Source organism: Monodelphis domestica, chromosome 4 (assembly GCF_027887165.1).
Source record: "Monodelphis domestica isolate mMonDom1 chromosome 4, mMonDom1.pri, whole genome shotgun sequence".
NCBI classification, from domain to species: Eukaryota; Metazoa; Chordata; class Mammalia; order Didelphimorphia; family Didelphidae; genus Monodelphis; species Monodelphis domestica.
This window is the reverse complement of record NC_077230.1, coordinates 164,899,995-165,437,718: the sequence shown is the minus strand read 5'-3', so window position 1 is coordinate 165,437,718 and position 537,724 is coordinate 164,899,995. Positions and strand designations below refer to the sequence as shown.

General features: G+C 34.6%; 2 protein-coding genes and 2 long non-coding RNA genes across 39 annotated transcripts in view; 3 read left to right on the top strand and 1 right to left on the bottom strand.

The window, feature by feature from the left end:
• The first annotated feature begins 10,607 nt into the window (after nucleotides 1-10,607).
• LOC103095500 (uncharacterized) lies at nucleotides 10,608-49,745 on the top strand. 2 transcript variants are annotated; one of them, XR_008911215.1, is made up of 4 exons: nucleotides 10,608-10,839; nucleotides 33,846-33,959; nucleotides 46,126-46,250; nucleotides 49,637-49,745. It is a non-coding gene; the product is annotated as an uncharacterized LOC103095500 (long non-coding RNA). The 2 variants fall into 2 exon arrangements; XR_467538.2 differs by lacking the exon at nucleotides 10,608-10,839 and adding an exon at nucleotides 25,930-29,334.
• A 98,566-nt stretch (nucleotides 49,746-148,311) lies between these two features.
• Nucleotides 148,312-483,936, top strand: BAZ2B (bromodomain adjacent to zinc finger domain 2B). 32 transcript variants are annotated; one of them, XM_056793915.1, is made up of 40 exons: nucleotides 148,312-148,732; nucleotides 179,850-179,962; nucleotides 228,001-228,043; nucleotides 282,573-282,650; nucleotides 327,219-327,374; nucleotides 351,783-351,971; nucleotides 360,266-360,433; nucleotides 361,529-361,722; nucleotides 373,253-373,459; nucleotides 374,079-374,474; nucleotides 377,323-377,941; nucleotides 379,944-380,240; nucleotides 381,664-381,724; nucleotides 382,701-382,809; nucleotides 383,084-383,185; nucleotides 394,827-395,037; nucleotides 408,741-408,833; nucleotides 408,972-409,033; nucleotides 413,792-413,857; nucleotides 415,674-415,739; nucleotides 417,662-417,706; nucleotides 417,952-417,978; nucleotides 419,247-419,312; nucleotides 438,057-438,197; nucleotides 442,909-443,163; nucleotides 444,759-444,973; nucleotides 447,015-447,089; nucleotides 448,153-448,396; nucleotides 453,604-453,666; nucleotides 454,770-454,914; nucleotides 461,808-462,463; nucleotides 462,934-463,207; nucleotides 463,557-463,712; nucleotides 464,075-464,235; nucleotides 468,789-469,099; nucleotides 469,490-469,625; nucleotides 474,597-474,743; nucleotides 480,127-480,392; nucleotides 480,533-480,676; nucleotides 483,416-483,936. In XM_056793915.1, exons 4-40 carry the CDS (start codon nucleotides 282,614-282,616, stop codon nucleotides 483,567-483,569), a joined length of 6,714 nt encoding a protein of 2,237 aa, XP_056649893.1. In that variant the 5' UTR covers nucleotides 148,312-148,732; nucleotides 179,850-179,962; nucleotides 228,001-228,043; nucleotides 282,573-282,613; the 3' UTR covers nucleotides 483,570-483,936. The 32 variants fall into 32 exon arrangements, with proteins under 32 accessions (XP_056649893.1, XP_056649904.1, XP_056649894.1 ...); XM_056793922.1 differs by lacking the exons at nucleotides 148,312-148,732; nucleotides 282,573-282,650 and adding exons at nucleotides 177,752-177,890; nucleotides 325,750-325,868; XM_056793919.1 differs by lacking the exon at nucleotides 148,312-148,732 and adding an exon at nucleotides 177,752-177,890 and having other exon boundaries at nucleotides 360,272-360,433.
• Nucleotides 176,295-177,742, bottom strand: LOC130453704 (uncharacterized). Its single transcript, XR_008911214.1, has 2 exons — nucleotides 177,471-177,742; nucleotides 176,295-176,677 (listed from the first exon to the last, which is right to left on the bottom strand). It is a non-coding gene; the product is annotated as an uncharacterized LOC130453704 (long non-coding RNA).
• Nucleotides 483,937-502,387: 18,451 nt separating the features above from the next.
• The window catches only part of WDSUB1 (WD repeat, sterile alpha motif and U-box domain containing 1), a 127,495-nt gene continuing 92,158 nt past the window's right edge, over nucleotides 502,388-537,724 (top strand). For 2 of the 4 annotated variants that reach the window (XR_008911213.1, XM_016433646.2), the window contains exons 1-4: nucleotides 502,388-502,662; nucleotides 505,494-505,626; nucleotides 505,744-506,164; nucleotides 508,852-509,036. Coding sequence is in view for 2 of the 4 variants with exons in the window: in XM_016433646.2 (XP_016289132.2) it covers nucleotides 505,767-506,164; nucleotides 508,852-509,036 (583 nt within the window). In the remaining 2 variants the exon portion in view is untranslated. The remainder of the gene's footprint in view (nucleotides 502,663-505,493; nucleotides 505,627-505,743; nucleotides 506,165-508,851; nucleotides 509,037-537,724) is intronic. The other 2 variants (XM_007494208.3, XM_056793914.1) reach the window with 2 other exon arrangements.

The window sequence follows — 537,724 nt, the reverse complement described above, 5'->3', positions numbered from 1 at the left end:
AAACATTGTGGGATGATCATTGCTACTAAAAGCAATGCATTGATCCTGGACAATTCTGAGAGACTTGGGAGAAAGAATGCTATCCACATCTGGAAAAAAATGTGGGAGTAGAAATACAGAGGGAAACATGATTTATCACTTGTTCATATGGGTGTATGATTTGAGTTTTTGGTTTTAAAATATTATTACAAAAATGAATTATATGGAAACAGGATTTGAGTGATAATATATGTATAACCCAGTGAAATTGTTTGTCAGCTCCTGGACGTGGGAGGAAAGAGGAAAGGGAGACAAGGAGAATCATGTAACCTTGGAAAAAAATATTTTTAATTAAAAAAAAAAAAGATACTCCATCTCTGGCCTCTGGGCATTTTAGCTGTCACCAATGCTCTCCTTCATCTCTGCCTACTGACTTATTTACTTTCCTTCAAGTCCTAACAAAAATCCCATCTTCTATTTCCCAAACCCTTAATTCCAGAGCTTTATATAATTCTTTCCTTTTTATCCAGTATGTAGCTTGTTTATATCCTGTGTATTTGTTTGCTTGTCTCCCTCACGAGTTTGTGAGTTACTTGGGAGCAGGGATTTTCTTAATTCCCAGCACTGCGTTCAGCATTTAGTAAGGATCTAAATGTTTACTGACTGACTGACTGACTTAGAAATAAGAAAATAACATATAGATCACAACTATAATCAAGTCTTCTGATTAGTATTCTAATCATTAGAACAGACTCCCTCTTATATAATTCTCTTTATATCAAATTTTAAAGTTTGCAAATTACTTTACCTACAGCATCTCAATCCATTTCTTTGTTCAGAAATTCTTACATTCCCCTATCTCACAATAACCTCTAAATATCCCTGCTCTCCCAGTGGTTCATTTGTCTTCAACCAATTCTTTACTGTCCTTTGAATCTCCTATCCCTCACTATTTTCTTAGACCTTGCACTTAACTTCACATTACAGTTTTCCCAAACTCCGGAAGATAATTAACCAATTCAATTCTGAATTATTCTATTCTCAAATCCCTCAGTCTATTGTCCTAACTCCCCCCCCCCTTCTCCTAATCCTATTTACTACCATCATCTCCAGTAAACTCTTGCTTAATAATTGATCATTCAGCCCCCTGGTATGCTGTTGAAAGGCACTTAAAGAAGTCACACAACTATGTTGATTGAATATACTACATATTTATGATATCCCACTTCTACTGGGCCCTCACATCAGCAGGACAATTTTTTTTTAATTTTAAAAGATATTTTATTTTCCCAATAACTTGCAATAAAAATTTTTCATTTAAGTTTTCTAAAATTATATGATCAGCCATTCCCCAATTGATGGACAGTCTCTCAATTTCCAATTCTTTGCCACTACAAAAAGAACTGCTCTAAACATTTTTTGTACAAGTAGGTCTTTCCCCACCCCACCCCTTTTTAAAATCTCTTTAGGATAAAGACCTACTAGTGTTATTCTTTTATTGACATTAAGTTGATACCCTGTACCACTCTCCCAAAAAAACTATTCCTAACCTTCTCTCCTTATGCCTTGCATAACATCCCCTCCCTGCACCTACTCTGCTGAAGAATTAGACCCAACTGAGAAACCTGAGACTATTTGCTGTGAGCTTCCTCCTTTCCCATTCTTTTCATCTCAAAATCCCCATGCTCTCCTCCTTTCTCCAGTCTTTGAAAAAGAAGGGGCTTTCCTCCTTCCCTAGGGTATCCCCTTCTATCTATATATTTGATCTAATGTTCTACTTCTATAGCTAATTATGTCCTCAAATTTTCTCCTCTCAAATTTTCACACTTCATATTGGAGGCAGCTAGGTGGTTCAGTGGACCCTCCACCTGGAGTCAGGAAAACCCAAGTTCAAATATAACCTCAGACATTTTAACCTGTTTGCCAACACAAATGAATAACAAATCAACTGATTCCTTGCCTTTTGTCTTCAAACAGGTTTGGTTCCCCATCCTTAGAGAAATGAATGGCATGGGAGCCCAGGTTTTCCTGGGATGTCCCAAACACCAGAAATATTTCAGGTCAAAAAGAAAGCAGGAAAATTCCTTTCCTTCCTTGCATTCTTGTATTGCTGAAGGAAAGGTGATCCTCAGCATCAGAAGCCCATGATAAGGAAAGACCCCTGAGAGAAATATTCCCCTTGAATTCTCCCCTAGTTATGAGATAGGCACAGATATATATCTCCCAGTTATGCTCTGATACCATCTGACTATGTCCTGGTCAACCCCTTTGTCTTTGGGACAAAGGACATCACTCTAGCCTGGGTCAGATGACAAACATCCCCTAAAATGTATCAAAAGTCCCTACCTGCACTGTTCTCCTAGCAAGTTTAACATGAATACTGAATTAATAAATTTCTCTTTTTATTCCTAAACTAAGTTTGGAGTCTTGCATTCTTGCAAAGGGTACCTTTCCTGAACCTAGGGTTCACCTCAAGTTCTCCCACAATACAACTAAATTCTATCAACTAAACTCAAGCTATTAATCTACTGTTCTGTTATTTAAATTCAAGTTATTTTCTTATCATTATTTACTCCCTTTCTCAGGCAATCTTGAAAATGTTGTCTACTTCCTCCTCTTCCTCTTATGCATTCCCCAACCATTTTCAATTTGGCTTTCAACTTCCTATATAACTGAACCTACTCTTTCCAAACTGAGTGACCTCAAATGCCAAAATTGATTGTCTTTCTCAATCTTAAAAAACATTCCATATAAATATGAAATGGAAATGCTGAATAGATTTAAGGGAATGGATCTGTTAGATAGAATACCTTTAGAACTATGGAGAGAAGTTTGAAATATTGTACAGGCCACACTAGCCAAAAAAACAAACAAACAAACAAACAAAAAAGCCCTCCTCCAAAGAAAAAGAAGGGCAAGAAAGCAAAATGGTTATCTGATGAACTCTACAAGTAGCTCAGGAAAGAAGGAAAATGAAACATAAAAGAAAAAGGGAAAAATATTTCCAAATGAATGCAGAATTATAGGGAATAGCACAGAGAGATAAGATTTTCCTAAATGAGCAATGCAAAGAAATAGGAAAAAAAAACAGAATGGGAAAGACTTGAGATTTCTTCAAGAAAATTAAAGATATAAAGGGCATTTCATGCAAAAATGAGCATGATCAAATAAAAAAATAGTAGGAAGTTAAAAAGCAGAAGAGATTAAGAACAAGTGGCCAAAATATACAGAATAACTATGCAAAAAAAGATGCTAACATCACTAATATCTGTGATAGGTTGGTTACTGACTTAGAGCCAGACATCCAGGAGAATAAAGTCAAGTAGGCCTTAGGAAACATTGCTCATAATAAATTAGTGGAAATGACAGAATTCCAGCTGAGTTATTTAAAATGCTAAAAGATAACGCTGATAAAGTGTTGTATTCAATATCCTCAACAGTAGCAGAAAAGCTCAGATTACACCTCAATCCTAAAGAAGGGCAATGCCAAAGAATGTTCAAATTATTGAACACTTATACTCATTTAGATTATGCTTTAAATTCTTCAAGCTAGGTTTCAGCAGTATGTGAACTGAGAAATACCAAAACAGTATGCTAGTTTTCAAGGACACAGAGATACTGGAAACCAAATTTCCAACATTTGATGGAATATGGAGAAAGTAAGGGAATTCCAGAAAGGCATCTCCTTTTGCTTCATTGACTACACTTAACCTTTGACTGTGGATCTCAACAAAATGTGATAAGTCCTCAAAGATGGAGTCAGGGAACATTTTATTTGACTCCTTAGGAACCTATTTGTGGGCCTAGAAGCAACAGTTAGAACCTAACATAGAAAACTGATTTGGAAAAAAATTATGGCAAGCCTATATAGTATTACCTTATTCAACTTATATTTAGAACATATTATGTGAAATACCAAACTGGATGAATCAAAAACCAAAATTAAAGTTGCCAGAAGAAATATCAACAATCTTAGATATGCAGATGATACCACTTGGGTGGTGTAAATCTTGAAATTTCTCAGACTTGTGAATGTTAAAAATTTCCACATTGAGGAATCCTCCATTGGAACAAATTCCCTACTGGGAAACATTCCTCATTTTGATGTGAGAACTCGCCAGGATCAGAAATGGGAGGACCTCTACTCCACCCGTACTTAAGACTGCTTTAGGGGAGAAAACTCCTTGCTAAACAATGAAAGTACTTGGACCCATGCTTGTAATAAGGCAAGGAGTTCTTTGAGCCATGCCTGTTTTTTAGAATTGATACAATGAGATGCTAGGTACCTAAAAGGGTCGGGCAAGTTTTCTCTTAATGACATTAGTTGACTCAGCTGTGTTTTTTCTGGTTCAGACTTACTGAGGAGATTAGTTGACTTAGCAGGAATTCAGATGGGCAGTCCTTTGGAAAACGTCTACAGTGATTGGAAGATGTAAGGACTTAGGGGAGGTGACATAGGAGAAAAACCCCTATATAAGAAAAAGCAGAATCTCTTGAGAAAAAAATCCTTTTGGAGGATCTCTGATGAGGATCGCTTGGGAAGAATCTCTTGGAGGACAATCTCTAAGGAGGTCTCGCTGGAGCTCCTCTGAGGGGACTCTGTCCCTCTGGAGGCTCTGGAGAGAGGCCCTTTGGAACAGTCTCTGGCTGGAAGGCTCTTTAAGGAGGACTCTGGCTGGAACTCTCTCTGGTGAAGTCAGCTGAGATGATGCTGGCCTGGTGTCACTAGAATCCTTGCTTAGACAGACCTTGTGGTAAGTGTTAAAAGACTGACTGACTGATCTCTCTCTCTTAAGACTCAGGTCTAGGCCATGTTGGCTTAAGACCCTTCATATTTATTTCCTTTTTCTCTCTTTCTCTCTTTTCTTTAATTCTACATTTGTATTAATTAAAATCTCTATAAAACCCAGCTGACTTGGGTATTTGAATAATTGGGAATATTTCCCTGGCGACCACCTTATATTTGATTTAAAAACCAAGACACTGTAGTGAAACATATTTTCTGCGGTCAAATTTACTCATCCTCTCTTATATCTATCACCATTTATATCTTCCACCATTTTAGCTCACTACAGTTTACAACATCAGTCTTTTAACTGTTACAGTTTAAGGCCTTCAACCATTTTAAATCTAACAGTGGCAGAAAGTGAAGAATTAAAATTTTCACTTTTTATAAGAGTAAAATAGGGGAATGTAAAAGCTGGCTTGAAGTTTAACCAAAAAAATTTTTTTTCAAGATCTATTTCCTGGGAAATAGGTGAAGAAAGAAAAGCAGAATAAGATTTTACATTCTCAAGCTCTAAGATCACTGCAGATCACAATTGCAGCCATGAAATTAAAAAACTCTTGCTTTTTGTTTGCAAATCAGAATAGCATACTAAAAAGCAGAGATATTATCTTGTTGACAAAATTCCATGTCATCAAAGCTATGGTTTTTCCAGTAGCAATGTATGTCTGTGAGAGTCGGATTATAAGGAAACTGAGTGCCAAAGAATCAATACTTTCAAATCAACAAATTCAAATCTAAATTGGAGAAGACATCTGAGAGACCCATGGTTATCAAGAAGGTCAAATACTGAAGCTGAAGTTTAAATGTTTTGGCCACAGAAGGAGAAGACAGGACTCACTGAAATAGACTGGTGTAGAGAAAGATTGAAGGTGAAATGAAAAGGGGAATGCAATAAAGAGATAGTGTCATGGAAACAACAAATATGAACTTGGACAGATATTTCAGGAGATAGTGAAAGAGAAAAGGGCCTCGCCTGCTATCATCCATGGGGTCACAAAGACTCAAACATGACTGAACAACAGTAACTCAGTCTTAATCCTTTTCACCTACATGCTGCATTTGACACTGCTGACCACTGTTTCCTACAGTATGCTTTCTCCTCTCTGTTTTTCTTTCTCCCAGTTCAATTCTTACTTTTTAAAAATTGCTTCTTCTCAGTTTCTTTTGCTGGCCCATCATCCAGGTCATACACCCAAACTGTGGATATTTCTCAATATTTTCTCCTTGGTCGCTCTTTTCTCCTCTATATTCTTATAGTAATCTTGTCAGTCCTAATGAATTTAACTATTTATCTCTATATAAACCATTTATCTCTATGTAAATGATTTCTAGATCCATATATCCAGTGGCAGTTTCTGCCACATCATCATTTCAAAATGAATGTTCCTGAAATATCTTAAATTTGATATATCTAAAATTTAACTCATTATCTTTCCCCTTAGACCCTTCCCTCTACTAAACTTCTCTATCTCAATGGAAGGCAAATCATCTTTCCAATATTTCAGGTTAGTCATTTCAACATTATTCTCAAACTCCTCATTTTCCCTTGCCAGACACATCAAATAAGGGGACTGATTTTTCCATTTCTAGATTGCATATAATAAAGGCCAGAAATGTAAGGGGTTGCACTAAATTATTTAAGAGTAGGGTCACCAGGAATTTAATCAATTCCAAATGATTTTTTAGCAATTAATTTATAAAATATGAAAATAGTGAAAGTAAAAAAAAAATCAGAGAGAGAATAGGATAAGATCTAACACACTAAGTATTTCATTCTGGTCCCTGCCTCCACCAAGGCAGGGCTAATTAGTCCTCAGCTAGTCCTGAAGCTAGTCCCTTCAGAAAATCCAGGAAAGGAGTCAGCCTTTTTCACTCACCCATGAGGCAGTTCAAAGGGAGAGATTTAAGAACAGTCACACCAAATCCAAGGTCTCAGGTCCAGTAAGCAGATTCTTCACCAGCCTCCAACTTGAACTCAGAACTCCAAAGAACAAAAGAACTGTCTCACAGGAAGTTGTAACTCCTTTTAAAGATGCTTCTTTGCATCACTTCCTGTGCCTTCCTCTACTTTTTACATGGACAAATTATAGTCTATAGTTTTTTTTTTAGGACTGCCCACAGGGCAGTCAGTGGTTTCTGATTCATCACCCACTATTGCACATGTGGGGCACAGACCTCCTCCATTCAAGTGTAAGTGGGGTATATAGGTTTCTGGTGATTAAATCTAAAAATGGGCAGGGGAGAGTTAATCCCATCTTCACAATACCTTAACAAATCTCTAATCCCTTCTCTCCACTCATGCATCTATCAGTCAGCATGAGCCAGGCACTATGCTAAACACTAATGGTACAAAATGAGATAAAAGACAATTCCTACCCTCAAGGAACTTAAATTCTAATGGAGACGACATGCCAACAAGTAATAAAAAATGAGCTTCATACTGGATAAATAGGAAACCATTTAAAGAGGGGATGTACTGATTAAGAGAGGTTAGGGAAGACTTCCCAGAGAAGATGCATTTTAGATGGGATTTCAAGGTAGCCAGATAATTACTCTTTTTTGATCAGGCTCTCACCACTTCTTGCCTAGATTTTTGCCTCAGTTTCCCAATTGATCTTCCTGCTGCAAGTCTCTCAGTGCTCTAGTATTCTGCTGCCAAAGTAATTTTCCTTAAATGGAAATCTGAGCTTGAGAGTTCACTACTTATCCAAATGTGATGCTTTCCTACTGCCTTTAAGATAAAAAAATAACCTCTTCTGTTTAGCTTTTAAAACTATACAACATGACCCTAATCAAATTTTCCAACCTCATAGCACATTACCCTCCCACACTCTGAATTTCAGTGACATTGACCTCCTCTCGGTTCTTCACATGATACTTGATGATACTGTTCCCAAGCCTGGAATGCACTTCTTCCTTATCCCCCCCTCCCCATATTTGTACTCTTAGTTGCAGCTCACACTCCATCTTCTCCAGGAAGTCTTTCTTGATTTCCCCAACTGCTACTGTCTTCCCTCTCAAACAGCTATGTATATATTGTTACTTATTAATTTAATATTTATGTAATACATATATTTATTTTATAGCTACTTCTCTCATTAGAAAATAAGCTCATTGTGAGTCAGGATTCTTCCATTCTTTGTACTTGTATTCTCAGTGCCCAGCACAGTACCACACATAATAGTAGGTGATAATCAATATTCATTGATTAACTGATAGATATATCTCCCAGTAGAATGTGAACTCCTTGAAGGTACTGATTATTTTGGTTTCTGTCCTTGTCCTTTATAACTAGGAGGATAACTTGCATAAAACAGGCACTTAATAAATGTTTGACAGTGTTGAATTGTTGCAATTCCTAATTATTAGGATATGAATGAATAAGATTCATATGGCATTTTCAGGGTTGAAAAGTACTTAATATCGATGATAATAATAATAATAACTAATATTTATATAGTGCTTACTATGTGGAGGCACTGTGCTAAACTCTTCATAATTGTTATTTCATTTGATCCTCACAACAACACTAGGAGATAGATGCCAGTTATTATGCCCATTTTACAAATAAGGAAATTGAAACAAGCATAGGTTAAGTAACTTGTCCAGGAACATACAACTAGTAAACATCTGAGGCTGGATTTGAACTAGTCTTTCTGATCCAACATTTATTTTTTATTGTTCTTTCACTGAAGAAGAGTCCTGTCTGGAATACTTACTGACTATGTAATCATGAGCCAAATAAGGCTTTTAACATTTGTTTTATTTTCCTTATCTGTAAAATAACAACAATAACTACCTACTTCACAGGATAGTAAAATAGTGAGGAAAGTGATTTTTAAATCATAAAGGATTGTGTTTTGATGTGATAGTACTTATTTTTAAAACAGATTTTAGGTGATACATACATATATCTTAATCTTATTGATGGAGAAATCATAATAATAGTCAAAACAACAACAGTATTTACATACATTGCTTTAAGGACTGCAAAACAATGCACAAATATTATTGCATTTGATCCTCAAAACAATCCTAGGAGGTAAGTGTTCTTATATTCATTTTTACAGATGGGAAAACTGATGTAGGCAGAAATTAAATGACTTGCCCAGTGTCACACAGCTAAGGGTCTAAGGTCATATTTGAACTCAGATCTTCATGATGTAGGACCCAGTACTCTCTCCACTGCAACATCCACCTGCTTCACTTCTCCATTTTGAAACCCTGGTAATTTTCCCTTCCCATTTATTGCCCTATTTATTATAGCTTTCTCTTTCTAAGTGGCTTATTTTGGCTATTTCACCATATTCTCACTATCATAGATTTCTCTGAATATTGTTTCAATAATTATTAATCTTAGGGTTGCCATTAAAATGTCTTTTACATTATCCTGGGAATTACATTTACAATGGAAATATTAAGGCAAAAAGCAGAGAATAAGCAAACAGAAGGAATTACTTTAAAAGATGGGTCTTATTTACATATTTAGAAGAATAATTTTTTAAGCTTTTAAAAACTTTGAAAACCAGTCATCAATCTATTTTCTAACATTGTTATGAATTACTTTCAGCGATGTGTAATCTGTCCAGACTGAACTTCTTGTTTTTCATCATACAAGACATTCCATCTTCCATCTCCATATATTTGCAGTGTCTGAAAAAGAGTCTCTCCTTACCTGGCCTCTTAGAATTTCTTGTTTACTTTGAAATTCACCTTAAGCATCACCTTCTACATGAAGTCTTTTCTCCTGTTCTAGCTATTAATGACCTTCCACTCCCCCCAATTATTTGTATTACTTTCATATATATTTTGTATATCCTTATTTATGTTTTATCCTTACAATTAATGAGACAGTTTCCTTTCATAGGTTCCCAGGGTTGTCACAAAGTAAGTACATGCTTAATAAAGGTTTGCTGATTTATTATTTAATTCCCTTGCTACACTAATTACCCAATATTTCCACAAATAATTTCTCTCTTTCTGGGAGGTTATCTTATACAGTTCCTTAAGCACCTTCTCCTCAATCCTATTCTTCTAAGAGAAGGCTTCCATCACCCACTGTGGACATGAGAATCCATTCTACCATGTTGTTGAACAATGTCATTCAGCCCAAGTAGTTATATCTTTTACACCGAATCCATAGACTCAGACCTGGATAATCTTAAGGTCTGACAGAGTGTGGGAACCCTATTCAGCATAGATATCAGAGGTGAGTGTGGAACAATTATTTAGTATAAACAGAGATAAGGAAATGTAATCTTCTGCAGTTAAAGAGCATGTGTCAAAACATCTTTTCAACCTCTACCTGTGCTCTTTTTTAAAGAATCTTTGGGTTCTACATCATCATCAACAACAAACATTTGTTGTACACCTACTATGTACAAGACACCTTGTTAGATGAAATAGACACAAAGAAGCATAAGATTTAATTACTTGCCCTTAAGAAGTATCATCCACAACTGAAATTTCTCTATTGGATTCTAAGTTTTTGTTCTTCCATATTGCCCTATGCATCATCCATCCTCATACAACCTTTGGTTATTCCACTTCTCCATTTTGTCAGGTCATTATATATGCTCTAAGAAGCTGATCCTACTCCTGATTTGGCAATCTGAACCACTAGATTCTTCTGAGCCAAAAAGTAACCCTCATCACAAATTGTTCCTCTGGTTGCTCCTTAAATTGCTATCATTTTATTCTCCCTTTATATAAAAGAAAATCTGGTAGCCACTAACCCTTGTCTGCATGATTAATGCTGTTTTGAGATGTGGGGAAAGATTTGGGGTTTTGTAGAGAGATACATCCTTGCTTCAGTTTGACTGAGGCAATGGATAGGAAAAACAGACACTTTGTTGTGACATCACAAATGCAATAGAGGCGATTTGAAATTATACTCTTAGAGAGCCAAGATAGCAGAGTGCTAGGAAGCAGTAAATTAAGTTCCCCTTCACCAACTCCTCCAAACAGATCTAAAACATGTTCCTGATGGGAAATGAATCCTGATGGGAAAATCCAGAAGAAGCCACAGTGAATTGTGAATCCAGCCCTGCTCAGGATAGGGAGACAAACAGGTAGGGATGTGTCCACCAGTGAGAAGTTATGCCAGGGGTGTTTCATGGGAGCACTCGAGCACCAAGGGAGAGGCTGTGTACCAGGACAAGAAAAGGTCTCAAACCCAGATTGGGGTATCATCAGACCCATACTGAGTCACTGCATTAGGCAGTTTTGTTACCTAATACCCAGTTTCAAGACAGAGGTTCAAGCTGAAATGAGAAGGGTCTTTTAGCAGTGGTGTTTGTAGGGAGGTTTGGGGTGGTTTTAGAGAAAAGAGGAAGTTCAAAAGCTTTTAGTATCAGTAGCAATAGTGGTTTGTCTCAGACCCAAGGAACAAAGCAGGATCTTCTTTTCAAAATTGAGCCCAGCCTATGGAGGAATAACTCTGTAGTTATTCCTAGTTACATGTATTCCTAGAAATATGTAGTCATAAATAGGTAGGTATCCTAGATCAAAGAGGAATACAGGAGAACCTCATTTTAACTGAAATCGACATACTCAAATTCAGGTTTAAAACCCAGGCAATTGAAAAAATAAAGGTAGAAAAATATGTAAAATAGTGCATATCCTTTGCCCCAGCAATACCACTATGAGGTCTGTATTTCAAAGAGATTAAATATAGGGGGAAATAACCTACCTGTACAAAATACTTATGACAGCTGTCTTTGGAGTGGCAAAGAACTGGAAACTGAAGGGATGTCTAATACCTGGGGAATAGCTGAAGAAACTGTGGTATATGGACTGTGCCATAAAAAATGACAAACAAGATGATCACCAAAAAACCTGGAAAGACATATAAGTGCAAAATGAAGTAAGCAGAACCAACAGAACATTGTACACAATAACAATACTCTATGATGATCAACATGAATGACTTAACTATTATCAACAAGTGATGGATTCAGGACAACTCCAAGAGACTCAAGGCAAAAAAAAAAAAAAGATATCCAATGCCTTGGAAGGGTCAGAGTCTGAATGTGAATTGAAACATGTCATTCTTTATTTCTTCCATGAATTTTTTCTCTAAGGTAAGCAACGTGTCTTGTTTCACAACACGATGAACATGAAAATATGCATAGATGACAATATATATACCACCTATATCATATTACCTGTCTTCTTGGGGAGGAGAGAGTGCTGGGAGATAGGGAGAGAACATGGATTGAAAAATGTCAGAAAATAAATATTAAAAATTGTATCAACATGAAATCTGGAAAAATGCTTTAAAAAAGAAAAATACATAATTTTTTTTTAAAAAGCATTAAATCTGCACCATTTTCCCAAGCAGGATAAAGACTCATAACAGTTTGTCCATTCATACTCATTCTTGCTTTGAGATGCTTTAGTGTGAGTAATTACAATTTTTTTTGTGCTAAACATTTGCCCCCTCATCAGTCTGGTTTTTCTTAAAATTATGAAGATATTTCATTTTACCAATTCAATTACATGTAATAACAAATTTCCACATAAGTTTTCTGAAGTTATATGATCCATATTGTCTCCCTTTCTTCACTCTTCCTTCCTGGAGCTGGCAAGCAATTTGAACTGGGTTATACATTTTCTGATCATGCAAAGCATATTTCCATATTGTTCATTTTTGTAAGAGAATAATCTTATTAAACCAAAACCCCCAAATGACCTCATCAGTCTTTGTCCAGAGTTCTGGCTTGTAACAAGTCGAGTCTGTATCAGAGTAGTGCTCCTCTTTGTCTCATTACTATTATTTAATTATTAATAATAGACCTGAAGTACATTGTTTGATAGTCTGGGAAGTTCTGATAAGCCTAATTGAAGTCTTAGAGTAGCTATGTATGTTCATATAAGAAATACTTCTGGGGTTCACTATTATGAATGACTTTCAATTTACACAAAGGGTCCTGAAACATATCACTCACATAAAACGAACTCCTACTGTATATAAATCTACCATTCTTAAGCAACAGATCTTTCCATTTGGCTGATAGAGGGGAAGTCTAGCTTCATTCCACTTTTGCAGACCCAGACCCAAGTCAGGAGCTTGGAGACCTCAGACCACTGAGGCAACAATTAGATTTTGCTTGGGGGAGCACTTAAAGTTTCCAAATCCCTAGCCAGTCTCTCAGATACTAGAATAGCAATTCCCAAAGAAAGTGGCAACAGGAGCAACTAGACATTCTCTTCAGAAGTTAGGCAGAATACAGAACTAAAATTAAGTCAAAAGTCAAGAAATAGGCTTCAAGAATCACAAAAAAAAAATAATAAGGATCTCACTGTAGAAAGTTATTATTCTAAAAGGGACCTTCAAAACAAGCCCAAAAGAGAATTTCTCCAAAATAATGGAAAACAAAGTCTCAAAGGAAAACACAGCTTGTGCAAAAAATTGACTAGATTACTTGGAAAAAATGAAGCAAGAATTTTTAAAAATAATTTTAAAATATTTATGAACATAATGGGAGCATTTGAGGAGCAAATGGAAAAATAAATGAGAATTATGTAAGAAAAATGGTATAGGAATTAGCCACTTGGCACAAGAGATACAAAACTTACTCCAAACAACAAAATCCCTTGGGGACAGCTGGGTGGCTCAGTGTATTGAGAGCCAGGCCCAGAGATGGGAGGTCCTGGGTTCAAATCTATCCTCGGACACTAGCTGTATGACCCTGGGCAAGTCACTTAATCCCCATTGCCTAAACCTTACTGCTTTCTGCCTTGGAACCGATACACAGTATTCATTCTAAGAAAGTAAGTAAGAGTTTAAAAAAAAGAGATGATGGACTAAAGGTACAGAATGAGACATACAACAGCTAATGTGTTGATATGTTTTGTTTGATCATACTGTTGATTTATTTGTTACAAGGGAAGACTTTATTTGGAGGGAGAAATGAGATAGAAAATAGGGGGGATGGGGGCAAGTTGATAAATAGTGACAGTGAAACAAAATAAGGAAAGAAAGCATCAGTAAAAAATTAAAAATTATGCAGAAGGGAGGAGAAAGTTCAGAAAAGGAAATAGACAAGCAGGACAATTTTGTTACTATTGTGTTAAATTTAAAGTATGCTTCCTTTAAATGTTATCATTTTCAATTAGATGAATTTTCCCCTTCCATTTCTTCCTCCCACTGGAAGAAAACAACACTGCAAAGTTATCATAACAAATATATATAACTAAGCAAAAGAAATTCCTTTATTGATAATGTTAAAAAATGTGGGTCTCATTCTGCATATTGAGTGCATCATGTCTTGCTCAGGAGGTAGGTAGCATTCTATATCATTGACCTGCATTGATCAGAGTTCTTAAGACTTCTGAAACTATTGATTTCTTTAAACTGGTATTTGTACATCTATACTTTTAAAAACATACAATCTATATAACAGAAGATCATAGTTTATGCAATTCTCTTTTCTATTCATTGTAAATTGAAATGTTCATGTTTGTTACTTGTTAAGTTCATGGTAAAAATTTTAAAAAAAGAATGGAGTCTGATTATGAAAATTTTCCAAGTCCTCTTCCTGTCACTTAAGTCAACTTAATTTATGAAGTCACATTGTGAATATGTACAGTGGCAAGACTTCTACCCAATTCTTAATGCCAATAATCATCTTTTTTTTAAATGTAATTAATTTATATTTAACATACATTTTAAAAAGTTTTGAGTTCCAAATTTTGTCCCTTCTTTTCATCTCTCCCCTACCCTTTAGAAAGGCATATAATGTATCATTTATATATATGAAGTCATGAAAATCATTTTTATTTTATGTATTTATTCATTTTTTAAACCCTTACCTTCCATCTTAGAATCAATACTGTGTTTTGGTTCAAAGACATAAGAGTGGTAAGGGCTAGGAAATAGGGGTTAAGTGCTTGCCCAAGGTCACACAGCAAGGAAGTATCTGAGGTCACATTGGAACCCAGGAGCTCCTATATCTTGGCCTGACTCTCAATCCACTTATCCACCCAGCTGCCCCCAAAAAACATTTTTAAAAGCAAAAAAAAACTCAACAATATATAGAAAAACAAATCTGTACTCAGAGTTCATTGGTTCTCTGGAAATGGACAGCATTTTTCATCCTGAGTCTGTAGAATTGTCTTGAATCATTGATTTGCTGCAAACAGCTCTTTCACAGTTGATCACTGTATAATATTGCTGTAATTGTATACAATGTTCTCCTGGTTCTGCTTACTTCACTTTATATTAGTTCATATAAAACCTCCCAAGTTTTTCTGAAACCATCCTTCTCATCATTTCTTTTTTTTAAATAAATTTTTATTTTTAAATATTTTTCTGTGTTTACATGATTCATTTTATTCTCCTCCCTTTGATCCTCCCCACTCCCAGAGCCACCAAGCAATTCCACTGGGTTGTACAGATGCTATCACTTGATACCTATTTCCATATTATTCACCTTCGTTTTAGAGTAATTTTTTAAAAAGCCTAAGCTTAGAAGGGTAACAAACGGACTGGTGGGAAGGAAAGCAGTACAAGGGAGGGGGAAGGGAGGGGGTAATTTAAAAAGATTGTAAAGAAAATAAGGGGGGAATAAAAAGGGATGGGGTAGAAAGGGAAGTAAAATAAGGGTGGGAATTAGGAGGACTTATTAAAAACAAAACATGGGTGTAGAAGGAAATAGTGAAAGAAGAAAAGGCAGGACTAGGAGTAGAAATCAAAATGCTGGGAAATACACAGCTGGTAATCATAACTCTAAATGTGAATGGAATGAACTAACCCATAAAACACAATTGAATAACAGAGTGGATTAGAATCTAAAACCCTACCAAGGGTTTTAAAAGAAGGCAGGAGGGGGCAGCTGGGTAGCTCAGTGGATTGAGAACCAAGCCTAGAGACGGGAGGTCCTAGGTTCAAATCTAGCCTCAGCCACTTCCTAACTGAGTGACCCTGGGCAAGTCACTTGACCCCCATTGCCTAGCCCTTACCACTCTTCTGCCTTGGAACCAATACACAGTAGTGACTCCAAGACGGAAGGTAAGAGTTGGTAGATATGTGGAGAAAAATAAATAGGGACAAAAAGGAATACCCCTTCTTTTCAGCAGCACATTATACATTCACAAAGAATGACTATGTATTAGGGCATAAAAACATTGCAAACAAGTGCAAAAGAGCAGAAATAATAAATGCAACCTTCTCAGATCACAATGCAATAAAAATAATTAGTAAGGGTACATGAAGAGGCAAATCAAAAATTAATTGGAAATTAAACAATACGATTCTTCAAAATCAGTTAGTTAAAGTACAAATCATAGAAACAATTAATAATTTCATTGAAGAAAATGACAATGATGAGACATCCTTTCAAAGTCTATGGGATGCAGCCAAAGAAGTAAATCCTTGAGTTCATATATTAACAAACTAGAGAGGGCAGAGGTCAATGAAATGGGCATGCAAATTAAAAAACTAGAAAGTGAATAAATTAAAAATCCTCAGATGAAGACTAAATTAGAGATCCTAAAATTCAAAAGAGAAATTAATATCATTGGAAGTCAAAGAACTATTGATTTAATAAATAAGACTAGAAGCTAGCACTTTGAAAAACAAATAAAATAGATAAAGTCCTGGCCAATCTAATCAAAAATGGAAAAAAGAAAACCAAACTGACAGTATCCAAGATGAAAAGGGAGACCTCACTTCTAATGAAGAGGAAATTAAGGCAATCATTAAAAACTATTATGCCCAATTATATGGCAACAAATACAGCAATCTAGATGATATGGATGAATATTTACAAAAATATAAATTGCCTAGACAAACAGAGGAAGAAATAGATTACTTAAACAATCCCATATCAGAAAAAGAAATTGAACAACCCATCAAATAACTCTCTAAGAAAAAATCCCCAGGTCCAGATGGATTCACAAATGAATTCTATCAAACATTCAAAGAACAACTAACCCCAATATTATACAAACTATTTGACAAAATGAGCAAAGAAGGAATTCTACCAAATTCCTTTTATGACACAAACATGGTACTGATCCCAAAGCCAGGCAGGTCAAAAACAGAGAAAGAAAACTATAGACCAATCTCCCTAATGAATATAGATGCAAAAAAAACTTAAATAGGATACTAGCAAAGACTCCAGCAAGTGATCATGAGAGTTATTCACTATGACCAGGTAGGATTCATACCAAAAATACAAAGATGATTCAATAATAGAACCATCTACATAATTGACCATATTAAAAAGCAAACCAACAAAAATCACATGACTATCTCAATAGATGCAGAAAAGGCCTTTGACAAGATACAACACCCATTCCTATTGAAAATACTAGAAAGGATAGGAAGAGAAGGGTCTTTCCTAAAATTAATAAACAGTATTTATCTAAAACCATCAGCAAACATCATCTGCAATGGGGATAAACTAGATGCATTCCCAATAAGATCAGAAGTGAAACAAGGATGCCCATTATCACCTCTATTATTTAACATTATACTAGAAACATTAGCAGTAGCAATTAGAGAAGAAAAAGAAATTAAAGGTATTAAACTAGACAATGAGGAGATCAAGCTATCACTCTGCAGATGATATGATGGTCTACTTAAAGAGTCCTAGACAATCAACCAAAAACCTAGACAAAATCATCAACATTGAGGTTCTCCCAGGTCATATAGAAATCCTCCAGATCATCAATCCTTACATCTGTGAAGAGGGGATTAACTGTCCCCTGGCCATTTTTTAGATTTAATCCCCAGAAGTGTATATACACCATTTGGGAATTGGGGGGGGGGGAGAGTCTCTTAAGGGCAAGTGAGGTATATATACTTCTGGTGATTAAAGCTAAAAAATGGACAGGGGAGAGTTAATCTCATCTTCACACAGCTCAATAGTATTCCATCACCATCATATACCACAATTTGTTCAGCCATTCTCCAATCAAAGCACAACTCATTTTCCAGTTTTTTGCACCACAAAAGTGAGGCTATAATTATTTTTGTACAAGTATTTTTTTTATTATCTCTTTGGAGTACAAACCCAGTAGTGGTATTGCTGGATCAAAAGGTATGCATTCTTTAAATCCCTTTGCACATAATTCCACATTGCCTTCCACAATGACTGGATTAATTCACAACTCCATCAGCAATGCATTAGGATCCTGATTTTGCCCCAACCCCTCCAACATTTATTATTTTCCTTTACTGTCATATTGCCCAATCTGCTAGGTGTGAGGTGGTACCTCAGTGTTGTTTTGATTTGCATTCTCTAATAAGGAGGGAATTAGAACACTTTTTCATGTGTTTATTGATAGTTTTGTTTTCTTTATCTGAAAACTGCCTATTCATGTCCCTTGACCATTTGTCAATTGGAGAATGGCTTGATTTTTTTTTGTACAATTAACTTAGCTACTTATAATTTGAGAAATGAAACCTTTGTCAGAGGTTTTCATTATAACATATTTTCTCTCGATTTGTTGTTTCCCTTTTCATTTTGGTTGCACTGATTTTGTTTGTACAAAACCTTTTTAAATTTAGTATAAGCAAAATAATTCATTTTACATTTTATAATATTCTCTATCTCTTTCTTAGTTTTAAAGTCCTTCTTTTCCCAAAGATCTGATAAGGATACTATTGTATGTTCACGTAATTTGGTTATGATTTCCCTCTTTATATTTAAGTCATTTACCCACTCTGAGTTAATCTTGGTATAGGGTATATGATGTTGATCTAAACCTAAATTTATTCCATATCAGTTTCCAATTATCCCAGCAGTTTTTGTCAAATAGTAGGCTCTTGTCACAAAAGCTTGGATCTTTGCGTTTATTGAACACTACCTTGCTACTGTCATTTACTCCAACTCTATTCCATTCATCCACCCTTTTATCTGGTAATGCTAGGCCTCCCTCCTTTGTCTCGTCATTTCCTAAAGCATTATAATATTCCATTAGGACCATATAACACAGCTTGAAAGGACATTCTCCAGTTGATGGGCATCCCCTCAATTTCTAATTCTTTGCCACTATAGATCTGACATATATATATATATATATATATAGAGAGAGAGAGAGAGAGAGAGAAATATAAGGAATAGGTCTCCTTACTTTTTCTTTGATCCCTTTTTCAATACAGACCTAGTTATTTTATTACTGGGTCAGATGTTATAAATGACTTTAGAGCCCTTTGGGTATAATTTCAAATTTTTCTCCAGAATGGTTGGACTAGTTCACAACTCCACCAACAATGCACTATTGTACCTATTTTTGACATTCCTTCCAGTATTTATCATTTTCCTTTTCTGTCATTTTAGCCAATCTGGTACCTCAGGGTTGCTTTAATTTTCATTTCTCTAATCAATAGTGATTTAGAGTATTTTTTCATGTGACTATTGAGTTATCCTGAAATTACCTGTTTATGATCCATTGACCATTTCTCAATTGGAGCATGTCTCTTATTTTTTATAAATTTAGCTCTGTTCCATATATACTTAGGAAATAAGGTCTTAATCAGAAAAAACATGATTTTTTTTCAGTTTCCTTCTTTTCTTCTAATTTTGGCTGCATTGATGTTATTTGTACAAACCCCTTTTAATTTCATGTAATCAAAGTTATCTCAGTAAAGTTTTTAAAAATTCTAACTAGGAAATTATTATTAAAATTAAATCAATAAGAATGTATTAAATGTCTATTATGTGCCAGGCACTAGGTTGAATCCTGGGGATTTGCAAAAAGGCAAAAAAAAATGTCAAGGAGCTCACAATCTAATGGGGGAGACTACAGGATAAGTGGGAGATAATCATAGAGGGAAGGCACCAGTATTAAGGAGATGAAATGTCAAGAAAGGTTTCTTTCAGAGGTGAGATTTTAGGGAAATTGAAGAAGGACAGGGAAGCCAGGAAAAGGAGAAGAGGAAGGAGAAAATATGAGGGATATGGTCAGATTTTCACTTTAGAAGATCTGTTTGACACATGAATAGAGGATGGACTGGAATGGAGAAAGAATCTGTAACAGTCCACACCTGTGAATGCACAAGGGAAATAATTAATCTGTAAGGACTGTCTTAAGAGAGCGCATACTCAGGCACTGACCTTTGATACCAACACTCCTAAAGATTTAGGCAGGAACTCAGGTTTCTTTGTTCTCGGCAGTCTGAGAAAAGCCACGCCCATACCTTGTCGTAATTTACATCTAAACCAATGGCAATCCACAGTGTATTCATTAATATGCATCATGTACATTTACATCTCAATACCAATAAATATGTGGGACCACAGAAAGCCAGACTTTACCTTACCACCTTTAGCCTGTCTCTGTCTTTCCTGGAGCTTGGCCTCTGGCAAAGCTCAGCTCTAGCTTCCTCTCTCTATCTCCCTTTCTCTCTCTGAAAGACCTTTCCTTCTTAATCTCCTATCCTCAAGTGGTCTGGGCTTAGAGTACCAGCTCTAAGGGACCAGTGGTTTCTTTCTTAATCTCCTCTCCTCAAACCAGACAGGTCTATACTTAAAGCACGGGCTTTAAGGAACTAGTGGCTTTTCCCTCCATTGATTTCCTAACTCCTTCCTGATTCCCATGGCATTGTTTTAAAGTCACCTCACTACCTCATGTCCTTGTGAAGTTAGGGGCTGAGCTAGATCTGTGATGCTCAATTCCCACACGATTCGGTGTCTGACTCGTTTCTTACCATCCCCCCGCCCCCCCCCACCCGCCTCAATTCCTTTCCCCCAAGGGATAATCTTCTATCTTTCCTTTCTCATGGGAGCTGCTAGCAGACTCCCATAGAATTGAGTCAGGGAGACCAGCAGACTATTACAATAGTCCAGTTGTGAGATGACACTACCTCCAATGGGATGGTGAAAGTGTAAGAGGAGATAAGGGGACATAGTCAAGAGATGTTATGGAAGTGGTGTGAAGATTAAATTTAACTCTCCTCTGATTGTGAAGATTAAATTGTAATCCCTGCATATTTTTAGAATTTAATCACCAAAAGTGTAAACACCCTACTTAAAAGTTGAGTAGGAAGATCTGCCCATTTTTAGATTTAATCACCAATGGTGTAAACACCCCATTCACACTTTAGTGAGGGAGGTCTGTGACCCACATGTGTGATGTAATCATGAAAATGTGGTTTTCAAGACTGTGACTTGCCAAAACTATAAAGATAATTTTTATTGTCTTGATTTAAATAAAAAATAAGTGGTCACCATGGGAAAAATTCCCAAATATGAAAATACCCAAGTCAGCTGGGTTTTATGGAGATTTTAATTAATACAAATGAAGGAATTAAGGAGAGAGAGAGAGAGAGAGAGAGAGAGAGAGAGAGAGAGAGAGAGAGAGAGAGAGAGAGAGAAGGAAAATAGTAGGAAGGGCCTTAAGAGAGACTAATCAGTCTTTTATCACTCACCACAAGATCATCCTAAAGCAAAACTCCAGTCCTTTACTGAAATCCTCAACTCCTGAACTCAGTTCAGAGACCCAGCTCCTCCAAACTAACTCCAAACTCCAAACTCCGTGGCGAATTCCCTGAACTAAGTTCAGAGAGCTCCTTTTAAAGAGAAATTTCTCTTATGTCACCTCCCCTAAATTTTCACATCTACCAATCACAGTAGACATTTTCCCCAGGACTGTCCATTCTTAGTTCACATCTTCTTTTGTTATCACCTTCTCTGATTAGATTATATCTTCTGAGTATTTCACATCTCTTTGCTAAGCTTGCCCTTTGTAAGTTGCTTGACCTTTTAGTGATTAATTTAAACTATTTTTAAAAATAGTGATAAATTTAAAAAAAGTGATAAATTAAAAAAAATAAATTTAAATTTAAAATTAATTTTAAAAAAATTAAAAAATTTTAGTGATTAATTTAAATTAATTTAAATTAAATTAAATTTAAAAAATTTAAAATTAATTTAGTGATTAATTAAAACTTTATAAGTACTTAGTACCTTTTTGTATTAGATCTAAAAACAGACCACCTAGCTTAGGGTTTTTGCTTCACTATAAGTATGAGTTGGGGACTTTTCATTGTTCAGTAAGGAATTTGCAACTTTATCTTCCCCTAAGGCACTGTCTGAGCAGAGGGGAGTAATTTTAAAGTTCTCAATACATTCCTGACCAAGTACCTGAATTGTTTAAAATGGGGAATAGCTTAACCAAATCTTCTAAGGTACAGTCTGAGCAGTTTTAAGATTCACAGTGTTAGTCGGTGATGAATCAGAATCAACTGACTGCCTCCTGGGCAGTCCTAAAGCAGGGCTTCAACTGTGATTAGTAGACTTAGAATTAGGGTAAGGTACAGGAAGTAATGCAAGAGAAAGTGTCTTTAAAAGGGAGTGGCAACTTCCTGAGTGCCAGTCTACTGGCAGCTTTTCATTCTTAGAAGTGGAAACTGGTGAAGAATGTGCTGACTGGACCTGAGACCCTGTTTCCTGATGAGGCTGTTCTAAAATCTTTTCCTTTGAACTTACACATGGTGAGTGAAAAAGCTGACTCTTAACTGCTGGATTTTTCTGAAGAGGGTTCCCCAGGTCCTTGGCTTTGGTGAAGCCTAAGGACTAACTCTCCCTACCTGGAGCCAGGAGTAAATTACTTAGTGCTTAAGCTAGATATCTTACCCTATCTTCTCTCTGATTTTCTTACTTCACTTTTTCTACATTTTGTAAATAAATTGTAAATAAATCTCTTTGGAATAAATTAAATCCTGGCAACCACACTCTTAAATAATCCAGTCCAACCCTTTTAAAAATAACCCCTTTTCCCCCTACAGTGGAAATCACAGGCTCTGACAACTGATGGTATATGGAGGGAGTAGTTGAGAGAGCAAAGAATTGATGCTGACACCTAGGTTGCAAAATTGCATGATTGGGAAAAGGATGGTATCCTTTACAATAGTAGGAAAGCTATAAAGAAAAATGAGTTGGAGGAGAAAGCTAATGAGTCCAGATATAAATATGCTATATTTATGAAATTTACATGGTCTGCCATTTGAGATGCCTAATAAGCAGTTAGCGATCTGAATTTGAAGGTAAGGAGAGAGTTAGGGCAAAACAATTAGACCTGAAAGTTAGTTGCACTGGGATAATTGAAACTATGGGACCCGAGGCCAAGACAGAACTTGGAGGACTCTGATACTGGGAATGATTTAGACAAAATTTCAGTAAAGAATCAAGAGAAAGGACAGACAGAAGAAGGACCAGGAGAGAGTAATGTTGAGACAATTTAAAGAGAAAAGAGTTTATCAAGGAGAAGATATTCATCAATAATGTCAAAGGCTACAGAGAAGTCAAGAGGATAAGATAAGATAAAGCCATTAGATTTGGTGATTAAGAAATCAAAGTAGTTTTATTTGAATGATTAAGTTAAAAGCCAGACTACAAAGAATTAAGAAGAAAGTGAAAGGAAATGAAGTGGAACCAATTATTTCAGATGGTCTTCTCAAGGAGGTTTGCCACAAAAAGAAGGAAAAAAAAATATGAATTGGTAATTTCTAGAGATAGATCCTAAGTGAGAGTTTTGGGGGGATGGAGGAAACATGATCATGTAAGCAGCCATTAGATGGGAAGCAGGTAGTGGGCACAGTGGATAGTGTTTTATCTAAGTCAGGAAGTCTCATCTTCCAAAGTTCAAATCTGGGCTTAGAAACTTATTATCTGTGTGACCCTGAGCAAGACACAACCCTCTTTGCCTTAGTTTCCTCATCTGTATAATGAGCTGGCAAAAGAAATGGCCAAGTACTCCAAGTAGATCTTTGCAAAGAAAATCCCAAATGGGGTTTACAAGAGTCTCAATATGATTGCAATGACTGAACAGTAACAATAAAGTTGAGGGTTAGAGGAAGCAATCTTTTATCTTTTAGAGAAAAGAGAATGGAATGATATTACTTGTACATGTAAATGAATCAGATAGTCTCCTCGTATATATTTCACAGGAAAAAAATTTTTTTACAACCAATTTCTCTTCTCTGATTCCACACTTAAAATTACTTCAACAACACCACAACATCAGTCATTCCTCCTTTACTCCAATCTTAAAAAAAAATGATCATCTTTTTATCCAAACTAATATCTCTAATTATGTCCTGATCCTATACTTTCTCATCTTCTTCTGGAATTTACCCTTTTGACTATCTATCCTCTCTGTATCTCTAATTTTCAAGTTTTCCCTATCAGTTCACCCCACTACCTAGATCATACACAGAATAACTTGATCTTTAAAAAAGCAAAACAACTTCATGGCATATAATCCCACCAAGATTTCATCCTATCTCTCTAATCCTTTACAGAGCCATGCTAGAAAAAAGTTATCCAGTCATTTTCTCCACTTTTTCCATGTGTTCACTTCTTAATCCTTGATAGACTGACTTCTGTCCCAGCCACTCTAAAATGTTCTCTGCTAGGTCACCAATGATCTCATTTTTGCTAAACCCAATGATTTTTTCTCAATCTTCATTCTTTTTGGTGTTGTTGAGCATTCTGTCATCTGGGAATCCATTTCTTCTTGGATTTTGTGACATTGTTTTGTCATGATTCTCTTCCTACGTGTCAGTCTCTTTTGAAGATTCACCATCTATGTCTAACAATCTATATATGTGTCCTGTCCTGGATCCTCTTATCTTTCCATCTTTCTTAGTGATTTAACCAGCTTTCATGCATATCTATGCAAATAGCTCCCAAATCTACAAATCCAACCTTCATTTTTCTCTTCAGCCATAAATCTCCAACTGCTTGATAGGCATTTCCAAATGCATATCAAGTAAGCACCTCAAACTTTATATAAAATAGGACTCATAATTTTTCTGCTAAACTCAACCTTCTTAATGTGACTGATTCTATTGAAGGTAGCATCATTCTTCCATTTATTTAGCTTCAAAATCTAGGAATCATCATAAACTCCATTCCCATATATCCCCCATATTCTAACAGTTGGTAAGTGTTGTTTCTTCAACTGCTTAACATCTCTCACATCTATGCTCTTATCTCTATTAACAACAAGTCACCCTAATTTAAGCCATCACTTTTTACCTGGAATATTGCAATAGCCTCCTAATTGGTTTCCTTCTGTCCAGTCTCTCTCCTCTTCAATTCATTCTCCACCTAGCTGCCAGTGATATTCGTGAAGCATAAATCTGATCATGTAACTCCTTTGCTCCGTAAACTCTGTGGCTCTTGACTGCAAGATAATACATTAGAATAGTCCTGTCATTACATGTAAGCCTAATACTTTGGTCTTCACAATAAATATGGAATATAACAAATGTGGAAAATAACTTGTGCCCATTAGGTCCATAAAACTTAATCGTTTTAATTCTTTACTCTTAACTGCTACTAGCACTAAATTCATATAATATTTAACATTCTATTTTAACATTATTTCAAAGTAATTGTCAATAATTAAATTATCATTCACAAAAATAAAGCAATAATGTAATATTTAGCATTGCTTTTAATTTTTTATACTTTTTATTTTAATTACAAATTTTCACATTTTTACAAAGTCATATGATCTATATTGTCCCCCTCTATTTTTCCCTCCCCCCCCCAGAGATGACAAGCAATTTCATCTGGGTTATACATGTATTATCATGCAAAAACATATTTCCATATCATTTATTTTTGTAAGCAAATAAACTTATTGAACCCAAACCTCAAAACATATACCCAAATAAACAAGTAACAAATCATATGTTTTCAACTGCATTTCCATTCTGGCAGTTCTTTCTCTGGAAGTGGATACTATTCTTTGTCATAAGTCTTTCAGAACTGTCCTGGATCATTATATTGCTGAGAGTAGCTAAGTCTATCACAACTGATCATTCCACAATATTGCTGTTATGGTGTATAATGTTTTCCTGGTTCTGCTTATTTCACTCTGTATGACTTCGCGTAGGACTTCTTAGTTCTTTCTGAAATCATCCTGTTCAACATTCCTTATAGCAAAATAATATTCCATCACCATCATATACCACAGTTTATTCAGTCATTCCCCTATTGAGATATCCATTTAGCTTCCAATTCTTTGTCACCTCAAAAAGAACAGCTATAAATATATATATATATGTGTGTATATATATATATATATATATATATATATATATATATATATTTTATAAACAGGTCATTTCCCTTTTTATTTTTTATTTTTACCTCTGTGAGACACAGACCCAGGAATGGTAATCCTGGATCAAAAGGTTTGCATTCTTTTATAGCCCTTTGGGTATGTCAACCTTCATAGGTACTTAGCACCCTTTGTATTAGATCTAAAAATAGACCTAGCTTAAGGGCTTTGGGCCTCACTATAAGTATGAGTTTAGTACCCTCATTGTTCACTAAGGAGTTTTTACAACTTTATCTTCCCCTAAAGTATGCCTAAGTATGGGTGGAGTAATTTTAAAGTTCCTAATATATTTCTGATCAAGTACCTCCATTGTTTAAATAGGGAATAGCCTTAACCAAATGTTCCAAAGTAGAATCTGAGCAGTTTTAAGATTTACAATGTGCAATATACTATTTCAGTTTTATGTTTTCTCTCCTTTTTGTATTTGAAGCACATTTCAAGAGTATTGAGAAGATTTTTCTTTAATTTTTTTTATTTTGCAGTTATATGAGTTTAAAATACATTTGTTCTAATATTAATGCATACCCAAAAAACTTTAGACTATAAAAATGATGCCATTGATTGTTTAAGAAAAATTATGGGACTTTGCTAAATGATTCTGTCTGAATCCAGGAGAAGGGAATATAAAAAGAGCCATTGCACAGTGCCAAAGAAGCACAAAGCTACTTGCACAGTGCCAATAGAGCACAAGGTCAAGGAGACCAAACCAGTCCTACGTGGATTGATGGCATTCTGCACAAAGAGCGCAAGGACTTAATCTTATGTGTGAGACTTGAGGTTGTGGCTGTTTAACATGTGCTAAATGCAGGTCTTCCTTGTATCACACATTCTATATAAAATACATGACATTGATTATTCTGGCTCCTTTCTGGCTCCCATTTGCTCCTATAATTGAGTCCCTTTTCTCTCTTATCGTATGGCAACTTCCTATAGTCTTGTCTGCAAATGGGTAAGTGAAATATTACTCCTTTTTGTCCTGCAGACTTGTGGGATACAAATCATTTTAATTGGGCCCAGAATCCAGGATCTGTTATAGGTTTATTTTCTTTTACTTAGAATTTTTACACATAAGACTTTGATAGTCTATGTTTCATCCACAAATTATTTTCTCTTTTATTTTCTTTTTTATGTTTTTGATTTCTCTTGCCAATTGATTCATATACCTCATAACTCAGCCATGTATTCCAAAGTGATCCCTGTGTTTTTCAACACCCTATTCAAGGTGGAATGTATTGTTATTATTATTCTAAATAGCAAAGTTTAAATCCCTTTTTTAGAATAATTTTAGGTTAAGAAACATGCTACCTCTCTGAATCCAGAAAGTGAACTGTTTGGAGAAGGCACCATGAAGATGCTTCCACATACCACACACTTCACCAGAAGAACCAGAGTGAACTTTAGGATGTGGTGATTTGAACTGTGTGGGGTTGAATGCCTTTGGTTTATATGCTGAAGGGGACTTCCCCCTAACTGATTTATTGTCAATGCACCTAGCAATCATTGGTTTTGTACTCTTTTCCTTTTTTCCCCAAATTACTGTAATTTCAAAGTTGATTATGTTTACAAGATCCATTGGAGAGACTAATCTTCCATGGATCTCAGAGGAAATCTACAATTAAAAATCTATTACCCTAAAAAAGATTTGGGGGGAGTGCACTGACTTTCTGTCATTACATACTTCCTGTAGACAGAGGATATTAGCGAATGGATGGTCCCCTTGGGCTCTTTCTTAGTCTTGCAGCCAGCATGGTGGGTGGTGGTGGTAAGCTAAGCACAGGGATTTTAAATGAGCTAATCAGCCATGGGCCCATGGTCTTTATTTTGTATCCTCTTTATTCCTTGAGTTATTATGATCACTAATAAATCTCCTAAAATATAACATTTTTATTGACATTTAATTTTAATTTTTACAGCAGTACTTTTTTTTACAGATACTTTTAGTATTTTACAGATACTTTTAGTATCTATTGTAAGCAGCCCCTTCCCTTATACCTTAGTCTTTGGCTATGATTCTTTTCCCAAGATCGATTGTATTCTGTCAGTCTAGTTTGAATACTCCTATTTCCTTGCAACCATGGTTATGTCAATAAATCATCTTTCCCTGCTCCTGGTACCCCAAATGATATATAGGTTCCCCAAATTCTTTTGTTCCTTGGAGTCATCATCTAGAGAGATGGCACTCCCAGGGATAATGTCCCCAGAGTCCAGGGTGTAAATGCCTGTAAAAGTTGTGGTGCCAAACTCTGAGTAAAGGATCAAATATTGGACTTATCCCTTTCCCGATTAAACAATGGGTTTTCTGACTACCTTTGGAAGTTCTGTGTTATTTCCAAGTTAATAGGCATAACTCCAAATTGCCCTCCAGAATGGTTGGACCACTTCACAACTCCACTAGAAATACATTAGTGTCCCAATTTTGCCACATCCCCTCCAACATTTATCCTCCTCATTTACTGTTATATAGGCCAATCTGATAGGTGTAAAGGGGTACCTCAGAGGTGTTTTAATTTGTATTTCTCTAATCAAGAGAGAATTAGAACACTTTTTTCATATGATTATTGATAGCTTTGATTTCTTCATGTGAAAACTTCCTATTCAAATCCTTTGACCATTTATCAATTGGGGAATGAGTTGGATTCTTATAAATTTGACTAGCATTTTTATTAAGAAATATTTATTCATCAAAATTTAGGTTAGCCAATGTGACTTAATGTCTCTGAGGTTTGTTAACTTGGAAATAACACAGAACAACCAAAGTAGTTAGAAAAACCAAATCTTTAATCAGGAAAGCGATAAGTCCAATATTTGACCATTTCCTCAGACTGTGGCTCTGCAACTTTTACAGGGTTTATACCCTGGACTCTGGGGACATTATTCCTAGGAGTGACACAGCTCTAGAAGATGATCCAAGGAACAAAAGAATTTGGGGAACCTATATACCATTTGGAGAGACCAAGGGGCAGGGAGAGATGATTGACATTACCATTGTTACAAGGTGTGAATTTTAAATTACTCCACCCTACTTAGACCTTACCTTATGGGAAGATAAAGTTGTAATCTCCTGATTAAAGAATGAAGATACTTAGCTCTTACCTTATAGTGAAGCTAGAACTTTAAACGAAGTCTATTTTAAGATCTTAATACCGAAAGGTGTTAAGTAAATATAAAGATTAAATTAATCACAAAAAGGTTAACTAACTCACAAAAGGTGAACTTAACAAAGAAGTATTAAGTAACTCTGAAGATATAATCAAATCAAAGGAGATGAGAACTAAAGAATGGGCATTTAGAAGAGGAGACACAAGAGTAAAAGGGGGCTATATATTTGACTCACTGGTTCACTCCAGGAAAACCTTCTGACTCTTTCCCCGGAGAGGTGATTCTGTTGACTTCCTGTGATCAGGCCTGGGCACCAGTTTGATCCTGGATCTGGAGCATAGAGGAGCTCCCTCAGACAGCTTCCTTGAAATGGTCACATGGTGAGTGAAAAGACTGACTCCCTTTTCCCTTGGCTCTTAGGGGAGGCCCCCTTGGCCAAGGCCTTGAATTCCTGCCTGGCTCAGACTGAGCCAGAGCTATTTAAATTAACTCTTTTCCTCACTCTCTCTTAATTTCTTTCCTCTATATTAATTAAAATCACCATCAACTTCCAGCTGATTGGGTATTTGATTATGGGATTTCCTTGGCAACCAAATTAATTTAAATTTTAAGTCACAACCCTAAAAATTATCCTTACACAGGAAATGGGAACTTTCAAACTATATTGATAACTAAGCTTGGGAAGGGAATCATAGCTAGAGGCTAGGGTGTAAGCCTTACACAGATAGCCAGTTCACTGTCCCTCAGACCATTGGAGGGCCAGACTATAAAAAAAAAAAAACTATTAACAAATCTGTATACCCTTATCTGGGATAGTGGAGGCTGCAGCACTGGCGGTGATGGGCCTGTCACACCTTGCACAGGCCCATCACTGCCACCACTACACTGGGCAGAGGTATACACAGTGCAAAATCCCCTCCCCCAGATCACCGCTCACCATGCTGAAGTCTTCCATTGTGCAATCACATAATCTTTTGCGTGGTGCCTTGTTTTCATTCAGTTACTCTCAGAAAAAGGTGCCATGCAAAGGATTATGTCACTGGAAGTAATACTATATGTGAGTGAAGCTGCACTTTGTGGCACCACCACATACAGTGCTCCTCTCACTGACCATCAATGAAAGAGGTGCCCCCTCTAGAAGTGTGGTGAGGACTGGATAAATGGCCTCAGGGGGCCACATGTGGCCCATGGGTTGTAGTTTGGGGACCCCTGGTGTAAGGAGAGGAGCTACTTACAATGTATACTAAAAGGATGATCCCTGCCAAGGTCTGGGTCTTCATGGGAAAGGGTCTCTGATATAATGGGGAAGATTACCTAAGACCAAAAAAGAGTACTTAGCATTTGCTTAGCTTCACCTAACTGGGATTGTCATTTACCTTAGAGTCCATGATTGTCTGAAACTACTAGCCTGATATTCCTTTCAGGGTGGATTCTCATGGGAACAGGGATCCAGTACAAGTTTGGGGATCTCCATCTTATCAGCTAGTTCTATAACTTGGGGTTCATCAGATCTTACTAGAATACAAGTCTGGAGTTTTTAATTCCATGTTGACAGGTTACAGGAACTATCAACGTGGAATCTAGAAGCCCCCAAATTTGTAGTCTAGAAAGATTTAATGAGCCACCTGTCCTCCCCTCGTTTACATAGCTTAAAGGTGAAGGCCTCAGGTTTGAACTTGCTACATGAGAGTTCCTCCCTGAGGGAAAGTCCTACTTCACCAATCTCAGATTAACAATAGACCTTAAGGTAGTTAAAGTGGGAATATCTGATCCCAACAGATGTTAAGTATTTCTTTTCTTCCAATGGTTTCTCCCCTTAGGCCAAAATTCTTTACCAAGGTGGCCCAACCCTTGGCTGGGTCCTTCCCTTTCTTGTCCATTGTAAAACGTCAGCCCTTCACTGTTATTCCTGTCTGGAACTTCACATTTTCCTTTGTTGCCATTGTAAAGTCAATCAAATCAATCAAAGTCCTTCTCATCCTCATCCCCCATGTTTTACCTAAAAAGGTACTTAAGTTTCCCAACTTTAATGGCTCCTTGGAATTGTCCAACCTAGCACTGTTGGCTTTCTCAGGGGTCAGTGTCCAGAACAACCAGAGTTCAATCCTCAAACTCTGTGGAGGCATGAGGTGCACAGCTCTGTATAGAGGCCTACTATCACACTGAACCCCTTTTCCTTGATTAAAGAGTGATTTTTCAGATTATTTAATAGTTCTGTGTTTTTACAAGTCAACAGAACTATATTTATTATCATTTTAATTTGGGTTTTACTTTGCCAAGAGTTACTCATATAATCTTTATGCCCTTCTATTACTTTTTAGAAAAAATGAATTAATAGCATTTATTGAACACTTTCTAAGTGCAAAGAACTTAGATAAATTCTGGGTATACAAAACAAAAGTAAGATAGGTACTGCCAATAAGGAGTTTACTTTCTTCTTTTGGCTGTGGGGGAGGGTTGAGAATTTATTTACTTAAAATATATTTTTTATTTTGACTCAAATATAAAAACAATTTTTAACAATATTTAAAAAAAAAAAAACATACCTTTCATTCCTGTCTTTAGGCCTAGTTCTCAATCCCCTGAGTCACCTCACTGTCCCCTAATATTTATTTTTTTAAGTGTTGAGTTCCAAAATCTTTCCCTCCTTCCCTCCTCCCCTACTTCCCACCTCCTTGAGATGGTAAGCAATCTGATAAAGATTTTACTGGTACAATCATATAAAACATTTTTCCATATTAGTCATTTTATGGTGTGAATTTAACCCAAAGGAGGAGGAGAAGGAAGAGGAAGAAGAGAAGAAGAAAGAGAAAGAGAGGAGGAAGGGCAGAAGGAGGAGAAAGAGAAGGAGGAGGAAGGAGGGAAAAGAGGAGAAGAAGAAGAGGAAGAGAAAGAAAAAAGAAAGGAGGAGGAGGAATGAAGCAGAGTATGTTTCAGTCAATTCATATTCCATCAGTTCTTTCTCTGAGAGCAGATGGCATTTTTCATCATGAGTCTCTTCAGATTGTCTTGCATCGGGAGTCAAGATGGCAGCTTTGAAGCAGCAAAAGTTCAAACCTCTGAAAACCCTTCCTTACCGATCACAAACTGAATGCTCCAAAGGGACTGAAATTCAAACTTAACAACAGGACAGAGGCGGAGAACCCTCCTTCTGGACTCAATTCAAAAGGTACACGCCCCAAAAGCTGGAATCCGAGAACACTCTGGTCTAAGGGGAGGCAGAAGGAAGGTCCCAGGACCCCTCCCCCCAACCCAGAGCACTGAGCTCCCAGCAGCAGTGGGAACCTCTGGGCTGGCAAAGGTCCTGGACTGGAGGGTGTACCTTGAGAGCAACCTGGGCCAGAATCAGAGTGTTCAACACAGGCGACAGGGAAGCAGCCAGAGAGAGACCAAAGAACCTGCAGCCCTGTGGCTAGGTCCTTCCATCTGTCTCTAGTCTCACTGGAGGTTTTTGCCTCAGGCCACATCCAGAACAACCGAGTTGAACCTAATCCCATCAGGAGTCCTCAGAGCTCCTGGAGGCCAGAACCCCTCCCCCCTAGAGTGTAGGGCCTCCCTCAAGGACAGGAACTACTGGGAGGGCAAAGGCACTAGTGTACCTAGTGGACAGTGCTGTGCCAGACTCAGAGCGTGGAACGCAGGCAGCAGAGAATCAGCTGGAGAGAACTGGAGAGAGTTGGGTGGCTACAGCCTTCCAGTAGTCTTTGGCCTCAGAGCACACACGGCCAAACCCAGTTGAACTTAATCTGATCAAAAGCCTCCAGAGGAAAGGGAAGCCAACATCCCTCCCCCAGAGACTGTACCAAGAGATCTGACAAAGCTCCAAGAGGGAAGACTAACAGCCCCAAAACCAAAAAAAAATTAGAGGAGCAAGAGCACAGAAAAATACGGGGAGCAAGGAAGGGGTAAATATGAGCAAATAAGAAAGAAATTACAGTACACAGTGTCTGTATGGGTAACGAGCAAAGAGAGAATGAAACAGAGGGGGAGGGATCAGCAAAGGAAAAATCAAAAATCCCAGCGAACTTGATACAGGCTTTGGAAGAACTCAAAATGCAATTCAAAATACAATTAAGAGAGGCTGATGACAATTGGAAAAGAACTTAAAAACCAAGATAAATCATCTGGAAACAAAAAATAGTCTTGAAAGCCAAAATCAATCAGCTTGAAAAATGAGGCAAAGGAGATGAAAGATGAGGTGAAGAAAATGAAAGATGAGAAAAAGGAGATGAAAGACGAGGTAAAGAGGATGAAAGATGACCTCCAAAGAAAATCATACCAGAAGGAAAAGGATGACCAAAAAGCAAGGGATGAAATCCAGTCTTTAAGAACCAGAATACAACAACTAGAATTAAGTGACCTCACAAGGCAGCAGGACACTATAAAACAAAACTAAAAGAATGAAAAAATTGAGGAAAATATGTAGCATCTCATTCATAAAACAGAGGATTTAGAAAATCGTTCAAGGAGAGACAATTTAAGAATCATTGGTCAACCAGAAGACCATCACAAAAGAAAAAGCCTGGACATCAAACTACAGGAAATTATTAAAGAAAACTGCCCCCAATATCCTAGAACAAGAGGGAAAAGTGGAGATTGAAAGAATCCACAGATCACTTCCTGTACATAATCTCCAACTAACAACATCCAGGAATGTTATAGCCAAATTCAAGAACTATCAGACGAAAGAAAAGATATTACAAGCTGCCAAGAAGAAGTCATTCAGATACCACGGAACCACTGTGAGGATAAAGCAGGATCTGGCTGCATCCACACTGAAAAACCAAAAGGCATGGAATATGATATTCTGGAAAGCAAGGGAACTAGGTCTACAACCAAGAATCAACTACCCAGCAAAACTCACTATATTCTTACTATGTTCTTATTCTAGGACAAGTATGGACATTCAACAAAATAAAAGAATTCCAAGATTTCATAACGAAAAGACTAGACCTGAACAGAAATTTTGATGACCAAGCACAGAACTCAAGAAAATCATCAAAAGGTAATTTAAAAAGAGGGAAAAAACAAAAACAAAGCAAAACAAAACAAAATTTTTAAGAGATGCAATAAGTTAAAATGATATGTATCCCTATAAGAAAAGAGGTCATTGGTAACTCTTAAAATCTGTTAATACCTGGGCAGCAAAAAGAAGTACACTTAGAGGGAACAGTGACAAACTATATAGGATGAAAGGACAAGTCATAAATAGGTATATAGATATATGCATGCATAAATATATACACACGTGTATGTGTGTATATATATATCATATATAAATAACTAGAGCTAAAAAATAGGTTAATATTAAAAGAAATGGGAAAAGAAAGAAATGGGGGTAAATTTATATGTCACAAAGAAGCTCATGGTGGGAAGGGGGGAGAACATCAATACAATGGAAGGGTAAAGAGGTCAGAGATAGGAAACACTCAACTCTTATGTGCTTTGAAATTGACCCAAAGAGGGAAGAACAAACAAATCCCTTGGGACAGAGAATAGATTTGTGCCTTATTGGGGAGTAGAAGGGTAACAAATGGACTGGTGGGGAGGGAAGCAGTACAAGGGAGGGAGGGGTGGGGGGTTAATTTTAGAAAGACTACAGGGGAAATAAGTGGGGAAATAAGAAGGGAGGGGGTAGAAATGGAAGGAAAATAAGGGTGGGAACTAGGGGGACTGATTATAAACAAACATTGGTGTAGAAAGAAATAGTGAAAGAAGAAAAGGCAAGAATAGGAGTAGAAATCAAAATTATGGGTAATACACAGCTAATAATCATAACTCTGAATGTGAATGCAATGAACTCACTCATAAAAGGCAAGGGAATAACAGAATGGATTAGAATCCAAAACCCTACCATATGCTGTCTACAAGAAACACACATGAGGAAGGTAGACATGTATAGGGTGAAAGTAAGAGGGTGGAGCCAAATCTATTGGGCATCAGCTGATAAAAAGAAGGCAGGAGTCTCAATCATGATATCCAAGAAAGCCAAAGTAAAAATAAATCTAGTTAAAAGAGATAGGGAAGGTAATTACATCCTGATAAAAGGCAGTACAGACAATGAGGAAATATCAGTACTCAACATGTATTTACCAAATGGCATAGCATCCAGATTTCTAAAGGAGAAATTAGGGGAGCTCAAGAATGAAATAGATAGTAAAACTATACTAGTGGGAGACCTGAACCTTCCTCTATCAGAACTAGATTAATCAAACCAAAAATAAATAAGAAAGAAGTAAGAGAACTGAATGAAATCTAAGAAAAATTAGTTAGTAGACATGGAGAAAAATAAATAGGGACAAAAAGGAATACACCTTCTTTTCTGCATTCACAAAAATTGACCATGTATTAAGGCATAAAAACATTGCAAACAAGTACAAAAGAGCAGAAATAATAAATGCAACAAAAATAATAATTAGTAAGGGAACATGAACAGGTAAATCAAAAATTAAATGGAAATTAAACAGTATGATTCTCCAAAACCAGATAGTTAAAGAACAAATCAAAGAAACAATTAATAACTTCATTGAAGAAAATCACAATGATGAGACATCCTTTCAAAACCCATGGGATTCAGCCAAAGCAGTACTCAGGGGGAAATTTTCCTTGAGTTTATGTATTAACAAATTAAGAAGGGCAGAGGTTAATGAATTAGGCATGCAAATTAAAAAATTAGAATGCAAACAAATTAAAAATCCTCAGATGAAGATGAAATTAGAGATCCTAAAAATCAAAGGAGAAATTAATAAAATTGGAAGTCAAAGAACTATTGATTTAATAAATAAGACCAGAAGCTGGTACTTTGAAAAAACAAATAAAATAGACAAAGTATTAGTCAATCTAATTAAGAAAAGGCAATAAGAAAACCAAGTTGACAGTATCCAAGATGAAAAGGGAGACCTCTCCTCTAATGAAGAGGAAATTAAGGTAATCATTAAAAACTACTATGCCCAAGTATTTGGCAACCAATATGGCAATCTAGGTGATATGGATGAATACTTAAAAAATATATAAATTGTCTAGACTAAAAGAGGAAGAAATAAATTACCTAAACAACTCCATATCAGAAAAAGAAATTGAACAAGCCATGAAAGAACTCCCTAAGAAAAAATCCCCAGGTCCAGATGGATTCACAAATGAATTCTATCAAACATTTAAAGAACAACTAATCCTAATATTAAACAAACTATTTGACAGAATGAGCAAAGAAGGAATTCTACCAAATTCCTTTTATGACACAAACATGGTACTGATCCCAAAGCCAGGCAGGTCAAAAACAGAGAAAGAAAACTATAGACCAATTTCCCAAATGAATATAGATGCAAAAATCTTAAATAGGATACTAGCAAATAGACTCCAGGAAGTCATCACAAGGGTTATCCCCTATGACCAGGTAGGATTCATACCAGGAATGCAAGGATGATTCAATATTAGGAAAACCATCCACATAATTGACCATATTTACAAGTAAACTCACAAAAAACACATGATTATCTCAATAGATGCAGAAAAAGTCTTTGGTAAAATACAACACCCATTTGTAATGAAAACACTAGAAAGTATAGGAATAAAAGGACCTTTCCTAAAAAATAATGAACAGTATATATATAAAACCATCAGCAAACATCATATGCAATGGGGATAAACTAGAAGCCTTCCCAATAAGATCAGGAGTAAAACAAGGATGCCCATTATTGTGCTAGAAACACTAGAAGTAGCAATTAGAGAAGAAAAAGAAATTGAAGATATTAAAATTGGCAATGAGGAGACCAAACTATCACTCTTTGCGGATTATATGATGGTTTCCTTAAAGAATCCTAGAGAATCAACCAAAAAGCTAGTAGAAATAATCAGCAACTTTAGCAAAGTTGCAGGATACAAAATAAACCTGCATAAGTCATCAGCATTTCTATATATCTCTAACTCATTTCAGCAGAAAGAATTAGAAAGAGAATTCCATTTAAAATCACCCTAGACAATATAAAATACTTGGGAATCTATCTGCTGAGACAAACACAGAAACTATATGAACACAACTACAAAACACTCTCCACACAGTTAAAACTAGATCTAAACAATTGGAAATACATTGATTGCTCATGGGTTGAATGAGCTAACATAATAAAAATGACCATCCTACCCTTTATTTATTTAGTGCCATACCATTGAACTACCAAAAAACTTCTTTACTGAATTAAAACATAACTAAGTTCATTTGGAAGAACAAAAGACCAAGGATATACAGGGAAATCATGAAAAAAAAAATGCAAAGGAAAGAGGACTTGCAGTCCCAGATCTCAGAGTATATTATAAAGCAGTGGTCATCAAAACAATTAGGTACTGGCTAAGAGACAAAAAGGAGGATCAGTGGAATAGACTTGGGTTAAATGACCTCAGCAAGACAGTCTATGACTCACCAAAAGACCTCAGCTTTTGAGACAAAAATCCATTATTTGATAAAAACTGCTGGGAAAATTGGAAGACAATGTGGGAGAGATTAGGTTCGGATCAACACCTTACACCCTACACCAAGATAAATTCAGAATGGGTGAATGACTTGAACATAAAGAAGGAAACTATAAGTAAATTAGGTGAGCACAGAATAGTATACATGTCAGACCTTTGGGAAGGAAAAGATTTAGAAACCAAGCATGACTTAGAGTCACAAAATGTAAAATAAATAATTTTGACTACATCAAATTAAAAAAGTTTTGTACAAACAAAACCAATGTAACTAAAATTAGAAGGGAAGCAACAAATTGGAAAACAATCTTCATAAAAACCTCTGACAAAAGTTTAATTACTGAAATTTACAAAGAGCTAAATCAATTGTTCAAAAAATCAAGCCATTCTCCAATTGATAAATGGGCAAGGGACATGAATAGGCAGTTTTCAGATAAAGAAATCAAAACTATTAATAAGCACATGAAAAAGTGTTCTAAATCTCTTATAATCAGAGAGATGCAAATGAAAACAACTCTGAGGTATCACCTCATACCTAGCAGATTGGCTAACATGACAACAAAGGAAAGTAATGAATGCTAGAGGGGATTTGGCAAAGTGGGGACATTAATTCATTGCTGGTGGAGTGGTGAATTGATCCAACCATTCTGGAGGGCAATATGCCCAAAGGGTGATAAAAGACTGCCTGCCCTTTGATCCAGCCTTAGCACTACTGGGTTTTTACCCCAAAGAGATAATAAGGAAAAAGAGTTGTAGAAGAATATTCATAGCTGCACTCTTTGTGATGGCCAAAAATTGGAATTGCTTTATAATATACTCTGAGATCTGGGAATACAAGACCTCCTTCCTTTACATTTATTTCATGATTTCCCTAGATATCCTTGATCTTTTGTTCTTCCAAATGAACTTTGTTATGATTTTTTCTAATTCAGTAAAAAAGTTTTTTGGTAGTTCAATGGTATAGCACTAAATAAGTAAATTAATTTGGGTAGGATTGTCATTTTTATTATGTTAGCTCATCCCACCCATGAGGAGCTGTTTTTTCAATTGTTAAATCTAGTTTTAGTTGTGTGGAGAGTGTTTTGTAGTTGTGTTATATAGTTCCTGTGTTTGTCTCGGCAGATAGATTCCTAAGTATTTTATATTGTCTAGGGTGATTTTAAATGGAATTCTCTTTCTAATTCTTCCTGCTGAGCTGTGTTGGAGACATAGAAATGCTGATGACTTATGTAGTTTATTTTGAACCCTGCAACTTTGCTAAAGTTGTTAATTATTTTGACTAGCTTTTTGGTTGAGTCTCTAGGATTCTTTAAGTAGAACATCATATCATCCACAAAGAGTGATAGTTTGGTCTCCTCATTGCCTATTTTAATACCTTCAATTTATTTTTCTTCTCTAATTGCTACTGCTAGTGTTTCTAGTACAATGTTAAATAATAGAGATGATAATGGGCATCCTTGTTTCACTCCTGATTTCATTGGGAAGGCTTCTAGTTTGTCCCCACTGCAGATGATGTTTGCTGATGATTTTATATATATACTGTTTATTATTTTTAGAAAAGGCCTTTCTTTTCCTATGCTTTCTAGTGTTTTCAATAGGAATGAGTGTTGTATTTTGTCAAAGGCTTTTTCTGCATCTATTGAGATAATGTAATAGATGATATTTGAGGGTGTATATTTGATGGATATTAGATAACTAATAGATCAGGTAGTTATCTTCTTTTTACCTAAACTCCTCCCTTTTGTATCCATCTTCAGAAGCCTTTTCAGCCTCCTCTCCCCTTTTCTTCAATCTCCTTCAAATCACTCAGTGTGAGCTGTGAGGTTTCAATGAAATAGTTCTTAATCTTCTTTGTCAAACAAGGGGCTTATTTGGGGAGGGGGAGGTAAGAGTGGTAGGATGTCCTTATTCTCTACAGTGAGTGTTAGGTTGGAGGATACTGAGAAAAATGGCAATTCAATCACTAGAATGAAACAGCACCAGTCAGAGAGAGATAGAAGAACTATTGTCCTTCTTTTTCTTCTTTAAATCAGCCAAGCCACCTCCAACTTGATTATCCCAAGTCCCAGAGATAAAACCCAGATTCTTCCTTCACATCAGCCATAAAACCCAAAAACCTTCCAACCAATAACTGTTGACTTGGCTCCAAACGGCTTTTCCTGGTCACATTCTAAAAGGAATCTTCATTTGAATGACACATGACCCATTTCCAGCTTCTGTCCTTTGCAATCATTTTCTTATAATTTCTCTCTTATCCACAATAATCATGTGATTTTTGTCAGTTTCCTTGTTAATATGGTAAATTATGTGGATGGTTTTTCTAATACTGAACTATCCTTATATTCCTGGTATGAATCCTACCTGGACATAGTGAATAATCCTCGTGAATTCTTGCTGTAGTCTTTTTTCTAGTATCCTATTTAAGATTTTTGTATCTATATTTATTAAAGAGATTGGTCTATAGTTTTCTTTCTATTTTTGACCTGCCTGGCTTTGGAATCAGAACCATATTTGTGTCATAAAAGGAATTTGGTAGAATTCCTTCTTTGCTCATTCTGTCAGATACTTTGTATAATATTGGGATTAGTTGTTCTTTGAATGCTTGATAGAATTCATTTGTGAATCCATCTGGACCTGGGGATTTTTTCATATGGAGTTCTTTGATGGCTTATTGAATTTCTTTTTCTGACACCGGGTTCTTTAGGTAATCTATTTCTTTCTCTGTTAGTCTAAGCAATTCATATTTTTGTAAATATTCATCCATATCATCTAGATTGCCATATTTGTTGCCATATAATTGGGCATAATAGTTTTTAATGATTGCCTTAATTTCCTCTTCATTAGAGGTAAGGTTTCCCTTTTCATCTTGGATACTATCAATTTGGTTTTCTACTTTCCTTTTTTAAATTAGATTGACCAGTACTTTGTCTATTTTATTTGTTCTTTGACTTTCAATTTTATTAATTTCTCCTTTGATATTTTAGGATCTCTAATTTCATCTTCATCTGAGGATTTTTAATTTGTTCACTTTCTAGTTTTTAATTTGCATGCTCAATTCATTGACCTCTGCCCTCCCTAATTTTTAATATATGAAATAAAGGATATAAATTAACCCCTGAGTACTTCTTTGGCTGAATCCCATAGGTTTTGAAAGGATGTCTCATCATTGTCATTTTCTTCAATGAAGTTATTTGTTTCTATGAATTGTTCTTTAACTAACAGGTTTTGGAGAATTGTATTGTATAATTTCCAATTAATTTTTGATTTGCCTCTCCATGTACCCTTGCTAATTATTATTTTCATTGTATTGTGATCTGAGAAGGCTGCATTTATTATTTCTGCTCTTTTGCACTTGTTTGCAATGTTTTTATGCCTTAATACATAGTCAATTTTTGTGAATGTACCACATGTTGCTAAAAAGAAGGTGTATTCCTTTTTGTCCCTATTTATTTTTCTCCACATATCTACTAACTCTAATTTTTCTAAGAATTCATTCACTTCTCTTACATCTTTCTTATTTATTTTTTGGTTTGATTTATCTAGTTCTGATAGAGGAAGGTTCAGGTCTCCCACTAGTATAGTTTTTCTATCTATTTCATTCTTGAGCTCCCCTAGTTTCTCCTTTAGAAATCTGGATGCTATGCCATTTGGTAAATACATGTTGAGTACTGATATTTCCTCATTGCCTATACTGCCTTTTATCAGGATGTAATGACCTTCCCTATCTCTTTTAACTAGATTTATTTTTCCTTTGGATTTGTTAGATATCATGATTGCAACTCTTGCCTTCTTTTTATCAGCTGATGACCAATAGATTTGGCTCCATCCTCTTACTTTTAACCTATGCGTGTCTACCTTCCTCATGTGTGTTTCTTGTAGACAGCATATGATAGGGTTTTGGATTCTAATCCACTCTGTTATTCAATTGTGTTTTATGGGTGAGTTCATTCTATTCACATTCAGAGTTATGATTACCAGCTGTGTATTTCCCAGCATTTTGATTTCTACTCCTAGTCCTGCTTTTTCTTCTTTCACTATTACCTTCTACACCAATGTTTTGATTTTAATCAGTCCCCCTAATTCCCACCCTTATTTTACTTCCCTTTCTAACCTTCTCTTCTTATTCCTCCCTTATTTTCTTTACAATCTTTTTAAACTAGCCCCAACTCCCTCCCTCCCTTGTACCTCTTCCCTCCCAACCAGTCTGTTAGTTCCCCTTCTACTTGCCTATAGGGCACAAAGCAATTCTCTGCCCCAGTAGATTGGATTGTTCTTCCTCTTTGAGTCAATTTCAATGCATGTAAGAGTTGAGTATTTCCTATCTCCAACCTCTTTACCCTTCCATTGTATTGATGTTCTCCCCCCTCCCACCATGAGCTTCTTTGTGGCATATATATTTACCCCCTTTTGTTTCTTTACCCATTTCTTTTAGTATTAACTTCTTTTTTTAGCTCTAGTTTTGTGTGTATATAAATATATATACATATATAAACACACATATATATGTATTTGTGTATACATATATCTATATGCATATTTATGTCTTATCATTTCATCCTATATGGTTTGTCACTGTTCCCTCTAAGTGTAATTCTTCTAGATGCCCAGGTGATAATAACAATTTTTAAGAGTTACCAATGACCTCTTTTCTTATAGGGATACATATCATTTTGTTGGTTCTCTTTAAAAAAGGATGGGGTTGTTTTGTTTTGTTTTGTTTCGTTCTTTTTTCCCTCTTTTTTAATTACGTTTTGATGATTCTCTTGAATTCTGTGCTTGGGTATCAAATTTTCTGTTCAGGTCTAGTCTTTTCTTTACAAATTCTTACACTTCTTCTATTTTGTTAAATGACCATACTTCCCCCAAAAGAATATAGTCAGATTTTCTGGTTATCTGATTTTTAGTTGTAGACCTAGTTCCCTTGCTTTCCAGAATATCATATTCCATGCCTTTCGGTCCTTCATTGTAAATACAGCCCGATCCTGTGTTATCCTCACTGTGGTTCCAGGGTATCTGAATGTCTTCTTAGCAGATTGTAATATGTTTTCCTTGGTCTGTTAGTTCTTGAATTTGGCTATAATATTCCTATGTGTTGTCAGTTGGGAATTAAGTACAGCAGATGATCTGTGGATTCTTTCAATCTCCACTTTTCCCTCTTGTTCTAGAATACCAGCACAGTTTTTTTGGATAACTTCCTGTAGTATGATGTCCAGGCTTTTTCTTTTGTCATGTTCTTCTGGTAGACCAATGATTCTTAAGTTGTCTCTCCTGGAATGTTTTTCTAAATCTTCTGTCTTGTGAATGAGGTACTGCATATTTTCCTAAATTTTTTCATTCTTTTGATTATGTTTTATAGTGTCCTCCTGCCTTGTGAAGTCACTTGCTTCTAGTTGTTGTAGTCTGGATTTTAAAGACTGCATTTCTTCCCTGCCTTTTTGGTCATCATTCTCCTTCTGGTCTGATTTCCTTTGGAAGTCATCTTTCATCTTCTCTGCCTCATCTTTCATTTTTTGCCTCATCTTTCATTTTCTTTGACTCATCTTTTGCCTCTTTTGCCTCATTTTTAAGCTAATTTTGGCTTCTAAGATTATTTTCTGTTTCCAGATGACTTATCTTTCTTTTTAAGTTCTTTTCCCAGTTGTCTTCAGCCTCTTTAATTGTGTTTTTTCCCCTTTAAACGTTATTTTATTCGGTCATTTTCAAGCATTATTCATTGGAAAAAAAGATCATTTTCTTTTCCTCCCTGCCTCCCGCCACCCCTCCCATAGCTAACATTCAATTCCACTGGGTATCACATGTGTCCTTGATCCAAACCCATTTCCATGTTGTTGGTATTTACATTAAGGTATTCATTTAGAGTCTCTCCTCAATCATATCCCCTCAACCTCTATAGTCAAGCAGTTCCTTTTCCTCGGTGTTTTTACTCCCACAGTTTGTCCTCTGCTTGTGGATAGTGTTTTTTCTCATAGATCCCTACAGATTGTTCAGGGATATTGCATTGACACTAATGGAGAAGTCCATTACTTTCTATTGTACCACAGTGTATCAGTCTCTGTGTACAATGTTCTCCTGGCTCTGCTCCTTTCACTCTGTATCACTTCCTGGAGGTTGTTCCAGTCTCCATGGAATTCCTCCACTTTATTATTCCTTTTAGCACAATTTGTTTACCACAATTTGTTCAACCATTCCCCAATTGAAGGGCATCCCCTCATTTTACATTTTTTGTTGCCACCACAATAGCTCAGCTATGAATATTCTTGTACAAGTTGTTTTCGTTATTATCTCTTTGGCATTATAATTGTGTTTTGAATTCTATTTTGATTTCTTCCAGAGCCTGTATTGAATTCGCTGGGGTTTCTGTTTTTTTGCTTGGAGTTCCATCATTGTTCTCAGTTCTGTTTGATCTTTTTGCCTGTATAGAAGCTGTCGATTTTAATTTCTTTTTTCTTTTTCTGTTGTTTGCTCATATTTACCCTTCTTTACTCCCTGCAGTTGCCTGAGCTCTTTCTCCTCTCATTATTTTGTGGTTTGGGGCTTTTCTTTCTGCTTTCACCCTTGGAGTTTTGTCAATAAATCTCTCAGTGCCCTGTGTGGGGTAGGGGTGTTGGAGCTTGAGCTTCCCTTTCCTCTGGAGATTTGATGGGTGTGTTGGAGCTTGAGCTTCCCTGTTGTAGCTTTGTTGGGATTAAGTCCAGCAGTCTGTGGGGAAGGGGTTTTGTAGCTTGAGCTTCCCTGCCCTCTGAAAGCTTTGATAGGATTATATCCAGCTGGGTTGCTGGATGTGCCCTGAGGCCAAAATCTAGGGAAGGAGGGGGGGGAAATATGGAGTGTCTCCACTGCTGCAACTGCTACCTGCTCTGTCCTCTGTGTTTCTTCTCTAACTGCTTCCCTGCTGCCTGTATGGGAAGCTCTCAGCCTGGCTCAGCTTTGCCCACAAGCCAAACCAGCACCTTTTCCTGCCTAGAGGTTCCAGCTACCACTGGAGACTTAGTGCTCTAGGTGGGGGAGGGGTTCTGGGACCTTCCTTCTTCCTTCCACTTAAACCTGAGTATTCTCGACTTCTAGCTTTGGTGGGGTGTACCTTTTAAGTTGAGTCCAGCAAGAGGGTTCCTTGGCTCTGTCTTGTTGTTAGTTTTGATTTTCAGTCCCCTAGGAGCATTTAGTTTGTAATCAGTAAGGGTTTTCATGGGTCTGAATGTTTGCTGTCTCTACACCACCATCTTGACTCTGCCTAATGTGTAACCCTCTAAATGAAAATCCTAATGCAAACACCAACAACAATGGAAATAGGTTCTGATCAAAGACACATGTAATAACCAATGAAATTACAAGTTAACTGCAGGAAGGGTGGGGGTAGGGGAGGGAGGGAAATAATATGATTCTGGTGACCAAGAAATAATGTTCTAAATTGACTAAATAAATTTAAAAAATTTTTAAATAAAATCTCTTTAAGATATAGATCTAGTAGTGATTTTGCTGGATCAAAAATATATGCATAATGGACATCTCTACTAGCAGCAATGCAATGAAACAGGACAACTCTGAGGGACTTATGAGAAAGAAAGCTATCCACATCCAGAGAAGGAACTATGGGAGTAGAAATGCAGAAGAAAAACATATGATTGATCACATGGTTTGTTGGGGATATGATTTTTGATGTAAACTAAACAATCATTCAATTGTAAACATTAATAATATGGAAATAGGACTTGATCAAAGATACATGAAAAAACCAATGGAATTACTTGTAGGCTATGGAAGAGGGAGGGAGGAGGGAAGGGAAAGAACATGAATCATGTAACCATGGGAAAATATTCTTAATAAATTAAGTAAATAAAATTTAAATTTTATATATATATATATGTATACATATAGACATATATGCATAGATTTAGATCCCTTTGGGCAGAGTTCCAAATTGCTCTCTAGAATGGTTAGATCATATCATAATTCCACCAACAGTGCATTAGTGTCAAAATGTTCCCATATATCCACCAACATTTGTCATTTTCTTTTTCTGTCATATTAGCTAATCTGACAGGTATGAGGTGGTAAATCAGAGTGGTTTTGATTTGCATTTCTATAATTAAGGGTGACTATGAGCAATTTTTAAATATGCCTTTAAATGTCTTTGATTTCTTCATCTGAATACTGCCTATACATTTCCTTTCACCACTTATTAATTAGTGAATGATTTATATTTTTTATAAATTTTACTTAGCTCTATATATAGTTGAGAAATTAGACCTTTATCAGATATACTTGCTTGTAAAAAAAATTTTCCCCAGTTTTCTTGCTTTCCTTCTAATCCAGGTACATTGGTTTTGTTTTTCAAAACATTTTAAATTTAATATTGTGAAAATTTCCTATAATGCTCTCTATTTCTTGTTTGGTCATCAATTCTTCCCTTACCCATAGATCTGACAATTAAACTGCCAGACTTCTCTAATTTGCTTATGATATCACCCTTTATTTCTAAATCTTATACCCATGTCATCCTATCTTGGTAAACAGTGTAAGATGTTGGTCTATCCTCAGTCTCTGCCATACCATTTTCCAATTTTCCCAACAGTTTTTTGTCAAATATTTAATTGTTCCCAAAGCTTGGATCTTTTCTTTTTTCAAACACTAAATTTCTATAGTCATGTATTACTAGGTATTGTGTATCTAATCTATCCCATTGACCCACCCCTCTATTTCTTCATCAGTACCAGATTGTTTTGATGATGGCTGCTTTGGAATACAGTTTGAGATGTGTTACTATTCTGCCAACTTTCTTCATACAAAGCAAACTTCCTAGGGACTCAATGAAACATGCTCTTCACAGCCAAAGGTTTTTGCTGTTTTTTATCTATTTTTCAACATATATTTGATATAAAAATATGTAAATAAAATCATATTTCAATCCTTATTCATTTATATATGTAAATTAAAATTTTATATATGTAAATATGTAATGTGTTTTTGACAAGTCAAGTAAATAAGCATTTATTAAGTACCTATGTACCAGGAACTATACTAAGTGTTGGATAATGTTGCCTTAAAAATTAGATGCTTCCCTTGCACACTTAATTGTTGCCCCATAGCTGAAATTTTTTTCTTAAAAACATTTGGTTCTAAGTCACTTTTTCCATTGTTTTTGGTTTACTTTCCTAACATTCTATATATTCTAATTGGTTTATCAATTGCCATTGCATTGGCCCAGTAGGGTCATGAAATCTTGATTGGTTTCCAGATCTTCCATCTTGTTTTCAAAACATTGGAAAAAGCAACTAAGATTAGTCATTTTAGCAGCAGTAATCTGGTTATATGAGATTGTCTCAAAAGGGAAAGCATTGTACCATTCAGTTAATAAATAATCCAATTAGTAAATTTTTTCAATGTATGCAGCATTTCAATTTTCATTAGAAATATTTACATTCTTTATTTTACTAGGAAAAATCTTTTAAAGTATTGTACAGTTGTCAGGTTATAAAATTTTTGTTGTGGCAATGGGTTCAAGTCAAGAACACATATGATACCAGTGGAATCACGCGTCGGCCACGGGGGGTGGGAGGGAGGAAAAGAAAATGATCTTTGTCTTTAATGAAAAATGCATGGAAATGATCAAATAAAATACTATAAAATTAAAAAAATAATAATAAAATTTTTGTTGTTGTTCAGAGCAGTAACAGGTGCCCAGGGCTGTAAATAAAATAAAATAAATTAGAAGGCACAAAGGTGCTTAGAATACAAAAGAAGACTGTTTTTTCAATATATGTATAGCTGTAGGAATAAAAGAGAGGGGATAGAGATAGAGACAGAGACAGATAAAGGGAATGAGAGAGAGATAGAACTGGATCTGTGATTTCCTTGGTATTGAAACTCTCAGATGTGGAGACTCCTGGTGATGAAGGCCAGAACTTTCTCTTCAATTTATACTCTTAGAGAATTCCATAGGAGAATGAGAGGTCCAGTGACTTGCCCAGGGTCATATAGTAAGCATGTGCAAAGCAAGACTTACAATAGAATACAATGAACATTTATTTTCATTAAAAAAAAAAACAACCCTTACTTTCCATTTTAGAATCAATATTCTAAAGAAAAAGAGCAGTAAGGGCTAAGTATTTCCAGTTAAGTGACTTGCCCCAGATCACACAGCTAGGAAATGTATGAGCCTGGACTTAAACCCAGGTCATCTCATCTCTAGGTCTGGCTCTCAATTCACTGAGCTATCCAGCTGCCCTCACAATAAACATTTACTAAGAGCCAGGCACTATGTTGTGGATAGAAATAAAAACAGATTGCTTCTGCTCTCAAGGAGCTCAAAATCTAATTGGGAAAGAGAATACACATAAGGAAAAAAGCTGGAAATGAAGGGACTGTAGGTACCTGGCAAAGGGAGGGTGTGAGATTGAAACAGATCACAGGGCATGATGAAGATGAAACTGAAATGACAGAACAGTTGGTTGGAATGAAGAGTTGGCTGAAATCCTGGACTCTCCTTAAAGGAAGGCTTTGAGAGGAGATTTTTGTTCTGTGTTCCAATCTTCAAATCAAAGTGATAGAGACAACTGAGGGTATTGATGAGCTGAGGTATAAGTATCAAAGCTAAAGCAATATCTGTGTTGATGAGTTTCCTGGTGATGAGCTTATTCTGGATGTGGAGATGGGAGCAGAGGGATTGGTGATGGTAAAGGTAAAACCAAATGGTACAGCTGATGTCAACACCATGTCTACAATGTTACTTACTGTATATTCCCTCTCTGTATATATATGGATATATGTTATGTGTAACATATATTATACAGGAATATGTAAACCTCTTCACAATTTTATTAAATTCAAAATCCCCATTCCTCCTTGATTTTGTTATATTCTTAATTACCAATAAGTAGTTTCTCCATGTAGAAGGAAATTTCATTAATTTTCAAAATCTGTACAGATTTTAAATTAATCTGAGACTTTAAATTTCTAAAACCAATCAAACTATATTTCAGAGGAACATTAATTTCTTTAATTTTAAAGGCATTTCTAGTCTCACTTAGTCTTTATCTGTCAGTTTTTTCCCCACAAAAATTGTTTTGAAAAATTTCTCAGTCACTTATTTATAGCCTAGTACATAGAAGGAAGCAATAGACTAAAAATAAGTGACTGAGAAATTTTGCAAATATTGACTCTTTCTTTGAGAAACACAGGTTTTAATGACTATCCTTTAATGTCATAGGCAACAAAATGTTAACAAGTATTGCTGCAGTGTCTTAAAAGTACAACAGACATGGATATCATTGAGGGGACTAAATTTTCATAGGTAAAAATGTTAGGGTGCTTTTTCCTTTTGCAGTTTCATTCTAAATTCAGAGGGTTTAAGTTTTCTTTTTAATTACCTTGCTAAGCTTCTCAATTCTCCCATTCCATAGTCTAACATAAGAACTACTACAGTAGTAACACAAGATCAAATTGATTTAACATTTAGATTCCATACTTTCTAATTTCATAATTATAGCATAAGCATTTTAAAAATCATATTATTAGAAATATAACATGTTCACTTTTACATTCTTTCAGGAAAAATCTCTTCCACATTTTTGCATTTTCAAATGTATTTAAAATATCCCACTGTATACATATTTAGGATATGAGATACAGTACAACTTTTCCGAGCTAATAAAATATGCTACGATTGCATTAGGGAAAATTCAGTTGAAGGAAAATATACAAATCATGTCTTCAGAAAACTGAGTGGGAGGGAAACAGGTTAAGTAGCATTTAGTAATTACTTGATACAAAATGAATATTAATCATGTTTTATGATTTTAAGAAATCTTTTAACAAAATTAAAAATAGTCCACAATTTTACACTGGAAAAAAATACTTTCCATAAGCAGAGGAAAAACAATAAAGAAATAAGTATTGTGTTTATCACCTAGGACATAAGTGTAGAAATTCTTATAAACTATGTTTGCTTCTATGATAGTTTAAGGGTCAGAAAAGAACTATTCAAAAAAAGACTAAATACAAATCTTTAGCCTTTTTTATCTTATTCAATATGTCAATCCATCATAAAATCATAATGAAATTCAACAAGTGGAAATTCATTAAATATAACACATTTTGTAAACTGCAATAGATAATATTATAATATACAACTCTACTTATTTTGTTTGCAATATTTTTACCTCATGGAACCAATATTATCATATACAATAATTCTTGTTCCATTTTTGTTTATTTTTCAAGGCAATAACAACTAGAAGTATTGGGGAAAAGAAGACTCCCTCCTCTTTGAATTCTGTTTTGCAGTATTCATAACAACTAACCAAATTTAGAATAAAAAGAGAAAGTTCAATAGCTGCTTAAAGTGAGCTTTAAAACCTAAATATTGGAGGTGGCCTAGCAGTCCCAGAACTCAAATTATACTATAAAGCAGTGATCATCAAAACAATATGGTACTGGCTAAGAGACAGAAAGGAGGATCAGTGGAATAGACTTGGGATAAGTGACCTCAGCAAGACGGTCTATGATAAGTCCAAAGATCCCAGCTTTTGGGACCAAAATCCACTATTTGGTGAAAAACTGCTGGGAAAATTGGAAGACAGTTTGGGAGAGATTAGGTTTGGATCAACATCTCACACCCTATACCAAAATAAACTCAGAATGGGTGAATGACTTGAATTATTAAGAAGGAAACTATAAGCAAATTAGGTGAACACAGAATAGTATACATGTCAGATCTTTGGGAAAGGAAAGACTTTAAAACCAAGCAAGAGCTAGGAAAAAAATCACAAAATGTAAAATCAATAATTTTGATCACATCAAATTAAAAAGTTGTTGTTCAAACAAAACCAATGCAACCAAAATTAGAAGGGAAACAACAAATTGGGAAACAATCTTTATAACAAAAAGCTCTGACAAAGGTCTAATTACTCAAATTTATAAAGAGCTAAATCAATTGTACAAAAAAATCAAGCCATTCTCCAATTGATAAATGGGCAAGGGACATGAACAGGCAATTTTCAGTTAAAGAAATCAAAACTATTAATAAGCCCATGAAAAAAGTGTTCTAATCTCTTATAATCAGAGAGATGCAAATCAAAACAACTCTGATGTATTACATCACACCTTGCAGATTGGCTAACATGATAGCAACAGAAAGCAATGAACTCTGGAAGGGATGTGGCAAAGTTGGGGCATTAATGCGTTGCTGGTAGAGTTGTGAATTGATCCAACCATTCTGGAGAGCAATTTGGTACTATGCCCAAAAGGTGCTAAAAGACTGTCTGCCCTTTGATCCAACCATAGCACTGCTGGGTTTGTACCCTCAAATAGATAATAAGGGAAAAGACTTGTACAAGAATATTCATAGCTGCACTCTTTGTGGTGGCCAAAAATTGGAAAACGAGGGGATGCCCATCAATTGGGGAATGGCTGAACAAACTGTGGTATATGTTGGTGATGGAATACTATTGTGCTAAAAGGAATAATAAAGTAGAGGAATTCCATGGAGATTGGAACAACCTCCAGGAAGTGATGCAGAGCGAAAGGAGCAGAACCAGGAAAACATTGTACACAGAGACTGATATATTGTGGTACAATCGAAGGTGATGGACTTCTCCATTAGTGGCAATGCAATGTCCCTGAACAATCTGCAGGGATCTAAAAAATACTATCCACAAGCAGAGGATAAACTGTGGGAGTAAAAACAACAATGAAAAGCAATTGCTTGACTACAGGGGTTGAGGGGATATGACTGAGGAGAGACTCTAAATGAACTCTAATGCAAATACCAACAACAGGGAAATGGGTTCGAGTCAAGAATACATGTGATAACCAGTGGAATCGTGCGGCGGCTATGGGAGAAGGAAAGGTGGTGGGAGGGGGGGGGCGGGGAGGAAAAATTGGAAAATGAGGTGATGCACTTCAATTGGGGAATGGCTGAACAAATTGTGGTATCTGATTGTGATGGAATACTATTGTGCTCAAAGGAATAATAAACTGGAGGAATTCCATGTGAACTGGAACAACCTCCAGGAATTGATGCAGAGTGAAAGGAGCAGAACCAGGAGAACATTGTACACAGAGAATGATACACTGTGGCATAATTGATTGTAATGAACTTCTCCATTAGTGGCAATGCAGTGATGCTGAACAACCAAGAGGGATCAATGAGAAAGAACTCTATCCACATTTAGAGGAAAAACTGTGGGAGCAGAAACACCAAAGAAAAACAACTGCTTGATTACATGGGTCAAGAGGGATATGTTTGGGGAATATAGACTCTAAATGAACATCCTAATGCAAACATCAACAACCTGGAAATAGTTTCTGATCAAGGAAACATGTAATATCCAATGGAATTACACTTCAGCTTACGAGAAGGGTGGGGAAGGGGAGGGAGGGAAAGAATATGATTCTGTATCAAGGAATGCTCATCTAAATTGACTAAATAATTTTTTTAATGGAAAAAAAATCCTAGATATTTGGGAAGCCAAAAATAAATCCATTTTCTGAAAAACTTTCACTTCTAAAATTGACTATAGCTAAATTAACTGATATTTGTAAGGTGGTATTGATAAAACAAGCACAGGTAAGGAAACTTTTAAAAAATGCTTTTAATGGGGCAACTGAATAGCTCAGTGGATTGAGAGTCCAGCCTAGAGATGGGTGGTCCTGACTTCAAATCTGGCCTCAGTCATTTTCTAGCTATGTGACCTTGGGCAAATCACTTAATCCCCATTGCCTAGCCCTTACCAGTCTTCTGACTTGGAACCAATACATAGTATTTATTCTAAGCAAGAAGGTAAGAGGTTTGTTTGTTTTTTTTCTAAATATGCTCTTATTTAGTTTTACATGCATTTATAAATGTTCTATCTCATTGTTAACCTTTCTCCCATTGAACAACAATAAAACCCTCATCATATATATGTCTTGTAAACATATATATATTCTTCATGGTTAATCATTGTATGGATCAGAGTTTTAAAGTCTTTTAATGTTCTTTACCTTAGTGCTGTTGCCATTGAACTGATTGTTTTCCTCACTTCACTCTCAATCAGTTCTACAGAGGTCTTCTCAGTTAAAGAAACATTTATTAACTAGGTTGACCAAGGCAAGATGAAAAATATTTCTTCTCTGATTCTGCAATAAAATTTATCCCCTATACATACATACATACATATATAGTGTGTGTATGTATATACTAGAGCACTTTTTCAACTTCAAAAACATTCACACATTCAGAAAACAAAACATTTTCACACACACATCCAACAAAACAACTCAGGATTCAAATCTAGGTGTGCCTTTTTTTTTATCAAGTTCATTATGTCAGTTAGACCTTTAGAAAATAATAAATATATTCAGATACTGGTATTATCTTAACTGCACTTTCTTAAACAGACCTATCCCTTTCACAAATACACATGGCAAAGACATCTAAGGGCCTAGTAGCGCAAAGCCAAATTGTTGGTGATAAAAGAAAGGGGTTCAACACCCCCTAAAGGTAAAAAGACTCTACTGAATTGGATTCAAGATGGTTGAATGAGAAGAAACCATATGCTCCACATTCATCTAGAAAATATACCTGACCAAATTCTGATTTGGGAAGCCAAGAAAAAGATACAGGTAATAATTTTTCTAGTCTTAGCACCCAGGAACTGAAAGGGGTAACAGGGAAAGAAGCATCAAGGCAGAAAGAGATCCCAGGAGGGAATCCTGAGTTACCACTGGTACAGGATTCTGGAAGCTCTGTTGCCCACTTCTCAGTTCTGAATTATGGATCCAGTGTAGAATGGAGCTGTCAGAAGCATGGGTCCTAGCTGTACAATGAGCAAAGAGAATGCTCTAGAAATGTAGTTGTATGGCTCTCATCTGAGAAAAAGAGCAGTTACTCAGTTCTACACTGTAGACTACCATATAATCCTACAATATAATAACCAGGCCAAGAGTTCCAAGTCAAAGGGCATCTGGCAGGTTAGTTGCTTGGAACCTGCACAACCTCTTAGTTGGCTAACATGACTGAGTCTAGCAGCAATCTCTTAAAATTCCCAGGCTAGGAGAAATCCAACTTGGGTAAGGAACTAGTAGGGCTCAGATGATAAGGTTGTGAAGAGATTTTACCCTGAATCATATCATTTGGAGAATATTGAAAGTTTGTAGGATCCCAGCCTGAACTGTGAAAGCAACAGCAGGACATTAAAAGAAAGACACTCAGGCCAGACATCCCCTCCAAGATTGTGCAGGTTCCAGTGTTTACATGAAATCAAAAGTAAAGAAGCAGAATGGAAGGATGAACAAACCAAAAAAGAATACCACCATTAAGAGCTATTATGGAGATAGGAAAGCTCTAGACCCAAACATAGAAGAGAATACCTAGAAAATATCTATAATCAGAGACTCAAAGAAAAACAATGCTTCAGAGCAAATCTAATAAGAATTCCTAGAAGATGTGAATCTTAAAAATTCTCAGACCCTACTTCATAATATTTGGTTAAGACCATTCCCCATTTAAACAATAAAGGTACTTGACCAGGAATGTGAGACTTCTACTACACCCCTACTTAAGCATACTTTAGGGAAAGATAAAGTTGTAAAATCCTTGCTGAACAATGAAAATTACTTAAACCCATACTTATAGTAAGGCAAAAGTTCTTAAGTTGTGCCTATTTTTAGATCTAATACAAAAGGGTGCTAAGTACCTATAAGGGTCAGGCAACTTGTAGACTTACAAGGGACAAAGAGGTGAGAACTTACTCAAAGATTTTAGTCTACTCAGGTGTGAATTACTCAAAAGTTTAGCCTACTCAGGTGTGAATTAAGATTGGTCTGTCCTTTGGAAAACGTCTACTGTGATTGGTAGATGTGAAAACTTAGGGGAGATGGCATAGGAGAAAATGCCCTTTAAAAGGAGATCAAAAAGAGGTCTCTGGAGATTCAGCTGGGAAAAGCTGCATTGGAGGAGGCAGCTGGCCAAGGCTGCCTTGAAGGGCTTGATGGCTGAACTCAATTGAACTAGCTGAACCTGAACTGGTGTCTCTCTGAACACTAGAATCTTGCTTGGACAAATCTTGTGGTGAGTTAAAAAAAAGACTGACTGATCTCTCTCTTAGGGTTTTCAGCCTAGACTGACTCATGCTGGCCTAGGGTGGTCTAGCCCTTCTCTCATTATTTCCTTTCTCTCTCTCTCTCTCTCCCTTTCATTAATTCCTCATTTGTATTAATTAAAATCTCTATAAAACCCATCTGACTTGGGTATATTTAATATTTGGGAATTTTTCCCTGGCGACCACCTTATATTTGCTTTAAAACAAGACACTGTCTTGAAACCATATTTTCTCTGGTCACAATTTAAGCCAACCACTCTTATCTGCCACAGTTTATGGCTTCCATGATTTTATTTGTTACAAAAGGTAAATTAAGAGTTTAGAATGTTTTTATAAATGAAATAAAAAAGTAGAGGGGATGAGGAAATGTAAAAGAAGTGAGAACTAGGGAAGAAAAATATGAAAAGAGAATTAATGTTGGTTAAAAAAAGATATAAAACCGTACTAAAGAAAAGAATTTCTTGAAAAATAAAATTGGCCAAATGGAAGATAACTCCACTTGACATTAAACATGACTAGAGTCCTATAAAATGGAGCTTTAGTTCATAGAATACCTCTGTTCTTGATGCAAATATCAGAACTGAGTAGAAATTTTATATACAAATATAGGAGTCAAGAGAAGCTTTAGAAGTTAAACATGAGTGAGGAAATAATAAATGACTAAACAAAGTTACATTGTTCATATTTTCATATGGGGAGGTGATACATGTAGCCCTTCAGAATTTAACCATGGCCAGAGATGGAGTCTAACTAGACAGAGGGTAGATCCTCCAGATCATACCCTTTTATTTAGGTCTCCCTTAGGATTCTGTCTTATGCTCTCTTCTCTTTTCCATCTATAAAACTTCATTAGGCAATCTTATCGGTTCTCATGAATTTAATTACCATATCTGTGCTAATGACTTTCAAATCAACCTTTCCTGTCTGTCTGCTGATCTCTAGTTTCACATCTCCAACTGGCTTCCACATATCTTGAATCAGATATCCCCTAGACAAAATAAATTCAATATGTCCAAAACATAATTTATTGTGATTCCTTCTAAACTCTTCCCCTCCCATCTTCCCTATTACATAAAGGTCAACACCTTTCTCCTAGTTCCCTAGGATTACAACCTAGGAGACATCCTGGATTCCTCACTATCTCTCACCTGTCATATCCAAACTGTTGCCAAGACCTGTTGATTTAATCTGATGGTGGATGATAAAGTGTCTCCCTCCTTAATTCATCCTCCATTCACTGACTAATATGATTTTCGTAAAACAGGAGTCCAATCATGTCATCCTTCCTATTCAATAATTTCAGAAACCACAATCCAAAGCATGTTATTTAAAAGAAATACACTTGAAACAGAAACATATACCCAGAATCAAAGTAAGAGACTAGAGGAGGATCTATTATGCTTTAAATGACGTTTTTGAAAAGACAAAGGCGGCAATCATGATCTCAGATAAAGCAAAACAAAAATAGAGATAATTAAAGGAGAAAAACAAGGAGATTATATTTTGCTAAAAAGTGCCATGGATAATGAATTAATGCCAATACTAAATACATATGCACGAAATCACATAGCATTCAAATTCTGAAAAGAAAAGTTAAGTAAGTTACTTACATAGTAAGTAACTTAGGAAGGAAGGAAGAAATAGACAGTATATGATAGTAGGGGAATCACAATTTACTTTAGTCAGAACTAAACAAATCTAATCATACAATAAACAAGAAAGAGGCTAAGGAGCTGATTAGAATTTTAGGAAAGTTAGACATGCTAGATCTCTGGAAAATATTGGGTAAGTATAGAAAAAGTCCTACATATTTCTCAGTTATGCATAAAGTATTCACAAAGAAAATACCATAGATTTTTGGCCAAAAAAAAAATCTCACGTACAAATGCAAAAAAGCAGAAGTAATAAATGTATTTTTTTTTTTGCTGGCCATAATTCAATGAATACTTTAAGGGCTTTTCAAGCAATGAATGAAAATCAATTGGAAACTAACTTTATTCTAAAGAAAGGGTAGATCAAAGAATAAATCATAAAAACATTCAATAATTCCATTAAAGAAAATAACCATGAGCCAATATATCAAAATCTGTGGGTCACAGTCAAAGTAGTACCCAGGGGGAAATTTGATTCTCTAAATAACTTTTATCAACAAAAGAAAGAGTAGGTCAATGAATTAGAAATGCAACTAAAACACACAAACAAACCCAACAAATTAAATTTTTTCCATTAAACCCAAAATTAGAAATCCTGAAAATCAAAGAAGAGATTAGGAAATTGAAAAAATTTTTAAACCATTGAACTAATAAAAGTAAGAGCAGGTTTTAAAACAACAACAAAATAGATAGACCCTTAGATAATTTGATTAAGAAGAGGAAAGAAACCAAATTGCTGGTATCAAAAGTGAAGGTGGTAAATTCATGACTAATTAAGAAGAAATAAAAGCAATTATAGGGTGAAACTATTTCACCCAATTATATGGGAATAACTCTGACAATCTAAATAAGTGGATGAATATTAACAAAAAGCATTAATTTCACAGACTGGCAGAAAAAAGAAATAGGATATTTAAATAATTCTACGTTACAAACAAATTGAATAATCCATAAATTAACCACCAAAGGGGAAAAAAGCTCAAAAATCTAATGGATTACTATATGAATTCTACCCAATATTTAAAGAATAATTTCAATGCTATAAAAATAGCTAAAGGAAACTTATGAAGTTTATTCTATAACATAAATATCATCTTGATAGTTAAATCAGGGAAAGTCAAAATAGAAAAAGAAAACTATAGACCAATTTTCCTAATGAATATTGATGCAAAAATTTAAATAAAAAGCTAATATAGAGATGATAATAATATACCATAAAGATCACATTTTGTAACCAGAGTAGATTTATATCAGGAATAAAAGGCAAATTCAATATTAGAAAACTTTAAACATGATAGACCATATTAATTACAAAAATTTGAAAACTAGATTATTTCAATAGATGCAGGAAATGCTTTTGACAAGATAATTTATTAGAAAACATAGGAATAAAAGTAGATTTCCTATAAAATAATGAGTACTATCTAACTAAAACCAAATCTGACATGAAGACAATTAGAAGCTTTTTTGATAATATTAAGTGAAGCAAAAGACAATCATTAGTAATAATTAATTGAAAAAATAATCATAGGAAATGGGATAATAAAACCATTATTTTTCAGATGATACAATGACTTACTTAAAGAACTCTACAAAATCAACTAAAAATTCATCAAAATAGCAACTTCAACAAAGTTGCAAGATATAAAATGCACACAAATAATAGACATATCTATATGTTGCCAATATATAGAAGGAAGGGATATTCTTAAAAAGAAAGACATTCCATTAAAAAAAAACACTATCAATATAAAATACTCAGGCAACTACCTAATAAGACATATAAGAACTATATGAACACTAAATAAAGATAAATCTAAATAACAGAATAATTAATGATTCATGAATAGGCTAAGCCAACATGATAAAAATGACAATGGTAACAAAATTAATTTACTTATTCAGTGCCATACCAATTAAAATATATTATTTTATGAGGCAGAGTCAAGATGGCAACATAGAAGCAGCAAAAGTTCAGACCTATGAAAACCCTTCCTTACCAATCACAAACTGAATGCTCCTAGGGGACTGAAAATCAAACAAAACAACAAGACAGAGCCAAGGAATCCTCCTACTGGCCTCAATTCAAAAGGTATGCCCCCCCCCACCCGGAATCCAAGAACACTTGGGTTTAAGGGGAAGGCAGAAGGAAGATCCCAGGACCCGTCCCCCCACCTAGAGTGCTAAGCTCCAGTGGCAGCAGGAACCTCTAGAAAGGCAAAGGTGCTGGTTTGGAGGGTGTACCTTGCGGGCAGGGCTGTTCCAGGGTCAGAGCTTTGAACACAGGAGGTGGGGAAGGAGCTGGAGAGGGAGCACATAGAGGGAAACCTGGTCAGAGCTCTGGAGACCCTCCATATTGCTCCAACCTTCCAGGAGGTTTTGGCTGCAGAGCACATACAGCCCAACCCAGCTGAACTTAATCCCATCAAAAGTCTTCAGAGGTCAGGGAAACCCAAGCTCCAACACCCCTCCCCCACAGACAGCACTGAGAGATCTGACAAAGCTCCAAGAAGGGAGACTGACAGAAAGCCCCAAAATGGAAAAAAAAATGAGAGGAGCAAGAGCACACACAGCCTAGAGACAGGAAGTCCTAGGTTCAAATCCGGCCTCAGCCACTTCCTAGTTGTGTGACCCTGGGCAAGTCACTTGACCCCGATTGCCTAGCCCTTACCATTCTTCTGCCTTGAAGCCAATACACAGTATTGACTCCAAGACAGAAGGTAAGGGTTTAAAAAAAAAAAAGCACACACAAATATGGGGAGCAAAGAAGGGGTAAATATGAGAAAACAACAACAAAAAAAGAAATTACAATCAACAGCTCCTATATAGGCAACAAAGAACAAATGGAACAGAGGAGGAGGGATCACCAAACCTTAAAGCAGAAATCCCAGCGAATTGGATATAGGCTTTGAAAGAACTCAAAATGCAATTCAAAACACAATTAAGAGAGGCTAAAGACAATTGGGAAAATAATTTAAAAACTAAGATAAGTCATCTGGAAACAGAAAATAGTGTCTTGGAAGCCAAAATTGAGTAACTTGAAAATTAGGCAAAGGAGATGAAAAATGAGGGGAAAATGATGAAAGATGAGGCAAAGGAGATGCAAGATGAGGTAAAGAGGATGAAAGATGACCTCCAAAGAAAATCAGACCAGAAGAAGGATGCCCACAAAGCTAGGGATGAAATCCAGTCTTTAAGCTCCAAAATACAACAAATAGAATTTAGTGACCTCACAAGGCAGCAGGAGACTATAAAACAAAACCAAAAGAATGAAAAAATTAAGGAAAATATGAAGAACCTCACTTACAAAATGGAGGATTTAGAAAACCTTTCGAGGAGAGACAATTTAAGAATCATTGCTCTACCAGAAAATCATGACAAAAGAAAAAGCCTGGACATAATACTACAGGAATTGTCCAAGAAAAATGCCCTGATATTCTAGAACAAGAGGGAAAAGTGGAGATTGAAAGAATCCACAGATCACATCCTGTGCTTAATCCCCTGACAACACCCAAGAACGTTATAGCCAAATTCAAGGGCTATCAGACCAAAGAAAAGATATTACAAGCTGCCAAGACATTCAGATACCATGGAACCACAGTGAGGATAACACAGGACCTGGCTGCATCCACACTGAAGGACCGAAAGGCATGGAATATGATATTCCAGAAAGCAAGGGAACTAGGTCTACAACCAAGAAACAACTACCCAGCAAAACTGACTATATTCTTACAGGGGAAATTATGGTCATTCAACAAAATAAAAGAATTCCAAGAATTTGTAAAAAAAAAAAAGACCAGACATGAATAGAAAATTTGATGCCCAAGCACAGAAATCAAGAGAATCATCAAACGGTAATTTAAAAAGAGGGAAAAAAGAAAAACAAAACAAAACAAAACAAAACTTTTTTTAAGAGACCTATTAAGTTAAAATATGTATGCCTATAAGAAAAGAAGTCATTGGTAACTCTTAAAAACTGTTATTATCAGCTGGGCAGCTAGAAGATTTACACTTAGAGGGAATAGTGACAAACTATATAGGATGAAATGACAAGACATAAATAAGTATATAGATATATGTATACATAAATACATATACATGTGTATATATATATATATATATACACAACTAGAGCTTAAAAAGTGGTTAATACTAAAAGAACTGGGAAAAGAAACAATAGGGGGTAAATTTATATGTCACAAAGAAGCTCATGGTGGGAGTGGGGAGAACATCAATACATGGGAAGGGTAAAGAGGTCAGAGATAGGAAATACTCAATTCTTACATGCATTGAAATTGACCCAAAGAAGGAAGAACAATCCAATCCATTGGGGCAGAGAATGGATTTGCAACCTATAGGGAAGTAGAAGAGTAACAAACGGATTGGTGGGGAGAGAAGCAGTACAAGGGAGGGAGAAGGTGGGGGCGTTGTTTTAGAAAGACTACAGGGAAAATAAGGGAGGAATAAGAAGGGAAAGGAAGAAAGGGAAGTAAAATAAGGGTGGGAACTAGGGGGACTTATTAAAAAGAAGTATTGGTATAGAAGGAAATAGTGAAAGATGAAAAGGCAGGACCAGGAGTAGAAATCAAAATGTTGGGAAATACAAAGCTAGTAAATATGACTCTGAATATGAATGGAATGAACTCACCCATAAAACACAACTGAATAACAGAGTGGATTAGAATCTAAAACCCTCCCCTATGCTGTCTATAAGAAACACACATGAGGAAGGTAGATACACATAGGGTGAAAGTAAGAAGATGGAGCCAAATCTATTGGGCATCAACTGATAAAAAGAAGGCAGGAGTCACAATCATGATATCTGACAAATCCAAAGTAAAAATAAATCTAGTAAAAAGAGATAGGGAAGGTAATTACATCCTGATAAAAGGCAGTATAGGCAATGAGGAAATATCAGTACTCAACATGTATTTACCAAATGGTATGTATGCATCCAAATTTCTAAAGGAGAAACTAGAGGAGTTCAAGGATGAAATAGATAGAAAAACTATACTAGTGGGAGACCTGAACCTTCCTCTATCAGAACTAGATAAATCAAACCAAAAAAATAAATAAGAAAGACATAAGGGAAGTGAATGAAATCTTAGAAAGATTAGAATTAGTAGATATGTGGAGAAAAATAAATAGGGATGAAAAAGGAATACACCTTCTTTTCAGCAGCACATGGTACATTCACAAAAACTGACCACGTATTAGGGCATAAAAACATTGCAAACAAGTGTAAAAGAGCAGAAATAATAAATGCAACCTTCTCAGATCACAATGCAATGAAAATAATAATTAGTAAGGGAACATGAACAGGTAAATCAAAAATTAATTGGAAATTAAACAAAACAATTCTCCAAAACCAGATAGTTAAAGAACAATTCATAGAAACAAATAACTTCATTGAAGAAAATGACAATGATGAGACATCCTTTCAAAACCTATGGGATGCAGCCAAAGCATTACTCAGGGGGTAATTTATATCCTTGATTCATATATTAAAATTTAGGGAGGGTAGAGGTCAATGAATTGGGCATGCAAATTAAAAAACTAGGAAGTGAACCAATTAAAAATCCTCAGATGGAGATGAAATTAGAGATCCTAAAATTCAAAGGAGAAATTAATAAAATTGAAAGTCAAAGAGCTATTGATTTAATAAATAAGACTATAAGCTGGTACTTTGAAAAAAAATAGACAAAGTACTGGTCAGTCTAATTAAAAAAGGAAAGAAGAAAACCAAATTGACAGTATCCAAGATGAAAAGGGAGACCTCACCTCTAATAAAGAGGAAATTAAGGCAATCATTAAAAACTACTATGCCCAATTACATGGCAACAAACATGGAAATCTAGGTGATATAGATGAATACTTACAAAAATATAAATTGCCTAGACTAACAGCGGAAGAAATAGATTACCTAAACAACTCCATATCAGAAAAAGAAATTGAACAAGCCATCAAAGAACTCCCTAAGAAAAAATCCCCAGGTCCAGATGGATTCACAAATGAATTCTATCAAGCATTCAAAGAACAACTAAACCCGATATTATACAAACTATTTGACAGAATGAACAAAGAAGGAGTTCTACTAAATTCCTTTTATGACACAAACATGGTACTGATTCCAAAGCCAGGCAGGTCAAAAACAGAGAAATAAAATTATATACCAATCTCCTTAATGAACATAGATGTAAAAAAACTTAAGTAGGATACTAGCAAAAAGACTCCAGCAAGTGATCATAAGGGTTATTCACTATGACCAAGTAGGATTCATACCAGGAATACAAAGATGGTTCAATATTAGGAAAACCATCCACATAATTGGCCATATTAACAAGCAAACCAACAAAAATCACATGACTATCTCAATAGATGCAGAAAAAGCCTTTGACAAAATACAACACCCAGTCCTATTAAAAACACTAGAAAGGATAGGAAGAGAAGGGTCTTTCCTAAAATTAATAAACAGTATATATCTAAAACCATCAGCTAATATCATCTGCAATGGGGATAAACTAAATGCATTCCCAATAAGATTAGGAGTGAAACAAGGATGCCCATTATCACTTCTATTATTTAACATTGTACTAGAAACACTAGCAGTAGCAATTAGAGAAGAAAAAGAAATTGAAGGTATTAAAATAGACAATGGGGAGACCAAGCTATCACTCTGCAGATGATATGATGGTCTACTTAAAGAGTCCTAGACAATCAACCAAAAACCTAGACAAAATCATCAACAACTTTAGTAAAGTAGCAGGATACAAGATAAACCCACTTAAGACATCAGCTTTTCTATATATCTCCAACACATCTCAGCAGCAAGAATTGGAAAGAGATTAAAAAAAACTGTTTTGATTGTTTGAAATTTATTTGTGTTGTCTTTAGTTTATGTACAATATACATTTTAGCAATAATCTTACAATGGAAGCTGGCATGTCTGTAGACATGTTTACAATGTACTGTTTCTGTTCTTTGATTATTTTCTGTATGTACCATATTTTGTATTTGTAATGTTCCCTAATTATTATCATTATGTGTTTGCTATGGACTGTCTGAAACCCCTAATGGATGTTAAGCTAGGTGACATTATGGCTTATGTATCCCTGGCTGTAATCTGTGCCTGTGTGGTCTATAAGTCTCATGCCTCTGTGTGCTTATGTGGTATGCATCTAAAATATCTGGTGACCTGGTTTAGAAGGGATGACATGAAGGTGATAGCTATGCAAATGAAATTCCAACTAGATACCCTCGAGCACTTAATAAACTTGAATATGACTCAAGGCTTTGAACAAGATACCAACAGAGTAAACAATAATGGGAAAAAACTTAAATAGACTAGATAAAGAGGAAGCAGCAGGAAGAATTTCTTTGTGCCCACTTAGAGATATGCCAGTGGTAAAACAAAATGAAGTCCATAAAGTGGAAATACATGAGATTCTCCCTGGAAGACCTGGAGTCCATCAGGAAGAGATTACCACTTTTTAATGGTGAACCTAATAGGGTGATTAAGGAGATGCATAGGGCAATTGATTTGTATGATCCAGACTTCAATGATTTTGCCCTACTGATGAAGGAGGTCTTGACTAAGAGAGCAAGAACCAAATTTATTCATGAGACTAGAACAGATCTGTTCTTGCAATCCTAGCCAGAGGTTTTGAAGTTAGATACATCTGAAGAGGGAGTTTATGAGATGTTAGTAGAGGCAAGAGATGCAATTCTGGAAGTAATGGGAAGGTATACCAAAAGGCCCAATTGATGGTCAAAATTTAAGGCAATCAAACAGAAGGTCTCTGAAGCTCCTGTGGTTTTCCTGGGAAGGATAACTGAGGCAGCTGAAACTTTATTGGGAATGGATCCACTGGAAGAGTCCTCAATTGCACATATTAAGAGGGTCTTTGTTAAAAATACTGTCCCAAAAATCAGGCAATTTTTTAAAAGAAATTACCCTGACTGGGAGGAATTGGATGATCTATGGAGGAAGGGCACATACTTGACTACAGACGCAGAGGAAAGCAATGATGACAGGGATACTATTGTTGAGGACTTAAGAAGGAAATTGAAGGAAGCTGAAATAAAAGCTAGAGAGAGTGAAATCAAAGAAATAAAAGCTGTGGCTGCATTAAGATCTGTACAGCCAAGGTATACTAATAATACTTATAAACCAAATGAGAGGAGATCAGGCCCTAGGAGGTGTTTCCTGTGTGACCGCATTGGACACCTGTATAGAGACTGACGCTTTAGGAATCAGGTTAGGAGACAATTAAGTAATGAGTATAATAGAAACAATAACTGAAATAGTAGTAATTATAATAATAATAGATGGAATGTAAATAATAACAATAATCAAACTAGGTATACCAATCAATGTCAAAATGCCTGTTGCCAGAGACAGCAAGCACCTAATTTAAATACTATGGAGTCTTGGGTAAATGCTGGAGCAAGGCGTAAATATAGCCAGGTTGTAAAGGGTGACCAGAGTAACAGTGTCTTATGAAGGTTTGCCCAGGAAACACATGAGAATGAATCAAGGAGTGAGTGTGATATATTTGCAAATGAGTTGAGGATAAATGAAAATGGGAGTAATGAAAATAATATAGGTGGTAATACAAATGAATTAATTGAATCAAAGGAGGATATAGTTGATGTAAATAATTGTACAGAAAAGAACATTGTAATATAAATTTAATAGAAAATCCTAATGAATGTATGATAAGAGAAATTAAAGAAAAATATAACCTAAATAATAATAAGGAAATTGTAAATGGGAACAATGATACTAAGATGGAGAATTTAAGGACCAATGAGAGTAATATAAAAGCTGATGATGCAAAATCCTGGGAAAGTCATGTAATTCATGCAGATGTTGACTTGGATGGATAGAAAATGACTGAGCTTTGTACTCATGTTACTGTGCTTGCACCAATTCTTGAAACCTTCCAACTCCCAAATAGTACTGAACTCTATGTTTCTGTATATATAGGGGATCAGATATATGATCTTTTGGTGGATACTGGAGCCAGCAAATCAGTTTTGCAAAGTCTTCCTAAAGATTGTAGAGCTGTTGGTACTATGGAAGTGATTGGAGCTACTAGAAAACCAGAGAGAGTAGCTAAATAACAAACTAAAATGATTACCCTTGGTCCATTAAGTGTGGAACATGCCTTTCTATGTATGCCTGGATGCCCAATGAACCTTCTCGGGAGGGACTTGTTTTGTAAATTATGAGCAATGATTCAATATGCTGACACTGGGGATATATCATTACAACTCCCAGAAGAATCTCTGAAAGTCTTTCCATTGCTGTTCTTAGATTCAGTCAGTGCAGAGAATGAGTTGAATTCCATCTATCCTATTCCTCAGGATATACCAGAAGATTTATGGGCAATTCCACAGATGTTGGCCTATTGAAATCAGCTGATCCAGTGATAGTGAGGACCAAGGAGGACCAGTTCCTTGTGTTCCTCAACATCCTTTAAGTAAAGAAGCTATAGACAGAATAAGACCAATTATTGAGTCCCTAATTCAACAAGAGACCATAATACTGTGCTTTTCAATTCAGAATACACCCATGCTGCCAATAAAGAAACAAAAGCTCAATCAAGATAGCAAAGTTGTCTATAGATTCATACTGGATTTAAGAGCTGTACATGATCATGTAATTAAGATTCATCCTATAGTACCAAGCCCAGCTACTCTAATATTATCCATTCCAAGTCAAGCAAGATATTTCACCATGATAGATTTATGTTCAGTGTTTTCCTCAATACCAATTCACGAGGATTCTCAAAAGATCTTTGGTTTCACATGGGAGAGTGCCCAGTAGACATTCACTCGTCTTCCACAGAGATTCTGTGACAGCCCAAGCCAATTCTCTCAAATTTTGAACAGAGACCTTAAAACAATATCATCCAAGGAAAGTAAAATAGTGCATTTTGTAGATGATATCCTTCTATCATCTCCATCTGCTAAAGTGTGTTTGAGAGATAGCAAGATTCTTTTGATTGAATTATATAAACGTGGACATAAAATCTCTAAAGCAAAACTTCAGTGAGTTTTGCCATGTGTTGAATATCTTGGTTTTGTGTTGTCAGAGAGTTCCAGAAGTATCACTAAGAAAAGAATAACTGATATCCAGAAAGTGAGTACACCTAAGACCAAGAAGCAACTTAGAGCTATTCTTGGGACAACTAGTTTTTGTACACAATGGATACCTGCATATAGTGAAATTACTAAATGTTTAACAGATCTAACTAGGAATACAGAACCAGAATCTCTGAAACTCAAACCTGAACATCTGCAAGCCTTAAGGAAGCTTAAGGAAGCAATTTTATCTGCACCAGCTCTTGGAATCCCAGACTATACTAAACCTTTTCAATTATTTGTGCATGAGACCAAAGTTATTGCATCTGGTGTACTGATACAAACTTTAGGGCAAAGTTATCATCCAATTGGATACTATAGTTGTCAGCTAGATCCAATCGCTGCAGGTTCAGTTCCTAGTTTGAGGGGTGTAACTGCTGCAGCTGTGTTAGTTCAAAAGTCATCAGAATTAGTTTTGGGATGTCCATTGACGATATTCTGTTCACATCAAATAGAAGCACTAATGAGGAAATTTCGTACTCAAGCATATTCAGACCAACGAATATCTAAGTATTTATTTATACTTCTAGGTAGTAAAAACATCACGTTGAAAAGGTGTAGTGTATTAAATCCAGCTACACTTCTTCCTGATTTGCCAAAGAATGGTGAACCATTACATGAATGTGTAGAAGTAGTAAATCTAGTGGATATGCCAAGGATGGACTTAAAAGACACTCCGATCAAAAATTCAGATTTGGTTTTATTCACAGATGGATCTTCATAGTTGTGTAATGGAATTAGATGTATAGATGCTACAATTGTCACAGAATTGGAGACACTGTTGTATGGATAATTACCTAGTAACCTTAATGCTCAAACCGCAGAATTAATCGCTTTAAAGCAAGCATTTCTTCTGGTAAAAGTGCAAACATTTACAGACTCTCATTATGCTTTTTCTGTTTGTCATGCTACAGGAAAGATCTGGAAACAACGAGGTTTTATTACTACATCAGGAAAACCAATTACTCATGCAGAAATAATAACTGAGTTGTTGGATGCTATCCAGAAGCCTAAACAGCTAGCAGTAATCCATTGTAGAAGTCATACTAATAGAAGAGATTCTGTTTCTAAAGGAAATCATAGAGCTGACATAACAGCAAAATTTGCGGCCAGAAATGCTCCAGTGTATATTATGAACATATCAACTATAGAATCTGATGATCTAGAAAAAGCTCATGTAGGCTCAGAAATACAAAAATGGAAAGAGAAGTTTGAAGCTAGCAAAGAACATTATATATGGTTAATAGATACAGGAAAGCCGCTGTTACCAAAAGACCTCTATACCTATTTGTGTCAAGCCATTCACACAAAAGGTCATTTTGGTAGTCAAGCTGTAATTGACACTGTAAAGAGGCAATGGGTTGCTCCTGGAATAAGTACTGTAGCAAATAAGATCTGCTCAAGCTGTTCTGTTTTCCAAAAATTCAATCAAGGAGCATTCAAACAAAAAGGTTTAAGTGGTAGACCTTTAGCATATTGTCCATTTGAGCGTCTGCAGATTGGTTACATCAGCATTCCAAAAGCTGGAAGATACAAGTTTTGCTTGATAATTGTTGATAGATTAACTAAATGGCCTGAAGCTTTTCCATCAAATACAAATACATCTAGCTTTGTGGTGAAAGTGTTGATTAAGGAAATTATACCTAGATTTAGAGTACTACTAACAATAGACTCTGATAAAGGATCACATTTCACTCAAGACATCCTGAAACGAGTCTATGAAAATCTAGGAATAACACCAAAATATCATGTGCCATATCATCCCCAAAGTTCAGGCCAAGTTGAATGCATGAATAAGGAAATAAAGAATATGGTGGGGAAGCTCTGTGCTGAAACTCATCTCAAATGACCAGAGATTCTTCCCATAGCTTTGTTTTACATACATATGAGGCCAAGAGCAGATTTGCATATATCATCCTATGAAATGCTCTTTGGACATGTTCCACTACAAGCAAAAACTTGTAGACAGTCTACACATCTCTCTTAGGAGGAGATTGCCAACTTGCTTCTTACTTAAGTGCTTTACAACAAAGACTAAAAGAATTACATGAAATGGGAGTATTAATTCAAACTGGTCCTTTGGATTATTCTCGTCATAATTATGAACCAGGAGATATGGTATATGTAAAAAAATTTGCTAAAACATCAGCAACCAAGAAAGTTGGTTAGGTCCATACATTATTGTGTTGGTTTCTCCATCTTCAATAAAAGTTTTGGGTAGAGATTCTTGGTATTATTGTTCACATATAAAATTAGCACATGGTATAAATAATGAAAATGTACAAATCTTTGAAGAAGAAGGAAATGAAGAGATTGCAGAAAGATAGAATCATCAGTCAAATTGAGTCTGCAGTCAAAAAGATCAGTAAGGAGAGGACCATTCCTACAGAAGAGGATAGAAGAGGACAATGCAGAAGAAGAGGAGAATTCAGGAATTAATGGACATTGATAAAAGACTGAGAATTTTAAAATTTAAAACACTGTCAAATTTGCAATGAAAAGGATTACAGGAGAAATGGACTAATGTTTTTATACTTTAGGTAATGTATTATAGTACATAACATAGCATTTATTCACATACAAACACAAATATATTTCCTACTATGGAATGGCAGAAGGATATTCAAGAGGAAGTAGGGGTAAGTATGTTGTATACAACAGTAACATAACTATATATAACAGTAACACTAACATTTAAATAGAAAAACAACACGACATAACAAAAATAACAACATAAAGTGTAAACATGGCTAGGTTACATTGAATCACTATTTAAATGAGTGAAACAATGTATAGTTAGGGTACTAACAGAGTTATGATTAGGTATAAATACATTATTTACTAACAAAATATAGTTACATACTTAGATTTAGTTTAAGTTTAGAAATTTAGTTAGAAGTATTTTGAAGTTAGGTAAAATTAACTTAGATAGGTAAGAAAATTAGATACTGACTTGCACTGCATCATACATTACACAACACAAACAACATATGACATCACATATCAAACAAAATTGTAGATAAATATGTAAATATATGTAAATAGGGTATATAATAGGATTGTAAATTAATTGTATTATAGTTTATGTAGGTATGTAAACTATGTGTAAATATCAAGTGTACATAAGTATATATATGTGCATATGTATAGCATACGTATATATTGTATGTCTCTACTATATGTATATATATGTAAAATTATGTGCATAGCTCACTGTTACATGTATTTGCATAAGTGAGTTCATTGTTTGGTTCACTTTTCATTGTAAAACTTATGCATGGTTGTGTTTATTGTGATTTTCAATTTTTTTCCCTCTAAGTTTAACATACTGCAATACTAGTATATTGTTTTGTTTTAACTGATAAGAGTATTTTAAGTTTGATATTTGCATGGGAGTGATGTTCATCTGTTTGATGTTATTTGCTGTTCTGATTGGGCTTCTGTTTGACTTTTATACTTGTTCATTATTTACTTTGTTTTCCTTTTCCTTTTTCCCTTGTTACAATTCCTTAGAATAGATTAGTGTAAGTTAGAGTAAGATAGTTGAGTGTAGGTTGTTTGTTATTTTGGGTAGATTTCTTAGTTTAGGTAACTGGTAAGTATTTTAGATTGTGCACAAATTCAAAAATCGTGTTTCCAACATGATTTTTGATTCGCACAATAGGGGGGAATTGTGATAAAGGATGGAAAGGTTTGCAATTTGCAAAACTGTGCAAGAAATGAAAAGTGAAAACCTAGGTATGATTCACAGTGGCATGTGACCAAGGGTCACATGGGAACCTGAACTGGAGGATCTGGGAAGACTCCATCTTGCCCCAACAGATTTTTCTTCTGGTCTCCTGAGGAAGTCAAAGTCAAAGTGGAAAGAGCGATCTGAAGAGGATTTTCCCTGTGTTGAACTGAGAAAGAGTTCCTGTATCTAGCTTGTGAGTCTTGAAATTTCTCAGACTTGTGAATATTAAAAAATTCCCCATTGGGGAATTCTCCATTGGAACAATTCCCTACTGGGACATTCCCCATTTGGAAAGTGAGAACTCTACTTAGATCAGAAATGGGAAGACCTCTACTCCACCAGTACTTAAGACTGCTTTAGGGGAGAAAACTCCTTGCTGAACAATGAGAAATGCTTACACCCATACTTAAGCCATGCCTATTTTTAGAATTAACACAATAGGATGCTAAGTACCTATAAAGGTCAGGCAACTTGTAAATTTACAAGGAGCAAAGAGGTGAAAACTTATTCAGAAGTTTTTTCTGGTTCAAACATACTAAAAAGATTAGTCGACTCAGCTGTGTTTTTTCTAGTTCAAACTTACTAAAGGGATTAGTCGACTCAGCTGTGAATTCAGAATGGGCTGTCCTTTGGAAAACGTCTACTGTGATTGGTAGATGGAAGAACTTAGGGGAGGTGACATAGGAGAAAACCCCTATATAAGAAAAAGGGATCTCTTGAGAAGGAGCTCTTGAGAGACAGGCTCTAAGGAGGGTCAGAAGAATCTCTCTCTGAAGAAGGATGGCTGGCTGAACTGGTGTCTATATTCTTGCTTGGACAGATCTTGTGGTGAGTGATTAAGGACTGACTGATTTTCTTAAGGCTTAGGCCTGGGTTGGCCAGGACTGGCCAGGGCTGGCTTATCCTTTTCTCATTATTCTCCTTTTTCTCTCTTTCTCTCTTTCTTTAATTCCTCATTTGTATGAATTAAAATCTCTATAAAACCCAGTTAACTTGGGTATATTTCATAATTGGGAATATTTCCCTGGCGACCATCTTATATTTGATTTAAAATCAAAACACTGCAGTGAAAACATATTTTCTGCAGTCACAATTTACTCACCCACTCTTATATCTATCACAATTTATATCTTCCACTATTTTACTCACTACAGTTTAAGGCCATCAACCATTTTAATTATTACAGTTTATGACTCCCACTCTTTTAAATATAACAGCTGCTGGCAACATTCAGTCTCACTTGGACATCAGGACTTGCTTGGACATCTAACAACAACAGATCCTGGCTCTAACTGTATTTTTGGACCCCTGCTAAGTAAGATTTGAGAACTTGGTTAAGTTTTAGTTTAGTAACCTAGTTAGCATAATTAGTTTTTTAAATAAGAATAAACATAAATAAATCCCTAAGCCCTTATTCCATTCCCTTCCAAAACAATAAAGTAGATTTTTATGTTTTTTCCTCTTGTGTTTCCCTTATCCAAAATTCTATCCTAACAGCACCAAAACAATTTAGTAAGAAGTTAAGTGATTAACTTAAGAAATAGGGAAATGCAGCAGTGGAACAGGCTAGGTATAAAATACACAAAAGTAAATGAGGACAGTATCTCAGTTTTTAGGGCAAGCACTTACATCTAGACAAAAAGTGTTGGGAAAATTGAAAAGCAGTCTGGGAAACATACACAAACATAAACAAACACAAACACAAATGAAAGGTCCAAACCTCAAAGAGCTATGGAGTCCACATTCAGCCACCTTCTTAAGCCTACTTATAGAGATTTAAAAGGAATATGTCCTACATTAAATATTATACCAGGAGGATGGAGCAGGGGGAAAGATTTCTTCTTAGCTTTTCCTCATTTACCCATATTTAGGACATTCCACTTCTGAACTAGAACTATCTTGGAAAGAAAACCCACTGTTTACTACTTAGAATACAAGTGAGTAAAGATTTTATTTCATAAACTGCTACAAGCCAAGGCAGGAAAGACCATCATTTGGAACACAGAGAAGTATTACCTAGATCTAAGGGGGATTCTAATTATAAACCTTTTTCAGCCGAGCCAAGAGGGTAGAGTAGTTAGAAGTATAGCAAGCTCCTGCCCCACCTCACCTCACCCCACTCTACTCCCTTGTCTCGAACTCCTCCTAATCTGGCTAGAAAACAAACCAAAATAAACACAATCTGTAAATCCAAGTAAAAATCATAGTGAGTCATTTTTCCAACCCAGGTTGACAAAGAGAACCAGAAGGAGACGTCTGTGGACATAGAATGGGATCTGGACAGGGACATGTTCAATAGAGTCTTCTTGTATGAGTTCAGGATACAAACTCAGATAAAAGAAAGTCCCAGGTTCAACAAAGGGATCCAGATTTGTGCAGGGCACAGAAATAGTTGCTCTGCTGTTCCCTACTCAGTTGTGGGTCATAGTTCTGGGATAGACTGATAAGACCTTCATTTAAGATTGGAATTTGAGAGTTGAATGGTCATAGACTTTAGAGCAGTGATGGCAAACTTTACTGAGTGTCCAAACTGCAACCCTCACACTGCATGTGAGTCCCTCACCTTACCCCAGTCAGGGGAAGGAGGAAGTCCTCCCATTGGGCTGCTGGGCAGATGGATAAAATATATGAGAAATATCCTCAGGCACATGTAAAGAGGGAGAAGGGAGCAGTCCCCTCCAGTCTGGCAAATGTGCCCTGGGTTGGCCAACATGGCTTTAGGCTGTATACTGATTTGAGGAGCTGGTCCCAAAAACAGAATAGAGCCTTGCTTCCAGACTCCAGACCAGTGTTAAGTCTAAAGAGTAATAACCAGGAGAATAATCTTAGGAACTGAAAGTTCTGTCATTCTGAATCAGCAGAATTTTCTAGCTGACTGATAGTAGCTAAGTCCAATGGGAATCTACTTAAACTATAAATGGGACAAGCCCATAGTTCAGTTGGTCAGATCTAAATTCAGATCAGAAATTTGCAGAGCTCAGACTAGAATTAGACTCAGCCCTAGATCAGAATGCTTTGGTATTACTGAAAGCTTAAAGAACCCTGAGAGGGTAGAAAAATATAATATTAGATACCTCAAGATAGCCACAACATGATGAAGACAGACATTCCTTCAGAAATGCACAAAGCTTGAACATAACATAGTCTAAAGACAATGAGTAGCTCAAAGAATGAGCAAACAAAAAAGAATGTAATATAAAAAATTATTATATATTTATACCTGCTCTTTTTGTGGTCTCAAAGAATTGGAAATTGAGGGGATGTCTATCAGTTGGGGAATGGATGAACAAATTGTGGTACATGTTGGTAATGGAATACTATTGTGCTATTCAAAATGATAAGCAAAATGATTTCAGAAAAAGCTGGAAAGATCTACAGCAAATAATGCAGAGTGAAATAAGCAGAACTGGGAGAACATTGTACATAGAAACAGCAATATTGGATGTTGATTATCTAAGAAAACTTGGCTCTTCTCAGTAATGCGGTGACCTGTGATAATCCTGAAAGACTTAGGATGAGAAATACTATCCAGATCCAGAAAAAGAACTGTTCGGATTGTCTTTTACACCATTGTATTTATGGTTTTATTTTGGTTATTATTGGTTACATATGAATTTGCTTTTGTAACAATGACCTATTTAGAATTGTGTGTTATATGACAATTAAAAAATGAAAACAAAAAAAGAATTATTAGAGTGACAGAACTTCTCAAAACAAAAACTTGGAAGAAAAGAATGGCTCCAAAATACATAAAAGCAAAGCCTCAAAGAAAAATACAGTTTAGGCAAAAATTAAAATTTGAATTTCTGGAAAAGATGAAGCAAAATTTAAAACACTTTTAAATGTTTTTATAAATGAAATGATAAAATTTAAATGAAAAAACAAATGAGCACTAAAAAAGATAGAATTGGAAAGGGAATTAACAATTTGGTATAAAATGTACAAAATCTTGCCCAAGCAAGAAACTCCTTGAATATTTAAATGGACCAAATAGAAGCTGATAACTCCATGAGACAAGAAAAAATATTAAAACTCAGTCAAAAATTTGGAGGTAAAACAAAGGGCAACATAAGGTATCTGATAGCAAAAACAAATGACCTGGAAAACAGATTGAGGAAAGAAAATTTGAGAATCATCCCACTATCTGAAAGCCATTAACAAAAAAAGAACCTGCACATCATATTCTAAGTAATATTCAAAGAAAATTGCCCAGATCTCTTAGAATCAGAAGTCAAAAGTAGAAATAGAAAAAAACCCATCAGTCAATTCCTAAAAGAAATTCCAAATAAAAAACTCTCAGAAACATTGAGTCGAAATTCAGAGCTTCCAAGTCAAAGAAAAATATTGCAACCACCCAGAAAGATAGAATTCAAGTACCAAGGAGCAATAATAAGCAAGTATCATACAAAATTCAGTAGCCACCACTATAAAGAAGAGGAGAGCATGAATTATAATATTCCAAAAGGCAAAGGACATAGGCTTATCAAAGCAAGGACTTAGCATAACTGATTCTGTTGATAATGAGAAAGAAAAATGGATCTTTAATAAATAAAAGGACTTCTAAACATATCTGATGAAAAGACCAGAGTTTGGTAGAAACTCTGAGATGCAAACATTGGGGTCAAGAAAAACACAAAAAGGTAATACATTTTCTTGCATCCTAAAATGGGAATATGATATCTGCATGTCTTTTGAACTCTAGCATCATCAGAAATCATAGAGAGAATCTAATTAGACATAGGGCCTGGGTGTGATTCTATTTTGCTTGGATAGCTCAAAAGAATAGAAAGTTTGGGAAAGAGGAATGAACTGGGAGATAGGAGGGAAAAGGAAGAGGGAGAATGAGGAAAATTAACCTATATGAATGGATATTCACAAGCAAGGAAATTAGGCAACACATGAACCTCCCTGTCATCTGAAAAGGTCGAAGGAAGGAATAATATATACAAAGGACTGTATATAGAATATGGTTCACTTTACAGGGAAAGAGAAAGGAAAGGGGAGAAGGGAGAACAGGTAATACGGAGGATCCATTTGACCTAAGCAAAACAAACTTTTGCTAAGAATAAGCACATTCTTTTAACTGCTCTTTTGGAGTGGCAAATAATTAGAAACTAAAAAGGGGTCTGTCAGTAGGGAATAGCTAAAGAAATTATATGAATATGATGGAATATTATTGTTCTGAAGGAAATAACTGAGGGGATGGATTAAAAAAAATGGAAGATTCATAAGAATGGATATAGAACCAGAACAGCAGCAATATTGTAAAGACAACCAAATAACAACAATATTGTAATAATAAACAACTTTGAAAAACTTAAGAACTCTGATAAATGCAATGAAAATTATGATTAAAGAGGATTGATGCTGATACATGATACACACCTTCTGATAGAGAGATATAAGTTTCAGAGTACAAAATGAGAACTTTCTCAACAGGGAGTTGAGAGTGGAGCAGGGAGAAAAGGAAGATACTTATTGGTTGAATTATCTGGGCTCCAATTTATTATTGTAAATGACTGCCTTGAGGGAAATCAATACGTAAAAATATCTTGCACTGAATCTTTAGTAAAGCAAAAAAAGCACGATAAGCTGTAATTTATATTTCGCACATTTATATTTGATACCATATTTTCCTAAAACACAAAATTCTTAAGGATTGCACCCTATTTACCATAGGTTCTCAGTATGTATTGATTATCCTTTGCTGCCAGTACATCAACCAATCACAATACCATATTTTTCTTTTTTTAATTTATTTTTAGTATACATTTAAACAATATGATTATAATCTCCTAGGAAAGGGCTATTTCAAAGATTAATGAACTAACAGAAAAAGTTTTCTTATCATCCCCCTTATCAGAGCTCAAATCTCCTTAAGTCAATCAGTTAACAGGCATTTACTACTTTCAGATATTGTATTTAGCACAATGGGGAATACAAAGAAAAACAATAACTTAGTCCCTGATCTTAAAGAGTTCATATTCTAATAGGAGTGATACTGTGCATATAAGATATATATATATATATATATGCGTGTATTTATGTACATGTATATACACAGTGTAAATATAAATCTCAGAGAGTAAGCACTAGAAGCCTACATTGAATTCATTTTTGCTCAGAAGGCACCTAAGATCCTAAGTATTCAAGATTCCTTCTAGAATTAGAAAAGATGAACTTGTATGCCCATACTTCAATAGATCCAAATACTTTCTCAGTTGTGATTTTCTCCATAATGGAAATGATATGTGTTTGAGAGTCAAAGGTCTCTTTAGACTTGATACTCCAAGGTTAGATTGGTACTGTAAATGCCAAAACTGTAAGGATAATTTTTAGTGTTTTGGCTTAAAATCTAAGTAAGTGGTCACCATGGAAAATTCCCAAATATGAAAATACCCAAGTCAGCTGGGATTTATGGAGATTTTAATTAATAAAGAGAGAAGGAATTAAAGAAAGGGGGGAGAGAGAGAGAGAGAGAATTAATTGAATTAATTTAAACTGTTCTGGCTCAGGCTGAGCCAAGAAGTAGAAAAAACCTAGGCCTGAGCCTAAGGAAGAGGGAGTCAGTCTTTAGTCTTTATCACTTACCACAAGACTGTCTCCAAGCAAGCTCCAGTCCTCCACTGAATCTCCTTAACTCCAATTCAGAATCTCCCTCTACTCTGAACTGAATTGCTCTCCAAACTGAATTAAATTGTCTCCTGACTTTTTACCCCTTCCTTTTAAAGAAAATTTCTCTTATATCACCTCCCCTAATTTTTCACATCTACCAATCACAGTAGATTCTTTTTTTCCAGGACTGCCCATTCTTAGTTTTCACCTTCTTTGGTTTTCACCTTCTCTGGTTAGATTATATCTTCTGAGTACTTCACACTTCTTTGTTAAGCTTGCCTTTTGTGAGTTACTTGACCTTTTTGTGATTAATTTAACCTTTATAGGTACTTAACACCTTTTTGTATTAGATCTAAAAATAGACCTAGCTTAAGGTTCTAGCTTCACTATAAGGTATGAGTTAGGGACTTTCATTGTTCAATCAGGAGTTTACAACTTTATCTTCCCCTAAAGTATGTCTAATTAGGGTGGAGTAATGTTAAAAGTTCCCAATACATTCTTGACTCTTGTTAGACCAAGTATCTCCATTGTTACAATAAGGGAATAGCTAGATCAAATCTTCTAAAGTACAGTCTGAGTAGTTTTTAAGATTCACAGTACCAGATGGACATGCAAGGACTGAGTAAAATGTCACTTCTCTTTGCATTCACTTTTCCATGCATACTTCTTTGTTGGACCTCATTTATATTTTATTATTACCCAGCAATCCAGGCACCTTACTTATTTTACATCTAAAGATGTTACAACTGTTCACTGTCCCCACTTCCAGTTTTGAAATATACAGTATAATCTACACTATAACAACCTTTACTTACTTCTCCCATAATTGTTCCAACTATATTCACTAATATTTTTTAATTTTACATGTTATGGTAAAACTAATGTTGCTGAGTTGTTAAATTACTTCATCAGTAATTTGTTTATTAAATTAAAATAACTCTTGTATTTCTCCAATGACCTCATTCTATATTATTTAAACTTCTCACCATGAAGTTTTATTTATCTGTCTGATGGCAAGATTGGGTTTTGCACCCCTTTTCTCCTGCCTCATACTATGGAGAAGAAAATCTGTATTATTGTATTATTTGTTATTATGTTATCATATGTGGCATGGGGTTGTTACATACTTTAAAATATTTCTTTATGTAAATTTTTATAAAACACAAGCATATGTTTTGATACTGGACTATATTCCTTAAAGTTAAAAGTATCATAATTCTTTGAGTCAATTTTATTTCATTTTTTAGGAATAATTTTGAATTTGGATACACAATTTATTTTGTGTTAAGTTAAACCTGACCCATGTTAATTAAGAGAAGATGTTTCTTAGAAAAATTATTATTTAGTACCTATCAAGTCCAATTATTAAGATATTTCTATTTTAGGAATTTAAATCTAGAGAGCCACTTGTTACTTGCCTCTTTAATCATGTATATGTACTTCAACAAAAGGACTAAAAGATGAAGAATTTTTAATAATGCTTTTTCCCTTCTACTTTTTGCTTTGGTAGATGTATGGTTTCTTTGGTGTGCGTATTCTCACATATCCTCCACAGTTATCCTTTTGGAATTTTTGTTTACATCTTACTGAAGGTCCTTCACAGGAAATAAAATTCTCTCATTTAAGAACACAAGAATGCTAGGTTTACATGTGAGTTCTTTCTACCCACTGCACCTCCCTCCCCCAAGAAACTGGTTAACAAATGTTTTCCTGACTTGTCCAAGTTTTTGCTCTTATACTATCATGTTTCTACCTTTTAAGAAAGAGGAATTTAGAAATTTTATTGTTTTTATGACAGTGGTTTAATGATCTATCAACATTTCATATTTCAAAACTATATAAGTGAAAGATCAATAGAACTTAAAATTTTCCTTTATATGACTCTGTTAATTGGGCAGATAAGATTCATTTTTTAAAGTTCAAGAAACAGAGTTCTTATGTTGAATTTGAATTTTGTTGCTGTTGTTAATAGGCAAAAGTAAAAACTGTTAGCGTGCTGATGAGTGACTTATCTCTACTTGGCAGAAAGCCACACAGAGGCTACTCACATTTATTCCCCTCATTAAAAGACTTAAAAGGAAAAAAATGTATAGAAAAAGCTAAAAATGCTGCAACACTTTACTCCTAAATCAACCGAATGTGGGAGAAAATGCTCCTACAATAGAAGCAACTCTCAGAAGTTGAATAGAAGCTTTTAGGGCCCTATTTAGAAGACTTTTGTGTGCTTGCTATGCAGAACCAAATGTGGAATTCAAGCTGTTGTTCTGGGTAGAAAAGGTCACAGAGCAGGATCTCCACAAACCATCTTTACAATATTCCTAACTTCTTTTATGCCTAGAAAGAACGTGCAGTTGAAAAAATTAGGCAAAAGCCATGAACATAAGGTCTACTGATAAATCAAGCTATCTACTGCTTTAAAAAGAATGAATAACAAATATCAAGAATTCAAGCCTCCAACTGTAAGAGATGCATTGCAATTGTTCACTGTACATTTTATGCTAAAGCTAGAGGAAAGAAGAATTGTTATATTTGGCTTCCACTTAACATGCTGGTTTCAGCTCCTCATTGGTCTAGAAAACAAGGGATAAGCTGTTTTGCTAATGAAAAAACTATCTTAGCCATAGTACAGATCCTGGTTTTTACAAATCTTAAGAGACTGGTATTACACATGAATAACTTATACTAAGAATGAAAAAAAAAATTCAAGTACCTGCCTCTGCGTCTAAAAAACACTGGCAAAGTTTAAAAGAAAGAGTTAGAAATATTGTTCTTTCATGGTAGAAAGTACACATATAAACTACATATCCATTCAATGTATGCTCTAGCCTGGTACTTTCTACTATATGGCATTAATTATTGCTAGGTTTAATTTGTAAATGGCTTTAATTGATTGACATTGGGCAGAATTTTTTTTGTTCCTTGCAAGTCTTACTACAGACTAAACATTACTATAGCATTGGAAAATAAAAATATGATATTTTTCCTTTACATAGAGTTATATTTTAACATTTTATAAAACATATAACCCTGGCACAATCATTTCCTTGAAAACTACTTAAAAGATATAACTTTATAAATTATCTAGAAACTTGAAATTTGATATTGACTGTGTCAAAAAATGAGCTCTGTACCTTGTGGTGTGCATCATTGAAATTATATCTAAAAGATCCTTGGTCAGCTATAATCGTTTTTTAAGATTCTGCTAAGTGCAAATACAGTTTACAGTGATTACTCTTACATCACCATTTTGGGAAATTCAAGATTAGCTTTAAGCAACTGATTATTTTCAATTGTCTGATAATGCTAACAAAAAAGAACAAACTTTGAAAGCAAAAACAGAAACCAAAGAAGTATATTTAAATAGTCAAATTAAACAAACTATCTAATGTGATCTCTAGCTTTTTATATCATTTTTGAAAGTTTAAATGGAAAATTACAGAAAGATAGAAATATTTTATCAGACAATAACAAAAAATCAAGTCATTATTTATGGTTACATATTGTGAAAAGGCTGTTGGGTGATTAAATACAAGATATTTTAAATATATCTATCATTATTCAAGTATTGGTTAATTAGCTCAAACATGCCTTTCTTTCCCCTAGGAGAGCTGTACAGCAGCAAAAAAATAAAAATAAAAAAAAATATCCTGCTGCTTACAAAACAAAATACAGATTTTTCAAAGTCTATACATAAAATTGCCAGGGCTTAATGTTAATTAGCATAAATGTTAATGTATGATGCAAAAAATGTAGCTAATAATACCAAACTCTTAGGGGCTTTTCAAAAGAACATTTATCCAAAGAGCAGCAAGCTGCCTAGGATTAGTTCATGATTGTGATGGTAATTTAAATTCATGATTATAAAACAAGGGGTACTAAAAAAGAAAATGAAAACTTTACATACACAACCCTTGCTAAGTATATTTTCCAAATGATAGCATATCCATCAAGCTTTATTCAATATGCTAATCCATGCCTATTGAGTAAGGGCACTAAAATAAGTATTTCCAGCACTTTCAAAGTTTGTCAGTTTCCCTTTCTTGATGCAATTTAGACAAGTAGTAAGAACTAGCACATTCAAGACTCCAGAAAAAATGTAGTACTATTATTATTCACAAGGAGACTGGATTAGATGATATTTCATTTTAGAATTAGATGAAGCTACAATAATCATAGTTTCCATTAATATGTGATCTTTAATTCTTGGATATCACTGAATATTTATTGATTAAATTTTTTTTTTCCTAGGAATGGTTTGTTTGCATAATACATAGCAACTTTCTGGTAAATGATATCAACTGGGTGGTGCAGTGGATAGTGTCAGACTTGGCGTCAGGAAGACCTAAGTTCAACTGTGCCTCAGATGTTTACTAGTTTATTTTATCTCAATCTGCCTCAGTTGTCTTATCTGTAAAAGGCAGATTATAATAACAATAATTAGCCCCAAGGATTGTTTTTAAGATTGAATTAATGTTTGTAAAGTGCTTTGTGTTGTAGAAAAAGACACATTAAAAAAACCTATGAACTATGAAGAAAATAAAGTGAAGAATGGTCTGCTTCAATTTGTTTTGTTTTTTTGCTTTTAAACTCTTACCTTCTGCCTTACAATCAATACTGTGTATTGGTTCCAAGGCAGAAGAGTGGCAAAGGCTAGGCAATGGAGGTTGTGACTTGCCCAGGATCACACAGCTAGGAAGTATCTGAGGTCAGATTTAAACCCAGGACTTCCAGTCTCTGTGCCTTGCTCTTTTTGTAACTGTATATTGTTTCAAATTTTTTTTCAAAAGTTTGCATTTTGTATTTTACATTTTAGTTTCTGCAATTGTATAATTTACACTTGTATTTGTGCAAGTATGTTTTCATTGAAATTTACTTTTCTGGGGGCATCTGGGTAGCTCAGTGGATTGAGAGCCAAGCCTAGAGATGGGAGGTCCTAGTTTCAAGTCTGGCTTCAGACACTTCCTAGCTGTGTGACCCTGGGCAAGTCACTTGACCCCCATTGCCTAGCCTTTACCACTCTTCTGCCTTGGAGCCAATACATAGTACCCTCCAAGACAGAAGGTAAGGGTTTTAAAAAAAAGAAATTTACTTTTCTTTGATTTGTATTCCTAGTACAGGTTAGCAAAGATAGGTGTAGCAATAAGAATAGTATAAGATGAGCATAACATAATAAGGTTAAGTATGGCTTTAGAATTGCATAGAATAGTGAGCATATGGGAGAGATTTTTTCTCTCTCCATATGCTAGAAGAGGGGAAATTATAAGGATGATATTAGAAATTAGGTCTTGTTATATTAGTTTAGAGATAAGAATAGAAGTTGGCTTGAGAAAGAATTGGAGTCTGAAGCAGATATGAGAGAGTGTCAATTTATCAATTTCAAATGTTGACAGTTTAATGGTTTTTCTATGACAATTACTCTCTCTGGGTGTTACTCAGAGGGAATTGGGAATTACTCTCTGGGAGGTAGTCAGAAGTTACTCTCTCTCTCTCTCTACTAACTTGCTTCTTGTTGACATTCAACCGGCTAGCCTTTATTATTTTTATACCTTGGAGGCAAAGTTAAAAACTATAAGGATAAGAGTTTTGGTTTATTGTAGAATAGGGAAAATTTGGTTTAGTCAGATTAAGAAGGATTGGTATAGCCTATGGACACAGGAGAAGCAGTTCCTTGTGGAACCAGGGAGTTTTATTTGGATGGAGTTAGAATCCCTTAGACTTAGAAATCCTTTTTATCCTTATATTTTTGATAAATATTAAAATTTTTATAACAAAAGTCTCTTTAGTATCTTTGCTCCTGGCCCTGAAGAGAAGTTCATTTATAAGATTCACTTCACTGATATAAACTGAAGATACTTTTTTAGCACAGCATTCAGAGTATCAAAATCAGTTTATAATCACTAATCAAATCCATTGCCTATATTAGTTTTTGACAGTTCACCTATTATTTTTATACTCTCAATCCACCGAGTCACCTAACGGCCCCCCTTCAATTTGTATTTGGACTCTTTCAGGACTTTTTCTGAAGGTAGATAGTATTTTTCATCATAAGACCTTTGAAGTAATCTTGGGTCATTGTATTGCTGAGAATAGCTAAGTCATTCACAATTGGTTGCTATATATGTAGTATGTAATGGTCTCCTTGTTCTACTCACTTCTCTGTATCAATTCATGAAGGTCTTTCCAGGTCTTTCTGAAATTCTCCCCATCATTTCTTATAGCTTGATTGTATTTTATTATAATCATATGCCAGAACTTGTTCAGTCATTCCGCAACTGATGAACATTCTGTCAATTTCTAATTCTTTACCACTATATGAAAATCTGCACTAAATATTTTTGTACAAATATACCCTTCTCTCTCTCCTTTTTAAAATTTCTATGGAATGAAATCTTGATAGTGATATTGCTGGATCAAAGGGTATGCAACGTTTTAGAGGCATTTGGGCAAAATTCCAAATTGTTCTCCAGAATGGTTGGTTCATTTCACAACTCCACCAACAGTGCACTGGAATCCCAATTTCCCCACATCCCTTCCAAAAATTATCATTTACTTTTTCTATAAAATTAGCCTATCTGATAGATATGAGATACTACCTGTAAAATTTAAAATTAATGTGCAATAATAAAAATATTATATTTTAGGAGATTTATTAATGATCATTAGAAATAAAGGAATAAAAGGGATACAAAATAAAAACCACATGCCCATAGCTAATTAACCTGTTAAAACCCATGCTTACCACCATCATGCTTAGGACAGGAAGCCAAAAAGACCAAGCAGGACCACCCACTCAATTTATTCCCTGACTACTGGAAGTACATAATGACAGGAAGTTAGTGGCCTTTCAGGAAATGTAGTTCTTTTTTAGGGTAACAGATTTTCAATTATACATACCTTAAAGTTATTTACATTTCTCTATTAAATAATGATTTGGAACATATTTTCATATAACTATTAAAAAACTTGCATTTCTTTTTCTGAAAACTGCCTATTCATATCCTTTGACCATTTATCAATTAGAGAATGGTTTGCATTCTTAAATTTAACTAAGTTCTCTATATATGTGAAAGATGTGAAAGACTTTATCAGATATGCTTGCTGCAAAAAATTTCCTCCACGTTTTTTTGTTTTCCTTCTAATCTTGATTGCTTTGGTTTGGTTTTGTGCAAAGACTTTTCAATCAAATGTAGTCAAATTATCTACTTCATATCTTATAATGCCCTCTATCTCTTATTTATACTCTATCTCTTGTCCGGTCATAAATTCTACCCTTATCCATAGAGTTGACTGGTAAACTATTTCATATTTCTCTAATTTGCTTATGGCATCTCCCTCTATGTCTAAGTTATATACCCATTTTGATCATATTTTAATACCTATTTTCTACCATACTTTTTTCTATCAGTTTTTGTCAAATAGTGAGTTCTTATCCCAGAGACTTGAGTATTTGGATCTATCAAACACTAGATTATCATGATTTTTTGCTACTATATACTATATACCTAATCTCTTCCATTGATCCACCTCTATTTCTTAGCCACTACCAGAACATTTTGACAATTACTACTTTATAGTACAGTTTGAGATCTGGTACTGATAATACTTATACAAATTTCCCTTCCACATTGGAAGTTAAGCCCATTAGGGTTAGGCACAGTGTCCCCATGATCCAGTAAATCTACATAATTTTTTTGGCCCTCTCTTCATACCAGGGAAGAAATCTGAATTCGTTCTTTTTCTTTTACATGGTGTTTACAGTAAAAGAAATTGGGTATAGTTATGGCATTAAAAGATAAAATATAGGTGGCAGCTGGGTAGCTCAGTGGATTGAGATCCAGGCCTATAGATGGGAGGTCCTAGGTTCAAATCTGGCCTCAGACACTTCCTAGCTGTGTGACCCTGGGCAAGTCACTTGACCCCCATTGTCTAATCCTTATTACTCTTCTGCCTTGGAACCAATACACAGTATTGATTTCAAGACGGAAGGTAAGGGTTAAAAAAAAAGATAAAAGATGTTGACATATAATACTATACATATATTTTATGCACTTATGAATTTCTAAACATTTTCTATGTCATCTGTTGGCTTTCATGTGTTGTCTGAGGCTTATGCAAAACTCCTCAACAATTCTCACTTAACTTCTTGTGCTGACCCATAATATATTCAAACAACCATGTGAAAAGTCACAATGTAAAAGGGATATCTATATATTCTTTTTATATAGATAAAATATCAGTTCAGTTTTTTCAAGTAAAAAAAAATTAAGATAACTAATGACTGTTTTAAAGAACTTTTCAGGAGTTTCCCACATTACAAGTTGATAGGAATTAGGAAGAAATTAATCACTAACACAGATTTCAAACATGATTTTGTACCTTGTTTCTTTTTTTTTAATTTTAAACATTATTTTATTTGGTCATTTCCAAACATTATTCACTGGAAACAAAGATCATTTTCTTTTCCTCCCCCCCCCCCCACCTTTCCCTCTCCCATAGCCGCACGATTCCACTGGTTATCACATGTGTTCTTGACTCGAACCCATTTCCCTGTTGTTGGTATTTGCATTAGAGTGTTCATTTAGAGTCTCTCCTCAGTCATATCCCCTCAATCCCTGTAGTCAAGCAGTTGCTTTTCATTGGTGTTTTTACTCCCACAGTTTATCCTCTGCTTGTGGATAGTGTTTTTTAAATCCCTGCAGATTGTTCAGGGACATTGCATTGCCACTAATGGAGAAGTCCATCACCTTCGATTGTACAACAATGTATCAGTCTCTGTGTACAATGTTTTCCTGGTTCTGCTCCTTTCGCTCTGCATCACTTCCTGGAGGTTGTTCCAGTCTCCATGGAATTCCTCTACTTTATTATTCCTTTTAGCACAATAGTATTCCATCACCAACATATAGCACAATTTGTTCAGCCATTCCCCAATTGAAGGGCATCCCCTCGTTTTCCAATTTTTGGCCACCACAAAGAGTGAAGCTACGAATATTCTTGTACAAGTCTTTTTCCTTATTATCTATTTGAGGGTACAAACCCAGCAGTGCTATGGTTGGATCAGTCTTTTATCACCTTTTCGGCATAGTTCCAAATTGCCCTCCAGAATGGCTGGATCAATTCACAACTCCACCAGCAATGAATTAGTGTCCCCACTTTGCCACATCCCCTCCAGCATTCATTACTTTCCATAGCTGTCATGTTAGCCAATCTGCTAGGTGTGAGGTGATACCTCAGAGCTGTTTTGATTTGCATCTCTCTGATTATAAGAGACATAGAGCACTTTTTCATGTGCTTATTGTTTTGATTTATTTGGCTGAGAACTGCCTGTTCATGTCCCTTGCCCATTTGTCAATTGGAGAATCCTTGATTTTTTTTTTTAAACCCTTACTTTCTGTCTTGGAGTCAATACTGCGTATTGGCTCCAAGGCAGAAGAGTGGTAAGGGCTGGGCAATGGGGGTCAAGTGACTTGCCCAGGGTCACACAGCTGGGAAGTATCTGAGGCCAGATTTGAACCTAGGACCTCCCGTCTCTAGGGCTAGTTCTCAATCCACTGAGCTACCCAATTGCCCCCTTCCTTGATTTTTTTGTACAATTGATTTAGTTCTTTGTAAATTTGAGTAATTAAACCTTTGTCAGAGGTTTTTATGAAGATTGTTTCCCAATTTGTTGCTACCCTTCTGATTTTGGTTACATTGGTTTTGTTTGTACAAAAACTTTTTAATTTGATGTATTCCAGATTATTTATTTTGCATTTTGTAACTCTTTCTAATTCTTGCTTGGTTTTGAAGACTTTCCCTTCCCAAAGGTCTGATATGTATACTATTCTGTGTTCGCCTAATTTTCTTATAGTTTCCTTCTTTATGTTCAAGTCATTTACCCATTTTGAATTTATCTTGGTGTGTGAGGTGTTGATCTAAACCTAATCTTTCCCACACTGTCCTCCAATTTTCCCAGCAGTTTTTATGAAATAGTAGATTTTTGTCCCAAAAGCTGGGATCTTTGGGTTTGTCATATACTGTCTTGCTGAGGTTGCTTGCCCCCAGTCTATTCCACTGATCCTCCCTTCAGTCTCTTAGCCAGTACCAAATTGTTTTGATGACCTCTGCTTTATCTGTCTGAGATCTGGGACTGCAAGACTCCCTTCCTTTGTATTTTTTTTTTCATTATTTCCCTGGATATCCTTGATCTTTTGTTCTTCCAAATGAACTTAGTTATGTTTTTTTCTAAATCAGTAAAAAAAATTTTTGGAAGTTCCATGTGTATGGCACTAAATAGATAGATGAGTTTGGGTAGGATGGTAATTTTTATTATATTGGCTCATCCTACCCATGAGCAGTTAATGTTCTTCCAATGTACCTTGTTTCTTATATATTTCTTTTGTCAAGTTCTAGAAAGCTAATAAGACTGATAGTAAGTAATCATCTTAATAAATAAAAACATGATTGCCTACATAAATATGTTATATACTCAATCAAAATTAAGGTATTTGTAACTCAATAGATTGATAATCAATAATCACCAATTATTTATTGAGTGTCTACATTAAATAGGACATTGGTCTAAAAACTATGAAGTAAGTGAAATCCTAAACACAGTTGTAATCTGGTTTGGAAGTTAAAATATGTACTTATAAAAAGCTAACAATCCAAGGTAGTATATAATGTTGCCCTGAATTAAAGAGAACTACCAAAGTAGTAACAATAAGGTTCTTTAAACCAAGGCAAGGGAATTATAATCTAGGATTATATCCAGCAGCAGGATGCAAGAGTGTCCAAAAGGGGCAGGTGGGACAGGGTTTTAATACATTTCAATAGAAAGAGGTTCTCATGGAAGGCACATCCTTGAGAAGCTGTTCCATAAGTTGTTTTGCATAACAATTTAAAGTTCATAGAGAAGGATAGAGAGGCATAGGAAGATTAAATTGTTTCAAAAAATAGCTAAAGATGGGGAAAGCTAGAAAGTAGTAATATCTGGTCAGAAGAACAGCCTATGGGTACAACCAGTTTTTTTCTTATTTTAAACATTTTATTTCAAATGTCCTCAGACAGTTTGTAGTTCTGAGATCAGAGCAAGATCAGCAGCTCATAATTAGATGCATTCAACAATAATAACTGTCACATGGGGGCAGCTGGGTAGCTTAGTAGATTGAGAGTCAGGCCTAGAGGCTGAAGGTACTAGGTTCAAATCTGGCCTCAGACACTTCCCAGACACTGTGTGACCCTGGGTAAGTCACTTAACCCCCATTGCCTAGCCCTTACCACTCTTCTGTCTTGGAGTCAATATGACTCCAAGACAGAAGGTAAGGGTTTAAAAAAATAATAATAATAACTGTCACATGTGATAATAAATGTTATGGGAATTGGATTCCAGTCATAGCTCTGACACAAATTATATCATTATGATTAATTCATCTCAGTTCTCTGGGCCTCAATTTTATGATCTATAAAATAGATAGGTTTATCCCCATTGCATGCCTAATAGGGTAATTGTGAGCAAAGCTTTTTATTTTATTTTATTTTATTTTATTTTTAAACCTTTTCCATCTGTCTCAGAATCAATACTTTGGATTGGTTCCAAGGCAGAAGAGTGGTAAGGGCTAGGCAATGGGGGATAAGCCACTTGCCCAGGATCACACAGCTGGGAAGTGTCTGAGGCCAGATTTGAATCTAGGACCTCCCATCTTTAGGCCTGGCTCTCAATCCACTGAGCTACCCAGCTGCCCCCTGGGCAAAGCATTTTAGAGACTTTGAGATGTTATAGAAGTGGGAACTATTGCTGATATTATCTTAGATGACGTGCCAGTTTGGAAGCCATATTTTCCCAAAGGGTGCATTATTTAAGATGCATTGTCAGATTAAATGAAGTGTGGCAGATGGTGAGGCAACCCTCAGAATGCTGGTTATAAGTTCTGGTACATGATCATACTTTATTGAGACTTCCAGAGCTTTCAGCACCAAGATTAAGTAGGACAGGTAAAGGAACTAATGGCCATGGAGAGCTGAAATAGTACTACTGTCTATACTCTGATGATAGTTTGCAAGTACTGAGAGCCTCCTATTTTCCCCATTTGCTGTCCCATGGCATCATGAGACAAAGAGGAAAGAGGCTGAAATTTCCAAGACCCTCTCCTATTAGTGTAAGATGAATGAATTGTCATGAAGAGTTCCAGGATTCACTTGGGACCAATAGTGCCAAGCTCATCAAAACCAATTTGTTATTCATGAGTGAATTTTCCTATTAAGGGCAGGGATATATGAGCAATTTTTACCTTTCCACAGGGTCAAGAGTTTGTTGGGGAGCAAGGGCAACTGATTTCCCCTTCTTTTCCTTTGAATGTTCCAGAAGAATGTGGGGAAATTATAGTCAGACTCTTTCATCTCCAATGGGTTAGGAGATAAAGTAGTTTGATTCAGCGACTTCTGTTCAAAATGCTTCTTGGGGATGCAGTACCTCTATGCCGTGTGGTATACAGAAAATGAAGGTTCATATTTCTCCTCAGACACTTACTAGTTGTGAAACCCTGGGTGAATCACATAATTCCTGTAAGCTTTAGTTTCTTCATTGATAAAATAGAGATTATAATGGCGTCTACTTTATAGGGATGTTGGGAGGACCAGAAGAAATATAAATCTTAAATTGTTACATAATGTTAACCATTGTTAGCTTGCAATGCACTGTCATTTTAATTTTAATTTTTGAAGTTTATTTATTTTAAATATTTTCCTTGGTTACATGATTCATGTTCTTTTCCTCCCCTCTCCAAGAGCTGACAAACAATTCTACTGGGTTATACATGTATCATTGTTCAAAACCTATTTCCATGTTATTTGTATTTCTAGTAGAATGATCTTTTAAAGTCAAATCCCCAAGCATATCCCCATCAAACCATGTGGTCAATCATATGTTTTCTTCTGTGTTTTTGCTCCCACAGTTCTTTCTCCAGGTGTGGATAGTGTTCTTTCTCATAAGTCCCTGCATTGCTACTACTAGAGAAGTCTATTACATTTGATTTGCACTGTCATTTTAAATAAATGGTCAATGCCCTTGATGTCTGAGACAAAGTGTAAGTAATTTGTTGGCAAGAGCTAATTTTTAAAAATCAATCAATTAGTCATTTGACAAACATTTAATAAGTCCTTAGTATGTTCCAGACACTGTACAAGTTACCACAGATAGCCAAAGAATGAAACAATCCCCTAGGTTACTAGAGGTACTTATGTAACATATGTAGTATACACCAAGTACCTATGTGGATATTTAGAATGTATACATAGAAAGTGTATAAAAATAAATAAATGCAAGATAATTTGGAATGGAGGGCACTAGCAGTTTCAGGGACCAGAAAAAACTTCATACAGCTGTGTTGTTTGAGCTGCATCTTAAAAGAAGAACAGAACTCTATGAAGAATAATGAGTTGCCTAAGGGAGCAAAGAGTTGGGTGGGCAGGGGAAAAAATGAACCAAAGACAACACTGGAGACTAGGAGTAATAACTTGTCCTTGTTACATATCCATGAAATTCTTATTATCATTACTTTTGATTCATTAACATTTATTTAGGTTTCCAATATTGAAAGTAATGAGTGAAAATGTTTTCCATGGCTTCATATGTATAATGGGTATTGCCTGCTTTCTCAATGGGTAGGGAAGGTGATAGAGTGAAGGAGAGAATTTGGAACTGAAATTTTTGAAAAAAGAAAGCAATACGTAAACTTACTCTTGAATATACAAACTATCTCTTAGAGGCTCAAAAAGGTATGTATGTAAATGGGCTTACAGTAAAAAAAAAATAAAATACTGCCCATATGGTGTTGGAAAGCTATTTGTAGTAAAAAAAATGGGAAACAATAGAGCAATAAAATCAATAAAACAACAATGCAGGGGATTGAAAGGATAATTTTCATGTAGTATTATAAGACAGGTGCTCTCACATTCAGATTTATAACCTCTCTTGTTGTCCATCAGTCTGTACCTGAAAAGTAGATGAGTAGATAGATAGACAGATTGATATGTAACAGAAATCTGCCACATTCATAGAATGCCTTGGAGTTTGTCTTTCCATTTGGAGAAGCTGAGGAGTCTGATTCTGGGAGAACTGAATGTGTGTAGACATTTTATAACTAGTTCTACTCTACTAACCACATTGTAAATGAGAAAAAACTACACATTTTTTCTGTTGACTGTATAGCTGGAACTAGGGATATCTTCAGATTGGCATGAATCAGCTTTGGCCCAGTCTCTTGATGGATTCTCTTTGGATTGACCCTTGTGGTGTGACTCCTTCAATGATGGCAGTTAAGAGGAGAGATCCTTTAGCCTTTGTTCCCACTGAGGCCCTGAGGCCTCTCTAAGAGTGTGCTTTGGTCTATGGCATCTTCATTTATTCTTCTTCTGTTTTAAGTGAAGGGATTGAAGTCTCTAATCATGTGAAATTGGTAAGATTAGGAGGTTTGATTCTGACTTTGAAGCATCCGGGTTTTCAAGAGTCTAAGTTTGGAGGCTAATAATATAGGATCATCACATAGAAGAGCAAGGAACGAAATTTAGGAGTGATTTTCTAGCTCTGGCAGGGTAGAAATTGAAATAAGCACTCATTCAGTAATCTTAGTGGAAATAATGTTATGTAGAAACTGAACTAAGAATGTATCTCTAAGGTGTTGGGAGGAAATGTTTATACATGCAAATATTTTTATATGTTTGTTCTTGTTATATCTTCAAAGTAAATATTCCCTGGTAAAATCTAATCAATGTTTAATGGAACTGGAGCACTGGTTATCAGTAGCACTATCAGGAAAAACAGCTAGTGGGGTCTTGAACTAACGGTAGTAGAGAAAGACACCCCACAGACTCCTCAAATAATCCTGGAACCCTGAGGTCAGGTGTAGGAGAGAGGTAGAGACCAAGACAGAGAGAGAGACAGAGAGAGAAAAGACAGAGAGAGACAGAGGGGAATGAGAGAGAAAGAATGTTTATCAAGCACTTATGTATCCAAGGTGGTGCCAGGGGTACAAATTTGTTTTGGTATCACCAAATATAATTTGTCTGTATCCCCAGATAAGTTTCTGAGTTACAAATAAAAGCAAGCAAGACAGCTTTTCCTGCCCTCAAAGAGGTTATGTCCTAAGGAGAGTATAACAACACACAAATGGATCCTGGGGAGCTGGAAGAGAAAAGGGCTGCCTCTGTTTAAAGGCTAGAGAAGTCCTGGACATAGAGTGAAGGCTTGGAACCCAGCAAGATAAAGTCAAAAGTGGTATATCAAAACTCACGAAGGCTCCAGGAACAGAGAACCCTTTTTAGTTTGGGAGAGAGAGAGGATTATGACCCAGGGAAGTGGAGTGCAGACATCATGGTTAGAGATGTCCTGGAAGACTATCTGAAGAACTCTCATATGAGATAATGTTTGTAAAACACTCCACACAATGCCTGCCATATAATAGGTATAATAAAAATGCTTATTCTATCAAGCTTCCTCCTGTCCCCAACTCAAAGGTCACTTAGCTATTGAGACATTTAGTTTTGAATCTGGTCAGTTTTAAGACCAGTCATCACATGGATCAGGGATGGCTGAATGGCCTTAATAGGTTAAAATGTGGTTGGATTTCTATATTTCTGGTAGCTTTAGCAATAAATGGTTGGTCTTTTCAAATATTGTAGTTTGCCTGTTTATTGACATAGTTCTTTTACCCTAGAATATCCTTATGCGGAAGGTGACTGGACTTCTGGTGATAGGCCCCGGTTAATCATATACAGCTGAGAAGTAGACTGGGAATACCTGAGTATAATTTCTCTCTTAATCAAATTAAATATCTAGGTCTGTGGTGGTGAACCTATAGCACATGTGCCAGAGAGAGCATGCAGAGAACTCTCTCTGTGGACACACAAGCCAATTGCCCACCATAGGAACTTGGGTGTGAACTGCTCCCTTCCCCCTCTCCATACATGCTTGAGGACATTTCTTGTATGACCCCTCCCCACTACCAGCAGCCCAATTAGAGAGCTTCCTCCTTCTCCTGTCAGGGGTAATGTGAAGGGTAGAGGGTGGGGGGCACAGCACTCAGTTTCTAAAAGGTTTGCTATCACTGAGCTAGGTGCTCTAAGCACTAGAGTGATAGCATGTATATAATAAATTCTGAATACATCACAGATGCAGTTAGTGTCAACTTAATATATTATTTCAAAGTAAAAAATGAAACCATGGAAGGAAGGAGAACTTGATCAGTAGAGCCAAACTCAAATAGGGGCCAATAAAGAATTTTAAAAGGGGTCACAAAACTGGACTCAAGGATCCCTGCTGGTCCATATTAACTTAGAAAACCACATACTAACATCATCTGTGTTTTTTTTTTCATTAAGTTTGTTAAATGTTTCCCAACACTGAGGAATATTGTTACTTCATTGTGTTTGATACCTCTTAACTTCAGACTCTATTGTATCAAAGTGGTTCAACAGGAAAAAACCACTATATTTAGAGGTAGAGGGCCTGGCTGAAAACCAATCTCTGTCAATTATGTGGCTGTGTGACCTTGGGTAAGGCACTTTGACATCCCTCCCAGGTTTAATCCTAGCTCCAATGATCCTATGAGTTCAGTGTGGGAGAGATCATTGTGAACTAGAATTACTCCACAGAAAAGGTGGAACTTAAGCTCAGACTTAAAGGAGGGATAAGATTCAGACAGGTAGAGAGAAGGAAGATGTATTTCAATAAAAATATGGATATGGAACAATGAGGTATATGACTTCTCTTTTAAAAATCAAGAAATTCAGGGAACAAGCTAGATGACTAAGTAGAATCAGAGCCAGGCCCAGAGATGGGAGGTCCTAGATTCCAATGTGACCTCAGCCACTTCCTAGCTGTGTGACCTTGGGCATGTCACTCAACCCCCACTGTCTTGCCCTTCCTGTTTTTCTGCTGTAGTACCAATACATAATATTGATTCTAAAACAGATGATAAGGTTTGTTTGTTTTTTAAACAAGGAATTCAGTATTATTTCTAAACATAGTTTGTTACAGTAATAACAAATATGAATTTATATATATATATATATATATATATATGAAATTTAGGAATTGCAATAAAAGAGGACTGGGAGCTTTCCCAGAGACTTAGAGGTGGTAAACTCCCAGTTTCTCTTTTGTGTATAACCAGTTTCCCTGGAGAACTATTGGTTGTGGGTGTGTCCAGTTTCACCCTACATAAAGGATGATGTCTTTCTCCATTGCCACCTGTTCTATCTTTCACAGGGCCACAAGTCAGCTGGCCTAAAGTATGGCAGCTTATAGAACTTTGTTTTAATGAGGTGAGCTTTGTGGAGGGTTTTTCCTTTCACCTCCTCTCTATAAGCTGCCCTCTCACTCTGGAAATGTCTTTACCCCTGGTGATTCTTCCTTCTTAAAAGGGAGGAGTTTCTCCTTGGATCCTACTTTTAAAAAAATTGTTTTAAATAAGGGGGCAGCTTAGTGGCTCAGCGGATTGAGAGCCAGGCCTAGAGACAGGAGGTCCTGGGTTCAAACTTGGCCTCAGACACTTCCCAGCTGTGTGACCCTGGGCAAGTCATTTAACCTCCATTGCCTAGCCCTTAGCACTCTTCTGCCTTGGAAGCAATACACAGTATTGATTCAAAGATAGAAGGTAAGGATTTAATAAAAAGAAATTTTCCTCAATTACCTGTGATAAAATTTTCAACATATGTTTTCCAAAATTAAAAAATCCAAATTGTCTTCCTCTTTCTTTTCCCTCTGTTCTCCCAGAGCTGATTAGCAGTTTGATCTGGGTTATACATGTTTGATCATGCAAAACATATTTCCATATTGGCCATTGTTATGAGATAATAATCTTTTTTATTATTTTTTTATTTAAGTATTTTTCCATGGTTACATGATTCATGTTCTTTCCCTCCCTCATTTTCCCTCTCCCTCTCTCAGAGCTGAGAAGCAGTTCCACTGGGTTATAAATATATTATTATTCAATAGTTATTTCCATATTATTCATTTTTATAATAGTCTTTTAAAAACCAAAACCCCACATCCAATACCTATGTAAACAAGTGAAAAATCAAATATTTTCCTTCTGCTTTTCTACTCCCACAGTTCTTTCTTTCGAGAATACTCGAATAAAAACAAAATACAAATAAACTAAAGTGAAAATTGTATGCTTTGATCTGCATCTGATTCCATCAGTTCTTTCTCTGGAAGTGAATAGCATTCTTTGTCATAAGTCCTTCAGAATTGTCCTGGATCACTGTATTGCTGAAAATAGCCAAGTCTTTCACAGTTGATCATTTTACAATAATGCTGTTTCTCTGTACAATGTTTTCCCATTTCTGCTTACTTCACTCTGCATCACTTCAGATAGGTAATTATAGCTTTTTCTGAAATCATCCTGGTCATCATTTCTTACAGCACAATAGTATTCCATCACTATCATATACCACAATTTGTTCATCCATTCCCCAATTGAGGTACATCCCCTAGGTTTCCAATTCTTTAGACCACAAAAAGAGGAGCTATAAAGATTTTTGTACAAATAGGTCCTTCCCACCACTTTTTAAAATCTCTTTGAGATATAGACGTATCAGTGATATTGCTAGATTAAAAGGTATGTGCAGTTTTATAGTCCTTCGGGCATCGGTTAGAACTTCCTTTTGAGAAAGTGTTCAGGCTGGTCTGATACCCTTCTAATTCAACCTAGCTCCTGATTTTCTGGACTACTTTCCTCCCCCTTTGCCCTCAAGGGAGTACTTTTCCCTATTCTACCTTCCTTCCTATCCATTTTTAACTCCCTTTTAATTTATTTAATTTATTTTTTTAACCCCTACCTTCTCTCTTAGTATCAATTCTAAGACAGAAGAGCAGCAAGGACTAGGCAAATGAGGTTAGATAACTTTCTCAAGATCACATAGCTAGGAAGTGTCTGAGGCCAGATTTGAACCTAGGTAAATTGTGAGCTTTGTAGAGGAGATAGCTATGTGGCTATAGCTACATAAATGAAAGAAAAATGTATTTATTAAGAGCCAAATATGTGTAAAGCAGTGTGCTAAGCATTGGTGATACAAATAGAAAGTCCCTGGTTATACAAAAGATAGTCTCAGATCTCAAGGAGCTCACATTCTAATGGAGGAAATAAGATAGATATAGATATAGATAGATATAGATATATATGTATATATATATGTGTGTGTATTTAATATATTTAGTATATGTATGCATATAAATAATTTGAATGAAAATTATCGTATTGATAAATTCCTTCCTTTAAAAGTCTTGTTGAATTTATTTATTTTTTTCTCTTGTTGAATTTAGAGAACATTTAGAACCCTGTCTTTGTCAATCATTACTTTCCAAAGTTAATATTTTCTAATAGTTTACAAAAACCTGTTGGAATTATTTAAATTCTAGAAAGTGACATTATAGACCCATGATGGCAAAGCTATGGCATGTGTGCCAGAGATGGCATGCAGAGACTTCTCTGTGGGCATGCAAGCCAAGGGCCCAATGCCCCAAGGACGCAGTGTGCCTATCCTTGAAGCACAGAGTTCACCAAAGTTCCTCCCCTCTTCCCAGTAGTTGTTAGTAAGCAGGTCTCTTCAAGACAGCCTTCCTCCTAGGACAAGATTCTGCCACCCCATTCAGAATACAATGTCCTCTTAACTACCTTTGACCTGAGTGAGACAGAAACAATTTATGTCTTTACTATCAGAAACAACCAGTGTCTTTACTAGGAAAATATTTTGGGGATTTGGGGATGTCTTTTGAGTTTGTACTTTAAAAATGTTCAAAACTGTAGTCTAGTGATTTAGGAATAAATTTTATGAACCCAAGACTAGGCTAATAACCTTTTCATTGTTCAACAGCACCCTTCACCAGTTTCTTTCACAAGCAAACAAGGGCTTAATTTGTTTTCTTCTTCCCCTCACTTCTTACTAGCCTGTTCAATTTGCATTCAAAGAGGTGCCTGCCTGAGGGAAAACAGGTGGACTAGAAGCTCTAGAAAACACAATAGTGGCTTGTCAGAGGTAGCCCAGATTAAAACCTGACTTCAACCCTTGATCATTTGCTAAAAAGGTTATTTTGGAGAATACCCACTTCAGAAAGGCTGGAATATGATGGGGTGAATGTGTCAGGATGATGTCATTTAGCCTGAGGGTTATAGTTTCCTATAAATAAGAGGTTTTGCTATAAACTGAGGCTTCTTTTGCTTTTTTTTTAAATAGGTTTGAAGGGATCATAGCTCACTTAACTAGAGGGGAGCAGAGTGCTTGTGCCCCTTCCCTTTCCCTCTCTCCAAGCCTGACATCACCCACCCCCCTGCCCAGCAGTCCAATGGGAGTGTTTCCTTGCTCCCCAGGTTGGAGTAAAAGGGAACAAGGGGGTGCCTGGCACTCAGTGTGGGGAGGGACACAGAATGTGGTCTCTGGTGGGAGCATGGCCACAGCACTTGGTCTGGGGTTGGGATAGAGGCAGAACCTGGCGCTCCATCTCTTAAAGGTTCCCCATCACTGTTATAGACTATCTTGAGAATTTTTATGAATAGAAAAAGTAATGCTTTGTATAAACAATAATAGTTCACATTTATATAATGCCATATCATCAATTAAAGCTTATAAATCTTTGTGAACATTTAATAAGTCTCACTAATAGTAACCAATATCAAAAGTGGAACCCTTTCAGGATATAAAAACATCCAAGGAGCTTGAGAACAGCATTTTCATGCTAAGCATTTGATGTCTACCTGAGACCTGGTAGGTTGTAATTCATCTGAGAAATCATTGAAAGCCTTTAATAAATTCCACTAAAATACAGAAGTTGTATCTTTGGTTTTGCCTTTACCTTTTTATGCAATTGTTATTATATAATTATTCAATCAAAAATAATAGCTCTAAATGTTGGGAATGGTCAGGAGGTCTGACTATCCCTCTAAATCCAATTGAGAATAAGCCCACAAACCTAAAACAGTGGTGAATAGTGCAAGCATTTTTAAACCCCTTTTATAGATAAAGTAACTAAGGTCAGGGAAGATAAGTGATTTGCCCATAGTTACATGACTAGGAAATAGCAATCCAGGTTCTCTGATTATAAGTTTATTGTGCTTTCAATAACTTTATTACATAATAATATATGAATGATGTAATAAATAGGTCGATTTGAGATCCTAGAGAAAAAAGGGAAATGAAATTGTTAGTCCAGGAGAGTCTTAAAAAAACAACTAATTTTTGAAAAATGTGAACAATATGAAAGAATATATTAGGAAATGTTTAAGCTAAATAAACACATGAAAACGAAATAGTATTTAGGCATGTATAAAATAGTCAATAAAAGGAGAATATTTTTGATGACAATATCTTATGTTTATAAGATGCCCTAGCAACAAGTGATCTGGCATTGGTGGTTAACATACTAGCATATGCAGTATGATACTGAATTATAATTAATAGTAATTTACACTTGTGATACCTTTCATCCAAACATTTCAAAGTATTTTACAAACATTAATTAAACCTTTCAACACATCTATGAGGGAGGTATTATTATCTGAATTACACATTCTCAGGTATATAAACAAAAGTCCAGAGAAACAAAGTGACTTCCTTAAGATCACACAGTGTGTCACTGGTGACATGAAGTAGTTCTAGATTCCAACTCCTATATTTTAGCACTAGTAAACTCAATGGACTAATGCCTAAAAACATTACTGTAACCACTAAAAGAAAGTCATTGGAAGACATCAGGACCCATTATGGCTACTGAGAGTTTATCCATATTTCTTATGAGCATTTTCTGTTTTGCAACAAGCAAAACTGAAAATAGTAATACCCACAGATTGAATCTTTTATCTCTTCTAATCTAGATTATACTAGAATAAAATATTCCTTTACCAGTATGATTATGGCCAAGGGGGAAAAAATCCTTTTTTAGTCACCTCTATTTATTCAATTGACTAGACCTCGTATTCGGCTCATAACATTAGCCATATTAGATTTTTGATAAAAATCTGTTTTGATAAGCAAAACACAGAGAAGCCAGACCTGATATTTGGACAATCAAATAAAAATATCAAAGCAAACAACTGAAAAAAAAAACATATTACTGTATCAAGAATGACTACTTAAAGGAAAGTCGTGTTTTCCTACTGAAGACTCAAGCCCAACAAATACAACTCTTCTTTCATGGACAAAGAGCCATTTTTTTAAACTTGTTATAGCTTAAACTTATCTTCACTGGCCAATTATGATGTGTGAGTTCTTTGTACTGCTTGGTATGTGCTTTTCCTCCCCAAGACTAAAAGATTCCCCTTGTGTTTTACTTTAGTATATGGAAAGGGCTCCATTAGATTTTAATCTTGTTGAATATCAGTTTGAAACCTAAAGCTTTTATATGCTGCTCTGGTATTTACAGCTCTTCTTGTGGAGTATAAACACCTCGTCACACTTGCCTCCCACTTAACAGGAAGAGTCAAGGAGTCTGACTAAGTTTAGAAAAATTTCCTTCACAGAACTAGTTAATGGCCAAACTAGTTCAACACACCGTAATAAGAGGGTTATTTGACATAATGAAGGTTTAAGAGGAAGAGATTTGGTATGTTACACAATGATATATCCCCTCCCTAAGATTGATCCCAGTGAAGGAAGTGAACTGGATGAACACAACCTTGCCTGTCTGACTGGAAAATCTATATATGAAAATACAACAATTCTTATAAAGAGTTTTTAAAGAATTTTATTTAAATAAATTGTGGTATGTGAGTGTGATGGAATATTACTGCATCACAAGAAACAACAAAAATAGGAATAAATGAGAAAAGCATGGGAAGACATGTGAATTGATTCAAAATTAAATAGAAACATGGAAATAATGTGTATAGTTACCATTTCTATGTAAATGGAATGAATAAAAACAACCCAAATGGAATACTATGTAATCATGATGACCAAGTTTGACACCACCGAGGAGATAAGAAAAATCTTTCTCCTTTCTTTGAAGAAGTTGGGAAGAGTGGGTGAGAAGCATTGCATGTGCTGTCAGACTTAGTTTATGTATTGGTTAACTTTGCTGAACTGATTTTCTTTTTGTATTTTGTATTCTTTATTAAAAGGGGTTTGGGGGTTTTTTTTTCCCCAAAAAACATCAACATTCTGCTTTATTGAGCTTGTTTGCATTCCTTGCTCTCCTTTTGAAGCTTCTGGGTCCTTCCAAAGAGGGCAGCCACCACTAGGAAAATGGTGATGACTGCCAGGGAGAGACTCATTCAAAGCAAAGGTTTCAGGGTCAAGTTCCAAGAGGATCATTCTGGAAGAAGGGGTCCTGAGATGCTGGGCCACAAGAAGACAAATCCATCCAGTGAGTTGGGCTCTTTTTTGTTATGATAATCTTCTGTTCTTGAGAAGTCCCAAATCCTAGTAGGCCTGGAGAACCCACAATGTCCTGGGCTCCTTCCACATCAATGTTATCTATAAAGCACCTCTGCTTTGTAGCCCCTGACAGACACATGGTCCAACACATCTCTGTCTCAGAGAGATAGCAGGCAGAGGCACTACAGAAGAAGTAAACTGTTGCACTGAAAGCCCTCTAGGAGACTAAGTCAACAAAGTTATAAGTGGCCACAGTGCAATGATGATAATGAGTTGGGAAAAGGGGCTCCGATGTATTCCTTTCAGGAGCCAGCTTGATCTTGTAGCCATCTCCAGCAAATGGGCATCCATCAAAGAGGATTTGGAAATGAAGTAGATTTAAAATAAAAAATCAATAATTTTTTAAAAAGTCAATAATCACTAAGGTAGAAGAACTAATTATATTAATATGCTGGTATTTGTTCTTTTTCTAGAGAGTTTCTAGTATATTCTTAATTGGGCAAATACTTTTTCATCCTAGGTTTTTGCTACTACAAAAAGTGCTTCTGTGAATATTTTGATATATATGGGATATATTATATATCCTCCTTGAGGTATAATGCCTAGAAAATAAAAAAAATATGAAGGTTTGGTAGTTTTTCTTATATAGAGTTGTTTTTATGAAATATTGGTACCAATTCACAGCCTTATTGGCAGTGCCTTTCTGTATCTCACCCACATTGTCTATTTTCATCTTTGCCAATCTGATGTATATAAAGGAATACTGTAAAGTTGTTTTATTTGGTTGTCTCTTCCTTCATGTACTGCTGTGGGTGTAGCTCAGCCATTGGAATCTCCTCCAAATCATGACTCCTTACATTCCTCAAGGATTAGGTACTGTTTAAGTTCCATCATTTATTTAAAAGGTTTTCATGGACTAAACCAGGAAATTAACCACCACTTATGACCTTCTGTCTTTGGGAAAATGTACTCTGAATTCCAAATATTTGATTTGCTAGTCATCTTGCTAGACCTAGACTTGGATCTCAGGGGCCATCTAGTCCAATTTCTTCATTTTATAGAAAAGAAAACTAAGACCCAAAGAGATAAAGTGACTTAGTCTAACTCACAGAGGAACTGTGACTATGTCTGTAAATAGCAGACATGGGAGTTGGAACCAATTTCTCTGATTCCAGACACAGTCTTCTCTCCTCAGAAAAATTTTTGGAATATAAAACATTTATAAGCTTAGGGTCTTCTGTATTTTGATTTTAAGAAAATATTTGATAGAGCCTTTCCCACTGGATATGAATAAAATAGCATTCATCTAATCCCCAGAATCTCTTCCCATCTTAACTCTCCAGCTTTATTTACTACTCCCTTTCATGCATACTTGACTAGGCAAATTTAACTCCTTATTTTTCCCTGAATAAACCTCATACTTGCCAGTCTATAGACCTTGGCTTCTACTAGGAGTAGCTGATCTATAAGAATGAGCCCTGGGCTTAAAACTTAAAGATCTTGAGTCTAGTCCTATCTTTAGACTTCAATTTCTTCCTTTGTAAAATGAGGAACTCTGCTTAGATAACATCTGCATTTCTTTCCAACCTATCATTCTATGATTCTATGCAAAATTGGAAGGACTATCATGTTATATTATTCTAGTGATAATCTATGGCTAAAAGGCATGGAATATCACAGTTACCAAAGAACTAAAATTGAAGGTACAACAGAGGCATATGGTGAGATTGGGGAGATACAATGAATCAACAAATGAGGATTTATGCAGAAAAAAGGGCATAAAGGATGTGATCAAAGAGATGGATAAGTAAAAAAAAAAGAAGTTGGTTTGGTCACATATCAAGAGTAAAGGATAACTGATGGTCACCTTATGAACTCCACTGGCATCCACACCAGGTAAAGGGAACTAAAGGAAAGTCACCATGGAGAGGGCAGACCTCTTCATGATGTATTTGACAAGAGAATGTGAATAAGTCACCTCAAAAGACTGGTACAGATGGATTATGGATGGAAATTATAGGGAGACAGCTTCAAACTTACTATAAGGAAAAGCTTCCTATCAATTATAGCTATCCAATAACAATAGATCATCCAATGAAATACTGTAGTCCCTATTACTGAAAGAATTTAAAAAGAGTCATGCTGACCAACTGGAAGGAATGTTGTTAAGTTGGTTTCTGTATTAGGTGAAAGATTCAACTAAATTTCCTTCTAGCTCTAATATTATTTGAATCTAAGTAAGCAATTAAAATGTGAACTTTGGGAAAGTCAAAAAGTTGGCTTAAAATTTTACATTCAGTATGGTGATGGTTTGGCATTTATTTCTAAACAAAAACTGAAGAGAGATGTAGTTATAAAAAACACTACCTACCTCTTAAAGGATAATTTTACCAAGGTTTTAAACATACCACAGTCTAGAAAAATAGACCTATACCAGCCAGTAAGACTGTTTCTGCGTGAGAAAAAAGCTAAATCTGAGGTGAGAAGCATGTGGATAGGAGTTGGGTGAGGACTGCAGCAGAAGTTAAAACATAAATTATATTGCTCTGCCCAGACAGGTGGAGGAATTGTATGATAGGTTCTTAACAAAGATTATTAAGTTGGTGTGGAGCCAAGATATAGTGTTCATGGCCTAGGACCAAGTGCACAATCAGAGAGGCTTAAATCAGTGATAGTCCCATAGTTGATATAAAAGTATAAATGAATTAATCAAAAGATTAATCACTAAGGGACTGAAGCTGATAACACAAAAGTGTCAAAAGTGATCCAAATGCAGAAAATCTTCAAATACAAGACATAAATGGGAAAACAAGGAAAAAACTGAAGAATAAGGCAAATGGAATAGATTATTCTATTAATATGAATTGTTGACTCAAAGCCATGTTTTCTCAGGTCTACTTTTAAATATATCTACTCATCCTAATACTACTAAGCAAGCTTCCATATAAGAATGGTCACTGGGCATGGCCTCCATTCCTCTTATTCTCTTCTTCCATCCTTCCTGATCCCCCACTCACTACACCCCTTTCTTCTGATATAAAGCTTCTTCCTTTTAAAGAGATGGGACTTGTGTGGGTGCTGTTGATAGAATGTGTAAACTAGAACAAGTGGGGGCAGGAAGTTCCAATCAGGCTTCCATGTGCAGTCACTGTACCTATATTCCTCCCACTTAATCATATGCTCTAACTGATCAGGCATCTGGTACTTCTGAGACTATAGCCTCCTTTTGGACATCTGTAAGTACCAAGGATTGTCACAGTACATGTGGACAGAATACCAGATTTACCCAGGCCTTCCTGAACAAGGACTGGTGAAACATTGGGGGCTCTTCGATTCAGTCAGCAAACTCCAGTTTTAAGACTATTAAGTTAATTATCTGGGGGTGGGGGACTGGGTTGATAGGGGCCATATTTCTCTTCCAGTTTCTTAAAGGGGTGGTCACATTGGAAATACTTCATTTCTATTCACACCTTGTCTTCTATTTAAAGGATAGATCTCTGGATCGAGATGAAGCAATGAATAGAATATTTGTACCTGGATTTAGTAAGATATGAATTCAAATCCAACTTTAGGTTGTGTAACTTACTAGCTATCTAATTTTGGGAAAATCACTTAACTTCTGTTTTCCTCAGTTTCCTCATCTATAAAATGTGTAAAAATGTTTGAAAAACAAAATATATAAAAATATCAAAATAATAATAATACCTGCCTCTCAGGATTGCTATGAAGATCAAATGATATAATATTTGTAAAGCACTTAGAAGGTACCTGTTGCATAGTAGGTATTAATAGATGCTTTTTTCTTTTTCTTTCCTTTCTTTTTTCTTTCCTTCCCTCCTTATTTTCTTTCTTCCTTCAATTTTTTCCTAGTTTTTTTTTTGTAAAAAACTTTGTTGGAGTTCAAGGTGAATTGTAGTTCTGCTTGTATTCTTGCTAGTTCCTCAAGGTATTAGCAGACTAAGAATGTGACAGAGTAGAAAATGACAGAGAAGTATAGAGAGGAAAAGTGTAGTTCAAAAAGGATTTGTTTGGTTATCACAGCAGTTTTGTGGTGCCTGGGAAAACAAGCAATTAATAAAACCAGTTATCATGATAAGTGATAATACTCTGAGGTAATGCTTAAAATGTGATCTTTGGCCCCATGGAGATGCTTAAGTCTTTCAGAGGTCAATATTATTTTCATAATAATATTAGGATACTTTAGATTATAAAATAATGAATACCAATAAATATAATCTATATAAATAAAAGCTTTGGTGGGGGGGAGTCCTCAATAAATGTGAAGACTATACAGTGGTCCTGAGTTTATTAAGCACTGATCTAAGTTGAAATTTGTGCATTGAAAAAGATTATTGGGTCAGAAGAGGGTTAAATATGGAGTGATGCATTTTTTAACTGCAAGTCTAAAAAGTGTATTCCAAGAGGGATAAATAAATGAAGTAGGGCATATATCTGAGAATATGTGATACTGGAGAAACTATGGAAACATAAGATGTCTGAGGAAAAGATAGCCTTTAAGTGAACAATACAAGAAAGTAATTTTGGTAAGCATGTCAACAACCACTATGATGTCTTTTGCCATTGGATAAGGAAAAATGCATAATAGGACTCAGAGAGCACTGGGATTTTGCAGTGATGTAGTTGCAGGATCCCTGGGCTGATTTCTACTGAGTCCTAGAAGCACAAAGAAGTGGGTCAAACTTCCTGAGTGGACTGAATGAATAAAGAGGTTGTCCAGACATATCATCACTCCATCAAGTATGTTCTGCAACATCATACTGATGAACTGCTGGAACATGATAGACATGCTTCAGAGTACAAATATCTTTACTAGATCCTTGAACTGTCTGATCTGAACCTAGAACATGTTCTTCTATTTGTTATCCTGGAAACAGTACAAATTATAAGCCTTTTTTAGGTCAAATATATAAGCATTATGGCCACCCTCAAACAACAAGCTGGAAATAAATGGCAAGAGGGACATGTCTGAAATGGCAATGGCAGTGTATACAATCAAAACATCTTTTCTTTTGAGGTTATTGTTTAGACTCTTTATGATCTCATTTGGGGTTTTTGTGGCAAAGAAATTGGAGTGGTTTGCTATTCCCTTCTCCAGATCATTTTATAGATGAGGAAATTGAGGTAAATAAGGTAAGTTACTTGCCCAGGGTCACACAACCAGTAAGTCTAAGACTGGATTTGAATTTTTCCTGACTCAAAGCCTGATGTTTTTTCCATACCCAGTTGCTCCTCTTCCTCTTTTGTACCAATTGTATAAGGTCCCTGGTGGTGTATGTGAATGATAAAATGCTGGAAATTGGTATAGAGATATTCCTGAAGGGTCTGAGTCTCTGGAGTGGACATCAAGTGATAGACACATTGCTGAGACCAAGTCAAATTGCCACCAGAGTCTCAAAAGATGGCCAAATCCTAAAACCTCTGGGGACACATATAGAACCCCAGTAATGGCCTCAGCCTTGATTTGTTAATGCTGCAAGGAAAGAATGGTGCAAAGACCAGAGTCAAAGGAATTGAATCACTTGTACCACCCTTGTCCCCACCTTTAACAATTAGCCCATATACTAAAGCGACATGCTATAATTTAAAGTACTACTGTCAGATCTGTTGAGCTTCAAGTCTACTAGTCTGTTACTGTATCATGATAAGCTACACTATTCAAGAATAAAATAAAAGTCTGAGAAGACCTTCAAAGCAGTAAGCCCTAGGAGGGATATGACCACCTTGGCATAAGTAAGCCTATCTTGAATAATTATAGTCTAGAAGTCCCTTGAATTAGTTCACCAGGGCAGCAGCATCCCATTCACTAATATGCTAAGTTGCTAGTAAAATGTATCACTGAGATGTGCCATTTCCTTGCTCCCTATCCATATTAAGTTTCTGAAGAAGGTTGCAGCTTCATCACAGAGTGCTTGAAGGTGATCATCAGAGATCTCAGTTATCTGAAGCACCATTGCCCCCTAAGCAATGTAACTATGATAGCAGGAATCTCACCCTTATTTGGTCTGGAGCAAAGGGCTGGAACAGAGGCTGAAACTGACTTGCTTTTCAATGCTTCCTGAAAATTCTTCTGAAGATTCTTCAATCTAAATGATAGTTGGTGACAATGGGGGAGAAAGTTATGAGCCAGCTGTTGTAGTAGCTAATAGATTTTTACCTTAATATCAGAAACTTCAAAGAAAATAAAGGTATAAATCCCATAGCCTGATATTCTAAAAGGCAAGTTGACCAGAAGGGATAGGAAATGTTCAAGAATGTAATTACAAACAACCCTGATAAGAAAGGGAATGCATAGAAAATAACATCTTTAAATTCAGATTCTTAAAGGATGCATATAAAAGATAAAATTAAGGGCAAGTAAGTAGAGATATTCTATTTTTACTTTGCTCTAAAATTTGGATAGGGTTTTTTAAGAAAATAATTCCTTGAAATAAGATGTCTTAGCTCTATTTTTTTTTCCATTTATGGCTTTATTCTAGTCAAATGATTCTACATTTTCTCTTGCCAAATCCAATTTTCAAGTCAGTTGCTTTTGCTGTAAGGTAGCTAAAACTTTTCTTCCATTTTTTTCAATCTTTTGACTTTATTTTAAATTTTCTTCTTGTTTCAGGAAGTCATTAGATTTTGTTGGTTCTCTCAAAGGTGAGAGAAGCCATAAGGTAGGAAGATAGAGACAGGATAGAAGTTTTTGATACCACGAGGGAAGTGACGGAGTCCTAATAGAGATATGAGGTGGTCAGAATGAGTCTTTATTAATTATCAATGAGCCACAGCTAAGCTCTGATCAAAGGACCAATTCTGTAGGCTTTTCCAGTCCTGAGATCCATACCACGCAGGTCAGAGAGGTGAATAGAGAAAGATTAAAGATGGAGCTTGGCCAGAGGCCAAGCTCCTGCAAGGACAGGCATCAGGTAGCCTGAAAGAGAAGGAGAGCGGAGAGAGCGAAGGCGGAGCTTGCTGGGCTAGATATAGTTTTTGATATGCAAATATACACAGTACATAGGGATGATTCTCATTGGTTAATGACAAGGCATAGGTGTGGTTTCTCTTAACCAGGTGAGAACAAAGAAACCTGTTTTCCCGCCTAACCTGGGAGAAGCTGGGGTCAAGGGTCAGAGGCCTTCCTAGCCATGAGCACTACTGAGCATGCCCAAGACTGAGCAATCTGCACATACTGTTTTCCCCTTGCCCATAGCCAGGGGGCGGACTGCTACAGATTTTGTTTGGTCCAGCCTAATTTTCAGAGTTTATTGCCTGGGACAGTTTTTTTTTTAACCCTTACCTTCCATCTTGAAGTCAATACTGTGTATTGGCTCCAAGGCAGAAGAGTGGTAAGGGCTAGGCAATGGGGGTCAAGTGACTTGCCCAGGGTCACACAGCTGAGAAGTGTCTGAGGCCAGATTTGAACCTAGGACCTCCCATCTCTAGGCCTGGCTCTCAATCCACTGAGCTACCCAGCTGCCCCTTCTGGGACAGTTTTTTATGCCTGTTGTGTCAATGTTTTAATTCTTTTTCCAATTCTTTTTTTCTACATATCTCATTTCTTTTCCAATTTTTTCTATAGCCCTCTAATTTCACTTATAAAAACATTTTACCACTTTTTTAAAAAAATCTTGCTTCATTGCTTCCAAGAATAATAGTTGAATTTGTGCATATTTTTCTTTTAAGTTTTGTTTGTAAATGTTTTGAAGTAATTTTCTGTTTCTGTTTCTTATTATTGGGTCACAATAATAGTTCTCTATGGTGGAATTCTTTTTTGTTGTTGTTTGTTTATTCTTTCAGCTTACTTTCTGACTTTGGATTTGATGTTAGAATCAGGCTCTATATACATCCAGAGGGAATGTCTGGACTGTTCTTGTCCTATCTTGGGATAATGAATACTGTATTATTCCAGAATCTCAGGGACAACTCAATCTGAGGATCTTCAAGTTTTCCATGATCTTGAAGTGTTCTGAACCAGGTCAAAGTCTGATTATTGACCCCATTGTTTGAGTATTGCAAGTTCCTGACTTAAGTCTGGGTCTAAGCAATAGGTCTGTGATCTTGCCCCATTTGGATTTTAATAGACTGCCACTGGACTCAACCACTATCAGCCAGCTGGGAATTCTGCTGGTTCAGGGTAACAGAACTCTAGACTTTCTGTTGGCCTGACATTGCTGCCTGTTTATTCCTCTGCAGACTTGAGACTGGGCTAGAAGCTGGACATGAGATTCTCCTCTCCTCTTTGGGTCAGAATCACACAGCTTTTGCTTGCTTCTGAATTCGTTCCTTGTTTAAGGTACTTACAGTCATTTAGTACTTGTCACTTACGTATTCTTGCTTAGTAAGTTTAGGGCCCACTCCTTACCCTGGAATACCACTCCTATGCTCAGGTCCTTTCCTCAATCTGGATCTATGATCTATAACTAGGTAAAGAACAGTAGAGCTGCTAATTCATAGTTACCTGTTCCTACCTGTCCCTGCACAAGTTCAGTTTCCTCCAAGTTTGATCTGACTGAATTCTTGCCCTGTTGCACCACCTCTCCCTACCCAGGAATGCTCCAATTCAGTGCTCCTGTCAGACCCTCTACCTATGTCTGCAGACTTTTTTGTCTTGTCTCCCTCTTCTCTCCTGGGATGGAAAAATGACTTGTGATTTTTTTTTGCCTTGAATTTACTCATCAGGACTAAATCCGCTACATTTTCTAGATGTGTTTGGAGGAATTTGGAGGGAGGAAAAGGAATTAGCTCTTCCCCCCAATTCTATTCTATAGTTTAAAGAATTCATTTTTCTTTTTTTTCCCTTCAAAATAAGCTGTTTGAAAGTATCTAACTATGGATGAAAGGGTATGGGGAAAGCAAGCATCTCAAAACATCATTCTTTTCTGAACTAGATAAAAGAACATATGCAGTGACATAAAAAATTTAATGTATGAGTACATTAAACTCAACAATGGGAAATAGGATAGGACTAGAGAGGGAAGAAAAGAATTTAAGAGGAAGGGAAGAGTCGGGAAATAGTACCTAGCAAAATAAACCAATTTCAGAAGGTATTTCATAAGACAGGTATTATTAAAAGGAGAGAAGGAAAGTATAAGAATCAGATATCAGAATATGGGCTCGGTGAAGACATGTGGGTTGACATATAAGAAGAGATCAAATCAATTATTCTATTCCTCCACCTTTTCCTTCTTTACAAAAAAAGAGGGAAGGAGAAGAAACAATAGAATATGATGAAAGGAAACATACAATTAACAATAATAATTGAGGACTATGAACAGAATGAACTCTACATAAAATAGAGAGCAGAAGTATGGATTAGAAATCAGAATCCAAAAACATTCTTTCTTTGAGAAACATACATAAACAAACATTCACAAAGTTAAAATGAGGGTCTGCGGAATTTTTATGTATCAAATGAATTTTAAAAAACAGGAACAGCAATTATGATCACAGACAAGTTAATTAAAAAAAAAAAACAGGGATATTTAAAAGGTCTGAGAAACTACCATATGTTCAAGGACACCATAGGGAATGAAATAGTCTCAATACTATATATACATACTCCCAAAGCATAGCATCTAAATACTTAAAGAAAAAATTTCTTGGACTACAAGGAGAAATAGAGAGCAAAAAAATCTAAAAGTTAGTGGCCCCAGTGAACCACTATCAGAACTAGGCAAATCTAACAAAAAAAGATAAACAAAACAAAAAAGATTAAGGTCCTAAGGAGAATTTTAGAAAAGATAATGTATATCTGTGACAATTACTGAATAGGAATAAAGAGAAGTATATACTTTCTTAGCTGTTTATAAAATCTTTACAAAAATCAACCATGTAGCAGGGCATAAAAGTCTCATAAATAAATGTATAAAAGCAGAAATATTAACACATCATTTAATTTATCATAGCACAATAAAACTAATTAAAAAACCATTGAACAAAAGTGTCAAAGTTAAATGGAGACTAAATAATTTAATCTAAAGGACTTGTTAGATCAAAGAATAATTCAAGGACAAAATAGATACCTTATCAAAGAAAGCTATAACAAGACAATATACCAAAGCTTAGGATAAAAGCAGAGAAATTCATAGGGGAAAGTTTAAATATCAATGTACTTTCATGAGAGAGAGAGATCAGATCAATAAATAGGGCTTATGACTATAATAGTTAAAATTAAATTATGAACCTGTTAGTAACTTTATTAGCTTTATGACATCAAAGTAGAGATAATAATGAGAGGAAAATGTAAGAAAGAGGTAGGGAGTTGCCTAGCCTACCACCCAATGTGCTGTTCTGACAGAATTCAGCTCACCACCAAACGGGGTTCCAATTTCCAACCAGAAGTATGTGAGAGTCTCTTTACCAAGAATCGCCAGAAAAAGAATGTCTCAAGAGTCACCAGAGCCAGAGAGTGCTTCAGCAAGAGCCACCAGAATCAGAGTCAGAATGCAAATCCAAATGCCAATCAAATTGTAATCTCAATCAGAATCAGAATGGGAATCAGAAAGTCTTCCAGACCCTTGGTCTTGCCTTTATAAGCAGTTTTCTCCACCCATTAACTCTTCCATGTCACATCTCAGGAACAAATCATAGTTCCTTAATTTGCTTAACACTGCTCGGGGGGCAGTGCTTGTGGGATCAATTTCATGTCTTCTTGGTTTCAACTTCCTTTCACTGTGGGCCTATGTATCCTTACACATCTCAATGTAAAGCACCTCCAGGTTCCTGATTGATTAAATTAAAAGAAAGGGAGATGAATTCCTTTCTCACATGACTAAAAAAAAAACTAGAAAAGAAAAATGTTAATTAACTATAAAGGGAAATGTAAATATCAAATGAGTGATAAACAGAACTGAAAAAAATTAGTAGCTCAATCTAGGAACTATTTTTTTAACTAATAAAATAAATAAATTATTAGCAAATTTGATGAAGAGAGAGGCAAATCAAGTTATCAGTATTAGTCATAGCAAATAATGAACAAAGGAAATTGTTATAAATAATTTTGACTAACTATATGCCAATGATACTAATAACAAATTAAATGAAAGAATTTTCAAAAAACTATTAAATGCCAAAATTGACATTACAAATAATAAGGAACTTAAGTAACCCAAAATGAAAAAGAAAAATTGAATAAATCATAGAAGAACTCTCAAAGGCAAAGGGAAAAATAGGGTCGGGGGGAAGGACCAGATAAACTTACAAGAGAATGCTGACAGACATTCAAGATCAAGTCAATGTTACTCATATTGCTTATAAAAGTATAAGGAAAAAAGGATCCTATCAAATTCCTTCTATAATAAAAATATAATCTTGATACTTAAGCTAGAGACAGATAAAGCAAATAAAGGAAACTATAGACCACACTCTCTAATAAGTAGTCATATAGAACTGTTTAGTAAAATATTATCTACAAAGAGGCTACAAAATCCAACTAAAATATTGTATACTATAACTACATTGTATTTTTATCAGTAATGTAAGATTTGTACAATATTAAGCAATAGCTGTAATACACCATATTATCAAAATGTAACAAAAATAACTTAAAGAGCAACAATATATATAGGAAAGACTTTTGACAAAATATAATCATCTTTTTTTTTAATTTAAATTAGTTTATTTAATAAATTTAGAACATTATTCCTTGGTTACAAGAATCATATTATTTCCCTTCCTCCCCTCCCCCTACCTTCCAGTAGCTGTTAGTCTCTCTGTTAGTGTAGGCAATTTATATATTTGTAAATATTCATTCATATCACCCAGATTGCCATATTTATTGCCATATAATTGGACATAATAGTTTTTAATGATTACCTTAATTTCCTCTTCATTAGAGGTGAGGTCTCCCTTTTCATCTTAGATACTGTCAACTTGGTTTTCTTATTTCCTTTTTTTAATTATATTGACTAGTATTTTGTCTACTTTATTTGTTTTTTCAAAGTACCAGCTTCTAGTCTTATTTATTAAATCAATAGTTCTTTGACTTTCAATTTTATTAATTTCTCCTTTGATTTTTAGGATCTCTAATTTAGTCTTCATATGAGGATTTTTAATTTGTTCACATTCTAGTTTTTTTATTTGAATGCCCAATTCATTGACCTCTGCCCTCTCTAATTTGTTAATATACAAACTCAAGGATATGAATTTTCCCCTGAGTACTGCTTTGGCTGCATCCCATAGATTTTGAAAGGATGTCTCATCATTGTCATTTTCTGCAATGAAGTTATTAATTGTTTCTATGATTTGTTCTTTTACTAACTGGTTTTGGAGGATCATATTGTTTAATTTCCAATTGATTTTTATTTACCTCTCCATGTACCCTTACTACTTATTATTTTCATTGCATTGTGATCTGAGAAGGCTGCATTTACTATTTCTGCTCTTTTGCACTTGTTTGCAATGTTTTTATACCCTAGTACATGGTCAATCTATGTGAATGTACCATGTATTGCTGAAAAGGTGTATTCCTTTTTGTCCCTATTTATTTTTCTCCACATATCTACTAACTCTAATTTTTCTAAGATTTCATTCACTTCTCTTACTTCTTTCTTATTTATTTTTTGATTTTATTTATCTAGTTCTGATAGAGGAAGGTTCAGGTCTCCCACTAGAATAGTTTTTCTATCTATTTCATTCTTGAGCTCCACTAGTTTCTCCTCTAGAAATTTGGATGCTATGCCATTTGGTGCATACATGTTGAATACTGATATTTCCTCATTGTCTATACTGCCTTTTATCAGGATGTAATTACCTTCCCTATCTCTTTTAACTAGCAGTTTTCTTGGATAATTTCCTGTAGTATTATGTCCAGGCTTTTTCTTTTGTCATGGTCTTCCAGTAGACCAATGATTCTTAAGTTGTCTCTCCTGAAAAGATTTTCTAAATCTTCTTTTTTGTGAATGATGTGCTTCATATTTTCCTCAATTTTTTCATTCTTTTGAATTTGCTTTATAGTGTCCTGCTGCCTTGTGAAGCCGCTTGCTTCTAGTTGTTGTGTTCTGGATTTTAAAGACTGAATTTCCTCCCTGGCTTTTTGGTCATCCTCTTTCTGGTCTGATTTTCTTTGGAGTTCATTTTTCATCTCCTTTGCCTCATTTTCAAGCTGGTTGATTTTGGCTTTCAAGACACTATTTTATTGTTTTAGTTCAAGTGCCTCTGTTTCTAGATGACTTATCTTACTTTTTACATTCTTTTCGAGTAGTCTTCAGCCTCTCCAATTGTGTTTTGAACTGTATTTTGAATTCTTCCAAAGTCTATATCTAATTTGCTGGGGTTTCTGGGTTTATTTTTTTTTTGTTTATTTGTTTTTAAACCCTTACCTTCCATCTTGGAGTCAATACTGTGTATTGGCTCCAAGGCAGAAGAGTGGTAAGGGCTAGGCAATGGGGATCAAGTGACTTGCCCAGGGTCACACACCTGGGAAGTGTCTGAGGTCAGATTTGAACCTAGGACCTCCTGTCTCTAGGCCTGACTCTCAATCCACTGAGCTACCCAGTTGCCCCCTGGGTATCTGTTTTTCATCTTGGTTTTCCCTCATCCTTCTCTGTTCCATTTGCTCTTTGTTCATTGCCTATATAGAAGCTGTCAATTATAATTTCTTTTTACTTTTTTCTGTTGTTTGCTTATATTTACCCCTTCTTTACTCCCTGCAGTTGCCTGCGCTCTTGCTCATCTCATTTTTTGTGGTTTTGGGCTTTCATGTCAGCTTTCACCCTTGGAAATTTGTCAGCAAATTTCTCAATGCAGTCTGTGGAGGAGGGGTATTGGAGCTTGAGCTTCCCTGCCCTCTGAAGGCTTTGATGTGATTAAGTCCAGCTGGGTTGAGCTGGATGTGCCCTGAGGCCAAAACCTCAGGCATGGGGGGGGGGGGCAATATGGAGTATCTCCACTGCTGCAACTAGGCTGCCCGCTCTGCACTCTGTAGTTCTTCTCTAACTTCTTCCCCACCACCTGTGTTCAACACTCTGAGCCTGGCACAGCTTTGCCTGCAAGGTACTCCCTCCAGACTAGCACCCTTGCCTGCACAGAGGTTCCAGCTACCGCTGGAGGCTCAACACTCTAGGTGAGGGAGGGGTCCTGGGACCTTCTTTCTTCCTTACCCTTAAATCCAAGTGTTCTTGAATTCAGGCTTTTGGTAGCATATCTTTTAAATTGAGTCCAGCAGGAGGGTTCCTTTGCTCTGTCTTGTTGTTAGGTTTGATTTTCAGTCCCCTAGGAGCATTTAGGTTGTAATCAGTAAGGAAGGGTTTTCAGTGGTCTGAACTTTCACTGCATCTAAGCAGTCATCTTGGCTCCACCTCTCAATAATCTTTTTCTTAAATTTTTAAAAATCTTACATTTATTTTATTACAGCAACAAATTTACACATAAGTTTTCTGAAGTTACATGATTCATAATGTCTCCCTCCCCACATCCCTCCCTACTCCCAGAGTTGGTAATCAATTTCACTGGGTTATACATGTATTATCACTCAAAATATATTTATATATACATTTTATTAAGAGAATAGTCTTATAAAATCAAAACCCCAAATCATATACCCAAAAAAGCATGTGTTTTCATCTACATTTTTATTCCAACAGTTCTTTCTGTAGAGGTGGATAGTATTCATTTTTCATAAGTCCCTCAGTATTGACCTAGATCATTGTATTGCTATTAGTAGCAATGTCTATTACATTTAATTGTCCCACATTGTTTCTGTTACTGTATATAATATTTTCTTGGTTCTACTTATTTCACTCTGCATCAGTTTATGTAAGTCTTTCCAATCCTTTCTGAAATCATATTGTTAATCATTTCTTATAGCACAATAGTATTGCATTACCATCAATTATCACAATTTGTACAGCCATTCCCCAATTTAGAGACATCCCTTTAGTTTCCAATTCTTTGCCACCAGAAAAAGCACAGCTATAAATATTTTTGTACAAACAGGTCCTTTCTCACTTACCTTAAAATTTTTTTAACAAAAAAAAATAGATTATACCCTAATATTTTTAAATAATATACATTAATGTAAGATCTACATAACTTGTAATGCAAAATTTCATTTTGCTTGTCTGTATATATTTATAAGAAGTATTTTGTCTTTCCTTCCTTTTCATTTGGGAAAGAGGGAGGATGAGAAGGCAGGGTTGCTGTTGTTTTTTTTTTTTTGATGATCAAAAAATAGAATAAAATTTAAAAATAAATATAGCATAGGTTAGTTATCTAAATGTCTACTTGCTTGAAACATTCTAGAACATATTACTAAACAGATGGTTTGTGCACTTAGAAAGGGCATCAATGATTACTACAAGCTAGAACAGATTTATTAAAAACAAGTCATGTTTGCCTTATGGGTACTGTAAAGATTAAAATTTAGGGGAAACTGAGTCAGGTAGAAATTAGTTTCTCTCTGGAAGGAGTATTTTTTTTGAGGTTTATTAAAAGTTAAGGATTAAAGAAAATACAGGATAAGAAAAACGTGCCTAGGCCAGAGAGGCCTAGACAAGATAATCTCACATCATGGAAGAGCCGCCTCTGCCCCAAAACGGAAGTCCAAAAGACCCCTCAGTAGGCGGAGAACTCCTTTAAATAATCATTTGTGTTCTCGCCCGGGTGAGAATTCAGTGTGATTACAAAGCACTCTGGGAGCTAGCAAGGACTCCTGGGGAATGGAGTCCAGAGTTCAAATCTCAATTTTACATTCCCCTCTGTTTGATCCTCTGGGAAGAAGGACTCCCCCAAAGGATCATAAAAACATAGTCAATTTAAAGATTACAATAATTTGAGGATAAGAGAAAAAAAAAGAACAAAAGCAATAACTGCTGGACGCATTGACAAAAAGCAAGTTAGGGGGAAGTCCCCTTTGGCATGAAAGTATAGATACAAATAAATGTTCAACCAATTACACCCAAAGTTCATTTTTGTGCAGCTTGTGGTCTGGAGGCTTCTTCATGGTGGCTTCTCCAACAGTTCAGTTTCTGGATTCAGGGAAGTAGCATCTTTATTTACCTAAAATTCTTCTCAAAAGGAATTTAAACTTTGTAATTTAAATAATGATATTTTTTACAGTACAATGTCATATGGCAATCAATGATCAAGCATTTATTGAGTTCTTGCCATGTGCCAGAAACTACTAAGTGATAGGGATTCAAAGAAAAGGAAGGAATGATTTTTGCCCTCAGGAAGCTCACATTCTGAGAGACAAGGTCTCATTATCCAGGGCTAAATGAAAGAAAATAAAGTATATTTTAAGAGGCAGCTGGGCAGCTGGGTAGCTCAGTGGATTGAGAGCCAGGTTTGGAGGTGAGAGGTCTTGGGTTCAAATCTGACCTCAGACACTTCCCAGCTGTGTGACCCTGGGCAGGCCACTTGACCCCCATTGCCTAGCCCTTAATACTCTTCTGCCTTGGATCCAATACACAGTATTGATTCCAAGATGGAAGGTAAGGGTTTAAAATAATTTATTTAATTTTTTTAAAGTGTGTTTTAAAACTATACTTTAAAAAAGTAATTTCTTTTTGTCAGACCACATATTCCATTCCTCATCCTCAACCCTTCATTTCTATTCTGGAGAATAAAATCAGCGTGCCCTGGTGTCTCCTTTCTTAACAACAAAATCAAAGGTAATTTAAATTAATGTCCCTTTTGCATCATTCTGAATACATTTCTCTTAAGTTAACTGCTGGAAAGACAGTAATTCAGAATCCTAAAATTCCACTGTTAGGCATAGACCCCAAAGGTCATTAATAAAAAGCAAAGCCTCATGTCCAGCAAAATATTTATAGTAAAATACTATTTTGTGTTAACTAAGAACTGGAAATCAAATTGCTGCCCATTGATTGAGAAATGGGTAAGGAAACAGTGGTACATGGAAAAAAGGAAAATCATGGTACTGTAAGAAATTATGAATATGATTAAATATAGAGAAACAGGAAATGTTTATGCAAAATGAAGTAAGTAGAGCCAATAAAGCAATATAGACAATGACTACAACAATGCAAATGCAAAGAACAACCACCCAAAAAATGGATAATAAATATTTCAAAATTTCAAAGAGCAGGAGCAGCTGGGTAGCTCAGCTGATTGAAAGCCAAGCCTAGATATGGGAGGTCCTAGGCTCAAATCTGACCTCAGACACTTCCTAGCTGTGTGACTCTGGGCAAGTCACTTAACCCCCCACAAACACCCCCCCTCCCCCGTTGCCTAGCCCTTATTACTCTTATGCCTTGGAACCAATACATAGTCTAAGATGGAAGGTTTTTTTGTTGTTTGTTTTTTTTTATTTCAAAGAACAATCTTAGCTCCAAAGAAGATACAAAGGGACAAATCTCTCCACTACTACTTTGCAGATTTTGGAACCCCTGGGTATGAAACATTGCATATGTTGTCAGGTTCTTCTTTTTATAGTGATCAATTTTTCTGATTTTTTTTCCTCTTCTCTTTTTCTTTTCTTTTGAAAAATTCACTTTTCTATAGGATGATTTCCTAGAAAGGAGAAGGGGAGAAAGAGAAAGGAAAGTTTGGGCTATGTAAAAGCAAAAGGTATCAATAAATATTTTTTTAAAGCAATTCATACTGGACTGATTTTAGTTAGATGATGGGGGTAAATTAGAGTTATAAAAACTTGAATTTGAATCCTGTTTCAAGACACTGATTAGCTATGTGTGACTGGGCGAGTTATTTACCTTTCTCAGACTTGGTTTTCTCATTTGGAAAAAGAGTATAATAATAACATTTTTCTAACAAGATTTTTGTAAGAATGAAATATGACAAGGTTTTTTTTTTTTTTTTAAACCCTTACCTTCTGTCTTGGAGCCAATACTGTGTATTGGCTCCAAGGCAGAAGAGTGGTAAGGGCTAGGCAATGGGGGTCAAATGACTTGCCCAGGGTCACACAGCTGGGAAGTGTCTGAGGCCAGATTTGAACCTAAGATGTCCCGTCTCTGGGGCTGGTTCTCAATCTACTGAGCTACCCAGCTGCCCCCGAAATATGACAAGGTTTAACATTTTTTATGAGACACAATTAAAGGGAAATTATGGAGACTGACAAAATTTTCAGTGCTTTAGGGGGGGAAATCTAAGGAATCAGAAAATCTAAGCAACCCAGATCCAAAGAAAAGAAATCTCAGTGCAAGAACAATTGAGTTTGGTGCTGTTGTAGTATCTAATCTAATGATCTATGAACTAACTATTAAGTTGTAGGGAACTTAGCTAAGTATTATAATAGAAGGATGACTTGATTGGTAGTTAGATATATGTTCTAGTCTGAGTTTTCTTGTTAGCTAAAGGGTGACCTTGAGCAAAGCACTTAATCTCTTTGGTCTCAATTTACTTATTTCCAAAGCAGGGTAAAGTAAATGATCTCTGAGGGTCCCCACTAGGTCTGAAGTTCTATGAGTTGTCAGAGGTAATTACTAGTAAACTGATAATGAGTGAAACTAACTATTGGTCATCTTGAGGAAAAACTTCATATTGATTATAAAAACTCACCCAAAAATATTACCTTCAGAGGTAATAAAATATTTATTCATGTATTATGAAGCCTTAATCATATGAGAGGATTGTGTATTATTCTCTAGCATTCTAACTATTCAATAAATACAGAATAAGAATAATAAGTTATTAGTCAAACATTGAAAACCCATTCAATTCTGAATTTACCACTTATCATTTATGAATAGTTTAAAGAACTGAAACTCAAGACCACTAGGTGGGGATGTAAACAATACAGTGTTTGTTGTAGCTCTTGTGCTCTGATGAAACTAAATACAGCCTAAAGTATAATTTCCAAAGAGGGAAACAAATAAAAATAAATCCATAAAAGAGATCTCTGGCCTTTTCCTTCTTTCCTAAGGATTGGAGATATTAATTTGTATTTAGGAAAATTTGCATCATTGATTAAAAAACAAATCTTTTTAATTTAGATCAAGTGTTAAAGCTCTTAGTAATATTTATTTGCTTTTTTTCCCTCTCAGTGGGCTTTTTTCCCATTGTTTTCCCTTTATTGTATAAATTTATTATCTCTTAATATTATCCATAGGGATGAAATAAAATTTAAATTCATTAGAATGTTATTTCCTTATCTTGATTTTAGCTGAGAAATAAATGACCCTTTGCCTACATATTTTACAGATTTACACATGAATTCCATACCATATTCTAGGTTATACCTAGAAAAGACAAGAACACAGCTACATAAAGAGCACTAAGGATATCTTTAAAAATCTCCAGGAGACATTGCTTTGTTTCCAAGTATTCTAGTGCAGTGTTGTGTAATTTATACATTCTTTTTGAATGTAATATGAAAAGGACAAGGTCACTTTTTACATCACTAAAATGATTGAGTGTATATTCAGGGGTTAAAATATCCTCCCTATTTCTTTAGTGGGCCTGGGCTTTTATCTTTTAATAAATCTTTTTGTTGATGGTAGCCCTTGTCTTGAAAATAAAACTTGTATGCACATAGCTTCTGGCTACTATAACTGCTTCATTGTTTCTATGTCATTACCACTGTTAAAGGTTTCCTTTTCCATGGAATACAGACCTTCTACCCAGTAACAATCATAATGGTTGACATGATTTTCTTTTTGCCTTCTGGGTCTCAATCAATTAGGCTCTAGCTGGCACTGCAGTGTCATAGGCATTTGAATTGTCCACTGTTTCATCCTCAAAATCATTATGACTAAGGCTGTAATAAAAAGGACTTAGCATATTGCTGAACAAGTAATATTTAGTAGAAATTTAAATAATATTATCTATGGAGGAAAAACACTTTGAATTTTAGGATAACTGGCTTGAATTGTAAATTGTTGCTTATCTGTGAAATTCCCAGTTCAAATGTTGTTAGTAGTGAAATAAGGGGGAGAGACAACAATCTATTGAAGACATGTTTTAAATAACTAATTTTGATGAGTTTATCACTCATATTTGCATTAAACAATTTAACACATTAATTACATTTTTATGTTTTTCAATTTAGTGGCATCTATTATTTCTGCTAATATGATAAATTACTGAGTTTCATATGGTTGCCACAAGTCAAACAATAAAGACATTCATTCATTACTATTGCTATAGTTGCCATATTGGCTAAAAACTATTAAGCAAAAATAAAGAAACAAGACCAATTCTTAATATATATAATTAACACATAATTAATTAAAGTGGGTCTTCCCCATGTTAAGGGGAAAGAGAAAAAAGTAATGATGTTTTAATATTGTTTTCAGACAATACCAGGCTTTGCTTATGAATTAGAATCTGGAAAAATGCAAATATATGTTGCTGACAAGTCATTGGAAGTTCTAAAATGAACAACTAAATTTAATTTGAACTATAAGCAACTAAATTTAATTTAGACTATAAACAATCAGAGATGGAACAGAAAAGAATATTAATTCTTCCATTTAAGTTTCCTAACATTAAATTTCTCTTCTTGTTTCTGTGGCACCTGCCATCTTGGTGTGAAGGTGTTCTGTATAGCAAACAAAAAGAAGTCTTTTAATTGGAAAGGAATAGGATTGATTTATTTGATCTGAAAATTTATGTCCTTTGCATAAATTACCTTAGGGTATATACATATATATTTATGTGTATTGCATATCCCCTTCTCACATCAATTTAGAAACATAAACAATTATGGTAGCAAAGGAAATCTCAAATAATATTTGAATACTGTCATTATTTTAAGAAGCTATCCTTCAGTGAAGGGTCATTTTAAGAAGAAAAAGTCCTATACCTTAACCCACAGGTTCCCTAACTGAAGTTCCACTGAGCCAGAATAATGGAAAATTTGAAAGATAAGAACTCACTGTGGAAAATATTCATGTCATTAGTTCCCTGAAGCTGAAATTTAGAAACTATTCATAGGAGGTTAATTGATATAATCAATTTTGGTTTTGATAAATAAAGAGAGATACAGTTGTCAAAGTGCTGGAAGCTTCAATCCATGTAGGATTTTATGATCTAAAGTAAACTGTTGGATTTTCGTCAGTAATCAGTGTCTACAGCATAGCTTTGGTGTGTAAGAGCTCCCTGAAGTATTTGAGCCAACAAGCTTAAACCTAGAGATTATACCACAAAACTTTGATGGAGTGATATGCTGGGGAAATGGAGAATGAAAAGAGAGAAAACTTCAAAACCACATAGCTAAGGGGAAACTAGCTAGGAAATAACTTATTACTGTTTTATATATATATATGTGTGTGTGTGTGTGTATAAATATATATATACACACACATACACACTGCTATTGAATATATAACATGTAATAGATGTATATTTGTTCACACATTTGCTTGTATAATTATAAATCATAATCATAATCAAATACTTTAAACCATCTAAAGTGCTTTACATACCAATATTATGTTCATGGATCTTATCTTCACAAAAACTCTATGAAGTAGGTAGTTCAAATATCAAGTAGACTCCATTTTAGAAATGAAAATGAGAGAAAAGTCTTTAGGCATAATTGTATCCAAATCATTCCAAAAAGACACTTGCATCATTTCTTTCTTAACTATTTCCAAAGTCACTATAGCTAGTGTCATTCTTTAGTATCATCCAATGGAGTGGCATCTGTTCTAGAAGAATTATTTTTCACTTTTAATTTGTATATCTGAGAACATCTATCAATCATTTTCTTCCTTTTTGAGAAAAAGCCTTCATTTTTCCATAATTATCTTGAGATCTCATCCATTTTGTTGTTCCAAAAGATGTTTTTATTGATACATTATGTATTTATACAGTGCTCTGCCAATTACAAAACTGTTTGTATTCATTATCTCTTTTGGTCCTCACCACAATCTGAAAGAAAATATAGTTCAATCCTAGTGCAAATACCAACAACATGGAAATGGGTTCTGATCATGGACACATGTAATACCCAATGGAATTGCAGTGGGCTATGGGAGGGGTGGGGGAGTGGAGGGAGGAATAGAAAATGATGTTTGTAACCAAGGAATAATGTTTGAAATTGACCAAATAAAAACATAATGTTTAAAAAAAAGGAAAAGAATATATAGTTCAAGAAAGGCTGACCAAGTTGTGACATATGACTGTGATGGAATTCTACTATTCCATAAAAATGGCAAATAGGTTATTTTTGGAAAAATTATGAAGAGTGAAGTGAGCAGAACCAAGAGAATATTATATAGAGTAACAGAAATATTATTTAAAGAATGACTTGTGTATGTCCACCTCCAGAGAAAGAACTGATAACTAGAAATAAGACATAGTTTTATATATATAGTATCTTTTTGTTAAATGATGTCTTCTTTAATAAGGAAAGGAGAAGGAAATAACTTGATATTTTAGTGTTATAAACAAATAAATTTTCTACAAGAAGTGATGGGCCAAGAAGATATGATAGTATAACATTATCATTATATTAAGTATATTTCATATTATTATATTTCCCCTCATTATACAATGACTTCCTTAAGGGTAGGAATTGCTACCAACTAGATCTTTTTGTATATTCACTTAACTTTTTGTGTCCAAGCACTTAACACAATACCCATAGTAGGTGCTTAATAAAAGTTTATTGCCTGACTGAAAAAAAAATAGTGGGTGAATCTATGGGGTCGACAAGAAAGAAAGCATTAAATTCAACTGGAGGTCATGTTAGGACTGACAGAATTCGACATGATATGGCCACTGTTTCTAATGTGGTTTCTCAAATTTATTTGGCCTACCAGTAAATTCAATCCAAGGGGTAGGCCTTTCTCAAAGTCCCACAGATTACTAAATTCCAGAGACATGATTTTACCCCACCTTCCAAAATAATACAAGTACAGTTTACCATGAAGAATAAAGATGACTATCTGGTTCATAATCCTTTCTTCTGCCTAGTCCCTGTCCCTAGTCTCTAGGGGCAAAGCTGAATCCTACCTCAAACTTTTCCTCTTTCCTTCCAGGGGGTGATCATGTTAGAATTTTACTTTTAGTTACTATCCTTTCTTTCCTAATCCCACCCTTTTCTCTGGAGGGTTAGTCAGCCACACCCTGTTACAACAATCAGCTTGTTTTTATTTAGCCTGGGACAATATAATGACCCTCAAGTCCACCAGGTCCCTTTCTTGTTTAATGGAATTTATAGATGAAAATGTATTAATACAAACCACAGTTGCTCAACACCCCACCACCCTGTGACCCCCAACCCTTCATCTAGTTAGGGAAATTCCTAAATTTCAGACACAGAGATTTGGTTCTTTGCCTTAATTTGAATTTTTGTTGAAAAAAAAATTTTTTGTTGTTGAATTAACCCCTTTATGGTTTTGGGGGGTATGTTTTATGTATTTATGAAATAACTCTTTACATTTTATGTATTTATGAAATAACTCTTTATGTCTGAAGCAAAAATCAGGGCACAGAAATGAAAGAAATGAGAAGAGCACGTTACAGTTTCAGTTCCAGGAGAAGCATCAAGAGAGAAAGTTAAAGAAAAATCTTTTTTTTTTAACTTCTCTTTGTCCTTAATGAAAGAGATACTCCCAATAGTTTCTGCCCCAGTCCTCTCTACCCTAAAATGCCTATAGGAATTTGATGGCCTTTCTTGATCTTTTTTTCCCCTCCTCCACAAATCAGACTTCCTTTCACTTTCTCCATTTAGTCTTTCTTTTCAGTTTCTTCTTTTGGTGCCTCATTTGCCTTTTGCTTTATAGCACTGATTTTTTCCAGGTCAGCTCTTGAAGTCCTAGGCAGGTCTTATAGCAGTTGTTGCTGTTGCTAAGCTGTTGCAGTCTCCACTTTTTCCATTCAGTCCATTTCTCTCAGACTGTGGGTGACTCTTTAAGAATTTCTGGATGTGAATTGTCTGGCTTTTGCAAAATCAATCTTCTTTATTTTATTTTATTTTACTTTATTTGTAAACCTTTACCTTCTGTCTTAGTAACAACTTGTCAACCTTGAAAAACACAGAACCACGAATGTAGTTGAAAATAACAAATCTTTAATCAGGTTAAGGAAGACAATGCTCTGATCAGCCACTACACAGAGGCAAGTACTAGACACTACACAGAGACAAAGCTCTGGGACTTTGGAACAATGTCTCCAAGAAAAAGACCTCAGAAAGGAGATTTTCCAATGAGCTGAAGAACTTGTGGTCTTATATGTCTTTGGGGAAATATAGGACAGGAAGGTTCAATTGATTGGCTTTACCATGGGCACAAGGGAAGGAGGAATCCAATTAGGGTCTGGACTACCAAGGAGAAGCTGATGCTTTACAATGGAGAAAGGAAAAGATGATTCCAGCCAAGATCTGGACTACCAGGGAGAGGCATCTGATACAATGGGAGAAACTTTTAAGACAAAAGGGTACTTAAGATTTTATTATCTACTAATTCTTTCTAAACTGAGATCATTTGATAATGTAAAGTTTATTGTTTAGTCTAAAACAAGGTCATTCTGGGATTTCCCTTAAGGCAAGTCCCCAAGGGATGGGGTAAACTTGGGAGGTTCTAAGGCAGAAGGTAAGGGTTTAAAAAATAAATATCAGTGCTGATTGATTCAGACTTGCTAGAACAACACTTTGGAAGGAGACACACAACACAGATGACCTTAGATGAGTAGAGAGGGATCCTTGCAATAAGCACTAAAACAAGTGATTCTTACTGTGTGAGAATCAAATGAGATAATATGTGTTTAATGTTCTGCAAACCTTAAAATGTTAAATACAGCTATACCTCAGATATATCGCAGATAACTGCAACAATAAAGCAAATATTGCAATAAAGAATTAAATTATTTCCCCAGGATTGCACAGCTAGGACTTGAACTCAGGTCTTCCTGATTCCTGGTCCCTGACTCTATCCACTGTGCCACCTATCTGCCAAAATACAACTCAAAAGAACTCATCCAAAAGAACTTTCCTGATTCTCCCAACTGTTAGTGACACTCTCTGGTATATTTATTTGTATAGAGCCTTCATGTATTTCCTGGGAAAACAAATTTCCTCAGTAAGCTTTTTCAGAGTATGAACTGTTGAACTTAAAAATTCTATGTCTAGCTTCTATTATAATATCTGGAACACCTAAAGCACTTAATAAAAGCTTGTTAATTGATGAATCCTTATTTGTAATAGTATTGTCTTATATGTGAATTTCTATTCTAAATAGTATTTCCCTTTGCATTATTTCTTCAGTTGGCAAGGAAATAGAATATTAACAGATTCTTACATTCTTTTATATTTCCTACTTTGTTGATTGCTTTCTTCAGTTAAGCTTCCTTAGGAATAGAGATTATCTGTGCTATACCAAAGTCTCTTCCTCTGACCATGTCCTATTTTGTAGCTTTGAGAGTTGATTTGAGTAAAGCAAGTTAGGTTTGCTTTAATTTTTGTTTCATTTGCAAATCTTATCTTCTTATATTAATTCTTTCAGCTTGCTATTTTGAACTTTAACAAGTTGATGATCTGATCATATATAGACAGATGATTTGGCAAATAATTTGCTATGTCAGCAACCAGTTGATTTTTGTCAGATAAAATAGTTGATTTGATTTTTTTATGATGTTGCTTACCATGTTTAACACTTTCTGATTCTTTTCTTAGAGCCTCTAAGAGAATCACTTTGTAATCTGTCATTCTTTGTTTCCTTTCTCTCTTTAAATTTTTTTAATCCTCAATCATACTTTCTAGCATTTTTTTAAACCCCTACTTTCTGCCTTGGGTATTGGTTCCAAGGCAGAAGAGCAGTAAGGGCTAGGCAATGGGGGTTAAGTGACTTGCCCAGGGTCACACAGCTAGGAAGTGTCTGAGGCCACATTTGAACCTAGGACCTCCCATCTCTAGGCCTGGCTCTCAACCCACTGAGCTACCTAGCTCTAACATATTTTTAAAACCATCTTCTCTATGCCTGTTTACTGTTGAAGTAACTGGGTATTACTATATATGTTGATTTCATTTTGGAAGCTTTTCTCAGATTCTTTGTAGAACTTTAACATTCCCTCAACCTGTATAACTTAAGTTTTCATTATCCTTAGACTGGTCATTTTCATCTTTGAGTATATATCTATCATGTACAATGCAATATAAGATAACTAAATGTCCTACAAAATTATATTTCTCTTTGCCTTTGAAGATATGATGCAATCAACCCCACCACTTTCTCTATTGGCTTAATAAGTGTTTGAGAAATCAAATTGTCTCTATAAGTAAGTCTTTTCATTTAGCTGTAATTTCCTTTTGTCTTCTGGTTTGATTTACAGCAAGAATGTTTATATCGAAGTATTTCCATTATTGCTATAGTCAGAGAATTAATCACTTAGTGGCTAGCCTGCTGGTGATGAATCTCTCCACTCTTAAGAGATGAATAGACAAATTTGAAATTTAGATTTGAGAGATTATTAGAAAGGAAGACTGTTGTAGGGAGGACAATTATGACTATGACTCCTGTTAGAATGTGTAAATAACTCAATGATCTATTAGTATGCAGAAGAAAAGGTCTAGTTTGGTTCCAGAAAAATGTCAATCAATTGGTAAATATTTAATAAGTACCTACCATGTTACAGGCATTATACTAAGTTCTGCCGTTACAAAAAGAAGTAAAAGATGGTCTCTGCTCACAAGGAGCTTACAGTCTTATGGGGGGAGACAACATGCAAAGCAACCTATAGGATAAATAGGTAATCATTAATGGAGGGAAGGCATTAGAATTAAGGTGAGTTGGGGAAGCCTTCCAATAAAAGATGGGATTTTTTTGCTGAGTTGTTTCAGTCCTGTCCTATCCAATTTGGGTTTTTTTTTGACACATATATATAGGCGTGATTTGTTGTTTCTTTCCCCAGCCCATTTTATAGATGAGGAATTGAGGTAACAAGGCTCAGTGATTTTCCCAGGATCACACAGATAAATAAGTGTCTGAGGCCAGATTTGAACTCATGAAAACAAATCTTCCTAATTCCAAACCCATTGTTCTAGCCACCTTACCATTTAGGGTACAGGTATAAGATAACATGTAAGAAGCCTAAAAAGGTTGGAAGGAGGCCAGGTTATAAAGGAATGCCAAAAAGAATATTTTGTCTTTAATCCTGGATACAATAGGGATCCATTGGAGTTTGAGTAGAGGAGTGAAATAAGTTGAACCTGTGCTTTAGGAAAATGACTTTGGTGGCATAATGGAGAATGGATTAGAGTGGGGAGAGAGATGAGGTTGGGGGAGGGGATAAACCAGGCATGAGATGATAAGGGCCTACATTAGAGTGATGGTGGTTTCAGAGGAGAAAAGGGGACATTTTGGAGATTTATTGCAAAAGTGCAAAAACCATAAACTTCCTCTATAGTCTATAAGGTCCCCTTTCAGTGAAACCAAAAGGAAAAGTAGAACAAATCACTATAGGATCAGAGTCAAATACCAGAAATCAAAACTTTTCTTATTTATGGTGGAAAACTTTTCATCAATCTGATATTTTAACATCCATATTATGATCATCACCCAAAACAGACTGATCAGGAATTGATTAAGAAAGGGTTATTTCTATATATCAAGGAACGGGGGAAGGGAATAAATGTAAATTTAGACAGCAAAATATAAAATCGTGACATACAAAGTCCAAGAATGATATCTAAAATGAAGCTGAAAACATTCTAAGAAAAAATTGCCCTCAAAAAAAAAAAACCCATCTCAAAATGCCTTATGTAAGGGTGTTTTGAAACTAGAAGTGAAAATTACCTATTTAAACTGTCACATTTGCATCCTTTAAACAGTTTTGTTTCATTTTATATTCTAAAATAGAAGTTTGAAATAGTATGAAAATAGTAATAAAAATCACATTCAACAAAGCATAAAGCTTTAAAGTATAGAATATTTAGAAAAGGGTTCAATGCTTAGATCAATGCCTATAATGAATTGAAATTAGTGTCTGACAGCTTTCCCCTAGCAATTTTATAACAATTTTCTTATTCATTTCAATGAGTAATGAATACCATTGAAACCAGATTTATTCTGATTTGTTGTCTTTTTACCTCATAATCAATATGTAATATAATGAATAACTTTCCAAACCAACATTTGGCTAAGAATTTTAATTTTAAAACAATAACTATCATACTTTTAAAAATTTCAAACAGGATGTAATTTTTCCCACTTATGAAAATTCCTATAATTTTGCAGAACCACAAATTAGATGTTATTCAATCCAAAAAGGTGCTTTAGGCAAGATTTTGTCATAAAGCCCTGCCAGAGGCTCTCTTCAGAGGATAGCAATGAATTTATTCAGTTTAAAATACAACTTATAACAAAGGAAGTTAATTAAAATAGATTTAGTTGTGAGGAGGACATTAGGAGGAAAAGAAACATTTGAATAGAACAAGGTAGTAAATTTTTTTCTGTCAAAAGTGTACCTCATTTATTTTGCCTTAATTTCTTCTTTTTTTTTTTTTGCTTAAGGATATGTAAGGGGCAATAATTTGCCATTAGTCATAAGCACCTTCTTTTTTTCTTCCCTTTAAATTCCAAGGAAAAGGGACAGGTAGAAGACTCTGTGGATAGAAAGCCAGGTGGGGATATGGTAAGTCCTGGGTTCAAGTGTGACCTCAGATACTTCCTAGCTGTATGACCCTAGGTGAGTCATTTAATCCCATTTGTCTAGCCCTTACCACTTTTCTGCTAAGACAGAAGGTAAGAGTTTTTTTTTTTTATTTCAAGGAAGTCAAATCCCAAGTGGAGGAAAAATAATCTTAACTAAATTTGCTAGAAGATTGAATCTTTGATAATGGGATTTTGCCACATAAAATACATCGAGTCCTCATTTACTTTAATGTTATGTGAAGAAGGTGTAAACTTACAAAGTAAATTATTTCTTAGGAAAAACTCAAGTGTATTTTAAATATCTTGAACTTAAGCCAAGGTTGAAGCTTTGTGAAATTCTGTAGGGACTTTTGGCAGAAGTTTGAATCAGTCTTTTATTAGATTGGGATCATAGGAGTCTATGACTGCTTATGTATTTTGATTTGTGTTTCAAATTTGGATGTCCTCTCCCCTTTGTATCGGCAGTTGCCTCTTTTAGTTTAGAAGTGAAAAATCAGACATGGCAAACCCTGATAACTAGAGATTGCAGGGAAGTTGTTTTGTAGGAAAGAAAAAGGAAGTGAAAAGGAAGAGAGCTAGTGGGACTAAAAATATTCTTTTTCCTTTCTTCTCTCCCTTCCCAGAAGCTTGGTAGTAAGCCAGAAAACAGAATAACAATTTAAGGAATGTTTCTCTGCTGTAGATCTCATACTTCACTTTTTTAAAAAAATTCAGGCCATGTGAGGAGAGCTCCTTCTCTCCTCTTCATTTCACATTTCACATTCATAGTCTTTCATTGTTTTCACCTTCTTGTCAGTCTGGGATTGCCCTTCTTACTAAGGCCAACACTCTTCTCTCTTGAACTTCCCTATTACTGGAGCAGGTTTGTTGTTGCTGCCATTTGGTTGTTCAGTCACTTCCAACTCCTTGTGACTCTGTACATCACACTATCCATGGGATTTCTTTACAAAGACAAAAATGGTTCTCCAATATCTTTCTCCAGTGGATTAAAGCAAACAGAGATGTCTTTTTAGTCACTCAGATTCAAAGTCTCCATGTCATCTTCATTGACTGATCTTTCTCACTCACCCAACATACTGAATTAAGCACCAAATCTTATTCTTCCCATTACAACTTCTTTCATGTATGTCCCCTTCTCTTCTCTCATACAGACTTACCAGTCCTCAAGACCCTCTTCACAGGTCTCCTGTGTTATTGCAATATACTTCTAGTTAGATTTCTTCAATCAAGTCTCTCCAACAATCCAAGCTATTCTTTACTTAGCTGTGAAACTAATTTTTGCAAAGCCAAACTCTAACCATGTCACCCTCCTGCTCATTAAATTCAAAGTCTTCCTACTAACCCTATAATCAAGTATAAGGTATTTTGTTTGTGACACTTACCTATTTGCTGTGCCTCTTCATATGACTCAATATCCCATCTCTTTGTCTTTGTTCTATTTGTTTCTTATGACAGAAATGCTCTCCCCCCCAAATCCCAATTCTTAGAATCCCTGAATTCCTTATGACTCAGCTCATGTGCTATCTCCTCAAGGTGGTCTTTCTTCGTTCTCCTACATGCACCCTTTCCAATTGCTAGTACCATCCCCTTTAAGGTTACTGTATATTCTTTATTTATCTTATGTTTTTAATATAATTTTTAAAAATATGGTGTCTCCCCCATTAAAATGTAAACTCACTGAGAGCAGTAACTATTTTTCTTTTTGGTGGGTATTTCTAGCATTTTAAAAAAATTTTTATTTAATTAGTCAATTTAGAGCATTATTCCTTGGTGACACGAATCATATTCTTTCCCTCCCTTCCCCCCACCCCTTCCTGTAGCTGACACACAATTCCACTGGGTTTTACATGTGTCCTTGATCAAAACCTATTTTTATGTTGTCATTTGAAGTCTACATCCCCAATCATATCCCCCTTGACCCATGTAATCAAGCAGTTGTTTTTCTTCTGTGTTTCTGCTCCCACGGTTTTTCTTCTGAATGTGGATAGTGTTCTTTCTCGTAAATTGCTCTGAGTTGTTCAGGATCACCTGATTGCCACTAATGGAGAAGTACATTACATTCAATTGTACCACAGTGTATCAGTCTCTGTGTACAATGTTCTCCTGGTTCTGCTCCTTTCACTCTGCATCAGTTCCTGGACATTGTTCCAGTTCACATGGAATTCTTCCAGTTTATTATTCCTTTGAGCACAATAGTATTCCATCACCAACATATACCATAATTTGTTCAGCCATTCCCCAGTTGGAGGGTATCCCCTCATTTTCCAATTTTTTTGCCACTACAAAGAGCACAGCTATGAATATTCTTGTAAAAATCTTTTTCCTTATCGTCTCTTTGGGGTACAAATCCAGCAGTGCTATGGCTAAATCAAAGGGCAGACAGTCTTTTAGTGCCCTGCCATAGTTCCAAATTGCCCTCCAAAATGGTTGGATCAATTCACAACTCCACCAGCAATGCATTAATGTCCCAACTTTGCCACATCCCCTCCAACATTCATTCCTTTCCATTGCTGTCATGTTAGCCAATCTGCTAGGTGTGAGGTGATACCTCAGGGTGGTTTTGATTTGCATTTCTCTTATTATAAGAGATTTTATAGTTTAGAACATTTTTTCATGTGCTTATTAATAGTTTTGATTTTTTTATCTGAAAATTGCCTATCCATGTCCCTTGCCCATATATCAATTGGAGAATGGCTTGATTTTTTGTACAATTGATTTAGCACTTTATAAATTTGAGTAATTAGACCTTTGTCAGAGCTTTTTGTTATGAAGATTGTTTCCCAATTTGTTGCTTCCCTTCTAATTTTGTTTGCATTGGTTTTGTTTGTACAAAACCTTTTTAATTTGATGTAATCAAAATGATTGATTTTACATTTTGTGATTTTTTCCTAGCTCTTGCTTGGTCTTAAAATCTTTCCTTTCCCAAAGATCTGACATGTATACTATTCTGTGTTCACCTAATTTGCTTATAGTTTCCTTCTTTATATTCAAGTCATTCACCCATTTTGAGTTTATCTTGGTGTAGGGTGTTGATCCAAACCAACCTAATCTCTCCTATACTGTCTTCCAACTTTCCCATATCATATCTTATCATAGACTTATCATAGACTATCTTGCTGAGGTCACTTAGCCCAAATCTATTCCACTGATCCTCCTTTCTGTCTCTTAGCCAGTACCAAATTGTTTTGATGACCACTGCTTTATAGTATAGTTTGAGATCTGGGACTGCAAGGCCTCCTTCCTTCACATTTTTTTTCATGATTTCCCTGGATATCCTTGATCTTTTGTTCTTCCAAATAAACTTTGTTATGTTTTTTTTTCTAATTCAGTAAAAAAGTTTTTTGGTACTTCAATGGATATGGCGTTAAATAAGGAAATTAATTTGGGCAGGATTGTCATTTTTATTATGTTAGATTGGCCTATGCCATGAGCAGTCGATGTTTTTCCAATTGTTTAAATCTAGTTTTAATTGTGTGGAGAGTGTTTGTAGTTGTGTTCATATGGTTCCTGTGTTTGTCTCGGCAGATAGATTCCTAAGTATTTTATATTGTCTAGGGTGATTTTTTTTTCCTATTTGGAATAAGTTTATGTAGTCAATTTAGAACATTATTCCTTGGTTACAATAATTCTAGGGTGATTTTAAATGGAATTTCTCTTTCTAATTTTTGCTGCTGAGATGTGTTGGGCATATATAGAAATGCTGATGACTTATGTGGATTTATTTTGTATCCTGCAGCTTTGCTAAAGTTGTGATTATTTCTACTAGCTTTTTGGTTGATTCTCTAGGACTCTTTAAGTAGACCATCATAACATCTGCAAAGAGTGATAGCTTGGTCTCCTTGTTGCCTATTTTAATAACTTCAATTTCTTTTTCTTCTCTAATTGCTACAGCTAGTGTTTGGTACAATGTTTAATAATAGAGGTGATAATGGGCATCCTTGTTTCACCCCTGATCTTATTGGTATTTCTAGCATTTAGTACAATGCCTGGTACCTAATAAATATGTCTTAAATAAATGCATGTTGATTAAGAAAATAAAACTAATGGGGAAGAAGGGATGAAAGAAATGTTATGAATAAAAATTAATCTTGGAGGTATTATATTAAATTAATAAGTATTTATTAGAAAAGAAGAAGAGAGAAATGAAGTTTCCAGGCTTTCTAACCTAAAGTAAAATCAGGTTCTGGATTCCAGCCAGGGCCCAATGGCCCATTCCCCTTGCCAGAAATGGCTACATAGATAGCTCCAAAATAGATAGCTCAGAGAATGGCTAGGAGAGCAAGACCAGGGGGCAGGAAGGGAGCTGAGAACTTCCCATGCCAGCTTTTCAAGCCTCATCCAAGCCATTCCTCTGGATTCTTCTATTGGTCCTCAGCCTCCATATATCATATCTCCTGGCCTCTTAGACACCATGCTGCTATGCTTGCCAACATATGACACTGTGATCCCTCTGTCCATCCGCTGGGATGAGTCTTCTGCAATCAGATTGAATTAGAGGTCCCTGAGATATTTAATTCACACAGAAGGGTTAGGACTACTTCTTGAGGTATATTGTGGGGTAGCATATAGCTGATGAGAGAAGGCAAAGGAGATGAATTCTTATTTTGCTTATGTTTTCTCTTTCAAGAAGAAAAATATTTGAACTTGAAAGAACAGAACAGAAATAGCTAATAGAGCGTTTATACCCAAGAAAAACAAGGACATAAGAAATGAACATATAGCATCCCTTCATGAATTCAAGTAAATTGGCCCGAGCTACATCTTGGGGTACAGAAATGACAGAGATGATTACTGACCCATTGTCAGTTAAAAAAAATCATCATGGAATTAAAGTGTTACAGTACTGAATAAGGGCAAATGTCTTAATTTTCTTTTCTTTTTTTAAAAATATTTTTTCTTTTAAAAATTGTATATTTATTGTCACACAAAACACAATTCCATATTGGTTATTGTCATGAGAAAACTTATACATGACCAAAACCCCATATAAAACCATAAATACACTGATGTCAAAGATGACTCCAAATAGTTCTTTCTCTGGAGATAGATAGCATTCCCCCATCATAAGTCTTTCAAGATTGTCCCAGATCATTGCATTGCTGTGAGTAATCAAGTTTTCACAGATAATCATCTTTCAATATTATTGTTATTGTGTACAATGTTCTCTCAGTTCACTCTGCATCAGTTCCTGCAGATCTTTCCAGGTTTTTCTGAAATCATCTTGCTTATTTCTTATAACACAATACTATTCCATCACCAGCATGTAGCACAATTTTTTTAGTCATTCCCCAATTAATGGATGTCCCCTAGATTTCTAATTTTTTACCATTACAAAAAAGAGCTACTATAAATACTTTTGTTCAAGTAGGTCCTTTCCCTTTTTAAAAATTATCTCTTTGGGCTACAAACCCAGCAGTGGTATGGCTGGGTCAAAGGGCAGGCAGTCTTTTAAAACTCTTTAGGTATCATTCCAAATTGCCCTCCAGAATGGTTGGATCAGTTCACAACTCCACCAACAATGCATTGGTGCTCCAATTTTGCCACATTCCCTCCAACATTTACATTTTCCTTTGCTGTCAGACTAACCACTCTGATAGGTGTGAGGTGGTACCTCAGTATTGTTTTAATTTGCATTTCTCTACTAAAGAATGATTTAGAACATCTTTTCATATGATTATTAATGGAAAATGTCCCCATTTTCCTAAAAGAGAACCAAACAGAATTTGTAAATCACAGCAGTTAGCTTCATTTCAATTCTTAGAGAAATTCTAGAATACATTATGAATGCTTTCTAGATAATTAGGAAACACCTAGAAAAATGAATAACGATAATAAAAGACCTGTCAAAGTTTCATAACAAATAGGTCATGCCAGAAAAACTTCATTTCATTTTTTTGACAGGGTTATAAAACTGGTAGATCATGGGAATGCTATGTATATATTATTTACCTAGATTTTAGAAAAGCTTTTGTTAAAATCTTTCATGTTATCCTGTGGGAAAATGGAGAAATGATTTAGATCAGAGCTGTCAAACTTGCAGCTGCTGCATGGATATTTGGGAACAGTGGCTCCAAAGGACAGGATAGCCTGATAGTCATCTTCAAAAATTTGAAAGATTATCACTTGGAAGAGAGATTAAGCCTTGTTCTGTTTGGACCAAGATGGCAGAATTTAGAGTAGTAAGTGAGAATTTCAAAGAAGAAAATTAAAAATTGAGTCATCCAAAAGTGGAATATGTTACCTTAGGAGACAGTTTTCCTTCATTGGAGGTCTTTAATTAGAGGCATAGTGGTTCACTAACAACTTTGTCAGTGTCATAAGGGGAGTTCTTTTTGATAGAGGTTGGAATTGAGGGTCATTGAGATCTCTCTTGACATGAATTTCTCCAATTTGGGGACAATGAGGATCCTAGCAAATTCATAGTTTCTTGAGGCCATAGTTCACTCTTATATCTGGCCAGGGAACTCATTTTTTTTAAACCCTTACTGTCTTAAAATAAATACTAAGTATTGGTTCCAAGGCAAAAGAGTGGTAAGGGCTAGGCAATTAGAGTTAATCAATATGCCCTGGGTCATACACCTAAGATGTGTCTGAGACCACATCTGAACTCAAGACCTCTTATCTCCAGGACTCTATCCCCTGAGCCACCTAGCTATCTCCTGGTCTTCTTATAAAAATTTTAAAACTCTCGACAATATGGTCCCCCACCTATAGTATAATCTTATTTCATATTATTCTTTTTAATGTACTCTTTCTTCCAGTCTGAATGGCCAGATAGTTGTGTACTGAATATTTCATTTCATCTCTGATTTCTGTGCTTTTGCAAAGATACCTTTAAAATATTCTATCACTTCTCCCTATTAGAATCCTTAGATTCTTTCAATTTAGTAGGTAACTCATAAAAGAAACCTTTCTTGGTTATCAGTTATTAGCACTTTATCCCTCTTGTTATTACTTTGTATAGCCTTGTATATATTTATATTTACTTATTATTCCATGTTACATTCCCCAGCAGAATGTAAGCTCCTCAAATCATTTTTGTTTTTGAATACTTTGTACCTAGCCTTATGACTTGCACATAGTAGGTTCTTATTAAATGGTTATTGAATTGAAGTGTTTGTTGATTGAGGCAATTTCTAGGTTCTTTTGATTTGCTTTTTATGGGTTAGAGAGGACCCATGTATAGTAAAGGTTGCCCAACCCTATGGAATATTTGGGGATAATGTCAGGGGAGAGAATACCGGCTCCTTTTATTTCTTCCTAGAGTACTTTCCTTCAGCAATCTGGAATTATTTGACTCTCTCTGAAAGCTGGAAGCCAGAAGCTCTTAATCTGATGCAATGCTTTGAGTATCCTAAAGAAAACTGAAGAATGCTCTTCTCTTCTCTTCAACTTCATCTTGGCCTTCACTCAGGGCAGGGTATTCATCTCCATCAATAAGGAAAGAACTCTTTATCAATGGGCTTTGGGACAGGAGTTACAATAGCAAATGATTTATATCATTTAAACTTATTTAGGTATGGTTATAATTTGTATTAATATCCCTTTATCTATCCATTTCCATTTTTGGTATCAACAATTTGTTGAGTAGGTCAAGTTGAAAGTGATAAATATAGTACTATTATCTTTTTTTCAATTTATCCTGCTCAACAAACTTATTTATACAATTATACTGATTTTTATCTTTACTGTCAATAATTTAATTGTACATAAAGCTGATTTTGAAAGACTCCTACATTAGTAATGAGTCATCTTTTGTCTCAAAATAGGATCATTTTTATTTTGGTTATGTTATTTGGTGCATGCTATGTCCAGCACTTTTTAACTTTTTTTTTGAAGAAAGTATTCATCATATGTAGTTGAAAATTTTTGGTGTAGTCTAAATGCCTTTAGCCTCTCTAGATCATATTTTCTTACATTTTTTTTGGTGCTTTCTGAGTATAAAGAGCACTGAATTAAAAGTTAGGATCTGAATTCTAATTCCAGTCAGAAAACTATCTGTCTTAGCTAAATCTTTCTGTGTTTGAGTTTCTTCACCTCTAAATGAGGAATTAGACTAGTTTATCTCTAAAACCTTTACTTCATCTAAAATGCTATAATTCTAAGTTTAAATTCAGGTACTACAAAGGAAAGGTACTACCTTACATTGTGTTACATGCAAAATGGTCAGATCTTCAGTGGAGGGGAGTGGAGGGAATAGGAGGGGAAGTTCCCCCTCCTTCTCTCGGCTTTCTGCAATGCAGCAGATGCTTGAGAGGTACTTATCTTTGGCTGAGAGACCTTGAGTGCTCACACAAGTACTATGAATTGTGATGCTAAGGTACAGTCATTGAGACTTAAATTTTTGTAGTTCTTGAATATGTTCTTTTATTAAAATGTTGACTCTTTAGGTCAGTACTGATTGGTGCTAAATATATTTCTGAAGCAATAAAACAAACAATATTTTAGTGCCCAAGGCCTGTTAAAAGGGTTACTGCCAAGGACAACAAGAAAAAGAATGTTCCTATTTGTTTACATCAAAAGCAAATCAGCAAATATTTATTTAACCCCTACTATGTAAAGCTCTTTTGGTACTCTTAAAAAGTAAGGTATCACTCCTTTGTAGAGGCAGGAGGTATGGAATAATGCATATATTTTAGTCTTTTCCTAAGTATTAATTTTTTTTTCTGATTTTTTATCTTCCTCTTTTTTTGTTAAAAAGTTTCTTTATTACATAGAGAGGGTCTCTGGGAGGGTGTGGGGAAGAAATCTGGAGGGAAATTAGTAATTTAGAAACAAAAGACACAAATAAAATTTTATTTTAAATATTTTTTTAATTTTAAAAGCTATTTTAAAAGTAGGATATTCAATAGACTAGTAGTTCAAGAATAGGAACAGTTATCAAAAGAACTACAAACTATTAATGATCATATGAAATTAATACTCAGCATCACTAATAATAAGTAAAAAAAAGTCTAGCCAATTCTCAGATTTTACTTCATACCAATAAAATGGCAAAGATAATGAAAGGATGGGCATAGTCAATGTTGAAGTGGTTGTAGAAAGACCGTCACCTCAATACACCATTGGTTGAGCTTTGAATTTGTCCAACTCTTCTGGAAAGTAATTTGGGATTATAAAAAGAAAATTAATTATGTATCTGTACTCTTCAATCCAGAACAAGGAAGTATTTATTGTAGCTGTTTTTTTAAACCCTTACCTTCCATCTTGGAGTCAATACTGTGTATTGGCTCCAAGGCAGAAGAGTGGTAAGGGCTAGGCAATGGGGGTCAAGTGACTTGCCCAGGGTCACACAGCTGGGAAGTGTCTGAGGCCAGATTTGAACCTAGGATGTCCCCTCTCTAGGGCTGGTTCTCAATCCACTGAGCTACCCAGCTGCCCCCTATTGTAGCATTTTTTTGAAGAAACAAAGAATTGGAAATAAAGTAGTTGTCTAATGACAGAGGAATGGTTAAACAAATTGGGGTATTTAAATATATTGAAGTAATATCATGTTGTAAAAATTGATAAAGATGATAAAGGTAGCAAAAGCATGGGAAGATATATATGAATTCCAACTACTGATCTCCTTAGATTTCTTTATGTCCCAACTAAAAGTTTGCTATCTACAGAAAGTCTTCCCCAAATTCTCTTAATCCCAGTGCTTTCTCCTAATTATTTCCCATTTATGCCATTTATAGCTTCTTTTGTATATATTTGTTGGTAGTTGTCTCCCTCATCAGACTGTGAGCTTCCTGAGGGCAGGAATTGTCTTTTGCATCTTTTTGTAAATCCAGTGCCTGGAACATAGTAGATATTTAATAAATGTTTATTGTTTGATTTAACTGATACAAAGTAGAAAACTAAAGAAGATACTAGGATACTTCCTCTAGCTTTCCTTCCTGTCCTTTCCCATCTCTGCCTAATGGTTTACCTACCTTCCTTCAAGTCTTAAAATCCCATCTTCCAGTTCCAAATCCATTTTAGTCCTATGGCCTCCCTTCATTTAATTATTCCCCATTTACTCTGTAGACATCTTGTTTACATCCTGGATATGTTTCTATTTGTCCTCCTCCTCCCCCCCCCCCCCCATGAGTTTGTGAGCTCCTAGAGGAAGTCCTTTTGCCTCTATTTTTATTTTCCTAGTGCTTAATCCCCAGCATAGTGCCTGGTGCATAGTAGGCACTTAATCAATGTTTATTGACTGATAGAGAAACAGCCAAACAGTATATACTAGGATTATATCAACATAAATGGCAAGAACAACAGGAAGCCAATTGAAATTGAATTCTTTGAAATTATAATGACTAAGCTTGATCTTAAAGAAGATACTATAGGTCTTAAAGAAGATACTTAAAGAAGATACCTGTAGATGTCAGATACTTTTCTATATGTTTGTTATTTTTGCTGAACTCCATTCCCCAGTCTACACCCCCCCCCCAGCTTTTAGTCTTTGTTATGAGTTGAGTTTTCATTGAACTTCAGCAGTTTCTTGGCTTGTCCTTCATCATCTATTTTGAAAGATTACAGTCATACTCATTAGATAAATGTAAAATTGGGACTGCATTCTTTTTTTTTTATCTAGCTTTGCTTTTTCTAGCTGCAGTTGAGAAAGGCAGTTGCCCTTCTTCATTTGTGCTTTGGAAGCAATAAGTTGATTTTCAAATACCTGGGCTTCTTGACAGACTGTTCTTCTTAGTTATCACAATGTTTCCCATAGAGCAAATGTCCTCTCCAGGTCAGCAGACAGGCACCAACTGTAGTTTCCTTCCTTTGTTTCTAAAAGGATTTGACAAGTTGAGTCATCTATAAGGGACTGCTCTCCCTGGGAAGGGGAAGAGGCAAATTTACATTGGGAGAAATTTTATATTTATATTTATTTCTTTGATTTATATTTGTTATTAAGTACTTTTTTTTCAAATAGGGCATTTATCGTGCAGGCAATTCCAAGCAAATTATGTTGGGCAACTGAATTCTGCTTTGCTATATCTACTTTTACATTGATAAATGACTTATATTTTCTATTCTGAATTTCTGAGTAAAGTTGCTTTACTCAGTGAATTAATCCAGATTTATCTGTATTTTAGGAAAGCATTTTTATCATGATAATCAATTTAATACTTTAACAAATATTTATTAAGTGCTTACTATGCACAGTGTACTCTGCCTGGTATTTGGAATTCCAAAATGAAAAGCAACATAATTACTTTCGTCAAAATTATAATTTTACAACTAAGATTATGGACTAAATTATATTTTAAATAGAATTATTCAAAGATATGTTAGCTAATTGGAAGTAGAGAACACCAAAAGCAGATTAGTAGATGGTTTTATGAAGACTAAAAAGGTAAGACAATATTTTACCCATTTCATAATTTCAACAAAACATGTCTTTGTCCAGATGTTTTTGAATCTGATATTGTTACAAGGGAATCACTTTAAAAGACTGATATATATTAATTTAAGGTCGCCAAGGAATTCAGCTATGTAATTCCTTAATGAAAACTCAAGTTTGCAGTCAATCTTTTATGGAGTTTAATTACAATAGGAGGAAGAAATTAGAGATAGAGAGAGAGAAAAAGGGAGAGAAAGGAATAGGGCTTAAATACCCCTTCTGTTTAGGCTGGGCCAAAAGGCCCAAGCCCTTAGATAGCTGGGGCAAAGAAAAGAGATCAGTCCCTATTACTCACGTGACCAAAATGGAGAAACAGTCTCAGAGGCCCCCACCTTCAGCTTCCTTCAGAGCAAGCTTCTCAGAGCCCACACGAACCACACCGATCAACTACTCAACCCTCTCTCTCGTCTTCAGACCCTCCTCTCTTTTAGGAAACCATCCAAGTTCCTCCCCTCAGTTCTCCCATCTACCAATCACTGTTCATCAATTTCCCTGTGCCAATGGAGGCTCTAGCTTAACCCAGGACCGCCCAGAGGTTTCTGGCTTTTGCACATGTCTGTTGAAGGTCATATTTTCAAATGATTAAATCTTTGCTCCTTTGCTACAGCCCTTTCTAAATCCTGTTAACCTGAGTAGGGTAGAGATTGGAATAATTAAATTTTGATCTAGGCTGCAGCCCTTACTCAATCCTGTTAGGACTGAATAGGGTGGAGATTTATTCCAAGTATCTCCATTGTATCAATTCTAAAATCAATCATGACTCAAAGAAATTCCTGTTCTATGCTTAAGCATAGGTCAAAGTCCTTTCCATTGTTCAGCAAAAGGTTTCTGTCCTAAAGTAATCTTAAGAAGGGAAGAGAAGGAACATCCCATGCCAATGGGGTTCCCATTCCAATAGACTATCAGTAAGAAATTTTCCAAGTATGAAATATCCCAATGGTGAAATTTCCAACATTTATAAGTCTAAGGAATTTTGAGGTTTACAATATGTATATTGAGGTACTTGCCCACATGAAAAAGTCAGGCTTGCAATTATTGTCATTATGGTGTTTATCATAAATATCTCAAGTATAATCACCAAAAATATTTTTAGCAGGTTCATGTATTTTATTTTTCAGAGAGCCCTTTATTGCAAAATTAAAAGTTTGGTCCTTAAGAGGAGAAGAGAAAATATACTACTTCTTTTCTTTGCAAAGGTAGCAGCATATGGTCGGGAACATGACATATACTATCAGAGTTGATACATTAGTTTTTCTAAAGTTTTTTTTGTTTCCTTTTGTTTTTTAATCTTTCTTACAAGAGAAGGCTCTGTAGGAAGGGGTTAGAGAAGAACAGGTTTGGAAATGAAGACAAAAAAAGAAAAAATTAAGGAAAACACTAGCACGACCTTCTCCTATAAAAAGAAAAATAAATTGAAAGGCTTTAATTCTGTGACTTTATACAAGTTAAAGTAATAACCTAGGAGGTTAAAGTCCAAGGTAACAATATTATTTATAAAACCTATGGTGAACAAACAACTAAACCTTTATAGAGTTTCTAAGTTGAAAACCCGAGTCCCATTTATCCTTTATAATAAGCATCCTTAAAAGAAAGAAGTCTCATCATTTTGTATGTCTCTCAGCAATGAAAAGGCTATAAAATATGTGCTATTTGTACATTAGATATATACAAGGAATAAGTTCAGTAAAAATATGGCATGAAGTTGATCCTGGATTTTCAAATGTTGTCAGCCAGGCAATAAGCATTTATTAAGTATTGACTAACTTCCAGATACTCTGCTAAGCTGAAGAGATACAAAGAAAGACAAAAGATGGTCCCTTGGCTCAAGTTTTTTTTTTTTTTTTAATTAAAACCCTTACCTTCCATCTTGGAGTCAATACTGTGTATTGGCTCCAAGGCAGAAGAGTGGTAAGGGCTAGGCAATGGGGGTCAAGTGACTTGCCCAGGGTCACACAGCTGGGAAGTGTCTGAGGTCAGATTTGAACCTAGGATGTCCCGTCTCTAGGGCTAGTTCCTTGGCTCAAGTTTAAGAGAGACAACATGCAAACAACTAGGTACAAACAAGCTGTATACAAGATAAGTTGGAAAAGAATGCTTACCAAAATAGAAAGAGGGGCAGCTAGGTGGCTCCCTAGATAGAGAGAGAAGCAGGCCTTCAAGACAGGATATCCTGGGTTAAAATCTATTCCTCAGACAATTCCTAGCTATGAGACCTTCAGCAAGGCATTTAAACCCAATTGCCTAACCATTACCATATTTCTGCCTTAGAACTGATACTCAGTATCAATTCTATTGATTCTAAGACAGAACGAAGATAAGGATTTAAAAAAATAGAAAATGTTTGGAGGACCATTAAGGTGGTGGGAGCAAATATCTGTCATCTAAGGACCACTCCTTAGGCTCATTGGCAAGTTAGCTGTCTGGTGATGAGCTTTGAGGCTGCAACTCTAGAAGACAGAACCATATATTAAGTTGTAGAAGGGACATGATTTAAGTTCATTGAAAGAGTAGCCAGAGGGATAAGATTACCTACAATTTCAAAGTATTTCAATGCATTTCAATACTTCAATTTGTAGATATTTAGGTATGCATAATTTTTTAAAGTCTTTGTTCCAAATGGGAATAGCTTGTGGAAACTTTGAGAAGGCTTCTCTAAAGGACTATGTGTCCTTAGGAATTATTATCAGGGAAGCAACATTGGTCCACTTTATTACTTTGTTGTTCAGTCTTATCTGACTCTACATGACCCCATAGTGGTTTTTCTTGACAAAGATATTGGAATGGTTTGCCATTTACTTTTCCAGTTCGTTTTACAAATGAGGAACTGAGGCAAACAGCATCAGGTGACTTGCCTAGGTCACATAGCTAGTAAACTGTTTGAGGCCAGATTTGAAGATGACTTTCTTCTGGCATTCTATCCACTATACCACCTAACTACCTTCCTCCTTATTCCTGATTGTTTTATTTGGGAAACTCTTTGTTTAGTTCAGGTTTATATAAAATGATGAGATTTGGGAGGCATTTCCTTCCTTCCCTCCTTCCCTCCTTCCCTTCTTCCCTCCTTCCCTCCTTCCTTCCTTCCTTCCTTCCTTCCTTCCTTCCTTCCTTCCTTCCTTCCTTCCTTCCTTCCTTCCTTCCTTCCTTCCTTCCTTCCTTCCTTCCTTCCTTCCTTCCTTCCTTCCTTCCTTCCTTCCTTCCTTCCTTCCTTCCTTCCTTCCTTCCTTCCTTCCTTCCTTCCCCTGAAGGCAGCCTGGAAAAGAAGATAGAGGGTTTAACCTTGGTGTTAGGAAGACCCGAATTCAAGTACTACCTCTGAGGCTTTCTTCTGAAGCCATGTGATTCTGGACAAATTACTTAAATTCCCAGTGCCTGGGAAAACCCTCTAATGCCATAAATGACAAAGGAACTACTAATTTTCAGCCTTAGAAGGACTTTTAATACTTGGAATTCCCTAAATGTATGAAACAGGGGGGTGGTAGTGATGGGAGAAGGTATATGTGGTGATTAAGACCTTAAGGTAAATCTTTCCCAGATATTGAACAGTTACTGAATACTATTTATCATAGTATTCTAGTTAATTTTTAAACAATGTTACACTTGTTTAAATTTCCTTGTAGATACATAAAATGATTTTCTTTTCTTGTCTTAAACACTTTTGCAGGAACACTAGTCATTTTTGTTTCAAAATGAAAATAATAAAAATATAATACAAATGGCATTTTATATGAATCCTAAATTGGTTTTAGGAAATAAAGATATGAATTGTTTAGGTTTCATTTTTTGAGGGGGTTTTTGAGGTCAAATTTTTAAAATAAGTTTTTTCATTGATTGACAAATATTTGGTGGTGCTACTAGTGTAAACTTAACATTGCACAAACACCATTAAAATGTGTGAAATGGTAGTGATAATAGTTGGAGTCAAGAAGGTCTGGTTCAAAGTGGAGCTCTGCCATTTACTATTTGTGTGACTTTGGGCAAACTTCTTTTTTTCTTTTGGTTAAAAGGTATTACTAATACCTGCATAACTCTACAGAGTTGATATAAAGAAAGTGATACATAAATATTAAGTAGCATTGTTTGTATCGCATAAACAAGATACAGCTGTTTCCATTGAGTCCCATTATTGGGAGCATTATTTTAAAATCCATTTTTGTAGTTAGTCTAGACTTTGTTCCATTTGTTCTAAAATTCAAGGTCTCTAATACCAGCATTTATGGTTTATAGATCCTGTTAACATATTTTAAATCAAATCAAATCAGTGTTCTTTAGCCCAATTAATTTGGGAAATACTATATTAGGTCATTGAGCCTCAAGAGTTCCCAACTTATGAAATGCTTAGGAAGACAAATGGTTTGAAGAAAAAGTAATGGAGAAACAAAGAATATGCTTAATGCTTACAACTATAATTGTAAAGTTAGTTCATTTACATTTACTGTCCTTGCATCCTTCTATTTCCTTTTATTATAGTAAAGTGTACTTTTGCTTTCTTAAGTATTTTTTAAAAATCATCAAATAAGACTTCAAAAAAAAATCAGGAGAAAAGGTGAAATGTCAACCATCCATAATTCTTAGTGTTATCATAAAATTTATTTTATAAGCTCACTCAAAGTAGGCCATATTTCTAGTGTAGAGTTTTTGAGGAGAAAAATGCTTTTTAAGAGCATAGGATATATCTTTAATCAGATATATTTTTATTTTATAGACACGATTTCTATGTTAAAGTATATACTTTTAAGGTAAAAATTAAAAGCTTAATTTTTGCATTCATGAAAGAACTTTTGCTTTTTCCTCTACTGATATGTGATTCCAGTGGTGTAGGGACCTCCAGGTGAAGAACTTCTTTGCCAATGTAGGTCAACACTTTTCCTACAATTTATAGTTTCAGAGAGTTGCCAGGGGGTACTAAGAAGTTAAGTGACTTCCCCAGGGTCACACAGCAAATGTCAGAGATTGGACTTGAACCCTCATTATGTCATACCATCTCTCATTTTTGAAGAATACACAACATATATATATATATATATGTATATATATGTGTATATATACACATACACATTCATACCCTATATAATGAATTTTTACCAATATCACAAATACGAGTTTTTATTCATCTTTGTAGATATTCTAAATTTGCCAATAATTTTGCTACTTGCTGATGTCCTTTTATTTTCTTTCATTTACTCATCTGTCATGATGTTACAAAAAGTCTAAACTGAAGAGTTTTTAATAAGGTTTTTCATGAAAGTATTGCAAAGTTTAAAAATAAACATAAGTAATGTGTTATGTGGCCAATATTTTGGCCTTTTAGGCCACCCAAATCAAGGAAGTTAAAACAGAACTTCTGAAATTTTGATATATGCCTCTCTTTTGGAGTTTATATAGCCATCCCCAAAGGAAAGTCAAGGCTTTTGTGTTGTTAATTAGTGTACCATGCAAACAAATAGATGTATAGCTTTATTTTGGTACCTTATCAGTGGAAATGTTGGTTTTTCTATATTTTCCTTATTATTTCCTAAAAACAAATATATATATATATATACATATATATATATATATTGCCTCTTCCAACTGGAAATTATAGCAATACTAATACCTAGGGGGAAAAACATGAATTTTGGCTTTGTGAATATTTTTGATGTAATAGTTAATCACTTTAAATGCATCAATAGAAGCTTCTTTTGAATAAGCAGACATAAACATTAAAATCCAAAAAGTTCATTAATTTTATTTATGAAAATGACTCACTTTTATTATACTAAAACATCTCCTGAAAACCAGGAAATGGAAGTTACATATTTTTATGAAACCATTTTGTTAGCAATCTAAAGCATCCTCTTAAGGCCAATAGTGTTTTTAAAATGCTAATTGAAGCCAACATCAATACTGTGTGCCTTTCAGTGTTTTGTTTAAAATTTCTGAGTAAAAGGTGCATTCCTAATTATTCAAATTACAATGTGCCAGAAGACACATTTGAAGGGTAATATATTTTTAAGACAATGTTTCATAGTAGCTTATTTCATAAGACAACATGACGTGAATCTACTTTTTTTTTTCTGATTATCCTTTCAAAATTAAATGTTTTCAGCAGTAGTTCCAATCATTAGGTAAAATATTAGGGCTACTTTAAAGCATTAATATTAATGATATTCTACGTATCTATAGAAACACTAGTGAATTTCAAACTAAATCGTCCAAATCCATTGTTTACTTCCAAATGTTTTAGAATCCCGTTATTCATTGAATAACTATACCATGGATGTATAAAAATATGAACTTCTGATGCATAGCATCTGGTGTGGAATACCTAATTGCTTATATTCATACTTATATTTTTATTCCACATTTTGAGGTTATTGAAGTACTGACCCAATCTAACATGTACAGAGCTTGGCCTCTGAGTTAATTAAATATGGGTTAATAACATATTATAAGGAAATCATTGTCCTTATTACAGTTATTAGGTAGTTAGACAAATTATAGCTTCAAAGGAATGCAGAGCATGGAAAACTCAAGATTAAATTATGCATTTGAACCTTAGGCCAGCTTTTACTGTTGAGACAGTTTGCTGCTAAGAGAGAAATTGTGTGTCATTGAAATTAAATGCTTTTCTGGGGATGGAAGGTTCCAGTTTTTAATGAAATTACTGTGTGTGGTGTAGTGAAATGATTAAAATCTGTATTCCGGGAATGTGGCAGTGAAAAAATCAATACGTGCTAGCACAGCTTTGCTACTCAATGTGAATTCTGGCAATGAAATAATCTAGTACAAAAATAATAATTAAAAACATATCAGCACATTAATTTATTTAGCATCAGTCTCCTGAGACATCATCTTCACTAATTTTTAGCATACATTTAACTGTGTAATGAGGAGCTTTCTTTTCAGATATCCCTATTAGACAGGCAGTATCTCTGCCCTTCCCCCAGCGTCCCTGCATTGCAATCATTGTACTTGCACTTATTATGTTACAAATGACCGAGGTAAGGCTGACATTCTCATTGCATGCAAAAAGACCTAGTCTGCCAAGCTTTTTTTTTTTCCTAATGAAGCAGCTTTGTGAAATCTCCCCATGTGTTAATACTAATGAAGATCCTCCAGTACAATTAAAATCACAGCCAGTGGCTGAAGAGGAAACAGAAAACAATAACATCTTTTTAAGGTATACATCTATCCACACATGTCCAGAGAGATATACGATTATTTTTCGGAAAGCTTCGTGGATTGCAAAGTTTTCATTTGTGAACATTTATGTTGCTCAAATCTGAGTAAAAGGTGAACAAGTTAAATCTTGAGATTTGGGGGTGTTGTGTAAGAAACACCTCAATGAAGTGGCTGCTTGTTGTTTTTTGTTTTTAAATTTTCTTCTTGAATGCGTTGGCAGTTATTTGATTTAACTTTATGTATTTATTTGACTAGTTTATTGGAAATCGCTCTTTCGTGTGCCTAGCGTACTTTAACCCTGGCCTAACTTGCCTTTTTTTTTTTTAAAGGAGGGGGGGTTGAGGTTAGGGATCGATGAGGAAGATAGGGGAGAAAAAGTGCTTAAAGCTAAGAGTAGAGAGAAAGGTGTAAAATGAGAGGGGGAAAGTGAGGGGGTAGGTGAAGGGGGGTGAGAGAGGGAGGGGTGTAGAGCGAGGGAGAAAGAAACCACGTGTCTAGTTTAAAGGGTTGGAGTTAGGAGATGCCGGTCTTTTGGCTCTTCCTTGATGAAATAACACGTATTTTATTGCTATAGCTAGCTAACCAGTTTTGTCAGGAAAAAAGGTTAGCATTTTACAACCTTTATGTGAAAGCCAGGGGAGAAAAGCTAACCATCCGGTATCAAGATGATTTATTTTAGGACGTCAAAGTTAAAATAATTTACTACCTACGGAGAATTCAAGGACTGCTTTCATATCAGTGTTTTTATTCTAGCCAGTTCAAATACATTGCAATCTGCATTACCTGCCCTGAAAGGGCGGTAGTGGTTTATATTCAGAGCATCTATTTTGTTTGTTTGTTGTTGTTTTTTACGTTTTTTCTCTTACGCTCCTCCCGAATTCTTGGTATTTTTAGTTTCATTAGTCCCCAGCCGGACTCTGAATTGCCTTAAGAAATTATTTAGTGACTGATTATTAACCAACATGTTCCCCACTCTCTAGCGCAGTCTTTACAAAATTCACTAGATCTTGTTTTATTTTTCAATCTCTTTCCTTAAAAAATAAAAAGAACAAAATAAAATAAATAAACCACACACACAAACTTTTCCAACTTTTCCAAAAGCCAAGGACAGTGCAAACTCAAAGATCCGGTGGACTTGGGAAAAAGAATGTACCTCCCTCCCATTGCTTCTTTAAGAGCTCTGATAGGTCATTTATTATTGGAACTGAAATGATATAAACAATTCCCTCTCTTCTGTCTCTTTTCTCCTTGTTAACAGCAACTTTCATTGTTAGAGAGGGAGAGAGGGAGAGAGAGCCAGAGAGAGAGCGAGGAGAGAGAAGCCTTGCTGGTTGACGTCACTTTTGGTTCATGAAGCCTTCGCCTAGAAGTGAAGCCGCTGAACAAACCTTGAGAAGAATCATCTCCTACTTCAATCTGCTGCTGGGAAGGAACTAACCAGAGAGAACGAAGACGGAGAAAGAGGGAGGGGGGGGGGGGGAGGCGGAAAGGCTTTCATTATCGCAACTCTCACCTCCATTTCAACTCTTTGTACTTTTTTTCTTATAAAAATCAACTAGAGTAATAAGGAAGGCGGTGGAGGTTACAAAAAAAAAATCGTAACCTTCAAGATCATCGGGGTAGGGAAGGGGGAAAAATAACCCAATCAATCCATCCACAGCGACTCCCACCCAGTTCGAAACTCAAGGTGAGTTAAAAGCCCCTGGTATAGGGAAGGAGGGGTGGTAGATGAGGGGGCGTTGGGGGGTTTGGAGGGTGGATGGCAAGACTGGTGATTCCCAATGTCTGTAACATCGGGTCGCCGCAGAGAAAGAGAAACTATTCTAGTGCGAATGGGGAAGACTCCGGAGTGGCCCGTCTTGGCTGGCGCTCGTTGCTGCTTGCTGCTGCTGCTGTTTACCCTCGGCTGCTCGGCGTTAGCTCTTTGTTGTGCTGCTGGTTAGTAGGATGGGAGGATGGTTTGGAGGGGTCCCGCTTGGAGTTTAGGGGAAGGTACTGAATGGGCTTCAGATCCTGGGATTGGGAGGGATGGGGATGGGGGGCGGGGAGCGGGGGGCGAGCGCGGGTCTCTGGCGAATTTAAACTTTATTCCTAGCGTCAAGCGTAGAGGGTTTGGGGGGAGTGGATAGGGGGTTTCCTGTCTTGAGAAGGCCGGTCCCGGTTGCTGCGGAGAACGCCAGCGGGTTGCGGAGTACCCCCGCCGGCCGGCTTTGCTTAGTCTCCTTTGTGCCGGCCGCTGCCCTAGCTTCCACCGGGTGCCTCTTCCTCGGCTCCCGGGGGTTTTGCTTGCATTCGGGCCGCACCAACAGTTTGCTTCATCTTGGAAAACAATCCACTGTGGTTGGGCTGTTTCTGCTGCCGCTGGTGGGGGCAGTTTCCAGATACCATCTTCCTTCCCTCCCCCGCGCCCCGTGCGCCTCCCTGCTGCCCCCAGCCCCCTCCCCTCCTGGACTGCTTCGTTGCTCCAGCTTGCCCCCCTCCCCCCTCCAGCCCCACCTCCCGAGATGGGCCTCTCTTGCCCTGTTCCTGATATTAGCCCTCCTCTTCTAGGGTAGCAGGGCTGTGGTTTATAGTTAGTGTTGTGGGGTTGGGGGCCAGGTGGGACCGGGGTCCTGGGGATTGGGGGGAGGGGGCGGCGCGGTATGTGTCTGGATGAGGAAGGTTAGAGGAGCTTTGCCTTCCTTCCCTATGGTGATGTCTGGGTGTGCGTCTCTAATCTCCCAGCATTTCCTGGCTAGCCACGACCACAAGCTCTCAACTCTTCCTCTAGCTTTCCCGTTCCTTAACTGCCCCCCGCCCCCTCCCCACATCTCCGAAACATTTTCTTATGGAGAGATGCGGGAGTTAGTCACCCTAGATTTGGGTGTCGGAAAGGAGGTGTTTGAAGGGGGCAGAGAGCCGGCCCCGCTGTTGGGGATTTTTCTTCGTTTCTTTTCTCTGTCTCTCGCTCTCTCCCCCTCAGTATTTATCTTTTGTGTGTTGCTTCCTTATAAAGAGAGAAGCAGCTGCAGCCCTTGGCCGAGTTGTTGAAATTTATCCCTTTGTGTATATTACAATATCCTCCATTTTTTTCTGCCCTCTAAACAACAAGCCTTTCGCCATCTTGGGCAATTTTTATTCCCAAGTCTCTCCTTTTATTTTGGAGGAGGGGGAAGGACGTTTGGAAAGGCACAAAGTGGGTCTGGATGAAACTCGAAGTTTAGGAAATGGTACGGGAACAAGTGACGTCATGTAAAGTTTAAGAGAATTTTTTTTTCCTAGCGTGGTTCCCCCCTTTAAAATCTATCCTCCTTCCCCTTTAAAGAGTTGTGTAACTTCTAGGATAAAGTTAGGATGGTCGTTCATGCTTTTAAAAATATCTGTCATTCCATTTCCTATTCACATTCCTCTTCAAAAAAAAAGAAAAAAGAAAAGAAAAACCTCTACTCAACCCCAAACCTGTAAATTACTTTTATGTTTTGGTAACAGGTGGAGAAGTAAGATAGTAAAGTATTTTCTCTATCCTTTGGTATTTTTAATACATTAGTACTATTTTCCTAAATAATATTTATTCTCTGAAACCAAGTAGAAACAGCTAGACTGGTTCACTGACAAGTGTCAAATTAAATTTTTTTTTAATCTCCAGTCTAATTTTTCTTGAAATAATTTTAGCCAACACGCATTAAGTAAATATTTATTATAGCTTAATTTTGTGATGATTTATAGTGATTCCGGTTTGGAAGTTTAACTATAAAAAGTAACAGGAGATAATGGGTAATATTTGTTTTAGTTCTAGATACTAAGTTCTATGGCTGACAAAATTCATATAGTGTTCATTGAAAAGGCAACATTGATTTTAAAAGATTCCCTATTACCTCTGGCTATAAGGTCTATGTCAGCCATTGTGAAAAGGGAAACAATAAAAGGTACTGTTCTTTTAATTTACTTCTCCACAATAGATACTTTTTCATCTCATAAAAGTTCTGCTGGGTCACATGACAAAACTTAATGAAACACTGAGTACTTCATAAATAATAGGTAGTGTAAATAGAATGAAAAAAAATAGAATTCTCTTTTCTTTAGTCATTCGCCTTGCTAGGTTTTGCAGTCAGCATATTTACATCTCCTCTAACAAGGACGTGAAACTGTCTGTATTTAATTTGCATTCTCTTTGTCTTCAGGCTTGGGGAAAACATTGCCTACAATTAAGTCAAAGAAGCTAATAGGAACAGTTCTAAGTGCATTAAAAAGATTTTTTCAACACACACAAAAACATATGATGCATGTGTTATATTTTTATGTTTATGTAGGCAGCTTACTTTTGGGTTAACACAATTCAGCTATTTACCTTGGAATTTGCTTTATTTAAAATACTTTAGAAAGCTTTTTCAGAATTGAATGTCTGCCAGTTATGTGAATCTTAGGTAGATGAAAATGTTTAAATAGTTAAAAGCACATAGAACAGATGGTTCTAAATTATACATGCAACAAAGGACTAGAAGATTTGGCAGATTATAAATGGTGAGCAACAGAGGATAAGCAGTTTAAGAAAATGGTAGTTAAGTATATTTGATGTCTCACACCTATTGTAAACACTGGGAATATTATTGTCACAGTGCTGCATAATCAATAATTCAGACATTAAGAGAAATCAAAAGTAATGTTTTACAAGAAATGTCTTCAGTTTTCAAGGGCTCTAAAGTGAATTTGACAAATAACTCCCACCCCCCTTTTTTGTATTGGAAATAAGGCAGTATTGTTCACAAAGTATGGGTTTGGGAACCCCACACAAAAATGTAAAGGTATATTTGAAAACTTACCAGTATGTTGAATTCATTATAATGGCTAGGAAAAGTAGGTGTAAGCATTTTCTTTTTGAGGTTCAGATATAAATATTTTATGATTTGAAAAAAAAATCTTTAAAGTCCTTCTGTATTAAGCCAAATATCTTGTGATACTGACAGATCTATCTTCTATAAAACTATCTTTTTCTATGTTGATTTAAATTATTTTAGATTCTAATCCTAATATCTCCTTTCTCTGGCCATTGCATTTCCCCACCAGTACCAGCTTTAAAAGGTTGTTTTATATTTCAGAGGCACGTTCTAACATGTTAAGTTTGTTTAATAAGCACCATTTATATAATATTACAATAATTTTATTGTATATAAATGGCATAAAGTCAGTTTAAAATATTTTTTATGATTTTGGTATATTTTGTGGGTTGGATGGAAAGGAACTGAAAAAGGAGAAACTGAGTAGTAGAACATTGCCTTATCAGGGGAATCACTGGTTGAATATTTCTTTGTGTTTGGAGTTTTAAAAAAATGTATAAGGTAAAGTATTCCACAGTTTAGAATTTTGGTTTTAGTTTTATAAGACATTTATTTAAAATGCACATAAGATTGTAATGGAAACCTTGGAATTTTAATTCTATTGCCCTTTCTCCCATTTCTTTGTTTGCATGTTTATTATAGAACTGCAGTGTAAAGGAGCAGATGTTTTGCCAAACATCCTGATGTGTTGCTTTTTCTTATGGGAGTGCGTAACTGTTCCTTCTGATGCATCAACTTGACAGCTGGTTGATTTCATGGAGCTGCTAAGAAGCCATTAGTGGTGTCATTGAATTGAAACAGAACAGTCACTCCCAGCTTGAACTGCAATTGTTAATGTCTTTGTTGCTACTTTTGTGTTCCTACACAAGATGTAGAATATCACAGTTGCAAGAAAGTTCATGCTTTCTGTCTGATCCCCTTGAATTAGTGAAAGGACGTGGTAGGACTTGATTGCTTTTAGGTTTATAGTTTTCTTGTAGTAAGGGTTTTGAGACTATAGATTCTTGGTTGTTGACCTAGACATGCCAAAATAAGAAATACTATGTAGAACAAAATAGCTGATAAGGTAACTCTGCCCCCTAAATAAAATTACATCATAAAGATTTAATGATTCTCACTACACTTGGTTGCTTGAAGGACAATCCATCTAGTTGTATGTATTTAAAAGATCACATATTCTTTTTAGAATGAGAGATTTAAAAAAAAATATAAGTGTATTTTTATTTGCAGCTCAAAATAGTTTTTTTTTCTATTAAGTGCATATTGATTTATTGTTTTAATTCATCTTTTACAAAAGTCTTTTTTTTTTTTTTGGTAAGGTGTAACTAGTGAAAATATAGTCATTTGTTGATAAGAGACATTGCAATTATACTTTTTCATCTTACTATTGAATTTTGTTGATAGATGTAGTGGTAACCAAGGTACTATATTGTTGCCTAATTGACTACTACATGGTTGGAGTGTTTATGCTTTGTTCTGGGAGTGAGTAAAAACTAATGAGCTCAACACAGATATGCTGAACTAAAAAAATTAAAGTTTTTAAAATGGCATTTATGTTTAAGATGATCAAACCAAAAACTTCATTAGTAATATTGCTGATAGAGCTTTCAAAGCAAAGGATGTTCTTTAGTCCCAATATTTGACACCTATCAAAATAAATTTTGGCCTGGAAATCGAGAAAGGACTTTAATTGATAAAAATCATAGAATGATATGTATTCTTTGACAGTAATAGTAAATAAGTAGGGAGTGTTATTCCCATTAAGAGGTATGTATGGTGAACTTTAACACATTTTAGACATACTTTTGCATTTAACTTCAGAATTGTATTTTCCTTATCTCATGTTCCTAGAAAAACTTTTAAAAAAAAGTAGTGTTCCCTTATAACTAAAGTGAAGTTTTAAATACAGTTGTATGTACCCTTATTCTCTCATAAATAGCCATACAATTCCTTTAAGTAGCAAGCTACCTTAATATATTTTAAATAAAATTTTAAATTTGCCTATAACCTATCAACAGCTTAAAATTATTTATTACCTATGGCATATAAATAAATCAAATGTTGGTGGAGTTGTTTCTTTTAAATGCACTTGGAGAACTTGCTATTTACAGGACTCATGATGAATCTTTGCAGAGAAGAATCTTTTTGTTCGGTCTTGCAAAATGAAAATTATATCTTAATTTATCAGTTTAGTTTGTTTAACTTTTTGTATGCTGGTTTTCTAACTACAACTTATCTCTAAAAAAGTAAGTTAAAAAAGTAAGACCCAATAAGAACATTAAACTTTCATTTATAAAGTTTCCCTATTAGCCTGTAAACTTTGAACCTGCATATAATGACACAGTCATAAACCTTGTTAATAAGCATGGTTTCATTAACTATTCTTTTTATAGGAAATAAAAGATCGGTGATATTCTTTATCTGGTCTAGGAAGAGTTGCTTTTAATTTTGTACATAGAATTCGGGATCTATTTTAATATTTACCACTACCTAATTTGTAGTGATGTGGTGGAGTTTTAAGGTAAACTTTAGTTAATTCTGATGTTGGCAAGTTGAACATGGAGTGCAATTTTGAAACTAATCCAAAATGACTCAATTTAAATAATATTAGGAAACAACCTGGATAATAAGTTTCATTTTAATTTTGATAAGGTAATGAAACAAAAGGAAACATAGTATACTTTATTAATTTCAGACCTTTTAATCTATTGTATTTGGTAAAAATCCAAGTGGAAAATATGTCCTTTATTCCTTATAATTCAAAATGTTTTGCATTTGGCCATTTTGATCATGAAGTAATTTTAAATCTTTAGAAAGTGATTCTATTTACTCACAGCATTTTATTATGTGTTTTTGCCTTTTAATACATATTTTCCAGATTTAATATGTTTGATCAAAGAAAACTTAGTTACTGTAGGCATATTTTTGAAAGCAGTTTTAAGGGAAGGAGTTTTCACTTCTTATAAGAGGAATCAGACTTGAAGATAATAATTGCATTCATACATCAGATATGTAGAGACATAATTGTGTGTTTTTATCCTGTTTTCTGTTCTTACACTTTTCCACAAGCATGCACTCATTAATCAAAAACGCTGCACTCCTGCTGAGGGCAGAGAGGTTCATCAAATTGGCAGCCAGTTTGGTGTAAAGAACGGTGTACTGAAGCTCTTAACCGGCTGGGACATAAATAAATCTAAGGTCTTTGTATGCAAACCCTGGAGGTTAATACTGTATAATTCAATGTCCTGTCTTTGTTTTTATGATTGATGTTTTTAAATGTTTGAAGCTTGATGCAAGTCTTCTAGTAGGTTAGGGCTAACAATCTGATTGGCTGAAGCAAGAAAAAGCATTAGGTTGGCAGAGAGGGACTTTGAGTACACTGCAGAGATTTTGATTTTTTTTCCTAGAAGATCATTGTCATATTGCCTGAGCTGTTATAGGAATGTTCCAGTGATTGACATCCCCTGCTGTGATAATGGACCTAGTGCATGAAATGCCAATAGTTTGGTCCTATTTGTTCGGAAGCTTACTGCTATTTGTATCCTTAACAGAGCTAACATGTAGAACAAGCAAAACTACTGGGATTTCTCTGTAGAAATAGTGCTGGGATTTGGCTTTAACATGAATTGGTTGCATATTCATAATTTAAGAACAGCTGGTTACAGCAAGCACATAGTCATTTGCAAGCTATTATAAACCATTCCACTCACACATGGAGCCTGTGTTTGGTGGTTGTGGGCTTTTTTTTTTTATTGATCTACCTGCATTTAAAATCTGGTCACTGCTGCCACAGAAACCTTTCCTTTTAGCTGTACTTGCAACATAGAATGGCTTCAATTTTTAAATTTAAATTTTAAATACTAAATAAAATCATTAAAAAGGCCTTTGAAGAAATGCAAGGGGTCAACAATGGCACCCATACATTAAATTTCATCTTCTGATGAAAAAGATACTATATCATTATAAAGCTCTGAAAATATGTGATATTTTGGTATTTTTCTATGCTTATCATAGGTAAGTTACTGAGCAATGTTGGTTTTAAAGATGTTTATATTTTGCTATCCATTCATGATTTCAAGCAACAGCAAGAGCAAGAAATTGTTATTAATTATCCTAAAAACAAAGGCACAGTAGAATGCCAGTTGTTATAACTTATAGATCACTGATGATATATTTTATATTGGGTATTGTCAATGGAAAATGATAGTAGGCAGTAGATGTATTTCAAGGTAATCAACCTGTGGCTATAGAATTGCTTATGTCTATTGTGGAGTTAGTTTCATAAGAAATCCTCACATTTTTCCAGGTTTGGGGCAGAGTTCCTGAAGTTTTAAGCATTTAAACATTCTCAATGGCTCCTGAGTGGAGAGTGCTAAGCTAGTCTGTCCATAATGTTGGATTTTCTACATAGAAGTGGAGAGGGAATCAATGAAAGATGTATTCTTATGTTCCAAAGCCTTGGATGCAAAGAATGGAAGAAGAAAGTGCTTAATGTCATTTTAGAGATGCTTGATGTAATCACAGTGTGGATATGCCTTGATTTGTGTGGGCTAAAATAGGTGGGTGCCTCGTGATAATAAATTATGACATACAACTTCACAGAGGTGCTTTTACAATATCATATGTGTATGTATTTGCTTCTAACCACCCTGGATGATGAAGTGCCTTTCAGTACTTCAAGGTTGAGTATGAGTGGTTAGAGTGCATTTTATTCTTTCTTAGCTTCACAAAGAGCTGGATGTGTTGGTAATATCACATAATATATGGCTGAAATTAATCTAGCTGATGGGTTACTTTTTTGTCTAAATAATAAATTCAGAGGTTATTAAAGGACAAAATCTCTGTTTCAGCTTTGTGTTGAAGAGGTTCATAACTTTATATATATTGTCCATTCTTGATCATTAAAGGCTCTTATTTAGTTTGTGAATCTATGTGTGACCTTTTTGTCTTTCGATGGGCTCTCTTTTAGTTATTTCACAGTCTTTTAGCATTCCTACAAAAAATAATAGTTTGGGAAATAAAGGTAGGTTAAATCCAAATGAACTGGTTTTAATCCTGGTTGGGCAGGTGTGGTGAAATATTTTGTTTACAAGTCAGATAGAGAGAAGTTTGAAACTTTTTGCTGATGTAAGATGTTTGCATTATGTACGGATTTCAATTCGTTTTTTCTTCCTTATTACTATGAAGAATAAAAAATTGATTATATTGTGGCATAATATAATCGACACTTATCTGCTGTATGAGATTGTTTGAAAGGATAACATTTGGAACTTGTAGGAAAAATAGGCATCTATGCATTTATTTTAAAAAATCAGAATTCTGTAAATACTGAATGAAGTGAATATAAGAAGTATAACCAGTAGGCCTGAGGATGTGAAATATCTTTTTTATTATTCATAGATTGACAGACCCTTTGAGATTATCATAGTCCAACTTAGTCTGTTTTTATAGATGAGATCATAAAGGCCCAGGAGGTTAATTTTGCAAGGTCACACAGGTAGAAAGAAGCAGATTCAGACTTTAGATACTCTAATTAAAAAAAATTGGTGTTCTTTCTACCCCCCTACTCTACTAAACAAACAAGTTGGGACTATGGCCTGGCACCATTCAAGATTGTCTGCAATTACTCTGAAAATCAGTTCTCTCCCTTCTATTTCATAGAATAAGAAGTGCTGAGTTCCCCCTCTTTACTCCACATTGACTACCTGGCTAGCTCTGGGGGGTGTTATCTAATCAATTTCACTACATATAAATTTGTGGGAGTCAGGTTGAAATGGATGACTCTACCCCCTTTTGTTCAGAGGCATTTAGGTTATCAGTGTCAAGTGAGAGCATCCATTTCTCCTGTCCCCTTAGTTCTTCCCCTTAAAATCACCACATGTGAAGACTTTATGATAGAGCAAGGAAACATTACAGTCTTGTTCTTTGGGTGGGGTAAGAACATTTTCTGATTTGAGAGTAGTTACTAGTTTCCACTAACCTGCCCATCTCTTTAGATATATCCAGTCAACAGCCATCCAGCCAACTGGACTGAATGATGATGCAAAAGAGAGCTATGAATGTCAGTCCCTACTATTTAGAACTCCAATGCTGTTTCATTGTGAATTACCAAATAGAAAAAAAAAGGTTTAAAACAAACTAAGTGTAATTTTTTTTTTAATTTACTAAATACTTTCTGAAGAAAGCAATGATTTTGGTATGGAGTCAAAAACACTAGACTTTTGCATTTAATCATCTGTAATAAAGTAATAAATATTAAAGTTCTTAAAAGACTTAAAAAAGTAATGCAACATAGGAGTAATGCCCAATTTTGAGACATATAGAGGAGAAAAGGGAGATATAGAAAGTTATAAAAGTATCTACATTCAGAGAGAAGTCACTTATCTAGTATTTATAATAATATTTGATGTTTATATGTTAAGAGAGAGGTAGGTTGTCTTCAGCAAACTATTTCCTGAATTTGTAGTCAAGAAGACCTGAGTTTAAATCTGGTCTTAGACCTTAGCTTTTTTATCCTGGGTAAATCAATCCCTGCCTGCCTCAATTTCCTCATGTAAAAAACAGGAATAATAGTGTTGCTGTGAGGATAAAATGATTTGTGAACCTTAAAGTCTTTTATGTAAGTGCTAGGAATTATTGTTACTGTTATAGTTCTATAATAACCCATATTATTAGTTCTATATTAGTAAGTAGATGCTATGAATACTGTAGAGGTATTTTAGAGATGAGGAAATTGAGTTTTAATGACTTATCCAAAATGAGGTAAACAAGTGCTGGAGGCAGAATCCAAACCCATGTCTTCCCTGATTCCAAATGTAGTATTCTATCCACTTTGTCCCAGGTTCATAATACCTGTTGTATACTTTCATGGGAAATGATTCTTTTATTAAGTAGAAGCAATGCCAAAGGCCATGCTAGTCATCCAAAAAGCACCAAGAAACTTTAAAGGCAAAGGATTATAGAAGCAAATAAGTATCTCCTTTCCCCTTTTGGGAAGTTTGAGTAGCAGCACACAGAGTGGAAATTCTAGCTGACACTTCATCAAGAAGTAGTATACTAGAGTCAAATCATTTTACCTTATTTTGTAAAGAAACTGGCATTAAAGGAAGCATTGTTGCTTTTCCCCTTCTATAATCTTAGTGGTCTTTGTGCTGCACCATTTAATTTCTCTAGAAAGTTCTTAAAATTTGCACAATTAGGATGAGGAAATAACTTCCCTGTAATCATACCTTGGGGATTTGAGATATGAAGTAGAGGGTTTAGGGAAGGGCAATGTACACAGCTGGTCCAGGAAGTGAATCTGTAGTACTTTTAACCAATACATGGAGGCTTTAAAAAAAAAAAGTGTTGTTTGCTGGTGTGCTAGTTCAGTTTTTCACTATGTAAACTTGCCAAAAATTACAATAGAAGGTATTTGTTATAAAGGATGTGTTTATGTTTTGTTACCTCGTAAGGAGTGGGAGAGTAGGAGTAACTAGGCTTTGAAAAGAGAGAAGGAAGTTTTAATTGGGAATGAGTGCTTACGTTTGTGGTTACAGTTTCACTATTCTTATGAAATATATTATGTGCCAATTGAGTGTTGATCTTCCAACTTATATATAGTGGCTACATAGCAGAGGTGAATCAGTATGTAAATAGTTTATAAATTGCTTTGGGATTCTTTGGAATGTGTATCAGCTTATGAATGTTATTGTTAAATTGGCAAAGACTTCCTAGTTTGATCTGTGCATATATTTCAGTGGTCCTTATCAGTAAAGTATGAAGATAGAAAACATTCTAGTTTTATAAATTATTCATGTTATGATGGACAGATTGCTCTTTGAAAATACTTTTAATATTTTAGGGAGGACAGGGATGGGAAAGAAAGAATTTGGAACTCAAAAAAATTTAAATTAATGTTAAATATTACCTTTACTTATAATTTAGAAAAAATATTAAATAAAAAATCCATTTGATTTTGACAAGTAGCATTCTATATATTCAGTATATATGTGTGTTTGTATTGCTGCTGAGGTCCATTTCATTGATTAGTAAATTGATAGACATATATAGACACTTCTGTTGGGAAACATACAGATTTATATTTTACTGTATTTTTAAAAGAGATTTTAGCATGTCAAGATTGTGTTAGTACATTTTTGGCACAATACAAAAATACATTCTTTATCCTTGAGAAGAAAAGAATAATAAAAAATGGAAATTTAAGTTACTTGGATGCCATTGATATAAAGATATCTTATAACATGACTTTAAACCCAAAACTGAAGCTCTCAAGTGGAGGATAACAATGTAGAAAAGCTAGAATTTTGATTGCATTTTCAGTTTTACAAAATATTTTAAATGTTATCTCATTTGATCCTCAGTACCACTCTGTGAGATAAGTGTTATTATTCCCATTTTACAGATGGAAAAACTGAGGCTGAGAAGTTAAGTAACTTGCCCAGGGACACTTAGCTAGTATGTGTTTGAAGCCAGATTTGAACTTAGGTTTTCCTAAATCTGGGCCTGATGCTCTATTCACTGTGTCACCTAGTTGCCAGGAAGACCTGAGAAGAGCAGAGAGGACCAATATGTGAAATTTTAGCTAATATTTTAAATTAAGAGGTGAGAAAATCAAGAGGAACTAGCAGAGAACAGGAAAAAAGGGAAGAATATGAGCAAAATTTAAAATGGTTCAGAAATGAAGGGAGAAAACTATTTTCTTGATGTTTAATGGACAATCTATGAATAGAAAATAGCTATGACATGTTTATAGGGCTAGAAAACACTGAGTAAAAGAAAATTGCTACTAGTGTTCATTGCTTTCATTCAGTTGATAAGGATGTATTTACTGCCAGCACTGTGCCAGGCATCATCCTAAACACTGAGGCTAGATAGAGAGGCAAAATCCATCTCTGCTCTCTTTTGCTAGCTAATTTCCCAATGTGTCTTGAACATCTAAAAATCTCCCTAAAATTACTTAATGGCAGTCTGTACAATCACTCTTTCCCTTCAAGGAAATGAATGAACCTACACATATATTTGTTATTTCCATGTATATACATATGTATATGCTAAACTAGGTTTCTATCGGCATGTATAGGCTATGTTTTCATTTATAAATTAATGCTTATTTACACGCATATTTATTCCTATTTATCCATGTCTCCTCTACATCTATATAAGCATAAGCAAGCTTACACATACACATGTAAATATACTGGGAAACAACTACATGGTAAATTAGAAACACACATTTCTTGATTCATGTTTAGTATCCTAAGGGTCTGTTTTATACTTTACCTTAAGTGATTGACTTTGCTAAAATTCTTATTTTTATCTGTGGTCTTTCCTATAATGTGGCTGACTCTGGGTAGAGCATTATGATGAGCACGCATTGCTCTTACCTTGTATGTACCTAAGTGCATTTTTTAAAAATGGATCCATAATATCATAGGTATAGAAGGCTCCTACCAGTGCAGGTCAAAATCTGCTACAAACTTATACACCTAGATAATTGCTTGTGATCCTGACAGATGAGGTAAGTTTGCCAGAGTCACACAATCATTAAGTCTCTGAGGTGACAAGATTTCTAGGCTATCTCTCTTCATCGGACCACTCCAATTCTCAAGTATATATGTCTCTGTGAATAAATATATATGGAAATAAGCCTCTGTTTCTGTGAATATGAACATGTTTAGATAAAGACATGTTTTTATGTTCATATATATGTAAAGATGTGTATATATTAGGTGCTTGTTTTAGGAATTAGAATCTTAAAACTGAAGATTTTAGTGATTGGATTTGTAATGGTTTAAAAAAATCGATGTGTGGTTTGTTCAGTCATTTCTCAGTCATGTCTGATGCTTTCTGACCCCATTTGGGGTTTTCTTGGCAAAGATAGTGAAGTGCTTTGCCATTTCCTTCTCTGGTTCATTTATTATATCAGGAAACTGAGGCAAACAGGGTTAAGTGACTTGTCTAAGGTTACAGACCTAATAAGTATCTGTGGTCAGATTTGAACTCACAAAGATGAGTCTTCCTGACTTCAAACTTGGCTATCTATTGACTGAGTGACCTATCTGCCCTAATGTGACATACCTTTTGTTTTAATACTACCCACATTTCCTAGTATGTCCTTTCCTTCTCTCCCTTTTAGAGAGCCATCCATATGACAAAATTTTAAAAAAGAGGGAAAAAATTGTCAGCAATTTAATGAGTCTATCAAAAAAATTTGATGTTGTATATAGTATTCTCTACCCATCACCTGCTATCACAACAAACAGGGAGCCAGGGACCTCATTTTTCTTCTTTGAGGGCCAACTTATAAGCCCTTTTATAAGTTAAAGATGAGCAAACTGATACCTAGCGAAGTTTATCTTATTCAAGGTGGTATAACTAAAAATTGGTTGAGCTTGGTCTAAAATACAGATCTTCTGATTTCTGATCCAATGTTTTTTTCCATTTATATACTATCCTAATCCTCTTGATTTGTCTCCTTTCTCATTCTTTCATCCGTGTTTTTTATGTTTCTAATGCTATATCCTTACTTTTATTCATGAGTTGATGTTCCAGTTGGTCTCTCTCTCTCTCTCTCTCTCTCTCTCTCTCTCTCTCTCTCTCTCTCTCTCTCTCTCTCTCTCTCTCTCTCTCTCTCTCTCTCTCCCCCCCCCTCCACCCCAAATACCTTTATACTATTGTCCCAAAGTCCAAATTTGGAATTCTTGTTTTCAGTCTTGTTCCAGACACTTAACTGCAGGCCACTTAACTTTTCTGAGCTCTGATTCTATTTCTATACAACAAGGAGAATGGTACCTCCCTCACAAAGTTGTTGTATCAAATAAAATATTATCTATAAAGTGCTTCGTAAAACAAAGTAGTATTAAACATCACCTATTATGTCTATATACCACTGTGCAACAAATCTTTACAAACTAGTGCCTACTAGTGTGCTACTACTCTGTTCAAAAAACCTTCACTGGTTTCCCATCGCTTACAGAATCAAACCTCAACAATTGTTCTTGTCATCTAAAACCTTGCACAGTTTAACTTCAACTTGTCATTTTAATTTTCTCTCACATTTCACCCCCTGGACTGTTCTCTAGTGTGACTAGTCTACCTCTAATGCCTCCTGTATTTTCCTATCACCTGATATGTCCTTATACCTTTCCTTATACTTTTTTTTGCTTTACTTGGAATATCTTCCTTCTATCATTTTCTACTTTATCCTTCCATTTCTTGCGTGAAACCTCCTCTAATTCTATGCAATGATATTGCTCTCCTTTGAAGTCCTGTAGTACTCAGGTACTTATAATATGCTGATATGTGTTACAGCTTTTCATACATGCATAAACCATCTCCCATAGTCAGATTGTGAGACATCCATAGCATCTTGTAAAGTGTCTTACACTTTTAAGCACTTGATAAATATTTGTCACTTTTAAAAATTTTTAAAAATATATTGTCACTTTATAATATAACAATATGGCAGAAGATGGGGGCATCAGATAAAGTGATGGTCTTGGAATCAGGAAGACTAATTTTCATGAGTTCAAATCTGGCCTCAGACACTAGCTAGAGTCATTTAATGCCTGTTTGCCTCAGTTCTTCATCTTTAAAATGAACTGGAGAAGGAAATGGCAAAGCACTCCAGTATCTTTGTAAAGAGGACCCCAAAATAGTGTCACAAGGAGTCAGACATAATTGAAATGATAGAACAGCAGGAACAACAACAATGTAATAATAAGAATGAAAAACAGTACACCTCAGTGTAGATGAACTTTTAGAGGAAAATAAATTTTGGGATAGATCTTAAAGGAAATAATGAAAATGGCCTGGGAGAAGGATTAGAGAAATTATCATGAGTGAACTTAAATAAGTTCATGAGTATATAGATAAGGGGTCAGAAAAAAATCATACTGTAGTTTTTAGCTATAAAAGATTTAATAGCTTATGTTTATTATGATATTAAAGATTTTATTGTTTAAAATCACATTAAGGCTTTTTGGACACTTTGCGAAGATGTTAAACAAACCATCTTGGTTAGAGAGAGAACAACATAGTTTCAAAATGTGTTAGGACATTTGACAGTTTTAGAAAATAAAAGGAGAAAAAAATTTAATAATATACAAATGAAAATGTGACAGTACTTAGGAAATTTTCTCAAAATGCAATATTTAAGATGGAAAGTTATATTTAGAGCAAAGTCTCTAAGAAGTATTTGCATCAAAATACTCTCCTACCTGAAAGGTCTGTAAAGAGTACATTAATCAAAATCTTGAAAAATCCATGTGACAGTTTAGAAGATGGGAGAAAGGGAAAGTCACCTTAAAGAAATACATCTTTTTTGAAGTTGTCTTTATCACTTAAAATAATTAAGAAAAACAATCAGTTTAACTCATCTATATATTCAATATTTTTAAGTTAACTTTTATTGTGAACATTTTTCTTAATCCAAAGGCTGAATGTTTTGGTGGGAAGAGGACTAGACTAGTTCTCTACCCTGGTTCTGTTGCTTGTCAGCTCTGAGGACCATGGGCTAATCAGTTAACCTTTCTGAAGCTCAGTTTCCTTATAACAAGGGGAATAATAATGCTTGCATAGCAATACTTTGTGGAAAAAAACACTTTGTAAATGTAATCTATTCTTCTACATCAGCATTGACAAATCAGCAAGATTATGCTAATGATAGCTAATTTCCTCTTGAAAATTTTCATGGTGCTTAGTAACCTTCTTGAAGGGAAATATTTCAGAGACAAATATCAATTCATGAAATCTCAAAAGTGGAACACACCTCAGGGTTTTGAATCCCTACAATATTCTTAACAAATGGTCATCCTTTTGTGACTAGAAACTCCCTATTTGCCACAACATCCCATGCCACTGTTAGAAAGGTAATATTTTTAGAAAGATTTTCACCCCCTTACATCAAGTGTTCATCTAATTTTCTGTGGCTTCTACCCCTCTTTTTTTTTTTTTTAAGTGTTCTGCCATTGTTCAGTTGAAATAAATCTAATCACTCTTCTATATGGCATCCCTTTCAATTACTGCTGTCATTTCCTATCCTCCTCTCCTCAACAAACTTTCTCATCCTCAGGTCAAACATTTTCAGTTCCTTCAATTAATCTTCATATGTTTTGGTTATGAGGCCATTTAATATCCTGGTTGCTTTCCTTTTGACACACTCTAGCTTATCAACATCCTTTGTGAAATGTGGAATCCATATCTGGAAATGATACTATTAGCATTGTCTGATCAGGACCATCTACCTTGAGACCATTAGATCCTTTCAGATTTCAAACTTCATGATTCCCTTAATGCAGCCCAAGATTGCATTTCCTTTCTGAGAGGCACAAGTGTCACACAGTGTTAACTCACATTCTTCTTTCAAACCACCAACCCTCTCAAACTTTTAACAGAAAGTGTTGTCTAGTCCTGCCTCCCCTGTCTTGTATTTATACAGTTGATTCCAAACCTAAGATTTTACATTATTTCTCTTAAGTTTCATGTTTTTTAATCCCATCATTTTAAATTATTGAGATCTCTTTGAGTAATTATTCTATCTCCCAATGTATTAGCTATTTCTCTTCTCTTTTCTTTTTTTTTTAAACCCTTACCTTCTGTTTTGGAGTCAGTATTGACTCCAAGGCAGAAGAGTGGTAAGGGCTAGGCAATGGGGGTCAAGTGACTTGCCCAGGGTCACACAGCTGAGAAGTGTCTGAGGCAAGATTTGAACCTAGGATCCCCCCCCCCATCTCCATGCCTGGTTCTCAATCCACTGAGCCACCCAGCTGCCCCCTTATCTTTCATTTTCTTCAAGTTTAATGAGTATATAATTATGCCTCTATCCAAATTATTACTTTTAAAAAAGGTTAGCATTACAGGGCAAACGGCAAATCGCTGGTAGCTCCACCAAAGACCTTCTATTAAAAGTTTCTTTAGCAAATATTCTGGTAGTTGAAGTCTTCTGTCATAACCTATCTATGTGATTTATGGTGAAAACTTTTCATCCAATTCTACCAACTACCTTGTTGTTTAACATGTCACCACATATAACACTCTTATTATTGCTTTTTCTCCTTTGGTTCTTTTTTTTTTTAAACTTTAATCTTCTGTCTTAGAATTTATACTAAGTATCTGTTCCAAGGCAGAAGAGTGGCAAAGACTAGGCAATTGGAGTTAAATGACTTGCCCAGGGCCACCCAGCAAGGAAGTATCTGAGGTCAGATTTGAACCCAGGATCCTTCAGGCCTGGCTCTCTATCCACTATGCTACCTAGCTGCCCCTCTCTCCTTTGATTTTTACCCAGATGCTGTTCATCATATCTTTACTTTCAGCATGCAAGATTACCTGTTAAAATTTGTTTCTTTTTTTCTTGCTATACATCTCAATGTATAGCTGCTTATTTAGTTTTCTGTATTAGGTGTTAAAGGTATTAATTTATAAGGTAAGATTTGCAAGTTCAGCAATTCAAGTTATTTCTTCTTAGGTAATTTAACTTTAATTACTTTGTGTTAGTCCTGAATATCTGCATGTAGATGACTGAGTAGTCTGCATTGGATATGACAACTGTATGACAAACTCTTAACAAAGATCTTTGAGTTCTCTCAGAGGTTGCTGTAGGACAGTTGCCCAGATCAGAAGTCTCCATCACAATTCCTGGAGATTTCTCTTTATTAAAGGAAAAGTTACTGGTAAATATTTGACTTGCCTTCTTGATAATTTCATTTTTCAGAAAGAAGACACATATAACTGTATGACTATATATGTATGTATGTATGTATGCATGCATGTATGTTGGCTATAAGATGGACCTTGCTTTAGGCAAATATATTACAGTGTATTAAAATCCAGATTTGAAAAACAGGTTAATTAGGCTATGATGATTTCATTCTCAAGATAATTATTTGCTTTATAAAAGGACTTTTAAATAGTGAGTTGTTCCTAATGTATTCAAATGTGATGTGATGCAAATTTTATTTATATATGATTTTCTAGAGAGAGGCAGTATACACATTGGATAAAGTGATAGAATTGGACTCCAAAGGACCTTAGTTCAAATCTCATTTTTAACAATAAACTAGGTGGCCATGGGTAAGTTGAGAAATGTCCCTAGGTCTCATGCAAAGTTCTGATATATTATATTATAAATAGGTTGTGATCTACATCATTGAAGGGAATATTCACACCAAGAATTCTCATAATGATCAAATCACAGGTCCTTGACACATTACACTTAAGTCTATACCATACCATCTGAAACTTAAAAATATATTGCCTTGAACTCCTTATTCTGTCTTCAGTGTTAATCTGAAAAATGTGATCACATCTTTTATTCTCTTTTAAAATCCACCATAGTGTATAGCAAAATTCTAAAAACAAAGTAAAAGTTGATTAAGAGAAGCATTCTCCATGTTTAGCTTGGTGCATTTATGTGTAGTCACTGACTGGATGGGATAGAGGTGATAGATATGTGTGAATGCTTTGATAGATACTATGTGGGGAATTACTTATTTTCTCCATTCGATGTGTCCCTTCTCTGAAGCTGTTCCTGGGTTAAGATGTTTGTCTGGTCTAATTCTATTTTATCCACCATATCTTGAGTTGCCTTTCCTCTAATTGGCTACTCCTCCAGTAGAATGTAAATCCTTTTAATCAGGAATTTTTCCTTTTTGTCTTTGTATCCCCACCATATGGCACATAGTAGGCACTTAATGAATGTTTGTTAAACATTGAATTCTCAGTATATTTATGTGTCTCCTTCCAAAATGTGCCTGTGAGTAACCTCCAAAGGTAATATTCAGGGAACAGATTTTGAACTAATAAATGCTTGTTCAGTGATTGTTCTTGGACCAAAGGGAATTTTGTGTAATATGGGTTTAGATGAAACAATTAGCTAGGATTAAGGTTTGTTAGCAATTAGTACGTTTTCATCCTTTGCTTTCAATATCTTAAAATACTGAAGAATTGTGGAGTGCTTAGATGATTTCTTAGGTAAGGATATAGTGATGACTTCCTCTGTAAATTAGTTTCTCTTGAAATAGATGTTCATTTGCTTACCCTATGCATTCTTAGAAATATAATCTTTATTGATTTTTTTTTTAAATAGAGTGATTTTCAATAGAGAGCCAGGTCTGGAGATGGAAAGTTTTAGGTTCAAATGTAACCCACTGCAAATTAATCCTGTTGACTAGCCCTTATGTCTCTTCAGCCAGGGAAACAATAATCGGTTATTGATTCTATGACAGAAAGTAAGGATTTTTTTTTTAAAAACCCTTACCTTCTGTCTTGGAGCCAATTGGCTCCAAGGCAAAAGAGCAGTAAGGGCTAGGCAATGGGGGTTAAGTGACTTGCAGGGTCACGTACCTGGGAAGTATCTGGGGCCAGATTTGAACCTAGGACCTCTAGTCTCTAGGCCTGGCTCTCAATCCACTGAGCCACCCAGCTGCCCCCAGAAAGTAAGGATTTAAAAAAAATTAATTTATTGGAAGAATAATTAGATACAAATATTTTGGCAACCAGAAAAAACCAATAGCCAGTGATCTGGGTGGGCTTAAAAATACTTGGTGAGTACAGATTGAATTGCTTGTCAGCTCCAAGATGGGGGAGGGAAGAAGGGAGAGAGACAATTTGGATTGTATAACTTCAGAAAATCTATGTGGAAAATTGTTATTAAAATAAAAATAATTAAAATATTTGATTAGTTTTTTCTGTGCAATGAATTTGAATAACCATAAGCTTAGATAATTTGCCCTATATTATTCATAAAACACAAAAGAGGAAATATGAAGTAAGAATCAAAAAGTCCTAAAATTTAAAGTTCGTTAAAATGTGTTTCTGTTTACTAAAAATATCTTGTGAAACTCTGGACATTTTTCTGTTTGGATTGGGGTAGGGAAAGTAGGTGTTTTAAGTTAATATAACAGTGAAAAATTTCTAAAGTAAGGCCTAATTTAAAGGACAAAGTAAAAAATTTTAGAAAGCTATTTTGCATTGATGATGATAATGTGTTGGTCTAGAACTATTGGATTAAACTGACATAAGAACCCATAAATTTGTAAGCATAAGAATATAGTCTTTCCTGAGAATTAAAAAAAAAATCCACACTGAATATGACTGAGGAAAATGACAGCATACCATATACTTAGCATTCTGTTAGGCAGCTGTTACAAGTTAATGAATGTTTAAGCTTTGGTCTGTATCCTAAAGGGCATCCACTCCCCTCTCCTAACAAAAAATGTTGAGCAGCTTTCTACTGTTTCTAGGAGAAAACACTAGGTCTTCTGTATGAAAGACCTTCACAGTTGGTTTCAACATGGCCTAGTAGACTGATTTCCTATTACCCTCTTTTGAGCACTGAATGTTCCAGCCATTCTGGATTGTTTGTTCTATCTACCCCTATACAACATTCTATCTCTTGCCTTTGTACTTTTGTATTATTGCTGTATTGTATTGAATTGTATTCTTATTCCCCATGCCTGTGGAATGCTCTTGGAATTGCCATCTCCCTCTAGGTTCAAGTACAACTTTCACTGATAGCTTTTCCTGATTTTTACTTCTTCCAATTTGCCCATTGCACCCTTGGCTCCCAGTTTATTTTGTTTCTAATTCTCTGTACAGCATATATCTCAGTGAAACTTCAGCTCCTTGAGATGGGCTGTTATTTTGTTTTTGCCTTTGCATTCTTAGGGTCTAGTACTGTGATGGCAAACCTATGGCACACAGAGCACTCTTTGTGGGCATGAGTGCTGTCAGCCCCTCCCCCCATGTTTGTTACTAGAAAGGCAGAGGGACTCAGGAGGACTCAGGCTCCCTTCCCCTTTCCATTGTTCCTGATGATATATTTTCATGCTCCCTGCCCCTCTGTCTAGCAGTCCAATGGGAGCACACAGGGAGTAAGGTGGGTGGCTCACAGGCAGCAGAGCTGGAGGGAAGCAAAGTGCTTGAATTACTCCCCTCCTCCCTTCACCTGTGCTGAGGACATTTGTTCACTTCACCTGCCCCTCTGCCCAATAGGAATGTTTCCTCCCTCCTCGGTGTGGGGGTAAGGGGGGAAAGAGATGAACCTGGCACTTGGTTGAGCAGGTGAGGCATGGCATGCAGTGTCTAAAAGGTTTGCCATCACTGGTCTAATACAATGCCTTGAATATAACAATTGATTATTAACAAATATTTACTGATTTTAATTTAATTGAATCTTAAAAGAGGATGTGAACAAAGGATAATAAATCTATTATTAGCAGAGGTTTAATGCTAACCTAAATTGTTTAATAAATAAGATTTCAGAGGAGAAATGAATGTGTAAGTAAGCTTTATGAAGGTAGTGATATTTTAGTTGGGGAGAATATATGATATAGGCACATGGGAAAGATGTTAGAATGGGAGGATCGGGGAAATGCAATGAATATAAAAACTGTAATGATGTGGTATGTTGATATATGAGGAAACTAATCTATAGTTATAGAGTATGAATGTTAGCTATTCATGGGAAACAAATTTAGATAGGTAGAGTGGGGTTAGATTGTGGAGCCCATTGAAAGTCAAGGAGAATAGTTTGGAATTTATACAATAGGTAATGGGGAGGGGGAATCTAGGTAACACAGTGGTTAGAATGCCAAGCCTAGAGTCAGGAAGATCTGAGTTCAAATATGATCTCTAGTTATATGACCCTGGGCAAGTCATTTAACCCCATTTCCTAGCCCTTGACCCTTTTCTATTTTAGAATTGGTAAAAAAATAAGTGTGTGTGTGTGTGTTTTAAATAAGGTAATAGGGAACCATTTTAACAGAAAAAGGATAAAATAATGTTTTTAAAGGAAAATATGATCTTTTACTAAGAAAGTAATGTCATAAATATTTAAGTTTAGATGAATCATTATGCACACAAAAATAAAAAGTTTGTTTTCACTTAAGATTTAAGGAACACCATATAATATATTCCAGCTCCTGGTAAAGAATTTGTTAAACCTTGTTGGAGTTTCCATACTTTATAATTTTACCATATGGTGATACTTTTGAGAATTAATGATGCTTTGTGTTTTGTGACAATGTAATCTTAAATGTATTTTTTTGAGGGGGGAAACATACATTGTTTCATTTAATCTCACAGTGTTCCTATAGGTGAGATGGTTAGTATTCTCTTTTCAGAAATGGGGGAAGTAAGATATATAGAAGTTAATTGATTTCCCTAGCATCATCTAGTTGGAGATTGACATAGAATTAGAACCTAGTTGGCTGGAACAATAATGTACTAGGCTTGGCTGTATAATAAATGTTTCTTAGAATCATGGGAACTAGTCATAATAAATATAATAATATAGGACCTTGAGAAATCAGCTATGCCAGTCTTCTTACTTCATAAATGAGGAAACTGAGGCTGAGAGAGATTAAATGACTTGCCCAAGGGGACATAGGTTGTAAGGAGAAGAGCTGGGATTCCAGTCCTTCCTGCTTTTTCTGCTGCAGCACAACTGCCCAAACTTGCCTTGAGTTAGAGATTCATTTGGGTTGATGGGCATCTATTTTGGATGACCTTGGAAAAGCTGTCATTAGCATCTTCCTTTGAATTAGTTTCCTGATCTTATTTTCTTCTTATAATACCTACTCTGAAACTATAGAAATTTTGATTGGATTGATGGAAGGAAGGAGGAGGTCTTTTTGGAGCAGGGAGAATTTAGAACAGCATAAAGGCACTGAGTTCTTAAGAGTCAGGTGAGAGGAGTATCAGGCATGACACATGGAAGGAGGAAGCCAAAAGGTGGACTGAGAACTCTAAAGGCCTACTCTTCCTTCTTTCATTTTTGCCCAATATATTTTCTGACTAGGGGACATAGTTTGTAACCAGCTATCTTAAAAAGAGGCTTTGGTGGAGGATGACAAAAACAATAGCTCATATGTCTCAAAAATGGCTTGTGTCATATAGAAATGGTTGTCTTGCTGTAGGAAGTCAGACTATAAATATTTTAGATTAAGGAACAGATACTACATTGGCATTGTAGTACCCAGAAGATCAAGCCCAAACTTCTCGTTCTGATATTCAGTAGTTACCATCATAGAACCCCACCTAACTTATTAAATATGCCTCTTACTAGTACCCAACCAATATTTTCAGCCTCTGCTTTCTCAACTATACCCCTCATGTACCATGTTCTAATCCATCTAAATAGTTTTGTGCATGCTGTTATCTCCATATGAAAAGTTAGTTATTCTTCTTTCTCTTAGCCTGTGGAATCCTACTCCTTCATCTAGGATCACTTTAAGTACTTGGGTGGTATTTATTATAATAACTTGGTCACATAGAGTGAAAGAAAGTTCATGTTAGATGGGGAATGTCAAACTGAGAACCCACTAGGTCCTGAAGCAAATTAAAATATAATTGGGGAATGTTTAACAAAATAAAGAAAACACAACAAATAATGTTAATTTGTGGTTTTCTAAGTCAATTTGCAGCAGCAGTTTCTATTGGACTGTGACAGGACTTCTAAGACAATGGAAATTAATCTATTAAGCACTGGTGAATTTTAACCTCCTTTCATGAAAATGTGTCTATATGAATGTAGCATATGTTAATTTCCTTAATACAAAGTATATGATGAAAATAAGTTAACCTTTTTATCCTTCATAATTTTTTACTCTAATTTAAGTGATATGTATCTTCCTTCACAACATAATGAACATGGAAATATGTATCATAGGATATGCACAATCTATATCATATTACCTGCTGTTTTGTGGGGCAAGGGAAGGAGTGAGAGAACATGTCTGAGGCAAAGAGAATTGTCAGAAAACAATTATTAAAAATTGTATCCATCTGTAAAAAATTTTTGTAAATGGGGAAAACCCCTTTTCTTTAAAAGTATATTATTAAACATTTAAAAAGTACCTACTATGTGCCAGGCACTGTACTAGTTGCTGGGGATACAAACATAATAGAAACAATTTCTACACTTGAGGAGCAGAGCTTATATTCTAGGATTATTTATGAAAAATTGCTGTACTGTTTTAGATTTGTAGCACATTAATTAGACTGAATTTTACTGATCCCAGAACATACAATAGTATTTGTATTCCTTTCTTTGTGATTGCCTGAAATTGAGTGCTGAACACACAGCTCTCTGACCACCTTGGCAGTATGGAGGAATCTTGTAAAGAGTTTTCTTAACTCCAGTAAAGCCATTGCCTTTAATATATCTTCCTCTTTTTTTTTTCCTTCAGTGGCAGAATGTTTAAAACATATATGTGTAAATTAACAGTAGCCATTCTTTTGTTAAACCAAACTTTGGATTTCACTGGTGTAGGAATCTTGAAGTAAGGAAGCATCCTCCACCAGTTCAGATCAGCTCTATAGTTAAAGAGTCTTAAGGTGTTGCTTGGGGAAGTTGGAAGTGACTCCCCTAAGATCTTGAAGCCATCACAAGTCAGGGACAGACCTTCCACTCCCCATCTTTCTGGCTCTTAACAGTTCTGAATCCATTATGCCATACTTCCTTCTCTATCTTTAACCATAGAAGTTACATAATAATACAGATAGAATGGTCCTTAAAGATCATCTAGCCCAACCAAGCTATTTTTATAGATGAGGAAATTAAAGCTTGGGGTAAAGTAAATGACTTGCCTAAGATCTCACAGCTAGTTAATAACACTCACCTTCCCTGACTTCTGGTCTAAGACTTTTCCTATTATACTTAAATGCCTCTAAAAGAACTCTGAGTTGCCTAGAACCTGACCACTTAAATTTTCTCTTTAGCATTGACCTCATTCTCTCCTTCATTCTGGATCTAAGTCATGAAGACAAATAGTTAAAAGGTATGACATCCTGAGACTCTAATTAGAGAAGAGAGCAGGGGTTCTATATTAGCATTGTGGGCAATAATGAATACAGTCATAGACTTACTAGTAGTAATTAACCCCTGAACCTGTCTAAAAATGGCTTCAGTGCCATGAAAGTTTATTGCTCTATTGCTTATATAACTCTAGTGTTAAGTGTGTATGCCTGTTCTTAAGCTTTTATTAGAGAATGAAGTCTTATGTAGTTAAAAGCTAAAAATATTCAAAAGATGTTTAAAATTAGCAATCACTTCATATTTTTATACATATCACATGTATACATTGTATATGGGTGTGTTGTATGTATACATGTGTAACCCGTTTAAACTGTGTGTATATTTATCTAATCATGTAAACGCAGATTCTCATTGATGATTTTGATTCCCATAGCTAGGCTCTCACAAGATCCCCTCCTCAGGGTTCTTTGAGTAGCCTCGATGGGTTAGGGATGATTGTCTAATGCCACTGACTCAAGCCTCCAACAGCACGTTTCTTACCAATCTTATCAGTTGAGAATCATTTAGTCATCTAGCCTTAAGTTGCTTTAAGACAGGGATATATAGTTAGGTGGTCCAATAAGGACATTTGATATTAAAACTTCTCTACTCCACCCCCAAGTCTATCCCATTCTTTCCCTTAAGTACATACAATGCCCAGGAGACAGTAGGCTCATACTTAGAGAGCGCATGCAGCAAAGGGATCACCACAGCTTCTGGTTGTTAGAAATTCTTTTCTCTCATGGGTGGGATTCTCAAGGAGCTCCCCTTAGGCATGGTGTCATCTCTTTGCTTGGCTTCTTATAGAGCTGTGAGTCACCTCTACTCTTGGCTTTAGAGGAAACAGACACTGCCCCTAGCCAATTTAGGGATGCTATTTAGTACATCAAGGAGAGGACTGGAAACTCAACATTTCTCTAGACCTTTTGAAGCAGGAAAAGCCTCCTCCAGTCAAAGAGAGGATAAAAAAGAAACAGACCTGGTGGAGGAGGTTGAGGACTTTCTTTTGCTACTAGGTCGTTCCCTTCAGGGATGTACTAGAAAAACAAGCTCCAATATCTAGAAAAGCTTCCTATCGTAGCTTTTATCCAGGATCCAATGAATAGAACAAAATCTCACAGCCAATTGGAATAAACCTTTTGCCTGGCATGATTTTGCTTCAAATGACTTTCAAAAATTTTTCTTAGTCCAAAGTCTTTTGATTGTTTGAGATATATTCTTGTCTAGTTAAAGTTTCCTAGATTAAAATGAGATGAGCCCCCTGACTGTCTTTTCCTTTGTATCTTCCAACACTTAGCTTGTTGACTTGCCTTGGTTTAAACTCCACTCTTACATATTTTTGTTTTCTCTCTCTCTCTCTCTCTCTCTCTCTCTCTCTCTCTCTCTCTCTCTCTCTCTCTCTCTCTCTCACATATAGATGACGGAAAGAGAGAGAGAGAGACTCAACAATAATTTAGCAAATGTTTGAATGTTTACTGTGTGCCCTGGTATTGTGCTTGATATTATTACAATGAGAGTTCCTTGAGACTAAGGACAGTTTTGTCTTTCCCTGTATACCCTGGTTCTTAGCACAATGCTTTGCATACATAGCAAGAACTTAATAAATGCTTTTTAATGCATTCATATGATGTATGTAATGCATGCTTCCTGCATGTATCTTGCAACCTAACTGGACAAAGTATAACCATGTAAAAAATTGAATTATTTTACAAATAATATAAGAGATTCAGCAATGTAGATGATATAGTCAAATGCCTGATACACTAATAGAATTAGAGGAAGCTACTCTAATCTTTTTTTAATCCTTACCTTTTCACTTATTATCAAGTCTAAGACAGAAGACAACAAGGGTTAGGCAACTGAGGTTAAGTGATTTGTCCAGGGTCACACAGCTAAGGAAGTATCTGCATATATTGAGATGGTCATGTGATTTCTGCCAGTTTTTGGTCAGTTGATTGGTCAGTTATATGGATGGTTTTCCTAATGTTAAACCAGCCTTGCATTCCTGGTATAAATCTCATATGGTCATAGTGAATAACCTTGTGATGATTTGTTAGTTTTTTTGCTAGTATTTTATTTAAGATTTTTGCATCTATATTTTAAGGAGATTGGTTAAGGAAGTATCTGAAGTGAAATTTGAACTCAGGTCCTCTGAACTCCAGGTCTGGTGTGATACCAAGATGTCTCAGACTATGGTAATCTTAAGAGAAGGGCAAGGTCACAATGGGTTGGAATGATTAGGGAAAACTTCATGAAAAGGGCAGGATACCTGTTCTACAGTAACTAGCAGGATTTAAATAAGTGTAGAGGAGGTCATTACAGAGATAGAAATAGCAAGAGTAAAATGGATAATATGAATACTACCTGCTTTTCAGGGTTGTTGTGAGAGTCAATTGAGATATTATATATAAAGCACTTTATGCTAACTCTTATTATAGTAGTTTAGTAGATAGCGCTTTGGACTTTCAATCAGGCAAATCTGAGTTTAAATGCTGCCTCAAAAACTTACTAGCTTTGTAACCATGGTCAAGTCTCTGAATCTCTTTATCTATAAAATAGAGATAACATTAGTAGTACCCACTTCACAGGACACTGTGAGTTGATATGAGATATGAAGCACTTGACAAAATTTGAAGTGCTTTAGAAATATTAGTGATTTTTATTGCCAGGTAGAGAGGAATGAACCAAAGTTATAATTCAAATCAATAAGGATTTGTTTCTTTTTCCAGTAATCTTTTTATTCATTCTTTCTTTACTTCCAGGATGATTTCCCAGAGCTGCTTTATTCTCAAGACCTTCCTCCTAATTTCCTTATTCTTATCTCCTGCTTTGTTGGGAAAAAAATTGAAGCTTGGTCTTCACCTTGACATTATCTTTCTTTTCCCATTAATCTTGTCCTTTCAGTCTCAGAGGAGGTGAGGGCATCTTAGGTGGCCAGGATAACTTGTGCAAAAATGCAGAGATATATACTTATATATAGGAGAACAGGAGTTCATCTAGGGATACTGAAAAGATGAGCCTGGAAAGATAGGTCAGGGTCATGTTATGAAAGGCCTTGATAGCTACCTTCTTTGTACTTAATTCTGTTGACAGTGGGGAGCCATTAAAGGTTTTTGAACAGAGGAGTGATAATCTAAAGACTGTAGGATTTAGAGTTGGAAAGGATCTTAGTGATCATTTAGACAAGATATTAATTTTACAGGTGATGAAACTGAGTCACAGAATGGTCATATGCATACCTAGATTTGGCTCTCCCACTTACTAGAACTGAAGTCTTTTAACAACCAGCCTTTTATTACATTATACCATTCTAATTAAAGTAATCCATTCTAAAGCTCCCTTGAAGTAGTGATACTATTTTTACTTGTTCGTTTTTAGGTTGGAGGGGGACAAATCTTGTGAGTGTTAAGGAACTTGATAGAGACTAATGGAAGCAGAGAGAGTCTAGTATGGGCATGATACCAGTTCAGACTTCAGATTGCCTCTCAAGATTACATGTAGCATTTATTATGAACATTACTTTTCTAGAAGGATATTTTTTTTTCTGGGTATATGGTAAACAGAAAGCTCTGTTTTGTCAGTGTTAAAAAAAATTGTCTGAATCCTTAAGGCAGCTACCAGGTCACATTTAAAGGGTCATAATGCAGTGTACCATCTGAAGGAATGTCTGAGAACCTATGATGGAAGGTTAAATTAGGGGTCTCAAAATGAAAAGAAAATGTGTGAAAATCTCACTCATTGAAACTTCAAGCATTATACAGTTGTCCAGAGCCTGAATTGAGTCTATCCAAATTCCTTTCTAAGTTACTTACCTCTGGTGACTTTGGTCATTCATGGGAAAATAAATTCCAATTCATGACAAAGTTGGAAGAAAAGTATACTTTGCAGTGAGAATGGTGAAGGGAAAAAGCTATGAAAGATCAGAGCCCTGCCTATGGGTCTACTTTTAAGATAGCTTAGACTGCATTTTTTTTTTATAGTTTAGATGATTTTTCTTAAAAAATTAAATTACTATATATGCTATTCAGCACTTGACTCTCAGCTTTCAGCTGTTATCTTAAAGCACTTGCTTCTATTTTCCCAGATCCTACCTTTGTTGCCATAGAAACAGGAGTGGAATAGGAAACTGGCAGCCAGCAGCCAGCAACTGAAATTAATGAGCATTCTAACTCTCCACCTGTAGCTGCTGTTTCCCATTTCAACTCCTGTTTTAATGGAAATGAGCAAGTAAGGTAAGGCGTTCACCAACACAAGAAAGAAAAGTCTAGAACCAAACTTTAATTTTCTTCAGAGTTGTTGATCTGACTTCATAGGCACTGGAAGACTTCAGGGAGAGAGATTTTAATTTCTTTTTTATGGCTAGACTGATAGCCTTCCTTTAAAGTTGTACTTTGAAATGCCCATTTATGTGACTTTCATTCCTAATGAATTCAAGAACAACACATTTCTCTGGGAGGTGAAGTGGAAGGTAGTTAGTTGAATTAAAACCCCCTCCCCCCACTCCACCCCCCCCCCAAGAAAAAGTCTACAATAAACAAAATACCAAAGTGTCCTGGAAAAACAAAGCCTTCTGTCTTAGCAGCAGTTTCTTGTCTTTTAAAAAAACAACCCAACATTGTTGATATAATTCAAATTTTAGTGTGAACTCTTCTTTCCTGTTATTTATTATAACTTCTTATATTATAGTTGAATATGAGTTTGCAACTGCCATTTGAAGAATTTGAATTCCATTACTGGCAAATTTTCAAAGGTTAACCCACCAAAGTTCCTTTTCTTATGGATACAGTTTTAGTTCCTCGATGTTCTATTGCAGTAGCATTACTTTCTATGGGTATAGTTGACTTCTCAGCTTGCTTTCTTGGGTACTATGGGCAAAAAAAGTTTTCAATTATTAGCAATTTCAGGCAGCCCTGAACATATTTCTTAAATTTTGAGAAAAATTTACTATTAAGAATTTAGCAGGACATAGTTCTACATGTTCTTGGTAACAGTGAAAAAATAAAAATTTTAAAAGGAAGCAAATATTTTACCCAAAAGAATGTAAAAAGGCAGAAACACATCTAATTTAGGCCAGTTGAACTTTGTTCCATTGAACCCTTGAAAAGTAGAAGCATTTGTTGTTAAGGTAGCCTGCAGAGGTACTTACTTTTCAGTGAAAGCTGTGAATAAAAAGACCTCAAAGGCTTTCCAGGGGTGTTTTGCTTGTTTTTGTTTTTAATTAACAAACAAAATGAGGTTGCTTTTTTGAATTTTTGCTTTGAGTCCCTGGATTTGAACATGATTTTTAAGAGACAGGAACAAAAGTTTCTAAAGTGGTGATGCCTTTTAGGAGCTTGCCCAATTTTTACTGAGTTGGTCTTTGAAGAGAAACACATAATTAAATAATTAAAAACAGAACTGCTTTCAATATCTTTCTAATACTTATTTTACCCCTGGTTCTCCCTAGGCTTGGATTTTCTTAAACTATATGAGGCATTAAATTTTCTTTCTATTTTGGGCCTCATGTTCAGATTCCTAGATTACAACAAAATTTCCTTTCAGGATGGTAAGGCTTAGACTACTTAAACTAGTATTTTTCTCACTTACATGTCTTTACAGTTGCCAGTGGACTCATAGTTATAAGCATTGTTCAGGATTTATCATAGTTTATAATCAAATGCCTTTGAGGATTTCAGGTACTGCTGAGTTCCTTTTCTCAAAGTTGGCAATTTAGGATAAATTGAAATCATTAGGGTAGCTTTTGACTAGTTAATCAATCTTTGTGACTTCATCACTAGGTATGGGGTAATGGGGTTTTTTTCTCCTGCAATTTAAATAACTTTTCCCATATTAACCTAATTTCTTAGTTTTGTTTGACCTCAAGATTATGAACTTGAAAAGAGAAATGCCTTTTTGGAGGATATTTATGTTTATTAAAAAGATAGTTCTTGAGGGAAAGCTGACTAGAGGCCCACTTATTATTCATTGATATTATTTTCCTATTTCAAAATTGTTAGAAGCTTCAGATACTATCCAAAAGACTTACTTGTAGTTAGTTTTTATTCACATTGTTTTTATATTGTAATTGTTTATATTTTGTTTATATATAGTTAACGTAAAATTAATCTATTTCAAAGTCAATATAAAGTGTTGGATTGCTCTTACAGATTAAAAGTATTATTTTTAAAATGTCACAAACAATATCTTTTTAGGGGTGGGATTGTGACATCAGAAAGAACTTAGCTGTTTGCCATGCAGTTGACATTAGTTCATTTGCAAATTGAGTTCAAGGCTGAAGTCACCTTTTGGAATGATAGCATCCAAGGTAATTAACTTTTAATGTATGGTAAAATGTTTTTTCTTAATATTGCATTTAAATTTTTCATCAAGTAATTATTAAAAAAACCGATGGTAATAATGGAACATATTTTCCCCTCGAAATTAGGATTTAGAGAGTTGGCATTTGGGGTTTATGTTAAACCAATTTCAGTAACTTCAACAATTTTCAATTAATTTGTATTTGTTATTTGAATATTAAAATCTAGTAAGATTTAGAGGTGATATCAAAAGTTTGTGGCAAAAGGAAAGTATTCTATAGGTCAGTGATGGTGAATCTATGGCACAGGTGCTCTCTGTGGGCACATGGCCTCCCCCTGCCCCCCAAGTTCCTTACTAAAAAGGCACAGGGACTCAGGCAGAGTCTGACATTTTTTCATATCACCCACCCCTTTGCTCAGCAACCCAAAGGCAGTGCATAGGAGTTAAGGTGGGTGGCTCACAGGCAGCAAAACTGGAGGAAAGCAGTGTACTTGGGCCACTCTTGGCCCTCCCCTTCCCCCACTCTGAGGACATTCCTCACTTCACTTGTCCTCAGCATCCCAACGGGAGTGCTTTCTCCCTCTCCTGCATGGGGTGGGGGTGGGCAGGGCATACTTGGTACTTGGTGGGGGGGAGGACACAGCACCCAGTCTCTGGGACCAGAGGGCATGGGCATGGCACTCAGTCTGGGGAGCAGGGTGGAGGTGGGGCCCATCACTCCTTCTCTAAAAGGTTTGCCATCACTGCTACTGGTGATTGATCCTTTACTTTACAAAAAGCCTATCCATGTGAATGGGTAAAAAAGGGAGCCCCAAACTCCTGACACCAGAGGATTACAACACCAGTTGAACAAAAGCCATTTTTTTCCTCCAATTCAGAATACCTAAAGAATGACTTGAAATTTAGAGGATGTCTTCTCTTACATAAATATGGGGAATTTAACACTTTGCTTTTGCTGGGAATTTGCCATTGCTTTTCATTGGAGCGCTTAGTAGCTATTGTCAAACACCTATGATTTCACTGTTTCTCCAAGAGGCATATTTCAGTGCCTTGGAAATAAGTCAGCAGTTTGCGTTCAGGACCTGTGATATATTAAGTAAAATGCTGGGTGCTGCAAGGACTACAAAAATAAAAAAAAACTTAGTCCTGCTTAGTAGAACGTGAGGTTCCATAAAAGAGAAAGAGACAAAGTGGCATAGCATTTCCAGGAAGAAGATAGAATATTAATTTGGGCGGCATTAGGGAAAGCTTCACCAAGAACATAGTGTTGGAATTTTTATTTTAGAGGAAAACAAACATAATACCTATCCTGCCCAATGTTCCTTGTCCTACCACATCTAACTGTATTAGTTTTTCTTTTAAATCTTTATCATCTCTTTTAGAATCAATACCAAGGACTAAGCAATTAGTATTAAGTGACTTGCCCAGGGTTATACAGCTAGGAACTGTCTGGGGTCAAATTTGAATCCCAAGTCCTCCCACCTTCAGGCCTGACTATCCACTGAACCACATCTCACTATATTATAATCGGCATATGTGTTTCTAGGTTTAAACAACTGACATGCACATTTTTACAACCCAATCTTTATGTAAAATTGGGAGCTATTTTCCCTATTCTAATTTGAGATTTAAGTGCTCTTAATTTCTTTCAATAGATACCATTCTGCTTTTACATTATACTTGTTTGTATTATGCAATGCTTGCCTTGTATAGTCTTACTATTTCAAATTTCAAAATAAATTTTCTCTTGATTAAATTTTGCTTTCTTTTTTCCCAAAGTTTTGTTTGATGTTTAACTTTCAGCACCCATGAAAATTATATCCTAAAATGGTGTGGAACATGTAGAACATAACCTGATTACAAATTCAGGATTATCTTTATATTTCAGAGGGCAATATAGAGTAACACATAGTAACCTAGGTAGATTTGTATGAATTTGAATGGGATGAGTTAAATTATATTAACTTGTATCTTTATACATTTATTTGTTTATATTAAATCAATATCATTTGGAGAATTCCTTTCTTTTTTTGGACTTGATTATCTATCCCAAATATGCAGACACACACACACATAAAATCTTCCCAGTGGCATGTGTCCATCAGTAGTTTCAATAAAAACTTGTTTTTCTGTATATCTTTGTAAAGAAGTCATGCCTGTCTCCTCTCATGTTTAGTACTATTTGCTTATCATGTGAAAAGTGGTATTAGTATAATTACTTTGAATTAATATACTTTAGTTTCACATACATTGGAGAAACTGAAAATTTTGAAAGTTTGAGTGGAATGCATTACTTTGTCCAGAGGAAGAAATCCAAAGTCATGATAATGTTTTACAGATGTGAGTTAATATGGAAAAATGTTTGCCTAAAGAAGTTTCTTTTAGCTTGGAATATTACTTTAAAAAATTCATCCCTAAGCTTCTACTTTTTAACCTGATTCAACTTTTAAGACTGTTAAAGTTTGAAATATGGCTAGAAGTTTGGGGTTTTACTTTGTGTACTAGTACTTATTTTAATACTTAATTTATTTTAGTTAATTGTTTCTAATGGAAAAATATAATTAGTTAAGAAAGTGAAAAATATTCCCATTTGAATAAAACGGGGACATAATAGAATAATATGCGCACCCGCATGTTTTGCTAAATTTGTGTATCTATTGTTCCGTGTATTGGCAACAGGCATTTTAGACTAAAACAAGGATATGCCCTGTTCCTGCCCAAGGTTTAAAAAGAAAAGAGTATCAGTGGACATATCATGCCCAAGATAATGTTGGAGTAAAATGTTACCTCAGAAAAGCCTTGGAATCTTGGAAAGTTAATGAAAGTGAAGTTGATTTGCATAATCTAGATATAAAGTAGATTTTCTTCATTAAAGTTGAAATATACCACAAGTAAAAACATCTTATTTTTTCCACTAAATTTATAATGTATCATTGAATGGTAGTTTCTATTTAAATAGATTTTGGTGTGAGAAATTACAGGTGAAGTCATATTTGCAGTGCTTGGATAATGCAGAAGATTGACCAATTGATATTCTTGCTTAGTAGTAAAAACCTAGCAGCTCATGTGTATCAATTTAGTAAAAAGATGCATTTGAAGACCAACTAATGATTTTAGTTTAGCTCTCACCTACAAGTGTAATAGTTGTGCAGAAGATTATATTTAAAAGTTATAGATTATATTTTTGTGCCTTTTCCCCAGGTATATCCATTTTATATGGTCCATTTGGGGGGGAAATGGTAATGTTTGTGTCAAAGGGAAATTTGAAAGTGTTTGAAATGTGAAAGTAAATTTTTTTATACTGTTTATAGTCATAACCTTTCTAGTAATCAGAGTAGTAAGAATGTTAGTTATGATTCAAAATCCACTAATATTTTTACAAAATACCTCTAAAATAAAGTGAATGGTAGTGTTAAAAAATTTTATTTTAACTATTTAAGTGTAGTGTGAAAGCTTAAGATTTAAGCAGATCTTGGGATCAGAAGCCTAGAGTTGGAAGGGATTTCTCAGGCTCTCCAGTACAGCTCCTTCATTTTATAGTTTATTTTGGAGGACCCAACTATATTTTGTAATATAATCCTTCAGAAGTGAACCATATAATAAATCTTGATATTTTCTCTGTGGTCAATTGGTACAGCATAACCAGAAGCACAGGGACTGTGTGTGATGGGCTGGGATGCTTGTCCAGGGTTTTTTGGAAGTTGTTTAACTAATAAAAGTATGTGTTAAGAATAATCTCAACTTGAATCAGATTGTCTAGTCAAGTCAGAACATCTCATAGCAGTTGTAGGAAGAAAGCACAGATGCTAAATAAAGGGTTAGTCAATGTCACAGATCCATCATTTGCTTTCAAGTTCTCCTTTTAGACAAATGAAGTAGGTGAATTGTGCTAGCAGTGACATATTTATTTACTTACTCTTTGATTGCTTATTTACCAAGGGTGATAATTTTAATGACATTCACCCAAGTAAGTAACATGTTCTTACACATATATTATTGTTATACCTTAGATTGTGTTTTTTAGTAAATTGTTACTTTGACAAAAGACCAGGGTGATCATTTCATTTCATTTCAAGAACAAATGAGACTAAGTCCTATTCTCCATTTCAATATATTAATTTAATATTAAGAGAAGCAATACTGTCAAAATCACATAGAAAAGTGGCCCCAGTAGTCTGCACACAACACAGGCTTTGAGTTTGACACTTCTGGTGTAGTAGATAGAGAACTAGAATCAAAGGCAGGAAAACCTGAATTTGAGTTGTACCTCTCTGACACTGCTTGGGAAACTGAGCAAATCACTTAATCTCTCACCTGACAACCTCTCTGGGCCTGTGGGTTGTAGAGAAGTGCCAACCTGCCTTGGGAAAGAGTATTTGCTCGTTTGGGAGTTCTTCAAACCAGTGAAATTATGGGGCTAGTTGCTAGTTCTATTAAATATATCTCAAAGATAGATTGGTTAACTATTTTATAGATATAATAATGTGCTTAAGGTATTTCAAATAATCGTCACAAAATATACTGTTTTAAATCAGAAAAGGCAAATGTTTCAAAATGTATTTATCTGAGAAAGAACCTAAATTATATCAAGTGATTTTTTTTAATAAGCAATTTCTACCCCTTAATTTATTTGAACAGATAATAACATTTAAACACTTGAGTCCCATAACCCTTCATTCAGGTATAATAAGATTTTATTAACTAATTGAAATGATAATCTTTTTCTTATTTCAAATTAAATCAAAATTCTGGTTCACTCCAGTTAGGCTAGTTTCATAATAATAAGCTGTTGTGAATTGGCTCTTGATAGTAATTTACATCATTTTCCATTTGTTTATTAAACCATTCAACAATTCCTCATGTTTGTAATTATGAAATATTGTGATAAAACATAATAATAAAACATGGAGCAACTGGAATACCTGCTTGACTAAATATGGCACAAATAGTTTGGCAACATTTTAACCTGCTCAAATTTAGGTGGAGTTATAGTTGGGCTAGAACCCCAACTGGTCCTGCTGGGGTTGATGGAGTCTTAGGAGAGCATTTGTGTATGCATTAGTAAATGTACATTAGGGGATTTATTGAACTGGTTTTGGAGGACTCTATTAAAAAAGAAAGTTTTAAATAAGAGGTGAGAAGTAGTTGGACATAGGAAAGAGGTTAGTTGAACTTTTAGCAATAGCTTTTTTAAATTTATGAAAAAGAATTAGGAAAAAAAGAAATGAGATGTATGGCTTGGCTTGATTAGAGAAATATTATAAGGGAAAAGATGAAAATCAGTCTGTATGACAAAGCAACTAAATGTAGCCTTTGAAAACTGTGAAGGATAGGGTGAGGTATAAATTTCAGGGGTATAGTAGAATTTCAGTGACACTCACAGAATACCAAATGTACCAAAAGTTTTTTATGTTCCAGCCTAAGCAAATGAATAGTCTTTTATGAAGACAAATTTACATTCTTGCAACATTGAAACTTAACATACATCTTCATTTAATTGGTACATAATATAAAGGGTGTAAAATACTACATGAGTATAACTTAATTGGCTTTTGTTAAAAAAAGGTATATTTCCTATATTCTCTTATTCCTTTGTCATATGAATTGAGAACCTAATCAGAATTCCAAATCACATTTTGAAATGAGGTCCTAGATACCCACTCAAACTATACCATTAATAATTCACACTTAATTTTCTTCCTAAAACTTATGCATTTTAAAATAGATATACAGACTGGTCAGTGAGATATTCTTTATTTATGTATAAATTGTTTCCTGGAAATAAGCTTGCTATTTTCAGATGTGCAAAAAATGACTAAATTTTTAAAATTTAGACATTTTAAAATTAAGTGAATTATTTTAGTTGTCCTTTAGTTGCTAATATAAAAAGTACAAGTTGAAGTACTGAGAAAGCAAAATACTACTAATGTGTCATTTTATACATCTCAGTATTGTTTCTGCTAAAGTCAGCCAAACTTGGGCCAAGTTCTTCTGAATTTATTTATTCATGTATTTATTTACTTTTAAAAGCCCTTACCAAAGCAAAAAGCAGTAAGTACTAGGCAATGAGGGTTAAGTGACTTGCCCAGGGTCACAAAGCTAGGTAGTGTCTAAGGTCACATTTGAAACCAGGGCCTCCTGAGTCTGGACCTGGCTCTTAATCCACTGAGCTACCTAGCTGCCCCCTTCTTATGAAATTATAAGAAAAATAATTTATCCTTATAATTGGTGAGAACCAAATGCAAAAATTAATTTATAATTTTATAAGGTTAATTAAGCTCCTTTAAAAATATTAATGCAGCATCGTTGTATCTCATGTTTCAAGCTGTTGATTCACAGACGATCAACTCAGTGGTATTCGCACATTATGTGTAAGTGGAAGCATTTAATCAATCTACAAATACATATCAGACACCTATAATGCACTCGGTATTTTTTTGCAGTGCGAGTACAAAGACTATGTATAGTGAAGACAGTGCCAACCCTCAAGGAGTTTGAGGTCTACCTGAGGAGGCGACATTTACATGTATAGAGAGGTATATATATATATATATATATATATATATATATATATATATATATATATATATATATATATAATCAAAGGATTATTGATATGGGGGGTTGAGAGGAGGCTTCAGCAACAGTGATGATCAGGAAAGGCCTCTTGTTGGAGGAGATGGTTTTTAAACTGAACCCTGAAGGATTTGAGGATTTCTGAAGGGCAGAGAAACGATATATTTATTTCCAGTAGGAGGGAAAGGCACCAGCAGGAATTATGGTAGTTGTGAATGAGAGAATATCCAAGACTTGCTGATCTTTGATCTAATTGTATATTTGAAGATTTTGTAATATGACACTTATACTACATTAGATTCTGAAAAGCTGAGACTCTAAATCAAGTATCAGGATTGATTGAGACTGTTTAATATGAACTCCTTCATATTTTCTTTTCCATTTCCCTAGTCCTTTCAATGTCTTTCATTCCTCCTTCTCTCCTGGCTCCTCTGTGACCTTGCTCCATCAATTTGCCTCTCAGAAGGTATAAGGCCATTGTTTGTATTTTTTTTATACCCAGTGCCTAACAGTGCCTGATACATAGTAGGTATTCAGTAATGCTATTGATTGGTAGGAGAGTAATAACCTACAATGAGAAAAGTTCTTTTATTTCTTTTACTTGTTTTCTCTCTGCCACAAAAATTATCTTTAGATTGGAAGGGATAGACCAAAATAGCTATTAGGGAATTGATACTCAAGATAAGTAGAGATAATAGGATAGCATTAGCAACCCTTAATGAATTCCAGTCACCAGGCTCAGATGAGCTATATTCTGGAGTTCCAAAAGTACTGACTGGTGTGCTCACTCTCAGTGATCATGATTTTGGAAAGATAATGTAGAATGAAGGAGATACTAGAAGAGCTGAGAAAGGTAAATATCTTAGTTTTCAAAATAAGGTAATAGAAAGGAAATCTACACACTAAAGACCAATAAGTTTGATTTCATCTCCTGGCATGTATTAAAGTGTAAGCCATGTAACCTCCAGGGAATTATTTTCTCAACCCCAGGTTCACTTGGCACTAGTGAGTTGGGTCCTCAGCGCCTGGCTAGAAGAATCTCCAGGTGATTCTTTTAATGTCACCAGCTCAAACCTCCATTCTGATTCTCCTAATACCATATACCATTTATAACTCTTCCAATATCATGTGGCAGTGCCAATTAGTATCTTCCCAGAATCATTTAACCAGCTGATATTTCCTTTATATCATCAATAAGCAATTAGCATCACTTAGCTTTTACAAAAAAATATTTTCTGAGGAGCTATAGTCAAGCTAAAATTACAAACATATTCCCCTTAATTAGGACTCTCTTCTCTATATCCTTCTTCCTTGGGAAAGTGGGATCAAATGTGAAGTGGTAGCTACAAAAATTCCTCACACTAAGTTTACTTTTATATGTAAGTGAAATGCTTCCTTCCTTATATGATTTGATGTTCTATTGCTGACTAGATTGATTGGATGCCAGGCTGGGTCACTCAGGTCACTTCTCAAGGTTATCATGGCACTAATTTTTTTTCTTTATTAAGCCTGTCCTTAAAAAACAACAACAATGACTCAACATCCCTGCCTTTGGCCCTATTGTACCTACATATGCTCTTCTATCTTCTATCTTCATCTTACCTTTTACTCCTTGTCTTAGACAATAGACTTCAAGCCTACCTTTTTCTCATCAGATAATTCTCAATTCCTTGGAATCTAGTTTTGGTTTCCATTCATCAATTGAAATGGTTCTCCTCAAGTTCACTAATGCCCTCCTTATCAAATTCTGTAACTTAATAGTTATCATTTTTTCTACTGTACCATGTTATTTCTCAGATTCTTTTCTGCATCCTCATTATACACACATCTCTTAAACATGGGTAATTTCCAGAGTTCTTTATGTAGATACTCTCTGTCCTATTTATATCCTCATTCTCTTGATGATGTCTGCTCTCATTGCTTCCATTTTTGCCTTTATTCATGTTGACTCCTAAATCTGTGCCTCTTTTCTTCCCTTTGCCCCATCCCTTCCCACTGCTCCAGTCCCTTATTTCCAACTAACCTATTGGGTACTTCTAACCTGGATGTCCCACAACATTTCTTTAACATGTCTAAAACAGAAAAAATAATAAAACTTTCCATTCTATTCCTCCTTACCACAGTCCAAATAATCTTACTATGCAATCTTATCCTAGCATGAGAGACACGACTTTAGAATCAGGAACTAGATTCAAATCCTATTCTTTAAGATCTGAGTGATCTTGGACAAGTTATTTTGCCTCTCTTTGCCTCAATTTCTTTATCTCTAAAATGAAGGCATTGGATTGGTGACTTTTAAGATTCCTTATAACTCCGTATGCATAATCTTATGATCGTTTGTATTCATCATTTTCCCCTCAAGAATCTTGAGTAGCTCTCAGCTATTTAAAGAATATTTAAACTCTTCATTTAAATATTCAAGGTCCTACTCCATTTGGATCCAACCTTCATGCCTAGCAGCTTTTAGGAAGTCAAATAACTTACTACCCAGCAGTAACTATGCTTCCTTCTTGTATGGTACAATCCATAAACAGGGGCAGTTTAAAATAAATCTATTAAATCTGAGTCAGTTGAAAAGTCCTGGTGTCTTCTCTCTAGTGGCCTTCAAGTGAAAACCTTGTGATCCCATATTAGCAAGAGTACATTGGTAAATGTTTAACAACTGACTCTCCAAAATAAATTTAATTTGCATTATTAATATTTCTCCATCTCTTTTTTAAGATTATCATTGGCATATTTTAATATAATATGTAGGTTGGAAAGTGTATGTAATGTTTTCCCAAAATGACATATTTTTAGATGTATATATATTATTTTTAAATTTTATTTAATTGATTAAGAAAAATTTTCCATGGTTACATAATTCATGTTCTTTCCCTCCCCTCCTTCCACCCTCCTCCTGTAGCCAATGTGCAATTCCATTGGGTTTTACATGTGAAAATGACATATTTTTAGAATCATTAATTTTAGTTTCAAAAAGTAAAAATAAGATTATACAAGTCTATATAATTTGCCTAATGTGTTATATTAGTAATAGCTTACATTTATATAGCAATTTTTTAGAAAAAAATGCTTTAAACATTATCTTGGTACAAAAATGTTGCAATGTGGGTGGTGTAAATATTAGCATTCCTTTTTTATAGATGAGGAAACAGAAGTTGAATGGTTTGCCAGATAATATGGGCTATAGAAATGATATGTGGTAGAACTGGGAATCAAGCCCAGGTTTCCTGACTTCCAAGGTCAGTGCTCTTAAAATACAGTTGCTTGAAAATTGCCAGAATCTATTGCCTGCAAAGATTTACTTAAATTAGTGCTTGGGCTCCTGGTGTCTTCTCTCTAGTGGCCTTCAAGTGAAAACCTTGTGATCCCATATTAGCAAGAGTACATTGGTAAATGTTTAACAACTGACTCTCCAAAATAAATTTAATTTGCATTATTAATATTTCTCCATCTCTTTTTTAAGTCTAGGCAATCAACAAAAAATAAATCAAGTTCTGATTTGTAGCTTTTGTGGATTTCCAAGGAGTAGATGTTCAGTCTGAAAATTTTAAAGTTGAATCATGAGAGGCCCATGAACTGGCTCCAGCATGACATTGCATTGGGAATATCATAGAAGGAATTTTTGGTTATATACAGCTTGGACAAGTTGTCATCTGACATCTCATTCAGCCTTTAGATTTTCCGATTTGGGGTATCCAATAATTTTTTCCATGTGTGTTAGTTGCTATTCAGAAGAATCACAGACTTGAAGTCTGCAATAGAAAACTTTATTTGAGGTTTTAATAATAGAAAAAGCTTTAGAATTTGACTTTATTTTAAACAATGCCATAAAATATTGTAGTTTTATACTTTGTCATAGAGCATCTGGATGGAGGGCATTCTGAATATAATTTTCATTTCAGGACAGAATTTAAAAACCAAATTGCAGCAAGCTAAGGGGGAAGAACCCATAATCCGTAACTCCCCCTATGTCAAAAGTATCCCAATCTTGTCCAGACCTAGATCCTCTAGATCCTGTCCAGACCTAGATCCTCTAGATCTTGTCCAGACCTAGATCCTCTAGAGCAGCAGTTCTCAACCTCTCAATTTGTAGCAATGAGAATACATAATGCATATCAGGTATTTACATTTCGAATCATAACTGTAGCAAAATTACAGTTTTGAAGTAGCCACCAAAATAATTTTTTGGTTTGGGGTCACTGCAACATGAGGAACTGTATTGCGGGGTCACAGCATTAGAAAGGTTGAGAACCACTGCTCTAGAGTATAGACTCTTTGAGGAGAATGTCATATATTTTTGTATTTTTTCCAAGTATAGATATGGCTATATTATATATTAAGTGTACTAGTATACTCAGTACATTAGTATTCCTACGTGCTTATTAATTAATTAAATTTGATAGGCTTCAAATTAAACCAGTGTCAAATTTCTTATGCTGCTCTGCACAAAGGCTCTATAAAACAACTTTATTGATTGCCCTAATGTACTTTTTAAAATGTAATTTTTAAAAGTAAACTTTACTTGGAATTAAATTTGTAAGGCACTAAAGTAAATATTCTACAATGGCTTGGCCAAAGATAAAATCCAACCTTCTTACCAAAGCCCTCCATGATCTGGCCCCAGTCTGAGGGTCTAGCTTTATCTACACTTGTCCTGTGCTCCAGCCAAACTGGGTAACTTAATAGTCATATATCATGTATTTTGTCACTTCTGTGTTCTTCCCTTTGCCTAGAAGAGTGGTATCAAACTCAAATAGAAGCAAGTCCAGAAAACAGAACATAACACCTCAGTGTTGACCTCACCTCCTCACTCTGATTCTCAGTCAGACTATATATAAAATTGATTGCCAAATCTTATTGTTTCCACTACCTCAAGAACATCTTTTATATCTATTCTCTCTTCTCTTTACTCATATATACCCCCACCACATCCATTCAGGTCCTCAAATCCTCTCCACTAGATTATTTTAGTAGCTTCTGAATTGGTCTTCCCCTCAGGTTCCTTTCTTCTTCAATTCACACCATACAAAGCTGCCAAAATGATATTTACTAAAATGAGCAGGTCTGACCTTGTCTTATTTCATTTAGTAAACTCCAGTGGCTCCGTATATCTCTAGGATCAAATGTAAACTCCTTTGCCTGTCGTTTTAAGTTCTTCACAATTTGTTTCTAACTTTTTTTTTTCTACGTGATTACACGTTATCTTGGTTAATGCACTCTCTGGTCCAACTTTTTTCATTTTGCTCCTCCTCCTCTTGGCTTTACCTTTTTATTGGCTTTGCCTCTTGTCTGGACTCTAGACCCTTCTCATCTAGGACTCTTGGAATCTCTGCTTTCTTTCAAGGCTCAATACCCCTTCCCCACCCCCACCTTTCCTGGCCCCCCAGCTTTGTGTGTAAGTTTCCTCTTCTCTTATGATGTAAGTTCCTGGAGGGCAGACATTTCTTTTTCTCTTTGTGTTCTCAGGGCCTACCATGATGTCTGGGGCTTGGTAGATGTATAAATGCTTGTGATAATATTAGTTAGTTGTTTCTACCCAGATATAAAGACTTCAGTTTTTGAACCTGATCTCTTATTCTCCCAGCTGCCATAGCTGATATAGTGTTTCAGGTATCACATTGGGACCTCAGGAATTCTATTTCTCTTCTACCTCTTTACTAAAGCCTGGGAAAGGCATTTCACTTCTCAAGCCTCAGTTATCTTATCTGTAAAAAGCATTTTGCATGGTGGTTACCTAGCCCTAAGAAAGAGAAAGATTACATAAATAATAATTATCATTTTGAACTATTTCTTCTGTTTAGTAGAGCTACATTGCCTATAACAGAACAAAGGCCAATAATTCAATTCCACGTATGCTTCTAGTAACAGTATGAAACTGCTTAATTTCTTTAGTTGGATAGTTAGCGACACAAACAAGGTGGTTAAAAATGCTTTCTATCTCTCCTTGGAAATGGTAGGAAACATGATAGGGACTCATCCTCCCTTCTTTGCCTGAACCAAATAGGAGAGCTGTATAAATGAAGATAACTAAAAGAGGCATAGTTTAGAAATGCTAAATGGGAAAAGAGATAGGAAATTTTTATGATTATTGATAATGTAATATTGAAATAGCATCAGTGGCCCAATTTAAGATGACAAAAATGAGATTTAAGGTTTCCAGGCACATAGTCAAAAAGTGTCAAATAGCTAAATAGAGCTAACACCAAGAACTGTTATTTTTTAACCCTTTCCTTCCATCTCAGAACCAATACTATGTATTGATTCTAAGGCAGAAGAGTGGCAAGGACTAAGCAATGGAGGTTAAGTAACTTGCCCAGGGTCATAGCTAGGAAGCGTCTATGGCCAGATTTGAACCCCAGATCTGCCTGTCTCTAGGCCTGGCTCTCTATCCACTTGCCACCTAGCTCCCTCTATCACGTTCTTTTAAAGTCCAGACAAATTGACTCTTCCTAGTGTACATTGCTGCCTATCACATGCTACATACCCCAAACTAATCTACAAACATTTATGAAATGCCTGTTCTATGCCAGACACTATTCCAGTCACTACCCTCAAGAAGTCTACTTTCTTTTGAGGAAGGGGAGATAGAATACAGTTATATACATGTGTGGAACGGAGAAGGACCCAAAAAACTTTGGGATTTAGGAAAGGCCTCTTGAAGGCCATAGTACTTAAGTTGAACCTTGGGTGGAAGCTAAGGGTTCCAAGAGGTAGAGATGAGGAAGTCAAGGGGAATAGTGTAGGCAGGAGCATGTAGGCAGAAGATTGAATATCATGGAAAAATAGGAAGTAGTCTGGTTTGGCTGAAATGTAGAATGTATGAGGTGAGGTAATGTATAATAAGCCTGGAAAGAGAGGATGGAGACAGTTTATGAACCTGTGTTTGTGTTTTTACTAGAATCTATGGGGAGCAGCTGATGCTTCTTGAGCAGAGAACTGACATGGGCTGGCCTATTTAAGAATATTTGGTAACTGTAGAGTGAATGTAGTGGAGAGAGGAGAGCCTGGGTACAGGGACACTAAATAGGAGGCTGTAGTAGTCCAGATGAAAGGTCATAAAGGCTTCTTAAACTATAGGAGCCATATTCACTGAAAGGGACAGATTAGATTGTAAGGGGTGTTGTGGAGATAGAATTGATAAACCTTTGCAATTGGTTGGTCCTGGACAGTGAATGAGAGTACAATGTAAACGATGACTCCTTGCTCGCAGACTTAGGTGACTAGAAGAATAGTGGTGCCTTTAACAAAAATGGGAAAATTGGGAGGAAGGGCAAGTTTGGGGGGGGGGGATGAGTTCTGTTTTGGTCATATTGAGTTTGAGGGGCCTATGAAATATCTAGGTGCACAGACCCAGCAGAAAGTTGGTGACAGGGGACTGGAGCTCAGAAGAGATATGAAGGCTGGATATGTAGATCTGAATAGAGGTGATAGTTGTATCCATGGGAGCCGATGAGATCATCAAGAAAGAGAATGTGAAGAGAGGAGAGAGAGGCTAGAATAGAGTCTGATATAAACTCATGTATAGGATGTAGATTATGTTCTTGGAAAAGAGATGGATGATAATAGTTCAGAAAGAGAAACAGGAGAGAGCAGTGTCAGGAAAACCCAGGTAGGAGAGAATATCCAGTAGGAATGGGATAGTTGTCAATGTTATATGCCAGAGATAAGTTAAGAAAGATAAGGACTGGAGAAAGGCCAATTGGATTTAGAAATAAAGAAATCATTGGGGATCTTGTAGAGATATATTTTAGATTAAAAGTAGCCTGACCTAAAAGGGATTCAGAAATAAATGGTAGGTGAGAAAGTAAAGGCAATTACATAGATAGCTAGGAATTACATCATTAAAGAGAGGACAATATAGTATTTCTAATTTTGCTGAAAAGCCACTTTGGGTCTATATTTCATTCTTAGTCAAAGTGAAAGTCAGTTTACAATATTTCTTTGCTTGGTGATCTTTTTGATCTTTGTAGTTCAAACAAACTGGAATTACAAACTAGTTCTAGCTTGCCTGATCTATTTATGAAATTCTTAGAAGTATATTCCATTCTGCTACCCTTAATAAAAATTAAATAATTTAAAGTGGTAATGACCGTAGATGTTTAATTCAGCTTTTTTGCTCAGTTAGGCAGTCCTTCTACAACATGAAAAAACCAAAACTATGGAAAACAAAGTATAAAGGAATATTGGGTAAAGGAGATGGAGGACCTGTGTTCTAATCAAAGATTAGATTGCATGAATCTTGAGATTTCTTCCAACAGTAACAATACTATTATTCTATTATTTATTTAAGTGTTATACCTTACTTACTTTCCAAAACTAGTTTACAAAATGAAATGGGTTAATACAGAAGAATTAGAAAAACAAATGGAACAAAATAGTTAAATGAGCAGAGGGATAAATATTATAGGGCACTTGAGATTAATTAATTACTGCAGTTGATTAAATTTAGCTTTGAATTTACTCGTGTCTAGAGGAAATTAGAAACACATTACTATATAGTTCTCTTTGATAATAGGAAGCATATTTACACAAGAAAAACTTTGTCTATGGAGAGGAATTAGATAACATACAATCTTTAGATTAGATAACAAACATACAATACAACAAACCCAATCAACTGTGGTTTTTACAAAAGATACTGAAATGTTCAAATATGTTGTTCTGATGTTGAATCTCCATAGAAACTTGTAGCATAGCATTACATTGTAACTGAAAGAATTTCTATGGGATTACTAAGATAATGTGACCTGGGTTTGTTGTTTTTATAATTGAATATAGCATAAAATTTAAAGAATCTAGAGGAATAAGTAGTTGATATCTTAGATGTTGTAGCTGGAAATGACAGGTGTTTCAGTGACCATTAAATTGTCTTTCTCAAATATTAGATATGTCAGATGAGCCTTTTACAAGTGATAGATTCTAGTCAGTTTGTAGTTTAATTTTATAAGTGCATAAAGTACCGCTATACATACCATTATAAAAAAATGCTTTAGACATTGGAGAGGCAAGTAATTGTATTTCATTTGTAACTTTACTTTTGTTCTTGCTCAGACGTAGACCAGTTCACCTAAACATGAACATAGTTTGCATGGTTTCTTGGCTTGGGTGGACAATATTTTTCTCAAAAAAGAGTTTTGAATCTGACTAGGCAGTTTATAGAAGTATTTTGTTGAAACCAGAATTCTGTGACATATCATTACTCAGAAACAATGGTTGACTTGAAAAAGACTAAGTTAACTGCTTATTACCAGTTAGTTGCTTTGACTGACAGAACCTCATTATGACTTGTGAGTAAAACATCTGATTTGGAGACCTGCTTCCTAATGGACTTATCTGCCAAATACACACCCAAATAGGCAGAAGATCTGACCTCCTGGATGGGGTTATTGGACTTAAATTTGAATGTTGGAGTTTATGTGCAGGGAATAAAAAAATAAAGACATTCTTCAAAAAACATGACAAGACCAAGTCAAATGTGCCCTTTAATGCTTTGTGATTTCAATGCAAAGGAGAGGATTACAAATGCTATGTTAAAAAATATGGTTCAGAATTAAGAAATTTAAAAAAGGCTGAAGATCTGTGCATTTTAAAGAGCCTCTCACCTGCATATCATGGAAATTTTCTTCTGTAAGAGTCAGACATTTCTAGATGTGGCAAACTCTGAAACATATAACAAAAAAAAGGAAACATTTTACTCTCAATTACAATTGAACAAATATTTTATTAAACAACTGCTATATGTTATGCACTTGGAACACAGGGGAAAATGAAATTGTCCATGGAGCTTACATACTCTTAGGAGTAAATGCTCCCTGTTTACATATAAGTGAATACAAAATCTGTACAAAGTAACCCTGAGGTAATTTAGGGTGTGGGAAAGGAACTAACAGACAGAAAAGGAGTGATTTCAAAACAAGCTAAATAGTCACATCAGCAACCTGAGACAAAAATTAGCATCAGAAGAAAAGATAAAGATGTGATTATGAAATGAGGCAATTGCATTATTTCCAAGTATGACTTTTTAAAGCAGCCTGTTGATTATGAAAATAATTAGTACCTATACTAAGAGTGTCATTGATGAAGTTGTGAGAAGATGGGTTTTGACAATTTCCCTTTAAGCTGCGTGGCTCTGTAGCAGTGATGGTGAACCTTTTAGACTGTGTGCCATCCCCTCATATCCCCCAGTGTCGGGTACATGTCCCCTTGCCCGTTATCCCACACAACGGAGGGAGGAAGCACTCCCATTTGGCTGTTAGGGAGAGGGGTGGGTGAAATGAAAAAAATGTCCTCAGCACAGGTGAAGGGGGGAAGGGAATGCCCTAAGCACTCAACTCCCCTTCAGCTCTGCCACCTATGAGTTGCCCACCTTACCTCCTGTGTGCTCCCATTGAGCTGCTGGTTAGAGGAGTGAGTGATATGAAAAAATATCATCAGTCATGGTGGAGAGTGGGAAAGGAGCTGTTCTGCCTGAGTAATTCTGCCTTTCTAGTAACAAACTTTTGGGGGGGGGTGTCAGTGTGCATGCCCAAAGAGATCACTCTTCATGCCATCTTTGGCATCAGTGCCATAGGTTCCCCATCACTGCTCTATAGTGTCTCTTTAGTGAGATCCATGATCTCTGAAGGGATTGGTCTTGTAACACACAGAAGAATATGTATTTCTCATATTATGAAATGCAGTTCAATAAGTTAGCCCATTGATTTAGACTATATCAGTACATTCTGAATAGGCCCTTGAGGTGGACAGTGATCAGACCCCAGAATTCAATAGAAGGAAGAGAGCAGGTTATATTGTGCTTAAGAATTTCTCTGTATTTTCAATGGTTCCCTGCTTCTCTCTATAACCAGAACTTGCCTTCTAATAAATACAAATGCTCTTCCAGTGGTATTGGGAAAAGTAGCTGACTCAGGTAGATTGTTAGAAGCAACACAGTTTTAAAGATCAAGGGATCTGAGGGAAAGGGGAAAATACCAAAAGAGTGAAAAAAATCTTGAACTTTATTAACAAAAGGGAAATTGACTGAAAACATCAATAAATAAAATGCATATGTCTACTTTCCCATCTAAATAAAATTTTCATAAGAATAATCTATACACACAGTGTCAGCATTGTTAAAGAAGGAATTTAATGGGAACAGGCAGACTTTTGAAAACAGTATGTTAACAGTCAAACAATGTAGAGAATAAAAAATCACATTGTTTATTGTTTGTTGATTATTTTAATTAAAGATTTGATAAAGACCCTTTCTGAAAGGCTTTCTTTCCAGCAAAGTATTTCCTAGGCACATGTCAAAATATCTTTCAAGGAATCTTTTATAATAACTGAGATCATTTTGTTCAGTGTCACTGTGATCATTAGTATCATCAATTAAAGTGAAAACAGGAAGAAGTTTGCTCCACGCTGGTGTTTGCCACTATCATATAGTGGAGGAAATCTAGTGCACAGTACACATTAAGGTATATAAGTATACATTCCCTGTGGAAGATGAGTTCTTCAAAATCTCCTCTGTGGACTGATTCATCAAGCCCTGAACAGTTGTCACTTCTTAAATGAAATCCATAAAAACACTAGTTCAAAGTTTAGTCTAACTAGTCACATGAAAAGCCAAGTAGGTGAAGAATGCCTGCAATTAAAAGGACAATTCACAGAGTTTATTCAAATATGTGTATATAGAATACGTGAATCTGCATATGTATATCTATATATATCTCATGATGAGATGCTACAAATATCCTTGAGTTGGGTCATGAAATGGAGAGGAGGAGTAGGAAGAATGCAAATTAGATCACTTTGTCAAGATACACATTCCCTGAGGCTTTTTATCTGTTGGGCCTGGTCTTTGGTTTTCTCCTGGTAGCCTTATTTTGAACACCTTCCTTTTACAATGAACAAAAAGTCTTTTAGGACCATGATCCTAAAGGTGACATCAAAGAAGAGGCCTCATCTAGCTTACATTTGGGAGTTCAGAGCGCTGACTGCCTCCTTGCATAGAATAAGCACCATGAAGAAAGGACTCATTACCTGGGTTTCTAGCCCCTATTCCCTTTAGGATAGAAAAGTTCTTTCCCCTTTAGTCAGTTATCTGCTACTGTGACCCTCAGTCCATTTCTCAATCCCAGGTGCTTTTTCCTTTTCTTCCTACAGCTGTTATTGTGTGAGAATTATGCCTTTCAGTATTTTTTTCTTATAAGCTCAATTTTAGTTACACTATATCTGGAGCATAATTTCTTATTGAAAAATTTGTGGGGAAAAAACGGACCATCTTTCTATTATGTGATTCTCTCCTTAATAGTGTATAATTTTTAGCTACTTCACCACTTCTTAATGTGATTACTTTCCTCTAGTTGTATACTAGTTTAAAAGTATTCCTGATGAACACACTTCTAAAAGAGTGCTTAATTTGCAGTCAAGAGACTCCTGGATTCAATCTAGTAATGTTTACTAGCCATTATGGCCTTGAGCAAGTTGCCTAACCTAGCTGAGCCTCTGTTTCCTTGTCTGCTAAGTGAGCATAGTAATATTCATGCAATCTACTTCACAGGGTTTGTTTTAAACCCTTATCTTCCATTTTAGAATCAATACACTGTATATTAGTTCCTAAGTAGAAGAGTGATAGGGGCTAGGCAATGGGGGTTAAGTGACTTGCCTAGTGTCACAAAGCTAGGAAGTTTCTGAGGCCACATTTGAACCCAGGACCTCCTGTCTCTAGGTCTGGCTCTAAATCCTCTGAGACACCCAGCTGTCCCCTACTTCATAGGTTTGTAGGGATCAAGTGAGGTAGTATAGTGTTGATAATATGCTTTTTGTAAACCATAAGCTATTATTTATTCCAAATGTCTATCCAGTGCAGAAGATGATATGCTTTTGGTTATCTGCATTATGGGCCTCTGTACTTCTATTAATGAAGCCTAAGATTAAATTAAAATTTTAGTAGTCATTCAATAGTTGATTTTAATTGATTTATAATCAGTCAGAGCTTTTTCTTGCTTACTTTCTACTTTTGCTAAAACAAAACACCTTCATTCTATAACTATGGAATTTTTTAAAAGATCTTAATGTAGGACTCATCCCAGTTGATTTTCATCTTTTGGCCCAGGATTCCAGTCAACTAATTCTCTGAAATTTCAGAATGTTGTAGTTAGAGGGTTTTGAGACAGAAAGAATCTTAGAAATAGTTAACTCCAACCATTTCATTTTATAGCAGATGAATGTTGTAAGGGCTAAAAATGAGGGGTTTGACTAAAATATGAGAATTCTAAATTAATATCATGGTCTCTGATTAAAAATATTATAAGTCAAGTCAAGTGACTTTTAATAGCTTTTATTTACAAAGAGGTGGAAAGAGTTAAAGTAGAGAAATGTAAGAAGAGGGTATAGAAAATGTCTAGTCTGTCACCCTAAATGTTGCTCTGGTGTCTGGCTCAGCCCCAGCAGGGCTCCTTAACCCTAAGCCAGGGGACTTGGTGATGTCTTATACAAAGGTTCCACCAACCCAGCCTCCTCCAGGAGAAAGAGGCCTCTCCAGAACTAATCTCCCCAGAAGCCAGAAAAGGAAGGCTAGCTACTCAGTCACCCAAGACAAAGTCCAAAGGAGATATGATCCAAAGCCACCTCCAAGAGACAAGTCCAAGAGCTAAGGTCCCAAGTTGAAGTCAAAGTCCAAGTCCAAAGAGACCTCCAAGAGGCAGGTCACCAGCCAAAGCTCCAAGCTGAAGATTCAAGCCAAAGACCGGACTTTTTATAGTCCTTTTTTTCCACATCACTTCCTGTCCCTTCCTCTCTTCACAGGGGCCAATCACAGCTTCCAAATTGCCTAGTACTGCGTGAGGGGGTGGGAGGAATGGGATGGTGTCTGTGGGGTCTACCTCTCATCCTCTGAAGGTGTAAACTCTTATCAAAGGATTCACAAGTTTCTGACTGATTGAGTTAAAAGGGTGTAGTTCTCTAAGTAAGTGACTTGCGAATTCTCTTACTTGATGGCTAACGAGGTGTTAAGTAGGGGTTTCTTGGTTGATTAAGTCAAAATAGACAAAGAAAATAAAGAATTCCCATTCATAATGTGAAGCCAAGAGAGGTTAATATGTGCAGGATAGAAAGCTGAATGTCAGAATCTGGCCTGAAACCAAGCTCAATGTATATAAATCTCAAGCAGAATACTACTCACTTTTATTTGGCAATCAATTTTATTTAATATTCCTCTCTAATATTTAATATAACAGGAAACAGGGTTGTGGAAACTAGAGGACCTGTGTTTTTATGATAGGGTTAATCAAATGACTAGGTCATAGTTCTTGAAGTAAACCCTGTGCTTTCATCTTCTACTTAGAGCCTTTTCTGATCCACTTCAGTAGTCCAATTTCTCCCTTCTTCCTCCATGACCTTATTTTTATTTTGTATATATTTCCTATGTATTTACACTGTATATCATATGCCATTTTTCTGTGTTGTAAGCTTGTTGAGGACAGATATTATTTCATTTTTGTCTTATCAGCCTGGCACTATGCCTGCCACATTAAATATTCATAAATGCTTGATATATCTTTATTCGTCATGTCTGTTCTACTGTTGCCTTTTCTGAGATCATTGTGGTTATGTTAACATCTTCCCCAAACATATATAAAACAGGTCCAGGTGGCATAGATAGTCACTTAGGATTTCTGTCACCGAAAGTTCTGCATCTTGTCTGTATGCCACAATTCCTAAAATATCTATAAGCATATTCAGTCCGCTGGTTAATGCAGTATCTTCAGTAAGCGCCTAAGAGTGTGTAAATATGTTGTTAATATAGTTGAAAATCCATTATCCCACTAATAAAGAGCCATTATCACAATAAGGGAATGAGATACAGGGGAAATAAATCTTAATTAATGAAAAATATTTGGGGCCTGAGTCCTTTCCTATATAAGGAACTTCATGCAGTATTGCCCAGTTGGGGGTAAATCAGAAAGTGCACGTGTCGGTGAACCAACTGTCTCATATTTTATCTAGGAATGGCCCTTTTCTATGTTGTCCCTAGAAATGTGTGGTAACTTTTGAGTTTACCAAAGAATTGCCCCCTCCCTTTGAGTAACAGGCATCTCTGGTGGAAATAACCGGGGCTACATCTTCCCCTCCCTTTTGGAGATTTTAAAGGAGCATCCTGGGATAGTTTGTGTTACCTAGCCCTGTTTGTAAGGAAGATAGCAGAAGGAAAGTCAAACAGAAAGAAAACAAGAGTGTTTCAGTGGCTAGATAGGAGGTTCCAACATTGTCATCAGTTCTATTTCTTGCTGACTACAGACAGGTTCTGGTTGCCTCTTCTCTTCGGACTGGTTGGTCTCTGAATGTATTAGATTGACCCTCAGCTGTTATGCCTCTTCAGTACTTCTGGGGACCATTCTTAATAAAATAATGTATTAAATTAAGAAGAAAAGAAAACAATTCTTAATAAAAGAACTGAATATGTGCTCTTTATGTGCCACTGTGCCAAGTTCTGGGGATACAAAGAAAGATGAAAGAGATAGAAGGTTAGTAAGAGAACGGAGAGTAGTAGAGGATGGGATCTAGGTTATGTATAGAAGGTTTCCTTTGGCAAAGAGAAAATGACACTTCTTCATCCAAGATTGGAGTGAAGGGAAATGTAGGCAAAGGCTTCTGAGTGAGGCAGATGAGAAATTGGGGAGCATTCTATGAATAGCCTCAATTTTTAAAAATTGAGATATGAGAGGGTAGGAGTACTATGGGAAGCTTGAGAAGAGATGTGAAGGGCTTTTTTCATACCTCTTCTTCTGGGAATATATACTTGCCAACCATTTCTCAGGTAAGTCATGGGATCATTTATTGAGAGCTGGAGGGGATCTAAAACATCATCTACTCCAATCCCTTCATCTTGTTAGATGATGATGATAAGGCTCCCAAAAGTTAAGGGACTTGCCTGAAGTCACATAAGTAGTTGGTGAGGCTGAGCTGGGATTTGAGTTCAGGTACTCTGACATCAAACTTAGCACAATAATACACTTATGCCTGCATTTTTTAGAATGAACCACTTAGCCAAGATAGCCACCCTTCTTTATTTCTTGGAGTTATGACCTCCATATAGATCACAAACAGAAATTGGCCCCCCCAATGGCTAGTTACTTTACAACATATTTGGTATCATAGATCATTCCAGAAGAAACTGCTATATTACAATATATGTGACAGACAGGTTATTTCAAAACAAACAGGGCTGTGATTCATAAAACCGTAAGGCAGCTCTGACCATTCTAGCAGTCTCTCAAATGGGTCCCTGTTTTCAGAGAAGAGCTCCAGATTGCATTCTGGTGAATAGGTAACTGTTCTTCCTCTTCTCCTTGGGATATGGGTGGTATGACTTCCACTTGGGTCAGTGCCTCCCAGGGAGCCTTCTGGTTATTAGAAGAGACTCATGAATGCTTTTCATTTGTCTTCCTGTTTCCCCATACAGCATCTGAGTGGTATTAGGCATAGGATCATAAGTTATTTCTCCTAGGTTTCCAGAGGGAATGAGAGTGAAGAACTGGTATTCTAGTGAATGTCCTGTGACTTAGAGGAGACAGTGTCATATATCAAGCAAGATACATGAATATGGTGACCTTTTGTCTCACATTCACTTTTTAAATATTTGAATACTTAAAGCTATTATACTATTAGAGTAATAGAATATATTACTTTTACTCTTGCATTTCAGAATAGCTTTTTGTTTATTGTTGTGTTTGGTGAAAGATGAGTAACATGTTTGTAGATGTTAACATTAATAATGTTTTGGCTTTCTTTTTGGTTCATCTTGAACATGTATGTGGCCTCCAGTAAATGTTGTCTGAGGCATGGTTTGATATTGCCCTAGCTACCAGTGCTTAAGTGTCTCTTGGGTAGCACAAAGAAGAATCAGATGTAGAGGCTGATATTTCATTTCTTTTGCTGTTAACTGAATTGTGTTTGCCAGTTGTGAAGTGCTGAGTCAGCTATTACACCCAATCGCATTTTATCCATGAAATGGTAGAGTCAGTGAAAACTGAATTCAGTGATCCAAAGATGTTTTCCACACTTGCAGCATTATTTATTTTTTAAAGCATTGTCTGGAGATAAATTTTCATAAGTGTTTCATCTTGATCAAAATACCTAATCACAATGCAGACCTTTCTCTTAGTGCTGACATCATTTCTTTCATCCATCAAAATAGTGAAAGGTCCTGATCTGGCTAGATTCACAATTTGATTGTGGGTGATGTGCTGACAGTGCTTTGATAATGCATGTATTTTTTGTTCTTTCATGGAAAAAATCTTCTGCAAGAGCTGAATGTCAGGACATTCTCTTGATATGCGTCAGAAACATGAATAAAGATTCTGTGCTGTAGCTACTTGGATAGAGTGCTTCTGAACGTGTAACGTTTTTCCTTATTATGTGGCTCAAGATTAATTAAGAAAACATGAATCTGAGGTGTTGATGACAGAGCATGGTATACTTGGTGGGCACTAGTTTCTTTTAGAAGTCAGAATGACTAAAGATATTCATATGTTTGAATGAATAATTTCTTCTGCTGCTATATATCTACAGGGCTGATTTGAATTTATTGCTTTTAACTTCATAGTAGAGACAAGCTGAAAAATGGTCCTTTAATTCTTTTAAAACAATTTAAGAACCATATTCTTCCTTTTGAAGATTGAATCATTTTGTTCTTTCCAAACCTTCTTTCACATAGTCCCCCTGCCCCACCCCGCTTCATCTTCACAAGCTTTAATTTTTTAAACTTGATCTAGCCCCAGAGTGTTTAAAGAAAGATGAACAGGTGGTGAGAAATAGATGAAAACAGAGTACTGTAGTATCTACTCCATGCAGGTGAACATGTCATGAATCCGATTCATGATTCCGAATCATTCATGAGTAGTCAATCTAGTTTTAGGGTTCAAGAATAACTATGTTTTCAGAGAAATTGTAATTCATGTAAATCTACTTGTAATTTTAAAACTTTCAGAAGAAGCAATGAATTTTGAAGATTTTAGAATTTGTAGTCCTAGAATTGATTGATTCTGTGATGCTTTAAGAAATTCCCAATATCAACACCACTTTCTAATTAGGCTTTACTATTTATTTTTAGCCAGAAGCTTTTCTTCTGTCTGTGTCTTTGGTCATGCATGCCTTTTTCCCTACCCTAAATGACTTGTCATTCATTACTTCTTGCCTATTGATCAGTTGAAAACCTGACTCTTTTATGGATTCTTCTCCAATGTTCTCAGCCAAAAGTTTTCTCTCCTGTCTGAATTCCTATAGCAGTAGTTCTCTTTGTACCTTTTGGGGTAAGTATACATATTGTACAGTGAAAAAGAACTTTGAATCTGGAGAAAGAGAGCCTGTGTTCAAATCCTATGTTAGTCTTGGGCAAGACATTTCCTCTTTCTTGCTCTAAATTTTTTTAGAAGTTATTTTTACTTTCTTTAATTTTTAAGACCCTTATCTACTGTCTTACAATTGATACTAAGTATCAGTTCCAAGGCAGAAAAGTAGTAAGTGCTTAAGCAATTGGGGCAAAGTGACTTACCCAGGATCATACAGCTTTTGAAGTCTTTTGAGGCCAAATTTGAACCCAGGACCTCCCATTTTCAGGCTTGACTCTCTATATACTGAGCTACCTAGTTGCCCCTTAATTTTTTAATCTACAAAATGAGGAATTTGGACTAGATGATCAAACCTGCTTTGAGTTCTGAAAGTGTAATCCTGTATCCACATACTTAACCTTCTCTTTTATTTATCTGTATTTCCCCTACTAGGTTTTCTGTTCCTGGGATTACAAAGAAGAGTCATTTTTTTTTTATTCTCCCTAGTGTACCTAGCACAATGCCTTGTACATCATAAGCAGTCAAAAAATATTTGTGAATGTCTTCTCTTTGAAGTCCTAACACTGGTTCACATTAATCTCTTCCCCACTCTAACTTTCTTACTCTTACTTCCAGTTTTGTAGAAGTAACACATAATTTATTGTGTTGTTCTCTATATAATACAATTCAGTACTCAAGCATATTAATGTCTTCTTTATATAACATGTGATATTATATTTATTGTGCTATGTAAAATTTATTTATTTCCACAATTGGGTTGCAGGTCATTGGAACAGATACTTTTGTTCCTCACAGTGTATGTAGGTAGATTAAAATAAATAAAGAAGAGTTGCTCAATAAAGACATTAAATAATTGGTACTTATTCAAATTAGTATCTCATGAGACATTGATGACAGTATAGGAAGCAACTTTATGTTGCCTTTATGTTCAATACAAATAAAATATTTTAAGTGTTTTAGAATTATTTATATTAGATTATAAAAGAATAACTTTTCCTACCTGGGGGTGGCATTGGGGAGAAGAGGAAGTCCTGGGTAATATCTACATACTTTTTAAGCAAGCATTGGTTTTAATGGATGGTTACGTAGAGATCTATAGACACATCTTTATTTCTTCAAGGTTTTATGTTCACTATACCTAAATATGTATGTCTGTATGTAATACTATATGATCAGTGGATGCAGACTGACAATGATAATGACAAATCCTTCATGGTTTGAAACTTTCATATAATTCCCTCACTATCTTTCTCCTCATTTATCTTATCTAGTTTTAGCATGTTGTTGTGGGGCATTTGTTTTTAAATTGTTTAGGTATCTGCCTGTTTTTGAAGGCAAAAAGCTGGGAAAATATTATAGGCCCAGGATTAGACAAAAGTCCTTTGAACAAATAGGCTGTCATGTTCTGCAATTTAAAAATCATTATATATTTAATCTTAATGCAGCAGCTAATTTCCAAATATGTACCTAAAGAGACTCATCACAAATACATTCTCAAAAAATTGTTAAGGAAAACCAACCACCTCCCAGACTGATTGTAACTGATTGTATGTTTTCCAGAATAGTTGGGAAAAAGTCAGTTTCAGGGAAGAGGGGAAGGGAATAAACATTTGTATAATACCTTCTTTATTACAGGACTGTGCTTTATAACATCATCTCATTTGCCTGTTTTCCTACAATTTTTTTCGCTATCATTCCTTACAACATTGAATCTTTTTTTTTTGCCATCTCAGTAACTTGATGAGTATATAGTGATAATTCAATGTTCTTGTTTGAATTTTTCAGATTATTTGGAATTTTCAATATTTTTCAGATGGTGAATAATAGATTGAATTTCTTCTTTGAAAATACCTTTCTTCTTTTTGAAGATTAATATTTTTATTTTCAGTTTTGACAATATCAATAGGAGACAAACATTTTCTTACCATACTAATCTAAAACCATTAAACCATTTGCAAAAGGTGGGTGCCAATCTACATAAAAGATACTCTTCAGGATTAAAAAAAATTTTTTTAAGATAACTTGTTTTTCCAATTACATATAATAATAATTTTTCAACATATGTTTTCCAAAATTATAAGATCCAAATTGTCTCACTCCTTTCCTTCCCTCTCCACTCCTGGATTAAAAATAATTTCTTAAAATATTTTTGACCACTTGTCTATTCACAGAATTGTTCCTACTCTTGAAGAATTTCTGTCATTTCCCAGCAGATTTTCATATTAGATTTTAATCAGAAATGTTAACTGCAAACATTTCCCCCCAAACATAGTCCTTTGTTGCTGCATTGATTGGACAAAAGCTTTTTAATTTTATGGAATCAGAATTGTCTACATGGTCTTTTATAATCTCTTCTCTCCTATATCTGGTTATACATTCTTCCCCTCTATACAATTCTGCTTTTCTCTAACTTTTTGATACTATGATTTGCTACATTTTGTTTTCTTTTAATCCATTTGGAATTTATTATGATATGTTGATTACATGCTGTCCTGCACCCATACTGCTATCTAGTTTTCTCAGTAGTTCTTCTAGAATAAAGTGCAGGTTTGACCATATCAGTCCCCAGCTCAAGAAGTTTCAGTCATTCTCCATTGCTTCTCAGATAAAATACAAATTCCTGCTTGGCATTTAAAATCCTTCACAGTCTGATTCCTGCCTATTTTCCAGGCAGATTATATATATTTACTCCCCTTCATGCTCCATATGCTCCAGCCAAACTAGCCTAATTTTCTTTTTCTGTACACAATATTCCATTTCCCTCATTTGTGCCTTTTGCACAGGTTGTCCCCCATGCTTGAAATCTCTCCCTTCTCACCTTGAGCTCTTGGAATCCCTAGCTCTCTTTAAGGTGTAGCTTATGTGGCATAAACTTCAAGGAGCCTTTTCACCATGTCATTAGAGACTTCTGGGTTTTTTTTTTAATGTCCTGCCCACTTCCAAGACTATTTAATAATGAAAATGAAACAATGACTCTATTTTTGGATACATTTAATTTGTGTGACTCCTGATAGTATCCTAAGAATTCTTTCAATTTATATTCCACCTTCTCCCTCCAAAGCTTCTGGGCAATTTTCCTACATGATTTCCTAAAATATTACTTGACTCTTTGTTTCGTGTTTTTGTTGGAGACCAATAATCTTTACTTGCTTGCCCAATTCTATCTGCAGGGTCTGTTACCTTGGTTTGTAGAAGATCCAAATCTTCTCATTTTGTTTTCTTTTGATTTTGTTCTGATATTTGTTATTCCATCTCTTCGTTTTTGTATCCCACTTCAGGCATTTTTTTTTAGTATCCACTGATTTACTAATATTTTTCTTCTACTGCTTGCTCAAAACCATTCAGTAAAATTTTTATTTCCTATATCTACCATCTTTATATCATCCTTTCATTGTTTTTTCAGCTACCAAGCTACTCTGAAGGATATTGTACTTGTTACATTACTGGGAGTCTATTATTCTTGGGCAGCTAGGTACTGAAGTGAATGGAGTGCTGAGTTGAGGGTCAGGAAATCATCTTCCTGAGTTCAAATCTGGACTCAGACACTTAATAGCTATGTGATCCTGGACAAGTCACTTAACCATTTTTGCTTCAGCCCCTCATCTATAATATGAACTAGAGAATGACATGGCAAACCACTTTAGTATCTTTGCCAAGAAAACCCTAAATGGGGTTAGAAAGGGTCTGAACATGACCAACACTTCCAATAAATTATTGTTTTTGTTACTATTATGTATTTCTTCTGGGGATTTCTTTTTTACTTTCTTTCACCTCCTAGTATTTATTCATTCTATTGCATGATTTTTATTACTTTCTCATTTTTTCATCTCTGTTGGTGTTTCAGCAAGGTTTTCCCTCTGAGGAATTCTCCCCAGCTCTGCTTTGGTCATGGTGTTGATTCAATTTATTTAGTACATTTTTTATTGAATTTGATTGAATTCAGCAAGCATTTATTAAATGCCTGCTATCTGCTAGGCATGGTGCTAAGTAGGCACTGAGGATATTAAAGAAATATGTAACAAAATAGACCCTGCCCTTAAGGGGTATACATACTGCTGGAGAGAGATGACTTTAGGGTATTTAGAGATTTAATAGAGTAGAATTGGGCTAAGAAAGAAACCTTTTAAATTTCTCAAGATACCACTATTATAGTAAAATGCCTACAATGTGCTCAATTCTGTGTTAGGTGCTTGGAATAGAGTATCATTTAGTAGTTCCTGCCCATAACTAGTTTATATTTTATCAAGAGAGATGACATGTACCTGCATAAATATGTAGAAAATAAGTGCAATATTATTGAAAGGAGAGGGGAAAAGCTGGGGAAATCAAGCAGGGCTTCCTGCAAAGGGTGGCATTTGAGCAGTATTTTGAATAAAAGAAGGGATCCTAAGGCACAGACTTTTTCCAGTTGGAGTTGAAGACTCTCTGTAGCTCCCTGCAACCACTATGGTATGACAACTTCCTGCTTATCCATCACTGAGAAAGCACTTCTGTGTTCCACCCGACTAAAGCATATCTTTCTCCTTTTTCCTTTAAGCTAATCCTAAAAGTTTAGACATAAATTACGATACATGGGCTTAATTAAATGCACTTTAGTTTTTCTAGTGTGAAATTTTGTGTTTTCCATGTCCCCCCCCCCAATGACTGACACTTGAACTCTTCTCTAGCCTCTAGCTTTATTTTTTACCCTCTTTCACTTAGTATTTGCCTTGTTGTGTCTAACTTCTTATAGAATTTGAATTAGTGCAGGAACTTTTTTTTGGTCTTTTGTTTCCTTATTTCTTAAGACAGTGTCTTTCAGTTAGTAGGTAATGTTCAACAAACAGTAATGATTGTCAAAATGAATTGTTTTGATTAAAGGGACAGAATAGGACATAATTTTTTTAAACACTTTGCTACAAAGCCAAGATTTTAAAAGTTATGCAGTAGTTTCTTCATAGCAACTGAGGTAGAAACTAGGATTATGGCATCCTAAAAAATCAGTACCCTAGGCCTATCAAAAAGTTCCTCGTTTTTATTTTTAAAAGCAGAGGCAAAATTTAAATAGCATTTTAAATTCTGAAATGAATAAGAAGTCCATTTGGGACTTAGTTTCCAGCCCGACACAAAGTTTTTCTTGCTATTGTAGAGTGAAAACTGGGCCAACTGTTTCCAATATGTGAATCAAAGAGATGATACCTTTAGGAATTGTTTCATAAAATTTATTTCTGCAATATATTGTGGCAGTTTCTTAATCTTTGGTTGTACTTTAACTACAAGATTTAGTTTGGATCAGGTTTTTAATTTCCTTTATTTCTTTATATTCCTTTATTTTCTTTTAGCCATATTTTCTAGAAATATGAAGGTCTCTATTTTAGTTATCCTAAAAAGAAGTATGACAGCTGAACTTTCTGAGACATTGTTATAGAACTTCATAATGTGTTTTGATGGAATGTACATATTTCTGGTCACATCCCTCAAATGATACTATTTTCTCCACTAATAATTTTTAATTGCCAGATCCTGTTTCCTCTTTTCAGCCCACATTCTTTGTGATTGCTGTACATTTAAGAACAGAACCACCTTTTCCTCTTGAATACTCTATCTTCCCTAGGTTCTTGTGACATTACTCTTACCTGATCTTCTACTTGTCCTCATTTTCCCTTGCAGAATCATTATCCATGCCCCACTCCCTTTGTCTGAGTGTACTTTTTATTTCTCTTTGTTGTTATCAGGACTGTTCCCATGAATTCAATTATCTCTATTTGGTTTCCAGATTGCTATTCATTCCTAGATTCTCTTCTGAGTGCCATAATACTAACTACCTGTTGGACATTATCAGCTAGATGGATCTTAGTAGGGATCTTAAATTTACCATGTCCAAAACAGAATGCATTATCTTTTGCCCTAAACATTCTGCTTTTCCTAACTTTTCTAATTTCTATCGAAGGCACTACTAACCTTCTCTTCATCCATGTTCACAACCAAAAAGTCATCTTTAAGTCCTCTCTTCTTCATATTCCATGCTCATTCTCCTGCCAAATTTTGTCAATTCTACCTCTACATTTCTTCTCTATGTTGCCTTGAAACACCACTCTTCATATTCCTACTTTTTTGGTATATGATCTGCGGTTGTGGTTTTAAAAGATCACTCTATTGCAAATATAAATAGTATGGAAATAGGTTTTGAGTAATAAAATATGGTTTAACCAGTAGAATTGGTTGTAACCATGGGGAAATAGTCTTAAAAAATAATGTGAAAAAAATTAGAGAAAAATATTCCTATTTTTGTTGAAATTTTAAATTTTTATTAAATTATAGATTCATTAACATCTGTTATATAATTATTAATGGGATATATGCTTTATAAGTAGTATGTTACTCTTTCATCTGAGGCCCTCAAAGAACTTTATACATAGTAATTAACTAAAATTCATAACAGCTTCTTGAAGTAGATAATTAGTCTATTATATACTGTAGATGGAATTACATTGAAGCATTAGGAAGTTGTTCAAGATTCCACAATGAATATGTCAAATCTCATAATATAGGCCAGGATTACTCAGTTGCTTGCTGTAAGCACAAAGCTATTATTATCTTACCAATGAATCTAAGGGGGGAAATGGCAGTAATTCTTAACTAGAAATTTGTAGAATCAATTGAAAGCATCAAAATGTTGATAATTTTTAGCATTAAATTTTTAGATACCAAACATTAATTTTTTGCCTTTAATTTAAAATCTTAGATTTCTTTTGCATGTATGCTTTTAAAATTGCTTAACTTCTTTTTTTAAAAAACATTATTTTATTTGGTCATTTCCAAACATTATTCATTGGAAACAAAAATCATTTTCTTTTCCTCCCCCCCCCCACCTCTCCCATAGGCAATGCATGATTCCACTGTGTTCTTGACTCGAACCCATTTCCTTGTTGTTGGTATTTGCACTGGGTTTAACTTTTTAATACCAAATCGATTAAATTCATTGTTTTCTTTATCATTTGAAGTTTTTTTTACTCTAAATATTGGGCAGTTGAAATTTTTTTTAATCCATGAAGAAAGTTTAAAAAATGTTGAGTTGCAGTATCACATTAAATGTTTTAATTGACGATTTTAAAGCATTTATTGCCCTTTCTATATCCAACTGAACAATAAGGACAAACAGAATCCACATAATGTATTTATTAGTTGATCAAAGCAAGTTCCCTTATTGATTATCTTAAAAAATGTATATTTCATTTGGCATTGTAAGTTAATCACCTTTTTATACAAGATGGGCAACATACTTCATCAGTTGTCCTCTGGAATTCTCTTTTGTTATTACATCAATCAGAATTCTAAAGTCTAAGTTATATTTCTTCATAATGTTGTTGTTATTCTATAAATTGTTTACAGATTCTAGGGATGAACAGGATGAACATTTTAAGATGAGGCAAAATGGAAGCTTTCCAAAGAGTCCCTACATCTGTATTATTTGACCCTTTTTGGTGATACTGAGAGTTCTTTCCAGTTCTTTTCTTCCATTCACTGATAGTGTTTTTCACTTGAGATAAATAGCTGTTGGGTTGAAAATTTCTCTTTACTCCTTTTATAGAAGAGAGTTTTGTTGGGAGAGATTTTTCCAAGGAAAATAGGGAGCTGTTGACCACTTCTTATAAATTTTTCTTGTGCTCCTTAGGGACTCGTCTGGTCTGAAGGGAGGTGGGGAATTACAAATCTACATCTCAAGGTCCTTTCATTTGCGTTTTATCTTTATAGATGCTCTTTCTACAGCTTTTTTGGTCCTTCTTGGCATGGCCTCCAACCAAGCAGAGCTGCCAGTCCTTGGCCTCTTAACTCCTTCAATCAAAGTAATCATTCAGATTCAGCTTGTGGTCAGGGATTCTGAGAGCCCCTATAAGACCTAGCTTTCCCATTAGTCCCTGTGAATTTCCTTCTGCCCAAGTCCCAGATATTTCACAAGTAACCCATAAACTTGGAGTTTTCTGGCAGGATTAGGATTTAGTAGGATTTAGGAGAACTTTTTAAGGATTTATATCACTTGGTCTATATAAAAAGTTGACCAGGAAAGATATAAATTTTACCACCTTATCTCATTTTGCCATAAGCACAAAATTCCCAGTATTAGTTGAATTATATAAATGATTTAAAATTATTCATTATTTTCTGCTGTTTGTACACTGTACCTGGCACAGAGTAGGTGTTTGCTTTATTAATAGTTGTGGATGGGTTTTTTAAAGCCACTGCAAAACCTGAATATCTTTAGGCATCACTGAAGTTTGGGTATAAGGCTTTTGAGAGTAATAATACAATGTAATCTTTTCCTTTATCTCTGTCTTTTCCTTTATTTACTGTTTTCTTGTTTAGCCTCAATAAAACATCTGGGGAAGCCTTGAAGGGAAAAGAAGTGGGAGGGAAAAGGCAAACTGTGGGGATGAACTTGGAAAAGAGTGGAGAGTCAATCTTACGCCTTTGTCTTGTTTAGGAGGGGTTGGTATATATTCTTGACTCAGATCTTTTTGAAAAAATCTTCTTTGTGGTTGTCTCCTTTTTCTCTCCTCACTGTGGCCACTCTGAGCATTTAATCAATGCTGCTGTAATCAGTGAATAAAGGATTTGTAAAGTGTAGTTCTGGTGAAATAGGTTGGTAAATGGAAAATAGAAGGAAAAGAGTGAATTTGTACTTTAAAAAATTCATGATATATATTAAACAATCTTAGGACTTTTTTATTGTGGTAGTTTCAAAAATTATAGTCTTTTGTCATCTTTCCTGTGTTTGTTCAATTCAGGTTCTCAAAAAATAGCAATACAGCTCCACATTGTATTGCCAAGTTTATTGACAGTATACACACCACTGATAGAATGTACATAAGTAAAAAGGATACAAGGAGACACTCTATCCAATCCACCAATAACTTTACTGATGTTTTTGTTGCAATGTTGTTTTTGTTCCTGAGAGAACAGAAACATTTAGCCATATGTGTCTTCCCTAGAACTACAGGTTAATTTTAGATACTTAAAGCTAATAACACTATAGTAAACTCAAAAGGTCAGAGGGAGGCTCAGGTCCTTTACAAATGTATCTATATAGAATTAGAAGACCTTAGTTCTTTTGACTGTATCAATGAAAAGTAAACTGTTTGGAGTCTCTCTTTATCTGATCTAATCTAGTTACAAGTTTACATTAATTATTCTATCATGAAGTATGAGTTTTTGGTTTTTTTTAAACCCTACCTTTTGTCTTGGAATCAATACTGTGTATTGGCTCCCAGGCAGAAGAGTGGTTAGGGCTAGGAAATGGGGGTTAGGTGACTTGCCCAGGGTCACACAGCTGGGAAGTGTCTAAGGCCACATTTGAACTTAGGACCTTCTGTCTCTAGGCCTCTCAATCCACTGAGCTACCCAGCTGCCCCCATGAGTTCTTTTTAAATGGTAGCAATGAAAAACTTAAATAACAAACCAAAATCGAATTAGTTTCAGAAAAAGGAAATGAGAAATATGTGGCAAATTAGAACATATCAAATATTTAGATGGACATCAAATTAATTATATTAATCTACTAATGGAGTTTTGTAAGTAATAGAAAAATTTATTTTTTAGCACTTAAAAATTACTGGTAGTAAGAGTTCCTTAAAACACCATTGATTACATTTAGGAATATCTCAGCCTGTCAGGATTTTTTTGGGTCCTAACTTTGTCCTTCATTGAATTTGCTATCTCAACCAGTTTTGTATTATCTGCAAATTTTTTGAGCATGTTGCTTATGCCTTTGTCCAACTTGTTGATAAACAGTATTAATAATCTCAAGGCCAAGAATTGATCTCGGAGAAAACTCCAGCAGAGACTTCCCAATAAGTTGACATTAAACTAACAAAAGTTCAGCCATTTGGACTATTTTGAATCCATCTAATTATATTACAGCTCAAAAGTGAAATTCACCCCCCCCCATGCGCGTGCAAATCTGCCTTGTATAAGCTCCCCAAAGGTCTGTGTATTTTGAACTCTGAATTCAGATTTATCATAAATAAATGACAAAATCACAGTGGAGGTAGCTTCTTCTGGATAGCAAAATCTACAAAGATGACAATCATTTTACTCTTGGTGCCAACAACTTCTAAATACAACATATCCCCATCCTCGGTGTTTTAACATGAGAACCTTCCCAATACTCCCCCCCAAAAAATTTCCTCTAGAAAATCCATTCTTGAAAAACACTGAAGCAAAGTCACCTTATAAGAGGATCATAACTGAGAATGTGAACTATTTTCTCCTTTAGTTGTTTACTGAATCTTCATCGAAAGATCTTGTTAACTTTACATGGTCCTTTTTATTTAGCCTGAGTTTTATTGCTTTTTCTAGTTATCACAATTTATATTTTTGTACTAATTGTATATGATCTTTCTGGGCTCTGCTTTACTTATTCTGCATTACTTTTTAAGTCTTCCCATGTTTTTCTGAATTATTTGTCATTCTTATGGTTCATCAGTATTATATACACATATATTTGTATGTATCTATCTGCAGATATACAGTGGGACCTTGTTTCACTGACCAATATGCTCCAAGACCCTTCACTTAAGCTAAAAAATCATGCATAATGTCAGGCCTCATTTTTTAATAACTTTTTCTTATATGAACATACCTAGGTACTTCTTTAAGGTCTATCAGAATTCTTGGCATCATCACTCTTGTACTTTGGGGCCATTATTAATAATTAAATAGCATTAATGAAACAAAGAGAAGCATTGCCCTTATGAGGACACAACTAGTTATGAGTGTTTGGCACAAAATTATGTAATGGGAGAATGAATGTAATTGGGAGAACTGCTGTGAGAAAAATGGCTCTGATTTAGTTAGTGCACAATTAGCATGTAATTAAAATTTTTTTATTTTACATATTTTTCTGCCTTAAATTTTTTCTTTACCAATCAGTATACCTGAATTTGCATGTGCCGAGTTTGCAAAAAGAGGCCCTATCATGTGTGTGTGAGTGAGTGTGTGTGTGAGAGAGAGAAAAAAAAAGAGAGACAGAGAGTTAGATTATGCCTTAGGTTAGAGTATACTTTCAGTTATGCTTTTCTACATCCCCAAATATGATCAATTCAGAAACTTTTTTTGGAAAAATTTTACAGTTTTTGGAAATATTTGAACTAATTCAAAAATCCAACAGTAGTAAATTGGCTTTCCATTGCTTCCTTAACTCTAGATTTTTCCACATTTTCTTATATATCCTTATTTCATGGTTGTAATTTCATTTGTTTTTTTAAATTCATATTTCTCATTTTAGTGACTATGAACAATTTTTCAAATATCTATTCACAGCTTATATTCTTTCAAAAATTATTTGTACATATCCCTTGACCACTTCTCTATAGGGAAATGAATTTTTATCATGAAGATATGTCTTATATTAATTCCTTGGAGATTTTTTATATCATACTTTAAAGATATTTAATGCAAAGATATTCCCCCTTGCAATCATATCTCTTTTTTCATTTTGATAAACATTAAAAATTCCACATACTCAAGGTTATATCCTTTCTTTTGGATTGTCTTCTAGCATGTGTTTTTATGAATCTCTCAAAAATTTTTAAGGCTTTTTCTTTCTCACTAAAGTTGTTAACTTCCCTTCCTCACATTCTCATGTAGAAGACCGCTGATTTTCCCCCCAAGACCTTTTGCACTTGGCAACTTGATAGAGAATGAAATGATGCTTTCCAAACTAAATTAACCTGTTATACAGGTGTACAAGCATTTAAGCAGCAAGCTTATATAAACATTTCCAGACACACACATTATGCACACATGCTTAAGTACACACATTTGATCAGAAAGGGCATTTGCCAGCTCTGTAATTGCGAAATAGAACTTGCATATATCACTAAGGAACTCCTTCACATATTTCCCTACTGCTGGGACCATCTTCACTTGGTTTTTGCCCATTCCCTTCTCATACACATGGAAACCTCTGCCTCTAACACATTTGAGTTTCCCTAAGGATTGAAATAATCCACATAAACCTTTCCTACCTGCAGTGTGGAGGTTTTCTACCTTTTTCTCCAATCTGTTCTCTCTAACGCTGGGAGTTCAGTTCCTATGACACATTCCAAGTAACAATTTTGGGTCATTTCATCCAGTTTGAGTTGACATTATGTCTAGAGATCTATAGGAAGTCATTAAAAGAAGGATTTAGATAAGGTATATTGCAAAGTTATATAGCATCAGAATAATGAAAGCAATAATAAAACATTATTATTACTGCAGCTAACATTTACTTAGCAGGCACTGTGCTAAGCACTTTATAATTACCTTTTCATTTGCTCTTCACAAAAGTCTTGGGTGGTAAGTGTTATTATTATCCCCCCAAACAACATCAAGTGCACCTTGGATCTCAGGATTCCTGATTATAGTACATTAACAGCCTTTGCCAACAGGGGAGGTCTTAGTCTCATCTGGACCACCAGTCAGAACTGAGTCACCCATCACCACTTCTCTGGGGTGTTAATTGAAAATATGTGGTATTCCCTTTACTTGGGCTGGGTCTTCCCCAAAGTAATATCTTTCTCTATTCCTGTTCCCTACTGTTTTTCTATTTTCGGTATATACTGCTACGTGATTTCATAAGTATGAAAATTTCTTCTATTAATGCAAAGTATAACTAGTCTATAACTTTGTATATAACACTCTGAGGCTCAGAGAACTTGTGACTTGCTCATGACCAAACACCTAATAAGGGAGATATTAATCCTCCTCTGAATTTATACTCATGGAACCTGAGCTTAAATTCAAATCTGCCACATAGTTCTCATGTGACTTTTACTCACATTACTTAAATCCTCTGCACCTTAGGAATAATCTCCAACATGTCTTCCAAGTCTAAATTATGAATCTATTATCCTTTACTTATACCGTGCTGCCTCAATTGAAATAGAAGTTATTCAAATAAATACTTTTTTTTTTTTGGCACAAGGGGTAAATAGCAATTGGGGATCTTTTTTCCAGATTCAGGATAAGAAAACACTTCTATTTTTCTAAAATACTTTGTGATGTTGGAGGGAGGAGGCAAAGTATAATCCTTGTCAGTGTCTTTTAAAGTTAGCAACCTAAAGTGGGCAAGGCAGAGTGATGAATCCCAGCAATATCTGGGCAAAGCTTCTTTTCATGGTTACTGCTTCAGAGTGCTTTTTGACTCTATTATGTATCATCTGGCTTCTTGATTAAAGACTAGTAAGTTGGTAAGTGATCCTGGCCTTATTATTTCATCGTGTCTCATTTTTGCAACTCCTCTTGTTCTGCAGAGACAGAATCCCAGCAAAAGACCCTGGGCTTAGATTTGGTAACACTCCATTAAACTTCTTCCTTGGCACCTCTCACTCACAATTATCTCTGCCCTTTCTGGTGAACTTTTATTTATTTATTTAATTTAGAATATTTTCCCATGGTTACATGATTCATGTTCTTTCCTTCTCCTCCTCCCTCCCCCCTCCTGGAGCCCACGAGCAATTCCCCTGGGTTTTACATGTATCCTTGTTCAAAACCTATTTCCATGTTATTACTATTTGTAATAGAGTGACCATTTAAAGTCAACATTCCCAGCCATATCCCCATGTGATCAATCATATGCTTTTCTTTTATGTTTCTACTTCTGGTAAACTTTTAAAAAATTAAATAGGGGGCAGCTGGGTAGCTCAGTGGATTGAGAGCCAGGCCTAGAGACCGGAGGTCCTAGGTTCAAATCCGACCTCAGCCACTTCCTAGCTGTGTGACCCTGGTCAAGTCACTTGACTCCCATTGCCTAGCCCTTACCACTCTTCTGCCTTGGAGCCAATACACAGTATTGACTCCGAGACAGAAGGTAAGGGTTTAAAAAAAAATTAAATAAAACCTTTTTTTTTACTCAGCTAGAGCCCTTTTTCTTTCTCTCATCTGTACCCTTTTCCTCAACTGAGAAAGAAAGAAAAACAAAATCTTTGTAACAAACATGTATGGTCAAGCAAAACAAATGTACACAAGTGCCATGTCCAAAAACAAAAATTTGACTCACTTTCATTTTGAACTTTTCAACTCTCTCTAGGGGGTATTCATCTTTGTACTGCTTGTAGTTCTTCCTAAGTCTTTCAAAATAGTTTGACTTTACAATATTGTTGTCTTTTTATAAATTGTTCTCAGTTTACTCAGCTTCAGTTCATACAAATCTCAGGTTTCTTGGAAACCATTTCCCTTCATTTCTTACAGCAAAATAACATTCTATTACATTTATATCATAACATTTGTTCTACTATTTCCCAGTTGATGGATACTCCTTTAATTTCAAATTCTTTGCTACCACAGCAAGAGCTGAACATGTTTTTGTATATAGTTACTTGGAAAGTTCTTAGTACTAATCCCTCCCTTAATCTACCTTTCCTTTCATTCTACCTTCTTTCTCCTATTTACCATTCTGTACCCAGGCTTATGCATATTTTCCTTCTTTTGACCCTTCCAATAAGAATGAAGTTCAGGTGTCAGCTCCTCTCCAACTTTCCCTTCCTTAATTGTATAGACTTGGGAATCCTGATTATTTGAGATAATTCCCTTAACTTTCCTCTACCTTCCCCTTTCTGTCTCTTGCTAGTGTAATCTTGTCCCCTCCCTTTCCATTCTTTTTCTTTTTAAGATCATCAAGACATGTCTAGTTCAACTCTCTTTGTGATCCCTAATGACATTAGGGTTCAGAGGAGACATATGTATCATCTAACCATATTGGAATATTAGCAATTTATTCTTGTTTCATTCATTACAATTGTTCATTTATGTTTACCCTTTCAATGTTTCACTGGGCTTTTGTGTTTATACTTCAAAGTTTCTATGTATCTCTGGCCTTTTCATCATGAATGATTAGAAGTCCTTTATTTCTTTAAAGATCTATTTTTACTCTCTCTAGCATTATACTTGGTTTTGCTGGGGAAGCTATTTTGCTTGTAAGCCAATGACCATTGATAATGGATTATTGTATTCCTAGCTCTGCCTCTTTATTGTAGTGGTTCCAAATGGTGTGTGATCCTGACAGTGGCTTCTAAGCATTTTAATGTTTTCTGCTTGTTTATATTATTTTTTCTTTGACCTGAAAACTCAGGATTTGGGCTATGATATTCCAAGGAGTTTACATATGAGGGTTTCTTTCTTGAAGCAATCATTAGATTTTTAAAATTACCACTTTGACTTCTGGTTCTAAGGAATATGGGCAGTTTTCTTTTATGATTTTCTGAAATATGATGTCTAATATGCCCTTCCTTTTTTAGTCATGACTTTCAGGTAGTTGAAAGATCTTTATATTTTTCTCTTCATCTGTTTTTCAAAGTACTTCTTTTTTACTTTGGGATACTTTGATTTTTTTAAAAAATAAAACCCTTACCTTCTGTCTTAGAATCAATACTCTGTATTGGTTCTAAGACCAAAGAGTGGTAAGGGCTAGGCAATGGGGGTCAAGGGACTTGCCCAGGGTCACATATATAAAAAGTGTCTGAGGCCAGATTTGAACCCAGGACCTCCCATCTCTGGGTCTCACTCTCAATCCATTGAGCCACCCAGCTGCCCCTGGGATACTTTGATTTCTTAAGATTTTGCTTTATTATTTCTTGTTGTCAATGGAATTATTTACTTCTATTTGGTCCATTCCCATTTTCAAGAAGTTTGTTACTTAGAACTGTTCATCTCTTTTCCATTTCTTTCTCCCATAACTCTGATTTCTTTTCAAAAATTTCCTCTAGTGTTCTCATTTCATTTATAGAAACATTTAAAACTTTAAAAAATCCTTCTTCCAGGAAACTTGATTGAATTTGCATCCATGCTGGTTATTTCTTTGAGGCTTTTATTATAGTTGTTTTGTAGTTTTCTTCTTTTGAGTTTGTGTCTTGAGCATCTCCATCACTACAATAGCTCCTTGGGGTGGAATTCTTTTTTGTTTGCTCATTCTTCCAGTCTATTTCCTGACTATGTACTCATGTGAAGGCAAGACTCTGCTCACTTCTGGGAGTAATACCTGGGCTAGGGTAATTGCTGTTTTCTTGGGGTATTGATCATGTTTTTTTGTTGTTGTTGTTGTTCGTATTTGGGAAAACTGTTTCCCAGAGAAGTAAATTGAGAATATGTAGTATGGCAAGGTTTGAATCAATAGAACTGACCTGCATTTAATCTCTTTAAAATGGGAAAAACAAAGTTGAACCAATGAAAATACATAGTAATTGCTATAAGTTCTGAAATAGACAATTAAATAGCAAGTTATGGGACATTAGACTCTTTAGGAATAGTTTAAATTGGGAAGGCTCTACTGAGGATCATTATAGTTTGGATTTTCTGTATATATGCAAAAATACCCAGTTCTAGTAGGAAAATAATGTGTAGTCAGATATATTACTTAAATTATATTTTCATAAAATGTAACATTACTTTTTATAAGTATAATTTGAATAAATTTCCTAGTTTGCAGCTGATTAAAAAGAAAATCTAGCCATTTGGTTATAAAAATCACTTAGGGTTTTTATGAGGAGCTACAAGATTTATATAATTTTAAACTCTGTCATTTACATTTCATTTATTTTCTTCCTAAAATTATAATTGAGTAAGTCATGTACAGAATTGCTATTATGAAGAAGAAATTTACTTTAAGTAGTATTTGTGATGTAAAGGAAATTTTTAGAGGGTAGCTTTTAAAAATAATTGGTATCTTCACTGGTAGATTTAAGATAAACAATGTTTTTAATTCTTAGAATATTTAAAATTATATTTTTCCACTTTATTTACAGAAATTCTAGATTCAAAAGGGACCTTATGTGTCATTTACTCCAATTTCCTGTATGATATATAAATCACCTACCCAACATCTCTGCAAATGTTATTCTTACCTCTGTCTGAATACTTCAAGTGATAAGGAATTCCTCAAAAGATCCTCAAAAGATAGTCATTTCATTCTTTTTTTTTTAAAATATATTTTATTTGATCATTTCCAAGCATTATTCGTTAAAGACATAGATCATTTTCTTTTCCTCCCCCCCACCCCCCATAGCCGACGCATAAGTCCACTGGGCATTAGATGTTTTCTTGATTTGAACCCATTGCTTTGTTGATAGTATTTGCATTAGAGTGTTCATTTAGAGTCTATCCTCTGTCATGTCCCCTCAACCTCTGTATTCAGGCAGTTGCTTTTTCTCGGTGTTTCCACTCCCATAGTTTATCCTTTGCTTATGAATGGTGTTTTTTTCTCCTGGATCCCTGTAAGTTGTTCAGGGACATTACACCGCCACTAATGGAGAAGTCCATTACGTTCGATTATACCACAGTGTATTAGTCTCTGTGTACAATGTTCTCCTGGTTCTGCTCCTCTCGCTCTGCATCACTTCCTGGAGGTTGTTCCAGTCTCCATGGAACTTCTCCACTTTATTATTCCTTTTAGCACAATAGTACTCATTTCATTCTTTTAAACAACTCTCATTGTCAGAATGATGTTGAACTGAAATATGCCTCTCTGTAACCTTTCTCTAGTGCTTGAAGTTGTTTTCTTTACCCCTATATCTAAGTAATCTCCTTCCATTTGCTAGTCCTTCAGTACTTAAAGATAACCACAGTATTCTCCTTGAGTCTTCTACTCTTGATATTATAAATATTCCCAATTCCTTCCATGTTATTTGAGTTAACATTATTTTGAATCCATGTAAGAGGATATTTTACAAGACTAAAAGCTAAGGAAATGCTCCCAGTATGGTAACTCTTGATTTCAGTGCGACTTTTCACAGGTTTTTCATTTTTTTTTATTGTATCATTATGTATCATTGGCAGTTTTCCTTTTTGGAATATGCTCATTTTTTTTAGTGTTCCTCCTAGAATTGAAGCCCACAATCTGGATATTTTCAAACCACAGGGTACAGTGGAACTCTGCTTCATATTCTTTTTTTTTTTTAATTTTATGGTATTTTATTTGATCATTTCTATGCATTATTCATTAAAGACAAAGATCATTTTCTTTTCCTCCCCCCCCAACCCCCATAGCTGACGCGTGATTCCACTGGGTATCACATGTGTTCTTGATTCGAGCCCATTGCCATGTTGTTAATATTTGCATTAGAGTGTTCGTTTAGAGTCTCTCCTCTGTCATGTCCCCTCAACCACTGTAGTCAGGCAGTTGCTTTTCCTTGGTGTTTCTACTCCCACAGTTTGTCCTCTGCTTGTGGATAGTGTTTTTTCTCCTAGATCCTTGCAGATTGTTCAGGGACATTACACCGCCACTAATGGAGAAGTCCATTACGTTCGATTATACCACAGTGTATTAGTCTCTGTGTACAATGTTTTCCTGGTTCTGCTCCTCTCGCTCTGCATCACTTCCTGGAGGTTGTTCCAGTCTCCATGGAATTCCTCCACTTTATTATTCCTTTTTGCACAATAATATTCCATTACCAACATATACCACAATTTGTTCAGCCATTCCCCAATTGATGGGCATCCCCTCATTTTCCAATTTTTGGCCACCACAAAAAGAGCGCAGCTATGAATATTTTTGTATGAGTCTTTTTGTCCATTATCTCTTTGGGGTACAGACCCTCTGCTTCATATTCTGAAAACTCTTCTGAAGTCTTCTATTAATTCAGTCCAAGATCACATTAGGCTTTGGGGACTTTTTAGGGGGCGAGGTAGCTGCCTCACCTTATTGACTTATTCAGCTTGCACTCAAGACTATTGTGTTTTTCATGTGAACCAGGATTCTAGAATCAAGAACTGGAAGAAATCTTAAAAATCATCTTGCCCATTGACTTCGTTGAACAAATCTGGAACCCTAGCTTCACAGAGATGAAGCAGCTAAGCTAAGGTTAACTAGTAGGGAGCAGAACAGCCGGGTTCTACTCCAAAACTGAAGGTCTAAAAGACAAGCATCAAATTCAGCCAGGGCATTCAGGAAACATCACAAAGAAATATTGTCTCTGCAATAATGGCAAAGGAGATGTTTCTTATTGTCTTGCAAGTGTTCTGTATAGAAGACAATGAATCCAATTTCTAAGTACTGTGTATTTTTGATTCACACTGGAGAAGTTGACATTCCAGAGCAGATGTAAGACTATTTCTCTGAAAGTTTTTTTTTTTTAATTCAGATAGACCTAGGGGAGATTATCTATAGCCTTGATTAAATGGCTATGCATCTCTTCCTAAACTAGATCATGTTATGCCACATAGTGAGCAGTTGAAAGGTTTACTATATAGAGGTGTGCAAGTCCAAGTCATTTGTATTACTGTCCCTCGTCATAGAGAGAAAGAAGTGGTCCACGTACATGTCATATGTTGCAGATGAAGGTTGTGTAGAACACTACCATGTTCATGAATTATCTTGAAGGCAGTTAAACTTCAATGAAGTGGTCTTTGAATACTTGTTTGTAATAAATTTATTTTGCTATTAAAAAAAAAAAAGGCACCCAGGTGGGTGCTTGGACTCCAAATCTAGCCCTTTCCCCACCATAGTATGTTTCCATTACCAATCTTTGACTCTCCCATTATTTCTTTGTGTCATTGAGTTCCAAATTATAAATAGAGAGCTGCACATTTTACCTTCTACCTTGCAATCAGAACTGCATATTGATTCTAAGGCAGAAGAGAGGTAAGGGCCAAGCAATGGGGGTTAAGTAACTTGCTCAGGGTCATCCTGGGATAGAACGTAGGAGAGCTTTTGTGCCTTGCTTTACTCAGGGCTCTTCTGTTGTTTCTTCACTAATCTAAGGTTATGGTTCCTTCTTCACACTTCAAGGTGAAGATAAATTCTCTGTTAAAAATGCAAAGAGAAAGAACACAGGAATTAAAGTGTTCATTCTATTAATATCACTCCTAGGCCACATAGACCTGTCACCAAAGGACATTTTTGATGAGGTGGCAAAAAGCACTGAATATGGAGGTCAAGGATGTGGGTTTTAGCCTGGCAGATAAAGTTCTGTGACTTGGATAAGTCACTTAATATCTTTTAGCCTCAGTTTCCTCATTTACAAAAAAGGTTATTATAATATTTGCCCTGCCTACCTCATAGGACTATTGTGAGAATTGAATGATATATTTTCCATAACATGCTTTAGAAATCATAAAGCATTACATAAATTGCCACCACAATGATTCCTTCTTTGTTCCTCTTTTGTCAATATTTCATAAACCAGGAAGTCAAACCAAGATAGGAACAGACCAGAGAGGAACCTGAAGCAAGTTAGCCAAAGGGTAATTTGTGTAGTTATGCAGGGGAACTTTGCACTGCAACTTTTTTTAACTGAGGAGGGAGGAACTGGCCATTCCTTCTTATTCTCCCTTACCCAATGTAACTGAGCTTTTTATTCAAGGAGTAGACATTTCCCTTTTTTCTTGAATTTTTCACTTTTTCCCCTTGGTTTTCTAACCAATCCTTCTCCTTTCTCTTTGTTGTTATTTGTTCATGTGTTCATTCTTCTTCCTGCTAATTTTACTCATTATGACATCTTCCAAGGTTCTTTTTCTATTTGTACTCATTCATCTGCTGAGCTTATTCATTCTCTTGCCTTTAGCTATCATTTCTATGATGAAGAATTTCATTTTAATAACTCTAATCCTGACCTCTATTATACCTTTTGCCCAGAATTTATAACTGTAGACAAAAACATCTCAATTTAGATATCCTGTTATTATCTCAGGTTTACCTAACATCTCCAAAACAGAGAATGTTTGTTTTACTTCTTAACATTCTCATTTCCTTCAGTTTGATGCCATCAATCTTCCAGTCTCTCTGGCTAGAAATTTTGTCCTAATCTTTGATGCTTCATTCTTTTTCATTCCTTCAGCCAGAAAGTTACCACATCCTGTAATTTTTTCCCCCTGAGAAATATACCTTATTTGACTACCATGTTATTTTACTTTGGAATCATTATGACCTAACTTTTCTCCTTGTTGTTAATTTTGCCTCGTTAGTCTATCTTAAATATTCCCATCAGACTTATTTTTTTAAATTATGCTTTCATTGGGTCACATGCACATCACCTACAATGGCTATCTTTTGGAGGCTGAATCAGTTTCTGCTTCTCTGACTGACTTTCTGGGCTTCTATCCTATTATCCAATTTTATTTTTTCCACTGCTCTCCAATACAACCTTCTCTACACTGAGACCCATTTCTTCACTTTCCCCAGAAATCCATCATGCCCATTTCTTCCTTATCTTTGATTTTGCTATTTTTCCTTGTAAGGAACAGCCTTCCTTCCTGAAATCTGTGCATTCTGTATCTTTTATCTTCAGATCTAGCACTCTTGCTGCAACACAACTAAATTGGAAAACTGAAACTTAAAGTAGTCACTCTAGTAAATATGCCTCAGACAATGCCCAATTATTCCAGGAAGCCTTCTAAGTGTTATGCTGGAGTACACATTAATTTCTCCCTTCTCTGAAATCCTGTTGCATTTATAAGTACAATATGATTAATCACTTTATTATTCCTTAATTGTTTCTCCTTTTTGCCCCAGTTACATTACATAGCAGGTGATCTTTTCCTGATCAAGATGTGATTTTATCAGTATAGGAACTCCCAGAAAGGAAACTTCCTCTTTCTTTGCAAATGAGTTAACTTATCTTTAGCTTTTAGTGTTAGAACAGGAGTTCTTAACCAGAAATTCATAAATGTTTTGGGGGGAGGGAGGTTAAAAGAGAAACTATTCTAATATCGTTGGTTTCTGTTGTACTACTATTCATTTATTTTGTCCATTTAAATGAGAAGGGGTCCAGAGGCATCCAAAAACTCTTAAAGGGTCACATGACACCAAAAAGTTAAGAAATCTCCATCTTAGAGAACTTTTTGCAGAGACTGTCATTGCCAATTTAAAAACATGGAAAAAATTAGATCCTTGAGTATCTTCCTGATACTCAAGAGAATGACAGTGTTCCTAGACTGGGTAGCATACTGTATAAAAGATTCCAAGTATAACTAGTTTTAAGTCATTTTTTAGGTTAGATATTAAATGTGTGTGACCATGTATGAAATAAGAAGCATTGTCACATTTTTTCTTTCTTTTTTTTTAAACCCTTCCGTCTTGGAGTCAAGCAAGGTAAAGGCTAGGCAATGGGGGTCAAGTGACTTCCCCAGGATTACACAGCTGGGAAGTGTCTGAGGCCAAATTTTAACCTAGGACCTCCTGTTTCTAGGCCTGGGACTCAATCCATTGAGCCACCCAGCTGCCCCCCCATTGTCACATTTTCAATTGAAACTCCTTTTATATGTTTTGTAACATTGACATACTCTCAATCAGTTTCACATACATATCTTGTAGTTATAAACAGGGGTCCTAAGCTATTTAAATATTTCTTCTTTACTTTGTTAAGGTAACAGCATGAGGGATATAATTTGAATCCCTTAACCTTTCAGTCTTCTTGATGACTCTTTAAGTTGTAAGAGGTGATGCTGGCCTGAGTTGAAAGAATGGCATTTCTTCACCTTGAAGTTCCTTATGTTAATGAAAACACATGTTAAATCCATATTATTAAACTAAATGATCTGAAGTCAAGTGATTCTGTTTAAATTTTGGAAGTTATAAACAACTATCTGGATGTTTCTCTTAGTTATATATCTATAAGGCTCTGGGAGCATACATAGCATTATTCTAGAACTTGTTCCATTTTAGACTCTAACATAGTTCAGTTGACTCACCTGCTCCAGCACCACCAATGGCAACAGTCATTGCTCTTCATAGAACAACTACTTCTAGAGATAAGAATGTCTATAAATAAGGTCTGGTATTTATTTTCGCCATCAGTCCAATTGTAATTTGCCTTTGGTGCGATGCTGTGGTTTTTCTCTTGACAAATGTTTGCAAATACATAAAAGATCATAGCATAAGCACTCTGTAATTTATTTTGTAATCTACTAACTCTGGAGCTGGGATTTTCCTTGCCAATTATTAATACCACAAAAGCATAATTCTGTATTGTAAAGCTTAATGAAAAATATTTATAAATCCATGCCAGTATATTTGCTCATTCATGCCATGTGCGTATTTCATTTCCCAAAAATTATGGATGCATTTTTGTATGATTTTTATAGAGCCATTTCAGTATTTATTCCTCCCCATTCAAATTTTTTCCTTTGTGCATGTTTTGACCTAAGTGGCTCAGCTGATTGAAGTCTTTCTTTCTTGGTGTAGGTTGTGCAACAGTGATGACACAAGACTGACTACGTTCATCACAGTAAGTTCACAATTATAATTAGCATTTTAAAGCTCTGTTTCATTTTTTTGAGATGTATAATTCATTGATGGATTCTTCAGTCCATTCACTGCATGATCAAATTTTGAATTTTCCTATATTTACATAAATTACTACTATATTTTACTATTTATTAAATATTTTTGCTAAAAGAGGTTAAATTTTAAAACAAACTTTAAAAAGGATTGTAGGGTCATGTATTTAGAGCTGAAAAGGATTGGAGAATTGCATTTTAATTTATAGGCAAAAAAAATTTCAACTAACCTTAATTGTTATTAATTTTTGCCAATGTGATTCACATTTTAAATGTTTATTAACTAAAATTTATTATTTTATTTAAATTGCTGATCATAAGTGGGAGCTTCTGTATCATCTAAACTACTCCTTTCTTTTTTTTTGCCTAAATTAATTTAATTACTATACAAATTCTCTTCTTTCATCACTAGTTTATAAAATTTAAAGAACCATCAAAACTAGAGTTAATAAATGTCTAAAGTCAGTCATCAAGTAGTTATTAAATGCTTAGTTTGTACCTAGCAGTGAATCACACTAAAAAAGTATAAACAAAAAATAAAATAATAGTTGAACTGGAGATTTCAACTATATGTTAAATATACTCTTTCATAATTTCAAAGCTTTTTTAATGCCCTCTTTAGGAGTATTTTAAACAAAGAAAAGCATTTATGGGCATCTATGATGGCACTGTGATTGATATGCACTAGTTAGAGGAAGAATTGCTTTGAGTTAGCAAAAAGTCTGAATTATCAAAGTATTCCAGAAGAAGTAAAGTTTTAAATCTTTTACATTTATTCAGTAACTCAAAGAAGTTAGCTAGAGATCTTTATATTTTTCTTTAATGAATTAATTTAAATGATTTCTAATTAGAGTATGTATGTTATTAATTATGTCAATGGTCCTTACAAATAAATGGAGATACTTGGAAAGATGTTTGTTTTCTTAATTATTTTGTCCATCCCTTTCCTTTAATGTTTGCTAACACTGTTAATTTTTGTTATCCATAAAAAAGATAAACCTATCTTCAATTATTTCACATTCAAAATTATTACAGTTGGAATTTACAATAATGAAGATCTGTTATGTTTTTGAAAGCTGTTAGAAATTGTAAAGTCATCTAAAACACACTTATAGTTTCTTGGTTATGAAATCTATGTGTTGAGGTGGTTTTTCAGTATAAATAAAGCAGAATTTCATACTACAGTGATATAATCAACAGATTTTTGCTTTATAGATTTGGAAAGAAATATATTATTTTTTTTGGCCAGGAAACCAAGATGGAGAAATTAGCCATGTATATAAAAGAAATCCCATTTAGATAGTTTTTATATTCATTTCTGACTTCCAATAGGATTACTAATCTTGGTTAGCTCATATTAGCTGAGATTTGAAAAAAATATAATTCTGTTTTACACCTCTATCCTAAACATTTTAAACTATATTTCCATTGAGTAGGGACAGACAAAAGCCTACACATTGATTGTCTAAAGAAATGTTTTACATTAGTGATTCAAAACTTCCTTTGTTACATTGGCCAGTTATTTTGCAATAGAATATTAGGGTATGCAGCAGCAGCAGCAGCGACCTTCATGCCAACATCCCAGGGGTGCTTTATAATCAGGAAAGTTAAAATTAGCACTAGAAGCACAAAAATTGCTAAAACAATGAATTTCAAATGCTGACCATAACAAATCATTTTAAGGTTAGATTTTAAAATCCTAATAGTTGGAATACTCTTTTAAAAAATAAAAAATGTAATCCAGACCTGGATTCTAAAAGCTTTATGGGTAATTTAGCTAATTAGGAGTGGACAAAAAAAGACCAACATCTTTACCTAACAACCAAGCTCAGAGAAAGAGAGAGCAAAAGTAGTCCTGTTAATGAGGAAGGAACAAATGACGTGTAAGTAAAAAAGAATTACTTTTTAATGAATGCTACTTAACAAGGATTAAATTGGAATTGGATTGGGGAAAATTTACTAGTTGGCAGGAAGAAACAATGGGTTAAGTACAAAAGAGGTGGTACCAGACTAGTTAGCAACCAGAGCTTCTGTGATTCATGCCCAGAGTTTTGTAAAGGAAAAGTAAATTAAAAAAAGAACACTAAAACCCAAATGGCATTACATTTTAAAACTTAAGTCAGTATGCAGCACACAAAGATCCTTATATATGTTTTAGGGGCTCCAATTTCTATTTGAGTATGACACTACTAATCTAGATCAATTACAAAATAACCAGAAATACCCAGCCAGTGGCTTTTCAACCTTTGCTTGACAACATTTGCCTAAGGTAGCTCCTTCCATTTTTGTATAGCACTGGTTACTAGGCAGTTTCTTCTTATGTTGAGTTTAAAAGAGCAATTTCAACCTAGTGTTCTTAGTTTGCCTTCTAGGTTTAAGCAGAATTTAATCTTCTATCCACAACAGTCTTTAAAATACTTCTAATCATTTTTAGTCTGTCTCCTTTTCTCTACGCCAAATATCTTCGCTTCCTTCAACAAATCTTCAAATGATATGTTCTCCATTTCTTTTACCTTTTGGAAAAACTCAAACTTGCCTTTATATTCTTTAAAATGTCATGTCTAGAACTGAACACAGCATTTCTGATGTCATTAGGCTAGGACAGAGTATGACAGAACTATAAACCACCTTATCCTAGGCACTTTTGTCTCTTTTCATGAAGCCTAGGAGAATTAGACTTTTTGTCTCACATGTCACAATTCATGTCAAAAGCAGAGCTCATTAAGGCTCTCAGGTTTAGTTTTCTAGCTGTCTCTCCTCCAGGTTGTATTCATGAAACGGAATCTTTTAAATAAAGTGTAAAACTTAACATTTGTGCCTACTGAATTTTATCTTATTCAATCCAGTCCATCCTTCTAGATCTGTAAGGCTTTTTAGAAGCCTGACTATTTTCTTGTATGTTACATATCCATCTCATCTTTGTCACCTATAAATTTAACAAGAATACTATTTTCTTTCATCCAAGTCATTGATAAAAATATTGACTAGCACAGTCATGGACAGATCCTTGTGACTTTCCATTAAAGTTGTTTATGCAAGTTTAAATCAAACCATTAACGATGGCCGACTCTTTAAGTCTAATCACTTTACCAGCTCTGAATCTACCTAATTTTATTACCATCTTGTCCATGATGCTTTTCTGAGATAAATTTTCTGTAGCTTCCCCATATATTGCTCGTCTAGATACCATGTCACAAAAGGAAATGAGAATAGTCTTGCATGACCTATTCTTTATGAAGCCATACTGCTTTTTAGCAATCTCTGTTTCCCTTTTTAGGGCAGCCAGGTGGCACAATGGATAGAATGCATGGCCTGAAGTCAAGGAAAACTTATCTTATTGAGTTCAAATCTGGCTTCTAGCTATATGACCCTGGGAGAGTCACTTAATCCTGTTTGTCTCAGTTCCTCATCTGTAAAATTAGCTGTTAAGGGAAATGGAAAACCTTTCCAGTATATTTGCCAAGGAAACCCCAAATAGGGTCATGGAAGAGTAGGACATGACTGAAATGACCGAATAACAACAATGTGGATCAGAATCAGGTCCAGAACAGCATTTTATAAAATTATTTCCTCTGTATTTTAAAGGAAGAAATTTTCATCAAGACATGTCACAATTATATCAACTACTCAATAGTTTTAGGAGAGGGAGCTTCTTCCAGTAGATTCCCTCAAAGCTGAACAATATTATTGTGTTTCCATCCTAAATTTGTGAATAGATTCTCATTAAATTCACCTATACAAGTAGTTGGTAGTAAACCCCCACAACAATATTACTTCTTTTTTATTTTAACCCAAACACCTTCCATATTTTGTACCTTTTATTCCTAGATTCTCTTCCCAGAGTATATCTTCTTAATATGCAGTTCTGGAGCCCTTTCATTTTCATAATCCTAGGCACCATTAAGCCCATTTTGTTTCCTGAATATCCCTCTGAATAGTTTTTTTTTTTGGTCATTTGTTCACTTGAGGACAAATCTCTTAAGCCTCCTGTCCCACTATTGGACCATTTCATTTTCTAGTACAGCAGTTTTCACATAGAAATGTGAAATTCTCTCAGGAAATATTTGTTGATTTGCATTTAATTCCTTGGTCTCATTGAGATATTGAGGGTAGCTAACTACTTGCGAGTTCCAGTTTTTCAGTAGTCAAAACCACTGACAGCCTTCTACCTTTAAACTAAAGTAGATATCTGTACCACACCAAGGTACAACCCAGGAGAAATTATCCTGTTCCAAAGTTAGCATCATCACAACCTGCTTCCCTGATATTCCTTTATGTTCTGATCTCAGTGTCTGTTATTACATAGTTGTCAACAAAAATTTATTAGACAGTTACTATGTACTAGGCACTGTGCTAAGCTCTGGGAAGGCAGAGAGAGACAAAAAGACAATGTGTTCTCCAGAAGTTTACAGTCTAATGGGAGAGACAATATGGGGGAAAAAAACCCATGGCATTCAGGACAGAGAGGATAAGTTGGAGATAATCAACAGAGGATTATAGAAGATTGGAAAAGACTTCTTGAAGGTTTTTTTTTTGTTTGTTTGTTTGTTTTGTTTTTAGAAGAGACTCAAAGAAAGCAAGGAAGGAAGGAGAGAAAAGTTCATTTTACAGAATACCTATTTACAGGCCTACATAATTAACACACATATAATGTCAACTTCTAAAGATAAGCCTTGATGATTGAAATAAATTAATTCCAAAATTTTAATATCAGATCCATTCTGTTAACTTAAAAAATTGATGCTAACCAAGATAATTCCTCACAGAAACATTTCTTTTTCCTTTTTAGTGCCTTGACCCAAATTTAGGTAGGTTTTTTTTAGTACCAGAGTCAATCTCTCAGGCTGTACCTGTTATTTTAGACTATAATACATATAGATCTTTCTTAACTTAGAAGAAAATCCCATTACTCAAAAGAATACTCTTTTGCTTAAGGGACACTGTCTATTCTGTAGGCCAACAATAAGTTTCTCTTTATGTCTCCTCTTAGATACTTTTTTACCAATCCATAAAACTAACAAGCATTTTATTTCGGTAGGAACATAGTATTCACCAGTTTCTCTTCCTCACTAATTGCTCAGTTTTAATATACTCTGATTTTGTTACACTTTCACAGCTGACATTTTTACCAGAAGGCAATATATCATTTCCTTTAACTTGTAACTTCCCATTTCTGGGACCCTCTTCCTGCCATAGACAAGCTTTGAGATTTTATCCTTTATACTGCATATTCTGAATTATTTCTGCAAGGATGGTGCCAACTGATTAAAATTTTCCTAATCTTATGAAGAGTTCTTTAACTTCAGTTGTGGCCTACTTAAAAAAAATTTTTTTTTAACATACTGTTATACATATGGAGTGTTTGCACTCTTTGTAGGACCAGGAAAGTAACAGGCTGAGGTATGTACTTTGTATATAAAGTTGGTTTTTGTCATGCTATAATGTTAAATAAATGTTAGTAAGAGAAAATGATCATGACTTTTATACCCTAATACTTTCTGTACATGCTGAAATCTTGAAAAATTGGAAAGCAAAGTCTGGTTATTGATTACAGGTCAATGCTGAGGTTTCATTTAGTGTGCCAGGCTTAAACATTTCATTGTTTGATCTATAATTCTCCTAATTACTTTCCAGATAGGTGTGACAATGAGGTTTCCAATTTATTTTTTCCAATCAACCAGTCAATATTGGTCATTTCTTTAGTTTTACAACATGAACTACCTCTTCCAGCGAATTTTACCAAATGCTCCAAAAAGAAAAGTCTTTAGAGGTGACAAATACGCTATTTAGCCTGTCTTCATCCCTATTGAAAGTTTCTATATGTTTTAAATTCATCCTCATCTTCCTATTGCTCTGATATCTACCAATCTGCTGAAGCTACTTCTTCAGTAATGTTTTTCAGAATACCAGGCATTTTTACTTTTAAGTTTCTAGACATTTCTTAAAAAGACTTAATCCCCTAAAGGTAGGCTCCAAAAGCAGAATTTATTTTCATGTTAATTGTTGGTCCTTATATAATATTCTCTCTCCAATCCTGGGTGGATTATCTCCTTCAGATCCAAATTATTTTATTTATTAGAAACTGCTAACTTTTAAGCAAAAACATTGTTTTATTTGCTTTAGAGATTCTGTTTTTATTACACAAATTGAACTATATATCCTTAACTCCATAGTACTTCATTCCAAAGTTATTCTGTTTTCAGATGTCGGATTTTGGATTCTACATGGTCCTTAAGTATACCTGCATATTTAGAAGTAGTTGTATTGGTGGTGCCCCTACCTTATTATTGTGGGGGCTGAGGTGAGACTCTGCCCTAGTCATGAATTCTTAATTTGTAATTATAATAACAACATGTCGTTTTTGAGATCCACCTTAGGGGAAGAGAGAGGCACAAACAAGTTCAGTAACTTGTGATTAACCTCCAAGTATATAGTGATTAGCTTTACCTGAGGACTAAGGATAGGCACCCAGTCTCTACTGGCCTATAAAGGTCAATTCCTGTCACTTTGGATAAGCCAATAAAATGGAGCTCGCATCTGGCTTATCTGGAAATGCAGTTTCTGTCCTAGAAGGCAAATTATTTAGAAGGAAATAGCCATGGAGTAAAGAAAGAAAGTCAAGATATAGGAAGCATTCAACCTAGCCATGGAAGGGCATAAATGACATAAGACTGAACTGGCTAAAGGCTCTTTCTTGGAGACACTATGTTGTAACACTGACAGACAGATGGGGTTTGAAGGTGAATAATTTCACTACTGCATGTCTACAACATCATTTGAGGGAGACATCACGTCCTAAAGCCTGGTGTAGCCAGCTTGGGCTTCCTGGATTGTTTTGAAAAGTGCTGGTGGTAGCTTGAGTGATTGGGGTGATCTCAGAAATAGAAAAGGTAGAAAGAGACTGGCCCTAGGGGTTGGAGAAGGAAGGTAATGAGTTCTTTTATGAGTATGGGTTGTTTATGGGACATCCAGTTTAAAATGAACAACAGGCAGTTGCTGATGAAGGGCTGGGCCTAAGGAAAAGTATATTTAGTGGTGTGGATAATCTGAGTAGAATCGATAAACTCAATGGCAACATGACATATCTGGACTTGGAGTTAGGAAGATTTGGATTCAAATCTTGCCTTAACTACTTTTGAAGCTGTGTAGCCTGCCGTGTAAACACTCAGCCTCAGTTCCTCATCTTTAAAATGAGTGCGTTGGACTAGATGTTCTTTAAGGTTCCTTTCTGCTCTAGACTATATAATTCTACAGTCTTCTTGGATCTGATGAAATAACAAAATATGAAAATGTAGAGAACTGTGAGTAATAGACTTTGCACAGAATTTATATATATTTTGGGTAATTAATATCTGCATTTGTTGTGTTATTGTATTGTATTATTAAGCTTGAGAGTAGGAGTCATTTCATTCATTGTACTCTTATCTCTATCCCCTAGCATAGAGTCTGACATCTGATAGATGCTTAACAAGTCTTTATTGATTGATTGATATGATATGGGATAATCAGATAACAAAGGAAACAAAGAAGAAACAGTCAGGCAGGTGGGGGGGGCAGAAAAAAAAGGTAATATCATGAAAAGCCAAAGAGGAGAGGGTGTACAGGAAAAGGAAGAGTCAACTGCATCAGGTTCTATAGAGAAATCATGATGGAAAAGAAAATTGAGAAAAGATTAGCTTTGGAAATAAAAAGATTATTGCTAACTTTAAAGAAAGAAGTTTCAACTAGAATGATGAAATTTGAAATGAAATTTTAAAGACTTAAGTATGTTTTAAGAAAGGAAGTATAGGTTTTTTAGAGGAATTCAGCTGAAAAAGCAAAGAGCAATACAGCTTGAGGTGATGGTAACATCTTGTAACAGTTTTTGCAATTTGTGGAAGATTTAGGTATGTTTTTAGACAGAAAGAAAGGAACCAGTAGATAGAGAGTTATTGAAGATAAAGGAAGAGAGAAGGGACGATTAAGGTAGAATCTTTTGGAAAATATAGGAAGGAATGCAATCAAATACACATGTAAAGAAGTTGGCTTTGATGAATAGAAGAAAGTACTTCAGCAGAGACTGGAATAAAGAAGAGTATAGGTGATAATAGCAGGAAATTTTGAGATAATTATAAGGAAAGAGGGAATTTAGAACAAGAAATAGATCAGCTAGACCAGTGTTGTCAGACTCAAATAGAAGCAAGAGCCATTCTTCTGTTTGTAAGGATCTTTAGGACACATATGGACTTACTGTTAAAATGTTATATTTATATTTTATTGTATTTTTGCTTTATTTTCTTAAATATTTCTAAATGACATTTTAATTTGGTTCAGACAACACTCAGGAATATTGCAGGCCTCATGCAACCAGCCCATGGGCCACATGTTTGATACCTCTTATGTAGATAATTAGATCTCAAAAAAAAAGTTAATCTATAAATGAATTAAAGGAAAAAGAGGGTAATTGTGCTCAGATAGATTTGCAAACAAATTTTATCAAACATTTAAAGAAAAAATTATCACTTAGAAAAATCATTTGTAAAAATGACAAAAATACCTTACCATATGCTTTCTGTGATACAAATATGGTTTAATTTCCAAACTGAGGAGAGATAGAGAAGAAAAACTATAGATATATTCTTAAAATTGAATAATAAAGTATTAGCATAGATAATAAAGATTAGCATAGATTATAATAATGCATTAAAAAGTATTTACTAAGAGTAGTTTGGATTTCTACCAGGAACACAGGGAATGGCTTAACAATAGGGAAACTATAAATGTGATTAAAAAAAATAGATCTCTAACTTCACTTTAATATCAACCTCCTCAATGAGTAAATCTCTTTAACTGCTACAGTTTAGCACCTGAATTGCCTAACACTGCAAAGTTGTCACTTACCTACAGTGACAATGGGTAATGTATGTTAAAGGCATGACTTGAACCCAGGTCTTCTTGGCTGTGTAGCTTGCTATCTATATGCCGTGCTACCTCAGCTATTGTGGTAACTTATGTTAGGAAAATAATAATAATAATAATAATAATAATAATAATCACAATAAAGGTAAAAAAAGGCCTTTTTAAGTATAGTACTAATTTAAGATGAAATCATTAAAAAACATAGAAGCAAATGAATTTTTTCTTAGTAAGAGGAAAAAAAGAATCTCTGAAGTCAAAAATAAATATTTTTGAATGAGAAGCACTAAGTTCCTTTGAATAAGATCAGAGATAAAGCAAAGATAGTCACTGGTAGTACAATTATTTAAAAGTTCTAGACATAACAGTAATCAAGAATAATCAATTGAAAGAATTAGTAAAGTCAAAATTATCTCTTTTTTGGAATGTAATATTATGGTTTATAAAAAACAACATGGCAGAAGAATACAAAGCTTTGAGTCAGGAGTACAAGTCTTGTTTCTAACATGTTTTCAGTGGGATTAAGATGAGCCATTTTGTCTTTGATGTGGGAGCCATTGCAAGAGACAGAACCAACTCAGCACTTCAGTATCCTGGCAGCCTCACATAAAAGGGGCCACATATCAGTGGAATCACCATTTACCTGGGGCCTGTTTAGGTTGTAGCAATGGATAGAAAAACTTTCAGGTTAAGAATTTTGTTAGAGAAAGGATTGAGGTCAGCACTTACAGTGAACCAGCAAAAGACTGAGACAGCACCCCGAGATTGAGGCAAAGTTTGGGACCTAGTAATAACTATCCTAGCTGGACTGTCAGCAACAGCATCCAGACCACAAAGGATAACACAGTGCTTAATCTTACATACACGTATACTTAAAGAAGAAAAGCCTAATCCTGGCATGAAGTCCCAGTTCAAGAAGGAAGACAAGAAATATGGATCAACAGAAGAAAGCGCCAAATACAATAGAGAAGCCCTGTAGTTTAAAGAGTAAGTTCCAGAGGTAAATTTAAAAGAAGAGAGAAATTCCAGAAGAAACAGAAGTGGAACTTCAGTGAGAAAAATAGGTTGTCCATCAAGACTGTATGTTGCTAGAGGACATGAAACAAGAGATAAGAAGTAGACTTATAATTGAAATAAGAGCTCTGGAGGGAGAAAAAATAAAGGAGGATAAATAGCTTAGTAGAATAGAATGGAGAGTATATTTTTGAAATACAGTTTTTAGAATGCAATGACTCCATAATAAAACAAGTACTTTAGAAATACTAGAATAAAGTTGAATTGCTTTTTAAAAATCATTGATCAAGACCTAATTCCATATTATTAATATTTGCAATAGGGTGATCATTTAGAGTCTATCTCTCCAATCATATCCCCATCGAGCCACATGATCAAGCAGTTGTTTTTCTTCTGTGTTTCTACTCCCACAATTCTTTCTCTGGCTATGGATAGCATTTTTTTTCTCATAAATCCCTCAGAACTGTTCTGGATCAATGCAATGCTGCTAGTAGAGAAGTCAGGTATGTTTGATTGTGCCACAGTTGAAGTTTGTTCCACAAAGTTGAAGGATTAAGGAAACAAAAGAAATGCTAAAGTATTGATATCAAAAATATCTGACATGGAAAAATGAAGGAGAAGCAATAATTTTAAATTTTTTAGATTTCTGAAAAGCCGTGGTCAAAGAAGAAGGTGTAGGTGAACTATTTCAAGAAAGTATAAACCAAAAAACCACCTAGATTTATTAGAACCATAAAGCAAAGTGAAACTAGAAAGTATCTGCTGATCATCTCCTGAAATAAACTCTACTCTGAAAACACAAAGAAATGTCATAGCCCAAATCTAAATCTTTCAATTCAAAAGATAAAGTACTTCAAGTAGCCAAAAGAGAACAAGTATTGAGGAAGCACAGGAAGGATTATATAAGACTTTACTGAAAGTTACACTAAAGTAAGGAAAATCTTGAAATGCAGTATTGCAAAAGGCTTATAGCTAAGTATGGCTTCCTCTGCAAAACTGAATATAATTCTACATAGAAAAAGATGGTCTTTTTGCAGAAGAGATAATAATCAAGCAATTCTGACAAAAAGACCAGACCTGAGTAGAAGTTTTATAATAGAACCATAGGAATAAAAAATTGGCCAAGAGTATTTTGAGTTTCAAATGTGATAATGGATATAAAGCATTTTGCAAATTATAAAGCACTACATAAATGCCACTTGTTATTATTAGCCTGCAGTTACTGGGCTTCTAGGGTGGTGATGATTTCCTTTACCTGAGCCTTCATTTGCACTCCTGCTGAGGGGTAGCAGTGTTTATGGAATAATATGGGAGTGTGCTGGTAAATGTTTAACAATCAGGCTCTCTGGGAGTTTACATTCATACTTACATACCCATATACTTTAAAGTTTAATCTGTATTATTAATGCTTAATTCTTCATAATCAATAAAACAATAAATCTAGTCCTGAATTTTTAGATGCTTCTAATTTCTGACCTGTATATGCTCACACTGAAAGTTTAACCAATTAGAGCTGGTTCCAGCACAATCTTGACCTAAATTGAATTTTTCCTAGACTGCTTTATGATTTTCCCAACAGTTCCTGTAAACCAAGTGAATCTTTGCTAACTTGTCATGGATTTATCAAACACACAGTATATGTGCTTTTATCAGAATCTTATGCACCTAACCTGCTCAACTGTTCAATAAAAAATAATTTTGTAGGTGATAATTTTGTAATATAATTTAAGACCAGGTGCAGGTAGGATATCCTTCCAAATTGAAAAAAAAAAAAGTCATTTGATATTCTTGATCATTTGTTCTTCTAGATGCATTTCGTTACTATTTTTCCTAGTTCTACAAAGTTATTCTTTGGTAGTTCCACTGGCATAGAACCAAATGTTATACTATTGTTTTATTATATTGTGCAGTACAACTATGAATAATGATTATTTACAAAATTACTGAAGACTTTCTTTAATACCTTAACTGAGTAATTTGCAGTTGCTTTCATGTAATTTCTCTGTCTTGTCAACCTGGATTTGGGGTTGCCAACTTTCAAGCTAGTCCTAAAACTTGGGGTTCATCAGATCTCACTAGGCTACAAGTTTGGGGTTTCTAGATTCCATGGTGACAATCTTGATAGATGTACTATCAGATATTTAACATTTTTTAGTTATTTTGAAACAAGTTCCTTTTTTTCTCCCTTCCTGCTTCATTTTTTGGTAATGGAAAGAAAAACTAATGATTTTTATGGGATTATTTTTATATTCTACTTTACTGAATTTAATGCTTATTTCAATTAATCTTTATTTTGACTTTTAAAGTTCTCTAAGTAAATTATATAATCAGCTAAGAAGAATAATTTCCTTTTCATAGGCTTCTCTTTATTCCCTTAATTTCCTTTTCTTATGAATATAACTAGAATTTCTAAAATATTAAAAATATTGGTGACAATTTGCATCTTTGTTTTACTCTTGATTTCACTGGAAATGTCTCCAAGTCATTCACAGCTGTGGATATTGTTAGCTTTTGGTTTTAGATGGATATTATTTATTGTTTCAAAAAAATCCAATTGTTTCCTTTTTAAAGTATTTTTAGATAAAGATATGCTACATCTTATTATAAGCATTTTCTGTATCTATTGATATAATAAAGTGATTTTATTTTTGTTTCAAATATGATGCATTTCATGCTGCCTACCCAAATGCATTTTTGAAGCATTCCCCAGGAACCAAAATTACTAGTTACATTTCTGCTTCACAAAGTAGCCCAGTCTTCTTTTGGATAGCACTAATTGCTAGGAAGTTTTTCCTTACATTAAGCATAAATATTCCTATTTGTAATTTCTAGCAGGTGTTTCCATTGTCATTTTCCTCTCTAGGGCCAAGTCTAATCCCTTTTCTGCATGATAACTCTTAAGACATTTTAAGACAGCTATCAAGACCCTCTTCTCCCCCTCCTCTGCCACACTCCCTTGGTATTCTTTTCTGCTATCTAAACTTCCCTAGGATAAGCATCTCTTATTTCCTCATCTTTATCTTGAAGTCCTTCACCATCCTGGTTTCTACTCCTAGACACTCTCCAACTTATATGATCATAATATTCTAGGCATGGTCTAACATGGACAAAGTATAATAGAACTATCACATCCTTTGTCCTGGGAACTATTCCACTCTTATTGCAGCCTAGATTCTAGTTAGCTTATTTTGGTTGCTGTATGAATTAATTGTCTTAAAGGCCAAAAAATTTGCTAGATCTTTTTCAACTGAATAGTTGATTTCACTTTCACTCATGATGCTTATTTTGTTCAGCCCAAGTATAAGATATTTTATCTCTATTAAATTTTATCTTATTTTTTATCCCATTGATTGTCTAAAACTTTAAAATTATTTTAGATCCTTCTTTTATCCAGGTATTATTTCACCTTAAAATTATGCAAGTCTGCCTTCTATATATTTGTCCAAATCATGTTCAACACTGTTCAGAATTAAGATCCAAGAATCAATACCTGGAATACTGAACTAAATACTGTACCTTTTATAAGCATCCCTAGGTGTTGAACCCTGTTAAAATAATAGAATATAAATATTGGAATAAATAAACAAATCATAGGATATAAAAATTGAAGTTATAGGACATAGTATTAAATAGGATATTTTTGTACCATCTTATAACTGATGAGAATTTTTTTTCTGTGTGTTTATAAGGGAAGGCTTTTAAACAAATGACATTGTCCAGTGAACATGTAGGCTGACTTATGGGGTAGTGAATATATAATTAAAATTTGGATAGGCCATGGGCATGTTGTAGAAATAATTCCTTTACTGTGTATAAGGTTGGACTAGGTAATATCTAAAAGTCCTTCAAATACTCTAAAATTCTATCATTTTCATCCTTTGTAATCTTAATAGAATCCATGCTTCCTGCATTCTGACAGATGCTTTTACTATGAGGTAATCATGTTTTGTTTATTAAAAGCTACCTTTTAGTCTCAGTGTCAGCCTTTTAGTTAAATTGCTTGAGATACATTACACATCTGTCATTTTTGGTTTTATTACCCATTGGCTTAGCAGTTTAAGATGTGGTAAAGAATGGTTTAGATTTGAATATAGTCATAAAAGCTTGAAACTATACATCTATTATACTATCTTTTCTTCCCTACCTGGGAAAAAACGGTTTTTAGATCTTTGAGCAATACTTCACTCATTCAGGGGTCACTTATCTAACAACTTTAATTATATCTATTATACAGCCAAGAATTAGGAATGAAGCAATAAAGAACTTTTGAAGAGCTAAAAAAGTCACAAAAGCCTATTTAATAAAGCTCATGCACTTTACTCACAGGAAAAATCTTTGAGTGCTATTTAGAATTTTTAGATGCAATTCTAATAAGCTTAGATATATGGTTTTCTGGACCCTTTATAATTATAATGGAAGAGAGGACCTTATAGAAGAAGGTATAAAGACAGCAATAAGAACTAACAGCCATCAGAGAGGAATGAGTCAGAAAAGCAACAACGATAACAATAACAAATCAGACAAAACTTAAAAGTATAGCATTCTCTTTGGACAACTAGATAGACCAATGGATAGAAAGTCAGGCCAGGAGACAGGAGAACCTGGCTTCAAATCTGGCCTCAGATACTTTCTAGCTGTATGACCCTGAGTAACTCCAATTGCCTTGCTTGAACCATTTTTGTGCCTTGAAACCAAAATTTAGTATCAATTCTAAGTAAGAGTTTATTTTTAAAAGTATGATTCTCTGGAATCAATCCATAATGGGGATACAGCTACTGCTCTAGCCCCTATGAATTTTATTAGACTTGAATTCACTATGAATTAATACATTTGACTTGGCTCCACAAAATAAAAAGTTATGTCAATGTAGATTCTACTAATAGATATAGAAAACCTATAATGAAAAAGATAATTTTCCCACAGGACATTATATCAGACAACATTTGGTATATTGTATTCAGTTTTAGGTATAATACTTTTTAAAGTACCATTCATAAATGGAATACCTCCAGAGGAGGACTACCAGGTTGATAATGTCTAGAAACTATGAATGTTAAAACATCTGAGAATATTTAGTCTTCGAGAAAACAAGAAACCATGGGCTAAGGTTGAGAATGGAGATTTAGGTAAAGTATGATAGTTGTCTTTAAATATGTAAAGTGTTATAAGAACTGTGGTTCCAGGAGACAAATCTAGGATGATTAGACGAAGGTTATAGTGAAGGAGGCTTTGGTTTAATCTAAAAAACAGCTTTAGAATAATTAGAGGTGTTTAGCAATAATAACCACAGCTTACATTTCTGTAGCTTTTTACAGTTTACAAAGTGGTTTAAGTAACTTAATGGATTCTTCCTTTGAATCTATCTTTTGAAGGTAGGCAAGGCAGATATTCCCAACATTTTTGACAGTGTGCCTTTACTAATACTAATGAGCTCTCCATCACTGGAAATATTTAAACAAAGGCAATGACTCATCTGTCTAGGATATTGTACAGGGGATTTCTGTGAATTTCTTAAGAAAATTAATTTGTAAAGTACCAAGTGTTTTCTGCACATCTAAATCATGAATCACCACAAAGAGGAAGAGATTTTTGAAGATTCTGAATGAAAGGTCTATTGGTAAAGCTCAAACTGATCTTCCTCTTTTTACACAGAATTTGAATCATAAGGAAATGGCAAGAAATAGTTCAGAGGAATATCTTCAGTCTTTGGAAAGTTGTCACTAATTTTGGGATTAGATTAATCAAGGATGCTAATTTTCAGGTAGAAACCTTCCAGAAAGATTATTTTTAAAAAAAAAATCTAAGTATTTTTACATACATAATTATGTATAAGATATTATACATAATTAACCATTTAAGTTGAAATTCCATATATACCAAAATATACTTTGATTTCACATAGTCTTTTTTTTTTTAAAGAAATTCTTACTTGGTTCCAAGACAGAAGAATAGTAAGGGCCAGTCAGTGGGGGGTTAAGTGACTTGCCCAGGGTCACACAGCTGGGATGTGTCTGAGGCCAGATTTGAAGATGTCATTCATATACTTTTTCAAGAACCCTATAAGAGAGGATAATCTTTGAAAATGTATTCTTGGAATTATCTTCCACATAATTTTGATCCTAAATTTTTTTCAAAGGACGAAAGTTCCTAAGAACATATGTTACAAGTCAGTACAGTGTATTAACTCTAGAGGTTGCAATTCACTGTGTATAGTAAATGATGATGGTTAGATTAAGAGCAGCATAAAACAGGTAGTGGAGATCTGTCTCACACAACTGTTAGTGTTCTGGACTTTGAGTAAGCAAGACCTAGGTTTGTATACTGCTTCTGACACTCATAAGCTGTGTGACTCTAGGTAAGTCATTTAACCTTTGTGTACCTCAGGTGTATCCCAAAGACTTATCTACCATGCCCTATAAATGGTGCTATCTGTGGTGTCTGATGGAATTTGGGAAAATTTGACATATTTCAATTTGTACTCTTCTTATCTCTTACTCTTAACAATGCAAAGTAACATTACTGAACAATAAAACTCAGTTCATCTTGGGAGAAGTTGATGATTTGTAGCTATACTGACTGAAGAACAAACTGGATTGCTTGAATTTTCCATTAGTTTTTTTTTCCTCATCCCATCATTGCTACATATTGAGAAGAGTAAGAGATTTAGGCATTGGTTATTTTCATCTTGCTATGTTTCTGTGTTAAGAAGTGAACAAAAATGGGAACTAATTTTGTATATGTTTTTGGAAGAATGCCTGTAAGTTCAGCCTTCAGAACCATATACCAGGTGAACTCTCTACTTTTCTAATTTTGCTATTTTGAATTTTTCATAGTAAATGACAATATTTTACAGATAACACCTTTTTAGCAGCTTTATATTTACTACTATTTCAATTTTTTTTTCAGGGTGGGGGAGGCTTCCTTATATAGTCTTGCTTTCACTAAAAATAGTAAAGGTTCTACTCTATGAAGATATTTTTCTGATTTCCCCACAAGCCCATACTATATTTTTGCACTATTGTACAGAATTTGAAATTGAACAGAATGAGTATTTTACTGATAATAGTATTGACTTAGTTTGATAAGTGGTCTTGAATTTGTTCAAGCATATTATCAGATTACAGTACCGATCTTAATATAATGCAATATATGCAGTTATGAGTGTGTTTCCCAAAAGACTCTTGGTTTCTGAATATCTTGGATGACTGAGCCACTTACTTTTGGTGTTGCTTAATGGTCAAGAGTTGCTCCAAACTGAGAAAGTTCAGATGGACTGGAAAGTATCAAATTCATGAAGTATTCATATTCAAATGATCAATCAATCAGTAAGTACCTGCTGGGTGATACAAAAACAAAAAAATGAAATAGCCCCCATCCTCAAGGAGCTGACCTTTTATGAGAAGGATAAAGTGCCAACGTTTTATGTGAAAAAATATATGACATGTAAATAACCAGGTAATTGGGATAGGGGGCCCCCAGTAGCTGAGGAATGAGGAAAGGTTTGATCTAGAACTTTGAAGGAGGCCATGAATTCTTAAGGGATGGAAGTCAGAAGGGAGAAGAGTGCAAACTAGGCAGAATAGACAATCATTGTAAGATAGTGAGATTAAAAATAGTGTAAAAATATGTGAAACACAGCTAGGAATACCAGCAAAGATAGATGGCAGCCAATTTATGAAGGACTTTCATTGAACAAGAATTTATATTTGATCCTATAGGCAGTTGAGAGCCCCAGAGATTTTATTTAGCAGGTGAGTGAAATGGAAAGACCTGTACTTTCAGAAAATCATTTGGAGAGTGGATTAGAATGGAGAGACAAGGCAGGAGACCATTTAAGGAGGCTGTTGTAATAGTCTAGGGGATAGGAGATGAGAAGCCAAACTATCATTGCTCTGTTTTAAAGTTCAAGTGCTCTTAGGAAGCATCTAGTTTAGTTCTCACATTTTACAGATGAGAATACTGATGCTCAGAGAGGTTAAATCACTTGACCAAGGTCATATCATTAGTTAGTGGCAGATTGGATGACAAACTAAAATGTTTAAAAGATAAAATTTGCAACAGATTTTATATAATTGCATAACCAGTAAAGACAAAATAAACCTTAAAACAAACACAAGCAAATAAGACATGATTTCAGCCATACCACTAAGAAGAATGAGTTTTACAAGGAAATATTATCTACTTGGAAATACTTGTCATAAATTCTAGGAAGTCAAATTTTGAGAACTGACAACAGGATCATATAATGAGCATTTATCTGTTTGGTGAATATTTTTTGACAAATGATTCAAAGACAATAACTGCTTGTGAGACAGAAAGCTATTTCAGACTTCAGTACATTGTCCAAAGAAGACAAATATTGCATTGGATAAAATTAACTCTTCTATCTGTCATTAAGGGTTTTTTTTCTGGATTGTAGATTCTCTGGTCTACTCCTTTCTTCATCTTTCTTCAAGGCGATGCTTAAAAAATATTAGGAACAGGAGAAAGAAAGGGGTAGTTAGATGGCATGTCCTAAGGCTAAGCTGTTTTTCTTCCCATTAAAAAAAATTCTAAAATTAAACATAACTCAAAGTGAGCACTTCCATATATACAGTAGAACAGAAAGAGAATGTGAAACTGTAAATTCCTCTTTTATTCAGCTTGCAGTTCTTTTTACTATATAATAAATTCCACATACTTTCAAAGCTGTTCTGCTTGTCTTTGATTTCATCTACTCTTTCTTTTCTACTGTGTATTTCAAAAACATGTTTTAATGACCATATTTTTTTCTTTTCTCTCTTTCTCTCCCTCCCTCATTGTTTTTTCTTTCTTTTCTCCTTTCCCTCCCACCTGCTGTCCTTGCTTCTTTGGTACTTTTGTCTTTAACTCCTGTCTCCCCTACTGTCCCAGTTGAGGGGGAAAAGACCCCCAACAACTTAAGGACTGTGTCCTAAAATACATGTCCTTTTCTGCAACTTAAGTACATCACCTCTCTTTAAGGATGTGAGTAGTATGCTTTATATTAGTTCTTTGGAATCATGATTGGTCATGACATTGATCAGCATTCTTAAGTCTTTCAAAGTTATTTTTTACAATGTTATTATTTTATAAATTGTTCTCATGGTTCAGCAAAACGTTTATTAGTTCATAAGTCTTCACAGCATTATCTGAAACCATATTCTCATTTTTCTGGCACAGTAATATCCCACAACCTTCATATATCATAATCTATTAATCCACTTCTCAGTTGATGGACATGCCTTTTAATTTCTAGTTCTTAACTACATCAAAGAAAGTAGCTATTTTTTTGTGCTTGTATTTTTCCCTCTTTTTTCTTTTTATGCCATATTCCTATTAGGAATATTCCTGGGTTAAAAGATTTGTACATTTGATTTTGGGGTACATAGTTCCAACTTGCCTTTCAGAATAGCTAGATCAATTCATAGTTCCACCAACAAAGCATTAGTGCTCAAGAACAAGTTTAACCTTGCTGTCATTTTTTTTTAAGGTAGAATGCTTTCAGGATACCTGGGAAAATAATATTCTGTCCCACTCTAAAGCTTACTCATAAATATGAGCTTGAAGAAGAGATGAAAGTGCTATTTAACTAACTGATTTTGATCACAATAAATTTATAATATTTTCTCTGGAGTAAAAGAAGTTAAGTGACTTACTCAGGGTCCCATGGGTAGTAAATGGCAGTGCCAAGATTGGAACCCAGGTCTTCTGACTCCAAATCTCTGTATGCTACCATGGACAATTCCTTATAGATGGCTTCCAAGATCCCTTCCTGTCCTATATCTATTATCTTATCCCACAAAAATAAGAATTCTTACCCTCACATGACTTATATGGGGTAAAGTGGAAAGGAGCAGAATAACGTGTACACATAGAAGTAGATAGAAAACATATACAAAGTATATAAAATAATTTTGGGGAAAATTAGTGATTTGGGAAGATCCTCAAAGGAGGATCTGGAGGAGGTAGTGTTGAGCTGTTCTTTGAAGGAAGTTTCCTGCTTCTCTCTTTTTATTGTCACTACTCTAGTATAGACTATCATCATATTTGAATGGGTCCATTCTTTCCCTTTTCTAATTTATACTACATAGAATGCCTGACTAATTTTCTTATTTTTAGATCTGGATTCATTACTCCTCTGCTCAAAAGCCTTTAGTAACCTCCTCTTGCCTATTAAATAAAAGTCAATCTCCTTTGCTTTGGATTCAATCCCCTGCAACTTGTCACGATTTTACCTTTCACACTTGTCTTCTATTATCATCATCAATCCATACCCTATTCTCTAGTCAAACTAGATATGTCCTTGCCCCTTAAACATTCTACGTTCTTTATGTAAATCTTTATTTACACTGTTTCCTATGTTCAAATTGTCTTCCTCCTCATAGCTTTTCTTGGTCCTTTCATTTGGTAAATGACCCTTTGCTCTTGAGGCTTCCCTCTTTGACATATCTGTGTATTATTTAATATTATGATTATCTATATATAAACTCTATGTAAGGGCAAGGACTACATTTCAGCTAAAACTCTGCATCTCTCCCAGAATTTTCCAGTGTTCTACACACTGGTACATACTAAATTTTGTTGAATTGAATTGCTCCTTAACCTATCTATAAAAGGCAAAAGGCCACTAAGTCATTTAAAAATTTAAATTCAAAATTTAAAAAGATAACTAAAACATTTAAATTTTCATCATTGTTGATAACTATCTTCCCAATAAACCATCTATTATATAGTCTTTTTCTCTAATAGAGATCACTTGTCGTATGTATGCATGTGTATGTTTCCATGGGCATATATTGTAATCCATATTTATGTGCCTGATTCTCACCCCTTAGGAGCTGTGTAATAGTAATATTGTAGAGAGTAGAATGCTTGTGTTAACCATTGACCATGAGTAGCTTTGAGCTACTTGTTCTTCAGATGATTCAGTCTGGTACAGGCAATCTTCTTTCAAGTTATCTTTATTATTTACTTACTGGCCTCTGTGTGAAAACACAAAGCATCATGGTGTCAAATGGAAAACCATACAATTTCAAACTACACACTTCGCAGAAGCCTTTGCAGTGGATTATGAATTGTTCTAAGTTCAATATCCAGTGTGGTAGCCTTAAAACAGTTATAATTATCATTGCCTGACTTCATTACTCCAGTCTTAAAGAACTCTTCTAGATAGCTACTCATTTAGTTAAAGTAGCACAGTAGGAAGGACATCTATTCATCTCTTGCCTGATTTAGTGCTTACCTCTAATTAGGAACCACAGTTCTGCTGTACCAGGACCAGGATCAACTTAGCATAATGAATTGCCTAAATTTATGGATAGGCAAAATTATATTGGTAAAGCATTAATTATCACTTGCTTTTAAAAAGAAATCCAGAAGTGGTATAACTTTGGATGAGAAAAAAAAAAGCATACTGCAGATTAAAAAGCAAAGAAGCACAAAACAATATATCACCAAAAATAATAATTCATCATTTTGGAACTTGTTCAGTGCCTGCCAATTTAATTACATCTTTACTGTAACATAATAACAATAATTATAACTGACGAAGAAACCAAGAATAATAAGCTCTGTTAACATTATTTTAAGTGTTTTTGATAAGTATACCTGTTTTTAATAGAAGACAGAAGGCAATTATGCCTCTTAAGTAATTAAAAGGTTTTTATTCTCCCATTTGCACATGATTTTAGTGGGAAAAGTTTTAGTTTTAGGTAGTCATGAGCTTCTAGTTTTTAAATATTTAGGAATATGGTAATACTTCTATATCAACAAAAATAATGCTAGTTTGCTTTAAATGTTAAATCTTTCTCAATTAGTACATCTCGTAGAGTTGTATTTTCATCAGCTAGTAGGCATTCATTTTCAATATAAAAATTAATAGGGCAAGATTGTTTTTCTGAAAAGCATTAATGTCTCCCATTTGATTTACACATTATTACTTTTATCAAGAAACAAAATGTAGATGTTTTATTCACTACCTTGTTTTGCCCATTGTTCCTTCAAGAGATGGCTCAAGATTTTTCTGATCCAACTGATCACTGTCATATTTCACATTTGCTCAGCACTTGGTTTGTGGCTTGAACCAGATCATGCTTTTGACACCAAGTTATTTAATATATATGTCATTTTACCACAGCAAACAACATTTTAAGCTCCTTGAGGGCAGGGATTATGTATTCTACTTGTTTTGTATTTCCCACAGGACATTCTGTAAAGACAGTTAATTGAGCTCTTGACAGTGTCACCAGATATCACAATACTATTAGTAGCTGATATTTAAATAGCATCTAGTGTTTTATGTACATGTGTTAATTCATTTTATCCTTAGAAAGCAAACTCAGCATGGCAGGTATTAGAGTTATTTTTGTCTATTTTATAGATGAGGAACTGAGATTTGGAGATGTACATTTGAGTGATTTTTCCATGGTAATGCAACTAGTATAAATGCTGGAAATGAGATTTGAATGCAGGTCTCTCCTGGCTGATTAAATGTCCACTGACCTTCTCACTCTGTCACTACTCTGTCATGAACATGGAAATCATCCCTGCAAAAATCTTCAGTGCCTCTCCTTTTTAGATGAAGTAAGATTCAGTATTTATCTGATATTCAAGGACCTCTACAGTCTACCTTTCCAGCCTTATCTTATATTACTTACTCTTCACCATTTTATCTATGTTCTAGTCAAACTGGAGTAGATAGACTCTCTGCTCAGAGAGTGTGCCCTGCACAATCTCATCTTTGTACCTTGTTAATACTGTTTCTTATGTCTTAAATGTTGTATTTTCTGTGAATCTCTCCTTCAGTATTGAATTTTTACCTATCTATCAAAGCCCAATTAAAATGTGATCTCTTCTGTGAAACATTCCCCAAGATCCACTGTAGGTAACAAAAGAGAAAAAAATGCTGTAGGTTATTCATGCTTTTCATACATCTAAAATTTTATGATTAATTTCTTGGAAGTGAAAAAAATCCAGCATCAAAATTTTCTTTAGAAATCTTTATTCATATCACAAGGGACTCATGTATATATTAGTATGGACAACCCGGTGTCACTGGATAAATTGTTGGACCTGGAGTCTAGAAGGCTCATCTGGCTTCAGATGCTTACTAACTGTATGACTGAGCAAATCACTTAGCCTAGTTTGCCTCAATTTCTTCAGCTGTAAAATGAGCTGGAGAAGGAAGTGGCAAACCACTCTAATATCTTTGTCAAGAAAATTGAGTCATTAAGAGTTGGAACTGACTAAAATGACTAAAAGACAAATGTATAGGTATATGTGTGTATTCATATAGCCATACACATATGTAGGTATATATAATGTGTGTCTATGTGTGTACATATATATATATATACATGCATATACGTGTACACACATGTTTATGACTCAATTTCTTTAGATACTACCTTAAAAAGTTCCCGCCAACATGTTGTCTCCTGTGCCTTATTTTAAAAGTCATACCAGGTTCCTTGAAAAATATAATAACAGGAGTAGCTTTGTTAAGGAATAGTTTTGCCTTTGGGGAACTGTGCAGCGCTTTTAGTATCCCCACACTTTTACCTGAAACAACAACTTGTTTTGTTTTGTTTTTTAACAACAGTATTTTTTCAGTGATGCTGTAGGGATGTCATGGAAGACCACTTGGTGACAATTAGAGTTGCAGGTTATCTAAAAGACAGTAGCAAGCATGAGTGGGCTGAAGCATATTATAAGTGGAGATAGTGAAGAAAAAGGAAAAGGAAGTAGCAAAAAGGATGTAGAATTGGAAAAGCAGTCCACATTCTCTATTGATATCATTATAATCTCAGGAGAGCTGGGGAAGGTCCCTAGCATTTTGGGCAGACTCTCTACAAACAGTTTCTGGGAGAGGATGAACAAGGGTCACCACACAAACTGAGAAGAAATAGATATGGTCCAATATGAACTGTTAGAGGGACTACTTTCACTGATGAGGAGCTCTAAAGATTCATCAAAGTGCAAAAGTATTCCTGTTGTGTAACCCAGTGCCTTGAATATCATAGCAGGCACTTAATAAATGTTTCTGAGATGTTTTTGCATCAAAATACCTTTTACATTCTCCAGAGAAATACTAGCCACCTATTAAAACTCGCAATGTTCTAATTTCCTTTCTGTTTCCCTTCTACCACTCAATTTCCCATCATCTCATATTTGAATTGCTGATATAGCTTATTAATTGATGTTCTTGTCTTCAATCCTTCCACCCACCCTGTCCTCTATTCAATCCCATTGGTGTAAAGAACTGAGTATACCATATGAGATTAATCTTTCAAAATGATCTCATAATTTCCTGCTCCCACGTTTTTGTATGAGCATTTCTCTTGTCTAACATTCCCCTTTTTAAGAAAATTTAATTTAATTAAAATTTTTTTCCCATAGTTACATGATTCTTGTTGTCTCTCTCCCTTCTTCCTTCCCCTCCTCTCAGAGTTGACAAGCAATTTTACTTGCTAACATTTCCTTTTCCATTGGACAAGAATGGCATAATTATGTCTACCCATAATCCCTGCTGCTAGGTTTGAGTGTGGGTGTTGTGAGCTACAGTAGTGCTAAAACCTGTGTGCTACCCATTCTAAATCTGGCACCAGTTTAGTGAATCCCTGGGAGCAAGGTAAAAGAGGGACCAACAGGCAGCCTCAGGAGTGGTGAACAAGTCCCAAGTCAGAGTAGGTCTAAACTCCCTGGCTGATCAGCATGGAATTCTCCAGTGAATGGCCATTCTATTTCCTGTCTTGGGTCAAGGTAGGGAGACCCAGCCTCAAAGGCAATTCAAAAACAGAAACCATTAGGACTCCCTTTTCCTTTAAATCAATTTAGTAAATCCTACCCATCCTTCAAAGCCTGGCTCCAAATGGACTTTTTCTGTGAAGCAAGCTTCCACTGGTCACCCCAACCTGAAGTGAACTGTTAGAGCACATTTTGTCTGTTATAGTCATTTGACACTTAGTACATATGATTTTGCATTGTTGATTATCTTTTGAATTTTCTCTTATTTTTCCAGCTAGATTAGAAACATTTTGAGGAGAGAATTGTGTTTCTTTCTTACTCCATCATCCCTTCCTTCCCCACATTTAACCAAGTGTTTTTCTTATATTTATCTATTAAAGGAATAAGTCCTTTTAATACCCATTCAGTTTGTACAGGTGATTCATTTTGAGACAAAGGTAATATAAATATCAGTTAATGAGGATAATTATTTTCATTTATGTGACACTGAGAAATGAAGAAGACTGATTGTTTTTCTGAAAGGATAAAAGAACAGAACTGAATAGCTTTTTTAGTCCATAAAAAGCATTTTTTTTAAAAAGGACAACATCTTTTTAGACTTTACTAGATAACAAATGTAAGTGTAAAATAAAAAAAAATCACTGGCATTTTTTGTTGGTAAAACCTATTAGTTTTATGTTTTTAAATGGTTAATAAAAAGGTTTTAACAAAATTCTACAGCTTAGCATTACCTGCTTAAAAATCCAAAATTCTAAGAATTTCATCTTTTAATGTTTTCATTCCTTCAACATTTTCATTTGAATAATTTTTGTCTTTAATGAAATGGCATACTTTATATTAAATTAATTTTATATCATATTATTTTAATGGAAAATAGATAAGTCATCTAAATTGTCTGTCATAAAGCCTATATTGAAAATTATACAGTATAGTCTCAGGTTTTAAAGTACTATGAATGCAACTGATTTAAAACATATCAGTAAACCAACAAGAATTATAGAAAATGTGCACACTTTAAAAATTCTTCTGCAATTCAGTGAGAATAAAAAATGGCACATTAGAGGACAGCTTTAATACCTATCAGCTGAATAAAGCATAGGCTTAGAGCTTGTAGAGGGGGATATATGTATCATCTGTTTTAGATGTATTACAGAGGTGATGTCAAGGTGAAAGCAGACTTGCAGAATGGTTGGAAATCATTGATATTCTGACTCTGAAGCTGTAAATGGCTCTGTGGCAGATGGAGTCTTTGTCAAGGAAGAAAAATGGCAGCTTTGGAGCATCAGAGATGTTTTGCTGGAAGTTCAACACACACACAAGGCTGTGACCTTAATTCTAGAATTTCCCAGCCTTTAATAAATTGTTTTGCGCTTTTCTTCACCAGAAGTAGACAAAGTAGATACCATAATTCAGTTCCAAATTAGGATTTTTGCTATTAAAAAAACTCCCATTAATGTTATCTAGAACTTATAAAATGGTATGTAAACATTTTTGTGAAAGGAAAAAAACGCAACTTTTCTAGAGACCTTTAAAGGCTTTAAGGGCCTTCTGATTGAATCTTCTTTTTTTCCTTTTTACAAATGAGGAAACCAAGGCCCAGAAAAATAAAAGGATGTGTCACAGATCATATAACTACTTAGAAGAAAATATTATACACACAGTTGTATGAGTTTTCTGCAAATAAAATCCATAAATTAGGAAAATATGGTCATGATCTGGAAGATACACTGAAATGACAAAGGTAGATTGCTGGCTTTATAAAAGTAAACCCAGTTTTATGGGCACATGCCATTTTAGTGTATTTTCAAGATTGCCATTATACTGCTGAATAAATTTCTTACTATATTATGTTCATATCTTTGTGTTTAAGATACATGTACATATACTATTTAGCTTTGTCCCTCAAATATCTGTGTCACTGAGATGTATATTCTAGAGTTGATTATTTAGAAGTTGTTTTTTAAAAAATATATGTGGCAGATGCTCTGCTTGTTTACAAATATCTTAAAAGTCAAAGTATGGTGCTACAAAATTGCTGTATGTGTTGAGGTTTTCTTGCAGTTCAAGAAGAATATATAGCCCCAAGAGTGTACAACATCATGTAGAGTGCGTTCAATTGGACAGTTGACCTATACCAAAGAGTAATAAGTCATTGTTAAAATTAAAGGTGGAGGCATTTCACAATGATAACCTACTAAAACCACTTGACAATGGTTAACATTACAGAAAGCAATCAGTGTACATCACAGATGAAAACGACCCTTTGCTTTATAGGGTCAAGGTTGCTGTGCTAGAATATGTTCTCCTTAAAGTGATTCAGGTTGTAGTTTTTTGCTCTCAGTGGTATCTGCCTAGTATCATCAGAGACTAGAATATAATTTCATGTGTTATGATGTGGATACCCATTATGTGGCAAACCAGTTTCTAAAGACTTGTTGAAAGACAAACCACTTTTTACAATCCATACACCAAAATGGATTGTAGTTCTGTAATGGGTGCCCAACGTCATGAATTGTGAAATATGAAATTACATTGCAGCATGACCTTTTTTGATTAAGGGGAAGAAAGTGAAGCCTTAGCAAGGGTAAAGCCGAATGGTTCCTAATACTTAAAATCCTTTATGTACAGATGGCTGTCAGCTAGCTAGGACTCTCTCTCTCTCTCTCTTTCTGACTCTCTCTCTTTTTCTCTGTCTGTCTGTCTGTCTGTCTGTCTGTCTGTCTGTCTCTTTCTCTCTCTCTCTCCTTCTCCACCACCCCCCCTCCCAAGTGTAGGAGTAACATTCTCGATGTCAAAGGATTATTATACCTTGCCAGCCTATGGACATCGATAACCATGAACATGAATGAATATTTGACCGGTTTGACTATTTCAATTGATTGTTCCAATATTATCTGTTTCAGCATGAATTTATTAACTTATTTCTGGGTCTTGAGAAATATTGCAGTTATATATCACAAGCAGGAGGTATCAAACTTACAGCCTCATATTGCTAAAGCAGATTAAAATGTAATTAAGAAATGTTTAAGAAAATAAATGAAAATGCAGTACAACACAGATAATGTTAATTTGTAGTTTTCTGAGTCACTATGCAGCTGGAGAAATCTGTTTCTATTTGAATCTGACACCACTGACCTATATGAGCATTTGTCACTCTATTTATAGAGTAATGTAATACAGAAACAAATTTATTCTGCTTAGGGGAAAGGCCAGTAGGGATGAATAGAAAGCCTGAACGTAAACCTTTTAAAAAATGAAATTTTATCACTTTCAAACATCATAGAATATCTAGAATTAGATTAAGATGGCTTGATGTCATTCATTTCAAGAAGAAATTCTTGAGGAGCCTAGATTAAGGAATGCAAGATATAAAATAGAAACTGCTTGATAGAGCCCTTTGGATGCATAAACTATTTGCTGTTGTTTCATTTTTATATTCCTGATCTATAACATAGTGCCTTAAATGTAATGTTGTTAGCACTTAATAAATGTTGGATTGAATTAAATGAATAGATAAAATGACTTGTGGCTAATACAATAATTGCATAAGCATTGTGTTTTTTTTATTTAAATTTAAAAACCATTGGGTTAAAAATTTTAGGTAGGTTTATTCTCTTAAATAGCATTACTTTGTTGTTGTTGAATTTTTTCAGTTGTATCCAACACTTTGTGACTCCATTTGGATTTTTTTTTTTTTTGGCAAAGAGAGTTGGGTGCTTTGCTATCTCCTTCTCTAGCTCATTTTACAGATGAAGGAACTGAGGTAAACAGAGTTAACTGACTTGCCCAGGATCACACAGCTAGTATGCATCTAAGGTCCAATTTGGACTCCTGAAGATGAGTCTTCCTGACCATAGGCCCAGTATTCTATCCACCACGTCACCGACTTGTCCCATAAAGAGCCACCTTCAATTTCATTTGTATTACCTGGGCCTTTAGTTGTCATTTAACATACCTTCTCATTTTTATAAATGAAGAAGGCAAAGACCAGAGGGTTTTAAATTACTTGCCGGTGGTCACACAGTAAATATCCAAACAACTCTGACTTGGCAAATCCAGTGTTTCTTCTAGCATATAACATAAATGACTTGAAATATATTCAGCAAAATGTTTCTTTTAAGACTATTCAATTTTGTAATCATTGTTAGATGAGGTGAGGGCTCTCACGGTCCAGCCTGGAATTGTATAATCTCGATCCATGTCCTGATTCTGATACACTGTTCTTTGGTCAGTCCCTTGGACTCTCAGAGCCTCAGTTCCCTCTCTGTAAATAATGCAACCTCAAAACTTCTTCTAAATAAAACACTGTCCACTTCAAAGTACTGTATATATGCATGAGAGTTATAATGATCACCCCATAGGATTTAGAGTTAGAAAGGATCTTACGAGATTATCAGATCAATAATCATTTTTTTCTATAAGAATCTGAGATCCAAAGACTCACAAGGGCTTGCCCATCACACACAGCAAGTGGCAGAACTGAGATTCAAGCTATGGTTTTCAATTGTTCAATCCAATACCCCTACCTTCCCATGAATGATTCTTAGGATAGCCATGTTTTCTGATATCTGTTTATAGACTAATCTGGTACATTAAAACCAGGAGTTCTTAACATTTTTTTCATGAACCCCTTTGGAGAAACCTCTATGGACTTCTTTTTAGGATAATGTTGTTAAATGCATATAATAACATTTATGGTAGTTCAAATGAAACTAATTAAGTTGAAACACTTTATAAAAAAATGTTTTTTAAGTTCATGGGCCCTGGGCTCAAAGTCCCTAATCTAAAGGCTCAAGAATTTTCAAAGCTTAGACCCCTGGCTTTAGGATTACAATGTTTGTTCTTGTGGCTTCAGGTATTTCCTTTGCCATATTTGGGAAACTGACTTATTTCTGAATTTCCTCTTGGCAGTTTTAATGGCTTCTACAGTGGGTCTTATTCCTTATTAGGGTGGCATTTTCACGGAGCACATATGGCTTTGTGCCTACACACACTGTTCATTTAAATATCTTTCTTTAGTATTTCAAATATATTTTGCTCTGCATGGGGGCTAAGGGGGCAGGGAGGGCATAAATTGTGAACTATTAGACTATGTCAGTAGCAACTTTAGGATGAGGATTTGTCTCACCCAGAATATCTAATACATGTCTATTTTTAGGGCACTGTTGTAGTTTTTGCTGCTATTTGAAAAAAAAAATGTAGCTTTTTCCTTGAAGCCAGACACCAAAGTACCTTGAAAATGGAGGTAGTAGACTTACTATTGTGGTTGCTATCAGCCTTTTCAGTTTGTAGTGCTTCGGCTTTCTTACCAATTATTGGTTTTTTGAATTAGTAACAATTACATACAGGTTAGGGTATTTTTATCAGGTGCTCAGGTGAATTTAAAATCTAATTTGTGCAATCAGACAACCAATAGGATAGATAGCCATTTAATTATTAAATAGGTTGCATTTACAAGGATGCAAATGGATCCTGAGCAAATAGCATGGTGCTCATTTAAAAAGAAAGACTATCATCCTGCAGATTTTTACAGTGAGTGAATAGTAATCTTGAATAAAATTTTAAAGAACTTTGGGGAAATTGCTTAAAATTACATACTTTTAATAAATATCACTATTGAACAATTAGCAAATACAGTAGAAGAATTTGATGGATTTTTCCAAAGCTTTTGCAGTTTGAAATGTCACTAAAAATATGGAAATACTTGTCATTTTGTTGGCTACTAAATCCCACATGCTTATGTCACTGACATTTCACTGACTACTTTTCAATAGCTGAAAGTACCTAAGGAATTAGGTTATTACAAGCTGAACAGAAGGCTTTCAAATATAAATAAATATTATTATTTTATTATTGATTATCTGCTAGGTAAGCTCTAACCTAGCTGTAAAAGTTTCTATGTGAGATTTATTCTCCAACTATAACCAAAATTTTATTAGACATGTTTCAACAATTTGTTATAGAAATAAACGTGCATTGTTTCCATAGCTAGCATCCATTGATTTTTCTTTCAAAGGTACATTAACAGTGCAGATAGAAGCAGAACAATTAGGATTTACATTAAAAAAAAAATAATGTGGTAAATTGAAAGCAGCACAGTATAATATTACAGTACTGAATGGTTTTGGCTTACCAAAGCAGTAAAAGCTAAAAGAGGACACAATATTGAAAGGTCGAGAAAAATGAAAGAAAGAACAAACGATGCAAAAAGAAAATGACACTGAGGTCTTGGTTTAATACATATGTATTCCAGGTTGATGGTTGATTTCATTAGCAAATCTCATTGTTATGCAATGTCTGTTCTTCTGCAGCAAAATGAATATTGTATTCTCACAGGCCTGTGTGTCTTTTTTATGTTGGTAGATAAATGAAAATATGTACATTTACTGCTTTCTTTGGTGTCTACTTTTTTCTTCTTTTGATGGAAAAGAAATAAATTCTATCTTATTTTAAAATTTGTCCTAACACACATTCAATTTTTTCTTTCAAAGACATATTTTCTCTTGAACATTCCAGGATATAGTATTAATATATTTAATAATCAGGTCATTTTTTTGCCCATCTACAACTTTTTAAAAATAATTGCAATAAAACGTGCCCACATGATTGACTACATCATCTCTTTAATACCAATGCATATATGTATGCTGAATAAAGTGTCTATGATACTGCAAATCAAAGTACATCTTTAGATTTTAAAATAACATTAAAAATAACTGAAATTGCATACTATAATAATTATATCATTTGAATTAATTTCAGAAGAGAAATAGGTCAGGGCCTGAGTATTTGCAGGGTTTTGTTAATGGTAAATAGAGATTGGATTGGTTTGAGTCATGGTTGACAATTCAAATGTTGCCTAAACATTGTTGAACATAATGCCATTTGCTAATTATTAAAAAGGTCAATCTTGGATAAATTAGGAAAATCCTTTCAGTTCTTCATGGAATCCACTCAGTTAACCAATATAAGTTTTTGACAAGTATGCACAAAGCCCTAAGGATTGATTAAATGTAAGCTATGTCTGTATATTCCACTAGGAACTCAGAGCTATTTGGTTGTTGGTTGTAGTGGGGTAAGCAATGTATCTGCTCCCCTGGGGGTAGGAAAGGGAGCAGGTGCAGCCTTTGCCTTGAGAAGCAAACACTGGCTTTTACACTGACTGGGTGGTAATTAATTAACGTATTTGGGCGGGAGGAAGAGAGAAGGAAGGAGGATTACTGGTGTTGCTGATCTGGTCCTAGAATTCTATCAACATAAAGTAAGTAATTTCATGGGAGAAGGTGAGAAGTTGGAAAACTCTTCACTGTAGCAAGTCATGGTGACTGCCATGATCCCTGGATTCTTAAATGGCTTCACTTTTTATCTGCCCTTTTATGAATTTTCATTCAGGTCTAGATCTTGTCAGTAAAGGACAAAGTAAAAATTTATTACTAATACTTTGAGCAGCTACAAATATAGCTATTACCACCTACCAAATTCCATCTTTGGAGACCATTTCCTTCCCTTAGGTCCATGTTGGCGAACCTATGGCATGCCTGCAGGAATGTGTTGGAGGGAACTTCTCCCTTAGCCCTCTTCACACATGACTGAGGGCATTTCTCATATGACCCACCCCTCTCCCAAGCAGTCCAATAGGAGTGCTTCCTCCCTCCCATGTCTGGGGGGGTGGGATGTGTGTTGCTCACATGCAATGTGAAGGTTGCAGTTTGGGCACTCTGTCTCTAAAAGGTGTGCCACCACTGCCGTAGGGTTGTTCCTATAGCAAAGGACAGAGTGGTAACAGCAGCAGCATTCAAAAAGACAGATCTTCCAGGTAAGCCTAAAAGGATTGGTTCAGGTGGTATGTAGGCTATTATCCTGCTGTAGAAATTTTAGAAGATAATAGGAGGTATTGAGTAAAAGTACCTTATCTATATCACTGTTAAGTTTCTGGTGGTGGCAACATTGATACATCCAAAACCTAGCAGAAGCAGACATATTGGCTCAATTAGAAGAGTGTGATTGGGTTTATATTGGCTATTTTTATTTTGCAATCCCAGCCCTGTTTCTTTGCTATGAACCAGGATAGTATTTTATCATGTCCAAATGGGCATGAATGTTTCTGAAGTGACAATTATATCGATGTAGCAATATATCCATTTCCTTTATGAATTACCTTCATTTCAAAAACAACTTCACTGTGTTCTTCAAATATTGATACCACTGCCATTTCCATGCTAGGCAACTGATAATAAACCCAACCATTAATCCAATACGTTGATGAGTTTTTTCATGTCGTTTAGGATGAGATATTGATGCTTTTGAAAAGATTATTGAGTTAAAAACTAAAAGATAAATTAACAGGACCCACTTTCCCTGAAGACTTACCTGACCTCATTAAGATTATGCACAGTTACCTGGAGGAGAGAAAAAAGGCACAAATTTGAGCCAGGGTAACTGGGTAGAGTCACTTAAGGGCAGTAAGTTACCTAGTCTGTTCATTTAGTAGTTAGCAGGAGAGCAATCAAATGATCAAATATTTATAAAATGCCTACAGTGTGCTAGGCACTGTGTTAGATACTAGGGATACAAATATGAGTCAATCCCTGCTAGCAATGAGATGAAACAAGGACACACACACACAATCATATGTGTTTATGTATGTATATGTGATATGTATGTATATACTTGTGTATATTCATTTATGCACATACATATATAATAAACACAAAGTTAATAAATACAAAATTGTTGCCTCCAAAGGACTTTGAGGAAAGCATGAGCAGAGATTTGGAATCATTTGTTGGAGAAATTCTGTGAGAGTCCAGACATGAGAACTGCCATGTCATAATCTTGGAGTGTTGTGAGTGAAGAATAGAGAAGTCTAGCTTAGCTGGATCAGAATATGAGGGAGAGGAGATTAATGGACAGTGAATCTGAAAGGTAGTTGGGGGCCAAGTTCTGAAGTACTTTAAAAGTTGAAGAGAGGACATTATATTTGTCATGAGAACAATTAGAAAGACACTGGAGTTGACTGAGTAGGGGAGAGACATGGTCAGACCTGCCTTTAGAAAAATTCTTTGGCAGCAGTGTGTACACTAAAGCTATAAAAACTTGAGGCAGGAAAACCAATTAAAAAGTTATTGCAATATCTTGGCAAGAAGTGATGAAGGCATGAACTAAGGTGGGAGTAAATTAGGAGAGAAGGCAACTGATTGAGTATGTGGGGTAAAGGAGAGTGAGGAGTTGGAGATAACCTTAAAATGACAAACCTAAGAGATTAGTAGAAAAGTGGCACCTCAAAAGCTTTAGGAGAAATATAAATGTATAAAGTGTTGAATATGAGATATCTCCAGGAAATCTAATTTAGAAGTCCACTGGAGAACAGAAATGAAGCTCCAGGGAAATACTAATGAAGGACATATTGGGGGTCTTTATCATATAGAAGATCATCCAAACTATTAGCGCTGATAAAGGTAGGTTCTGGAGAAAATATCTAGAAAGAAGAGAGTAAAAGGCTATAACAGAACCTTGAAGAACACCCAGTTAGGGGGTATGATTTGGGTGATCATGGCTTTTCACAATCATGTAGTAAGAAGCAAAGGAGACTGGGGGGGCAATCATACAGGTGGGAGAGAAAGTAGGAGAGCCTTGAATATGAAAACCCAGTTTTACCAGTAGAACAACAGAGGGAAAGTGTCATTCTATAAGAGATAAAGAAGGATGTGGTCTGAAGAAATACCATAAGATTTGGCAATTGAAAGATCATTTATAACTTTTGAAAGCAGTTTCAGTTAATGATGAAGTTGGAGCCAGACTGCAAAGGAAAGATTGAGGACATAATGAGTAATAGGGTTTTTTTACCCCCTAGGAATTTTGATGAGAAAGTGGGGAGCGATAGAGGATAATAACTCTAAGTAATGGTAGGGTCTAGTGAAGGTTTGGAAGACTTAGAGGAGACTCACAGATATTTGAAGGCAGTAGAGAAAGAACCAGTAGATAGGGAAAGGTAGAAGTTTGGAGAGATAAAGGGTGATTGAAACTTTAATTTCTGGAGAAGATGGGAGAGATGAGGTCCTAGATAAATGTAAAGAGTTGACCTTGGCATGGAGAAGGCCACCTGATTATCCAAAACCTTATGGGAAAGGAAATAAGTTGGAGGAGAGCTATCAAGGGACATTGAGATAATGAGAAAGGAATTAAGAGGGAGCTCACAAAGAATGGTCTTAATTTTCTCAGCAAAGAAGTAAGATAATCAGTTGAAAGAGAAGAAATGGGTAGATGTGGAATGCTTGAGAAGAGTTTTGAAATAAATAACTTCTCTAGGAATTGATCAATTTAGAAAAGAATAAAAGGATTTCCTTGCTGCTATGAGGACCCAGTTGAAGTTGCATAACATGCATCCATGATGTATATCCCACTAGCATGACTTTGTGATTCTCTATCTCAATTTAGTTAGCCTAATAATTGGAGAATAGAAAGCAAATGGTTTGTGTAATCAGAGGCTGAAGTTTGGCAAGGTTTAAAGGGCAGTATGATAAGGAATTCTCGAATAGATGCTAGTATAGTATTTAGCTAACTATTAGGTTAGGATTTTTTAAAAAGGAAAGGTGGAGAGATTGGGGATCCTAATGAAGGCAAAGAGGAGAGGAGAGGCATAGGAGATTATGGTCACAGGACTATCATCTTTTAATAACAGTGAAGAAAGAGATCCTTGCAAGTGCGATGAAAACTTGGAGCCAATGGTGATTCTTCAAGATGGTGTTATCATGTTGGTTTAAATATCATGATAACTTTACTTCCGCTTTCAAGATACACCACTATGGCTGGTTACAGTAAATAATTTTTCTGACATGTACCATGTAACCTAGATGTATGCTACACTTGGGTTCAAATGCCTCTTTCAAAATTTACCAGTCACTTAACTCCTTTGTTCCTCCATTTTTTTTATCTGCAAAATGCACACAATAATAACTTCAGTACTTCACAGAGTTGTTCTAAGGTTCAAGTAAGAGACTATGTGAAACACTTTGCAATCTTTACAGTATTATATGAATGTTATTATTTTGATATATTAATGTCAGATCAGAGTCTTCTGTCTGTGGCACAATTTTAGCAGACGTTTTCAAAAGAAACAATATGCATTGTAGGCATATAATATGCTACATTTATAACAATGATCTAGACATCATAGGCCAGTGGACAAGAAAAGAGAATAAATATATGATGGGTATATTTTCAAATATTTTATAATTTCTGCACTTAATTTTGATTAGAAATTCTTGATCTAGCTGTTCCTGATGGGTTTCATTAGTACTATACAGAAATGATGATGGTTTGTGTAGATTTATTTTATATCCTGCAAGTTTGCTGAAATTATTATTTCAATTGCATTTTTTGTTAACTCTCCATTTCTTTTAGTAAACTACTTTGTCCTCTGCAACAACAACAACAACAAAAAACAATTTTTTTGGTTTCTTCTTTACAGTGCTTATTTCCCCAGTTATTTTTCTTGTGTTATTGCTCTATCTAACTATTCTAACATTGTACAAAATAGCTCTAGTGTTAATTGACATTCTTAATTTACTCCTGATCTTACTGGCTATGCCTCTAGTTTATACTCACTATAAATAATGTTGAATTTTACTTTTGTTATAAATATTATTTACCATGTTCACATCCATCTGCTTTTTAGATTTTTTAAAAGCAGAAATAGATCCTTAAAAATAACAGTAATGTGGGGGCAGCTGGGTAGCTGGGTAGCTCAGTATATTGAGAGACAGACCTAGAGGTGGAAGGTCCTAGGTTCAAATCTGGCCTCAGACACTCCCCAGCTGTGTGACCCTGGGCAAGTCACTTAACCCCCATTGTTTAAGCCCTTACCACTCTTCTGCCTTGGAACCAATACACAATATTGATTTCAAGATGGAAGGTAAGGGCTTAAAAAAATAAATAACAATAACGTATTTTTACTTCATCTTCTTGTGTGTATGGTTATATGACTTGTATTCTACCCTTTTTTGACCAATCATATGAAGATGAGGTTCAAGTGACATCCATTATCTCAAATCTTTTTGCCTTGTTTGTATAATCTGTGCGCACATCCTAATTATATGATGTAGGAAATAGTTCCTCCTAACTTACTACTAGTTTCTTCCCTAATACATTCCTTTTCCCCTTTCCACTTCCTTTTATTAAGATTAGCAAAACATAACAACAATTCTTAGATCTTCTTAGAAGACCTTGTATGGAACTTTGTATTCAAGATTTGTAAGTACCTTCCTATTGCTGGGAGGATTAACCTTTTTAGGTTGGTTTTTACTTATATTTACAATCCAAAGTTCCTACTCAGCTCATCTTTTCATCAAGGATACTTGGAAATTCTCTATTTTATTAAAATTCCTTTTTTTTCCCCCTGCAGGATTATACTAAGTTTTGTTGGGTAAATTATTTTTCTTTTAAAACTAAGTATTGGTTCCAGAGAGTGGTAAGGGCTACCCCATTAGGGGTTAAGTGACTTGTCCAAGGTTACACAATAAGAATTGTCTGAGGTCAGATAGGAACTCGGGATCTTCCTCCCATTTCTAGGCCTGCCCCTCTATCCACTGAGCTGCTGTTCCTGGATAAATTATTCTTGATTGTAACCTTATATTTTTTGCTTTTTTTAGTAAGGATTTTTTTCCTCCTTGATTTGGTCAGTTTCAAAATTATAATATACTTTATTATGATCTCCTTGTCAGTCTTCTGACTATTTGCATATTTCCTTTTGTCTTACAGAGTCATTAACTTCTGTTTTGTTTATTATAATTTTCAGATCTTCTTTTAATCATGTAAGGTTTCAAATTTCCTTGTAAGTCTTCTAGAGATCTTATTTCTTTTCCTGACAGTTCTTATTTCATTGGAATATCATTTTAAAATTCTATTTTCATTTCTTCCAGTAATTTTAATCAAACTTGTGGACAATCAGTAGTATATATTTCTTTTCTTTTAGATATCATGGATTGTGGAGTTATTCTCTTCTAGGTTTTTGCCTTACCATCTCCCTGGTTCAGCAATAACTATTATCATCAATATCTTTTTTGTTTGTTTTCCTAATCTTAGTTCCTAAATTTGGACTTTCTTTTAGGGTGAGGCCTGGTACCATCTGGAGGAAAGCTGGACCTTTTTTGGTCCTGACCTGTATTATCTATAGCCATGACACTGATTCTCTTGGTATTAAATATTGTGCTCTTCAAGAATTTCAGGGAAAGCTCATTCATGTGACTACAGACTTTTAGAGCAACACTAGCATTCTGACTTAGGATATGATCTGATTGGTCCCACTTGATTTGAGCTTTCCAGCTTCTCTGTTCCCGTTTTCCTGTGAAAGACACACTTGCAAGCTTTCCCCAAGTTAGATTCTAGAATACAATTTTGGTTATAGTCCTTATCCAGAACCTGGCACTCTGCAGGTTTACTGCTACATGGCATGTACCTCTGATCTATCTTCCCTTGGTTTGTCATCTGTAGGCTTAGGGTCACGATAAGTCTAGGGGCTAACTCTGGGTTTAGAGAGATATAGCTACAAGCTCCCCCTCCCCCCCTTTTTCCCCTTTATTTTTGTTTTGTTTTTTTCTGCCTTCCCAGGTTTTTGTTAGATCTTTGTTGGATCTTCAATCCACTCTGGACACAGCTGCTGGCTTACACCTAGTTCTTCTCCTTGCCTTGTACGCAGCCACAGCCCCTAGTCCAATCCCTAATCTTGAAGGCTTTGTGGTGGCTTTCTTGACTGGACTCTTTCCCTAGTGTTCACCAGCTTCTGGCCATCTTCCTATACTGATTAGGGTTGAAAAATGACCCTTTGTGGTTTCTTCCATTATCTCAAATCTTTTTGCCTTGTTTGTATGATCTGTGCGCACATCCTAATTATATGATGTAGGAAGTAGTTCCTCCTAACTTACTACTAGTTTCTTCCCTAATACATTCCTTTTCCCCTTTCCACTTCCTTTTATTAAGATTAGCAAAACATAACAACAATTCTTAGATCTTCTTAGAAGATCTTGTATGGAACTTTGTATTCAAGATTTGTAAGTACCTTCCTATAGCTGGGAGGATTAACCTTTTTAGGTTGGTTTTTACTTATATTTACAATCCAAAGTTCCTACTCAGCTCATCTTTTCATCAAGGATACTTGGAAATTCTCTATTTTATTAAAATTCCTTTTTTTTCCCCCTGCAGGATTATACTAAGTTTTGTTGGGTAAATTATTTTTCTTTTAAAACTAAGTATTGGTTCCAAAGAGTGGTAAGGGCTACCCCAGTAGGGGTTAAGTAATTTGTCCAGGGTTACACAATAAGAAGTGTCTGAGCTCAGATAGGAACTCAGGATCTTCAGTATTTTCTGGTTTGTGGATCTCTCTTGATCTTTGCTGTGGAAATTTTAGAAGAGAGCTGAATTGTACTGTTGCTTCTTAATTGGCCATCTTTGCTACCCTGAACCCTGCCTTCAATGCTATGTTGAATCAAAGAAGTGACAGCCCATACAGGATATTTGTATAATATTAAGCAACAAGTCAGCCTTTATCCCAAGACTTGTATCAATTTGTTATAGCATTAAGAAATGCCCAATGGAAATAAAACTTTGCAATAGGAGTAATGAGACAATGATGTAAACTAATATATGAAATCTAGTACATTTTGCTAATGTACTAAAGTTTAGTCTGTCATCACAAGTGAATTGGGTATGATCCATTTAGCTTCAGGTAGGGGCATACCTGAATTATAGCATATTTTTATTTTAAAAAAATGCTCCATCTGCATTAAGTTGAGACTTCTTCCTGTACTAGATCTAAAGTGTAAGCACAGAACAAAAATGATAATTTTATCCCCCCAGAAGTTGGAGAAAATAATAGAAAGACCTATTCTAGATATGATTCTTAGCCACAAAGAAGAACTTGGGTGTAAATATGATATGCATCCTAGGAGAATGACCACTTTATCTTAGGATTTATTACAGAAAATAAGAGAAAAGCTGGATGTGATCTAACTTGGATTTGGTGGGAGTAGATTTTATTGCATTTGAAGAAATTATAGGTAGGATCCCATGGCCTAAAATTATAGGGGAAATCAGCCTTACACAAAATTGGTGGCTGCCAAGAAGCATCTTCTAGAGACACAAAGAGATAAAATTCATTGCAGAGGAAAAGAGGGAGCCATTTCATTAACTTGCTATGGATAATCAGGCTGTGGATAATCGAGGTTTATTTGATTGGATTTAATTTTATAAAAAGACAAGTACAGAATATGGAAGCAAGGGCAGGTATCAGAGAGTGAATACTAAAAAATAACAGTCATATAAAAATAGGGTCAGAAGGTGCTAAAGCTCTAAAGGAGATAATACTGACAGAAAAAGTTGAGAACAACCAAAAGAAGTTTAGAAAATTCTTTTCAAGAATAGAGAAGGATAAAATAAAGGATATGAATTTTTATTAGGTATGGGGGGATGAGAAAAGGCAATGAAGGCAAGAACATAATTTTTAAATCTCCTTTTGCTTCCATTTCTTTGCCAAAGAGAATGGTCTTTGAAATAGAAAAGATAAAATGAAAAATAGCTAATAGGAAGTGAAAGTCAAATGCAAGTTGGGAGATATTAAAATAATACTACTTGAATAGTTCTAATTGCCAGGTCCAGACATACTATATTCCAGGCAACCCAAACCACAACAACTTAACTCAAATCCTAGGATATGTGATTGCCAATTCATTGTCAGTAATCTTTGAGAGAGTATGGATAAACAAAAGTTTCATGATTTGAGAAGGACAAATTTGTTCCATTTGTCTAAAACGGAACAAAATATAATCTATAAGCTATAGACCAGTTAGCTTGACTTCATTTCTTGACCCTTTTTGCTTTTCAACATTATTATTAAAGAGACTTGTATTGAAGATACTCAAAAGATATGGGGATCAGAACATTTCAGACATCAAACTAATATGATTGCCTTTTTAAAAAAACTTTTTTTTTTAAACCCTTACCTTCAATCTTAGAATCAACACTGTAGGGGGCAGCTGGGTGGCTCAGTGGATTGAGAGCCAGGCCTAGAGAGGGGGGAGGTCCTAGGTTCAAATCTGGCCTCAGACACTTCCCAGCCTAGCCCTTACCACTCCTCTGCCTTGTCTCCAAGATGGAAGGTAAGCATTTAAAAATAAAAAAATAAAAAAAAAAGAATCAACACTGTATATTGGTTCCAAGGCAGGAGAGTGGTAAAGGCTAGGCAATAGGGGTTAAATGACTTGCCCAGCTAGGAAGTAAGTGTATGAGGCCAGATTTGAACCTAGGACTTCCTGTCTCTGGTTCTCAATTCACTGAGCCATCCAACAGCCCCTGATTGCTGTTTTTTTTTGGAGAAAGTCACTAGATGGATAGTTCAGAGGAATGCTGTTGATATTATTTGCTTAAGTTTTTAGATAAGCACTTTATAAAGTCTCTTATGATCTTGTGGATAAGATTGATAGGTATAGGATAAATGATAGTTTAGTTAAGTGAAAACAGAACTGGTTTAATGGCTGACCCCAAAAGGTCCAGTTAGTTATTAATAGTTTAATGTTAACTTGAAAGGAAGTCTCCAGTGGAATTCTGCTGGAGTCTATGCTCTGCTCTTTGCTGTTTAACATTTTTATCAATGATTTGGATGAAGACAAAAATGACATGTTCATCATATTTACAGATGGTACAAAACTGGGAGGGAGAGCTCTTACATTATATTGGAGCGTCAGAATGAAAAAGATCTTAAAAGGGTAGAATGTTGTACTTTGCCCAGTAAGATAAAACATATTAAAAATAAATGTGGACTCTTACACTTGAGTTCAAAATATCAGCTTAACAAATTCAAGATAGGTATGACATAGTGCTTTGTCTGAAAGAGATCTGGGTGTTGTGGTGTAGTGTTACCTCAATATAATAGCACCTTGCCTTTAGATGGAGAGCTCCTTGAGTGAAGGGACTATTATCCCTGCTCCCCTTCTTTGTATTTCCAGAGCTTAGCATAGTGACCAGAGGTGGTTAATAAATGCTAATTGTCTTGACCATATAGTGTTCTGCAGAAAAAAAGTATTTAAAGTATTGCTGCATGAATGATATAATATTCCAGTCCAAAATCATTTATTAAGCACCTGCTACATGCCTGGAACTGCACTAGATTCTAAGAGTATCGAGACAAAAATGAAAATCTGCCTTCAATGAGCTTACATTTTATCAGGGAAATACCTTTAGCATTTTATCCTGCTTTAGATACCATCTAAATTCCTGAATATGTCAATTGCATCACCTCTTATATAGATCTTTTCTATACGTTTGACCTAATTTGGCTGCTTTTCCCATCTACACACAAAATAAATGCATTCTTTTTTTTTTTATTTTATAGTATTTTATTTGATCATTTCCATGCATTATTCATTAAAGACAAAGATCATTTTCTTTTCCTCCCTCCCACCCCCCCGTAGCTGACACATATTTCCACTGGGTATCACATGTGTTCTTGATTCGAACCCATTGCCATGTTGTTAATATTTGCATTAGAGTGTTCGTTTAGAGTCTCTCCTCAGTCATGTCCCCTCAACCTCTGTAATCAGGCAGTTGCTTTTCATCGGTGTTTCTACTCCCTCAGTTTGTCCTCTGCTTATGGATAGTGTTTTTTCTCCTAGATCCCTGCAGATTGTTCAGGGACATTACACTGCCACTAATGGAGAAGGAACCAAGTACATATCTAAGTTTATAAAGTCAAGAAAACAAATATAAAAATTCTACCAGGTACATTTAGGAGGGAGGCTTCTAGTCCTTAGATGAGCAAAGGTTTCATGTAAAGGTGGTATTTGGCTGGTCTTGAAAGTGTAGACATGTTCTGTCAGTCAGTAAACATTTGTCAATCTGTGCTAGTTTCTGAGCATGAAGAATAGAGTAAAAAACATCTCTGATCTGAAGGAGTTCACAGTCTAATGGGAAAGACAACATGCAAATAACTATTTACAAAAACACTATCCAAAGAATAAATTGCATATCACCAACAGAAGGAAGTCATTAGAATTTTTTTTTAAACCCTTAGCTTCCATCTTGGAGTCAATACTGTGTATTGGTTCCAAGGCAGAAGAGTGGTAAACTAGGCAGTGGGGGTCAAGGGACTTGCCCAGGGTTGGAAGTCATTAGAATTAAGAGGAATCTGAAAAGGTTTCCTGAAGAAGGTGGGATTTTAGCTGGAACTTCAAGTCAGGAAGGAAGCCAGGGAAGCTAGGAGGTTGGAGATGAGGAGGGAAAGAATTCCAGATATAGGAAGCAATTAGTGAAGATGGAGAAATAGCAAGGAAGCCAATGTCAACGTATCTCAGAGGACCTTGTGGGGATAGGGTAGGGGGAGTTGAAACTCTACTTATTGTATAAGAAGCCTAGAAAGGTGGGAGAGGGTGTTTAAAGTTATGAAGGGCTCTGAACACCAAACAGGATTTTGTATATGATCCTGGAGTTTATTGAATATAGAATATTGAACATTCTCACAACTATACTTTAGGAAGATATCTTTGAATGCTATCCACTTCCAGAAAAAGAACTGTTGGAATTGGAATGATTCCAAATGAAAGCATACACATTTTCACTTGTTTATTTGGGGTTTTGTTTTGGGATCTGGGATTTATATGATCATTCGTTTATAAAAATAAACAGTATGGAAATATGTTTTGCTTGAGAATACATGTATAAACTATATCCATAAGGGGAGAGGGAAGGGAGGGAGGGAGGCAATTTGGATCACATAACTTAGGAAAACATGTTAAATTTTGTTATTACATGTAAAGATTAAAAAAATATAAGTCAAATAAAAAGGAAGATATTTTTGACAACTGACTGAAGGACAGAGTGGAATGGGCAGAGACATGTGGTTGGGATTTCAACTAGGAGGTTATCAAAATAATTTGCATTGTGCGGGGAAGGAATGTCTAAAGTTAGGTGGCTCAATGGATGGAGAACCAGGCCTAGAGACAGAGGGAGCCCTGGGTTCTAATCTGAACTCAGATAATTCGTAGCTCAGTGACCTTGGGCAAATCACAAACTTCTTCTGCTTTAAAATTGATTTTGATTCTAAGATGGAAGGTAAGGGCTTTTACAATTCATTGTGTGTGTGTATTGATGAGATCTTGCACCAGAATGGTGGCAGTGTTGGAGGAAAGAAGCAGGCAAATTTCAGAGATTATACAGAGGTAAAATTGTTAAGCCTTGGCAACAGATTGGATATAGCAAGTCAGTTGAGGAAAAATATCCTAGGCATGAGGAAGGGCCATTGCCAAGGCAAAGGATAGTGTGTCTTGTAAAGAATATGTGAAGAATGTGTGAAGACCTATTTGGCTGGATTGCAGAGACCCAGATAGGGCAGTAAAGTACAGTAAGCCTAGAAATAAATAAAGTACTGCAAGTCTAGTGCCTAATTTAAAAGCTGAACAAGTTTATATTTGATCCTAGAGCTAATTGGGAACCCCTGGAATCTGTTGAGATTGGTATGATTAGATTTGTGCTAAAGGAAAATTATTTTAGTATCACTCTAGATAGACTAGAGTATGGAGAGATTTGAGGTTGGATAGTCAGTTTTTCAGCTATGAATGATCAGTGTTCTCAATGTCTTTTAGGTAAGGCAGAACACAAAGCAACTCTGCTAGTCTAGGTACATTCAGATGATGACGTGTTTGAGCTTTGGTTTGGCTTTTTACATTGCCCTTTAACTGAATTCGATGCACTAACCAGTTTTCTTCAGAATATAGCTTCTCCCAGCTATAATGTTTAATGTGTGACACTTGATTTATTCAGTTTTGTAGAGTGGATAAGTGGGTTGGGGTAGATGATATGCCCTCAGTACTGTTTCTTTTTAAGTCTTCACTTTAACTTCCTCTAGGTGGTGAAATGGATAGCTCAATAGGCTGGGATTCAGGAAGACCTGAATTCAAATCCCAGCCTCAGATGCATACTAGCTGGATGACCCTGGGCAAGTCACTTAACCCTATTTACCTCAGTTTCCTCATATGTAAAATGGGATAGGAGAAGAAAAATGTCAAGCCACTCCAGGATCTTTGCCAAGAAAACCCCAGCAGGGGCATCTGGGTAGCCCAGTGGATTGAGACGCTTCCTGGCTGTGTGACCCTGGGCAAGTCACTTGAACCGCCATTGCCTAGCCGTTACCACTCTTCTGCCTTGGAACCAGTATACAGTATTGATTCCAAGACGGAATGTAAGGATTTAAAAAAAAAAGAAAACCCCCAAAAGTCATAGTCAGATGTGACTGAAAATGACTGAACAATAATGGGGAATAAGAAGTTATAGATTATTCTTCATTATTTTCAGGGGTCTCTGACTTCATTGGCATAGGAGAGATACCCTGTTTTGATAGCGATTCCCATCCTTTGATGCCTTACTATGTCTGTGAGTTGGTATGGTGAAAAAGACTCATCTGGTGAAGAATTTTCCCTTAATAAGTAAACTAAGCTATGTATGGATGATGCCAGCAATACCTGACTGATGACCCCATACCTGACCTGTTTTTAGTTGGATAAGACCCGTCAGATTTTATTCTATGCTGGCATGACTTTTGAGAAAACAAGATTGTTTTGTCTTAGAATATAATTTAACTAGAAGAGTCTACTTAATATTTTAAACTTCCTCCTTAAAATATTACACTTTTAATTTGGAATCTGGCAGGTTATTCAGTGCAAACCATTTGGCAGTAGTGTGCCACTGATCTTTAAAAGGAAATAAATTCATTTCAGCAACAACAAGGATAGGGATAGAGCCTGGACCTGGGATTTTATTAGTACAGGGGACTCCCAGATGAGGTGATTCCCTCCACTTAAGAGGGAAGGCTGTCTGTCTGCAACTATCTGGAACTCTGAGGTCTTTTTACAGGATTACCCAGCTAGAGGCATGTTAGAGGCAGAACTTGAATACAGGTCTTCCTGGTTTCAATGCTTTGGTTGTTCTTGCTTTAGGATCCCACACTAACTAATAGCACCTTCTGGTTCACAAAGCACTTTGCTTCTCACAGCCACCCTGAAGTCTGTTGCTGCCTGATCTTTATTTTACAGATGAGAAAACAGGGAGAGAGGCTAAGTAACCTCCCTAAGGACACACAGGGAATAGCCTCAGACTCCAAAACTAGCTCTTGTAATAGGAACTGTTCCCTCAGTCTGCCTTCAAAGAATTTGCATTTTATATTTGGGATACAACATATGCTTAAGTAAGTAAAATGCAAAGTAATTTAAGAAGGGGGAGTGTATTAACATCTGCAGAGATTAGGGAAATCTTTAATCATTTATAAATAATATATTCCCTGGGTCTACTTTTTGTACTCTGGTTGACCATAATATTTCAGAAATACTTAGTTTAACCAAGAAATTCAATAGAAGCTCTTAACATCTCAGCCATGGTTTATTTGGGAAGTTGCTGTCCATTTCCATTCTCATTGTAGTAAAGATGATATAGACACATAGTTATGTTGGCTATTAACATTACCATGGTTCAAGCTTGAATACACACTGCTTTGAAACGGCATATATTAAGTGCTGTAATGAGTGCTCTCCTGAGATACTGTCCCTTTGGCATGAGCTTTTATCTCCTACAGTGTGCTTTGTGTTTTTGCCATTTTTATATTTTAAAGCTTACTTTTTTAGACAGAAGAGAGAAATATAGAAACCTGAATTCAATAACATAATTTTTATGTGTTTTGATATGATTATACTGAAGTGAGAGCCTCTGTTTTAACCCCCTTGTGTTAAAATAAAAGCATGCCAGTTATTTATAAAGGACTTCTTAGATAAATCCTTGATATCCATAAAAAAGATTAAAAAAAGTTAATACATTATCAAGAATGGTTTTTAATATTCCTTAAATAATAAAACATTAGAATAGTTATTTTCTTTTTTTTTTTTGAAAGAAGTCCTCCAACACCCTTTAGGCATTTTGCCGTAGTTCATTTAAATTAGTCCTTATTCAACCGTATTAAAACTTTGGAGGAAAAAACAATATCTAGCCTTAGACTCTTCCTAACTGTGTGAGTAAGTCATTTAACTCCTGTTTGCCTAAACTTTGCTCTTCCTTGTTTTAGAGTTGTAACTAAAATATAATATAAGGGTTAATAGAATAGAATATATAATATAATATTAGAATAAAATATAATAATAGAATAACAAAATAGAATATAAGGGAGCAAAACTGCAAAGAATTTGTGGGTTATTAATTTGTAACCTATAAGAGAAAGATGCTTTCAAGTTAACATTGTGACATATACTTTTATAAAAGGTTTTCAGACAAGTTAAAAAATAAACAAAACTATTCTGCCTTCAGTTGTGAGTTAAGGAAGAAAACACAATTGGAGAAGTTAACAAAAATGAACTTTGTGATTCAGATTTTAGATACTGATGGGTATTTCTCCTCAAGTCTAACTACCTTGATGCCACTCTTGCAGAAACTTGCACTGCCAAAAACCGATCTGAGCTTTTGACTAAAAAGTACCATTAATAGTGTTATTAAGAATCTCTTATATAAGAGTTAACAATAAAATGAGGAGTCTGGCAAATCAGAAACTTTGTAGCTTCTGAAGTAGTTGAAATAAATAAAAGTCTATGAAGGCTGGCATGGGCATTTCTCCCTTTTCACCAGAGGTATTTTATCCCAAGCCTCTGGCCACTTCATTTGTTTCTACATTTTAGACAGTTCTTTTAAGGAAGAAAACTCTATATCATGAGTGTTCAGTTTGCCTGATGTTAAGGAGGGTGGGGATAGAAAAAACCCTTCCTCCTTCTCTTCCCCGCTTGGTTTTCTGAGGGTTGTGTGGTGCTTGTGGTTGTGACTGGGCAGGGAGGGAGGGGGATGCCCAGCTGCTTGCTGCCCTTCCACCAGAGCCTTTACCTGGCTTGGATCTGGGTCACGTGAGCTCCACATTTACTGGTGATCTAACTGCTCCACCTGCCTTTCAGTTTGTTTACCAGGAAATCAAGATGTGTAAACTGCAGGAAGTACTATTTGACCCTCTCCGACAGTATCTCATTACAATAATTGCTAATCTCTGAATAAGACAGCCATGTTTTGTGAGTAACAGGGAGAGAGAGGTTGTGGGAGAGGGATTCTAGGGGTGGCCACAAACAGGGCATTGTCCAGGCTGGCTTGGATCCTGTTTTCATCAGAGCTGCTTCTGCTAGCCATGGGGGTGACCTTTGGGGTCAGCAGAGCTAGGCTGCAATAGTATGGCTCCTTCCTTTCCTTTTAACTGAAAAAAAACAGCCCGGCTTGTTGTTGTTCTGGAGTATGCTGTCAATGCTCTGCATCGAAAGGATAATGGCTACTTCCTGATTAAACCCACTCTCCACAGTAAGCCGTTCTTGTTCTACTCTCTTTTTTTTCCCCTTGTACAGGCAAGAATGTTCGCTTTTTCCCCCCCTTTACTTCTCACCAGGGTCTTGCCAGTGTTCTATGTTGTATGTTATTAACTCTAAGCCGACCTAAAAGCTTACATTAGAACAGAAACTACTGGTTTAAGTTAGGAAATTTTTTTTTCCCTTAAATGAGGAAGTTTTTCTATGCTCTCTTTTATATAGCTAAAACATGCTTAGTGGAAATTTTGGTGAAGTCTTTTGTATTTTGTGAAAATTTGAAATGTTAAATTGATATGTAGATGTTATTCTAATCCCCTAGAACTTTTGTAGGCACCCAGCCCTAGCAGGTTTCCCCCTCTCCCCCAACTACAATGTGAATAAGTACCTCTATTTTGTTTTGCTGTATTTCCATGTACGTTTCTGTTTGTTGTATGCTTTATCTATTGGAAAAAAACATTATGTTGGCAGTCATTCTAGTTAAGTTTTGCGATGAGATTAGTTAAGAGACTTAGCTACTAAAAAAAAATGCCATCTAAGTAGTTTGAGTATAAGGAAGGGAGTAATGAGCTGCTTAGCTTTAATCTTAGAGCTGACACTCCATCTGTAGTGTTGGGAAAATCACTTAAACTGCTTACCTATTTTCTCATCTATAATATTATATTTTTATTAGACCTGTGAGTATTTTTAGTATTTGTAGAAATACTAAGTCAAGCATTGGATTCGATATATTTTAGGCCAGGTACCCTGACTGAGGAGGAAAAATAATTTCTAAAGATAAATGCTGTGGTATCAACTGTATGTAGGTACAACAGAAAAAGATGACAGAACCACCCCTGGTTGCAAACCAGCTTTGGAGCTGGGCAGCATTAACATGGCAACATTTTCCAGGATTTTGTTTGTGTATATAACACAAAGGAATTATTAGTTCCTTTTCACTTTTTTTTTTTGCTATCCCAAAGTTTGCAAGTCAGCTTTACCTGAGATTATTGATTCTGAGATCACTAACTAAAATGGGACCTTGAAACCTTAGAGATGAGTAGATAGGTAAAGAATCTCCCAGATGACTAGTAGATTGAACAGTAAGGTCTATGTAAAAAAAGTTTTTAAAAGTCAGATTATTCAAACAAGAAAAACATAGGTAATTTATAAATATGTACATATTCGTCATTTGAATCTTTATGATCTAAACCCCCAAAGAACTAGTGATCAAGGATATTCTTTTTTTATACAGACCAAGGAAAGAGTAAGATGAAATTAAAGTATAGCATATTTAAATATTGAGGTTAGATGTTGGGAAGAATTTTATGTAGTTATTAATATTAGAATGGGTTATTGAGTAAAGTTGTAGAAATCAAGACCCAGACATAATTAAAACTATGATAAGATTTTTAACCTGTTGAGGGTTATTTAAATATATTTTGAACTGGAGATATAAACTTGAAGACCTCTCATGGTCCCCTCATGTGCACTTTCAGTCTGTATTCTAAGCAATTCTGTATTGGAAAAAATACTGCGTTTTGATAGTTTAAATCAATCATTGTTACTAAACATACCTCCTATTTTAAGAAAATTCAAAGATGTGTTTGAGGATGCTATTGACCTTGTGTTGTTGTTGTTTTAATCCTTTGTCAAGTAGTCCACTTAAAAATCTACTATAGTATAAAATATGGACCTGTGATTTCATGAATATAGGGAACTCCCAGGTGAGGAAACTTTTTCTTCCAATACATGTTATTTAGGGGACTGAATGTGGCACAAGAAGGATTTGAACCCAAGTGTCCCAGAATTTTGAGGCCTTTTTTCTATCTTTTACCCTTTGATGCTTTTCTATTGGATTATATGCAACCTCAATATTTTAAAGTGCTGATAGATCTGCTATAAAATGATGAAATAAGATATTTGTAAAATGGTTAGCTCAGTGGCTGAAAGATGTTTGTTCCCCTCATTTCCTTCCCCTTATAACTTAAGAATATAGTAAAAGGCTGCTTATAGATGAGATTTAAAAGCAGTTTGCCCAGGAAATCTGAATCATGGCTTTTTCTTTTTTTTACATTGGTCTATTTATTCTATACACAAACTAAGACCAAGATTCCATGAGTCTATGATTTTAGTACCTAAAACAACAGTTTTTAGATAACCCAGGACCTTAGTTTCCAAAATCTTTGTATAAATAATTCTAGATAGCAATTTTTGTTTGTTTGTTTGTTTTTCTCAGTTCTTTTTTTGCCAGGTAGCCTCTCTGGGATAGAAATATTTATAAAATGCATCCTATTTCTTTGACTTAAGAGCAACCAAGGGCTATGTTAACCTGGTTTAGTGTAAGGGATTTTTTTTGTTTGTTTGTTTTTGTTTGTTTTTGGGGGTGACTCTGGATCATTATTATATAAAATTTTTAAAAAATACATTAACATTCCACAGTGTCTCTTGAGATAATTATTTATGTCTGAAATTTTAGCAGTCATATAGTCTAATTGCCCCATTTTACAGATGAAAAAAGTAGGTCCCTGAAAAGTGACTCATCAAAAATCACCCACATATGCTAAATTATCAAACTAAGGATTTGATCCAAGTTTTCTAATTCCAAATTCAGAGCCTTTCCTATGACCCCAAACTCTACTTTATGTATAAGGGGACTATTTGATTCTATATTAAATTGACTGACAGTACTATACATTTTGAGTACTTATGTCTCTTTCTGATGTATTTTTGTGTAGAATTCTTCTAATCTGCTTTGGGATTCAGAATTCTATAACCAGTTTGTGTAAAGTAATGAACAAGGGTCTGAGGAACTTATTTATGAATAAAGGCTATGACTTTTTGATAGGTCTTTTGGCTGCCCATGGGACTTAAAAATTATCTCTGCTTCTTGTCTCTCTTCCAGACAGGCAAAATTGACAGATTCTTTTTAATAAAGCGAGCAAACTGAGAGACCTAGAAATTTGCCCAAGAAAGGTAGTAAGAAGAATTAGAGTTTGAACCCATGTCTTCTCTCAAAATCTACCACTGTTTTCATTATACCACTGTTAATTAAACCCAATTTCATTTTTTAGAAGTTAAATGAATTAACTCATTTTGCCTTTATCTTAACAAAAAATCACTAACTGGATGCTGTATACAAACCAGAAAGAAAATAAGAAATTAGAGTGTATTACTTCTTTTTTTTTAAAACATTATTTTATTTGGTCGTTTTCATACATTATTCACTGGAAACAAAGATCATTTTCTTTTCCTCCCCTCCCCCCCACCTTTCCCTCTCCCATAGCTGACACACGATTCCACTGGTTATCACATGTGTTCTTGACTCGAACCCATTTCCCTGTTGTTGGAATTTGCATTATAGTGTTCATTTAGAGTCTCTCCTCAGTCTTATCTCCTCCAACCCTGTAGTCAAGCAGTTGCTTTTCATCAGTGTTTTTACTCCGAGTGTATTACTTCTTACAAACATTATCCATATCAGAATTTGTGTTATGGAAATATAATATTCTGGAAAAAAACCTGTATTTTGACTTAATTTCTCTTAGAACCCAAAAGTTACCCTAGGATGAATTAGAAGGGTAATTAGTAAATTTATTTGTCCTTGTTATTCTGATCCTACAAATGATATCACTATGGGGTTTAGATAATCTTAAACCAACTATCTTTTTTCTATTACTAAAGAAAGAATAAACTATGATTTTGTGGTTCTTATCCTTTTCCTTTCCCTATCAAAAGTTCTTAACATGCTCTCTGTGAACTTAAAAATGATGATTTTTAAAATTACAGTTGGTTTTCTTTTTAACCCTGTGTGTTTTTTTAACATAATTTTGAGAAGGGATCCTTAGACTTCACTAAATTGTCAAAGGAGTCCATGATCCCTGTTATTTCACTATTGTTCCTTAAAGTGTAATTTATTTTTACTATACTTAAGTATTGCATGAGATTTCTAAATGAACATACACATCTTTGATACCCCCAGACAATAATTATTACTGTAAATAAATCATGCCTTCATACAATTTAGTAATCATACTCAAAATAGGGATGATTTATGCTGAATCTTTGTATTTGTTAAGTATAAAAATACTATATAGAGAATTAGTGCTAATGTAGTCTTATCACCTATTTCATTTTATTTTTATGTTGCTTTTCATTAACTCTGTATCCCTTTTCATTTAAAAGTAAGTGACATAAAAGTAACTTGGCACTTAGAAATGCTTCTACCATTGTGATGAGTATATTTTTGTTCTATTAAATATTTATGTGGGTATAATTATGCTGAAATAAATCACAGCAAAACTTCAATTACCTGCAATATTGGAGAGGTAGCTATGCTTATTTTCTGATTACCTGCACACTAACCAGAAATTTGGTCTTTAAGCCTTAGTTGTTGAAAAATTTAAAATATTTTAGTCCTTTTTACTACCTTAGTAAGTAGTATTTAAGACTAAATTTCCTTTGCTATGAGCACTATATAGTAACATCATAGAGCATTCATTTTAGATCAGATTAACAAATATCTAAGACTTATGAGGTGTGGCCTTTCTTGAGGAAGTAGTAATTTATTTGAGGAGAACCACATGAAAAGTTAAATGACAAAAAAGGGAAAACCTACAGAATAATCAATTGTTTTGAAAGACTAAATTTCATCCAAGTTCATCTTCTGTCATTTGACTGATTGTCAGAGACAACTGATTGAATGGTATAGAAGATAATCTGAGCTAATCTGTATCAGTTTGTTTATTGTTGTCATGTTGCCTACAGATAGATAGATAGATAGATAAAGAGATAGATTAGAGAGAAAGAAAGAAAAAGATGGAAAAGCAGAAAGAGAGAGAGAGAGAAAGAAAGAGAGACAGACAGAGAGAGGAAGGAAGGAAAAGAAAGATCAGGATATCTGTAAATTAGTCCTAAGGAAATAACCATCTTTATAGTATTAGGTCTTCTGAGTACTGAAGAGTGGCTAGAGAATATAGTGAACTACATGATATAGTATTCTCATCAGAATTCTGCAGATATGTTGTAGAGGGAATTTTCTGACAATAGTAATAGTAAAGAAACTAACATTTTTATATTGCACTTACTTTGTGCCAGACACTGTGCTAATAAATAAATGCTTTCCAATTATTATCTTGTTTGATCCTCACGATAACCCTGGGAAGTAGGTACTATTAAGAAACTGAGAAAGACAGAGTTTAAATGGCCAGGGTCACATAGTGAGTGGGATCAGATTTTAACTCAAGCCTTCCTGACTCCAGGTCTGGCTTTGTGTCTGTACCATGTAGTTATCAGTTAGACTAGATAGCAGTTTTGTTTATTCCAACTTTGAAATTCTATGAAGGGTTCTGTACTATCTTCAGGAATACTAGATTTAAATCCTGCCTTAGATATGTGTTAACCTTTTGACACTGAGCAAGTAACATAACTTCTTTGAGCCTCAGTTTCCTTATCTGTAAAGTGGAAATAATAATACCCATAGTACAATACTTGCTTCACAGTGTTATGAAGATTTAATGAGATGATGAATTTAAAACTCTTTCCAAACTTAAAATTTTTTCTTTTAATTATTGACTTATTATTATCATCTCTACAAAAATGAAAGTTGAGAGTCTTCTAAACATCGAGGGAAGGTGCAGGCTAGGCTGCAACACATTCCAGAGCAGTAACTATTCAAGAGGAACCATGTTAAGGAATGTCATCAGAGAGTTTTACTAGAAAAGATGTCAGTCTAGCCATGTGGTGGGTGAGAGTGAGGGATAACAGGATTACCTGTTTATTCCTTTGATATCATTCTGATGTTAAGAGAAAAAGAGGAAGACCTGGAATTGGTTGAAATTGATGCATAAGAGGGATATAGGACAAGAGAAGTTTCATCTGCCACAATGGAGGGAGTACCTTTATTGACTGAACATCTATAGGAATATAAAATGTGTGAAAGACTTTTTGAAGAGGCAGATAATGTCAATCAAATTAAAGATTCTGAATTTAATTCTTTTTATTTAAACTGTTGCTATAAAAGAAACAAGGCTAGCTTGTATATTAACAAGAAGACCTTGTCTATTTTTTAAAAAAACAGATACATTCTTGAGAAAAGCTTGCCTAATTGAATTATTCCTGCATGAGCAGAATAAAGATGCTAAAAATATCTGGTTAGAATTCCTGGTTAAATGTATTTCATTTATTTGTGGTTTTACCATAACACTTAAAAAGACTTTAGCCATGGATTGCTATATCTCTACAGACAATTTTATAAAAATTAAGACTAACTATAAGTATATACATACATATACACATATTCTTTCTAGCATTTAGGAATATTTATTAGCTGCTTTCTATGTCACCTGGTACAGTCATTCTTAATTTTTTTCTACTTTTCTAACCATACAAAGGTGACTTCCTAAAAAATTATATTATTTGTCTTATCTTTCAATCTTTTTAATATGTTAATAATTGCTTTTTTTGAAATGGTCATATTTTATGATTCCAGGAGCATAGCCTGACCTCAGGGAAAAGTTCTTCCAAGATTCCATGTTGAAAAGTGTGAACTTTGGTGGAATTCAAGCAAGTAAGAACAATGCTCTAGCCAGTCAGTCAACAAGCATTTCTTAAGCACTTGTAATGTTCTTAATAAGTGTGTTTAATAATATTTCTGACATTTTATACCATTTGTCCATATTTTGATGAGCAACAATTAATTGTCACTCTTCTATAAATATTCTATGGTCAATTTTATTTGGCCTGACTTGACAGTAAAAATCAAATAACACTCTTTCTGTTGAATTGCTTTGGAATCTGATGTAGGAGGTGATATTTTGAAAACTGCCACTTATGGTATTCTCAACTTTGTACAGAAACTGAGCCTGACGTGTTCAAACATGCAGTAATAAGAGTATGTAGTAATGAGCACATAATAAGATGCCTGTGTAAAATGTCAATTCTCCTACCCACTCTAAAATGGAGCACACTTATATCTGTATGAGAATTGGCATGAGTGGATCTCACAAATAAAAAACTATAATGTTCAGAATTAAAGAGGAATTAAAGCATTGACTTCTCTGAGTCAGGAATTGTCTGAAGCTTTCTTCTGAGCTCTATTCCTTTTGGAATCGTAATTCAATTTAGAAGACACTTATTAATCTTTTCCTAATGTGTTGTGATTAATGGTAATGTTGGAAACAGAGAGAGATTGGAGGAGTGGTTTCAACAGCTGTCTGTAATGCTCAAGGCAGTGTGCTAGGACCCAAGGATAAAAAGACAAAAAAAAATGAGGGCTCCTTCACTAAGTTAGCTTAAATTCTGCTAGACAAGTTGGGGTGACCGGGATAAAACTTATTCATAGATAAGTAAATACTGTTTAATTTGATGGGAGAGCAGTCACCACTGGAGACATAATAGAAGACTTAACGGAGGAGATGGCAGTTGATCTGAAATTCTACAACACTTAAAACCTGAATCATTTAGCTTCATAGATAGTTATATAATTGTCAGAAGTAAAACCAATAAATATTAAATGCCTGTTCTGTGCCAAGCATTGTGCTATGCACAGGGGAATTAAAAAAAAAAAAGATGTAACAGTCCCTGCCCTCAAAGAACTTCCAATCTAATCAGAGGAGACAACACATACAAGGAAGCTGAAATGTTATTGGTGGAGTGAGAAGGAAAGAACAAAGGAGGGTACTTAGAGTTTGAGTATTATGAAGTCCCATTGTCATATAAGGTAGGAAATTATCTGAGGAGGTGTGAGTTTCAGAGTTGAATTCATTTTTTAAAAACTCTTACCTTCTGTCTTAGAATTGATATTAAGTTCCAGTTCCAAGGGAGAAAGAAGACTGGTAAGGGATGGGCAATTGGGGTTAAATAACTTCCCCAGGATCACACAGCTAGAAAACATCTGAGGTTAGATTTGAACCCAGGCCCTCCCTCCCATCTCTAGGCCTGGCTCTCTATTTACCGAGCCACCTCGCTGTCCTTAGAGAAGAATTCATTGTAGAGAATGCTGAGTTTCTAGAGATAAAAAAATCCAGGAAATCAGCTGGATGATAAATGAAATTCTGTTCTGCTTAATGTTACTTGCTGTGGTTTCATATTTTTTATTTCTTGTTCTAACTCAGATTATAAATTCTACAAGTACATAGTTTAAATCTTCATGTATATTGTCTTCAGTCCCCAATATATATACCCTAATAGATAATAAAAACTGATTGATTTATATTAGTTTGCCAAACTATGTTCTGTAGAATGCTCATATTCTATATAATTTGTACAGGAGCTAATTGGGAAAATATTAGTATTTTCCCTTTTAAAATAGTTAAATTGCTAATGCAAAATCTTGTATATATCAAAAGTACATGTGCACACCAGTTTTCAGCACCAAAATAAACTTGATTTCCTCTCCCTCCAAAATTTCCCTTCTCTTATTCCTCTTGGAGATTTTTTGTATATTCAAATTCCCCATAGTGTCATTTTCTTACTACATTTATTTATTAAAAAACCCCAAGTATACTTCTTAGACTTGAAATATCTAGACTGATTAGGACAAAGAACACTTCAAAAAACCTGGCATTTCAGAACGTCTGATGGCTGATTGCACAAGAATTTGCCTATAGAGTGATATTTTAAAATATTCTCCTATTTTGTGTTTTACAAAATACACATTTTTTTTGTATAAACAGAGTGAGACCCTTTTAGTCCCTCTTATGTGAAGCTGCATTACATCTCTTAAGTCAACCTGACACAGCAGGCTCTCATCAAAAAGAGTATATGGAGTGGTACTTCCATGTTGAGATATTATACTGACTGTAAATACATGTGCTGAATGTAAATATATGGGAGAAAAGCTAAAAGGTCTTCCAAACAGTCTGGATACAGTAGGTATCTAGTTAAGCAGAGATCGTGTAAATGAAACTGTAGTGAATTTGGATAAGGGAGTAAGAGATGATGAGATACTAAATTTAGTAATATCTTTTTTAAAATTTAGGAACACTATTAAACCGGCTCATTTAGTTTCACTGAATGCACAAAAGTATATACAAAGTATCTGGACTGGAATCTGTAAGCCCAGACAACTTTTTTATTTTCTAAAGTTCAACATTATGTGGTTAAAGATATTTAAATTGTTTTTTAATGTTTAGTAAATCTAGGATATAGTATACAAAACTAGAAAATAGGAGGCAGCTGGGTGATTTAGGGCACTGCAAGCCAGGCCTAAAGATGGCAGGTTCTCAGTCTACTTTGGCCATTTTGGATACTTCCCAGCTGTGTGACCCTGGGCAAGTCACTTAACTCCCATTGTCTAGCCCTTACTACTCTTCTGCCTTAGAACCAACACAAGTTGTAGATTCTAAGATGCAAAGTAAGGTCGTTTGTTTTTTTTTTAAGCATTATAGAGATGTGAGTTTTGCATCATGACACATGGTTATGGTGAGGAAAGAGCTTTGTACAAAATGTCAAAAAAATACAGAAAATATAGAAAAGCTATTCGTGTTATAGATTCCATAGGTAAACACACTTCCAACAGACACGCTTCTGTTATTAATTTATAATTCGTGAACATGGAGAATATAGAAAGAACTGGTCCTCTGCCACCTCACATACCCTAATGGTTCTTGATACCAACCAAACTTGAACTCAAATTAGACATCATAAAATCCAGTGGTATCAGCCTCTTAAAGCCCTGAAAGTTCCTACAACTTCCATTTCAAAAGTCTTTCAAAAGTCTTCTCTTGATCTTTTCATTATTAAACTTGATTTCATCAAGTACCGTTTTTTTAGGAAAGCATCGTGGTCAGTTTTATTGAGGGTTTTCCTGTTTTGTTTAGTTACTAGTATTGCAAAAGTATTTTTTAAAAATGTTATTATTGCAGTTGTAGAACAGCTAATTGATGTAGTCAAGAGTGCCAGGACTGGAGTTAGGAAAGACAAGGCAAGTCATTTAACTCTGTTTGCCTCATTTTCTTCATCTGCAAAATGACCTGGAGAAGGAAATGGCAAACTGCTCTAGTATCTTTACCAAGAAAACCCCAAATGGGGTCATAAAGAGCTGGATACAACTGAACCAAAAGTATCACAGGCTTTTGGATGTGTCTCCTTGGATAATTTTTATATCACTGTCTGGGAAACTCTTTGACTTTCTAAACAACTGATTTTATACAACTTTAAAAACAAAACCCCATTCTAAATTGGTGATTTGTCTAGGATGGTATTGTAAACTTGTTTCATATGTATGTCTATAAGTATATATAATCCCTTTTTATTTAGGTACACTTTTGATATATCTGACATGGAAGATTCAAGTTTATACCATGTACAGTACTTTAATGAAATCCCACATATATTCCTAGTTTAAAATCAATTTAAGATTAAACTTTTTTTGAAATCAGTATTCACGGACAAGTTCTTATGTAAATATATTAGAGTCATATATTAGAGGATAAAGTAATTGGTATTTTGTTTTGATTGCCTAATGTTTTTTCTTTGACAATTATTTTTAAATCCACATTTGTTTTAAAATGAAAGAAAAGGTTAAAGAGTCTTTGATATCTTTGTTTTAATTGCAGGAATCCAAACTAAAAGAAAGAAAAATCTGAAAAAAAAAAGTTATGCCATAAAATCCTTCGACTTCCTTTTTTGGTGAAACCTGGGTCCCACCTTCTATAGCAAACCTTTCCTGATTTCAAAGTTATCATCTTCATCAAATTATATTGAATTTATATGCTTCCCTCAGTCATTCCTTAAGGGCAGGAACTGTTTGTCATTTTTTTCTCTTTATATTCCCAATGCCTAATAACATGTTTTACACATACTAGGAGCTTCATAAATGCTTAATGAATTGAATTAAATCATAGGAGCTGAGAGCTGGAACAGACCTTGGCAATTAGCTCAACAAACCCCTTCATTTTATAGATAAGGAAACAGGCCTACAAAGATTAAGGCTTTTATTGATGGTTACTCTTAGGAGAGCCAAATATTAGTGGTTAACCATTTGACTCTTTCAATCTAATTTTTTTAACTACTAAAATCAAAGTGATTTTAAATAAATTTGATAATTTGAATAACCAATACATTGATATACATTTTGCTAGTTTACTTATTTTTTATGGAAAAAAATTTTGACCTTTACCTTTTGTCTTATAATGGATACTATATTGGTTCCAAGGGAGAAGAGCAATTAGGACTAGGCAAATGGAGTTAAGTGACTTGTCCACAGTTACACAGCTAAGACATATCTGAGGCTGGATTTGAACCTAGGACCTCCCATTTCCGGACCTGACTTTCTTTCACCTGAACTATTAGCTGCCCCTTAGCTTCCTTTTTGATAAATAGGTTTGTGAAAATTATATTAATTGTGACCACATATTAAAGTTATATTAATTCTCAAATTTAACAATAAATAACTTACCCACTTGTAGATAAAGAAAGAGAAAGATATGTCATGTATATAAGAGATTTTCTAAAAGCTAAAATCTTACCAAAATTAACTCATTATTTTTGTATATATATTTATATATATATTTATATTTCAATATGTGTTACTTTGATTATTGAATTGATTTGGTTATTGAATACCTTGATTACCTTTAAATTCATAGAAGGTAAATACTGAGAGGAAATGTCTCATAAAATGAAAAGTTGTTTTCTTATATGATTATAATACCATTTTAGTTAAAATCTTTAATTCTTAAAGTCTCAAAAGTTCCAAGTTATGAAATGAAAAGATGATTAAAATGAACAAACTTATGTAGTTAATCCTACTCAAGTAATGTAGATATCTCTATTTTCTAAAAGGGATAATACAGAAAAGAAGCCCTCTTGCAATTCTTAAGATATCATTTCCAAATTACTATTCATAATCAGTTTTGTGTGATATTGGGATCTGTGTGGATTAATGAAGGTATTATTTAGTTTTTTTGTCTGCCTGTCACCAATAATTGTCTGCCCATGATTCCTTCTGTAGATAAATTTACCTGATGCTATGATGTCTGCTCAACAAAACAGTCTCCTTTGTATGATAGCTATCTTCATATGGTTGTCATACCTATAATTGCTAATAATATGATTTGTAAAAAGTGAGTCCACTCTACTTATTAACTCAGCATAGATATTTTTCCATATATATATGTGTGTGTTAAAAGCCTTTACCTTCCATCTTGGAATCCATACTAAGTGTTGGTTCCAAGGCAGAAGGGTGGTAAAAGCAAAGGACTTGGGGTTAAGTGACTTTCCCAAGGTCACACAGTTAGGAAGTGTCTGAGACCAGATTTGAACTCAGGATCTCCTATCTCTTGCCTTGGCTCTCAATCCATGGAGCCATCTAGTACCCCCCTCCCCCATATAGTTTTCCATTTAATAAGCATATATTAAGTGCTACTGTGCCCAGAGTATTATGATACACACTCTGTAATATAATGTGTTGTGATAAGAGAATTAGTCCTTCCCCTTGATGTTGTTTTAGTATGGTAGAGGCCCTATAAAGTATAAAATAATACATGTACAGAGAGATGTGAGCAAAATACTATGAAATCTGGTGGGGAGAAGTGATTACTAATTAGAGGGATCCAAGAGGGTATCTTGTAAGAAGTAGTATTTTAGTTGATATCTAAAAGATAGATCTGACAGGTTATTTATTCCATGTTCCTTTATTTGCTTATGATGTCATTCTTTGTCTTAAGTCACATACCCATTTGGAGATTGTCTTGGTATATGATGTGAAACTTTGGTTGAAGTTTCTACCTGACTACTTTCAGTTTTCCTAATAGTTTTGTTGTTGTTAAATAGTAAATCAATACCCTTAATAGCTTATCAAATGCTAGGTACTCTATTCTTTTATTTCTGTATATCATATACTTAACCTTGTCTACTTTTCAACCTCTATTTCTTAACTATTACCATATTGTTATGATGATTATTTTATCAATAAGCATTCATTATATACCAAAAACACTGGAGGATAAAAAAGACAAAAATGAAACATGTCTTGCCTTCAAAGAACTTGCATTTTATCAGAGAAGATATATGCATACATTATCATATACAAGTTAAATACAAGCCTCTGGAGAATGAATTGAGAAAATGAAACACCAAAGGCATAATCTCTCTATGCAGATCTATTTGCTAGATTATGCTTTCTGTAGTATGGGGAGGTGCTAATTTTTTAAAAAATTTATAAATTTTATAAATGAAAATAAATAATAAATTAATACAAGATAGTTTGGAAAGAAGGGTCTTTGTATCAGGGAGGGGTTAAAAAAAAGGTTGAATTAGAGGGGTTGCTTGAGTTGAGTCGTAAAGGAAGTAATCAGAGATGAGATTAAGTAAAGAATACATCCCAGGCTTAGGGGATGGCAGAGAGACAGAGGAAGAGGTGTCTTGTGAAGTATAGCTAGAAGGCCAGCAAAGCTATATTGCAAGAGTGTAAAGGGGGAAAGAATGTATAATGATCTCAGAAAGGTAGGTTGGGGGCCAGTCTTTAAAAGATAAATAAAGGGAATTCTATTTGATACAGATTTAAGAGAGAACCACTAGAGAATAGTGAATAGGAAAGTGATTTGGACAGATATGAACTTAAAGTAAAAGACTTTCACATCTGTGTGAAGGCAGGAGTGGAATAGTGAAAAATGAGACAAGATGACCAGTTAGGAAGTAGTTGTGATATTCCAGGAAAGAGGTGAAGAGTGCAGGGAATAAATTTGAGAGATGCCATTACAGTAGAAATGGCAAGCTTTGGCAACAATTTTATATCTGGGATTGACCAGGAATTGGAGAGGAGTAATAAGAGGATAACAGTGGGCTGGTAAACCTTATTGATTTGAAGTGCAGTGGTACGTGCTGAACAGAAACAGAGTTATTCAGAATAAGATTGGGATGAAGGGGGGAAATGAGTTCTGTTTTGGATATGTTGGACTTGAGATATTTTTGGGACATCTAGTTGGCAATATTTGATAGAAAACTGATAATGAGTTAGAGCTTCAAGAAAGCTGGATACATGATATGTCAATCATAAACATAGAGATGGTAATATAGCCCCTGGGGGCTGATGAGATAATCTATCAACTGAGAGAAAGAACCCAAAACAAAAGCCTTAGTTGGAAGGTGTGTGATAAAGAGGATGATCCAAGAAAGGAAACTGAGGAAGAATGGTTTGGCAGATAGAAAGAGTATTATCATGAAAAAACAGAGAAGACAGAGTATCCAAGGAATAAGGATAGTTAACAGTGTCTAATAATGCAGAAATGTTAAAAAAAAAAAAGGATGAGGATTGAGAAAAGATCCCCAGATTTGGCAATTAAAGGATCATTAATAACTTTGGAAGGGATGATTTATTTCATTTAAGTGATTAAATTTAGAAGTCAGGCGGTAAAGGTTTAGAAAACGAGAGAAGAAAAGTAGAGACAATGAAAGTAGGCTGTTTTTGTTTTGTTTTTATCTTGGCAGAGAAAAGGGCTAAAAATATGAAATGGAGGCAAATTATAGCCTTAAAGGGGTATTTTTTCCCTCATAATTCAGTGGTTGTTTTTGGTGTGTTTGTAGATGACAGGGAATAAATCAATGTGAGAGAGAAGGAATAATTGCAAAGATTTCCAATTATTGGTCAAATTAATTGGTTGAAGAAGAGAGTCTGTGATCACAAGGGTTAGAGGGATTAACTCTTATCATCATGATAAGGGTGATGATCTCCAGAAACTAAAGTGAAGGAGTGAAGAATGAATGAAATCAAGGGCCTGTGATTTGTAGAGAAGGGATCAAATGAGATTGCATGGGCAATGGCCTCTTTTTAATTGTAGAGTATGAGTTCTTTGTGACCAGCGTGGTTTGGGAGAGGTAGTTGGGGAGGTATGAGCAAAGAAGAGGTTTGGAATGGTTGCTATGGGGAGGGGGCAGAATGAGAGTTATTAAGGAAGAGTAAAAGACTACCTTGCTATAGTGAGGACCCAGTTAAGATTGGATAGAGAAGCTTATAGTGATCCCTGTTCAACACTGTTTTATGACTTTCTGTAACTCCAGCACCCCAAGAGTAGGAACCAAAGATAGATAGGAATGCAAAAGATGTAAGTATGTGGAAGAAGAATATTGATGGCATAAGGAATAACACCAAGCAAAGACATAGGGGCAGTAATATTTAGGCTGTGGGTGCAGCTTCTAGTTTGACTGGGATATAGTTTCAGACTAGCATAATATGGCATGTCATAAGGAAAATGGTGAGTCAAAGCAATTGGAAGGGTTTAAAAAAATCAACCCTTACCTTCTTTCTGTCTTAGAATCAATACTGTACGTTGGTTCCAAGACAGAAGAGTGGTAAGGGCTAGGCAGTGGGGTTCAAGTGACTTGCCCAGGGTCACACAGCTAGGAAGATATGAACCAAGTGGCTTTCTGAGCCACTTTGCTGCCCCCAGCAGTTGGTAGTTTGAATAGGATAGCAGCTTATCAGATATGACAGGTAAAAGAGAGATAGCAGTTAAAAGTAACACCAAGATTTCTAACTTGGGAGATGTCCGTGATAGTGAAGTTAGGAGGAAAAGGATTTGGAGAAAAGAAAATACATTCAAAGTTTTAGGGAGGGGGAAGGTCCAGATAGAAAGGACCTATAAGCAGTTGTAGATGTATAAACTATAGCTTGGGAGAAAGGTCAGGGCTGGGGATATTGATTTGGGAGTCATCTGCACAGAGATGCTGCTTGAAACTAGAAATAAAATGACATTGCTATGGAAGAGAGTAATTAGAGACAGAAAAAAAAATGGAAAACTTTAAGGAATCAATGCCTTAAGAGCTATGGAAGAAGTTTAGAAACCAGGCAGGTATGCTTTCTTAGAGACCAAGGGAGGAGAGAATACCAGAAGGAAGGTGTGGGTCATCAGCATCATATATTGCTTGAGAGATGAGGAAGGCATAAACAACAAGGAAGAAGTAAACAACATTAGATTTGATGAGCAGATGCCACTGATGACCCTTGCCTGGGAAATTGCATGAATGTGCAGTAGATTATAAACTTGTAAAGGACTTACTGCTTTGTAGCATTAGTAGTGACCTCTCCCTTTCTGACAGATAGATATGTATCATCAGCATATAGCCTCTAGCTACCTTTCTCCACTTTCAACATTTGCTGGTATATTGTACCCTGGAATTTATACTATCACTAACTTCATAACTGCTTTTGGCCAGGAGAAAGATGCAGATGAGTATGGCTTTTCTATGTTGTAGGGATGCAATTTTCAAGACTGCTGTCTAAATTGATAATTGAAAAACATCATTAAAGTTCACTTCACAAGAAGTAAATGTGCCAAATTTTCAGATGGTCTTATTTTTGGTTTTGGAAAAAAGCTGTTGTAGAGCCATTATAATATACAAAATACGACTGTGTACTCTTATAATCTTGGAAATGATAGAGATGTTTGCAAGTCTGATATAGTGGAGCTGTTTTTTACTTGTTCCTGTCTTGTCCTTTGCTCCTCCATGTTACATTGGAACTTTTCAAAAGCGATTTCCAAAAAGAAATTACATTAATGGGAAATTTATATGGTTCAAATTATAGGCTGCTATCTTTATTCATTTCTCTAGTAGGGTGATATAAAATAGGGAGTTAACTTGTATAACATATCTGGTTCGTGCTTGAGGCAAGTGTGTGTAAGGATTTCTAAACCTGTATTAATCTCCAGGCTTGGATTAATACATTTTCATCCAATGGAAATAATTGAGATGTATTTAAGATGTAGGCTGAAGATTAACTGATGAGTAACTGACCTGACTATAGATAGATTTGCAGAATTGATTTCAAATTTTGTGGTTTAATATCTTATTATATAAACTGCTATAATTTATATTGGGAAGTCAGCATAGTTAAACTTAAATAAGAAATTCAGGACAGAGATACCTTGAGGAGAAACACACATAACTAAAGAGACTCTCTGTTAATTGGCTAAGACCCTGGTAGTGACTTGAGATAAGCATTTAATCTGGAATATGTATATATCTATTTAAGGTGAAAATTCACATTTCATATTTGTAAAGCCATTGCAATTTTATAGCACTATATAAACACCAGCTATTACCATATAGTCTTGCTCAACTTAATTTTCTTGCTATTATAGACATATGACATTCTGGCTCTTGTCTCCATGCCTCTGACAACACAGAGTTCCCATATCCTAGAAGGAACTCTTTCCCCCTCTCTGCATCTCTCTTAGCACCCGTGGTTTCCTTCAAAACTCAGGTCAAACACTACCTCCTTTTCGAAGCATTTCTTGATTCCTTGGGGAGGGGGGAGGTGCACAGTGAAGATGTACAAGTAAAGGTATCATGCCGTGCTGTCTTTCATCCTCTTCAAAAAAGGGGAACAACAATGATTTCCCTCTAATTGCTAGTGCCTCCTTTCCTCAATCATCTTGTATTCAATATTTACTGTACTTTTTATTTTTCTCTATAGATTGTACAGTGCTTCAGGACAGAGACTTTCATTTATGTCTTTGTATGCTCATTATAATGCAAGGTTATCTAGCACAAAATAGATACCTTTTGTTTGTCAATTGATTGAAAAAAACATAGTTCTGAGAGGTATTTCTAATTCTCTCATCATGATGACTTTCTTCAATTTACAATGCAACCCAATACAATTGGGTATTTGTGAAAACTATTTTTTAAAGTGTTTTTTTCTCATTTCACTTCTTGTTTACATAGTCAACAGCTTAACTTTTTTTAATACTGTATAATTGATTCAACTTTATCCAAGTATTGTTTATTTCATTATGCTATTATTACATGACGTTTCATGTATTTCATTAAGGACATGTTAAAGCTAGTTTAGGATGCATATTTAGGCCCTGTTTTATGGAATAGGCAGCTGACAGATCTACTTTGCAATCTGGTGTTAGGCTTTCTGCCTTTTCTGCATGGCCAGGTGTATTATGCTATGTTTGGGGCATGTCAGTACCAGTAGAATATAGACAAATTGGAGAGAGTTCAGAGAACAACAATAAAAATAATGAGTAAGATGAAGGGACTGATTTATGAGGGTAGATTAAAGAGCCTAATATCTAATTTGGCTGGCCTATATCACAAGCAGGTCTGTGAGAGTGCATCATATTAACTTTCTAGAGATCTTTGGAGACCATAAATATCACAGATGGAGAGGAATCATTCCTAGAATTACTGAAATAGAAGAGAAAAAAGGAAACAGGCTGAATAGTAGGACAAATTTTCTGCATGAGAGCCATAAAACTTTGGATTAATCTTTCAACAAAAGAAATTTTATTGCCTGACCTATCTAAAACCAAAATTAATGTGTTACTTTTTGTGAGACAGGTTGACAGCAGGATGAGCTAATTAACTAATTAGGCCATTTTGAACATTATAGATTCTGTTATCCTCTGTGTTCAGGACAAGACATGCCAGTAAAAACAGCCAGATTTACCCATAATCTCATGGAAGTATTTACGATGACTGTAATTCTTATCATACATGGAAAACTTAACAAATAATGTTTTATATGTGTGATAGGATGTAGAATTGCCTTTTAACTATTTCCCTTTGATCAACTTAACAAACATTTATTATGCATTTAGTCTGTATAAGGCACTGAGCAAGGTGCTGATGATACCAAAAAGAAAGTAGTCCCTGCCCTCAAGCAGCTTATATTTTGCAACATGACAATAGGTCTATGATCTCAGTGATGTGAAGGCACCTGTACATGGATACAGAATATAGCCCATTCACATCTTATTACTTTTACATAACTCTTGTCCATGACCTTCTCTTCAATCATTCAGCTGGAGCCCTTTCTCTAAATCTTTTGACATCAAATAGGTACCATGACCTTCTGTTGGCCTTCATTCTTTGTGATCAGCCCATTCCCTTTTCTGGTAATACATTTCCTTGATAATTTGTATGTGCACTTCATTGCTGGAAATATTGTAGTCTTCTTAAGCCCATGATGAATCTTTCTGCTGCTTTTGACTTGCATTTTTCATTTCTTGGAGACTGTGGAATTTCATGCTTTTTAGCACCTCCAGAAGAATATTCCCAGTAAAAGAGAGGGATTTTGTTTCAGGTAGAAACTAGGGGAAAATGAAAGTACTATATAATCATGACTTTGGGATCATCTGTGATTCCAACATTCTTTTTAAAAATTTTATTTTATTTTTACTTAGAATGCTTTTCCACGGTTACATGATTCATGATCCCCACCTCCTTTCCTCCCCACTTCCAGAGCTGACAAGCAGTTTCATTGGGTTCATTGTTCAAAACCCATTTCCATGTTATTCATATTTGCTGTAGAGTGATCTTTTAATGTCAAAACCCTAATCATATCCCTATCAAACTATGTGATTGATCATAGTTTTCCTTCTGCATTTATGTTCCCTCAGTTCTTTCTCTGGATATGGATAGCGTTCTTTCTCATAAGTTCCTCTGATCGTCCTGGGTCATTGCATTGCTGCTAGTAGAAAAGTCTATTGCATTTGATTGTGCCATAATGTATCAGTCTCTGTGTACAATGTTCTCCTGGTTCTCCTCTTTTCACTCTGCACTCATTCTTGGAAGTCTTTCCAGTTGATATAAATATCATCCAGTTCATCATTCCTTTCAGCACAATAATATTCCAACCATCAGATACCACAATTTGTTCAGCCATTCCCCAATTGATAGACACCCCCTCATTTTCCTATTTTTTGCCACCACAAAGAACGTGGCTATAAATATTTTTGTACAAGTCTTTTTCCTTATTATCTCTTTGGGGTACAAACCCAGCAGTAGTATGGCTGGGTCAAAGGGCAGGCAGTCTTTTAAAACTCTTTGGGCATAGTTCCAAATTGCCCTCCAGAATGGTTGGATCAATTCACAACTCCACCAGCAGTGTATTAGTATCCCAATTTTGCCACATCCCCTCCAACATTTATCACTTTCCTTTGCTGCCATATTGACTAGTCTGCTAGGTATAAGGTGGTACCTCAGAGTTGTTTTGATTTGCATTTAGAGAATCAGGAGGGATTTAGAACACTTTTTCATGTACTTATTGATAGTTTTTATTTCATCTTGTGAAAACTGCCTATTCATGTCCCTTGACCATTTTTTGAGTGGGGAATGGCTTGATTTTTTTTTATTCCACATTCTTCCACAACCTATTAGTCACTTGCCAAATCTTGCAGTTTTTAACTCCAAAACATCTTTCCCACTGATTTGCACAGGCAAAATGCCATGCCTGACCATAACACTAAACGTCTTACTGGATTCCATTGGTTCTTTATTGTCTCTAATATCAAAATTTTAATTCTCAAACATACTGAGAGATGGATGAGGAGGGAGGTATAGGATTGTATGGGTTTCCCAAAGGGCTGCATGCTATCCCTTGCTTTAATTAGATCTCACTAGTTTATCAAATTAAGCCATCTCCTTTCTGTATATTAAGGAATCTTATATGATTTTAACAAAAGTATAGAAGATGCCTTATTGGATGAGAGTCTTTGCATGTGGATTTTGCTTCACTGATATATTAAATCCTTTTTTGTCATCAATAAACAGTTATAGCAAGATTTTGTCTTTATTCAATCATGTCTTAAAATTTTGTCTGTAGAATATTATTGTGAAAACCTACTTGTTCCTTTTCCAAATTTTCATCAAGGATATTTTTATTATGTAAACAAGTTCTTCTAAAGATTTTCAGTAGAGGCTATCTAGTTTAAATATAGAATGCTGGGATCTGAGTTCAAGTGCTACCTCTGGCAGTGACCACTTTGTGATCCTGGAAAACTCACTTAGGTTTTATGCCTTTAATGATTCCCTAGGGCTCATCTAAGTTACTGACTTAGGTTGTAGTCCTTGTTGATGACAGGGAGTTCCCTTTGAATCAGTGAGTCAAGAAGTAGCTGTTGGGAGAAGGTTCTAAAAGCATTGTATTTGCTAGGTGTTGGGGATGAAAAGGCCAGGAACTTTATGAACAAATATAAATAGAAGATTTTAGTAACTATTTATATTTTTATCTAGGAATGTAGGAAAGGCTTCATGTAGAAATTGGCTGCTTGAGTAATACTTTTAAGGATAGAAGTGATTCTAAGCAGTGGAGATAAGCAGAAATTTCATTCCTTCCCACCCATGGATCTACTTGTGGGATGGCCAGGACAGTGTCCAGCATTAAGATTTGGTTCACTCCTTAGTTTATCCCTTTGCTGACCAAGGTCTGCCATGGCTGACAGATTATGATAATATTCATGGCGATATGTCTATATATTAGGTTACTAATTTAATGTTTGGGATTTCTTAAAAATTTAAGGGAGAAAATTAGAATTACGTTTTCTTAATATAGGCTTAATAAGGTATTCTTAATAGTCTTTTAAAAACCTATTAGGTATATTATATATCTATTTTAAATTATTAGATACGTATATTAATTAGTCATCAATAGGTAAATATGACCAAAGATCCTCTTTTTTTTCTTTTTTTTATGGTCATCTCAATGAAATGATTATAGAAGTTAGGATCAAAACAAATCTTCTGAATTCTGTCATCAACTTTTCAATTCAGCATATAAATTAGTTCACTCAAAAAGATAATTTTACATTTGGCTGAGTAGGTATATCTTTTGCAATATTAAAATTCAGAAAAGAGAATAAAATAGAAAATAACTTCTAATGTTAGAAGACACTGCTTTAGGAAGACATTTGTGCTGGCCTTCCCTTTGCCCTTTGTACAATATTCTTCTAAACTCTGGCTACAAATCAGGATTTCTTTTTTATTTGAAAAACAAAATAAAAATAATGGTTAACTCGTTACTTTTATTTTTTGGTTATATTATCAACTTAATTACCCAATTGGTAAATGCTAAGTGGATAAAGAATGTTTAAACCCCCAGATTATTATTTGCAGTTGCATTTGATAGTCTACATAGAGGGTCCATAATATTTCTTTCTCATGGGCCCCATTGGCTATCTGATGAAGCCTATGGACCTCTTTTGAGAAGAATATTTTTAAATGCACAAAATAAAATCCATAGGATTACAAATTATAGCTAACATATCATTAGCAATTTTTTTAAAAAAAGGTCATAGACCCCAAACTTAAGAATCCTGCTCTATAATGTGCATCCTTAAGTAAATATATTTTGGACTGACAATAAATTAAACTTAGAATGGAAAAGAAGGGGAAAAGTAGGCTGTGTTGTTTGAGGATGGGGTAGGGAAAAGTTCTTTTAATGACTCTAAGCATCATTTTGAATTGAACACTGAAGACCCATCTTTTTAATACCAGCATTCTTCTGCCATTACTGTAAAGCTGTGAGGCACAGAACACTAAATTTTTTCTGAAGAATTGAAATTGAGGAGCACTCAGAGGACAATGAATAGGTACATGGTATGTGTGAGCAGGTTGTAATACATTTAAAACAAGGAACAATGTCATCAAAGAAATTTATAAGTGAAAACAAAATTATTTGGCCACCAGACAAAAATGATGAAAAGCCAGAAGGCATATTGCATGCTTCATTTTATCTTCATCATGTCAGGGTATGGGAGCATCCTAATGTTCTAGGTAGTGGACCAGAGTTGAAAATGCTGAGCAAACCCATGGATCAGTTGTGATATATAGTTTTATGAACAATATGCACATCATTGAGATCACAAATGCATTTTAGTATTTGCATAGCTATGTTGTGATATAAAGGAGTCCTATTATGAATTATAAATTTTAATTAACATAACTCATTTTGTTAGTATGTATTTACTGTGAATGTTTTAATTATTCAGCACATTGAAGGAATTTGAAGTCCTGTTTCTAAAAATAAATCTCTCTTAACTGGGGGTTAATTCATGTTTTCCCAATTTCCTGTTAATTTTAAAACTTATTTGGAATTATGGGGTTTGCATTCCCCAGTAGAAAGGAGTCTCAGTCAAAATAATCAAAACAGTTTCTGTCTCTTGGAGATGTCAGTCTTTCCTATCTTGGAGACTAGCAGCTTTGAAAGGGCTATGGTTTACAGGTATAAATGTGATAAGAATATCTCCACTTGTATTCCAAAAGACTAATTCTAGTGCCAACAACTTGGCTTTTGGGAACTGATCTCCTTTGAGAAGCTAGGTACATTAACAGGTGCATTTGTTACTAGACTGAATATTCATATTAGACAAATAACCAAAATGTAGGTTTCTAGAGCTTTCTGCCTACCAAAAAGGTACAAATTCCACTCTGTATTCCTCAATAATCTCTGCTAAAATACTGTATGATGTTTCCTGATGGCATAGAGGTGGCCTTGGCTTCCCTTTAAGTTTATGACAGCATCATACTTTTCTATCAGCCTTTTAGTACAGACTTGGACACACACACATACACACACACACACACATACATTCCCCATCCTCCTTTCTCTTGTATCAAGCAAACAAAAAAAAATTCATAGAATTTGTAGTGAGAACAAACTCTTTGAGGTCAAGTCTAATTCTGTCATTTTAATGATGAGAGATCAAAATACCAAGGTTACATGCATGAGTAATAAAATTTATATTTAAACCCAGGTCCTCTGACTCCAAATTCTTTGCTCTAACTTCCTAAGCCAAACTCCTATTAATTCAGCCTAAAATTGTATGAACATTTTTAGAAATCATTTGATACATGATTAATATGGAACTTGTAAGCAATAAGTATAAATTATAAAGGACTTTAAAATAAAAATCTGTTTCCTGATACTATCATTGACTTATGACAACATGTGAGATAGATAGTTCAGGTATTATCCTCACTTTACTATTAAGCAAAACAAACTGTTTGAAACTGATTGATATACAACCATTTAAAATACATTATCCACTCCACTTCCCAATGGATAAGAGTTAATTATATTTCAAATCTCTTCTTTGCAATCAAGATTAGTCATTACATTTACATTACATTAAATTGAGGTCAGATGCTTTAGTGTTGTTTTCTTTATATTATTTTCATCAGTTCACACAATTCTTCTCAAGTTTCTTCATATTTGTTGTTTTAGCACAAGCATGTCCCGTTATATAGCACACTTTTTTCATCCATTCTTGAGTCAATGGTAAATCCATATTGCTTTCCAGGTTTTACTACCACTCTGTATTTGTTCTCTTTGGGATTTATACCTAGGAATGAGATCACTGGGTCAAAGCAAATAAATAATTTCATAATTTTTCTAGCACAACTTGAAATTGCTTCCCAGTTTGGTTAGCCCAAATTCAGTGTCCATCAATGTTAAGTTTATGTACCTGTGTTAAATCTTTGACCATTTCAGTTTTTTAATGGTCCTTGACACTTTAGTCTGCAGTGAAACCTGAGCATTATTTTAATTAATATTTCTCTCATTATAAACTTAAATAATTTTTAGTAGTTTGTATTTATCCTTTGAAAGCAGTTTATATTCTTTGATTATCTACTAGAAAATGACTCTCAATATCTCTATCTCTAAGAATAAAGATTTTTTATAGATATTTGATTCAAGACTTTTTAATCAATTTGATAGGATTTCTTCTTAATCTGATTGCTTTTATTTTGCTTATGCAGGAATCTTTTTCAGTTTTGCATGACTGAAATTGCCCATTTTGTCCATTTTCATCACTCCTATCATTTGTTTCATTTTGAAGTCTATAACCACAGTTCTTTTCTTATTCCCACTTATTCTCACTGTTCTTTTCTACCATGATAAGACCAAAATTGGGAAATCATTTCAATACTGAGCACCGTATTTTATCAAAGATGTTGGGGCAGCTGGGTAGCTCAATATATTGAGAGTCAGGCCTAGGTACAGGAGGTACTGGCCTCAAATCTGGCCTCAGACACTTCCCAGCTGCATGGCCCTGGGAAAGTCACTTAACTCCCATTTCCTAGCCCTTACTGCTCTTCTGCCTTAGAACCAATACACAGTATTGATTCTAGGATAGAAAGTAAGGTTTTGTTGTGTGTGTTTTTTTAAAGGATGGTGATAAGTTCATTTTGAGGAGGGCAATCAAAATGGCAAGGAATCTCAAGATCATACTATTTGAAGATCAATTGAAACTAGAGGCAAAAGATTGAAGATGTAGAGAGGCAGATAAAAGTTCAGTGTAAAGGAATATTTTCTCCAAGTTAGAGTTTTACAAAAGTAGAATGGGCAGCTTTGGTTATAGTGTTTTCTTTTCTGAGCAGTTTTCAGGCAAGTTTCCAGATCATTACTTGTTTGGAATGTTATGGGAGGAAGTCTTGCTTATCAAAGAATTGCCTTCTATCTGTTTATTATGACTCTTTCACACACACAAAAAAAATTCGATATTTGTGTTTTGTGTAGGTTTTGTTTTTATTTACATTTCAGGTTGTTTCCCCATTAAAATGTCGTTTTTTGTTGATAGCGAAGACCATTACTTTTTTGAACCTTTGTCACAGTTCTTGACATATATAAATGTTTATTGAATCAAAGATTGGTTTAAATTAGATCACCTTAGAGGCTTATTATGCCTCTATAAGATTCTGTGATCTTTATATGAAGAAAGATCCTGATTTAAACTTTTTTGGTTGTTGTTGCTAGAAAATTATTGTGAGTGGGAGTAGTAAGCTAATTGGATGTATCATAGATGATTCCAATTTTATTGGCAAAATCCAAATCATTATACTATGGAGTAGTTCAGATATAGGTCTTCTCTTCATTAGGCTGGGTCAGTGTATTGACCTTTGACCATATTGATGACATATAACTTCATTACTGCTTGCTTGATCTGATGATTGTTGGCCTTGATGATCACTGTGGAGGCAATGATGATGTTCTCAGTCTTATTCAATAGTAGAGTCAGTGATCAAGGGAACCTTAATGATGGCATAGTTAGTGATTAAGCTTGTTTTTCTGAGGGGCACTTTTCCAAAAGCATTTGATCTGTCTTCAAAGCCTTGGTGTCTTGGGTTGTTTTTTAATGGCTATGGGCCCTTCAACAGGGCTCTCTTGACCCTCAAGGCTTTGAATTTGGTTTCTGTCTTGGAGGATGGGTGGGTTGACCACTTCCTTCTACACCTTTGACACCATCTTGGGGGAAAAGGCACCTTAAAAAAAAACAAGAAGACAACATTCTTTCCAGTTTCCCTTTAAGTTCTTTGTTGGGATGAATACTTTCCCCGTATAGTTTTTAACCCTGTTGATTTTATCAAACATGCTACTATATTCATTTAACTCTTGGCTTACTTGTCCAGACTGTCTCATTTGTCTAGTTTTCTGGTTTTTAGCCAATATCAAATATTTATCTTGAACTGCTTTGTAGTGTAGTTTTGGGGATCTAGACCCCTACTTAATTTCTACTTTTTTCATTACCTTCCTTTTTTATTTCTTTTTTTGTTCTTTAAAATAAATTTTGTTAATAATCCATCTAACTCTTCAAAGAAATCCTTTGGTGGTTTTGGCATAGCACTATGTCTATAAATCAGTTTAGGTAGTAGTATTTTTATTATATAATCATGCCTCAGTCATCAAGAATGACTATCTCTCCATTTATTTGTTGCTTTTATTTCTTTGTTGAGTCTTTTGTAGCTATATTTAAGCCTTCTAAGGATCTTGGAAGATGAACTCTATTATCATCTGTATTTAATACTTTCTTCTCCTGGACTTTATGTTGTTTCTTCTTGCTTTTGTTAGGTATAGAAATGCTGATGATTTTGTGGGTTTATTTACATAGTTCTATTCTGCTTAAGATATTAATCATATAGATTAGTCTCTTTGTTGATTCTCTAGAGTTTTCATTTGCAACCATGAAAATAGGGAAGAATTTTCTCTTCTCTGCAAATGCTTTTGCCTCTTAATTTCTTTTTCTTCTGTTTTATCATAGCTAGAGTTTCTAGTACTATGTCAGATAATTAAGAGTGGGACAGGAGGAATGATCCTTGCCTTTTTCCCCACACTAGAATAATACTTCAACTATATCGAAGCAGTACTTTTTGATAATCTCTGCTATCCCAAACACAAGCCCATTTCTCCTTGGTGAGAAAGAAAATGTAGTGATAAACCACATATACTGATCAGAGGAATAAACTTGTTCTTAGGATATATTGCTTATTGATTTAGAACTAGATCTGAATCAGACTCTACAAGCTTGATTATTTGGTTTCCTCTTCAGTTTTTCCTAAACAAAAAAATTTAAAAGAGAGTCTATTTTGTGCCATCACTTTGAGAAATCACAGCCAAGACTTCCATTAAAATAGATTACAGGTACAATTTTTAAAGTTTTCATTTATAACTGTTAAGAAAATCTAATTATATATAATATTTCATTTCTTGATAATTTGGGGTAAAAGAATACTGTAATAAAATATATTATTAAAATATGTTGCAACTTATACTTTTAAACAGTTTGATATCTTTCAAACTAGGTTAGAAGCTTAGATATACATGGAAAATTTAAATATAATTTAACCTCTCTTATTTAAGACAATGATTTAGATATTTAGACATAATATAATAATTAAATTTAGTATTTTTATTGTTAAACAAAAAATTAGGTAAATCAGATTTCTTGTAATGTGAGATGAGCTTTTAATTTTTAATTAATTTTAATTAATAAAAGCAGTATGGTTATTGCAACAAGTTATATGTAGTAGAAATATTTATATTTTCTAAGGAAACATCCTGTTAGAGTAGAATCAGCAAGGACAATATATAGACTGCTAGGATATTTTCAGAAAAACCTTAGAAGACTTACAGAACTGATGCAAAGTGAAGTGAGTAGAACCAAGAGAACATTGTTTATATTAATAGCAATATTATACAATGTTCAATTATGAATGACTTTGTTATTCTCAGCAATTCAATGATCCAAGACAATTCCAAAGAATTTATGATTTAAAAAAATGCTATCCACCTCCAGAAAAAGAACTGGTAGAGTCTGAATGTAGATCAAAGCATATTATCTTTCACTATTTTTTCTTTTTCTTGTTTTTTTTTTTTGGTGGAGGGGGGAAGGTTTGTGTTTTCTTTTGAAGCATTGCTATGTGTTTTGCATGACTGTACCACTCTACATATACATTCTATATCAAATTGCTTGCCTTCTCAAGGAAGGGAAAAGGAAATGAAGAAGGAAGGAAAAGAGATAATTTGTAACTTGGAATTTTAAAAAAAGGATGTTAAAAATGATTACTACATATAATTGAAAAAATATTTAAAAGCTTCCCCCAAAATATAGACTGCTAACTATGGTTTCAGCAATGAGATGGTTACTTATCCATTTTGGTATGAAAAGCTGACTAGTGGTTCCTACAGTTGAGTTTCTCTTATCTATTTTAGCTGAGCTATAGCATTTATTAACTTTTCTCTATGCTAGGATCTTTACTAAGTGTTAAGGTTACAAATAGAAGGAAACACGACAATTCTTGCCCTCAAGAAGCTTATATTCTAATGATTGAAGGCTACCTAGGAAAGAAGGTGTGAGGGTACCTTGGCAGCAGGATGTGGAGGAGACTACATGAAGTGGCAAATTCTCTGGTTCCTGGAAAAATAAAGGGGAAAATCTCACCTCTCAGAACCAGAAGAAACCGAGTGTTTAATTCAGGATTCTAGTAGGTAGAGCTGATCGAGAGGAGGACCATGGTGACAAGACCCTAAGATAGAAGTGCAGTAGCTTAGTTGCCTATTGAAATAAAGCAAAAATTTGAGGGAAAAAATGAAGTGAGAAGTTAGTTGTAGAAGAAATAAGTACCTTAAACATGGTATCTTTTATGGAACTAGCAAGTTGTTAATGTATATAGCTTTCTAAAGATTGATCTATAGAAATTAAAATTGATACATAGTGTAATTGGAACTAGAATTTAGACTAGTAGTAAAAACTTGCCTTGATCTGAGCATCCTCCTTTGAATTGTCTAGATTCAGTCATAATCAGAAATAGAATCACTATTTGCTTTTTAAGCCTTAAATAGCTTTGAGAATGGTTTCTGTACCCACTAATAGTTAATAGAATGGAGATTTTTTTTTAAAATAGCATATTTTGCCAAAATGTCACATTTTAAATGTGACTCTTGGTTGAGGATAGTGCAACTGCATTCATATTTGAGCTGCTTGACAGTTACTGTGATGTTGCATGAAGTGTCAGTTGTAAATTATTTTCTGTGGCTAAAGAATAAAACATTGACAATATTTTTTTTACTAAATTTATCCTGAATACTAGAGTCTGATATGTGTCGATTGAAAATTTTCCTCCAGGGGAGCTTTGTAATTTAATGGAGTTATGAGTAAGTAGATTAATTTTACCTTCTAAACTCATCAGTGTTGGTTTATAAGTATTGCTAGCAAATATAGATGACATTTTGAAGCCATTTTTCTTTGTTTAAAGTATTATGAAAAGATAGGCAAGTGTCATTTTTAAAGTCAGAGCTCTAGTACACTACACAATCTGTGTTGCATTAATTTCAATTCTAGCTAGGTTTACAATTTTAACTTTACAAAGCATTTGATGCTATAAAACATTTTCATGAAAATTTTCTATTTCTATAGGATTGCATTTTATAAATTTCTTTCAAGGCATTGACCTATTTTTAAAAATACTTACTGTCTTTTCTAAATGCAAAGCATTTGTATAATAACAAAAAAATAAAGCTCATTAAGATTTAAAGGACACTTCCCTCAAAACAAATTTATGAGGCAACTAGTGAACATATTATTGCTGCCATAGTCCAAGAGAGTAAATTGAGGTACAAAGAGGATAAATGGCTTTCTAATGGTCATATAGTGGTTGAGTGTGCTAGTCTAGTTTATTTCCCACTGAACCAAAGTGCTCCCTGACTGAAAATGTTTAACATAAATTATGGAGGAAGCATGGGAAGGTGACTCTGGAGTCAGAACTAATCCCTCCTATTGCTTCTTTTTTTTTTTTAACCCTTACCTTCTATCCTAGAGTCAATACTGTGTATTGACTCCAAGGAAGAAGACTGGTAAGTGCTAGGCAATGTAGGTTAAGTGACTTGCCCAGGGTCATATAGCTGGGAAGTGTCTGAGGTCAGATCTGAACCGAGTACCTCCCATGCTGCCCCCTCCTTCCCCTTATTACTTCTAACTCTTTACTATTTGCATAATTTTAGACAAGACAGTCTCTCTGGGTTTCCTCATCTACCAAATCGTGGCAGGGAGAAAGATAGAGGTAGGTATTGAACTAGGTAGACACTTAGCCATTTTTCTGGCATATATCTGTGATCCTGTGATGTTCACTAATAATTGATTACAGATTACTTTTACCCCTTTCAGTATTTTTAAAGTAGGTTTAGTTTTGATGAGTATATTTTAGAAATGAATAGTGATTTCGAGGGAGCCTTGAACTTTGAGACATCTCTGCCTCTTCAATCTTGTTAGGCCCCTCAAGTTTAACCCTCCCAACTTTGCAAATTTTTCTGAGGCCTAGAATCAAGAGACTGGTTGTGTGGTGAGTCAATTTGTGAGATGAAAGTATAAAAAACAAAACCAAACCCTAGAAACCTTTAGTAATGAACTGCCCAAGGAGGGAGAAATGCTATCAAAATCCTAATAGGAAGTCTGTTCAGCAGAATCTGTACTAAGAAAGGGAAAGTGGGGAAAAAAGGAGTAATGCTGATTGTAGAGGTAGGAGGGAGCAAATCTAGAAGGTTGCCAGAAGATTAATGTCTTTCTGAGAATGCCTCTGACTACTTCATCCTGGGAAGTTTTCTTTTTCTCAGTTTTTCTCCCATTTTGCTTAAACTTTCCTGAGTGTGGTTGTGAGTTTAGGGCCAGAATATACTAGAAAGAACCCAGAATTCCAACCCCCCCTTTGCTTTTTATCTTGAATATTGAAATCCAGGGGCCTTTGTGCTAAAAGATCTTGTTCCCCTCCTCCCTCATTTTCTGGATGCCAAATATGAAGAAACAAGTGAGCAGACCAGATAGTTATATCAAATCATACTCAAATGAATTTGTATAATACTCCTATTTTGAGTGATACTGATTATAAGCCATGCATGCCTATTCTTCCTGAGTGAATCCTTACTCATATCTTCCCATAAGTTTACAGTGAAGGGGCAGTGAAATGTGTTGGAGGTGTTTCTTGATTTCTTCTGCCATAATGAAGTACTTAGGCTAAAAATAATGGGAAATGTACTACAGAATAACATTGACGTCATTTATAATAAGTTCAGTGGCCAAAAAAAGGAGATCAAAACATCCTGTAGAGTTTTGCAGTCAGCAAACACTTGAATTATTTGTCAAGCAGAAAGATAGTGACCAAAGGTAACACTATATATTCTTGTTAATAAAATTTTCAAAGAAAAATGTTGAGTATCAGTAGATTCTCCTTGCAAAGTAAAGAGGAGTAGTGGAAAGTTAAACCGAGAACATTTTGTGGGGGTCTGGGGCATGGGGCTGGGGGGGAGACCAGGAGACTGAGTGGATTGAGAGTTTGGCCTAGAGACCAAAGGTTCTGAGTTCAAATGTGGCCTCAGATACTTCCTGTCTGTGTGAACCAATGCAAGTCACACTACCATTCTTCTGCATCAGTACCAGTACACAGTATTGATTCTAAGAGGGAAGGCAAGGGTTTTATTTTTTTTTTAATAATATTTAGGGGTGAAAAATAGAATAAGGGAAGAAAAAGAAAAAAATGAAATATCTGCAAAAATTTTTATAATATACTGTTTGACCTTCAAAAACAATAGACTTGCCACATTTATGTTCTAATATCATAGTGCTGAATGTTCTTCAATGGTAGAAGTAGAAATCACTCTTTAAAAAATTTGAACAGCAGAACATTTATGCTAGAGGTGACACTACTGTGAGGGCATTGATGATCAATTCACTAGGTTTATGAAAGAGAGATAAGAATGTGGGGAAAACCTTATACCTTATTAATACAAAAAATGGCAACCCAGATAATGTTTTAAAAATTACTGGCCTTTAAGTCTGCTTTCCTATCTCTACAAAAGTCTTTGTGAATCACCTGCATACAAACTGAGAACATCCTTTGAAGAGATTAGTAAGGAAGAGGCAGTCTTTTGCAAGTAATAATCCACAATGAACCACATCTTTACCATCTCTCATTTGAAAGATTTAGAGAGCACAAGATTACATTATGTTTATTATTTATTTTTTTTAAAATATTTCATTCAGTAGAGCAAAAGGCTATATTCCACAAGATATATCTTAGTTATACATAAAATCATTCAAGATTCCTGGAAAGACATTACAACAGAAATAGTTTGTTCAACACTCTTGATAATTTTGATAACTCTGACATGGCATAAAACAGGGAAGTAGATACTCCCCAAAGATTATCTTAACATAAATGAAGGTGATTCAGAACAGAGTCTTAAGTCCAAGTGAAGTCCTCCAGTTTATCTTGTTTTTGTTTTTGTTGTTGTTTTGTTATTATGGCATTGTGCTTTTTGCATTGATCCCAAGACATTATGGAGCCTTTAGGAAGAGTTCTATAAGCAGTCAAGAGTTTTGCCTGATGAAAATGGTTTGAAAAAGGGCTGTCTAGATTGTCAAATGTCTTTTTGAGACAGAAAATACAAATGGACAATGATTTGGGCCCAGAATTAAAAAAGAGTTGAAAAATGTTCTAGATTACACTTTTGGAAAATTGAAAGCTACTTTAATGACCTAGTCTCTTCTAGGAAACAAAGACCCATGGAATTACAGACAGAATACTGAATATGAGTCAGGAAATCCTGAATTCAGATTCTGCCTCTTTGCTTATTAGCTATGAGTGATCTGTCAAGTAATTTACCTTCTCTTACACTGGGTTTCTCATTAAAAACCAATATTTTAGCAGTGTTGTATTATGGTGAAACAGAGAGATGGAATATGTCTCTAAAGAATTAAGAAAGAATGGATAGACCCAAGGTTGGGTGTGAGTTTATATAATACTAATAGAGATGTCATCAGGGAAATGAATGCTAGAAATAGACTAATTGATCAACTGGGGAGGGGGGGGCAATTATGAAGAATTGATAAGTTTAAAAAGGAAGCTACCAAATGGCTGTGGTAGCCTTGACTGTAAAGAAATGTCTATCAGTATATTAGTTTTTTGACCTGGTCTCTCTCCCCATCTCTCCTTCCTTTCTCCACATGATATTTCTGTTGGTCTCCAGGAGTACCATTCCTGATGTTTGCATGCAGGATTTGCTGTGCTTGCTGAAGATATGAATTCCTTGTTAGAGACTACTCTGATAGATGGAATAATTGTTACTCCGTGATTTGTTTATCAAGGATTACCCATCTCAATTTTGAAACACTTATAGCTTTACTTCAGATCTTATGAGATATGCTAGCACAGATGAGAAAAATCATAATATATTTTGTGAAATCTAATCCTGAAGGATCTGGGATTTCTGTAACTGGGGAGCTTTAAGTGTACAAACTTGAAGATTAAAATTTCTAATATACATGGTAGGTAAATCCTTCCATATTACTTAAGGGCACATAGGTTAACCAGATGAACAAAGGAAGCAAATTCATTACAATAAACTCTAAGGGGTTATCTATATTCTTAAATTCTGTAATTTTATTTTCTTAAGAATAATAATTGTACATTCAGCTGGAGATTGGAAACTTTCCATGATAGGATTTGGTTTATTTCTATATGTATCAGAAATTTTGTTTTAGACAGAATAACTTCAGCTGAGGCATTGTTTTAAGAAATAAAGTGGGCTTAACTTTAACTTAACTTTTTTTTTGAACCTGTCCACTTTCAAGACCATTTGAGAGTAGTCATCTTGAAACAAAGTGCTTTTGGGAAGTTAACTTTTTTTCTCCTGTCATAGAAAGGAAAGGAAAATATAAAACAACACTGGTTTCAAGTCAGTCCTATTCTAAAAAGCAGTTTGTTCATAGATTATTTTAGAAAGCAAAATTCATTCTAAGAGCCAATTGGTTTCTTTGATTCTATTAGTTTCTGCCTATATCTTTGTTTCTCTTTTATGTCTCCTTTTCCCTAAAAGAATTACTTAAAACTTTAGAAAAAAGAATAAATAATCGACTGAAAATTCTGCTTTTCTTTTTTTCTTTTCTCTAATACCTCCCTAATTGGTGTAGTTCTCCAAAATCTCTCTTTATTCATATAGTACATTTAAAAAAATCTAGACACATTGTGGTACAATAGAGAGGGTGCTAGATGTGGAATAATCAGAGGATATTTTCTACCCATGTGACCTTAGTCAAGTTACTTAACCTCCTCAGCCCCAGTTTCTTCATCTATAAAATGAGACAGTTGGACTAGATAGCTTTCAAATTCTCATCTAGCTCTAAATCTATGGACATATGTTCTTACCTGCACTACTTTCTTTAGCTTTATTTTCTGATAGACTGGAGGCAACTTTTTTGTTCATGTGTTTCAGTCATGCCAGACTCTGTGACTCCCTTTGTATTTTGTTTTTTTAAAACCCTTTCCTTCTCTCTTAGAATTAATACTATGTATTGCTTCCAAGGCAGAAGAGCAGTAAGGGCTAAGGCAATGGGGGTTAAGTAGTTTGCCCAGGGTCACACAGTTAGGAAATGTCTGAGGCCAGATTTGAACCTGGAACTTTCTGTCTCTAGGCCTGACTCTCAATCCACTGAGCCACCCAGCTGCCCTCTTCTTTGTGGTTTTCTTGACAAAGATACTGGAATTGTTTTCCTTTTCCTTCTCCAGCTCTTTTTACTGACAAGGAAAATGAGATAAAAAGTGCTAAGTGACTTGCCTAGAGTCATACAGCAAGTGTCTGAGGCCAGGTTTGAACAGGGGCCTTTCTGATTCCAGAGCTGGTGCTCTACCCACTGCACCACCTAGCTACCCCTTAATGGGAGAATATCTTCTATTTTAAAGTGTAAGGAAATAGAAAAATAGAATTATTATATAAAATTTCATTCTATATGTTTTTAAGAATCCAGGGATTGTGCATATAAGGCTTAACTATGTTTAAGCAGATTATAATTAATTTATTATTATACAGAATTGTTCATTAAGAATTAACATCCACATAGTAGAGAAATCCATTCCTGAGGGTGAGAAGGATATAAATAAGAGTATGGCTTTAAAAGCAGGAATTGAATTGACTTAATGCCAAAACAATTTCCAGTTATAAATTAGGCACATTTTAGAAACCAGACTAATTTAATGATATACTATTACTAATTTCCTAATTTACTCTTTACTAATGTTTTATGCAGTAGAGTTGTTTTACTTCAATACAAATGTTTCAGTATCTTATCCACTTTTTAAAAATCATTGTGATATAGTTTAAATAGGTGGTTTAGATTAAAATCATTAGCATAGGCAAATCAATGTCTTTGAGCTCATCTTTGAGCTCCTAGTTTCTTCATCTGTAAAATGGCTATAATGTGCTCTCTCTCTCTCTCTCTCTCTCTCTCTCTCTCTCTCTCTCTCTCTCTCTCTCTCTCTCTCTCTCTCTCTCTCTCTCTCTCTCTCTCTCTCTCTCCCCCTCTCTCTCCCCCTCTCCTCACCTGTGATTTCCATTTTTCATAGCTTAAGAAACTCTACATGAGGGAAAGTGTCTAGAACACCGAGGGTCAAAACTTATCAGAGGATCAACAACCAATATAGGTTCGAGGTAGACTTCTCTCTCTATCTTTTATTATTAATGAGAAATTGATTCATCCCTTCATACTAATAACATTTATAGGTGATTTTCAGATTCTATATTCTCATTTGGTTCACAAAAGGGATTGTGAGATAGGCAGTTGTCTGTGTTATTCCCGTCATACAAATGAGGAAGATTGAGGAACATAGAGATAAATTCACTTTGCTAAAGATTGGACTGATACTAAATTTTAGAACCAAGATTCAACTCAGATCTCTTGACTTTAAATCAAGTGATTTTTCTTTAACTCTACAGCTGCTTCAAGGAGTCCATGATCTTAAAGAGTTATTATAAAAGATAACATACACAAACATTACATAGAATAGAATATGATAATTGCTTAAGAGATACTATGAAAACTTCAGTGCTACATTTCCTCAGTTATGTATATACAATGTCTCATATGATTCTATAACAACCCAAGCTGATTGGTTAAGGAAAATACTGGGTTTGAACTAGATTGTCCCTTATCTGTGTATAAAATTCTAGGATCTTAACTTGAGATAAAGTACCCAAAGCATAGAGAGTGTATACTTTTTATCCAAGGCCATATATACAGCTAATAATTGGCGAAGGTAGGATTTTTAACTCCGGCCCTGTTCTGGCTTATACTTCTAGTGTTATTTCAGTAAAGTTATTTCAGTAAATCCCTTTTGATTTTTGTTCTAGACCTTACAATTTAATGATATAGAGAACTCCTGGAGGGAATCTCCTAACAATTCAAATCATCATTGGTTCTGCAACTTTGAGTCTTAGAAAGTAGCCTAAGGCATTGAGAGTTTAATTAATGTATACAAAGTCATGTAGGGCAGCAAGATGGTACAATATATTCATACACATATAGCACATAACATATACATATATATATACACACACACACACACATGTTGTATCCCCTCAATAGAATATACATACCTTGAAGGCAGGGACTTCTTTACTTTTGTCACTGTATCCCAAGTTCTAGCACAGTGCTAGTGTTAAGAATGTAGTAGATGCTTAAGAAATGCTTATTGATTGATTCCACACACACACACCCCCATTTTTTTTCCATGCCACTATCTGGATAGTTCTTCCTGTAGCTCTTTAGATTTAGGTTTTCCTTTTTTCCTTCCCATATATCACTCTTGTCAAATACTTATGGTATTACTGATTAAACAGTAAGACTTCTTAGAACAGGAGCTCTTTGATAAATTCTTCCTAAAAAGAAAGCCTTTTGTAATAAAAAAAATAATCACCCTTTAATTTATGTTTAGGCCCTAGAAGAGAATGACTGATTGTATATTTATAATTTCCTTTTACTCAGTGCTTTCCTGAAAAGTTAAACACAATATAATTTTTATTATATTAAATCATCTTGCCATTTACTTCTATTTTATTTGGAAAGGAACATTTTACCTTTATCGGTCCATATTCTACCTGCATTAATCTTTCCTCCATATTCCTCACCTGCCATAGATAACACAAAACATTTTTCTATAAATGTTTTAAAATTTAATTTAGTCAATGATTATATTCTTTTTCTAATTTTTTTTTATTTGGGGGATTTGTATTAGGTTCCTCAATGATGCCACAAATATGCAACAAGTAAACAATTTTATACATATTCATATAATGAAGTTTGAGACATCTACTTTATGTACTAATTGCATCTTTATGATGCAGTCATACTCTATTCAGGTATTCTGCTTATAGCTGATTCAAGAAATTTAGATGAATTTTGTGATATCTTGCAGATCTTTTCTCCCCTCATTCCAACATTATTTCCTTGATCAGAGGTCTTACTTAATTTGTATAATTTAGTGTGAAATAATTTATCAAAGAAAATTTCTTTTCCTGCAGTACATAATTTATTCTTCCAGAGAACTCCTTCAATGCCTGATCTTTGCATAGCAGTGACCATCATTTCTTGAAGGTTAAGTCAACAGAACAGTCCATTGTATTATGATACTTGTTTTAAAAATGTTTCGTTCCAATGTAATTCATTTCTTAGAGATTATTTTGATTTTGTGTGTGTTGTTGTAAAATTTCTTTCTCAAACAAATAAGAACACAGAACACTCTACTATTTCACAATAACTCAAAATTGCCACCTATCCAGTATCCACTTCCACACTAAAGCTTATGGTCTTTGTCAATATATCTTTTGGTCCTTTGGTAAGAGCTGTAGATTGAGAAGAGATGGTTTGCCAAACCCCTTTACTTCCTCTATAGCACCCTTAGGCCTGGAGTTTTGGCCTATCCAAACTGTGAGAGATTTTCCCACATAGCCCTTTGGGATTATGTATTGTAGTTTTGTGGATTTCATAACCATTTGACATTTATGCTACTGTTTTAATGAGGTTCCTTTCTTTTTTTTTTCTAAATGTACCACTGATAAAAGTTTTTGAGGTGAGTTCCCCTAACTTTGTTTTTCTCCATAAGCTCTGTGATTTTGATTGCTCAGTTTTGCATAGGGCAGTGTTTTTGGGGAACACATGTCATGGCAGAACTGGCTCTACAAGCTCTGGTAGGTTTTTCAAGTTTTGAAAGTCTTCATTTAAGGTCCTAGTAACCATCTATGATTGGCTTTTTTTTTTTTTAAACCTCACCATCTATCTTGGAATCAATAGATTCCAAGGCAGAAGAGTGGTAAGGGCTAGGCAATGGGGGTTAAGTGACTAGCCGAGGGTCACACAGCTGGGAAGTGTCTGAGGTCAAATTTGGACCTAGGACCTCCTGTCTCTAGGCCTGGCTCTCAATCCACTGAGCTACCTGGCTGTCCCCTATGATTGACTTTTAAAGACCAATGTAATTAATTATGGACAAGTTCATCACCAGAAATCTGGCCATGTACAAGAATTCAGACATTAGAATAAAATTGCCCTTAGTTTTATTCAACACCCTCTATTTATATAGTAATGATAGTAGGAAAAAAGGGAACTGCTATGCTAGGAATTAGAGGCGGGAAATATCTCTGTGGATAGAACACAGGGTCTGGAGTCAGGAAGACCTCAGCCCCCAAATGGCTTCAGATACTTTCTAGATGTGTGATAAGTCACTTAATGTTCATTTGCCTTAATCCACTGAAGAAGGATATGGCAAATCACTCTAGTATCTTTGCTAAGAAAAGCCTATGGGACAGTATTGGTGTGCTGTGGTCCACAGGATCACAAAGAGTTGTATGTGATCGAGCAACAACAATGCTAAGAATCACTATTAAAAGAACTATAAAATGTGAAAATATGAAATTTTTGTCTAGTGACTATTAACTTGACAGAGTATCAGAGAAACAAAACTGGATCCATATTAACATTATTGCTATAAGTGAAAGTGGAAGATGTAAAGCTGTAACTTAATGATAGCAAGGCTCTTAGATTCTTGAGAGAGGTGAACAAAAGAGTAAGATATTTTGTGCCTCACAAAGGTGAGGAAAATAATTTTATGAACTCCAGGTCATCAAGCCTTGTAGTATTCCAGATAAGCATAAGCAAATAGGTCATCATAAAGATAATTGTACCTCATGCATCAAAAACATCTGTTGTAGAGAATTAGGAAATAGAGAATCCTACCATTTATTCACCAAGCATCATTAAATACTATGCTAGGTAATGGAGACTTGAAAAAAATAAGATAATCCTGACTTAAAAAAAAAAACTTTCTATCAAGAAATTGACTAAAAGTTTCTGTATACCTAGACACACTGGTTTTATTTTATTTTATTTTTTGAAAATTTTGTTTAGTCAATTTAGAATATTATTCCTTGGTTACAAGAATCATATTATTTCCCTCCCCTCCCCCCACCTTGGGGTAAATTTTAATTTTTTATAAATATTGGTGTCTTGTTTTTTGGATCACAGAGATTTCAGGATATAACTCCTCTTTGACTCCATAAACAGTGGACTGGCCTTTGGAAACACAAATTGAAAAAAAAATTAAAACTTAAATTATACTATGCCTGTATCATACTTTACACAATAGATGCATTTTTCCAACTTTTTTTTGACAGACTTTTAAAACAATAGAATTATTAACCCAAGAGAGACCTTAGCTTTCATTTAGTGCAATGGTGTTTAACTAAGAAAAATGATCCCCATGGACTGCTTATTGACTTAGAAAACCACAGATTAATGTGGTGTTCTATTGTATTTTACTTTTGTGAAATATTTCACAATTATAATTTAACCTGTTTCAAGTCCTTGAGTTTGACATGTTTGACCTAGTTCCAAAACTAGCTTTTTACAAATAAGGAAACTGAGTCCTAGAAAGACAAAATGAACTTAGTCAGAAATAAGAATAGGATGTAGAACTCCTTGTTTTTTATTTAAGATTTTTACATCAATGTTCATTAAGGAGATTGGTCTGTAGTTTTTTCTCTTTGTTTTTGGTCTTCCTGGCTTAGGTATCAGTATCATATTTGTTACATAAAAAGAATTTGGTAGGACTCATTCTTTGCTTATTTTGTCAAAGAGTTTCTATCGTATTGGGATTAGTTGTTTTTTAAATGTTTGATAGAATTCAATTGTGAATCCATCTGGTCCTGGGGATTTTTTTCTTAGGGAGTTCCTTGATGGCTTGTTCAATTTCTTTTTCTGAAATGGAATTATTTAAGTACTCTTTTACCTCTTTTGTTAATCTAGGCAATTTATATTTTTGTAAATATTCATCCATTTCACCTAGATGCTCATTTATTATCATATAATTGGGCAAAATAGCTCCTTACAATTGCCTTAATTTCTTCTTCATTAGAGGTGACATCCCCCTTTTTATTTTTGATACTGATAATTTGATTCTCTTCTTTATTGTTTTAAATTAGATTAACCAATACAGAACTCATTACTTTTTGTCACAAACCCTCCACTCTTCAAAACTCCCATGTTACTTTCAAGGGCACTATCATGCTCTTGGGTTTCTGGGTTAATAATTCTAAGGTCATCTTCTGTTTGACATTCTCACTTGTCTTCCATATCTGTTGTCAAACTATTGCATCTACTTTCACATCCCTTCTTTCCATTCAAAGAACTACCACCTTATTTTGAGCCCTCTTAACCTTTGATCTCAATTAATGCAACTGCTTTCTAATTGGCCTCCTGACTTTCTGTGTTCCCCCTAAGTAACCCATCTCTAGATAGTTAAAAAAAATAGGTCTGATCATGTCATCCTTCAACTCAATAAACCCTAGTGGCCCCCTATTAGCTTTAAGATCAGATATAAGATTCTTTGTTTGGCATTTAAACTTTTTTCACCCTGACCCCTTTCTGTCTTTCCTGTTTTCAGGTAGGAGATGTGGAAAGAGTAAGCAATTTGGAATTGTGAATTTAGACTAAAATTCCACTGACTAGTTATGTGACCGTGGGCAAGTCACTGGCATATAGTAACAAATGCTTGTTGGTTGTTTGAGCCCTGTTCCATATGTTTTGTGCTACCCTGGAAGTATTTAGGGGTTGTTTTGACTTTGCTAACACCCAGCCAGTTGTTTGTTTCTATTTTTCTCATTAGGGACTAAGTAATTTTATGTACCTGGCTGGTGCAGTGGATCGAGTACCAGGTTTGGAATCAGGAAGAGTCACCTTGCTGAGTTCAAAGTGCCTCAGGCACTTATTAGCTATATAACCCTGGGCAAGCTATTTAACCCTGTTTTACTTCAGTTTCCTCATCTGCAAAATAAGCTGAAGGAAATAGCAAACTATTCCAGGATCTTTGCCAAGAAAACCCCAAATGTGGTCATGAAGAGTCAGATATGGATAAAAAATGACTAGCCAACAACTTTTTTTTTTCTTACTATCAGTTATTAAACTTAGTAAAAATAAATATTAAATTCTCTGGTAGATATATGAAGTAATGAGTATGAAATCTTTATCAGAACTTGAAATAAAGTAAAAGTACTTATGGAATCTCCCTGCACGTTTTTCCTAATAAACAAAAGTCAAGAAGTAGCATCAAAGCAGTTTTCAGAAGATTACTTTTTTCTTTCTTTTCTTTTCTTTCCTTTCCTTTCCTTTCCTTTCCTTTCCTTTCCTTTCCTTTCCTTTCCTTTCCTTTCCTTTCCTTTCCTTTCCTTTCCTTTCCTTTCCTTTCCTTTCCTTTCCTTTCCTTTCCTTTCCTTTCCTTTCCTTTCCTTTCCTTTCCTTTCCTTTCCTTTCCTTTCCTTTCCTTTTCTTTTGCCTTTTGAGTCTCTTGAGCTTGTTACTAAGGAAGTTTATAATTATGTTCCAATGTTTAACTTTTCATGTTTCAACTCTGACAGGGAATTTGGAACATGGTTAGTTTAAGGGGATCTTTTGGGGAAGTCATTCCTGAGAAAGGTTTATCCTTGCATATTTAAAGAGCTAATGGCAATTTGAACATAGGAGGCAACTAACATAGTATTTGCACCCAGACATTAATATTGTCTGTTCTTTCGGTTGTCATTGTTCACACCTGTCCAGGATTTCACTGACCAGCTGTCAGTATTCAAGGTCACTGATAAGGAAAAGTGATAGGTGTGAACATGGACAGATGTAAAACCAAAATGGTCATTATTATCCTTCTGAGGAACAGATATTAATCTTAAAAAATGGCAATTAGGATTGTGCTTTGATATTTTAAAATGTTGACCTGTTATATATCTGTTTATTATATTTTGGGATATCTTTTTTCTTTAAAAAATTGTATTGTCTTTTAACACATCATCATCCTTTCCTGATAAAGCTTTCCTCCAATGAACTCTTCTTTGAAACAAAAACTTTTTCTGTTTGAGACATGATTTCATAAGTTAATGAAATTCCATGTGAGGAAACTCCCTCAACAGTGGTGGTTAGCAAATTCTCTATAACTTAACGTCTTAGAAAATTATGCTGGGCGATAAAGTTGAGTGATTTATTCAGAATAAAATGGTCAATATGTATCAGAATCTTGAACCCTCAGATTTTCCATACTTTCAACTCTTCCTATGTTTCTTCTGTATTGGTCAGAGTAGAGTAGTTATTGTATAATACTTTGTATAGTAAGTATGAAAAAATATAGGAAGGCATTGATCTGAATTCTGATATCTCTTAGTATTGTTTTTAATTTAGTTTGGTTATCTTATGGATATATTTTCTTGGTTCTACTTACTTTTCTTTGTATCAGTTGATACAAGTCTTCCCAAGTTTCTATCACACAGTAATTTTCCATTACATTCATATACCATGGTTCTTTTAAGCCATTTCCTTTCCACTGGGGTTCACATGTTTTTAGACTTTTGCTCTCCTCTGAAATGTTGCTATGCATATGGAACTTTTTCTGTCCTTGAGGTATTTTCCTTCTATTGTGGTCACTGGATCAAAGGGTGTTTATAAATTAGTTGTTTTTCCTAGCCGAACTCCAAATATTTTCGTAGAACAACACTTCTGGGACCAGGTCCTAGCATTTTCAGCAGTATATTGGTGCACCTATCTTTCCATGATCTCAATATTGACAATTTCAGTATTTAAAAAAGCAAATTCTATATTACTTGGCACATATTTCCAATAATTAAAACAATTATACTTTATGCTGACTTCATATATATTTGCTAAGTTGTATTTACTTTGTTTTATATAAACTTTGAAAATATGTTATCTCTCCAGGCACAGTAATTTAGAAGAGGACTCTTTCATTATTGTATTTTCTCTCTAACACTCAGCACAGTCCTTAACACATAGTAGGCCTTTAGTAACTGTTTAGCAGTTAATTGATTACCCTTCTTTCTCCAACTGATGGACTGATATGTAGCAGACTTACAAGTTCTTGTTCAGCATGGTATCCATGTTTCTGACTTCATGTCACATTAAAAAAATGCAATATCATTTTGTATAAAGATGGTGTGATTTGACTGGCAGTAAAAGCAGATTTATTGTATAATAAGGCATTTTATAATTAGATTTTACTGTGTTTTTTGTTTTCTTTAAAATTCTCAATAGCATTTTTATAAAAAAAACAAAGATGACAGTGAAGACTAGTGGAAAAATCTGAATTTGCTTTTATGATGTCTGGGTTCTCATTTTTGATCAGCTACTTTATTGCTTGTGTGATCATGATCAAATCATTTAACCTCGATAGATCTCTTCTTATCTGTAAATTAAGAATGCTAGATTTAGATGATCTCTAAAATATTAATCAGTCTCAATATATGAGCCTTTTGTATGTACAAGTACAGAGTATCAGGTGTAAGGAGAAATATTAAGATGAGAAGATGCATTTCTACCTGGACACTTAAAGCCCTTTGCAATCTAGGTCCAATTTATATTTTTCACGCTCAGTAAGCACATTTACTTCTCTCTTTCATGTACTCTACATTCAAACCCAATTGGTTTATGGTCTGATCCTTGTACATAGCATTGAATCCTCTTTTTGCTATGCCTTTACAGGTTATCTCTCCCCACCTTTGCCTTTTAAAAGCCCTATCATCCTTCAAGGTTTAATTCAGTGCCTTGTCAGACTTAGTTGCTGAAAAGATTGCATTTGTGTCTCTAGCCTTGAAATCATACAAAGAATAAAGTGTTTTTTATGAAAACATAATAATTATGGTGTGACCTTCACAAGAAAAAATATAATAGACTTTTTTTCCCCCAAGGGACTGAGATAGCCAAGCAAGAGGACCTCCTCTACCACCACCAGTCTAAGAAAGGGTCATCCAGAGATTGACTCACATGCAACACATAATGATAGGGTGCACCATCATTTTAAAATCTAAAATAAGATATTCAAAATTCACAAACCCAAGTATGAAACAAAGTAATTAAACTTAAATGTAGTTTTTGTAAATTTGTGGTTTATAGATTTTGTAAGTTGTTAAAGCTTAAGCCAGCACTAATAATTTTGGGACATGTGTAATAAAAATAAGAAAGGGATGAGCATATGATGTGTATATGGTGCCTAGAGATTTAATCCCCCTGCTGTGAGCATTCATGGTGCATTTGAGCAGGTGTGTGTGTGGGGGAAGGGTTTCACTTGGTATTTGAGCTTAGCTCTGAAGGAAAGTTATCAGGATATTGATTGGCAGAGACTGAGGGGGAGAGGGGTATTGCAATTATAGAAAATCTTGTGCTGAACAGTCTAGAAGTGGCAAAGAATTGAACGTGTTCAGAATAATACATAATAGTATGTAAAATCCCTGACAGGTGATCCAGAAATGAACATATCTATAGTTTTTGAAAAAGAGTAGCTGGGTTTACAATATTTTACTGACTGAAATTGCTAAATTTTTCTTCAATTTTTGTACTATAGCTTTGTCCACTGGCATATATAGAAAAATATTACCATTGCATGTGTAAAGTTGTGAGATTTTTTAAACAATGTATTCCCAATTATCAAGCTCTGAAGTATTGTTTAGAATAAACAGCTTCCTATAGACTAAAATGAAGATGTAACTTCAACCTATTTAAATGTCTATTTTAATGGAGAGCAGGAGTGATAATGATAAACCAAAAATAGTTTAATTTACCATTTCCTGTCACTCTTAACACCCTTTTGCATCTAGTGTAAATTGTGCTGTGGTACTTGCCTGCTAAACTTGTAAGGTAAAATTCTCAATAACTTCAGCTTTTGAAGTCTAGCAAAATATTTTAACATTCAGGTTTATTTCTATACTTTTTTCCTAGGGAGATTTAGATTTTCTTATTGTAATTACTAATTGTATATTTGACTGCCATATTTTCAAGATATAAAATAAAGTTACCCCATGTCTTCTTAATGAAAGGCTGTAATTTAACTATCATCCTTTCTGCTTTGGGTATTCATTTATATTTGCAGACTGATATTTGATTTGAAATTAGAGTAATCACCAAGTAAGCAGAAAGCTTCCATATTATGTGAAATCTAGAATTTTGAAAATTTATTCAAATAATTAATATAAACTTGTCTATTAAAACTAGCTTGTTGGTTTCAGGTTACATAGTATGAGATTCAGGTATTTTCACTACCAATAGCTCAACAGAGATGTGTATATGGATATGTTATATGGGTTCCTAGGATTAACAGAAGAAATGGTATAGTTTATCTATTCCAAATCTTTTTTTTTTCAGGTGAGAAAATTGAAATATTGGGAAAAGATGTGATTTCTCTAAAACCATAGGTAGCACTTAGCTGAATTAGAAGACATATCTAGGATTAAATCTATAATTCTTGACTGCCTTTCATTATCATAGACACCTGTTTAACAGTCCAAGTACAGCTTTCATATATGTAACATGTCAAAGGAATTAAAGTTCATTTTGGTGTTACTTAAACTTCATATAAGCATCATTTTTTGTAAAACTTTTTTGCATACTTTACATAGTTTGTACATTTCTTTGTTGATCCTCATTAATACGTATCACAGAACTTTTATTTTTAGTGCTTGTTATCGTTGTAATTTTTTTTTAAACCCTTACCTTCCATCTTGGAGTCAATACTGTGTATTGGCTCCAAGGCAGAGGAGTGGTAAGGGCTAGGCAATGGGGGTCAAGTGACTTGCCCAGGGTCACACAGCTGGGAAGTGTCTAAGGCCAGATTTGATATCATTATAATTTAAGTAATAAATTGATCAAGTATATTTAAATTTTAAATTGAAGGGTAAAGTGAGCAGTTACCTTATTTATTTTATTAAGTATAATTATTTTCATCGGTAGACATACATTCATATTGATCTTAAGTGTCCACATCAAAACTCAAAAATGGAATAGAGAGAAAAAACAAGATTATATGAAAGGGAAGTACAAAATGTCCAATATAAACAGTACTAGTGTCAACCTACAGAAATAGTAGGTAGAACTAATAATAACTTAATTTTGATATCTAGAAAAGCACATCATCTTGGTTTATATACCTTGAAAAATTGATGTACTGTGGGGATGCAGTGGAAAGAGCACTCTCTGGTATTGGAGAAAGAGGACTTGCGTTCAGATCCCATTTCAAATGCTACTTGTCTTCATAGCTTTAGAAAATTCACCAAACCTTTCTTGACCTGTTTCCTCATTTACAAAATGAAAGTGTTAGAGTAGATGACTTCAGAAGTTCCTTCCAGCTTTAGAGTTAAAGTGCTCTGCTCTTTGTTCTCATAGAAATTTTTGAGGGTTAAATAAGTTTTTTGCTGTTTGCTCTTTTTCCCAGCATTTTTTTTTTGCTTGATGACTGGGAATTCTGAAAGCTGATGATTCTGTCTCATCTGCTAATGGCTCCCAGGGCTAGACATTGTGAGCTATCTTGCACTGAGCATAGGTCTTTACTGCAGCATTGCGGTCTTGAAAGGGCCCGGCTCTATGGACTTCCAGGCCTCACTGCTGTATATTGCCAGAGCCTGGGGACTTCAGGGAGGCAGGGGTGTGGTGGTGGTGTCAGGTCTCAGGTGCTCTGTATGCAGTTTTGCTCCCAGTTCCCCCATATCCCATGAATGTACTTCTATCTGCCTTCTTTTCAAATTGTCTGTAGGGGGATAACCCCGTCATTCCATTTTGCTGCTGGTTTTTGACTCCTGTCATTTTGGGGCACTTTTTAAAAGATTGGTTTGGAAGGATTGTCAGAATGGTTTCAGCTTTCACTTCTACTAAGCCTCTATCTTGACTCCACCCCTGGATTGAGAAAATTGAGAACCTAGGAGTCCGATCTAGAAATGAGATTTGAAAGACAAGAAACAAATGGGTGCTTCTATCATTGGGAAATTGTAAAAAGTAGTGATTTACCTTTACCCAAGGAGCTCTAAAACCAATATTTTTTAACATTTAAAAATTTTTTGAAGGGAGGAATGCACAGTAAGAATTTTTAGAGTGTTCATGAGTTCCAAGTTCAAGGTAGCAAAATAAACTATGAAAGAATTTGGGAAACTATATGAATAAGCAGAAAAATTGTATATGAATATGACTATGAGCCATTTTAAGGTAACATGGAGAGAAGAATAGAGTCTAAATCATCAGTTCAGGTTAAGAAAAACCATGGAATTATTATTAGAATTCATTGTCCCTAGAGTATATTGATCAGTTTTGTACTCTTAACTATGTGGGTCAGCAAAATACTTAGCATTGTTAAGTAATTGTAAAAAACCAGAAGCCTAAATGTCCAATGATGAAGGAATGATTAGATAAGTTCACAAATAAAACAGAATACCATATAATACAATAAATACTGATATAAATATAAACAAATGAGGAAAGAACTCAATGGAATATGCAAGTGAAAAAAAAAAGCAAAACCAGAAGAATATAGATACCCTACCAAAAGAAACATAAAAAGGAATGACATTTTTTGGGTTGAAGTAAGTAGTTTCAAAGCATTTTCATTAGATATATTGATATTCAGTTCTATTTATTATGAATCAAAATATACACAAATACAATACAACTTATAATAACCTTTAAAGACTTTTTTAAAAATAGCACATTCTGGAGAAAGTTTAGAGAATGTTTTTACAATGGATTGAGATATGAGAACAGACTAAAAAGGTGGTATTTTCCTGCTTGGAAGGACAAATCCAGTTTAATTAGCATTTAGCACCTATTGTACAGCCTTTGAAACTTAGAGGCAAATTCAGGACAAGTACATACATATTATACTACAGTCAATAATAAAATTTTGAAACTAATTACTCTCTTGAGATGGTACTTCCGCCAAATATAAATTAGTCCAAAAAAAGTTTATTCCTAATTTTGAGGTTGATATCGGAGAGGGTAGCCATGTTCTCAGAGAGAAGGGTCATTCTTTTGTGGTGCCAAATCCCTGCTGTTCAAAATGATTGTTTCCTTGTGACCAACCTGATGATTGATGTTTCCACATTTAGATAGGCTTGTCCTTAGAAAACTATTGCATAGTATTTCATTGGACCTATACTTAAAAGTCATTTCGACATGGTAAATTTTATTGGAGCTTGCATTTATTTCCAAAGCTAAGAGCCAACTCCATGCCATAATGAGACTTTGAACCATTTTGTAACAAAAGCTTGAGTAATTATATGAACTTAATATAGAAATTGCTCCTTTCATAATGACATTTATTTAAAATGGCAAGAGCATGTTGGGCTGAGCCCTAAGTATTATAGACTTTAGGGAGAACTTAAACTATCTAATTATTATTGAAGGCCTGACTTCATATTTTAACTATGGAAAAGAATGTAGTTTCTGTGATTTTCATTTGTACTTTATATTAACACTTGGATATTCTGAAATAAAAATCTATATAATATAGGATCTTGGTTGTTGCTTTGTTTTGAAAATTTAAGCAACTGTTCATTTTACCTATAGAAAGGACTAGTGAAAAATATTCTTATTTAATAGATCATATGCTGGAAAAAATCTCACAAGATTATTTTTATCCTTTTAGTATATAAGTAAATAGAAAGTGAACTTTTATAATAAAAATAGCTAGCAGTCATCAGTATCAGGATGTCATGGGACAAGAACATTAACCACTCAAAAAGAATGGGTAGTGTATCCCACAAATGATCCAGGTTAAAAATCAATATTTTTGCATTTGGTGAAACTAGACTTATTGATGAGAACACTTTGTAGTGAAAGGTGTCAGCCAACGGCTTTGTAATCAGACAGCCACATGTCTCAAAGCTCATTAGTGACTGTCTGGTGACCCAAAGCCTGCCCTTAGAACAGAAGTGTTATGCAGCCATCATTAGCACATATGCCCTCACCATGGTGAATACTGATGAGGAGAATGAAAAATTCTACAAGGATATGGACAGATTCATCACAGCAATACCATTATCTGTTGATTGTCTTGAAAAATTCATCACTTGAATTGACAGCAGTGCCAAAATATAGAGAAAAGTAACTAGACTTCATAAGATTGGAAGACTTAACAATAATGGTCTCAGCAAGTGTGCCATGCATAAACTTGTGATCATCTGTGTCACTGTCTGTGTAAAAGGCATTGTGATTGCACTAAAAATTTAGAGTTGAATTTCATTAATTATTTCTTTGTGTGATCATCACTTCTGAAATGAGGTTGAAATGGTCACAACTATGTTGTTGAGTACTAGAGTGAGAGAGGGACTATTTCACTATGGATTTGAAACTTTTATCTTTAAATTTCCTCTTCTAGTGCAAGGTTGGTATGTAATCTATCTCAGCAGTCCAAACATTAAGTCTCTAAAGAATTAAGTCAGCTCCTGGACTTATAAACTCCATCAATAGATTGTAAGATTTGTGAGGTTAGGCATCATGTCTTAATCTAAACTTTCTATCTCCCTATAGCATTTAGTGCCCTGGAATTGATTTGTCCTTTTGGGCCAGAGGGTTGGAGTCTATTTCTCTGACTGTCAGATATTGGACTCACTGATTGAAGTATCTGTACTAATTCCTACTCCAGCAAGGTTAGTCCTTCTGTGCACCTAGGTGTAGAGCATTTCTGTCTTCCATTTACTCTGGCAGTATTTTGGATATATGTACTGTCTTGGCACACTCTCTTGTCTCCTGTTCTCCCTCCTCCATCTTCAACTCCTCTGGATTAGACTTCCTACCTAATCCCCATGATATCTTTCCATTAGCTCACTCAACTTGTCCATTTGCTTGATCAATGAACATCTTATGTACGTCCATTTGGGTGTTATGCATATGTAAATAAAACATTTAATCTGAAGTGCCAAATAGCCTACAACAGTAGTATTTTATCATTAAGAATTCAAGAACATAAATCACATTAAATAGAGAAATAGCAAATAAGTGGACCAAGCCTATAACAGATGGAAGGGAAGGAAAAGAATCTGGTGTTGGTAAAGAAAAATTTAGGATACATTGAGTGCCAAAGGAGCTTCTCTTGCCCTTTTTAATTTTCTCTCTTGAAGAACAATACAATACATTATAAATATTTGGCTCCTACAACAACTTGTCCCATGGGATACCTGTATACCATGTGACTATTCTTGAAGATTTTGTTCTCCTTTATGACAGAACCTCTTCTTGAGGTAACTCCTTAGATCCCTTTATTCAGTCACCTTTTAACTACAGCCACTAGGTTTCATCAGAATTAACAAGCCTAGTTACTCTCATAAGGCTTTTCCAGCAGACATTAACCTGTTCAGTTGTCACGTATGGACTTGGCCTACTCAAGGTGAAGGTCCTCTGGATGGTGGGCAGAGGAGCAGGTGATACATATTTAATAAGAGAACATTAGGCCAATCTAATTTGAGCCTATAATCAAATTTATCTCTGTAGTTTTAGGATTGGGAGTTTATTTAATAGTGGTTGGAATTTCCTTGATTCATTCAAGTCACATGTGTCCTTGGGAAGTGGTAAAATGAAAAGTTTTAGTATATTAAAATATTGATTTTAAAAAATGATATATTGATAATAACCTACTTTTTGTGGACTTACCAAAAAATGTGTGTTTACATTTAATTAAGATTTGGAAATCATTTTCACTTGAGTTGAATATATGGCATCTTTGAGTATACATATATATCATAAATATGCAAAATATGTGATTTGGCATATTTGTACAGATTTTTCATTGTTACAATTTTTTTCAACTCTAAATTGACTATTTTGTTCCTGTAGAAATATTTCTTAATCTGAATTTATAGCAGTGTGCCTAAAAAGCTTAAGTATTTCTTAATAAGGTTATATTCTTTAAAATATTTATGCTTCATATGATTTTAATTCCAATTAATAAGTAGTTCAATGCTTAGCCCTGAAAATTAAGTGTTTTGCTATTTTTCTTTTAGATATGGAGTCTGGAGAGCGGTTAACATCAACAACGGCCTCCTCCACTGCACCCACTTCATCATCAACTCCTTCTCCACCTTCTGCGGCTTCAGCAGTTTCCAAAGGCAGCCTGTCCACTGGAGCTGCCTCGCTCAGCTCCACCATCAACACGTGTGGTGAATACTTTTCTTTAATTTTGTATTACAGGGTCATCTATTTAGGATCCTGTATAGGACTATCTTGTTAAATTCTGCATATTTTGGCATAAAGTAGCATGTCAACATGATAAGTTTTCCTAAGAGTCTAGGTGGTGGGGGTTAAAAAAAAAGAAAATCCTTACCTTCTGTCTTAGAATCAATACTATGTCTCAATTCCAAGGTAGAACAGTAAAGGCTAGGCAATGAGAGTTAAATGACTTGCCTAGAGTCACACAGCTAGGAAGTGTCTGAGGTCAGATTTGAACACAGGACCTCTTGTGTCTATGCTTGATTCTCGGTCTACTGAGTCACCTAGCTGGCCCTGTAAGTGGCTGGTTTAAACATTTTTTTTGAAATGTCATTGTCATTAAAAATTCACCAAAATCCTCTTGTTGCCACAGCTTACAAATTAATAAAATGAGTCAGTTTTATGTTGATAAAGGACAAAAATAAATAGAGAGGAAGGCTAAAGTTTCCCAATTGCCAGTATAGAATCATGTTGAGAAACTTTTCAGTTTTGGTTCATTATGTGAAACTTCCTGTTATTAAAATTATTTAGGAATTATTCAAATGAGATAATATATTTAGGGAAGGTTATCTTTTCATGGACGCAAATGCAATGTTAGCCTTAAATTCTTCCAAATTTTCTTGCATTAATGTATTCATTATAGCATACTATGGTTTCCCACACATTTGTAGGGAGCTACAATCACTTAAATGTAATCATTTTATATAAGCACTTATTCATATAATTCTTTGCAATTTATGTATAATTATAAAAAGTTGCTTACTGAACTGATTTTCATTAGCATTTACTTGTGTAAATGCACCACTTCTGCATCTCCAAATGCTAGCTAACTCCACCTAGATATCCTTTAGGCCTATCAAACAACATTTTCAAAATAAAATTCATTATCTTTTCCCCTTATTTCATCTAGCTCCTTAACTTCCCTCTATCTGTAGAGGGTACTACCATTCTTCCAGTCATCAGATTGGCAACACAGGAATTATTCTCAACTCTTATCTCTCACTTACTTCTCGTATCCAGTCAGTTGTCAAGTCTTGTTACATCCAATCCTCAACACCTCTCACATCTATTGCCTTCTTTATAGATATACTATAGTCATAATGATTCAGGCCTTTATCACCTCTAACACTGATTATTGCTATTGCTTCCTAATAGTTTTTCTAGCTTCTCTATCTACCCTGTTCATCATCTCTTCTACATATCTACAAAATTGATACTCCTAAACTTCATGTCCAAATGTAGTATGTCCTTGACCTGGAAACTTCTGTGACTTTTTATTACTTTAGGATATAATACAAACACTGCAGTTTGGATTCCTCAATCTGGCAACTGCCTGATTGACCACATGAAACTCCTGTTTCTGCCCTCTATATTCCAGCTGTATTTGGCCTTTATGAGATTTCATATATAAGCTATTCCATCTCCTTTTATTTATTTTGACTACATTCTCTTTTTGTACTTATCTGTGAGCTTGTTGTATCTCAGTCACAAATAAAAGTAATGAAATAGACCACACTCTAAAGGAGTTTACATTTTATTGAAATTATTTGTTCATTTATTTATTTAAAAGATTCATATCTCTACTCTCCAGGCTGGAAGTTCAAGAGTCATTCATCAGCCAGTCACACTCTGATTGGCACATGAGCTTTGATCTTCTCCATTTATGACCTGGGCCAGTTCACCCATCCATGGGAAACCATCAAATTGACCTTCTGTTTGGGGGTAGGGGCACCAAATTAATGTCAAACTGAGTATGGACACCCTTTGTTTGGGGGCAGGGGCACCACATTAGTGTCAAACATAGTATGGACATTCAATTAATTTAGTGCACTGCCTCTCCAAACTCTTGAGCTCAAGAGATCCTCTAGCTTCAAGCCTCCCTAATTATAAATGTGTGGCATTCCTGGCTTTTTAATGTAAATTAGTAAGAAAGTTTAAGAAATACATTTCCTTTAGTTTTATATTCTTTTGGAGGTCTGTTTAGTATAACAGTGTCTCAGATCAACATATTTGTCACTCTCCAAAACTAATCCCAAAAAAGTAATTTATAAAATTTTTACAACCATTTTTTTGACTGACTTATAAGGGGGATTGAGGAAAACAGATTTACTCACTGCTTCACAGATGTCAGCTTTCTGATTTCTGATGGCACAAGTAGCAAGGCTGTGGGAACAAAATTGGTTCTTGGATCTATGATTCTTAGGACACTATGCTGCTAGTGATGTCCCTAACTTTATTTTTTCTGAAATGTTGATCAAAACCTTCTTTTCCTTATTTTCAACCACAAGGTGATTATCAGCTATATTTGGATATATTAATTGATTTTTAATGTTAATGGTTTTTTCTCATTTTTTAAAAATTTAACTTAATTCTTGAATTTTAATGTTTCTTTTTATAAACTTGATGAAAAGAATAATCACTTTAACTTGCCAGTTATTTTTATCACAAGTGATATAATTCTTAAAGTAAACATAGATTGTGCATTTGATCAAATAGTTCTAAAATCTAAACTCAGATTTTTAATGGAAAATGAACTTGTTTACATCAAACTTGAATTTGTTTAGAAGCAGTTTAGAAGGATATAGAAAAAAATGAATTTTTTATCCTTTGGGGAAACTATATTACTCTAGTTGCTAATATATAACATGAAATATAACAAAGTATGACATCAATAAAAATAAAAATATTTTAAAGTTATAAAATTATCATAAGCACTATTACCTCTCATCAAAGTCAAATATAATAAAGCCAAATTCCACAAGTATATATAAAAATTAAAGGGAAGTTGCCTTTTTTCCTGACTATTCCAGTATTTGTGTATTTGATCATTTAATTACGATGAAATACTCATATTATTGCTGAAGAAGAAAGAATGCTTCCTTTGGAGTTTAAATCCCATTTCTGTTTCTTCCTATTTATTTGATCACAAGCATGTCACTTTATACCTCTCCAGACCTTAGCTTCTTTATCTAAAATAAATGAAGAAACTCAAATAGATGAACTCTTACGGTCTCTTCTGACTTAAACCAAATCTAAGATTTTCTTGTTTTATTCTACATAAGATTTGAATCACAACTCATTTCTAGGAAGCTTTTCATTACTATCCCTATGCTTATCTTTTTCCTTATGTGAGTTTTTCAAATATCTAGCATATCTTCATATTCCCTTGTAATTATTCTCTAGTATGTCTCTGTTTTCATTTCTCAATCTAGACTGTAAATTACATAAGGCTGGTTACTCTGTCTTTTACTCCTTTTATTACCTCCAAAGCACCCTTTACTCTGAATGTTAGTAATATTGGTCAGTAAGTGGTTGCTGATTGAATGAATGTAGCTTCTTCAGATACAGGTTATTCAATAAAACAAAAACACATTTTCACTGTTTTTTTTTTCCTACTTGTTGAAAAGAGTTTGTCAACAACAAATATTTTTTTCTTTTATAGGTTATGCCATTAATTTGACTTATTTCTATGTACTTTGAAAGATTTACATCAAACCTTAACAGAACTTTTATACAAAGGTGGATGAATCAGTGCTCTTTTCCAAGGCATGCTTGTCTGATTTCTCTGATGACCAGCTGATTACTCTAAGGGCTCATAATCCTAGACATGTGCTAATTATAATTGGCATTACTATTTATATCATAAAAATAATTTTTATTACCATTAAATGGGTTTGGAGAAAGATTTATAAGAAGGAAAATAGTGACTTGAATGTATGTAGCAAGTCACTTGAAGCAGTGTCAAAGAGGATTTTATTCTAACTTAGCAATATTTAAAATGTTAAATAAATTTATAATGTGAAACCATAGAACCTTAGAGGAAAATAAATTCTATTACTTGGGAGTTAAGAAGGAGTAACTTTTGCTAATCCAAACATTTTGTTATTATTTATGAATCATATAGTACTTCTAATATTTGATATCTGAGGCTTTTGAATCTCAGAAATTAACAGGAAGGACAACGGCATGAGGGAGAAGAAAGTGAAATAAATAAAAATAAAGGTAGTTTGAGTAAGGTAAAAAAAAATAATTCACATGAGCTAAGAGAGTCACTACCTAGGTAATGAAAATAGCATTGACAAGTAGACTAGATCACATTTATATGACATTTTACAGTTTACAAAGTGCTTTCCTTCCAACATCCCTGAGAGGGAGGTAGTGTCAATTATTATTTTCCCTGTTTTACAGATTAGGAAATTGATTCTCAGAGAAGTTAAGTGACTTATCTAAGGTCACATGATAATTGTCAGTGCTGGGACTCCAACCCAAGTCTTCTGACTTCAAGTCCATGTAAGATAAGTACAAAATATATACAAAGTAATACAGTACAGATTTCCTTTGCATTATACTACACAACTTTTCTATTATTACCAAATATCAGCATTGGAAGGATTGTTCAAAGCCCTATATGCTGCTAAGCACATAGGTGTCTTCTATGACATGCCCCAAATTGGTTTCCAACCTCTATCTCAACATTTTCAATGATAGAGAATACACTGTTTTGTGAGACAATTTGTTTAATTTTTGGACTATTCTAATTGTTAGATCTTGTTCATACTGAGCAAAAATTTAGCTTTCTGTAATTGCTATCCATTATAGTTCAAATTCTTTCCTCTGGAGCTACATGGAACAATTCTAATCCTAATACTTTTTATGGCAACCCTTTATATTCTTGATTCTTCATTTCATCCTGGTTGCCCTTCTATTTTATAATACTTCCACCCCTGAAAATGTGGCATCCAGAATAATATTGCATATATTTATGTATACTAGCCCAGATAGAATACTTCCTTTTTTAGAATACTATGTATCTAATAATGTTTAATCATTTTTATTTTCTGCTTTTGCAGCTAAAATTTTGAACCTAAATGTGGAACTTTTCATAAATTATTATATAATTTCATCTCAAGTTCATCTCATCATTTGTCTATTGAGGTAGTTTTGGATTCTGATTATGGCTTACAATCAGTTCACTTCCAAGATGCATGTCATTTGCAAATTTGAATAAAGTGCCATTAATATCTGATTTTTTTTAATTGTCAAAAAAAGAAAAGGATAGGGCATCGGACCCATCTCGGGAGATTACTTCCTAAATTCATATAGATCCACATTTTTTGAGCTATTTGTTTTTACAACCCCATCCCTCTAACTTATGCTCAGGGATATTATGAGCGACATTGTCATATACCTTGATGAATCCAAATATTCTTTATCTAAACACCTCTTTCCATTTAGTAACACTGTGGCAATATAGCTCGATGTGATCCATGTACATCAGGTGATCAATGATACTTTGTTCAATTACCTCTTTCATTTAAAAGCTATACTTAGTTGTTTTTCAGTAGAGATTATATATATTTAAGAATTGGCAGAACCATATTGAACTTAGTCTGTCCCTCTGGAAAGTATCATTTCTCTATCAATTGTTCTTGATGTTATCATTGTCTATCTCATAGTAAGCACTTAATAAATGCTACTGACTGGATGGCATGTTTTAGAGAACCATTTTACTTGTGGTGTATTGTTCTTACTATGCTTTGGTTTCTTTTATCTATTTGTAGTACAGAAATAAGCCATAAGTATGCAACTAAGTCAAAGACTTTGTATTAATTGATAGTGTAAATATTTTGAAGCTTTGGGGTGGCTTTTTCTATAATTTTGAAATTGGTAATAATTACATTCCTGGGATAGTCTTGCATACCATTTTGCTCCTCAGCCAATATGTTGTTTTCTTGTAAACATTTATAGTTGTTGTTTTTTTTTAGCAATTCAAGCTGTGAATACTTCATATATATTACATAAGGACATAAATGGCTTATGTTTAGAGAGATTATTGATAGTAGATATTTTATGCCTTCTTGAAGAAAGATGAGAGATCATTCTTGGATTTTAGGGGAAGCTGGCAGAGTGCTTTCTTTGTATTTTATGTCCAAAAGTAGAGAGTTTAAAACAATAATTATCAAAATTTTCCAACCCCACTGCCTTCCACTTTCATAGATAAATTAGCGAAATGAATGAAAAACCATTTAAGAGCTTACTGGGTACAAACTACTCTACTAAGTACTAGAAACACAAGCAGAAAAGCAAAAATGTAGGGGACTCTTTTGCTCTTTGGGACTTTACATTTTTATGGAAGTGATAATATATATAAGAAGTTTCATTTTTCCTTAGGGGAGTATTCCTTGATAATTCTTTCTTCCCATGACTCTTACCCCGACTTTGTCCATCACCCATGCTGTAGTGTGCTGGTCCCAAAACATTTTTATGCTTTCTGGAAAACATTGTGGGGAAATGTATTCATTCAGATGGTAACCACAAATGACAGCTTTGAAAAAAATTAAACCAACATGTCATTCTGTTACTTTGGTTTATGCTTTCAAGTTCACCAAAAGCTTTTCAGAATTGTAGACAAAGTATGTCTACTGACTTTTCAATGCCATTTGGGATATTTTGATATTTTGATGCCATGGGAATCATTTTGTTGGTAGGTAAGATTCCTCGAGACTGAATTTCAGTGATTTTAGGTTCCTCAACTTTTTTTAAAAATCCTTACTTTGTCTTATAATCAATACTATGTATGGGTTCCAAGGCAGAAGAGCACATTAAGGGCTAGGCAAAAGTGAATTGCCCAGGGTCACAGAGATAGGAAGTGTCTGAGGCCAGATTGTTTGAGGCCAGATTTCAACCCTGAACCTCCCAGGTCTTGCCCTGGCTCTCAATTCACTGAACCACTGAGCTGCCCTCAGTCCCTCAAGTTTTGCCTCTTCAGGTTTTTAGTAACTCCTCTCTAATCTAGATTTGGGGATCAAGTTATTTCTTATGGTTGTATTGAATATTGGTCTGCAACATGTGTGACTTGGAGATGAGGTGTTGATAAAAAAAAAAGCACTATGGAACCCTTACCTATAACTTCTAAAATATTTGAATTTTGTTATGATCTTATGCTGGTACATGATGAAGATAATCATGTATGTTTATAATTAGCCTACATTGGTGGTCACCACTACCTTGAAACAGTTGTAAGGTGTGAAGTATCAATCATTTTGATTTGTTCTGGGGTGTCCTACTTTCTTGCCATATCAGAATATGAAACACCACTTTGTGTTAAGCTAATAATCATTTTTTTAAAAAATATGGTTTTAATATGCTTTAAAATATAGTTTAAATCTGGTCAGTCTATATTATTCTTATTCTATCTTGAATATCCTTTTAAATTTAAAGGGGAGCCCAATTTGTCAGTGTTTCAGGAATCCAGTGAATCCTCTATTAATAATTGTTTCAGTGCTCATGAAATGCTTTCATTCTACATTACTTTGGCTAACATCTCCCTACTTCTTCGAATTGTTGTGATTTTACAGGCACATTATTATTGTTATCATAAACATAATTATCATCACTTTGAATATACCTTTTAAAAATCTAAGCTCACTAGATAGGCCTTTTTTCGATTAAATTTTAATTTTTATGCAGCTGTGCTTTTGCCAAAACATTGATCTCTTTAAATAGCTCCCTCTTTTCTTCACTAGAATCATTTGAAATTTTATAAATATAATTCTCAAGTGTTTCCCATCTATCTTGAGCTATTATTTCCTTTTATCCTATCAGACCTGTTTTTAAAACTTTTTTGAAAAGCACTTGCCTAAAGTCTCGTTTGCATCAAACTATTTGTTTGTTTCCCAGTGGGATGAACTAGAGAGATTGACATCCTATACAATAGTAAGTTTTTAAATACAGTCGCTAGGGCTATCTTATTGTCTGATTGCCATTCTTAAACCTTCCAAAGGGGTTAAAAACTTAATGTTTCATGACTATGAACTCACCATTGTGAGGAATAATCTTAGAAATTATGCAAATTCACTCTATTTGGGGAAAGGATTCAAGTGAGAGATAATAGTTGTAATATTGCAAAAGGAAATAATACAGGAACATTGTAGTATTTTAGAAAACTCATAGTGGAGAAAAGAAGGAATTTTGTAAGTAAATACAAAAAGATAGCTGTTGTGTACCTTTACAAAAACAACCTGTATATAGTATCGATTCACATACAATCATCTTTTTTCCTGTTTTACTTTGTACCCAGAAGTGCTCATTTTTCTTCTTATACTTTTTAAAGTGCAGAATTAAAAAAAAGAAATTAAAAAAAAGAAAATGTGAGTTCATTTTACTTAGTTTAAAAAAAATTATGTGGTATATTTGAAAGTACCTGTTTGCCAGCATCAAAAGAGTATAAGAATTACTAATTCAAAGGTCTTTGGGGGGGAAAATAGTGTTGTAGAGGTTACAGTTTATGGCTTACAGAGTTAAATATGTTTAATCTTTAGTATTATAATAAAAATTTTTCTAAATACCTTTTTGCATCTTTTTTTACTTTTAAAATATTTTTTAAAAAATTAACCATAGTCTGAACCTTGACTTCAAGAAAGGAGTACATCAAATCATGGGGTAACTACTTTTGCAAAGTCACGGAAGTTAGGAATACAGTGTCATGTATAATAATAGCAGTAGCAAGACATCGTGACTTTTTAGTGAAAGCTACATAAAGTTAAGGAGATGGTGTTGATCTACGAAAATAGAGAGAAATTTGGAGGAAAGATTTTGTTTTTTGGAGTAACATAAAGATCTCTTTTGTTTATGTTAAGTTTGAGATGACTACAGAACATCTAGGCAGAGATATCCAGTAGTCAGTTAAAAGTGTGGGAAAGACATTCAAAAGGAAGATTAAGACTCAGTTTTGGAATATTTTAGAGTTCTATTCTCCTTTCATATTATCAGAGTTACTTGTGAGGTTTGAAAAAAATATATAAATTATAACTAATTAATTATAAATGAATTTATATATAACAACAGTATATGACAAATGTTATATAATAAATTAATAAATAACATTAAATAAGATTAGATTCTCCCATTTATTGTATATAATCAATCTGTTTATTTTACATCATGTTCATCTGTCTCCATAAGGCATCATTATTGGATGAAAAAGACTACTGGAAGAGATAAAGCAGAAATTTCCCAAGGGTCTGATGGAAAGTGTTTTCAACTAGGTGACTAGTCAGCTCAGAAGACTTCTCTTACTCAGAACAGCTTTGGAAAAGGGTGTACAGATGACATAGTAACTTAGATCCCTCTAAAAGTGTCTCATAAGTTTCTTTTTTTTTTTTTTAATTATGCACCAGCTCATTTTGGATAAATGAAAGATGTTTCCATTTTTCCTAGGTTCTAGGAATTCTAAGACAAGTGATTGGTTGAATAGGATGAATGGGAATCAGGGACTCATCTTTCTTGACTTTGTCACATACAGGATTATATAGAAGAATAAAGATGCTAAAAGATTTTTTGGACTGAGACTAGGCAAGAATTTTCCCAATTTTGAAAAGAAGCAGAGTTTTTTCCTTATAGTAGTTTAGGAATTTAAGGCAGAATAGTGAAATTGTATAGGTAAACAGAAAGCAATCATTATAGCTTGACCAGCATCAAAAGGAAACATTCTTGGGTTTAGCTCTTAAGGATAGTAGTGTCTTCATTTTAAAGAGTTACAATTTCTCTTCTTGGAGTATGAACTGGATAGGGTTTGGGGTATGGAACTTTCTCCAAGATTTCAATGTGCAGGAGAAAAGGGCCTATTTGTGTATGTAAACAACCTCAACTCTTTTTATCTTTACAGAAGGCTAGCTATCACTTTCACATGCAGAAATGCTAAATAACAACTATACCCTTGTATACATTGTTACCAAGTAAGTGGAACTACAGGTACCAGGCATTGTGAGAAATAAGACAATTAAATTTTTGTTGACCCAGCCACATGGAATCATGTGGACATAGAAGATAATTGAATCCATGGGAATTGATGAGATCACCAAGGGAGAGAATGTAGAGGGATGAGAAGAAAGTCCATGACATAACCCTGGAGGATAGTAGCAGGATGGTGATTGTAGTAAAGAATAGTCAGGTAGGTGGAGAATTAGAAAGTACATGGTATGGAAAGGGGAGAAGATGATGATCAATAGTGTCAAAAGCTATAGAAAAATTGAGTAGTATATAGTCTGATAAAAAGTTTTTTGGACACAGCAATTTGGGGACCATTAATAACTTTAGAGAAATCAATTTCAATCAAGTGGTGGGTTCTATGCCAGATTGCCAAGATTGACAAGAATGTGAAAATATAAAGTGGAGACAGCAAGTAGATGATCTTTTCTAGGAACTTAGCTGTGAATGGGAGAAGAGATATAAGATCATAGGGGATGGCATGGTCAAGTAAATGTTGTGTAGTGTTTAATGACAAGAGAGATACGTTCAATACTCTTCCACTTTCCTGTTAATTCGACTCTTCTCTAGGGTCCCAACTTGATGCCCACTCTTAAAACTTCCCTAAAGTGAAATATTATCTGTTCTTTCTTCATATTTCTTATAGTACTTGACAATGTTCTTTTGACCTTATCATATTCTAATCCTCTCTTACAGTACCTTTCATATACTTAAAAAAGTTTGAATATTTCTTCTCCACAAGAGTAGTGGGTAGAACTAGACCTGTGGTTTCATTGATATAAGGAACTCTTGGCAAGAAAATTACCTTGGACAGTTCATATTTGTATTTACTCATCAACTTACAGTTTTAAAGAGTTGCATGGTTTAGGGTGGAGCCAAAATAGTAGAGAAGAGGCAGGGGTTCATTCAAGCTCTCCCCAAATTCCCACCTTAAAATGAATTCTGGAGATGCAGAACCCACAAAAGGATGGGATAAAATGATTTTTCAGTCCTGTAACAACTTTAAAGGTAGATAGGAAAGGTCTGTCACGAGAATGGAGCATTCCAGCTTAGGTCTCATCAGGGCAGGTCCCACCTTAACAAGGCAGTATTCAAGGTCAGAGCATGGAGCATGGTATGAAGATAACTGGAGAATAGCACCAGTAGTGTAGCAATCAGGTCTAAGCATGTTATGGTAAATGCTTATCAATCCCAAGTGGGAATAGAATGGTTGGGTTAATGTGGAACTCCTAAGACCAAGTGGGAGAATGGCATGAAGATGACTGGGAGTGACCATAATGCATATACATTTAGAATATGTTAAAATCATGAATGAATTATACATTACATATCAATGCTTCTGATTTCATTCAAGTACACACTGTCATGATATTTAATATTTTAGCAAAAGTATTCTATCTCATGTCATATCCAGTATATTTTAATGATACTTTCAGATCAGTTCTTTCTTTTTAGTTAAGAATATATGACTGATTCAACTTTGTAATTGAGACCAATAATTGCCATAGTAGCTAATTTGGGACAGAAATTGCCCAAATTTTCAATTTTGTGCTCTTATTCTCTAGAGTATGTTAGATCTGAACCAGTGAAAGTACATTTTACAGATACTTTATACAAACAAAAGTAAGAAAAATCTTGATTTGAAAAGCTTTTGATTTTCTCTCATTAAAAAAATTAGTACTTCAGAGTATTTATCCATCTAAATGATAAGCCCAAAATATACTGAATTTAAAAAGCTTACTCAAATGACTGCTTGAGATTTTCATACTATTGTGCTCATGGGATGACCTAAAAATAATTTTACTTCAAGTTCACATAGTCCATTTTAAATTTACTACCTTTTTCCACTTTCTATTAGCTTTTGATTGTCCAGAAAGTATCATACTTTATCAGTTCAATATGCATTTATATACGAGAAATGCTCTTACCTTGTCCTATTGTTTAAAACATTTATAGGTGTCAAACATGAGGTCAGTGATGGAAATATTAGGCAGTAGCAGTAGCTTTGTGAGTTTGGGCACTGCCATCAGATTAGAGCTAATGTGCTATCCTAGCAACAGAAATTGGCTGTGTAAATCTTCCAAGTGATAGCTAATAATCCTTATATTGTCTACTTCTGGGATATAGCAGTACACCTTATAGATTCAGGTATTTAAGATTTATTCAAAATAAGGCATTCTATTTTTTTAGATTTAGTATAGCATAGTGGATAAAAGTTTGGCTTTAGAACCAGGAAGACCACACAAATTCAAGTGACCCCTTTGACACTTACTGACTGTGTAACCTAGACAAGTCATTTTACTTTTCTGTGCTAAAGATAAGTCTCTAACATTGTAAATTGCAGAGATGGTACTGACCTTCAATGACAGAAGTTTTATTCTTTTTATCAAGGAGTTCCCTCACTAAATAAATCACAGTTCCAGTCTCTTTCTTATTTTCTTATCACACCTAGAAACTTTATATACTTGAATTCTAACCCCTCCCCCATGATAGTGATTTCTTTACAGCTATAAAATGATACTTAGTATTAAATAATGTTAATAACAAATCCATATCCTAGCAAATAGTAGTTGATATTTTAATTTACAGAAACAAGTATTTTTTTTCCTTTTTTTTTTTAAACCCTTACCTTCTGTCTTGGAGTCAATACTGTGTATTGGCTCCAAGGCAGAAGAGTGGTAAAGGCTAGGCAATGGGGGTCAAGTGACTTGCTCAGGGTCACACAACTGGGAAGTGTCTGAGGCTAGATTTGATTTTTTCCTTTTTAACACCTCAAGAAATAGATCTTTAAGAACTTGTATGTGTCCGTACTGGTTCCCCTTGCTCTTGGGAATATCTTGCCTCCTCTCACCTTCAGTGTTTCTGATGGCCAATGCTATGTTAAACATGGATCATCTGTTTTTTAGATTACCAAGAATCAACACCTGCTTTGGTTACTAGAAGAGAAGTGACATAAATAACTTTAAAAATCACATATTTAACTTTGCAAAGTACTTCTGAATTTAAGATGAAATACAAGTATTTTTCATCCTGGAATTCACAACACTTCAAAGAAAATAATAACACTATTCTGTTAATTTTCTGTTCTATCTTATTCTTTTTTAAAAAAAAATTAATTTCTCTCTTACTACACACTTCTGAGGGAATGGATTATATTCCCTCATACTCATCAGCATTAATCTGTCTTTGAAAACTGCTGAGACCTTTCCTTGAAATAAACTGATAGTGGCTTAGATTAGGAGACTTTCTTTTCCAGTTTGTAATTTTACCAGTCAACAAACTGCTAATTTAAGTATAGTAGGTTATATCTTTAAGAATGGGAAGATGATGCGTTGTCAGTTTTTAAAATTTGACTGCAATTTAAAGGTCATGACTTGAAAATTAGATGCTATACCCTACTACTTAATTAGCATTCTTGATTTGCCTAATAGGGCTGCAAACCATGAGAGTCATTTCTCTGTATCCATTCCTCCACATGAAAGTCAACTTACCTTCTAAGAAGATCTCCCCCATCCTTAAAAATGTTGTCACTTCACCCTGGATATTATTGTCTGATATATATCTCCCTTTTCATAGTCAAACTCTCCTGGATGTGGCAATCTACATTTCAAATTTATACTTCTCTCACTTCTTAATCCCTTGGTCTTCTGGCTTCTGGCATTATCACTCAATTAAAAAATACTTTTGGGGGGGGGGCAGCTGGGTGGCTTGGTAGATTGAGAGCCAGGCCTAGAGACAGGAGGTCCTAGGTTCAAATCTGGCCTCAGACACTTCCCAGCTGTGTGACCCTGGGCAAATCACTTAACCCCCATTGCCTAGCCCTTACCACTCTTCTGCCTTGGAGCTAATACACAATATTGACTCCAAGATGGAAGGTAAGGGTTTTTATTTAAAAAAAAAAAATAACCTAGTTTTTTCAAAGATCATTGGGAACTTTGGCAATTGGCAAATCTAATGTACTTTTCTCAGTCCTTAGCCATCTTGATGTATTTGCAGCACTTGAAACTGTTTATAACTCCTCCATGATAACTTTTTTCTCTGGCTTCTTCTGGTACTTTTCTTCTTGATTTTCCTTATGTTTGTGTGGATGCTTTCTCATTCTTTGTTCAATCCATCTTCCATATCTTGCCTTGTTCTTGTTGCTGGGCTTCTTCTCTGTTGAAGTCAGGGGTATTTTATCTGGGATCTGTTTAATTAAAAAAATTGATCTTTCAACATACTTTCCCTTATAATTCTGCTTATTTTATTCATTTAAAAACATTAATTCAAAAGAGGCCAATAGGATTTATTTACAAGACTGTCAAATGGTCCATTAAACAAAAAATGTTAAGAACCCCTGCTGAATACCTTCTCCCTTTTTTTAGCTCTTCAGCTGCTATGGATTCATTCATCAGCATTATGGAGATCACTCATGGAATTATATGCCTAGTCTTATTCTCTTCCCTAATCTCCAATCCTACATTACCGATTATTCACTGGACATTATGAACTGAATGTCCTATAGATATCTCAAACTCAGCATTTCATAATGGCAAATATTTATATAAACCTTTAAGATTTGCAAAATGCTTTTAGGATACCTTCTGATCCTCACAACAATCTTGGGAGGTAGATGTTATTATAATACAGGTAAGAAAACTGAGATATAGAGAGGTTAAGTGACTTTCCCAATAGTCACATAGCTATATTTCTATCAATTCTTGGGTTTTTTTTTTTTTTTGCTTCTGGGTAGATCCTAACTAACAGTTTGTCCTTTATTGGCCAGTGTATATCACACTGAATTCTAGCTCATTGGGCCACTAAGGATTTTCTTGGCAGGTCTCCAGGTCTTCATATCCTAGCCATCACCTTTCAGTCTTTGCTTTCTATACCTCTTATTCCATTTGGATGATTAGCCCATTATTTATACAATATTTATTTATATTTATACAATATTTATACAATAAAGGGTTTCAACCCCAACAGGCAAGGGGGCTTTGGGAGGCTATCCAAACTATGGTCACATATTGGTGACAAATTATAGAACTATTGAAGTACTCTTGGGATATGATAGTGAAGTGAAGCCTTCCTTGCCAAGTGAAAGTAAATTTGGCCTGGTCCTCCTCTCTGATCTTAAGGAAAAGTAAAAAAAGTGCAATAGCTAAGTTCACTACTATATACTATTCTCCTCATTTATAGTCCATCCTCTCATTATTTATTATTCACCATATTGGAGACAACAGTCACATCTCTAGTCTCTAGTCAGTAGTCAAACACCAAGTACCACTGGTTTTCTTGACTGGCCAATCAGGCCTGTTATAGTATGAGATGGTAGGTTACAGAATTCTTTCCTACTTTAATATTAGGAAAATGATATCCTGTCTTCCTTTAGTATTTGGTACTGTGAATGATTTGAATCATCCAAGCAACATTGAGAAAAAGGGAAACGGGGCTGGAAAGCTTTAACCTTCCCAGTTTCTGCATTGATTACCAGTTATCTTAGAGCTGAATAGGCATCAGGCCATTGGCCATGGCAACAGTTTGGCATGGTCAAATAAAACCCTTTGATTCCTTCATCAGTAGAGGAAATGATGACTGTCTAGCAAATGTGAGCAAAAGGACCCAAAGAGAGGATGACTACATATAGTTCAAATGCCTCAGACAAGAGATTCACTTCAAAACCATGGAGGGGAAGGGAGGGAAGGAGGGAGAGAGGAAGGAAGGAAGGAAATAACGAAGGAAGGACGGAAAGAAGGATAGACGGAAAGAAGGATAGACGGAAAGAAGGATGGACGGACAGACACAAACATTTATTAAGGGTATACTAAGTACCAAGGTTTTTACAAATATTATCTCATTTGATCTTCACAAAAATGGAAATATCCCATCAAAGGGAAATTTACATCCTATATAGTTTACCTGATTCTTCCTCCTCCAAATATTGTGTGTCTGATATATTTAGGTTTTCACATAAATTTTTTTTAACAATAAAAACCCTTACCTTCCATCTTGGAGTCAATGCTGTGTATTGGCTCTAAGGCAGAAGAGTGGTAAGGGCTAGACAATGGGGGTTAATTGACTTGCCCAGGGTCACATAGCTGGGAAGTGTCTGAGGTCAGATTTGAACTTAGGATCTCCTGTCTCTAGGCCTGGCTCTCAATCCACTGAGCCACCCAGCTGCCCCATTTCACATACATTTTTATTCAAAATTTTATAAAATGCAAAGCTCAAAAAAGTTACTTTAATATTAAAACTACATGACTATAAAGATGTTATAAGGAAGAAATGACTGAAACTATTGACTGGGTTCTTTTCCTACTCTTATCTTCTCTAGAAAATCAGTCAGATAACAAATATTTCTTAAGTACCTACTGTGTACCAGGCCTTGTAATAATAAAAGCTGGACATATAAAAGGAAAGGATCTCAAGGGTTTCAGTCTAATAAGAGGGACAACATGCAAACAACTATAAGCTATATGCAAGATAGAAGGAAGGCAGTAGCATTAAGGAGGATGAGTAAAGTCTTTCTGTAGTAGGTGGGATTTTAGTGGGAACTTAAAACTTAAAAGAAAGCTAGTAAAGTCAGGAAACTAAAATGAGCAGAAAGAAAATTCCAGGTATAGGGGATAGCCAGAGAAAAGGGCCCTTAGGTGAAAGATGAAATGCTTTGTGTGAAGAACAACCACAATGTGTTGATTTTATTTCTAAAATGAGTAAATATGTTTAAATTTTTGTTAAATTTTAGTACTTCATTATTTTAAACACTTTAATGTATAGCCATTTTCTTATTCACTTTGGTTATTATATATAATAATCGCAAATACTAATTAAATTATTCATGTGACCTTTATTTGGATATATTACCATTCTGATGATTAGCCACACTATAGCTTGCAGTACTGCAGACAAATGTTAGTGTTAAGAAATTATTATGCATACAGTTTGAAAGTGCTTTAGTTTAGTGTTTGAAAACATGTTGAAACAAGCTTGTATATTGTAAAAAAATTTTTTTTAATTTACTACAGCAGGAAAAACAACATATATGAATTTCCATCACAATAAGCATTCTCTTAGATTTCCTAAAAGAGTGTTGTTTTTTTTAAGCCTCACTGGTACTTAAATATTTGTATGGTCTGGGAAATTACATTTTAGCTATTTTTGAACTTTTCCTGATTGATAAAAGACTTTGTTCATTAATGCTTTATATTTAAGGCATTAGCTGAGTATTTATCCTTTTTAGTTCTTGTGAAAAGCCTTATTATATTGCAGCATGAAGTTCATTAATATTAATAAAGGCATTTCCAGTTATCCTTTCTTGTTACTAAGACACCAGTACTATAGAAACGGATGCTGGCCTTTTGGGTAATGCTTTCAATCATTTATCTATGTATTGGCTAGTAGAATTTAAAAAGCTTTGCTTAAAAATATTCAGCTTTTTATGTTGTAAGTCAAAAGTCCTAGCTAGTGAAATTTTTTATTATTTTTCATTGTACAAAATGTGCAAACTCAGTATGCTAAACTTAAGTCAAAATGAAAACAACACAAATTTTATTAATAATTGTCAAACTGTTTTTGGATTAGTATCTCTTGAAAAGGAAATATTGTCTCCCCCAAATAGTTTTGCTTTGTATTGGGGTTTGTTGTCATATTACTATTTTATTTTGAATAAGTGAAAAAAGTTTCTATCTAGATTTATTTTGATCATTGTAAAAATATGGAATTTTAAGTTTGAAAAAGCTCCAAATCAGGTCAATTAAGCATTTCATGAACATTCTACTTCCTTTTTAAGCCTTTTTATGTTGTGCCCTTAGTTAAATCCACATAATTTTGATTTTTAGACATTATTCTAAATTAATGAAAGTGTATATTTGGTGAGGAGTTTTTACAGTGAATTTCACATCAGAGGCAGAAATGAATTTTATCACAAGTAGTCAGTCAGCTAACTTCAAATAACAGTTACGAGATCTATTATTTGACTGACCCTGATTGTTAAGATTGGAATGCAACTTAGGATATCTTAAACATGATAAGATGCTAAATTAGTTGCTATCCCACTGCTATTTTTTTAATTCTGTTTAGTAAATGTATATAAATCAACATTTGAAAGAAATTATATGGACATAAATTAAGGGTTTGAACTAAATGTTATCAGGAGACAAATTTAAAGCAATTTACTTATAGTTTCCACTGAGCAAGATTTTTTTTAACCCTTACTTTCCATCTTAATGATAATTCTGAGACAGAAGGTCAAAGGCTAGACAAATTGATGCACAGGGTAGGTAGTGACTTATCCCTGATCACACAGGAAAGAAGTGTCTGACTAAGCCTGGTGCTCTTTTCCACTGTATTACCTTGCCACCTCTGATATTGTTCACTTTTAGAAGCTTGACTAAATAAAAGAGTAAAAATGTATTATGTACCACTCAAAAGGGCAACATTGAGTAGTGGACAGAGAACATTGGAATTGGAGTCTGAAGAACTGGATTCCAAACCACTTCTATTATTATTTTTTTAAAACCCTTACCTTCTGTCTTGGAGCCAATACTGTGTATTGGCTCCAAGGCAGAAGAGTTGTAAGGGCTAGGCAATGGGGGTCAAGTGACTTTCCCAGGGTCACACAACTGGGAAGTGTCTGAGAGGCTAGATTTGAACCTAGGACCTCCCGTCTCTAGGCCTAGCTCTCAATCCACTGAACTACCCAGCTGCCCCCTCACTTCTATTATTTACTTAATATATGAGGCAAATTCAGTCTCACAACCCATTTCTCCATCTGTAAAATGGCAATGATAGTATCTTACCTGCTTATCCTGAGAGTTTGTTGTGAGGCATAAAGCACTAGGCAAATCTATGCTATTCACATTATGTTCTCTTATCAGTGGTTTGCTCTCAATGTAAAAAAGTGCCATACTCTGAGTCCATCTGAACCATGAGTCCATCAGTGTCCATTAACTGTGTCAGGATGTGGCTAGAATATTCTTCTTTTAGACATCTATACTGGTGGTTGTGGTTGTCCATTGCCTTAGTCAGATTTCCTAAGTCTTTTGAAATTGCCATTACAATTTTGTTATGTATAAATTGTCCTGTGGATTCTGTTCACTTTCTTCTGCATCACTAATTCAAGTTTTTCAAGATTTCTCTGAAACAATTCCATTCATTGTTTCTCACAGTTCAGTAGTATTCTATCACATTTACATGTCATAACTTGTTTAGTAATACCCCCATTTAATGGGCACTTACTCCCATTTAATGGGTACTTACTCCATTTACAAATCTTTGCCACCATAAAAAGTTGCCATAAATAGTTGTCCAAATAAGTCCTTTTCCTCTCTCTTTATCTCTTTGGTATCATTACATTAAAATGCATGTGCTATTAAAACTTTTTAAGGCATCCTTTCAATTTGCTTTCTAGAATTCAGATGGACAGTTTCATAGGCTACCATACCTGTTTTTCCACAGCCTTACCAGTATTTGTCATTTTCCCTTTTTGTCAGCATAAGAGATCATGGAGAGAGCATGTAGAAGGAGGAAAAAAATAGTTCTGTTTCCTTTATCTAGATGCTTTCTCCTGGGCTCATAAAATCTCCTGAGTCTATTTATCATATTCAGTCTAAATAATAATAATTGCCATTATTATAGCTAATATTTACATAGTAATTACTATTTGCTATTCACTGTGCTAAGCACTTAGTAATTATTATATCATATGGTATTCAAAGTGAGCCTAGAATGTGGATCCTATTAATATCCCTATTTTGTGGATGAGGAAATTAAAGCAAACAGAGGTTAACTGACTTGCCCAGGGTCACCCAACTAGTAAGTGTCTGAGGTCCGATTTGAACTTGAGAACATAGTATGCCTTTAATAAATGTTCATTATTTGTTTGATTAATTGACTATCCCAATGGGCCACCTACCTGCCTCTTAGTAGGCTTTCAAGGTCTTCCATAATCTGGATCTAACTTTATTTCACATTGTTCTCTTTCATGTGCTCTACACTCTTGCCAAACTGGAATACTAGTTTATTCCTAGAGGCAACATTATACAGGGAAAAGAGCACTGGATTTGGCATCAGAGAACCTGGCTTCAGTTCCTACATCTGCTACTTATTCTCTATAGGACTCTGAGCTAGTTATTTAACCTCTCCAGGCATCAGTTATTCATCTGAAAAATGAGAGTATTGAACTGGCTAGTATCTGAGGTTCCTTTCATATCTCAGTCTATGTCCTTATGATCTTGAAAATTCTATGTCTTGCCTCAGAATATAATAAATGCCTGGAAGGCATTTCCATCTTGCAGAAAAAGTTCAGGTACCAGATTTTCTGTGCAACATTCCCCAGTCATCCTAGCTGTTAATGTATTCTGTCTTTTTAGACTACTTTGGCTTCTCTTAAGTTGGTTAAAAAAAAAAAAAGCATTACCTCCCATCTTGCAGTCCATACTGTATAGTTGTTTCAAGGCAGAAGAGTGGTAAAGGCTAGGCAATGAGAGTTAAGTGACTTGGCCAGGGTCACGTAGGTAGAAAGTACCTGAGGTCATATTTAAACCCAGGACCTCCTATCTCTAGGCCTGTCTTTCAATCTACTGAGCCACCTAGCTGCTCCTTTTAGTTGTTTTTACTCAGTAGACTGTAAGCTTCTTGTACACAGAATTAGCATCCTTTAGCTTCACCTACCATCTACTTATTTTCATGATCAAGAGGACAACCTGATGATTTAAAGGAAGATGAGACATTATTTGGGGACATGGAAGGTATGGACTCTTCTAAGAGGCATGTCTTTAAGCATCAACAATTATGAACATATTCATGGGCTTGCACATTGTGGACATATTGTTTATGATTTAGTTGGATCAGGATGTTGAGTCACAGACAATGACAAACTAAGATCTGGCTCAAACTGGATCTCTAGAGTCAGTTGTTATATTTTTATCTCTTTGGAATTAGAAAACTATTGTGGAAAATAATTTTCATTTGAGTGTGATTCTGGCTTAAAGAAGAAAGGGGCTAAATACATTTTTGCACTATTATAAGTAAGAATTATATTTAGGGATCTTGCATGCATATCAGTTGAATTTAAAAGTTAGTAAGAAGATCAGACATTTGACCGAGGGAGTATTTTCTCGTCCTGCAAAAAACATAATTATATTGTATGATTGATAGAAATCTTAGACCATTGTTTCAGTTCCAGTGTTTATTGATTCTGATCTATCATACTTATATAACTTAGAATATAGAGTAAGAAATGTAAATGTAATTTTGTATGTATAATGAATATTCCTGTGAAATGATTAAGCTCACTTAATAATATTTCTTCAAACTAAAAATGAGTGAGTATTCAGCTAATGCTAGCATAGTAGTTGCTAGCTGCTAGATTTGTGATCCTTAGTTTTAAAACAAACCTATTAAAAAGTTACTTTATATCACTGGTATATATCTTGACCAGCTATATTCTCATGCTACTACATGTATTTATTTTTAATGATTTAGATCTTACATTTTTCTTTTTAGTAATAATATATTTTAGTTATATTCTAAATATATGAATATTTGGGCAAATAAACATTTATAGATTTTAATTATTGGGGTTATTTTCTCCCAAAATTGATTCATACTCAAAATTTATAATCTAGTCCTAAAGGCTTCCTAGTTCTCTTCTTCTTAAAGGATTTTCCAAAGAATTTTCAGAACCCCTGAAACTGTGTTCTAGAATTTTCAGATTTGTTGTCATCTGTCCCTTCAGGAGACTGGTATAGCTGCATGACAAAATGATTGTGGGAGTTTTTGAACCTGCTTCTCACTGCCATTTATGGCTCCTGAGGACTGGGGTGGAGTAGCATTTCATAGAACTTATGGAATAATTGTAATTATCTTCACTATCTGATATTTTCACTTTTTGAGACTGAAATCCAGTGCTAAATAGAATAAAACCTCTCACATGTTGAAAGAGATTACCTTCATAAAAGGACTAGCTACTCTTTTCCCATAGATAAACCTTCACTAATTCTGCCAGGGGAGAAAGAATGACCTAAATGAACGGTTTATCTTTTGTAATTTTAAAAACTACAAGTTCAGTTAGTCCTCTTGTTGTCTATTCCTTAAGGAGTAAGAAATCAGACAAGATACTTTCAAATTCTGCATATTTTATAAATAGGGAGATTAAAAACAGTTAATAGCAGCACACATCTTATTTAGGGAAAGGGGTGTATTTAGTAGGGTGTACTAAAATTTTGAAAATAACAAGTAGACAAATTAATTCTTAATAGCATTGATATAGAATTCTAATAGTTAAAATTATGCTTCATATGTGTATAATATCTGAAACTTTAAGAAAAGTTTTCAAATTGTATGTCATGCATTGCATGTCATATAGGCTCTGAACCTGCTCTCCCAATCACCAATGACTAGCAATTCAAGTCACCAGATCACATGACTACTGCTTCCATCAGAATTCTATGGGGGTAATCCTTAGGTGTTAAAATATGTCCTTTAGTTCTATTTTCACACTTCATTCTTGTGCACTCCCTCTATATCATCAAACCAGTAATTAGGTTAGTTCCCTAATAATAAGTGGCCAGTTACCTTTTCAATATCATCAGTGATTACTCTGAATATCAGCCAAGCAGTTGATTTCTTTCCTCAGTGTCAACGAGCCTCAAATTTACTTTTAGAAAGTGATCTATACTGCCTGAATAACTAATGGTAGTAGCAGAGGTAAAGTCATAATAGTCTTTCTCCGTTTCTATCTCAGTCCCTTGGGAGTCTTCCAGTCCATATATACATTTAGGAACCCCTGAAGCTATGTTCTAGAACTTTCAGATATGTTGTCATCTGTCCCTTCCTTCAGAAGACTGCTATGTCTGCATGACAAAATGATTGTGGGCTTTTGACACTCCTTCTCACTGTTGTTTATGCCTCCTGAAGAGTGAGGTAGAGCAGCAGGCTTCTTCCAAGTCTGATCTAGCTCTGCTGCAATCTGGTCTGTTTAGTTCTTTCAGGATTTTTTGTGGTGGAAGTAGGAAGACAATTTATAGGTCCAGATCAAAAGGATAGCTTGGACCAGAGATATTATGCTGATGAATATTTAACAACCAACTCTACACTAAAAAAAAGCCCTGGATACATGACACATTTTTAAATTTTAAATGCACAATTAGCATTTTTTCCATCACTTTCTTTAGTCCAGACAATTTAACAAAATGTCCAGAGCCTTAATTTGTAGCATTTGATGATTTCTGAGGTATAAATGCTCATACTGAAAAATTTAACAATTGACTCTTGAGATCCAGTTTGAGCCAGATTTTAGTTTGTCATTGTCTGTGACTCACAACATCCTGATCCAACTAAATAATAAACAATATGTCCACAATGTGCAAGCTCATGAATATGTTCCTAATTGCTGATGCTTAAATACATGCCTCTTAGAAGAGTCCATACCTTCCATGTTCCCCAACAAAGTCTCATCTAAGTAGATGTTAGGTAAATCTAAAGGAAGCTAATTCTTAAATCACTTAAAATTTTAATAATGATGTACCTCTTTATAACTGAATAATACTTTTGTACTTATAGCACATGATTAGTTTTCGCTGATTTAATTTGATAATTTGTATCAGCGTGGTACAGTGGAAAAATCAATAGTTCTTGTATCGGAAGACTTGAGTTCAAATTCTTCCTTAGGTGTTTATTTCCTGTTATCTTGGGGAAATTGTTCAGTCTCCCTTTGCCTATTTTCTCCTTTCTCAGAAAAAGGAATTGGACTACTAGACTTCAAGGTCTATCTCTTTAATCTCATGATCCTATGATTCTTAAGACTCTGCAAGGATTAGAAAATTTTGCTAATCCACAGAATCTGAGTATCAGATTCTAACATGAGGTATCCTAATTTCAGTGGCAAGATTGAATCCTTGTTTTGAGGAGCTCTTCATAACTCCCAGGGTTATTAGGGAATTTTTACCCTTTTCCTCCATATATCAGAAGCAAGTTGTACCCTTCACATTCTAAAGATGGAAACTAGGCTTGCCTCACTTCTTTATATTCAGTCTTTCTCTACTGCTGAGAAATACCATGTGGTGAATCTAAGATTCTCTTATGGCTCTTGAACTACCACAAGGAAGTTGGAGACTCTTTGACTCTGGATTCCAGGGTTATGAATTGATGTTGTCCTTTGTTTTCAAGCTTGGCTCTCTGCATTCCATTCTCAATCTATATTCCTTTGAATGCTAAATTTTTTTATGATAAATGATATGATTTTTCTTTATGATAAAAATGACATTAAAATTAGTTAAATTTATTATGAGAAAATAGGTTTTGAACTTATTCAGCCAATTAAATTTTAATTAGCAAAAACTATTTTCCCAAATGAAGCCTCTTCTAAGGTCTCAACAAAATACCAGAAACAAGGAAAAAATCGTACCATCTATTTTTATTAATTCTTTTTAGGAAACTTTCATGTGTTTAGAAACACTTTATTTTCTCTCATCTTTTAATAACTGAAATGCAATAGAAAATGTAAACGATACTTTGGAAACAGTTAAATTTATCCAAACATGAGGATTGAAAACACATAAACAACATCTGTTTTGATAGTACAATTTTAAGTGTTTTTTTTTCCCCCTCAGGACATTTATTCAGAGCAGCTGGGGATCAACCGTTTAACCTGTCCACAGTGTCGAGTGCCTTCCCAATGGTCAGCCACCCAGTCTTTGGTCTACATTCAGCCAGCTCAGGGCATTCAGAATTTGGTGGTTTGGGGACACTTGGTACCCCTACAGCCTTAGCAGCACATCCCCAACTAGCACCTTTTCCAGGTAAACATCTATTACAGAGTATTCAACTACGGAAGGAACAATTGAAATGTCCTAGTCCTCATAGGCATTTAATTAATAATTATTTTTATCAAAAAGACAAAGAAAGAAAGAATAGTCTAACACTCGGTATACTGGGAGAAAAAATATCTGTCTTCTGGCAATAAACATTGTATAGGATATGCCTGATTCCTGTCTATCATGTAAGAACAGGGAACAGGTCCCTTCAATGGCTACTGAAGTGCTTAAAATTAGAGAAATACACAATTCTACAAAAAGACTGGGAATAAGCCAAATTTGCATAGATTGTATGCTTTTTGTTTTTCATTTTAAAATACTCCATTTTTTAAAAATATGGATTTTTCTAAATGCTTTAGCTGGAAACCAAAGCCCAATTCTCATAATGAATATATTTTTCTCTTTGGGGCACTTATTTCTTTTATGCTTAGGAAAGAAGGTTATTTGCCTCTTGGGTCTATTCTAGCTCTAAAAGTCTATAGCCCTGACTATATTTTTCTGAGATTGGCTTGATTGAATCTATACCTCTCTTCACCTGTTTTGCTTGCATCAATACTATTGCAGAATGCTTAACAAAATTTCATTGCAGGAATACCTTATTATCCCAGTTCAGAGAGCTGTTATTTCTTGTAATTTACTTTTGCTTTTCTTTTTTTATCCTTTCAAATCCAAACCATGTTGTTCTAATTACTACATAACCTCCCATGGCCTTGATTTCCTCATTGGCCAAATAAGATCGGACTAGATGACTTCTGAGTTTCTTTCCCATTCATTTTCTATGTTTCTATGACTTAATAACAAATTTTTACTAGGTATGAAGTTGGATTTTGTATGCATTTGACTGTCTGAATTTTATTCTAGCTCCTTCATCAATATTTGTTCCTTCTCATATGGATGATTTGTAAACTGTCAACTTTTAAACTTAAGAAAGAAGCATCTTTCAAAACAAACATAAAGGATAGAGGGTTGAAATGTGTATTTCCTGTTCTATTCTTTGATGAATTATTTTGTTTCACTTCAGAAAAGAAATTTTAGAATCTAACATTTAAAATAATTTTAGGAAGTTAGAAAGGGTAAAAATCTGCCAATACAATAACATTGTTTTATAAGATCATTCAAAAAAAAAAATCAAGGTAAATTGATAATGCCACAAAAGTATTTGAAACCTTAAATTTGTCTTTTGAGTTAAATATTCAAGTTTTCCTTTTGAGCATGACAGCATTTCTAGAGCTTACTATCCTCTCTGTGCTACTATTAAAATCCTACTTCCTTTCTTGTAAAATTATGCTTATCTTATCATATCCATCATAAGATTCTCCTTGCCATATAATTCTATTACCCAATTTCTTGAACATAATTTTGAGAACTTTCCAGAATCTCTTTTACCAAATGGTCTGTTATTTTTGACTGTCAAATTAAAGATCTGTTGCTGTAGCGATTTAAAATAAAACTGAGTTGATATGTGTGAGAAGTTAGACAAAATATTGAACTTTAGAAAAAAATTTAACGAAGGGTCAAGGTACACACATGAAATTTTTAGGAAGTTTAAAACAGAAACAATTTTTACATAGACTTTTTTTCTAGCATTAGTCTCCCTTTTACTGACTTTGAGTTTTTTTGGCAGGGGCAACCCTATAGTGTTTTCTGGGAGGAAGAACAACAAGCTATAGATGACTAGGAATTATTTTATTAAATAATGATTTATTTCTTTGGGTCTTTACTCAAGATTTGGTTTTTCAGAAGCTCCTGCTTCATGGCTAAAATGAATATACAGAGTATAATTTGAAATTTCAGAATTATTATCTGAATCAAATGGATTTTTACTACCAAAGTTAGCAATAAAGTTATACTGATCCCATCCATAAATATAGTTTCAAATCTCTTAGCAAATTTTATTTATAGCAGCCATTACTTTATTAGTAGACTTTTATGATTGATTATGATTATGATTATGATTAAGTCCTTTTGCTTCTGAAATTTGATGTGAAAATGCCAACAAAATAATTGAACATATTTCATGTGATATGTAATTTGGGGATTTTACAGGGATTCTATGTTTTTGTTTTTGTTTTTAACTTGAGTGTTAGTGTGGATTGGATTTTGAAGGCTTTGCTATCAGGTAAAATAAATTTCACCATCAAGTGATATCAGTTCAATTCAGAACATTGTATGTACATATCTTTCTTTGTTTTCCTTGCATAATGCAACACCAACATTTTGATATACCAAGTTCTCTTTTTTTAGATTCTTAATTTGAGTCCTACTTGAAATTCCAAAATCAATAGCAGAGTCATGGCCAAAGTATTGGTGGTGTTGATGACATATATTTTTTTAATATCTAGAGTGGTCTTTTATGCTTTGTATCCAGTTCTATTCAGTAAATTATTTCTGTAAAGTTAATTTTTCCTTTTAAGGTATTTTGAGCCTAATTTTCAATACATAATTCACAGTTCATTATAATTTATTAAAAATAAGCTCTCACCTCCAAGAAATAAGAAAGGAACTGAAACTATAATATTTTATTCAATCATATATCATGTGGAAGTTTAAATGATAAAAATACTTTTGCCACACCAACTCCAAAAGATCTCTAAAATAACCTTAGTCACAAGATACATACTTAATCTGGATAACCCAGGAGAAATGGAAGCTACCCAGAGTAACACTAGATTTAAAATGTAATCTCATTTGCTATACATTTTAAAGAGGGATGTGAAAGGACTGTGAGCAATATATCATAAAATAGCAAAAGCAGTTTGAAAAAAATGAGCCTGCCGAGAACATGTTATGAGATTTTGCTAGGCAACTTTATAGATAAAACCAGGAAGAAGATTATAAGAAGACACAAGTTTTCATTCTTTTTAGCAACTTATTTTCCTGGGCAACCATAGTTACACATTTGTACTCCCCTACCTTTGTACTAAAGAAAATTGTCAGAAGATACAAGGAAACTTAACTAAATAGAAAAGGAACCTGTTCTCGAAGTGTCATTATGGTAAAGACAAGCATGGATCAATATTGAGAATATTTTAAATGAAAGGAAAATGCCAAAATAATAGAGAAAATGATGGACAATACTTTTGCCAAAAATAAACAAAACAATAAAACAAATCGGCAACAGTTACTAAACTTAGATTCAAAATCACCTGATGAGAAATTAGTATTTCTAAAAAAGTATATTATTTAATTTCCAGTTTGTAAACATATCAAAAATAATGTGTGGCTTTAAAAACACCCAGCTCACATATGTCTACTTTCTCATTTTGATTGATACATTTTGTAAAACTATTCTGTACCCACACCATGGGCATCAATGATGAAAACATTAAAAGAGGAACAATATATTTTCTATCAATAACTATATGTTTATGGTTATATGCCTGACTGAAAAATATAAAGAAAATAAAATCTCTGTTAATGTTGATTTTGAGAAAGCATTTAACTCATAGAACAAAATGCAACCCTGAAATTTCTCCTAAAATGAGGTGTATCCCATATTATGTTAAAATTATACAAGACTCTTTGAAAAAGCTAAAAACTATTCCATGAACCCTTAAATACAGATATAAAATTGAGATATGTTCACCTAAGTGGTTCACTTATCTCATAGGTGTTCTCTGTTGATTCTAAACAAAAATGGCATTATAGAAGTGTTTTTCAAATACTTCTGTTCTCAGCTGACTTTGTATTGGTTGCTTTGGGCTCCAGAACACTACAATGCTTCCTCACTCAACTACGCAGCAATGTAAGAGATTTCTAATCATCCAAAGTAAGGGGGAAAGTGCATTCAAAATGCATATTGCCAGTACTGTGTCATGAAGTTAGGAGAGCATTTAGTCATAGTCATCTGTCTGTATATCACTGACAGACACTGCAGATGAATAATGAGCTGACTCACAATTGAGTAGGAAGCACAGATCTGGATGAATCACATTTGGGAAATTGTGTCCTTTTTCCATTGATCTCAAACTGTCCATCACTGCAAAAGTCTTTCCATTCATCACCAATATTGATAGTAATGCAATTTTATTGAAAATCATTCAATAACACAACTAGAGAAGAATCAAAATTATAAGTAACCCAAGAGACAATGCAAAAGGTATGTGATAGGCATAACTAGACTGTATGAATGTTACAATGAATGACATGCTCATGTGAGCTAACATAAAAAACTAGAGAAAGATATTAGGTAGTGAAAATAACAGACTATATAGGAACAGTCCAAATAAGTAGTACACTGAATTTGGAGTTTAGAGAACATCAATTCAAATTCAAATTCAAAATACACTAATCCCTATTAAATTCCATGCAGATCTGGAATTGCTAGCTATGGACCATGGGAAAATCATTGTCTCTAAAAGCTTCATTTTTCTCCTCCAGTTATTATATGAGAGGTTGAATGAGATGGTTTTTAGGTAGTCTTCCAGCTCTAAATCTCTCATCTTATTGTTCTGTTTTGTTAACCACTGGGGAGATCAAAGTAACTAAAGGAAGGACTTAAGCATTTTACAGAGAACCTCTGTGGAGGGTTTGTGGACAAAAAAAGCAAAGAATGCAAAAGAGTGCAGAGCTTGAAATTTTCATCAGTGAATAGAATAATTGTACTGATGAAGTCATAGATGCCTCTTAATTTTCAAAATAAAAAGTAGCAGCTCCAATCATTCTAGGTACCTGTCTGAATTTCCTTTTTCATAACACAACATTTTCCCTTTAATTCTGAACAGTCATAATTCGATTAGACAGGGTCATTTTTTAGAAACCATTACCATCTGTCTTAGAATTGATGCAAGTATCAGTTTCAAGGCAGGAAAGTAGTGAAGGCTAGGCCATTGTGGTAAAATGTCTTGCCCAGGGTCACAGATCTTGAAAGTGTTGGAAGCTAGATTTGAACTTTCATCGTTCTGACTCTAGGCCTAGCTCTCTATCCTCTAAGCTACCTAGCTACCCTTACAGTGTTATTCATAGCTTAAAAAGAGACGTTTAGTTCAGTTTCCATATCCATTTATTGATTAATTTATATTAGCCTTATTTAAATAGGGAAGCTTTCCTATGATGTGTGTGTAGAAATTATACTCAATTCAGGCTTATGAAAAAGCCAAAGTGGTACTTATAGTTAATAATTTATCTTTTATAAGCTTTTATATATATCTTTTATAATCCTTACATTTAAAAAAAAACATAAATTTGGTCTCTTTTTAAGTGTTCCATTCTAGGCCTAGAATTTTCAACAAAAAATATTTATTAGAAATACTATATATTTTAACAATATGTTTCTTAAGCATCAATATCCTTCAACAGTTTCCATAGTTTACTGATAATAAAAAAGTGAATATTTTGCTTCTACTTTAGTCAACAAAGCATTATTGATGATGTGTGGCAAACTATCCAAATAAGGGGGGGAAAGTTTTTCAAGGTAGTTTTGGAAAGAAACTCAGCTATTATTTTCAAACTTTAACCACATAAAAATAGAATTTCTTATTTGGAAGGGCTAGTCTAAGGAACACTTGAAAAACAAGTTCTCACTATGGCACACCTAACAAATCCATGCTATTCTATATCTAGTCTCTGCCTGAAAGACCTTTACAACTAAGCGAAGGATTCTACTTTCTGAGTCATCCTCATTTTACTTTTGGATAGTTCTCAATGTTAGGAATTTTTTTCTTGCATCAAGCATGAATTTACATGTTTTGACTTCTCATTACTGCTATATTTCTACCATCTATAGATGAACAAAATCAGTCTATATCCCTCTTTCATGTGATAGTTTTTAAATACTCAAGGGACATTGTCATATTCTTCAGAATTTCTTCTTTGGGCTAATCATCCCATTCCTTTCATCAATTTACATATTCCATTTCGGTTGTCTTTGCCTCGGTTTTCTTTTGCTATATCAATGTCCCTCCTAAACTGTGGTGTTTAGGAGTAAACTTAAAATTCTTGAAGTGATCTGAACAGGGGTGGTGAGTTACTTTGGGACTAGCAATTCCTTACTCCTGGAAGGGAAGGGTACTTTATATCCATTCAAGAAAACATATTAACTTTTTTCACTACCCTGTAGATAGCATTGTTGTCTTAGTGAATCTACTGTCCATTTAGACCTCAAATCTTATTCAGATAAACTGCTTTCTAGCCATACCTAATCTGTCTTGTGCTTATGATAGTAATGTGTTTTAATCCAAATACAATTTAAATTTATCCCTATTAAATTCCATTTTATTAGCTCCAGTTCTAATATTTAATGTCAGTATGTTTTTGGATACTATATTCCCCAGTATTCCTCCATTTTAGTGTCACCTCAAAATTAGATAAAGATACCATTGTTCCCTTATTTAGTCATTGATAAAAATGTTAAGCAGCCCAGAAGCAATCACAGATCCATAGGGCATCCTTCCAACTTGACATTGAGCCATTCATCACTAATCTTTGATTTTGGCCAGTTCTGGATCCCACCATATTGTGTTGTCTTAGTCATATTTTTTTTTCAACAAGAATAGCATGAGATAACTGTGCTAAAATCTAGGTATTTATAGTATTCTAATCTGCCAGGGTAGTAACCCCTGCCTCCCCAAAAAGGTATGAAGGTGTACACATCAGTAACACATGCAAAAAACGAAGTCAAGTTATTATGTATGGCATAACCTGATCTTAATCCTGCTGGTGCTTTGTAATCACAACTTTCTTAAGTGTTCATTTTAAGAGTTGAAGTCAGGCTCACTGGCCTGTAGTTCATTGATTCCATTTTCTTCCTTTATTTTAGAAATCAACCCAATAGCACTTCTGTTCTTCAATGTCTTTCAAAAATCACTGACGATTCTTTCATCACACAAGGATGTAATTCACTTGAGACAGAGGATTTGAATTCATTAAGCTCAGCTCTCTTTTTTACTTCTTGTGGGTATCTGATCTGATAGCCTTTTTTGTTTTGTTTTTGAAAAAACATTATCCTTGGCAGAGAAAATGGAAGTAGAACAAGAGTTCTATCAGTTATCCTCCTCCTACATACCTAGAGCAGCAATCTATCCCTTCCTTGATAGTCTTCTTATTATGACTTAAAAAAAAACCTTCTTTGTTAGTATTAATTTCCCTTGCTAGCTTCAGCCCATTTGGAGCTTTTAGCATTCCTGACACCTTTCTTTCATTACTGTTGCCATACTTCTGTTTCATAATTCTATTACCTGCCCTTCTATCTCCAGAACACCACATTTAAAAAAAACAAAAACCTATTGCTCTGAGTTTTTTGTGCATACACATTGATCTTTTCATAAAATTCCTGTTTTTCTTCCTCATTAGTATTGTTTCTCATTTTCTCTAAAGAGCCTTGAGCAATGAAACTACTTTAGTCATCACTTTGAAAATGTTGTTTAAAAAAAACAACTTGTCTTTTGTCCAAAGACTGTTCTTTTAAGAGGAAGTGGTATTTAAAGAGTTAAGTTCTCTTTGACTATTCATTTCAACATTTTAGTTTGATAGACAGTAATTGTTTTCAAATATTTGTTAGAGGATGAAGGAGAAAATTCAGTCTTTTCTCGTTATCTTTTAAGGATATACTCATAATTTTCAGGCAACATTAAGGTTATGTAAGTTAAGAAAGTTTCCTTGAACAGTGTCATTCCTTTAGAATTATATTCAAAGGCTTCTTTGGGCTATGTGTGTGGGTGGGTATACATGTACATACATGTATACAAAGTAGATATATTATTTTAGTGTTTGCTTTCCAAAATGGATTCCAAGAAGACATAATTAATGGTTGTTTTTACCAATGTTATTTATACCATTTGAACTATAATAGTTCAGATTCACATTCTGTATAACTTCGTGAATTTCATTGTGTTTAGTGTGAATCTGACCAACCATTTTCAAATAAAAGAGGCAAATATAGCACCAAATATTTTGATCTTTTTATTTATTTAAAAAGTCACTGGAGAATAAAATAATTACTATATATTTCAAGATTCTCATGCTCTTTTTAAAATGATAAGTACTCCTCTTTAAATTCTCATTCTCTGAGAAGCTACTGATATACATGAAGGGCTTGATATAATGTTGTGTAAACTCAGATGAGTGAAATAAAAAACACAAGCTGCAATTTGTATGATCACCTGGTCTGTTTCATGTTCCATTTATTTTCCAGTTAATAAATTTGTCAGAACTAAAAGAGGCAGAGCTCAATACAATAATTTTGTTTTAAAAATGCATTTTAAAATGTGCTTTCTTTTTCTTAGATGTTGAATTGGTGTGAAATTAATTGCAGAGATAATACACATGTTTGTTTATTTGAGGTGCAGAATGGTGGAGAACAGCAGATGTTCATGCTCGATCAGGGGCAACCTTCTTTTCACCACTCCTGGGGATTCCACCACTGTTTGCTTCTTCAGCTCAGAATCATGATTCATCTTCATTCCATTCAAGGAACACAGGAAAGAATAATCGAGGTGGTCTAGAAAAAGGTAACAATAGAAAATGCTTAAACGAATATTATAGACTTTTTCCTGTGATAGCTATTTGAAACTGTGTCTGAGTTTATTCTCAAGCATTGTTGTGCATATAGAGTATATGCCCAGATATACACAGTGTTTCCTCAAAAAGTTACTTTGTTTTTCATTTAATCTCATGTAGGCTATTTAGTTTTTAAAGTGTATCTTTTATGTTGTGTATAAGTATTGTACTTAAACTTAGATAAGGCTTAATTTCTTTAGTTTAAAGAATAAGAATTGTGCTTTTTATGATTAAGTATATAATAATGTTCACCTTAAAAATAAATAGAATTCCTTGGGTGGGCAGCCTAATGAAGTATGATACACCATGCTATCCTATTAAATAACCATTATCTCTTTCAGTCTTAATGTAATTAAGATTCACTCAAGAGCCATACCTGGGAGTAGGCAGGAAAGAACATTCAACAAGTTCATAGAAGGGCTCTTTGTAATATCACTTCAAATGTACTTTTTATGCCAGAAACTTATTTTCTTAATCCATGTCCATATTTATTTTGTGTTAAGTCAAGTCATGAACAGATAACATGATGTTGTGGATGGAAAGCCAGCATTAGGAAGAATTGAGTTCCAATTCTGCCTCTGACCCATACTGACTTTGTGACCTTAGAAGCAGGTCATTAAGTCTTTCAATACCCTTAAGAAACTCCTTAAATTTTAAATAGTAGAACAGGAGCATTTAGAAGAGGGAGTTTTCTCACTGGAACTTCAGTCAAACTACAAGTCTGAGTCAAAAAAGGGAAGTCACATGTTCTCCAGTGGAAACCCTTAGCCTCCCTTTGACAATTTTGAAACCTTGATTAGGGTTTACCAAGTCCTTCTCTCAGTTCTCAACTTGTATTAGCAGTAGCATCTCAGAGGACTGAATTTGTCTATTTACTTGTTGACATTTCTGAAATTATTGTTAGCTTTATATATAGATTTTCTTGAGGCTTAAAAATTTTTGTAATAATTTTTTTTCCTTTTTAGTGGTGAAAGATTTTATGGTCTAACTTTTCAAAAGGAAAAGATATATACATAATTGTTTTTTGTGATACTTTTTTTTTCAAGGTGTAAATGGGTCAGTAAATGGAAATAGTACATCACCTGTATCTGGCATTGGTACATCTGTATTATCCGCTACAGCTTCAAGTTCATCTGGACAAACGAAAGCTATGACTTCAGGAGGAGGAAGTCGCAAATGTAATCAGGATCAAAATAAAAATCAGCTTTTGGATGCCAGAGCTGACAAAATTAAAGATAAGGTAAATTACAGTCTGAAAATACAAGACATGTTGATAGACATAAGGCGCATAGAGTGGCTAAAGGATTACCCATAATGAACTTCATGATGTCAACAAATTAACTTTATTAAATGTTGTGTGGTATAGTTTTACCAAAACAAATGGCTTTTAATCATGCTAGTAATACATATCTTCTCATATGCCACAAAAGTAAATGATCACATGAATCTGAATTAAAGAATAAGCAGTGACAGCCCTAACCAAAAACAGTATTGTACTTGTCAATACTAAGTAATGATGCAAGAAGAGGATACTAACTCACCTTAGTCACTCCTGCCATTAGGCAGGAGATACTGTGATCTTTTGATCCCTGAAAACCTGCTGGCTCCTCTTAAGTGCTTTGATTTACTTCTACCTTCTCTGTCTACCTTACCTTGTACCTACAAGGTTATCTTTGCCACCAAAGAGCATGTATGAGGGACTTGTTAGTTCTCTAAAAAACTATTCTATAAAGATCTGAATCCTGCTCTTGAAATTCAAGACAGATACGCAAAGAAATATGTGTGTATATATATATATACATATAGAATCAGTAGACAGCAAAATACGACATCATAACAATAATTAAACAAATATGTAGGTATACTAAATCATTGTTTATGCTTGAAATTTCTAGTATATTTTTGTTGTTTTGATTGTTCAGATATTTTTAGTCTTGTCTGACTCTTCATGACCCCATTTGGGATTTTCTTGGCAAAGAAACTGGAGTGGTTTGCCATTTTCTTCTTAAGCTCATTTTACAAATGAGGCAGCAGAGGCTAACAAGGTTAAATTATTTGCCCAGGGTCACCTAACAAGTGTCCAAGGCCAGCTTTGATCTCAGGAAGAAGAGTCTTCCTGGCTCCAGTCCTGACACCATTCACTGTACCATATAGCTTCCTCATTATATTTTTATTTATGTTTATTTGCAGTGAGCATTTATTATATACAATATATGCTATAGATACTATATGGTTCTTAAGAGTGGATATTTTTTTAATATTTGAATTTCTGACGCCCTAGTCAGACATCTTAAATCTTTAGGAAAAGATGCATACTTAAAAAAAAAACAAAAAAACAACCCTTACTTTCTGTCTTAGACTCAATACTGTGTATTTGTTCCAAAACAGAAGAGTGGTAAGGGCTAGGCAATGGGGGTCAAGTGAATTCCCCAGAGTAACACAGCTGGGAAGTGTCTGAGGCCATATTTCAACCTAGGACCTCCAATCTCTAGGCCTGGCTCTCAATCCACTGATCCACCCAGCTGCCCCCTGAAAGACTCATACTGAAGGTAGATTTTAAAAGTTGATGTGATGTTCAAGTGTGATAGTTAGGAGAAATGTCCATTTCATTCTTGGGAAATAGTGCAAACAAAGCTTTGGGGCATGAGAACAGATAGCAGTCATCACAAATAGTTGGAAGTATTGAATACATTTGGATAGGAAGAATGAGAGAAATTTCTGTTTGGAAGAGTTGGATAGTGCTAGACTGTGAAATGCCTTGAATTATTATTTAGATTTTATTCTGCAGCCAATAAGAAATATGTGGAGGGCAGAGATGTGTCATAGAAGGGAGTCTGGAAGTAAGAAGGATGCTATTCTAGTAGCTCTGAAAGGTGGTTGTGCAGTCTTTTAGTAGACTGGTAAAAATGGTGATAGAAGAGTACTAATTTGCAATATAATAGGATATTGAATCTTTAGTATCTGGCAGATTGAATGCCTCTAGGAGACAGAAGGAACAACTCCTCATTCTTTATGTTAGCACCCTTAATGAGATTAATAATTCTAGTATCCTGAATTTACTCCACTCTTTACCTTGACAACAAAACCCCTCTGAGCTAAGATTGTCACTGGGTCACTAACTGTCTTAAAAATCTTTTTGATCAGGAAAAATGTATTCTCTTGATCTTTCTAAAAAACCCAGGTTTCTTTTGTAACCCTCACTACTGCTACACTTGACTCCATTACCTTCAACTCCCCACATTGTTGTTGAGTTGTTTTCAGTTGTGTCCAATTCTTTGTGACCCCATTTTGAGTTTTCTTCGCAAAGATCCTGTAGTACTTTTACATTTTCTTTGCTAGCTCATTTTACAGATGAAGAAACTGAGACAAACAATGTGAAGTGGATCGCTTAGGGTCTCACAGGTAATAAATATCTGAGGTCAAATTTGAACTCAGTTCCACCCTACTCTGGGGGTAATGCTATACATCGTGCCACATTTCTGCTCCAAACTCACAATGTAACAACTTTTGTTTTTATTTTTGCTTTTGCCAATATCGTGTTGCTTATTGATAAAGCTTCCTTTTTATCATTGATTTTAAAATCACCAAATCCAGTCACCTTTTTCACTTATTGAAACTACTGGTCACCTTATACCTGCTGTCTTTCCCCTTTATTTCGTTGGTTCTGCACTCTGAGGTAGTTTCTCAAAAGTACATTCTTACCCTACTTGTCTTATAACCCTGTTACTATGTCTTTTCTTGCATTTCTCCATCTTGTCCATGTGAAAAAAAAAAAAGGTAAATAAGTTCAGTTAGCCATGACCTATTCTTCTTTAAGACATGGATCTTCGTGTTTGCTACTTTACTTTCTGAATTCTCATATTCCAATTTTTGAATATTATGTTCTAGAATTTTACCAAATATCAAAGTCGTCAGTTTCATAGCCTTGTAATTTGCAGATTACACCCATTCCTTTTCTTAAAAATAAAACAAAATAAACAAAAAACTAGGATATTTTCTTTCTCCAGTCCCATGACCATTCTTTTACTTTTACAGTCTTTTAATGATCACTGGCAGCCACTCAGCAATTGTTACCTGTTAGTTCAGGTATCTACTTAGTTCAGAAGCTTAATCTGTTTTCATTTGAGCTCCATGACTTTAAATTCTTTGAGGTAACATGAGGGTAACTCTTACTGTTTCCTTTTTTCTTGGATGTCTGCTTCATTTTATCAGTTTTCACCCTAGCTCTCCCAATAAAAAAAAAATTGTTTTCCTCAACAGGGAAAAACAAAACAAAAATACAAGCTTAGTAATCCTACCTTCTTTTTATCATTAATGCATTGTCAACACTCCATTCCAACATGGAACTGTGCTTCTATCAGTTTTTTGAGCTCCTTGCCCTGAACATAATGACCCTTTTTTTGTTTTTAGTATTCATCACTAGTCAGCCCCTGGTTATTTCTGATCTTTAATATTCAATACAAGCTCATTCATTCTGCCTTTTATTTTTTCCCCCTTTTTAAAAATCTTGGTGCTCAGTTTTCAAAAGATTTGTCAGTTCTCAAATATATTCCCCTACATTTCATTAGAACCCTCCCTTTAAGTAGTACCACCAAATAAAACAAATCAACCTCTTCTATCTTGTCTCCCTCTCCCCACCCTTGATTCCATAATGCTGAATTCATTCCTTTGCCACATTAATCATCTTCATGTTACTTTTTTATTCTAAAATCTTCAAGATCTCTGTACTTCTTGCTGAGTAAATTTTTGGTTTTTTTTTTTTTTGTCTGGCATTAAGGGTTTCCACAGTCCAGTTGTACACAACCATTTCTTCTTCCTTTTTTCCTACTCTGCTTATTTCATGCCCTAGCAAATATGGTACTGCATCCTTATGGAATGCTCTGCCTATTGTTATATTTGTGCTTTTGTTCACCCTGCCTTTTGTCTGGGATATCTTTTCTCGCTCTCTTTCCCTTTGAATTCCTACCCATCTTCTAAGTACTGTTTCCATTCTCTCCATTACAGGAATCTTCCCTGATGTCCATGTTAATTGATAGTAAATGCTTCTTTCTTCTGAGACATAATATTTTGTTTTATATCTCTATAATACAATTGTCATATAATACTATGTGTATGCATTATCTATTACAATGTAAGCTGTCTGAGGGTGTCTCCTCATCCAAACTTTTGCATCTTCCCCAGAGCCCAGCACAATTCTCTGCACAATTTAAAGAAATGGTTTTTTTAATTAAATCTCTTGCCCATTACTTATACTCCTCCTGTAAATAGAGATACTGTATTTTCACTGCTCCCTCCTGCTTGCCTTCTTTGTTTTGAATTCCTCATGGGTCCGTTAATTTGGCCTTATTTAATCTCTCTTTTAAACACTTCCCCTTGTCTTCTCACCTACAATTCCTGGACATTTACCTTGTACATTCTCCTCCTAGGGGAGGCCTAGTAGACAGGAAAGTACCCTATGTATTCTTAATCCTTGTTTTTAATTGATAATGTTTCTCTGTGTGGTTCTAGTAGCCCCACTGTTCATTCTCAATAATTCATGAATGATTTTGACTGAAATGTAGAAAATTTAGATACTGGAGTGGTTTGTTTGCTGTAGTGTCTGTCATTGTCCTCTCTTTGGTCTCTGACTATTTCACAATCATTATACCAGAGTTGTTATCTCTGATATCTTCAATTCTTTTTTATTTTTAGCCAGTTATTTGACACTCCTAGGCTATTAGTGCTGTTATTGTTGTTAAATTCATTAATATCTAATGGCTTTATTTTAGTCATGCTATGATACAGAAATCATTTTTGTAAACATGTACTTTTGCTTTTTTTTTATTTGTCAAAAGAGATTAGAAACTTCCTCTAAGTAATCATTTGGTTGGTTTTAGTATTGTTGACCTATTTTCTAGATGTTTCTTTTATGTATTTAGGTACATCATTTCATCATTGTAAACTGCCAATTGGAAGATTTTTTTTCATTTCATTATTTATAAATTTCATTATAAACATCTTACAATGTTTATTATTTGACTCCCCAAATTCCTTTTTCCTTAGAAATATCCCATCCATTTACTTTTGTATTTTTTTTTCCAAAAGGGACTTTTGTTTTAGAAACTAATTTCTGATATTTCTGTTCATTTATTTATTTTGATTTGAAATATCAATTATGTAATCATATTCAACCTGTCACTGTTCATCTATTTCTATATACCACTTTTTTGGGGGGCATTTTTAATACTGGGCACCCACTCTTGTATTAAAGTGAGAAGTAATTATCTACTGTACTTTGAGGGAAATGTTTTAGATGTTCTATTTTTTTGGTCTTAAATATAACTTAAGTGCCCAAAACATATTGACTCTTAATTTAGCAATTTGGGAAAGATGAAACTTTATCATCATTTTCCTATCTTAGGAAATAAGAAGCTAACTAATAGTCCCCTCGATTTAACTGTAACATATGTTAAACAGAGCATTTTTCCTGGGAGCTAAAAGCTATCCCTGACTATAAAGTTATTAGAAACACTCAATAACAAACTCATGCTGGCAATGAAATTGTTTGAAAAGTAGATCAGTTGCCAGGCTTATAGTTTTCTATTATATACCTGGAAAATCTGGTTATTTGACTAAATTTACTTATTCATTACAGATACAATTATGTACTGCTGGCATAGTTCTAGAACACAATGGGTCCTCAAAAATTTTTTACTATATGGAATTCAACCACTTTAGTTTATTTGTATGAGAGAATGAGGGAATAAGTGCTTACTATGTGCCAGGCACTATGATAAATGATTTACAAATATCTCAGTTGATCCTTACAACAACCCTTCAAGGTAGGTGAAATTATCAGCTCCATTTTACAGTTGAGGAAAATTGGCATAAAGATACATACATGCTTAAATGATAATGAAACTAAATTTTTATTACTGTTTACAAAATTCTTAATGGCTTTTTTAAGTTTTCTACTTTAATGTAATCCAAAGTGAAGAAAATGTGGCTTAAATTTACTTAATTCAAATACTCAGTTGTTACTATGAATCCCTCTGAAAGTATTTCCTTACCAATAAAATGGAGATAAGAATTTAGCTAGAAAAGTACTCATTCTCAAAGCTATTGTGAGGAAATTTGTAAACCATAGAGCATTATGTAAATTTGGGTTTTAATATTAGTCAATAAAATAGTTGATTCTGATTCATGATTTCCTGGGTTTTTATCTTAGTTACAATTGGTCTCCTCTTCAAAAGTTTTACTCCAAAATGCAATCCTTAAGTGGCTCAGTGGATAGAGAGCCAGGCCTGAAGCTGGGAAGTTCTCTTTTAAATCTTTCTAGCTGTGTGGCCCTGTGCAAATCACTTTAACTTCAATTTTCTACTATTGACCACTCCTCTGTCTTGGAAGAAATACTCAGTATTGTTTCCAAGTCAAAAGATAAGGTTGATTGTTTTGTTTTGTTTTGTTTTTATGATGCAAAGAAGATTAAAATATTGGAAACCTCTCCTTTGATTTCTTTGCTTCCACCTCACTAAGACTTGGGAACATCAGTATCTGACGTTTTCTAGGTTATCCATCAGTTCTTGTTTTAAAAGACTTGGGTTTACAGTATTCAAAACATGGTAATGTTTTTTTACAAAGCAATAGCTACAAAAGGAATTAATATATAAACTTCTAAAGTCAAGGAGCCAATGCCCCCCAGTGAATGTCCTACTTCTTCTTTCCTACCTGTGTAATCTTTATGACTCACTGTGGTCTTATTTTTTACTCCCAGGAAGGAGATGGTTAAGGTTTGTTCTTTTCTGTCCCTTAAATTTCTACATATCTCTCTACCTCATTTTACCTAATGCTGTGGTTTTGTCATCTGTTGTGGTAAAGAAGGTGACCCTAAGTTTTAAAGACTCTTTCTAGGGAACACAAATTCTAGTATCTCATCATCAAGAAGAATGGCTTATTAGGTTTTGATAGTCATCACTTCCTCTCATTTTTTAGGTTCTTTTTGTGTGGTGACTTTTCCCCTTAGCTCATTGATGACAGAAACTGTCTCTTTTTCTTATTGGTATTTCTAGAGCTTGGAACAGTGCCTGGCAAATAGTATGCCCATAATAAATGTTTAATGAATTGAATTGGAATTGAATATTAGGTTCTTCTGAATCAGAAAGTTCCAAGTATAATCCTATTGACTGACTATACTTTTTCTGGCTAAGACTAGCATAAGAAATGGAGACACTCATCACCCCCCCACCCCCATTTTTAAGTCCTTACCTTCTGTATTAGAATCAATACTAAGTTTTGGTTCCAATGAAGAAGAGTGGTAAGAGCTAGGCTTAACTCTTAGGGTTAGGTCACTTGCCCAGGTTCACTCAGCCAGGAAGGATTTGAAGTCATATTTGAACTTAGGATCTCCCGTCTCAGCCTGGCTCTCTCTCCACTGATCCACCTAGCTGCTCATCAGTAGCATGTTAATAGGCAGTTGATCAATTCTTATGTGCATGGCAATCCATGAAAGTAGGAAAATTTTTTAAAATTCACTCTCAGTCCTATGGATCTGCTCTTCTGCTTCTGCTTCTGCATGGAGGTAGTAGTAGAGAGGCAGAATTGATAGTAAGGATTGAGAAAGCATAGTTTTTAGAGTATCTAAAAACCTCAGTCTAATTGTTGATGTTCACAATGTTAGATCTTTGTCTAGGGATGAATGAAGGAACTGAAATTAGTACAGATATTTTCACCCCAAATGAAATAAGAATTTTCAGCTAAATTCTGTGGGTATTTAAAGGAATAGTTCCTCACATAGAATAATTATGTCAGTATATAGAGAGCTCATAAGTTCTCCTTTTAAAAGCAAATAAAGGAGTTGGCAGAGTTGATTTCATTAAATGTCCCAATGCTACAAGAAACATCATTTTAATCAGTTAATCAACATGCAAACAACTATGTGCAAACAAGATGTATACAGGATAAATGCTAACTATAAATTAGAGATAATCACAGAGGGAAGGTATTAACATTAAGGGGAAATGAGAAAGGTTTCTTACAGAAAGTGGGATTTTAGCTGAGCTTTAAAGGAAGCCTGGGAAACCAGGAAATGGAAATAAGGAGGGAATGATCACCAAGCATGGTAGTCACCCAGTGAAAAGGCACATGGAACATTTTATTTGAGTAATGGCAAACAAGATAGAGCGCTCAATATTCTTTGTAGCTTTGCTATAATCTTCCAAATCTGCATCCAATTGGAATTGGGATCTAGCAGTTCCCCATATTAGGTTGGCTACATGATAACCCCAACAAAAATGACTTCCTGCCATTCTCTTTTTTGTAAAATTCCTTCTCAAATGTGTGTTTAAAATGTTCTTCCTCCACTACTAGATCTACACTTTGGTCTCTTGGAAAGTGGTCATTGGCTCAAGGCAATCAGAGTATGAAATTAGAATGTTTCTTGGCTTATTCAAGATTAGCTAATATGCATAATGTGAGATGTTTTATCTTTGATGCCAATGGCACCATTTAAACCAGCTGGACATTTATCCACTGAGTTTTAATTCAGGAGAGAAGAAGACACTTCAGCTGGTTTTGGTGGTAAAAATAAAAATTAAGGAACAACACTAATGGGATACAGGCCAATTGGTTTGATCATGAATATTCCCAGTCTTAAATTATATGGCAAATGCTAGCGGCTGTCTATGAGTTGTTCTCACAGTTAAAGAATCAAAGGCCTTATAAAAATTCTTATGACTTTATCCTTTGAGATCCTAACATTAAGAGGAAATAGCCTTAATTATTAATATAGTTATTTATAAATGTATGCATGCAAGAATATATTCTATAGCAAGCAGCAATTCATTGCATTCCTCAGAATACGAAAGGATGGCCCTTAGTTCTAAATTCCAACAGGTAAATAATTTTTTTTGCACATCATATGAAAGTGACATAGAAATCACAAGCCACACATATATGAAACTGTAATCAATATATAGATGGCATGGGCAGCTAGTGGTGGTGCAGTGAGTGCAGTTCTGAGCCTGAAGTCAGAAAGATTTTGTGAGCCAGCTGGATAATAATAATAATTCTGGACAAAATCACTTAACACCTACCCACCCCTGTTGGCCTCTGTTTATCATCTGTGAAATGAGCTAGAGAAGGAAATGGTAAACCAGACCCAATTGAACAACAAAAATAGATGGCATGATTATCATCAAATTATCCAACAACATAGCAAATCTAATAATAAAGAACAATAACAATAATCATAGCTTATGTGTTCTTTACAAGTTATAAAGCACATTGGTAGAACAAATATTGTTTCTTTTCATTTTAAGATGAGCGTACTAAATATTAGAAAAGTTAAGTGACTTTTTCAGGGTGATTTGCCAATGTGGTTACAGTTCAAACCTCAAACTCATGTACTCTGACTCCCATTCCATTGTTCTTTTTCCTCTACATGCTGCCTAAAAATGTTTTTAGTACTCTAAAGTATCTTCCCCTTTATATATTGTTTTGCCTTTTCAAACAAATCTTTAATTTTAATCAGAATATGTAGTTACCTAATAAAAACCCTTAGATTTTCAACAATCATATTTAAATAGTTTTTTATAACATCAGCAATGCATTGAAGACTGAGAAAAATGGGAAAAGAAAATTATTTCATTATAATTTGAATCCAGGTCTCACTGGTTTGTTTTTCTTTTGTTATCTGTGACTTGTACCTAATATGTGCACGTGTCTACCTTTATATATTCAGATAAAGGCATATAATGCAAATCTTCACACATATGTATGCAGGCATGTACTTCTGCATTTGTAGACATACATATACTCATAAATATGGACACACATATATACAGACATTTGTGTATGAGTATCAGTGTGTATATATTTAAGTATCTATGTGTGTACATTTGTGTATACATAAAAATATACACTCATACACTGTCTTAAATAGCAAGATCTTTAAAGGGAGTGAATGCATCCCTTTAGATATATGGCATAAACCATCAGACACATACTTTTAAATGACGATAATAATATGATGTTTGTAATAGATACTGAATCTAGTTCTGTAATATACATGGGAATTAGGCAGAATTAGTGACCATATAACTTCAGAGATTCTTTCTAGTTGCTGTGCTCTTGAATGCCTTTTAGAAGTATGGCACCTGAAATTTTAACCAACAAATAATATGAAAAAATTTTCCCAAAATTTCATCAAAAATTTCCCCAAAATTTTCCCCAAAATAGCATCATTTACTAATAGGGATCAGTTGACAAAGAATGGGTCCATTATGTCTGCCTCTTACTTGAAAAACTTTCTGTAAGCCCTGACCTTCTCTTTTATAGAGAAATATATCCTTTCTCTGATTGGCCTGACAATTCATCTTTTAGATCTCCCCTGGCATTCCTAATTGGTGGGTATCTCAAAAGATGAAATGGATTTAGATATTTCAATTCCTCATCTCCCCACCACCACCCATTACTTCATCACAGGTGAGGAGGATCTTCACCCAGCTAGGAAAAATTGATGGCTTTCAGATGTTTTAGGGAAAGTGTTCTTGTTTAAAGAAGGAGCAGGTCTCTACCTTGCCTCTTACAAAAGACAAAAGCTTTCAGCCCAGGAAGGTGCCTGGGGCCGGGGAGTAAATTGCTTTAGCTTTAGAAAGTGAAAGGCTTCAGCATGATTTTTAAATTTCAGATTAAGAAAATGAATGATTTTCACATAGAAATATTCCTAATTACCAATGCAACAACAAATAAAACAACTATTCAACACAATTAACAACACATTAATTTTCCTCAGAGTACAAAAGCTGTCCTAGGTCAGGAGTCCCAGGTAGATTTACCTTTAATTGGTACAAAAAGTTTGTCAAGAGAGTAAGGCATATGATTTGGTTTGGGGAACTGCTTTCCAAACAACATAGTTAAAAAAATTATGTCATTGGATAAGTATATCTCATTCTTTGTGAATATGCTAACAAAGCCTTAATATCATTTATAACTATGAATCAAGATGCTCATCTCCTCAATCAAATTGAAAGCAAGAAACAAATTGAAGATTTAATGATAGACATCTCTTTCAAAAAAAAAAACTAGAGTGAAAATAGTATTTTTGATTGATAAGAAGCAGATATTTGTTTGTCCTGATATACACTGAACAATTTTATGATAATAAAATATTATGTAGTGAATAATATTTTCTTTATAAAAATTAGCATGTTTATGATGTTCATATGCCTATTCAACCACTTATTTCCTTTCATATTGAATAGATGTTATGGCAAGCTTAAAGTATATGGGGATGAAAGTTGGGTGTTTCTCTGCTAGAAGAATGGAGTATTTCCCTCATTTTGGCAATCATAATAGTCTCAGTTGTCCAGACTGTTAGCCTCTTCCAATGGCTTTAGTTTATACAGAAGAGGGAATAGACTAATTCTATTATTATTATTATTACTAAATAAACTAATCAGTTCATTGTATTCCAAAACATAAATTGTAGTAATGAGGTTAACACAAACATATCTTTAAATGTTCATTTGTAAACTTGCCTTGCATATTTATCAAATAATACACCTCATTTTTGTTTAAATTTCAGAAATATAATAGAAACCTAGAAATGTGAAATTACCAAAAGGTAATTTCAGTTTGAGAAATTTGTTAAAATTATTACATTTAGTACTTGTGAAATTTCTTTTCTCCTTTCATTTCAAGAATAAAACATTATTTGAAAGCATATCCATGTACTCAAAATTGGATTCCATTTTGAAAACAAAGTCTTAATAAAATCATTTGTCTTTTCCCAGAAACCAAGAAAGAAAGCCATGGAAAGTTCAAGCAACAGTGACAGTGACTCAGGCACATCCTCAGATACCTCAAGTGAAGGTATTAGTAGCAGTGACTCAGATGATTTAGAGGAAGATGAAGAGGAAGAAGAAGACCAAACTGTTGAAGAAAGTGAAGATGATGATTCTGATTCAGAAAGTGAAGCACAACATAAAAATAAAACCAAGGTAGGTTGACCATTAGTTTTGCCTACTTTAAATTTTAAATCAGTAGATTTACATTGACTTTGAATCAATCATACAAATGTTGTTTTTAAAATAAACACATTTTCCCCTTTTTATTTACCATTCACTACAAAAGAAAACAGCACAGAATAATGAAATCTACTTAGAGTTAGGAAGATGTGCATTCAAATCCTGCCTCCTACATATGTTTTCTGTGTGACCATAGGTAAATCACTTAACCTTTAAATGTCCAAAAGCAACTCTCTGAAACTATAGTTCTCACCATTCTCACTATTCTCACCATTCCCAACAGCTACATTTATTTTAATAGAAAAAAATCGGGGAAGGGGGGGGGTAGAAAATATAAGAACAAATTACAGATAGGTAGCATAACCCTGATTGCTAGCCCTTGCTTTTTTGCCTCAGAACTGATATTAGAAGGGAAGGGTTAATTTTTAAAAAACATATATGAACAAGAAGATTATGGACTCTCTGTGAAATATTCTTTACAGGTTTATTATTTAATCATTAAAATAAAAGAAATTCCTTATATTCTGTGTGATTACTTTATGGTCTTTTTTCCACAGATACTAAAATTTCTTTTAAAAAAATTTTCTTACAGGTGCTATTGCATGGTATTATGGACCTGAAATCAGATGGACAAAAAACAACTGAAAAGTCCCAAGAAAAAAGAATACACCAGCCAATACCTCTTGTGTCTGAATCTCAGACTCACTCATCATTCCAATCCCAGCAGAAGCAGCCTCAGGTTTTGTCACAGCAGCTTCCCTTTATTTTCCAAAGCTCTCAGGCAAAGGAGGAATCTGTGAACAAACACACCAGTGTAATACAGTCTACGGGATTGGTGTCCAATGTGAAACCTTTGTCTTTGGTAAATCAAGCCAAAAAGGAAACTTACATGAAACTGGTAGTTCCTTCTCCTGATATACCCAAAGCAGGGAATAAAAATACCTCTGAAGAATCTAGCCCTTTGACCAGTGAATTGAGATCCAAACGGGTAAGCCAAAATTTCTGGAGAGAAATGTTTTTCTGTTCAGTCTTGAGACTAAAATGGTAGTTGAGAAGATATCTTTTGAACTATTTAATATATAGCTAGAATTCAGCTTTTGGAATTTTGTCTTACAAACTTTTCAGGAAAATTGTTTTGTAGATCAAAGAAAAAAATTTAAAATTATTATCTTAAGGAAAAGCAAAGGTTTTTATTATAAATCATAAGTCTTAGATTTGAGGAAAAATTTAAAAAATTCTTGATTTCATTGCCACTTTATGTGGAATATGAGGAGAAACAATACATATGTGGTATTATGGATTTATTAGAGTGAAAACAATACAGATATTAAAAAGTTTACATAAACAACCATTTTGAGAATTAGCAAAAAGCCCCCTGCTTCAATATTAAAAATAAAAAGTTTAGTATGTAAGGGGAATTAAGCAGTGAGAATTCTCATATAGGAAATATTATTAACAATCTTTAACCATTTAATACAATCTCCAAATTTCACTTGTTTGTTAATTTAATCAATATTTAAGAAATATTTATTGAGCCCCTATTTCCTATGTTTAAGATATGATAGTAGATATTATAAGAGATTCAAAGACATCTTTGTCTTTATGTATATAGCTTATACTAGAGTAATAAAATGAACAGAGTTTCTTCATATAAGAATTTAAGGACAAACTAAAATTCTCAATTAGAAAAGCACCCATTTGTCACTTCATTTATTTTATAGCCATGCAAGTTATTTCTTTTTTCCTTAATCACCAGGACTTTATGTGAAAATAAGTGTATTAATTACAAAAGAACTTGGGCAAAGGTTTCTAGTTGATTCTTAGTACTACCATTTTGTTGTTGCTGTTGTTGTTTTTTAATGTAAAACTTCACTGCAAAATCAAGTCATACCACATAGAAACAAACTTCCCACTATGCCAACCTGAGCTAGGAGCCTGGGTATGACATTTAACCATCCAGAATATTTTAAAGTTTGGGTTATTTTCTTCACTCTTTCCCATATCAAAACTATCTTCATCTTTGCAGTTAGAATTTAACTTAGATAATTCAAGGTCTTCTTTGGATCTAAAATGTATTAATAATTCCACATGGGAATTAAATTTTTCATATACCCTTTTGATGATGGTTTAATGAAATTGAATTTCTTTTTCTTGTACTAAAGAAAACCTACAGAGTTAAAAGCATCCCCACCCCCCCACCCCCCACCATTTACAGAAATAAATTGCATGACACAGTTGAAATTACTTATTCCCAATACCCTTTACACTTCCCAGGAAGTTGTTTTGTAAGTAGACCTTATTGAGTAGGTAAAGTGGCATGGGCCATTACTTATTTCAACTAATTTTCTTAAATTTCTCTTTTAATCCCATTTGTCCCTCTTGCTTCAAATGTGTTATAAATATTTACTGGCTGTCTTTTAAGAGAAAGGCATTAGGTAAAATGCTATGCTTGGAATCAAAAAATGGTTGGGGCTTAGTTCTTTTGCTCAGGAAGTTTTCTTTCTGAGAGAAATGATGACAAATACATGAGTTACAGTTAAATTACTTGCAGTATGTGGTAAATAACTAATAAAAGGAATTCTATGAGAAAAGAGGCATATGAGTTCAGATGAGAAAGATATTCTCTTTTGGTTTATGAGAAAAGGTTTCATAGAAGATGGCATTTTAACTGTGCCTTAAGAATAAGTGGTATTTCAAGGGGTAGAATATTCCCTGCACTCAGAAGGAATGCCCTGAGCAACTGTAAAAATTTCAAGAAATGATCATCTGTCCTGAAATATAAAGTATATATGGATGGGTAGATTGGGGCTTTATTATTCTAATAAAGAGTGGATCTAATTTTGTAAGTAGGAATGGATGACTTAAAGGGTTTTCATCATGAACACAATATGGTTAAAGTAGGTCTTTAAGAAGATTAATCTGGCAAATGGAAAGTTCTGAAGAAACTTTGGTTTGAATATTACCTCCAATACTTTTTGACTATGTGTGTGGGTATACCACTTAATCTCTGTGGTACTCAATTTCCTGTGGTTAAATGGAGATAATTTCTCTAATATTTACCTGACAGGATTGTTATGAGGATATGATATTGTTAAGCTTTATATATAGCTAGAATTTATACAGTACTTGAAGAGTTGCAAAGCATTTTATAAATATTATCTCATTTTTCCTTATAACAAATAGCAAGTGCTATTGTTATCCTCACTTTATATTTGAGAAAAGTGAGGCAGATAGAACCTAAGTGTTTTGCCCAGGGTCACCTAGCTAAACAGTAGCTGAGTAGTATTTGAACTCTGGTCATCCTGACTCCAGGTCCGTCCAGCCTTCTATCCAATGAGCAACCTTGCTCCCTTAATATAAATTATATAAAGCATTTTGAAAACCTCAGATTACAATATAAAAGTTAGCTAAAAGGGTGAGACTAGACGTCAAAAAACTAGTTAAGAGGTTATAGTTTATTTAGGAGATAATCAGGACCTGAACCAGAGAGCTGACAAATAGATATAAGAATGAAAAATGGACTCAGAGGGAAAATGTCAAAAAAAAAGTGGTAGAAGTCTTGATGACTAGATATGGACACTAAGAGGATAGAAATTTTAAAGATATCTCTTTAAATTTCAAGCTTGGATAAAGATTATTTAAAAGGAACTGGTGGAAAGGGGAATTTCCACAGTTTTTTAGACCAAGAGCTACCTCCCAGTATACATAACCTTAAAGTAATTTCCATGTTGCCACACCTGCATTCCTATTCTTAAATGCTGAAAGAAAAATCAAAAGATGTTCTTGATAGGAGAAGATATGGTACATTGTAGTATTGACTTTTTATGTTTCAACAGGAACAGTTCAAACAGACATTCCCAGCACAGCTAAAGAAACAAGAATCATCTAAGAGCCTGAAGAAAGTTATTGCAGCTTTGTCAAGTCCAAAAGCAATCTCTAGCTCACCAGCGTATCCCAAACAAACAACAGTAGAAAATAACCACTCTAATCCATTCTTGACAAATGCACTTTTAGGTAATCACCAACCCAATGGAGTTATTCAAAGTGTCATCCAAGAAGCTCCTTTAGCACTTACTACCAAAAGTAAAACACAAAGCAAGATAAATGAAAACGTTCCTACTTCAAGTAATATCCCTTTTTCTTCACCTGTAAATTTAAGTACATGTGGGAGAAAAGCATCAGGCAATCGGACGCCAGTAATGTCTTCTTCCTCTCCTGTACTGCATGGTCCAGGGAAGGAAAAATCAGTCAGCAATAATATTATAACCACAGGAAATCCACAACATCACCTGCCTTCTGCAAAATCCATAGTGGAACAGTTTAGAGGAACAGATTCAGACATTCCTAGTAGTAAAGACTCTGATGACTCAAATGATGAGGAAGATGAGGATGATGAGGATGAAGAAGATGATGATGAAGATGATGAAGATGATGATTCTGATGACAGCCAATCAGGTTATTTTATTTTATTTTTTTAAACCCTTATCTTCCATCTCAGAGTCAATACTTTATATTGATTCCAAGGCAGAAGAAGAGCAAAGGGTGGTATCTATTTCCCAGGAGTGGTTAATTTATTTGCCCAGGGTCACACAGCTATGAAGTATCTGAGGTCACATCTGAACCAAGGAACCCCCCACAACCTACCACTCATGACTATCACTAGGCCTGACTCTCAATTCACTGCACCACCTAGCTGTCCTTATTTTTTATTTTTATTTTTTAAACTCTTACGTTCCATCTTGGAATCAATACTGTATATTTGTTCTAAGGCAAAAGAGTGGTAAGTGCTAGGCAATAGGGGTTAAGTCACTTGCCCAGAGTCACACAGTAGGAAGTATCTGAGGCTAGATTTGAACCTAGGACCTCCTGTCTCTAGGCCTGGCTCTCAATCCACTGAGCTACCCAGAGGCCCCCTTATTCTCTATTTTTAAATGATTAGAAGCTTAACTGTGACAACTCCATGAATGAAAATATTTTCCAGAGTCTAACTTGACAAAGTTCACAGCTATAAATCACTCTAAATATTTTTCATTCACATTTCCTAGATATCAGTATATTTTTAATCCTATATAACTCCAGAAAGCATTACTGCTAAAGAATTACTTCCTGATGCATCCTTATAATTTCATGGCATACATTTTATCTTCAGTTTTGTCACTGGATTGACATTGGGAAAATCAGTAACCTTAAAATTTGTTTACATCATGCATATATCCACACTCAGTTAATTGCTAGCCAGTTTATACAGCATCTAGTTACATTCTTTAGTAATTCTTCTCCTCCACCATTGTTGGTCAGATTGCTAAGATTTTAAAAATCCAGTGGCTCAGCATGAATTAAACATAATCAGAACTTACCCATGAACACAGATTTCTATGAAAATTGTGTAAACCACCTGCTTTTATTCCATTTCACCATATGATTAAGATGTTTTTCATTCATTTCATTATGGATGTTTAATTGACTTCAATAATTTTTATTTACCAGTTTCTCCATTAGACTATAATGGCCTTACACTGTAATCTGAGTTTTTCATCTGCAGAGTACATATAAAAAGGGAATGTATTTTAAAATATTTTACTATCAAATAATTATGTTTAAATATTTAATTTATTTTCTGGGATTTAAATGACTTAATTAATTATCTTTAAAAGTAGTTATTTAAGTTTTAACTGAAAACACTGATAACTAGCAGGTGCAGTGGAAGAATTCAAATGCAACATCAGATACTTTCTATCTCTGTGACCCAGGGCAAGTCACTTTTCCTTTGTCTATCTCAGCTTCTGCATCTGTAAAATGGGGACAATAATAGTAATAATTCTTCCCAGAGTTATTTTGAGGATAAAATAAGAAAATATTTGTAAAGCACATTGCAGACCATAAAATGCTATATAAATGCTAGTTATGATTATTATTGTCACTATCAAATAGCCCCTATTAATAAGATATTTGGTAGCTAATCACTCAGTGCATAATGTGCTAGATCTGGAGTCAGGACGACCTGAGTTCCAATACAATCTCATATACTCACTGACTGTGTGACTTTGGGCAAGTCACTTAGCCTCTATTTGCCTTCATCCACTGGAGAAGGAAATGGTAAACCACTGTAGTATCTTTACGAAGAAAACCCCATGGACAGTATTGACATACTTTGTTTGGTCCATGGGGTCACGAAGAGTCAGAGGTGACTGATTGACTGAATAACAACAAAGTATGATTTTAAATGACAGAGGGGTGAGAGGAAAGAATAAGCATTTCTATAATACCTCCTCTATTGTCATGTCCTGTGCACTAATTCAAGCCATTTTGATGGCAAATGCCCACATATAATTTATTTTCTACAAATGCTGACTATTCAAACATTATATTTGGCATAAGAATGACCAGCCTGGATTCTGGTGATCATGGACTCATGATAATGTACAATCACTTTTCCTTTTTTTTTTCCACTTTGCAGAATCAGATAGTAATTCTGAATCTGATACCGAAGGGTCAGAAGATGATGACGATGAGGATGACAAGGATCAAGACGAATCCGATAGTGATACTGAAGGAGAGAAACCCTCAATGCAATTGAATAAGACAGCTTCCTCTGTCAAAAGCTCTTCCCTCAGTCTCACAGCTCACTCAACGCCACTTAATCTCCAAGTGGCCAAACCTCCAGGCTCTGCTCCTGCTGCCTTATGTCCTGAATCCCAGTCACCCGTTTTTCTCAGTACTCCTTCTTCTACACTTACTTCAAGTCCACACTGTGGTACTTAAACTTTATTTTATATCATTGTAAAATGCACTGTCAAAACTGAGGCAGGAATATTTAATTGTAAAAATGTTCTAAAGATATCATCAGTGGAATAAAATGTGTCTAGGGAAGTGTTGCTAGGTTAGATCAAGACTATTCTTTAAAGTTAAGAACTTTTCCTATATGACACACTTGATTTAAAAATTAGGACATTTAAGCCAGCTAGACATCTTAGTGAAGAGAATGCCAGGAAGAGTTCAAATATGGCTTCAGCCACTTCCTAGCTGTAGGATCCTGGGCAAGTCACTCAGTCTCCATTGTTTAGCCCTTATTTAGTATCAATTCTAAGACAGAAGGTAAGGTTTGTTTGTTTTTTTAAACCCTTACCTTCTGTCTTTGAACTAATACTGGCTATTGGTTGTAAGGCAGAAGAGTGGTAAGGGTTAGGAAATAAGGGTTCAGTGACTTGCTTATGGTGTCACCGCTAGGAAGTGTCTGAGGTCAAATTTGAACCCAGGACCTCCCATCTCTAGGCTTGACTAGCAATCCACTGAGCCACCCAGCTGCCCCTGAAGTAAGGGTTTTTAAAGAAACTGAACATTTTTCAGATCCTCCTTTAGTTTTATGGCAACTATAGACTTTGTGCTATCATAGAATTTGATTTAAAGATTAATATTTTTTACATTTTTAAAGATGAATTTGAATTGTTACTTGAGATTTAGCCAGGCAATTCACCACTAGTTGGAAAAGACTCTGATTTTTCTGTATGTATATAACACAGAAAGAAATCGAGCCAGTTAAAGTGTTAACATCTGTCCAAATTATCATATTCATTTTCCTCTTTATAAGAAAAGGTCTTACTGTTCTTTTTTTTACCTAAGACCCTTGTGACTTAAAGGTCTTTAACTTTATGAATCGGTTTTCTAAAATATTTCCACATGAAAATTCTCTGATTTTAAGAAACAAGATAGTAATATGTTAGTTAAAAAGTTGCTCTGTAATCTTTTCTTAACTTAGAAATCTTTATGTTGTTTTCATATGTCCTATACCTACACCTCAGTGATTTCTTCCACGACAGGCTAAGTAGGGCAAGCCAATACATTCTTTTGATTGTATTCTGTTCTTTTTACTAGAGAATAATGGTAAAATCCTAGACTCTTTGAGTCAAAAGGGATTTTATAGGTCATTTCAGTCTCCTAAATCATTCAAAGAATTCCCTTGAATGTAGTCCTAACAGATGGTTTACTCATTTTGAAAAACTTTGTTAGACAAAGATTGCATGAAACCTGTGTAAAAGTCATGAAATACTATGACAAAATTGTGTTATTGCTAAAATTGACAAAACAGAAAGAAAATATTCCATAAAAGCTTTAAAAGTATAAAATGTTAACCTTTCTCTAAACTTTTTCTTAAATTAATCAGTTGAATTTTTTCAAAGGTACTTCCAAAAGGAGAAGAGTAACAGATGAGCGGGAACTGCGTATTCCTTTGGAATATGGGTATGCTTCATGTGATTCCTGTTTTCCCCCCAAATATTTATACCTTTAAAATACTGTTTCATAAGCATTATGCCTATTTTCTTTTTCTTACCTTAGTAAAGAGAAATGGAAAAAAGATCTGACATATTAAGTCTGAGACATCAGGAAGTATAGTTAATATTTCCAAAAAGAAGTAGAATAGAAATGCTAGAATTTCACAAAATTGATATGGGAAGGAAGCTTTATGATAATAGGGCCAAGCATAAATGAAATTGGAACAATACAGTTAGGTGGAAACAGAATAAAAACAAGAAAACCGAAAACCTGGCTTAATGTGGCTTAGTACAGAATCACAATGAAGTAGTAGCAGGATATCCGGGTAGAATTAAAAAAGGAATACCAGAAATCACAGTGAATAGAACTGAATGGTAGAACAAAACAAACAGTAATTGAAATGTATCAACCCATCATTTGAAGCATATGAGCTTATTCTGATTAATATAGTGATCCATGACAGTTCTAAAGGATTCATGTTGAGAAATGCCAACTACCTCCACATAGAGAACCTGAAGAGTTTTGAGTACAGATTGAAGGATTTTTTCCCCCTTCTAATTGCTAATATGGAAATGTGTTTTACGTGACTTTCAATGCATAATAGGTATCAATTTTTTTTTGCCTTCTCATGGGGAAGGAGTTAAGGAAGAGTGAGAATTTGGAACTGAGAATAAATTTTTTTAAAAGAATGGCATGAGCTATAGAGACATGATAACTGAGAGGTAAATTTTCTTCTCTTGACATTGAAATTCCAAATGTCAAAGACCACACTTTATCTCTATGAAGCAGAAGTTCTAAAAGGCATTAGTTGCTAAAACTGGGAAAACTAAATAGTAAAATAATATTTATAAATTAAATTTAAGAATTACATTTTAATGAATTAAAATATTGAAATGTTATCTTAAATGAGGTATTTTATAACCTATATTTCTATTACATATAGCTGGCAAAGGGAGACACGAATAAGGAACTTTGGAGGGCGCCTACAAGGAGAAGTAGCATACTATGCTCCATGTGGAAAGAAACTTAGACAGTATCCTGAAGTAATAAAGGTATGAACATTTCTTTAAATGGCTAGTACATTCAGTATCTATTAAGCATGCTTACAATAAAATAATGTGTACTCATTCCTCAAATAAAGTTCCTTGATACAAAATTAACCTCTCATGTGAGTCTAATCTACCTTAACCTGTTTCCAAATTGACCACTTATAATTGCATATCCCCTTGATAGAATATGCAAAACATGACTCCTGAAGATAGCTGTACATCAAAGCTGAGTTGTAATTATTAAAACCTGAAGTGGAAAAATATGTGATTTTTTCAGTATCTCAGCAGAAATGGAATAATGGATATCTCAAGGGACAATTTCAGCTTCAGTGCAAAAATAAGAGTGGGTGACTTCTATGAAGCCAGAGATGGACCGCAGGTATCCACTTTTTAAAAAAGTAAAGTCTTTGATCCACGGAGTAGTAACAATCTAGATGAAGTGATTTTTCACTACACTCTGGAACATTGCCTCTTATTAGTTAATTCATAAAGCTATACTTTATTCTGACCACTTAAGGACTCAAACTACTATCTTATAGTAACAAGGAGCTTTGAGATAACATTTCCTTAAAATTGAATTTTTCTCCTATTACTATTGTGTTTGGGGGGGGGGTTTAAAACATGATAAAGAAATGTTTGTAAGTATCATTGTGGTTTGCTAAAAATGTTTTGTTTTCTGGGTACAGTGAAAAAATAACTAGAAAGACTTGAAGTAGTCAACAAATGATATATAGATGTACAGTAGCTGAAGAATTTAGTAACAATCAGGATATCTCTGCTTCAAAAAGAGGTTAAGATGATCCCTAAAAGATAACAGTTTTAGTGGAATAATATTACCTTACTCCTCCCATGCTGTGTGCCTTCTTCACAAATTTGGTAATTTCGTATTCCTTCCCTTCTACTTGGTTCCTTAAACTTATTAGGTAAGTTTCCTAAGATTCATTCAACTAAAGACATTTTGAGTTTTCTTCAACAGTTACATAAAATGTCAATGTCTTGAACAAGATAGTTAGCAGAGCATGTGACCATATCAATCAACCAATGAGTATTTATTGAATGCAAACAGCCTACCTTGAACTATGCTGTTTGCTAGCCATATCATCATCTTTTCAGTTCTTTTCATTTACTACTTTTCACCTTATTTTCCCTTCATCATCTAATGTGTATTCTGTTGTATTATTTTTCTCTTAGTCTTCATCATCTGCATAGAAAGTAATGCTCTCAAGAAAAGAATTTTTTTTAATTAAAAAAAATTTTTGATGAAAGCTTCTCTAGGAAACAGGTGACTAGAGCCAAGGTATCATTCTCTTATTAGCTAAGTGTATTCCAGGCAAGTCATTTCATCCCCTTTTCCCTTGGATTTTTCATCTGTTAAATAAGATTAATGATTCATGCTTTCTACATAGTATTATAGTTGTTGGTGTTAGAATTTTGTTATGGGAAAAAAAGTAAAATGAAAAAGGAGAATTAATAAAAAGTAAAAAAGGAGAAAAAATTATTTTTCAGTGTGCAATATGTTTATCACGATTCGATGACAACTTGCACTGACATGTCCCTTTTATGGTAAAGGAGTAATTGCTGTTTACTGCAGCCCTTTCTTTTGGATGTAGATATATTGTCTCTTGGGAAACTAGAAGTATGGGCCCCAAAGGAGACAGCACCTCTGGGACAGAAACCCTAACTTCTGTGTTTCAGGTTACAAAGGGAGTACAATCAGGAGGCCACATAAGTACTATGCATGAACAATTGGTTACAGATTGCTCTGCTCATGCAACTCAGTTGTACTTTGAACCTTTCCCTGTTGGTGCATCTTGGTTCTCATTCTGAAAATCTTTGTAGTGTACAAACATATTACAGCTCATAAATTACACATGCTGGTAGTGTTTACTTCCCTTAATTAAGAGAAAATAAATTGTGCTATTGTTTCAATATGCTATGCCAAGCACTGGTCTTGAAATCAGACAACTCTCAAATTTATTTTCTGTGACTTTGGGGAAGACACTTAACCTCAAAAAACCACCCCCACAAACTAACCAGACTTCTCATTTATCTTACTCTGACCTTCTTAATATTCAGCCCCCAGAAATTATGAGCAGTTTGCTCAGGATGTACTAGCAATCTTCTCAATGTTAATTTTCTGTGTTTAAGAGAGACCACGTTCTGGAAAATAAATTAGTCTTAGAGTCAGATAAAAAGGATTTTAAGTTTGGCATTTATACTTACTGTATGTAACCATAGACAAATTAATCTTTGAGTTTTGGGGGGAAAATAAAATTCTCCTATTTCACAGGCTTTTTATAAGATATTCTTTAAATATGCATCAATTATTAAGTGTCATGTTAGGTAAATACCTACACCGCCAGCTTTCTGAAGAGCTGCAGGATAAATGGAACCTGCTCAGTGAAGTCACCTCTACACATAAGGGATTCATCAGGGCACTCTTCCAATTCTACCCTATTGTATTACTTCCTCCAGTCTCCTTATCATTGTAGTTGTTGGCAGGTTTTTGTTTTGTTTTACTTGCAGGATTAGGTGGGTATAATGGGAAAGAAGAATATGATGATGAGTGAAAATGTTCATTGACAACCACATAGAAAGATATCTCTTATGTATGCAGTGTGATTCAGCAGCCTTCTAGCTGTCTTATTCTCTTAATCTCCAACTTCCTTTAACTTCTATTCCATTATTTTACCAGATTTAAGCAAAACACTGAAACAGGAAGTAAGGTAAAGGAACCAATCATATAAAGACCTTCCTTGTGTGCTCTATAAACAAATGAGTAATGACACAATTTGGTTTTCTTTCATTGTCTTCTATGTGGATCTTTTTTAAAAAGGCCCTACTTAGAGGTGGAACCAAGATGGCAGAGTAGAGGCTATGACCCAGCTTGCCCTCCAAACAACTTTAAAATAATTCTTAAAATCCAATTTTGGAATAGCAGAGTCAACAAATGGTCAGAGGGAGTAATTTTTTCCAGTCTTAAGTCAATTTAGGATCTCTGAAGAAGTTTTTAACACTAGGGTAGACATATTCCTGAAGCATATGGAAAAAATACCAGCTGGAAGCTTAGATAGAGGCAGCTGCAACAACAGTAGCATCAGTAGCAGTAACTTTGTAAGCTCTCTGCATTGAGACAGTAAGGCAGGGGACAGTTTATCTGAAAGAAATTACAGGGGACCCTTCATTGGCAGTGGACACAACTGTTGCTGATTGTCAAGTCTGTTGCCCATAAGTAGTTCTGGCCAATAGTAGAACTAGTTCTTGGGACTGCAAGAAATCATGAACCCTTCTTGGGTAGAAAACAAATGCAGACATGGAAATCAGTGGCCAAATCTCTCCTTGAATCATACTACTTTGGAAGCACCAAAAATTTACAGATCCTTCAGAACTTGCTCTGAAAAGAATAGCACAAAAAAGCTTAAAGTTTAGCACACTGCCTCCTTAAACTCAGGTGAACGTAATCCCAATTTTAACATAATGTTACAAGTCAAGAAATAGGGTGGGAAAAATGAGCTAACAACAATAAAACAAGTAATTATCATAAAAAGCTACTATGGTGGCAGCAAAGGTCAAAACAAACTTAAAAGAAGAATATGCAAACAGCTATAAGCAAAGCATCAAAGAAAAATGCTACTTGGATCTAGGGTGAGCAAGAATCCTTTGAAGAGTTAAAGAAAGAGATAAGAAAGAAAGTAGAAAGAAAGCATTAAGATTTATAGAGGGAAAACTGGTAAAAGAAATGATAGGAATTCAATAAAATTATGAAAAGAGAATTAACAGCTTGGTAAAAGCAGAACAAAAAAAAATAATGGGGTGGGGATACCTTAAAAAATGGTCTAATAAAAAATTCACTGTGAAAAAAAATCATAATTACCAAATGGAAAAAAGATACATCTCACTAAAAATAATTCCTCGAAAATTAGAATTTGAGCAAAAAGAAGCTAATGAAGCCCATGAAACTTAAAGAAACAACAAAACAAAGTCAGAAAATGAGGAAAATATGAAATATCTCATTGGAAAAACAACTGACCTTTAAAATAACTTGAGATAATTTAGGAATTACTGAAATGACAAGTACAATGCTTTCAGAAAAACATGTGAAGACTCGTATGGACGCATGCAAAGTGAAATGAGCAGTACCAGAAGAACATTTATATACGGGAACATCAACATTGTGTGATAATCAATTATAAACAACTGAACTATCAACTATTTTCAGTAATAAAAGGGTCCAAGAAAATTCTGAAGGACTTTTGTTAAAAAATACTCTCTGCCTCCAACAAAAGAATAGATAAAGTCTGCATGAAGATTGAAGCATACCCTTTTAACTGTATATTATTCTTAGGTTGGTTTTTTATCTGCATTTCCTTTTGGTAATTGGCTAATATGGAAATGACTACATATGAATAATCTATTTTGAATTGCTTCCCTTCTCAAAGAGGGCAAGAGAATGAAGAATTCAAAAAAAATTTTTTAAGAATACTAACTTTTTTTAATTATACGTATTAAGAAAAAAGCAAAATGGAAATTAAATGTAAGCAGGTAGGGGGAAGTATATTGTCAAACCTTGGTATTTGATACATTTTGATGAGAAAAAAATGGTCATGATATTTGACATTTGCTTGGCATACAATGCATTTACTAGAACTTGATGACTTTGCAATCTTGGGGAGCATGTGCCTGCTCCAGTCAAAACAAAGGAGTATGTGTTAGTTCAGAAGCATAAAGAAGAGCTCAACACTGGAACTTCAAAAGGAACAGCAACAGCTAGTGGTGGGGGAAGTTTTCTTCAAGTGAGGAGGAGGTAAAGGAAATGGTCAGCCCTCTTTGTTAATCAAAGAAATTTGTGCACGATGGATGGAAGTGTAAAACTTTGTTGAAAAATATCACCCTGATAAAGTTTTAATAAGAAGAATCATAAAGTTTGTTAAATGACCTCACTATTTCCCACTTTAGAAGAATTTTTAAATTCAGACCAAAAAAAAAAAAAAGCATTTTTGGATAGGTTTCTTGGGAGGCTGGTGAATCTTAGGTAGAGTTCACTGGTGATAAAGGATGGAAAAGTGAAAAAAAGAGTTTCAGAAGGGAAGTTGCCCTCAGATATTATGGAATGAGACTCCTCTCCCATATAATAAAATTTCTCTTCCCCACGATCCCTTTAGGCAATGAACTCCTCTCAATATAGGTAAAGTTAAGCTAAAATTATTTTTATTTAATCTAATTCTTTTTTATTTATGCTTATGTATTATTAATGTTTATTTAGTAAAATATAATTCCATCAATGCATGTCATGCATTACAATAATCATACCTTATAAAATCTGGGTTTTCTGGGTTTCTGGAATATAATAATTCAATTTACATTCTTTCCTTATGGAAACAATTCATTTCATACTCAACCTTTTTGGTACTTGACCTGCCTTCTGGAATGAATTAATGATGAATACCAAGATACCACTGTAATTTTACTACCTGAAATCCATGATAAAAAAAAAAGCCTAGAAATCACATTTTAAGAAATTCTCAAAATATCTTAGATTCAGAGAGTGAAACAGAAACTGATAATAATAGTCCAATAATCACCTCCCAAAAGAGATCTCATAATGAAAATATTATAGCCAAGAATATTATAACCAAATTCCAGAGCTTCCAAGTCAAGTAGATGCTGCAAGCAGCCAGAAAGAAATTATTTAAATACAATGGAGCCACAGTCGGGATTAAACAAAAGGAGTAGAAGATTTAGAATATGATATTCTGGGAGGAAAGAGATGTAGTGTAATCCTTTAAGGAGGAAAATGAATATTTAATAAAATAAAAGACTTCAAGAATTCTTTTTTTTTTCAACAACACTGCATATACATTTTAATAAGCAGGAAGCATATTCAAAGTAAATACAAACTAGTGTTGGGGGATCAAGAAAATAAATCTTCATGTAGGAAGTGGTATTTTGAGTTGAATTTTGAAGGGAATTTGGAATTCTTAGACGTAGAGGTTAGGATGAGTACATTCTTTGCATAGGAGAGAGTCTGTGCAAAAACATGTAGAAAAGAACTGGCTTGGGACATAGGTAGCACAGTAGAAAAGCACCACACCTGGAGTTGGAAGGACCTGGTCTCAAATCTGGCCCTAGACACCACCAACTTCAAGAATACCTGATGAAAAGACAAGAACTGAATAGAAAAATTGACATTCAAATAGAAGACTCAGAAAATAGAAATATAAAAAGGTAAACATGAAAGAGTAATCAATCATAAGAGCCTCAATAAAGCTGAACTGTCTACATTCCTTTATAAGAAGATGATAAAGATAATTCCTAAGAATTTTGTCATAATTAGGGCAGGTAGAAGGGAAGTCTACATAGACTGGGCACAACTAGGACAGAGAAAACAGATCAAAAAAGAAAACACTCAGTGAATTAAGAGGTAGAATTTTCAGATACTTCCTAGCTGCATGACTCTGGGCAAGTCACTTAATGCCAGGAACTAGCCCCTACCATTCTTCTGCCTTGGAATTAATACAGTATTGATTCTAAGATGAATTGCAAAGTAGTAGTAGTAGTTGTTGTTGTTTTAGTATTTATTTATAGATATGAATCATTAAATAATCTAAAATATTATTTAGTGTTGCATCATCTTTTCATTAGCCTATTCCATCCCTGTTCAGGCAGTTTGGAGTAGTGGACCCAGAGTACTGGCTAGACTTGGAGTGAGGAACTTGGGTTCTGATCTTAGCAGTAAAAAGTGATGTGTACCTCAGGCAGCTTTCCAAGACTAAATTATAAATATTTTGCAATCTACATTGGTAGAGTGAGTTTCCATATTGATAAAATCATGAGTTCTTGTATTTACTTATGGTCATCTTTGCACTATAGTCATTTTATCTATTATCATAGTTTGGAGGATTTTTTCAAAATTTTAAAGAATTTCTTTACCTTTTAATGTTTGATAATATGTGGGGGTTCATAAACTTCAATTGCCTTCATTTAAAAAATATTATTTTTATTATTATTATACTATATTATATTATTATACTATAATATTATTATATTATATATTATTATTATACTATAATAAGGTTATAGTTAACTATAAGTCACCAATACACCATAACTGTATGATTTCCTACAAAATAGAGCTTTCCTTTGGATGTCTAAATCCATTTAAAAAATTGATTCATATATTTCTGAATTGTAGACTGTTTCTGCATTCTTTTTTAAAATAAACTCTTGGCATTTAAGTAAAACTGCTTTGAGTAGAATAAGCAACTTATGGAACTAGAAAATACTTTAGAAATACTTTTAACACCTTCATTTTTTTAATTAAAAAAAATTTTAAACCCTTAACTTCCATTTTAGATCAATAGTGGGTATTGGTTCTAAGCCAGAAGAGTGGTAAGAGCTAGGCAATGGGGGTCAAGTGACTTTCCCAAGGTCGCACAGCTAGGAAGTGTCTGAGGTCAGATTTGAACCCAGGATCTCCCATCTGGGCCTAGCCTTCTATCCACTGAGCCACCCAGCTTCCCTTTAACACCTTCATTTTATACCTTATTAAATAGTCCCAGAGTGATTAAGAGACTTTCCCAAAAGATGCTGAGAATCATTCTTAGAGTGAGTTCATTTTTTCTTTTCATAAAACTTAAATGACTTAATTTGTACCATATCAGAATGAGAAAACCTATACAATATGACCTCATTTTACTCAAATTCAATACATGCAAATATAGGTATATGTAATTGAAGGTTTAAAAAAGTGGCAGAGAAATACATGAAATAGAATGTTTAATTACATGCTAAATCTGTGCCATTTCCCAAAATTGTAGTCTCACAGAAGTTGACCCCATCATGCTCATTCTCACTCTGAAAAGTGCTAATGTGAGTCATTACGTTTTTTGTGCCAAACAATCATTCTCACATCAGTCTTTGTCCAGAATTCTCACTTGCAACAAGTCGTGGTTGCATCTGAGCAGTACTTCTCTTTGTTTCATTAATGCTTTTAGTTATTGATAATGGCTCCAAAGTAGAAGAGTAGTGATGCTGGTATTTCTAACAAGCCTAAGAAAAGTCAGTTAGTTGTTATATACTTATTAGAAATGGGATTTACTATCATGTGCAATTTTCAACTTACTCAAAGGATCTTGGAATGTATTGGTCATTGAAAACAAGATCCTATCATACATTAAATGTAAAAATTAAAGTCTGGTTTGAAGAATACAATGTTTCTGATTCCCAGATCTCAATAAATTCTATTCAATCTTGCCATATAATCTCTTATGGGAGGTCCTGGGTTGTGATGGGAAAATGATGAATTTGCAGTCAGAGAACCTGGGTTCAAGTTCCAAATCTTCCATTTACCACTTTTTTGACATTGGGTAGGTTTCTTTACCTCCAAAACCATCATTTTCCTCCCTATAAGGTAAGAGGGACAACAGATAGATCTCTTCTGGTTTTAACTCTTTGATATAATGATGGCTTTTTCTTACAGCCTATTGGTGCAAGACAGTGATAACTCAAGCTATGCTAACTGACTAGCCAATGAAATAATGCAAGCCCTTCTTATGTTTAATTAGAATTTTATTATGTCTTGTGGTTTAAGTTAGCACAAAAATGACAATATTGATAATTGTTTGCCTCTTGTAATCTTTCAGAAACTTTATTATTTGATAAAGACCATATTTAGAATGTCTTTGGTAAAATTATAAATGTATAGATAGCTAAAAACTAAATGTTGTTTCTGCCTCTATGCAGAATAATAAAAATAAGGATAACCCAGTGGGGCTGCACAGAACCAAGCAAGCTCCACTTATATATATATATATATATATAGCTTTATGGGTTTCCTAGAAATTATTACCCAGACAGTATCAGTGGTGAGACTCCTTCTACTTAAATACTTTTCTCATATTGTCAAACCTGAAGGATTTTACATTTCCCTGCCATAGTATTTAAGAGCCCAGGATGACCTTCATGCCACAGCGAATCATCAGAAGTGTACCTTTCATTTTTCAATTAAAAATTTTCTAAAGTTAAAGATATTTTGAATATTTCACCATGATCTTCTATTTAATTTTTGGAGGCAGGAGGTTTATGAAAATAATTAGAAAGGTGAAAACATGTTGCATAAGTTTCAAATCAAGAAATACGGCTTAATTATTAGAGAATAAGAACTATTGAAGAATTATTTCAGTGAAAGGATACAAAGTATATTTTGATATTTTAGCAAATTGTATATGTAATAAGTTTTTATTTAACAAAGAAATAAGAATGAAGTATTATTAAGAAAAAGAGAGCAGATTTTAATTAATTTTTGTAAAATTACAAGTCATCTCCCATTTCAGTTGTTTTAAGTATTTTTTTTGACCTAGGTAGACTTTGAACTTTTTTAATGTCAATTAGAAAAATTCAGAATAAATTCTATAGAAAGTTAATTTTCTCATCTATATTCCTCTACCATATTAAACAATTAGATTTTTTAAAATGTCTATATGTCTAATACAAAAAACTCTAGAGGTGATCTCAACTTTTTTTTTTCAAAGATCTTTAGCCAAAATTATCCATAAAGCATATGGTTTCTCTGTTCTATCATTCTTCATCTCTTTTTCTTCTAGCTTAGCAAAATGAATGTGTTGTTCGTAAAAACAACCTAATTAGTCATACTAAAAGGGCTATCAAGTCTGTGCATATATAGTAAATTTACAATATACTCTATTACCCGATTATGTTTACCAAAAAACAATCACTCCCATAAGTTTAATCTATATGCAATATTATCCATATTCCTTTTCAATTCTTAAGAGAGGTCAACAAAAAACAATTCATTATGAAACTAAAATGTTAGAAGTTAAGAAACAGAAATTATGTGAAAGCATTTGATCCATACCTAAATTGAATTAATTAAACTATTATGGATTTCTAGTTTTTTCTGATCTAATATATCAAATAATAATAAGTTCTTTATTATCTTTTCAAAGCAGAAATCTTTTGAGAAAAAGATTAATTTCTTGTATGTCTTTGAAAAAGTAGAAATGTCTTTGTTCAACAGAACTTATACATCACCAAGATAAAACTTTTTCAGATTGATTCCTTATTTCTCAAGCTATCTAATTAATTCACTTCTCCCTTCCCTGTTTCTTCTTTCTAAAACTGGGGTTTGATTTTTTTGGCATTCCCTTTAAGATGTTTTTATTCAAAAGGTACTGAATATACATAATTCATACAAAGTATGAAGTGTAGAATTTTAAAGTGATGAGTAAAATTTAAAACCATGAGTGACTTCATAATTCGGATGAAAAACTGTTTGTACCTAGAGTCTATGTTGTTTTTTTACCAAAGGTGGCTTTTTCAAATTGATTGGCTAGCTGGATAAAATACAATTTTATACAAAATTATTTCTGTAAAAAAAAGGAAGTGGCTCCTTTAAAGCTTGGCCTAAAATTGATTTTATTCTTAATAAAGTAGTTTTAAAGCAGAATTTAGATTGGTTTACAGTCTATTTTATTGGGCTCTTCCTTCTACTCCAAGCACCACAAATGTCACTTTTATATTTTTCAATTTATGTGATGCATGCTGCCTTGGTACCTAAGTGCAGGATACAAAAATGAAAACCAAAACTAATCAAAAGCTTCCGATGCTGGGGAGCGTAAAGCGGTTGTGATGGCTTACCTCTCAGGGCTTTATAGCCTAAAAATGCTTTTGATGCAACAACTGTTCATATAGACTTAAAGTTCTAGTAAAGAATTCTTACATAATTCAGAATTAATTTCATTTTCTCTTCTGAAATTGAAAATTAATGAAAAGAATCAAAATAGAAATTGTCTTAATATATGGACATAACTGGATTAATTGGTGTTTTGCTTTGCATAGTCTTCTGCCTGGGTGTCTTTGATGGTTTTTCATTGGTATATAATTGCTCACTCTGGAAATATCTCTCACTGCCATCTTCTAAATCATTTTTTAAAAAAGAACAATCAAACACTTAGATAACGAAACTTACCTACCATAAAACTAAGAAGATCAAATAATTCCCCATATCTGATTAATGGGATGGGAGACCACCCAATATATCTCTTCCATGTCAGTTAAATGAAAGTTATCCCAAATTTGAAACAGAGTAGCAGCAGTGATCTAAGTTCAAGGTAGGTAGAAGCCTTTTAGAAAATGTAAAAGGTTGTAACTTAGTAATTATATATTCCTTTTTCATTAAAGCCTTTCTGAGTAAGTTGCTTAAAGTGTAACCTAAGAACTGAAAAGTGGTTTTAAATTTGGATTTGTTGAAATAAATTAATTTTCCCTAAAAGTTTTATATTATAATTATTTTTAATAAATCTTCAACAAAGAAATTAGTCCTTTCCCCCCAAGAAAACCCCCAATCATCATAGTGTTAACAGTTTAGGAGAAAAATTAAGTAAAATCATAGAAAGTCCCCTTGAAAATATTACCTTTCCTTTGTCTGAGCACTTTTTCAGGTTTTGTCCTTGTTTTGTGACAACCTGAGAACAGAAAAAGAATGGGGGAAATAATTTACATCCCTTTGAGATATAAATAAGATACAGACATATTCATTTTTATTGACACTTAAAAATATGAGAAAAGCTAAGGAGTCTTCTTTCACAATATTGTAGAAATGTTCCTAAACTACTCTTCCTTTAACTTTCAGTCGAAATGGTAAACCAGTCTTTCTAATCACCATAATCCTTAAATATGTTGATGTGTTTGAACAGCCAGTGCTGCTGATTCCATTACAGTAATCATACTGTTGACAAACTGCAACAAATTGATTCAACCAGAAGTTACCTTCACGGTGTTTGGGGAGTTTATTTAAATAATATATTTAAGCAGACTCCAAAGGCAGAAATAATGATGTATAATCTGCAATGTAAATTGTACAAAATTGTTTCCAGTTGTGTACTTTCGAATGTTTTGGTGAAATGACCATAGCTAGACATATTGCTATTTTTCGTCTAAATATATTGCTATTTTACATTCATTTTGTTCATCATCTATTTTTGTAAAATATTAATTAAAAGGGAATGCAGTGGTGTCTTCTGAAGGAAGAGGAAGTCATCCCCCGAATCAGGGCAATGGAAGGTCGCAGAGGACGACCCCCCAATCCAGATAGACAGCGTGCTAGAGAGGAATCTAGGATGAGACGGCGCAAAGGTCGACCTCCAAATGTTGGCAGCAGTGAATTTCTTGATAATACAGATGCCAAACTCTTAAGGAAGCTGCAAGCCCAAGGTAAGAAGCATAGTATGTATGACTGAAATTTTAATTTAGTATGTGTGAAAAGTCATCTGCTTTTTGAAGACAAGTATTTTTTGTATTTCTAATTGTGTAGATTTTGTATGCTTGTGAATCAGACTTGGGAATATGAACTTAGCCACATCCACATCTCCTTAGGGTACTACTTTTAGTTTCCAAAGAGTGGAGAATTGTGGAAGAAAACAAAACAATGGGAAAATAAGGATTACCTACTAGTAACTGGAGTTCTTTGATTGGGTAATCTCCTTTTAAGAGCCACTCTCACAAACATGCACTGCCTTGTGTTTAGAATGTGTCCCAGCCATATAATCCAAATTACAGAGTTGGGGGTCAAGCTACTATGGCTTGCACAGGGAGGGAATCGACCAGCACTTGGCACATGCTAGAAGGCATGTGCCAACCTTCTGGAAATTCTCATTTCAACAGCTCCCGATTCCTTGAGGTGGTACATGTGAATAACTCCAATATGTATGGATCTGTGGAGTAAATTTTCAGTCAGAGAACTCCCATTACTGGTAAGTAACCCAGTCTTTTAGTTTGGATTCTTGTGTAGTCCTCTAAATTAGCTTTATTTGGGTTTTAATGGATAGTTTTATAATCATAATTGCAAGGCACACTTTCTCTATATTTCTTCATCATGCCCAAGTAGTCCATGATCAGAATAAAGGAGTACTTTAAGTACACCACAGGATATTTCCCTGTGAAGTAGTGCCTTCTTATTAAACTGAAAGAGCTCATAACAACATCAGATCTAGTTATGATTCAAAAATGATAAGTCATGGCTATTATGATAAAGGAAAAGTTTCCGTGTTACCTCTGACATGTGAAAAACTTACTGAAGTAAGCATTTCTGGCCTAGGATTTTAATAATCAATTGTCAGAAATGATACCAGAGTTTCCAGTTATGCATCCAAATATTCTTATATGTACAATGAATATACAGTGAAATTTTATATCTAAAAATTTTAATTATGGAATTTTTCTTTTCTTTGATAAATTTTAAAATATTTGTGATAAATAATATTCTGTCCCCTATGCAAAACCTGAATGTTGAGGGAGCTTTTTGTTCTACATATTATACTAGTATAGTAATTTCATTACTTTATAATTTCTTTTAGATTCTTTTAAGAAGGTATTTGCCTTAACAAATAAGTGTTAGTATGAGTAAAAATCAATACTCTGTCAAGCATAAATAATGGTCAAGTGCAACCTTTAGTTCCCAACATGTAATTAGGCAACTCAAGGATGTGTGAAAGGATGGATGGTGTGCATTGATAAATGGCATAAATTGTATGAGAACTTAAGATATATGCAGCTGTTTGAAGCCTCGATGGACTTTAACATTTATGTATAATATGCCTAGATATTATTATTATTATTATTATTATTATTATTATTAAGCATCTAAATGGTACTGCTTATGTAATTAGAATAATTTTTATTCTTAAAATTTAAGCAAAAAAGTAAATGCTCTTAGAATACAAACATTTGCATTGCTTTCTCCTTAATCATTACATCGTTCAAGGTATTGCAAATTCTTTATTTGTATTCATAATCCTTGTTAAAATGCCTTTTTGGTAAGAATTAACTTTAAGTAGTCTTTACTTGATTTCCCCCCCTTTATCCTTTATCCTTTTTTGCCTTCGGTGTCATGATGTTTCTAGTTCTTTTTATATTTCTGACCAATTCTCTAAGTTCTTTCATTTGCTCCTTGTCTTTAACACCTTAAATTGCCTTTTGCACACTCAATTCTTGGTCTTTTTTCTTCTCTCTTTCTTTCTTGATAACTTAATCTCCACTATTTTATTTATACTGATGATATTCAAGTCTCCATATACATCCCATCTTTCAGTCCAAAAATTTCTATTGATAGATAAGATTTGACTTCTTCAAAACGTGCCACTTTGGCCAAGGATGTATCTTCTTCTGTCTCTTTTCCTGCTTCTTGTAGAAGTGCTCAGTTCTTCCCATCCCTTAAAACTTCCACTTGATTCTGTCATTTACGTCAAGCTGCCATCTTAGGTATCTCTTTCTTTCAAAGGCAAATTCTTGTAATATCTTTTTTTCTTCCCACTGTTCTAGTGAAGCTGCCTTCTGCAAGGTTATCAATAATCTCTTAATTGCTAGATCTTCTAAGTCTTAGAGAGCAACTTTTTTTTTAACTTCTCTTTAGTATTTGACATTGTTGACACACCCCACCTGTAAGATAATTTTAGTGTTGTGACTTGAAATCTAGATTTAAATGGTCGCCAAATAAAATCCCCAAGTCAGTCTGGAAATTATGGAGATTTTAATTTTTATAGAAAGAAGGAAGTAAGGAAAGGAGAGAAAGAGAGAGAGAGAGAGACAGACAGACAGACAGACAGACAGACAGACAGACAGTGGGAGGGAGAGAGAATGAAAGGATGAAAGAATGAATATGAATTTAAACTGCTCTAGCTCAGGCTGAACCAGGCATAGTTAAAGGCCTTGACCAAAATGGAAGGGAGTCAGTCTTATCACTCACCAGGAGACCGTCTCTAAGCTGGGTTCCAGTCCTCCCCTGAACTCAATCTCCACTCTGACTTTTTACCCCTCCTTTTAAAGAAATTTTCTCTTATGTCACCTCCCCTAAATTTTCACACCTACCAATCACAGTAGACACTTTTTTCCAGGACTGCCCATTCTTAGTTCTCACCACTCTTTAGTTCTCACCTTCTCTGGTTAGATTATATCTTCTGAGTACTTCACACTTCTTTGTTAAGCTTACCTTTTGTGAGTTACTTGACCTTTTTGTGATTAATTTTGCCTCTATAGATACTTAACACCTTTTTGTATTAGATCTAATAATAATAATAGGTTCTAGCTTCCCTAAAAGGTATGAGTTATGTACCTTCATTGTTCAATCAGGAGTTTACAACTTTATCTTCCTCTAAAGTATGTCTAATTAGGATGGAGTAATTTTAAAAGTTCCCAATACATTCCTGATTCTGTTAGACCAAGTATCTCCATTGTTACAATAAGGAAATAGCTAAATCAAATCTTCTGAAGTACAGTCTGAGTAGTTTTTAAGATTCACACACCTTTTGCCTACTTTGTCCACCTTTTTACCCCTCTGATGACTCTAGTTTTTGCCTTTGTTCTACACTTGAACCAGGGGTATCTTCTCAGGCTCCACCCAGAACTCTATACTTGCACTCTTTGCCTTCTTTTGTCTCTGGTCACAACTTCCTCATTCAGGCCTTTATCACTTCCAGTGAAGTCAAACTGAAATAGAAACAGGAGGATTGGGGGAGGGAACAGTACAAAGCACTATCCTTAGGAATCAGAATCCCTGTGGGCTGTATGTGAACATTTTAATCTAGTTTGGGCTGCTTCATTTTTGACACTTCAGAACCAGAATATTTATATCTTCCTAGTAGTTTTCTTTCTTCTTGGCATTCCCTTTTCTTACTTTCCCCAAAAAGTGTCCAAAATAATCATTCTACATCTCAGGACTTACCATGTCACTCACCTCTTCCTCAAAAAACCTTTAGTAATTCATTTTACCTATTAGAGTAGTCCATCTTCAGAGACATTCCATATTATTCCTCTTTGAGTATTCTGTATTCCAGCCAAACTCACATAATTATTTCAAAATTCAATACTTCTTTACTTTTGCAAAAACTGTATCTCTTCATGCCTTAAGTACACTTTTGTGCCATTTAAGAACTGTAGCTTTCTTCACGGGTTCATGTTCCATCTTCTGCCAGAGAATTTTTCCTGATCTCCTTAATTATTAATATTGTGTGCCTTTTCAAATTGCACATGTTTTTATTTTGTTTAACTATTATTTGCCCCTAGTAGCATGTAACCTTCCTGAGGGTAGGGATATAAATACAAAATATGAAATTATTTTTTTAATTTATAAAGATTTTATTTTTTTAATTTATAAAGATTTTATTTTACCAATTACATGTAATAATAATTTCCCACATACGTTTTCTGAAATTATATGATCCAAATGATCTCTCTCCATCCCTTCTCTCCTTATTCCCAGAGCTAATAAGAAATTTGATCTGGCCATGAATTATCACGTCAAACATTTTTCCATATTATTAAAAAATTTTGTTTCTTTATCAATTTGCACATTTTATAATGTAATGATGCCTAGGTTGCAAAATTCAAGGAATCCTTGTGGTTCTGTTTTTAATGTACATCTTTCCCTGATGTAGACATATATTACTGCCTCAGTGCTGACCCCATGGAGCAGCTTCAGAATAGTCTAGCAAACAATAAGCACCTGATTGTGTGCAAGACACTGGTAAATATAGAGATGAAAAACAGCTCAAGAAGTTTAAAGTCTTCTGAGAGAAAAGCTACATAATCAGATAATTATCATATAAGGTAGGATGTCAATAGAGAAAGGAAGACATTTAGACAAAGTACTCTAAGATAATTTAAGGAAAGAGAGTGTTTGCAGGTGGAAACTCAGAGAAGACATCATTTGTGAGGTAACACATAAGCTGAGCCTCAAAAAGAGTGGAAAATTTTGAAAAGCCAAGATGGGAATAGAGTACATTCCTGGCATTGATGGATGCATTAGTTGAATACTTGGTTGCACTTCTCTGCACCCCAGAATAGCTGTGCCTTAAGGTTCTTGATGTCTTGTTACTTTCTATTTGAAATTAGACATAAGATTAATTCATTCACACAAATCAGCTCCACCTAGGTGTTTGAAAAGGTAACTGTGGTTTACATGAAATGGACAGCCTTCTGTGAACCATCAGTTTCCATATTTTTATGTCCTCTTGACTAATTCTCTTAAGATAGTAATGTCCAAAAATTTAACTGCCCAATGTTCAAAGTACTTTATATAAATAAAGCTTTTAGTCTCTTGAATTAGAAGATTTTTTTGGAAAGATTGAAGCTGTATTTTAACGCTGGCTTTTTACATAGATGGAATAAAATTACATCTTCTTTTGCAATTTTAGTGTTGACCAAGGGGTAAAATAAATACCGCAATTCTAAAACAACTATCTCTATCATAAGGATACAACTTTATAGGATCTTGGTTGAAATCTATGAACAATCACATCTGCTTAATTGTTTAAGCTATTGATGAGAGCAGATGCTTGCCATGATTAATTAGTACAGTGCAGGAGTGTTGCTTTTATTTCTTGAATTTATAAATTTATCCTATAGTAAATTCCATGCCACTGTGTAACATGCTGAGTTCTAAAGACTACCAAAAATGGCAGGCATTGTGGTACAGTATCTTGTTTAGAAGAACTTTGGTAAATATTTTGCCAGAAGAAAATTGCAATAGTTATCAAGTTTGTTAACCTTTCATCTTGAGGTTAGTTAGAATAATTTTGATGTTGTCTTTGAAATATTGTGATACTTCTTCTGTAATTCTTTTGTTAGGGGGAAGTCTTGTGCTGATGCTTAATCAGTTCCTGCCTTCTCTATGTACAAAAAATCTCAATAGGTAATTGATTTAGGAATTTTACCATTTGAAAGATTGTAAAGTCAGAAGTTTATATTGTTATACTTTGGCTGGTGTTTATTCTTCATGGAGGCTACTCATAATGGTGGAAAGTATATTGAAGTGATTATTGAATTATTGATCTCTTACTCTTTCAGTGAGTTATAATTCTTCTGAATTATTTCATAAGATCATATAAAATATGGATGACTATGAAGGAGTCTTAAGTTTAATAACTACCTAAGATTTCTAGATGTCTTGATGCTCTATACTGTGTACTATGTCTCATTATCATCTTTATATCAAAAGACCAGCTTATATAACCATTCTTTTCATCATTAGTATAAATAGTTTTAAAAAGATGTAAATATCCTACTTTTCCAGATTTATTCCCATCAAAATGTCCTACCAGTTGTTTAACTTCAACTTATCCTTTTAGGCCTTATATTTTTTGATTCTATGGCTTCAAATAGGATTCCTGCCCAGTATTAGACTATACAACTAGATAGATAGATAGATAGATAGATAGATAGATAGATAGATAGATAGATAGATAGATAGATAGATAGTAGATGCTGTGTACTAAATTCTAGGGATATGAATATCAGTAAGAGAGTTTCTTTCTTTTTTTTAACTCTTACTTTCTATCTTAGAATCAATATTGGTTCCAAGGCAGAAGAACAGTGAGGACTAAGCAATGGGAATTAAGTGACTTGCCCAAGGACACATAGCTGGGAAGTGTCTGAGGACAGATTTTAACCTAGGACTTCCCTTCTCTAGCCTGGCTCTCAATCCACTGAGCCATCTAGCTGCCCCTAGTAAGATAGTTTCTGACCACAAGGAGCTTATTTTTTAGTGATGGAAGATAATACATAAAGGAGGAAGGTGGCATGGCAGACAGTTGGCCAGGTGTGAGTGTGGGTGCTTGCCTGGAATTAAATAAGATTAAATGAAAGCCTAGTGTCCCACAGGCAGAGTCCAAGTTTCTAGTATAAAGTATGGGAATGATGGCCAAAGTGTAGATAGCATCTTATGGAGATATCCAGGAAGATTCCATCTGGAATGCAAATTTTTTTCACATATATCTAATTTTCCTTAATGGCTCAACTCAACTGCCACTTCCTATGTTGAGCATTTCCTGTTTTTCCCAACTTGTGAGTGCTTTCTTCAGATTTTTAAATATTCATTTATCTTTATACACACTGTATCCTCCAAAAAATAGAAATTTGATGTAGAAACCTTTTTATTTATATTTTTAAAAGCCTAACCAGCATCTAAGAATGTTTTTGTATTTAATAAATGCTTAATAAATGTTCAATTAATGAAAATTATTCTTTATTTTGTGTATAGTCATAGTCAAATCAGTGGTAATATTGTTTCATGGCATCTGCTATGCCAAATATGCTATTTTGTAGATGTTAGCTCAAATAATTAATCACTTCACTATTCATATTCATATCTACCCCAAAATTTTCCTTCAAACAGGAGTGCTGTTGCAAAGTTATTATGTGGACACTTTTATCTTTCAATAGTACGTTCCAATAATTCTTTGATTATATTGCTCCAGAGGTTAGAGTTTTTCAAGAAATAGAGTATTTGGTTCCTAGTGTCCTAATATAGTTAAAATAAGAATTTATTAATTGTTTATTATGTTCTTTAGGTTCAGTTGTAAGCAAAGATATAATTATATGCCCTATGTGTGTCAATGATTTACCTGCTTTATCATGGGCTAAAAGTGGTGTAAATAATATGCTGATGCTTTGCAAACTTTCCAGTCCAGAAGGTCTAATGACTTTGACCCCTCCATAAATCAGCAATTTTGCTGGCATTTTCACAGAAAAAGCTAATAATGATCAGCTTATCAGATGCTGATCTGCAATGAGTTTGTCTAAATGACTTTTCTTCTATCCAATGACATTTTTGCTTGAAACATAGTTTTTCATCTGTGAAATATATTGAATATTATCAGTCTTTACAACATCCTGTTGATGATTGCATTGCTAACATATTCAAAATATTCCTTTGTCCATATCTATTTGATGGTTGTTTTGGGTTGGCATATGCCATGTGAAAAATTTATCAATATAGACCCTGTACATTCTCAAGAGAGGTTGCAGTGTTTATTCTATTATTTAATTGATATTCAAGTTTTCTCACTTACGGTTTTATTACATCTATTTTAATGGGAGGGGATTGAGTTTATTTTTTTCTTTCAAGAAGAAAATGACCTTTCGTCACTTATGTGAATGAAGGATGGATAAGAGAAGTATTGGTTTCCTAGTCCGTCATAGAAATATTAGGGGGTTGTTTAAAGGTGGTCTGAAAAGGAAATAAGAAAAATTTATCAGTTTCAGGAGAACTTCTGAGTTATGACAAACATGAAGAATAGGTGACAGATATGTTAACTAACCATGAAAAAAAAATCAGAGACCCTTTCACATAGGGATCAGCTAAAAGGGAGGATGATGTCAAGGAGTTAGTATCATTTTAAACACTCACTGTGATGCACTCTCTTTTAAAGGTTTTTTTCCTGCACATTCAGGAAAGATTTTCTAATATCAGGTGGCACTGACATCTTTCTCTTTTCATGGCATCCTCTCTCACCCCACAGAGTAAATTGCATGGATGATTATAGGTGTACTATGTCTCAACTTCCATAACAATGACATTTGAAACATGTTTCTTCATTAGTTTTAAAGCCTTCTCAGTCTTCCAGGTATTACAGTCCCTATGCTGCCCCAGGGAATCAAGTATTTCTCAATCCATAATATTTTCTGGACTATACATAAATATCAGACTTTTGAAGAGGGGAGCTAGGAGGCTCAGTGAGGGGAGCATCAGGCCTGGAGTCTGGAGGACCTGGGTTCTAATTTGACCTCTTATACTTCCTAGCTGTGTGACCCTGGTCAAGTTACTTAACCCCAATTGCCTACCCCTTATTTTCTTCTGCCTTAGAATAAAAATCAAGAAGGTAAGGATTATAAAGAGATATATAGAGAAAAAAATGTATGGGCTTGGGGGGGGGGTGTCGTTGTGATTTCTGGAGGTCATGGAAACAAAGTTCTAACTGAAAGACCATGGTGCTGATATGTTAGAATATCTCCTATCTTCTCATTTTTTAGAGGGATGGTACAACAGAAGATATTATTCAGATAGCTAAATTCTTGTATCATAGGATTTCACTTTATATCCAATGATGAATCTTCTCTTGATCAATGGAGTTCTACTTTCTTTGGGGGTCAGCCTGAGCATCCCAGAGTTCCTCTAAGACAGATTTCTCCCTGTTCAGGAATGAAATATAGGCAGGACTATAGTTAGTGATGAGGGATATGTTGATGAACATGTGCATCAAGTTGTTGAAAAAGAACTACTTTGTGAGGAGAAAAGCAGTCCAGTTATTGGTGGGAAGTATACAAAGGTAGAAGTGTGTCTGAGAACAATTTGTCTTTTCCATGCAGATATTTGGCTAGGAGATGTTATGTGATTGATACCGATTTAATCGAGATGGCAGTGATTGGCAGTGTCCAGAAACAAAATAACAACTGTCTTTTGCCAGAGAAAAGATGCTCTGAAAAGCTGTGGAAATATTTGTTTTTAAATCAAAGAATTGATGGGAAGTTTCATCAATTGTGGGAAATCTTTCATAGTAAAGAAACTGGACCATTTTCTCTGAGAATATCCATCATCATCATGAAATCACTTCCTCCAATAGAAGTAGATCTCTAGAAAAATTTAGGGATGTTTTTCATGATATGGAGCAAATGCAAGAATCTTCAAATTCTCCATCCTATCCTTGATCTCAGCATGTTTCAGAGGTCTGTACATATTTGCTTGGTGTCATGTCAGGTCAAGGTTAACTAGACCAACTAGGAGTCCAGGTGAAGAGTCATCATTTTCAATGCTCAAAAGCCAACCTTTCATAGAAGAGCCTCTTTTATACTTCTTCCAAGGCACATACAGGTGGGGGAAATGGATGAATACTTGATCAGAGATGAATTTCTTTTCTAGGTGCATGATTCTATGTACAGAGCCTTTTGTGGAAAAAAAAAAATTGTGTTTACAATGGCTATCAAATATTCTAATAACTTCCAGCAAGGTCTGGGTAACTGAAATTCTCTGATCACATAGTTGTTTGGAGGAGGATTTGGGTTCCCTACATACAAAATGCCCCAAATCAGGCTTTCATGATAATCCATAAACTGATAAATAAAACAACTTGGGAAAATTATTCACCCAACCTACTACTGATTTCAGACTTGGGCCTGCTCCCAAGTTTGTTCTCTGATTGTAATATGATAGGGTATGGATCTCCCTCCATATGGTAGTTTAGCAAATTTTGAAAAGCCATAGTATCTCTTTCTAGACTATAGCTATACTTTGTAGCCTAAACTCTCTGGACAAGAAAATTCAGGAGTACATTAGTTTGGGGAATGGATTGATTTGGGTTTTAGGTGGGATCATGGCGGTGTCATTAGAGCTAGAACTGCAGAATCTCAGAATTTGAAGATTCTGAATCAGAATTGCTTTCCATCATGGTTTGGCAATGAATCATCTGGCTTTTGCTAGAATTTTTAGTGATGAGAAACCCACTCAATCCATTCCATTTTGGGATAGCTCTTTTTGTTGTGAATTTCTTCACCCTAAAGTCTTCCATGCCTGAGATTCTCTCTCTCTCTCTCTCTCTCTCAAAAAAAAAAAAATATATATATATATATATATATGTGTGTGTGTGTGTGTGTGTGTGTGTCTGTCTGTCTGTCTGTCTGTCTGTCTGTCTGTCTGTCTTTGAATTCTGGCTTCTCTGGTTTCCTTCATGTCACAACAAAATCCCAAACTTCTATAAGAAGACTTTTTCCATTCCTTAATGATAGCACCTTCTTTTTGCTGATTAACCCCCAATTTATTCTGGGCACAGTGAGATTGAATAGGTTCTTTAAAATATTTATCTCGTTTTACATAGTTGTTTTCCCGTTGCCTCCCCCATGAGCTCCTTGAGAGTAGGGACTGTCTTTTGCTTTGGTTTGTATTCCCCACAATTAGTATGCATCTGCTACATTGTTGTTTAGTCAGTCATTTCTAACTCTTCATGATCTTGTGGACCATTCCATGCCAGTGCTGCCTATGGGGTTTTCTTAGCCAAAAAAAAAATCTGGAATGATTTGCTATTTCCTTCTCCAGTGAATTAAGGCAAACTATGGTTAAATAACTTGCCATAGGTTCACACAGCTAGTAAATTACTGAAGCTGAATTTGAACTCGGATCTTCCTGACCACAGGCCCAGCACTCTATCCACTGAGCCACCTAGCTGCCTTACCTGGCATATAGTCCACACCTAATAAAAGTTTCTTGACTGATTAATATCTTCCTCTCAGCAATTTTCTCTTTTTGGCCATAGTTCTGATCTTGAAAGCTAAAGAGAATAAATCTAATCTTTCTTCCCTCTGACAGCCTTTTTAAAATTTTATAGACTGCTATCCTTTCCAACTTTCTTTCTCCACCTTCCAAGTCCTCTTTTTTCCAGGCTAATCATCTCTAGTTCCTTCAACTTATACTTGTATGGTTCTCCCAACTTTAAACCCTTCCTCTCCTTTGTCCCTCCTAAAATATGGCAACTCAAACTGTCCATAACATTTCAAATTTGATCAGAACAAGATAGATTTATGGGACTGTTCACAGAAAATTTCATGAAGCCTAATATCAATTTAGTTTTCTTGACTCCATATCATATTGTTGAATCTGAGTACTAAAACCCCAAGTTCTTTTTCAGTTGGAAGATTACCTAGCTAGTCATACTTGCCCTTTGAAAAGGATTCATTGCTGTGACTGATTTTTTTTAACAAAAATGTCTAACTTATTATCTGTGCCCTCATTACATTTTAGCTTATCAGATATAGTTTAATATTCTTTACAATGGAATTATTCACTTCTAATGAGTCCTGCTCAAACAACATGGTTTGTGGGTTGCCTACCAAGGCAAAGAGGATGGGTCTGGGATGTACAGGAGGAGGGTCAATACCATCTAAAGGCCACACAGATAGTTTGGAGCAGTGACAGTTTAATGATTTGGGGGTCTATAATTTATAGGGAAAATGATGTAGGTTAAGGGATTAGGTAAGCCTTTTGCAAGGACAATGGTTAGTAATGATTTACAAGATGGAGACAATAGATTTAGATTACCTCAGTGGCTCTATACGGAATTTTTTATAGGATAATAAATCACAGGTAAATATGTAACCATCTAGAAGATTCTCTGGGAAATGTTTGGTTTCGGGGTGTAGATCAAGGACAACTAGTTGTTGCCAAGTACAGGAGGGGTTTTAGGGGCCTTATGTGATGCCTAGGTTGTGTGACTGATTCTGGACAGACCATGGCAATCTGGGGTTCACTCTCACTACTGGGGGCTCCAGACTTCCAAAGCAGAAACATTCAATTGTTTGGAGTAGGTCAGAAAGTACTTAGTGATGACCTACTTCTTTTTGTTGTTGAAATGCCTCTCTGGTGAGTTAAGACTTTCAAATATCAAATTATATTATAAAGAGGTAATCATCCAATATATTTGATATAAGTATAAAAAATGTAAAACTAGAATAGTAAGTCTAAGTCAAATTTAAATAAGTATCAAAGAATGAAAAGCTCAGCAGCCCACTGTTCATTATAACTGAGAACATATTGGTGAAGTAGTCAGTATTTAGAAAAACTGGTGAGCACATTGGCAGCAATTAGGTTTAACAAGCATGAATATCATATTCCCCATGGAACTCAACATAAGTGCCTAAATTGGAAAAGTTTCCTCATAAAGTAGAAAAGAATGAAATCAAGTACCTTTTATAGCTCTGACTTTGGGGAGAATTTCAATCAACTAATTATAAAGTTAATCACAAAAAAATGAAAAATCATTTTATTGTTGTGGAATTGAAAATGTTTTGCACAAACAAAACAATGCATCTAGGCTATGAAGGGAGAAATTACTGTAGAAAAAAAAGGCTTTGCATCAACTATTACCTTAACAGAAACCAAGAGTTCCTTTCCAAAGTATAAGTGGTCATTGAATATAAACAAATAGTTGTCATACGAATTATTCCTTTAAATCACTAATCATAAGAGAAATAAAAGTCTATATAACTCTTAGGTTATAATTTACATGAAGAATTTTCAGATATGAAAAAAAAGTTGGAAATAGTCTGTGTTGGAACATCTGATTGTTGAGGGACTAGCACTCTAAAGTACTCATTGTTGTTTGAGCTATGAATTGATCCAAATCTAGAAGGCAAGTTGGAATTGAAATTAAAATAAAAGAGCCATTAAAATGGCTCTACCTTTTGATCCAGAGATCCCACTGCTGGGCAAATACTGCCCCCACCCCCAAGGAAGACTGAGACAGAAATAAAGATCTGTTAAATACATCAAAATATTTTTTTATATTTACATCTATGATCCAGGTGAAATTTTGGAGTATATAGTATAATAGAAATTTAAATGATTTTCTACCATATTGCTATTTTTTCTAATTAAAAAAATGAATCATTTTAAAATTAAATTTCTCAGTCATTTGTATGCATTTGTACTAGAACCTTTTAGGATCTGTTATGCCTTGTTTATTTCTTTTCTACTTTCTTCCCAGTGCCAGCTAGTTTCCATGAAAAGTATTTCATTTTTAAAGCCTGAAAATGCAAGTCCACTTTAATCACCATTTTTTTGAAGTCTTACTTGATATTCTTGCCTGTTTCTTTCTACATATAAATTGTGTTATGGTTTCATCCAGGTCAATAAAGAAATTCATTGGTATTTTGATTGCTATTGTATTGTCCATAAATTAAGTTTTGGAGAACACTGTCATTTTTACTATGTTGAACTTAACTTATTCATGAACACTGAATGACCTTCCAATTATTTAGTTCTTCCTTTATTTCCATCAGTTTTATAAAAGTTATGTGTATGTCAAGGTAAATTAATCTCCAAATATTTAATTTCTTTGTTGCTCTAAGCTGGATTTCTTCTTTATGCTGTTTCTAAAATCTTTACTGTCAAATTGTTATTTTTTTCCTGTCAAACCCCAAAATAAGAAAGCTAGGATTTCATTATGTAAAAAGCCATAAAAATCATCTTAGATGTGCAAAACAAAATGGGACTTTTTCATTAAAAACTCTATTAAGGGTAAAATTATTTGAGACCATTTAAATTAGGTATGGTGTGAAACTATCATTGACATGCTATGTCTTTTTGTATCTTTCAGAAATAGCAAGACAAGCAGCACAAATAAAGCTTTTGAGGAAACTTCAAAAGCAGGAACAAGCTCGAGTTGCCAAAGAAGCGAAGAAGCAACAAGGTGATCAATTCTAGATGATTGTGAATTTTCATAGTGTCATTATTGGCATCTTTATTAGCAGGATTTGATACTTCATTCCATGTTGGCTAACATCTGCCCATGGGTTTTTTTTGTTTGTTTTGTTTTGTTTTTAAATAGCAATAATGGCTGCTGAAGAGAAAAGAAAGCAAAAGGAACAGATAAAGATAATGAAACAACAGGTATGTTTGGACACCCAATTTATTTTCCATAATGAAGGCCATGTTTTTGTTTCTACATATGTACTATTTCTATTTAAATTTCATAAATACCTACCTGTAAGGTTAATGTTTTACATATTATTTTGTATGTATGGATACTTTTCTTATTTTAAGTAAAATTTTGATTCCTTTTTAGAGGACTTAACACTATTTATTTGATTTCTTAGAATAAATGCCAGTAAATAAGAGAGATATAATAAGCATGCTATTATGGTTATGTAAGAATAAATGTTCATTTATTTAATAAATTTTCATTTTTTATTCATAAATTTAATAAATTTTCATTCATCAAAAAGCTCCTTTTTTAATTGAATTTTGAGGATGTATTTAAATCTTGACTATGGAGTAATACACTTTTACATAAAAGAAAACTTGAAATTTTTATGTGAAATTTTTTTCTGCTATAACATTGTAAGATATTAAGAAAAGCTAAATATTAAAAATATAAGGGGGTCAGTCATTGTCAAATATTTTGCTTCAGTTTCATTCCTCAAGTGACTTTAGAGTTGCTTACAAGGCATTAACAATAGAAAACCAAATCTTGGAAACATTTCATGTTAAAACAGCTTCCTCTTAAATTATTTGGAGATGTCTTTCTGGAATATCCTTTCTCTTTGAAGTTAAAAGGTAGCTTTCAAATTAAGCTTACTTGAGCAAAATGTTAAAATTGACAAGTTTTTCATCTTTGGAAATAAAGGAATGATTGAAATGCTTTCTCATCTACCTTTTACTATGTGTTAGCAATCAAAGGGAGATAGGAGTGTGATTACCATAATCAAGTTTTTTTGGTCTTTCCTTTAACATTCTCCTCCCCTCCCTTGTTTTCTTATGTGACCAGTCCACTTCTATTTTGGACCATATGTCTTGATGATGATTTCTTTTATGTTGCTTTTTTTTTTGTACATTGAAACAACCCAAAGGAAGATAAGTAAATAAAGCATATTTTAATGAAATAAGGGGCAAAACTGAGAAATCAGGTGTTAAGAAAGACTTCACAGAGGAGTTGGCACCTGAACTGAGGCTTAAAAGAAGAGGGTTTCAAGAGGCAGAGGATTAGTTTGTGAGAATGGGTGGACATGGAATATCAATTTGGAAACACAGCTAGTTATCCTAACTGGATGTAATATAGAGTGCAAATGGGGGGAGCATTACACCAGAAGAACTTTAATAACAGGGCTATCATGTCAGCCTTGCAAATAGTTGCAAACCATTATAGAAAGTTAAAATTGGACTAGTTCTGAACTAAAGTACTGAAAGTATTTACCTACTTTTCCATAACCATTATTTTTTGTCATTCGCGATTCTTTTCACAATACATTTTGCCATTCACAAGAACTTGAAACTGTTAGTGAATTTTGTTGTATCAGCTGCTTATTTTCCCTGGAGAAACTGATAGGTAATTTGGTATTACTCTGGCATCATGTTCCAACTGAACTCTGGGTGTGTTTAATATTCTATAAGATTAAAGCTTAAATCTCTCATGGAGTTCTTATTTGACTTCTTGACCAATTTAATTGGTATCATCCATACAGCCTTAAGCCTGCAGTCATGGATTCTGTAAAAGATACCACACGTTCAAGGCACACTTTGGTTCACTCTTTACTCAAAAGCATTTAGTTTATAAAACCAGCCTCCAGTGTTTTCTTTTACTTGACCAAATGGAGCATGAATTAGTTCAAATCATAAATCACTTAATTAAAATGGCATAGCATGATAATATTTAGTAAGGAATGTAGGATTTTCATGATAGTTTAGTTACTCTTGAGAAATAGAAATTTTTTTGCTCTGCTCTTCAGGTATACCGAGAATCTTGATTTGTGAAGGACCAAAACAATTCAGGGTGCTTTCTCAGGGGCATAATTTACCTGAGGGCAAAGCCTCCTGCTGCTGCATCTTCTAGGGAGACACTATACTGGCATGGTCTAGATCAGAGGGCTAACACTTGGAGTTCAGCCGCTCAAAATGTAATTGGTCAATGTTTTAATAAAAGGAATGAAAATAGAGATAATGTTAATATGGGCCAGCAGGGATCTATTTCTGTTTGAGTTTGATACCTCTTGTCTAATCTTGCATGAAAGGAAAGTTATACTAGTACCACATCTTGCGACCAGATACACCAATTACTCTTTCTGCTGTGTCCTAATCCCATTGGATAGTAGGTGCAGTAGCTATTTAGTTTATAAATAGAACACCTAGTTCTTTTTTTTTTAATCCTTCACTCAATTCCACTGCTGAATATATTATGCCTTAAGGAGGTAAAAGACACAAAAAAGGCCCCACATATATGTGCAATTAGAAATCTTGTACCTTTGAACTATATAGTTCAAGATTTCTAATTGCTCATATATGTAAATATTTGTAGAACTACTTTTTATGGTAGAAAAAACTAGAAATAAGTGAGTCCCCTTTAATGATGAAACAATGGCTGCACAAGTCATAGAAATTGTACAATGTGAAGCAATATGAGGAATTCAGGGCACTATGGAAAGACTTAATAACTGATGGCAAGAATAATTATAATAATGTAAATGAAAACACAAAAAGGCAATTGGACTATAAGTATAATGGCCTATATTGATTCCAGAGAATGGATACACCTTCCTATGAGAGAGAAATGAAGGAATATAGGTATAGAATGTTGCATATGCTCTCAGACATATTACTGTATTCATTAGTTTTCCTTTATTGTTTTTCTTTATTGCAAGTAAAGTTTCATTGGGAAGGAATTCTATCCAGAAACTACTTTGATATAAACATAAAAGGTGTCAGTAAAACTTAAAACCTATCCTAAGAATTCCTTTCCTTGCACATCCATGCACAGCCTCCAAGACATGATATTTGGGATCTTGATCTAGACAATAAGTTCTCTGATGCTAAGTGCACTATGGGAGATATAGTTCAGAATCTTTGCCTATCCAGACACAAATCTTTTATATACAGAAGCTGTGACCTTCAACAAAAAGGTAGGATAAGAAGAAGGTAGTGAGTCTATTGACTTCCAAAGATTATTTGATAAAATACCAATCTATTCATCTAGATTTCAGAGAATAAAATACTATTGTGTGCCTTGATACATAGTAAAGCACAGTGAAGAAACCAGAATCAGATCAGGCAAAGTCATATAGAAATAAAGTTTCAAAATATACAATATATATGTGCTTTACTAAGAAGCACAGCAGTGGGTGTTGAGATAGTTCTAGATAGATTAGGAGACAAAGGCTCATAGTTGCAAACTGATATTAGGGCCGTGAACCAGAAGACAATCATCAGGTACACTGATTGGAAAGACTACCAGAAATATATCATGCTCCAAAAGTGATCATCATTAATAAGATCATCTTCAAGCCTAAAATATGAAGATACACATGCAGAGGAACAAACAGATCATGCCTTCCCTTGATCTTCCCAAAGCAGTGGGTTTTGATTTAACTCTTAGTTCTCTTTTTCCATTGGAGAATATTAAGCTAATAGGTTTTTATTCATAATTAAAACTAAAGCTGGAATTTTCATCATCTTTTTTATGTACTTTGGAAGCTATTCTTGATAACTTCTTGTATGTATGGATGTGAAATTTTATATATGCTCACATAGGTGAATATATAGATATAATTTCATTTATATATATATATGTATATATATATCTGTGAGTCCTTGAATATAATGCTTATAACTTAATAACAAAATAAATGCAACAAAGTATACCATTTACATAGGAGTTAAACATACAAATTAAATGAGGTGCATTTTTATAAAACACTAGTTTCTATTTAATGAATTTTCAGTCATGGATACTCAGTATTTTTCCAAAATTGGTTAATGATCAGTAACTAGATTTGAAGACATTTTATTTATAAAGTGAAAACAAAATTTGTAGAAATGGTCCTTACTAATTAATTCCTTATATTTGTACAATGCTTTCTATTTTTAAAAATATTTTTATTTGATCTTCACAACATCCTGGGGAAACAGGGCAGACATTATTTTACAGATGAGAACATTGAGATATAGAGAATTTACTTAATGATGTTATACTGTTAATAGCAGATCCAGGATGGGAACTCAGCTTTCCTGATGCATGGTATATTCCTCTTCGTATTATTCTTTGTTGTCTCTTTTTTACTTTTATCTTATTACTTACTACATAAAGAATTGTCAGCTCTGTGTAGTACTTTTGCTTGTATGTTTTTTCTGGCACTTACTGCATTCTGTCTTATATATTTATTTCTTTAAATGTTTTATTTCCCCTACTAGATTTTAAGTTCCTTGAGGGCAGGGGCCGTGACTGCTTCATTTTTCTGTACTCTAAAGCACCTTGAATAACAGGGACTGTTATTTTTGTTTTTGTATCCCCAGTGCCTGGGACATAGTAGGTGCTTAATAAATGTTAATTGACATATATTGATTGAATAGTGTCTTGCATGTAATAGGCACTCAGTAAATGTTTTTAAATTTACATTTTTATTAAATCAAATGCACATAACTTAATTTGTATTATAGCAAACATTTTGAGAAAAAAACATCCTTTAATACTGTAAAATGTGGAATCATGTGTGTGTGGATTAAAGTGTATGTAGTTATAAAAATGTTTCCATCTATTTAAGCTATTTTTGAAAATTGTGGACTTTAAAATGTTTTTAAACATGGATTGTTCTGTCTAAACAATTTTTGTTGAATTTAATGTTGTTTTAATATCTTAAATATTTAAAACATTTCCTACAGGAGAAAATTAAGAGAATACAGCAAATCAGAATGGAAAAAGAACTTCGAGCCCAACAAATTCTAGAGGTAGAACCTTCAGATTTAATACAATAAAGAACTTATACTTTTCAAAGTTTTTATGAATAAATAAAAGATACAAAGTTCATGTTGTTTATATTCAATAGGAAAGTCCCTTAGTTACTCACCTCAAATCTACTTATTTGTTAAAAAATACCACTATTAAATCTGTTCATCTGATTTTTAGGGAGCACAGAAATAATTAAAAGTAATTAACTTGAAGTTTGAGATGGGTTGTTATAGTCAGTCACACTGACAATAGCAAAAACTGACAGTTGACAGAGAACGAGGAAAAGGGACATTTTTTAAAAAACATATACAAGGACTCAAAAGGGATAGCATTTTAGGGGTCATTTAATTTAAGGGGGAATAAAACCCAAGATGGCCCAAACAACTATACCTGCTTTAAGGACCTCACTATCCTACATCAGAGTTCCTATTTGATGTTTATAATATTAAGTCAGAGCCCATAAGAATAGGTTATGTGATACATACTAGCCTCCTTTTGGGGTGGAAAGGAGAGCATATAATGCATTTAAAAGAGATTTCCTTCTAAGATTATTAAAATAAAACAAGTTATAATATCAAAAGGGATAAACACTAAACTTTCCAAAGAAATTGACTATTTTAGAAAGATCCATTTTCCCAAGTGTCCCAATTTGTAGTATATATTGTAATTTAGAAATATCAGTTGAGTCCATGTTTTTCTAATTCTATGGTCTAAATGTACTTCTATTTTAGCAATCATTTTTCAAATAGTGATGCATTGAAAGTAGTGGATATTTTAAAATTTTAATTTGTAGCTTTTTGGTTGACATAATTCTGATAACCAAAACTTCATTTTCAAAGAAATTTAGCAGTTTCTATAATATGTAAATTTTAAAAAATAATTTAACCTTATTTGGGGTATAGAAAAATTGTAAATTATGTTTTCAGTTTCTAATTTCTAATCTATAATTCTATAGATATTTAAAAATATATCAAATGGATAATGCTAAGTATTTAAGTCCAAATAAATGGAAATAGAATGATATCAACACACATGTATAAAGTTCTTTAAGCCTTACAAAGTGCTTTATGTACATTATGTAGCTTATTTTAAATATTAAAAATAATCATAAACTAGTTTAAAAACTTTTCATCTTGACTAGATAAGTTGAAAACATTGTGAATTTAGAAATGTAAGAATTTTTGGTGTATTTTAAGATAGATCCAGATAAAAGAAATGTACTTTTTAACATAAAGGAACCAAGATTTTTTTTTTCATGTGGTACTTCCTTTTCTGATAACTACAACAAGAGGTTACATTTATATAGTGCCTTAAGGTTTGCAAAGTGCTTTATGTAAATTACCTCACTGGAGATTTCAGCCTTCCCCAAAACTCAATACCTGATTCTTGAACTTCATTAGAAACAGTAATCACTTGGTAATCATGGGGTTGCCTCTCTAGACTTCATAAGGCTGGTCTTCAGAAGGTAGCCATTGTGTGGCTGGCCCATCTTTAAAGTCTCCCAAATTTAGTGAGTCATGCCAGAGCTTTTACCCCACTCACATGGTCTTGGAGACCACCAGATTGTTTTTGTGCCACAATAAGATGTCAAGCAAGGGATTTTACTGGAAGAAACACATTTTACATGTGCAAATTCTAAATTACAAGTTTACCTAGATCTTTCTAATGTATATCGGGGAAGAAATCTGTTCTAGTATCATGTGTCATGTATTGTTTTGCACCTTGTGAGGCATATAGCTTCCTTTCAATTCTGAGATTATTTTCAAGTTATAGTGGTGCTGTTGCATGACTTTGAGACCTGTTTTGCATGCACAGGCTAAAAAGAAAAAGAAGGAAGAAGCGGCAAATGCCAAATTATTGGAGGCCGAGAAACGAATAAAGGTTAGTTTAGCTGAGCATCAGAGTTTTTATTTTTTGAAAAATAAAAACCATGTGATTGTCTATGATGTCAATTTATGAGAATTATAGTACCCCAAATTCTCTGAAAATGTTTAGCAAAGCTATAATGTGTGAATTATATGTATGTTTCTGCTTATAGTAACATAAATGTATTTGTCCTACATGCTTTGTCTGATGCTTGGTTTGAGCAAAAGTAGACTTTTATTTTTAATATAAATTGATATATAAAACCTGCAAACAGTTTTATTTGAGCAAAGTGCCTCCCCAGTTTCATTTTCTTTGTTGCATTGTGTGTTATAATCTGTTCCTTTCCTGTCTTGCTTTCCCCTTACTAATTAGTATTCTTTATGGCCTAATGACCAACAATAGTCTTTTTTACTTATTTAAAAACAAAAGAAAAAAAAACCAATGTGACTCCACAGGGTAACAGGAAAAATCCCGAGATAGAGTTAGGTTGCCCAGGTTCAAATCAGGGCTCTTACAGTCACTAGATATGGGCCTATGGACACAATCATTTAATCGTTCTAAGCCTAACCTTTCTCATATGTAAAAAGAACATATCTAATCACTAAAGTATTACCTATCTCCCAGAGTTGTTGTGATAGTGCTTTGTAAACCTTAAAGCACTATATAAATGTGAGTTTTTAATATTTCTTTGACAGTGCACCTACCCATTCATAACAGCAGTTACTATTAGGAATATTAATACCTACAGATATTAGGGCCTCTTGTTTTTATTTGCCTGGTGAGTTGTAGGTGTCAGATAGAAACAGTTGCCTATAGGACATGCTATGTAAAGTCAATTTGTAGGTCCCACAAAATTATGCTTCTAGGTGCTAGCCAGAAGCTAATCAGAGAAGGGAAGAAATGATAGTTCTACTAATTGAGGCTAAGTAACATTCAAGTTTATATATGCATACTTACTATCAACCTATATATTGTGGTCACTATCACTAGAGGGAAGTGAATTGTCTTACCTTTCTCCTCTTAAATATTTATCTCTCAGGCTGTTTCCTTTATGTCACTCCTTTATCCTCCCTCCCCTCCTTTAACCTAATTTCAACTCAATAAAAAATTTTAGGAACATGAGATTGCAGGCCACAATATAACTTACCCTGGCATCTGGAAAGTAGAGTAGAATGGCTTTGGCATCACAGAACCTGGGTTCCACTCACTATTCTTCTTACTTGTGTCCCCTTGGCCAAATCACTATCTCTTCAGATATCAATTTCCTCACCTTCTAGCCCTATATCCAGTGATCCTCTGTGTGTCTCATTTTAAATAGGTAAATCCTTGAAAGTCTTTTAGTATTGGTATATTTAAGGATCAAAATAAATGCTGCTAATTACATTTGTTTTGATTTTAGTCTGTCAAAGAGTAAAAGAGCCCTCAACATTTTCAATAGACACAAGATTTCAATTGTGGTCCCTAACAGGCGTGTTTCCCTTATCACCTTACTAAGAATATACTTGCTACATACAACCCATATCATATAACCTGCCATTCTGGGGAGAAAGGTAGTATGGAGTGGGAGGAGAGAACATGAATTGTAAAATGTCTGAAAACAATTAACAAATATTAATTGTATTTATGTGTAATCTGGAAAAACATTTCTTTAAAAGAATATACCTGCTACGTCATTTCTGCCAAAGAATTAGCTGACTATGGGATGTCCTGACATTCTAGCAAGTTCCTTCAGTAAAAATGCTATTGAGGATTGCTGTTGGGACATTTTATCTTAATATGGGTAATTAGGACCATTCTTGAAACTTTGGTTGGATCATAGAATTTTTATTCAGTTGAGAGAAGTCAAACCTAAATCATACTTCTTTCAGTATTTTCTAAATCTTCTGGGTAACTTTTGCATAGGTTAACTCCCAACTCCTTTTTTTCTTCTTTTTAAGGAAAAAGAAATGAGAAGACAACAAGCCGTTCTTTTGAAGCATCAGGTCTGTATCTGTGCAGTTAGCCCAATCATTGCAAATGCTAATTTTAACTACTTCTTGAGCTATTTGGGGAAAATCTTCAAAATATTTTCTTTTTTTAAATTTCTGATAAGTTTCTTGCTTAAGTTTTTTTTCTTTATCTTACAGTGTATTGCCTGCTTTGGTATTGGGGTCTTTTGGGGATTATAAAGTGGTTTTATGACTTTGTGATTTCTGTTTCATAATGTTGTGCCAACTCTTTCTACCAGGAGTTGGAGAGGCATAGACTAGATATGGTATGGGTATGTTTATTTTTGTACATCTAACACCGCATTGTGATTTGGTTGTGATATGGTTGTCATAGCAATGCATAAAGTGTAGCACTGGCTGCTGTCATATTACATACTGCTGCATGGCTTTACAGCACAGTGCATTGCATACATCTGCTTGTCTGTCTATAAAGAAAGTATGACTTGTCTCAAACGTTTATAAATTGAATCCATTTATGAGGCTGCTTATGAGAAATCTATATTACTGATGTCACTATATAAGTTGGACCACTTGTAAAATTAGGTATTCAATTACCATGAACTCTATTCTCCCATCATCCTAGATGCAAAACTGCCATTAAAAGCAATGGGAATTTTGGATACAGTTTGATGGGAGGTTATGAAATTTACATTGCTTCTAAAACCTAACTTTGCAGATAAATTTGTTTAGCTAAAATATAGGAAATAAATCCCTTCTGTGGGAAGGGAATTTAAATTTTTGGATAAATTTTTGGATTAGCTAATATTTTGATTTGAAAAAAAAAAACAGACTTTCAAATTACCCTGGGGCAAACTTCATTTTAACATTTTATTATGTGTAGCTCAGGTTCCACTTAATAATTACTAAGAGAGCCCCTGGTGCAGCATTTGTCACCTTATGTAGTGCACCAAGGGACAGACATCAGTAAATAGGAAAATCCTCTTCCATTCATGTTTGTGTATAAACTGTGACTAGTGTAATTAAATTGCTATAAAAACAGAGAAAATACAGCATTCTAATTTGTTGGTGCCTTATTGGCTTTACAAATTAGATTTTGCTACTCAAAGAAAATTATCATCTTTCTAAAACCACAAAATTGAAATGATTACATATCAACTTATATCTGCTCTCAAAAATGACCAGAAGTCAAGCCTTCTGTTTAATTGGCTATATGTAAGTACCTGCAGGCTTTCAAATAGCAGATGTAAGGTAACTGACCTGTTCCAGCCAACCATTATGCTTTTCATTCTGCCAGCTTTGGAAGGAGCATCACAACTGACCATAAGTAAATCCTGTATGCTTATGTTTTACACTGTCTCCATGTTCATTGCTTTACCTTTTTGCTTTTGATTGTTCTTGTATTTGCTTTCTAAACCTGAACTAAAACATGCACAGACTTGGCCATTCTTGTCTTCTATTTAGTATTTACCATGACTTGTCTATTAATGCTAAACATGCTCTACCAAGTTTAAAATTACAAATCACATTGCTAACTGTGGTTGAGGTTTTTTCCTAATTTTATCTGCTCTAATAGGAGAGAGAGAGACGACGACAGCATATGATGCTTATGAAAGCTATGGAAGCTCGTAAAAAAGCTGAAGTAAGTGCCTATTTCTAGGGGGGAAATTCCTTTCAATTTAAGGTTATTTTTTCATCTATAAAATAAATGCTACATTGAAATCATGTTGTGCCTGATTTAACAGTTTCACAAGCATACTGAAAAGAAGATAGTAAATGAATTTGATCATACAAAAGGAATGGAAAGGCTTCCATGATTTAAATTTTTTTTTTTCCTGGCTCGTGTTTACATTTTTTGGGTAGAACTGTTATGATTCATTTGCATAAAAGTGAGCTGTTAACACCAATGGGTAGAATTTTGAATTGACAATATATATCCTAGTCTATTTTGGTGCTAGATGGTCTTCTGATATATCCATGATTAAAAAATTATGTAGCAGCTAGGTAATTCAGTGAATAGAGAGCCAGGCCTGGAGATGAGAGGACTTGGGTTCAAATGTGACCTCAGACAGTTCCTAGTTGTGTAATTCTAGGTAAGTTACTGAAACCCAATTGCCTAGCAGGACCACTCTTCTCCCTTGGAGCCTATACCTAGTATTGATTCTAAGACAGAAGGTAAGAGTTTTTGAAAGTTTACTTAGAATAAATTTTGCTATTAATAATAGAATAGCCCCAAAATAATTATGCTATATAAAATACCACGCAGAATAGGCATAGGTTAGAAAGTAGTTGATAAGAATGTTCTGTGACAAGGATAAACTGATAGGAGGAAGGTATTTAGGTCGTATGAAGCCTCACTTTTAAAGGAGCATTTATTAAATTTATTCTACCTATATACCTCTTCAGTTGGGGTAAATATAAAACAAACAATAACATATGTAAACAGACCTCCTATACTTAATTGCCTGGCAACTTAGAATACTTCATATCTGATATTTTCATTTTGAGTACTCATTATACTGATACAAACCACAATGTCCACACACTTTGTCATCACTGTGTGATTGGATCATCTGTTTTATGATTAAGCTTCTTGTAGTGCACTCTAAACCTTTTTTTGTTGTTCTTGTTGATTTTTTAAAAGTATGCCAGGGATATCAATATACTACCTAGATTGTCCATTAGCTTAAATTCTTAACATATGACTGGTTATATCTATAATGTTAATTTTTTATATTCAAGTCATTAGTTACAAGATTCAACCCACTAATGCTCAATGTGTATCTTTCTATTATACAGTTATTTATTATTTTAGTCTGCCCTTGTCGTGTTCCATAATTCACAGTAGGAGATTGCTAGAAGTATTTTTAATATGGGCTTTTGTAGCAGTTGTTTAACAGCAACAAAACCTCACAAAAGTTAATTAAATGTCATTAAATGCTTTTCAGAGTCATCAGTTCTGAATATCATCATTACTTATTTATGCCAGAAATAAAAATATAGGTAGCCTCCTACTACAAGTAACAAAGACGTGCTCACTGCTTTCTCAGGCTAACATTTCATGGTCTGTTGGGTCACATTTTCAAAATCACTGTTGTTGTTGTTTTTTTTTAATTATTTGCTTGACTAATGAGAACTCAGAACTTTCCTCCCAGATCTTTCTGTGATTAAGCAATGTACATAAAAATGCCTTGTAGCTGCCAACGTATTTTCAGTAAATGTGACTTTGGAACTGTTTTGCAGCCAAGTAAAAAAATACTATGCATATAAATTCATTAACTTAAAAAGCCTACTTTCACATCATTATGAGTCACTTTCCTTCCTACCTTACAATCATTTATATTGAGAGACCTAAGCCACTTGGTTAAATTGTGTAGAAAGCACAACTCAATTCCTGAGAACCATTTTCTACTTAAGTTGTTGCAGAAAATAAAAATGGAGTCATTCAACATTTATTAAATTATAACCTATTTGTTGATAGATGATTACTTGAGTGATAAACACAGCTCCTTCCTTTAGGAATTTTTAATCTACATTAAGATAGTAGAATGATGTATTAAGCTTAGTCAAAATTATGAAGCAGCATTTCCCTTTGATATGGGTTCAGCCTCTCCTTTCAATGTCCTTTTTTTTTTTGGTCTGAATTCTTTGTATTTATTTGCCCATTTCTGTCTTTCTGTGGTGGCTTCTCCCTGTGTTCAGGTGCCCATTATCCTTCTGTTCTCTATCCTCCTTCCTACCAAAACCTGCTGTGGAAAATTATCTGTCAAATTCATTGACAGGAATGTATTTACAGTCACAAGTACGTCACTACTTGACACTAATTATACTTATTTCTGTCCTCTGGGTCTCTTGACTTCCCAGGTGCTCAGAAGTGGGAGCTGAGGACTATATTTTATAGAGTTACATCACAAACTCCTCATTCTTTTTGATTCATAACACAAATGGTTTCAAGCATGATGTTAATACTGTCTTCATTTTGCCTGTACTCTACCACAAACAGGGATTATTTTCCAATGATTCACCCAGTGACAAAAGAATAGGAAAGTTTTAGGAGAGGGCTTGGTTGGGAGGAAGTGAAAACTACCTCTATCCAGATAAAGTTATATGCTGGTTCCTGGTCCTTAGATTACATATACTGCCCTGAGTACCATTTTGTTAATCAATGTTGCTTAACTTTAATGTTATTAATAATTTTTACCATAATACCATTGTAGTGTTCTCTGACCAGTTATCCATTTGTGATATTCCATGGAACCTTTTATCCCTTGTAATATTAGTTTACCTGACATGTTTTTGTGGAACCCCATACCCATGACTTTTTTCTTCCTCAATTCCTTCACTGTTTTTCCACCCCTTATCCCACACTAGCATTCCAATGGTAACAGTGAATGAAAAATACCATCTGTACTTTTAAATAATTAGATTTTGTGCAGCATTAATTTTCTGTGTGGGTAAAAAATGGACAAAGTTGATGTTGACTACTAAGTGGGCAGCTTTTTATTTCCTCACTTATCTGTACAATAGGATAATTTTTAGATTCACATTAAAACATCCTTTTAGGCAGTAAAAAAATATCCTTTGAACAAGGGTGAATTATAAAATAGAATAATGTGTTAAGGTAGTTGGCTATTTTGCTTATGTAAGTTTAAAATTTATTCAAGGTTTGTGTAAATTATTAGAATACTAACTTAAATTGTTAAAGCTATTTTGTGTTCATGAATTTCATTAGATTTAATGGAATATATCTACTCTGTGTAGGTATAGTAGTTGTCAATTTAGCTAAGTAAAAATAACCAAGATTGTCAGAACTTGTATGTCATGTAATTACTTATATTCACAGTAGTCCTTTTTGTAATACTTATGCTCTAAAAATAATTTCATTTTAGTTCAGTTATTCTCATAGAAGTTCCAAACAATTATAATTAATATGAGAAAAATAGTTAAGAATAAAAAATTCAAACAAAATTAGCTTGCTAAATCAAATCTATAATTTGCCCTAAATCTCAAATTTGTTGACAAGGAACAAAATTATTTGCAAAATTAATCACAAAATAACCTAGATTGTTTTTTCTTCAGATTATTGTTATGATCATGATCATTTTGGATAAGAATATAGGAAGACAAAATATATTATAAAAGAGTTTACTATGTTGAGTATGTTTGTACCTAAATTTATTTTCCATAAGATACTTAAAATTAAATACTATTCAACTCAGTTTTCTTTTTTGCTTTTTTCATTGTGCAATACTATGCCAACTTCTAAAACCTTGCTATCTTGAAAAGAGTGCTAAATTTAATATCAGAGGAATTAAAGTTGAATCCAGGATTAATTTTATTACCTGTGTGACTTTAGGCAAGTTAGTTAACTTCTCTAGGGCTTCAGTGTCTTCTTATTAAGATGAGGAGGTTGGACTTGGAAGATCCCTCCCAATTCTAAATCTATGATTCCATAGTCCATTTAGGGAAGAAAGCTTTCAGCTCCTGTTGAAGTATGAAAGCCATTCTTGCATACATTTAAACTTCCTCTGTTTGATTCACTCTGCCTAATGCCTTCTCCCCTAAGCTTGTCTTCAGTAAGAAATACCAGACCTCAGGCTAAATTGTATCTTGCCTTGACCCACACAATTCACCTTTGCCTTATTTCTTAGTCTTACTCCCAGTTTTCCTGTCCATGTTAAGCCATCTAGAATTAATTTGTTTGATCAGCTTTTCTAGCCTTTAATGTGAACATTTTTCTGTAAACCTGTCTTTATCTTCAAGAAATTTTTTACTAAGAGGGCATACATCATTATACTTAATTTAGATATACTTTAGATCTTGGTCCTATGCTCTATTCATTTTCTGCCTACATTGCTGCCCTTGTTGATATTAACTGCTCCCATGGGTCCAAGTATTATTTCATTCATGTGACTCCCAAATCGAGATATGCTGCTTTCTCTCATTAACTACCTGCTGTATTTCAGGTTTGGGATAATCTCATCCATATCTCAAACAGATTTCACTATCTCCCACCAATTCAACGCTTCCTTATAAACTTCCTGATTTCCACTAAGGGCATCAACACTCTTCCATTGACCTAGATTCAAAACCTTGGAGTCATCCTTGATTCTTCCTTTTCTTTTATACCCCTTAACCAATTTACCAAACCCTGCAGTTCCTCCTTCACAGTATTTCTCATATGGCTCCCCATCAATAGTACAAACATTATCAATTCTCAGCTGGATTACTGTACTACAATATTTTTGTAATTGGATTTCCCTTTTCTGTTCATGCCCTAAGCTAAGCAGAGCCTTGCCAAACTATGTTGAAGGTCTCTGTGAAGCAAAAATAAAGATGAAAAATAGTTTCTGTTGCTTATATTACCCAAATGGCTTACAAAACAATCTTCCTAAGGTACAGGCCTGAGCATGTCACTCTTTTTCTCAAAAGTCATCAATAGCTCCCCACTTCCTATAGAATAAAACACAAATTCCTCAGCTTGGCATTTAAAGCCTCTCCCTAATCTGCCTTTTACCAGCCTTCCCAGCCTAATTTCACGCTACTACTCTTCAGAGTTCCAGCTAAAATAGATTGCCATTCTCTGAACTATTGTTCTGCCTCCTATGATTAGAATTGAAAATCCTTCCTCATCTCTGCTTCTCAGAATTCTTGTCCTCCTTTAAGTTTCAGTTTAAGCTCTTTTTCCTCCAAAAACCTTTCTGACATAACTTCAATTATTAATACTCTGCCCCATCTCAATTTTCCATTCTATTTAAAGCTATAAATTTTCTCCTTGTTTTAGACTTTGAAGACACAAAACCTCTTTGTCACTATCAGGAATAATCAAAAGGCAACTCTTCTTCTTAACACCTGGCTGCCCTTTCCTCTAATGAATGAGTTCCCAGAACCCACTGATAGGTTCTTAGACTTCTGCAATCTTCCTGTCCAGTGTTTAGCACCATATCTGACACATGTATTTAATAAATATTTAATTGAATTGATTATTGTGAAGATATTAATTTCCCCCTCTTGGAAGCACCCTTGAAATAACATTTGAGATGGTAATCCCAATAGGAGACATATACTTTCTTATGAGGCTCAAGATAGAGACTTTGAGATCTTATTGAGACAAATTTGCATTAAGGATCTGTTCATTTATTTTACCTACTAAGAGTTTGATTTTCTTCTTTTTTAAAGGAAAAAAAAACCAAGGAACTCTAGTTTGTTGTGCATTTATTATGGGACTTCCAATTTCCTTGACAAGCAGTCTTTCCCATGGATTCCCAGTTTTTTAGAAGAGTTTCAGGATTCCATAGTTAAAATGGCACTGGATCTCCACACACAGACCAGAAGAGACATGGCAATAAATAGAATGTTGACTTCCAAACTCAGTATTACCATTATTTGTCCTCCATACTGCCTGTTATCAACTATTTAATGACTTGTACATAATTTTTCCCCAAGTTCACTCACAAAATCTAAGAGCCTTAATAGATCTGTAAGGCAATTTAGGCCAATTTATACCACTACCTGCAAAGAATTTTTTATAACCTTTATTTTATCACACTTTCTCTAAGACTTCTTTTTTTCCAGACCCAGTATCATCAGATTTTTCTATAACTTGTTCTCCAGACTTCTTACCATCCTAGCCTGGTTTTGGTGTGGTGCAGTAGAAAGAGTACTCTATTTGGAATCATAAAACTTGAGTTCAACTTGCAGTTTATCCAATTACAATCTGTATAGCTTTTAGCAAGTCATTTAGTCTTTCTAGGCCTCAGTTTATTTATAAAATGATGGGGTTGCATTCAATGAACTTTGAGGCCTTTTTCTGAGGCTAAATCTTGTGACAATCTTTTGGATAGACCCCAGATTGTCAGTCTCTTCCCAAAATGTTGTGCCCCAAATAATATGGTTATCAAGATAAGGCCCAGGACATTGTTGAATGCAGTGATATTAAAGTCCTTTTGTACACTGTTCTTCTCTCCATGTAACATAAAACCAAGTGGTTTGCAGCAATAATAATATGAAATACACTTAGGGACCATCCCATATTCAGAGCCATACCTTCTGGTCATTTGTCACTCATTTGAATTGAATTCACTGAGTATTAAATGACTACTACATGTCAGGCATTAAAACAAAACAGCTCCTGTTCTCAAGGAGCTTACATTCTCTTAGAGATGTTCACAAGTTTCTCAATATTTAATTGCTTTCTGAACCCCAGCTCAAAGGCCCTTCTGTGAGGAGCGAGGAACTACACAGAACACAATCATTACATTTATATAGTTCCTTTATCTCATTTTGGAGATGATAAATGAGAGCAGAGAAGTGAAGTCCTTTTTACATTTGTTGAATTCACATGGTTTCCTTTCACTATGAATTACGTGATAGTTAGCAAAGTTTGAGCTTTGTCTGAAGGTTTTTCACCCATTCATTACATTCATAAGATTTCTCTGATATTAGAAAGAGATGAGTAACAGATGTTTTATGTCAAAAAGATTTCTCTCCATTATGAGTTCTCTGAAGCCAGGGAGGCCTCTGTTAAGGCATGATGTCCCTACACACTTAACAGCTGCCTAGGGGTAAGACATTCTCTAAGGAAAAAAAAAGATATGGGCCTGCCTTGGTAAAGAAACCTGAAGAAATCCCTATGTTAATCACAAACCCCGATTCCCAGTCACTATTCTCTGTTTAGCTCTGTCCTGAGTGACACATGAAAACTAAATCACGCACTTTCTATAATCACAAGTAAAAAGAACACAAAATCAGGATGGGCACGTATTGACAGTACTACTATCTGCCTTCTGCTAATTGGAGCAGATTAAGTTAAGTGTACACAGAACTACTAATTTATTTTAACCTGAGCCATAAATAAGCTATCAAGAGAGAACTATTAGACTAACTCATACGTAATATTCCAGGTTAAATTTAGACAGTTGAGTGACCTAATATAAAATGTGTGACTCCGAATCTCTTTCCTTTCCATCCTTTAATCCAATTCAATTGAACAAAATTAAGTACCAGTGCCAGCGAAATTTATAAAGAGTATAATATCTAGTAGTAACTGATAAAATAGTCTAGATCCATGCTGTGAAAAGTTTTAAATGCAAAATGTTGATTGAATTTAACCTAGCAGTGATAAGGAGCTATTGAAGCTTCTTCAGCAAAAGACTATGTTTTTCATGTGTTTGTGTGAGTAGATATGTCGTGTAAAGGACAAATAACCCTTTTAACCTTTTTTGTTACTACCAAGTACCAATCAGTGCCTTAAATTTGTTGTTAAGGTAGTTGATACGGTATTGTCCAATTCTTCATGACCTCATGCACTTCCTGTCCATGGGGTTTTCTTGGCAGATACTGGAATGTTTTGCCATTTCCTTGTCCAGTTTTATGCAGGCAGAGGTTAAGTGATCACAAAAAGGTCACAAAACTTGTAGGTATCTGAGGTTAGATTTGAACTCTGGTTTTGCTGAATCTACTGTGCCACCTAGCTGTCCCAAATGCTTTAAATTGGTATCCCCAATTAACCTTAAATGCATCTCTTAAGACATTGGGACAATACTAGCAGCTATCTCTGAGCTAAGTGAGAGAAATATATTATTGAATTATATTTTATCTTCTCTAAATAGATTGTACCCAATTAGTATTTGAAATTTGTAAATATTATCCTTTTTTTCTTTCTTATGTGAAAATCATGTTAATAAGAAAATAAAGTCTCTTTGTTTCCATTGCCTTGTTGGGATAAGAAGTTAGGTCATTATTGTGTTTAAATATATCAGCAAACCTCAGTCTTAATTGTTATTTTCAGCATGTTGTAAAAATAGCTAATTATTTTCAGCAATGGGGAAAGAAGTTATGTGCTATCTTAGTGTTAGTCATGTGATTTGATATATGACTTTTCTCTTAATAATCCGTGAATACTCAGTGTTTTAAATAAATAGTTGTTGGAAAAGTGATAAGTCTAGAATCTCAATTTCGTCTCTTAAGACTGACAATTATGTCATGCACAGATTTGTAATCTCTTTACTCATGTAAACTGAGTAACAGACTAGAGTAATTGTAGTAGAGTTCTTTATGCCTCCCTAAGGCTGAATAAACAACAAAAGGTTGTTAAACATGCATCTCTCACAAAATGGCTATGTCAGCATTTTAGTAGACATAACCATAATCTGAAAGACTGTACTTGAGCTTACATGAAGCTATCTAATAAGCAGTTTGAAAATAGAGAGAAATTCACAACCCCCCAGTGATTAAAGGGATGAGAATATTATTTCATCATTCTGGATTTATAGTTCTTTCTTAGTGAAAATACAATGTTATGCTACACAGATATTTGTATGTAAGCAGATCGGCTTTTCATTGAGATGTATTCTGTAGATTTCAATTTTTATATATTATGATTCTTTCAGTTCAAAAGAAATTTAATTTGAAGTTACTTGATATAATAATCTTACTATAGTACTGAAAGATAAATTTATTTATGATTAAAAACCAAAAAAGTTTAACCTAATGAGATTTTTATAAGAATTTATATTTATATTTTTATTTCTTTTTTTTTTGCCTGTGAAAAACTGAGGAGGAAGATATCTTATAATTTATAACAATAAATATTTATCATGTTAATAAATTTAAAAAATGAAGACATTATTTTTACGAGTTAGCTCAGCCTGTTCAGTGCTAGGTAAATTCAAAATAATCAACATATACCCCTATTTTTCCTCTTTGTATCTGTCTTCTAGAAATAGTTTTTGTTTTATTATTCTCATTTTCACTTTTATTCTTCCTGTCGCCTGAGGTAATTCTGTGCCTCTTAAATTATATTTATGCCTTTTAAAATTAAGTACAAGTTGCTGTCATAAAAATGTATTCTCACTTCTAATTATACCCAGAACAAGCATGTAAAGCACCAATAGAATTATAAAATGCAAAAATGGAGGAACCATTGCAACATAGCCTCTTGAAAATCACCTTTCCCAAAATGTTCCTGTCCCCTAACTTGTAAGACATTATAATAATAGTTCAAAGCCCATCTGAGTTTTGTTGTCACATTTTTTTTTATTATTACAGCACTCTGGTACATAAGAGAAGGAAGCTTTTTACATACAACAACAATAATGATAATAGTAACAACTCATTTACTTACTTTAATGTTTATAGTTTCCCCACAATAACCCAGCAAACAAATTCTTGTTTTAATGATTACTTTCATTTAAGTTACTTTCATTGTTTCAATAAGCTTTTCATTGGACAAAAATAAATATTTATGTTTTTTATTTTCACATTATTTTGAACTCAGGGCATTTGATGCTCAAATTTACTATATATGTGTATGCATTTATATAGATAATAGATTTTTTTCTTATCATTACATATATTAGTAGATTTGAACACCAATTTTATCAGAAGAGTATTTAAACATAAGAATACTTTAAATTGTGTTCTTACAAATGTATGTATGAGTTAGAGAGAAAAAGCCTATAGTTATATTTGTGATTAGATTAACCAGAAACAGAGCAACCTTCAACATATCTGAAAAGTTACTACCCACCTTCTGCTTGAAGATCTCCAGAGAGGAGAAGGATGGTCTCGCCCTACAAAAGCAGCTCATTCCATTTTGCAACCATTCTCTTTGTCAAGAAGTTTGTCCCAAAAATTGATATTTAGGTTTTCTTTAAACCCATATGTTATCTCTAAGTCTATCTGTATTGTGCATGCATCTAGAATTGCTAAATGTGAAAACATTTGAAATGAGAATGCTAAGAATTTATTGAGGTCAGCCAAATTTCTAGCCCATAGCATAACCTAGCAACACCAATCCTACTCAGGAATAATAAACTCTATCAAAAATATTTTTACATCATAGACAATATATTGAGAGCAATTTGATATGGATAATTTCTAGTGATTGTCTGCCCTCTATTTTATCCCATAAGTTACATCTTTTGATGCTTTATTTATTTTATGTTTTGTTAAGAGTATTCTTTCTCAGTTATTCACTAATCCAAACTGACCTTAATGTCAAAATAGTCCACCTTTAAATCATAATCAATAGTATAATGTTAGGATAGAGTTAATGGAAAACTGGCTCTAGAATAAAGAAAAGGAGCATAATTACATAATTAAAAAAATAAGCCTAGTATAAATAACACAAGAACTTCACTTAATTTGACTTAGAAATTTATGACTTCTCCTGAAGCAGTGCTGCCACATTAGGATCTGCTTTTATGACAAAAATGAAATAATTTTGGTAATGAGATTATTCAAATACGTTTGAATGTAGGGCCTAAATACAAAAGAAAGACAATTTTTCTTTCGCACAACTGATCTTCCTAAGTTCAAATCTGGCTTCATGTGCTTAACTAATGATGCACCCCATGGCTAGTCACTTAACCCCATTTACCTCCCTTACCTCATCTGCAAAACAATTTGGAAGAGAAAATGACAAACCACTCCAGTTTCTTTGCCAAGAAACCCCCAAATGAGATCATAAAGAGTCAGACATGACTGGAAAGTGACTGAACAACAACAGCAAAAATAGTAGGTTTTATTTTCTTGGTAAATGTGTCCTTTTTTTCAGAATGGAAAACATTCAAAATATTAACTCTTCAGTCATATATGTAAATAGAATAAAATGACAATTCATGAAGCCATCTGTCACTGTTATATTTTACCTCAGTTTAAGTTATGTGGAATTTGATGACCATATCACTTAATCTACAAACACTTCAGTGCCTGCAGATTTAGTTAATTCCTGTCCCCACTTATAATGCCCACAAAATCATCCTTGAGATTTTGGGATTTTAGGGTCTTGTACTAGAATCAAAATCATCCTAGCACTTTTCCACAGTTTTCACTATTTTGGGAGGCTCCAAAGACAATTGTGGATTTCTTGTCACCAAGCTGGTGTGATGGTATTAATATATACCAGGCTTCTTTATCATCTCTTACTACCTGAAAATAAATGCTAGCCACTGATTAGTAATTAGTCAATTGATTCCAGTGGTTCTCCCTTGCCTCTAATCAAATCTTAACTCCTAATTATATTTTAAAGGCTCCTACACCACCCACAGTCCCACCAAACTATTCATCTCTATTCCTCACAAATAACATGCATATTTCCCATCTCTCTATACCTTGATACTTGTGGTCCCTTCTTTGGTTCTACTCTCCTCACCTCTCCCTCATAGAATCCCTTCATGTCCTTAAAATGCTACAAAAGCACTAACTTCTACATGAAGTCTTCCACAATCTGCCCCTACAAATTTATGCCCTCATTCCCAAACCTCTGTATGTATACTATATAATTATTTGCATTTATTATTTCCAAATAAATTCTATATAAATGTATATATTTGTTGTCTTTCCCATTAAACTTTAATCTTCTTTCAAGAAGGGATTATTTCTTTCTTTATACATATATCCCTAGCACCTAGCACTTAGTAGGTACCTAATAAAAATCTTGATGATAACTAACTCAATATTATTATTAGTCTCAAATTTTGTACATGACATCACTATGCCATTCGAAATTCTGAATGGAACTTACACAAAAGAAAATCTAGCCTAAATTCCTTGAGAATTATATATTTGACTTAATTGTTAGCTAAATGAGAGAAATCACCAGTGTGCTTTTCACTCGGTAACTTCATCTCCAGCCTCTGTGGGTACCACTCACATTTCAGGATATGTCCTATCCCCCATTCAAAAGTGCCCAGATTCAAGGTGTTCTGTGAGCTGGCTTCCATTCAGAACAATAGCTTCTGAGCCATGGATGGACTGACTTTTATTAATCAACCAGAGGATACAATTCAAAACAAAAGTATCCAATGAAATATGTTAGTAAGAAAGTAGCAATGAAATATTTCTCCCACAAGCCCTGAGATACATTCTCCCAGTAGTCAGAAGAGTAGATTTACCGAAGGAACATAACATTGAAGAGAACCCACATAAGGAACAGATGTGGCCAGGATATAAACACATTTTCTATCTGCTGGAAAGGTTCCTACCAGATGCATTATCTCTGATCAGTACATTATTTCTACCAGATGCTGCTGCTCTGGATACATGACCACTGCCAAGAACAATACATGTGATTGTGGAGATGCTTTCGATTTACAGTTTCTAGCTTTAGTTGAAGTCGTTGGATTCAGGTGGTTTTCCTCATGAGAACTCCCAGGAGGCTGTACTACGGTGGTGGGTTTTGGGGGTTTGATTTTTTATTTTTTCAGTGTATAGGTCTTCTTTCAAAAAGAAAAGCTCATACTTAAACTCTTTAGGCATTGGGGAAGAAAACTTTCTGTTTGGATTTTTTCCTCAAAGATTGTCCTGCCTATACTTTTCAGTTTTGGCTAACAGAGGATTCTATATCCAGAAAAAGTCTTCTCATCTTAAGCTTAGGTAAGGTACTCAGATCTTTTGAACATAACTCCTAGTTATGAGGCTAATGTTTTTAAGCTTAAATTTCATTTTTTAATTTCCCAGTCCTTAGGCTTCAGCCTTGGTTGCTGTTGCTTAGAATATATATTCCTTATGCATCCCATTTAAATCTTATATAAGTATTTTCTCTGTAGTCATCCACATAAAAGCTTAGTTTCCAAAGTAGCATGTACACAAGATGAATCCATTGGGGGGTCTTTACAAGGTTAAAACTTCTAATTATATTTCTTATCTAAAAATAGACTTCACTTATACTTGTTATTATTATGCAAAACATACTTCCATATTGTTCATTATTCATAAAGAATCAAAATTTCAAAATAAAACTATAAATACAGTGATATGAAAGACAGTATGCTTTGATTTACATCCATCTGACTCCAATAGTTCTTTCTCTGAAGTTTACTTATTAAATTACAGATTGACCTGGATTGCCTCATTTTACAGATAGATGATCACATGTGGTATTTGAGATAATAAGAAAAAAGCAGGAATTCTACCACTGAGTTTTAGAAATCAGTCACCAAGCATTTATAAAGCATTTACTATATACTGTTTATTTTGTTGCTCTCAGGGTGTTGAAATGTATTGTAATATTTGTGTATTCAGTTAAGTGGATATGTATATTATATTGTGTAGTCTTAACTACAGAATCAAGTATTCTAAAAAGAAACTGCAGATTGTGTAAGTAAAAGTGAACAAGGAGATGGAACTTCTCAAACTGTCTCCTTATAAGTCACCTTATAATGGAAAAGAAAAGGGGCTGTTTCCTCACATCTGTCTAGAAGTCTGTCCAAGAAAGTCATAATTACCCAGAATATTATTTCAAATGAGATTTTCATACATTGTCATTCATAAGGCACCTTCTGTATTGTGCTTTGAGATATTAGCTGATGATAGTGCTGAGCTATTACAGGTAGCATGGCTTCTAAAAACTATTGTTGATGAAAACAGTATGTGCCACCTCTAAAAACTCTCATATCTTCCTCCTTAAAAACTCTGGCCTTAGAATTTTCTAACCTGTTTAAAAACTCTCCAATGAAGAGTTTCTGTGGTTTTTTTAACCCATTTGTTGAAAATATAAAAATTTGGCACCTTCTAACTAGTTTGTAAAAAAAAGCTAATTATTTAGGAAGATGGAAATTTAAACAAAAATCTTTATATAATTTGTAGATGGAATTGAAAAATAAGTATAATAATTTTTAAGCTTTATATCTTTTCTACCTATGACAGTAATTCAAATAAATTTATAAAATAACTAAACTTAAAACTAGACTTTGAACTCATTTATCACACTGTTAAACCAAGATTTTCAAAACCAATGAAGTATAATCCTTTTACTCTAAAAAATAGTAATATTGTGATTTAATAATTTAGTGTTGGCTAAGGTTTTTTACAGTTGATAAATTTTTTAAAAATATTTAATCTCATGCTCTAACATCTTCTGTTTTATATTTTTAATTATATATAGTTCAGTTCAGTAATATATATATGTATATATATATTATACATATACAAATTGAGATGGGAGCTCAAAAAACTTTTTAAGGGGTAGTTGGACATAAAAGTTGGAACACCATTGGTGAAGAGGCTATTTTGTTAACAGTCACTGAGGTTTGGGGTTCTCCATTTCCTTAATTCTAAAAACTTTTTATCGGGGCTCTCCTGCAGATGATTGAGGGGAAGGAGCATACAGAACAACCTTAAACCCAAATTGGGTCAATGTTGTTATTTTCTCTTAGCCTCCCAAAACCACTCCCTTTATCATGTTTATGTGGCCAGCAAAGGCTAAGGTCTTTGGGAAGTTTTCAGTTCCTCTACACATTTGTAGTTTTAGGAATGAGAAATGTACTCCTTTCAAAATAGTGTTGAATTAGCAGCATCTTGTTAAATCATAAATACATGCTCGTTTGCATAGTTACATATTTCTATAAATGTTCACAACTCATATAAAAGAATTTGAAAAGTGACCAAGTTTTTTAGATGTGAATATATATATTAGGCTACCATGTAGTGCTCTGATAAGGAGCCACATAAAATCCTCCCTATTCTCAACGAGTTCTTTATCCATTACAAGCAATATTTCATGTGCTTAAGGATTGAAAAGGATTGCATTGCTAAAATCCACTTCTGAAAATGAAAAACTTGCGCTGATTCTCTGTGAGATCCTTAGTTTTAAGTATTAGTAACACTATCTGACTCTATTTATTTGACCTTGGGCAAGTCGATTAAACTCCCTCCACTTTTTTTCTCCAGTGGTGAAATGAGAGGGTTGGAATAAATAACCTCTAGGAGTCTTTCTGCCTCTAGAACCATGATCCTAGGTCTCAATTGACATTAGAATCCATCACATATTATGACAAATTCTGAACCTGAAATATACATAAATCCTGTTCCTATCACTGCCTAAATTCTCTAAGTTCATAATCAGTGCATATAATTCTTGAGTAGAAAATGTCCAACATGAAAGCTACTAGAAAAAAAATGTCCTGAAACAATATTTTGAGCATTTCTAGCACTGCAGATGAGTTGAAACAAAAATCTACGTTATACCAAACTTTCTCATGTTGTTCAGTCATGTTTTAGTCACATCTTACTCTTTGTGATCCAATTTGGATTTTTCTTGGTAAAGATAACAGCATGGCTTTCCATTTCCTTTGCCAGCTAATTTTACAGATGAGGAAACTGAGCCAAACAGGTTAAGTGACTTCCTGAGGATCACATAGCTAGTAAGTGTCTGAAAGTGTCTGAGTCCATATTTGAACTCATGAAGATGAGTCTTCCTGGCTCCAAGCCTGGCATTCTATCTACTATACCACCTAGCTTCTCATTTTAGCCTATCCCCGGAAAGGAAGAAGATGATGAATAGAAACAAAGAATTTAGGAAAATAAGCTAAATAGTAAGGATATATAATGAAGATCCTTGGGGGAGGGGAGTATCATTTGAGGAACACATATCCGAGTAAGAGAATAAGCAACAGAGTGTAACAGAAACTTCTGAGGTTTTTGCCTTTTTCCCTTCTCTTTTTTTCTCCCTTCTCTGGCAAAAATCAGAGACCAATCTTGTGCAGGGAGTGAGTCATTCAAAAATTTTGTTATTATGCCTCAACATTGTCTAGAGGTAATTCTGGATTCTGAAAGATTACTGACAGGTTCTATCATGCTAAAAAGTCACTATCTAATCAATTCAAGGTATAATATATAAAGTGTCTTATTCCAGCAATATGACTATGGCTGCTTTCTGAGGACCAAACTATTGAAGCACAAAGGTCAGAGCACTAGTAGTTTCATTCTTAAATACTTTGGCCATTTTAACTGATGAAATGAGGAAAAGTACAAAATGGATCTCAGGTCAATTTGGCTCCTTTCCATTTTAGTAGTGTTGTTAGCAAAGTAGCAGAAATCAGGGGTAGGGAGAACTGTGATTGACTCATTAGCTTAGTTTGGTGGTCCTCAAAATGTGTAATCTTTTCAAAATCCAATGAATGAACATATTACTGAAAGAATTGAATTCTGTTAATTTTGTTTGGGTTTTTTTGGCCATAAATGAATTCACAAAACAAAAAGAAGTTGTCAGTAATGGAAAAATGATTCACAGGAAATCAGTCATTTGGCGGTCAATTTTAATATGTATCCACAAGCAACAGGAAGCCTCATTTGAAGGGATGTTCAGTCATTGAATATTATAGTGCTTAAGATAAGAATTTGTAGAAAAACTCACCATGAAAATAATTGTACTTCATGTGGAAACATCTGATGAATAAAAGCGAGAAGGTACTGAAATTCTGTGAAGAAGCATACACTTTGATACTCAATATCTTCATTTCAAAATTTGGTTATGTGGAAGGATGGAGAAAATATGGTTTGGGAGCAAAAACCATAAGAAGTCAACCACTTGTAGACTACACAGAAGCTTTATGTCTATATACATGAATATTTTTTTCAAGAAGAGTATCAGGGGATACTGATTCTAGATGCTAGATACAACAAAGACAAAGTTGGCATAACCAAAAAATATAATTTATTATGTTGTGGTCAACAAAATGGGAGTCATTTCTAAATCAGATGTTGCCACCAAATTGTTAGTCAAAAGATCAGATTTAATACAAGATTAAAAGAAAATAAAAATAAGACAAAGGGTTGGCAAACAACTCTGATCTTACCTACTTAATAAGCTCTAGAGGAAGTGGCAAAGTAGATAGAACTCCTGGCTTGGAGTTAGGAAGATCTGAGTCCAACTTTGTCATCAGACTTTTACTAGCTATAGAACACTTGGCAAATTACTTGACATCTCTCTGTTTCAGTTTCCTTGGTTGTAAAATGGGGATACCAATAACACCTACCTAACAGAGTGAGGTGGATTCTTTTTAAAAGCATTGATTTGATATAGGAAAATCTTCAACATGTCTCCTATGCATATGCTAAAGCCATGCAAAATTCCATGAAAGGTCTAACAATGGAGATAACTTAAATCTTTTTATGACTAATATTAGGCAGAGCATAATACAAGGTCTCACCAAAGGTGATTATCACTGATCATAGAGGATGTTTGGCCTAAGATTCAAAAAGCAAAGGAATTCCATATATCCCTGTTTATGAATAACATTATGCTGACTAAATAAAAAATGGAATTTCCTCAAGCCCTTTTGCATAAGATCCATAGTCATTCAAATAGGTTTGGCTTTATCAACACAGGAAACAAGTAGATTAAAATGCTGGTTGTATAGATTATGATATTCAATTGAACCCATACAATTTGTCCATCAGTCCATCTATCTTGGAAAGCGTCTTCAAATAGATAATGAGCTGGGAGATAAGTGGCCTGAGTTGCCTTTGGGAAATTGAACAGTGATTTTAATAACCTCAAGCTTCTCCTTAAAACAAAGGTTCATCTTTTTTTAACACACACATTCTTCTGATAATGTACTGTGGCAGCAAGCCATAAAATAATGTAGTCTTTAGAGAATTAGAGTCAATGATCATCCAGAGGGCTGTGGAGAAATTCATAATGGAGTTGAGCAACTTGAAACACATTATATATGAGTAATTTAATCCAGGAGAAGGAGTTTGTGAAAAATTTATTAATTTTTCTGTAGGAAAAATGTATTTTTGAAAGTTAGGATGTTCATAGAGTGAGAGATAACCAGTAGACAAATCGATGTACAGCATTTGGTATTCATGCAGTATCAAGAGAAAAACTCCTAGCATTTTGGTTGAGCCTTGTGTAGTGAATTTGTGGTAGGATTTAGACTGAAGTCAAACTAGTTACCTAGGCAGCTACACGGCACAATGGATAGAGCACTTGATGTCAGGAAGACCTAAATTCAAATCACGTGACTATCTATGTGACCTGGAGCATATCACGTAACTCATATCTATACAATGTGAATGATAATAGCACCTACCTCGGGATTATTATGAGAACATTGCAAAATTTAAAGTGCTACATACATTATCTATCGTTACTATTTAACAGGATGATTTGTATGGGTGGAGTGAGTCCTCAGATCACTGGAAGAAGAGAGTCCTTTTGTCCCTCTCTGTTGTTTGTCTTGACTCTATTTTGTTATATTTAGAGTAATGGGATATGTTGTAGGTCTCATAAGTCTAATCCAGGCAGACCATGCCTCTAACAGGAAAACATAATTGCTCTTTGACTCTAATTATATCTCCTAAAAGGAATTTAACCTGTATTTTTGTTTATGAAATTAATAACAATTCATATACCCATAAGACTTTATGATTTCCTACAATCTTGAGGGAGGGGTAAGTAGTATGAATATCATTATTCCCATGGAATATTGGAGATAATTGAGGGTTAAGGAAGGTTGTCAGCTTTCCTCAGCACCTCACACTTAGCAGGCCCCAAAATGTCAAATTTAAATGTACATGTTCTACTTAATTTTCCCTAGAGCTTTTTCAAATACACATTATGTTAAAGTAATACATGGATTTTTTTTTATTGAAGGAAAAAGAAAGATTGAAACAAGAAAAACGTGATGAAAAAAGATTAAATAAAGAACGCAAACTAGAGCAACGGAGATTAGAATTAGAAATGGCAAAGGAACTAAAGAAGCCGAATGAAGATATGTGCTTAGCAGATCAAAAGGTAATCTTGCTCTTTTACCCTATTTTAAAAATGTTATGCTCTCTTCCAGATCTTTTCTTGCCTCCACTTTTTTTAACTCCCAATTTTACATATCTGAAAATTATCTTTTTTTTTTTTAACTAGCAAGAGGAATTTCTCCAAAAACCTTATGGTTGGAATGCTATATGAACAGGCTTTATCAATAATTTCCTTTTTTCTGAATGTATACTTCTTAGTTTCAAATGATGTCACAGCTGGGGGCATTGAACTCCACTTTTGTAATAAAATCCCCCTAGAAAAGCTTCCCCAGGAGTTCAAATAGTTCAGTGCGAGGCTACATCTGCTCCAGAAACATGGGCTCATGCACATCTACCAATATTTTTCCCTTGAACTATTCAACCATAGATCACAATTCATTCAAAAGAAGGGAATTTAATGAAATATATCAAGAAAATAGTAATGAACATTTCTCCCCACAAACTTGACACACTATCCCACAAATACAATACCATCAGTGAAAGAGAGTGTACACATGAAGAAACACTGGTAAGAATGTGTGGCTGGTCAACATATTATTGTGATAGATATTTGGAAACATGTATTACTGGTTTATTTGCATCCAGGGGAAATGTTTAGACTGGGAATACACTGGTGGGCACACATGGAGGTACACAGATGTGGAAAAATAACTCTTACATCTCATGCTCTATAAATGATGATGTCTTCAGAGAATATTGCTTTAATACCACCATTGCAATAATTGTTTTTTTTGTAATTCTTTATATTTGACTTCATATATTTAAAAACATTATTCTGATAAGGGATGCATATCTTTTTCACTGATCTATCAGGTTGTATAGTCTCTTTCTCGTGCACAGTTTCTGCTGGCCATTACTTAATGTTGGTCAAGATTGGCTATTTGTGGAGAGAGCTCTTATGGTTCCATGCTTACTCCTAGCTTTTGCTCCACTGGGCCCTATGGATTTTCTCTTTGCTTCCAGACTGAAATGCTATCATTTCCCCATAAAAGTAAGAGGGATCTCTGCTATCTCTTTTTCACTTAGGAACTTAAGTTTAATTCTTAAGGAATAGAGGCCCTTTACCTATTCACCATCTCACTAGGGAAGACTTATTTTCTCACATATAGAGAGAATGTCTGTTGTCAGTCTTGGCATAATAGACTTTTCCTCTTCAAAAGGAGAGTCCTCCCTATCCATCCAGGAGCCAAACCCTTTGGGATCATTAAAAGGCTAGCTAGCTAAGTAGTGTTTACAGTGATTAAGACTTCTTAAATTTTCTACTTCTGTTTCCCAGGGACAGGATCTGGGTCCTTAGCTTCCATCCAACTTAGGGCCACAAAACCATCATAACTCTTATCTAATATCCTTACAGAGATCCTTTCTCCCAAAACCTGTTTCAGGAAGACTGCTCAAAAATTGCCTCAGAGATATGTAGACCTACTAATTATAGTTTTTGTTTCTTCTGGATCCCCTAATCCTTTGGGCCTTAGCACATAATATAAAATGAGCGGTACAAAAGCTAAATACAGAGAATAGGGTAGTTATTTTCATTTTCTCTGGTCATTCCTACCTTTATTATGTATAAGTGGCATTCTACAAGTAGCCTTACAATTAAATGAATCTTAATTTTTCTAACAGCAATTATTAATAAACAGAACTTATATATAAAGCTTCCCATTTGTTAGTAATACTCCAAAAATCAATAGAGAATCTAATTTAATGGATCTGATCTCTAAACTCGTCAGTTCCTGGCATCAATATGGATGTTATTACCACTACAATAGATCTCATCTCCCAAATATTTTTTCATTCTGTGGAATTTTGCTCATTTCCTCCCATAAATCATCCTTGGGAGATTTTGGGACATGCTAGAAGACTTCCCTTGATAATTTAATATTTCATGAGGACTAGGGATATCCTTTGCTCTTGTTACATGATCAGACCAAATGTGCAAGCATTTCCATAATAATGACTTTGACACTACTTCTCATATAAAGTTATCCCATGTAGTGGCCCCCTTATATTTATCATTTGTCTCTCTATTGCCTTTGGGATAATCCACAATTTTGAATCTTCAGTGATTTTGTTGTTTTATGATTTGCAGTCCTTTCAGTTCACAGTAAGCACATTGGTGTTAAATATGTAGAAAAAAGAAGACAAATATGTAAAATCATGGAATCAGAAGTTATCTTAAGATATGATTTGGTCTTTCCTAAAGTGAATGTTTGGGACAAATTGTTAAAACATTTCTTGAAAACTATGACATCCCTCACTCTTATATTTATCACCCTTAAAGTTAAGTAATCCTTATTTAAAGCCATCCATAATATCTTCTGCTTATTTGTTCTTATTTAGACCTCCTTCAAAGAAATGTAATTTTGACAAAGAAATTAAAATTTATAAGTAGAACATCAGAGGAAGGCTAGATGCCATCTTGACAACTGATAGGCTTTTTGTTCAGTCTTTTTCAGTCATGTGCCATATTACATGACCCTTTTAGGGGTTTTCTTGGCAAATATAGTGGAGTGATTTGCCATTTCCTTCTACAGCTAATTTTAAAGATGAGGAAACTGAAGCAATCAGGGTTAAAGATTGCTGAGGGTCACACAAGTGAGGCTAACAAGTGTCTGAGGCTGAATTTGAATTTGGGACGATGTCTTCCTGACTCTAGGTCCAGCATTCTATCCACTCTGCCACTATCTTTATATAACAGTAAGTAGACATTTCTGCAACAACTTATTGGGTCCTGGCAGTAATTCATAAGGAGGTGTTCTTCTTGTGATTTCAAGAAACATATGATCTAGAAATAGAGTATGTTCCTCTTCCCATACCATCATTGCATGATGTTCATCTTAAATATGAATGATAAAGCCACCTCCTGGTATCCACTCTTTTGAGAGGATTCTCAGAGCAGTCCCAGCTTTTTTTTTTTAAACCCTTACCTTCCATCTTGGAGTCAATACTGTGTATTGGCTTCAAGGCAGAAGAGTGGTAAGGGCTAGACAATGGGGGTCAAGTGACTTGCCCCAGGGTCACACAGCTGGGAAGTGTCTGAGGCCAGATTCGAACCTAGAACCTCCCATCTCTAGGCCTGGCTCTCAATTCACTGAGCTACCCAGCTGCCCCCCAGTCCCAGCTTTTGCTGCTACTAAGCCACCAACTTGGCTCCACCTTGTGTCCAGTGATCTTTGAATGACAGCTGCACAGTCTAACACTGAACTAGTTTTCTTGCTTAATAGGACCTGTTAGGACTTGTGCTCATCTGCTATAGATTCTGTGGTAACCTCCACCTCATTCAAAGGCATAAATATAAATTCCAATCCAGTAGGCACCGTATTTAGTTAACATTTGGTTTCACTGCTGTTTTTATAGCTCTGTTTATCAAGTAATAATCCTTCAGAGCAAGAGTTTTTAACATTTTTGTGTCCCAGACCCTTGGCAACCTGGTGAAATCTATGGATCCCTTCTCAGAATAGCATTTATATATACATATGTATGTATGTATGTATGTATGTATATATATATATATATATATATATAAAATATAAAACGGAAGAATATAAAGTAAACCAATTATTAAATAAAAAATTTATGGACTTCAGGTAAGAATATCTGCTTGGCTGCACTTTTTGTGGTGGAAAAGAATTGGAAACTAAAGAGATGTCCCTCATTTGAGGAATGGCTAACAAATCATGATATATGATGGTGATAGAATACTATTGTGCTATAAGAATGATGAACAGGATGATTTCAGAAAGAACTGGAAAGACATACATGAACTGATACAGAGTGAAATAAGCAGAACTGGGAGAACCTTGTACACAGTAACCGAAATATTGTGGTATGATCAACTATGATAGACTTTGCTACTAACAATAATACAATGAGGCAGGACAATTCTGAGGTACTTATGAAAAAGAATGCTCTCTGCTTCCGGAGAAAAAAATTGTTGGAGTACAAATGCAAATGAAAACATCGGATTTATCACTTCTTTATTTAGGTACATGATTGGGGGTTTTGGTTTTATAAGATTATCCACTTATAAAAATGAATAATATGAAAATATGTTTTATGTGATAATACATGTATAACCCAGAAAAAAACAAATTTTAATTAAAAAAGAATACATGCTTTAAGGCAATATTGGTAGTTCCTGTGTATAATGTAATATAAAAAATATGCTCCAACTTACCTGCTTTTTTTTAAAGGTCTCTGCTATTAGTTTTGTATTGAATATGGGCTATAGTGATCAAAATCACTCTAGTAATTGCTGGAAATGCCTTGTTAGTTATCAGCCATAGAATTCTTGAGATCAGCATCATGTTGGTCAGTTCTCTTTCTTATGAAATCACAGGATCATCAGTCTATACTGCTGTCACAAGGGTACTCTTTAATACAAATCTAGATATCTTGTAAATGGATACCAAAAAAATTTAGATGGATTAGTTTGAATCACTCATTATGGGTAGAATGACAGTGGCATTTGCTATGTAGACAGATGATAGCATCTTTGTTCTCATTTACAATGGTGGAAGATATAGTAGGTAATTTTCTCTATTATATTTAATTCATACAATCCACATGCTATTGAAATACTGGTACTTTAATAAAAACTCCTTATTGTTCTTTTCACAGAAGCCCAACTTCAAAGCAAAGGCTGATTTCTGTTCAGAATGTGCAATCTCACTGACATTTTGTCCTTCTGTTTCCAGCCTTTGCCAGAGTTACCACGTATTCCCGGACTTGTTCTCTCTGGAAGTACATTTTCAGATTGCCTCATGGTGGTACAGTTCTTGCGAAATTTTGGTAAAGTTCTAGGCTTCGATGTGAACATTGATGTCCCAAACCTGAGCGTTCTTCAAGAGGGATTACTGAATATTGGTGACAGCATGGGTGAAGTACAGGACTTACTTGTAAGACTCCTCTCGGCCGCTGTCTGTGATCCAGGTCTAATAACAGGATACAAGGTAAACACACATACACACCCCTTAACAATTTTCAACATCAGTTTAAATTGATTACTTTTTTTTTTTGCATCAGCAGCATTAAATTATGCAGAATGAATAAATATTTTGATTATCTCCTATAACTCTCAAGATCATGCTTGGGTTTGATTATTAAATGCTAAATGACTCTTAGAATTATTTGATATCTGACCCCAGACAAGCCTGTCCCAAACAATCCTCTATAGAGAGCAGTGGTTCACAAAGGGGTTTGCATTTTGCAAGAAGCCTTTGCTGGCCTCCATCCACCCACTTCTCTACCCCTAGTCTTTATTCTGAGATAACTTTAATTTACACTGTATATATGTATTTTGTATGTACATAGTTATTTTCAGGTTGTCTCACCCATTTGAATATAAATTACTGGATAGCAGGAACCATATTATTTTTGCTTCTTTTCTTTGTGTCTCTAGCATTTAGCATAGATTCTGGCACATAGTAAACACTTAATCAATGTTTGTTGGCTGAATGACTGCCTCAAACTCATGTGCTACACCCATACACCCCTGCACTTTCACATTCTCCAGGACCAACCCCAAGCTGCCTTGTCTGCTGCAAGCCTTTGGAGACATAAAGAAGAAAATGAGGGGTTGAGGGAGAAAACCCAGAAAAAAAATGGGTCTAGAGTCAGACTGCCTGGAAACCTTCCTTCAGTGTTCATGAAAGCAAAGGATTCTGTTCTGAGCTAAAAAAAAGTTAAATTAAAAAAATTAGAAATCCCTGATATGGAATCTTCACTAGGTAATTCTAATTTCCATGACCTTTAAAATATCCTGTTGGGATGAGGATAAGCACAGTGCTCCTGGACCAAACTATATAGCTTTTAATATCCTCTAATGCAATTAGCAGTCTTGGGATCATCTGGAATTAGTCTGGAATCCTATTGAATAATTGGGGCAATCTAGACACCCTAGGGCCACAGACAAAATATAAAGAATAGCTTTATTTGCTTGGACCTGAAGTGCCAGAGTTCAGCAAGAACCATGACAATTTTAGATAAGTATAATATATAAAATTTCTATTGGATTCACCACATTTTAGGGTGGAGACACAACATATGTGATCAAACTCGAGATAAGCAACATCTAAACATTTCAATAAATCCATATATTCCAATAAGTTTATTATTTTCAATTATGAACAATATTTTGAAAAGGAAGAGTCACTAGAATACCTTAGCTTTTGATCCATCCACCTATCACTTCATTCTGTAGAGAAGTGCCAGTCTCTACATCTAGGACAATAGAAAATACAGGAGCTTGCTGTGGTCACTAGGAGCATTTAGCAGCAAGTCCAGAAGTTTACCTTCAGAAAGGTTTCTGACCTTTGCTGAATGAAGCAAAGTGTGCTCATCTAAACATGTATGTATACGTGCAGAGAAAGCACACTTGCTATGCTGTTTACTTTTTTCTTGATTTCTCCTCTGCTTAATCCCCTCAAGAATAGGAGCCCCCACTGCAGGATAATATATAGATCATAATCCTAGCAGGTTTATATTGCAAAAGGTTATATTTTTAACTATCCATGACTAATTTAAAAAAAAAAAACTACTTTTACAGGCCAAAACAACTCTTGGGGAACACTTACTAAATGTCGGCGTCAACCGTGACAATGTTTCTGAGATCTTGCAGATTTTTATGGAAGCCCATTGTGGACAAACAGAACTTACAGAAAGCCTAAAGACAAAAGCTTTTCAAGCACACACTCCAGCTCAGAAAGCATCAGTACTTGCTTTCCTCATTAATGAGCTAGCATGCAGCAAAAGTGTTGTGAGGTAAGAGCATCCTAACCACTTTCCTAGGATTTTATATTATATTACAGTACATTGCAATGGTCATTTCTTGCATTTTTCTTTGACATTTATATTCACTTGTTGGCTTTTTTAAAAAATTCATTAAAATTAAAAGATATTTAATGTGGACTAACTATGAGATTATTTGTGATTTAATTGCTTTAGTTCATTGTGAGCACTGACCATCTCAAGAATTGTCTTTCATTATTAGGAGACATGAGATCTGTACCTCCTGTCTCTTCACTTCTTAATTTCCTTAAGATGAGATCCAATGAGATCCATAACCATAATCCTCCTGTGGAGTGTTTTCATCTAGCAACTGTGGATGTTCTCCTAAAATTGTCATACAGACAATTGTCATACACTATCTATTTAATAAGTCCATATTTTTATTTGTACTATACCTATGCTTACTCTTGATAACTTGGATTAGGAAAGTAATTAAAGGAAAGCTAGCAGCTTCCAAATATTCCATTTCCTGAGAGTTGTCAATGTGAACCATAAGTTCTAAGTTCCAAAAACATGGAAATTCCCTTGATACATCAGACTGGTGGTCCATTTAGGCCAGTAATCTTTTGCTTTCTCCATATTGGAATACTATTTAAAACCTAGTGATTTTCTACTTTGACATCCACTTTCAAATTTAGGTAATCATTTTCTTATGGCTCTGTCATTCATAAATTTGTTTGAACTATTTTTAATCCATTTATAGTCTTCCAATGCCACTAAATTGTGATAAATCAATTCCATATATTTATTATCATCATTATAACATTTAACATGATGATTATTGTGATATTTACTATTATTTCCTTTTTTTTGTTCAAAACGTCTTAAATTTGAGAGTCCTTCAAGACCTCAAATGGTTCATGCTTAGAGGCCAAGTCCCTATTCACCTTATCCTTGCCATTCATGATTTTTAGATTTCAGTCATATCTCATTTCCCCATCCTTTGCTTTCTGGGCAAAAGATGACACCAAAGTATGAAAGGCTAAGTGCGTTTGTCACTTTTGTGAGTCTAAATTTTTGTGTAAAAATATTCTCAGCCATGCTTTTGAATTGTCACAGTTTTTAATCTGTTTATACTACTTATGGGTAATTATCTAAGCTTACTATAGTGCATTGACACATAGTAGGTGTTATATAAAAGTCCCTTTTTCCTAGTAGAGTGTCTTGGGTTATAAATGACAGCACCATAATTTCCAAAGAAAATAACAACTATATGGTTTCATAGAGAAATAAATAGTTTTCATTGATGTTCTAGGGCAGTTGTAATCAGCTGTGGCTAAAGGAAAAGGAGGTGACACTATTTTATATCATTGCCACTGGTTACTGTGACATTCTAGGTTTTGATGTAAGCATATAATCACATTCAAGAGTTGATAACTTCTAAAAGTACAAATTTTATACTACATCATGATAGTGTATAAAATTGTGTGTGTGTGTGTATCTGTGTCTGTGTGTGTGTGTGTGTGTGTGTGTGTGTGTGTGTGTGTCTGTATATTACAGGGAACCCCTGGATGAGGAAACTGTATCACTGAAGGTTAGAATTTTCAAGAAAATTGAGAGGTTAAATAACTTGATTAAGGTCATATAGTCACTTTGTATCAGAGGCAGAACTTTATCTGGGTTGTTTGTAGTCCAAAGCCAGCTATCAATATGTATTTAGTTTTAAGAAGGGTCTGAGCATGTGATCTTAGTGTAGGGAACTCCCAATGTGGAAACTTCTTCCATCAATGCAGACCATCAATTCTGACACTAATAGTTTTACAAAATTTCCATGGAGTACTGAGAGCTAGTACAAGTCAGAGACAGCATTTGAATTGAGGTCTTACTTATAACTTCAAGACAGACCCTTTTTCCCACTACCATGTTGCCTTTCACTATTCAGTATTGAAGTGTATTTAACATGTATGTATATAATATACATACTCATATGTTTATTCATTTGTCAAAAGTCAGAAACTTTTTATATATGAAAAAATATTAATATTTGATATTATGTCCTTTTTTATATTGGCAGTGAAATTGACAAGAATATTGATTATATGTCAAACTTAAGAAGAGACAAATGGATGGTTGAAGGTAAACTTCGCAAGTAAGTTATATTTCCTTAAAATTAATATTCTGAGTTTTTATGTAAATTTTTCAATAAGAGCTACTGCTCACTAATAGAATTCAACTGGCTCACTTTCATATAAAAATTAGACATAGAAATGATTAATTTAAATGAGATAAAATAAAGATAGCCAAAACCCAGGAATTATTATTACACATAAGTAATTATAGAATTAAATGAGATCATATAATCATAGATTTCAAGCTGGAAAGAGACCTTTATAGGTCACTCTCATTTTAAAGATGGGAAAACTGAGGCCCAGAGATGTAAAATATTTGCCCAAGTTCATGAACGTATTTATTAAATAGTAATGACAGGAAATGAAGTCAGGTCATCTAAGAATAAATCTAGGCCTATCCAGTGGACCACTTTACATATTTATAACTATTGAGCTTCCTATCTTTAAATTATTTTTCTAAAGTTTCATATTTTAAAGTTTTAAAAGTTATGTGGTTCCTTCTCTTATACCAATTACATTTTCTCTTTTTTCTCATTGTTTGGCCTTTAAATTTTATTTTAGAGAGGCTTTATCAAAGCCCAACTTTAAATTAAAATTGTAACTTATTTTTCTACCTAATTATTAAGAAAATATTAAATATATTGTGCTCATTATCTTAAAAGGATAGCTCCTCTGTAATAACTGAAGAGAAAATGATTCTTAATATAGAATAACATGGAATGGGGGTTAAGTTTACTATTATTTTTTCCTTCTTATAATTAGGGCCTAAAAGAGTTTTCATCTGTTTTATGGTGTTCCCATGACCCTGGGAGATATAATTTGTTATATTTTTAACATGTTTTAATTCAATCCGTGAGATACCTTAACTAATAATGAGTTTTAAATAGGAGAAAATTATCAACTGGATATTTGCCAGTACTTCAGTTTCCATTTGATTAATTTTTAGTTGTAAATTATTTATTCTTAGCAATAAGCTAAGTACATTGAGATGAATTACTAAAATGAATGGCTTATCCTTTTTTAAAGTAGCTTTCAGATAGATTTACTCTTAAATGATGATGATTTTTATTTTTACATTTAAAGACTCAGAATCATTCATGCTAAGAAAACAGGGAAAAGAGACACTACAGGTGGTGGTGAACTTGGAGAAGAACCACATTCCTTGGGTACACCTACTACAGGACGCAAGCGAAGACGGAAAGGGGGAGATAGTGACTATGATGATGATGACGATGATGATAGTGATGACCAAGCTGATGAAGAGGATGAAGATGAAGAAGATAAAGATGACAAAAAAGGAAAGAAAATAGATATCTGTGATGATGAGGTAATAAAATTTAAAGACTGTATGTTGCATTATATAAATATGATAATTGTTCTTTTTATTACTTAGCTCTGCAAGAATTTATTATAGAGCTTTATAGATTCACCTTTAGTTTTATTAATATGTTATTTTTGTAGAGAACTTTATACTTTTTAAGAGTATTTTCACATACATGCTGTCATTGTCACATTTGATCTCTGATACTAGAACTCCAGCTAGTAGTTCTAGCACTAGTTGACATCTCTCCCACTATAAGGCTGCTTATAAACTATATTTTAAAAGTATGAGAATTATTCATCTCTAGACCAGAATTTAAGTTGTCCCATAATGCAACTTGTGGTTAGTTTGTGTTGTTTTTTGTTTTGTTTTGTTTTAAGTAATGAGAGCCTGAGTAAATCTTAAATCTTTTTGGCAAAATACTTCAGTTCTGGGTGGGGGATCCAGTTACCTTAGCCACATTCCCTAAGTTATGCGTTTTCTTATTAAAAGACTTGTTTGGAGTTATACTGGGAAGTAAACCAGTAAACACGGGTTAGCAATCACAGAGAAGCCCTTAAAAAGGCAGTGTTCTAAGGAAGAGCAAGGAAAAACTGGCATATGAGAGACTCTCCTAGAATTCAGTCTTGTCTCACCAGAACTGGTATTTTGGAAACTGGGCCCCACTAGTACAGAAAGCATCCAACCAGGGGTGGAATGGGAAGTGGGAAGAAGAAGGAAGAAGGAAGGAGGAGGCCTATTAGGCACAGGAAGACAACATTTAGGGGTGTAGAAAGGTTGTGTGTTGCTGGTTATTTTAGGGAATTTCATCCCAAGACATCTTAGCAATAAATTAGGTTGTGCTCCTCCTTATGAAAAGAATTCCTGAGTAAGTTGTGATGGTTTAGGGAAACTCCAGTGCGTTAGTAAACCACTCCACTGACCAGGCATGGAGGATTTCTCAAGCTGAATAATTTTGAGAAGAGTAGTACATTCATCAGGAGTGTTTTGGGGTTATAGTGGCTCAGACAATCCAAATTTTGCTTAAGTTAATGCTCAAATTCAAACTTGACTCTTAATAGAGATTTTACAATATTTTCTAAGAATCTATCTTGGAGTTTTGACTGGTTAACTCAGGAAATGAAACCAATGAATATCCTAGTCATAGTCTAGTCAAGGGGATTTGCTTACAAAGGTGAGAGTGATTCATTTGAGATTTTTGAGCACTGTATTTGGTTGAGAGGAAGTAAAAGGAGGAAGAAAGAACAAAGATAAAAGTTGTCTGAGAGTGCTAGTTTTCCTGTAGATAGCTTTTGTTCTCATAGTCTTGAGACTTCTAAGGGAATTTCTCAAGACTCAGGATAAAGGTGATTTGTACATGGGTTCAATTTCAGAATTAACTCAGCCAGGGAGCAGCTAGGTAGCTCTGAGGACTAACCAGGCCTAGAGACTAGACATCTTGAGTTCAAATCTGTACTCATATACTTCCTAGCTGTGTGGCCCTGGGGACGTCACTTAACTCCCATTAATTAGACCTTACCCCACTCTTCTTCTTTGGAAACCATACATAATATTGATTCTAAGATGGAAGGTAAGGGTTATTTAAAAAAAAAAAACAACTGAAACCTCTTGAGATAATCTCCAGACTCCAAGTCAATACTAAAAATACATTAAACAATTAATATTTACTTTGTTGTTTAGAACTTCATTTATTTGGAATGTTTCTTACCTATGAGATAGACCAGCAAACAATTACTAGTGTACATGTGCTTTCATGAATTTCCTAGCAAGCAGTATCATTTTATTTATATACAAAAAGGAAGTATGGCACTTTCATGTGCAGAAATCTTAAATAGTAAATATTCTTATGAGAAGGGTCAGAGAAGCCATAAATCCAATATTATGAAATGAATTTCATCAGTCATTTCAGCAGGATTTGACATAGTCACATATTTCTTAATCTATCCTATCAAACTAAATAAAATTTAACATGTTCAGCAGCCATGATACAAAGGAGAAGAGGCAATAATTAGAATGTCAAAATTTGAACCTTAGTTCATCCAGTTAGAGCTTAAGTAACTTTAGGAATGTCACTTCACTTGTCCAGTAGGTTCAGCTGCCTCATTTGTAAAATGAATACAATAGACCAGATAATACTATACGTCCCTCCTAGCTATGATCCTAATTTTTGATGATCTTATATACAAAAGTATGATAGAATTGTTAGTTCTCTTAAGAGTGGATGTGTAAGAGGTAAGCAAGGCAGTAGAAAGGGATTTAAGAAGCTCTCTATACCCATCAAGCTCTGGTCCCTTGCTTACCTTCATCTCCCCATTTCTGAAAGAGCTGGCATGAAAAAAGGTAGATATATGTATTTTACCAATCAAGATCCAGAAAAATGGTTCTGGGTTTCTTTGAAGTGCAAAAATCCTAGAGATTTAAACAAATAAGAAGCCATTACAAAGTAATGCCTTAAGCCAAGACATCAAGCCTAGGGAATGTTGACAACCTATCATTGTGATTCAATTTGCCTCTCTTTTTACGGTAAATTATCTCTCCACTTGCTTGCCCTGTGTCATTGTGTTAATAAAGCCAGATTCACCTTGTCCTTTTGTAGTTCTGAACTTTATGCCACTTTGTGAGAACCAAGAGTCAATACTGGTTTAGGCTTATGTCTTAGATCTTTAAAATAAACATTATGTTTCAGTTTTTATATTAGATTCTTCAAGAATGTAACAGATGTATAGAATTTCATTACAAAACCCTAAGAATTGAATACTTGCTATTCTTAGCTACTATTACAGAGATACACAAAGATAAAAACCATTAACTTGAATTTTCGTTCTCTAAGGATTTTCATTCCAAATGGGAAATTGTATCCTAGGCTTCTCTTTAAAATGAGCAAGTTGGGCTAAGGTCTCTTTTTAGATGATAAGAGTATAAAATATCTTGAAGAAACAAAATATTTCATAATATAGCACCATTTCTGAAACTACTTATACTTTTATTTTGTAATGTATGATGATTTATGATTTGTATAGTAATTCACTACCCCTAAAACACCAACTGAAAATTAATTTTGCTTCATTTGATGTGCATATATTATTAAAGAAAACAAAAATCATCTTTTGACCCATACCAAATCACCTCTTGACAGAATTAGCAATTGTATTTCTTTTATCACTTAGTAGTACATACTCTTGCTGTTCTATTGTCCTTTTTTTTTTTTAAACCTTACACCTTCTATCTTAGACTCAATACAATGTTTTGGTTCTAAGGCAGATGAGTGGTAAGGGCTTGGCAATGGGGTTGTGACTTGCCCAGGGTCACATAGATGTAGGATATATGTTTAAGGTCAGATTTGAACCCAGGATGTCCCATTTCTATGCCTGGCTCTCAATCCACTGATCCACTTTCTGATAATGTCTTTTAACTTTTAACATTTTCCTTTTTTTATTGACTTAATCATAAATATAAATATTTAGACACAAAGGAGAAATCAAGATGAATCAGAAGGAAAAGATAACTCCTAGAATTTGATCCTGGAAGAGGAAGAAAGGAATGTTTTCTAGAGTACAAGTAATGAGATTAAGTTTCAATGGGGAGTACGAATATATCTGTGAATAGAGGGAAGGAGAAAGTATCCTGATGCTGAGAATTTTTAAGGAATTAAGAAGGGGAACTAAGGAAGTTTAGTTTGGAATTATCTCTTTCTCTTAGAGAAACATTCCATTTTTCTGAGGCTTTATTTTTAACACAAGGGTTCAAAAATTTTATCCTTTAGATGCACTTGGTTTAAAAAAACAGTGATAAAATATCTCAGAAAAGATTTTTCATTTAAAGTATTTTTGTAGTTTCTTATTTTTTAAATTTTTAAAAAATAACATCCTTTACATTTTATGTGAGCTGTTTTTGAAAGCAAAAGCTGAAAACCACTTATTTAGGTACCTTTGGGTAACTGACTCCTACCAATATGTAAAAGCAAGGATTAAAAGGCTTTTAAACCCCCCAAAATAGTGCTGGTTATGCACTTCCTTTTTCTTTTTAAAAGAATGTTTCTGAAAACACAGACTTTGGATAGTTTGAACATCCTAGAACAGGGCACCTTGCACATAAAAAGCATTCAGTAATGTTTGTCAAAATTAATAGAAGCTCAACAATGATGCAGGAATTCACTTTTGCTAGCATTCCTAATCTTCACAAGCCTTTTATTGCAGTAGCAAGACAAATACAAATAGTCTTCCTGGACTTTTGGCTTTCATTTTATTTTTCCACACCCAGTTGTTTTATGTATTTTTTTGGTAAACCTTGTGGTGACTGAAATGAAACAACAAGACAGATAAAGAAAACCAAAAGTCGTGAATTACATGTAGGCCTGATAAACAGCTTCTCTATAAATCAAGAATTTACTGTCCTATAGATTCATTAATGTGTTTTATATCACTCAGTGTCAGATTGACTCAGCTGCTTATAGCTACTTAGATCTGAGCATAATAATAGCTATGAATGGGCTAACTGCCTAATCTTTAGAGTAATTTACCATTGTTTCCTAATAATTTATCTCTTTCTTAATCATCTACCTCTCTTTGTGCTGATTGAAATTTTAGAGTAGGAGGTAAAAGGTATGGTCAAACAGGTGATGGCTTTTCACTGAATTCAGTGATGGTACCGAAAGACATATTGGCCTTAGGAGAGGTGTTTAGGGTTGACTGGCTGGTTGGCAAGGCATATAGGCTAAAGTACTAGACCATGTCCAGTAAGATCTGGGACAGAACACTACATCAGAATGTATTAACAGCCTGACCAAGAGCAAGTCCCTTAACTTTTCTGAACCTTATTTTCTTCATCTGTGAAATGCAGATACCAATACTCTTTTACAGGTTATTGTGAAGCTCCAAAGAGATAGGATTATGTCTTTTGAAATCCTACTTTTAGCATTGTGTTGGGATTACACATATTATTATGTATGTCTCCCTCACACCTCTGTTAACATATTTTGTTATTATTAAGACTGATGAGAAATGGAAATATTCTATGCAAGTTGTTGTTAAGAAAGTACAGTTTTCTTAAAGAAAAAAGCTAATAGGGGCAGAGCGAGTACTTTATAATTTCTAAGAGCTTGAGCATTTTTCTACTTCTACATAAAAGTTTTACATTTATAACAAAAATGCCAAATTCAGTAGTCATTCTTTTTTATTTTAAGAACAGATAAATAATGTTTTGTTTTGTTATAGGATGATGGTGATCAAGCAGCAAGTGTTGAAGAGCTGGAGAAACAGATTGAAAAACTGACTAAAGTAAGCACTTTTCAAATAAAGTTTGTTGCTTTTTCAAGTTGTACTTGTGTAGAATTACCATTTCTGCATGCTAAATATATATAAAACTCATTCCTTTTGAATAATGGAAATGGCTGAATATAAAAGTATTCAAACATTTTAAATACAGGAAGTTTTAAGCCCAAGACTGAAATTCATACATGAGATTAGATGTCACAATCTCAAGGTTATTCAGTTGCAAATGACACTAAATTTTTTAAATCTGCATAAATTGCATATATAGTACACCTTTAACTGAATCCATAAAAAGACATGTTTAGTGTTTTTTTCTATTTTGATATAAGTTCAAAATATTTCTAAAGATAGCTTTATTCCTTGGAAATCAATACACCATGCAGGTACTATGAAGTATTAAATGCTATTGTGTCTTAGTAAATTTAATAACTTTTTTTATATTTTGTATTTATCAATTAACTTTACTTCCTTCTGAACTTGAAATTTTAATCTATTGGTTCTTGCTTGTTTTCATTTAAACTTCAATAGTATTGAATACTAAGGTGAACTAATTTAAAAATATAATAAAGTTTTGTTTTATTAAATGAGAATATTAAATTGGTCAACTCAGTAGAACACTAGTTTGTGTAAAGACATTTGCTTTACAGCTTTACAAAAGACAAAGCTGATTTCACTACTGTCTGAATTAGCTAAATTTCTATCACTTTCTAATTAGGAGTTACAGTGTTCCAGTCAGCTTTAACTCACCATGGACACATTTTTCTATTGCATAATTGATAAGATTTTAACTGCCTTGGTTCAATAAAATATTTGATCCTGCTATATGTATTAAAATATGAAAAATGCTTTATAGGATATTTGCTTAAATTAAACTAACCTTTTTAATATTAAAAGGGACCAAGTCAGTCATCTTAAAATAATTGCTTTCTTTAAGAGGTGATTGATAATGAAGCTCAACTAAAACTGGGCAAACCTAAACTTTGATTCCATTCCCTGTAGCTATCTCAATTTCAATGAAATAAGTAGCAGTCTATCTTAATGTAGATTTTAAAAACGATCGACTAGCATAGTATATATACACACATATATGATTTTTTTTTTTAAAACAGCAACAGAGTCAGTACAGAAGAAAGCTCTTTGATGCTTCTCACTCTTTACGGTCAATGATGTTTGGCCAGGATCGCTACAGACGCCGATATTGGATTCTTCCCCAATGTGGGGGTATTTTTGTGGAAGGCATGGAAAGTGGTGAAGGTAAGAGATATTAGCCTATTTCAGGACAAAGCAATATCTATATTACTATAAACTGGTAATTTCTTTAATCTCTATTATTTTTCTAGGCTATCTCATATTTCTTGGAAGAGCTTTATAAAACTATCAATACCCCAGATATTTTACTTTCCAAAAACAAAGAACCTTTTTCCATGCTTATTCACTTCCAGTATGCTCTATTTTCTTTTCTCCTCTCCACTTTCAAACATACAGTCACCAACCTCATTTTATTTTATTTAAAAAAATATTTTATTTTTTCCAACTATAGGTAAGACCAATTTCTAACATTCATTTTTTTAAACCCTTACCTTCCATCTTGGAATCAATGGCAGAAGAGTGGTAAGGGCTAAGCAATGGGAGTTAAGTGACTTGCCCAGGGTCACACAGCTGGGAAATGTCTGAGGCCAGATTTGAAACTAGAACCTCCCATCTCTAGGTCTGGCTCTCAATCCACCGAGATACCCAGCTGCCCCCTCTAACATTCATTTAAAAACATTTTGAATTCCAAATTCTCTCCTTTCACCCTCCCCCCCCCCCTATTGAAAGGCAAGCAATTTTATGTAGGTTGTACGTGTCTAGCCATACAAAATATATTTCCAGTTGTGAAAGCTAGTTGTAAAAAAAAAATGCAGACTGAAACAAACCAACAAAAAAGAAAAAGTAAAAGAATGTATATTTCAATCTCTAATCAGGCTCTGTTCTTTCTCTGGAGATGAATAGTATTTTTGATTATAAGTCCTTCAGAGTTTTCTTGGATCTTTGCATTGCTGAGGATAGTTAGACTATCAGAGCTGATTATCATAAAGTATTGCAGTTGCTGTGTATAATGTTCCCCTGGTTCTGCTCATTTCACTTTGCATCAATTCCATTCCAGACTTTTCTGAGAGCATCATCACCCCCATTTTAAATAATAGTATTCAACTCTGTTACCCATTTTAGGTCCCATTTTCCTTTCACTTCTATCTTCTCAAGTATTTGCTCTATACAAATTACTTTCAATCCCTCAACCATTCATTCTTTCTTTCCTCCTTTGTAATCTGGTTTTAATTCCAGTTATTCTACTGAAAATGCTTGCCCCAGCTTCCCAATACTCATGCCAGCCATTTACCTTTACACAGTTTTTGACATTTGACACTATTGACTATCCTCTCAGTCAATCTCAGTCAATCACCAAGCACCCATTGAACATCGACATTATGCTAACTGCTGGGGGAATAGTAGAGTAAACATGAAATGGGCCCTGCCCTTCAGGAGCTTCTATCCTAGCCTCTCCTTATTCAAATGTTCTCTCTGCCACTCCTGTACTATATTGTCTTAATTTTCTGGTTTATAGGACTATTCTTTTCCTGTCTTCATTTCACTCTCCCATCTCTTAATCATGGACATTAACCTATGCTAGATCTTTAACCCTTTGCTTGTCTCAGTTTTTCCCTTAGAGAATTTATCTAACCTAATAGCTTTAATTATCACTTAGTTATAGGATTTAGAATCAGAAGGAATGCTAGAGATATTCTAGTCCAATCTCCTTGTTTTAAAAGTCAGAAACTAAAGTCTTGAGAAATTGAGCAGCTTGCTCAATGTGCCTAGGCTTAAGCTTGAATTTGAACACAATTGCTTTAGCCCAAATTTAGTGGCTTCTTTTACCATACCACCAAGTCTTCTAATTACCAATTAAATGTTTTTTTCACTATATGAAGGCAATGTTAGTGATTCCAGTTGGGCATGTAGGAATAAGCTCAAGTGCAATAGACAAAATTTGAACAGGTAAAGAACAAGGCAGATAAATAATACTTTGGAGGGAGGCCCAAGGAAGCCCAAGAATAAGCAGCACTTCAGAGGCCAGAATATAAAGAGCATGTTCAAAATCAGGAAAGAGATGAGTTTGGCTACAGTGGACAGTTCATATTGCAAAATGAGAAAAAAAGGTAATTGTGGATAACATTTTAGAAAGCTTTGAATATCAAACTAAGGAATTTATGCTTCATATTCTATATGCAATGAAAAACCATAGAAGACATTTTAAACCAGGGAGGATCAGGATGAAAGAAATGAGTTAGGAAACTGGTATGGTATTTGAGTGAAATAATAAATAATAGGCAATCCTCCAGATCCCCTCATCAATAAATAGTCTAAGTTAAGGAATCACATTGAAAAAGACAACCTAATTCATAAGCTAACACATTCTAATTGGAAAGACAATGGGCAAAGAACTACAAACATGCAAATTATATATAGATATCTTATATAGAAGATAAGCATATATTAAGTACATATATTTATGTATACATGAGGTAATCTTAGAGGGAAAGCACTAACATTAAGAGGTATAAGGCCTCTTGCAGAACATGTTACATTTGAACTAAGACTGGAGAAAAAAAAGGAAGAGTATTCCAGACATGAAAGATAGAATCAGGAGATGAACTGTCATATTCAAGGAGCAGCTTAGAGACCACTGTAGCCAAATGATAAAGTTTGTGGAGGAAAGTAAAGTATGAAAAGGCTATAAAGATAGGAAGGAGTCATAAAAGGCTTTAAACATTAAACTAGATTTTATATTTAATCCCAGAGTTAATAGGAAGCCACTGGAGTTTATTGAGTAGGGAGAAGATATGGTTGGGCCTGAATGTTAGGAAGATCACTTTTGTAGCTGAATGGAGAGAGAGGGGAAACCTGAAAAAAAAAGAGTCCAAGAAGAAGACTGCTTTCTAAAACTAAAAATTATTCACTGATAAGCTGCTAATTTGCATCTATGGATGGAGTCAGTAAGCCTGGAAGTTGTTACACTAATGAAATCACGAAAACAAACCAAAAAAAGTTGATATGAGGGAATGAAAGCCAGAGTGGCAGCTTCATCAAAAGAAAGAAAGGAATGTGTGTGAGAGATTTTTCAGGGAGGACCGAGCAAAGAATTGGATATAGGGTGTGAAAGAGAATGAAGAATAGAAGATAATCGTAGGTTTACAAGCCTAGCTGATTAGGAAAATAGTCATTTCAGCAGCAGTGAGAGTATTAGGTAGAGGAAAAGTTTGGGGGAAAAAGATGATTTGAGTTTGGGGTTTGTAAGATGTCTGTGGGATATCAAGTTGAAGACAACTCAACATAATTTTACACTCTGATATTCATTCCCTGTTACTTGACTTTGCACTATCATATATATATAATATCCCCCTTTGAAAAATTGAATTACTTTGTGACGTCTTATTAAACAATATTATTATCTTCAGACAATTCCCAATTTTTTTCTCACTGGAATTGTTTCCTATTTGTCTTCAGAATTTCATTTTTGAAATTTCATTCTTCCTGGCTAATATATCTCTGTAGAATTTTAGTCATGGGATGAATCCTCCTTTCTTTTCTTCTAAACCTTTTCAAATTTGTTTTTCTAAAATGTAGCCAGACTGTCTAACTTTCCTATCTTTTATCTATAACATTCTCTGATATCTAAGTTGGCATGGTTTTGACCATCTAGTAGATTACAAAAAGAAAGCCTAAGGGGAAAAAGGATAGAACCCTCTATGATCTGGGCAAATGAGGGCTTGCATTTTATACAGTGTGTTGTGGAGAGCTTCTGGTAGTTTCTGAGCACAGGAGTCTGTGATCAGAAATATGTCTTCAGAAGAGGATTCTAAATGATCAACAGAGAATATAATGAAAATGGGTGGTAGGGATGCCAATAATATAATGATTACCATAATCTAAGCAAGAGATGTGGAAAGCCTCTGGACTAAAGTCACTTTATGTGAAAAAGAGAGGGCAAATATCAACTGTATTTGGCAGCTGACTATATATGGTGATGGATTAGAGCACAGAGTCAAAGATGACTTGAACAATTTGAATTTGAGAAATGGTGGAGCTATCAAGAGAGATAGGAAATTCCAAAATTAAGGGAGCAAGTATAAGCAAAAATCAAGTGTAAGCCAACCTCATGAGAGCCAGATGCCAAGAGATAAAAGATGAAACCCAGACAAAAGGATAAATTGGAAATAAGTGTTAAGAAAAAATACAGCATGGAGGCATATGGAAATAAGTCCCTCTAGAAGCAAATAGTTGATTGAGCAGGTCATTCTACCTCATTTTGAAGAAATTGTCTAACATGGTAGTCATTTTCAACTGGGCATCATAACTGGGTCATATAAAAGAATGCTTAAGCCTTGACACTACTCTGAAAAGCACATCCATACATGTACACCAGGAAGCCCTAACAAGAGACAAAGATTTCTTCCAAATATGGATTAGACAAAGCTTTAGTAGTTGAAAATGAATCAAAAATCTATCTAATTATGTGGAGCTATTTGTATTCTATTACACTTAAGTCTAAATTATGTGCCCTGCCTAAATATTATACTCTTTAAAATGCCTGCATAATTTAAGTATAAAGAAGCACTAATTCATATAAGGTTCACTTAAAAGAAACATAATTTTTTCAGATGTGACAAAAACTTAGATATAACTGTACACCTGGCAGCAACTTATTCAAATTGTATGACAATACTGAAAACCCCCCACAATATTCATAATGCCAGTCTTATAAAATTGACCCCATAAAATACTGCCAAATGTCACAACCAAAATGACTATATTTAGGGGAATCAGTGGTAATAAGGGCATGATAGTACATGTTGAAATCAATAGCGGCAGATAAATATACCTTTTGGAAGCATTACAGTTTTGGACTTTCCCCCAAATCTTTTTGAATGATTAAAACAAATATCTCATGATTTAAGCTTACATAACTTAGAACTTTTACGATTTCTTAATTTTTTCTATTGTTGAGTTGTTCATTGTTGTTCTTTATTTGTCTGATTCATTGCCAATTCTTTATGACCCCATCTGGGGTTTTCTTGGCAAACATATTAGAATAGTGTGCCAATTCCTTTTCCAGTTCATTTTACAAATGAGAAAACTGAGGCAAACAGGGTTAAGTGATTTTCCCAGTGTCTGTAAATGTCTGAGCCCAGACTGGAACTTAGATCTCTCTAACTCCAGGCCCAGCACTCTATCTAATCCATCACCTAGCTTCTGTTGAGTTGTTCTGATATCCATAAATATTAAAATAAGTCCAAAAGTTGCTACATCTTTAAAGAGATCAGTTCATATTTCAACTCATAAAAGATTTTAAATATTAAAAAAGAAAAAAAAGTTTTATGAATCTAAAAGCTTAAAACAAAAAAATTTTAAACCAACTCTAAAAGGATAATGTTACAATTATTAATTCTAACCTATATCTCTCTGTTATTCATTATGGTGACTTTTTGTTTTTCTCTTTCATGTGTACCTTTTTATTCCTTATGATTCTTTCTCCTTGTTATCACGCATATCCCAACCCTTTGATCCCTTAATAAATATAACACTCTCTCATTTGTATTTCAAGTACTTCCTGGTTTTCCTCAAACTCTCTCCTAAGATCCTGACAGGTTTGACCTTCTCTTTGTTTCCTCATTATCTGTCAGTTTCTACAGATATTTTTGTCTCCCAAAGCCCTTGTGTAAGCCTGGTGGTTGTAGTCTAGAATAGAGAGCTGAAGCTAACTAACCCCAGAGGTGCAGTGTGAAGATAGGGCAACAGTATAGGATTACTTCTGGGCAGTGTGGATCTCTTGATGATACTCAGAGCTCTAATTTTCATCAAACAAAGGGTCTTACTTTTGAATCTTAGAATTATTATTTTTTTTAAATGAAGTACTTAACATGCAGACAGCAAGTTCTTGTCCTTAGTGAGTACCAGTGCCCATTAGGGGCCTCTTACATTCTTTTGCCTCAGATCTCTTGAAGTGAGAGTTATTTTCCATTTCTGTAAGTAGTTATTTCTAGCCCTCCTCTTCTAGTAGGAGAAAGGGTAATCAGGTACTTAGACTTAAAACTTAAGTGGTTGATTATATCATGATAAAAAAGAATCACCAAAAATTCTTCTGAAGAGGACTTGTGATGCCTACACATCTATGTGTGGGTTAAAAGTTTTATTCCCATAATACATGTAAAGTGCTATAACAATTCACTTTCAAGCAGTATAGGAAATAATTTTCTTGTACTCAAGGTAAAAATGTACCCAGTACTCATATTTACTTTGAGCACATTTTAAATTTTTATTAATTATTATCAAAGGACACATTATAACTGTCAACTTTTTTTCTCATTTGTAATTTTTTGATGATTGCTTTATTCATTCATGAAATCAAGAAAAGGGGTACTAAATGCAATTTTAAGCATAGAAGGACCAACAACTGCATCATATATATTTAAATTTCCCAAATTGTAACTTCAGTACTTATACTAAAATAGGATCCATAAACATGTGCAAGCAGTCCCAAAGACAGCTTTATGTGAGTGATGGTAGCAACAATATTCTGGCAAGATTGTGAGCAAAAAAGATGAATCAGAAAGGATTAGAAGTAACTCTTTACATTTAATAGTAATTAGCAATATTTTAACAAGTGATGTATATGTATATTATTTTCTAACAGCTTGCTCTATTATAAAAAATAATCAAACATAAAATGTTTTTTTTACCATAGAGTCAGTGATAAGAACCAAAAGGATAAGAGATCATTTTACTGACTTATTTTTTTGGTTGAATATACTCTATGTAATAAGATTAACAAAATATCTTAACCATGCTTGGGATTAGAATTTTTTTTTAATTGAACTGGTCAGCAATGTTTTTAAAGATAAAGTGCTTGTCATTTTGTTCTAATTTTATCCAAACTGTATATTTTTCATTTTAATGGCATTATTGGTGTTTCCTTAGCCTCTTTAATGTGGAGTTGTAAATAAACTGTTAAAAACATAATATGTTGAGTATTAATGATGTTGATGAAATGTAATTATAGAGCAAGTTAAATATGTAAATGGCACTTTATGATTTTTTCTCTCATGTAGGTCTAGAAGAAATTGCAAAAGAGAAAGAAAAATTGAAAAAAGCAGAAATTATACAAATCAAAGAAGAAATGTTTGAGACTTCTGATGACACATTAAGCTGTTTAAGTACAGGCCACTGTGAGCAAAAAGAAGATCTTAAGGAAAAAGACAACACTAATCTGTTTCTACAAAAGCCTGGCTCTTTCTCCAAATTAAGCAAATTGTTAGAAGTAGCTAAAATGCCTCCTGAGTCAGACATTATGAACCCTAAACCAAATAGTAGTGCAGCCAATGGATGCACATTATCTTACCAAAATGGTGCAAAAAATTCTCTCTGTAATCTTCAACCAGCAGTATCACAAAGCAACAAGGAAAAGGCAGATTCTAACCTATTTAATCCAGTCTCAAGTGGCCAAGGGAAGTTTTACAGCTCTCCATTAATTGCCAATGATCAATTGTTAAAAACCCTAACAGAAAAGAATAGACAGTGGTTCAGCCTTTTACCCAGAACACCCTGTGATGACACTTCCCTTACCCATGCAGATGGATCTGCTTCACTAGCTCCTCATTCTCAGCCTCCTTCTAAATCACCTTCACCTGTTCCATCACCACTTCTTGGGTCTTCCTCTGCACAGAATACAATGGGCCTCAGTCCATTTGCTTTATCACCACTTCAGGTTAGTTACAGTAGCAATAATTCTTCTATTGTTTTACTTTTACTCCTACTCTCCCTGCATTATCAGTTCAAATACTACCCTTTGCCCAAACTGAAAACTAAAAAGAGAATTGAATGACACTTTCATAAACATTTACTGAAAGTACATGTAGATTCTGAAACCAGAACACCTGACCCCCCTCCAGAATATTTGGTTCATACTCCCCAAAGTTACTGCTATTTTTTCTTCAGTTACTTTACATACCTATTGATATTATTAAGTTTTAAAATTTATATGTAAAAAGATGATGTTTGATTGAACACCTTCAGCCCTTGACCATTTTTACTACTTTGAACTATATGTTTAAATGTGTATATTGGTTACTATATAAATATGGAAAAACCATTTTCAGAATTTGACAAATAAGTTTGGATTTTCTATCCCTTCTACTAAGCTTTCTCAGTAATTTTCTAATGTTTTGGTATTTATAGATGAAGAGTGGATTACCCATAATGGGACTTCAGTTTTGTGGATGGCCAACAGGAGTTCTCACTTCAAATGTTCCTTTTACATCTCCTTTACCTAGTCTGGGATCAGGGTTGGGATTGTCAGAAGGAAATGGTAATTCATTCTTGACCCCAAACGTTTCTTCATGTAAAAGTGAATCACCAGTGCCACAGAATGAAAAGGCATCTTCAGCTCTCTCTGGAACAGTTGAAGTAGCAAAGCCAGTAGATTTTCCTAGTCCAAAACCCATTCCAGAAGGTAGGCATGTTCAGATGGTTTTCGTCCAATGATTTTTTTTTTAATGTCTATAGTCTACTATAATAACCCAAATATACAGGACACAATAAAATACAGGCTACACACCTGAAATGGGCTCCCTGGAAATGAAAAAAAAGACTGGAAAGATGTTGAATAATATCAGAAGTTATTTTCATGTTCTATCCTGATTTGGGGGGAGAAGGGTTAAATGCAATCTTTATCTGATTCAATATGGTAACTGAATCTCTAAATATGGTTTTGTGTAGTTGGTAAGTCTTTTGATTTGCATTATGCTAGAATATCATATTCAAAATGTTTGTAAAAGATTTACATACTTATTTTGACTTAGAAATGCAGTTTGGTTGGTGGAGAATTATTGACCCAGAGGACCTAAAAGCTTTGCTTAAAGTGCTACATCTCAGGGGGATAAGGGAAAAGGCATTGCAGAAGCAAATACAGAAACACTTGGATTATATTACTCAGGCCTGCATCAAAAATAAGGATGGTATGTAAATAAATAATTTTCATTACTTTGCTTAGGAAAATCTAATACATTATTTAAATGAAAAATCTACTGGAAAATAGCTTCATTCATTAACCAAAGACCGGTTTTGATCTTTAGGACAGTTTTACTCAGGAAAAACTACTAACATCAGATTGGAATACATATTTTACAATTCTTAATCATTATCCACAGTTTATATTTGAACAAAAGACATTTCATGAAATAAATTTTATATAAAAAAGAATAGTAATTCATTGTTTAAATTGGATACAGTGGAAGTGACTTTTGGGGGAGGAATCCTGTACTTATGAAATTTAAAAACAGTGTCCTTTTTTTAAAAAAAATTTCATTTTTAAATATAGTCGCTATTATTGAAATAAATGAAAATGAAGAAAACCAAGTAACTCGAGATATTGTAGAGAATTGGTCGGTGGATGAGCAAGCAATGGAGATGGACTTGACTATTCTTCAGCAGGTAGAAGATTTAGAAAGAAGAGTTGCATCAGCAAGTTTACAAGTGAAGGTAAAAGGGACTAAAAACTATTTTCAAAACATCACTAAATAATTATATTGCAAATAAGTACTCATTGTGAAGGCGTTAACAGCAGAACTTTTTATTATGTGTGGGTTTTTTTCTACTTTAAAAACAACATTATGGAGGATGTTATTTGATACTTGGTACATTCAAATCAATGTAATGAATGATGAGCCATATGGATGGGAAGTGATTTGGGGAAGGGGTAGTTTCACTAGGATACTGTGTGTTTTAAAAATTTGTACCCTGGGGACTTCATTTCCCAGCGTTTTTTACTCTTCCTGGGGTTCCCTGGTCTTGTGTCATTGTGTTGCACCCTGGTGTGGGTTTGTTTATAAATTTGCTGACACCCATACTTTGGTGTTTGGGGCTTTTTTTTTTTTTGGCTCCAGTGAGGCAGGTTTTGTGAGTTTCTGGCTCTTTGTTTTGCTAAGTTGGCTGAAGGAACCCCTTTTCTCTCTCACTTTGTTGTTATTAAATCATATAAAATTAAATACTTGTAGTATGCATTAATTTTTAGTCTTACAATGATGAAAACCAACGCTAGATATCAAGGGATTGAGGAACAAGAGAAATAGAAAGAAGCAACTTGAGACAATTTTAGAAGTCTGTCAGTGACTCAGATAAGAGAATAATCTGAAGGAAGTAAAAGAGTCAAGGAAAGAAGTGCAGTTTTTTGTTTTGTTTTAGATTAGAAAGGAACTGAATATGTTTGTAATGGAGGGAAAGGCATCATTAGAAACAGAAATATGCCTTGAAAAACTATAGGAATATGAAATGTATTAGGTTTTAAGCCTATATGCAGGAAGCATGCTTTATTTATATCCCCCCCCCCCCAATCCTACATACATTGACCATAGTAGGTGCTCAGTAAAGATTTTGTTTTCTTTTTTTTTTAATGAATGAATGACTTTCAACTTTAAATTGTGCCTACCAATCAAAGTCAGCAATACATACATTGGAGACATAATATGTTGGAATGATGCACTCATTTATCTGGCATCATCAGGGTGTGTGCTTTTTCAAATTTGTAATTTTTCCAAATAAAGCTTTGCATTTGAAGAACTTTTTTTAAAAAATCTTTAATTCTTTTTAATGGAAAGTATTTTTAAAATGTGTTACATATTTACCTGATCTTATAAAGATGGTATGCTGAATACAACCTTTTCTTGATTACTCGAGGTTATTATTAGGAATATTAATCAAAGACCTACTCCACATAAAGTTAACTTGACCAACATCATTTTGATGCTGTTAATAAGTTACAAACCTCACATGCAAAAGTAAGAGTACCCTTCTATAATGTATTTCAGGCAATCTGATGAGCTCAGCTTATAAGGCTCTAGGGAGGCCTTTCCCTGAAGAACTTTAGTGAGAGAAAAACCCATAAAACATTTAATTCTACTTTTAGGCAGTTCTAATGGTTAGGAAGTTTCCCTTAAAAATGTATTATAGATCCTTCTTCTTAACCTCTGACATAAAGAACAAGTTTAATTCTCACTTCCAGTTCGTGGCCCTTTAAATACATAACAACAGCTAGCTACGTGGTATTATTCCCTAAATCTCTTCACCAGGCTAAACATCCTCAGTTCCCTCAACTGATAGGCATACAGCCCTTACTCATCCTAATCACCTTCCCCTGAACCCTCCAAGCTATCAGTGACCTTTCTAAAGCGTGGCAACCAGAACTGAACATAATAGTCTCTAGATATGGTCTGGCCAACACAGATTATGAGGAGGTGGTGACCCTCCCTGGGCTTAGACACTCTGACTCTCTTATTGCAGCATAAGATCTCATTAATTTTTTTCAGTTTGCATGTTTCAGTGCTGACTTATTTTAAGCTTTCATAATGTGTAATCACACACACTTCTAATCTCAGGTGTCAGAAAACCAATTTTAAATTCTTATTGTCTAAGAATATATTTATATTTATAATAATTGATGCTATGAAACTAACCTTCCCTCACAAGATTATTTCCTTTAGTCGCGTTGTCATTGAATCAATTAATGATCCTTAGAGTGGGGTGTGCCCATATTGTATCATTGGCTCTAAATATAATGAGAAATTTGGTACTATTGAGTTGTCAATAATTGTTTATTCCTACACTAAATAGCTATAGATTGCTGATTCCTAGTTGCTCTACTATTTGAATTCTTACAGCTCAGAAGTAAGGAATGAATGAGTCCAGGCATCCATAACCTATTTGATCAGAAAACTCACACCTATACATCATTAATATATTCTTTTTTCTTCTTAAACTCGTTTCTTCTATCCTAATAACAACTTGAAGACAGGTGGCCAAGTGTTTGACAAATGGAGTTCAGTGACTTGGTCTGGGTCACCCAGTCTAATGCCATATTTGAATCGAGGTCCTCTCAACTCCAGGCCTGATACTCTATCTACTAAGCCACCTAGTTGCCCATGAATTTATTCTTCAAGAAAAAATTAGAAGACTCCTCATATGGCAAGCATCAAATAACATCCCCCAAAATAAAATGATTGTATTTTAACATACATGAAGTGACTTATTACTGATAAGGAGATCAAACTTGAACCAGTTGCCTGTGTGCTATCAGTCCACTGACTTATTTGAGCAAAGATCAAAATCAATACAAAACTAGAAAAAATAAGAATGAGAAAAAATATGCATGCAATTAACAAAATTATTGACACTAAAAATGTGAAAGTTGCAAGTCTTCCTGTTTTCTTCTAATACCCTTATTGAAGATGTCTTTCTCTATGTATATGTAGATTATTCTTATAAAATATATTTATAGAAGATGGGCATCTCAGGGGCAGCTGGGTTGCTCAGTGGATTGAGAGCCAGGCCTAGAGATGGGAGGTCCTAGGTTCAAATCTGACCTCAGACACTTCCCAGCTGTGTGACTCTGGGTAAGTCACATGACCCCCATTGCTTAGCCCTTAACCACTCTTCTGCCTTGGAACCAATACACAGTATTGATTCTAAGATGCAAGGTAAGAGTTTCCAAAAAATTTTTTTAAATTAAAAAAAAGAAGATAGGCATCTGGGTCACTATTATTGTTTTCTCCATCTCCTTTTTTGGTTAGTGCTTGTGTCTGTTCTTTTTTATAGTTGTCCAAATCTTACTCTCAACCATCATCACTTCTTGTTGCTCTCAATGTCTCTCAAAGATGTGGTGTAGACACAATATTTTTGTTATGGAGTGACTTATAAAAAAATTGTACTATTAATACATTTAGATTATTATCTCCATTGATCTGAACACTGTACTGCTATTTATGTAGCTTAAATTATTTACCTTAGATTTAACTAGCTTTTTTAGCAGCCATGTGATATAATAGCCTTGTACTGAATTTTGCTCTTTACAAAACTTTCCAGTTTCCTTTTTTCACAAACAGCTATTAAGCTAAGTCTTTTAATTCTGCGATTAATTTAAAAACTAAATGGATTTCATTTTTTCTAATTGTATACTTACTGTTCAAGTGTTGTTAAGGAATTTTTGAATCCTAATTATGTCATGAAATATGTATGTTACTCTTTCCAGCTGTCTGTCTTCTATTTGATAATCATGCCTTTGGGTTTTCCAGGTTACAGGTTTTGGTGAAATCATTCTGGCTTCTAGTGGCTTCATCCCACCCTCTTCTGATGTGTTTAACACATATTTAATAACCCATTCTAAAATTTTGTGATGTTAAAAATAGAATTATCTTACCCTTTATTACAAGCAGCATTTGTATATATGTACCTTTAGGATTTGTAATTTCTAAAAAGGTGGTATGACACCCAATAGGAAAATGTTTGACAGCTCCATGTATTTGCCTGCTCTCTCTATACTCATATAAGCGGTTTAACTTTTCAGCATTGTATCTGAAGTGTGACTGTTGGGGCTAAGGAGCAATTGGTGCCAGTGAAGGGCCCTATGCCCTCTGAGTTGAAAGAAATGGAATTTGACACTGGTTTTGTCACTGACTCCTGAAGTAACTTTGCTTAAGTCATTTAACTGCCTCTGCACCTTAATTTTATTGTCTATAATATGTGGAATAATAACTACACTACTCACAAAAGGACGAAATACTATAACATAGGTAGAGTGATTTGCAAACTGCACAACCCAGTACATATCACCTATTTTTTAGCATTGTAGTTTTTCCAAAGGATTTAATCTCTTTCAGTATCTCAAAGGATATGTTGATGGCAGTTTTAGAAAGTACAAAGAGGTAAACAGTCTGACATTTGAAAGTGTTAAAAGGCATCCTAAGCATCCTTCTGACAATGTAGATCCTACCCAGAGATTCCAAAGGAGTTTTCCTTTTCATAATCCCATGAACTTAGTATTTCAAACTGCAGTCTTGTTTAAAGCTTTGATTACATTTTTAATATTTTTCCAGAGTGGTGATGGATAGGTATTTTTTTTCACACTTTCCATTTTTGTTTTCTGGCTAGCATTAGGAAAGCACAAGGTAAAAGCTTATTAGTGATCATTCAGCTTTGCTGTTGACTGAAACTCCCAGGCTTTGGTAAAGGAAATAAAATTCTCTTTTCTCTTGGCGATATAGGGTTGGATGTGTCCCGAACCCGCATCAGAAAGGGAAGACTTGGTATATTTTGAGCATAAGTCAGTTACTAAATTGTGCAAGGAGCATGATGGAGAGTGTCCTAGAGGAGAAGAAAGCAGTGCCAGTCCTCTAGAACGGAAGAGTGACAACCCTCTAGATATAGCTGTAACCAGGCTGGCTGAGTTGGAGCGGAACATAGAGCGAAGGTATCTGAAGAGCCCCTTAAGTACCACCATTCAGATCAAACTGGATAATGTGGGCACAGTTACTGTCCCTGCTCCTGCACCATCCATTAGTGGTGATGGTGACGGGTAGGTTATTGAGATTAACTTGACAAATTATTGTGCTTCTTTGCTAATTGGAGCCTATTTTCTATTGCCTGTTATCTATGTATCTTCTTGTATGTCTGTGATCCATATGGATCATGCTATTCTGCATGATGCTTTGTAAAGATATTTTTTTTGTTCTGTTTGTTGATTATCCTGCAAAGTGATCTTCCATTGACCTGGTTGTGACTAAGCTTTGAGGCACGTAGCCACAGTCTGTGCACTACATCCAATTTAGTTGCTTAAACCTTATACTTATTGGCTGTATACGTGTTTTTGTCATTGCTTGGCTTTCAGTGTGATGATGATTGTTTCACATTCAGAACCCCATAAATATGGATATGACCTACTGAATTTCTCTATATTTCAATGCAGAATTGAAGAGGAGATTGCTCCAGGGCTCAGGGTATGGAGAAGGGCATTATCAGAAGCTCGCAGTGCTGCACAGGTAGCTCTGTGCATTCAGCAGTTACAGAAATCAATAGCATGGGAAAAATCAATTATGAAAGTTGTAAGTGTTTTTACTTAAGAAATACTATAACTAATTTTATTTTGTCCCATTTTTTAATTTTCAGCTCTCTTAGCTTAATCATGAATTATTTATTATTGTCTAAATGTTATATATGTTGTACTTGAAAGTTTTGCATCCTTTGTAAAAGCACAGGGTAATTTGACCTATTCTCTCCAAAGATGTATTATTTCTAGTCTTCTTGATGAAATCCACCAAGCAATACCTTTTTTTCCTTGTTACAGAATGGTTATGTACATATAGTCTCTTTTTTATTGTTTAGAAATTATCAAATTACATAACATGACATTTTCTTATGGATAGTACTTGTTGACTGACATATTTTAGAGGTCCCTCACTTTCTAAGGTGAGAGAGAAGATAAGATGTAAGGAATATACTTATACAATCTTCAAGATTTTCATTATTTCCAGCTCATGTCCATATCCTCTCATGTTATAGATGAGGAAGTAGAGAAAAGAAAATGATGCATGCAGATAGCAGGTAGCAGAGTGAATTCAAACCCAGAACTTCTTATAGGAAATTCAGCACTTTTTTCCACTGTACCATAACTTGGAATTTAGCCTTAGGGGGCAATTAGTTGACTGAGTGGATTTGGTTCAAAGTCCTATATTCAAATCTGGCCTCAAACACTTCCTAGTTGTGTGACCCTGGGCAAATCACTTCTACTCCCATTGCCTAGTCCTTATCATTCTTCTGCCTTAGAACCAATACACTACTGATTCTAAGATGGAAGGTAAGGGTTTAAAAAATTTTAGCTTTGATCTTAAGACATCCAGTTCCAAATACTTTACTAGCTGTGTGATATTAGGCAAGTCATTTAACCTCTGTTTGCCACGGTTTCTTCATCCCTAAAATAGAGATAATAATAACCCTTACTGACAGGTTAGGGTTGACAGGAAGGTATCTGCCCACCTTAGGAAGCTGAATGGTATAGTAGAAAATGATGGATTTGGTGTCAACCCATGTTCAAATACTATGACAACCCACCTTCCCCCCATGGCATCTTGTCAAGTCATTAACATTTTAGGATCTCAGCTTCTTCAAGCCAGATGTCTATCCATGAAATTCCCTTAAAACCTCTAGTGGCTCCCTGTTCCCTCTAAACATATTACAGACTCAGCCTGCTCATATTAATCCTCATCCTTATAATTCTTTGACATTCTCTGTGTAAGTAGAGATTCACTCCCCTGTGTTCGCTTAACTCTTCACATGTTAAGAGGTAGCATGATATGGTAGATAGAGTCAGCCTCTAGGAACATCTGATGCTTTCAGTGAAATCACATGTCACTGGTCCTATTCCTAACTATTATTTTCTTTTAGCATGATGTTAATAGCTTTTAGAAATAGACATTTAGAATTTCATCTTTTCATCTCCAGAAAATTGCATAGTTCTTTAATAAATGTTTGATGAATTGCTGTGAATCAAGGGAGTTTCATTAGATGATCTCCAAACTCCCTTTGAAATACATAATCTTTAATTATCCAGTGAGTAAAGAAGTCCTTGGTGACCAATGAAACATCTCTATTAGAGATTTTTAAAGCTTTTTGACTCTTTTATAATTTGTTTAAAGACCTAATAACCAGGCAGTGTTCCTAAATATATTTTTTAAATCTTTACTGTGTATTTGCTTCAAGTCAGAAGGGTGGTAAAGGCTGGGGGGAATGGTGGGAGCGGAGGTTGGTTAAATGACTTAGCCAGGTTGATCTGAGGTCAAATTTGAACCCAGGACCTCCTATTTCTAGGCGTGGCCCTCAATCCGCTCAAATACCTAGCTGACCCCCATGTACATTTTAACATTGTATATTGCATCTGCCATAATTTTTCAGAAATATTTGCTTAATATGTATTCTTGCTGCTTTGTTATGAAGATTGTCCTTGGAAAAGTCATGTAGTGGTGGTTTTCAAACAGACTGTCAATTCTCTTCTGAGATTAAAGAAAACAATAATAACTAGCATTTGTATAGCACTTTAAGATTTACAAATTGCTTTACAAATATTATCTCCTTTTATCTTCACAACAGCCTAAGGAGGAATTATTCCTATTTCATAGATGAGAAAACAGAAACATAATGACTTGCCCAGTCATACAACTAAATTGTGCAACTTGCTAAGGCAGGATTTGCACTCTGGGTTTCCTTACTCCAAGTTCATTATTCTGTCCACCTTGCTGTTTAGCACTAATATTCTGAGGTCTTAACTAGTATTACCCAGTTTTGCCCACAATTGTTCTCTCTTTGTTTCACCTACCACTTTTAAATCCCCAGCGATGCTGTAACCTTGGGAGTAAGACCTAATTCCCTATATATATTTATTTTTTTGAATTCTCATACTCCCTTCACCATACCCATGTTAACAGTGTTATTAAGTCATCTTGGTTGATTACTTTTGGCACCAAATTCACAGATAAAATTTCAGGTTAGAGTCAAACTAAGGCTGATATCTTTACATAGAGTTGATTGCTATATATCTACAGATCTTAATGTGTTATTAAGCTGTTGTCCCTGTCATGGCCACCTCTCCTTAGATTATGGGGATACCCAAAAAGGATAAGAATATGAATGATCTTTCTCTGCCTAATACAAAATTTATATAACTGAAAGAACTCACCCCTACCTCATTCCTATACTGTGAAAACAGAAAAGTAGATCCCCTTGTTAAAATACTGTAAACCTGTCCCCTGTTCTAGAACTTTAAAACTTTAGTAGTAATGAAATAAAATGAAAAGTTGGCATGTGCATGCCAACATGAATCAACTATTTTCTAATGTAAATATCAAAATTGATTTTCACAAAATTGAAGATCTAATCTTTTTCATCCTTCCCTAATATTACAAACTGAAATTTATTTAAAAAGTCATAAATGTGGAAAAATATTTTGCAATGTGTTTTAATTCTCCATTATAGAAGACAATACAAATTTTCTTTATATGACTGATTTGCAGTCTATAAGCTTTAGTTTTTAGTGATTTACACAGCATTCATGTTGGGAATAGATTTTTAAATTTAGTTTCTCTACAATATGCTTTTTAAAAAATGTCAATTACATTCTTGTCAAATCCAGGATGTGGTAAAAGACAACTACTACTGGAGAAATATTGAACCATTTCTCTTTTGATGTTAGATATTTATGTTGGTTTATATATTCTGTAGTTTAGTTTGTACATGTGATAGTTGAATGGATGTGGGATATCATTGGTATAAGTATTCCCTCCCTCAGTGTAAACTGCAGCTTTTCCATGGCTTTTCACTCTGTAACTCTTATAAATATCTCCATAGAAATACATCCTCCCATGAGAATCCAATTTTAAACCTTCTGACTCTTTTAATAATAGGGAGCTCTAGCAACATTGTGTTATAATTCTTCATTTATGCTACTGATTGTTCTACTTTTTTTTGGTGGTGTCCTTACTGATACTTTTCTATGTCCTTCTTGAACACAAATCTGTGTCCTATTTACACCTACCACACATCTTATTGATTCATAAATATTAACTGAGGGAACATTGTAGAAAAGAATGGCCAGTTGAAAGTGCTGCTTATTTCAAACTATGATTTAACCTAACATATTTTGAGTCAATTCTGAATCTAAGAGCTCATTGTCTACTGTACAATCTATGTTGCAATTTGAGCATTATGTGTTTATTTTTCTTTTTATTTCACTTAATAAGCATTTGCAGTATGTGTTTTTCATCCACTTTATTTTTCCATTGTGGATGGTTAGACTTCTTGCATATTACAAAATGAAGATACTTGCTGAATTGAATACTATATAGCTACAGGTCTAATGAAAAACTCATAAGCTATATTTGCATTTAAAAATGTGTGTACTCTGCACATTATGAATTCATGAAACCCTTCAAATTATCTTAAATTCTCTAAGATTTTGCTCTTGTATTAAATGTTAGCATGAAGAAATTAACTTGGAATTGAGATTACAAATGCAATAGCAAATCTAAATTAGTGTTAATTTTTAGGTTAAAATATTTTTATTTTAAAATTTGATGGCAACATGTTTTCTGTTTCATGAGCAAAAATGTGGGAGAATACATACTAATATATCAAGTCATGAAAAATGAAACTTTTAGCACTGCCTTCTCTCAATTCAAAGTACTGTATTTTTATAATCTTACTTTTCTTCTTTTCTCTTTTAGAGGTAGTATGCTCTTCCTTAAATTTTAAGATTTTTAACGTATTTATACTTTCGGTATAAGGATGTCAGAAATTAATGAAAAGAGAAACAATAGCATTTAAGTTAGTCAAAGGGAAAAAACCATAAACTCTAATTTTTTGTTTTCACTTATAGCCCCTTTCTCTTTAAGAATCATGTTCATGGTAATTTGCATAATTATAGCAAACTATTGATTTGGTTCCATTCTCATATTAACCTTTTCATCAGTTTTTAAAGTAAACACAAAATTAAAAGAGAAATGTATTCTTTTAGCTAGAATAAAAATCTGGGGAAATCCTGAGTTTTAATTCTATTTCTGACAGAGGTTCCTCTCTAACTTTTTTTAATGTTTAACAGTAACCTTAACCCTTACTTCCTTCACAGGATATTATGAAGATCATTATAAGATGGCCAAAAGAGAAAATTCATCTTAAAAAATATCATGTATTAAAGCTATTCATTGCTTTATGTGCTCTAATGTCATGTTAATTATTCCATATGTTAATGTGTACATGCTTCTGAAGTGTTTGCGGGCATTCGGCCTTTAGCTTTGGTCTTTGCAATGTACATAAAATATGCATTTTACCCCAGTAGATTTGCTCACCCTGTCATGTGGTCCATATCTGTGTAATGAGAGATACATAGATGTGTATGGCTATTGTATGTATGTTAGCAAGCGGAATGTTAATTATTAGTGCAAAATGTGAAATTTTGGTACATTTAATTTCCCAAAAGGAGATTTTCAAGATAGTATTGATTTTAAATGATTTTTCATGTATTGTAGTACTGCCAGATTTGCCGAAAGGGAGATAATGAGGAACTGCTGCTGCTTTGTGATGGCTGTGACAAAGGCTGCCATACTTACTGCCACAGGCCCAAAATTACAACTATACCAGATGGGGACTGGTTTTGTCCAGCTTGCATTGCTAAGGTAATACTGACCTCAAAGTATACTCTGTGTGTGTGTGTGTGTGTGTGTGTGTGTGTGATACTTTATACTCGAAGTTCTGGGGTTTTTTGAGCCAATTCTAAAGTTTTGTGTTTGGGACAATTCATGAATTTCTGTTACTATACAAAGTGAGTACCAGGGCATGCTGGCTGATCCATTTATACTTCTGTCAGAAACTTCTGTCAACTTCCTTCACTGTTGCAAATCTTAAAGTGTTATTATAAATGCAAGTAGCAGAAGTTGTATTAATAATAACAATTAGAGAAAACTGTCAATGATAAAGGATAGGGAAAAAATGAAGAAAACCAGCTCTTTTTAGTTTTTAAAATAATTTCTCCATCATTTAAAAAAAAAACTTCAGATAGCGTAGATTGATAGAAGGGTGTATTTTGAAGTTATTTTTACATTGAAATAGGCCATCATCAAAACCCAATTTTTACTTGTTGTTAATAGGATGGAAAGCAAGTCAATATATCCAAGTTTTAGTTTTATTTCTCTTTAGGCAAGTCACCTGTTGGTTTTGACTTTCATTTTCTTCAGCTATAAAAATAAGAGCCTTAGACAAAATGGTTTTTATGATCCCTTACAACTCGGGGGGGGGGGGGGGGGGGGACTGTGAATCTTAAAAACTACTCAGACTGTACTTTAGAAGATTTGATCTAGCTATTTCCTTATTGTAACAATGGAGATACTTGGTCTAATAAGAATCAGGAATGTCTTGGGAACTTTACATTATTCCACCCTAGTTAGACATACTTTAGGGGAAGATAAAGTTGTAAACTCCTGACTGAACAATGAAGGTACATAACTCATACCTTATAGTGAAGCTAGAACCTTAAGCTAAGTCTATTATTAGATCTAATACAAAAAGATGGTAAGTACCTGTAAAGATTAAATTAATCACAAAAAGATCAAATAACTCACAAAAGGCAAGCTTAACAAAGAAGTGTGAAGTACTCAGAAGATATAATCTAACCAGAGAAGGTGAGAACTAAAGAGTGGTGAGAACTAAGAATGGGCAGTCCTGGAAAAAAAGCGTCTACTGTGATTGGTAGACATGAAAATTTAGGGGAGGTGACATAAGAGAAAATTTCTTATGGCTAAAAAAGTCAGTTCAGGCAAATCATTTCAGAACTCGGTTCAGGAGATTGAGTTCAGTGGAGGACTGGAGCTTCCTTGGAGATGGTCATATTGTCATTTTTAGACACAAACCCTATTTAAAGCAATACAAACATGATAGTAATTTGTGCCCACTATCCAAGGCTTGGGAATTACTTGTCTTCCCTTTTCATTTTTCTCTCCCCTGTTTCCCTAGAATACAGCACTTCTTAAAATTTTAAACTATATTTCTAAAATAATTATTAAAAGAAGTCTAAAGAGCCTAGGTTTTACTCCTAGCTCTGCCTATTAACTAGCTAGTAATATTGGACAAGTTATCTTCTTTCTCTGGGCTTCTTATTCCTCAGCTGTGGAATTAGGAAACTGGAAGAAATAGCTTTTTCCAGCTGAAAATTTATGATTTCTAGGAAGATTAAAATGCTAAAACATTTCTCCTCTCTATTAAAATGTCAAACATTCTAAGTGCTTTTAATTGAAAAACTCTATGGATGGCTTATGAAAGCCAAAGTGATCTAGTTATTGTGGAATGTTAATTCAGTGAAAAGAAACAAAATAAATAGACAAATTTCACCTATAATTTAAGTTAAAAGTTATTTAGATATGTAATGAGGAATTTTTAGGCTTACAATATTTAATCACTCTGAATGTAATCTTCATATTTTATACCGGTTGCTTGAAAGCCAAAATTATATGAAATGCCACTGTAAAATGTTTACTTCAATACTACAAGAATCTGTAGTTCTATTAGTATGGATACTGTAGGTGACCACAATCTTTCTATTATGTAGGTGTCAAACCCAATGCCCAAGATATGGGACCAGCTTAAAATGTAATTGGGAAAAGCTTAACAAAATCAATTAAAAATACTATGCATGTTAATTTATGATTTTCTAAATCAATATGCTGCCCAAAAGGTTCTGTTTCTATGAATCTGACACTGTTCTATGACAGGGGAGATGATAAAGTGAACAGTGACTCTGGTATTCAAATCCTATCTCAGACATTTATTAGCTACATGACCTTGAGCAAGTCACTTAACCTTTCTTGTCACTTATCTGTAAAATAGGGGGATTAGATTAGATGGCTTCTGAGGTCCCTTGCAGCTCTAAACCTATCATTCCATAGCCCTAGAATTCATCACTTTGCAGTCAATATTCTGATAAATCTCTTCACACTTAGCTATGTTGCTTCTTAGACAACATTCTTTTGCTGAGTTCATATGCAAAATCTTAGATTAAACTGTCAGATCTTGTGTGCAAGTGATACAGCCTTCAACAGCTCAGGGCCATGTGGCTTCATGTCATATGTGTCCTCCAAAGGAAGATTATAATGGAAGCTACTTTCAAATTTAAGATTTTAAATATGTTAACTAGGTCACATTGGGGAAAACAACACCCTAGAAAGACCTTTTAAATGTACTTTAAAGAAAAGCTCTTCCCTGAAATTCAATAAAAGAATAATACAGCCAATCTTAAATTATTAATTGAATTTAGTCTTTTGCTTTTCTGGATTACCACTTTTTAGATTGCTTGTTAGTCATTTAATTTCATTTTTCATTAGCATCTACAATTCAAACTAGTTAAATTTTGTATTACTAAAATTGAATTAGAAATTAAAATTTTAGGCTGGGCAAAAAATAGAATTTAAAAGCTCTAAATTGAGTTTGTGTGTGTGTGTGTATAAGTGTGTTCACATTTTTATTCTTAATTGTTTTGTCACCATAGACTTAAAAATTCAAAAAAAAAATCATACTTAAAAATTCCTCTCTTAGCAACATTGTCATCTCATTTGTCTAATAAATAGGATCTTTTTTGATTCTAGAGCTAATCAAAGGACAGAAAGAGTAAGCTCAATCCAAAAGTTACCTATCTTAGAATATGTGAACTATAGAAAATTAATTTTTTACTTCATAGAGGGAAGATATGAATCATGAAGCCTGAGAATGCCAACTTGAAGCTGTTACTTTTACACTAGCCAGCAAAATAAAACTTTACTAGTATATTGTAAGCAAGGAATGGGATACCAACACCAAACAGCTTTCCATAAGTGAGAGTTAGGGTGGAATCTACTTTGTTGAAAGTGCTGTAAATTCTCAGAATACCAGGCACTTGTTTTCAAATGTAAATATAAATTATTTCTAAAATCAAATGTAAATTATTTTTTGAATTGTCTACACTCTGTTTTCCCAAGAATAGAAAAGGAATTACATAACCTGCAAAAAGGTCATAGATTTTTGTGAGGTTCAGTGCTTTCATTTTGTTTTTGTTTGAACATAGATGATATATAATTTGATAAGATGGTGAATATGCTTTTGTAGTTGAGGAAAAGGTTCTGATTTTTCTTGTTTTTTTTTTCTTTTTACCACTATAGCACTGGTTGTAATACAGTACACAAAATTCAGAAAAACTTCTAGTTGACTTTATAAGAAGGGATCTTTATGTTGATTTGTGAGTCAAAACTCACACAAATTACTATCCAAAATGAACTTTATGTATAGTCATAAATAACAGTTGCTCCCTTACATACCCAAAACTGAAAGTGAAGACAATTGTAGAACCAAGCCATAAACTCAGTAGACAGTATACAAGACACAGGAAGCAAAAAGTCCACTATACTGTGATCATTCATAATTTTTGGAATTTTGTGTAAAAATGTAAAGGAATGCGATTTTTCATTTTACTCTGCACACGTAGTGTAGGAAACATTAAATTTCTTTTTTTTGGATTACATAACTAATTTTCAAAGTCTAAAATAGTGAGACCCCTTGGAGCAGTTTTTGATCTTATAATGGAAAAAAGCACTTTACTCTGAGGTAGCTATTTGAAATTATTAGAAATTTGGTTTCAGTCTTGATCTCCTGTTGTCATGAGAAGCTAGAGCTCACTGTAACCACCATTTAGAAACTGCTGTGTTCTTGGGAAATTAGACTATAGCCATCTGTCACTCTTTTTTATATCTTTTAGTTAAAATTTGTTCGCTTGAGAGGTCAATTCTTGACAGTCAAGAAATAACTGCCAATTAGATTGTAGCTTAGAAATATTCTTGAAATGAGCATAATCAATACTATAATCTCCTCGACTATTTCCTAATCATTGTAGGACTCACACCCCAGTAGTTTAGAAAATGGGTATAAATAGAGGGATTTTAACAGTTTGATTTGAAATTAAGGAAGCCAATTCTTTTAAATGTTCAATAAATTTTCTTTGAATTTAGGTATATTAGTCACAGTTAGATTTTGGAACAGAATTGTTAAACTAAGAAACCTTAGAAATTATCTAGTCTACCCCCCTTATTTCATAGAAAAAAGAGATCCAGAGTCGTTAATTATTAACTAAATGTCACACAAGTAGTCAAAGAACTAGAACTTGTATATGTAGATTGTCCATTGTCCTTTTCACAGAACCATACTATTCTTTTTTAAATGAGAAGTCTTTACCTATTCTATATGCCATTTAAATGTCCTCTGAATATATTAAAGTTTCTTAGGAAATGATATATATCTGTATATGACATGTATGCACTACCACTTATACAGACAAATATATATATGTGTGTGTGTGAATTTTCATAATAATGATTGATTGCCATCTCCCTTTGGGGTTTTAATAATCTTTGAACTCTCAGTAAAATGTAATGCTTTGCTCATTCTGATTTTCTTAATTAAATTGTATTCTAAATGAGAATCTTTTTATAATCTCTGAAAATTCATTCACTTAGTGCTTTAGAGAAATGCTCCTGACTTGTTCTACAGTAAAAATGATTGATGTACAGTAGTGTTAGTATACTAGAACTCTACGAATTCTGAAGATGAATTGATGGGTGGCAGGGTTTTCATGCTGTATTAGCTTTTAGTCTTGTCATTTAGAGCTGGCATAACTACAGAATTCCCTTTGAAAATGGGAGGAAAATCAGATGCTGATTTATATTGTGAGAAATTCCATAAGAAAGAATTTCAAGATCTCTCCAAAATTTTTTGTGTTCTAATATTTCTATTAGAAATGTAGTATTTACCAAGTTTTGGTATCACTTTGAAACAAACTTCTTTTATCACTTGGATTTGGTCTATGTTATTCTTTCTTTCCAAGAATAGTTAAATAAGGACTTTTTTTGTTTTGTTCCATTACTTGTTTTAGCATAAAGAGGGTACTTTTATATATGAATTAAACTTTGATTGTTTTCAAATATATGTAAGCATATGTCTTCTACATGTGTTCATTTATACCTTATTTACATTTTTCTGTTATAGGCAAGTGGTCAAACACTAAAAATAAAAAAACTTAATATCAAAGGAAAAAAGAGTAATGAACAAAAGAAAGGAAGGAAATTATCTCTAACAGGTGATACTGAAGATGAAGACTCAGCAGCCACAAGCAGTTCACAAAAGAAAGGAAGTAAAGATCCCAAGAAAAGAAAAATGGAGGAAAATGTCTCTCTAAACTTGTTAAAACAAGAAAGTTTTACTTCAATTAAAAAACCTAAAAGAGATGATTCCAAGGACCTGACTTTATGCAGGTAAGGTTTTGTTCATTTATTTATTTATTTAAAAAACTCGTTTTAAAAATTCCATCTCCCTACCCTTAAACATTTGTTCTATACTGTTTTCATCAATAAGTGCTTAACTATGAATTTGTTTTAAATATCATTGCATTTAGCATGATCCTGACAGAGATGGAAACTCATGAGGATGCATGGCCTTTTCTACTTCCTGTAAACTTGAAACTTGTTCCTGGTTATAAGAAGGTTATTAAGAAACCAATGGATTTTTCTACGATTAGAGAAAAACTAAGTAGTGGACAGTAAGTAAATATATTTTATTATAAAGCTATAGGCTTATATGACTTGAATGTCTAAAAACATAAACCTTCCCTCCCTTTCTTTAAGAAGTATTAGCAATGCCCTCTTCCATATAACCAGGGAACTTCTCCTTTCTTCCTCCATACTGTGTAATACTCCATAGACTACAAAAGTGAGAATAGTTTTCTAGTAATTGGATGATGCACTTTGCTGTACCATATGAGAGCTCCTCTTAGGGAATATAAAGACACATGCATATTTCGATGAGTTTGTTTTGCCTCCCAGGAAAGTGTATACTGTTGGCACTATGCAGATAGGACTGTTCACTGGCAAAAGAAATACCTACGGAGCTATTCTACCTATGAATTCATAAGTCACTTCTTCCCTTATTCCTCCAAACTAGTCCATGGCTTTCTTTTGGGGTCTTAATCCACAATGCCTTTCCATAACCAGGGAAAGAACAACTAATAAGTTTATCACCTATAATTGTAAGTTTCTGAGTTATTAGACTACTTCCCAGTAAATCAATTGGTTGGTCTTGAGCATTTTTTCCCTAAGAAGATAGCACAGAATCTGAGTTAGTATAGAAGAGTTGGTTGGAACTTTATTTAGGATTCAACTGTGTCTTTACCATATTAGTCAAACAGACGTATTGGAAGAATCTTAAAACTATTTTGATGTTACAAATAATAAGAAATTAATGATATTTGATATAGATCCTACTTTTAGAATCACCTCCCCAGTTACACAATTTATATCTACCCATATATCTTATATATGCATTCGTACATATATATGGAAACACATATAGAAATCTGTGTTAAAATACAGAGGATCTCAAAATTGCCAAATTACCCTAACTCTAAAGTGAATGTGAGAGTTGAGAATTGGTGGAGTTACCCATCCCAGATGGGGCTTTAGTAGAATTTTGAAAGAGAAGATCCACTATTAGGTAGAAAGGATTGGAAAAGAAATAAGGCCTGAAAAATGTTTTTAAAAGCTGAGAAGCTAAAAACAGCAGAGTAGAAGTTATGGTTAGGGAACTGATGGCAGGCAGTTGGGTAAGGTAATTGGTGGGGTGTTTTATAGTATAAAGATCCACATTGATGTAGAAATAATTGAGAACATCTGAAGGGATCTGAAATAGGTCAGTAATATGGCTGGAAAATGTGATGCTTTTAATGGAATGTTGGATGGAGAGGAGATGACGCAGAGACCAGAAAGGAAGGAGCCACACAAGTCCAGGATTGGCATAATTGGGACTAACATGAAAGGTTAGCTAATAGAATGAAAGAAAATTCGTATTCTGGAGAAATATTCCCCCCTCCCCCCAATAAAAAGGAGCAACAAGAGACTACCTCAGGACATAATGAATTTCTGTCATGAGAGATCTTTCAAATAGAGGCTGGATATTTTGTTAGGGTGTGATAGCAGGATTTCTATACTACTTCAGTACAGGGTGGATCTCAGACATCCCTTGCAACAATGAGATTTCGTGATTTTAAATTATTCAAAGTCATTTACTTAACCCAGACTCAGGATAGAGTATGATTCTCTGGTTGTTGAGTATAGATTCCTCATAAGAAATTTAAAATTCCTGAAAATGCTGGATCAAGCAATAGAAGTTTCTGCTGCCTTGCTTTTCAATGATCAAAACAATATTCCCAAAGCTTGAGAGTTTCACTTCTAATGTATTAATTTTAAAAAATACTCTTTATCCCAAGTCAGAAATAATTCAGCATTTGCATTTCTAAAAGCCCTCTTGAAATATATTGGCACTTCATTTAGCTTTAATACCCACTCACCTACTATTTATCAGTTGGAACACTTTCCTTCCCACTGTGCTTGCTCACAAAGTATGACCTTGTTCTAGTGAAAACACTTGAAAAAACCCGAAAGGCCTAAAATGCCTTTTTTTTTTCAGTTTAAAGGAAAGATATTTCTTAAGACTTATTATCACTTGCAAATGAGTTTTACATGTTTTCTTTTATTTGTATTGGTCTGCCTGGAGCTGACTGGAAGAATAAGAAAAAAAGGAGTCTGTGCTGAGAGAGAAGAATGGACTTGGAAAATAGAAGGCTTTACAATGGGAAAAAAATACATACTAAAAAAAATAGTAGAAAGCTCAGACCTAAGACATAGAGAATATTTGTGTGCATAGGTTTGAGTGCCTAAGTATTGAAACAAAGTATAACTAGCCCAAGGAGATAAAATGGTTTTCTCAAGGTTATACTAGTAGAGTCAGAGGTGCCATTTAAACCTAGATCTTATTCACATTATCTAGGATGATACTAGTCCTGAAGGATATTTGTGATGCTCCTCAAAAAAGAAATATGATGTCTAGACACCAAAAAAAAAATGGTATCAAGCTCTGAGAACCAACCCATACAAAAAGCTCCCCGGAACTATGGAACTTTCATTTTAAAAGGAAAGACTATACATACACACTGGGGAAGAGAGCTTTGGTCTAGGAGTTTACCAGGATAGTGAGTTGTTCCATAGGGTAGCTGACAGACTCGCCTTTTCCAGAAAGAATGATAATATTAAGTTGATTACTATACCCAGAACAGGAAGTGGAAAGAAGGGACAGAGAGGGATCAATAAGCAGGGCATTTCAGGGCAGATGGCAATATGGCCAAGCTGGGCTAGGTGTACCTGTTTCTACTTATTTGAACAATCAAAATGGCTTCGTTTCAGTGGAGGAGAAAAAGACAACAAAAGCTTTTTTTTTTTTTCCCCAGGTACTCTAACCTCGAAACTTTTGCTCTAGATGTCAGGCTTGTTTTTGACAACTGTGAAACCTTTAATGAAGATGATTCTGACATAGGCAGAGCTGGCCACAACATGAGGAAGTATTTTGAAAAAAAATGGACAGATACTTTCAAAGTGAGCTGAAGTTATCAGAACTACTCTTCCCGCTTTGAAACAGGACAAATGAGACCAGCAATGTGAACTGTATTTACGTAAAAGTGCAAGGCACATACATGACTTTTTTTTTTCCTTAAGTATCAGAAAAGTGATACTACTTCTAAAGGCTTCACTCCTACAGCAACCATGGCCCTTGGTTATTGGTTTGTATGTTTTATCAACTAATTTAGGTAGAACAGGGAAGCACACCCAAAGAATTTTCAAAGAGAGGGGTGTTATAGTGCAATAGCAATTAAAAATATATCAAAACGCACTGAATATTCAACCACCAGAGCTCTACTTGGGAAATGGTTCTCCTTTCCCACTCAATAAATATCTATTTTTCATTTTTTTACTTTGTAGTTTATTTTTTAGTGAATGTATTTAATTTTATGAATTATTTATGATTAAACTGCATCCAGAATCTTCGTTTTCTGTGAAAAGGAAGAATTAGAAAATTGCTTTAAATCTTGAAAATACAACAAGGAATGTTTTAAAATATAAAACAAAGCCAAGTAAAACTGTTTACACTGATGTGCTCTAAAAGCACTTAAAAAATTAAACTTTACTGTAGAGTAACAAGTACATTTATATATATGTTGCTGCATCACTTGTGTAGTTAAATTGTATTTCAAGACAGTGAAGAAAAATTGACATGTATATACTGTTCATTATTGTTTATATTAAGTATTGTTTTAAATATGTATGATGTGTACATATTGTTTGCAGACATTATTGTTTATGCCTTAGAAGGATTGTAGCATTTTATTTTAGTCTTAAGGTAATTATAGCTATACAGCTTGTACAGTAATTATCCTCTACCAACACTGTGGAGTCTCCTTAATCTTGGTAGTGCCTGCCTTTGAAACAGGGTGTAGGGGATATTAGTTTTCCATTTTTTCTATTTTGTTATATAATTTCAAGCCACCAGGGCCTCAAATTCAAGTATATAATCATTTGTATCCATGTGGAATAAAATTGTGACAATTTCCTACGCACACAGTATTTTTTCATAGAAACATTTCCTTCCCATTTGCCTTGCCACAGAAATAAATTTAAAAAAAAAAAGACATTTGTAACCACTGTGTTTTATCTACTGTGTGTTGTGGTGGCCTGTTGGAGGCAGATAGATCAGAATTTTTTTTGTACCTATGTAAGAGTACTTGAAGTTTTATTTAAAATAAAATGTTGTGGAAAAGGTAGCAATCTTTTTTCCCCCCTTTTTTTAGGAGTGTTATTTTTCACTAGTATGTGTGGCACGGATACAATAAAAGACTTTTACAAACTAGTTTAAGTTTTTTTTTTAAGTTACCCTAAAGTTAGAATTTTTTTAAATCCCAATTTCTAAATGCTTTTATTGACATCCACAAAGAGAACCAAAAAAAAAATCAAAATGATTAAATTCTTAATTTAAGTTCATAAGATTCAACAAAAGGACCTAGAGGAGTTTCCATTATGTACAAATAATTATAGGGAAAGCAAAACATTTCAAAAGCTAAATTGTTTTAACATAGAATTGCAAGCTACAAAATATACAAAAAGAATCCTCCAAAGTTCCTTAAATGATTAGCTAACACTTGTATGACTATCAACAGCATGCTTATTATAGTGTAAATGTCAGGTTTCAGTTAACTAAACATTGAAAATAACACTTTAAAGGTTTCATTCAAAAAATACAAAATGGAATTGAGAACTCATGTGTTTCTGTGTTTGAAAAACTTGTCAGTTGCTCCATATGGGTTATTTGTGTTTTGTGCCTTAGCCATTTTCTTTTTATTACTTATCTTTCATGCTGAGGGTTCTTAACTTTTTGCATGTCATGGTCCCTTTTGGCAATAGTTTGAAGACTTTTTTCAGAATTGTGTTTTTAAATTCATGATATAAAATACATAAGATTATAAAGGAAACAAATTGAAAGTCAGCTATATGTGTGTATTTTAAGTTGACAAGCCAGGGGTAGCTAAGTGGAGAACAAGAGGTCCTGGGTTCAAGTTTGATTTCAGATACTCCCTAGCTCTGTGACCCTGGGCAAGTCACTTAAACCTTAGTTGCCTAGCCTTACCACTCCTCTGCCATGGAATCAATATACAGTATTGCTTCTAAGACAGAAGGTAAGGGTTTTAAAAAAAAAGGTTCACAGATCTCAGGTTAAGAACCCTTGCTCTATATACATTTAAGTTAATCAATATTACATTGGATGGAATATAAAGGAACTACATATAAGTATATATTCTAGCACCTGTCCAAGGAACTAATTAATGAGGGGAAATTATCAAAATGAAGAAACACAAAAATGCAGAATTTATTAAATGTTAATAACCACATTCGAAAGGCAAATAAAATATCCTTGAAAGAAGGAAATTATGGTAAAATATTTAACCTAAGATTTTTTAAACTACTGTGAACTTATTTCCTTCAGATCAAAATATGTATCAATAAAATGGGAATGTTAATTGTTCTTTATGCATGTGATAGATACATATAAGTACAATAAGTTCTTGATTATAGTAATATTAAGTTGACACATATCATACTTTTAAGGTTCACAAAGCACTTTACATAAATTATCTCACTTAATTCCTGTGAGGTAATTACTACAGGTAATATTATTACTCATATTTAATCAAATGAAGAAATCAAAGCTGAGAGATAAGAGACTTGTTCGTGGTGATGGAGCTATTAAATGTTGAAGGCCAAATTCTGGCCCCTGCCTTTCTGAGTCTTAAATATTTTATACAGGATACCATGTTGCCTCACAGTGTCAAAGAAGCTCATTGATTTAGGTAGTCCAAGATAGAGATTAGGCTACTCTGCAAATCTTCCATTTTCCTAGTGGCTTTCAATGGTGCTACTGTTGCTACAACTATCAACAGTGATCAGATATAGCCATTCCCTGAGTTGGCTTCTGCCCTGTTCTTTTCAGAAGTGGCAGTATTAAGGAGTCAATGGACACAAATCTATCTCTGAGGGCACCAAGCAGGTAAGGTAAAAATCACCCTGCAAAGAGGCATGTGTTGTAGTGATGGAGGCTTCAGTTTACTGTACATCTCTTGAATCACTCTCCTTCCTCAAACTGCAGTTGCAAATAATGTCTTGAACTGCCTTAATAATTTCATCTTTTAAACTATGGAGGAACCAATGATGGAATTATTCTGAATCTAAGTTTTTCAACAAGGAGAAGGAACTAGGTAAAAATGATGATAACTTTGACAAAACATTCAACTTAAAATTTAGATTACACAAAAAAGAAGAAGAAGAAAGCCAGGGATAGTGTAGAATCTACTCTAAAAATTTCAGAATACATATTTCAGAGTTTCAAGTATTGTAACCAAATATTCTGTGAGGGAAGTCAACATAGGAGGAACTGGAAGTTTCCAAAAATTAAATCCTGAGCTACAAAAAGAATTCATATGAGAATTTTAAAGGGGAGCTCTCTAAAGAATCCAAAGGAAATACACTAGGAATTCATCAAGCCAGTCTGATTTTAGAAGAAAATGAAAACAAGAGGGCAGGTTGTGGCACAGGTTTATAAAGCCCAAGACCTGGAACCAAGAAAACCTAAATTATCTGTGTGACCCTGAGCAAGTCACTTCTGTTTGCCTCAGCTTCCTCACATGTAAAATGAGAATAATAATTAGCACCTCATCTAAGCATTGTTTTGAGGATGAAATGCAATATCTGTAAAGTGCTTAGTATAGTACCTAGGACAAGCACTATGCAAATATTATTATTATGGACAAATGCAAAAGTGTGATATATGGTCCTATAAGAATAGAACTGAGGAATTAAAAGGGTAATGTAAGTTGAAATGGGCAATGAAAAACTAAAGAAAAAAAATATGTTTAGCTATCTTGGAAAATAGATGAGGATCAAAGAGTAATGGGACACTGCTCAAGGTAGACAGTACCATGATACAGATTTGATTATGGAAGGCATTGTCAATGGTCTGTGAAAGATCCTGGAGAACAGAAAAAGTGTCATAGGACTGTTGAATGTCTAAAATCCAGTGAGCTTCAATTTAATTCCTGACAAATTCTTAATTATAACTATCAATTGTAATTTTTACTATTAAGGAGATAACTAGTGATGGTTGGGGACATAGACTATTTGCTTTTTCTTTCTATTACCAACATTTAGCACAGTGTTTGGGACATAGTATTAAACTGTGGTTGATTATTTGATCTAGGTAACATTGATTATACCAATAGCTGGAATGGCTTCATCTGGAATAATCCATACTAGACTAACCTCATTTCCTTTTCTGAAAGCCTTTAGTGAAAGTTCTACTCTGATGCTGCATGCAAGGTGACCCTGGCTCATTTAGATCCTTGCTTTTGTTTGTTGATTAATTTTTAAATGTTTCAGTTGAATCAAAGGCCACTTTACAAACATTTTACAACAAAGTTTCTTACATCTCTATATTTCAAATTAATTCAAGATACATTGGAAAATGTAACAACAGAAATAACACTTTCAATGACGACCTGAAGCATACCAGGTGAAGTATAAAAGTGGGAAATATATTCTTATCAGAAGTATTCTCTACTGTGATGCAGGTATATAGTACAGAGTATGTGCAAGTAAAAGAATGGATTACCCATAGATAATAAGGTCCACTCATCAACTCATCACTCAAAGGAATTTCTTCTATATGTGTATGTAGGAAATAAAAGTGGATAACATGTCTAGTATCCAAATTTTAACCCTTTTGTACTTGTCCAAGAGTATGTATATCTGGAAAAGACAATATATTGATGAGTGAGCTGGGCCCAAAGTTGAAAAGTTGGAAAGTAAGCCTTATAAATTGCAAAGAACTTTTATTGATCCCATGTTTCTGTTAACAGCAAAGGTCCATCTTTTCAATATAAAAAGTTTATCATGTTGCTGTAGGGCATTGAGACTTGGACTACCAGTGGCTTTGAAGAATTTAAGATGAATATCACATCGAAGGCAACTAAAAGGCATATGGTGGATGTGAGCAGGTTTCAGCCTATAATCAACTCTGAAGAACAAGTTAAAAGATACTGAAGAACTATATTACAGAAAGAAAAAGTGGGCTAGTCACCCAGCAAGAACAAGCAGACAGCCAGAGTGTTCCACTAGTACATTCTCAATGTCAGGAGAAACTGAGGAAGGCATTTAGCATGTCTGAGTGGCACCCTATTTGTTTAACTTTTGGGAGGACATGAATGAGAGTCACACAATGTACTGGACTGGGCCCAACTCAAGCCATTCCCCTCATGCTTTGTTTAATACTAGAATGAAATAAGATATTCATAGGTCATTCAGCAATTATTAACAAAAGGAAATGTATTTATTCATAGGAGGATATTAAACAAGTACATACTTATCTAGGAAACTAAGCTGATTCAGCTGAACAGAGCTCCCTTGCCTACTTCATGTGCCTTGAGCCAGGTATAAGAATGTACTTGTAACTTCCTATGGCTCTTTTGATCTTTGCAGACAAGTTTTTCATCTCCTCAGCGAATGAGGCGTTGAAAATAGTCAACATATAAGGAAAAACTAACCTAACTTACATGGGGATAATTATTGGAATATTGCTTTGACCACATATAGGATGGTCTTGCATAGATGGGAACTTCAAAACTGATGACATCCCAGATCCATTTGAGTACAAGTAGTAGATTGGGGAAACTACTAAGATTTTAGCAAACCATTTGACAAAAAGGTCAATACAGTTGGTGGTACAGGATTTTTGGAACAGATTGAAGCACCAATTCTTGAGACACACAGATAACTATGAACATTCATTAATAGTTCAAAGTCATCTTGGAAGTACCCCAGGGATCAACTGACTGTTGTTTTGACATTTTTATGAGTGTCTTGGATAAAGAAGATAAGCTTACAAAATCTTCAGATAACACAAAGCTAGATGGGGTAGCTTACACATGAGATTTTCTGGGTTTTCAAAGGATCTCAAATCACAGAAGCATAGATCTAGAGTTGGAACTTCACTGACTATCTAATTTAACCATTTTACAAACAGAGAATAAGATTCAAGGAGCCTGTGAGATGCACAGTCACAGAGGTATTAATCATGAGTGAGATGTGAACCCAAGTCATAGGACTTCCATAGTAAATGCTTTTTCTACTGTACCATGATGCTACTGTGGGTGTCCCTTGAGGCCTTGTCCCTCTGAGCTCTCTACGCTGTCTGGCTTGGTTACCTCATTAAGCTTCATGTGTTTACCATCTCTACATAAATGATTCTGGTCTCCTTCCTGAGCTCCAGGTCAGCCTATAATCAACTCTGAAGAACAAGTTAAAAGATACTGAAGAACTATATTACAGAAAGAAAAAGTGGGCTAGTCACCCAGCAAGAGCAAGCAGACAGCCAGAGTGTTCCACTAGTACATTCTCAAAGTCAGGAGAAACTGAGGATATAATTGAAAATCTTAAACTAGACATCTTACAAACATCTGTCCAAAACAGAGGTCTCTTTATCTTTCACCCCAAATTCGCCTTTCTTCCAAATTTATCTTTTTCTGTTGAAGGCCCCATTATTCCAGTAATCAAGGTTTGGAACCATGATCCTCTACTCAAATCATTTGTCATGTTTATCACTTTTACCTCCATAATATCTTTTGCATATGTCTCTATACTTAAAGCAAACTCTTAAACAGAAGCCTTGTGTCTTCAACTATTACAAAAGTCTCCTAATTTCTATCCCTGCTTTGAGTCTCTTCCCTTTTTGGTGCCCAGCTCTCTGTATATAATAGGAATAAAATGGGCAGCTGTGTGATAGATATTCCGCAGCTCAATAAATCCCTTAATGCCTCTAGGATCAAACATAGGAAGCTCTATTTTGCATTTGAATAATTTCATAAACTATCTGTAAGCTACCTCTCTACTCTTATTATGAAGGACTCCCTTTTATGCACACTATAGTCAGTCCTCTCATTCTACATACATGATACTTCACCTTTTACACAGGCTCTCTCCCATGCCTGGAATGCACTCTCTAAGTGCATCTCCCCTTCTGAGAAGTAGCTAATTTCTTTCCAAGACCAGCTCAGGTACCACCATCTATATGAGACTTTTCATAATCCACTAGTATCTCCCTGCAGATTGCCTCATTTGTGCATATATTGTCTCCCCAAAAGCAAGATGCTTGAGAGTAGACTTTCATTTCTTTTTATTCAGCACCTACCTACCAAAATGATTAACAAGTGTGTGCTGAATTGATTAGATTACAGTCAAGATTCAAAGAAAATTTTAGCTAACCCATGACACTAGTCCAAATCCAACAAGATGAAATTTCATATTGATAATGTAAAATCTTAGAATCATAGTGGTCAGTTAACCTAATTTTAGAGCTAAGGTTCTGAGAGAAAAAGTAAATTGCTGTTGGTCACATTCATAATGTGGAAGAGCTGTGGTTTGTACCTGGGCCCTCTGATGCCAAACAGAGTTGGGGACAAGTGAGACTAAACAGCATTTGATTTGAAAAAGATTGTAAGCTTGAGGTAAATCAACAAGGTGATATGGCAGCCCCCAAAACTATCCAGGAACTAAAAAGTTGATAATCCTGCTGAACTCTTACCTAGTCAGACTATATCTGAATTATCATATTCACTTCTGAATGTGACATCTTATGAAGGCTATTGTGAATCTGAGTGTCCAGAGACAGTCACAATTTAGACTTCTTGGCTTTGAAAGGTTCTGAGAATGCATAAAGCTCAATTTGAAGTTTGGAAGGACAATATTATATATGACTCCAATACTGATATTTTGATGAGTTAAAATGGACCTGATGGCATTAGCCATCTTTGAATTCTTTGTGCAAGACCAAAAAGGATAAAATGCCCTGTTCACTAGATATCATGTTTCTAAACTTGTGATTATTCCCATAAAAGGGATGACCAGTCTATGAAAAAAAAAAGGGAGCTGGGCTCCTAGAGCACTCAGAGAAGTGCAGCTTGAGCATCCAAGTCTTCTACTGCAGGTTGTGTTAACAGTAGACATAAATTTTGAAGCATCCGCTATATCCTCCCTAGTCTATTTGTCCTTGGGAAACTAATAGCAAATAAAACTACATCACAAAAGTCTACAAGACTTGACAAACTGCTAGTCCATAAAACAGCTGAAAGCAAAACAATGCATCACTACCAATAAGAGAATTAGCTCCCCTATCTTCTAAGATGACATGAGATATCTGTGCATGTGTGTGTACGTGTGTGTGTCTTATTTACCCAAGAAAGCTCTGAGAACTGATTCAGATGGACAATTGGAACTAGATCATGATTCAAATGAAGAGAAAATGGCAGATTGGTATCTTCTTGTTCAGGCAAGTCTGCTAAGGCTGACCTGGCCTGATGATCGTCTGGGCACAAATAATGTAGAGGAATGAATTGGCAGACTTCACTCATGCCCAATATTATAATTCTAGAGGCCCCAAAGAAACTGAGGGCAGTCTTTATAGCTTGCCCTCTCAGACTGGAGACGGCAGTAAGATCTCTCTATGAACTCAGTATTTTGTTGACAAGACTAAAGGGTATGAGGGTGCAGAAATAGTAGGGTTACCGCAAAACTTTCAGGACTGTCTAGCTAGTGATTGGGTAACTGACATGAAGATTTCAGTTATGGACAAATAGGTTACTTATGAGCCAGCTTTTTCTCATTGACATAGTATATGTAATATTCATTCTCAAATATATATTATATATTGTTTATGCCCTCTGTATTTTGGCAACTATGCAGTAATAATGTGATGCTGTTTGGACCAGTAAATAAAACAATTTTAAATGCCATGTTGTTTATAAGCACCTTGAATTATATTTCTGCATGTGATCCATATGCAACTTGGATATGGATACTCTATATTTAGGATAATTGCCATTTACCCCTCTCATGCCAATTAATGATTATACGATGTGTGCTTATAGCTACGTGTTTACCTGAGGAGATTTGCGGAGACTATAAATTTTTATTGCAGTGAGGATGTAAAGAGAATACATAGAATGTAATTTTCCATAGTTAATCTAAAAAAGTGCACCATTTTAAACATGCCAGCTTAAAAAATAGATTTGACATCATGTTCCATGAGAATGAAAATATTTTTCCTTAGGCTAGTCTCACAACTAAATATCCCATAATAATGGACTCTGCATGTACCTGCAGCATAATGATTTCAACTGCCAAGGGCTCTAACTGATGGAGAAGTCTTATATAAAGCTGGAGGTTTAAAAAGTTGGATCAGAACAGATATGTGGGGTGCTCTGATTATGATAATAATAATAATTCCCAATGTAGGATCTGGGTCATAACTCCAGAGCCAAAATATATTTTTTTAAGTTTAAATGACAAAAACATCTTTCTCCTCTTCCTCCAACCACTCTCCTTACTGGGAAAAGGGGAAAAAACAACACACTACAACTCCTATAACATGCAATCAAGCATAGCAAATTCCCACATTTGCCATGACAAAAGAAGTCTGCACCCTACTCTTCTAATGCTCTTCAATATTTTCTTTTTTGATGACTATTTCATTCTAATGTGTATAAAGTAAATCTTAGAATTGCTTTAATTTTTATTTTTCTAATTAGCTATTTGAGACATTTCATATGGCTATTAATAGCTTAGATTTTTTTTAACTGCCTATTCTATCCTATGACTATCATTGGGGAATGGAGAGGGAAGGCTTTTCAAGTATACTCCAACCTGTCCTCCATTAATTAAAGTCTAAGACATTCCAAAAAGCTGCTGGTATTAGGCTCTAAAATAAAAAGTTCTTAAGTGGGGGCATCTTCAAGAGGAATTATAATGTAATCCAATGACAATTTACCCCAAATTGTAGGATATTATGCCCTTTGTGCCTGCCCTTTGAATTAGGCAGTTATTACCCCCAAATAGCCATAATATTAGATAGCTGAGTGGTATTATGTAGGTCACCTCTATCTCTAAAAATCCCTTTACTTAATGGATTCATAAAGTCTTGTTTGTTCACCCTGTGGGCATGATGTCAAATCTATTTTTTAAGCTGGCATGTTTAAAATGGTGCGCTTTTTTAGATTTTTAAAAATTATGCTTTAAAGCAATATAGTAATATTATAAAATAATTACATATTCAAAACTTCTATTATGGTAGAGTATGCTCAATAGTCAAATAGATCCCTGAACTTAGAGAATGGTATATTTTCAACAACACCAATGGCAACCTATTTATTCTTCCCCATCCTGTAACTTGTCTTTGTCTTCCCATAAATTCATGCCTTGCCCTTAACAAGAATCAACCTATCATTTCTCTATCATAAGTTTGTCTGATGACCTACTTTATTCTTATTCTTCTGAGTTCCTCATTTGAAACTCACACCTACAATGAGGCTCTTTGTTGTCTTCTGTGTGATAGTTATTTTTATTTCTTTAGGGACTGCTGGGTTATAAGCCTCAAAGTCACATAACAGGGTGTGTAGCCAAGATGGCAGATTAGAGGCAACCCAACTGAACTCTCTCAACATTCTCCTCCAAGCAATTTTAAAATAATTCCTTGAATCAAATTTTGGAGTAGCAGAGCCAACACAAAGTTAGAGTGAGACATTTTTCCAGCCTAAGAAAAATTAGTAATCTGGAAGAAGTTTGTGACAACAGAGTGGAGAACGATCTGATGCCCATACAGTTGCCACAGCAGTAATAGTTACTTTGGGATCCCTCAGCCCTGAGATGGTAAGGGGGTGAGGCAACCAATCAAAAAAATTATAGGGTACTTTTGCCACTAGGTGTAGCTGGCACTAATTGGCAACTCAGTTGTCCATATTCAATTCTCTGTCACAATTACAGGGTGGAAAAGAGCACTGGGAGGCAATCACAAGGGAGAAGAGGCCTTTGTTGCAGTTCCAAAGTGAAGTGGAACACTTAGTGGTTGGGGTTACAGGGGACCAGGGGCCCTTCCTGAGCAAAGACCAGAGTACAGACTAAGAAAGCAGGGACTACATCTCTCTCCATATTACACCGTCTCAGAAGTACCAAAAACTTCTGGAGAAGTTCTCTAGAACTAGCTCTAAAAAAACAACAGCATGAAAAGCCTGAAGCTTATTAGGATGGTGCTTTCTCACCAAAAGGTGAGCAGAGCCCAATTTTACCATAAAGTTAAAAGTCAGGATATAAGATGGGAAAATGAGCAAACAACAATAATACAAATGAATTTTATCATAAAAAGCTACTATGATGGCATGGAGTACTAAGACATAAACTCAGAAGTCAACAATGTGAAAACAGCCACAAACAAACCCTCTAAGAAAAATACTAATTTTATTTAAGCTTAATAAGAATTCCTGGAATTGTTAATGGAAGTAAGGAGAATTAGAGGAAAAGTTGGGGAAAGAAATGAGAGTAACACAAGAAAATCAGGAAAAGAAAATTAACAGCTTGGTAAAAGGTACAAAAAAATTACTGAAGAAAATAACAAAAAAAAACCCAGAAATGGTACAATATTAAAAAGCAATTTGGTAGGACAGTAGATGAAGTGCTGGGTCCAGAGTCAGGGAGACTCATCTTCCCAAGTTCATATCTTGCCTTTTTTACTAGCTATGTGACCCTGTGCAAGTCACTTAATCCTGTTTGCTTTGTTTTCCTTATCTATAAAATGAGCTAGAAAATGAAATGGCAACCTACTCTAATATCTCTATCAAGTAATCCCCAAAAGGGGTCCCAAAGAGTCAGATACAACTGAAAAACTACTGAACAATAACAACTATGGTAAAAGAAGAAGAAAAATTCACTTGGGAAAAAAAAGTCCTTAAAAAATAGAATTGGCCAAATAGGGGGAAAAAAAGAACAAACTCTTATTGAAGAAAATAATCTCTTAAAAATTCAAATTGGGCAAGTAGAAGGTAATGACTACATAAGATATTAAGAATCAATAAAACTTAAGTCCAAAATAAAAAAATGATAAAATAGGAAAAAAATGTAAAATGTCTGAAAAACAATTGAACTGGAAAACTGATCAGGAAAAGATAATTTAAGAATTATTGGATTAACTGAAAGCCACAATCAAAGGAATATCCTAAACATTGTATTTCAAGAAATTATGAAGGAAAAATTCCCCGAAATCCTAAAAACAAAGAAAAAAGAAAGACATTGAAAAAAATCTACTGATCATCTTCTGAAAAATAATCCTAAAATGAAAACTCCCAGGAATATTATAGCCAAATTCCAGAGCTGCAAGATGAAAGAGAAAAATACTTCAAGCAGTCAGAAAGAAAGAACTCAAATATAGTAAAGCCAAAGTCATCATCACCTAAGATTAATGGTTTACATGTTAAAGGAGTGAAGTCTCTGAATATGATATTCTGGAGGACAAAAGAGCTAGGATTACAACTGAGAACTGTTTACCCATCAAAATTAAGTATGATCTATCAGGCCAAAAAAAAAATGATATTCAATGAAGTAAAAGCCTTTCAATAATTCCTGATAAAAATACCAGAGCCGAATAGAAAATTTGACATTCAAACACAAGACAAGTGAGGATAAGGACCTCAATAATTGTAAGTGGTTTAAATTCGTGTATGGGAAGATAATATTATACATACATACATACATATGTATATATGTATCTCCTAAGAACTTTATTATAGAAAGAAGCATAGATATGAGTCAATTACATTGGAATGACCTTCCGAAAAAAAGAGGGGTTGAGAAAGAGGGATGCAATAGGAGGAGGAAGGAAAAGAGACATCCAAAGGAGAGTTTTTATAGTGGAGGGGAATATGAGAGAGCAATAGACAATGCTTGAACTTCAGTCTCTATGGAATTGTTTCAAAAAGGAAAGAATATATATATGTGTGTGTGTGTGTGTGTGTGTGTGTATGTGTGTGTGTGTATACACACACACACACATACACACACACACACACTCAATTGTATAAAGAATCTAACTTGGCCAAAAGGAGATAAGATCAAGGAGTTGGGATGGCAAAAGGTAGGACAGATTAAGGTAGGCAGTGAGTAGAAGCAAAATAAGCTTTTGAGGAGGGAAAGGACAAAAAGGGAGAGAAAAGACAGAGAAGAAAAATGGAATGGAGGGGAAAATCCAGTTAGTAATCTGAACTGTGAATGTGAATGGGATGATCTCACCCATAAAACAGAAGCAGATAGCATAATGGATTAGAAATCAGAATCCAACAATGTGTTGTTTATAAGAGAAACCCTTAAAACAGAAAAACATACAGAGAGTTAAAATAAAAGTGTTGGAACAGAATCTATTATGCTTCAGCTTAACTAAAACAGGCAGGGGTAGCAATCATGATCTCAGACAATGCAAAGGCAAAAATGAACTTAGGATAATGAGGGAAAATACATCTTGCTGAAAGGTACCATAAGCAATGAAGTATCAAAAGTTTTTATAGCTAATTTCTCTGATGAAGGCCTAATTTCTCAAATACATATCAAGTATAGAACTGAGTTGAATTTATAAAAATAATAACCATTTTCCAAATGGTAAATGGTCAAAAATATAAACAGGCAATTTTCAGAAAGAGAAATCAAATATACCTAGTCATGTAAAAAAATGCTCTAAATCACTATTGATTACAGAAAGGCATATTAAAACATCTCTGAGGTACCACCTAGCACCTCTCAAAAATGACAAATGCTGAACCAAAGGAATTTCAAAGTACTCATGATGAAAAAAATGCCATTCAGCTCCAGAGAGAGAGAGAGAGAGAGAGAGAGAGCTGATGAACTCTAATACATATAGCTAATATGGAAATGTTTTGGATGATTTCACATGTATAATTGATATATTGCTTTCCTTCTCAATATGTGGAGAAGGTTGTTAGAGAGAATTTGCAACTTAAAATGTAAAAAGAAAAAAGTGAAACATAAGTTTTTTTAAATTAAAAAATGGTGATATAAAATAAAAACCATACACCGAGTCAGATGATTAAATTAAACCAGATATTAGTATATAAAAAAATTTAAACTATCCACATCCATAAAAAGAACTGTGGGAGCAGAAACACAGAAGAAAAACAACTGCTTGATCACATGAGTCGATGGGGATATGATTGGAGATGTAGACTCTAAACGATTACCCTAGTGCAAATATCAATAATATGGAAATAGGTCTTGATGAATGACATATGTAAAACCCAATGGAATTGCTTCTTGGCTACAGGAGGGGGGTGGGAGGAAGGGAGGGAAAGAACATAAATCTTGTAACCATGGAAAAATATTCTAAAATAATTAAATAAAAATTTCCAAATTAAAAAAATTAAAACTTAAAGCAATCAGTAAATACAATAATATAAAGAAAAGACAAGGTACAGGCAGGCAGTGCAGTCAAAATCCTTTTCATCAATCCAATAGATTTGTTCTATATTATGGGAGAATAAACTAAAAATAGCAATAAACTTCCAGATCTCTTTTCAAGTTTCCTTCTCATCCCCCAGTATTTATTATCCATTTAGATTTCTTTTTTCAGAGCTCTGAAGTCCATCATAGTGAGGGAAAATTCTGCACTGAACATGGAGGGATCTCAAATTGGATGTATTGTAGAGGAATGCCAAAGGTGTGTAGGAAGATGAATCTCCCCACTGAATCCCAGGATTATTCAAACTAAATGCAAGAACCATTGCACCCAGGAATAGGAGTAAGAAAAGACACTCCAAAACTTTGATTTGCTTGAGATAGGTAATGCACTGCTCTTTCATAGAGTGAGTCATGCTTTGTAACAAGTTTACTCCTTAAATAAAAGTTAAACAAAAGGAGACTCTGACTGAAGGTAAAGAGACTTTTTCTTTTAGGGTTTTTTACCGATGAGTTTTTAAGACCTATTCTTTTGTGCTCTCTTCTCTAAGGGCAAAACTTCCTATAAAAATAGCTTATTTAGCTATTTTATATATATTCATATTATCATATGAAGAATGGCATTTTGGTTTGGTGTTTTGAGTCAAGAGAGAGAAGGAAAAAACAGGCTTATTTCCCAAAACTGACTTTTAATCCACTGATTTGGACTCCCAGTGAAAAACCTTTAGTAGCACCCTTCTAAACAAGGAGTCCAGGGTCAACTTAAAAAAAATCTGCTTGAAAATTAGAAGTGGTGGGATTTCTTTTCTTCACACTGAAAAATGGCTATGGCAGGCTAGAAAAACCCACATAGAGTATGGAAAGGGATTGGGGCGTAAAGATTTTTATATATCACCATCTGTGAAAAAAAAAAAACAAGTGGCTCAGAATGGCAGGCAGGTCTTGTCACAGGATACAGCTTAGGCTGAATCAGGAGCAACAGCAGTGGCAGCATGTGGAGCACAGTGGACTCAATGGCACAAAAGCAGGTGGGTGGGTAGAAGCACAGGCATCCACCAGGCAAACTTACTATCTTTTCTGTAAGGCTATCTGCTCAAAAATGTTTAGAATTTGTATCCCTAAGTGGTAAGTCATAAATATAAAGATTAAAATTAATGTATAATAACTATTATATTTTATAAAGTTTTATTAATAATAACTAAATCAAAAGAACTGCCTGAACTCAGCCCAGTCACAGGTCAAAGAGAGGAAGAGGGAGGAGTTCTTAAAAAAGCTCTCAGTTCAGATCCCTTTGTAAGATGCCAAATGTAAAGGTTAAAATTAATATCCAATACTCCAAGTATTATATTTAATACTATTTTATTAAAATTCAACTTGAAGCAAAGGGAAAGTAAAAGCTAGAGAAACTGAGTGAGCTGCTCCCCTCCTCCACATGGGTCCCACCAGAGCCAAAAGAGAGACAGACAGACAGACAGACAGACAGACAGACAGAAGAGAGAGAGATAAGACAGAGAGCATGCGAGTGTGTGCCTGGGCAGGGCAGAAATGAAACTCAAAACCTCAATCAATGTACCCATGCACATACATAGGCAAGGGAAAAGGGAATTGTGGGAAATGTAGTCCGGGGCACACATTCTAATTAATACATTATACAGTTAAGCAAAATAAATTCACAAATTGTCAAAAATGTCTCATTCTGTATATTTAGGTGTCTACTACTTTGCTGGGATACGAAAAGTATATTTTGTTGGTCTTTCAGAATGAATGATTACTAAGCCGATCAGAGTTCCAAAGTATTTCAAAATTGTTCATTTTACAATTTTGTTGTTGTGGTATATATTATCTTAAATTCTTTTCATAAAATGAACAAATACACATGATGAAATCATGTACTCTATATTAACAATAAATCATTTAATGGTATAAATGTAGTTCACTGTGGAAAATTGCTTCCAAAAGTTTGTCTGTTCTCTACTAATATTGTCATTTTTTAGTGCACACTGAAATGATTTAGATAAAAATTTTATACAGAGAGAAAAGTAGCCACATGGGTTGGAAGTTTTTAATGATCTCTTGGTTGATTTGTTTTAAGATTAATAAAGCTTTCTCTCTCTCTCTCTCTCTCTCTCTCTCTCTCTCTCTCTCTCTCTCTCTCTCTCTCTCTCTCTCTCTCTCTCGCAGCCTTTAGTGTCTTCCTCTCTATGATTCCTGGTTTTAAAGGTCTCTTTTTCTTTCTTACCTACTTCCTGCCCCCCCCCCCCAGCATCGCGGACTTCCAAGAATCTTCCTCTCATTTTCCAATTAAACAAAAATTTGACCTATCCTTCTTTAGTCATATAACTTTGCTTTCCCCCAGGTTATATCCTACTTTTAAAATATTATTTTTTCCTTCATGAGGAAAAAAAACCTTGTTGTATGACTCAGAATACAATCTAACAAATTGCAACATGATTTGTGTTGTTTTTTTTTCATGACTTTTATTCTTATAAAATGATGAGGAGAGCTAAGGAGAAAAGATATTTCACTTTTTCTTTTATTTAGAATCAGTCAACAAACAATCATTTATTTAGCATCTATTATGGGCCAGGCACTGTGATAGGTGTGAAGAATAAAGAGATTAAAAATGAAAAGTCCCTGCCCTCAATGAACTTACATAGGTACATTATAGGGGAGACACTACCTGTAAAAGTATATGTAAAATGAAACCCATGTAATTTGAGAAAGGGGAATTAGCAGACTAGAAAATGAAGAAAGATCTCCTGCAGGAGATGGTGTTTGAGCTACAATCTGCATGAAACTAAGGATTTTTAGAGGTGCAGTGTACTGAATATGCCCTTGTCAGAAGAAAAGTCTGGAAGACAGATGGATTTCTGGGGAAATGGGAGTTTTATTTTGGACATTTTGAGTTTGACATGCTTCTCGGGCATCAAAATAACCAATAGGCAATTGTTGATGTGAGGACTAGAACTGAGGAGAAACTAAGGCTACATATGCATCGCCATAGATCCTAAGAAAGCTGATGAAATCACTGAATGTAAGACCTAGACCTACAGTAGAGGGGTGGGCTATGGAAGATGAACTATGAGCTATGGACCCAAAGGAGCTGATAATTGCATCAAATGTTATACAAAAGTTAAAAAGATTGAGGACTGGGAAAAGTCTATGAAATTTGGCAATTATAGGATCACTGGTAATTTTAGATAGAATATTTTGTAGGAGTCTGATTATGAAAGAGAGGATATTAAGAGAATGACATGAGGGGACATGTCAAGTAAGGGATGTTTAAGGATGAAATAATATATTATACAAAATATTTGAGATACTTGAAGGAAAAAGAAACCTGAACAGTGTTGGGTTTAGGTGCACACCGGTTTTTTTGTAACCCTAGGAAATATACTACACCTCTATCTGCAAATACAAGATAAAACAAAAAGATCTTGAAGTAAAGGCCATAACACCACTTGTCCAGTTGTAGTGGGAATCCTTTTCCTTTATGATTGTTAATAGATAGCTTTTATCTTTTCAACTCTAAAATTTTGTGAGAGCAGAAATAAGAACTGAGAATCAACAACATTGAATGAAACAATGGTGTTCTAAGGAAATCTTCCTAATTCAGGATAGTAGCTATATCCATTAACTCTACAACCTTCAGAGATTTACTTTACCTCAATAGGCCTGAGATTTCTACTGCAAAATAATAGGAGGGGACTATACTATTTATTTTTAAATTAACTTTTATTTTTAATTAATGTGTTGTTCCCACCCCATCCCCCATTTTTTCCCTTTTCCTCCCAATTCATTTACCCTACTGAAAAAAAAAAAGAAAAAATTCTTGGCACAAATACACATAGTCAGGCAAAACAAATTACCATATTGTTCATGACCAAAAACAATATCTCATTCTGCGTATTATGGATTAGATTATTTCTAAAATTCCTTAAAACACTAATAATCTCTATAACACCAAGTTACAGTTATCTACTTAAGAAGCTTGGGAGGGATAGACATTTAGAACTAAGTCACCCAGTTACACAAGGAGTCAAATCCTGAGAGTTCATCTAGTCATCTTCGTTTTACAAATGAAGAAAGTGGCTCCCCAGGGAGCTGAAGTGACTTGTTTAAAGTCCCAGGGTTGTTCCTAGTTAGAAATCCCGGGATCTTCCCACTATACGATTCATGGTTGGAGAAGCCACAAAAGGGAGAGAAGTTCCATGTTTCTAAATAGAAAAGTTAGTCACATCTTTTTTAAAAAAAATCACACCTCCATTAAAAGTGAAGCAGTTTGGCTTAATTAATTAAGATCACTTCCATTTCCGTCTCTGCTACGAACTGAGTGAGTGACCCTGAACAATCCTCTATGACTAAAGAACTGATTTATGACTAAACCCCAGAAAACACAGCTCCCCCAGGCCCTATGCCTAATTTCATTTTAAAGCATTGATTTAGGAGGGATCTATAACGGGCTTCTTCCTGAATAAGCAGCTGGCCTCTCTTCCTTCTCCACCTCTGCACCCCTCCCACTAGACGAGGCGCACGCATGCGCTGCTGCACCTCCCGCCCGGCCTGGCCCGGCCCCGGGGGAGGTGTCCTCTTTTTCCTCCTTCCATCCAGCTTCACCTGTCAGGCTACTGTAACATTTCTTGGCTCTTGGGGGCAGCCCTCTAAGGGCGTGTCCCCGTGAGCCGCGCCAGTAGCGCTATCCCCTAGGCAGGAAGGGTCCGCCCACGACAGCCGGTATGGAACAACGCTGCGGGAAGTAGTCGCAGCCCCGGGACCCGCTGACCGGATGGGGCCGACATCGATGCCATCGTGACAGGTGGGGAGCGAGGACGCTGGGGACGCTGGGGACGCTGGGGACGCCGGTGGCGCCGCCTCCCTCCCTCCGGCCCCCTTCCTCTCCTATCCAAGTGTGCGCGACGCGCGGTCATCTCGGCCGCTCCTCCCTTCCGCCCTTGCGCCCCCTACCCCACTGGTCGGGCTAGCTGGGCGACCGGCCCTTTTGTGGGGTACAGGATGCACTTTACCTTGGCAAATAGGCATCCGGGCAGATCCAGCGGCCCTTGGCCCTGTAAACTTGGCGGAAAACCAAATCTACTTCCCCACCCCCATCCCACCCCGCTGCGTCTGGTGTGGCCCCAAGTGCAGCCTTTTTGAGGGGTATGGCGGGGGCTGAAGGGACGTGGAAAAGTGGAGGTGCAGTCATTCCAGGATTGGTTCAAAGATCTCATTTTCCCCAAGCTTCAAGTTTTGCAAAAGGCTTTTACAAACATCTTGTTTGGTCTTCACAAACTACCTTGTGACATTCCTATTTTACCGAGGAGTAAACGGAGACATTGTTTAAACGACTTACCCAGGGTCTGATACTGGATTTGAATTCAAGTCTTCCTGTCTCTAGCTCCAGTTTTACCCAGCGGCTAGCTGCCTAATTGCTTTGGCCTCTCCCCTGAGGATTAATTTTGTTTGTCTCCTCTAGATGCTGTTTGGACTCACAAAGAAAGGCATTCTGGCTAGAAGCCTAAGCCCTAGGCTCTGGCCTGAACTACCCAGATTTAAGTGGGACCTCCGGGAATTCAGATAAACAATTCTTCTCATTAAACCAAATCCAGAATTAGCCCCGGAATTTAATTTAGAGGTCACCTTCGGGTTAGTTCTGGCATTGAGGTTAGAGGTCACCGTTTTAGCTGGAAACCTCAGCCCTAGAATCTGGCCAGAAATACCCAGATTTAAGTGGGACTTCCCGGGATTTCAGAATTGTTCCCCTCATTAAACCAAATCCATTCTTAGTCCCGGGATTGAGTTTAGAAGTCTCCTAGAATATAAGATGTAGTTCTCTGGCAGTGGAGACCAAAGTTGACCCATTTAAAAAGTTTGTCAGTTAACCAAAAGAACCAAAGGTTATTCGCTAGATTATTTTATTTAAATTGAAATAACTTGGATAGCTCAAGAATATTATTCAAAGCATTATATTTCAAAGAGTTTGAGAATTGTTTACCCTTGAATCTTACCCTAGATATGATAATGTGAAGAAACCGGTTTAATGCTACTGTGATGCTGAAGAGCTGGTTTTGCCAGTAATGTGCTACAATTTGCACTAAAATGATTATGTTTTTTAGTTCTTATACAGTAAGTCTTTCCATGCTTTTTGGTATTCTGATTTTAAAAACGCTTTTATTACTCTAATATGTATGCTTAGGAAGCAAATGCAAAAGGAAAGGAAAACAAATGAACTATACCTCAGCAAATAGGCAAATAAAATCTCATATTAAAAATTAGTGCTATACTTTTATGAAAAGTCAGTATAAAGTTTGACTGTACTTTTCCCAGAAGACAGCAAATGACTGTACCAATGTAAGCTGGAAACTATAGAGAGCTCTCAATGGAAAATGAACTGCAAGGCATACAGTCACTAGGGAGTACCTCTGCTCAGGGATTTATGTGGTTCTTAACCTTGTATAAGTTAATAGATCTTAGTCATTTGAACTATACCATAAGCAGATTCATAGCCAGTGCTCTCTTGATTTGGCATTCAGTGCTTCTTTCATTTGATCTTATCTAAAAGGATCCCAGGAGCAATTGTCCTGCCAGAGATAGCCCTACTGAAAGGGTGATGTAGAAGTGTGTGTTTGTGTGTGGGTGGGGGAGGATGGAGGGTGTCAACAAGTATTATTTGTCAAGATCTTTATTGGAGAAATGGTTTTGGTATCTGGCATACCTTGCGATACCTGGCAGCAGATTTGTGGAGAGTTAAAACTAAAATATAACTGATTAGCTCCCCCAAATGATAATTACTGCCACATTTTCTAACAGCCCTCAACTGTTGGCCAATTCTTTTCATTTCTTTCCCATGTTACTTTTGTTAGAGTGGTTTCATATACAATTTTAATGACATTAGATTTGGCTAAAAATAAATATTTATATATTGTTGAACTCTAATCAGTGAACAGTTATAACAAGAGATAACTGACTTCCTTGAGGTAAACTCTATGTTTGGAATGAGGCATACTTTGTCAGATGTGGCCATTGTGTTGATTTGCTTTGAAAATGTTTCTGAAGTCGCACTGGAGTATATAGCCTAAGATCATTTTCTCCATTCATCTTGTCTTTGACAGAAGCTTTTCAGTCTTTGGGCTTTCTTCAGAATTGGCCGGTATTAGCAAAATCTTTTATACCATCCAGTTCTCTTTCTAGCAAATGGTATATATCACAAAATGACATTTTAATGCCGTCAGTCTTTAGTTGCCTGTCCCATATTTTCTTGCTTCTCTTCCTTTATTTACATTGCTTTCTATAGCTGAAAGGCCTCTCCTGTCCTGCCATTAAAGCCTATCCTTTAAAACTTATCTCTAGGGTTCCTTTTTCCCTGAGGTCTTTCCTAACTCCCAAATTTGTAATAACTCCCACTTCTTTTTTTTTTTAAACATTTTATTTGGTCATTTTCAAACATTATTCATTAGAAACATAACTCCCACTTCTCTTTGAACTTAACATATACCTTTGTACTTATTATGTATTTTAATTATCTTCTAGTTATATGTGCATATATCATGTGATGGATCTTCACCCGAAAGACTTAGGGACCTTGTTTCCTAAGCATTATATCATCTCCCAGAGCACTGAATAGGCTATTTTTTAATTTATTTTTTTAAGGTAAAGGAAAATGAAGAAGAGAAGGCATTTCAATTTGACAATTAAGAAGTCATTGGTGGTGATCCTTATCTCTATTTCCAGGAAGATTAATTTTTCATTAAGTAATTTAAATAGCTATTTTCATCTCAAATAGGTATGTAAGACAAAATATTTTAAATACATTTTGTTCATTTGACAAAGATATGAGTTGTATTTATCTGATCACTAATAAGGAGAGGAATTTTATTTACTTATTTATTTTTAATTGCAGGGTAATTGCTTTACATAAGGAACATGGTGACACTAATTCATACACTAGCAGATCATGGGGATGATGTCAATTGCTGTGCCTTTTCTTCTTCCCTTTTGGCTACTTGCTCCTTGGACAAGACAATCCGTCTCTATTCATTAAATGACTTTAATGAACTCCCATATTCTCCACTAAAGGTTCACACATATGCTGTCCACTGCTGCTGTTTTTCCCCCTCAGGACACATTTTAGCATCCTGTTCAACAGATGGTACAACTGTCTTATGGAATACTCAAACTGGACACATTTTGGCAGTGTTGAATCAACCCAATGGCAGCCCTGTAAGGGTATGCAAGTTTTCTCCGGATTCTATGTATTTGGTGTCTGGAGCAGCTGACGGCTCTGTGGTGTCATGGAATATGCAGACATACAAGTTGTTTAGGTATGAATCCTTTTGTTTATTTTTGTTAGATTAGGAGAATAATAAGAAAATTGTTAAAAAGCTGGATGTTTAAAAGTGTTTTAAAAACCCATTATTTGGAGAAATTGTAAAGGAAAAACTCAAGAGTCACCAGCCATCAGAAGATCTAAAAAGAGAAGATAATTATCCAGCATAGTTCTTGTGATTTTGAATATGGAAGATTTGGTCCTAAGATTTTTACACTTCTGAGTTTTTGGACCTCTTTGTAGTATATGTTTTGTTTTTGTATTACTTTTTCTAAATATTTTATTTTGATTGTTTGAAAGAGTACTTGTGATTAAGAATATCAGGAACTTTATCACTTATAAATTGGAATGGAATGGGACCGAACCTGAACCTACATTAATATGGGGAACTCCTTATTAAGAAACTTACCAATGCACATAGTACCTTTCTTCTCCCCCTGCTCATGGAGCCATCTTCAACCCTATTTTAAAAACATGTTTTAAACATTTATTTTTTTCTTGGTTTTAAGTATTTGAATTATCATATTTTGTAACTTTAACTATATTCATTGAAAAAAGGAAGCTTCATTTAGGTTTTCAGTGACTCTAGTTTTTTTTTGCTCCCAGTTTATTAACTCTTCAGATGTTTTAGTCCTCCATAGCTATGAAATGAGGAAATGTTTCAGATGATCATATTTGTGCTTTGATAAACATGCCAGGAAAAACCAAAGCTTTATGCCCCCAAATTTTTTATTTTCCCTTTTTTAAAAAGCACTGATTATTACTTATGAATTAGAATGGGATAGGACTAGACCTGTGATTTCACTGATATAGAAAACTCCTTATGAAGAAGGGAGTATTCATCATAGACAATGAATGCAGATATACACCTCTCTCTCACTTGTAGACTTAAAGAATTGCCGGGGCACTATAAGGTTAAGGAGTAGTCACTCAGAGTGTTTGATCTGTATGTAGGACATGAACCTACTTCTTCCTCAAGACTGGTTTTCTGTCCACTATGCCATACTACTTTTCTGCTTTAAAAACATAAGTTTTAAAATAGTTATCACTTTAAGAATATTTGTGTATTTATTTATTTGTTGTTTTTTTATTTGTCAAGATGAAGTAGGACTGTTTATGTGTAGGGGAAGGCCACAGGCCTTGGTTTATACTGGTGTATTTTTAAGATTAAGAAGACTAACACTAAAGCTCTTCTCATTGTGTTTCATGTAAATTTTCTTTAAATAAAAATAATCTTACTAGTCATTTGGTTTTCATTTATTTCAAATTTTGCCTTTAAGATGAAACCAAATTTGAACATTCCCTAAGCAGCTATATTAGTTATTGCCACTTCTTTTATTAACTTTTTATATAAATATACAACTCATTTCTGTTTTCTTCATTAACTAAATTGTTCTACCTCTGTTCTTTAAAAATTCTGTCTCCTGGCCTTTTGAAAATTATTCATTACTCTAGCAGAGAACCAATTATTCTCTAATTTTGAAGGTGGAGGAAAGTAGTTATTTTCAAGCAATATTTAGAAACATATAAAAGATTAAATAAAAGATACTTATGATAAAATATTACATGAATGAAGCATGATATATAGTTAACTTTATCTATGGGAAACCTTCTTAAACTAGAGATGATGGCTTATGTCGTTGGTTCTTAAGTTTTCCTAGTTTAAGTTTTAGCTAATAATATACAAGATGGTGTATAATTTAGCCACTGGATGGGGCACTCCTCTAAATGCTGTTTTCTCTAATTTTATTTTCCTAATTGAGAAGATTAAGTATGTAATTCTCATAATTCCTTACCTTTTTCCTAAAGACAATTTTAACTTCAGCACTGTTTTTGTGAGATAAATTTGAGTTAGGATGAGGTAAGTGAAAAAAATTGTTGTTTTTAAGTGATTATTTGGAAGAGTGGAGGCTTAGGTGGCTTTTCAAAAAACTCACAACTAGTGTGTTATATAATGTGAATATGGTAAATTTAAATTTATCTTTGATTAGGACTGGTTTTGTAGTTATTTTTGAAGATATAGGTACAGTTGTTAATATTGCCTGTATTTGCTATTTAATTGATTATATTGTATTTGATTCGTATCACTTACTTTGACATCAGTTCTTTATGTAAACTCTGCAGAAAAAGATAAATATAAATGAGCGTTAGGTTAGGATGTACACAATTTGGACTTGAAATGCATTATTTGAGATAACAAATTTCTCACTTTATTTTAAAAGAGCTTACCTAAATTTAATCAGACTTCTTTTTCTTTTACGTAAATATTGATTGTCTCTTCGTTATAAAGGAAGAGTAAATAGCATTTTCTTCCCCCCTTTTTTTTTAAAATAACCCTTACCAATACAGAGTATTGATTCCAAGATGAAAATCAATACTCTGTATTGGTTCCAAGGCAGAAGAGTGGTAAGGGCTAGGCAATAGGGGTAAAGTGACTTGCCCAGGGTCACGCAGCCAGAAAGTGTCTAAGGTCAAATTTGAACCTAGGACCTCCCATCTCTAGGCCTGGCTCTCAATCCACTGAGCTGTTCAACTGCCCCATCCCCCCCCCCCATTTCCTCTCTTTTTAAATAACTAGCATTTATGATTTTTTATTACATTGGATTCCAGCTACAAATTATATTTTCAAAGCAAAAGATTTTTGAAAACTAAATTTATTTATTCTTTAACTCTTTATTTCAGGTGTGGCAGTGTTAAAGATGGTTCCTTGGTGGCCTGTGCATTTTGTCCTAATGGAAGCCACTTTGTTACAGGATCATCATGTGGAGACTTAACAGTCTGGGATGATAAAATGAGGTGCTTACATAGTGAAAAAGCACATGATCTTGGAATCACCTGCTGTGATTTTTCTTCACAGCCAATTTCTGGTTAGTCACTTTACTGTTTTAAGTATACGTTCCTTATTTTCCTTTCTACTAATATTGGGTTCTTTTATTCATTTTCTTTTTATCATTATTAAGTAAGAAGAATGCTTTCAATATTAAGTTCTCAACCCTATTCTATAAATTCTTTTTTCTTGTTTATCATAAAGAAATGCCATATGAAATGAACTAAACTAGCATGTCTAGGATAATTAAATTGCTAATGTCATAAACCCCAAAATTATTAAATATTGTTATGTGAGAAGAATATTGCTTTATCATGTTTTTCATGATATAACCCTTCTAGATTAGAATTCTATGAAATACTTTGTATGTCATATTTTAAATTAAAAAATAATAGATGCAGAACTTGAACTAACATGTGACGTTTGTGTTTTTGACATTTTAAATTTTAGTTCCTCATTTCAGCTTAAAATTTATTAGTCAGTTATTCACTTACATATTCATTTCAAGCTTAAAGCTAGCAGTGTGTTAGAAGAGGAAAAACCAGCTGTGTCAAGTGACAAGTGTGCAGAAGTGGTTAGTTCTGATTTTGATTCTTCATTCTTGTGTCACTAGCTGCCAACTGGTTTAGTTTGTAACAGTTAAATTAGTATCTCTAGTAAAGTATTATGTTTATAGAGGTTTATTAAAGATTATTAGATATCAAGGAAATAAGAAAATACAGAATAAGAAATGGACGTGTCTAGGGCTGAATAGCCCAATCATAGCCACTTACTCTACATCTTGAGAGATGCGTGTGCTTAGAAGCAGAAGCAGAGAGAGCAAGTAGACGGTACAGTCAGTTTAAATACGAATTTTGTTCTCAGCCCAGGTGGGGATCTCAGGTGAGATTATAGGGCATTCTGGAAGTGCCAAGGACTTCTGGGGATTGAAGTCTGGGGTTCAAATCTCCATTTTTATATACCCCTGTTTGATCATTATTGGGAAAAGTTTCCCCAAAAAGGATCATGAAAAGGTAATCAACTTAAAGATTACAATAATTTGAGGATAAGAGGAAAAAAAGAACAAAACCAATAATTGCTAGACACATTGACAAAAAGTCAGTTAGGGGGCAGTCCCCTTTGGCATGAAAGTATACATACAAATAAATGTTCAATCAACCACACCCAAAGTTCGTTCTTGATCTTCTTGTGCAGCTTGTGGTCTGGAGGCATCTTCATGGTGTCTTCTCCAAACAGTTCAGTTTCTGGATTTGGAGAGGTAGCATGTTTTTAACCTAAAATTCTTCTCAAAAGAAATTTAAGCTTTGCAATTTAAAATAATAATATTTTTACATTCCTTCCCTTTAAGAGGGTGATTGAAAAAACAAAGGATCATTTAGGGATGCATGGCTGAGTTATGAGGTATATGAATCAATTGGTAAGAGAAATTAAAAAGACATCAGAAAAATCCAAATAAAAAAAGATAATTTCTGGATGAAAATACAGACTATCAAAGTCTTAGGTGTAAAAATTCCAAGTAAAGGAAAAATAAATCTATAACAGGTCCTTGAATCAGGGCCCAATTAAAATGATAAAATGATATAAGCAAAGTAAGCATTTACCCAGTCAGTAGCCAGGACTACAGAAAGTTTGCCACACTATGAAAGACAGAAAAGGGACTAGATTATAGGAGCCAGGTTAGGAGCCAAGTTTGGGATACTCATCTGTAAGTATTTTCACAAAGAGTGTGGATACAAGGAAGGCCTACGTCTTTACAAATGTTAAGCGTCTCAACCTTGAATCTTCACACTAGGTTCAAGTCCTTTGTATTGTCTTAGAAGTGCATCAGTCCTTCATGTATTGGTTTCTTTGGCCCTGTGCAATGGCTCTTTTGTATATCTTGTCTTGGAATCAGACAGACTCATTAAGCAAAGTCCTATAATTTTTTTTAAACAATTAGTGGCATCATTTTTATAGTCTCAAGCTTTTGAGGCATGTATTAACAAATGTATTTTAACCTTATATTACTGCTAAATCAAAAAAGTTAAAGGAAGTCTTAATACTGATGACATGTGCTTCAAATATGAAAAGGAGAGAAAAAAATAAACTGAAATAGTATTTTGCACATGCAAGAAAAATATAGTAAAAGAGTTTTAAAAATAAAGATGTGGCTTATAATCATTGACACACTGTGTCAGCTAAGAAAATATAGAATACAAGACTTTCTCACGAAAAATGAGATCCATTTTCTCTTCATATCTGGCCATGATCTACTGTGAGTACAAGCAAATGAATTTCACAAGGTAACACTTTTTTTTATAAAGAACAGTAGTACAAATGTGTAGGTATCAATATCCCCAAAATTCTCAATAGTCCAGTTAATTACAATAGCAAACAAACCCACAATCATATTTCACATAAGTTGCTGTATGGCATTTTTAAAAGCCTATGAACTGATGGATATTTGTCACAATATTTACAGATGTAGCAATTCTTTCAACCTTGGTAAATATATTTAAAAACAAATTAAAACTTATTTTGGGTTTAGACCATCATTATGAAATCAAGATATCATTCTGGTGGAAGTAAAATGAGCTGAAAAATTATAAATGAGTGATGCTCCTCTTTGGGGAGTTTTCCAAGGGTACTATATGCCCTGGGATTAACTTCCCAGCTTCCATTCACATTTTTATAAATGCAGGAGTTGGAGATTAAATTTGTATTTCACTTCAGCTACTAAAATGGGCCTTACCTCCTTGTTAGGGGCAGGCAAAATGACCAGAGATTGTTAAAAACAATTCTAAAAATCATGTCTAAAAAACCCCTTAAAATCAATTTGAGATATTTAGCTCATTAAATTTTCCAAAGGTTGTTATATAATTATAGCAATGTTCTGATGGAGTCCATCTATCCTCTATGTGACAATTTGCAAAGTCAAAAATAGAAAAGTTGTTTTTATATGGGCTTAATAATATTTGTTCAGTATAGTTATAGGGGTAAAGCAACAGAATTTAACAGTAGTTAAAACCCAGTACATTAAAATGATTCAGTGTAACAGAATAGTATTGAATACATTAATATATGAACTTAAAATCACAAATTTAAATCTTAAACAAAACAATCAGTAAAATGCAATAGAATACAGAGGTTTTTATAAAACATTGGAGTCTGAAAAGCCTTAAAAATATAACCTCCAGTCTCTTTAAAGTTCCTTCGGGTTTTTTTTAAATTATCCATTTAGATGCCTATTGTCAGAAGGCAGAAAATTGGTAAGGGGTAGGCAATGGGGATTAAATGACCTGCCCAGGGCCACACCGCCAGGAAGGGTCTGAGGCCAGACTTCAACCCAGGACCTCCCGTCTCTAGGCCTGGCTCTCAATCCACTGAGCCGCTGAGCTGCCTCCCCATTGTGAGGGTGTGTTTTAGGAATCTCAAATTCGGCCAAAGAATTGCAGGGAGTTGAAATTTTCTCCTGACTCCCAGGTGAGCTAAGTAAATGAATCAATACAGTCAAAAGATATCCTTTTAAAGTCATGCTTGTAAGTTCCTGTTTGGAAAAGTCTCCTCCTCTTTCTCCCCACCTGTGATCCCCTGCCCCCCCGCACCCCCCCCCCCCGTCCACGTGGAGGCTAATTGTAGCCTAAAGAAAAATCACCCCCATTTTTACCAGCTGGTGGAAGTGAGTTCTGGTCCTGGGGTGATGAGTGATTTGCGCAGAGGCCAGAGTTGCTGGGGCTGGGCGGGCCAGGACCAGGAGAGCGGATCTGGGTTAAACAGGTCCACATTGCAGGAGCCCAGAAGCAGGTCCAGGTGGGCAGAGCTGGGACCAGGTGAGTGATCTGAATCAAGAAAATCTGAAGTGGCAAGCAGGCAAGCAGGCTTGAGCTGATTCAAGAGGCTTTGAAGAAACGTAGCTTAGAAATCATTATCTAGGCTATCTTTTTTTTTTATTGAGGTTATTCTCTCTTTTGCCATATAATCAACCTATATTTTTCTGACATATACTTCTTTTTTTTAAACCCTTACCCTCTATATTGGAATTAATACTGTGTATTGGTTCCAAGGCAGAAGAATGGTAAGGGCTAGGCAGTGGTCAAGTGACTTGCCCAGGGTCACACAGCTGGGAAGTGTTTGAGGCCAGATTTTAACCCAAGACCTCCCGTCTCTAGGCCTGGCTCTCAATCCATTGAGCCAGCCAGCTGCCACCTCATATATATATTTTTTAATTAAAAATTTTTAAGGGTTTAATTAAAACCCTTACCTTCTGCCTTGGAGCCAATACTGTGCATTGGCTCCAAGGCAGAAGAGTGGTAAAGGCTAGGCAGTGGAGGTCAAGTGATTTGCCCAGGGTCACACAGCTGGAAAGTGTCTGAGGCCAGATTTGAACCTAGGACCTCCCGTTTCTAGGCCTGGCTCTCAATCCACTGAGCCACCCAGCTTCCCCCATATTTTCTTAATGATATATTTTATCACTGTTCTTTATGATTATTTATTTCAGAGTACTGACATATTATAGCAGAATGCTGTGATGTATCTCTCCATTGTCTTCTGAGTAATACTGATTTTTTATTTTTTAGGGACTATAGTGTTCTATGATTCATAGCCATACAACACTTCTTATGGAATAGTTGTATTAAAAAGAGCTGCATGCCATAAAGAACAATGGGCAATCTTCATCTTATTGGTTTTTCCTGTGTCACACTAAATTCATTTGGGTGTTACAGAACTTGTCCTAGAAAGGTCTGCATTGTTATTGAACATGCCGCTAAGCATCCTGCACATACAGAAGCATCTGGAGTACCTCATCATCTGTAGGGAATCTCTCTTCAAATTGAATATTATTTATTTATTTTTCTGTTTTTTTTTTAATTCCAAATTTTATAAAACCAAATACAACAAGCATTTCCATATACAAAGAAGATTGCACATAAATGAAACCATAAATCTCTTATATGTTTAGCTTACTTTTCTTCATATCTACATCAAAAATCCTATCCACAAATGTCCCAGGCCCTCTCCACTCTCCTTGAAGCATAGAAAGTATCATTCAGGAGACTGACATGTTCATTAAGTCTTACATGTTTTCATGTTCAATTTCTGAAGGTAACATTCACAGTTTATTCTTCAAGCACTAATTCGGTAGTTGTGTTAATGTCCTGTTGGTTCTATTCATTTTATTGTTTGTTATCTTGTATACTTCTTTCCAGGTTTTATAAAGAATTAGCCTGTTCATCACTTCTTATGGCGCAGTAGTATTCCATTCCAATCATATAATACAATTTGTTTAACCTTTCCTCAATTGGTGGGCATCTCCTCAATTTCAAGTTTTTTTGCCACCACAAAAAGAGCTGATCTATTTTGGAACATATGAATTCTTTTACTTTTTTCCTGATCTAGGGAAAGAGTCCCAGGGTTTTAGGATATATACAGTTTCTTAATTCTCTGTGTGTAATTCCAAATTGCTCTCCAGAATGTTTGGGTTAGTTCACAGCTCCCCCAACTGTGTATTAGTGTCCCCATTTTTCCACGTCCCCTCCAATATTTGTCATCCTGCCTCCTTATCATTTTAACCAACTTAATGGGTATGCATTGCTATCTCAGAGTTGTTTTGGTTTGCCCTTCTCTAATCAGTAGTGATTTAGAACATTTTTTTCATACACCTATATTTGGCTTTGGCTTCTTAATCTGAAAATTGTTCATATCTTTGGCCCCTCTATCAATTAGGGATGGCTTTTATTCCTATAATTTTGACAAAGTTCTCTCTCTATTTTAAATATGAGGCCTCTATCTGAGAGGCTGTCTATAAAAACTTTTTTATAGTTCTCTGGTTTTTTTTTTCTAATCTTGGTAACAATTGTTTTAGTTGTTCAAAAACTTTTCAATTTAATGTACTCATAATTGTCCATTTTACATTTCACAATGCTCTCCACATTTTGTTGATTCATAATTCCTCTCCTATCCATAAATCTGACAGGTAGTATGTACCCTTTCCTAAGTTCCTTATATCTCCTTTATATCTAGACCATGTATGCAATGAATGGTGTAAGATATTGTTTGTACCAAATTTCTGCCAAGTTACTTTCTAGTTGTCCCAACAATGTTTAGCAAATAATGATTTCTTATCCCAATAGCCTGTATATATGTTTTTGTCAAGTGCAAGGTTACAGAAATCTTTTACTACTTTTTGTTGTATGTCTGTCCTGTTCCACTGCTCTACCTTTCTGTTTCTTACCTAGTACCCAGGTAGTTTTGATAATTACTGCTTTATTATATAATTTAAAATCTGATAATGCTAGATTTCCTTTCTTTACATTTTTTTCATTATTTTTGATGTTATTGAACTTCTGTTTGTCCAAATGTGTTTTGTTATAAATTTTTTAAAACTCATAACTTTTTGGTAATTTAATTGGGATAGCATTGAATAAGCAGACTAGGTTAAGTAGGATTATCATTTTAGTTATATTTGCTCTGCCTATCCGTAAACAATTAGTATTTCTCCAACCAATTATTTGGATCTGACTTTATTTGTGAAAAAGTGTTTTATAATTATGTTCATGTAGTTCTTGTGTTTATTTTGGCAAATATACTCCCAAGTATTTTATTCTATCTATGGTTATTTTAAATGGAGTATCTCTTTATCTCTTCTGATATGACTTTGTTAGTAATATATAAAAACACTGATGATTTATATGGGTTTATTTCATATCCTGCTACTTTGCTAAAATTATTGAAGTTTCAACTAACTTTTTATTATGGCATTTGCAAACAGAGAATTTCTTCAATTTCTTTTTTTTCTCTTATTGCTGTTGCTAGCATTTTTAATACTTTGCTAAACAATATCGATGATAATGGATATCTTTGTTTTACTCCTGATCCTATTGGGAAGGCTTCTAGTTTCTCCCCATTACAAATATTTGCTGATGCTGAGAAAAAATCCATTTTATACTTATGTTTTCCAATGTTTTATAGGAATAACTCTTGGATTTTGTCAAAAGCCTTTTCTGCATCTATTGATATAATTAGATAGTTTTTATTATTGATATCATATATGTTGATTTTCTTTATATTAAACCATCCTGACATTCCTGATATAAATTCTGTTTGGTCACTATGATTTATCCTTGTGGTATATTGTCAGTTAGTTCATATTATTCTCCTTGTCAGTAGCAAACGAGCATACATCTTCCCCTTTTATGTTCCATCTAAAGTATTCAGAGAGTTTAAGTTGTTAGCTCTTTCATGAAATCTTTTAAAAATATTTAATTTTACAAAAGTATTATTTCTCCTTAAACTCTCCCCTAAACTGAACAATAAAGAAAAAGAAGCCATGCTAACAAAAATGCATAATCCAAGAAAACAAATTTCCCTTGTTGGCCATGTCCAAATATGTATTCCTTATTCTTCATTTTAAAGAAGTGAGTAGTATGTTTCATCATAGTTCTAAAGTCTTTCAAAGTTGTTTTTCTCTTTTATGTTTTTACCATTATTTAAATTATCTTTTGTTCTGCTCACTTCATACTTTATCAGGTCATAGGAGACTTCCCAGTTTCCTTTGCAATTGGGAATTTTAGAATTTCTTAGAATATTCCATTTGATTTCAATTAATCAAGAAAATTAAACACCTACTTTGGGTCAGGCACCATGCTAATATCCGGAGATACAAAAGGAGGCAAAAGACAGTCCTTGTCCTCAGGGAACTTACTATCTAATGGAGGAAACAGTGTGCAAACAAAGCAAGCTGTATACAGATAAATAGAAAATAATTAATGGAAGTAAGACACTAGGTTTAAGAGGGATTGGGGAAAGTTTACTGTAAGAGATGGGATTTTAATTGTTACTTTAAAGGAAATAAGAGAAGTCAGTAGGCAGAGAAGAGGAGAACATTCCTGGCATTCCTTGACTGGAGAGTATTTCTTTAGTTTCCAGTGTGGAAGTGTTACTCTAATATTTGTCCATTTCCTCTTTCCTTTATCTCTTTGGAGTATAGAAATAGAAATGATACTGGATACTAGTTTTAATGTCTAGAACTGTTGTACCAGTAACAGTGCACCAGGATGCCTATTTTCCATTAGTCACACCAATATTTGTCATTTTCCTCATTATCCATCTTTGCCAATCTGCTAATGTGAGCTACAACAAACCAGTTGTTTTCGTTTTCCTTTCTCTAATAATTAATGATTTAGAGCAGTTTTCATATGGTTATTGATAATTTGAATGTCCTCTTTTTAGGGAGCAGCTACATAGCTTAGAGGATTTAGAGCCAGACCTACAGACAGGAGGTCCTAGGTTCGAATTTGACCTTAGACACTTTCTGGCTGTGTGACCCTGGGCAAGTCACTTAACCCCCCCCCCCCCAATTGCTAGCCCTTACCACTCTTCTGCCTTGGAACTAAGGGTTTTAAAAAATGAATTTCCTGTTTTGAAAACTGTGTTCTTATGCTTTAATCATTTATCGTTTATGAAATGGCCTTATTCTTATAAATTTTAATCTATTCCTTATATATAGGAAATGAAATCTTTATCAGAGAAACTCACTTCAAAAGTTTTCTTTTTTCTAGTTAACCTATTTCCTTTCCAATTTTAATTTCATTAGTTTTGTTTATGCAAACATTTAAATGTTATATCATCAAAATTGACCCATTTTATCATATATAATCTTCTTTATATTACACTTAATCGTGAACTTTTTATCTGTATATCTGAAGGATAATTTCTTCCTTACTCCTCAAATTTATTTATGATAACATCCTTTAAACCCAAGACATGTATTCATTTGAAGCTTATCTTGGTATGTGGTGTGAAAAGTTAATCTGTGCTTAATTTTTGCAAATTGCTTTCCGCTTCTCTCAGTGACTTTTTGTCAAATATAAGGATGTCTTTACTGCTAATTAATAAAGTGGTTAGGTTTATTGAGTCCTTTGGCACTGTCCTCATTTGCTTATATATTTTGTGTTCATAATCTATTACAACTATTGAACTCTCTATTTTTTAAATAGTGCCAAATCATCTTACTAATGATTATATTTTATAATTTAATGTTTGGTACTGATAGCTTCTCCTTTCCTTCTTGCTTTTTGTATTATTAACCTTGAGAGTTTGACCTTTTGTTATTCCATATGAATATTATTTTTTTCTAGCTCTATAAGATAATCTTTTGGTAGTTTAATTATTACAATAGTAAATAAATTAATTTAGGAAATATGCCATTTTCTATTATGTTGGTTTTACCTATCCATGAGTAATTAATGTTTATCTAGTTATTTAAATTTATTTGTTATATTATATATTATAAGTTATTTAAATGTATTTATTTCCACAAGAGTGTTTTATAGTTAGACTCATGATTCTTATATATATATTTTGATTAGATGTACTTCCAAATATTTTATACATCCTGTAGTTATTTTGAATGGAATTTCTCCTTCTAGCTCCTTTTGATAGATTTTATTGGTTAAACATAGAAACTATAAAAATTTACGTGGATTCTTGAGTAATTTTGATGTATGCTTAGTAAGCATACTTTGAAAGAATACTTTTAAAACAGCTTTTTCATTCTTCTCTACAAAATCAAATACTCTTATAGTCAATTTATAGTAAGAATAATGGGGAAAGTTTCACTAAATATTTATTTATCTATTTATTTTTGGTTTGTTTATTTATTTATTTAAACTCTTTCCTTCTGTTTTAGAATCAATACCCTGTATTGGTTCCAAGGCAGAAGAGCGGTAAGAGCTAGACAATGAGGGTTAAGTGACTCAGTACATCAGTATCAGTACATCTGGGAAGTGTCTGAGGCCAGATTTGAACCTGGGACCTCCCATCCTTAGGCCTGCCTCTCACTGAGCGACCTAGCTGCCCTCTTCACTAAATCTCAAAGTCGATTATGATAAAGATGTGGTTCTCTGGAGTATTGCTTTTGAAAGAATGCCTATTCTCTATAGATTATTCTTCTAAAACGTATATAATGGAAAATAGGTATATAAGTTGTTAGTTGTTAGTACTGTCTTAGTTGCTTGGGGAATGGGGCAAGGACAGGAGATATTTACAACATGTAAGATTTTTCCACAACTTTGGTATCTTCTTCAAAAACCTTATAAACCTATCCCTCAGTGGCCTCATAGTTTTGTTGCCTCTAATATAGATTTCTATTATGTGTGTTTGGTAAAGTATAGCAGTTTTCTTCATATTTATGCTCATTAATGCCATTTCTCTCTCCTCTAAAAGTATATCAAGGCCTACTATATTAATATTAAAATCCAAATATGATGGCTCTGCTGTCTTTGAGAGGGAAAATGTATGTTGTGCTTTTGTTTTTTAGAGAAGGGGGAAGGGAATAAGTATTCATATGGTGCCTACAATGTGCCAGGCACTATACCAAGTATTTTTACAAATATTTCATTTGATCCCTACAATAATTCAAGAAATAGATGCTATTATCGTCTCCATTTAATGGTTTAAGGAAACTGAGGTAAATAGGGACTAAGTGATTTGTCCAGGGTCACACAGCTAATAGTTGTCTCTACTAGACTTGAACTCATATCTTTTTTATGTCAGATAAGTGCTCTATTGACTGAACTACTATCTCCTTATTAAAATCTTAGCATATCTATAAATCTTTTCCATTTTAATTTTGTTTGTATTCTTTCCTGTTTTCAATTCTTAAAAGCCCTCAAAATGACTTTTACTTAGTTGAGCCTTTTAGTCAAATGCATCTTTCTGTTATATGAAGCACTTATACTCACTCACAGGCTTAGGATCATACATCTAGAGCTAGAAGTTATCTAGTTCAGAGTGTGAAACAGCCTGTGGGCTGCCTAAACCTAGTTAAAATGTAATTAGGAAACCTTTGACAAAATAAATAAAAATACAATAAAACAAACAATGTTATTGTTTGGGATCCTTATATACAATTTAATGGCCCCCATTTCTCTTTAATTTTGATAGCACTAATCTAGTTCAACCCTCTTATTTTATAGATGAGAAAATTTAGACTTAGGAAAGCTAAAAGAGTTGCCCAAGATCACAGAGGGAACCTCAAAGGGAGGTTTGAATGAAGTCCTATGACTTCTTAGACTGTGTTCTTTCCACTGTATCATGCCACCATCCTATACCCTTTTTCATTGAGATTATACAAGTTTATACACCTTATAAGAACTGCCTGTTGCTCTCATGCCTCCGTTTGGCAAACCAGTCAAGTGTTTTCAGGCTTAGGTGCTTTGGGGCTCTCAGCCTCTGTGTTATTACTGTTGATTTATATCAGTTAAAACTAGATCTGAAATTATTATAGACTTTTTTTCCTTTCTTATCACCATTAACATTTCCTGTCACCATGAATTAGTTTGTTTAGATCAGAATGGAGTTGTTTTAATTGCATGCTATTTCTTTTACCAATTTTTATTCTACCCTTGTTTGTTCTGGCAAGTCTGCGATCAGACTCTTTACAGACAACTGATTAAGCAACAATTTATCAATAACAAGTTGTTTTTTTTAGATATCAGTAAAAATTTTTAATGAAAATTGAAATATTAAAGTTACTTTTGGTTCATATTATTATAAATTTTATGTAACAGCTTAAAATTTTATATTAAATTATTTTGTTTTCCACCTCATATATATTGCAAATAATTTTTAAAACTTATAAAATATTTGTTCTACTAAAGTAATCCAGATGAATTAAAATAGGAGATAATACTTTTTTAAGTCATAAATTTCAACTATAGAGTTAATATGTTTATAGTTTATATGGTGATTAAAATGATTTTGATTGTATATAAATCAAAAGGACTATGTTATAAAATCTCTTAAATATCAATTTTAGTTTAATCCCTCTGCCATTTCTAATTATTGGGTGTCAAACTTGTTATTAGTATAAAAATTAAGAGTTATGTTCTACTTGGATGCCACCCTTGTGTTTTGTTGTAGAGAACTTGTTTATTGACAGGTTTTTTTAATGTCCCTAAAAATAAAAAGAATATGAAATAATAGATTAAGACAGTTCAGACTGAGAGCTGTTCAGATCAGTACCTTCTCTTTGAATGCGTATATTTTTATAGCTGATCATGATCAACTAAAAGGTCAGGAATATAGTCTAGCATTTAAAAATTCTTCTCTGTGGATTTATTGATTCTTAATCTAACTAATTGGTTGAATATACTAACCTTCTAGATAAATTAATTCTATTGAGTGTTTCTATTTTCATAGGTGTTTTTAAATCACTTCTAGCTTATGATTTATTTAATCAGAATCAGTTACAAAGGCAAACCTACATTTTCTTCAAAATCCATAGATAAAAAGCCTAAAGTATTTAGACTAACCGATTATACCTTCTTACCGGCGATTTGTGATTATCTTCAAGGGGGATTACACATATTACAGCTGGATTATCCCTGATAAATCTTGCTTTCAACTTCCTTGTATAATTATGAAATTAAAACACTTAGTTTCTACCTCTTTCAGAATGTGCTTTGCATTTCTTGAATTGTATTAGTATTGTTAAAAGTTTTATTGTCCAGTAATAGCATGGAATAAGAAATCGAGGAAGAACTTATCTAAGAGAGTATGTGGGAAAAACACTCAACTTTCTAAGTCTTATACTTTAATAAGATTTTTACAATATGATATTATTTTGCTTCAAGTATTATAAATGCTTAGACTAGCCCATTTATATTATGTTTTAATTTTAATTTTTTATTTTATTTTATTTAAAAAGCATATTTAAAAATCCTCCATTACCATAATGGATAATCAATTGCATTTAAATCATTTGCATATAAAAATAGGATAACATAAAAATACATACCTCATATTTCTTTTTTTTTCCTTTTAGACATTATTTTATTTGGTCATTTTCAAACATTAATCCTTGGAAACAAAGATCATTTTCTTTTCCTCCCCCCTCCCACCACCCCTCCCATAGCCAATGCGTGATTCCACTGGGTATCACAAGTGTCCTTGATTCGAAACCATTTCCATGTTGTTGGTATTTTCATTAGGGTGTTCATTTAGAGTCTCTGCTCACTCATGCCCCTTCCACCCTGTAGTCAAGCAGTTGACTACAATTTGTCCTCTGCTTGTGGATAGTGATTTTTCTCCCCTGCAGAATGTTCAGGGACATTGTATTGACACTAATAGAGAAGTCCATTACATTCTCTTGTACCACAGTGTATCAGTCTCTGTGTACAATATTTTCCTGGTTCTGCTCCTTTCGCTCTGCATCACTTCCTGGAGGTTGTTCCAGTCTCCATGGAATTCCTCCACTTTGTTATTCCTTTTAGCACAATAGTAATCCATCACCAACATATACCACAATTTGTTCAGCCATTCCCCAATTGAAGGGCATCCCCTCATTTTCCAATTTTTGGCCACCACAAAGAACGCAGCTATGAATATTCTTGTACAAGTCTTTTTCCTTATTTTCTCTTTGGGGTACAAACCCAGCAGTGCTATGGCTGGATCAAAGGGCAGTCTTTTACCGCCCTTTGGGCATAGTTCCAAATTACCCTCCAGAATGGTTGGATCAATTTACAACTCCACCAGCAATGAATTAATGTCCCAACTTTGCCACATCCCCGCCAGCATTCATTACTTTCCTTTGCTGTCATGTTAGCCAATCTGCTGGGTGTGAGGTGATATCTCAGAGTTGTTTTGATTTGCATCTCTCTGATTAACAGAGATTTAGAGCATTTTTTCATGTGCTTATTAATAGTTTTGATTTCTTTAGCTGAAAACTGCCTATTCATGTCCCTTGCCCATTTATCAATTGGAGAGTCGCTTGATTTTTTGTATAATTGATTTAGCTCTTTATAAATTTGAGTAATTAGAGACCTTTGTCTGAGGTTTTTGTTATGAAGATTGTTTCCCAATTTGTTGCTTCCCTTCTCATTTTGGTTTTGTTCGTTTTGTTTGTACAAAAACTTTTTAATTTGATGTAATCAAAATTGTTAATTTTACATTTTGTGACTCTTTCTATGTCTTGCTTGATTTTAAAGTCTTTCCCTTCCCAAAGGTCTGACATGTATACTATTCTGTGTTCACCTAATTTACTTATAGTTTCCTTCTTTATGTTCAAGTCATTCACCCATTCTGAGTTTATCTTGGTGTAGGGTGTGAGGTGTTGATCCAAACCTAATCTCTTCCACACTGTCTTCCAGTTTTCCTAGCATTTTTGTCAAATAGTGGGTTTTTGTCCCAGAAGCTGTGGTCTTTGGGTTTGTCATATACTGTCTTGCTAAGGTCACTTACCCCAAGTCTATTCGACTAATCCTCCTTTCTGTCTCTTAGCCAGTACCAAATTGTTTTGATGACCGCTGCTTTATAATATAGTTTGAGATATGGGACTGCAAGGCCACCTTCCTTTGTATTTTTTTTTCATTATTTCCCTGGATATCCTTGATCCTTTGTTCTTCCAAATGAACGTTGTTATGGTTTTTTCTAAGTTAGTAAAAAAATTTTTTGGAAGTTTAATGGGTATGGCACTAAATAGATAAATGAGTTTGGATAGGATGGTCATTTTTTATTATATTGGCTCATCCTACCCATGAGCAATTAATGTTTTTCCAATTGCTCAAGTCTAGTTTTAGTTGTGTAGAGTGTTTTGTAGTTGTGTTCATATAGTTCCTGTGTTTGTCTTGGGAGATAGATTCCTAAGTATTTTATTTTGTCTAAGGTGATTTTGAATGGGATTTCTTTTTCTAATTCTTGCTGCTGAGCTGTGTTGGAAATATATAGAAATGCTGATGACTTGTGCAGGTTTATTTTGTATTCTGTGACTTTGCTAAAGTTGTTGATTATTTCGACTAACTTTTTGGTTGATTCTCTAGGATTCTTTAAGTAGACCATCATATTATCCACAAAGAGCAATAACTTGGTCTCCTCCTTGCCTATTTTAATGCCTTCAATTTCTTTTTCTTCTCTAATTGCTACTGCTAGTGTTTCTAGTACAATGTTAAATAATCGAGGTGATAATGGGCATCCTTGTTTCACTCCTGATCTTATGGGGAATGTATCTAGTTTATCCTCATTGCAGATGATATTAGCTGATGGTTTTAGATATATACTGTTTATTATTTTTAGGAAAGACCCTTCTATTCCTATGCTTTCTTCTGTTTTTAATAGGAATGAGTGTTATATTTTATCAAAGCCTTTTTCTGCATCTATTGAGATAATCAAATGATTTTTGTTGGTTTGCTTGTTGATATGGTCAATTATGTGGATGATTTTCCTAATATTGAACCAGCCCTGCATTCCTGGTATAAATCCTACTTGATCATGGTGAATGACCCTTCTGATCACTTGCTGGAGTCTTTTTGCTAGCATCCTATTTAAGATTTTTGCATCTATATTCATTAGGGAAATTGGTCTATAGTTTTCTTTCTCCATTTTTGACCTGCCTGGCTTTGGAATCAGTACCATGTTTGTGTCATAAAAGGAATTTGGTAGAACTCCCTCTTTGCTTATTATGCCAAATAGTTTGTATAGTATTGGGATTAGTTGTTCTTTGAATGTTTGATAGAACCTACTTGTGAATCCATCGGGCCTTGGGGATTTTTTCTTAAGGAATTCTTTGATGGCCTGTTGGATTTCTTTTTCTGATATGGGATTATTTAAGAATTCTATTTCTTCTTCTGTTAGTCTAGTAAATTTATATTTTTGTAAATATTCATCCATATCACCTATATTGGTATATTTATTGCCATATAATTGGGCAAAGTAGTTTTTAATGATTTCCTTAATATCCTCTTCATTGGAGGTGAGGTCCCCCTTTTCATCTTTGATGCTGTTAATTTGCTTTTCTCCTTTCCTTTTTTAAATTAGATTGACCAGTACTTTGTCTACTTTGTTTGTTTTTTCAAAGTACCAGCTTCTAGTCTTATTTATTAGTTCAGTAGTTCTATCACTTTCGATTTTATTAATTTCTTCCTTAATTTTTAGGATCTCTAGTTTGGTTTTCTTCTGGGGGGTTTTAATTTGTTTGCTTTCAAGTTTTTTTATTTGTATTTCCAATTCATTGATCTCTGCCCTCCCTAATTTGTTAATATATGCACTCAGGGATATGAATTTTCCTCTGAGTACTGCTTTGTCTGTATCCCATAAGGCTTGGAAGGATGTCTCACCATTTTCATTTTCCTCAGTGAAATTATTAATTGTTTCTATGATTTGTTCTCTGACTAACCAATTTTGGAGTATCATATTATTTAATTTCCAATTAATTTTTGATTTGGCTCTCCCTGTATCCTTACTGATCATTATTTTTATTGCTTTATGATCTGAAAAGGTTTTATTTATTATTTCTGCATTTTTATGCCATGTTTCTGTGACCTAGTGTATGATCAATCTTTGTGAATGTGCCAAGTGGTGCTGAGAAGAAGGTGTATTCCTTTTTGTCCCTAATTATTTTTCTCCATATGTCTATTAACTCTAATTTTTCTAAGATTTCATTCACATCTTTTACCTCTTTCTTATTTATTTTTTGATTTGATTTATCTAAATTTGATAGTGGTTGGTTTAGGTCTCTCACTAATATGGTTTTACTATCTATTTCCTCCTTCAATTCTCCTAGTTTCTCCATTAGAAATTTAGGTGCTATACCATTTGGTGCATACATGTTGATTAGTGATATTTCCTCATTGTCTATACTCCCTTTTAAAAGAATATATTTACCTTCCCTATTCCTTTTAATCAGGTCTTTTTTTGCTTTGGCTTTGTCAGATATCATGACTGCCACTCCTGACTTTGTTCTATCAGTTGAGCCCCAGAAGGTCTTACTCCATCTGTAGCAGTCCACCCCTAGCTATGGGCAAGGGAAACAGTTGGTATGTACAGATTGTCTTAGAAGAGAGCATGCTCAGTCTTGAGCATGCTTAGTATTGCACATGGCTGGGAAAGCCTCTGACCCTTGACCCCAGCTTCCCCCAGGTTAGGCGGGAACACAGGTTTCTTTGTGCTCACCTGGTTAAGAGAAACCACACCTATACCTTGTCATTAACCAATGATAATCATCCCTATGTACTGTTTATATTTGCATATCAAAGAGATTAAATATGCCTCAGCTAGCTCCGCCTTTCTCTCTTCTGCTCTTCCTCCCTTCCAGCTCGCACTGATGCCTGTCCTTGCTGGAGCCTGGCCTTGGTCCAGGCTCCATCTTTAATCTTTCTCTATCATCCCTCCAACCTGTGTGGTATTAAATGTTGATCTCTGGACTGGTATAAGCTTCCAGAATGGTCCTTTGATCAGAGCTTGGCTGTGGCTCATTGATAATTAATAAAGACTCATTCCTGCCACCTCATATCTCTACTTCAACTCCGTCATTCCCCTTGTGGTATCTAAAACTTCTATCCTTTCTCTATCTTCTTACCTTAAAGCTTCTCTCTCCCCTCTGAGGAAGCTTTACCATCCTTTAATTCTGACCTTGTGAGTATCAACCCACCTCATGTGTGTTTCTTGAAGACAACATATGGTAGGATTTTGGATTCTAATCCATTCTGCTATTCATCTACGTTTTATGGGTGAGTTCATCCCATTGATGTTCAAAGTTATGATTGTCACTTGTGGATTCCCTGGCATTTTTATATCCTCCCCTAATTCTGACCTTTCTTCTTTAGCTATAGCCTTTTAAACCAGTGATTTACTTTAGGTCAGTCCCCCTAGTCTCCTCCCTTGATATACTTCCCTTTCTTGCCCATCCATTTTTGTTCCCTTCCCCTCCCCCCTGTCTTTCCCTCCCTTTTTATACTCCCTCCCCCCCCCTCCTTAATTTTCCCTTCTCTCTTACCCTGTTGGATGAGATAGAATTCAAGATCCCAATGGATCTAGATGTTCTTTCCTCTCAGAGTTGATTTCACTGAGAGTATGGTTTATGCATTACCAATTCGCACTCTCTTCCTCTCCTTCTTATAGGAGAATTCTTTCCCTCCTCTTCCCATGTGTATCTTTGTGTGAGAAAGATTATTCTATTTAGTTTTTTTTCTATTTCTTGAAGTATATCTTAGTACCATCAATGATTCCCCCAGTCCCCTTTTCTTTCTTTCCCCCCCTTTCTCTATATCATCTTGATGCCCCGATCTTTCCCTATGCATGGTTCTTCTAACTACTCTAATGATGCATACAATTTTTAAAAGTTACACATTACATTTTCCCCACATATTAGCATATATAATTTGATATAAATGTAGTCCTTAGACAAGAGAGTTTGAATAAAAGAAAAAGATAACATTTTTCTCCTTTTCCTTTTCTTTGATATTTACCTTTTCATGTTTCTCTTGCTCTTTGTGTTTGGATGTCAAACATTCCACTGAGTTCTGGTCTTTTCTTTGCAAATACTTGGAACTCTTCTATTTTGTTGAATGCCTATACTTTCCCCTGGAAGTATATAGTCAGTTTTGATGGGTAGTTGATTCTTGGTTGGAGACCCATTTCTCTTGCCTTTCTGAATATTGTGTTCCATGCTTTGCGGTCTCTTAGCGTGTTAGCCTCTAAGTCATGTGTGATCCTTATGGGGGCTCCTCTATATCTGAAGTTCCTCTTCTTGGCTTCTTGTAAGATTTTCTCCTTAGCTTGGAAGCTCTTGAATTTGGCGATTACATTCCTGGAGGTTGTCTTTTTTGAATTAAGTATAGAGGGTGTTCTATGAACCCTTTCTATTTCTATTTTGCCCCCTTGCTGGAAAACATTAGGGCAATTTTCTTTGATAATCTTTTGTAGTACGGCATTGAGATTTTTGTTTATCTCTGGTTTTTCGGGTAGACCAGTGATTCTCAAGTTGTCTCTCCTTCCTATGTTTTCCTGGTCTGTCACCTTGTCAGTGAGATATTTTATGTTTTCTTCTAATTCCTTAATTTTTTGACATTGCTTTATTAATTCTTGTTGTTTTGCAAGATCCCTGTCTTCCAGTTGTTTAATTCTGGTTTTTAGGGACTGGTTTTGCTTTTCAGATTGGTCAGCCCTTCTGTTAGAGGCTTCCAGCTCTTTCTCCAATTGTGAGGTCTTGTCTGTCAGGCTGTTGACCTCTTTAAATGTTTTCCCATTTTTCTTGCCAGAAAGTTTCCATCTTTTGAATAAGCTCCAATTTGAGTTCTTCCAAAGCTTGTGGATAATTTCCATTTTGGGGGGCATGTTTTGATTTTGTTTGAATTTCATCCTCTTTCTCTTCTGTCCCCTGGGTTTTACCTCTGTAAAAGTTTTCAATAATCACTTTTTTCCCTTTCTTCTTGGAGGGTTGCTCTTGGGCAGTGTGAGCCATCCCTTCGGTGGTTTACCCTTTTCTTTTTGGTCAGAGGTCTGGGTGATATGGGCGGTTTTCTTTGGATTTAAGTTGCCTCAGACTAGTTCTTCCCAGTCTCTGCAGTTTGTTAGCACGCGCGCCCCCATGCTCTTCTCTCCAGTGCACAGGAATCTCCTGTAAAACCGCTCTTGAGGGGTGGATCTCTGGTAGTCCCTATCAGTTTCCAAGGACCCTGGCGTGCCCACCCCCCTCACTACAACGAGGAGCGGATCTTTGGTCTCAGGCCATTTTTACAGTTTCTGGAGACTCCATGCTGTTCGCAGTTCTCAAGGGCCCCCGCAGTCTGCGCGCTCTCTGGTGTGCAGGGTTCGCCAGTGAAACTGCCCTGAGAGGTAGTTTCCTAGTAGTCCTCCTTAGCTCCAAAGGACCTTGGTGTGTGCGTGCCCCCCCAGACAGATACGTTCCTCACTTGCTCGCTATCCCTGGTGAGCACTCTGAGCCCCTACTCTGATTCTGTGGGGTAGGTTGGGGGGTGGGGGGGAGCAGCTCAGTGCACGTTTTTGTGCAAGTTTTTCCTCCTCTTTATTGTGTGTACCTTCGTTACTGTGATGTACTGGAGAGTCCCTCTGTTCTTCCAAGAATGATTTTTCTGTTCTTTGAGGTAGTCTATTTCGTTCGGTGCCGGGGAGAGGAAGTGATTCACATCTAGATTGCAGCCATGTGTACCTGGAAGTCCATTCCTCATATTTCAACATTTAATTTTCTTTTTGATAAAAGGAATTTATTTTTTAAGAAATTCAATTGAATATTTACAAATGACTACTCTGATATTTGCAATGGGAAAGATTATGGAAGAAGCCATTCTAGATATGAAGAAGAGCATGGAAATGAAAATTAATATAGAATGTTTGGGCAATAAAGAGTAGACTGACTTGGTTAATGTACTCTGGTTTATGAGAATCCTTAAGTTTATGGTACTTGAGAAATATAAGGTTCAATTATGGGTAGGTCCTTGAGTAGAGGTCCTTGAAATTCAAGTAGAAGGGACTAGTTTGGATTTTTTTTCTATAGGCAATGAAAACCCATTTATAGTTTTCTAAACATGGTAGTATTGTACAGAGATGTTTTCAATATATATTTATATAGTTTGACTCAGAGAATGATAGCAGTCAGCAAGAAAATTGTTCATTTATGAGAGATTTTCAAAGGTTTTTTAATATAATGACTTTTTGTGTACTCTTATAGCTTAGTGATGGACTAGAAAAAGCACAAAGCTCTGATTTTGAATGAATCCTGCCTTCGACGCTACTTGTGTAACCACAAACCACTTAGCATCTCTAAGCCCAAGTTTCTATATATACCATCTCATAGAGATACTGTGAAGTTTAGGATTTCTTTAGATAATATATCTATAGGTCTTTTCAGTCTTTCATGTAACATATAAGTAGTAACTATTATTATGATTATGATGGTGGGACATTCACATTAAAAGGCTCATGCAATGACAAATAGAGAATAACAGTTCAAAAAATAGATTAGGAAATGAAAGAAAGTGTGAAAGTGACACACAATGGATAATTAAAACTATGAAAGCAGATAAATTTGTTTTCTGGGACTAGAATTTGGAAAAAATGAAATTGAAGAGTAATGCTTGAATGTACCTGAGGTGAAAGAAATCAAAAATAAGAACTAGGACAGGAGAGTGCCATGGACACTGTTAAATCTCTGTTTTGGAAAGGGGGAAAGAAGGAAGGTAATACAAAAGGAAACCGCATATATAAATAATATTGAATTTAACAGAGAAAGGGATGAAGGGCGGAAGGGAAATGGGAGAAGGGAAATCTGACTACACTCTAATAAAACCCACTATTTAACTACCTTAACATAAATTCCTAAAGGCATGTTCAACAGCTAACCAGTTTTCTCACAAAGAGTCCTTGGTGAGTCAGGTACAGGAGTCCAGATGATGTCTTCAGATGTCCCAGCAAGGTAGAGATCTTTTCCTCAGTCCAGCTGTCCACCAGGAAGACTGGAGATATTCTCTCACCACAGCTAGTAAATCATCAAGGCCAGTTGTTTGATGGATAGATTTCTAGGATGTCTCAGTCACACACCTTTCCTCTTCAACTTGCAGCTCCAGAGTGACAGTTGGTAGTCTGTTCCTAGGAGTTCTGACTCAACCGTGCTCAGGAAGATTCTGAGTCTCTTGCCCTGTCAATCATTCTCTTGTACCCTGTAATTTCCCTCGCTACAACACTGAAGAGAAAGGTATGGTTAGTAGTAGATGCTGGTCAGGACTAGAAAAAGGTCACTAGTTTTGGTGACTTTGTGATCATTGTGGTAGGAAGAAGCACTTACCTCAACATCAAATTGGGAGTCAGGGGAAAATGTGGAGTGAGGAAATGCAGACAGTTGTGGAAACTGTATTCAGGAAATTTGGCAGCTAGAAGAGACAATAGGGTCAAATGATGATTCTCAGGGTAAAGGAACAACTGTGTATGCTGTTGTTCAGTCATTTCAGTTGTGTCCAACTCTTTGTGATCCCATTTGACTTGTCAAGTGACTTGTCCAAGATCACACAGTTAGTAAGGGAAGCTGGATTTGTACTCTAGGTTTTCTGACTCCAGGTTGGGTATGCTATCTACTGTGTTAGCTGCCCCTAGAATAATTGTTTGAAGCAAAAGTGGAAAAACTTGTGAAGAGGGAGAGATTGGACCTTCTAGAGAAGGAGCAGATAATTCAAAGGAGTAAGAACTTGATTGCTCACAAATGGAGACAACTTTAGAGAAAGAAGATACATTTCTTACTCAGACAAGAAAAGGGAAAAAGATAGATATGGAGAAAAAAATAGTGAATTGGAGAAAGGAGTATAAGAGAGCATTGTATGTTGTTTGGCCTCAATCTTAGCAAAGTAGATGAGTTCATTTATCTCAGAGTAGGAGAGTGGTAAAAATATTTTGAGGATTTATTTCTAAGATTTAGAATAGTCCCACTGGTTGGCTTTTCTTAAGAGCAAGAAGCAAAAAAAAAAAAGTTACAGCTTTGATGAAATATTTTTATAATATAGGAAAATTAGTTTATGGCATTATTCTTTGTGAATCAAGGCTTTATAGTAAGTAGTGATTTTTTTAAATACCTTTCTTTTACAAGGAATTATTTTTTTACTGTAGAATAAAAAAGTAATTAAAATGATTGATGATCAACATAAGGGCCCATGAATTTGTTGTACTCCAAATAAGTATGGGTTTTCTTTTTTCTTCTTAAAGCAATACTCTGCAGTCTGGGAATAAGAGCAGAAAATGCAATGAGGGTGACTCAGAACTAGAGATTGGTATGGATGAAGGTCAGGGGGCTAGAGGGGGGTGTGTGTGTGTGTCTAGACTTATTTAAGCAGTGTTGGGAATCTCTAATGTAGAAACTCCCTTCTTTAGTGCAAAGATGAAATTTGCCTTCAATTTAAAATTCTTAGAGAGTTTCCCGAGGCAAAGAGAGGTTTGTGTCACATAGCTAGAATATATCAGAGGCAGAACTTACCACGTGATTGACTCTAAGGCTAGCTTTTCCTTTATATGGTATATCTGCATCTAAATGAAGGTAGTGTTGGAGTAGTTAAAAATAAAGTCTAGAAGTGAAATTAACTGTTGTCATGAGAGGACTTATCCTAGTTAAATGATTTTGAGACCCCACTGAGGGTTTCTAGCAAGTTAAGTAGTAACTACAGGTATATGAGAAAGTAAAATTAGTAAAAAGATTTGGGTTAGAGAAAAGTACACCAAATTTCATATCTTAAATTTAGAGCACTGTCATTTATGACAAAGTTTATTGACTGACTGTTGGTCTGGTCTGAATATAATATATACATGAATTACAAGTACATTTATGTTTGACTTTGGAAAAAAGATTTTGAGAAAATTGATCAATGAAGGGGGTTGTTTTTATTTGTTTTCCTTTAAACAGCTAACTAATTTAGCATCAAATTTTATTTAGATCTCTGATATTTCATTCCATATTCCAACAAAGTAAAATACTTCTTGTCACCAATTGTTGCATATTCCACATGACTGTACACAAACTTAATGGGAACAGACTTTACATTGCTTTCTTTGACAGAACTAGCAAGATAGAAGGTCATTTTAAATTGAGAGCTATGAATGCATTGATTACTTTGGAAGTAATAGTATAGTAGTAATGTGCTATCTCTTTTTCAGGTGGAAATGCAACAAATTAACCCTTATCCCAAAGGTCTGATAATTTTAGCATACTTAAATAGTTTATGGCATTATCCTTTGTTTAAATAAAATATTTGATGAGTACAGTCTTGGGAAATATGATTTATTTACATTTACAAGTAAATTGAGGCTCAACTTTCCTTAAATTTCACAAATGAAAGTTTCAGTCCAATGGATAGCCAGCATAGGTGTATATTTTAATTACTTATTTTATCCCTATGATTATATCAGTATTCTCTTTACTTGTACAAATCTCAATCCCTCTATACTTTGGTCTTTGTAGCCAAAGTTACACTTCTGGCTGTAATTAAAAAAAAGTCAGTTGGTTACCAATATAATGGTAACAAGCCTCTTTGAACTTAGGCTGGTATTCAGATACACAGGTAACACACTGTTGGGCCCAAACTTGAAGCCTTTCTAATTCACTTTATAGGACCTGTCAGTCTTAGGATCCAATGGAATAGTTTTCAAGGACTTGGGTCATGATGGATCCCCGAATAGGTGATGTTTTACACAATTCATTAAGAAGAAAGCTTAAAATAATTTAAATTTATCAACTTATGAGAACTTGAGATATATATCTTTTGACTTTAATTCAAAATTCAGTACTTCCCAGATACAGTAGGATCTTGTTTTACATGAACTCAACACATGTAACTTTAGGTATATATGATTAACAATAGAAAAGAAATAAAGATGGAAGATACATAAAATAAAAATTTTTTAATTGCGCACTAAATCCATACCATTTTCTGAAGTGGCATAAAGTTTTGCAGCAGTTTGCTCAAATAGACTCATTCTCATTCTGAGAAGTTTTAATCATTACATTGTTTATGCCAAACCTTAGCTCCAGTATCAGTCTTTGTCTAGAGTTCTCACTTGACTCTGTCAGAGAATTGTTTCCTCTTTGTTTCATTAAAGCTATATAGTTATTAATAATGGGCTCCAAGTACAAGAATAGTGATGGTGGTAGCTCTGACAAGCCTAAGAAAAGTCATTAAGTGTCTAGGTTGTATTCATGTAAGAAAAAGTTACTAAATAATGAACTTAGCTATTATGCACAATTTTCAGGTCTTAGAATGTATTGATCATATAAAACTAGGTCTCACTACTTTTTTTGGTGGGGAGAGGACCACATTTTACTAGTGTTTGCAAGTGGTTTGATCATAATGTAACTGAAATCATAATATTTTTAGTTTTTTATTCAGTGATAATATAGTAGTTCTTCACACAACTCATATGTAGTGAAAAATGATGCATTTGCCACATTTTATCAGTATCCGCAATGCCCTGAGAGAACCAGTAAAAGCGAGGGTGTGGAAGGTAATAAAACAATAAATAAATGGAAATTCCTTAAAATGTCAGATATGAGAAGATCTAAAAGAATCATAACTTTGATATGTATTGGACACAAGTGGTGAAATTATATATGGACTTTGTAGTAAATGGTACAAAATACCTTACATGGAGATCTAGTTACATCATTAATTATCAATTGTATAAGATATCTTTTGATATAATGCACCAGTAATCCTGGAGGGCTAAGTAATAGAACAGTATAAAAGGTATGGATTACTGCATTATAGGAACTTACAGACAATTTGGGAAAAGATAAGCTATATACATGAATCAATTGCAAACAATTTCAAAACAATCATGAAGAAGTACAATATGACATGCTGAATTGATATTATACATGGTAGTCATTGAAGTAATATAGTACTAGTTTGAAGTTAATCTTGAAAATCTTCCTACAGGAGTTGATTTTTATGCCAGGTTCTTGAAAGAGAAAATTATGGACTTGTTGAAAATATTGATATATGCAAGAACCCATGGGTAAGACTTGCTAGATTGGGGGGGGGGGGACAAGTAAGGGTTATTAATCAGATTAGACTGCTTAGAGGAAAGGAGCCACTGAATAGAAAAAAAATGGCATATGTAGAAAGTTAATCATGGCCTTGAATACTGGGTTGTGGTGTTTAAATTTCACATAGTGAGCAAATGAAGATTTTTACTTTTTCTGTTTCCTAATACCTCTGGTACATTGACTCTTCTCTAAATTCTGGGTAGTAGTCATTATCCATATACCACTCATGTGGGAATTTAAATATATACTATCTCAAATTTTCTTAAACTTTATTTATATGTCTACTCTGCCTCTTCAAGATTTTAAGTTCTTTGAGAGCAGGGGCCATTTTCTTTACTTTGGTTTCCCTGATAGCTATAGCACCTAATGTAGGACATATAGATGCCTCCAAATACTTATTGAAGTCCAGATTTGTAGAAAGGTTAACATAGATTTCAGTTTATTAAATAAGTTTCCAAAGTAGCTGATATCAAAATAGAATCCTGGGAGCATAACTATTACAGTTTTGAATGAAAAATATTTCAAAGACAGTATTCTTTGGCTGTAACATCTACTCTATTTCTTTTTATGTATTTTGAATAAATACAACTGCTATATATGTATCTCATTAACAACTTCCATGCTTTGTCCTAAAATATTATTCTGGGAATTCATCTGCCAAATTATGAATATATTTAACATGTCCTTAAAATTAAGTATATAGTTTAAATTATTGGAGATATCAGAATTTTATAATATCTTAGACCTCCTGTTCCACCTCTATGCTCTACTTATAAAATGGTGTAAAAATCTCTCCTCTTCTCCTCCTTAAAGTAAGTAAAAGGTGAGGTTGTTCATGTTTACAAAGGAGAAACAAGATGAATTATATGGGCCTCAAAGAGGAGGTTACTGAGTGATAGTGTTAAGGGGAGAACACTGGATGACAGTGTTAAGGGGAAAACCTAGATGTGACAATGGGGATTAAAGGAGTATTTGAATCCTCACTTTGACCAGTGATTTGAAAGTAATGAATCAAAATACATCCCATACTGGATAGGGTAGCTAGAAAGACCATGTATTGGGAGGGAACCAAGTCTCAGAGCCAGAATATGTAAGGAATGGGAAAGGAAAAGATACAGGAAGAAAGCAGGTTTGTTGCTAATAGAGTAGATATTCCAGAGGGCCCAGTGGAAGGAATGTGTGTAGCGTTTGATTGGAACTTTGGAGTAATTGGCCAAGAGGAATGAAAATAAGGAATTGAGTAATGGGAAATGAGATTTTAAATGATAATATAACAATTCACAGTCACTGGCATGTAAAGGATTTGGCCACATGGGAGTTTGTTAATTGTTAAATGAAAAATGTAGAAAATTTCAAAGTCAGTAGTACTATTACCTAAGTTCAGCAAGGGAACAATAACTTAGAGCAGAAGGAATGCCAATACTCTCCTTCCCCAAGATAGGAGACTGGACTGGGAATGGTACCCTTTCCCATGCCTTAGCAACAGGAAACTGGTAAAATAGAATAGCACTTCTTCTCTTCCCACAGATGGTGGGAGACAAGGCAGGAGATGCAGAGGTTCAAAGGAAAGGTGACCACCTCTCCATTTCATAATCTCAAAGGAAGCTAGAGGAGATTAGGAAGGAGGTACACACAAATAATGAGAGGTCTACATCTAGGTGGAAGATCCCCTACCTCTCCTCTTTATAGTCCTACAGGAGGCTGTAGAGATTAAGCAAGAGATGTGTACAACAGGATGGAAGGAGCATCCAGAACCCTTCATTACCTTGACTACTCATCTTCTCCTCCTCCTACTCATCTTCTCATCTTACTCCTACTGGAGGCTGAACATCAGGCAGAAACTGAGTCCAAATCACATTATGTATATATGTGTATATGTATATATATTACATATACTTTGTGTGTATGTATGCATTTTGGGTACACGTGTGCATATCATATTTTGTTCAGTCGTTTTAGTAGTGTCTGACTTGAGTTTTTTTGGTATAGATAATAGACTGTTATGCCATTTCCTTTTCCAGCTCATTTTACAGATGAGGAAACTAAGGCAAACAAGTTAAGGACCTTGCACAGGGTCACAAAACTAATAAGTGGTAGGCTACCTGGCTACCCCCTATGCATATGGTATACTTCGCCCTTAATAGAATTTAAACTCCTTAAAGGCATAGATTGTTTTACTTTTGCCTTTGTTTTCCTGGCACCTGCCATATACTAGGTATTTAACAAATGTTGGTTAGTTGATAAGGGGTATCAAAAGGAGGAGCAGTTTTGGGAGGAAGACAAGCTTGGTTCGGGGCAAGATATTTAAAATATCAATGGGTTGTCAAAGTAGAAATATTGTATAGGCAACTGGAGATGATGATCTAGAACTCAAGAGAGGTATGTTAGTTCCTAAAAATCATTTTGTTATCAGTTAGTCAATAAACACATATTGGGTTCCTGGCTTTTCTTTAAAAGAAAAATATCTCAGTATCAATCAATAAGGCTTGCATTCCCTATTTTGGAGAGAAAATCAATTTATGCTTTTTTGTTTTTTTCTTTACAAAAAGTGAGAATTGTGACATTTCAAGTCCCATGATGTTAGGAGAACCTCTAGTGAAATGGTAATGAGTTGAGTTTATAGGTATAATAGATGTGTGTATTCAAAGACCATGCAGACTGTGCATTAGCTAGTTTATTTTAGATTGCTTTATAGATTATTGAAGTTGATCTAATTAAATAAAATTAAAGTTTAGCATTAATATCACTTTCATTTCAGAATTTCTTACATGTGAATGTATTGTATTTGGGGGCCAAAACTTTTTTTTTACTTAGGAACATATTTCTTAAATTTTAATGAAAGCCATAGAAAATGGAAATTTATTAATTAATAATATAATTATTCACTCCAAACGCCAGTTTTCTAGGACACATCTGTTAGATAAAGTTATTAGACTAATAGTGTGTCTCAAGAAAAGATATTTATTTGCAGAATGAAATTTCAGTCAACTGAGTTATTTTGTATTATATAAAATAGGCACATTTCCAGAGCACCAATATTAAGTATTCCATTTTGTACTTTGGGGAGAATTAATTGTTTAATTCTATGGATAGACCATGATAATCCAGTCTGATTTCCACCTTTGTGATTTTCCTGTTCATTTCCTTTGTTCTTACCATGTTTAGATGCAAACTTTATTCCCATACTACCTTTGCTTAGATTTTTATAACCTGACTCTTTCACAGGCCCACTCCAACTGAATTTGCCCATTCATTTGAACACCTTCATTCTTAAAACTTGAAACCTGTAAGAGAGTAATACATTGTAAGAGAATAAGACTGCAGAAAACCTGGAGAAAAGATGCAATGAATAGAAGCTTGGAGATCCATACATCAAGGAAAAATTCCAGGGGAGAATGTGACCTGGAGAAGGCAGTTAAAACAGGAACACACAA

Bases quoted from the DNA above. Each gene is read 5' to 3' on its own strand.
- BAZ2B (XM_056793916.1), top strand. From the start codon at position 282,614: ATGTTGAAAAGTGTGAACTTTGGTGGAATTCAAGCAA. The intron at 374,475-377,322 runs GTAAGCCAAAAT...ATGTTTCAACAG, and splicing joins GTGAATTGAGATCCAAACGG to GAACAGTTCAAACAGACATT. The intron at 480,677-483,415 runs GTAAGTAAATAT...TTTTTTCCCCAG, and splicing joins GAAAAACTAAGTAGTGGACA to GTACTCTAACCTCGAAACTT.